The sequence below is a fragment of the Pezoporus occidentalis genome, unplaced genomic scaffold (genome assembly GCF_034315485.1).
Source record: "Pezoporus occidentalis ecotype Australia unplaced genomic scaffold, CSIRO_AGI_Poc_V1 ctg29, whole genome shotgun sequence".
In the NCBI taxonomy this organism is placed as follows: Eukaryota; Metazoa; Chordata; class Aves; order Psittaciformes; family Psittacidae; genus Pezoporus; species Pezoporus occidentalis.
Genome location: NW_026914829.1, coordinates 2,399 through 579,114, shown reverse-complemented (window position 1 = coordinate 579,114; position 576,716 = coordinate 2,399). Strand labels below are relative to the sequence as shown.

The following is a 576,716-nucleotide window of genomic DNA, read 5'->3' as shown; positions in this document are numbered from 1 at the left end:
AGTCTTTGGTTCATTTTCATTAGTATGAATGTTAAAAATTATCATTTTAAATATGTATTTTTTTTTAGACTACTAAAAGCAGTCAAGATTTTCTGTATTTACACTTAATGTGATCTCAACAAAATCTTAAGGCTTTTTACAGCTATTCTATTTCCTACATAATATCTACAGACTCATTTAACTCGGCTTTTGGAAGATATTTTTTTTCTTCCAGGAACAATTTCTAGCTGCACATAACAATGACATCTATCCCTCAGGTTATTTTTTCTAATATTAAATATAGAATTTTATATAATTTTATATATATTATAGGTCAAAGCTGAACTAAAGCCAAGTGTGGTCAGTCATTGTATCACAGTATCACAGTATCACAGTATGCTGGAGATTGGAAGGGACCTCAAAAGATCATCTAGTCCAATCCCCCTGCCAGAGCAGGAACACCTAGATAATGTTACACAGGAATGTGTCCAGGTGGGTTTTGAATGTCTCCAGGGAAGGAGACTCCACAACCTCCCTGGGCAGCCTGTTCCAGTGTTCCGTCACCCTCACTGAGAAGAAGTTCCTTCTCAAGTTTAAGTGGAACCTCTTGTGTTCCAGTTTGCACCCATTACCCCTTGTCCTATCATTGTTTGCCACTGAGTAGAGCCTGGCTCCATCCTCGTGACATTCCCCCTTTATATATTCATAGACACTAATAAGGTCACCCCTCAGTCTCCTCTTCTCTAAACTATAGAGACCCAGCTCCCTCAGTCTTTCCTCATAAGGGAGATGCTCCACTCCCTTAATCATCTTGGTTGCCCTTCGCTGGACTCTCTCCAGCAGCTCCCTGTCCTTCTTGAACTGAGGGGCCCAGAACTGGACACAATATTCCAGATGGGGTCTCACCAGGGCAGAGGAGAGGGGAAGGAGGACCTCTCTCGACCTACTAACCACCCCCCTTCTAATACACCCCAGGATGCCATTGGCCTTCTTGGCCACAAGGGCACAGTGTTGGCTCATGGTCATCCTGTCGTCCACTAGGTCCCTCTCCCCTACACTGCTCTCTAACAGGTCGTTTCCCAACCTATACTGGAACCTGGGGTTGTTCCTGCCCAGATGCAGGACTCTACACTTTCCCTTGTTATATTTCATCCCGTTATTCCCTGCCCAACTCTCCAGCCTGTCCAGGTCTCGCTGGATGGCAGCACAGCCTTCTGGCGTGTCAGCCACTCCTCCCAGCTTAGTGTCATCAGCAAACTTGCTGATAGTACATTCAATTCCCTCATCTAAATCGTTGATGAATATATTAAATAATACCGGTCCCAGTACTGACCCTTGAGGCACTCCACTAGTTACAGGCCTCCAACTAGACTCAGCCCCATAGAATACAACTCTCTGGCTTCTCTCCTTCAGCCAGTTCGCAGTCCACCTCACTACCTGATCATCCAGACCACACTTCCTCACAGCCGTGAGGATGCTGTGGGAGACTGTGTCAAATGCTTTGCTGAAGTCAAGGTGGTAGACCACATCCACCGCTCTGCCATCGTCCATCCACCGTGTTATTTCCTCATAAAAGGCTAAGAGATTGGTCAAGCATGATTTCCCCCTGGTGAAGCCATGTTGACTGCCCCTCATAACCCTCTTATCCTTGATATGCCTTAAGATGGCACCAAGGACAAGGTGTTCCATCACTTTCCCAGGGATGGAGGTGAGGCTGACCGGTCTATAGTTACCCGGGTCCTCCTTCTTGCCCTTTTTGAAGACCGGAGTGACATTTGCCTTCCTCCAGTCCTCAGGCACCTCTCCCGTTTCCCAGGACTTGGTAAAGATGATGGCGAGTGGTCTAGCAATGACTTCCGCCAGTTCCCTCAGCACCCGCGGGTGCATCCCATCTGGACCCATGGATTTATGGATGTCCAGATTGCTAAACTGATCTCTAACCCATTCCTTATTGACTAAGGCAAACCGTTCCGTCGACCTGACTTCATCTAAGGTCTCAGGGGTATAGGGCTCTTCAGGACTGCCTGCAGCAGAGTAGACAGAGACAAAGAAGGCATTCAGTAACTCTGCCATCTCTGCATCTTCCGTCACCAGGGCACCCATCCCGTTCATCAGTGGGCCTACATTGCCTCTGGTGTTAGTTTTGTCTGCCATGTACTTGAAAAAGCTCTTTTTGCTGTCCTTGACCCTTCTTGCCAGGTTTAATTCTAAGGAAGCCTTAGTCCTCCTAGCTGCCTTCCTACATCCCCTAGCAGCAGCCTTATATTCCTCCCAAGTGTCCAGCCCCTCCTTCCATGACCTGTAAACTCTCCTCTTCCACTTGAGCATACCCAGCAATTCCCTATTTAGCCACGCAGGTCTCTTGGCCCTCTTCCTTGACTTCCTACGTGTCGGGATGCTCCGATCTTGAGCACGGAAAAAGCAGTCCTTGAATGTCAACCAACTTTTCCTTCAAGCAGCCTTGCCCATGGGATTTCCCCTAGCAATTGCTTGAAAAGGCCAAAGTTTGCCCTGCTAAAGTCCAGGGTTGCAATTCTACTTGGTATTCTACTAGTCCAACCACACAAGATCCTGAACTTCACCATCTCGTGGTCGCTGCAACCAAGGCAGCCCTCAACCCTTACTGCTTCAACCAGACCCTCCTTGTTAGTGAGGATGAGATCCAGCAGCGCTCCTCTCCTGGTCGGCTCATCCACCATTTGCAGGAGGAAGTTATCATCCACACACTGGAGGAACCTCCTGGACTGCGGCTGGGTTGCCGAGTGGTCCTTCCAGCAAACATCAGGGAAGTTAAAATCCCCCACGATGACCACGGCCTGTGACTGTGAGGCCTCTCTCAGCTGCCTGTAGAAGGCCTCGTCAACTTCCTCACCCTGATCCGGTGGTCTGTAACAGACACCTACAACAGTATCGCCCCTGCCAGCCTGCCCCTTAATTCTCACCCACAGACTCTCAACTCGCTCATCATCTGTCCCCAGACAGAACTCGGTGCATTGTAGTTCCTCCCGCACATAAAGAGCAACCCCACCACCCCTCCTGGCTGGCCTGTCTTTCCTAAAAAGGACATAGCCCTCCATGACTATATTCCAGTCATGTGAGCTGTCCCACCACGTCTCTGTAATTGCCACCAGATCATAGTCTCCTGACTTAACACAGGTTTCCAACTCCTCCTGTTTATTTCCCATGCTGCGCGCATTGGCGTACAGACATTTCAGGGAGCGAGCTGAGCACACCAATTTCACCCTAGGATTATAGGAGGCTTCCCAGTCTTCATTAATTCTGGAGCGCTGCCCCACTGGGGCAAGCCCAGCAACAACCCCATCCCCCTTCGAATCTAGTTTAAAGCTCTCCAAATGAGCCCTGCTAATTCGTGCCCCAGCATCCTTTTGCCTCTGTGAGACAAACCTTTCTCACTTGACATTGTCCAGACTGGTGCCCTATAAAACCAGCCATTATCAAAGAATCCAAAGCCCTGCCTGTAGCACCAGCCTCGTAGCCAATCGTTCATGAACTGAATCTTCCCATTCCTTCCCACATCATCAGTGGAAGATGGAAGGAGTGCGGAGAAGATCACTTGAGCCCCAGACTCTTTCACCATCCGCCCCAAGGCCCTGTAGTCTTTCTTCATCCCCCTCAGACTGCGGGAAGCAGCTTCCTCCCCACCTGTCTGGAAGACCAGCAGCGGGTAGTAGTCTGTCGGGTGCACCAGGTTGGGGAGCGCCCTGGTGATATCCCTGATCCGGGCTCCAGGCAGACTACATACTTCCCTATGATGAGGGTCAACTCTGCATATCGGGCCCTCTGTTCCTCTCAGAAGGGAATCGCCTACTACAATGCCCCTTCTTTCTTTCTTAACAGAGGCAGTCTTGAGGTGCAAAGTCGACCCCCTTTTCCTATGTGGCCTTGTGGGCTGGCCTTGCCCCACATTCTCACCTCTCCTTCAAGATCCAGGGCCTCGAACCTATTACGGACGGACACCTGGGGAAGCAGGGCAGGAAGGGGGGAGGGTTTCCCATGACGCTGAACTGGAACTCGCTTCCAACCCTCGTCGTCTTTTTGGTCCCCTACCTCTGCGCAACAGCTACAGGGCAGGGGCTGTCTCGGGCCATCCTCCTCTGTGTGAGAAGGCAGGGGGTCCTTCCCCTTTTGGGGGGTATCTCCCTGGAACCGTTCCGACCGGCACTCCAGGGAGTTACTCCACCAGTCGATCTCCCTTTCACACTCCCTGATAGTCCTCAGCGTCTCAACCTCCTCCTTAAGTCTTGCCACCAGGCTAAGCAGATCTTCTACCTGCTCACACCTCACGCAGGTGGAATGCTGTCCTCCCTCCCCCGGCAGCATCAGGCTCTGGCACTCCCTGCACCCAGAGACCTGAACAGCCACAGTTTGGGACGGGGTCTCCGTCTGAGTTGCTGCAGTCGTCTTACTGCAAGCTCTCTTTCTGGAGACAACCATATTGGTCTACAGTCTGGGACACCAGCAACACGACCTGCTTGTTCCTCCCGGCAACCGGTCGCTGCCCTCTCTGAGGCCTTTTCAAGGCAAGCAGTAGGGAGTGGTCACCGTCACCGTGGGAACGCCCCCCGCCACGTGAGCCTCTCTCTCGCAAGGGCTGCTGTGGCTTCGGGGATCGGGAGATGTCGGGAATCGCGATGTCTCTGCGCTCTCCTCTCTGATTTTCCTAATCTCCGTTGACCCTCGCGGTCGCTGAAGCGTGCCGGCTGTGGCTCTAGCTAGGCTAGCTCCGATCAGCTGACTGATCCACAGTCATACATCCACATTCTTTCATAAAAGCCTGATGCAGCATAGCCGCTAGTTTGTTTTGGATTAAATAGTTGAATTTTTTGATGTTTCACTCTGCTTCTAAAATCCAGAAGTATAGGGAACGACAGACAAAAAAAACCCTAACCTGTCAGATAAGTACCAAAAGCCTGAATAGACAAAAAAAAAATGTTGTTTACAACTGATGCTGTTTACTCTTTCCTATAAACGAGTTTTTTGATTAATTAGAGAAAGTGTGTTTCACCTGTCTCTGGTGGGATGCAGCACAGCTCCAGCACAAGACTGTGGTCTTGTCTGTGGTCACACATGCCACGGACTCATGTAGTAGAGTTCTTGCCATTGAGCCAAACTTGTAGGCCACAGATGAAACATACACTGGTTTGTGCCGTTCACATGAGCTCATCACAGGGTGCAGCTGAGCCCCTGCAGCAAGGTGGTGTTGCCTCTGGGAAAGTGTATGTCAGAAAGTACAAAACACTTCCTGACAGAGAGCAGTGAGAAATAGCTCACCAAGGTGAGAGCAAAGGAAGGGGAGAAGGTTCTCCAGGTGTCAGAGCAGAGACTCCTCTGCACACCTTGGAGAGGACCCACACTGGGGCATTTCATGAAGGACTGCAGACTGTGGGATGGACCTGCACAAGAAGAGGAGAAAAGTGCGAGGAAGAAGGAGTGGCAGAGAAGAGCGGTTGAGGACTGATCACAACCCCTGTTTCCCATCCACCTGTGCTGCTTGTGGTGGAGACATAGAGGAGTCAGGTGTGACAGAGTTCATCCTGGGAAAGGGGGCAAGGAGGGAACAAAAGGTGTTATTTTAATTTTTGTCTTTGTTTCTTGCTATCCAAATATACTTTAATTCCCAGTAAATTAAGCTAATTTTCCTCAAGCTGAGCCTGTTTTGCCCATGATCACAACTAGTAAGTGATCTCCCGGTTTTCCTCAGCCCATGAGCTTTTTCATCTTATTTCTGTCCCCTGTCTTTTTAAGGAGGGGAGTGAGAGAGTGGCTGGGTAGACATCTGGCCCTGTTATTAAATGAAGCCAAAGAATATACAGCAGTTGGAAAGATGAAGAAAATTATTAATAGTTACCTATCAACTCAATGAGGTAGGATTCAGTAGTGAAAAATTACTATGTAAAGAAATAGTTTAAGACTGTGATTCTGTACAAGTACAGATGGAGGATAGTATTAAAACTGTGCAAACAGTCATCCTTCTTACCTGTAATATTTTTTAAACAAAGGCGGTTTTAAAGCATGGTTTTTAATATAATTATCTTGCTGTCTCTCTTTTGCTATATATATATACATGTGTATGTACACATATGTATTTATATGATTATTAAGATATCTATTTATTATGGTGCCATTCTTAAATATTTGGGTGTGTTGTCCGCATCCTTTATTTCCTACTATGTCAGAATAAATGTATTAGAGAATTTTTGCAGTAAATTCTCCACTTCTGTAATGGAACAAATGCTCCTTTGACAGCTTAATTATTAAAAGAGAACTGTGGCTCTTTACAACATTTCAGATGTTTGGAAGGCAAATGCATGTCCTGCAGACAGCTAATGATGTAATTTAACATGTCTCTGATTTTCAAGAATAGCTTCACCACGTTACCGTTATGTCTGTATATTGGAGCAGAATTTATCTGTGTATGTGTTTGTAACTGATCAGCTAAATATTATTCTGTGCCATCAAAAAATACTTGCAGTAAGAATAGATGAGAAATTCAGGTCCAACACTTTAGAGGTTATTCTGTCTAATCTCATTCTTCAGAAGAAGAAGCCTTTCTGTTGTAATTAATTTTAACACTTTGACCAATCAGTTCTGAAGTGACTGTCACTGCAGGCTGTTCTTGTCTCAGCTGCACTGTCTTGTAGCTAACTATCATTAGCTCTTTCACAATACTGTAATTTAGCTCTGAGTTCCTTTTTTATTTCTCACATCTGAGTCTGCTTTTTTTAAAAGAGACTAAAATAAATTTTTTCTTAAGAGCACAAGGGCTGATTTATCTTCTAATTTTCACCAGCACATCAACATTACTACAGGATTAGGCGATGTTTTCCTTCAGTTGTGGAATCATTAAAAGAACAAAAGAATCAAGGTTGCTGTCAGCCATCATTTCTCAAAATCGAGATCTAATTATCAGTATGTTTTTACAGCGCATTCAGAGTTAGCTTTTTGCAGCAGCATCCTGTGTAATGTCAGGGTTTGAATGAAAGCACCTTAAGAGTGCACATAGAGTCAGCTACTCATCAGGCATGAAAACATTTTTGAAATAACCTTTCCAGATATATCAAGAGAAACTTCTTAGTCAGTCTTGGGGTTCACAGACAAGAGTTTCAATTCTTTAGCAATTGATGCAGCAGCATTGTTGCTAAATCTGATTTAGCATCCTGCAGCCAAAAAAAAAAATGTTGCAAAATGAGTGTTTTAGAGCCGCTCAAAAAATGATCATCAAAGGTATTAGCAAGAGTAGTTTTAATATGAATTTATAAAAGCAGAACTTAACAAAGGTTCACTCTATTACTACATGGATGAAGCATACAAAGGAAAATAGAGGTAAAATCAAGCTAAAATGGTGAAGGCTTCCAAGAAATGAACTTTTGCTTTGTCTGAATGTAAATCAATGTGGGACGGTGGCTGGTTCATTCTTTGTAGAAAAACAAGGAGGAGGGAAATGAAGAAGAGCAGTCTATAGGAAAAGAGCAGGGAAAAATGGCAGAGTACTGGGCCAGGAAGTATGCTATTGTGCTGGTATGAAAATAGATAAGGAGGGTTGAACAGTTGTGAACTGAGACTTCTGATCCCTGAGGAATTGAGATTTTTGGTCCCATTCCCAGAATATCCTGAGGAAATGGAATAATTCACTTCTTAAGGCCATGCTATGATCTCCTACGTTACAATGGTAAGGTGGTATAATTTTCATCCACACCTGTGTTGTAGTTTTTTCTAATAACATAAAATTACTCCCTCTACTGAGAAAAAAAAATAACAATAATATACAGAACACACAATTATGTGAAAATATTTACTAAATATAACAGTTTATTGTTTTTTTTTAAATTATATTTATTGATAGAGTACTGATTCTATTATTTCATTTTTCAACACGTGTCTTTCTGAGATTCTTTTCCCAGCTCTCAGTCTGTGAAAGTTTAGCCATCCCTGCTGTAAGAAACATCTTCTCACAGAAGTACGTTAGGAGAAAAACAGTAAAACAGAATTAGATTAGAGGTCAATTAAAAGATTTCTGTGTTTGTTTTTTGTTAAATGAAGGCTTAAGAATTATAATTTATTCACCTGTTATCTTAATAACAGTAATATCTTGAATAATTCTTTTTGGTATGTCTCCCTAAATCTGTGGAATAGCACAGCAAATTATATGAACAAAAATATATATAAATTAAATGAGCAATAAGAGATGGCTACTATAATTGTGAAGTGTGAAAGAACTTGAAGCTGAGATGCAGTTCACAAACGGTAACTTCTTCCAACCTACCATTAGTATCTGTCATATACGATTCATTCCCCTAATAGAAAGCTTAATTTTCCCAGTGAGATCTGACAGTTTTCTTGAACCAGTTTCACAGATAATATATCTGCCACAAGTATAGATTGATGTGTCTTAGGCAGCATTACAGATGCCATTTTCTGTTAATTTGAGAAGAAAGAAATGGGACCACAACTTCAAAAAAATTTCATAGACTTTTACAAGAAAATTAAAGAAATTTCAAACTGACCTTTAGGGGGAAAAGAGATAATACTTGAGAGCATCCAGCCCAGTAAACAAACAAACTGACACTTTTACAATAATGCATACACTTTGAAGATTGAAAGTTTGATTGATGTTTAAATTGATCATCTGACAACAAAATGCCAAGATGTTATTTATAAGCATGCAGTTCATTCTGTCCAAGAATTTTATTAGAACATTTAAGAATGCTAAAAATCAAACTCAAACAATAGAGGCTTATTTTGCTTGAATATCAGTAAACTTTGGGGATATTGCAAAAGTATCTGATCTCCATTAAGACATAGTATGCAAGTTGCTAAAAAAAAAAAAAAACACCAAAAAAACAGGAAAAAGCATAATCATGTTGTCATTACAGTGAAAAATAGAAAAAAAAAAAGCATTTTTTATTTCATTTTTGCTGTGTTGAATATAATGGCTTGATAATGTTATGGGTGTTTTTTTCCCCACACAAAATAAAAAGAAATCATAGATTAAAAAATGTAAAAATGTAGGATTTAGATGAAGAAAGAAAAGGAAATTTAGCCATGTAATCAACAGCATTTTAGCAAGTATTTTTTTTTTTTACACTCAGAGTCTACCATTTGTAGTGCTGGGCATCTAGCTAAGCCCATGCTAAAACATTTTTCTTACAGATTCCTTTTGAATAAGATCTTGTGAAAAATCTTTCTTTCTAAACAGGGAAAACTAGTGCAAATACATAATATGAAAGTTAATATAGTTATTAATGGCTGAAAACATCATATTTTTATATGTAAAATTTAAATTAGAAAATCCAGTTCTATGCAGTTGCATTCCTTTAGCTGAAGCAGTTCCATTGTCTTACTGAAGTTGAACATATTCAGGATAATTAACACAAGTTGATGAATGGATTACAAATATAGAAAAATGTGTTCATTAAAAAAAAACAAACAAAAAAATCCACCAAAACCAAACAAGCAGTGTTTGGCTTCCCCTAAAAAGAAAGCTCTTCTGGACATCAGCACTCATCAAATGCAGAAGGATAAACCATGCATGTCCTCTGCAACAGCTGAAACAGGAGCTTACCTCAATGAATACATTAGCTACTAAGTCTTTACTTAAGAGTGTCTTACGTAAAAAACTTGCTTTGGCATTCTGCCATGTGTCTTTTCTTTTGGAGCAATGAATTCAGCATGAAAGCCACATTTTAAATCAGACACTGTCAAACATGAGATGGGTTAGATGAGAGCAATAACATTTTTTAAAAACTTAAAACTAGGAACAGTGAAGAAAGATTAATAGAGTAGGATTGCTCCATCTAGCAAAAAGATGGATGAAGGGAGACAAAAGTGTCTACGAATGCATAAGGTGATGTAACGAAGTGAACTGGGATCAACTATCTCCCTAGTCAACACAGAAATCAAAATAATAATCTATAGATAGCACAATCAAATTAAATAAACTATTGATCAAGTATGGCAATTGAAAAGCATTTCCAGAAAAAAGAGCAGCTCCATCATACCCACAGATTTTGGGTCTAGGAAGAATATTATTCTTTTCAGATTTATTTAAAAATATCTAAACTAATCCTGCCATGTTTTCAGGGAGTGAAAAAGCACTTATGCAACACAAACCAATTCTGTGATTGCTGAATTGTAAACTACATTATTGCTGAAACAATTCTTGTATGCTAATACTATCTTTGTGCTATGATAGCTGAAAAATTTGTGACTGAATGCTTGACAGTACTCATTAATTTTGCTGATATATGTACAAAATACAACCTTACTTCTGGGACAGATGTAACTTCTTTGATTTTTATAGCTAAAAGAATACTTATATATAACTCTGAATTGCTAGGGGTTTATAGCTACCAGCAACACATTAAAATTAATAAATTTGAATAGATTTTCAAACACATTTGACCTCTTTACCTTACTAGTCATGCATTTCTAAAGTATGCTCAGAATACATTAATTCTTCCCCACCTGAGATTTATGTACTTTAGATAAAACCTTTAATTTCCTGTGACAAAACAGTAGCAAAATCAATAACTATTTCTAGTTCTTCTGCTTACCTGGAAAGAACCATTAATTAATAAACAGAAAATATAGCCCAGTATTTTAGCCTGTGATAAAATAAGTTTGTGTCTTATATCTTTTTGATATACCATCACATCTTCAAATATAAAGACGATTAAGCCTTCTAAATATAATCTACTCCATTTTCCTACCAGGACTTTTTATAGATTATGGTAAAGATTAAGTTCACTCAGATTCATTAAGGTATTTTCATTGCCAAATATCACATCAGAGCTTCATGTTGGACTCCTTGGAGCTGTTGGAATCAGAGATAGACAGGAAGTTTAGTGGCAGAAACAACTGAGATTTTCATTTGAACTTACAAAACATGAAATGCAACCACAAGGTTGTGAAAGGTTCAGCCAGCCATGATTTCACTTGAAAACTATTTATTTATTTATTTTAATTCTTGTGGAGCAATTTGAATTAGAAGTGTTACCCACCACTGGTACTTACTGGTTTGGCATGTGTATATTCTTTATTGTCCAAGGCCATGTTCTGGATACATATATTTGTAACATTTTTTCTTGTCACCTTATAGTATGATAAACTCTAGCATTAAATTAACAAGTATGATGAAGCCACTAACCTTTTTGTGTTTTAATGATATTTGTATGAGAATGTTTTTGGCTTAGTAAAGTGAAGGACAAATGTGTGTGAGGGTACATGAGCTGTAAAAGGGAAAGAATGAATACAAACATACATTAAAAGGAAATCTTTCTATGCCCTTGGAAAAATTATTTGTACTTATGATACTTGAAAGAGATGCTTTAATGCATGAAATGAGAAGAAAGAACAATGAATATAACCCACTGCTTATGAGACTACATACTTCCTGACATGACGCTAACCTGTTTTTGATTAAAAAGAAAAACTGTTTGAAGTCAGAACTTGTCTTAATGATAACTTTGAAAATCAAATTATAAAATACTAAACTAATAAGCCTAAAACATTTGTGTCTGGAATACAGAAAAAAAAGGACAGTAAATAAATGTGTGAAAGTGATGTATTACTCTAGTATCATTGATGCAGTGAATGTTTAATGTATTTTTAAAACTTCTTTGTCATCAGGCATTATACTTCTAAGAATGCTTTTTTGAAAAATGTGTATTAAGAGAATTTTTGTATATTTATTGAATTCACTATATACAGCTCTGTAAAAATTCAACTAATACAACACCCATTTTCTCTTTACTTTTAGCTGTCATTAAAATAATCATAGCTTTTACTGTAAGGCCAGACATACAAGATTCCCAGAGCTCCTTTGGAACATATTTATGTAATATTTTACAGCATTTGTGGCATAGGCTGTAAATCAATGAAATAGTATTTTTCCTAGTCACTCTACCAGCTATTTAGTGGAAGCTTGAAGATAAACTTGTTCAGTGGTGTCCCCATGCACATAGACTCCACCACTCCACATATCTCTTTACCTGGTAAAGTTGTCAGTAGAAGGTAGCTGGATGCCAAAAGCAAGACGCAAACATAGTCATGGAGACTAGTTTACTCAAGCATGCAGGTGGATGAGTGCTTATTACTTTGCCTGTGCAAGATGATGAAGAAAATATAGAAACTCAACTAAATATGCACATGGCATAATGGGATATACCTGTAGTGAATAACCAAATGAGGCATGCCCTTCATTCACAATGAATTCTTCTACAGATGTAATACAGTTCCTTCGTCACTGGCTATTTCTGAATTCAGTTGATAAATGGGAAAAGGTTACTTTTCAATGGAGAATTTGACTTAGTCCCACTGACTTGCATGTTTCCTAGCAAGAGCACGCATTTGTCAAGGGATAGATATTCAAATGTTGAAAATCATGTAAGAACAGTGTACTTGTATAGTATTTATGCTTGTATACTTGTAAGATCTGTACTTGTAGAATATTTAAAATGTTCATTCTAAAAGCGGTGGAAAACTGACATCTCAGAATATGAATTTTGATCTAATCTTTATTAACCACTGATCTGTTGTCTTGTGACCAGAAAAACAAAGAGAAAATTGGCAAAATGCTGTTCAATTCAAACCTAAATTTACAGCTACCTAATTTCTGAAATAGAAGGAATTGCTGGATAACTGGGGAGAGAACATAAGGTCTACAGTTTTATTTGAAACTCATTATCACTTTCTGTAAATAGAAAATACACATTAGGTAAAAGTGGTGAACCATAATGACAATTTTTCCCTTGGACAAGAACTTTCACTGGTACCCATTGCCATTTTGAACATGTGGTGTATAGACTTTTCTACCTGCTGCGTATTGTGTTTTACTTACTACTTTTTCATGTCAGTTCTCTGAAAACAGGTTAACAATGAAGCTTTCATGGAACTACAGAAAATTTAGATCGAAGCAAAAATAAGGTCAAGCTTAATTATAAAGGTGAAAAATTTGTTTAATTTTTCAAGAAAATAAAGTTTTTTTACAAGGAGAAAAGAGGCATGATGTAGTCATCTGTGTAGAAATAAATCAAAGATATAAAGCTGGGAAAATAATTTTTCTGTGTAGGCTTCTATTAACAATGAACATCATTCATGTCAGGAAGTATCATGGTGTTGATGCATCCAGGCTCAGCCTCCTTATAATGCCATTCATTGTACACACACTAGTGAGCGTAACAGACACCAGCCAGCACCATAGCTGTGTTTCAGTATGGAGCTTAGGAAGAAATGAAACATCCTTTTCAGCTTTCATGTGGAAATTCAGTCTTCATCCTAATGGATATCTAGCTTGTCAACCTTACCCATGTTCTTCTTTCTTGACTTCAATGGAAAACAAAATTATTCCCTTTGCTTTATGAAAAATGTTGATTCACATGAACAGGGTGCAAACAATTTCCATGGTATGGCACTATGTTAGATGGAGGAATAAAAATATCAAGAACTCTATGAATTACTCTTCAAACCTATCATTTCCACTTTGTTTCACACAACAGAAACTTACCCTGAAAACTCAAAGATTTATGGGTTTCAGGGACAAAATTATACCACTAGATTAATACTGAATCTAATTAACAACAGATTTGATGCAGCTATATAGAGATTACCTCCTAAGGTAAGGTGCTGAGCAATGTCATGAAATAACTTTGATTACTTCTGAACAACCCAGAAGTAAGTCAACATCCAACCACAGATATGCATAATCTTAGGGGGTGGGGGAAGGTAGGTAAAGCACTTTTATCTCAGGAAAATAAGAGGGTGCTGTAGTAAGTCAGACCGGAGATATCTTAATCCATGTTAAAAAATAAATGTGGTGGATAATGAAAACTTAACAGAAGTAACAGTCATTAAAACATCTGAATTCTGCTGTTGAAATTATTTCTCTTATGTTGTCACATGGCCTGAAATTCAGGCATTACAGTGTATATTCCTCAAGAATATTTCGTAATATATTCTTACCAGTATCAGCATAAGATGAAGACAGAAACATGCTTGAAAAAAAAGGAAAACTTAAATGTATTAAACTAAATAATCAAAGGACTGTTATTGACCAGTTAACATGTCTAGAACATGTTCTCCATCCGTGGCAGTGTTCAAGACCAGGTTGGACGAGGCCTTGGGTGATATGATTTAGTGTGAGGTGTCCCTGCCCATGGCAGGGGTGTTGGAACTAGATGATCTAAAGGTCCTTTCCAACCCTAACCATTCTATGATTCTATGATTCTAACTATAAAGCAGAATATATATGCCACCAGACCTTGGACACCATACATAACTGTTCTGTCTCTCTTGGCTTCACTCATAACTGAAGGAAAGCAAGACCCTCCTACAAAAACCCACTTGGGGTAATAAATTTCACTGTAAACGGCCCAGGTCTGACTAAAAAAAAATGCTATGGCCAAATCATTCAAAGTGCAAACTGGTATAAGTTCTCCCTTTCAGCTGAGATGGATTCAAAGCAATATATAAGTAAGATGAGTATTTAAGGGCTTAAGGTTTAGCAGTATGCATACTGCCTAGAGTAACCATCAGGCAACACCTCACTTAAGAGGAAATGAATAATTCAGGTTTTCTTTCTTACTCTGTCTTTATTACTGCCTCAAGTGTCCAATTGATATAGGAAGAAAAGGAAATATTCACACTTCCAACTAAAGCTAGTGGAACTCGTGAAAGGAAAGCCATGTACCATTACTACTGTCCTGGAGCTGGGGGCCCTGTGTTCACCTTCACCCTTCAGTGCACAGCACAGAGCAGGAGGAAACAGACTACTACACTTTGCCATCTACGAGGTGGAATTAGCAATGCCTCCTTCACCTTGGGATCTGTGAGATCCTCTTGTAGAAAGGCTACATGGTTAGTTAGGCATGATTGTCACTGAAAAGGGAAAGGGAGATCTTTAAAGGTCTATTCAAACAGAAAATATTCTATGATTCTGTTACTGTTCAAACACAATTGTGCCAAAAAATGTGGAAAGGCAGCTCTTTGCCTGATGTTGACGGAGAATCAAGACAATTTTCTGTGCTCCCTCCTTCTAGTTTGCCCTGGAGTTGTAGGCCACAGATCCTTTCCTAGCTGTTTACAGATCCTTTTAGCAAATTGCTGGAAAAATTCTGTTTAATTTAATGCATGAAAAGGGAGGTGGAAGAGTGGGAACGCATTTTTTATATGCTTAAGAGAAGAAATAGCATGAACCTTTTGCTCATATACTTCATTGTGGGAAATCATCTCTGTTTGAAACGCAAAGTCTTCTACCATAGGTCCCTCTGGACAACTAAAAATCTATCACTGAGAAATTTCTTAACAGAATGACAAAACTGTAATACAGAGAGGACTAGTGGACTTCCCTAAGGGTAACGGAAGGAAATCCTGACTAACCACAAGACATCGATGCACCTGTACATGAACCACTCTGTTTCTGCAAACGAGAACAAACAATTTCTACTAGTTTGCTTCTCAATGTGAAAAAAAAAAAAAAAAAGACCACTGAATGCTTTGCCCTGTTGGAATGATTTATGGTACAAAGTGAAAAATCAATTTTTATCTGTGAAACAACCCATTGTTAGGAAATGTCTCATGTACCATATTAATGAGGAAAATTAATGTCTCATTAGGGTTAACTAAATTAAAAGGAAAATAGTAATTAAAGCAATTTTGTGAACTTCCTTTGGTAGCAATAATAGTAAATGGCAAGTAGAAGAACAGAAAAAATGAAAATTCCAAGGGACAGTACAACATGACAGAGAAAGATCTACAAAGGGAAGAAGAATAGCATAACTACATGGAAGCAACTAATGTGACAGTGGTCAGCCTAAAATTGTTATTTTAAATCTTACCTTAAATCTAAATTGTGATACTTGTTACAAATGTTTAACATTAACGTTTAACTTACCAGCAGACCATGTATAGCACCTGTCACTGATGTCTGTGTATACATGTCAGTGTATGTATGCATTCAAAAAATGCAGCTCTCTAAATTCATCAGATTAGAAAGCTTGGAGATCAATTAAGATAAAAGAACTCTAGGTTTAGTTTAAAAGAGATGTTCAAAATGCTCAACTTTAAAGAAAGATGATAGAAGAAATACTGGAGAAATATTGTGATAAAGTCATTGCAGAGGCAGAATTTCTCTGGAAAGCAGTTTAGTAGAGAGTCTTCTGGCTTATTTCTGTATTTCAATGACAAAGACACTTAAAGATACTTGATCTGATGTTAATAATATTATCTTTTAGACAACAAACAAACAAACCCAATGCTTAGCACAAACAAGGTGGCAATTAAACTCTGAAGAATTATCAATCATGTTATAAGAATCCTTCCTTGTCTTGCAATCAGAAATCTGGTCAACACAGCTTTGAACAAGAATTTATGCATCTCATATAAAACAAATTACATTTGATTTTGTTTAGCACAGCACTGAATCAAAATATTGTGGACAATTAGAATTGGAATGGTCTGGAATCTTCCAGTGTATCTAGCTCAGCTAATGTTATTGAGCTAGATGTACAAACAAAATAAAAAGAAAGTCCTTGCTCAAAAGAACTAAAGTTTACTTAAAAAAAAAAAAATAAAATAGACAAGCTGATGGAGCATGAAAATACAGATTCAGTGAGGCAAAGAAGAGACTGCTCAATAATTTAACATGTACAAAGCAAAAGCCACTCCGTTGGGTTGAGTAACCTTGATACTGATCCATGAATCACATATATGACTGCTGCCCAGAATAAACACACACACAGAAGAGCACATAGCAAACTGTCAGCAGATCTGCGATGATCAGGAAGTACAAGCAGACAGAAGAAATAAGTTACCAGATTGGACAGATACCTGAGGTGTGTGTTTTCCATAGCTACACAGTAAGTCTCTCTGTTGTCTTGCCAACAAAGTATCTAAGCAAAATTGACAAAAGTGAATCCAAAAGAAAGATATTATGTGGGTTAGAGGAAAAGAATGAACATATCCAATGAGAATATTTTATTACGTAGAGCAACTGTAAATACTCTCATTACCATCCCATCAACATTTGGAGGTGTAAGTGAGGCTAAGAGGAAGCACAAGCAAGAGTTTGTATGGAGTTTATATGGACTACAGTACTAAGTCTGTAATTTTAGAATAGGTTTGCTGGAGGCAAGAGAAGCAAGGGTTCTGCAATTTTATAAGCACAGTTTGGTGAAGGACAGCCTACCCCTTCTGCCTAGGAAGACACTGCCTCTTTATGTTCATTCCCCTTTCACCATAACTATATATTTGTGTGGTTTCCTGGTTTTCAAAGAGGCAGACTTGCCTGGAAAAATGGTAGATACTGGTATTTTACTATGCAGTGATTTTAGAACTGTGAAGAATAGCAAAAAAAAAAAAAACCACAAACCCACATTTGGGTGGAAACTTAGTAAAATAAAAATTAAACATGAATAAAAAGATAAATAACAACTACTTACTGTTTCTGTGACAAAAGTTCTATGTATATTTATTCTACTTTCAGTTGCTGAAGTGTTAATAGATGCCTAGCTATAGTTTCTTATTCATTCCCTCTCCCCAGAACATAAAGAAGAGATGTGAAAATGCACATTGAAGGTAGGAGTCAAACAGCCATTAGTACACACGTTCTGACATTTTTGGACTCTCAAAATTCTTATTCTGACTCCCCTTAGAAAACCAAAGAAAACCAGTTAGGACCTTGAAGCAATTCTTTCTTAAAATCTAAGGAAGGTGAATGATCAGTGAGATCCTCCACCAGGCTGGAAGCACAGTTGGGAGTGTTTTGACCTGGGAATGCTTCGAGTTGAGGTAAGAATTGCTGCTATTACTCATTCAGCTGGCCAAGTTATGGCTGAATAAAGTATTTACCTACCTAAATTGAATGCAAGTAATAACCTGTTCTTCTTGCAAAGGGATTCTAGAAAAGAAAAATAAATGAGCTGCACAGAATAAAATATTACTGTGTTGAAGCTTTAGAAGACCTTTGGGGGGAGCAGGAAAAAGATCAGCAGAAATAATTTTAGAGTAAGTTAGCAGCTGGTCATTTGTCATAATCATTTGTTGGACAGACTTCCATGTGAGTCTCAAAGGGAAAATAGCCAAACTCAGAAAGGTTCGAGTTGTGCCACAGGTGGGCTTTGGGTGAGAAAAAGCAGTTGTTTATATCACAGAACCCTGAAAAAGCAAAAATATTTTTCTCTGGTCTGCCCTACCTTTTTTTCAATTTAGAGTTAAACTAATACAACTTTTTGTCTTGTTTTCCTTCATAGGTAGGAAGAATCATAAGTACAAGTTCAAACAGCCTTTATTTTTTTCATTGTAATTTCATCTTTACCTAAGGTATGTGATATGGCCTGTTAAGCGGGCGATTGTAAACTTGCACAACTATGAAGTAAGCCATTTGAGCTGCTGTAGAGCTATTTAGGAAGAGATTTATGTATGTTGATTCACCGAAGGTGAACATTTCACAGAATTATTTCAGCTTCTCCACCCTTCTAACAATCAGTAAATGGTTCCCATCAGAGAATTCCCTGTTTCCCATTGTCACACATGGTGAACTGCTTGGGAACCTCAGTTTGCAGAGTAAAAAGTGGTAGGACAACCTTGCCCATGTGTTTTCCCTAAATCAGAGAACCCAGATCTTCCCCTACACAGGATTAAAAAATTGAACTATTTCTGTGTCTCAGGATTTTCTGTTGAGGAACTGAACATGGAAATCATGAGAATCTCTATTTGATGCCAAGGCAAAGCTTCCAAGTTTCTTAGCATAAATGTGACAGGGACTACAACATACTACCTTGCCTGAGTGAGTTGATGATACTTATGGAAACAAGAAAGTGGAATTTTTAATACTACATATAAACTCTTGCATTCTGTTCTGAAACTCATACTTTTTTTTTTAATCTTGGCTTCTTCTAGCCATTTCTTCGTTGCACACTCGACAACTTATTTTGCTGAGATTTAATTCACAATTGCTAATTTATGTCAAGTTAATTTTCTTTTTAGAATTTTTCTTTTTGGGAGCTGCCCTACAAATAGGGCTCTTCTGATGTCCAAACATATATGCACACTGTTGGCTTCTATCATAAAATACATGAGATCTGTATTTTAAGCTTTGATGAATGACTGTAAAAGTGCTAAGATTTAAAAGCCTTGAGGTGATGTTCAGTTCATTATAGGAAGCTGGCAGCGCTTCTTCTACCAGATAAAAGGAATTTAATTACTGGCATCTACAGGAGACAGTTGTGTTGACTTTGAAAGCTATGACTTCTTTTATACCTAGGTAGTTATAATTTCTGTGCTGTGCATTTTCCCTGAATGGATCTCATACTTCAGACAAGATTTCAGCAAGAAATCATCATAACAAGAACATCTTTCACTCATTTTCTTATCTCAAGAATAAAAACTAATCTGATGCTTGAAAGGTTTCTGAAGCCTGATGGCAGATTTTCAAAGGTCATCTTATTTTTTTTGAGATTTTTCAGCCAAATTTCCAGTGCTTTCTCTCTTTCCTGACTCTTTGGCTGATGTAGAAGAGAATCACCATCTATGTGACAAGTTGTTTATTCTATTTAAAATATACAGCTTTTTTTTGTCAGAGTGAGGTTATCACATCATAAATGTGTTGTAAGACTCTGGGGTGAGAATTAATTGCTCCAAATTAAATAACTTTTTTTGAAGATTTTTCCTCATTGAAGAAGAAAATTGAAAATTGTAGCCTAGTCTACTTCTCTCAAAGAAGGAAAGAGAGAAGTATATATACTGTGTATATGCAAGGTCTGGCTGACCTTGTGTCCTGGGTTCAGCAGGCTGCGTGGGTTACTGACTGCACTTAAACCATGACACCTTGTCATACATACGTTAAACTACTGAGTCCTCTCTCTCAGGTATGAATCCAACCATTGAAAGTCCAGCCAAAGAAAATCTCTAAGTGCTGGTATTGAGAGATGAATTTTAAAATAACTTTTTCTCCAGCCAGAGGGTAGGGAAAATATAAAACTTAAGCACTCATTTGGGGACATGTGTATGTATTTGCTTTCTGTAGCATCTTTGGGGATCCCAAAACATTCTTTGGCCTCAGTTCAGCACAGGCTGTACATGTTTTGAATAGGAATGAATGTAAGTAGTTCCTTATTTTTAAATATCCTTTTTTTTCTGAAATGGGCCTTTCTGAGCATAATGTGAATTTTGATCAGACTGAAGTTATCTTTAATTCCTAGATTAAATTTCTATCTTTATCTTTAACAATATAAGTGGAATTTAAACGACGTCAGTTGCTCTGTAATAGGAATGGCATATATACTGACAGTCTTCACAGTCTGTTAGTAGCTCTATGTCTGAACTGACAAGCTAATTTGGGCAAAATGTCAGTTGATTTTTAATGGGAGTTTTGCTTGCATAAGAATGCAAAATGAGTCTCTTTATGATTATGTGACATACTGAATAACCAGTAGGTTAAAGCATTAAAAGAGCTTGCAAAATACTTTTGCAGCAACAGCTAATGTAAAGCTAAAATAATCCTCTGTGTATCTTAACTGTATGATTACAATTTTGCTCCATTTACATTTCAAAGAATAAAAAACCAAGACAAAGATTATTTCTGGGCTGTTTTTTGTCCTGCAAGATATCTAAATTCTATTACAGGCCCAAGTTTCATTTCAAGCCTGGTCATTTGGTGGAGTAGATATGAACTTAATGGTACCATGACTCAACAGCACATATTGGAATATTGCATGTATACATTTAATATTTTGATGGAAAATAGCTTCACCTTTTATAAGCTGTTATTTACCCAAGCTAAACTGTCCACTCATTCTGTATGTTTGAATAACTGCTTTATTAACCCATGTTCAATGACAGATTATACATCCTGATGTAGTATTTTAAAGCCCAGTAAATATATGCAAGGTTTCTAGAAAATCTGGAGAGTCATAAATTAAGAACATCTTAAAAACATGCATTCCTCAGTGGTTTTCTAGAGTTAAGATGAAGAAGCAAATAACAGTACGATCATTACATATGTATAATGCTCAACCAAGAATTTGAAACTACAGAGTCAGAGATACAAGCATATATACTGTACACTTGTGGTTTACCCCAGTCAGCAACTAAGTACCATGAAGCTACTTACTCACTCTCCTCCCTACACAGTGGGATGGAGAGGGATGGGAAAAAATGGTAAAACCCATGGGTTGAGACAAACACAGTTTAATAATTGAAATACAGTACCAAAAATTAATAATAATAACAATTTAAAAGGAGATTACAAAAAACTCTGTTAAAAAAAAAAACAAAGAAAAAACAAAGCCAAAAACCCCCCAATTAAACTCAATTTAAAAAGAAAACAAACCCAGCAAAAATCAAACAACAAACCAGCAGTGATGCACAATACAATTCCTCATCACCCCCTGACCAATACATAGCCTATCCCAAGCAGTGATAGGTCACTTCTGGGTAACTCTCCCCAGTTTATATACTGGACATGCTGTGCTGCAGTATGGAATACCCCTTTGGCTGGTTTGGGTCAGGTGTCCTGTCTCTGCTCCCTCTCATCTTCTCATGTCCTCCTCACTGGCAGGGCATAAGAGACTAAAGAGTCCTTGATCAGGGCAAGTGTTACTGTGCAACAACTGAAAAAAAACATTGGTGTGTTATATCAGCTTTGTGATCAGACTAAAGCTGAAACACAGCACTGCACCAGCAACTGGGAAGAAAATTCTTTCCTTCTCCTAGAGAGAGAAGAAAATTCTTCCTCTACAGAAGCCAAGACAATACTTTATGTTTATTGATGCTGAATTATAAAGTTATGTAAAATCAGGAAGTTCATGGATAAATTACTAGGAGCAATTTTCACATCATAACCCAAGATTTAAGTAAAGGTGAAACTGTAATAATTATTACGAAAGCCAGAGAGGAAATAGAGGTACAACATTCAAACTCTTATCTCAAAAATGGAAAATTAATTAGATGCAACAGTGAAATGAAAGGAATACAAAAAAGAGAATTTCTGTCATGCTGTGTGTCCTACCATATTTCTATTAAGTTACAAGTGCATTACGCTTCTGTCCTTTTGTCTCCTCTTACATTTTATCTGTAATTATTTTTCTGGTTTTAGGAATTATTTTTTTTCTCTTCTCTCTTTTATCTGTCAGTTCCTTTACTTCACGCTTAGTTTCTTTCACAGTGTTTTATCCTTCCATCACACTTCTCCCTTTCTCTCCTTATTTAAATAATCCAGCAAATAATGATATTACATGTGACCACTTTTTTAAGTATGACCTTAGATCTTTTCTTGGAATCTGATTTCAGCTGATGATTGTTAGTTGCTTCCTAAAAAATATACAACAAAGAGATCTATTCTTGCTATTCTGGGGCTTTTTTTCCCAAGCCTATCACTTGGTTTTCAAAATTATCTGGAAAAAGAATTACTAAATATATGGATTACTGTGCAAAAAACATCTTCATGTTTGAAATTAGAAAAGATTTTTTTTTAATAATTCTGTACCCAAAGAGTCCTATTAAGTTGGTTTACTTTTGCTAGGTTTATCTACTGTATCAGTGTACTGAAGAGAAGAAAAGCTAGACTGCTTTTTTTACCCCCTGGAAATGGCTTCTGACAGTCCCTTTCAGGGAGCAGAAAAGAAAACAGAATGAAATAGTGCAAGGTGAGAGCTGCTTTGCTCAAACTACTTCCCAAGATACAACGCAAAGAAGTTAGTTTGCATGACAAAGCTCAGGGTAGGCCTCTGAAACTCAAAATGATTGATAAATTTAAGATGCTTTTGTCTTAAGAAAGGGAGGAGAATACATTTGTGAATTAAGCAACAGGGCTCATTTTGTTGATGTTCTTTGATGTTCTTTGTTCCAAAAGCTCTAGAATATGCACTGTGCATATTGACCATCTGCTGAAATCTCAGACCTAGTTAAGGAGTGAGAATAGACCGATGAGTTGTTTTATGCCTCAGTGCATGGAGACACAAGTTTCATACATTAGCTTCATAATAGATAACAATAACAAAGAAAGTGCCTTGACAGCCTGTGAGTTATGAGGTAATCACCAAAGAGGCTGTGACTGCAAAAATCTGAGGATCAGAGAATTTAGCACAAGGTACCAAAATCAGCAAGGTGATACTGAAATCACAAACTAACTTACAAACTTTCCATGGAATAGCCTTAGCCTAATCTAGTAACAACATAGTCCTGAGCTGGGGAACAAAATAATAATTACTAGAGATTACAAACTTGGTGTCTCTTTGATTTAAAAAAAAAAAAAAAAAAGTTTTTCAGTTTTGTTCAACAATGCTTGCATCTGCATTTTTGCAATAACTGGAGAGCCTAAGTAGGTGATATTGCGCTTGGTATTTTAAACGCTATTGATGCTCCAGAGAATTAACAATTTATGTATTTTTTATTTGAAAAACAATAACGTTGTTGTAAAGTGATAAATTCCTACCAAGCAGTATTTTTTAATGTGCTATCCCAACATTTAAGCAACAGAAAACATAATCAGCTGCTCATATAAAATTGATCCTGGATATTAGTATCTCAGCAAATAATAGAGGATGTAACAATAAAATGACAGATGTAGGCTTAGAGTTGTGCAAACTGTCAGTAAGAGGGATGTTCACAAGATCTGGATCTGTAAAATCAGTTGTTAACGTTCTGAGGATTACTACAGAACTGAATTCTGCTGGACCTAGGAACTGTAAGTGAATTATTCACATACTGCATTGCTGAGAACCATGTGGGGAAACAGTGTGTCATGCTTACAGATATCTTCCATATGTTTGTTTACCAACCAGTGTTGTCTTAGTCAGTAGCATAAGACCAACTCAGAATAGGCTAAATAAAGACTGCTAGTCAACTGTAAATCAATCTATCCTCATTCTTATTTTTATTATTGGTCTAAAATAAGCAAGCTCGAATCCTTAACAGATTAAAATCAAGCCAGATCTATCACACTATTTTGGATGATCTTATATCCCAGGAGTGCTATAGGGGAGATGACAACAGGAAATGGAACAGTAGTAAAGAAAGAAGTTTGACACAGATAGTTCAATCATCTCTCAATGACATATGAGGAAGGAAATACTCCAAGGTATATCTGATAAAGATTATTCTATGAAGGAGGCTATGGGGCTCAAGAGCAAAACTTACTAAGGTTAGAGAAGCTGAAGTTTCATGAGGACTCAGTGGAAATCCTTGGAAGGAAGCAGCATTCTCCAAGCACTCTGTCTCTTCCAACCAGAGACAGAATTAGCTGGTTGAAAGTAGTCTGCCAAAATTTATCAAGGAAGTATTAAGGAGAAATATGCATACATAGGAATGTTTATAACTTATGAACTTTCAGGTGAATAAAAATGCTTTCTTCTGAAGACGTCATTTTTTATCAGTATAATCAGACATTGACAATACCCAGAAGGAAAGAGATGTAGGTGACAAATTATGCATATCATCTTAACTTGTCTCAGAATACCATTGCACCTTTGAGAAAGGAGATACTTGGCCTTCGGCTGTTGCACTTGAACTGAATCTGAGTGTGACACAAAGAGGTCAGAAGAGCCTTACAACTCACGCTTACCCTATACCTATGGTATTGCTTCTTTGCCCTTTCCAAACCAGGACAGTCTTTGGGTGTAATTCTTTAATTCATTTTGGGGGTCTTGAAATATTTGTCTTTGTTCTGTATATGAGGAGAAGAAAGGGTCTATAGTTCCAGTTATTTTGGGGGTTTGCTGTACAAGCTTAGAAAGTAAATGTGTTGTGAAATAGAAATACTGGACAAAAATGTGGAATATAAGAATAAACTTTGTTCAGCGATGGTCAGAAGAGATCAAGAAGTGATGCCTTAGGATAACAACTATGAAATCTTGTCTGTCATTTATAAAACTGGTACAGCTCTCTGAAAATCCCCTGAGTTTAGGGATAATTTTTTTTGTGTTGAATCAGTTTACATATTGCTAGTCATAAGACTAGAAAACATATTATCAACTGTGAAACTATATAATTAGTTTTTTATGGACCTGCAGTTTTTGCTAGATAAAATAAAAATTGTCACCAAATGCAGATGCCATTATGAATATGACAGGTCATTTATGGAAAAAAGGTTGTGTAGAATAACATCTGATAATTTATTGGAAACATTAGCATATAGATAGCTATGGGATGTGTGAAATATTGTCAGAAGAATTCTAATCTAAATTGCTGCAATGTCCAAATAGGATTTAGTGTTTTGTTACTATAATGCCCGTAGCAGTTCAGACTCAAGCAATTTATAGACCTACCATTCAGCTGTTAAAATTTCGAGAGCTGTTGAGAGCATAGATTATTGTATTATACAAAGATATGTGATCAAATGTTCAAAAGTGACTAATAATCCTGAGAAGAAATTATGACTTTTTTTGCTACAAGACATTTGTATAGCAGGGGCAACTTTCTTTTCTAATCGTACTATTTGGCTAATATTGATAGGAGTGCTTTTACAGTTCCTGCATGCAGAAGATTAGGTAAATATTTCCTGAAAAGGAAGAGTTTTTCTGTAACTCTACTCCATTTAGAAAGCAAAGAAAACAGAGATAATCTGCAGAGCCACTGTCTATGAGGGGAACAAAAAAAACAACAAATCATACTATTTCATGTGTAAATTGAGTGCTCTAAGGCAGCCTACCCTGACTTATGGACTAAGGCAATTCATTGAAATGGGGACCAGAAGTTTCCTGATCCTGAAATCCAAGATTTTCCCTATGTCAAGAAAGTAATGAGAGAGTAATAAAATTCGAATTCTTCTCCTGGGTGCTCAGGGAGCACCAATACTTTATACACTTGCGTCCTCCATTGCATGTATGGGCAGTGCAGATCTTGACTTTGAACTCAATGCTAAGAATCATGGATCAGATCAAAGATAGCACCTAATTCTTCACAAAGATGCTTGGCATTCCATCTGAGAACTTCTACGAGAGCATTTGTAGCAAAAATAATACTCTAACAGCTGCACAAGTATATGCTGATTTGGTATCTTTGCTCCAAAACTCCACTTGGGAAAGTAAAGCCCTTTTCCCAAATGCCAGTGTCTGTTGCCAAATAATGAATTTGAAAAATCCCACAGCACATGGAAGCTATAAAAATGATCAACATCACTTCTGCCTGCTACATAGGTTGCTTCATCTCCTCTAGGTCTATGCCTTCTGACTGGAATTTCCATCATAGTATCATAGAATGGTTTAGGTTGGAAGGGACTGAAAGACCACCTGGTTCCACCCTCCCTGCCACAGGCAAGGATACCTTCAACTAGACCTGGTAGCTCAAAGTACCGTCCAACCTGGCCTTGAACGCTGCCAGGAACGGGGCAGCCACAGCTTCTCTGGGTAACCTGTGTCACCACCTCACCTCCCTCACAGGAGAGAATTCCTTCCTAATATCTAATAAAAATCTACCTTCCTTCTGTTTAAATCTACTGTCTCTTGTCCTGTCACTTGTAAAAAACACCTCTCTACCTTTCTTGTAGGCCTCATTTAGGTACTGGAAGACTGTTTAAAGGTCTCCCCTGAGCCTTCTTTTCTACAGGCTGAACAAGCCCAACTCTTGCTTGTCTCAGCCTGTTTTCATAAGAGAGGTGCCCCAGCTGTCTGATCACTTGTTTCTTTAGGTTCTATGGGCCTTATATTCAATACTAATACACTTTCATTCCTTGGTTTTTAATCAAACACACATTCTTTCCAATGCCTACAAAGATATAGGGAACAAAATTTTCTGCAGTTAAGCATATCTTAAAAGAGCTGCAGGCTAAATACAAAGAAAACAGATTTCTTCCTGCTTATTTAAAAAGAAGTCTTCCTCTCTAATCGTGCCTTTCAGTAATGGGAAATAAAAATTAATTCCTCAATAAATTAGGTAATTTTACATATTTGTATGTAAGTGGGTCAGAAAATATATGTAACATATGATAGACAGGACATAGTTCTAAGCTTATCTGGGGGAAAACAGTATGAATTATAAATGTAAATAAAAAAACTTAATTATGAATGTAATTTACTGTGATAAAATGTAATATCTGTTTCTGATTTTTTTTCCTAGATTAAAAATCATTAAAACATTCTAAACTTTTTCATATTCTCTTTTTTATGGTAAGAAAATTATTTTTATGAATGAAAGAGTGATGATGGATATGTTCTGGTTAGATTTTTTATGTATTGTTTTTAGGAAGCTGGTTAATTACTGAGCTAATAAGATAAAAGACAGTAACAATCTCTTAGGCAGGCATTTCAATTATAACCCATGTTTCTGTTCTTAGAAGAACATCTACATACACTTCACCTAGAAGAACCTTCAGATTATTAATGATGGCAAATGATATAAGGGCACTTCCATAATTACTTAGGGCCCAACGTCTGCCCATTCTGAAAATATTGAGCCGCACTTCCTGTATTAAATTCATGGCCCCAGATGTTTGACTGCAAGGTGATCCATAACTCAAAGCAGCACCATGTGATCTTAGAAAAGCATGGATCTTCTCTAGAAGTGCTGTTGTCTCCCCTGCAGCAGCAGAAATATCATAAGATATGTATTCTTCTCTACCAGGTAACCTAAAGTAACAAGAGATGAAAAAAACATGTAGAACTGCTATTAACATGAATAATGCTTCATGCTTTCCAAATTCCAAACTTCTAATGATGAACCTGCACTATATTGGGAATAGGGGAAAAAAGAACTTGGACATAAGGATTTGCCAAATTGAGGCCATAAAGAGAAACACTCCATTGGGTGCTCTTTCCTAAAATGAACTGAACACTGTTGTATGTCTATCCTCAAAGCAAGCATACAGATACAAAATGAACCTCTTTATTCCTCTCTGACTTGGCCAACTAATTGCACTGGTTAACTGTTAAAATAGGTATTAAGTAACTTCTCTCAAATTTTCTAATGCCAGAGTAAGTTGCATTAGAAATAGAGTAATTTTAGTTGGTTGCCCGCTGGCTGTATTAATTGGTGGTTTGATCATGTGAATGCATTGATTTGTTGATTCAATTTTAATTGTAACTTGGATTTTCACAGTTATGATCATCATCCTATGCCACTTTTGATTAGCTCTCTAAAACTGTAGTATATCAGATTGATACTGTGTTTGCTTGATTTTATTAGAAGGATGAGCAAGCAAATATAAAACCATAAAAAACACATAGGCTTGTATTTTCTCCACCAAACTGTTACATGGGTCATGTACTCAAGGACAAAGACAGCATTAATGTACATTAAGACTGCTTGGCTTACCTTTTATATTAATATTGAGTTACTCATGCTTGACTTCATCAATAGAGAGTAGAATATGTTCCTTAATCTAAATGCTTGATCACATAGATGAAACATAGGTATGTAGATATTTCATGATTTTTTTCTTTGGACTATTTTAAAGAAGACTGGTTTGGGATCAAAATGAATTTTTTAATAAAATTTCAATTTTAATCGGAACATTTTTCTTTATTCTGATCATGTGGAAACTAAAATGGAGTTATCTTTGGGGAAAAAAAAAATCAGAAATCTCCCTGGCTCAAACGTAGCTATGATCTTCATGAAAGAGTACAAGTTCACTCCAGTTATTACCAGAAAAAAAGGAATTTTTTTAATTAGGAAACTTCACACCTGTGAGTAGTCTTCTGGTTTTAGGTGATGAATGTCTGTCTGGGGAGCACCTACTCTGTTTCCTTCCCTATAGCTTTTCCAGGTGCCTTCTGGGTTTGCCTCCAGGTTTCATATAATAGCATACTATCACTCAAATTACAAGATTATCAAGCATCTATCAATGCAAAAGAAAAATACTTTTTTTTTTTAACATACCTAAATATTTTTTTAAAAAACTACCTAGCTTCAACAGGTAAAATAGAAGGTGTTATTTCAAAACATCCTGCGTCAAGCTTGACCACTCTTATGGAGGTGAAACTCCTGCATTTTAAAATTTAACCAGGGTGAGAAGTTCTGAATCTAGGTCTCCAGCCAACAAAATGAGACTTTTGTTGGAAAGCACAACTGGTTTATTACCATCATGTACCTCACTGGCAACCTGACTTCAGTATCTTCATAGCAGAAATATTAGAGCAAGCAACACAAACAAGAGAGCAAATAGGACTGGGAGAAGAATACTTACTGTGTTTCTCATGAAGCTTAAATTTGAAATTGGTGCCAGGTAACTTAACCACCAAAACTCATGTGCTTTTGTAAACAGCAAACAGGTACCAACATCTAACAAATTTCACTGGTTGAAATTTCCCTATACAGAAATTATTCTGGATAGGTGAGGGGCTCATGTGTGGAGCTGGGCATCTAAATTGACAGGTAGTTTCTGACGTAGCCCAAGGAGCAGCCAGAACTTTTCTGTGAGACAGATATAGCACCAATAAACCAGTGACTTCTTGCTTGAAACTTCACGGGGGGCTGACCATCCAGGAAGCTAGGCACTTTGTCTTCTCCCTGTTCTGTCCCCATAGTAGCTGAGATGTGTAGGGACTGCAAAAGTGCTGAGAGTCCCTAACATGTTACCAAGGAGCAGTTTGTGATGGCGACCTCCCTTTTTACTCCCAGCCCTGCAAGGAGTTGTGAGGAAACACCTGGGGATGTGTTCTTTCCTGTTGTTCACATCACTGTAAAATTTCTCAGCTGTAAATGATGATGGCCAGGGTCAAGTTCTAGCAGGCACTTCAAGATTTATCACTTGTCAAAGTACAACAGCACTGTTATTTATTCAAAGAACCCTGAAATTTTGCCTGGTTGTTAAATAAGAAACACTGCATCATTACAGCATCATTACGTTTTAGTTTTGCTTTACAACTTTTGGCTGGATTTCAGGCTGAAGATGAAAGGAAAATATTGTTTCTGAAGACATTTTCAAGGCTATTGAGCTATTTTGCCTTTCCATTCATTTATATTATTCATTATGCAGTGTTAAAGTACTAATTAACCACAGAAAACTTCCAGGTTCTCATGATTATTAATCTCTGCTTTTCAAAGAGCTAACTGAGTTACTGTTGTGTAAACCCAGAGCATTATTCGTGAGCCTGTGGCTGAAATTACACTTTTTTTGCAATCTTCAACAAGATCAACCATATCCTTAATGAACAAGAGCAAATGGGAAATAAATCCAACAGAGGATTTTGGTATTGAATTTGAAAAGATTCTATCATTCTTGGCAAGAGAATTACATAAAAAAACAGAAAAATAATATTTGAATTATGCATGCTAGAAAGAAAGAATGAAATGTATCCTGGTTGCATGAAAACACTAGGAATACTGTGATTATCAGCTTTGTTGTGTAAACCTCATAAATATAATTAGGTACACCATTTCTAGTTCACTGCATATGGCATCAGATAAGTATAACTGTTTAAAAAAACAACCAAACAAAAATCCCATAATCAAACACTTTAAGTTTCCAGGAACTCTTTTTCTGTATCCTTAAATAAAATATCACTGATTTCATTATTTTCCCTAGGGCCATTTAGCATATTTAGAACAGTATGCAACAAATCTGAGACTGAAAATTAAAACAAAAATTATTTCTCTTGTTTCAAGAGACAAATATAGGTGTATTTTTTGTATTATATTCTTTCTATTAAGCCAGTTTCTGCTGTGAGATGGTTCAGTTAATGGTTTAACCCAAAAATCTGCTTTTTTCTTAAATTCAGTTCGTTAAGTACCTTTAATTACCACACTCACATTAGTCAACAGGAACTGGCTATCCTACCCTCCACTCAAAAGCTACTTTTATTCACGTGGATTAACACCCCATTCACTTCTTTCTGTTAATCGTGTTTTGTCTGTACTGCAGCATCAAGGGCCCCTTTCCCTTAGCCACTGTCTGTATTTCTCAATGTCTATTTACTTGAAAGATATTGACACCTAAGTACAAAATGGATACAAAGAGGATGGTAGAGTCCTAAGGTAACAATGAGGTTATAATAATAAAGGAATAAAAAACACTCATGTCAAACCACCCATAAACATAACCAGGTAATTTGAAGACTGCGGTCATCTAAGCTCAGCATGTGAAATGGGACCATGCCATCAAGAATCTTCTTGCTGTTTGTCTAGGAGGGTGCTGCTAAAACTATGTTTCCATCCCTTTGCAGAGGGGTAAAGTTGTGCCAGTTTTCATCATTTTGAAGGAGATGAAAAAGGCTGATGAAACATTTGGAAAGCATATCGGCGTTGCTGAATCTTCACCTTTCATGAGAAAATAAATTTTGACTCAAATATTCCATCCATTTCTATTGGTGAAGAGTTATTCTGATCATGGACATGAAGACACAGGATATGCTTGTATATCACCCAGATTTGTCAGCTACAACACAGTCATAGCTGCTTTGGAATACCACCAAGGAAGGCTTATACTCAGGCATATGCAGTGGTAATTTCACCAAAGACTTTATATAAAGCAAACAATTACATAGATGTGAAGTAAAACCAGGACACAGCATACGTGCAGAGTTGTCACCTGCTAGATTCACTCCATGTTGTGTCCAGCTTTCTAAGCAGTGCTTGTTTTTAAATAGACTTTGTTTCTGTGCTTAGGTAGAACATTTAACTAAGACTTTATTGAGAAGAGAAAGAAAATAAACCACTCTTGTGTAGGGTTTGTTGTCTGGGGGGTGGGGGTGGGGGGGTGGGGGATGGTGTCAGCTAATGTGTGTAATTTTGCTACATCGTTTGTACCCAATTCAGTGACAAGCTTGTAAAAGGTCTTTATTACACTCTGTGCCTGCAACCAACTAAAGAAAAAGGGCCTTTGTTCATCTAAGCATCTGAGTGTTATCATAATGGTCCTTCTGAGCCCCATTTAGAAGTCTAAATACTTCTGGCAGTTGAAGTGTAGTGCTTGTAAATAATTAAAATTATAAATATCTCTAAACAAATGAAATCACTAGTGGCCCTGTACCTTGCCAATAAACTCTTGCTCAATGAACTCACCGAGCTGAGAACAACAAAGATGATGTAATCGGACAGCATATGGCAAAGTTATGTTTAAAGTTTCCAAGTAGTGTTCTTTTTCTGACTCACATTTAAATTGATGTGCTGGGGAAATAGAGGGTATATAACTCAACTTGAGGTAGAAGCAGATGTTCCAGGCAAGATGAAATTAAAGGAGTATACTTCAAGTATCTGACTTTATGTTTTTCGTTGTATTTTTATACTCCAAAAGTAATACCACAGATGTCAAATGTAGGACTATAAGTAGTTTACTGCTAGAAGCCATTTTAGATTCAATATAACACACCTCTTGTTTAAAATAATTCAAGGAACTTCATGAATTAAACATTTTGCAACTGCAGGTTCTCACTTCATTTTTGTTTATTTGTACTATAAGTAGTAATAATATGTTTATATGCAGTAATATATCCTTTACAAATGCATCCATTTATTTATGCATCAGAAATAGCCAGACCTGAGTAAAAATCAGCCAGGCAAAGAAGTCAAGGCACTGTGCACAAATATTTATGAGATTGTCATTTGTCTGGAGTGATGGTTTACAGGTCCAAAATATTTTTCAGTGCCCATCCTGGAAATATCTGTAGATTTGGGTATTCAAAGATATGAAAATCCAGTTCCACTTAAAGCGCTTTACTTTTCCGGTGTTGAGAAGCACCTTAAATAGTTAATTTCTTTTTGCATTTGAATGGAATTTCTTCAAAAAAAGGCAGCTGTCTGTGAAATGTAAATAATTACACTAATAACCTTAGAGAATAAAGGAAACCTGGCCACATTGACATATCGCTTCTATTTTGTGCAACTGTGATTAGAAATAGTGTTTGTAGAAATAAGATTTACAGCATGACATCAAATTCTGGTCACCTACAAATGGCTATACTGGATGAGAAAAATAGCCTATCATTATCTTATCCTCAGCAGTGGCCATGAACACAAGTCTAAGGAAAAACTAAAACAGAGCAAGCATTTATGATATCTCCCATGAGTACACTCAGCCTTTGCCTGTTTTATGCTCTGGGGGGTCCTGAGACTGATGTGGATTGTTATTTAGTTTGCACCTGGTCTCTTTTCCAAGTACTTCTCTGATAACCTTTGAATCAATGTAAAATTTTTGCATCCGCAAAATCCTTTGGAAATTATTACCATGGGAATAACACCCACTGCAGTGCTGTTGTTCTCCTACTGACAGAGGTAATGAACAGTTTCGCACTGTGCTTTTCTTGTCTCACATCATTCTGCAGATCTCTGTCACATTCCACCTGCATCAGCTCTGTCTGAACTGCAGCAGACTCATTGAGTCAGTCTGGCCTCACACAGAAAATGTGTCCTGATTCAGATCATTCCCATTGCCTTTCCCTGAATCTTTTTTAGTACTAATGTGCCGTTTATTGGGTTTATTGGTATGAGGGTATCAAAACTGCACACCATTGGCTGGGTGTAGAAGAACAGAAAACTTTGTTCCAGTGGCATAACAATATTTTCTGGTTCATATTCTGTTCTTTCCCCTAAAATTCTTAACTCTGGATTTGGTTAAAAGGCTACTAAACACTGAGCTGGTCCTTTCAGGGAGCTGCAAGACAGAACCTCAGATCTTCCTCATGAGTGATAACAGCCATCTAAAATACCTTTTGATCAAATACATTATTTTAGATAAAGCTGGAAGTGTTCAAGGCCAGGTTGGATGCGGCTTTGATCAACTTGATCTAGTGGAAGGTGTCCCTGCCCATGGACCCAGTCCAGTAAAATATTTTTTGTTAAATGGAGACTATCTGTCATGATTTAAACTCAGTCTCTCACTTCCCTCTTTCCTCCCCCCAGCTCCTGAAGGGATTGGGAGGAGAATTGAAAGAATGTAACTCTCACAGGCTGAGATAAGAACAGCCCAGTAACTAAGGTATAACACAAACCACTGCTGCTACCACCAATAATAATAACGATAAGGGAAATAACAAGGGAAGGGAATACAAACGCTCACCACCCGCCAACCGACACCCAGCCAGGCCGAGCAGTGATCTAGCCCTTCCAGGTAACTGCCCCCAGTTTATATACTGGGCATGACGTGCTGTGATATGGAATACCTCTTTGGTCAGTTTGGATCAGGTGCCCTGTCTCTGCTTCCTCCCAGCTTCCCATCCTCCCTGGCAGAGCATGAGACTCTGAAAGTCCTTGGTCAGAGTAAATATTACTGAGCAACTAAAAACATTGGTGTTATCAGTGCTGTTCCCAGGCCGAAAGCCAAAACCACAGCACTACACCAGCTACTACAAAGGGGAAAAATGACTGCTACTGCTGAACCCAAGACACTACCATAGCTATTTACATCTCTATGTATTATAGAATTAGGTATAAAACTTTCACCAAACTCCAATTAACATAGAAACATTGGAAAAAATCTGAGACAGAGAGGTCTACAGATGTAGAATTTCAGATGACCTTTTAGGACTTCTGGCATTGTTTCTGCAAAATTATTACTGTTGCAGTGTTAACATACCATTTTAGCTATTGAATTTATCTCTTTAAAGATATAATATATAAATTGACAGGAGTTTGTAAGAAAAGAGCCCAATATTAAAAAAAAAAAAAAAAAAAAAAATCTTGGGAAATAGTACCCCCCTTACATTTTGTCATGGGAGGAGGACACTTATTTTACCTGTCATGAAACAATAACTCCAGAGGTCACAACAGATAGTGAGATGTGACTGAAAATAGAAGAATTCAGTGTGACTTATCTATCTTATTCCTTCAGAAGCTCAATAAATCCATAGGTCAAGGTTTTCAAAGAAGTGTTACAGAGGTCCAGTTCTGAAATACGTATATGCTGAAGTAAAGGTCTAGACCTCTGTCCTGGGTCCTAAATCACACAGAGTTTCCAACCTCAGAGTTTTCAAGCAAGTCATAGGCAGAACAGGAGCCTCACTGATCTGCTTTTTAAAAGATTGAACATTCAGCTGTTCCCACTGAATCCAGCAGGACCTACTGAAAACCTGGCGTTTCTGACAGTACCGTTTTCTATGAGAACAGCTACAAGTCAGGAGTTAAGCTAAAGATTTGGTGATACGTTCCCAATATGCAAGAAGAGGATGTGGGAATCAGTGATTGCATTTAAAACATCGTTACAGATGTTTCATGTCCGTACTGCGTACAATTTTCATTTAGAGTGTTAACTCTTAAAACTAGATTTCTCTTTTCATTTCTGCCAAACACTATTTTCATTCTTCTAATCTAAATTGAACTGTGTGATGCAGCAAAGTACATTTCCTCAATGATAATCCCAGATTTATGTAATTTTCTCACATCCCAAAGTCTAATGTGAAGGATACAGCGTGAAGTAATGCTACTTTTATAGATTGGAAAGTAAAATTAAGATAAAAATGCCATTACTGAACTTCATGGGAAAATGTAAGTGCAAGCTTTGAAACTAATTTGAATATTATTTGAGAAACTGGATGACGGTATGCAGAGCTCTGAAGGACATGGCAAATACACTTGTTACTCTCACCTTTGACAGATGCAAAGGCAAAACATATCATCCTGAAAGTGAAAGAGACCAGGGTTTTTTTACATTTTTACATCATTCTCACATGAGCACGGTAAGACTTATTTTCCTTTTTCCCTCACAAAAGACGTACTTTAAATTAAGCTTCATATGAAAAGGAAGATTTAATAAAGATGTGCAAGACATGAATTAACAAGAAATAAAGTAGTTAATGGATAGAGAGATTCCAGAGCTATGGTTCAACTAGTGGCCTACTTGCTTATATGATAAATCCTTATTAGGCTGTCATTACTATAGTCTTGGAAAAAAGTCAAATCTGTAATATATTTACCCTCTGTAGATCCCAGTGAAAAATAGAAGTAGTTTCTCAATATTAAGCAACTACAGAACTGAGTTATGGAGAGGTTAAATGACGTTCCTAAGGTCACGCAGGGCATCTGAATAGGGACTTTCTTATTGTTCTTCTGTTTGGTTTGTTGGGTTTAGTGGCTGGTTTTTTTTTTCTAAATCATACGAATGGCCTAATATAATGTGACCTTATGCAAGTCTGCACTAAGTACATGTCTGCTCAGTGTTAACATGGTAAATCCTAATCAATGTAATTCATCAAAAAATGAGAGATAAAGAGCTGTAGAAGAAAATTAGAAGTCTTAATTTAATTTTAAATGTTTCACCTTTTAATTACTCCAGAGCAAAATCAATTTAGACAATCCATGTTTCATTTACTTTGGAACATGTAATTTTAATTGTTTGGGTTTGTATATTGTCTCACTTTTTGTACTATTACTGGAAAAAATATAGAATGATAGTTAGCAAGAATATGACAATTACTTAAACTTATTGTTTGAAACTAGCAGCAGTTGTTAATACTGATGATAATGAATGCTAGTTTATGTTAATTTTCTGGCCTGGGGCTACGGTTTCACAATAAAATTATTCACAGAAAAATTTAGCTTCAAGTATTTCAGTCTCCTTTTGTCTCCTGACACTTCTTCCCACCTCTCAGTCATTCTCACCTACTCACTTTACTGTGTCAGAAAATTTTTTGCAAGGTCACACTGCACACCAACCAGATCCTGGACCAAAGGGGCAACAAGAGGGTAGTATAATGCAAATGTGAGACCAAGGAAAATCCTTTGTGCTATGAAACAAGACGTTAGCTATTGCAAGTATGTATTAGTCTGTTTTGCCAGCTCAAAAAACATTTGCTTCAACACAAGGCATCAGAAGTGTGGGTTACGCTTTTAGCCTCTCAATAAGCACTGGTAAGAACAGTCACTTCTTGAGGGCAGCAGGTCTCATTCTAGATCCATTGCCTTAGCATAGATAAATAACTCTTTCAAGACCCATATTTCTCTTTTTAAAAATGAATTTATAATTAAATGTTTAAAGAAGGTCAGTTTATTTATGTCTATGACATCGTTCTTAAATTTGAGGTTTTCATGAATACATATAACCATACATGTGTAAAGTATATGTGTAATTTCAAAAGTGTAGACAATTGAATAGGAAAAAGAAAGGAGACACAGTCCCTGGATTAGGAATATCCTGCTAAACAGACAATATATAGATTAGAAAAAAAGAGGAAATAAAACTAAGTCACTAGTTGGGTCAAATACAAATTTTATGGTGGTGATCCAGTTTTTTCTGAGTTGAAAATAGTTTCACATGTTTACATGTCGAGTGTTTGGTGTCTATACATTTGAAATTCAGGCTATTACTCCAGTTAAGCACTCTGTTCCTGTACTGCAGATCCTGACTTGCAGGTGGTATGAACAAAGCTCACTTGTGCCCAGCTTCTACACTGAACAACAGAACTGCAGCAATGCTCATGGTTATCTGCACAGGATACTAGGTTTACAGAATGAAAATGTTATGATTATTTGGAGCACATGAGGTAAGATCATGATAATATTAGGCGTGGTACAGATACCTAAAAATACAGATCAGAATCCCAGAGCACGATATAAGGCTACAAGATGAAACAATGGGAGGTTACATAAAGGTGTGTTATGCACAACACCAAAACTATTTTGGTCAATGTAATTGGCTTGATGCATTACCATTGGTTCAAAATCTTGTAGGCAATAAAGCAACCACCCTTTACTCCTCAAACTGATCTCTTCTATCAACATAAGCTGAAAAAGTAAGAGGAGGTGCTCAGCACTGCACTGTCATACCTGCATGGTGCCTGAGACATTTCTCCAGAAGCACTGAAGCAGTGAGGCAGGAAGAGCAATGGCAGGACCTGCCTCTCCTTGCCTCTCTCTTCCTTCTGTCCATGTGCAGTCCAAGAACTCTTTATAAAACTGTGATTCTTCCATGTGCAGAAACAGAACAGTTGCTTTATGCTTCCTGGGGACAATCTGCACAGGGAACATCTGGCGTATGGAGATAAATGTGCGTGTACACCATCCAACTTGTTCTTTTGTTCAAAGTGGATAATGGCAGTATGAGCTCAGGGTTTCTCAATAAACTTGCTCAAAGTTCTGATTCAAGGGAAAATATCCTTAGTTCTGATAAATATTCATAAATTTCAAGAAGTCAAAGCTTGCTCTCAGGAAAGCAGAGCATACCTTTAAGGGTATTTTTATGAGTATATTGATTCCATAACAACACTGTCATAAAGAGACTCTTTATGCCATTCTGCACAAGGAATGAATTTTATTCTTTATAACAAAATCTATTTAAATTTACTGAATACTAACATATATTTTGGTCACAATAAAAATGACATTCTAACATTCTCCTTCTACTTAGCCTAAAAAAATAAAATGAATACTTGTCTTCCAAGATATATTTGTATACAAAAAATAATTCCTTTATCTGTAAATGCAAATAAATTATTCTGTCAACCTGATATATAGAAAAGAGAGCCAGAAAACAAAATAATAAAAGCAAGATGTGTTCCTAAATTTTAAACATCTTTGAATTCCAGAATATTTTGTTGAACATAATGAAAAAGCACACACCATCTGCAAAATTCATATTTCCTATGGATTGATTGACAGGAATAGTGGATAGTTGGTTCCAGACCATGTGTGAATGGTGGCAGATTTTGCTCTCTACAGTATATTTAACAATACCCACAGTGACATTTTATAAATTGCCATGCCAGCACATGGCGTTATGAATAGAGGATTAAAAAAACGTTTTAAACATTTAACTGACTTAATTCCAGCAACTGACCTTTGCTGACATTACTAAAATGCTGTTTTGTGAAGAAAAAAAAAGTAGTTTCAATTGCTCGCAGTCTGTGAGCCTTCCAAATTTCTACAGAAACAAATCTTTCTCTTTCTCTTTTTTTTTTTTTGGGGGGGGGGGTTGGTTATTTTTTTGTTTTTTCCTCAGAAAACTGGCAACTTTTATGTTGGTCCACATCAAGGACTGTTGAACAAGCTCAGCCACAGAAGGAGCAAAAGGAGGCGTCAACAACACTGTGGGAACATTGTCAGTCAACAGGTTTTTCCTCAAGGTCTGACTGTGCTGCTGTCCTCTAGCTAACCATAAATTTCAACAGATTGCCAAATTCTTTCATCAAAAGCCTAACTACATCCCCAGTTTTTCATTTGGTTGTTTTTGGTCTAATAACACTGCTTAACATTTCCACAAGTTTGTCCTGAACTATGTAACAAAAGTCTAGCAGGTGAACCTTCTGAGCTTTTTCTCCTCTGATACCCTACTGGGAGAAAACATAGGTGGCCCAGCAAGTGCCATTTATTGTAGCATTTCAGATGAAAACGGAATAAATAAACGCAATTTTAACTGCTGTGGTGGTGATAATATATGGTTATTAAGACTAAAAATCAGACGAATCCGCCTTTTTTTTTTTTTTAATTCAGAATAGCAGTTTCTTAAATAGATTCCTAAAAATGAAGAATGGTGAAATGGGTTGTTTGGAAACTAAATTACTGCAAAGATCATATGTATTTAACAAAAGGATTTAAAAGATCAGTTTGCCCATTATATCTTTCCTAAAATTTGTTCTAAAATTATGATTACACTTATTTCCATGTTTATGTTGGCTTTCTTTCCTCCTACTTACTGTAACTACTTTAATTTCCTTATATTCTCTCAGGTGTTTTCCACAAGCTACAAAAAAAAGCATAATGAGTGAATAATACTAATCTAGTTTCTCCTGGAGTCTTTCTGTTCCATTCACTTGTAATAAAACATACTCAAAGGAGCCTTTTCTGCAGTTCATAGATCTGCATTTTCTTCTGACAGATACTCAAAGTACATTTTTAAGCTCTAATTCTAGCTTATACATATTTACATATTAAACTTCCATTAAAACTTTTATGCCTTAAATCTTTAGTGATAATTAACATTTTTATAAACCAGAGTGTGTATGTAAGGATCAACCAGGTTGACATACACATCATCAACTAGAATTTCTAATACCTGCACAGGTCATTGCACATGCTATTTAATCCCTATAGACTATGATTTATGTGCATGATCTTCTTTTTCGTTATCCTTGTCCATCACCATAAACTGTTCTGTCTTGCTGGAAAACTGCCTGCCTTGGTAAAAATTTTCTTATATGAAACTAAACAGAGTGCAATTTATCATACTATTTAAAAAGAGGATTTAAGCATTCAAAAAGATGCTCAAAGTTTTGACTGCCTTTAGTTTTCCAGTGAAAACTAAGGGAGGTCAAAGACATGATGATGAGCTGTCTCCCTGCTACTCTTTCGCTAGGGGCAAAACTTGTCTTCAGCTATAGCAACACCAGCGATGTGGAAGGTCTATCATTTCCTCGTGACTTTAGAAAGGTTTTTTTGGGCTGTTTCTCATTTTTCTCTACAATCTAAGTCAGAATATAGAGTCTTTTAATTGAGAAAGATATTTTAAATTAAAGCCCTCATTTTTAATTCAAATGAGACCCCTGCTCTAGTGGATGTGTATCAGCAAAAAGAGGACCCTTCTTACTGACAACGACTAGATGAAAATACAAATGCATGATTATTGATGTTTGTGTGTTTCAGGTTTGTTAAATGCTCAACATTAATAGCTGTGATGACTGACAGCTTTGTCTATGTTAAGCGAAGTTTAGTGATTTTTCACCCCCATTGCACTTTGAAGTATGTGTTAGTACCAGGGCATGCATCTTCTTTTGAAATCTGTGTGAGATCACTCTCTACCTGCTGTGTTTCATTTTGAAATCCAATGCTATCATTAAGGAAAGAGAGATGCTTCCTCTTTTGTCTATGTGCTCTATTTCACACCAATTTCATCAAAAACTTTCCACAGTTCTTGCTATAAGTTGATCCTGTGTAGCCCGGCCTGACCTTCAGACCCTGTGAAGTGGTATTTTTTAAAAGTTTAAAACCTTCTGCTGTGACATTTGTACAGGCAAGGACACATTTGGACCTCTTGTAATTCCACTGAAACTAATTTACAAAACAAATGATTTTTTACACAAGCAGTGCACTTTCATAGCAGCTAGTACATTCTTGCTCACTCCAGTACCATGCAGGTTGCAATCTGCTTTTATTCATTTGACTGGAAATACAGCAGAAGAAAAAGGAAAGAGTAGTTCCAGGTCTCAGTTGATGGTTGCTGAATAGGCAAAAACACCTCTATTTGAGAGTTACTGAGGTTACACACTTGGAATCTTTACTGCATCTTCACGGACATGACAGCTGTATACAGCCTATGCTAAATTGTATCCTGGAACCTTGCTCTTCAGTTTATCTGACTCTTCATTTATATTTTAGTGTGATCATTTGTTTCTAATACCTGTCCCTACAGGATATAATTTTTATATCCCCTTCCTAAGATGTTCCTTACTTAGACTTCTAATTTTAAAAACTGTTACTGGGTACTGTTGTTCATCATTTTTTTGTTAATAGAGAAAAAATGAAGTTTGGCCACACCCCATGTGTCTTTGGTAAAACTATTCATAGGCACATTTCTATATTTGAATTCCAAATCTGGAGATATCCAAACCTAAATACAGGGTTTGGGCTTTACCTGTTATCAGGAGAAAGGTATTTTTACAAAAAGAAAAGTATTATCAAGGAGCGATTTTCCCTAACATTATTTTTTAAGACATTTTTATCAGAAAATAAATACCCTTTATTCCTGGGAGAAAAGAAAAATGCAGTTTGTGAAGCACTCAAAAAAAACCTTACACTACCTGCCTAAAAGGGAATAACCCTTCTTCTCTAGCTCCTGAATGTTTCTGGGTGAGGAAACATGATTAACACGGCTTTGAATCACTATGCTGATAATTTATGATATATTATATAGTAATAATAATAACACTAATACACAGAAAATAAGGTCTGGAAATGCATCATGTGGAAGAGCTGATTCTGAATCAGTTATAAGGACATTATTATAATAAAATCCTAGAGTTCTCCAGATGGCTCTGTAGTAAGTTCTATGGGACACAGTCAGACAAATAGTGCTAACTTCATTGCTCTGCTGGGCTAGAAACATCAATATTGACCTACCTCTGCAGTTCTGATTGGAGAGGATTTCAGTGAGAGTTTTTCTGGAATTACAATAGTGGAGTCATGCCCACTGTCTTTGCAAAGTCAAAATGACACCACAGATTGCTAAACATGTCTTTTCACATATCAATGGATGCATGCAATATTAGCTTTTATATTTGCTTTGAGAATGACACAGTAACACAGATGGTGCAATTAAGTGTTTGGCTTTCATATGTTGCACCTGCTTTTATGGCTTCACAACATAATGTCCTGGTGTCTCTGGTCATTTTATTTCTTGTAACATGTTTTTTCAGCTGGTGAGAATGTGCTTCTAGTTGTCTGCATTGCAGTTCTTTTATGGCAGCAAGGTCTTTCTTCACAGGAATATAGAGCCAAGTTTTTACTTACCTGTGTTAATAGGACCATACAACTTTTACTGTCAGTTGGAGTACAGTGCCACAGTGTGATGTGTGAAACACAATTGCATTTTGCTCACAAAAACTTCACTCTCAGTGAACGTGAAGAAAGTCTATAATGACAAATGTTCTGGACAGTAATGACAATCTACCTTTTTTTAGTTGAAGTAGAACATGTGTTTAAAAGCAGTTAAGGAAAAATAATTATAAAATATTCCAAGTGCTGTGGCTAAAGAAAAGCCCTGGTTTTCACCTGAAGCCCTTTGGTTTATTTTTCTAGACTACAGGGACTCTTTGACTACCTTCTGCCATCAGCTAAGAGAAAAGAGGTTGCTATTTTCACAGTGGCATTTCAGGCTTTCCCAGACCTCTGGAATCAGTGATCCATAGGTTAAGAAAGACAGCAGGATTCAACAGGGATTTGAAAAAGACTGAGAGGTAGATAAGGCCATAGCTTAAACCAAAAAACAAGGATAAGACTGTCTAGGTTTTAGAGGACTTAAAAATTCTGATGACTAACAGAAACTTTGTCAGCCCTGGATAAGATGGGAATGAGCCCTTCATGCAGGGAAACCCTCACATTTGGTGCAACTTCTGGAAGTAAAATTCTTAGGTAGATCATACTCAAACTTCATCCAGTTTAGATTGCTAATAACTAATCAGAAGCTTTTCTTTAGTGTTGTGATAAGGCAAGGGGTAATGGGTTAAAACTTAAACAAGGGAAGTTTAGATCGGATATAAGGAAAAAGTTCTTTCCTGTTAGAGTGGTGAGGCACTGGAATGGGTTGCCCAGGGAAGTTGCGAATGCTCCATCCCTGGAGGTGTTCAAGGCCAGGTTGGACAGAGCCTTGGGTGACATGGTTTAGTGTGAGGTGCCCCTGCCCATGTCAGGGGGGTTGGAACTAGATGATCTTAAGGTCCTTTCCAACCCTAACTCTTCTGTGATTCCATGATTCCATGTGTCTTTTTCCTGAATTAGACAATTTTACTATGTTAATAAAAGACTTCTAATCACCTCAGCCCTCTGGGAAATATCCATTAGAGTATAATAAAATATGAAATGTAAATTTGGAGTTAAAATACCAATCAGAAGAATCATGCATGTGATTTTTTTAACATCCTTTGCACAAAACACATTTGAATTTACAAATTAGCTAAATTTAGCTGTGTTTTTCTTAAGACTGAATAACAGATCCTTCTTTCAACATGATTCTTTGGTCAATAAATCTATTTAAAAATTAAGAGGGAGGCACAGTGAAATCATGCAGCCTTTTGTCTTTCCAACTTTTCTTCCACTTTTTTAAATGACAATATTCTCTCCAAAGTTTCCATATGGATTAAAAATTGTACGGAACACACAGAGTCTCCTGATTTCTGTTTCACAGATAAACTGCATACAGCATGTGTTCAGAGTCATACCACAGTATTTTATAGTGTTTGATAGATATATCTTTTAAGAGATACAACTTTGGTTTTTGCAGCAGTGGATAATAGAATCATAGAATCATCGAATAGTTAGGGCTGGAAAGGACCTTAAGATCATCAAGTTCCAACCACCCTGCCAGGGGCAGGGATGTCTCACACTACACCATCTCACCCAAGGCTCTGTCAGCCTGGCCATAAACACAGCCAGGGATGGAGCATTCACAACTTCCCTGGGCAATCCATTCCAGTGCCTCACCACCCTAACAGGAAAGAATTTCTTCCTTATATCCAATATAAACTTCCCCTGTTTAAGTTTGAACCCGTTACCCCTTGTCCTACCACTACAATCCCTAGTAAAGAGGCCCTCTCCAGCATCCTTGTAAGCCCCCTTCAGATACTGGAAGGCTGCAACGAGGTCTCCACACAGCCTTCTCTTCTTCAGGCTGAATAGACTCAACTTTCTCAGCCTGTCTTCATACGGAAGGTGCTCCAGTCCCCTGATCACCCTCGTGGCCCTCCTCTGGACTTGTTCCAACAGTTTCATGTCCTTCTTATGTTGAGGACACCAGAACTGCACACAATACTCAGGTGAGGTCTCATGACAGCAGAGTAGAGGGGCAGGATCACCTTCTTCAACCTGCTGGTCACGCTCTTTTTGATGCAGCCCAGGATACGGTTGGCTTTCTGGGCTGCAAGCGCACACTGAAGCTGGCTCATGCTCATTTTCTCATCAATCAACATCCCCAAGTCCTTCTCTGCAGGGCTGCTTTGAATCTCTTCTCTGCCCAACCTGTAGCTGTGAATGGGATTGCTCCAACACAGGTGTAGGACCTTGCACTTGTCATGGTTAAACTTCATGAGTTTGGCATCAGCCCACCTCACAAGCGTGTCAAGGTCCCTCTGGATGGCATTCCTTCCCTCCAGGGTATCAACCGAACCACACAGCTTGGTGTCATCTGCAAACTTGCTGAGGACGCACTCAATCCCACTGTCCATGTCAGCGACAAAGATGTTAAGACCGGTCCCAACACCGATCCCTGAGGGACACCACTCGTTACTGGTCTCCAGCTGGACATTGAGCCATTGACCACAACTATTTTCATGCAGCCATTCAACCAGTTCTTTATCCACCGGGTGGTCCATCCATCAAATTGATGTCGCTCCAATTTAGAGACAAGGATGTTGTGTGGGACAGTGTCGAACGCTTTGCACAAGTCCAGGTAGATGACATCAACTGCTCTACCCCTGTCGGTCAGTTCTGTAGCCCCATCATAAAAGGCCACCAAATTGGTCAGGCAGGATTTCCCCTTAGTGAAGCCATGCTGGCTGTCACCAAGCACCTTGTTGTTTTTCATGTGCCTTAGCATGCCTTCCAGGAGAATCTGCTCCAAGATTTTGCCAGGCACAGAGGTGAGACTGACTGCTCTGTAATACCCTGAGTCATCCATTTTCTCCTTCATGAAAATGGGGGTTATATTTCCCTCTTTCCAGTTGTCTGTAACTTCCCCTGACTGCCATGATTTTTCAAATATGATGGCCAGTGGCTTAGCAACTTCATTTGCCAGCTCCTTCAGGACCCGCGGATGGATTTCACCAGGTCCCATGGACTTGTGTACTTTCAGGTTCTTAAGATGGTCTCTAGACAGATCCTCTCCTACAGTGGGCCCAAGGTCTTCATTCTCACAGTCCCTGCATCTGCCTTCCAAGACTTGGGTGGTTTGGTCAGAGCTTTTGCCAGTGAAGACTGAGGCAAAGAAGTCATTCAGAACCTCAGCCTTCTCCAAATCTGGGGTAGCCAGTTACAGGGAAACATAGTTTGCTTCAAAAGTGGAGAAATGGAAGTGTCTTCTGTCTGACTGATAACAAAATTGGATATGCAGAACATGAAAATCTGTGTTCTTCCTTTTTCTCTTTACACCGGCCTCCACAAACCATCAAATAATTCAGTAGCTGATCTCCCTGCTCTTTCTCAAGCCACCTTAGCCTTCGTTTAAGACCAACACTTTCTTGCAATTTGCCTTGCATCTTGATACCTTTACTTTCCATAGGAGAATCGTGTTTATTAATTGCTTTCCAGAATCAAGATCCACAAAACACAGTGGGCACACAAATGCAAATCCAAAGAAAATTAAATATATATCAAGTTACAGACTCAAATGTAAAGGCACAAAGGAAGAGTAGTCAGATCTCATCTCTTAAATGCAAATTTTTGTAAAACACCTTTTAAAAATAAGGGGGGATATACATGTATAATGCCTTCATATTGTTCATTATATAATTTCTCCAGTCTTTATGAATGAAGAGCCTACTAGTATGGTCATAGTCCAGGGAAGTAGACACCACCAGATAGTATTTTACCTTACAGTGTGAACTGCAGATGTGTTTGTTTTCCAAAACATACAAGATTTAATTTTTTAAAATAGCCAAGAAACTCAGAAAAGGTATAAACTGACATGCACGTCGTAAATAAATGTGTCTAATATGTTACTGGACATACATATGACCAATAACACTCCCCTCCTCAAAAGAGCCAGGGGCGGAAGCAAGATGAAAAAGATCATGGTGGAGGGTAACAACAGGGAATCACTAACTAGTGCCCTGCTACCAGCACCTTAGCACCTGCACTCAGTACAGTATACGAGTATGTAACTGCATGTGTGCTGGGACAGCCAAACCCATCTGAGTGAGCCTTTGCCCCAAACTGATAATCCTTGCTGTACATCACTTAGGAGAAACTCCAGGACAACCACTGATCAGATTAAACAGTAACCATGAAATTAGAAAAACACTATTGAAACCGGCTGAAAAGTAATGAAAAATAACAGGAATTTGCAGAACGTGTTGGGAGAGGCCTTGACATTGGACAAGGAATAATGACCCTGGTGGGCACTGTCAGACATCACTCTGCAGCATCCCCATCCCTGCCTGGGCCACACCCAACATCTCCTCATGGGTGCAGGAGCACCCTGCACAGAGCCAGTGATCCACAGCACAAGAATGGTGTCAGGGCACCACTCCTCAGTATGCACATACGACCATGTGGGGCACTTGTCCATGCAGGACACCCAGGAGACCTGCACCCACACAAAGCAGAGGGGGGGGGCATGTGAGCCACTAGAATGCATGTGTAAATATGGGAGGAGGGGACATTACTTCCAGAAGAATTTGGGGAAATCTGCAGGACTATATTAACATATTTCAGGCATCTGGCAGTGGTTTATCTGTTGTGTCCCTAGTATTGATCCTGAATGTATAGTTCACTGATTGCCAGTTAACTGTGTCATTAATAAATCAATAAGGCACTTTGATACTAATTTGGCTTAAACCACAGGAGTTGAGCAGTTTTTTCCCATGACACAAATGATCTATTGCTACACTGATTCAGCGGCCTGAGTCCCACAGAGGATACAGGACAATGATTACATCCATAAATAAAGGCTCTTAGCTCAAAAGAATCAGCAGTGGCAAGGTTAAAAAACTAGCATAATATGGAGGGTATGAAGCTCTAGAAAACAGAAGCTCTCATTATAAAGCCATTGCTAGGCAGAGCAATTTGAGAAAATTATACAGTATGTTTTGCAAGCATCAAGACTCCACATATTTAGTAGTTGCTATTTTTTAAATTCATTGAAATACTACATTTTCCACCTGTTATTCACTGTTGATATATAAGGAAGCTAAAAGGTTTGCAACTATTTTGGCTTCTGTAAGGACAGAATGGGTTTCAGTTGCTAGTTTTGAATGCCAGCGCTTGGTTGCTGAATATGATTTCAAACTGGCAATAGTAGCCACTATGTAGAACAGACAGGTTAAACTGAAGAGGGAGTATTACAGTAAGATCTTCAGTCTACTCTAGGGGCAAACTTCTTCTAAAGCAGGACACAGTCAACACAACAGAGACATTAGTTAAAGGAAAATCTGAACCATGCTTCTAACTCAGAAATCAAATGTGTGTGAAAAATTGTCTAAATATTTATCAGGTAGAAGAACAAAACCAAACCCTAAAACAACCCCTCCCCCCCCCCAAAAAAAAAAAAAAGAAAAACACCAACCCCCAAGAAAGATAACTAAATTTTAGAAATTGAAATATTAAAAAGGGGTCAAAAATTGTTATGGAAAACCTCTTTCCTGAATCATTCCTTATAGAATAGTTTTCGTGTGAACAGACAAAACTTCCCAGTGCCTCCAAAACACAGAAGAAAATGATGCTTACTGACTTCCTAGATCCTAAATAGAGACTGGGGGGAAATTTGGTAGTTAACGGATAATTAGACCTTGTCTCTTAAAACATCTTTCCATTCTACAGCAGTCTTTAAGAGGAATGCTTGAAAAAAAACCAAAACATTTTCTGTGATTATTGTGTCATACAAAAAAAAAAAAAAAGAAACTAGAAATTACACTGTCTCCATAACCAAGGTAATATTTTAAGCCTACAGAGACCAGTAAACAAACATGAATTAGTTTTGCTTCTTCTGTATATTCTGCTGGCAATTACAACCCAGAGTATTCTAGATAAATATAAGGACTTTTAATTTAGAAATTGTTTTCATAAATGCAAAATTCATTCAATAAATGCAAAAGAGGCATTCAAAGTTGAGAATTTTTTTATAGCATTAACATCCAGCCTTTCTACCAAATAATTAATAATAGTATTTTATTTTGGACAACATCTCTTTTTGAGAGTCAGTCATAAGGAAAACTTTATCTGTAATTAAGTTATTTTTCTTGCCAGTTTAGTTCTGCTCCTTTTCATCCCCAGACAAAAGACCTATTCATTACCTGATGTACTGAGTTGGCTGACTGCAAAGCTACACAAGTGATGCTGGCAGAAGTGCACAGGAGGAACACGCCATGGAGAGCACATTACAAAATGCTCCTTAAAATCAACTAGAACCAACTCTGCTTTTTAAATCAGCCCTTTTCTGAATTCTGTAGACCATTACATCATACATTTCACATAGCTGCTGTGATAGTGTGATAGATAATATGGAGAGGTCTGACAAATGTATTATGCTCTCTCACAATCTGCATAAGAACAGAACAGTGTGTACAAATAAAAACAGGGCTAGGAAAGCAGAGGTTTTATTTGTGTTGTAAAAAGAGTTACTTTTGAAAACAGTTGTTGAAGAGTATTCCAACACACTTCAGGTTAGGAGTGATCTCATTAAGGAAGGAACTTTAAAACAGATTGAAATTTTGTATTTCTATTTTTCTATTGTCACTGGCACGTGCATCTTTTTCTTAAGGAGCATAAGATGGAAAGAGATCTACTTAATTCTCTGTTTTAGTTTATTACCACTGCATATGTAGCGTAACTATGCTACATAATCACTTTGAAAATCTATCGAGCTCATATTTTCAAGAAATTTGTTAGATTTCTTGTCCCCAGTACTCCTATGAGAAGAGTTTTAATCTAGCTTTCAGTGTTAGCTAGTAATACACACAATAGTTGAATATATCTACGAAGTTCTCCAGTATTCTTTTAAAACATCGGACCAATGAGGAATTCTGTTTTTCTCTGCCAGATCAGAGAAAGGTGTCTCTCACGCTGCCAGTCTTCTTCTTCCCTGCAGGTTCTGTAGTTAAAAATTGCTCTTCTGTGTTTCCATTTCTTGAACAAGCTACATTTCTCTTGAAAATATGAGCTTAAGCATTTTCAAGTCCTTCCAGAATCTTTCAACATCAGTGATTTTTCAATATATAGCAACTATACTCTCTTTCTTTGATCTTCTCAGCATTTACCTCTCACAAGCAGGAAATTGCCTTTACCAACACACCCAAGTCCTTCTCTGCAGGGCTGTTCTGAATCTCTTCTCTGCCCAACCTGTTGCTGTGCCTTGGATTGCTCCAACCCAGGAGTAGGACCTTGCACTTGGCATGGTTAAACTTCATGACATTGGCATCTGCCCACCTCACAAGTGTGTCATTACAAATATTAAGGATAAGTTGTTGGTCATAGCCTAATGAAGAAAAGCACCCTGGACTTCCTTCCCCAGCTGAAAATTTGAGTTTTGAAAAATAGAGTGATTTTGAACCTTATTGTTCTGTTAATGTCTTGTCTGGCATTTTTCCAGCAGCATGCAGAAGAGTATAATTTAACAGGACATGTGTAATTTAAAAAGAAACACACCTTTTATTTGGATTGCCATTATTGATCCAAATAACATGTCTCCAGTCCAAATACATTTGGCTTTATAAGGGAAGTTATTGTATCTTACATGTGTACTGGATAATACAGTAATGAACAAGTGCCAGAGTTTGCTGGAGCTGAAATAGTACTGACAGAGGTTTTACATATTGCTTTTGGCAATTGAGTGTAATGACATTATTCTTATTACATCAACATAAAATATACAGGTGGATTAGATAGGTAGAATTAATCTCTCCAAATAAAGATGTTTATAATACAAATGACTGAATTCAGGCTAGACCTTGTGGGGTCTCTTTATAGAGAATAGAGAGAAAATAGGGTACAATTCATCTTACCCAGAACCGAAAGTCTATAACAGCTCAGATGCATCAAAATCAAGGAGGACTAGTATCCATGATAACTAGGCTGGTGGTGGACACCCACACTGTGTACCTCTACGGTAAGATGAGATGACCGGTGTGTGCTTCATACAGGAAGAACCAAGACTGGCAAGGTCCAGCCACATGCCTCAGCTTTTCAGAAGCTGGTGTCCAGCAGGATTAGTTTAATGGAGACAGAAATTCTAAAAACGGCTCCACATCAGTAAGAAACTACTGATTCACAAAAGAAATTACTGATCCGCAAAACAGCTCCACAGTAAGAAATTACTCCAAAACAGCTGAATTCTGGGAGCAATTGATTCCCGTACTGGTTTTTATTAAGAGAATTCAAAATTAATGTCGATGTAAATGAAAGATGAATTCCTGAAGAAGAGACAAAGAGTTTAAAAAATATTCCTCAGCTTGAGAAAACAGCTTTGCAAAATAAAATATGTTTCATATCAAATTAATACTCTTTTCACTGCTGCTTTCTTTCACAGATAGACAAGAACGTCCTCTGAGATACACAGTTTAATAAACTGGGGCTTTATACTGATCCCTAAATCAAAAAATTGCAAAAACATGGAAAAATGTCTGAAGGCATATTTGAAATTTTATGACAGAAAATTAAAGAAAGTAAAATTTTTGGTCAGTCTATGTAATGGTAAGCCTGACAGGACATCAGCACCACTTTTCTCATTCAAAGCTAATAATCAAAGTCTTTTATACCTGGATAGATATGGAGAAAGTAGAAGTGCAGAAAGAGTTTGTTTCAGTAGGCTCACTGAGGCTTGCTACAATTAGTAGCATCAGGTTCTGGGCTAAGTCTTTGAAAAAGCTGGAGGGAAATGATACAAATAAATACTGAACTCATTCACTGAAAGGAGCATCACCATCTCAGCCTCTTAGAAGTGGGATGAATGTCTCTAATCTTGACAGCAGCAATTCAGCCTGCAGTAAGAATGTTCATGAAATATCATTGAGAACCAAAACACAGGTACATACATATTGGCTCCTAGAAGGGTATGTTATGTCAGTAAATCGGCACAGGAAACCATTGCTCATTTCTCATGAAAAAGATATGCATTAACAGGATAGTGAAGACCTGATGTGAATTTCCTTAGGCAGAAACCCTGAATCACTGCTCTACCTGCCCAATTTAAGTGACTGAAATTCTTAGCACTATGCTTAATACTATGCTTTTTGGTTCAATCAGTTTCTGTTATATGTCAGAAGTTAAAATGTGTGTGCATGTACAGATGGTTCTTTCAAGCAAACTATTTTCCTGAGAAAGCTGTAAAGGAATTTTGTGATGACACACCCTCTGGAGGAATGGGAAAACAGCTTTCATATAACACTAATTGCAATTAGTTCCATTCCTGTCTTGGGGTTCCTAGGTATATTTTATTGAACAAAGTCACTGGTAAGGTGGTTCATGCTGCAGATACAGTCCCTGGGTTGAAAGCATAATGTGATATCACCAGGAACAGAACCATATTTGAAATTCAACTTTTCCGACAAATTCATTAGTGTGATTCTTGCAAATATTTAAATATGCAGAACTGAGAATGCAAACTTGAGTTGCCATTTCTTGTTACCTTTGCTTTATCTACCAGCTTACCACATGCAAGGACTGAGACTGTACTTGAATACATTTTCAAAACATCTGTCTTTCCATGGAACAACAGAATTAGGCTCTCTCATTTTATCACTAAGAGACTTCATTTCTACTACAGAACAGCGATATATGTCTTTTCTTTTGTGATCATCAAAAATAGTGCAGAATGTGCACTATGTGCAGAACCTACCATGGGAAAAATGAAATGTTCATTCCCCCTCTTCACTGCAGAGATTGGAAATACATGGAAATCCATCCTAATTTAGAATCTGCTTTTGTCTCCCTCAACATTTTGCACTCCATGTGCTGTAACTCTTGCTTTAAAGCGTTGTTAAGCTTGTTTACAGAAGCATCATCCCTTGAGCAAGCAAGATAACCAGATCTAACCAGTTCAGAAGTCAGAGAAGAGAAAAATCCCAAATGCAGGATGATGGGGTTTTGCAGAATGAACTTGGATTCCTTAATCATTTGGTATTGTTTATCGGGGTAAAACTTTCTCATTTATTCCTTTTCCCCCTGTTTTCTTACTTACAAAAAAAGGGTTTAGCTGTCTTGCCTTCTCATGCCTACCCTTTCTATCATCCCTCCATTCAGGCATCTGAATGTAGTTCTTGTACAAAACACAAGCAATAAATTCAAAGACAGTGGAGGGAAAAGAAATATAGTTAAGCAGGAGTATTCCATTTTCCCAAGTATTTCACTCATCATTTTCTCCTCAAACGCCTACATTTTGTTCTGTCTGTCCCTAGTTGCTGTCATGGCCTTGTAGCAAGCTTCATAGGTAAGAGCACAAGAGCAGGCCAGCTGACTGCAGGCAAAGCTTCACCTCCATCTGCCTCCTGCAGGCTCAGCCCTCCCTCAGACATGGATTGCTTAATTGCGAGTATACGATGCCAGCCTTTTCCTTTGCAAGTGTAGTAACTTTTGGGAAAGCACTGTTGAATATAAGAGACTATTACAATTTCAAAATAGAACAGTTTGAAGTATTCTATTTAATTCAATAAAATGTAATGGCAAATGGTATTTTTTCAAAAAAAATCATAAGACAGTATAAAAAAATCAATAAAAATCTATTTCCCTAGCTCAGCTGCACTATTAGGAAAGCTATACTTTTTCGATTCATATCTATGGGACTTGATTAGTTTGATCCCAATTCAATCTTATCACATTCTTCCTTAAGGAAAGCAAGAAAATTGACAAGGGTAAAAACAAAACAAAACAAAACCAGTGTTACAAGGTCCAAAATTCACATTTTACAAAATATATAAGACACTATCAAAGCAATAAACTCTAATAGTTTATTGAAATCTTCAGATTTCAAAAGGCATGTTTTTCAATAGTTCATTACCTATTTTCCAAGTAATTTTATCAGGTAAGGCAAAAAGGTATGCCTGATATAAGATTTGAAGCTGAAATAGCACACTAAATATGAAGAAAGCTGATAATAATAAGAGGATTCAAGACCATATCCTACAAATATAAAAATTAAAAAGGATAAAAGAAGGAAAATATTTTTTATTTCACTTTCTCAAGCATGAGATTCAACATAATATATAAAATGAGCTTTCAAACACAAAAACCTACCCAGTCTGGAAACGTGTTTATTTAGATTTCCAGACTAGAACAGAGGAGCACCAGGTGTCTCTTGGCAGAAGAAACACACGTGACACACTGAGAAGTTTGCACTGATGCATAAAGTCCCCTAGCTCTATCTAGTGGATGAAAAGTTGCATACTGCTTTCTGTGTAAAAGCTGCTTAGTGCTTTTGCTTGCATATTTGAGTGCAACACAAAGACCCCCTCTTTTCAATTTGAATGTAGTTATATTGTCTGTAAATGGATTCAAGCAACAGCACAATTGGCTGTATTAGTTTAGAATACTTCTGTTTTCTTCTTGCCCTGTGCAAAAGATAGGGCTTAACAAGTAATACTGAGGTGGATATGTAGAGAAAAATATTATTTTATTAAGCAACTGATTATTATTGGACAAAACCAAGACTTTTTTTTTTGAGTCACACAAGTTCTTCTCTGGAGCTAAACCAGACTTGTGTATGATTTAGGCAAAACTAACTCTTCAGTATTACTTTCTTCTTTTCTTCCCTTTTCATACATTGCTGTTATACATTCATGAATCTTTTGTTTACAAAGATACTACTTGCTTCCTTCATTCACGGTCATGAATAAATATCATGACTATGCCACTAATACCAGTATAACAAATAATCTTTTCTTTTTTTACTTTTCTTAAGGCAATTTAATATGACATCCTTTTTTCTCGTTTTGATATATACCTACATAGATAAAATAAAAAACAACAGGAGATTAAAATGTTTAGACATGTCTATTAGTGTTCTGAGACTTGGCTGTAAATCCAGCCAAGACTTCCACCTATTCCTGCAAAACCTTGTGCAAGAAGGAGGCTTGCATGTGCGTTCCCAAGTCCAGAGCAAAGTGAGGTCGGGCATCATGGCGCAGCCCTCACTGTGAACTCAAGGGGTGGCCAGAGGCCTGGCATGGAGTGAGAGAGGAAGACTTTGGTGAAAGTAAGGGATTCCCTGATGCCTCAAGGCAAAAATCACCTTTCTTCTCATTAAATTTGAGAAAGTTGTTGAAACTGTCACATCCCCTCAAAAAAGCAAGAGGAGTTCAATGAGAATTCATGAGAGATTTGTCTATACCCTCCCTCACTCATTTAACAAGCCATTTGTCAGAATAAAGGACATGGGAGCTACAGTATTGCTGGAGTTGTCATGCTATTTGTTATTGTCACACATTGCTGAAGTTTATGCATATTTGAGGTCTCTCAAACGAACTAACATTTGCCACATGAGCTGTTTTGGGAGGCCTGCAAGAAATTTATACTTTTGCTGAATGTAGTTGCCAACATGTTTACTGAAGTGAAAAATAAGTCTTTCTCTTCTGAGGACTCTGGCTTAACTCTGCACATAGTTTGGCTTTTTCTTTTTATCTGCAAATCCCTCTATAGCTGGAACTTCATGCACTGCCACAACATTGATCTCCTGAAACATTTTAACCAACTTTAACTTTCTTACAGAAAGGCTTTCAATCTAGAAAATGTTTTTTTGAGCAGCCATCAACTTCTTGATGTATTGCAATTTCAGCAAAGGACTGGTGCTGTAAAATTCTTGAAATTGTAACTACAATAAGAGCCACTCAAATCTAAATAACCAGGACAATCTCAGGAAAGGAAAAGAGAAGGGAAGGGAAATGAAAGATCATAGGTTTAGCTGGCATTAGAGAAAGATTTATTGTACAGCTGTAAGAAGAGATATTTCTAAGTTAGATACACCTTTTGGCAGTGTAACATATCCAGCTTCACTCCAAAAAAGCTAAAAGGCACTAACAAAAACAGGGTGTTTTTTTTTTACCCCATATAATTATATTTACAGGAAGATTTACAACTACAAATATTATAGAAAACTCTAGTGCTAAGCATTGTGATTTTCTGATGATATTGTAATTTCTTTAAACCAACTGACAGATCATACAAAAAATAGGCAATTTTTATCTTCAAAATTGCAACATTATTTTTAGTATGACACTTTATCTAACAAAGATACATGTTCTACTCCCAGACTTCATACCCTCACAGCTGCAACACTAATACGTACAACTAGAATCACCATATCATAAAAAGGTTACAGCATGAAATTAGCTTTAAACCATTTTTTCCTAGCATTTTTCAAAGTATAGATATTTTGAAAGGTTTTCCATAGATACACTGTTCCTGTAGAGCAAACTACCAAAATGTTCTTAATTATCTTTGTTTAGACCAAAGATCTTGAGAGCCCCATGGAACCACAGATTTGAATTAATCTACTTTGAACCACTAGACTTATGCATCATAGTTTTCAGAACATGTCATTTTACCTACTATCAATTTGAGGAATTGCTGAAGGTCAGAGAGCAAGCAACTGGCAGAAACGAGAAGAGATAGTCTGGCTTAGTACTTATCTGCACACCACTCAAGTCTTATCGTTAATTATTGGTTTTGCCTGAAGCTGAAGAGAATGTTAGGGGAAGCCTGGTGAGAGCACAGCGCTATCTTGGACAGGGATGCTTAGAAAAAAGTTGACTATGAAGAAGACGCTATTATGCTGGGGATGGAAACACCTCTGTTCTGTTTGCTGCGAGACAGTAGTTCATTGGAATAATAACAATTCTGGCACATGATAATATGGTTAATAAATAATACTAATATTGATCTGTTAATATTGCACATGTATTCAGATTTTGTTGATCTACCTTGTTTCCTAAGCCAAAAAAAAAAAAAATTCACACAATTGAGATTATATAAGCAACAAATTAATATTAAAAGCTGCAGTAAAAATAGGAATATTATCATAGTTTTGCAATTCAATGATTTCACAGTCTAAACTCTACAACATGGGCCAGGATTTTAAAACTGGAAATGCTAGAAACCTACTTTGATGAAAAATTTCAAAATTCCTAAGACTTTTTTTGTCCTTTGGTGAGTTTTTACAGATAATTTGAAATCTCTAAATATAAGTAAGAATCACATATAGCATAGATTTCCACTTAATTGAATTAGAACTAACATATTTGTGGCTACAACTTGAGAACGCATTGAGGTTTCTCAAGAGAAATTGAGGAACGAACCCATCAGATTATTTCTTCTTGATTAGGAAAAACAAAGAATGTAAAAGCCCCTGCAAATCCTGAATCCTTTTGTTGACAACACAGAGTAGCTGCTCATAATGCATAGTTACTGATTAGATATTTATTTGATTTACTGAAATACTGCTATTTAACAGTTTGTAATACATCACCTTCCTAAATGAAGGCTCAAAGTACAATGTGTCCATATAGATAAATATTACCTTCACCATTGTGAAAACCCACACCAGGATACTCTGAGAGAAGTGAAACGACTTACGTCTTTGGCTGAAACACTTTCAACATTTATTTCTCAGACCTTTATATTAGTATTCATTATCATGGTAAAGGGATACCATTTCACCCCCACCTATTTAAATTATATAAATAGCTACATAGTTCGTAAACCATGTATTTCTGTCTCCAAGTGCTGTCTCTATTGTACATTGCCTATTAGGATTTAGTCATTACTCGAGATCATGAGCTTCATTCCCAAATTGCTTATGACTGCAGCTTCTCCTTCTTGCTCGCCTCCAGACATTCAATTGCAAATACAGAAAAAAAAAAAAAAAAAAGCATTTCTTATAACACTCCCTTATATCTCTTACTATCGCCCTGCCTCCCTTTGTAATTCCTGATTTGCCGACTACTGCTGTAGGCAGTCCTGTAATACAAATAATGAGTCATTGATAGCAGTATAAAGTGCCTAGGCAAACAGGTGAAATAAGTTACACACCCAGGAGTGCTGCAGTCAGTGAGGCAATATGTAGACTTTAGACAGTGGCCATATATCTAAGGGATAGCAGAAGATATAAGCCCTTTCTGTTTCACCTAGTTGATACACAGTTAGAAAAGATGCAATTCACTGTAGGAGCCCAGGTCATCCTAAAAAGGCAGTAACAATGAAATCAGCAAGAATAGCCTGCCAAAGGGAGATCAGATGAGGGGTCCATGTCTCTAAAATAATCTGCAAGAGGGGAACAAACACATGGTAGGGAATGAACCCCTTGAACTAAACAGGAAACAGATCAGCAGTGAGAAGGGCAAAAAAGAGACTCTCTTTTCAAGGCTCAGTGTACATGTAGAAGGTGATATATTCTATTGCAACAGTTCTGAGTTGCAGTTTATATGTCAAAACTCGCATATCTGATTTCACCCTTTCTCCAAGACAGATGGTTATGCTAGTGAAGGAACAGCTAGCAATGCTCCTTCGAAACAGGCATAGACATGGTTTTCATGGCTATGTCTAAAATGGTAATTGCAAGAGATCTTCTAGCCACTGGTGCCTAAGCCACATCCCATGTTAGCCTTTGATGGAATGTATATAGATGTACACTAGTTTTGCCTCATCCTGCTTTCCATCCTGTGGGATGGAAACCTGATTGTTCCCTGCCAGAAAGGTACTGACGTACATTTTAATCTTTTTCCATTCTGGATGATCAGGGAATTCTTGTAAATACAAACATTTATACAGGGAATTCTTGTAAATACAAACATATTTATACGAGTCATGGCTCACACTCACTTTTTAACAGGGAAAACTGTAGCCTACTTGTCGGTAAGCACAAAAAGAGTCTGGACCATATAGGTTGAGTATGTCAAAGCCTGTCCTTCCTGAGAGGCTCTTCTGATTGTGTATCTTCGGTTTGCTTTGTAAGAAGGAAACAACTAAGTTTACCATCCATGAAGATGAAACCGAGGGCTGAACTGTTGGGTTAAATGCTGCTATCACCATGACTTTGATTGGTATTAGAGAATACATAAATATTAAAAAGTTATATTCTTGCATAGGAAAAAAATAATGCACATTTAAGACACAGTGATCCACAGACAGAAGACTAAAGAAACACTGTTTTTATTTTTCTTCTTACCAACACTAGAAAACCCAGCAAACCAGAAGGAAATTAATGAGAAAAGAAAACAGTCTTGAAATTCTTTTCTGTCTTACTAATTCGCAAATACATTTTGCAGTTCTTTTAAGCTTGGTACTGTGCTGCGTAATCATTCATTTCTTCATGTTCCTACCTCTACTTGTAACATTGCTGTAGGAAAAAAAATGTTTTTATGGTTCTCTTCCAAATAGGCTCACTTGAATAATTTTGCCTCACTAAAAAGTTAAACCTCCAACTAATGTCTTTTATTACCCAAGAATCTTTAAAATAAAATCTTCTTGTTTTCAAGACTCTTGGATGTATACTTGTAGCCACCAGACAAACTAAGCTGGATACAAATGTGAATGCCATCAACGTGTGAATGTTCTCCTTTAATCTCTGAAATCCAGTCTGCTGGATGCCATTGCAGTGGCTGCCTTTATTGACTGTTGTGTTAGGACAGTTCACACACAGCCCGCAGTGTCACTGCCACGGATTAGAGTCAGATCTTTGTTAAAATGACAGATTAATTATTTATTTACACTCAAGCAAACTCCAGATTAGACCAGGTCTCTATGTGGCTTCTATAACTAATTCAAGTTTCAATGCAATGACGTCATTTGATACTGTTGGTCATGTGTACTTCAAGGTCAAAGATATGCTCTCAGTAGGGAAGCTCCATCAACACACTGAATTTCACAAAGCATTTTAAGACATTTCCAAATTAACTACCACTTGGAACCTTCCTCTAGATGCATCCTTCTGACCCACTTTTTTGTTGGTTTGTAATGTGCCAGGTGTTTAGCTAGATAAAGTATGAGTCCTTATGCTTGAAGCAGCCATGTGATCTCTCTGTGTTTTGTTTTACTTTCCCATGATCAACATCAGCTTTTCGTTCTCATTCTGCTGGTTTTATTTATGCCTGTTCATCTGCATTATTTTTCCCTTTCCACTTCCAATTCCTATCAAACCAGACTTCCAGTGAAAACACTCCTGTAAGCATATATTCTTAAGAATGCTCCCCTAATTTCACAATTTTCAGTAAAAATGTTAGGAAAAGAAAATGTCATTGACTATGATCTGAAGCTACTCATCAAAACAAAACCAAAGCAAGTTTTAAACTGACGTTTTCACAGCATTTCTGATAAATACTGTTTTGCTAGTGTCTAGTGAAGACTTCACTGAATGACAAAGTATACTCAAAGGAGAACTGAAAGCTACTTTCAACTTTTTACTTAAAGAATGCATATCCTGCTAAGGCACACTACAGAGCCTCAGGATTAGCTCATCCTTACTGTCAGGTGAGATCAGCAGGTCAACAGTGATGGAGCAATGTGCAGAATACCTACACTGAAGAGACTATCTCACTGTCCTTGGATGTCTAACTCTCTTTTGTTAATATGCCCCTGTGTGTTGCAGAGCTACCGTGTTTCCAAGCAGCATAGTGAGCATCACAAAGGAAGCACAAATTTGAATTGGTGAAAGGCAGCTGCATTCCATGTACATCCTCAAAGTCAAAGTGATTTGCCATTTTCCCTAACTTTACCTGTCAATGACAGATGCCCCTGTATCACAACAGTAATAATAATAATAATAGCACAAAAAAAGCAAGGTGCTTGATGGGCCTTGCTGTAACTTAGTGATTTATCATATATGACATGGGAGCTTAAAGGTGAACCCTATTGTGAATCTCCATGATTTAGTGTATATTGCAGAGAAGTGTACCATGTAATTCTGTTGTAAATTTATATTGATTTGTTGTACAATATACAGAACCTTATGGTGTAGCTTTATTATAAGACCCTTCTTATTTCTAGTATCATGCAGCTGTAACTGTAACTTCAGTGTGAAACTGGTGTACTAAGGGGCACAGAAGATTTCACTCACTGTGCAGGTCTGTTGTGACCTTCTAATGATGCGCTCATTGAGTCCTGCTGGACCACAGGCTGGGCCTTAACAAACCACTAATGCTGTCAGGTGGCCAAAAATATGTGCAACTAGTGAAATATCTAAATATAAAAAGCAGTCTCCAAAGCACAGAATCTGTATTAAACCACAGTTGCACATACAGAAAATATCTTTTACTCCAAGATACCTAATGCCATCTGACATTTGGGTAAGCTCATTCAACTCTATATCTTTCCATTCTATTAGATGGAGGGTCAGAGTGAGAAACAGAGAAAACCTTGATGATGTGTGAGTACTGCTCAGCAGTAGCTAAAGCACTGATGTGTTACCAACACTGTTTTAGTCACAAATCTAAAACACAGCACTGTATGGGCTGCTATGAATAAACTTATCTCCATCCCAGCCAGACTCAGTACACTGTTGAATGATGTCTAAGAAAGCAGGTTTCAGCAAGGTTGCCCTTAACCTTAACTTTAAAGCCGCTGCAACAGACCTGTAACAGTACATCATAAGAAAGGATATAATATTGTAGATGTCCTTTGGAGTTGTCTTATCTCTTGCCACTGAGCAGCCAGGGGTACTATGGGAGCTCAGATACTGAGGTGTACCAGTTCAGTGCCTAATATTTGGTGGAGTGAGTCTGTGCCCAATAGCTTTGAATTCAACTTAATATTCTACAGAAAGAACACATATGGAAGAGGTACAAAACAATGTCATGTATTAACTGCAATGCTGGTGACAGGTTCCATCTCAGGTATCCTGTGGCCTTATAAGACAAACAACAACAACAAAAAAATGAATAAAAAATAAGGACATAACATTTACCAGGATGGAATATCATAGCTAGTGTGAGATGGTAGAAAGCACTATTTGTGGATGTTGCTATGATGAGAGCTTAGTGTCAGCAATCAAAAAGCACTCTAAAATTACAGATAAAATTGAACAATTGCTGTTGCATACCTTCAATCAAAGAAAATTGCTTTGGAGTTGCAAAATCATCCAAGTGGTTGCTTACCTTCAACCAATCATTCTTCAGTCAGGAGCAGGATTCCAGACTGCTGCCTTTCTGGGTTTTTCTCAGGCGATGAATTAGAGCTTGCACAAAGCACTCTCAACTGCTTAGCCCTCTTCTCATCTTTCTCCACCTACTGAAGTCTTGCACACACATTCAGTGGAATTGCTTGTAAATAGTTCTCCTCTTTTCTTTCTTTAATGCCTAATTCTGGGACCACATTTGTATGTTTTCCACAGATGGTGTATTAAAATGTGTTAAAACAGAAAAGTTTCAGAGCAGCTAAATTAATGCTCTGAAACAACCTTGTAGGATCAATTTTTATTTCAAACATTTGAAGAACCTTGAACATAGCTGAACTTTTTAATTAAAAAAAAAATAATAATGAAAACATTGTAAAGAAATGGTTGGAATAAAAAGGATTGTTAAGTCTTGAATACTACAACTTTGTGAAGAGATTTAATACGTGAAAAATTTGAGTTGTTGGAAGCAGGCATGCAGGGCACAGCCATATACTTTTATGTAGTTAGAGCAACTTAAAAATATCTATTCCATGTACTGACTGATATCTAGAATGTGTAGTTAAATTCCAGTAATTGGAATTCTGGGTAAAGGTAGGTTTCTGCTCAGAAATAGATGGCTGGAATAGGTGTGTCTAAGGTGCATTTTATTCACTTTGTGTTATTTTCTTCCAGAAGACAGGAAAAAATTATTTGGAAAAGAAGGGAATCAATAGAGATAAAATGGCAGTGCCTATAACAATTAGACTTCACAAAGTATTATTATAATAAGGTGGAAGTATAAAAGAATTTATAATGACAGCCTACCTTAAATTACAAATGTTGAATACTGACATTAAAAAATTTGCACTTTTGTTGCAATGTTAAAGAATACATGAAGATACACATGCACACACACGAATATAAACATGTGTCTTTTACTAGATTAAGATTTACAAAGTGTTATCAAAAATTAAAATCAGATTTTGAGTCTTATAGACTAACCAAACTTAACCAAACAAATGACAAAGATACACATTAGCTTCCAGCTGCCATGCTTTATATGTAAGTACATCCACAAAATATACAGGTATATTTTGTATATGTACAAAATATATAGGTATATTTTAGTGAGACATTTTTCATCACGGCGTAGAAGCTTGAGGTCCCAGAGGAAAGTTGCACAGTACACTGCTGCCCTCTGGCTGGAGCCTGGAAGAACAGGGTCTGAATATCCGCTAGTGTGCCCAGCGTCAGCAGCTTAGCGGGCTGCAGAAACGCTAGTTAATAAATTCTCTTTCATATATCACAAAATCTGAATCCTAGTTAGAAGCATAAAATTTCCAAATTCACAACAAGATACTGTATGGAGGGCTTTGTAGATTTGATGTTGTTTTCTTACACTATCACAAAATAGATCAAGACTTGTAACAAGGTGAGGTGTCTTTGTTGTTCATTGCACAGCACAAAGTTTACCTGAACAATGATAGTGTGGTTTTTCAACACATTTTCACTGTGTTCCTAGTGTTTATTTACATTGTGTGTCTGTAGCTGTAAGCCAGTTTTTCTGACTGTTTTGCTAGTACATATCTTCTGGCCTGCATAAACATATTATTAACAGATTCCCTCATTAAAAATAATGTGATTTATCTATTATTTTTATCTTCTAAAATAGGTAAGTCATTTTCCATTCTTATAAACTCAGCTATAAGCACAGTCTAGTCATTTATTCTATGATCACAGAGCAACATGAGACCCCAGCAATAAACCAGTTTATCACACATGTAAACATTATGCATCTAGGGATATTGGTACATCATAAATTACATTTCAATGCCCCTTATCAAAACCCTGACACTTTCCACAGACTTCTACCTGGTACCACTTTCTTTCTCTGTAACACTGTGAAGTTTTCCAGACTGTCTAGTCTAAATCTTCCTTGATATAAGTCTGTTATTCTGTTCTAGTTGTGATGGATAGGAAGATAATAATGCTGCTACATAGCCATATCTTTTACATGCCTGAAAACCATTTTTAACATGTATACCCTATCTCCTATTTCTAAGCTAAACACCATCATTCAGTTCTTCCTGGCAAACACATACTACCTAGACATGTGCTTTGGCCACATCTGTATTTTCTCCAATTAATCTACATGTGTCTAAAGTGTATCACCTTATTAGCAAATCATGAGAATAATTCAATTGCACAAAAGGACCAGTTTCTAGTTCTTGCAAGCTATGCCCTTGTTTATATTTCCAGCTTCTTCTTTGAAATTGGTGAGCTAGTGAAACAAACACAACCCAGACTCCTCTCTGAACAAATACGTACTTAGGCGGTTCACATCCTTGTCTCAGTGTAATACCCTTGTTCAAATATATAGGATTGTTTTGAGAACATTTCTCCAATTTGCTAATGCTATTTTTTCTTTTATCTTGTCCTCTAGAGTAAGGGGGGGGGAGGGGGGGGAAGACAAGTGTGGTGTTTTCAAAGACAATAAACCTGTTCTCTATTTCAATAGCCAGGCAATTAAGGAAAACAATGAATACTGGACTCCAGGACAGATCCCTTTGACTGCTATTCTATACAATCTTCCGTTTTGACAAGTAATTTTTTTATAATTATCTATTTCTCTTTTTAGATTTTTCTGTAAAATTTACTACAGTTGTTCCACTGAAATTATACACTGAATTTTTATCATGTTTGCAACTGGTTTCAGATCAACTCTTGTTTTTATAAATGAATGATTTTTGAAAGTATCACTCAAATTTATAATCTGTCTGTGAGACACACATTCTGTGGAAAGACGCCCACTTCGCATTATAAGCAAGTTTGCTTTTCAGTGAAAAGATTGTTGATGTATACTAATAATGATGCAAATGCTAAATATACAGTATGCATATGAATATTCTTCCATAAAATTCTATATACCCTAGCTGTTTCTGATTAAAAAAAAAAGTCACTATTTTGAGGAAATGTTTATTTAACAATTATTAATGGTATTGATCGAAAAGCTTAGCCAGCCCAGGAACTGTTTATTTACCTGCATTTATTGAATTGCAGACTACCATAATACCTTTATCATGCTGGCATTTCATAAGCCACCTTGCAGTATGTTAAAAAGATTAGTTGTTTACTGTAGTGCTCCTTGTATGGAACCAATGTCTGGCATGAAGCAACATTTAAAAGAAGCAGTCATGACATGGCACAATGCCAAAAGTGGTGCCACTTTTTCAACAAAGATACAAATACACACATTTTCTGCTTAAAGCTGAAAAGATTAAAAGATGCCTTAAAAACATCAGAAATATCTTTACAACGTCTGACTGTAGAAGTGTCCTGGAAAATCAGCAGGACCTTATGCAGAACTACAGATTTCAATTGTCTTCTTTTTTTTTTTCTTTATAACACTGCACAAGTTTAAATTATCTAAGTAGTGATGCTCAAGACATTGATTTTCGACCTGTAGAACAGTGAAGAGTACTTTCAAACAACATTTTGAGATGAAATGTTGACAATACAGCAGTCAATAGTAATTAATTTCAATTGAGCAGTATGAAGTAATTATCCTTTTCTTTTTGCCTTTCCAAAGGATATGCATGAAAATTTGGTTGAGGATGCACAAAACTTTAAAAATTCATAACTGCTTATTTTGAAAGAAAATTATTTTTTCCCACAGAATTTAAGTTATTTTTATTATACAGAACATATTTAGTAAAGAGTATTGAACAAAGTGTTGACCACACTAGCTTCAAGCTGCATTTGTGAGCCTTCCTTTTTTAAAGAAAAAAAAAAGGCGTTGATTTGCCAGAAAAAAGAAAAGGTTTTATTTAATCATATAACCACTGTCTTTTCAGACCCTATGTCAGTGAGGACTAGTTAGGAAATACATGTAGATTCATCTTACCAACTTATGTTATCTTGCTGTAGGACAACCTGTAGAGCATCAGTTCTAGTCAGTTGGGTTTTGTTTCTAAATAGTGACTTTATATAACTGATTTAATCAGATAGTTGGACATATACAGCAAAGGTTTAGGTTTTATGCCATTATTTTTTTCAATGTTGTGATAAGAAAACAACATGGATAGTACATACATGAAGATAGTACTTCATGCTCATTCAAGTCATTTATAGGTCATTATATATTATCTCTTAAAAAGTGACTCTATACAGTGACAATTATAAATCCAAGACGAACCACATAAAAAATTGTTTGAAAATTGACATAGCAAGTAGCATGCCCTCCTACAAATGTATGTATAAAATGAAGAGAAAAAGACTTTTTAATCTGATTTTTTTCATTCATTTTGCCATCCTTAAAATTAGGTCCAAAAGAAGTGGAATATAGGAAATGAACCTAAATATATTCTGAGATTTCAACTTCAAAATGTGGTCAGTGTTATGCCATGGCAGCTTTCCAAGTCCCAAAAAAACTGAAAGAGCAATGTAACTCAGTTTTATAAGGTGTTTCACTGAAAAGGCTGAGTATACTTATGTTTTCTTTAATATGTTTTATTTTTAAAGAATAATTTATGAAAAGCAGGTACAGATCTGAAACTGGATTCTGGAAACTCTGGTATGGGAATGTGTTTCAATTTCAAAGCCATCTTCCAGATAAACCTTAAAATTAAAATCATTATGCCTGCAGAATCTTAATACAGTCTTACACAGCCAGCTGTGGTACAGCTTTGTTTAGCCAGCATACCTACTAACATACAGAAATCTTACCACATTTACACACACTATACCTGTGGTGCTGTGTTCTAGTACATCTTTGCCAGATGAAGGAATAGCTTGTTGTAAAACCTGTGTGACTGTTGGGACTAAATAATGAGTAAGATAAGCTGTCTGAGCAAGGAAAGAATTTTTATGGATGCCTTTTGCCGAAAGTTTGTGAAGATGAGAGTGGAAAATAAACAGAAAAAGAAGACAGAAGACAGGTCAGCAGACAGATTTCTAGAGCCCCTGAGAAGTGACAGGGTAGCAAAAGATAAGCATTTTTGTCAGAATGAGAAATGCAGGGCTAGACTTGGTCAATGTAAAGCAGCCTGGGGCAAAGAAAAATAGTCCTGCTATCTAGAACAGCCAAAAAAAATGTGTCAGATGGGTAAGGGAGAGAAGTAAAACTACCCACCAACCACAAACTAAGACGAGGGAATGCATTTATGTTTCCTTAGACTACCTATTTCCTTTTGCTACCCGACTATAATGTGAGTTCTTCTTTAGAATCTGTCCTGGGTTTAGCAATAGCAGCCATTTTTTCTCCTTCTTAGTAGCTGATGCAGCGCTGTGTTTTTGACTTTCGGCCTGGGAACAGTGCTGATAACATCAATGTTTTTAGTTACTGCTCAAACGTTTAGTCTGACCAAGGACTTTCTGAGCTTCATGCTCTGCCAGGGAGGAGGGGGAGATGGGAGGAAGCAGAGACAGGACACCTGACTCAAACTGACCAAAGAGGTATTTCATACCACAGCACGTCATGCCCAGGATATAACTGAGAGTTACCCGGAAGGTCTGGTTCACTACTCAGTTGGGCTGGGTATTATTGGTCAGCAGGAGGTGACATGGTGTATTCTTTTCACTTGTTATTTCCTTTATCATTATCATTATTCATGGCAGAAGTACTAATTTGTGTTATACCTTAGGTACTGGACTGTTCTTATCCCAACCCGTGGGAGTTACATTCTTTTGATTCTCCTTCCCATCCCTCCAGGAGCAGGGGGAAGAAAGGGGGGGGGGGGGCGGGAAAGTAGACTGCATGGTTCTGATTTACAGCCTGAGCATAAACCATTACAGAATCCCAGAAAAAGTTTTCGCATACCATGGACTACATTTCAAGTACAATGCTCTGTAGGCAAAGAGTAGAAGATCCATCAGTAGGTAACTAGCACATCTTCATACCTTCTATTTGACAGAGGCATTGACTGAATCTTGCTTTCACTCCACTGATGACCAAACACTTTCAATCATAAATTACTACACATAGATCAAGATATTGTGACAAGATAAAGAACATCAGAAATCACTGTCAATGTAGAGGCAGAGTATGAAACAACGGGTTATCTTTTATAATAAAGAATGACAGTAGCAACAGTAACAAAAACAAAGAGCAAATCTAAACCCCACCTCCTGCCATTCCAAAAATTATTTTAATTTACACCAGCTGCCATTTCTAATTTTAGGATAGGTCTTCCCTCCCTTTAAACTATTATTTGCCAATCTCTGAGTTCAGATTTTCACTCATTCTTTCTGGCTTTAACCTACTGTCTCTGTTCCTCTCTTCACACTCATCTTCCTCATCTTTTGCAACATCAGTTTTCCCAATAAAGTTCAGTTTAACCTCTGAGTTCTCTGGCATCTTTGCCCTTTGTTTTTTTCATTTTTTCATTCAACTCTGAATTAACCCACTAACTATCAAAACAGACAGAATGCCCAGTGGCCTGACACTCCTGGCTATCTATGAATTATTCCTTCTTCGAGCCACCATTTGATTTGTTTAAATATCTTTATTCACTATAAGTGTTGCAAAATTCATTCAGCAGTGGAATTCCTGATGTATAGATCATTTTATAATCCCTCCTGCATTTTTATTTATGGCAATTAGGATACTGATTCCTGACTTCCAGGTTCTACAGCCCCAGTTATTTGCCTCTCTATAGTGTTCATCATTCTAGCCTAGATTTTAAATCAAAGTCAGATTCTTCTGGTTTAGCAATTCTTTAGCTACTGGGAGAAATCCCATAACTATGCTGAACAAGAAATTCATCTCCTGCCTCAGTTCTATTGTCCCCCTGTACTGTCCCCAGTTATTCCTACATTTCTGCATATTATGCAGTCCTATTGCAGTTGTTTTTCACCATTTCACCTTCTCTTTTCTTCTTTTCATCAGCAGGCCTGTTTAATTAAAAAAAAAAAAAAAAACAACCCTGCTTTTTAAAAGCCTACTAATGCTTTTTCATGAATATCAGGTTTTGCGTTGTCCTGAATATACACAGAAAATAAAATGCAATCACCCTGTACTATACAAAGGAGTAGAAAAAAGTTCAATGCTTAAAAACATTTTAAAATATATTTAATAATTTCAAGGTTCTTAGCCATTCACTGTATGCATTTACACAGCATCACTACAGAAAAGTACTCTTCTAAATAAAATACCCCAAACATTTATTTCTTTCGCTATCCATTTCTTCAGTTTCTAACTCATAATGTTTCATTGCAACAAAGTATCGAATAAAAGTTTCACCTAATGCTTCCTTAATGCAAGAATCTTTCTTGAGTGCAACAAGAGCATCTTCTAGTTTCAGAGGGACTGATGAATGTTTCAAATCAGCAGTGTGATTTTCTTCTTGGAGCATATCATCATACCTAAGTTCTCTCTTTATTCCATCTAGACCTGCAGCAATAGTAGCAGCAAGCACCAGGTATGGGTTTGCTGCAGCAGAACTTAACTTATTCTCTATGTGAGTGCCTTTTCCACCATGACATTTGACATTAAAGGCACAGCTGTTATCATTATATGCCCATTTTGCGTTTACAGTCTCTTTTGATTCCTTACTGTATTTAGAATAAGGTTTACGGCAGCTGGTGGTAGGAGCCATCAAGCAGCTGATAGCTGCTGTGTGTGCCAAGAGACCTGATAACCAATTTTTTCCAATATCTGAGAGCTCCTCAACTCCATAACCAGCAGAAAACAAATTCTTCTGGCCATCCAAATCCCACAGGCTATGTGACAGAGCCCCTGAGTTGTAGAATCCTGATTCTGAGAAAAAGCTAGCCACATAGTTATATTTCTTAGCCACCTCTTTAATTCCTGTTCTAAATGTGAAAGCACTGTCAGCAGCATCTATGCCAAATGCTGGATGAAAAGTGATCTCCATTTGCCCAGGCCCAGTGGAAGAAGAAAAGCTTTCAATGTTGGCACCAGCATAATACATTCCTTCAATGAGCTCCTGAATGAAAGTCTGGTCGTGGTTATTTAGTATCGTGGCTGCAGGAAAGGATATTGTCTTAGAATTTACAACCTCAGTAATGCCATAAATACAAAATTCATAAGTGAAGGCAGAGCGCAGAGAAAAGCCATTGTCCTGAAGCTGGCTCAGCTGTTTCTTGGCAATGTGCCTTGGTGAGGTCATTAGCGGGTTACCCAGCACAGTGAAGGAATCACATATCACTCTTGCAGTCTGCTCAGTCCAGGGTAGTATTCGAAATGTTGATAAATCCGGGTTCAGGATTATGTCACAATTAAAATTGGTTGCATTTATGTAATCTAATTCATTATCTTTAGGATTCAGCGTCAGCTCAAGGTAACTTCTGGGCATGGCAACACCATGAATTGCTTTCTCCTAAACACAGAGCAGAATGACAGATTACAAATGAGAAAAGAAATCAATAGTATTTTTACATATGTAAAATATATAAAACCCAGATTCTCTGTAAGAACAATTGTATTTTTCCTAAAAGAACACTGAAATGCAGTGATCACAGAAGTAAAGAGCAACAGCCAGTTACTTTGACATTATGAAGCAAAACAACTTTCTACAAGGTTAGTATGAAAACCCCGGCACCAAATATCCCAATGACCATTTTTTAAATTTCTGCAAAGAACTGAAACAATGTTTAACACTTACCTTGCATGGTATTTATACAACTACAGGCATCACCAGTTAGGTGCAAACTTTGCAAGTCAAATTTCTATTTATACTTACTCCATTAGGCTTCCATAACCTTTGAGCATTTCCTTTACATAGATCCAAGTGACCACAAGACATACAACTTCAGGCTGCAACTTCCCTTTACATGCCATAACACATACCTCACTGTTTTTCAGATTGAAAATTTAACTGAAAATTATCACTTCCTGGACTTAATAAGTTTGGGGATAAAATGCAGGGAAGCACCTCGAAGTGAAAAATCATCCCAATGTTTCAGTACTCTGCTTCTAGGTAGCAAAGAGGATAAACTCATAATTATATTTCCTTCTCCATTAAAACAGGGAGCTCCAATTTACAGAAATAAAATACAGATAGGACACTAACGAAGGATCATCTGCCTTCAAACAAGCACTTTACAACTTACCTTACATTCAAACCTTTAGCTGATGAAAACTGCAATTATGCCAAGTTCTGTTAAGAGAAATTTGGCTTATGTTTACATCTTACCTTTACTCTTCTAAGGGAAAGGATTGCCATCTAAGTGAGCAGAGGAGGCAAAACAAACCTAGAAAGGGGCAAGCTCAGATCTGAAAGAAACCCAAAGTTTTGCCTAACTAGATGGAAAATTATTTAAATACTTCAAACTGCACAGGGTGGCTTCTCTTAAAATTAATAAAGTCCACCTTCTCTTAAGGAAGTGGCAGTCCACTGATACCAATTCTCCCTGTGTGACACCCATAACCAAAACTGCACAGAATGGTGAATACTGCTCAAATATGTCTAAGCTGCCCATGTGACAGCAAAGAGATGTTGAAGGTAATTACCCTATAGTACTACTTCTCCCTACTCTAACCCCGCTATGTGAAAAAATGAGAAAAAAAAAGGAAACTTATACCAGTTGCTCTGTATGTATACATTTGTGTGTGTGTTCACATACGCATTGTTTTATGTCAAAAGCTTTACTGTCAGCCCAGCCTCGATGTGTTCAGATGGTAAGATAAATACAAAAGCTGTCTTTGAACAAGCTGACTAGACATTTGCAATTTGATATAGCAACTGAAAGAGAAGTTGCAATTAACCTACCACCCCTCACAAGAATTCAAGTGACTGAAAGTTTATACTTATAAAATCCACATAACATCAGAGAGAACAAATTGCATCTAGATGATACAGTTACAGTTTAGCAATATCGAAGAGAGAAGTATTGAAAATATGGCTTAGGCTCCAGAACGAACTTCAAACAAAACTGCTCTACATCTTTTCATGTTCATATCTTTTTTTGTGATCCCTCAGTATAGCTTAAAATACTCGTGTTGAAACATGAGTGAAAGTATAATGGAGTTGTGCGCATGAAAGCAATATACTGAAATATGTCACTGAAGCAATATACTGAAAGGGCTGATCAGTCAAGGCTACATGTTGTAAGGATATCCTTCTAATTTGGTTCTTATTTTCTGAATCAAAAATATGGCAAATATTGCTATTAAGTCATCATGCAACCCAATAGTATCTTCAGGTGATTGATGACTATAAAATTTCTCATAGCTAATACCATTTTCATTCAGTTATTTTCTTTCATTCAGCATTTACCCTCTCCTTTTTGCAATTTAGTGATGTGCAATAAAACCAAAGCTTTATAATGCAGTGAACCTGAAAAAATAATTCTGAAGGAAGAGATTATTAGAAATCCAAGGAACTGAAATTACTAGCCTTACTTAATTAGATTACTATCAGGGACAGTGGAATAGAGTGCAGTGATGAAAAAGTCCAGAACCTTTGGGAGCATTAAAAAGTGGAGGGAACAGATAATTTGTTCTAAGTTTGAGTTTCTGCCTGCGCTATGAAAAAAAAAAAAAACAAACAAAACCATAGAAATTAAGGACAGAGCCATGAAAACACATAAACACACAGTCAGAAACAAACAAAAAAAAACTTACATGAAAAAAGCGAGAAGGAATATTCTTTGATCTTGACACACCATGGAGGTCTATTGATTCAAATCTAACAAACTGTACGTTGTCCCTGGCCATCTGCTGCTTAATAAATTCAATATGAGAGAACAGTTGAAGGAGAGTTGGACTTCCAAGGCCGTTTACATCAGGCTCTCTGCTGGATGCTGTAAGTGAAGAGGAATGGTCACATCAAGCAAAATAATGAACATTGGAATACAAGCTGTTTCATAGTGTAATAGTGGGAAACTGTGCCATGGAGTGTAAAAGCAAAAGTAAGAAAAATGTATGAATCATGAAACATTTTTGTAAATAAATACACTTACCCCATCTTTCCCACCCACATTCCCTCCCACTCCCCTACCCCCAAGATGTGTACAAAATCCCTTATTTTTTTTGAATGGCCTATAACTTACACTTTTCTTCAAGTTGATGAGAGAACACAGGGGAATCATACAGAAAAGCCAGGAATTACTGAGGGATACCTCAGCTGTTGAGTGTTTTTAGTAGCACAAATAAGAGCCAGATACATATTTCCGACTAAAAACTGATAGAATTCAAGTGCAATATTGTTTCAATTCTTTTGAAAAAAACACGGAGAAACATGATAAAAAGGGCACTCGTCTTCTTCTAAATCTTTCTCAAGACCTCCTGAGGATGTCTGCCATTTTCTCCACCACAGGCAGCAGACTTTTAAGAGAAGTTTATGCATTTATGCATTTGCTGTTATAGAGCTGCCTTAACTGTATTACAGCAGCTGTAGGACTGTATAAACTTCTTGACGTGAAAGCAGTAACATCTGAGTATAAGTTCTGTAATGGATCAGAGAGCTGGGCACAATCACGTCCACTCACAAACCTCTCGATCTCACAGCCTCCTTTTCTTTTGTGTATCTACGTATGGGTATTATTCAAGTTAAACTACATAAGGTGTTCATTGTCATTTAGTCAATAAACTAACAAGACCAAGGGTAATATTTTATATTAAGATATGAAAAATGTGAAAAAAAATATTTCTTTCTACACTTCTGGGAGGAAAGTCCTCCATTATTCCTGAGGCTACAATCAGACGAATTTTTGCAGATCTTTCAGATCCACAGTGGAAGATCACTAACAGCAACAATTCACCACCACCCTTCAAGTGGAAGTTGAAAGCCTTGTGTTGAGGCACCATGAAGGTTGATGGAATACTCCTGATCTCTCCAGTGCCAACTCCAGGGACAGAAGTTTAAGGGTTTGGTCTTTTTACAAGCAGTGGTCAATCCCTTACTCTACACATTACATTTCCTGTCTACCACCTGTCACACAGAGATTTTTATGCCATATATTATTAAAAGTAAAGTTTTACTGGCAACACTTCACATAAGAATATTGTCAGGTTTTGACATAAATTTTGCAAGTATTTCTTACAATGTCCTGAAATGTTGCCTTTTAAATTTACACCTACTAAACAAATATTTTTCAGGTTAAAACCATATAATTCACAATAAACAACAACTTTGACCCATGTAATTCTTTAAATCAGTATTCCTAAGATATACAAATTATATAAAAGAGCTAAGAAAAACACAAATTTGAATGCATTTATATTGTGTATGAATTTATTTTAAAAGTAAAAATACAGCTATACTTGATTTAAACATCTACCAATGATAGGTAATTTTCAAAATGTTATATATATATATGTATTAGTCATCTTCAAGCTAAATTTATTTGCATGAAAGCATAAATAAATAATTGGATTATATGAAATCACATAAATTAACAGAAAACTCCTATAAAGTCATTTAAAAGACATTAAGGAAGCAAAATTATTAACTAAAGAAGAAAGAATTTGTTTTCTCCATTTGCACTTGTTATGATCCATGATAGATCTTTTTAAATTATGAGACTAAAATTTATATACTGGTCTACTACTAGTCTGAAATTAGGCTATATACCAGTGTAGACAGCCTGCTGACCAAAAGACAAGATACTTATTAATTTACAGTAGCTTTTATCCAAAATCTGTTAGAATCAATAGAGACACTCCCACAGCTTTCACATACACTTTAGAGGTAATTCATCGTTTGCAGATTATCTTTCCCATAGAAATAATAAGTTCTGTAAATAGTATGATAAATAAAAATACCATAATGACTTAATATATCTGACTGATTTTTGGAAACATTAAATTGGATTTGTTTCTTAAATAATATTTCATGAATAACTACTGGCAATACTTATTTTTCTCTAGCACAGGTCCCAGAATGTATTTTCTTGGTAGCCACTAAATGAATCACTGGCAAACTAAGTCCATAAAGCTAATGAGGAATAAAGTTTGGAAACGTAGAGTAGGGAATTGAGTACTCTTGTCTTTTCCGAGTTCATGCAGTCATTATCCAGAGCATTAGCTACTGGAGGTAAAGTAGCTAATAAATAAGTATTAGATAAGTCTAGATGATTGAGATACACAGTCTAAAAGTCCTATATTCTTATGACGGAGGGTTGAGTTCATGAGTATACTGTTTTCCCAGCTCTCTGGGTCTCTAGAAATAATGCCTTTTTTTTTTTTTTCCATTTCAGAAAACTGACTTGTGGAAACATGTATGCAAATTTCACAAGATGCTCAGATTTTGGTTCAGATTTTCATTTTGAATGTCAACTATAAATCCAGACTGGTCATCTTTTAAAACGATCATCATTCACCAAAGGCGAATGGTACATACAGATTCTTAGATATCTGTATCAAATCAGTAGGACACAGAAAAACAGTTTGTTTTTCTATGGTTCTGTCTGTATTTCCCATTTAAGTTACCACTGAGAAACAATTAGTATTATAATAATTCTTTCATAATTAGTACAAAATATCTTTGAATACAATCTAATTATCTTCATATATTTAAAAATATTAATAATACAAAACTAACAATATTACTCAAAAAAATCTCCAAATTACACAAATTGTATTATTATTCTTTACTGTGGAAGAGTGGTGCCATTCTTAGGTTGGTAACATTGAATTAATTAGACTGCTTAGAGCAGCTGACATTAGGCTAGGGCAAATAGTTAATATCAGCTTTATCTTCCCAACAACAGAAAAGTGCCACAACAGAAAAAGTGCACAGGTCCCAGATCAATCTGTCATTATCTGCTTATTCAAAGAAATCCTTTCCCATGGTCCCTTATTAAATCACACTGCAACTAAACCAAACAATTTCTCAGCTCTAGAAGAGGTGACCGTGTCAAACTGATGAAACAAAAAGAACGTGCTACATGTTGCCAGGGGACTTCACAATGACAGGAGCAGGCTGACCTAACAAATGTGGTAATATAGGAAACTCTCCACTGTGAAACACAACCACCAATGTAACGTAAGGCAATAACAGCAGGCACTAGCAGGTAGACTCCAGATATGAATCATATATTGGTGAAGGAGATGCGTTTCCATCAGTCCTTCCCCAGTCTCTTCCTCCCACTGCCTCCCACAGTACAGCAGCTGCTGCACTGCACATCCTCCTACTCCCTGTGGGACAGGGTCTCAGCATACCTGAGTCCCATGCAGGGTCAGAACACTCATCCCTGTGCTCTCTGGAACACTGTGACACTTGCTACTGTCTCAGAGCAATAGGGAAATAAAAACCCTTGTGAGCATAGGAATTGCCACATCAGTCAAGGCAGTGTTTCATCACATACTGCTGTCTGGCACCAGCTATTAACAGAAAAAGCAAGGTGTTCTTTGCAAAATAATCTATCTAAACAGAGTGGGGTTTGCAGTTCCTCACTAAAAAGGGGGCTGTTGTTAGGAGCAGGAAGGTTAATATCCAAATTTGTCTCAATTTCTTCTTCATCCTAGGAAATCTAACACTGGGTGCTGTGAAGATCTGTGTGAATACTGACACCCTTTATAAAAACAGATACATTATGCTGATGATAACCACTAGCAATGAGTCCCACAGTGTAATCGCACATCTGCACTCTTCTAAATCCTTTGGAAATTCCTGTAAGTACTAATTTAAATACATCTGCTCTTCCTTACAGGACTCCAATTTGGGTATTTAAGAATAAACACTCTATCTGATTTGTACAGCATGTTACTTACTGTTCTCGTATTTGTCTTCAAAAATTAACAGCCTCTATTTCTGAAATCTCATGTGACAGCTTTTCCTATGCTAGATATTACTCTTATTGCTAGTTTTTAAAGCCCTTATTTTTTATTCCCACTTGGTTTTTAACATAGTAAATAGATATGAGCATCGGGCTACCTTTGATAAGTACTATTGGTGTAAATAGTGATTAGAAGCATTTTCAGTTGAAGACATTACGTAATTTACGTTTCTTTTTCACCCCCAAAAGAAGTTAGACCAAAAATGTTCACTGATAGGTCAGTAAAGTATTTGATTTCTTCAGTCAAGTACATAAAAAGTTGTTTCTTACCTCGTATTTTTGCTCCCCAGCAACTACCCTAACAGAGTAATAAATATATGAGCACTAAATACGTTTCCCTCATCTGTTTGATATTGATAATTTCAACTTTTTTTCCATCTGTTTCTTTGTCTCATGATAATCTGCTTTCTTTTTTAATCTTAACTATGAAGGCTTTTTTACTGATATGGCCATGGGGAAGCTCAGGTCTTTTTAATGAGTTTTATAGGTAATTTAGAGACCAATGAACAGCTTCAACCATCCGTGAATTATTTTTTGCAACTGTATGACAGCAACACGATACAGCTTCTTAGAGGAGCTACATTATCAAGAATTGAATACAAAATAAGATTTTATTTTTCAATAGATGAAAGATAAAATAAATCACTTATACTTTTTTATTTTGTGAGGTATTTTATTAAAATGGCTCTTCTTTACTGAATGAGAAAATGATCAAAGTTTTACAGAAAGGTTAGAAAATATTCCACCTAGGCAAGAAGATTTGAAAACAAAATATGCAGGTGTCTGAAAAAGATTAAGGTGGATAATACCCCCTGGAACCACCTAACTAATAATCCCAAATATGATGCATCGACAGTGGCATGCCTTTCTTCAAACTCAAATGGAAAATTTGGATTTCAGGAAAAATTCACTGAGCAAAGTTGCATGAACTAAGATATACACTATTGCAAACTAGGTAGCCGCTTCTGGTCTAAAAATGTTTGACTTAATTTTAAAAAATCGGGTGAGAATGAGGTCTAAAGGGAAGCAAGGTTATTTAAGGAAGAGAAGATTTTTTGCATGGTACTGAAGGTAACGACTAAGCTCTTCTTGAATATGTTGTAGAAGGAGAAGTGGATGACAGAGACATCAAGCAAAGAATGCTTACACTACCCTTACACTCAGTCTAAACTAAATGGTTTTGGCAACCTTTCATTATTACTAGAAAGCAAATAAACATCTCCAATGGGTAGGTCTGAATGAACCTTTCTCACACAGTCACAGGATCATAGAATCATAGAATAGTTAGGGTTGGAAAGGACCTTAAGATCATCAAGTTCCAACCCCTCTGCCATGGGCAGGGACACCTCACACTAGCTAACTACAGGCAATAGAGACAGATGAGTTGGATCTTATCCGAAGGGGGACAAAATAGATCAGAAAAATGGGATGAAAGTGCTGTCTGAGTATTTTTTTGTTTTGTATAGATTGAGGGGGAAAATGGAAAATCATAGTCACAGAACAGGAAGATTTCAGCTATTTCAGGTACGGAAAATAAAGAACTTAAGAGCTTCGGTATGCTTTAAAGAAAAATAGTTGCTTTTAAGGCATGTGCATTAAAAAAAAAAAAAAAGAAAGCAAGTTATATATATCTCAGTTTACAGGGAAAAGGAAAGAAAAGGGTGGAAAATACGGGTTTTTTTAACAGAAAATAAGGGAAATCCAGAAGGTTTAGAAAAGAGTGAAGCTTCATCCCTGCTCTGTTCAAGTTGAGTTCGAAATGCAGAAAAAGAAATATTGGGGAAAATATATTGAACTGCAGATAGGGCAGCTCAATAGACTTTCGCAAATGAGGAAGGAACATGAAGGAGCAATACGGCTTTGGATTTTCACTTTAGGAGAGATGCGAAACCTGCACAGATTGTATCAAATACAAAGCAGAGAAGAGTAGCAACTGAAAAACACAGTCCCAAGTAACCCCCAAAGTAAGACTGGTTATTCTGCCGGAATGACTGCAGAGGCAGGGAATATGAAGTGTTCGCTGACCTCCTGATTGTCCATTTACGGCTCCTGAAGAGTCCCTGTTTCTATTTCCTTCACCACTGGCTAGACTTACTGAACAGAATCAGTGCTTCCAGGTAAGCAAAAAGGACAGTGGAATCACAGGGGGAGCTCAATTTTTTTGAAAAATGTATGGACAAATTTCTTAATTTCAATGGAGCAAAAGGCCTGAGATATTTGTTTCTCTGAAGTCTTCTTTTCATAATTCTACCCCTAAATACTAGGTATTATTATTTGTGACTGCCCTATTACTAAAAATAAGAGCTTTAAACAAGTTTAACATGACAAGATGAGGTTATTCATTGTAAAAAAAAAGGAATTGATTTTAGGACTGATGACATCCACTCTTAAGTATGAAATCTAGTCTGTTAGCATCTACTTGATATGCTTTCTCTAAAATCACAGTTTAGCAAAGGAACCTTGTGTTTGGGGTCAGTGCTTGCATAACATTTCATGTGATTCTTGAGGTGTTCAAACCTTTTCTACCTGTGCACTTGAAATTTCAACAGTCACTAGGTAACGACCGATGCCTGCAGCTACAGTGTAGACTTATTTTCTTTCTTCAGAAATTTCGCTCTCCTTCCAACAGTTCCTGATTCTGTGCTGGTCATATTTACATGGGCTTACTTGGTATGTGCTCCAGAAGATGAGCCCTTTTGAGAGGACCTGCTCCTGGAGGTGTTCAGGTTTCTAGGTCCCAGCTCTGCAGTCTGCACTCAAGCAGATTTTAACAAACATTTTATCCCAGCTACAGACAAAGAGATACAAAAGGATTTGAAGTCTCAGGTGTCAGCCTGATTCCAGTGTGGAATCAGGCTACCTGGAGATTCTGTTGACTCACAAGGTTCAGTGGAGAGATTTCTCCTAAACCTGCGTGGTAACACCAGGCTCTGCAGGTTCCTCTGACCATACACAGTACACGTCATTTGAAGTCCCTGGCTGTGGCAGCCCATATTCTCCTGTGACAAAGAGAAGCCCAACAGTGTGGTGCGCCATGATCCTTGAGAACTTCATATTTCTCAAATAAATTTATTTTCTTTGGATTCCTCTCTGGCTATCATAGTATTTATACTATGATAGTATACTATTTATATTTTTATACTATTTGTACTATTAAATTTAGTAGCATGCAGAGCAGACATGAAAACATCTAAGTTAGGAGAGGTAAATATTACATTCTTACAGAACTTACATTCTGTGCTGTGTACACTATACATATACTGCATGCATGCATTCATGTGTGTGCGTGTGTACAAGTTATGAAGTGCTATATTACACTATATACACAAAATTTCATCTGAAATTTTACTCTTTAGTATCCTGCCTCTTGAGTCTCCCAAGAATGCAGGCACAGAACAGCTTAAGAAGCCCTTGATTATTAATGACTACATACTAATTTGCAGAAGTGTGCATCATTATCATATATAGAGATATAAGCAAATAAAACTCCTAAATTCAGGCTGGTGTAGTCAGTATGTTTGACTAATTAGCTACATGTGTTAGTTTTTATCTTTCCATGGTGATGAAGTAGATTAAAAGAGCTTTAGCTTTAGCTTCAGCTCCAGTTTCACTGACACTGCCCAAGTAAAATTTTTTGTACTGGCCCAAATAACTTGCATGTATGACTTTTTTCTATTTTTTTTTTTTCCCATGTCCAAGCACTTTGGATAAAAGTCCTGACAAGCAATGGACAAAATGCATGGTCAGTAATATTTTCACAATTTCCAGTCAGAATTTTGAAAAAATATCTGGATTTATTATTTCAGAGGGATGTCAACCATGTAACTAACATGACTGTATTTCAGTTCTCTGCAGTACACTGAAACGGTAAAGCTCAGCTACAGGTCTTAGCTTCTTTAATGCTGACATCATTTATAGATTGTCCCTTAATTGTGTACTTTTAAAACAGCAAGGTATATTCTGGCACTGGCCACAGCACGACATTAAGTAGATCTGAAATACAACCTCTTGTAATTTTTCCAGATATTTTGGATCAAGATTTGCAATTTGAGCAAATACAAATATTTAAAAACTTCCCAATTACAAGACAATGTCTTTCATATATACTCAGTGTTGAGATATGTTTAGATCCAAGACTTCAGGCGCTTCAGTAACTAAAATATTTAAGGTAATATTTTAGTCATAAAAATGAAATATTTATAATTTTATCTTATCATTTTTAATAATTTATCACTGGCAGTAATTAAATAGTCTTTATGCAAAGGCTCATTAAAGAGTGCAGAATTTTATCTAAAAATGTCTTCTTTGAAGTTACTGAATGTATTCAATGAAAATTAAATTTCAAACACCTACATGTCAAATTAAGTAGAAACTATTTCTCTGCATTCCATTTACTAGTGAAAACACACACTGAGCCCTACAATTTGTTTAGTCAAAGCCAAATGGAATCCAAACCTCATGAGATTCCAAAACTTTTGGAATCAAAAGCATCAAGTGTAGTCCGAGAAATTATTCTCTAATCTCTTTATTCTTATAGACGTGAATAGAGAGTGATTTAAGCACAAAACCTTTTCAAAGCTTTATATTTTTCATGCAGTGCTCTGAGTTAGGACTGATAATGTTCATCAATATCTTGTTCAAGCCTGTTCAAACTGGGTTACACAATATGTCTACTGAGAAATCCTACTCTAGCCAATAACATTTATATATTCAGATTTTCTGTTTTCAGAGTATGTATAGCAGTATGTCTACACTTCTGAAAGGAGACTTAAAAAGCAAAAAAAAAAAAAAAGCAGGATAACTTAATATTGTTGTAAAAATTAGTTGTTACTATTATATTTTATTGAATAGTTAATGATGGACAAAGTATTTTATCAATGAAGATTCATACTTCTTGTATCAGTGAGATAAGTCAGAGGGTAAAATGCCTATCCTGAAGAGCTGATAATATGATCCAAGCCTGATGCTTCTTACTGGAAACTTATTAATCTGATACCTATTCAACTGGCAAATTGTTTTTCGTGTGCTTCCTGGAATAGACACAAAACAAGGGACTGCTCTAAGCCCATTATTATCATAGCTAATGGTAGCTTTCAGTTTGCTGATCCAGCTAGCCCTGTCTTTTCTTACAGTTTCTAAGAAATCACAGCATATTAGTAGCAATTAATTGACTCTATAAACACTTCCAAAATGGACTTACTGAACAGCATGAAGATTAGTGGAAGTTCTCTGCTTCATTTGCTTTTCTTCCCCTATAGTTTATATGAGATGGTTTTGCATTCCAGTCTTCCCACAGGACAGATATTGAAAACATCATCATATTGAAAAGAGCAATTTCTGCTGCTGGAAAGGTTAACAAAAAGGACACTTTAAGAAACCCAGACACCATCAGGGCTTTGCAGTGTCCAGCAGAATTTTGGGAAATGTTTCCTGTGCTCAGTTCAAATGAGGAAATATTTCAGTTGTAGTGAAAAAGACAAGACCACTTGTGTGTGGCAGGTTTTGGCAGGCAGCTGAGCTTCAAAAATGATTTTACTTAAAAAAAAAAAAAAAAAAGCATAGACATAGAGCACAACTTCTGATCCATCCCAATCACACAGAAACCACAGGTGACAATTCTCTCATGCACTAGCTCTGACTAAAGTTTACTGCTTAACAAAACTGCACAAAACAACAATAGGAGCATTTTCTTTAACAGAACAACAGGTGATGCTTAAATATCCTTACCAGCATGGTCTGCAGAGGAGTCAAAGGAAATCTCAGGAGCATTGCTTTCTGCATGTGGAGAAGCTGCAGGTAGTCCCAGAATGAGTTGATCCACATTGCTTCCCACTGACTGCTGCTGATCAGACCCAGCAGAGCTGAGGACCAGCAGAGGTTTGCTCTGTTGCCCCACTCCCTCCTTGTGGAAGTTGCGGTACTTTCTGTTCTCTCCAAAATGAGGACTAAAAGTCTCAAAGAGTTGACTCTGCTTGTCAGCTGTCCTGTCATGGGGTTTTATGATGTTTTTCTGAGGGAAAGTGCCACCTGCCTTGCCACTGTAATTGGGCCTAGGAGCAGGCAGAGAACCTTCACTCAGCAGGTTTTTCAGCTCTTGCAGGCTTTGTTTAGAAAGGCCAGGTGCCCTTTGGAAGGACTTTGCAGCACCGTGTCCTTGTGTGGTTGCAGTACCGCATCCTTGTGTGGGTACAGTACCGCCCAGGGAGCCCGTCTTTGTCATGTGAAACTTGACATCTCTTTCTTCCACCCCACCCTGTTCTGCTTGCTTACTCTCTGCCTTCTCATCGCACTCTCCCCTGCAAGCTGACTCTGCGCACACAGTTTTCCCTGCACTGCTTGCAGGTTGCACACCTGTGTACTTCTCTGTTTTAGCTGTTTCATCTATTTCCTCATCTATTTGACCTAATATTCTTTTCCCAGGGCCATCATTCTCCTGTTTTTCTCGTGTTTCTCCAGACATGTTTTCTTTCACACTGCTGTCAGTATGAGAACTGTCACTGCCCCCTATGTCCTTCTCTACTAAAGAAAAGCTAGTTAGGTTTTGAAGAGATGGGTCTGATGGTGGTCCTGAGCAACCAGTAGTTCCTTGTTGAGGACAGGAATCTGGGTTCTCTGAAGTGCAGGACAGCTCCATCTTCGCATTTTGTAGAGGAGGAATGTACTTTGTAGGACCTTTGACTCCCTTTTTCTTTCTGAAACCACATATATGGTTGCCATCAACTTCATCATTGTCCCTTTCAGATGTGTTCTGTAACCAGCAACAAAATATATAACCAAATAACAGGCATGAATGAAACAGAACATGACAATGAAGTACCACCAACAGCTGCATTTGCCTTGTAGCACTTCCATTAATTCTTGCTGATGGAGATCTTTGTGGACACTTACTGACCCTCAAATTCTGCTATTTTGATTTTAAAAAAACCTCACATAATTCTTTTTCTTATGTTTAAGAACAAAATTGGTGAATATACCTTTATAGTTTAGTTTTTTTCAGATTTAGTGTATTAAAATACAGATATTGTACACTGCGTGACATCATTTGTCAGACATTTGTCACATGCAACCTTTAAATGAGAAAAAATATGTATATTAATAATTGCATGTAAGTATATTCTTGTTCATATTAAAAGCATTTGTATATTTAAAGAAAATATATTGTCCTGAAACACAGAACACTGGCAATCCATGTAAGGATGGGGAGTGAAATCTGAAAATAAACAGCTTTTAAATGAATTTCAGGATCTAATTTGGCCAAGAACTGAACCTTCAGGGCAGTGATAAAAAGGACAAACCCATATTTGGATGAGTAAATGGGAAAGAACCAAAAGATGATGTTTACCTTTATATATGGCATTGATATGATTTATATTGTAGTGCTAGGAACAGATTTCAAAATGGTTGTAATCATGTAGAGAAGGTGCAAAAAGGAGCTATAAAAATTAATTGCTTGCATTATCCCAAAGAATATCAAGAAGTGTCTAGATCATTGTCTCTCCTAAATATCCTGATACTACTACCAGAGGTGTGCTTAATCTGATGTTGTCTGGGAAAAGAGTAGGAAATCAAAACTAGATGCGTTCAAATTAAAAACTAGTGGGCATTTTAATATTGTGGGTGATTAATTACTTCACAAACTATCAAGGTAATTAATGAATTCTCCACCTCATGATGTCTTAAAATAGACTTCTTAATACAGTTTAACCAAAATATATATCACTCTGTAACCAGTCACAGTTATATTGCCTCTGAATATCTACTCAATCATGTATTTAAGACTTGGTAGCTTAACCAGCAGTCCTTGGTTTGTTTGGGTTAAACTGGAATTAACGCCTGTAAAACCACTGGGAGATCAAGATATATTCTCTGAATTAAACCATTCTTTACCTTTTCCACAAAGGAATAATCTGCACTCTTTGCAATTTCTGAGTTTCCAAAAGAAATAGGGGTCTGCACAAAAACAAAGTGAATGCCAGTCTGGATAAGGCAAAAGAGATTCATGTTGGCAGACAAAAACACATAGAAGAGAAGGCAGCAGCATCTGATGTGCATATGGAAGGAAACAGTTACATGGTCTCCATTAAGGTCATTAACACCTTTTTTTTCTATATTAATCCTCCCTATTTTTCCTATTTTCTCATTATGCTATTTTCCATCATTTTATAGTCAAAAACGTCTTATGACTTTTGTTTTAACACAGGCTCATAGAAGTATTTCCTTCCTCTCTCCCCCTTGCTCTAAACTTCTGTGACATGCTGTTTATAGCTACTCTGGGAGCTTGCCAGGGCATTGCTGTTGGTATGAAAGGCAGCTGGCTGCCAGCTCTATAGGGAGAAGGCACCCTCTGCCTGCAACACCCATGCACATATCTTGACAATGTTTGTGATGCTCATTTGCAATCAAACACAGTAACTGCCTCATTCACAACGTAATTCCTTGTTTACCCCAGTTTTCGCTTTCAGTTTTTAATGAACCCATTTCTTCATCTAAAGGTTTTGGTATATTCCCATAATACACCATAATATACACCCCACAAAACAATTCTGGGTATATTGCTGATACCTCTACACGTTCACCCATGTAGAATAGGCCTAATTCCTACAGCTCTGTGTCACTATGGAACTTTCCTGAATAACAAACCAGACAAAAAGCTGCTTATAATGAAGAACTATAATGGAGAATTTTAACACCTCCTTTAGTAATAAAGGAAACTGAATGAAGCTGGTGGAGGGAGAGAGAGTAGGGGTGGAGGAACCAGCATCTGCCTAATGGAAAACCCAAACCATTTTAAAATAAAAGAGGCTTCAAATTACATTTCTAGATGTATAAAATTATCTTTGAGAGAAAGAAGAGATCCAGCTATGAAAACTACAGTCATAAAAAGATTGTAATTTTTAATGTTTTCATGAAAAATATTTACTTATCCTGTGTGGCAGAGGTTGCTGTCATTAAAATATCCTGATTTCTCCTTCATGAAGTTTTCAGAACTGTTTTGTTTATATAATCATAGAATCATAGAATAGTTAGGGTTGGAAAGGACCTTAAGGTCATCAAGTTCCAACCACCCTGCCATGGGCAGGGACACCTCACACTAAACAGTGGCACCCAAGGCTCTGTCCAACCTGGCCTTGAACACCACCAGGGATGGAGTATTCACAACTTCCCTGGGCAACCCATTCCAGTGCCTCACCACCCTAACAGGAAAGAACTTCTTCCTTACTTCCAATCTAAACTTCCCCTGTTAAAGTTTTAACCCGTTACCCCTTGTCCTACCACTACAATCCCTAGTAAAGAGTCCCTCTCCAGCATCCTTGTAAGCCCCCTTCAGATACTGGAAGGCTGCTATGAGGTCTCCACGCAGCCTTCTCTTCTTCAGGCTGAACAGCCCCAACTTTTTCAGCCTGTCTTCATACGGGAGGTGCTCCAGTCCCCTGATCATCCTCTTGGCCCTCCTTTGGACTTGTTCCAACAGTTCCATGTCCTTTTTATGCTGAGGACATCAGAACCGTACACAATACTCAAAGTGAGGTCTCACAGGAGCAGAGTAGAGGGGCAGGATCACCTCCTTTGAATAACTTGAAACCAGTAACATAGTCAGAACACCATCTGCATTTCTGCTTTATAATGTATTCCCACTCTCTGTGCTCAAAAATTACCACTGAAAAATTTAAGGTTGGATTAAGTTTTTTCCTGTTCTTCCTATTGTAGATCTCTGAAAAATGGTCAATAAAATTACTGAAGGTAAGACAAGCACATCTTTTCTATAACACCTGTTTACTGAAGCCAGAAAAAGAGTAATTCGTGTATGAAAAGCAAAATTTCAGAAAAATGCCTGTTCATAACATTAGCCATTCTAAATTTTTTCATGAACACTAGGTACCATCCCAACATTATAATTCTTAGCAAAACAAACTCCTTCTGAATAGACATGACAGGATAAGGACTAGTAACTTGTAAATTTATTAATGGAAACATTCATTTGCAACAGAACTCTAATAACTAATGTGTTATGTATAGTAGTTTCCCTGTTAGTAGTCTACAATGTCTACATATAGTAATCTACAAAGGCTACATTGAGAAATTGAGACTATGGTACTGCATTTTGGTCATAGACTTAAAAAATATATTACACCCACCACTCTTACACAAAAGCAGTGATCGTTTTATTTTCAAACAAAGTCCTGCATTTATGCTGAGAACAATCTATGCATTACCTAAGGTCCTCAGCACAAGGCACACTGGCTTTTTGCAGCGGAATGACTCCATTTCTAAATAAACTCAAACATTCATGGACTTTCATTTAGAAATCTTACACAGTATTTTCCACAGCGAATTAAACAGGGCTAGATATGTTGCAAGGTACAAACACAGCATCCCTTCATATTAAAGACATTCGTATGTGTTATGGACTGTCATATGAGTTATGGCACAGCCTTAGTTGTCTAGTAGTTTATGTGGTATCTACCATCAGAAAAGCCTAGTACCTGGGCACATAGGGAAGAGCACCCAGAAAATGGGACTTACTTAAAAATTATATGTTTAACTTTGTATTACTAACATTTATTTTTTTTCTACAGAAAACAACATTAAGTAAAACAGCAGCTTGCAAGTTATGCTGCAAATGAGCTGGATATATATCGTGACTTAACCTTATGGAACCGTGTGTCCTGTACTGAAAAGAAAGCAAAACAGTTACAGCATTAATATGGCAAGAGTTCTGATTTTTTATTTTATTGCTGAATATTCTTGTATTTTTGTTGTTGTGTAGCAACAGCATCAGGAGATACTAGAGCTTCTTGAAATTTCTTTTAGCCAACATTTGCTTCAACAGCATTCAATTTTTGTTTGTTTATTTTCAAGTATTTACTGGCACCCTAAGTCAGAACTTCAGTCTTGAAATTTTCAAAAATTGTTTCTCTTTCTTAGCAAGTTAACACACGCATGGTAACTCAGATATTCCTGCCAGAAGGATTAGGTCCAACATGTAAGCAGTGTGAGCCACATTATGGAACCAATCTGAGATTTAGATTTTTCATTCTAAAGATTCTTTTTAATTATCATTTATAGGTATTAGAACTGCCCCAAGTTTTGATTTCCATCAAGACTTCTTGCTCTAGTACTGCAACTTGTGTTGGTACACCGATCCCTTCTGCACTGGGGCTTTGTGCCTTGTAGGGTTTCAGTAGAGGTTGACAAACACAAGTCCTACAGTAGATAGGATGGATTTAACTTCATATCCTATTATGGATAACTTCAGCTCATACAAATAACAGTTTTGCTTATTTTACTTGTGTACTTTGGGTACACAAGAATCTAGATATCTGCAGTCATCAATGGAACATAAAGGCTACACAGCACCATACGGGTAGGAATAGGATAATAGAGGACAGTATCGGCAAGTATTTTGGCACTTTACAGATGAAATTGCTCGCTCTACTTAACCCAATTACATGCCACTTCTAGCATGCTGTCAGGCTTCTACAACTGACAGACATTTTATAGCCTGTGGTAACACAGAAAACATATATCTAAAGCAATTTTTCTTAATTAGTTTGCGTTCACTTTTAGGCTTTGTACAAGCTCTGAAGTGGAACATTAACTATATCATGAAATACAGCACTGCTAAAAGGCAGTTCATCTGTAAACCTGCAGGTTGAGAGCATTTGGAAATGTAAAGTGCTGCCTTTGGGAGGAATAATACATGCTGAATTTTCTGGTGTGTGAAACACAAATGAAAATCTAAGGCAATTCTTGAAATTTTGCCTTTATAGGTTACTGAAAACACATCCATAATGTTCCATGAGGCAAATTCAGAGGCTGCAGAGGGGACCTTCTATTTTTCTACTACTTTTTATTTGTGTCATGACCTGAGGCAAGACTGCAAATGCTACTGCAGTTTATAAATCTCTCTCAAAAACATATTCAAAAAAAGAGACAGGGAAATAAGAAAAAGAGACTCGCATTATAGCATTTGAAAGGGAGTGGTGGGAAAAGCAGAAAGGGAGTTAGTTTAAAAGATGTTCTTTGTAACTGGATGAATAGCTGCGGAAGGATATCTATCACAGAAGAAGGTGAAAGAGGCAAGGTACAACTCTAGCAGGAGTCTTTGTATATTTAATCAACAGGATAACCCAATGTTCCTGCTACTGGCTACCCAAAAAAGTGGAGCAAACACTCAGCAAAATGTACTGGGTCTCAGGCACTTTCTCATTTTCAATTTTGTTTCAGATCATTAATCAATTTTAGACAGTATTTTAACTGATTGTGAAGAGGTCAAATTGTGATGTTCTTCCTGAGCTGCTAAGGATTTTCCAAGAATGAAAGATTAATTTTGCAAAGAACATCAAAATGTCAAAATCTGGTATAGCTACGAATTACAAAAATAGGGGAAACTAAAACAGAAAAGTAAAAAATATGTAAATTTTGGTTGTCTGATTTTTTAATTTATGGAAAGTTATACTGCTTCACTTAAGTTTGACTTCCTTTTTTTCTTTCCTATCATATAAGATAGGAAAAATATTGAAATAACAGTGTTCAGTTTTCATGTTGAAAAACTGAAAAAAATATTTCCAATCTAAGAAAAAATCTAAAACTATTGTTAAGTGAAGCTGGCATGACATTATTCACATTGTTTGAACTTTTTTTTTTTCCAGTTATATTTCAAATGTACTACAGTTTTTCCAAACAATTCAATTGCTATGAAAGCATGAATGATGAAGAATCTTTCCTGGCCCACTGTGGCTGTTGCCAGGTTACCCTTTACAGCTCCCCCAGGTTGGTACAGTCAAGTTTATTTAATCTTTTAGTCTAGTAACAAATTTCAAAAACTAGAAGTCACCATGGGATGCTGATTAATACCTTTCACAACAGTACCCATAAAGCAAGTATACCCATGCCCAAGTGCTTTCCCTGCCCTTTCCCTTGACAGATGAAAGCATTGTCCAACTGCTCCCTCAGTAACCAGGCACTGAAGGAGCAGAGGACACAAAAACTAATTATCTACTGTTGGGAATTAATGCAGCTTCACTGGAGTCACTGGACTTACGCGGGTTTGCACCAGAAGGGAGTCTGGCCATAGAGTCCTTCGGAGGACAACAACACAGGCATTTCCAGGGAGTAGCTCCAGGCACAGAGATGGAATTTGGCTCTTGCATGAAGCACTAAAACAATGTGTGCTACAATGAACAGACACCACTGTCTTGTAAGACAGAGACATGAAGATCACAACACATTGTCAAGATATTGCTGTGACTAATTTCTCCCTCAGTGACCTTGTTGGATGAAGTGGCTATTTGAGAGTGATTTACTACTACAAAAACCTCCTAGTTAAAGGCCTACAAGTGGCATAAATATCAGATGCATGTGCTTATTGTGTAGGTAGAGAAGCTGAAGCACAAACTTGCCATGGGTCACAGGAAGATGTGTGGCAATATGAGCAGAACCAAAATCTCCTTTCTTCTTAGAAACTTTTAAATATACTCAAGATTACCAATGTCCCTCATGTGAAAATGAATGGAATGAGTGTAGCACACAATACTGTGCCACCTATTTTCACATCTGACAAACTGGTACTCCCATCCAAAGCATTCATAATATAAACAATCATTAGATGAGCTTCTCAAAGTCACCGCCTAGAAACAGCAGAGCTGACCTTGTGGCAAGGTTATTTGCAAATATTTTCCTTTGGACTATGCCACCTGTACCATGTTTAAAAAAAAAAATTAAGATAGAATCTCAAAATGAAGAAGCTGATCTTGCCTTCAAAGTGATTTGGGATCATGAAGGTACACTGGAGGTGTCATCTCCAATTTGTGGCAGTGTAAATGATGTCTAAAAGCAGGATCCATTTAACAGTTGACTAATCCTCAGGATGACATTTGCAAGCAAATGGACTTAATGATCTATGAGACTTTTATGTCTAATTTCTATGACTTTTCATATACAAAGATGGTCTAGGAAGCAGTCAGTGACTCAGACTAGGTGCATCTCTAGCATATAAAGTATCCATTTGTTCGCCTTGATAAAATTGTCTAGTAGTCTCAGGAAGTCTGCCTGCAGTTATTTCCAAGCCACATTACATTTTTCTCTTAAAAAAGCATTTTAATTTCTTGTTTTCACAATGAGATCAAAACAACAGGCGCTTATTTATTGTTTTGTTTGCTTGCTTGCTTGTTGTTTAGGGTTTTTTTTTGCTTTATTAAAAAGTATATATTGCAAATTCAGGACCAGAACCTGTTTTAAAATCTACTCATATAGAAACATAGAGCAGATCCACTTACAACAGTAGCCTTAAGTCAGCCTGGTCCACAAATTGTGCTGCTTTTATTTACATTAATGAAGCCAAAGCCAATCTGTTTTCCCATTAATATTAATGGCTCATATTTTAGACCTTTAATTTTATTACTTTTGATACATTGAAATGCATCAATGTAAATGAAAGAAATAGGAAATTAAAATGTGTTAGAGTTGCTTCCTGAAGCAAATAAGGGGGTTTGGCTTAAAGAAGAAGCCTTTCTTTGATCTGCTTTTGCTTCAGAATTAGACCATGCTCAACATACCTGTATGGAAAGCCTTGCACATCATTCATAATGAGCTATTCACTTATTTGAAACCTTAAAGTGGATGCAAAAAGTATTTTATATGAGCATATCTGCTTAGAAATCATTCACAGTGGGTCTCTTACCTGATGAATGAGACCTTCCTTTTTGTTCATGTCCACTTCATTTTAGTTCAGGTCACCATTAGAAATGGTCTAGTAAAAACCCAGTAGAAAGACATCCCATATTTATAGGCAGAGATACAATAAAGGTTAGTTAAAACAGCATTGCTGTAAAGTTCTTTTCCCAGAAGGCCAAGCAGATACTGAACCATAAAGAGCAATCCCAGTGTGTCATGGCCAAGAGCAACCCTTTCTGGAACAGTGCTGAAGTAGTAAACTGACAAATGGACATTACTAGCTGCATGCCTGCCTGGAAACAAAGACAACTGAGTATAAAATTGTTTTGCTCAACTTTTCTCCTCACAAAAGGCTTTTGTCCTGTAGCAAGCCATTTATGTTCTGGAATACCAGCTATTGTTAGGCTCCTTAGAGGTAAAACTTATATTGGGCATTATAACAACAGCATGTTATTGAGGCACATGGACAGGGATTTGAAAGGCACAGCACATTGCAATAATAACATGCAGTACTAGCCTGTTATTCTAGGTGCTTGCATGTTGTTAATATTGGTGGATGTATCTGGATTAAAATTGGGGGGAGAGGTCTTTTTTGCATTAGCTATCTTGAAGTATTGTAAATATTAGATAAAGCTTGTCCTTCTTATGCTTTTTTATTTATCAGGTTTCAACAGACTATATTTAACTGACATTTTTTCATTCAAGTTCCTTTAGCTGATACCACATTACAGGATGACCATATCATGTGTGCTTACAGTAGCCCTTCCCAACAACTGATCAATCAATGAACTCAAGTAAGCATGATGTTCAGGTTGGCATATACTTAATATCCGTTAAAAAAAAAAGTTAAAATTGCCCCATCAAAATAATGACTGTGGGTTAGGAGCTATAGTTCACAAAAATCTTAGGTATTGCCGGTGAAATACATAATTACAGGTGCCCAAATCCCAGACTGCAATTCCAAAAGTCCTTCCTTGTCTTGGAAACACTGAAAGGCCGGAGCTCCTAACTTTGTGACTCCATCTATGTTATTTCTGTAACTGCCCTTGTTCTAAACTGGCCCATTTGTCACAGAGCAGAGCAGGCAACAGCTGAAAGTTTATTAGTATTCAAGAAATAGGCTTACTTATAAGACTTGACATTTTGTCAAACAGACATTTAAGAAACCAACATGCAGCACACTCCATAGGACTGGCCTCGTGTAAGACAGGCCGGATGAAAGTCAACATTTTGTTTGTGTGATAAACACATAAATGTATTGGCTTTCGCAAATCATAGGTGTTGCTATGTGGATATAACTGTATAAGTTTGCAGTAAAGACACAATAAATTTTGCAGGAAGGTCACACTGTTATAAATCTTTGCCAGCTATCAGAATAACTACAGATACAGCTGGTTTCAGCTAGTTTTGTGATTACTGGGGCATCCAACTGTGCCAAAGGTGAAAAGTACACTGCGAGGAAGACTGCTTACTTCATCTTGAAGACCCCTACTCACATGAGGAAGACTGCTTACTTCATTCTCAAGACCTCTGCCCACAGTCACTGGAGAGCAGTGCACAGACGCCAAAAGGAGGAGACTTGTAATAAGTTCCTGGAGCTAGTTATAATATTCCCTGCCTATATGCGGGAATTATGAAAATGTATGTGACTAATGCAATAGTGAAAGTATATAAACCTGTAACAAACGCTAATCAGTGCACCTCTAGCTACGGTCACATGCCCAGTACTGTTGCTTTTGCTTTATTGGCTTTGTCTCTCAATAAAACCTTGTTATTTCGTTTAGAGGAGTGAGCTCATACTTCACACTTGCAGAATACTTATTTCAAAGATAGTTGCCCTCAGGTTGCCATCATACCGCAGAAAAATTTCACGGTTTCTTTTTTAGGCAACGTACAGGTGTCATAAACCTATAGCTTGTGACTCTATGTTGTGATGAGCTGTGGCAAAAGGAGAGCATTTCTGAGCAGGACTACTCAGACCAAATAGTCTGAGAAGCAGAGGTCAGACAGAAACAGATCTTCTGGCTTTCTTGTTTTGTTTTTGTTTCCATTTTGAATGCATGCATGAGCAACCTCAGCTTATAGTTTGAAAAAGACACACTTCAAGTTAAAAATCTCATTTGTTAGAGCAATAAGGGTGGCCAAGCACTGGCACAGGTTACCCATAGAAGCTGCTGGATCTCCATCCTTGGAGAGATTCAGAACTTGAGTGTACAAGGCTTTGAGTAACCTGATGCAACATCAAAGCTGGCCCTGATTTAATTGGTGGATCAAACATGATGACTGCCGCAGATGTTATCCAACCTAAAATATTCTATGATGGTATATCTGACTCATTCACACATATTGTTAATTAACCTCATTACATTTTTGCAAGTACAAAAGATCTCTACTAGACTTTGTATTCTGTTTTACTCTGTTCTGCTAATCAGAATATAAAGACAAGAACAAATTGTGCCTTAAAGAGTAGTTTTTGAGGTGCCAGTCTTGCAAACATCATTAGTAATGAATAATCTTTTCATTAGCACTGGAAGAATCTTTTATTTCCATCTCAAGTACCTGTTAGGCCCTCCTAAAAACAGTGTTGGTTTGTTTCATTTTGTTTTCTGTATAGAGTGAAGTAGGGGAGGGAGATGGTTCTCTGACAACACGTGCCTGAGAGAGACTGCTGGTTTCAGTGGAGCTGTGCAGACCAGAGAAGCTGAGAACCTATCTAGAAACAGATGGAAGCCCATTTCACATCTACCACAATACATGGACTACTGCAAAGAGCACCATTTGTACAGTAATATTCATTAAATTTCCACCTTTGGCAAATAATATAAATCATGCCAAATCTACTGTATCTCCAAGAGGAAAATCCATCTTAAAAAAAACAAACAAACAAACAAACAAACTGGCTTTTACATGTGCATTTAGAAAGACATTTTCTGTCACTAAGCTTTTGCAAAAACCTGTTGTCACATGCATGTGGGAATATTCATAAAAACAAACCTCTCTACAGTCTTTCCCCCCCAAAATAAAATCTCCAGAGGAAGGTATGCTAAAAGGAAGAAATATTCTGTTAGTATCCAATAGAGGGAAGATAAAATGAATGGTACCATGTTTATTTTACATTTTTCATTGAATTATGTATAATAGACATTATAAGTGGTGAATTCCACCTGGAAAATCACTGGAAACCCAGTGTAGTGTCTGCATTGGCCACTAAAGAGTCACAGGGTCAAAAAGTATGAGTAAGGACTACCATTTGATCAGGGATGCAGCTGAGAGAAACATCCCTATCACCCTCACCCCACTAACCTTGGTTCTTGGCAGATGGATGCCTTGGAGCTGTCCAGCTCTTCCTCTTTCAGCTGCTTGTCCCATATTTCTCCTCTTTTCCTTTTCCACTTGATTACAGAAGCATTTTTCTAGTCTTTAATCCTTTTAGGTAGGTGTAGCAAAATTTAGATCTTCCTTCCATAAAAAGCCTTGAGATGGTTTCAATCTTAACATTAGCATAACTCTGTGATTCTTTTTTTTTTACTTTCCCCAGCTCATATTGGCTACAAAGTCATGTTTAACATCCTTGTCAGTGAACCCACTTCCTCAAGCTATATGTTCTTAGTAGCATCACTGGAAAAGGATCCTCAGAAGAATAACCCATAAGAGTGTTCTCTGGAGGACAAACAGATTTACAAAAAAATGATCCCTTTCTTTTAGAATATAGAACTAATGAGTTTGTGCAATTATTTTATTTAAATATGCTGTGCTTCAACCACAGTTTATCAAAAACTAATCTAAAACCTAGACACTTCAGAAATATAACACAGACAAAAGAACACAGAAATGATCACTTAATACTTTAACTACAGATACTTTGTATGCACTGTCTGTGATGAATAAGTGGTAATGAGAAAATGCAAACTGCTCATTATTCCATTAGCAGCTCTTCAGCAGCTAGAAAATAGATACAGCTTCTCTGATGACAACTATTGCAGCAAATAACTGCCAGTTCAGGGGAGCTGTCTGCTGGCAAGCTGTCAGCAACCTTATACACACAACTTCACCTCATCATGGTTTAGAACTACTTCTCATTCTAGCTAGAGCAGAGGTTAAAACAGTTGAAATAAAGAGGCTAAAATTATCACTGCTTGTATTCTCCTCCCATTCAAATTTGTTTTCCAGAAGGGGAAATTTCTGTATACTCCAAATTAACATCATTTTAAGCAGCAAAGAATCAGGGAATCCACCAGGAAACTTCCTTTTTCTTCCCAGTAGTGTAGGTTACCTTCAGCTGTTAATTTCTGTGGGTCCGCTGAAATGCCTAAATTGTTCAAATGAAACTTCAGAGAATACAGATTTTGTATCTGAGCTAGGTCTTGGATAATGCCTAGTGTTCCTCAGGTTGGCAGAAGGGGGGATTACATTCTGTCATGTTCTCCTAGGCATGGAAAATTTCTCAAGATAATTTTATCACTTTTTCTCATCACCTAAATTTTATGGGATGTGACTACTCCCATTTCTAATCCTCTTTGGCTAAAAGACACCTATCCACACCAACTGGACCAAAAGTAGTCCTCTCCTTAAAGACAGCTGAAGTAGGTGACCAAAGGTTAACAGAAAAAATAATTCAAATAGAAAATTGTTTCCTCCAGTTTCAGAAGCCCTCAAAACAAAAGGCCTTTCACAGCCTTACAGGATTTTTATAACACGTGGAGATTCCCAAACTGGTGCCAGCTATTTAGTACCAACTAATATCCACACTACACCGTACTGCATGGGTATACAAGCTAAGATGGATTTTCCACACACCTATCTCAGGAGCTTTTGAGAACCAAGGTCACGAATGACCTCCCAAGTTCCAAGCCTAGCAATTACATGGCCAGCAAGAGGAGATACTCAGTCTCCCCTTCACTGCCATAAACCTGTAACATTCCGTACTAATACCTAAAGGCTGGCAATACAAAGCCAAAGTTGAAATTCGAATGTCAAAATTGCTTCAGGAAAATCTAACCTAATATGTTCCTTCACCAACAGAATATATCTCTGGTTTTACCTCTAACCCTGTGCCTTGCCATGATTATTAAACAACACTGTAGTTTGTCTTGCAAGAATTGTTCTTTTCTTCTTTATTTATTCACAGATGACATAAAAGATTATTCATCATCAAGATTTGCAAAATACTTCAGCTAGTTAAATTCCATATTGCTACCTAGTAAAATATAAGCATAGAAAAATTATTAGGGCTTGGACTTGCAGTGATCCTTACTCAGTTAGCTATCTTTCTGCTTTGTCCTCTTTTAAGATTTCTTCATATGGTTTTCTTTTCCCACATTCTCACAAGTATGCCTTTGCTATGCATGACTGCATTTATCCAGTATCCCCCATTTGTTGCCCAGTGATTTATACTCCAGATATGTAACTAGACATGCCACAACAAAACACTGCTCACTCCTCTATTTGCAGGTGCCAAAAGTTAGGCACTCACAGACAAGGATAGGACTGAAAAATTAGCCTAAAATGTATTAGAAGTTAATGAACTTAACTTTTATATCAATGGGATGCATAAGAAATCTTATCAATAGGTAATAATTATTTTATGCTCACAATAACTACAGCTGTCAAAAAGATTGATTATTTGAAACTGCAACACTATTTGTGCTTCAAATGATGTCTTAATACATGCTTTCCATAGTTTCAACATTAAAATGAAACACCAAATCTTACACTGTCGTGGTTTAAACCCAGTCAGGTAACTCGTTCGCTCACTTCCCCCCCCTTTCTTGCCCTCCCCCTGCTCTCAGAGGGACGGAGAGGAGAATTGAAAAGAATGCAACTCCCACGGGTTGAGATAAGAACAGTTTAGTAACTAAGGTATAACACAGATCACTACTGCTACCACCAGTGATAATAATGATAAAGGAAATAACAAGGGAAGAGAATACATCATCTCACCACCAGCCGACCAATAACTTGCCCCCGCCTCAGCCCGACCAAGCACCGACCGATACCTCCTCCAACCCTGCAGTCTCCCAGCCCTTCCGGCTAACTCCCAGTTACCTCCTGGGCATGACGTGCTGTGGTATGGAATACCTCTTTGGTCACTTTGGGTCAGGCGTCCTGTCTCTGCTTCCTCCTGCCTTCCCTTCCTCCCTGGCAGAGCATGAGGCTCACAAAGTCCTTGGCCAAACCAAAACATCGCTATCAGTTCTGTTCCCAGGCCGAAAGTTAAAACACAGCACTGCACCAGCTACCAAGAAGGAGAAAAATGACTGCTACTGCTGAACCCAGGACATACACCTTTCCCAGTTCTTTGTCTTCTGTATACCAAATGTGCAAACAAAACACAGGGACCTTTTTATTTATTTTACTCTTAACAACACTTTTTTTTTTCTATATTCAGAATTTAAAACTGCTCTTCAAATTATAAAGAACCACTGATTAGAAGACAATGACAAGCCTGACATTACATGAGTCAAAGTAATTCTCTTACACAAGCAGCCAAGCACTTGTGAGTTTGTATCATTCTTAATAAAAGGAATAAAATATTTTTCATCCTTTCCATTGCTTCCTCTGTCTAATTAGGTGACTGAAAATAATTGTTTCTTTACCTGTTGCTTTATTTTTTTGCTTTCATTCTCTGCTGAAGCTAGAATTTCTCTTCCAGTCTGGAAGCCAGACTGTTCTTCATAGATTTAATAGAGACTTACACTAAAAGTATTTTCTCATAGGCCAGCTTTTATTTGCAAAGCATGCGCTACTTTAGTTGCTCCTGTATACAGCTGTCACTGCAATGGAATTTAAAAAACACACAAACAAACAAACAAAAAAAAAAAAAAAAAAAAACCACCCAAGAACAGAATAATGTTAAGGGGTTTAGGCAAGTCATGAAGAATATAAAATCAAAACAAAAATAAGACCATAGCTAGAAGAAGTATTCCCATGCCCCTAGTTCTGCCCAGTACACCTTGCTCCAGTTTTTATAGCTATTCCTGTGATGCTGTCTAACTATGACACTCTCTGAGGTGAACTAGAAGAAGCTGCAGAACAGCAGCATCATCACCATATTCTGTGTCAGCTGGGATTTTCCACATTGATTTACCATGCAAATTCCTGGCTGATGTAACAGATATTTCTTGACTCATCAACACAACGGTGTCCTAGGCTGAGGTGCTGTAACTGCGTAAAGTCTCATAATTTATTCTAGAACCATGCCAATTTGGGAGGCCATGAATCCTTGCTGGAAGAAGATTATATGGCTACCATCAGCTGTCAGCTTGGACCATGACCAGCCCACTGTGATTTGATTCCTGTTATCTTTTGTTACTTGCCATCACCCTCCACAGCTTTTTCTTTTCCATATTCATTCAGTCTTGAAGAGCCCTTTTGACATTTTGCCTAACAATCAACCCCATTTTAGCAGAAGTCCCCACAAGCTCTTGTCTGAGACAATTAAGGAAAAAGCAAAAAGTCATTCTATGTTTAGTTGCACTTGAACACATACGTAGTCTTCAAAAACTTCCCTAACTAGGAGCAAGAAATCCAAACCAGTCATAAAAGCACAGGGGCAAAGTAATCACAGATGTAAAAATGTAAGACTAGTTATACAGTTTAACCAGAATTAACCTCAAAAATCTGTATTTTTCCTAGGGATCACTGAAATCAGAATACAGTTCTGGTTCACAATAGCTTTTGCGTTTTCTTGGAGCCCTAGCTGCCTTAGGAAAGACAATTTAAGAATCCTTGCTTTCATTAAAAAATTCCCATCTCATATTTTCAAGGAAGCCCTGAAAACAAGCCAGTGTCACAAGAAAGAGTTTCTTGGAGAGCTTTGTGGTTTAGGGGGAGATGGGCTGGTGTTTTTTTTTTTTTTGTTGTCTTTTTTTGTTTTTTTGTCAAACCCTGTGTTAAACTAGCCTTAATTATGACTTTTATTTTATGGTGTCCAGTTTCAGTTGTGCGCAGCTTGCAACTGATATCAATGGGTTTGCTTCACTGATTTCAGCAGCTCAGCTGACACCTTTTAGTCCATTCCAACCTGATCCAAACTGATCTGGCCTAGATAAGTGCACCATTGCTTTAGTTCCTTTGTTACCCACTAATCTCTCCTTATCCTTATATAACTTTAAATCCCTTTTCCTCTTGTGGAAGAAGTTCTTTAAAACACAATTTTGACCAGGTTCAACCATATCTGAGACTCAACACTTAAGTTACAGCAATGCAGAAGAGGTAAACTGCTGCAAACTACAATATATGTGCTTAAAATCTGAGTTGATCCTATTGATGCAAATAGCAGCATTGAGATTTACACCAGTGACTGGGTATAATCATGCCTAAATCTGCAACAATACAAATAGAAAGAAAGTAGTTTAGAGGGACAGAAGACAGCTGCTACTCTGCTAGGCTTTCTCTAAGTCATTTTCCCTTGTTTCTTCTCAGCAGGTTTTGAAAATGTTCTCACGTGATAGATTAATTCAACTGAAGTCAAGAGAGGTGCATGCATCTAAATCTGAGAACACTTAGTCAAACGTTTTCTGTATTTTCCATGTTTAAAGATCAAGAAATAGTTCAAAACATGTTGGTGAAAAAGAGACCAGAATAGAAGCAAATCTTGTAGAAATAAGACCTTTTCAGTCATTCCATGGAAATCTCTGGCAGAACAGCCTCCCAGATAATTAAACAGAAGGGATTAAAGAACACTAAATTCCTAACCTTTCAATTCCAACTGGCAATTTAACGTCAGATGGAAAATAGTTGTCATGTTCTAAATTTACATTAGGTGGCACCATCCTCACAGATTCATGTTTTACGTCTAAAGCTGTAAAACATTCAGTCTGCAATCGAGTATGAAATACCTTGATTTGCAACCAATAGAAACATTTTACACCATTTAGGCAAGAAAAAGTACTTAGTTGCAGCATAAAAGAAATCTTCGTTACTAAAGAAAAGCTGTAAGGAATAGCTAGCAGGAAACAAGAAATGCCAAGGGATTTACTACTAAACCTTGAACTCTTAACAGGCTCATTATGAAACCTGCAATGCACACTCCATCCCTAAATAGATTCTGTTCTCAGAAAAATAATAGCTAAAACCCACTTATGATTCAAGTTATTTAGCTGGGTTATGATAATTTTCCAGGACCCTTAAATTCTTTAGTTATTAATAAAGGAATATCTCAAAGAAGTTGACTGAGGTTGCCAATTCCATTTTGTGACATTTGTCACTATTTCACAGTGTGGTTATACTCGTGTTAAAATGAAGTCAGAACTTCTAAAACACTTTCAGAAAAGGAGTGAAGGAGTGGTAATTGGCAACAGCAACCAGTATCTATTTCAACTCTTCTCAAATCACTTAAGTGTCAAGCAAAGCATGGACTTACAATGGTATCCAGTGTCTCTAGGTGGTACCCCAGAATCAATGGCAATATGTAAGAAAGTTCCCTGCCTCTGAAGAAAAGAGAAAAAAACAAAACAAAACAAACCCACAAAACACCTTTGTGTATTCTTAAACACATTTCTGCAAAATGTTGTCACTCTGAGGTACTTCAATACTTTGGATATACAAGCTAAGCTACTTCACTACTTTCAATGCAGTGTTCCAGCTGGCAGGTCCTATTTCTGTGCCGTTAGACTGCCATCACAATTGAAAATCTCGTTAGAGAGAAATTCTTACAAGACTCATGACAATAGTGTTCCTGGTCTCAAGGAGAACTCTTGAAAGTTATCTACTTAAAAGTTTGGGGTTTAGTTTCACCAACCTTGGAAAAATACAGTCAAACAGATAGGAATAGATGGATGGTAACCGTAAAAATATTTCAGGAACTCAGAAAAGATAAAACTTTCTGTTTCATTGCTCCACCTCTATAACACTCTAGGAGATCATGCAATCAGTTTAGGTAACCTGTCTTTCATGACCCTAGGACTTAGGGTCAAATTTGTAAAGGCAAATAGATGCTATTTCAGATTTTCATCCACACATCTTATTACTCTTATTGCTGATGATCCTCTGATAGAAATTTCAGCTCAGTGCAAGTTCATGCCATTTACCAATGCTCACAGAGACAGATGACCAAACGGCCTGTGACTTAAATGGGAATTTGATAACTATGTTGTTTTTTTAAATCTCACAAGGACCCAATATGTAATTTTAGATACTAGGTAGATACAGCCTCTGAATCCTATTACAACTGGTGCTAATGGGAGGGCTTTTCATAAGCTTCAAGATTTGACCCTGTAATGATAAATATCCTTCCACTCTGTTTATGTCCAAAGAAAAAAGCTATGATAATTTGAATTTATGATTCAGGGTAGATGATTCAAGTAAAAAGCATGTTAAGGTACAGATGACCCTAAATACTTAGCCTTACGGTATTTCATACACACTCACATGTGGCATTCTACTGAGCAATGCCTGGGCACAGGACTTAGCACAGGCCAGCTGCCATTCCTAATAAGTGGCTTAGATATGCCAAATCCATTTTGGAAGGCAGAAGCTATTAGACATAAGGGCATGAGTCACATGGTTCCAGTTAACCTCCAGATCCAGGAGATGTTCTTGGATATATTTAATGTTTACATTTAGGCTGACAGTCCAATATGGGAAAAGGAGGTAGAGATGGTCCTTTGGGCCTACAAGGATGCTTGAGAGGGACTCCTCATCAGAGACTGTAGTGATAGGACAAGGGGTAATGGGTTCAAACTTAAACAGGGGAAGTTTAGGTTAGATACAAGGAAGAAGTTCTTTACTGTGGGGGTGGTGAGGAACTGAAATGGTTGCCCAGGGAAGTTGTGAATGCTCCATCCCTGCTAGTGCTCAAGACCAGGCTGGACAGAGCCTTGGGTGACATGGTTTAGTGTAAGATGTCCTTGCCCATGGCAGGGGGGGTTGGAACTAGATGATCTTAAGGTCCTTTCCAACCCTGACTATTCTAAGATTCTATGATTCTATGGTAATAGCACATAGGAGGCTATGAAATGTGTGGCTCCTATGAGATACTTGTGAAAGCTATGGTAAGTAAACATGAAAAATTAGTTTCCCCAAAGTCATTGATTGAAGTATATTTGCTTTGTGGTGAAAGTACACATAACACATCTGGTCAGCTACTGGTAAAATAACAATCTGAAAGTAATAATGAAGTTTGCAATGGTCCTTAGTTTCTGCTGGAGATATCTCAAAAGCCTAAAGTAACAGCTTTCTCACAACTTTCCTGAATCTGTATGAATTGCAGTTGACGTAATTATTCAGACTTCACAAAAATTTGGGGGGATTTTCGCATGTGTGATGAAAGGCTTATTTTTGACATAAAAACTATCCCTCTGCCAAACTTACAATTCCTGCTTCAAAGCAGGGTGGTGCTGGAGAATTTTACAGAAAAGATCTCAAAGTATTAACATGAGCAAAGTGGCACTTTGTTCCTAGTCTCTTTCACTGAAGGAGCTAAATTATTTGGCTGAAATATTACAGCATTCAGCCAGGAACACAGGCAGGGTATGAAAGGTTTTGGCTTAAACTCAGTGCTTCAATAAGGTATAAACAACTAAAATCAGTATTGTATACTGGGAATGAAAGCTGTCTTCACTGGTGTCTTCAGAGGCACATAATAAGTGATGCGGCTCACACCATGTGTAACAGACACATAGAGTTCTGAGCCTGCTTCTTCTCTTTCCATTATTGAAGCAGGGAAAAGGATCTTTTAACAGAAATACCAGAATAGTTTAAAAGGTTGTCAATAACCCAATCTATATAATATTCATTTATTTTCCACCTAGCATTCCATTTTAACTAGAAGCTCAAGAAGCAACCAGGAAATAAACATCATCTGAGAGTATTCCTAGCATTATTCTCTAGGACATGTCCAAAGCAGACCTCAGTCTTCCAAGCCCATGAGAGACAAGGAGACCTGTGAGGAGTGAGAGATGCATATCAGTCCTTCCTGTGTGCCAGCTGATGTTGAGAAGGTGCACATGCCAGTACAACTCAGCAGCAACAGACATTCATTTCTTGCAGGCTTCATGCATTTGACATCAGAATGACTCAGCATCCATACAGAGAGTACAGAAGTCCTTTGCACAGCTGCACCAGAGCATCTTTAAAAGAATTTCAGAGAAAAAAAATGTAGTTTTCAAGGTCTCCTTTTTCTTATAAGGTATTGCAGTAACCTTCCTGTGATTGTTTCAACAAGATATTGCTGCATGGGGCTGGTTGTGGCTCCACAAGTCTTACAAAATGGTATTGCACCTCCTCTAAGAAGTTCTTATCATCTTTTCCATCAAATTTTGATATTTGCCAATACTAAAATAACTAAACACAAATATTGCAAGATAAGGGTCTTCACTGAATTCTGATGAAAGGATGCCTAGCCACATCCTACAGGCTTGGGCATTTTTCAACACATGCCTAGTGAACAGCCTACCTTCGACATGTGACCAGCTCTACACTCCCTAGCACAAATACACAGCCAGTGTTAGGTCCTCCAACTCCAGTGAAGAGCTCAAATGGAAAACTTATGCTAAAATGAGCAAGATCCCTTCACCCATGCTTTGAAAGGAAGCCACAGCTATCCATCCTCAATCAAGAAGTCCCACACAGAGCACAAATTCACGCCACAGAGGAATCATTGTGTTTGTTATGCTTTCCTCTTCATGAGAGCATCTATGTACTAGCACAAGGACTTGTATTCCCACAAAGAATAACAGACTTCTATTGACCAAAAGTCAGTTCTGTCAAGCTTTGACATCAGTGATGTGAAAAACAGCTGAGGGTTCAAATCTGATGATAGAGACTTTTACAGTGTCACATAACAAAAGTTTTCAGTCACCTTTTCAAACCACAGCTAAGGAATTAACTTTAAAATGAATATGCAGAAAGATTACTTAGGCTGCAAGTTCTCTTGATGTCATTTACAGATTTAGCCATATGACTGTGGGACCACAGCTGGTATGTGACCAGCTGTCAAGGAATGCAGGCTGAGGAACTGAGGTCTGACACTGAAAGTTAGGAATCATCAGATAAATTATTTCCTGGCAACCTTTATTCTGTTTGCTCATACAATTGCATTTAAATATAGTCTTTAATTATGTAATCACATCTTCTTCCCTTTTTTGCCTCTTACACTCAATTCAGACAATGGATATGCATGGTAGGCAAATTAAGGCTTTTGGAGGCAACTGTAGATGTGCACCAGACCCTTAATCTTAAATTATTTTTTTCAACATAGTTCTTTTTTATATGTGATTTTATATGAACTGACAACGTCAGTCAGGTGAATTTTGAGTGTCTTTTACCACAGCTTTGCAAGCGATCAGCAGAAGCAGTCTTTGCTTTTCATGCATCACAAGCTTGATCTCCAACAAGCATTGCTATGTGAAAAGTTTCGGTATTCAGTTGGTTTGCTTCCAGAGAAAATTGTTTGTACTAAACACTAAAATGTGACCATTTTTCATGCGTGATGTTGCACTTTCACTGAACATCATGAAAAAATATGGGATACGAGCAATTGAGTTACAGTTCCCACAAGGCACAAAAGTAGCATTCCGCATTTAAAAAATCCAAGCAAACAAACCAGTTTTAAACATAAAAGTTTGAGGTTGGAAATTGATGAGGTCAGGCTCAGACCTTCAGCATTCAATTTTTCACTGAAAAACCAGTATTTTCTTTGTGGGAAGAAAGTCAGTCTTCCTACTAATTCTGCTTCCAAGCAGTAGCCAGCACTGTTTGAAAATGTTACTAGGCAATGGCAGAGCAGCAGAGAACAAATGAAACAAAATTCTTTCCTCAATGTGCTTTAACTTGCATATGAATTTCAAAAGAAGAAACTGTTTCTAGTTTTGTTACTTAGCCTTTTTCAGCTCCTTTGTTTATGGTTATAATGAAGTTCTAGGGGCAGGATGACCCCCTCCTAAGAACTCTGGTTTTTTGTCCCTGCCAGTCTATTGCTCCAAGGGTTGAAAACACATTATGGTGGGGTTTTTTTCTCAGCAGTTTAAGAAGCTTTGATATTTGTTGTTTAATGCCTGTTTAAAAATATCTTTTCCAACACACCACGGACCAGACCTGAAAGCTTTTTGCATTGTTCAGAAGAGGGTTATTAGTTCTGGTTTAATCTGGATAAGTTGTATGGCTCAGAGTGAAGATTTGCCCTTTATTGAACTAGGTGACTCATCCGTCATGGCTGCTTCTATTCTGGTCTGTCCATATCTTCACACTGTTTTTCTGGGTTTGCCTGCAGTTTGTGCATGGCTGACTTTAGGCAAATGTTCTTCATTTTGGCTCCTCTTTTCAGTCTCGTAACTAAGCCTAAAGTGAGAACATAAAATAAACCAAATAACCCAGGATTGTGATGAAAAACAAAGCTTTCTTAGAGGTCATTAACCTGTGAACCTATTTAATCAGTCAAGAAGATTCAACTCTATCATGGACATGAGAAATATTTAAAGCTTATAAGGTTTTAATATGATAGAAACTTTTGGCTGAGGGGCTTTTGTATTAAATTCTTTTATGAATATTTAGGAAAACAGATTTTTCAGTCTACAGGCCTGAGACTTTCTTTCAGCTTGCACCAGACATCCTGTGCCTGCAGCTAATAAATTGCTGCAATATCAAAATTTAAAAGGCAGTACTGTAGATTCCTATGTGACTCCTCTTTTCCAACAGCCCTTCATGCTACCAAAAGGCCCTTACCCACTAAAATCAGTTTTATCAGAATTGGCTTGATGAAGATTGCCCATACTATCTCACTGCTTTATTAGGAGACAGGGAATCCCCTGCACACAAGAGGCACCTCTAATCTGTTCAAGAAATTATAATTAGTAATTGTTTTTGCTTATCTGAATCAAACACACTACTGTGCACTGGATATGGCTCTTTCAGAGAACCTCGGCTGCTTTCTGGAAACATTTCTTGAGAAAAGCATTCTCTTTTTATGGCATAGTTATAAAGTGTTGGTTTTTTTATTATAGTTCTCATTTTCATTATTATTAAAATAAACATTTCCATGAAACCAGGATTTTTATTCATTGAGAATTATTCAAAATGCCAGCATTTTTTTTATTCATTAAATTATCTTCATCTTTGAATAGCAATAAAACATGTTAGTTACTACTAAGTAGTTACTATCTGTCATGGTAGAATAGTATAAATCAATTCTTTTTTTCCATTAACATCATAAGCGTATATGTGACATTGCAATAGACTGTCATTAAAAATACTATTTTCACACACATATTTATGGTATTTTTATATAGGAGATAAATGAGTGCTAAGAGAACTTTCACACAACTGTTTCTAAAATAAATGAGTTAAAAACCAGCACAGCGCAAAAACTTACTGATCTTTGCTGCTTTCAGACTACTGTTGCTTCCTGCAGTCCTGCTCTGGAATCTTCATGTCATGTGTAAGTGAATCTAGGGCACAGGAATATGGATACTGCTTGTAAAAGATACTAAAGAAAAAAATCAAATCAATAAATTTTATTTTATTAGCATACTTGTTCTCATTTTCTTGCACAAGATGGTGCAGCCATTGCAAAACTGCCACAAAGAAAGAATTCATAGAATTATGGAATCGTAGATTGATAGAATGGTTTGGATTGGAAGGGAACTTAAAGATTGTCTAGTTCCAACCACCCTGCCATGGTCAGCGACACCTTCCACTAGACCAAGTTGCACAAAGCCCCATCCAGCCTGGGAATGGGGCACCTACAACTTCTCTGGGAGAGAATTGTTAGGAATCCTAAGTGTTAGAAGATAATTTTCTATGAGATTAAAACATATTGTTAAGGTTTAGGAAGCAAAATAACATATCCTTAACATTTTTGTGCCTATTAAAGCTTCTGACATATTTTATTAATTCACAGAGGTATAATACTGTAATCAAAGCTACTGTTCTTTTAATCCTCCCCTTCTCATAATGAAGGTCTTGAACCCAGTTTTTAATTTTCAAGTCCAATCTTTTCTTTTTATGAATACAGACTGTTTCCACCGATGTAAGGGGAAGTACAGGCCATATTTTTGATCCTTATTATAATGTTCCCTATTGCTCAGTACAGGCATAATTTAATCAGCTGGGAGAAAAAAAAAAATAAAAAGTAAAACCACACAAAAAAAAAGCACTAAAAAAAAATGAAGAACACACACACAAAAAAAAGCGCTAAAAAAAAAATGAAGAACACAAACAAAAAAAAAAAACACACCAAAAATTTTAAAGTTATTGGTGTTGGATATCCGCATGAAAAATTGATCATACATCATATTGTAATGTTTTGTTTTCTTAACATTTGTCAGTACATCCTTCCTCCTTTCATCATTCATGATCCTTTCTTTTCCTTTACTAAGACAGGATTTCCATTTCAAAAAGGATTTTCACATGATTTAAAGTATTTTTTGGACTTTTTAAATAATCCCTCAAAAGCTTGCCAAACTCCATGTCCACGGTCTAGTTCCAGAGGTATCAAGGAGAATCATCTAGTTAGTTTTTCCTTCTCCAAAATGCTTCTATATGCTTCAAAAACTAAAATCCTTCCTGTAAAATTCTACTATTTCTTCATGTACTGGCCCCCTGGAATTCACCTGCTTAACAATTTTTCCTGTGAGTTTTGAAACATGGAAGATAAAATGATTAATGTGTTTGCAGAAAAATACTTCTTTTCATGGAGACAAAAAAAAAAAAAAATACAAAAAAAAAAAGCCAAACGCCAAACCAAACCATCCATATTTAGCTCTACATGAAAGTAAAAATTTTGGAGAAGTCAAATGACACTTTCTGAACCTTTTCATCGTCATGTAATCTTCTCAGCCTATTCCTGTCCAGTATATCTTCCCTAGAAAGTCTTCTGCTATTGCTGATTTGCAAAGGTAATTTGCCTATCAGGTTTTCAATTCACGGCACTTTCTGGCTGTTTAAGCTGTGGACGCTTTCCAGTGACCAGGTCTGAAAACACACACTGAACCTGTTCCTATACAGTTGAAACCTGGGAATTCCTCTACCTGAAGACAAATTGGTCACCCAGGCCAGAACACAGTCCTTCTAACCACCAGCAGTACCCCACCTTGTGCTGTGGGCCCTCCCAGGGAACACTCCTGCCCTCTTTATCAGAAATATGCATATGCATGAAGGAGGAATTTTGTTAAAACATCTTTTCATGGCAAACACATTGCTGCAAAATCTGGATGATCCATCAAAAAATCATTTTTTTAATGAAAAACACTAAAACACAATAGCTCACCTTATCATGAATGTAAAAGTGTTCCTTACTACCTACTGAGCAATAACCATGGCTTCAGGAGCCTTGTCATCTAAGAGCTGTTACCCACCTTTGGCTTCTACGAAGCTTCCTGGCCAGACTATATTTCCCATTATTTACTGGAGACAACCCTTACTAGAATGGTATTTCTTCATCAGAACACAGGTTTCATATTGTGAGTTTTTCATTCTGTTCCTCTTTCCCCTTTTATTGGACCATATTTCTGAGATGGAGGTCTGGGGCATCCAGGGCTGAAATTCATTCAGACTTCACAGTCCTCAGGCACTACTGGGACTTTGAGATCTATGAGTTGCAGCTTGCTATATTTTCCCTATGGTAAATTCACAGCATCAGCTGAGCACCCTGTCGGCTTTAGAGCACCCTCATGCTGCCCTGCCCCAAAGATTGGGTATAAAATAGAAAGCACAGAATGCATCTTCTGATACCTTCAGGCTCCACCATGCTGTATAGCTCAGACACCCATCTGGAAGTTCTGGATCCATGTACAGATAACAGTTACACAGTTCCCTTTTAATGAATCCAGGACTCAACTGCCGTAGAAAGCCAGCAGACTATTTTAATCTGAGGTTGAGGTCCAGAGATGAAGAAAACTGCTGATGGGCAAAGCCCATTTGCCAGCCATTTTTTACCAATTAGAAGGTTTAACAGAGAATGGTATTAAATTCAACTCCTTTCACCACTTACTTAGCCAAACTAATCATTAATTCATTAATGTGATGGGTCACTTGTATCCATGGCTGAAATGCCACATATTTCAGTCTGACTCATTGCCACTGTTTAAGTTCTGAATTGTTTTGTCTCACAGTGCTTTCAGCTATGCTGCTAGTCTTTGTTTACTCATATTAATAGCTTTGCCATAGCCTCATGTCTTCCTCTTCGTCACCCTCCCAGCATCTGTGGGCACAACCCAATTGCACTCTGAGACAGGCTGCAAGATTTACAGCCTCATCCACAAAAGGGGAATTCTCACTCCTCTGGGGAAGCCTGTCACAGCTTTATCTCTCCTTGCTGCTGAGTGTACGCTACAGCTGATCTAAGAAAGCCTTGGAAGGTGCTTGAGAACTGGAGCTGCTGGCAAGGCAAAGAAGTGGCAGTCATTCCTCACCACCTCCAAGAATTCACATTCTGCAAGGGGGATTTTCCTGTCATTTAAGCCTGAAAACATTCCTAAGAGGAACAGTTTGTCCTCAAGTTGGCATAATGTTGCACTAAACATTTGCCACTTACTGTTCTGCAAGCTGTTAAGCTTCCTGTGAAAGCAGTAAGATACCACAGAAGCACTTTTGTAAACAGAGTCCTACATCATTTCATTAAAGTACTGTGGCAATACTTATCTGGGAACAAAACAAGGGGAAGTTGCATCAGTATGTGGGCTGCAAATGAGGCAAGGGGAACCATTATTATAAATTAACACAGAAAAACAAATTCTATTCAAACAGGAAGCTTTTTACGAGGAAGAGCATGTAGAAAATAAAAAATACAACTCTTAACACTAAGCATAGGATATAGACAGAAATAGAAGGGTGTAATTTGAGAGTAGTCCTGACACACATTTACAACTGAAAATAGAAGAAGAAAAGCAATGAAAGTTTCAATAAGCTCTAAAAAAGCAATATAAATAAAGGAGAAATCCACTTCTTACAAAGATTCTGGACAAATGAGCAAGAAGTTCCTTCCTTTCTCATTGTACAAGGACACCAGCACCATACTAGGCAACCCAGACCCCTAGGTTGTCTAAGGCTGTTGCTATTTCTTGCTAAATGGTAGAGTTTATTTGCAGTCTTGAATCATAATCCTATTTGCTATGTGCTTTACAAGCCCCCTACTGCTAACAATCTAATTACAACACAAGAATTAACAGATAAACCCAGATTAACATCACTTAGTGGATCTAGGAGGTCCTTTCTAGTTTAGCATCTTGGGAAAGCACCCTGAAACATTGTTCACCATGACAAACACTGGCTGAAGGACATCAGCACCCTAACCACTGACATCTGCACCCTAAGTGCCAACAGTTTTTGCAGATTTCTGATTTTTTGAATGGATCTTCAGGAATGTAACAGAATGAGAGCCCTGTACTTGTGTGTATCTCTGCAAAAGGTGATCAGGCTGAACCTACTCAAGAGGTGGCAAGTAAGCAGATTGCTGGAATAAACCAGTTAAAACATTACACTGCAGAAGTTTAAACATGCTTAGAACTGAAACTGAAACTGGCTAGACCAGAATGTCCTATGCCTGCGCTACTGACCACTCTTTCTCTCCAAAGCACAGTAGCTGCTTCCAAACTGCCTGGAGGGAATAGCCTCTATTCTGTACTAAGTCCCAAGTACTGCCCAAAACCTGCTGGAAGGAGTCTGAGCTGACCCAGCTTAAACCTAGGACTAGGTTAATGATCTAGTACTACAGATGACTGAGTTTATTACTCCAGGAGATTTAGCATAAGGGTGTCACCTGTGGCACTAACCTCGAGGAAGTCATAAGCAAGAATTAACTGGAGAACAATGGTGCTTTCAGGATCTTACTGCAAAAGTGCAGTAACTGGTTTGCCAGAAAACAAATTGATACTCTAGAAAGAAATCTCCTAAAGGAGCTTTTGTTCAGCAGAACATTGCTTGAAAGGGTGAGCTCGGAACTGTAAGCGCAGAAACTATTTTCTTTTGTCTGCTCCTACTGTAAGGAAATGAGTTTGGTGAGTGCTGCAGAGAGGAAGACTGAGGAGGAAGACAAGGGCATTCCTATTTACAGACAGACAAGACAAGACCGCATCAAAAAAGTGCCCTACTTGACTTACATAAGCAATTTGAATTTCTGTTTATGTAAGCAATCTAGCTAGACCACAAATACTTTCGAAGTGCTCAGGTGAAAAGTGATTGCAAGTCTGAGAAAATGCTCTGAAATGCAGAGCCCAAGGCTGTGACATCAACTGCAGACCTCTGCATACTAAGGCTGGATGATGGTGCGTCATGACATGCACAAAATGGTAGTATTTGTGAAGCTCATCATAACCAAGTCCAGTAAAATTTATTGCCCTTAATCTGCAATTGACTCAGAGCAAATTGACATAATTGAGAGAATCTGACTTGGAGCCATATATAAGGATATAAATGTATTTTAAAATCTTATGTATAAGATGAATGCGTTTTCTGTTTCTTAAATTACATAAATGAGCATTACAGTTTCTAAATGAAGTAATGCTGCATTTCGCTCAGTAAAGAAGCCAGGCCATAGTTGATTAGTACTCGTTCTGTCTCTGGGCTGAGAAACTAATTGATACTCTTAAATCCTGCCAAAATTGAACTTTTGTGCAAACTTGTGTCTTACAGTACAACTGACGATTTACATCAACACACGGAGTTAGATCCTGCCTGAAGGTGCAACTGGATTTACCTTGCTATAAGAGAGACCCTTCCATCTTTCTTTCTGTTTTTTTTTCTTTTCCAGATAAAAACACCAATTCCAATTTTACTCCTGGACTGCAGGACAAAACAACTTGTCCTATGTCAAGGGAGTTGGTCTGCAGTGGCAGCTGAAGGGGGATGCGTTGCGCATGAGTGGCATGAGCAGTAGCACACTCAACAGCGTGAGGCAGGTGTTGCTAGGCAACAGGAGTAACCATGATAACTTGCATCCCAAGCGGCATGCAGATTTCTGAGATTAGTCATTCATCTGGAAAAATACTTTAAAGAAAAGAAATAGTATCACAATATGACACAGTATCTACATAAATATTGTTGTAATGACAAGATGCATTTAAATTAATCTTACTTTACAAAGACCTGTTTGTTCCACCTCAGACTTGAAGAGCTTTAGGTCATATAATGGTTTGGGTTGTAAGGTCCCCTAAAGATCATCTAGTACCAGCCTTCCTACCAAAGACAGAGACACCTTCCACTAGATCAGGTTGCTCAAAACCCCATCCAACCGGGCACTGAATACTGCCAGGAACAGGACATGGTCACTCACTTTCAGATATTTGGGGTTGCAGCATTAGCGACACAACAAGATCTTTGGACATGGGTCAAATATTTTTAAATTTGTCATTAGGGAAATACCCTTGAGAAGCTTTAAATGCTACAGGAAAAACAGTAGAGTTGCTTTACATATAACTGACCAGTGAGATTGACCATTCCTTCCCCAAAAAGTTTTGATGTTTAAAAGCATTGATGTTTAGTGGGCACATATGATTGCTGGTTGATTAATATCAAAGTTGCCATCAAAGTAATCATGTGCCCACATTAATGCTCTTACACTTGTCATTTTCTGTGTGCTGGAGATTTGCAAATGCAAAGGTGGCTCAAAGAGTGCAGCATCCGGGAGGCCTGAATCAAGCCACAGCAGCAGGGACAAAATGCAGCCAGGGTCACCATCACCTTCCCTCCAGCACTTGCAAGAACGCAATTGTGTGGAATACACTGGCATGATTTTAACAAAACCAGAAAACTTCCAAAATCTTTGGCAGTCTGTGGCCACTACATCCCTGAGCAAAACTCCCTCCCAGTTCCAAACCTGCAAACCCTTTCAACCTTGCACATTCCACACATTGCCAGAGAGGCTAGTATCACCAGTTTCTTTCCTACCACTTCTTTCACCTAACGCTAAATAGTTGAGTCAACAAAATCAATCTGTAGTTAGTATAGGCATTCACAAGAGCATGGATTTGTCCTTGCTCAAAGGCTGTACTCCAAGTGATTAGCTCAATGTTCCTTATAGGGGCTTGTTAAAACAAATTATTGATTCCCAGGTGTTGAAGTGATGCTAATTAGAATTAGATTCTGCAGCAACAGCTATTTCATCAGAATAAAAATTGTAAAACCATAACAAGGAACTCAGGTGGAAATTAAAAAGTAATCTTTCTTACCTGGATATGTTGGCTACTTCAAATATGAATGTAAAGCAATAAACAAATGAAGTAATGATAATACACATGCTATGTATAACATATCTTGCCTTGCTCAAACTAGTTTACTTTGTTTACCATTGGAATGAGTCAGCCCCTGAAACTTACTTTAATCTACTTATTCAACCTCCTTAAAATCATGCTTTTCAGTTGTGATCACTAAGCCAAATAATACACAGTGTGAGCAAAAAGCTTATGAAAATCTGTATAAACTATTTTGATCAGTCTTAACCAAAAGATGAATTTGGCTTCAAACAATGAGCTTTTCTTTCACGAAGCCTTTTAGGAAATCCCACTGCAAATATTCTTAAGCTTGAATGGTAGCTACTGAGGCTACCATTCACATGCTAGAAACATTAAATTTGATTTACCATGCATTGCATAAAAACAGAGGAGAAAGGGAAAGGGAAAAAAAAAAAAAAAAAAGTCTGACATGTCATACATTTCCAATACTAACACAGAACTACACTTTGACCAGTCTTGGGGTTGGGCTTAAGTGATGCTGGGTTCCTGGGACATAGGCATTTAGAAAGAGCTCCATAATTTTGTAGATTTTGCCTCATGAAGCCTAAATGTATATGCAAATCTATACAGTTTCACTGCAGACACTCTCACATATAGTTGCACAGTTAGCAGAGATTCTGAGATTCAGGAAAAAGCTTTTCTCAATCAGATATGTGAAGAAGGAACAAAGTGGTTTGAGCCTTAGCAATGAGTGGCTTCTTTGTAAATAATGTTTCACAAAAAGAAAAGTCTTAGACTAGATAATTAGAATTAATATATCTTATAGTAAGGTGACAGCCATCTAGAAAGACCACAAAGAAAACTGAAACGTGACACACTATAATGGATGCTTAATATAAAAACCTATTTGATTTAGAAGCTGGGCTGCAAATCTCATAACAAATTTATTTTCACATGACTGCCCAGACTTTCTACTTTAGCCTGGCTCAGAAATGACTTGGCCTTTCTCACAGTGTTACTGCATTTCTTCTCCCAAACCCAGCCAAAAGCTGAGGCACATCAGACTGCAAAAAATGAAGGAATAAATTATTTACAAAATAAAACAAATCTCCTCCAGAACATTGAAGCTAATAAAGCTTGGTTTCCTATAAATTTGTGCCTTGTACTTTCTTGACTTTGACCAGATGTGAGCAATTGAATCATTGCTTTTCACAAACTGCTGTCCAAATGAAGTTTTTCATTCCAGGTTCCAGGCTTCTTTTTCATGCACATTCTGATAGAGTATAAATTTCTACTGCAGGCTTTAATTAACACACTCCTCTAACTGTTCATTTATTCACATAAAACTTGAAGCTTAATTATTTTTGAGATCTCTACCATTTTGCCAAATGTAATAGAAATCAAATAGGACTTCCAAGTTATTAGGGAGGATTCAGAAAATCATCATATATGTAGAACAACATCAGAACATAAATTTGTATAAACCTCATTTCTGTTTGACAATATATATATGCATACTTTTTTATTTTTACAGTGTGGATTCCAAGATTGGTTTGGCTGCATTACACTGAAAGTTGCTACATTAGCCTGGGTCTGCACTGTAAAAGATTCAGCTCTGGCGTTAAAATGTGAGAGTTCTTGGCTTTTTGGAGCTGGTGCTGCCCAGAGGACTGTACACAATTTTTATTTAAAATTGGCTTTGACTTCTTTGTGCCATTATCATCTGTGAAGTTTGTGAAGATAGATTCTTAGTTCAAATCCCCTAGCTGCTGCTATTAATCTCTTCATATCTAAACAATCTCTTACAGGACAGAAAGCTTCTTTATCCCATTTTCTCTTCATTATTAATCTGTTCACTGAAGTGCTGGAGTTGGTTCTGAATGCTAAGGAGGAACACCTCTTAGCTTGCTAATGAGGACAAACACAATGTAAGTATTTTTGCAAAATCCTAACAACTGTGGCTAGCTTTAGAAGAATTTTCTGTGGTGATAAATAAAATCAGTTCTTTATACAAAAAAAAAGGGGTGCTGAATTTTTCCAGAGGAGAAAAGGTTCCATATGTGGTTCTCATACAACACTGCAGTATTTATTTTTGAAGGAAGTGTCAGAGCATACAGTTCATACAATGCAATTGAGTAGAAGTGCTTTTACATTTCAAACTGCATTAAATGGATCATATCTCACCATTACTGAGCTTGTGGCTGAACAGAAAACAAATATCTCCTCAAGAGGATGCCTGCAATTGTCTGTTAGTTTTGATTTTTCTTAATAATTTATTTCAATACTTAATGTTCTGCAATTTAATATGCCCGTATCTGTAGTAAACTGCATTTTTAACATTTGTTTTCACAACATTGTCCGCATGGACTTCAATGAAGTCCAACAATATCACACACAGTTTGTGAAATATGACAGTTCATGGACAAATTCAAGTAAACTAGCGTCACAGCAACTGAAATCGATCCTACCCACCTACAGTGTGGGCTGTATTGGGGCTGAATGTGCCCAGTCCAGAAGTGACCTACCGTGTTGCTGAGACTCCCTCACCTGCAACCATTGTTATTCCTGCTGGCTCGAATAAGACTCTCAGGCCCTTGTTCATGCCCAGTTTGTCCACTGCCCTACAGTGTGCACCAGCCTGAGAGGGCAAACAAGAGGGCACAGACATCCGCAGCCTTTTTGAAACCGTGTTTCTCATTCTGGCTTCTGATCTGAGCTCTGCCTGTTCAATACCCATTTAAGAGAGATAAAAGGCACAAACAGTATTGGGAATAAACGTTTCCCCATTCCCTGTGAGTTCTTCTCTTCCTGGCTCCATGAATTTTCTGCAGCCTTTTCTGCACAGTGGTCCAGCTTCATCTGCACTGTAGATAGACATCTATAAGATTACACTCTAAACTGTTGTATTATATCTTCTGTGAACAGAAAGTGTTCATGCCACTTAACTGTAGGAAGAATTTTTAAGAGATGATAAATCAGATTAAATTTTCATTGGTATTTCAGTGAAATATATGGAAGATTTGATATCTGCCCTGATATTTTATTCTTTTTAAGCATGAGTAGCAAACAACAGAGACAAGCAAATAGGTCACTTCCATATATAAAAGTGTGTATCTGATATGTATTTATACGTATCAAATATTCAGATATGCATAAGGAAAGGAAGGTAAAAACAAAAGAGCTAGTTCTCCCAATCTATCTGTCTTAAATTAGAAAACAGGCTCATATATTTCTCCTGAGAGATGATATTGAGAAATCTGGAGGAGGAATAATTGGCAGTTGAAATTTATTTTAATGAAATTGTAAGATAATTATTGTTTAATATTCTACTTTGATACAGCTTATTTTCTGCTTGACGCATCTGTTAAGCTGTACATTCAGAACTGTTCTCAGTGAGAACCTGAAAGCACAGATTACTCATCACCACCTAATTTGCTAATGCCCACAATCAAGTACATTTGTATTCCGCTATATTTTTTCCACATCTGAAACAGAGAGTAGCTCACTTCACAAAGTACACAGAAGTAAAAATGTAGCATTACAAAGCTACCTAATTAGGCAATGGGGAACTTCTGTTTAGGTGGTTGAAAACGTTGGCAGTCCCAGGTTGGTTGCTCCTGTCTGTCTCCTGCAGGTTGTTGAGCCCACAACCCTGCTGTGGGAGGAAACTTGTAAACAATGCTCCTTTTACTTCAGGCAAAGGTATGTGGGCTTGTACACAGCCTTCTATCACCACTGCCACTGACTACCTTATCAATCTTGCCTGAAAGCAGATTAGAAAATGGATGCACAAGCCTTTTGGCAGCCAAGTCATAAACAACTAGGTGGTACATCTGGGGCTATTAATGGCTTCCACTGAGACACATAGATTCAGAAGGCATTTTCACTCATAACCTGATTGATGCTTTTTATTTAATTTACATTCCTCATCCAAAAAGTGAGTTTTCTACAGGCAAAAGATTTGTATTGGAAAACGTGTCTTGAGAACTTTTCTAAGGCTAGTAAAGGAAATATTTTTTCCTAAACAATCATCTCCCTTTGCTGTAAGCTTTCTAAAGATTTTTTTCTTGTTTTAGTACGGAAAATAGGAGCACATGCAGTCATATTCACGGACTGTGACAGGACGTGGTACAAGAAGTTTCCCTTCCAGAAATTAAATGGTGGTGCAAAGCTGGGCTATAATTTTCTAAGTCACCTGCGCACACAGACCCACATCCAAGCACAAAGATACAGTGCACTCCAGAAACTCGAGCGTTTATAGTAGAGCAAAGCAGACAGTGTTACTGATGCAGAAAACGATGACCAAAAGGCAAAAAAAAGAAAAGCTAAAGAAATACCACTGGTTCTGGAGGTCAAAGAAATTACTTTAAAACAGCTTTCCTCACCTGTCAGAACTGAATATTGAATTGTTGATAAGTGCTTCTGCCATAGCCACATCCTTGGACAGCATATACTGAACACTGCAGGAAACACTACTCAGCTCATTTTATTACTATTTTATTTCCTTTCAGCTGGAAATGTGGTTTTCTTCACCTAACGTTTCAACATGACAGTATAAAGTTAGGTAAAGCAAAAAATTAGTCAATAAAAAATTGCACTTAAGCATTCTTTGAGTAAAAAAGATGCCAGTTTTGTTTTTTTGCTAGTCCCTTCTTTTTCCCTTTTTTCCTTTTTTTTTTTTTAGCCATCAGAAAACTGCTATCTGTCTGCAAGGGAGCTTTTTTATTTTGCAATTCTGGCAAAAATTACCTCTTGAAATTACGAGTTCTTGCCACAGAGATGAAACTCATGCACAGACATAGTGAGAGGCAGCCACTAAGAGAAGGCAACCCAGGATCCAAGGGTGACCCCAGCATAGGTAGCACCTCACCAGCAGGGCACAGTCCCATGGGGTCTAGTAGCAGGTTCCTTCAACAGCCATAGCAAGAGATGACCCAGGTCCAGGGACCATCCAGGGAACTCAGCCAGGAGCAAGAGACAGGGCTTGAGACCGCCTCAGACATATATCTGAGAGGTCCATCCAGGAAGACCAGCCATCTACAATATAGGTCTGAGGCCCATCCAGGAAACAGGCAGACCTACACCACAGCTCAGGCTTCAGGACAGAAATGAATGACCACTGGAATAGGTTGCTCAGTGAAGCTGTGAATACTCCATCCCTGGTGGTGTTCAAGTCCAGGTTGGACAGAGCCTTGGGTGACATGGTTTAGTGGGAGGTGTCCCTGCCTATGGAAGGGGGGTTGGAACTAGATGATCTTAAGGTCCTTTCCAACCCTAACTATTCTATGATTCTATGATTCTATGATCAGAAGCCCTGGGGCAGAGGATGGAGGTCCCCGGTGAGGTTGGTCAAGCCCATAAGGCCAATTGGCACTCTTAGCACCTTGACATATCTCACAATGAAGCAGCTGTAATGTCGCTCTTTATTGCAGCTTTCTATAAGAAAAAGGAAACAACAGTCCAAGGATTATACCAGTATCAGTAGTATCAAAAACATTTTGAACAGGTCTAACAGTAGAAAGTTTTATTTAATATTACATTTCTTATATCTATCTAAAAAACATTCTAAAAGATTATTATACCTCTTAGTACTAGATATAGTCCAAGACTAGTCATCATTTCTTATCTTGTCATGTATTAAATACGGATTATTTATCCCTCATTGGTGTTTCTGTTAAGCTCTTTGTTGTGGGTGCTGTACAAGTATAAAATAGAAGTTAGTTTCTGCCCACAGTAAGCTTAGCTTAGCACACCACAATAAATATAAGTAGAAAAAAATGGAAAAGGAAAGACAAAGGAAGTCACACTGTATAACAAAAGAGAGTGAAATGCCTCTGCATCATTTTGGCTTAATTATTCAGTTGTAAATCACACCTAATTATCAGAAACCCCCTTTGGCTGCTTATCTCCAGTAATATTGTTTCAGCTCAGTGTAAAATTCAGAACACACAATTATTACTATATTTCTTTGCCATCAAGCATTCTCCAGTGGTAAGAACTCCTGGCACTGAATTTAAAACAAAAATGCTTTTTAATTGCCCTAGGATGTCTGCTGCCTGGCTGAGACAGTGTCTTGAAATAATGGGAAATGTATACAGATCTCCTATTTTCTAAGAGAAGCGATCAAAGAATGTCAGATGTACAGCAGATATTCTACTCTTCTGAGACTAGCTGGGAACATAGATGTCTCTGAGATGACCTCAAGTTCTACAGAACTGTGAATTTTGTGGATGAAACGTGTGAGTCACAATGGTCTAACATATACATAAATTATTTAATAAAATGTATAGCTTAAGCATCTGGCCACTACATAACCTTTTGTTAGATACCATGGTTTTGTAAATAGCCTATAGAAAGCGGTAGCAATATAGATAATGGAATCACCCTCCCACCAATGTACATGTTAAAAGAAAGTTTTCTAAAGTCAGGAAATTGAAAGTCATTGAAATGAATCACTTACTTAAAAAAAACAAAAGGGCACTGTTTTCTCATTTGGAGACTTGCTGCCTTTCTTAAACTTGCAGTTTAGTTCACCTATCCCCAGAGATCAAAAACTCAGACTTATCTGTGGAGGGTTTGTTTTTAAAGCCACATTTTGAAGAATTTAGCATTTAAAACAGAAACAAAGGCTGAGGACACAAAGCTGCCTTTTAAATTTTATGCATGAACACCAATTTGATATCACATCTTCTTTAGTGAGGGGGATGTAAGCCCACTCTCTGCTAGTTGAGGAAATTTAAGACCAAGTAGCTTTGGATTGTACCTTAAGTACCAGACAAAGGACCAACTGGATAAAAATAGTATTTGCCATTGGTTTTGGTGGAATTGCCATTGTACACAGAAGAACATAAATGCCATTTGGCCACACAGCACAAATGCAAGAGGGGACATGATGAAGTAGGCAACCCTTTTGGGTGAACAAAAGAGTAAACAGAGCTGTAAGCATTGATCCTTACCCAGAGGTGTTTTACATATTTTACCTATAATGTTCTAATATCAGCATTCATCCCAGAAATATTTCAAAATCCAGGTCAATGTCCTCCCTGTGTATGCTCTAATTACTTCTCCATGGGGTCAAGGTATCTCTTGTGCTCTCTTCACAGCCCAGTGAAATTGCCTACTTTCCTTCTCCAAACGCTTCATTTCCACAAAGAGCATGAGCAGAATGACTTCTTGGTCATATCACCGTCCACACCTGGTTGAAAGCAGGCTGCAGCAGAATATGTAGGAATCATCCTTTTCTGTGATTTGCACGTTTTAGGCATAGTATAAACAGCATTAGACATATAACAACTTATAAGATAATATTAATAATATCTGAAATCTGAAATAAAGTAGTTCTGATAACTTTTGTTGGGACCTATACTTACTTTATGGTCTTGTGTTCCTATGTGCATTGGCCTTATACCTACACAGCATCCACATGCTAAGAGGGTCTGATCTATCCATAGCAGCTGTACCTGACTGAAGGGCAAGGAGCTTACTGCACTTCATCTCACAGCAGGAGGAAAATCCCAGCCAAAAACAAGGCTTTTGAACCCTTAATACCTTAGGCTTTAGTATAGCTACTTTGGGGAGAAAGATCAAATACAATTTAAATCTTGGGACTAGACATCAGTTCCACAAATAAATATAAGCAGGTCAAAGGAGTAGTTCTATAGTCCAGGCCAGTACAATCACAGATGTTAGATGACATTAAGGAAAATAAAAATCCCTGAAGTCAGCTTGTATCCTCCAAAAATGCCAGTAATCAGAACAAGGGTGCAAGATACTCAGTTTTGGATTCAAATTAATTACATATAGTGAACTGCTGAGCTTCTTGGGCATGTAATTGGGTTAGAAAACATTCCTCTGTATAAACTTTTGGAATTCTGTACGCTGTTTTGCTGTAAAAATCTATGTTAATATTTATAGGTCTCAAAATTTTTTTCCTGGTACTGATACAGCTTCCTTTTTTTTTTTTTCTGCTTTGCTTCTGAATGCAGTATACATACCTATTTTCTGCCTCTCCAGAGGCTATGCAAAGCAGCCTGGAAGCCTGTGCTAAATGAGAGGCAAACAAGACTCCATGGTGCATGGCTGAAGACTTAAGCCTTTGCTAAATGAACATGGGCTGTCTCAAGGGAAGAACATATCTTGCTTGAGCTCTTACATAAGCTAATCCTTTCAGAAACCACATTGAAAGTCAAGAAATGAAAGTTATTTTTTATACCTTGGTTTAGATTGTCACTAAGAAATAATACTTCTTTATAATCTTTGTGCAAATAATAATACAAGGAGTAGCTGCAAGATACAATAATTGCTCCTAATAGGAGGCTCAACTGGTTTTCTAAATGTGAGATTTTACATACAATCTCAGGAATCTGTGCATAAGATGCTATGAAGATTTCAGTAAATTACATTGTTTCCTAGTGTTTCTTTATCCTCCTGCTTCCTTTTTTTCTCTCCTTTCTTTACTCTTATTTCAGAAGAGCCATATGTACAGGCAGTACTTAATAACATCAATTCTTTAGTTTTTCATGAGTCTGTACTGCTCTTCAGACACATGCAAAGGACTACAGATTGAAAAATATGAAAAGGCTGTGAATTCTGGAAGTTAAATACATTTTAATGTGAATTCTGATTCAATTAAAGTTTTACTGAAAGCATCCAATTTAGTCTTCCTTTTTCACTGTATTCTCCATAAATAAATCTGTCTTCCAACTAGGCAGTTAAAACAATAACTCATGACTGTAACCTCTACACATTCTCATCTAGATTGATATGGAAAAGAAGATCTGTCTGTAGTGACAGGACAGGGGGTAATGGGTTTAAACTTAAACAGGGGAGGTTAAGGCTAGATATTAGGAAGAAGTTCTTTACTGTGGGACTGGTGAGGCACTGGAACAGGTTGCCCAAAGTGGTAAATGCTCCATCCCTGGCAGTGTTCAGGCCAGGTTGGACAGAGCCTTCAGCAATGTTGTATGGTGTGAGGAATCCTGGCTTATGGTAGAGGGGTTGGAAATAGATGATCTTAAAGTCCTTTCCAACCCTGACCATTCTATGATTCTATGATTTTATGATATTTTCCAGGACTGTTTAGGGAATAAGGAATGCAGAGAATCAGGAATTGCCCCAAAACCTGGTTGAATAGCCATCTGGTAGGAAATCCAAATGGTAATTTTCTGGTTGCCAGACACAGTGAGGAGAAAAGTACTGGATACAGCACCAAAGAAAGCACTCTAGCTTACCAATTATTTGTTGCCATTATTTCTGAAATGTCTGAACATTAAACATATTTATATAAATTACAATTACTCTGTTAATAGAAACAGACTACATTTGTCAGAGAGCTTATTTAACAAAGAAGCTACTCTATCAGCAAGTTCTTATCAGTGGAAAAAGACAATAAATGTGCCTCATGAATTTTTATTTTATTATTCTAATCTCAAAATTCAGTGTTGACTTGAAGTCAATAATTCTGCTCTATTCCTGTAATGAATTTCTATCTTGCATAACAAGACTGAATTGTATGTGTCCAAGTTTAGGTGCATAACTGAAGTCCAAGAGGCAAAACATAAGCCATAATGCTCCTCCAGATGTTCAACAGATTTAACAAAGAATAAACATTATACTTGTTTATGTTTCTTTTATGTTGGATGGAAGACTAAGAAGCAGTGCAGCTTTATTACGTATTTCTATTCATATATATTTTCTTCCATACATCATAATGGATTTCAGCTCCTTGAAACAATTTTTTTTTATTTATGCATATTTTAGCAGAAACCTTTAAAAACATGCCAGTTACAAATATTTAAAACTGCTTTGTTCATCTAAGATGTCATCTCTTATGAAGCAACCTCCAATTCCCATTTGTTACCTAAACCCTCCTGAATCTGATATTTTTCACTCAAGCATAAAAACAGACACCACGCACAATATTCTGGCATTTTTCCGCAGTCAAAGAAAATCCAGTCTCCACAATAATTCTAAAGATAGTCCATAGTGAATTTTGTTTATTGCTTAGAAATTAAATTCTGTCTGATTTACAGCTAATAATGACTATGAACCAGTAAAATTGAAGAAAAAATCTAGAAGGCTGTGCAAGATTGCATCTGCCTCTTTGGTTAAATTTAAGTATTCCTTGACTTGTCAAATTTCACACAGTGAAACTGAGATAGAGTTGGTTCCTAATTCCTGCACTTAAGGCTATATACATTTACATTTTGTGACACCTCTGCTTCTCTGTTATCCTATGATCCCAAATGAATCACTATTATCAATATACACTAGTATGCATAGCTTACAAATTTAAAGCTCAAAAAAGAGGCCAAAAGAGGGCTACAGGAGAGAAAATGTCTTTGTTGGGGAAACACAATACCCCATGGAGCCAGGACTATAAGATATAGACACAGTAGTCTTGGCGTCCAAGAAAATGGGAAAAGATTAATTAAAATCTCATTCCAGACTAGCTTCCTGTTAGTTTGCTGAGCCCTTTTATATGGTACCAGCCCGTGAAGCTATTCAAACTTAGGAAACTACTGCTGTCTTCACAATCAAGATGATGTATTAGTGAAGATTTGGAGTGAAATGTATAGTGACTTTTATCTCTGGTTACAGTGATATTGAAGTCCTCTAAATGGGTAGTTAATGTGGATCTCTAGACACTAGCTACCTGAATCTTGATTTAGAAATATAGTTTCTAGCTTTCATCCTCCTATGTCAATCACCAACATAGAGTTTGAGGTATTGCTGAGCCCTCTGTCCTCCACAGGAACTGCGTAAAGGTGTTCAACTGAAAACATTTCCTGAAGAGCCAAAGAACAGCTTCCTACTGCTTCCCTGAGCTTTTCTTCATTATAGATGAGACACTGACAGGTGTCAATTCTGGACTTTCCAGTAGCATAAGCATGGCTGAATCCTAACCCCTGATCAAGAACCATAAATTGTTTATTATCATGAGCAATAACTACCTTAAGGAATTAGTATTAAAGCTTCTCAATTAATTCAGATTTTTAAGAAGCCTTTGTCAATGAAAAGTCCTTTCATGGATTACTAACTAGTCAAAGAAAAATCAATAAAAATTATGAGTAAATGGTAGATTTCTCACAAAGAAGGAAGGTACCAGCAGAGTATCTCAAGCATCTGTTTAGACACATGATATTAAACATATTCTTAAATGATCTGGTTAAGCAGTAAATAATGATGCAAAAAGTCTCAAAATGGCACAAAATTAATTAGAAGAGTCATCACTGGAAGTGACAAGGAAAAGCTGCAGAATGGTCTTATGAAACAGAATATCAGCATGACAGAGAGGTAAATAAAATTCACCCTTCATGAATGCAAATTCGTACCTATCATAATGGAGAGAAACCATAAGTTTAGAAACAAAATACTACATTTCAAATGATCATGAAGAAGGTGATCCTGGAAGCAGATCTCATGGAAAGTTCTCTGGAAACAATTTTTCAATGTTCAGAAGTGATCAAAATAGAAAATAGAATAGCAAGAAATATTAGGAAAATGTTCAAGAATTAAATAAATTGAATAGAAATAAAGTACTGTGATTCTTCACCAAAGCAACACATAAAATCAGAAAATAACAGGGGACTTGGAATGTTTCCACATGGGGAATAAACTAAGATTCTTCAGTATGGAAAATAAATAACTATGGGGAAAATGGAGAAAAGTTTGTAGAAACTGTTAAAAGCAGAGAGAGGGTGAATAGGGAATAACTATTCACTGTTTCCCACAACACAAAGACAAGGTGGAACAAAATGAAATTGCCAGGCAACTGGTTTAGAACAAATAAAAGGCAGTATTTTTCATGTTACAAGTTATTAAATTGTAGCACTCATTGCCATAGGATGTTGTGAGTGCCAAATGTATAAACAGGTTCAAAAAGTAATGAGACAAGATTAGTGGAAGAATTCACTGAAAACCTGGATTCTGAAAGTCCCTGAATCTCAGATTGCTGGAAGTTATAAAAAATCATTCTGTGTTTGCCCTGTTTGATTGCCTTTCCCAGAGTACTACTACTAGTCACTGTCAGACACAGATCAGTGAGCTAGACAGATGTTTGTCCTGATCTAACAAACTTGTTCTTCTACTTTGACACAAGAATTCAACTGTTGGTTTGTTGGTTTGGGTTTGGGTTTTTTGTTGTTGTTGTTGTAAGTATGAACTTCACTTTTATTCTAAAGTGAGCATATTTTAAAACAAAAGTCATGATTAGACTTTTTATCAGTGGTTGGATAGTCGCTGCAAGCTAGTGATGAAATTACTGGTTTGATGCTGTCCCAGCTCTGGCAACGACTCTTGCCATTTGCAGTCAGTTTTATACAATAGAATTGATGGGGTCAGTCTGGTTCCCAGAAATGAGATGATTGCACCCTAAAGCTATATTCACAAAACTCCAAATGAAAAGGACCATGGCTCAATGTACTGCAGCCCTCTTCATTAGCAAGGCACATTGACTAGGGTACATAATAATGCTTGTACTGAGTGCCAGAACTTAATATGTCCTTTTGTAAACCCTCAGTAACATAACTGGAGAGCATTTTTCTGAAAATTATTGATACTACTGAGGCTTACTCCTTGCATCTACCATTTTTCAGGACTGGGGCCCTTTTTCTTTTAAGTAGTCTAGCGAATGAAAACTGGAGACCATTTCTCCTTTCAGAATCCATGGAAGAGCTTCAATTTGTACAACAGCAAGCAACAAGACAGGTGTTAACGTAGGGAGTATTAATGGAGCCCATGTTTGTGGACTTCATTGCTTTCAGTGATGAGACTGAACTGGAGTTTTGCCTATTCATTTAATATGTGTTTTCCTAATGGAGGCATTGTGCTGTTGAATCACCAAGGGAAAGTAATGGAGTAGGCAGGGAAAGGGAAAAACAGAAGCAGAGATCTTTTCACATCTTTATTACTAATGTTTTAGTTTGCATGATGCCCCTGAACATAGTGGAGGATTTAGAAATCATTGAAAACTAATAATTAGTTCAGAAAAGACAATACTACTGAGGTTTCATGTTAATAATAAACCATTTCCTTCCTTTTTTAAGCTGTGTAGCTCTTTTTCATTTTTTCTGCATGTTTTGCATATGAGTGTATTTCTTCCTTAACTAATATGAGGAATTTAAATAATATAATAATTATTTTGTGGAATATACCTGGTTTTCATCAGTATTATTAAATAATGTTGCTTGGAAGTCAGGCAGATTACTAGACATGTGGATTTTGAGGTATACCATGCCCTGTAGAAACAATCACTAGCAGTTCAGATAGCACAGATGATAAATGAGATAGAGACAATCAATGAATTTTAGATCCCTGACAAGGAAAGACATAGATGAAATTCATATGGTTACAACATTGACAAATCCATAACTATGGGAACAGAACAAACATGAATGTTTTCTAATAGTTTAATAGGGTTGAGATGCTAAATGCATTGGGAATAAACAATCTTTTGATAACTGCAAAATCCTATATGGTCTGCAAGTGACTACATGCTTTCTGCCAGTTTGCTTTAGCCAGATTGCTTCACAGCATCATTTTAATCCAGGTACCAGATAACTGTAAATTTGCCAACAAAGTCAAATCTTTACTTACTGCTGAAAAAAGCCTATGAAATCTGAGGTTCAGATGAACAGGCAGCAGTGGGAGGATGGCAGAAACAGATGTGACACTGGGGTTATGTTTCATGGTGATCAGTATCTGAAAGACATCAGCAAGCAGCTAATTGTCTGTAAATGACTGTATTTACGAGTTCATCAGAGCAAATTCTAACCTAATGATACTTAAATCCTGTTACACAGACCATAAATTAATTATTTTTAAATTACAGCTTTCTCACAACAGAAGCAAACAAACAAATGAGAAAAAATAATGCTTTAATTTGCTCTTTCAATGCTAAATTCAGCATTTGTAGTGTTTACATATTGATGGATTGCTGAGGTAGAGATTCTGAATGAATCTCTACACCAATGCAGACAATATTGCACCTAAACTGAAAAGGACTGATTTAGCTGTAATCTTGTAAGAGGTTTTCACTTCAGCTGTCCATTTCTGCCTTCTCATGAGATAACTGCTAACTTAGCATTAAGCGGTAATACCCCTAAACATTTTGATCATATTTGCTTAATTAATTTCTTTTTGTTTTTTGTTTTATTTGTGACTTAGAAGTGCATCTGCAAGAGACCAATTCTGTTCTGCAAAGTTTTGAGAGGCTAATATAACTACGAAATAGGAAATAATTTGTTTACATGTTATTTCTCATTCTCTGTCTAAAGATATGAGCACATCACTTTTTATCATGCTCCAGCCTTGAACCTTCCCCATTGTTCTAAAATAAGCTAGTTTGTCAGTCTAGTATTTCAATCCTGCTGTGTCTTCTATACCTTCAGAGACACACAAATAAGCGGTTTAATCCCTTAAATACTGTGGCAGTGTTTCTGCTTGTTCATTTGCTATGTTTTTTTGTCTTTGCTGTGTGATACTTGCTTATACAAACTCTTTGCAATCATGTTTGTTTCCCAACCCCTGAGCAAAAGGGTAATGCGATCACCTTTCCTCGCATTCTTTTCCTGTTAGGTTATTAGCACTGAGGAGTTTACAATCACAACCTGTTGGCAACACATCTTGCTAGAATTTATGAAACATGAAACACCCCACTGCCAAGGCAGTTCTATGCTGTACATTTTGATAAGCTGCTAATAAATGCATTTTGATAAGTGTAACCATACATTCTGAGTAGCAAGACACAGCTTCATGTTGATGTCTTTCAAATGCTGATACCGCATCCAGAACACCTTCCTTCTAAACAAGATATTTGCTTAGGCACAACTGGATCAGACAAGCCACAACAGTTCTCTGATAGCGTAAACTCTGAGGTATGGGGTTGGGTCCAATGGAATTATATACTTCTGATGATGTCTTTTATCTGTGTTTCCTGTGATATTATATATATATTATATATATTATTCAGAATAGTCATCCAGTGCTCTCAAGTTTGATGCCCTGAGTGAAGAGAGGGACTAAAAGTATGTTTAAAGCTGTTACTGACTTTAGCTGTTTGCTTCACTCCTTCTCTAAAGGACCATCATGGACACCTGAGGGGCCTCAAGAAATAAAGGGCATTTTAAGTATCAGCAGGAAATCCTATCAGATTTTCCAAATTATGAGAAGATGGCTTGATCCTTCCTGGGAATGAAGACATTGTTTCTGGATCTGTAAATGGCTTTTCTGAATAGTGCACAAGTATCTCCTCATGTCTAAGGCTACTTGCTACAGTGGAAACCAAGGAAAACTAGTTTTAGTATCCATAGGGGGTCTACAGGTAGCCCAGGTGAGCCGTACTGTTGGCTCTCTTCTATGGGTATGTATGGGTATCTAAATGTATATGCTTTGGCTTCAAACTGGTTTCCATTTTATAGGTGCACAACGAGGAAGGAATGATAACTCCCTTCTTGCAGAAGGATATCCAGCAGACACATATTGCCAACTATCTCATGGTACACACATTTTGCAAAACTTTGTTTTTTTGGTGACTCACTGATGATAATACTTCTTGCCTGAGCACTTGTCTTTACTTGCAACGCCATGTTTTGAAACACTACTAGATGTATGCATACAGTCTTCTCTTGTCCTGAGCAAATAGGCATTTTCATATCCTTGCTCAAAACAGACTAATTGCTCCCCTTGCTGTGCTAGGGTTGGCCATGGTTTTTTGCTATTCCGGAATACCAAGGAGAAAGACACTCCTGAGCTCAGAGCATAGCATTGTGAGAAATGAAACCAATGCTCCAAGACCTAACACATGCTCAAGTAAAGAATTGCTAACAGCCACTCATTCTTCCATAGCATGTGACACATGGCAATGTCACTGTGCCCATTTGAAACTTTTGCATCTGATCACAATCCTTATAGCACAACCATCTGTTAACATTCATTTTTCTCTAGAAACTCAGAAATTGAGTGGAATAAGGACAGAGATGGTGATGAAGTTAGCAGGTCAGTCAGTCTGGACTGCACAATTTTCACACACAGTGTCCCACCAAGCTCAGTGATTCAGTGGCTGGGCCCACATCAGTACTTATATGCTTGAAACAGAAATATCAACACCTGCAAAACTCCTTCCAGAGCAGTATTTCTGGTCTTACTCGAGCACAGGTTAAAGGAAGGTTAGATAGAAGCAGTGGCTACACCAGACAGAGTCAGCTTCTAGTGTAGCTGCCTCCTGGCGCAGCAGCTGAGCTATGAAGCAAAAAGCAGATAGAAAAGTGCTGGATATGGCAGATTTGTGGAAAGTAAAGGGAAGGTTAGACACAAGACAACCCAAAAGATCACATAAAATACACAAGAAAAACTGGCACAAAAAAACATAATATATGATTTCTCCAGTGCAGGCAGTAACCATACATGACCTGACCTTGCAAGTACATGTTGAACTGGTCCTAATCTACTCTACCAGGTAATCTGGCTCTGCACAGACATGGCATAACTGCTTTTCTCATTAGACTTCATAAGTAAGTCTAAAACCAAATAAACCCTATGTTCTCAAACCTGCGATTTTATAAATTCATATTAAAATCCAACCAGATACAAAATAAAGTGTTCTAATAGAACACTCTAGATTCATTTTTGTTGAGACTTCTACCTACTGAAAAATAAAACATGAGAAATAGCTTGTGGTTTTATATCTCTTTAAAAGCACCAATTTAAGAGCTTTTTCAAGGACTAACAGTGTGGATATGTATATATACATAAATAAATACACTTTACTATATGGTTTCTGATGTTCTGGTAATTCCAATATCCTATAATCATGAATTATACACCGTGATAACAAAACAATAGAAAACAGGCCTGTAAAGGAACTCAGAAGGTCATTCACTCTTTCTCTCGGGTGCAGGGCAGGATCAACTTGGCCACACTTGACAGGGTTTGTCTATTCTGTCCTTAAAAGCTTTCAGTAATGCATATGCCTCAGTCCCCATAAAAAAGAAATTGTTTCAGTACTAAGGCTGGAATTAAACATTAAACATTCAATTTAAAAAACTTTGAGACAGAGTGCGTTTTTTTTTCCCCTTTTGTTTATGCTTTGTTATAACAAAGTTCAGTACATTGTTTGTTGACTGATTTGAGGGTTTGAGACACTGAACAACATTTCTTCTCAAAACCAATAGCACTGAATGAAAAAAGAACTTGTGTGGTATTGCTTACAAGATTTGTATGGGCTGAATTACATGCAGAAAAGTTTTGTGTGCAAAAACATTATAAGAAGGACTTGCAGGTACTGGTGAATGAAAGGCTGGATGTGACCCAGCAATGTGTGCTCACAGCCCTGAAAGCCAGCTGTAATGCTGACTAAATTATTCTTAATAAAAGAATAATCATTCTTATCTCTTCTATTAGATATGTTTTAGAAAGCAGAGTAAGTTCTGATGGAATTTGAAAGATCTCAAATTTTTGTGTGGAGTTAGGCATATCTGGAGCAAGGTTTTCAGATCAGATCTTTCTAATGTCTTAACAGCTGCTTTGGATAGGTTTTGGATCCTACTACAGCAAAGGTGGAAGCCAAGCACTGAGCTGCTGAAACTGGGACAATGTAGAAACAAAAACTGAGCACAAATTAAACAGTCAGGATAACTTACTGAAATGAAGCACTTAGAGCCATCACATGAAGGCTTTTGATATATGTCTGAACTAAGTGCAAGATTAAGCAATCTAAATTCAAGTGTTATAGGTATCTAAGCTGTGGAACTGATTTATTTGCAGTAAGGTCTTAGCCTTAGTGACTGTTCTAAAGTGAACTGAACTGCTTTTAGGCCCCAACTGTGTTGATCAGATTTCCACCAGCTATAATGGGGCCATAGGCATGTTTGTATATTTCTAAGTATAAAAATCTAAACTTAGAGTCTTAATGTCTAGCCAAGTATCACTGTCATGCATTGCCCTAGATGCCATCAGTATTTTTTTGTTTGTGCCTCTGAATCACATTTCTCCAACAGTTATTTATGAACACCCCTTTATTATAGTGACCAATTTGTAATTTTTCTCTTTGCTCAAATAACAGCATTAAAAATTGTTAATTCATGCTTAAATTACATATTTCTTAAAGTTTCATTTTGTGTAGTACAACTATTTCACACAGTTAAAAATTGGCATATTCACATCTGTTCTAGATGTTTGGTGGCATTTATGCTTAGCGCAACAGGGTACCATACTCTGGGTTAATGTTCCCTGAAAGTTTAAAAACGGACAGACTACATGACATGAAAATCAGTATATCTCAAGCAATTATTTGCTTTTTAGCTCCCACAGATTTTCCATTATTCATAGATAACATGCCATGGTAAAATATTCATGTATTTCTGATCCAATCAGAATGCTTTTTACAGTGAGAGTATACTATTGTTCTTAGAAGTTCAGACAACAATATCTGAAATCTCTTGTTTATCATATCTAATGATAAAGTATATTTCCCTCAAATTTTGCTGTTGATAGTTTCAATGCTGAATAAAATAGTCCAGGTTTCCAAAGAATGAGATTAAATCAGCCCTTTTTTCACTCTGCTCTTGCTTGTAAGCTCACTATAACTTTACAGTTGTTGAAGTACAAGTAGAAATTGAGATCTTTAGGTCTGTATTAGCAATTCTTTGCTGACTGTTCAGACTTGTACGTTCCCTTACCTTTCATTTCTGTTTTCCTTTGTGTGTGGTGCTCATGGTATAGTCCAGAATCTCATATAATTCAGCATGAAAACAAATTTTACTCATCTTAAACATCACTAAGGTGTTGAATTTTGAAGGAAGTTCTGATTATTCTTCCTGCTGTTACATACAAATACCCTTTGAAACTATTTTGTCTTTATGTTTGCCCTGATTTGGGTCACTTTAGAGAGCTCCAGGAAGAAACATCTGATTTGCTCTCTTGCAGTGGTCATGGTATGAAGCCATGGAAAGAATGATGCATAGGCAGTGCAGAAGGAGCAGTTCCATGGGAACCTCTTTCCAAACAGACACCCTTTCTCTGTCACCTTAACTGGAACTGGAACTTGTGGAGTTTTACAAAGGGCTTCCACCCTCCGTAGCCTTCCACCCACACACCTTTGACAGAGCTGAACATGAATGGGCCTCTGAGCAATCTGATCCAGTTGAAGATGTTCCTGCTCATTGCAGGAGTTTGGACCAGGTGACCTTTAAATGTCTCTTTCAATCCAAACCATTCTATGATTCTATGTTCTATGCCTTCTTTGCTGATTTTAGCACTACAGTTTTGGATACTCCTGCATATTTTTAGCAATGTTTTATTTCTTTTGGTTTACATCCAAAAGGCATATGTCTAAGTACGAGGGAAATGAGCTCTGGTGGTGATATGGATAGTCTTCTGCTAGCCCACATAAATCCTGACCATGGAGTAGTGCACAGACAAATTTCAAAGTCCCATCATTAATTTTCATGTTGGTAAGAAGAGGTATGATGTAAAAAACATCTATGGAAAATGTAAGATGAGTGGCAGAACATGAAACTCTTTTCTTTCTTGCTTGCAGTAACAGACGGGGGATATCCTGTTGCTATTCAGTTCTGCCAAAAAACTGCCAAAACTCACTACATAAATTTTACTCAGAATAGGTTTCTTTACCCTAAAGGCTGAAGTGATTCTTTCTCTGCTTTGATACATCAGTATCTGCTAATGTTTAATACTGGCCTACTGTGATTTTTGAAATCTATGATTTTTAAATTGTAGATTTTATCCTCTGCTTATATAAATCAATTCTATTGGCCTCTTCTATTTTACCCAATATAAAAATTGAAAGTCTTGCTTTCTGAAGTTGTTGCAAAATATAAAATACACCAAAACAGCACTCTAAGCCCGACTCTCTTATATCCCAGTTTAAAACTACTTTGTTTTCTGTTCTCCCTATACCAATAAATAATTACTTTATAGAAATGAAACTGTTTTGGTGTGTTTTTTTCTCTCCTTTATATTCTGTTGATTAAGGTGTTCTCACATAAAAGCGGAAGACTGATCCAGATCCTGGTATATTAAAATGAAAGTTTGAATATAAGTTTTATCTTCCCACATGTGTGTCCCAATTATTGCTTTTTTGGAAGGAATGTGTATATCTGCAATGGCACAGACTGTAAAAGTCTTTATCATTCATTGGAAACAGTATAACAGCACTCCCCTAAGAGAAAACAAGGTAGCTGTGAAGACGTCTGTTTTAGCAATCCTGTCAGGAGATAATTTTCGGTGTAGGTCCCCAAGCAATGAAGTGGCATCCAGTGTAAAGTGATAAAGCACGTCAGGTGCAGAAATTCACACAGTAGACGATTTGCAAAATTGGCACTACCTGAGTGAAAGACTTGTGCATTAAGCATTATTTGGTATTAGATTTCTGCCTCAGAGAATTAAGAGAACTTTTCTCTCCCAACCTTGGAGGGATTGTGGGGAAATAAATGCCTTAAATATTGCAAGGTTCTGACACCAACAGGTAAATAGTCTTTCACATAGCTTTCTAGGATTACACGCTGTGTTCAGGACCTATGAGAAAATGATTAGTCTAAACAGATGGACAATGCAAAATAGTGGAGTGGAAAATTTACAGATGGCACAGAAATATTCTGAGGAATGAAGCCAACATTTTCAAGTACAAATCTTCAGCAGCCATGCATATAGTGAAAGAAGCATCTTGTCTGAAAGAAGCTGCTCAGAAGTGTTGGCTCCACCAGCACAGACTGCCCTGGTAATTTATTTAATATTATAGGACTAAGGTGAGCATTCAAGCTTGAAAATGATCATCTGTTGCTCACTACAATGCTCCAAACCAAGAGTGAGGTAGGTAAAGCTCATGCCATGAAATATTCACACATAATTGCTGCTCATAGAGCCAGACTTCAGGTATCAGGATAACTTCCTTATCTAAGGAGGCATTAATCACCAAGCACTTGTTACACATGGGCATCAAATAATGGCTTTGGACAAAAAATTGTCCCAGGAAAATGGCAAACGTGAGAATCTCTGTAAAAATAAATAAAAACATTGCAGGAAAATTCTCTTTCTCTTCCATTTTCCTCTTCTTTCCCTCTATCTTTTTTGGTTTTCTCATTCCGTTTTTTTTTTCTCATTTAACCTCCTTCAGAAATTGTATTCCCAAACAAGCCTCCTACTCCCCTAGTCCTCACTCAGTAACTCCTACAGTGGTGTAAACCAGGCTTTGGAATCAGTGTACTGAAATCTTCCTGTGATTGACAAGTCAACGGATTGAGTGTATTTAGATTGTTTAGGGCAGTATTTCCTATGTCTGACTGACAGGAAGAGTTCAGGATGGCTGATTTCAACCTCTTTATTTCTTGTAATCCAGCCAGGGTTCTTGTTTGTTTGTTTGTTTGTTTTCTGCACATCTTGTAAGATTTAAATTTCTCATTTCTCTTCCTTTCCTCTTCTTGTCCTCTTTCCCCAGTATGTTCCCAGTCGTATCTCTTAGCTCTGCTGGTTTTTTTTTCTGCTTATAAGAAAAAAATCAAACTAACTTACCCTGTTTCTTCACTGTTTTTACCTATGTTTAAGAAATAAAGCTCTCTGATTGCACAAGGAAGGACTTTTTTAGTTGAATACAGTCACACATTTTCAGGAATCGATGACAAAGAATGATGCAGTATTTCATTATCTTAGTTTATGTAGTTCACAAAACAATGTTATGCACTTCAGAGTACGTATCAAAGTATGTGTTATATGTATGTTATCCATGCACGTATGTGCATATGTGAAGAATATGGGTGAGACAGAAGGGGAGCTACAGTTTATTATCCTTGTATGTACCTTCAGAAAAGAAGCTAGCTCCACACAACTCTCCTTAGAGTTTATAGAAGCCTTGACAGAAGCCTGCAATGCCTATAATGCCTGTAATGCCTATAATGCCAAGGATTTCACAATATGCCTAATATTTTTATCATTTCCTGAAATGACTGATTTCACAGGAATGTAATATATTTTCTGTGCACTGTTCTTATTATTAAAGTAACACAATTTTAAAGTAAAATAATGTTTGCATGAGACTTGAATTAATAAAGCTATTAGCAAAGAAAAGAGACTATTTTTCTATGAGAAACTAGTAAATCGTAACTTAAAAAAAGGATATAGGAGAAGTAAAATAGCTGCTTCTATGTCAAAAAGCCAATGTCCATGCATGAAAGATTTGACTTAGCTCCATGTGCGTATAAAGTCTGACACGACATTTGATACTTTAATTTCCAGATCGGTAAGAAAATAAAGCCAACATAAACAGGAGTCATCGTGGTCTTGCTAAGACACTGTTATGCTTGCTACTGCAGAAGTAAGGCAAAAGTCAAGAGTCTTGACTATAATTCTTCATCAAAATGGAATTTCTGAACAATGGTATTTACCTAGAGAGACAAGACACTCATAGATACTTATCTTCTTACTTTAGTTTGCAAAAGGAAAAAAGAGGAAAAATATGCTTAATTTATCATAATCTGTACTTTTTTTTTTTGAGTACAAACACATGACTGTTCTGCCCTTTTTATTGATATACACTTTAAGTATTATCTTCTTATCTGTCTTACAGTTGAAAATAGAATAGAAGCTGTCCTAACAGTATTCATTCCATGTAGCTTCATTAAAATCAGTTCACTCCTCTCATTTGCTCCAGTTTTAAAGTCATGTAACTATACTCCTGGTTTGCACAAAGTGCAAGAGGTCTCTGATGATTTGGCATGGGATTGTTCTTTTATGAATGTCAGTGGCTTTCATTCTAAAAGATATATATGCACTTTTCATTGTGCTTTAGCTGAGGGATTAATCTGGTCTTGGAAAATAAAAAAGATTTTATGTAAATTAATTTGCTTATATGGAATTACTGAGTGCCAGGATGCAGGTAATTGAAGGTAAGTTGGAGAACATGCTGGGCTTTCTCCTAAAAAAAAAGTGCCAGAGTGTGTCTGGAAAAGCAATAGAACCCAGAAACGCTTCTAAATACTTAATGAGGAAGAAAAAAAAACCCAACCATACTTAATTGCCTCACTTTCAGTTGTTCAATATCCAGTATATTTCTATCAGGCACCATGTGTTTCTTAACCAAATAATTATTTTAAATATTTTTTGACATAATTTTTATTATTTGATATTGCTTTTGCACTAATGTTATTTCTTTTACAAAAATTAAATTATATTGGACTTGTACTGGTGTAATTTTGAGCAGAATGAGGTCCTTAGAATTACCAGAAGGGCAGGTGGCTGAGATAACCATAGCCAATACTTTCTGGGAGAGGAAGTTTGGATCAGTTATTTTAAACTTGCCTTACAATAGTTGTTTTAGCTGACATTTTCCATACTGGAAATCTGGCTGAGCCTGGAAACATATAGAAAACATTATCAGTAACACTTTGGTTATTTGTGAGAGGGGAATAAGGAAAAGCGTGATGATTTCTACATATTAAGGAGAAAAAAAAACAAACAAAAAAACAGTCCAGCATCATGCCTTAGGATTTTATCCCCATCTCACTCTCTCTCACCTTTCCCTCCTCCATACTTTGTACCACAGCTCTGAACCTGAGCAAGATACGAACTTTTCAAGGACTCATCTGTCACTGTGAGCTACCATCTTAAATGGCCATAATTGTAAAGCTTTAAAGTGCCACTCACACACAGACATAGGGACCTGTGAGAGACAACACATTAGAAATTCTGTACTCGCTGCACACATCAAAGCTTGACAAGGCTTGTAGTGATTAGGCTGGTTTTGCACTATCTCCATAACGTAAATGACGAGCCCATCCACATAGTTTTGGAAATCTTCCCCTTTCCTAGCTGTCTCCAGCTGTTCTGACTCAGAGAGGTTCTTCTAAAAGTGAAAATTGCAGCCACGTAGCCCAATTTTTTTAAGTGTTAAGGACTCAGACTGTAAAAGTTGTCAGAAGGACCTCTCCTCTAGACATACAAATTGCTAAAAATACTACTTTATTTGAAAAATGAGGCCTTTTCAGTTAGACACATGAAATTAATGGATTCCTTTGACCTTAGCCTCTCCATATTTTAGCTTCCTACAGTCAAATAGGGATAAAATAATTCCATTATTTCAAGTGGGCATTGAGATAATAAATCAATGAATTTTTGTGGTGATTCCAGAGATACATTTCATAGAAAAGTCTGTGAGAAAGGTAATGATTCAGAGAAGACTCTAAATACTGTGCAATGTCAGCAGTAATGAATTAGGCAATATTTTAAATATGTTCTTCTATATCATAATACATAGGCAGTTGGATGCCAAATTAAGATTGCAGAGATATTTTTCATTCTGTCACAAACATTTTATTGCTTGGTTTCTCAACCTACTCACATTTTTATGTTTGTGCATATGTCTATAGTCTTTAAAACAGTGAATTTTGCAGCACCAGCACTTTAAGTCTGTAGTTAATGGCAAATTCTAAGGCCTATGAATAGAAAAGGATTTATATCGGTCTGCTGAAATAATTGTTATTAAATACTACTCACTTTATTTGCTTTTACAGTCTGTTTTCTCCCTGTATGCCCTGCCTTGCATTTTTGTAATCTCATGAAAGCTGAAAAGTCACTTCAGTGACACTGTCCCTCATTGCTTTACAACATTCTCACAGCTCTGCAGTTATGCTACCTGAGCACAGAGCTCTATTTATAAACATTTTAATCTTTCAGTTGCTGATCATAATGAAAAATAAATTACCACTGCACTATTCGAGAAAAGATTCACTCCCAGAATTTTGCTTACAGATTATGAAATCAGATAAATGAACCGAAGAATAGTTTACTATTTCTTGCCTTGTTGCACCTCCAAGGGACATTTTTACAGACAAGTTTGTTTTAGCATCCCTTAGCTTTAAGGAAGGTTCAAGATTTCAGTCTATGCTACATGTCAGGGCATTTAATGGCATTTTTAACTGTTGACAGTTAAAATCAGCATATATAAATATGTCCTTGATGTTCTAGAGATATGAAGGGGTCAGCAGGAATATATTTTCTACTTTGTTTTGTCGCTTGCTCTTGCAGGTGTGGCTCTCAATTAATAAAGAAATAGATTTACTAGGTAAGAAAGTGCCACATGTACATAAATAGTGTCCAAAGAAAGCCACCGCTTGACACTTTAACTATAATTTGAATAAAGTGGAAATTGTAGTATTCAATAGCCTAGATAGAAAAGACAACACACCTATCTATTTACATCAATACCATAGTTAAATCCAAGATGGAAAAACACCAAAAGTAACAGATGCTGTGGCAAATTTTGCACATCATCAGAAAGAAGATATGAACTGTTGTTTTATTTGTATGCTGTTCAAGCAGTCAGACTTCTAGAAACACCCTTTTAAAAAAAAGCATAGCCAAAAAAGACTTAGTCTGGACACTGTGACAGCCAAGTAGGTCACCAAGAAGACAGCCTAACTAATGTAAAACAGAAATAATCCTGAAGATAGCTAAACAAAAAAACTTGGGGATCTAGCTGAAGCAATCATCTAAATCCTAATGAAAAGAAAAAGAAAATAAACAGGTTATACAGAACAATTTCTCTAAGAGAGGTCACTATAAATCCAGATCAACAAAGATTAATATAGCAACAGGAGAAATCTGCAAATCAATTTTACAAAGTAAAAGTCCTTTATCTCAGTGACAAATTAGAGACAAACTAAAAGCATGCAGGAGAAAATCTGCGATCTCTGGTGTAATATATCAAAGTTAAGTCTAGAATATCATCCAGTAAGTTTAAAGCTTACAAATGTAAAGAGAACATAAAACTTTTGATGAATCCTGAGACCAGGATAATTTGGTGTACCACAGACAATATCTATGTTAGAAGTATGATGAAATCCCAGTCAGAAGCAAAATCCCCTATCCAAAAGCATACAAAATCATGATCACTGTTCTAAGCTAGGAAGTATAAGCAGATACAGCCTGAGCTTGCTTTATTCACTGGAGCTTTTACAAGACAAAAATGATGGGGTTTTCCAAGTACATTTGCTGTGCTTCTGTGAGTTTATCCATAATGAAAGAACTACAAATTATGGGTGTTAGGATAGCATTCAGATACATGCGTAGGCTTTAATTAGACATAGCAAGCTGTTAGGGACCAAATACAATATCACATAGAACAACAGCTTTTGAACATTACAGCCTAAGCTTAATAAAAACTAAAATTCAGTTAACTGTGGACTGCATTGGGGTTCCCATGTTATAGCAATAATAGCAATATGTTTTAATCTTTCCTACAAAATACAAATTTGCTTTAGTCAGAAGACAGCTCGTATTCAACATTCCAAAAACTGTTCCTCCTGTACATTTTCCTGTTTAATCAGATAATAATTATGATTCCTTCAAGTAACTGTAATCATGTTTGCAACTCCAAACATCTGCCAGTTTTGTAAAAAAAGCTAAATAGACAGGGTAGACATAAAGAATTCAGAAAGATCAAGCTCTAAACCCAAGGCTTAGATCCACTAAGGATTTGACTTCTTAAAAATCAGTGATTCAGTCATAAAAGCAAGGATATTCAAAGGCCACTGAAAAAAATTGAAGGAGTAGGCTCTTTTTGAACACTCTGAAAATCCGAGGTATGATCATTGAGCAGAGTAGCATTTATTTTTCTATCACGCACTAATGATTTAGCCAATCAGATTAGAAGAGAGCAACAACAGCAAAAAACCCAAGAGTTTTAGTAACAGCACACCTCTTATGATGCGAAGGTATTTAAACATAGCAACAAACTAACAAGGTACGCGAGAATGATTGTAAAGAGCACTGGAATAACTCAGCTCACGAGGCAATGTATACCTGTAGGATATGCTTCTAAACCACACTTCAGAAACAGATTCCCTAAGAGATCCCTGCCCCATTCTCTTCTTTTTTAATAATCATTGTCTATTTGCATCTTACTGACTGAAATTCTAAGGTCCTGTCTCAGTAAGCTCTGACCTCAAGAGGAAATCTCGACAGGATTTTCTGCACAAAGTCTGATTCTTCAAAATTAATTCAGGGACCTAGCATGCATATTCTATTCATTCAGTTATTCAACAATTCATTAAAAATGTGCTGGTTTTAAAATATATCAGTATTTGCTTTTCCCTCAGCATATAAATGATTCTTCCTCAGCCTTATTGAGAAGCATGGAGGCCTTACATAGTAGTAAGGAAGATGAATACAAAACATGTGCAAGCACTGGTATATGAAAGCTAACTTCGGCAACAAGTTCATAAGCTGTCAGTAGTTCACTTCAATGTCCATAAGGGCTGGTAGGAAGATTTGCGTTTCATTGTGGAGACTGGGCCCAAAAAGCAGGTATATTTGGATTATAGGTTTCTCCAGCAACTATCAAAGTTTTAAGAGGTCTTTATTGCAGATTGCTGACCTACATTAGCATTTAAGTATGTAAACAGCATAAATGCATGAAAAAAATGCTGATATGTTAGAATACTTTCTGCATTTGTAGTTTCAGGATATTAAATAATAGATCATATTTGCCTTTACCAAAGAAGATGGTTAGTTACTGTTGTGGTTTAAGCCAAGCCTGGAACACAGGCATTTTTACACATATTGTTTCTTGGAGTACAACCACAGTGATTAAAATATCTCAAAAAGAAAGTCAGCTAATTAATCTAGTCTTTTACCCTATTCATGAAATAGCAACAACTAAAAATATTTTTAAATATGTACTGAAGTAAAACTAGTTCTCTGTAAATATCAGTATTTGTTAATTTGTTATTATAACTTCCTTGCAGTTATCAGTTATCAGGAACATCATTGGGTTTGTTTTGTCATTATATGAGAGTATAAGTTTACTTAATTATCATATATTTCAAAAAGGAAGTTTATCCACTTTTTCTTTAACTTCATTTTGTTTAATTTCATTAACTTCAATACTTTTCCATTATATTATTTCTTTTAACAAGCTGGACAGCTTAATTGAATATCTCTCTTCGCCTTTCTCATCTCAGCTCTCCAAATCACTAGACAGTGAAAAAAGGCAATTGGCAATTATTAACTGGGACTTGTCTCTACTTGTTTTACACTTTAGAAGTGTTGCATAAATCCCATTATTCTTAAAAAATGTCCTTTTGCAGAAATTCCTAACTATATTTTCCCTGTCATATCAATGGAAGTGTTAAAACCAGTAACAGCTGTGGTGCTGACTCATTCCCCATTGCCTCCAAAGACATTGGGCTGAATTAATATGAACAGTATGTTTAAAAGGTATTTTACCCATGAACAGAGCAGTAATGCACTGCTTTCAATTCCAAAAGGTCGCAAGTCAAAATTGCAAACTTCTTTTCCATAATTTTAAGGCAGGAATCAAACATGTCCTACTGTTATTTTGTTTCTATGTTCAAATAAGAGGCAAGTATCTTGCCAAATTTGAAGAGCTTTGCATGATTTAAAAAAAAAAAAACAAACAAAAAACACCAAAACCTAACCTTTTTCTTTAGAAAATCTAAAAATTTATAATTTTTAATATATAGCTCTGTAACATCTATGTGACAAAAGCAGGTGATGCACTGGGTTGCAAGTTTCTCTTCCAGTAATAGAATATAATAGCTTGGTATGAGCTCAAATTTACACTAATTTGCTCCTACCTAGTATTTCTACAATATTTTATTCCTGTGCACCCAAAGCAAGTGTTTTCTGCCCTTCTTAGAATTCAGCAGTTGCTAGGTAATAATTCCAAGCCAAATTCCTCCAAACCAAACACCAGAACTCTCAGTGGCAAATAAGCTAGAAAATAATTTTCTTCTAGAAAGTTTTGGAATTATATGTCCCTTGCAAAGACTAAGATTGGAAATGTGAGTTCCCTGCTCTCTTGTGCAGTCTTCTTTTACCTAGAACAAAAGAAAGGGGAAACTGAAAAATAATATACAAGATGCTCATTTGCAGGCACATGCAGACCTGCTAGAACTGTACTGCATTTTCTACCACTGCAGTCTTCGGAACACATTTTTTGCCTTAACACATCTACCTGTCCCACACACGTCCTACTTTCTTCTCAAATTAACTCAGTATTGTAACAGTCATCTTTTGGCCTTCTCTGTTAAACTGCTTGTATTTTATGGTGAACAGCCAATGCTATTGACTAATTTTATATAGCTAAAATTAAAGGACAAAAAACTTTACTAAGTTTTCCTTTACTGAAAAAGTGGCTTTTTAACATAACTTGGTTTATGTTTTTATTTAAGAAGAGATAAATCACACGAAGCTGGGTCTTGTCTGGAAGATTTCAGTTCCCAAAATACCAGTAGTATTCCAATCATCAAAATAGGGCTTTGTAGAGGCCATCCCAATTTAGCTTAAGTATTGCTCTCCTGACACTGTCATTATATGAACACAAAGCTCTTCCTATTCTCAGCTCCCACTTGCTGTTTATAAATAGATGTAGTGCTCAGTGCAAAAACAGGTTGCAAACAAGATGGAAAGAACCAGCAGTGGGAAATAACCTACCTTTTTGCAGGGGGCTAATTATTTTTTGCACTGCTGTAATGACCAGAGTCAAAGCACTAGAGTACCCTGTGTGCTTTAGAAATGATCTATGTCCTTTGAATCTTCCTCAGGATTTTGTGGACATGATTCATAAAACAACATCAAAGCAGAGTCCAGTAATGATAGGTTGATCAAAAGAATAGTTGAGATTAACAATAATTTTCCTTGTTTTTCCCACACTACCACTTCTTCATGTTTCTTCAGGCAACTTTTCTGCCTGGCACTGACAAGGGAAGAGAAATTTTGGTGGTATGAGGGCAAAGGAGAACGTAATGTCACTATGGAAATTAGAAGATCCTCACTGCATTCAGTGGCAGGAGCAGTACGTAGGAGACCTACCAGTGACAGCTGTTGGCCCACAGCCCATGCGATCTGGCTTGCCTGAGGAAAGGTGTGATCAAATTACTTTGTCTGGACAAAGAACAATTTGTATAGGAAGAAATGATCTTAAAAGTCTCAACAGAAATTGGAAAATTCTTGGATAAGTTTCTCCTTGCAAGGGAATTGCCCTACACATGTTCTCTTTACCCTCTTTGACTTGTTTCTTTTTTTTAGAGAGATGCTATTAACCTTGCAAAAATGCAGAAAAATCCAATAACCCTATAGTCAAGACAGTTATTAGCTCATAAAGTTCAACATAATGTCTATCTGGTGTGCTCCTAAGACTGAACATAACCTGTCTTCCCAATACAGCTTGCCCCTGATACTCCCAGCTGGAGTATTCATCCTCTATTCAAAAATCTGAAAAGTGATCCAAGAAAAATATTTAAACACTTGGTCCCACGAGTAGGTTTCAAAACCAAGGATTTGGCATCCATATGACATATATAGCACACAGCAGTATGTAAGTGACTTAAAATGAAAACACAAAAATTTGATACCCTGCTGCCCAGAAAATAAGAAAACCCAAGGACAGCGACATGTCTGAAATCCATCCTCTCCAGAAATGCTGCATGTAATGCCAGACAACAGTGAGGCATTCCTGTCCACTCATGATCCACAGTCATGAATTCTTGCTTGATAGTCATCTGGGTCCAGATTTATTACTTTCTTTCTAGAATGCAACAGAATGGTTTCTGCATACCTGCCCTGAGGTTAACATACTGCTAAGGAAAGGACTGCCTCAGGTTTAAAATTTGTCTTCAATCAGAAACCCAGGAGTATATTTTCTAGAGATTTTTCTAACTGACACATTAGCTGTACGCTGTAAATAATGTTCCAGAAAAAATAACACATTTTAAAGGAGGCAGAGAGGGAATTGGGAACTTATGAACCAGTCAGACAACTGCAATTCTCAGAAAAATACTGCAATAAACAGCCAAATAATTTGGAGGTTTTTAAGAGATAGCCTAAAAGATTTGTAGGGAATCCCTTGAGTTAAACCAATTTAATCTCCTCCTAAACCAGACTATAGGCTTTGTGAATAGGAGAAAAGAAGAAAGGATCACAAGTACTAACTTGCAAGTTTTTTGATACTTCCATGAGACTTTATTTCAAGCAAAGAAAAATTTGTTGATGAAACTAAAGTAAGACGGGTGCAGAAGCACTTGAGAAACTTTAAACATTTTTTTAAAGAATATTTAAAATTAATAGCTCATTGTCCAAAGGGAGGGGTGATGGAGTATAAGACTACAGAAATTTTCCTTACAACTGGTACTATTCAATAATGCAAAATCAGTAAATTAGATTATCACATAAAAGAGTAATTTATTACAGTTGTATTTTATATTATGTTTTGGAGCATACATAAGCAGATTGAATGACAGAACTAGAATTGTCATGCTTAACAAAATTCTCTTTAGGGGCTAGCGAAAGTACAACTGCAAGATGACTACACAGAAATTCTTTGAAAAAGAATCTGGGAGTCACTGTGGTTTGTAAGCTAGGGTGAATCAACACTGTCTTACTGCTGTGAAAACGCAAGCCATACTGGGATGCATGAACAGTGTTGCAGACAACACAGTGAAGTAGTGTTTCTACTCCCACTGACATGGATAGATATTAAATTGAGTACTGCATCCTGTTTCAGGCATCTAACTTCAAAGGAGTTGGACTAACTGGATGGAACAGGATAAGGAGCAAAATATGTACTCTGGAGCAAAAGACTAAGGGAACTGGTTTGCTTAATTTCAGAAGAAACTAAACCTATAGAACTCCATCAATGCTTTAGGCAGATGGTCCATTAGTTGCTCTAGAAAATGACAAAAGCTGTGACCAAAGTGCTGTGAAGTATTAAATTTCTTCTATTGTCCAGAGCTGAAGCAACAGCAAAACAGTGAATGCAAATGAAGACGGATCTAGAGGGAAAAAAAAAAAAATTAAATGTAAACTAGGAAAAAAGAATATTTCAAATATTTAACTACATTTGGAAATGCATTTTAAAGTATCTGTTTCAGGCCATATAAGTTAGGGAAATATTCACTGAAAACCGAGGTACCTACTCAGCAAGTCTCTGTTTTTAACCAGATGACTACTACCCACAGGAAGGAGGGCATCAGCAAAATCTTCCTTACACCATTTAGTCCAGAACAACAACTTTGACAAAGAGCCATTAAGAGCATTAATGCAACTTTCAATACTTAGTTTAAACATTCTTAAACAATTAGATTTCGAATTTAGAAAGGACTTAATACGAAATCAGAAGTTACCATATATTTTGTCCAATGAAATCAAGTAAAATTCATTTTGGATTATTGTACCTCCCTCTCAACTTACAGGGAGATCTTTGACATTGATAATCAGCAAATACCATTTATTATGGACATCAAAATGGGTGGAAAATGGTGCCTCCTAAGGTCTATATTTCATGTTAAAAGGCATTAAAAATGTAAACTTTGTTGAAATACATACCTGAAATCTATTTTTTAACATGATGTATGGTTGAAACTGTATTTTTAAATGGATGTTTAAAGACTGAGCTATTGTACCTTTTATATAAGCAGCAGAAGACAAGGTTTCAATTTGGCTGAATGCACCCAACCAGAAAGCAGTAACCAGAATCCAGAATTCTTTTTGTGTCACATTAACTAAAGTTATGCCCATAGTTCAGCTGAGGTATATTTGCAGCACAGAGCTTTATTAATCCTACAATCTAGGGATTTGTCCCTTCTAAACTGACATTAATCTCATTGCCAGCCTTTTAGTTTTCAGTCTTATTATGCTGAATTGCTTAAAATATAACTGAAATACCCTGTACCTCCTTGCTCTTCTAGATCCAGCAATAAGACATAAATTACTAGTTGTTAAACGTATGCGCATTATCGTGGAAACCTTGAGACTTCTGTTTAAACAATTATCCAGAAAGAAATAAACCTAACTTAAAATCCTGTTTCTTTAATCACTGTCTATCCCAGATCTACCTGGGCCACCAATGATACCATTGACTATGGATATAAAGCATAAATAATCAGTGAGTCAGAGACCAAAACAGTAAGAAGGTAGACAACTAACAGGTATGGCACATGTGTTCAGCAAGGATTTTTACATCTTGTTAGAGAGTAGAAGAGTAACAGGAGAGATCGAGAGGCTATAGTCACTCACTATAGACTGAAGATGCAGTACAGTCTCAGGATTAAGGGAGTCTTCTGAGAGATACAGGCTCAAATCCCAGAAGGTGGAAAAGAGGATTACATTTGCAGTCCTGTAGTCCTTAACAAGTGCCTTTGACCTTGCAGTATTAGGCAGATACCACAACACAGTTGTATTTGGAAAGCATGTGAGGCCCTCCGTTTATTTTGTTTTTCTTAAAAGTGCATAATGCTGTAAAAATGAAACTATGATGGTTTCTGTTCCTCATGGTTTCTAAATGATTTTAAGGTAGGGATAACAAAAAACTGAAACAGATGTTGAAGAGGTTGTAGTATGCCAACTATTGGAACACAGCCAGGACAGGTGAGAAAAGCATCTGTCAGGAATGACACATACTGACCCATAACTTTTTGTGACAGCAAAATGAACTGGATGACTTCCTGAGGTTCTTAGCTAGCTCCATTTTATTCTGATCATCTATCCTTCAGAAGGGATCAGACTGGTTTTAATCTTAGCAAAAGCAGAAATTCCTCCCACAGGTTTAAAGACTATAAATTCACTTGAAATGTAAGAAATTTAGATTCAACTGAATAATTTGAAACATTGAGGTATGTTCTTAGGGCTTGCAAGTACTGTACATGTCATCTTAACTCATATTTTAAATACAGTATCACTATTTAATGTTGGGGTGATAAGAGAATGTATTGAAATATTGCAGAAGAAAGGTAGAAAATCATGTCCTGTGAAATACTTGATGTACTGTGTCACCTAACTGAATATATTTATCAATAAACATATCTGATTGTGCTGCAATTTTATCAGTTTCCACAAATTAAGTGGATTAAAGTCTTTTGGTATGTAGCACACCTCAAAGTAAAATATCAGGCAGAGTATGGGAACAGATACTGTTTAGAACTAAGCCTACATGGTTTTAGGTAATAATAGGGTACGTTTTATCAGATGATCGATATGCTAAAGCCACTGGTAAGGAAAGTCCATGTCATTCTAGATTGGCAAGACTTGGCGTATCACTTTTGACATGGCACTCAACCTCACATAAAATCTACAGTTTCAACAGACACAAAGGCGGTCTTCCTATCACAGGTTGTTAGGGAGACTTCTAATGCAAAGATGCTTCACTTCAGTATGGTTATTGTTTTCATATGACTGTTATTAAATGTTATAGGACAGTAAACATCAGAGGTATTCAGGGTATCACAATGTAATTTTAGAATTCACCCTTTACTTTCAGATTTATTCTTGCTTGACACATTATCTGCCATTAGAGTTAAAAGGGGGAAAGTATTTTTAATATTTATAGCCACTAATTTTAAACATTACAGTTTGACTCACTGAAAGTGTGTACTTTAGCATGAATAAATACTAACACAAAGCTAAGAAGTACTACAAATAGGACTATAATTAGACAGATGTGGAAATACCAGAATTTGACATCAGAAACGGTGTGCTGTTGCACAGTCATACATTTCTTGCTAATCCTATAATTTCACCAATTAAAAAAAATTAGGCATTTGAATACTGAGGAGGCATATGGAATGAAGGGATACCAGATCTTCAGAAAGGACAGGCTAGGAAGACCTAAGAAGGAGGGGGAATTCCCCTTTATGTGAAAGAGCAGCTGGAGTGCATGGAGCGGATACATAGGAGCGAATCAGAGTTCAGGTATTGGAGCATCTCTCATATGAGGCCAGGCTGAGCAAACTGGAGAAGAGAAGGTTCTGGGAAATCTCATCAATGCATATAAATACCTGAAAGGAGAGCAAAAAGAAAAATGGAGACTGGCTCTTTTCAGTGGTGCCCAGTGGCAGACCCAGTTTCACAAACTGAAACACAGGAGGTGCCATCTGAACATCAGTAAACACTTTTCACATTTTCTATGACATGGTCTAAATTTCCTTCTTGCAGAATAATTTTAATTGCAATTTAATGGTATAAGCTTGCATCTAAAGATGTAATAGAACTGCAGCAGAGCTTGTGTTACCAAGCTTTGCCTTCTATCTTTCAATCTCAGAATTAAAATCAAAGGCAACAATTTGCAACAATAATGAAATGCCAACAAATTAAAAATTGACAGTGCAGCGGATCAGTTGACAGAAGAATAGACTTGAGTTATATAAGTGGACCTATAAAGCTTTCCTGTGTTGGTAATTTGATGATATTTTGCTGTACAACAAAAAACAACAACAACAACAACAAAAAAACAAAAAAACAACAAAAACCAAAAACAAAGCCAAACAGAAAAATCAATGAACATTCCTCCCTAGCAACAGAGAAGAAAAATCAGGAGCAGTGTGGAGAGGATGATGAACAGGCAGTAACTGACTGATGGCTGCAGTAATCTGAAGAGACTCAGCAGAGATCACTGTTTAGCTCTGGCTGCAGCAGTAACACCAGGCAACAAAATGTAGTTAACATTTTAGACCAAGAATGTAAATGAATTTTCACATTCATAAAAAAAACAATTAAAAGGGAATAGTTATCAGTCCTTGCAATTGTAGTACATCTTGTAATTGCCATTAAATGTCAAAGATATTATTATTAAAGTACCAGTCTAGCAGCCTTCATGTGTAGCACTGTTGAAAGACATTAACAAAAAAAATCAGAATTAGATTGCAGTTTTGTAACAGCAGCTGTATAGGATCTTTATGCTACAATTTATTACATACATGGTCATATCAAATATGAAGAACTATAAGCACCAAAAGCTCTACCTGTCATCTCTATGGCTAGGCTCTGATTTGCTCCCCTAACCTGTCTTGAGAAAATATTCCCAGGCTGTCAGCACAAAAGCTTGCCGAGATAAATGCCATGACATATCCAGAATGTCAGACCACTGGACTGTTCCAAAAAGAGTCACTGTAGAAAACCTAACTTAAATGAAATCAAAGGGCCCAACCTTCCTAATGACAGACCTAATCTATTTCAATAGTAGTAAATAGGGAGACATGTTGTAAAAGTGCATAACAGAAAACTTACACGTGAGCAATACTGTGCAATTTTTTTTTAAACTATTAATCTTTAGGATTACTCCTGTATTACTTAAATATCATCTATTTGAATTGTATGGTGCCTAACTGCCAATCATGAATGTTAAACCTGCTGAGTGACAATTACAACAAAAAGAGCATGACTTTTTCAGTCATGCAAAATCCTTCTTTAGGAGACCTCCAAAGTTTTGACAGATACTGGGCAGAAAGTCCTTTACTGAGACAATTCTTCCATTGAACAGACAGAAGTAACATGAGTAATTCATTGAATTTTCCCAATAAATAACTGAAAAGGGGTTTCACAATGTTTGATGGTGTTTGTGAAGTATCGATAGTAGTTCTCTGTTCCCTCTAACCAGTTCCTGACCAGAGTTCCAGAGAGAAACGGAAAAGGCCTTCTCTTCCAAACCCAGCAGTTTTATGAGCTGAAAATAGAAAACAACTCATCACTAAAGCATATGGACATGATCTATGCCAAGATCATGATGCTATACCAGAAATGTTTAGCATACCACATCTCCTATATAAAGCGCCCTATTACACTAAGAGGTGAAAGGATCTGTGCTAAATCCTCATAATGAATTCTGATTATTTTTCTAAATATGCATGGCCAAAGAAACCAAACAAACAAGAGCCCACTGTAAAATATTTCCATTTTGGTAACGTGCTGGAGCAACACACATAGATTTCCCACAATAATGAAGAGTGTACCACTCTTCAACCAGTTCATTCCACTCAGAACCACAAATACATCAAAAATATCTTCAGCACATCTGTACAGAAATTTCCATAGCAGGGCAGCTCCCCCTTGTAGCATAGAGCACGTCTGTCCCATCAATCTTGCTAGAAGCGTTCCTTAGGTACTATATGCCAGCAGCAGAGGGCTCAGAGGCATGCTGTAACCATGCGAGTCCAAGCCATGGAAATAGAACAGGCTTCCTGACTACACAGTTGAGCAAAACCTGGACACAGGAGAAAAATAAATTAACATTTAACAATCATGAGACTTTTTAAAGGACTGATCAAAATTAAGCAGTTTGAAAACAGACTACAACTGAAAACATCCATCAAACAATAAAGAAGAAAATATGTTAGAGGGGGCAATAAATGAGACCAGCCACAGAAATGAAACTGACATAGTGAAAATTGACATAAGCAACAAACAAAGTAATTTAGAAGAATTTTATATAGACAAAGAAATTATTATCACTGGAAAAATATAAAGAAGCAGCTGGTTAAATTGTAAGTATTAATGAAGCTTACAAACATTAAAAGCAGAATTTCCAGGTGAAACAAAACGTGAGGAGAAAAAGTGCTAAGAGTAGCAGTGGTAAATGTAAAGGAGTAGGTAATAGGGCACATGAAAAATGCCACACAGAGATTCAAGACAGTTGAGTTGTTTTTTTTTTTTCTAACAGTAAATAAGGTAACTTGAGTAGGCTGTGGTCAACAGCCTGGTATTTCAATAGCTAGCATTGATGTTATTTATAAATAAAAATCCTTCTACTCCTCACAATTTCAGGTTATATATCTAAAGATCACATAAGGATCATTTTTACTGTTACCACAGCACTGCCCTGGGAGTTCATATTGGCTTACTTGTACATTAAAATCCCTGGACTCTTTTGAGAGTAACAGAAACATTCTTAAAAATTTCTAATTCTTGCTTGTGTTCCTGGTTCTAGGTGTTTGACTTTGCAAGTGTTTATGCTGAAATTACACTTCCAAGTGAATCTGAATTACTAAAAAAAAAAAATCTAGATTACTGACAAAACTACACTGACATCCTTGCTACTTACTATTAATCAGTCTTTGCATCAGTCACACTTGGTTTTTTTCAGTGATCTTTGATTACACTCCTTTGATAGAACTGTTTGAAAACATGAACATTTAGTGTTACAGCTATGTAGTTACTTTTACGCCAATCTTGTAACCTTATCAAAGCATTAAGTCAGCTTTCTTTACAACAGCAATTTTCCCTAGAACTGTTGATTTGCATTAAGTATATTCTTATACTTTAATTCTTGTTTTAATCAGCTTAGTCACATGAGTTTTCTGTTAGACAACAGTCTAACCCAGTGTCGTGGTTTAAACCCAGTCAGGTAACTCGTTCACTCACTTCCCCCCCTTTCTTGCCCTCCCCCTGCTCCCAGAGGGACGGAGAGGAGAATCGAAAAGAATGCAACTCCCACGGGTTGAGATAAGAACAGTTTAGTAACTAAGGTATAACACAAATCACTACTGCTACCACCAGTGATAATAATGATAAAGGAAATAACAAGGGAAGAGAATACATCATCTCACCACCAGCCGACTGATAACTCGAACCCCCCAGCCCGACCAAGCTCTGACCCATACCTCCTCCAGCCCTGCAGACTCCCAGCCCTTCCGGCTAACTCCCCGTTACATCCTGGGCATGACGTGCTGTGGTATGGAATACCCCTTTGGTCAGTTTGGGTCAGGTGTCCTGTCTCTGCTTCCTCCTGGCTTCCCCTCCTCCCTGGCAGAGCATGAGGCTCACACAGTCCTTGGCCAAACCAAAACATCCTTGTTATCAGCTCTGTTCCCAAGCTGAAAGTCAAAACACTGCACTACACCAGCTACCAAGGAGGAGAAAAATAACTGCTACTGCTGAACCCAGGACACCCAGTCATAGTCAACTCACTTATTTAAACATTGGCATGACATGGGTATAAACAGCTTTCAGAAATTTTACCACACAAAGCTACCGTTAATATCAGCCAATCAAAAATCTAACCAACAAATCCTTAAGTAAGTTAATTCACAGAATCACAGCATGGTTTGGGTTAGAATGGACTTTAAAGGTCATCTAGTTATAACCCCACCACCACAAGATACAAGGTGGCGCACAGCAGAAATTCAAATACAATTCAAAACTGTATTTTTGTCCATACGACTCGTAACTCCATACTAGTAATAGACATGACACCAGTATCTATATAAAATACCCCTGACTACATTCAGATTTAAAACAGGATTAGTCCACATAAACACACTGAAACTACAGTTAACCTACATTCAGATGATACTTTAACAAATTCAGATTCTTTTATTTCTTTCCAGTATACAATTGTTTGTGGGTTTTTGCCCTCATGTTATGATACACAAGACCCATCTAAATGGGTGCAACTGACTTCTGTTTAGACGGACTAAGGAAGTTAAGTGTCTGCAAAAAACAAGCACAGTAAAAATCAGAATTTTTATTTAGTCTTTGCATAATATTTACATTAGTTTATACATATAGATACACACTTCAAACATAACAGCAATATTTTAAAGCTTAACTTTCATAAATCCCATAGGAATGGCATTCTCAAACCAGAACACATGTACTAGCAAGAAATTAATACAAACCACTTCAAAGTGATGCATGGACACTGTGTGACTCCATGCTGAGAACTACTTCTACTTCTGCCTTGAGTTAAACAATAATATATTTTTTGGAAGTACATGAAAGTTGATGAAGATGATCAGAAATTTTAAAAAACTGCTTCGTAACTACATTAGGATTCCCCTTCTTGACAAAAATGGCTGAGAGAGCATATATAAAGTATATAGACTTTTACATAAAGAAAGTGACTAGGGAATCTTTTCCACTACTGTACTTCGGAGAATAAGGCAACATCAAATTAACAGAGATTACAAAACATCAGGTTTTCTAAACCAAAAAAAAAGTGATCATAATGTATACCTTACCATTATGATTTTTGAAACTGGTATTCCTTAAATTCGCTGGTTTAACGCACGACTTCCTATTAAAACTTTCTAAAAATACTGGTTATAGTTGACTAGGTAAGGGCTAGACATTCAGGCACTTTTACTTTTCACTCACACTGCTTCAAAAATATATTCAAATTCTACCCTATTATAGTCTCTTATCATAAAAGTGGTATTATTTTTCCTAATACCGCAACACTGGTGATGACCACATCTTTGCTCCTCAGACTAATAATGTCAGTTACTTATGAATTCACCCCAGTTCTCTTTACAAGCATTTTTTTTTTAATCTTTCAAGTTCTTCAGGAGCCTTTTCTCTTCCTGTTATTTTCTGCCTCCTCAACTTACATTGTTTCACCAGTTCAGTACCTGGCACCTTGTAACTATCCTCTTGTCTATCACTCCTATAAATATCTCTGTCCTATGATACATGAAATAGTGGACTACTCAATAAAGTAGTCTACTTGTAACATTCCATGTAACTCTCGTCACCTCACAGTGTAAAACACAGGAACTGCACCTTAAATACCAACTAGTATGACATAATTAATCACAACTAGGGGGTCCAGATAGGAACTATCACAATACAAATTAATCTTAAATAGTTAAAATGACACAGGCATTCTTTTGTATTAAAAAGAAAAAAAAAAAAATCACATGGTTTTAGACTAAATGATGGGTTTAGACTAAAAGCTTTCTAAATCCTTTCTTCTTAAGAGTATACTGTTTCAAAGAAACTGCCAGTGACTCTTTTTTCCAACCTACTGTGCTACAGCATTGAAAGGATATTGTAGCAGAAAGTAATCTGATCCTAAAATCCCGATCAGTTTAATGTGCAATGAAAAGTAAACAAAAGCCTGCATTGTTGCAGGAAAAAAAAAAAGCACCAAAAACCAACAGTGTGGATTAAAGCAGGTAAAGAACTGTTTGATCTGTCTCAGAACTCTATCCAGAGCAAACTGTTCAAACTTGACTGATGAGGGGAGCTGTGTTGACTTTTTCTCCTTCCCTAAAAAGCTTCCTAACACTGTAATCACCAACAAAAAAACCTTGCATTATTCCAAGCAGCCATTAACCTTGGGATCATCTTATTATTTGGTAGGATTCCGTGCATATTTTCAAGAAGTTTTACACGGAGAAGTGGAAACAGCTGCAAGTTCATCAGACAGAAGCCCAGAGTCAGACAGAAAATAAAAACACTCAAATGTAAATAAATACAGCCCAGATGTAGTTTATAACCCAGAAGAGCCGAATGTATTATCCTAGCAGAGACATAGCTCCCAGTCAGAAATTAGCTTATGCTCACCTGAAGCCAGGTGGAATGAAAGATAATACAGACACTGAGTAACACATCTCTCATGTAGATTACCATGAAAACCTCCTCTGTACAAGCCATGGTCTCTGCAGGTTATACAAAATCAGACAATTTGGGCAAAACCACAAACTGGCCATGCTTTGTACAAGCCAACACAAACTGCCGACATTCAGAATTGAGCTATTTATTTTCTAGACCAAAAACAACTTCTGCAGAACCTTGTAACAGGTAGAGTGACAGTAAAATAACACGCAGAAGAAAGGCGTTAACTAGTTAAATGTAACTAGAACAGTATCAGCCTAACTGAAGCTAAAAATAGCCTGTTATTTCATAAAGCTAGCGCTGACCCACATTGAGGTGTTTTCCAGGCCAGCCGTATCTGGCTGGGGACTGACTCCCATGCCTCCACCAGTTAACACACGGAGGTGACACCGCAGGTGTTTCCCACTGCCGGATTTCACCCTGGAGCCGTCCGCCTGTCAGTAAACCCTGTGTCTGAGGAGAAGGGGCTTCTTCAGGGCGAGAGACAGCGCAAGGCTGAGAGTCCACATTGTTTCCCACTCCACTTCTGCCATACTGGGCCGATCTCCCACCTATAAAACCAGAAACCATGATTTTATTTCTTTTCAAAAGCACAGAATAATTCGCAGACAAAACGCGCTAAGAGCTTCCGGTTAGCATCAAACTCGCAAAAGAGGTTTTGCGACAGGGGCGTGAAGGCGCTTAGGGGTTAGAACGCAGAGCCGCGACTGCTTCACCACCGTCCGCTTCCGAGGCCGGAGTGTCGCAACACGCCATCCCTTTCCCCCCTCACCATTTCCGCCTCTCAGGCCCGCCGGGCGCCCCGCCCTCAGGCACCCCCCAACCCGGGAACTGGCTGGCCGCAGCCGGCGAGCCGCAGCAGCTGCGGGGCGTCCATCGACCGCCCTGTGCCCAGGGCGCGGGGAACCGTCTAGAACTCGCCGTCCCAGGGGAGTCGGAGGCCGCGCCGGGTGGTTCAAGGCCAAGCTGCCGGCTGGGGGAGCGGCTCCAGCCCCAACCCAGAGGCGTGTCCCGCTCTGCCTGCGCCGCGCCACACCCCATCCGGCCCTGCCGCCACCCGCTTCATTCACTAACCGGTTCTCGCCGGCTGCCTCCGCCTCCCGGCTGCCCCCCATCTCCGCCCCTCCGGCCGGCGCCACATCCCCCGGCACCTTCGCTGCCGCCCCCCGCGCGCTGGCGGCGCCTCTAATTGGGCGAGAGAAACGGCCATCGGTGACGTCCACGAGAGAGGGTGGGTCCTGGGGCGCCAGTGCGGGAGGCGGCGCCGAGTGTCCCTGCTGGTGCAGCCGCGTCCGCTCCGCGCCATCCCGCACAGCCGCCCGCCGCCGCAGCTGTATGGTCCATCCCCGCTCTGCCGCTGAACCCCCTCCGGCAGCTCCGCGGCCTCCAGTGCCTCCGCGTCCTCCTGGTTCTGCTCCTCCTGCCCCCGGCGGTGGCGCCCGCACCCCGGCTGTATGATCAGGCTACAGTCTTCAATGAGTAACCATATTCCTGTGAGTGTCGCCCGCATGTCCGCGCCCTCAGCCCGCCTTCCCCGGCCCCTAGCGCCGCCGGCTGTCTGGTCCTCAGGCTGCCCGCGTGTGCCCTGCTACCGCGCCTCTCATCCCCCTTTCCCTCTGCCTTCCCCGTTTCCTCCATGTTTCTTTGTTCTGTCGCCCGGGCCACGCCGGCTCCGGGCTGCTGCTCGCAGGGCCGGGCTGCGGCTTCTCCCGGGCGGGCTGCAGGAGAGCCGAAGAAGCCAGCCCCGGTGCGGGGGTGCTCAGCCCTTTTGGCGCCCCTTAGCTACTTCTCTCTCCTGACGGTGCCCGTTTCTTATCTGCCGGGAGAAAAGGAGGGGGCGACCTCTCCGCAGCTCCCGAGCGGCCCGGCCTGGGCACAAAGCCGCTTTGTGATCCTGGCTGCTGCCGGCCCCTCCCGCCGGCCTGGCATTCTCCCCCGCCGGTGTCTGTCTGGCCGGGCTGGGCCGGGCTGGGCTGGGCGGGCGGGCGGCCGCCGGGAAGGGCAGCGCCCTTGCGGCCGCGGCCCCAGCACCCCCGGACTTTGTCAGGCAGGCAGTGGCGGGAGCCGGGAGCCCCCTGCCGGGAGGAAGCCGGGACCGGGCGGCGGCTCCGGGGGACAAGATGGCTCCGTGTCGGGAGCCTGATCGAAGCGTGATGCGAACCCGTGACCGCTGCAGCTGGGGCGACGGCCCGGCCCTTGGGGCGGTGTCACGGCCGGGAAACCAGCTCCTCACCGGGGAGAGACGGGCAGGCCGGGAGCCCAGCGCCCCAAGGCTGACGCGACGCTCGGGCGGCCGGAGCCTGGGTCTTAAGGGGCAAGCCAGGGCTTGCCCGTGGCTGCCCGCCAGCCCAGTGGTGCGGTGGGGAGCGTGGCCGGGCCATGCCGCTGGTTGCTGGGGCGTCCGGTTCTCGCCCCCCGCCGTGGCCCCACGTGTGCGGCCGCCGCCGGGGCGTGGGCGGCCGAGCTGCTGCTTTGTCTCCGGCGTCCTCGGGTGGACGTGAATCCTTTCCGAAATGAGTTTTACGCAGCAGAAGTGCGGTATGCACGAACTCCCGTATGCAGCTGGCCTTGTTCAGGCCGGGCTTTTAGATGGCTCTTCGGCCGGATGAAAAGTCCTCAGAGGAGTCACTCGAGTACACGTTGAAGTCGATGTTTCTGCAACAGTGTGCCATTATCCCTCAGAAGCTCACAAACGCGGTCAGATTTTGACCGAAGCTGCTTTTAAGATCTTGCCGTCTGGCTTTTCGAGGAAGGCATTTTCTTCCGGCGGTGGATCACGGTTTCAGCATCTGAAGTTTTTGCTTTCCTCATCTGCTTGCCAACTCCTTGCTCTCCCTTCCCCCTCCCAGGTAGTCTTGGTGCCAGTTGCTGCCTAGCATCTGTGACCGCAGTGCACAAACAGTGCAAGGCTTGCTGGTGGTAGTAAGTCCTTCAAAAGTGGGGAAGCAAGCAAGACAAAGCATTATGAGAATCAAGTAATCTACAGTAATAGAAGCGGGATTAGTGGTAGTTATGTGCAGATCTTGGTTGTGGTCTCATAACCAGATGTGCACAGAGCAAATGTTACGAACTGACAAATGCACAGTCTCTGTAGCGTGAGGGACCTGCAATTCTAGTGTTTCTTACCACTGCTGTAGACAACTTTCCAGTATGTCTCCGGCATCTGCAGTCTTTCCCAAGCAGTGAGTGACTCAGATGTATGAACCCTGTCTCCTTGTAATCTTGTAAAACTGTGAAATCAAAAAACATGAAGGTGACACTTTAAATGGCAGTTCTTACTATTCCATTGATGAAACAGCAGAGGGTTTTGAAATTGTTGTACAGGAAAAGAATTGTTTTGGGGGAAATATAAAAGAAGCAGCACAAAATTGCACAGCCATGGGAGGAAATAAGAGAGTGAGAAAGAAAAATGAGTGACAGAGTGGGAGCCAAAGAAGGATGTCATTGTCTTATCAAAACTAAATGTGTCAGGCAGTAAATAAATAGCATTTAGCCTTATCCGATAACTTCTATCTTGTGCAACCTTCCTGTTCTGACAGAATACATGCCACGTAAGAGTGCTGGATCTGTCCCAGTGTGTGGGCTGTCTATAAGTGATCACTTGTTCTCTTAAAGATTAACCAGAGCACCCAGATCAGAGTATTACTGAATTCTGAATAATCTAAGTAGCAGATAGTAACTTTACTAAAAAAGAAAAAAAAACCCAAACAGCTAAAATTCACTCACTCAGGTCAATACAAGAGGTACTTCTGTGTTAAATGTAAATCTGTAGCTCCTTACAGTTTTCTACACAGATTAAACTTCTTGTTTGGCACTCTTACCCTTATTAGACGCAGTAAAATAGAGCAGTAATGGTCTTTGCATGCATATGCTAAATTTCTCATGTTTACTGCTTTAAACATAATGGAGTAATTCTTGAGTAGAATGACAGGGTTTATGTCATTTGCTATTGAAGTGACAACATTAAGTCATTTTGACATTCTGTTTTCAGAAACTCTGGAGGCCTCACAAGGCAAGGACATGGTTTCTGTGATTTATTATTTTTTCCTGATATCTGCTGAAGCTTCTTTGTGGGATTTTTTTGGTTGGTTGGTTGGGGAGGGTGGAGGTTGGTCATTTGGGGATTTTTTTTTTCATGGTCCAAGCAGAACTAGAAACACAACCACATGGCCTCAGTTTTATCATCTCTGGAAGCTCTATTGACTTGTTAGGCAGGAAGCCTTGAGATAATTTTTTCTTCCCCCTAAACTGCATTCTTGAATCGCAAGAAACATCCTTCACAGAGCATGTTGCAACAAATACATGATAAAACCTTTGGAATCTCCCCTCTGTCATACATGAATGTATTTTCTTAGGCCATTGGTCACTTTCTCTGGTCCAAAATGGGTAGTGTTATCACCGTGGGTATCCTAATACAGGCATTTGTGTGCCCAGTAGATAGGAGACCCATCATGTCAACAATACCTAATGATGTGCCTCTACTTTGTGTAATGATTCTGCAGTTTGTACCCCTTACCCTCCCACTTCTTGTCTGCCTTAGCAGTTGCTACTTAGGCTTTGGGTAGTAAGAGAAAGGGGTGTTTGTCCCTCAGTCTTTCAGTAACTTTTTGTCATGTAGTAAGGTAGAACAATGAACTTACTTGCAGGTGTTCTCAAACTATAATGAAATGTAGTTCTAGCTTTCTAGTTCTGATCCTGTGGTTTCAGTAGTTGAGCAGGTGGTAGGTTTTGACTTCAGAGAATGTGGTAGCACGTGGTTGGTTCTGGGTATAAATGTTTCTGGTCTATGAGCAGGTGGATTGAGCAACTGTGAACCATCTTGCACATCTTCTGAGTGAAGTGTCCTGTAACTGTAAACAAGCACTTTTGTTTGCATGCTTCTCAAGATACTACCTCGTTGTGAACAAGAATGTCAACAGCATAGGATAACCTTAGACCTCTCTGCTTTCCACCTGTCAGTAACAGTCTAGTAAGTTACTTGTTACTTTCATAAGCAGTTTTTGCCAGACACAAGTGATTGTTTCAAACCCAGAATTAACATGCAACTGAATCTGCTTGTCAGTGAAGACAGATACTTTAGCTTTCAGCCATAAAGACATGAATTAAAGCTTTTCTTTTCAAGATGAATTCCTCTTGCTTGAATTCTCTTAACTTTTCCTAGCATAAACAATGGTAGATGGTACAATCATAATTAACATTACTTTATCCCATATTGGACAGGATACCTTCTCTTAATAGGTGGTCCTGGTGTATTAACCTTAGTTTTGTTTTCCAAGTTTATTTTGATGGGTCTAACAGCCTAAATGTTTGGCTTTCAGTTACTGATAAGAACAGTTGCTTTTATTTACAAATCCCTGATGTGTTAATTTTCCTCAAGGAAAACACGTGTAAACTGAAAGGAATATGCTGGAATACCCAGCTTGATGGTACAAACAATGAGTTGCTGTTAAGCATACAGTACTCTGCACTTGAGTTTCACTTCTGCAGCCTTACACTTACATACACTATCTTGACTTTTTGGATAGCTTACCTACCAACTAGTTAACTGTCTCAGACAATAAAGTAATTTAAAAGTGTATTTCCAAGCTTCTCAAAAGTTAGCTCATGCAATTTGAGTTTTCTCTAAGCCTGAAGTGGTCTTAATTACTACAACACTTTTTATAGCTTATTTCTTATCCTCCAAGTCTTTTTGCGAAAGGGTGAAGTATACTACTCTGGCTTAGTGCCATAGCACAAACAGTATGCCAGGGTACTACTTGTCTTTAATTTTCATTTGACTCCCACAACAGAACTAAACTTGGTTAGCAAAGCTGTCTTAAGGATAGTACAGTGTGTCGCTGGCCAGAGAAGTTGGTCTGCATGTGGAGCTTTCTGACTAGAAATGGTGAGAAGTGGTGGCATTCACATCAAAGGAAAATGTGAGCTTTGTTTCTTTGTACTGGAGCAGCAGTAGTTGCCAAGGCAAACAGTGAGAACTCAAGCTTAATATTGTGTAATATACTTGCTTCAACTTTGTGTAAGAATTTGAACTTTGCGCCCAGTTTCTAGATATGATTAACAATCTGTGTTTAAAAAGTAGGATTTATTACTTGACTAATGCTTTGCTGCCTGTCTTCATCTTTACCCCTGTGATCAGTTTGTCTGGTATCATACTGAGTACTAATTGTGTACTAATGACAGCATGCTTACCAGGCTGGATGAATCCTGATTACATCTTACTTCCTACTTTCCTCAGTGTGGGGTCATATTTACTGTTAACAATTACTCTACATTCTTTCCTCCCAAAAAATCTGTCTTGCAGATTGAAAGGTCTTCTATTTACCCTAGTGACTTCATTCTGTCTCCTTGAGCTCACTTGCATGCATTTCTGTTTCTGACAACCTTCACTCTACCAGGGGGAAAGACTGGCCATGGCTCCTCTTAGCAGTCTTAGAAGAGAGAAACATGAGATCTGCCAGAGCATGTGAAAAGCAGCACAAGACCTTGTGCAGCTCTATCTGCTTAAAGCTGCGCTGTTCTGTTTCTTAAACTAATTTAAAGTGACTTTAAATAAGCTAACTTTTGGTCTTTTTAGTTACAATTTTAGGTGTTCCTTAGGTCTGCTCCTAGGAGTCTTTTTAATACACCCCTGCCTTCTGCTAGGGCATGGCTGGTGTGTCAGATCATGATTCTTGGAGGTCTGAGTCTGAATTATCCTGGTTCCTGTTACTCTGTTGGCCTTTGGCTTCAGAGGGTCTTCTTATTCATTTCATGCCTTTTACATTTAGAGTTCCCACTGTTCCTCAAGCTATCACAAATAAAACCTTCATTCTACAACCCATACAGAAATGGATATGGTAATTATCTGGGGTGGCGGCCTAGTGCATATCAAATTGTCTTACTAGTTTCTTGTATTTGTTAGCAGGTTTTGTTTCTTTGGGGTGGGTTTTTTTTTTTTTGTTTGTCTTGTTTTCTGTGGTTTTGGTTGTGGGGTTTGTTTTGTTGTTGTTTTTTTGGTTTTGTTTGTTTCTTTTGATTTATTTATTTATTGAAGCCTTAAAACTTCTCACAGGGAAGCTATCTAAAAACATGAAAAGGATACCTGAATGTGTTTGGTTTACATTTTTTTTTTAGAGGTCTTTTGTAACATTGTACAATGCTGCTCTACCCATCTGTTACAATCCAATCTCCTAATGATTCTGATCGTTTCTGTTACTACTACTCTGTTACTGAACTTCCTCTTCTCTGGACTTACGAATGGAGCAACGCTATGTCTACAACATAAAAACACTGCTGCAATTCTTTAAATTATAGTTGTCTTTAAGAACTCTTATACTGCCAAGGTACCTAGATGACCTTTAAAGGTCCCTTTCAACAGTTATTCTGTGATTCTATACCTCTTAGAAAACTCAACACTTATTAAACTATTGGTCTCTTGTGGCTCCTGCTTAATAATAGTTTTTGTTAGATAGACTCACTGTAGTCTTATAGTATAAGGTTTAATGCCTGTAGTGGAATCTTGGACTAACTTCAAATCCTAGATGGCAGTTAATGACCATGATTTATTTGCATGTCACTTTTTCTTCCTGCCGTTTGGGAAAGTGAACGAAGATACTGGTTATTACCAGCACTTACTGTATAGTTGTCTTAATTTGCTTTCTCATGATTGGAAAGCTTTTCAGCACAGGCTGCTGCTTTCATAGTCTTTTGAATGGGAGGGTTTGAGTGTAGAACACTGAAATAATGTCTCTTATTTTCTCATGCACGCTTGCAGTGATTATATGTGTGGATGGATGCACAGAGCTTGCTTGTAGTTTAAAAAAAAATCTGAACACTGCTACAGTGAAGTTACTGGTTTTGTTTGCTAGAAACTAGATTTATGAAGGCAAAGAACTGATATTACGTGGTTTTAGCTAGACTGTGACCACTATCTTGGAATATTAATAAATTCATAGTGTAAAAAGGCAGATGAAGGTTGGGTCTTCAGCCTTTAGTGTGTGAAATGTTCCTTAGTCAGAAATCTGTGTGACCTGAAAGTCTCAAAAAATGTTCAGATCACAGTTTTTTGTTAGCCCACAGAGACCTTGCATTTGCTTCCACAGTCTCCCATTTGAGACAGCTGGATTTAGGTGAATTTTTTCTTTTTTTTTTTTTTAACTGGCTGTTCTGTATGTTAATTAATGATGCTTATGCAAAGTAAGTCTTTTGCCTTTAAGAAGTGATTTTACATCTATGTAGAGACTTGTAGGTTTTTTTTAAACACTAGAAATTGCTTGATACTCAGCTTGAGTATCAAACAAGGAATCTCATCCTTGCCTTCATGGGACTGCTTAAGGTCAGTATAACTTTAGTATGTGTTGTATGCCTCCCAATTCAGAATGTAAAATACAGTTGTATGGGTATCCTGGAAAAGCTGTGCTTCATATAAATACAGGGTTTCTTGAAATCTGGTGTCTTCTTGCTATGTTTATCACATTTGAATTGGTATTTTAATACATTTCCATTTCTGGTGTTGAAACAACCCTATATGCAAACTTTGTATTAATTAAATGCATTTATTTTCAAGTAATCCTTGCTAAGAAAGGTTAATGGGATTCTTGGATTAAAAAAAAAAAAACTTGTGAAACCGCTTAGTTGCCCTGATTTTAATTTTTAATTTTATAATGCTTGGTGTCTTCAAAACAATCTCACTTCACCTGTGCTCATTATGCTTCTTTTTTTGTTTTTTTTTTTTTCTCTTCTCTTTACAGCAGTTCTGTGGTGTTCTTGGTCACACATTTATGGAGTTTCTGAAGGGCAGTGGAGACTACTGCCAGGCACAGCACGACCTCTATGCAGACAAGTGAACTGTAGAAATTCATTACTACTCCACCAAGAAGCCCCCCTAAGAGTGGTTGACCAGGATAAGTAGTATTGAATTGAAATTGGCAGAGCATTTAACAACAGAATTCAGACCTGGATGGGGTAAACCTCAGTGCACTGCCTTTCTTTTGCCTCAGTATTACTGGATTGAAGAGTTGCTGCTTCTTGTTAGGAGGTTCATTTCATTTCCCATTGCTCCCAACTTCATACGTCCAAGCACTGAGAATTTCACGTGGAGTATAGTGAAGTAGACTTCCGTTTCTCTACATCACTTCTGTATTAGAATTTTTTTTTGAATCCTTTCATAATCTTGTTGCATGTTTATCTAAATCAATATGGCCCGAATGAACCGCCCAGCTCCTGTGGAAATCACCTACAAGAACATGAGATTCCTAATCACACACAATCCAACCAATGCAACCTTAAACAAATTTATAGAGGTAAGGCCAGAACAAAGTTCTTATTGGTGTATTTTTTTTAACATCTGAACAGCATGCTGTATTGATAGTTTCCTCCTTTACTAGTTGATAACAGATGTGGAAGCCATATGAAGAGGTATGACGCTATTTGTGTACTGACCTTTTTCAAATACCAGTGCCATGATCCAAAGACCTACAGATAAATCTATTCACCAAAACATACTTCTGAAAGTGAAGCAAAGAAATAATTATACCATATAGTATGTTGTACATTGGTTAGGCCTGAAAACAGGAATTATCTGGCAGAGTTATGTGTTGAATGATACAGAAGTAAGCTAGTGATAAGAATTCAGTTTTAGATTAACTTAGACTAGTGTAACATTTCTCCTATTGCGTAGTGATTAAAAAGAGAATAATTAACTATACATTATGGATCAGAAGCTTAGGAACAAATAACAGGATGGCAATATGCTTTCATAACTCTAGTATAGTTTAAGAGAATCCTCTGAGAGTCATAGTGAAGTTTGTGGTGGTAGGCTTGCTCTGCATCCTGAGCTGCTGAAGCTCCTGTAAGTATTTCGGCACCTGCTGCAATTATTTACTGACTAAAGCTGGGTTGCTTGGCATATGTTGCTAGTATCCGAGTAGATCATCCGAACCTTGAATCTAGCATGTTGGAGCTATAAACTGCATAGTTAAAGTGAATGCATGTATTCTAACAACAGGTTCCTCCAAAGTTACCTCCTGGTAAGGTCTGAGCTTGTAATGCAGTCTCTTGTCCAGTGTGGGATAATTTACAAGAAACGGAGTGAGATAACATTTGCTTGCCTTTATACTCTCATTACTAAGTCAAAGATGCTTAGGCTACATTTCAGTCATTTCAGTGACAGCTACAGTGACAATGATGGGTTGCTGCAAGGAGAATGAAGAGTGATCACCTTTTTTTTTTTACTATTGAGGGTAATAGCAAAATGTAAAGCAAAATTTTGTTATTCTTTAGTTATGGTAACTCAGGAACTGGAACAATGTATTGTCCTGTGCTCTTAACAGTAGGAGGTTTTATAAGCCTGTTCTAAATAGAAGGAGAGAAAGGGAAGATCTAATCCTCATATCAGAATGCTTTTAGTGAAGTATGTAGCTTTGCAAACCGGAAACATCCTGTTACTTTAAAAGGAATTATCTTTTTGGAGATAGACTACTTATTTCATCAGTATTTATCTGGGTATGACTTTAAAAGAAGAAAGTCTGATTGAATGTAACAAACCTTAATCTTCAGATCTGTTTGCAGCAACAAGTTAAAGATCTCTGGCATTAGCACACAGGTTTTTAGTTATTTCAGCTGTCTGTATTCCTCACAGGGTGGCCTTAATGTCTCTGAGTTTACTTACTGAATATTTTCAAGTGGTGTTAAGCTAACCAACAAAAAATTCAGTCAGAAGTGAAGTCAGTTTACTCTTAAAGCAGGGTTATTATTTTTTTTTTTTTTTTTTTAATTTATAATTCCCTAGGAACTTAAGAAATACGGTGTTACCACAGTGGTAAGAGTGTGTGAAGCTACTTACGACACTGCTCCGGTGGAAAAAGAAGGCATTCAGGTTTTGGTAAGTAGTGTAGGAGCAGAGTTTAAAACCAACGCACTCCCTCACCCCACCTCAAAAAGTAATTTCTGTTGACACCACGTTATTAGCTCTACAACTGTATTCCAGCAGCTGATGGAGGCAAAAGCGGTACAGACATTTTCTCTTGTCAGGAAAAAATAGCCAGGCTTGAGCAAAATAATTTGCTCAACGAAAATTGATTGAAAGGACTGTATTCTTAATATTGCTATTGCTATAGTTATACTACTAGAAAATGTAAGCTCGAGTGGTTCCCTTAGCTGTCAGCTCTTTTTTCCATTGTTCCCCACACACTGCGTATGCACACAGCATACAGCATAAACAGTTCTATGCTTACGTATTTATATATGTCATCCTGTATTCTAGGATTGGCCTTTTGATGACGGTGCTCCACCATCTAACCAGATTGTCGATGATTGGCTAAACCTCCTTAAAGTTAAATTTCGTGAAGAACCTGGTTGTTGTATTGCTGTACACTGTGTTGCTGGTCTTGGAAGGTGGGTAAAGTTTTAAAGAACTGTTGAATTGCCATGCCTGGTCAGACTTGTTAAGGTCAAGTACAAAAGTTTACTTGAGGCGAATGTAAAATAGTCACATACCACGTACTGGAATGACGTCACAGTTAAAAGTCATTCAGATGGCAAGGAAATGGTTACAAGTACATATTAGACTTAAAGGATTTTAATTAATAGATGATGCTGTTATCACAGTTCTTTCACAAAAACTACTGGGTGAAGTAAACAAGTATAGTCTTGCACCAAGCGTATTGATGAGTGTCCCATTGATATTATATCTTGCTAAGTTGTCTCCATTCTAATGGATGTGGTTTTTACTAAGTTTTCTCTCCATCCCCATTTCAGCAGTATTATCGGCCTCCTTGTACTGAGGGTGTTGTAACCACTAGCCATAAAAAAGAGGGGTGTTCTGGCACATCATGACAAACTTTCATCTACTACCTGTTTGGGGGATGAAAAGTGTTTTCCAAAGTCCCAAAGCTTTGTTTCAATTTCAGCCTCAGTTGTGAGAACATAATGGTTTTGCTGCTATTGTTCTAGACTACCTGGAACTAGATGTGTTCAAAAACCAGTAGCCATATTCTAGCCATGGATTTCAGCATATCCAGTATAAAATGTAGGTTTCTGGTCTTGCTGTCCATAAGCCTGGCTTGTCCATTGTTTCTGTTATGGCTTCACATTAACAAATTTGACTGTAGTGGTGAATGCTACCAAAAGAAGTCCCTTCAGCTCCTTAAAATGGTATCTGCTGGGCTTGCCTCAAAATTAGGCAGTTAATTGGTGCCAGATCCTAGCTTTTTATCATGTTGGATTTTTGTTTGTGGGTTGTTTTGTTTTGCTTCATTTTGGGGTTTTTGGTTTGGTTTTGGCTTTTTGGTTGTTTTTGTTGTTGTTGGGTTTTGGTTTTGTTTTTTTTTTAATCCCTGAACATATAGAATGATAGAGTAGTTAGGGTTGGAAAGGACCTTAAGATCATCAAGTTCCACCCCCCCTGCCATGGGCAGGGACACCTCACACTAAACCATATCAACCAAGGCCTTGTCCAACCTGGTCTTGAGCACTGCCAGGGATGGAGCGTTCACAACCTCCCTGGGCAACCTATTCCAGTGCCTCACCACCCTAACAGGAAAGAATCCAATCTAAACTTCCCCTGTTCAAGTTTGAACCTGTTACCCCTTGTCCTATAGGCTTGCTATGAGGTGCACAAATGTATTGTTAGCCTGTGGAATGAGGGTTTGTCTTGAGGTTTTTGTTTGGTTGGTTGGTTGATTTATTTTTTTTTTTTAAAGCCATAAACTGCTATTGTATTTGAGTTTGATTCGTGTCAAGCTTTCCTGACTGAAAACTGTGTTCTGTCAGAAGAATAATACTGTGGCAAAAAAGGAAATCCTTGGGGGTGTGCAGCACCCTGTGGGTTGCATCTGTTCCTGAAACTTGTAACTAGTTCTAGGGCTTGTTAGTCCTTGTTGCTATGGGGTCCTCACTGCTTCTAAGGACACTTGTTTATGGGAATAGAAGCCCATGTGCAACTCTTGCTCACTATCAATTGGATTTGAAACAAATGGGCAAATATTACTTGCATTTTATTCCTGCTGTTCTCTCCTATACCTAAAGTCAGATGAACAAAGCTCAGGTTAATTTAAATCCCATTTTTATATGAGGATGGGTAGCTCAAACAGATGGTATAATGGCTAAGAAGTCACTGAATCAGGAGGACTGTGTGGATGAAGCCCTCTACAGGCAGGTAGGATCAGCCTCAGTCTTGCCCTCGTTCTCATGGGGGAACCTTATAGCAGCCTTCCAGTATCTGGAGGGGGCCTACAGGAATGCCAGAGAGGTACTCTTTATCAGAGACTGTAGCAACAGGACAAGGGGTAATGGGTTTAAATTTCAGCAGAAGTTCAGGTTAGATATAAGGAAGAAGTTCTTTACTGTGAGGATGCTGAGGCACTGGAAAAGGTTGCCAAAGAAGTAGAAAATGCTCTATACCTGACAGCATTCAAGGCCAGGTTGGTCAGAGCTTTGGGTGACGTGGTCTAGTGTGAAGCGTCGCTGCCCATGGCAGGGGGTTTGGAAACAGATGATCGTAAGGTCCTTTCAACCCCTAACCATTCTATGAAAAATGGCTTCTGCCTGTCTTTTTTTGCTTCCTCATGGGAGAAATACCAGATACACAGGACAGAAAAGAGAACTGGGGGAAGTTAACTCTTTTCTAAATATGTATTGGCAAATGCTAAACTGATGTTGGGTTTGGTTTTGTTTTTTGTTTAACCAGAGCTCCAGTCTTAGTTGCGCTTGCACTGATAGAATGTGGAATGAAGTATGAAGATGCAGTGCAATTCATAAGACAGTAAGTATGAAGCTAATATCTAGCTGTTTCCAAAGTTTAACATATTGATGTATCCTTGGACACTAAAGCAAAGCAAATTCTGAATACTGTTCTTGTCTTACACTCTTAAAATGTTCAGACGTACTAAATATTTTAACACACATGCTGCATACAGGCAGCGTTGTAGGACTTTGCTTGTGTGGTGGTTTTTTTTCTTGTTCCTGTGGAAACCAGAATTGGGAAGTAATCATTTGAGCAAGATATTTTTTCTTTATTTTTTTTTTTTAAATCTAAATAAAACCTTTAACAACTAACCTTCAGTTAGATCTGCAGGGTTATCTTTGTGCATATGAGAATCAGAATACCTTTGAAATTTAGGTTCTGTCTAATAGCTAGAGCCAGCAGTCATTCGTGTTTGTGGATCCTTTCTTCTGTATTACATCAAAGTGTGCTGAACAGTTCTTCCTAGTGTGGTGGTGTTTTTTTTTTTTTGGGGGGGGGGGGTGGCAGGGGGGTTTCTGCTATTCTACTGCATAAAAAGATTTCCTTGGGTTTTTTTAATAAATGTATGTATGTTGGATGAGAACAGTTGTAGTCTCGGTGCCTGAATTTTGCATATATTTAATTAAGAAGCTGCAGATCATATAAACCGTACCAAAATACTTCTTGCATAATTGCCAAGCCTTTAAAGAATTAAATTTAGTATGTATGTCTTAGTAGGCTGGTGTATATAAAGTGAGAAATAAGCCTGGTACATATTCCAAATGCTCAACAAATATGTACCCTTTTTTCACATAATTTTGGTTTGCAGAAACCAAGAAAGCTCAATTTCTGTTAAGCTTTTATTATGGGGAATTACAGTGTTTATAATATATACTTTAATACTGCAGTAATCTCCATAATTATTTGAAGAGATTGCATAACTTCAGCTTCAAGACCACCATATCATGTCTGCTTTCTAGCTTCCTTTTGAAGTTCCTTCTAAGGATATTAATATAAGATCATTGGCTTGTGTATATCAGGTTAACACACTGTCTAAAATGCTGTGTACTCCTTTTAGCATGCAGTTCAGTGAGGCATTTGTGAAAGGAAGCTACCACCCTCTTTCCTGGCACTTCTAATTATCCGTATTTTGGTTACAGTCTTGACTTAATGGTGGGTTTTTTTTTAAGGGACCTAAAAATATTTTTCTCTGGTTGGTGATATTATTTCACTGGGCAGTAGGTTAATGTTCTGTTTAAAATATTTTTTTCCCCTCCTCTAGGAAGCGGCGTGGAGCTTTTAACAGCAAGCAACTTCTGTACTTGGAGAAATACCGCCCCAAGATGCGTCTGCGCTTTAAAGACTCCAATGGTCACCGAAATAATTGTTGTATTCAGTAAAGCTCAACAGCCTACAGTACTTCTTTGGGAATAAAGGATGGAAACTAGAATTAAGCAGACTGCATGCCAAAGACATCAGTCTGATACTTTTTTTTTAGTAGCAAAGGAAGCTTCCTTAGGAGTATTTAATAGGCTAAAGGCTTAGTAGAAATGCAACTTCTATATTTAGATAAATACCCATCTGTTTGGAGACCCAGTAAATGTTTTTGCTGTACCCTGTTTCTGAGCTGTCTCCTTGTTCATTAACTCCAGGTTCAAATAACCTTTAATCATGCCATTGAGTCTTTACCACATAGTTTCAACTACTAAAAATTGGGGTACTAAAAGAAATCAATTTGTAGAGAGATTAGGTGCCAAAATACCCAGCATATCAGCTACATGTTTTTCCTTATAAATGAGCATAGTTCTGATGATGTGAGAACTACCAGCTTACCTGGACCCTTACCTTTTTTTTGTTTTTCTACAGTCATTTCAATATTTAAGAATATGGCCTCTAAGGTAGTCTTGCCTGCTCACTGTATGTTTTGTCTCCCACAATCGCACGAGAATTACCAGGATTTGCACAGTCTTGTCTTTTTAATACTATGAATTACAGTGACTTTTTACCCCAGCATCTGTACTTTTCTGTTACCTGAACCTCTCCATCTTACAAATCATTACTCTCTGGTTACTCATGTAGAAAATCTTTTAAATTGTACAGAAGCACACAAGTCTTTAATGTCTCCAGACAAAAAGCCTTACAGTAAAATTAATGTTGGCACTTCATGTGCAACCGAACAGAGGGCCTGAAAATGTTGGGAGGGGCTATTTAATATTTCTAGTAAAATGTTGCCTTTGTCTTGTGCAGGAAGTATAGAATATGCCCTTTACTTTAGTAAATATTTTTTTAAAACGTAGAAATGCTTTGTTATTGTAGCTAAAAATTCTTAATCAGAAAATTTCTGAAAAATCTTGTAGTTTCTTTTACTGTACCTATTGGAAGTTGTTTACCAACTATTGCTTTGTTGAAAGTGTGATTTTTTTTTTTTTTTCTTTTGTTTTTTCTCCTTGAGTTTCTGCTATGAATTGGGCAGACCTCTGTAATATTTTGTATGCCTTTCAAGCTGCGTAACTTAATATTTGGATACTTGATAATTTGTTTTATTATGTAATTGATAAAATGGTGATGTGTATTAATGTTAGTTCAACCATATATTTATACTGTCTTGGGAATGTGTGGTTAATAGTTCTGTGGGAGAAATAATTTTGCCAGTGTTCACCAGCTTGTAAAACCTAGTGCGAGAGCTTAAACATCTAAATAAATACTGAAATGCACTTAAAAAGTCTGTTGAAACACTCATGGCTTTCACTTTTTTGTGTGCTTTGTCTGCAATCTTGTGTCTAAATTCAGAATTATCCAGGCATCTCTTTTCTTTTAAATTTGGCCCTCAATGTCCCCTTTGCTGTAATGTTTGCTGATTGTTTTACTCATAAATAAATGTGGACAAAAATTAATACTAGAAAGTACAGTATTTCTTTATATAGCTTATTTTTTATATTCCCCACTACTAAAATAGTTGCTTACAGTTCTTGAAACTGTCTTTGCAGTAAATGCAGAAGCATACACACATCTGTAAAGCTTGGAGAACAATTTTATTAGTAGCCTTAGAAGGTAATTACAAAATAGTATGATACAATGCTTCATTGTCAAGACTGAAGCTATATCCAGACAGGAGATAGCCTAAGAATTATGTGAGCTAAGAGCTGTGTTTGAGTTTACAATGGTGACCAAACTTCCTGATGAGAACTGGAAGATGTTCTTAGTAACCAGCTGAGGTGGTGATCATAAGCTCAGCCCAGAATTAACCTATGCTTAAAATTAACCTATGGTTAAATATATGTTGTCTTTTAAAGCAGTGAGGTGGGATACTATGTGCAACATTGGCCTCAATGAGATTTGATGAAAGGTACAGTCTCATTATACTTTGAAATTCTGTATGATTTTAAATGCCTGAAATGGAATATAATTTAGCTTAGTCCACAAAGCAGCAAAACTTTTAAATCGGCTCTCCTTTGGAAGTCAAACTTGCTTTAAAGGATATTTTTATAAAGGAATACAGCTTTTGGTTGAGAAAATAAGGCCTTTTCTTTTGGAATGCTGGCCAAAGTCATCAATGTTTCTGTTGTCAAAATGGACTAGGCTTTAGCAAAGACATAACCTACAAAAATTCTGTAACTCAGAAGTACAGCAGGCTGATGTAAATACTGGTTTAACATGGATATTAATCTGTGTTAAGTTAAAAATATCCACTTGGCCACTCATGCAAGTAGGAGGAATCTGTAAACTGCCAGTAAAATACCTGATTTTTTTTTTTTTCTATTTAAATATATCAGTGCAATTTCTGTACATACATCAGATTTTGTTGCATTCTCCACAGGATTTACACTGGGAAGGAGGGCTGCATTTAGGTTAAAAACTAACATGGCAGTGCATGTGAACATGGTCCTTTGAACTCTTCAAATCTGAGAGTGGACTTGACTTTATTTCAGTAGATTGAGATTTCTAAAGAGGAAACACTTTTGCATACTGTCTCTGTTTAAAGCAAAGATGAAGTCAACTTCTGAACTATTCCCACACTTAGACGTGAATCTCAAAAAGAAAATACTTCTTCCTCTTTTGTCTAACAGCTGGTAGGTTTTAGGGACTACTTTTAACACGAAGATGAAGTAGCAGATGAAAATACATAAAATAAATAAAAATCTATGTAATTTATATCAATTCACAAATAAAAGGGAAGAAGTTCTTAATGGATTTATTGGATCTTCAGGGTAAAGCCTGGCATAGAAGACATGCTCTAATGTTATGTCTAATTTTAGATGCTTAGAATGGCTATATGACTGTTTTGTCCTTTTTTCAAGAGTTATGTTGTGGCAGTACTTAATTACATTGTAGCACATTCTTGTACTCTACTAGGCTATGTTTTGTGCTGTGGACCTAATGACTTGGGTGGGCATAGTTTGTAGATGGTGGTAGTATTACAGGATTCCTTAGCATGTAATGGAAGATAAATATTTATGGGAAACAGGAGAGGAATAGCATGATCTTCCAAATACTGCAGCAGAAAACATAGGTTTCCCATACTGTTCTGTAATATAGTCTCTAATGCTGGGAAAAGATAGTAAAGCAAGATATTCTGTTACTGGATATTGAAAAGGATATTGAAAAATGTGATTTTCTTGAATCTGATTCTCAAGTTCTGAGCTGTCAGTTTCAACTGAAGTCAGTAAATACTGTACTTACATATGAAATTATGTAGTATTGTGTATTTCTGAACAGTCCTGAAACATTTTCGACTGTGTACTCAGAACTAGTTAATGCTTGTAGTTGTTAATCTCCCTGGTCTTCAGTTTTCTGAGCATAAAAAAAAAACATTCCAGTCACAGAATCATAGAATAGTTAGGGTTGGAAAGGACTGTAAGATCATCTAGTTCCAACCCCACTGCCATGGGCAGGGATGCCTCAGTTTTGGAGATAAGCAGTAATTTCTGAACTAATCAGATGCATCTGTATAATTGCAGCAGAAACAGGAAAATGTGTAATTCTGTATTGAGTGTAAAACCTAGATTAAACTTAAGATCTTGTTTGGCCATAAGAGTGGTAATAAAGCACTGCTCATTCATGTGAGCATTGTTCCTCCCTACAAGTGAGATGGGGGTGGGAGGAAAGCTGTGTAATTAGATTTCAGTATTTGAGAAGGTCAGACTTAGGTTTCATAGGTGACATTACCTGTATCATTTTTAAGCTTTTGAGTATTTGAGTGTGTACTATTAACAGTTTTTTCATTGTTATTTTAAGTATGTGCAACGTTAAGTTAAATAGTAACTGAGAGATAGTATTCAACATTTTGGGTTTGTTGGGATTTTGCTGTATCATGAAGTATTTTCAGGAAGTATGGGCAAAGTTGTCAAACTGGAGATCATAGTTAATCTACTTGGAACAATGTGTTTGGGTTTTGTTTGGTTTTTTTTTGTTGTTGTTGGGTTTTGTTTGTTGTTTTTTTTTTTACACATTTGTCTAATCCCACTGTAATAAAATGAATAGTTATACTTCTAGTTGAATTCACATTTTAAAATCTGGCTGAAAATTGGTGGGTTTTTTATTGGTTTGGACTCATCTAACAAATAGAGACTTACACATGAGTAGAGGCTTCCCTTACACTTAGTGAAAGGGATTTTGCACTTCTCAGGCAATTAATCATGTGCTGAGAGGTATCTAAAATAGGCTAGAAGAAGAGCTCTCCAAAAGTAAGACCATAGTCTGTTAAGAGAACATGGGACAGCAAATTCAGTTTGTTATGTTGGGATCTACAAGTAGATTAAATCAATCTCGCTTTACTTGTTTGAGTGCAATAGTACAAAGTATCAGGTAAAGTATTGTGTATTTCTGTCAATGTACTTGAGAAATTACCTGCCCTTAATCATAGAATCATAGAATCGTTAGGGTTGGAAAGGACCTTAAGATCATCTAGTTCCAACCACCCTGCCATAGGCAGGGACACCTTATGCTAAATCATATCACAAAAGGCCTCGTCCAACCTGGTCTTGAACACTGCCAGGGATGGAGCATTCACAACCTCCCTGGGCAACCCATTCCAGTGCCTCACCACCATAACAGGAAAGAATTTCCGCCTTATATCCAATCTAAACTTCCCCTGTTTAAGTTTTAACCCATTACCCCTTGTCCTATCACTACAGTCTCTAATGAAGAGTCCCTCTCCAGCATCCTTATAGGCCCCCTTCAGATACTGGAAGGCTGCTAGGAGGTCTCCACTCAGCCTTCTCTTCTCCAGGCTGAACAGCCCCAACTTCCTCAGCCTGTCTTTGTACAGGAGGTGCTCCAGTCCCCTGATCATGCTCGTGGCCCTCCTCTGGACTTGTTCCAACAGTTCCATGTCCTTTTTATGTTGAGGACACCAGAACTGCACATAATACTCCAGGTGAGGTCTCACGACAGCAGAGTAAAGGGGTAGGATCACCTCCTTTGACCTGCTGGTCATGCTCCTTTTGATGCAGCCCAGGATACGGTTGGCTTTCTGGGCTGCAAGTGCACACTGCTGGCTCATGTTCATTTTCTCATCAACCAACACCCCCAAGTTCTCCGCAGGGCTGCTTTGAACCTCTTCTCTGCCCAACCTGTAGCTGTGCCTGGGATTGCTCCAACCCAGGTGTAATAAGCATTGACAATTATAACCTGATTTGATTTTGACTGATTTAGATTCCTGCGACAAATAATTAGAGTGAGCCCTATTAGGCACTACTTTTCCTCTTGATAATCGCCTGCATGAATGCAGCTAATTTTGACATATACTGTTCTAATGCGTTCTGTCCTCAATGCATTGATATTTATCTCAATTATGACACAAGTTACTTATGGGTAGAAAACATCTTTGTAAGTTAATAGCGGTTAAACGGTGGTCTGACCAGAAACGATACGGACAGTGCCAGAATATCGAGTTGCCTGCTTCAGTTTCTGATTCAAATGAGAACTCTTTCAAAGCACAGCTGAAGAAAACCAAATAGCAGAGTGTTTAGATACATGGGAATGCCCAGTATAGAAATACTCAAACAATAGAAAACAGGTAACCTGTGTCAGTATAACAAAACTGACTGGGGGGGAAGCTGCTTCCCGCAGTCTGAGGGGGATGAAGAAAGACTACAGGGCCTTGGGGCGGATGGTGAAAGAGTCTGGGGCTCAAGTGATCTTCTCCTCACTCCTTCCATCTTCCACTGATGATGTGGGAAGGAATGGGAAGATTCAGTTCATAAACGATTGGCTTCGAGACTGGTGCTACAGGCAGGGCTTTGGATTCTTTGATAACAGCTGGTTTTATAGGGCACCAGTCTGGACAATGACAAGTGGGAAAGGTTTATCTCACAGAGGCAAAAGGATGCTGGGGCACGAATTAGCAGGGCTCATTTGGAGAGCTTTAAACTAGATTCGAATGGGGATGGAGTTGTTGCTGGCCTTGCCCCAGTGGGGCAGCGCTCCAGAATTAATGAAGACTGGGAGGCCTCCTATAATCCTAGGGTGAAATCGGTGTGCTCAGCTCGCTCCCTGGAATGTCTGTACACCAATGCGCGCAGCATGGGAAATAAGCAGGAGGAGTTGGAAACCTGTGTTAAGTCAGGAGACTATGATCTGGTGGCAATTACAGAGACGTGGTGGGACAGCTCACATGACTGGAATATAGTCATGGAGGGCTATGTCCTTTTCAGGAAAGACAGGCCAGCCAGGAAGGGTGGTGGGGTTGCTCTTTATGTGCGGGAGGAACTACAATGCACTGAGTTCTGTCTGGGGACAGATGATGAGCGAGTTGAGAGTCTGTGGGTGAGAATTAAGGGGCAGGCTGGCAGGGGGGATACTGTTGTGGGTGTCTGTTACAGACCACCAGATCAGGGTGAGGAAGTTGACGAGGCCTTCTACAGGCAGCGGAGGGCGGCCTCACAGTCACAGGCCGTGGTCGTCGTGGGGGATTTTAACTTCCCTGATGTTTGCTGGAAGGACCACTCAGCAACCCAGCCACAGTCCAGGAGGTTCCTCCAGCGACCACGAGATGGTGGAGTTCAGGATCTTGTGTGGTAGGACTAGTAGAATACCAAGTAGAATTGCAACCCTGGACTTTAGCAGGGCACACTTTGGCCTTTTCAAGCAATTGCTGGGGAAAATCCCATGGGCAAGGCTGTTTGAAGGTAAAGGGGCCCAAGATAGTTGGTTGACATTCAAAGATTGCTTTTTCCGAGCTCAAGATCGGAGCATCCCGACACGTAGGAAGTCAAGGAAGAGGGCCAAGAGACCTGTGTGGCTAAATAGGGAATTGCTGGGTATGCTCAAGTGGAAGAGGAGAGTTTACAGGTCATGGAAGGAGGGGCTGGCCACTTGGGAGGAATATAAGGCTGCTGCTAGAGGATGTAGGAAGACAGCTAGGAGGACTAAGGCATCCTTAGAATTAAACCTGGCGAGAAGGGTCAAGGACAGCAAAAAGAGCTTTTTCAAATACATGGCAGATAAAACTAACACCAGAGGCAATGTAGGCCCACTGATGAACGGGATGGGTGCCCTGGTGACAGAAGATACAGAGATGGCAGAGTTACTGAATGCCTTCTTTGTCTCTGTCTACTCTGCTGCAGGCAGTCCTGAAGAGCCCTGTACCCCGGAGACCTTAGATGAAGTCAGGTCGACGGAGCGACTTGCCTTAGTCGATGAGGAATGGGTTAGAGATCAGTTGATCAATCTGGACATCCATAAATCCATGGGTCCAGATGGGATGCACCTGCGGGTGCTGAGGGAACTGGCGGAAGTCATTGCTAGACCACTCGCCATCATCTTTACCAACTCTTGGGAAACGGGAGAGGTGCCTGAGGACTGGAGGAAAGCAAATGTCACTCCAGTCTTCAAAAAGGGCAAGAAGGAGGACCCGGGTAACTATAGACCAATCAACCTTACCTCCATCCCTGGGAAAGTGATGGAACACCTTATCCTTGGTGCCATCTTAAGGCATATCAAGGATAAGAGGGTTATGAGGGGCAGTCAACATGGCTTCACCAAGGGGAAATCATGTTTGACCAATCTCTTAGCCTTTTATGAGGAAATAACACGGTGGATGGATGATGGCAGAGCGGTGGATGTGGTCTACCTTGACTTCAGCAAAGCATTTGACACAGTCTCCCACAGCATCCTCACAGCTAAATTGAGGAAGTGTGGACTGGATGATCAGGTAGTGAGGTGGACTGTGAACTGGCGGAAGGAGAGAAGCCAGAGAGTTGTAGTCTATGGGGCGGAGTCTAGTTGGAGGCCTGTAACTAGTGGAGTGCCTCAAGGGTCAGTACTGGGACCAGTATTATTTAATATATTCATCAATGATTTAGATGAGGGAATTGAGTGTACTCTCAGCAAGTTTGCTGATGACACTAAGCTGGGAGGAGTGGCTGACACGCCAGATGGCTGTGCTGCCATCCAGCGAGACCTGGACAGGCTGGAGAGTTGGGCAGGGAATAACTGGATGAAATATAACAAGGGGAAGTGTAGAGTCCTGCATCTGGGCAGGAACAACCCCAGGTTCCAGTATAGGTTGGGGAACGACCTGTTAGAGAGCAGTGTAGGGGAGAGGGACCTGGGGGTCCTAGTGGACAACAGGATGACCATGAGCCAACACTGTGCCCTTGTGGCCAAGAAGGCCAATGGCATCCTGGGGTGTATTAGAAGGGGGGTGGTTAGTAGGTCTAGAGAGGTCCTCCTTCCCCTCTACTCTGCCCTGGTGAGACCCCATCTGGAATATTGTGTCCAGTTCTGGGCCCTTCAGTTCAAGAAGGACAGGGACCTGCTGGAGAGAGTCCAGCACAGGGCAACTAAGATGATTAAGGGAGTGGAGCATCTCCCTTATGAGGAAAGACTGAGGGAGCTGGGTCTCTATAGTTTGGAGAAGAGGAGACTGAAGGGTGACCTTATTAGTGTATGTAAATATATAAAGGGGGAGTGTCATGAGGATGGAGCCAGGTTCTACTCAGTGGCAAACAATGATAGGACAAGGGGTAATGGGTACAAACTGGAACACAAGAGGTTCCACTTAAACTTGAGAAGCAACTTCTTCTCAGTGAGGGTGACGGAACACTGGAACAGGCTGCCCAGGGAGGTTGTGGAGTCTCCTTCCCTGGAGACATTCAAAACCCTCCTGGACACATTCCTGTGTAACATTATCTAGGTGTTCCTGCTCCAGCAGGGGGATTGGACTAGATGATCTTTCGAGGTCCCTTCCAATCTCTAGCATACTGTGATACTGTGATACTGTGAAAACCTAAGTAAGTATATCTAGTGGGCTGGAGTTTTAATTCTACTTTATTGGTAGAAGTTTCTACTGGCATGAATAGATTCTTATTTTTCACATAAACTTGTACGTGACAATATATCATCAGCAAATTTCACAGATACTTGTTCTGAAGAACTTGAATTACATTTGGGTTTTGGAGAAGAAATAATTGAAGGCAATAAACTCTTCTTCACAACTCATAGGCCCATTGTTATGATAGTGATCTGAATTGGACAGTGCCGCTTCAGCATTGACACATATTCCATTGGCTCTTAACTGGAGGCTACACACTCCTTGGTGTTTGCTTTCTTAAACTCCCTAGTAAATCTGTGTGTCACAAGGTAGGGCATGCAAACCCTGAACTTGCCTTTCACATTTCAATTCAACTGTACAACAACTTTCAATTCTTCCTAATAAAAGCACATAAAGGCAATGAGGGCATAGCAGATCTGTAAAGTTGGGAAAGAGTTCCCATATACTGCAAATACAACCATGTCTTTAAGCTCAATACACAAGGTGTTCTACAGTAACCAGGTCCTTTCTGCAATGCTACTTTCCTGCCAATTGACCCCCACCCTGTACTGGTGCATGGCCTATTACATGCACATGCAGGAGTTAACAACAGAAATTACAATGCTCTCCATCCACTGAAGCGACCATCTCATCAAATTCTATCAGATTGGTCAGACAATTCTTGACCTGGGTAAATCCAAGTTGGCATGCACACAATCCCTTCTTTTTCATGTGCTTCCTGGGAAAGAAAGTGAGGCTGATGGGTCTGTTTTTTCCCTGGATCATCTTTCTTGCCTTTCTTGAAGATGTGCATGAGGGTCTTCTTCCTCCAGACACCAGAAACTTCCCCAAACACCATAACTTTTCAAAGATTAGAGAAGTCTCACAACAACTTCAGCCAGCTCCAACATTATTCTTGCATGCATCCCATCTGCTTAACTGCTCCTAAACCTGATCTTTCTCTACTGTGTCTCAGTGTTAAATAAGACAAAGGCTACAAAGTTTATGGAAATAAGAATGTAGAATGAGAATAATTCACACAGGCAACTCCAAAGAGTTTCTTGTTTTCTAGTTGGAGGTTTTAGAAATTGCCAATGTCTAAATTTGGAAAAATCTGACTCTTCACATTTCAAGTTCAGAGGTAAAAGGTGGTGATCTTTGAATGGTATAAAGCTGTGCCAGGGGAGGTTTAGACTGGACATTAGAAAACATTCATTTACTCAGGGGGTGATAAAATACTGGTACAAGCTCCCTAGAGAGGTGATCAATGCCCCAGTCCTGTCAGTGTTTTAGAGGCATGTGAAGAATGCTAATATTAATATGCTTTAACCAGCTCTGAATTGGGCAGGCAGTTGGACTAAATGACCATGGTAAGTCCCTTTCAACTGGAATAGTCTATTGTGTTCCTTACCCTATCCTTTCTTTTCTTCTTTTTCTTTTATATACTGTGACAAAGCCAGAGGCAAGCACCCAGGAGCAGTTTCTGCGTCTATTGTTGCTAAGGCTGGGACTGAACCATGCAACTGCAGTTATATCCATGCATACCCAACCACTCTCCCTGAGAAGCACTGGGAGCAGCGGCCTGTTTGTGTTGGTAGGGCATAAAGGCTAGGAATATACTGACATAATATATAATATTATATCCATACAGAAATGATTATTTAACTGCATTTTCATAAAACCTACAATAAGATCAAGAATTGTGCTAAGGAATATCAGAATGTTATGCATAGCTCTTGTTAACATTTGTCTAAGACAGATGAATTCAAACTAAAGCATGTGTGCTTAATAAGATTTCTTCTCCAACGGTGTGGAAGAATTTTAGCAATATCAAATTCAAATTGTACCATGCCCACTCCCCTGATACTTGATGCTATATCACAGTTGTCAGGAAAAGCACTTAAAACAACTGGTTGCTGAACATGCATAGAGCATAGAGATTAATGGAGTACATGTCTGCATAGGAAATGCAATGCTCAATGTTACTGGAAAATCAGAGAGGAAATCTCACACATTAGAAATCAGCTTTACAAGGAACTTGTACAGGTTTTAATGCATGACATATCACATGCACACTACAATGCTTATCCATAAAGCTATAGGGATACAGAAAATTATTTATATGAATACAAATTACTTAATAACTGGTACTCTCTCAGATCTCTCTTCTTACAAATATACAGAAAATAAGCCCTGACAAATATCAAATGCGCATTTATGCAATATAAAATTACTTGTTATTGTCCTTTACTACTGTTTTATTTATTTATTTATTTATTTATGTTCCACAGAACATAAAAAATAAGGTAAACAGCACTGGAGTGAAATCTCACTCTAGTGAGATTGAGAGGATTAGTAACTCTAGCAGCAGTTCCATAAGCAACTGCCCAAACTAGTCTGGGAGATAAGCCTCAAAGGCCTGTTTTGCGCTAGCTATCATAGTTTGCTTTCCTCTAGCACTCCATAACCTCATTCAAGGATTTTTTGTGTGTGTGTGTGGTGTACACAAATCTCTGCAAACAATTTCAACGATAATGTCCTGGGTTCCGCAGTAGCAGTCATGTTTTTCCTTTGTGTTAACTGGTGCAGTGCAGTGTTTTGACTTTCAGCTCGGGAACAGAGCTGATAACAAGGATATTTTGGTTTGGCCAAGGACTTCGTGAGGCTCATGCTCTGCCAGGGAGGAGGGGAGGCTGTGAGGAAGCAGAGACGGGGCGCCTGACCCGGGCTAGCCGGGGAGGTATTCCATACCACAGCACGTCATGCCCGGGGTGAGGGGTAACTGGGAGTTACCCAGAAGGAGAGGGCTTCCGGGTGGAACTCATTTTCTTGGCCGGTGGTATCGTATTCTCTTCCCTTGTTATTTTCCCTTATCATTGTTTTAGCTGATAGTAGCGGTGGTGATTTGTTGCTGGACTGTTTTTGTCTCAACCCGTAGGAGTTGCACTCTCTCGATCCTCCTCCCCGTTCCTCCGGGAGCGGGGAAGGGGAGAGCCCCGGTGCGGGGAGGCGGGGGGGGGGAGACGGACACGGACCTCGATTGTTGTCAGCTCGGCACCACTCACTGGGAGTGAGTGAACAAGCTACCTGACTGGGTTTAAACCACAACAGATATCCATTTTATCCTTCTGGGATAAAATGGCTTTTTTCTTTTTTTTTTTTCCCAGCCTCTAATATGTGTATTCCATTAGATAATTCTTACTAAATAGCTTGTACCTTCTGTATGCTTCATTTCTGTACAAAATGTACCCTCAGTCATACAATCAATAGCTAAACATCCTTTGTCTTCAGAACCTCACCTTTGTTCACCAAAGTGTACTGTTGATTTTAAAAGCTACAGTCCCTTTCACCTGTGGAACTGAATGGTTTTCTGCTACCTCCTAGAGTATGACATGCAACCACTGTCTGAAATGACCGGCAGCTGCTAGCAAGTTTTTGTGTGCGGAAAGAGAATGATCTTATCTTAAACTTGGTGGAAAGGGGGTAAAGTGGAACATGTTACTCCTCCTGTACTAGCTACAGCAAGGAAAGTTGGGCATTATAAGGAAAAATGGTGTCAAAATCAGTCATTGTTAATAAAAAGTGGGACTAGAAAATTTTAGATTATTGACTGTTACTGTTCTGCATTTGAAGAAGTCAAATAATTCTTATTACAATAAGAAATAGAAAAGATCTGAGGAACCAAGTTTTAAATTTTGCTAAGGATACTAGTTCACAGTAATTTACATCAAATAGGAAGCTATCAGGAGAACTGGCTACCCCGGATTTGGAGAAGGCTGAAGTTCTTAATGACTTCTTTGCCTTGGTCTTCAATGGCAAAGGCTCTGACCAAACCACCCAAGTCTTGGAAGGCAGATGCAGGGACTGTGAGAATGAAGACCCTAGGTCCACTGTAGGAGAGGATCTGGTTCAAGACCATCTTAAGAACCTGAATGTACACAAGTACATGGGACCTGATGAAATCCATCCATGAGTCCTGAAGGAGCTAGGAAGTGAAGTTGCTAAGCCACTGGCCATCATATTTGAAAAATCATGGCAGTCAGGTGAAGTTCCCAATGACTGGAAAAAGGGAAATATAACCCCCATTTTCAAGATGGGGAAAATGGATGACACAGGGAATTACAGACCAGTCAGTCTCACCTCTGTGCCTGGCAAAATCTTGGAGCAAATTCTCCTGGAAGGCATGCTAAGGCGCATGAAAAACAGCAAGGTGCTTGGTGACAGCCAGCATGGCTTCACCAAGGGGAAATCCTGCCTGACCAATCTGGTGGCCTTCTATGATGGGGCTACGGAACTGATGAACAGGGGTAGAGCAGCTGATGTCATCTACCTGGACACTGTCCGCATGACATCCTTGTCTCTAAATTGAAGAGACATCAATTTGATAGATGGACCACTCAGTGGACAAAGAGCTGGCTGGATGGCCTCACGCAAAGAGTTGTGGTCAATGACTCAGTGTCCAGCTGGAGACCAGCAATGAGTAGTGTCCCTCAGGGATAGGTGCTTGTTCAACATCTTTGTTGCTGACATGGACAGTGGGATTGAGTGTGCCCTCAGCAAGTTTGCCAATGACACCAAGCTGTGTGGTTCGGTTGATAGGCTGGAGGGAAGGAATGCCATCCAGAGGGACCTTGACATGCTTGTGAGGTGGGCTGATGGCAACCTCATGAAGTTTAACCATGTCAAGTGCAAGGACCTACACCTGGATCAGACCGATCCCAGGCACAGCTACAGGTTGGGCAGAGAAGAGGTTCAGAGCAGCCCTGCAGAGAAGGACTTGGGGGTGTTGGTTGATGAGAAAATGAACATGAGCCAGCTTCAGTGTACGCTTGCAGCCCAGAAAGCCAACCGTATCCTGGGTTGCATCAAATGGAGCGTGAGCAGCAGGTCGAAGGAGGTGATCCTGCCCCTCCACTCTGCTCTCGTGAGACCTCACTTGGAGTTTTGTATGCAGTTCTGGTGTCCTCAACATTAAAAGGACATGGAACTGTTGGAACAAGTCCAGAGAAGGGCCATGAGGATGATCAGGGACTGGAGCACCTCCTGTACGAAGACAGGCTGAGGAAGTTGGGGCTATTCAGCCTGAAGAAGAAGAGAAGTCTGTGTGGAGACCTCATGGCAGCCTTCCACTATCTGAAGGGGGCCTATAAGGATGCTGGGGATGGACTCTTCATTAGAGACTGTAGTGATAGGACAAGGGGTAACAGGTTAAAACTTAAACAGGGGAAGTTTAGATTGGATATAAGAAGGAAATTCTTTCCTGTTATGGTGGTGAGGCACTGGAATAAGTTGCCCAGGGAGGTTGTGAATGCTCCACCCCTGGTGGTGTTCAAGGCCAGGTTGGACAGAGCCTTGGGTGGCATGTTTTAGTGTGAGTAGTCCCTGCCTATGGCAGGGTGGTTGGAACTAGATGATCTTAAGGTCCTTTCCAACCCTAACCTATGATTCTATTCTATGATTCTATAGTTATTGGCCAACTGCTATAAAATATCTCAGCTTTTGAGCTTTTGACAGGAGCAAATACCACTATGCAGCACAGGAGAAAACCTGCCAGTTTGCTATTGTGTCAAACAACTCCTTTATCCAGATAAGTGTATGGAACAATACAACACCCTTCTACATTTTGACAACCAGAGAACTAGTAATTAACACTCAAAAGCGAGCCATGTTTAAGACCAGTACGGGAAGGCTGTTAAGAAAGTTATTCAGGAACCTCTTGGAAAGAGTTGTGGCTGAAAAGAGACTTGGAACGACAAGCAAATAAACTGCCTTCTGCTGCTTTCTCTTATGTTCAGGGCACTAGTTGACTGTTTCCTGAAAATAAATAGGTTGCTTTCCAATGGAAACAACTTGCAAGATCTGGATTATTACCAAGTAGCTCATGTGTAAAGGGACAACATGATAAAAAACATTGCTAGGAAAGATAGCAGATGGTGCAGTTGTAATTGGGTAAAGCTGATCTGCCATTGTATACAAAGATCTCTAATACCTATTAAATTGTCTGTTGAGGTGGATTTTTTCTTTTTCTTTTTTTTTCTTTTTTGTTAAATTAAACCACAATGAAGGTGCTACAGGTGGGCAAGGTAATTATTTATCTGACAAACTTGACTATAAAGGGACTGTCACAGCATGGGTCATGGTAAAATTATACCAACTCTATTAAACTGAGATGGGTCAGTGGAGTTACGTGACTTTTGAAATCATAAAGAAAGAACTGAATAGGGCAATGAACAATGATCAGATTACTAACAGTGCTTTGCCTTCTGCTTGTGTCAAAAGCAATGAGATCAAAATGGTTGAATGATGGAAAATTGCTGACATTCAGTATGCAACTGGATTTCACTTCCAATAGTAATTTTATTTCTTAGTATAATCTCGACAATGTGTCAGAGGTTTAGCACCTTGTTGAAAGACTGTGCTTAAAAAACCCTCTGAAGAAATTATGTGACCAGCCCAGTAGCTCAGTTCTGTACATTGTAAGAGAGTTGTTTTTTTTTAAAGACGCTTGCCTTGGAAAGGAGTGAGAATTTCTGAAATTGGGAAGGCATGGGAAGAAAACTGGAATAAAAAAACCCTTGTGGTGATTTGCATAAAGGTGATACAAGAAGGACAGACAAAAAAAACCCCAACTAGGTTAAAAGCTGTGCTCTGCTTCAAAGGTGTTACTACCTTATTGCAACTACCCTGTGTAGCGCCTGAAAATGTCAGTTACCATGCCTTCAGTTTAAAGCCTCCTTTCCCACTGTGATGATAGCAAGAGAAATGTTTAATGTATTTCAGCCTATATGGCACCACAGAAGGCCCTAGAGAATAGGCATCTCAAAGACTGAAAGCAGAATTGAAAGAAAAAAAAGAAAAATGATCCATTTTAACTTCATCTTTTTGTTATTCTTTTTGTCCTGTCTTCCTAAGATGCTTGCATTTCATTACAGAATAGGAGGAATACATAAAGGTAGTATTAATACACTCATTCAGAAGGTAATTCTAAACTTGACTTTTAGAAATAATGTTAAAACTTTGTTTCTCTTTTGGGGGTGTATTCAATTTGCAACTTGATATATGCAGTAAACCCCCAGTACTGCACTTCATACCAGCCATGAGGCTGAAAGAAGCATACAAACATTGCATTTAACTAATGATATAATGCAAACTTGAAAGTCCTTTTCTAACATTATGTAGAGACCAATTTACTTGAGGCTCTGATGAGCGCTGTTAAGAGACGGAATCTAACATGCCGTAGTTTGAATTCATCTGCCTTGGACGAACTCGCACCACAAAAGCCTGCTCGGTGGGGATTTGTGCCAAGGTGTGTGCTACACGGACCTATAGTGCTTATGGAGAAACTGATAGCAGAAGGGAAGGTCAAGGAGGAAACGCGCCCCCCATCAGGGACTGACAGGCTCTGGAAACCGCTCCTGTTCAACCTGTAGCAACCGATGAACGTGGCACGCCGACGGCTGAAGGAACCTACCCGAGGCCGCCGGCACACAGGAAGAACCGACACCAGGCAGATTGCGTAACACTGACTGCTCCGAGGAACATCGGCCGTTTGCAAAGGCCTCAGTTACAGTCGCGCCCATCAGCGCGGTGCCGGGCCCGCCATCCCCTCCTAGGGCAGCGCCCTGCTCCCGCCTGTCTCCTCTGCTTTGGCCTTAAGGGGGTATGCGGCTGCCAGCCCTCACCGACCCGCAGGTCGAGCCCTGCCATGCGCGTTGCTCGGCGCTGCGGCCCCGAGGTCCCCGCCTTCGCAAGTGCCCGGGACGCGCCAGGCGCGCCATGCAGGCCGGCTCCGGTGGCGGGGCCCTCACGAGGCGTGGCGGCTGTACCCAGGAACAGCGGGTCCCCAAAAGCAAGCAGCGAGAAGCACCAAACCCCGGGAAAACTCCCGGCTAAACCCCGGCCCAACCCAGCCCAGCGCCTGCGCACCGCAGCCTCCTGCCCGCCCCCCCGTAAACAGGGGCGTCACGTGAGCGCCCGGGCCCGGCGCGGCTCTCCTGACGCCGCGGGGGCGCGCCTAAGGGGCAACGGGCACGCGGCCGGGACCGCGAGCCGAGCCGAGCCGAGCCAGGCCAGGCCAGGCCAGGCCGGGCGGGACTACCGGCGCTGAGGCAGCCCGCGCGCACCCCGCTCCCGCAGGCCGTGGGGGCTGCGTGCACCGCCCTTTCTCCCTGCGGCGCGGCCGCTGCATCCTTCACTCCGCGGCTCCGGGTTAGCGCTGGGCAGCGGAGCAGGGTGAGTTACCACTGCCGGGCAGCGCTGCGGACTGCGGGCAAGTAAAGGAGTTAGAGGGGGAGCGGCGGGGACAGCCAGGTTGCGCGGCCTCGTCCTGCCTTCGCCGGGGCGCGGGGGGCGGCCGGGCAGGGCTGAGCTGGGCTGGGCCTGCTACGGCGGCAGGGCCGCGGCCTGTCTTGGCCTGGCCTGACGCCTGGGCCCGGTGCGGTGGGGTGGCCCAGGTGGAAGCGGCCTGCTTCTGACGCGGCACCGCTGGCATGGGCTATACGCGGAGGCGATGCGGACGGTGGCAGTTGTGGAGAGGCTGCTCACGGTCTGGCAGCAGGCCCGGGGACGCTTTCTGTGCGAGCCGCGGCCGCCCCGCAGCGTTCCGCCCGGGCACGGCCTCGCGGGCTGGTGCTGACCTTGCGGAGGCTGAGCTCTGCGGCCCCACGGAGGCCGTGGCCCGGGCTCCTCGCCCTGCCCTCTGGCGTGGCGCTCTGGCCCCGGCCTCGCTGGCTGCTGCGGTCTTTCCGTTCTCCGCCCGCCCCGGCTTCCGTGCGGCACCCTGCCGAAGGCCCCCTGCCTGCAGTCGTGCTGCGGCTGGCTTTCCCGCACCGCTTCTCCTGCCCTGTGTTTGGTAGGTCTTGCCCCTTCTTAGCAGTGCTTGTCCCTTCCCATCTTATCTCATGAGCCGCTGATGCCTTCTTGCCCCACACAACGCTGAGGAACAAACGCTAATTTAGACCCCGCTGTGCTTCTTGCTATTGGTCTGACCCGTTCCGGGCTCCTCCTCTCGTCTCTCAAACTTAGCATCATCAACAATTTCTGCGTTTAACTCTTGTGTATAATACCCAGTGTAGGAAGTGCAGGAGAAAATGTGGTCATCGGCAGTATCTGGGGGATTCAGTGGCCTGGTAATATTTCCAGGTCCTGTTCTTGTATGATGCTCTTTTTGAGGGAATGTGTCCACACTTCTTGCTTGCTACTGGAATGCTAGTAATCGGTATCTGTGAGGCTATAGAAGAGCCATTGCTCAAATGATTGCGAGTGTGCTTTCTGTATGGTCTGCACAACAGAGACCTATTACAGCTATGAAGTAAGGGTCTAGAAGAGCACTCTGTGCTGTGTAGGTTGAGTTAGTAGAAATAAGCAGTAGAATGAAGCATAAAAGTGAGGAAGGTAATACAGGAGCATGTGATGACAACAGCTGCACCATACAAATTGTAGCTGTGGTGTTGTCTTTTATGTAGCTGTTAATCCATTATGTAATTTCTATACATTTGCAGTTATGAATATGGATGATAACATCACTAACCCGTGGAAATATTGTAGGATTAAATGAAAGGATGGTAAACATACAGCATCTCTTTAACACCATTAATTCGTGCTTTGTGTTGATTAGTAAATTAATATTTTGAGGTTTGGAACACAGTGTAAAGGAAATCATGAAAACTAGGATTTTATGTCTTGGAGTAATTACACTTAGTGTGTAGCCCACAATGAAACTGCTATTCAGCTCCCTTATTTGCTTTACCAAGTATTTTCTGCTTTCAATTTCTGTAGTTAGCTTTAAATATAATGCATAGAAATACACAGTTCTGAACACCTAAATTTTTTTCAGCTGTCATTGCCCATTACTCAGTCATTCGGTTTTTATGTGCATTTTATATTTACAAACTCTCAGGAATTTCAAGTAGCTGAAAGGGCACCTAACTACAAACTGTGTTCTCTAGATCTAATTCAGTATAGTTAACTGAAATAATTCAATACAGTAGTAAGGTGTTCTTAAGAAAAGAAAAGCTCTAAAACATCTGCAATTCTTATCAGCCATACTTTGCAACCTCCTCTTTTTAGAAAGCTGAGCTCTACCTCCTGGAGTAAATACTACTAATTTTGTGCAAAGACTTGAGTGGATGTATGCTGTATGATGGTTTTCTAAGCTGTTATTTTAATGGAAGTTTATATTAAAAAAATGTGCTTTTCCCTGGTCAACTTAAATATCATTATATCCAAGTCTTAAAAATAATAAGGGGAGATAAATTATTTGTAGGAAATAATCAATTTTGATTGTTTTATTGTATTATTCAGGCATGCTATGCCGGAAAGGTGTTTGTTTGTTGTAATGGCAAGGGAATATTCTTGAAAGGCAATATTATGAGGTAGCAATGGCAGTATCCACTAAATGGGGATATGAGTGACTGTTATGTAGGAGCAAAAAGCAAAAAATACAGACAGCTTGTGATACCTGCCTGAGTGGTGCCAATATAACTATGTGATGGTTGATATTTTCCTGTGGAATGAAGAAGCCATTAAGCTTCTAAATGCTTCTGAAAAACACTCTAATGTGTGTTTCCAAATTAGTCATTATCAGAGAAATGCTGACAAGTTTAAAAGATATTACAAATGAAATTATTCTGTTTGGGTGACTGACAAATAATCCGTGTAACATGTTACACAGCTTCCCATTTATACTGTGTTTAAGATGGAAATATTTAAAACAATACTTGAGGAATTTGAGGCTGGAAAAGAGTTGAAGTGCGTAGCAGTAGTGATGGAAAAATAATCCTCATCTTTTTCTTTTCAGAGAAATGTCTCACAAAATTCTAGAGTTAGATTTAGTGATGGAGAGAATAATAGAACGGTGTATAATATTTACGGTATTCAAGAGTATTCATTGATGGTATAGCAAGTGAAAACAATGTACTTTACAAAATAAATTTGCAAGATTTTAAAAGATAAAGACATATTTGTAACAGATCAGAACTTCCAGTGCAGCAGTGTGCCTCTTCTAGCTGTAAAGTGAGGGTGAGGAATTTTTGGGGTATTTTTGGGGAAGTAAGTCTGTTCAAAGATAACAGTTGATTTTCTGTGATATAATAATTTGATCTTGATTAAGAAAAGGCTTCTCTGTACTTTTTCTGCATTTCATTCTATTCTGATTAAATCCTTTGAAATTGACTTTTTCTTCTTCACTGAAATGAGGTGTAGTTGTGGCTGGTGAATGTAATTCTTTTGGATAGTGAAGGTTTAATAAAGAGAATACCTTGAGCTGTCTGCTTTTCTTCAAATGCCATGATAACAAGGAGTAAGGGATCTCCTGTGTCAGTGAGGACAGCAGCAAGCTTCAGATTATAGACAGATTTTTGGGATGTGATTATTACTTGATGTGTCAGACTATTGAGATTTCAGTAGCAGAATGCTAAGATTCGTGTCAGTTGGTGTCTGAAGACTAGGGTGAGTAGAACACAAAAATAGTGTAGAAGAGCTGGTTAAGAACAAATTAAATGCTCAGATTTGTGTTTCTTTGATTTGTGACAGGGCTTTGGTTTTGGTGCCACTAAAAGCTGTATCTTTGATTTTTAAATGCGGGATTAAATAGTAAATAATAAATAGGGGATTTACATAAGGCAACGTATGGTGTATGCATACTTACAGGTAGATGTTTCTGGCATACAGGTTTTGTTAGTATACCTGGGCCTCCTTTGCAGTAATACTGGTGTTTAAGATGAACCTGTTAAGTATATATAGCTGTTAGGCAGGTCTTTGACAGTGTCCTGTTCAATGTGAGATGGGTAAATGAGGAAGATCAAATTTTATTATGCTCAAAGGCCAAAGCTCAGCAAACCATGTTCTATCCAAGTGGTGTTTTTTTTTTTTTTGTTTTGTTTTGTTTTATTTTTTTTTGTTTTGTTTTGTTTTGTTTTTGAGAAAAGACATTGAAATGCTTTTTAACAGTTCTGAATGTGGTTTTTGGGGGCTGCTTTGCAGTTCATATGCTCATAAATCAAAGAGCTTGTCCCATCAAAAATGTTTTGCAAGCTAAGTCAGTTCCTGAAGATTGCCCTAGATGATGGGATTTGAGGCAGTGTGAACCAGAGTAGAAAGTGCGTTAGCGTGAGAGTTGTAGAGTCAAAGTTTTCTTGCCAGCTCTGCCACTGATGCACTCTCTGGTATTGACTTCCTTTTCTTATCCTGTGATGTATTTAGACTGTGAGCTCAGTTGGCCAAGATGTTACTGTAGAGGACCTGGTTCTTGGGTTTGGTGTTTTGTCCTGTAGTATCCGTGTGTGTCATGAGTGCAGCTGCTATTGCTTAAAACACACTTCACATTAATTTTCAGTTAGGTGCTTGTGACCTTAAACTTTAAAGTTGTGTAGATGAGGAAGGGGAAGGTATCAGTGAGCACATGGGATGGTCCAACATCACAGCTCCAGTGAACAAAGACAGGCATTTTATACTTTGATTACCTTGAATGCTCTTTTTAGGTTATAGTATTTGCCAGAAGACTTGGGTGAGGATTTTTTATTTTTTATTATTACCTGCCTGTGGTGTTCCCTAATTTAATTTCCTAATTGAATTGAAAATTTATAACTTTCGATTACAGTGCAGTTTCCCTCTTTTGATGAAAAGTTATTATTTGATTCCTCTGTGACAGTGTGGGGTCAGCTTTTCCCATGTCTTTTGACACTGAAGGTGCTATTTCTCCAAATAGCTCTGTTCTTTTTGTATACTTTTCTGACCAGCATTTATTATTACTACTTGAAGAAATAAATATAATAGGGATTTTTTTTTATGGAGTATGTTACTGTTATGACTAGTCCTTGCTCTCAGTCATTTGGCCCATGGGTAAGCTAAAGGAAGGTGTTTACAGGTTAAGAGATCAAGTCTTGTATTTTGAGTGTTGCGATGTTTCCAACACAGTCCAGTCAATAACTAGATTTACAAAAGCATTTAAAAGTACTAGATGGGTTCACTGAATTTGAAGCACCAGACACTATTAAGAAAGGTACATACATGAAATGGAAGTAACTGTGATCTTCAGCAGCCTCAAACTCACTGATTCAGGTAGGTCAATAAAGTGGATAGGATATTAAACAGCTAGGATTTTGAGTATTCTAAATAAGCAGTGTAAGAGTTTTTTCCTTTATTTGGTTATGTTCATTCAGATCCCCCTTATTCCCAATTTAGGCATTTTTTGTTAAGTCTCTTTATGGAAATATTGTATGTTTCTGAAGTCTAATTTCTGAGGACTTTCATAAGCCAGAATTTTTTTTTTTAAATTCACAGTCATTAAACATACAGGAACTTCTATTCTATATTCCTAAATTTAAAATATATGCTAATATATGAGTGTCAAGTTTAAAATGAAAGATAACACCTGAAAGTCACACCCTGGGCAGAGAGGGGAGGAGAGAAAGTAATTACAGTGAATGTTATTTAAAAGTATGAAACCTGGTGGTCTCACTCCTTTTGATGCAACCCAGGATACAGTTGGCTTTCTGGGCTGCAAGCGCACACTGCTAGCTTGTGTTCATTTTCTCATCAACCAACACCCCCAAGTCTTTCTCCGCAGGGCTGCTCTGAATCTCTTCTCTGCCCAACCTGTAGCTGTGCCTGGGATTGCTCCGACCCAGGTGTAGGACCTTGCACTTGGCATGGTTAAACTTCATGAGGTTGGCATCAGCCCACCTCACAAGCATGTCAGGGTCCCTCTGGATGACATTCCTTCCCTCCAGGGTATCAACCGAACCACACAGCTTGGTGTCATTGGCAAACTTGCTGAGGGTGCACTCAATCCCACCGTCCATGTCAGTGACAAAGATGTTGAAAAAGACCGGTCCCAACACCGATCCCTGAGGGACACTACTCGTTACTCATTACTGGTCTCCAAAGGTGATATTATGACATCCCTGACTTAAACTAATTCAGCAGCTGAAGAAATTTTTCTTTTTTTTTTAAGCTGACTCAGGCTGAAAAAGGAAATGACATTGAGACCATGAAGAGATTTTATGGTAAACATAACGTGAGTGAGATTTGGGAAGTCATATTTAATTGACATGCTTTTTCTCTTTAACATGGTTGTTTTTAGTGATGCAGTCAGTGATGAAAGATTCCAGTTGGTGGGTTACTTCTGTGAGTACCTGCTGTTGCAGTGGGGAGGCTGTTTGAAACAAATCAGTCTTAAAAATGTAAGAGAAAGGTACTTTATTTAAGGAATCAAGGAGAATGCTTTCTATACCTGAAGCTTTTCTTGATGGTCAGATCTTGTTGCTTCCACACTCCTGTGTCTTGCTATGCTGTGTGCTGTCGCAGTCTCAGTACATGCCCTGGTGTTGCAGGAGCCAGCAGGTAGAAGTTTCATGTCTGTCCAGACTGAACCTGGCTCAGACTTCCTCCTCTGTCATTTTCTCCTTTGCCTTGTGTTTGACTGCTCCTCTTCTCAGTGGTTCTCCATACATGAGACTTTCCATATTCTGTTGCTTCTGATTAACTACCCAGTGGGAAAGCACTTTTGAATTATTGCATGGTGGGGGTATGCTTGGTATGTGCACTTTTGCTGTGAGTGATGCTAAGCCATTGGCCTTTAAGGTTCAAGTGGAGGACACAGCTGTTTTTCAGGGGAACAATGAATTCCTCCTCCAGGTGGTTAGAATTATCTTTGGAAATAAGTGACCATGAAAAACTAAACTCTGTTTTTACTTTTACCTCTGGCTACTTTTTTCAGTGTGTTTCAAATGCAAAATAAACCGTTCAAAATGCATACACTTTAGGCATTGTGTAAGGGCAGGTTTTTTTTTTTTTCTTGTAGCAACTGTTTCGAACAGTCAGCTGTGTAGCAGGAAGTGTGTCTTTCATTGTCAGTCCCACAGATACTACACTTCACATGAATCTAGTAATGCTAGAAATAATTTTCTAAACTTGATACATTACAAGTTATGCAAAGAACTGAACAGTGGTTTCTTGAATGAGGTAAAGCAAAAATTTGTTTTCATGCATTGAAGTTTTGATATGTATTCATATTGTAGAAAATTCCTCTTGAATTTTCTTTAATAACTAGTTAGGTGTCATTGAAGGTGGCTGTGGCCATTGTATGTATAGTTGCTTTCACAGTTATTTTGCAGTGCTTTTAGTGTTCTGAATGGCTGCATGGTAGTCTGGCAAAACTTGCTGGTATTCTTTTCTCATCGCACTGCTGAAATCAGGTTAGTTTCTGTCAGGAGTAATTTCTTTAGCAAGAGCTAACATCCTGCTTGAGCTTTGCTACTTAACACTGTTCCTAATGAAGAGGTGAGAGCTGCTTTGGTAACAGCAGTGTTTGAGTAACAATTATATAAGTGTTCCCCTTCTTTCCAGAAAGAAAACCTGGAGGTGCATTATTGTAAATGTGTTCAAAGGCCCTGCCGCTCCTTAATTTTGGGTACAAAAGGTTTCTTGTAGTAATTCAGAGGTGTTCTGTTGTTAGTGTCAGGGTTCCCTTTATCTGTTACTCTTGTGCTACTGTGCTAATATGAAAAAAAAACATAAACTTTACAGGAAGGTGTTTGAAAGTACTGTATTGGGGCATTTATAATAATTTGCTTACTTTAAGCCACTGCAGCTCATGCATTTTGTCCTCAGTAGTATCAGATTGTTGTAACTACATGGCATAATAAATATGGATTATACAGTGCAGCGGGCTTCCTCAGCAGCAGTTAGTTTGCCAGATCAGGAAATTATTTTGGCAACTGCACAAGGAATGTGGGCTATAAGTGCTAGTTGGCATGGTGTACATGTAGAAGCACTGCATTGCTTGGTAAGAATAGTCCATTTTTTGGTGAGGGAGCTTTAAGTTGTGACACACTTGCTGCTGTGTGACTCTTATATGCTTATTAAATGCACCTGTGTCCTGGATTCAGCAGTAGCATTCATTTTCCTCCTTCTTAGTAGCTGCTGCAGTGCTGTGTTCTTGACTTTCAGCCTGGGAACAATGCTGATAACACCAATGTTTTTAGTTGTTGCTAGGTAATGTTTACTCTGACTAAGGACTTTGTGAGTCTCATGCTCTGCCAGGGAGGAGGGGAAGCCGGGAGGAAGCAGAGACAGGACACCTGACCCAAACTAGCCAAAGAGGTATTCCATACCACAGCATGTCATGCCCAGTATATAAACTGGGGACAGTTACCTGGAAGGGCTAGATCACTGCTCGGGTTGGGCTGGGTATCGGTCAGTGGGTGGTGAGTGGTTGTATTCTCTTAGAATCATAGAATAGTTAGGGTTGGAAAGGACCTTAAGATCATCTAGTTCCAACCCCCCTGCTGTGGGCAGGGACTACTCACACTAAACCATCTCACCCAAGGCCTCGTCCAACCTGGTCTTGAACACTGCCAGGGATGGAGTCTTCACAGCCTCCCTGGGCAACCTATTCCAGTGCCTCACCTCCCTAACAGGAAAGAATTTCCTCCTTATATCCAATCTAAACTTCCCCTGTTTAAGTTTGAACCTGTTACCCCTTGTTCTGTCACTACAGTCCCTAATGAAGAGTCCCTCCCCAGCATCCCTATAGGCCCCCTTCAGTTACTGGAAGGCTGCTATGAGGTCTCCACGCAGCCTTCTCTTCTTCAGGCTGAATAGCCCCAACTTCCTCAGCCTGTCTTAATACGGGAGGTATCCTTTTTATGTTGAGAACACCAGACCCACACACAATAGTTCAGGTGAGTTCTCACAAGAGCAGAGTAGAGGGGCAGGATCACCTCCTTTGACCTGCTGGGCACACTCCTTTTGATGCAGCCCAGGATACGGTTGGCTTTCTGGGCTGCAAGCCCACACTGGTCCATCCATCAAATTGATGTCTCTTCCCTTGTTATTTCCTTTGTCATTATTATTATTGGTGGTAGCAGTAGTGATTTGTGTTATACCTTAATTACTGGACTGTTCTTATCTCAACCCGTGGGAGTTACATTATTTCGATTCTCCTCCCCATCCCTCCTGGCGCGGGGAGAGAACGAACGTGGCGGGGGGAGTGTGGCTGCATCGTTCTGAGTTACCGGCTGGGCTTAAACTATAACAACCTGCTGTGGCCTCACTTTGCTTCTTGCTAGCTGTTGCATCAGTAGGACATTGTGTATTAGACTGTTTTGTCATGGTTAGCGTGTAGATACTGTAAAGGCACTGTGCTCTTCAAAGGCATAATGCTGTACCTGACCATTGTTCTCCTGAGTTGCCCTGTGGGAGAAGGAAGACCGACATACTTAAAAAAAAAAAAAATGCCCCCAATCCCCGCAAACAAAGCAAAAAATAAAAAACAAAGCCCACAAACAGACAAACAAAACCCCAACAAAACAACAAACAAACAAAAACAAAGCAAAAAGAAACATTTTTTTAATGCTCACGTGTAGTTTTTGTTAATTTTGGAAATTAAATAAATTGTGTAAATAGGGTTGAAATTGTATCAGAGCTCTTACATGTGTATGGCTAGGATTTCCCCTGTTGATTGCTAAACCAGAAATGTCCCATTAATGCATATAAGGAAGCATATTTACTGTTACAGTAAGCATTAGGAGGTACTTGGATTTGTATAGTGGCAGGTTGCTGGAATAGGGGTCTAGAAAGTAATTCAAGCACTGCAAACTCTAAATCTCCTCCTTTTCCTTTAATTAGTGTGTTCATTAAAAAAAAAGAAAACAAAACAAAAAAAATCCTGTCTAGTGTGTGGGAGAGGGATGATGAAGGAAGGAGAGGGAGAGGGAGAGAAGTCCTTCTCCTGTTCCCAAAGCTTGAACAGCTTTGTGTATGCCAAAACTGGTCTCTCAGACTTTCCTTTATACCAAATTAAGCAAGGCACTGCTGCACTACTCCATTTTCCTTGCTTCTGTGATGATATTTGCTATAATTCTCTCTTTCCACTCTAAGATGTGCTTATGCTAAGGTTCTGAAGAAGCACTTTGATAACTTTTTTTTCTACTGTGTTGTGTCATACATTCTTATTAGTTGAATCTCTGCTGCAGTAGTTGCATTTCTGCTGTATCTCACATCAGGGATGTAGAAAATACCTTCTTGTAGAATGCAGGTGCCAGCTTTGAATACAGTTCCTTCAGTTTTACCTAAACTTCTTCAAAATGGAAACTTCTAAAAGGCTCTTGGCTGAAGGCCGCTCAGAATTCTCATGTACTTGATTGAGGTCAGGTTTTAATCTAAAGTTTCTGTAACTTTATTGAATTTAATGATAAGTGAAAAATAATAAGGCCTTGCTGCTTAAAAATAGTTTCTTGTTATGAAGTACTTGGTAGTTCTTTTATGAACAGAAATACAGTTCTTCTCAGTTTTGGGCCTGGTGTGTCAGGCTCCCGAGCCTTCTCAGCTCCACTGGTGTTGGTAGAAGCTGACCTCACCTTTTTCACATTTAAAGGTGAGGTATACTAGCAGTGCTGTTAACCAGGTTAGTTTTATCCCCCCCCCCCCCCCCCAGTGTCCCACTTCTTTCGGTTGGTTAAGGTTTAAACAAATTTTAGAAAGGAGGTGCTTCAGTTACCCACACTGTAGAAGTGGCAGTACTCTGATACTGATAGCAGAGTTTATATTAACTTAGCATGGTATTTCTTTTTTTAAATAATCAGTTGGAGAATTGATCTTTAGCTGTGCAGTCAGCCGTCCTGAGGCATAAGCAGATTCTTCTGTTTGTTACGATTCTAAAATACCTTAAGCATTCTTTATAAAACACAGCAGCCAAAACAATTTGCTGTTTTCTTAGGTGTTTTATAATTTGTAGCTTATTTTCTTATGGTATTTTTCTTGTCTTTCTATAGGGCTGAAAGACACACAGGACTCTTCATGGATATAGTTGATACATTTAACCATTTAATTCCTACTGAACACTTAGATGATGCCCTATTTCTAGGATCCAACCTGGAGAATGAAGGCTGTGAGGATTTTAGTACAAGTCAAAATGTCTTAGAGGATTCGCTGAAGAACATGCTCAGCGATAAGGATCCTATGCTAGGATCTGCAAGTGCACAGTTCTGTTTGCCTGTTTTGGATAGCAATGATCCCAATTTCCAGATGCCTTGTTCAACAGGTAAATCTTATAATTTTTTAAGATTACAATTTAAATTACAGTTATACTCTAGTACAAACCCTTTTTTGTGATGTAGAAGTATTACTTTGGGATTTCTGTCTCCTTCCTGCCCTTTTTGTTACGCTGCTTACATGCCTGGCATGTAAACTACTTGCAGTTCTTTTTAACTTTGTTGCTTAACCGTAGAGGAGGGCTCCTAATCTGGATCAGGAGTAATTTAGGCTTTGCCTTGAGTACGTGTAAATTATTCCAAATTAAAGTCATGATTTGTTTAGAGTACATACTGTGCCTCATCAGTGAAGTTGCTAGTTGTCTTAAAAAAATGTAGTAATTCTGGATTAGCAGTAGGAGTATGAGAGTTGTATGAATTACTGCTCTGACCTCAGGGTTATTTGTTTAGTTCTAGGCATTCTAGTACTGGGTTGATATGGATTCTGGGTGCTTTGGTTTGGTTGGCTTCAGGCAAAACCCTCAATGGTAATACAGTTCTCTTTTTTTGTTTACTGTTTGGAAACAATTTAGAGAAAAGTTTTAAATAAAAATAATTTTAGGTGTTGTGGAGTAGTTTTTGAAGGGTGGTTTTTTTTGTGTGTGTGTGTGTATGGTTTTTTTTTGTTTTTTTTTGTTTTTTAAAGGGTGAGCAGTCGCTAAAATTCTTTATATTGATGAACAGTTAGAATAATGAAACCAGCTTGTTGTAAGAGACGAAAGGACACTCTGCTTAATATTTTTCTATTTGAGTGAAAGTTAAAAAAAAAAAAAATATCTTGGGTTCATTACTGAAAGGTGGTGTAGGTCACTTTGATTATGTCAACGTGTATTTTTTCCAGTAACTTTTATAGCTGTTTCTGAAAATCCCAGTCATTTTCTGATGCAATAGATAGCTCGTGTTCCTACTAGCAGACTAAATTCTCACCCTCACTAAGTCTGTTACAGTGCAGAGATAAAAAAAAACAACCAAAACCAAAAAAAACCCAACCTGTAAATAAGAGGTAATACAGACTTCAGGTGATTGAAAAGCAAACTACAAAGCCAGAACAAGACATTTGGTCTTTACTACTTTAGTAGGATATTATTTGAGGCCATCCTTAATATTTTTGTTATTCTGTCTGTAGTCTGTATCCTCATACATTTTTGTAATCCCCAAAACAAAAGCATGTCGGTCTTAATGTGCATGAGTGTACAACGTACACAACCAAATTCCTCCTCTAATTTTTTTTTATTTCCTTCCAATAAAACAGTGATGCAGATCCTTTTTTCACATTGCATCCTGTGCAGCCTCTAGTAAACCTATACTGTTCAATTAACCATTGGGTGCAGTTGTAGGGAGACTTTTGAGGGCTTCTTGGCACATATTTATCCTAAAAATAATCAGCAGTGCAATAATTAATACTACTGATGGTAAAATAATCACAATTTTTCAGGTCCATTAAAATAAGCAAGCTAACTCTCTTATGTGAGGGCTGTTATTTCAGTCTGTCTGCAGACTAAGGGAATCAAAAAATGATTAGATTTAGAGGAGTTTGTTAATTTAAATTTTTTTTTTTTAATCTGAAAGCAAGAGTAGAGCCATATTTCAGTAAATAAATGAAAACATACAATTTTGAATTAATGTAGTATGCATTCAAACAGACATGAAATGTTCTTGCTGTTGCTTATTCTTTCTAGGTCTTGATAAGAACTGTCCCTATTCTGAGATGGTAGGACCACAGTATATATTTATAGGGTTTTTGTTTAGTTGAGAATAACAATTATCAGGTTAAAGGAAAGATTCTTTGCGTGTCTTTCTTCCTTGAGTATTCATACAGCTCATGATTGATTTGATCTGTCTGAGACTACTGGTGATCTAACACAGCTTATGTAGTCTGCTGGTAAGAATGCAGTCATACAAGATAATAGTACCCTTGGTAAGAATTATGCTTACAAAGCCTGTTGTTTGGTTTTGTTTTTTTTTTCCCAGGCATTATGTGTGAAAGCTAATCTTTGCCCCAACATCAATTTGTCTAAAAAATAAAAAAGCGCAGTTCTTTCCCACAAAACTTGCCTTACTTGCATCCTTAGAGCTACAACTCCATTGGTGTGTCATATGGAATGATGGTGTGCTTTATTCTGATCCTTCCAGTTCTTACCCCTTAGCCCCCTATTGCTTTAAGCAGTATGGTAACAGAATGGTTTGTTATTGGCTCTTTCACTAGGGCTATAATTGTACTTAGAAAAATGTATTGTCAGTAAAGTTTTACTAGGTTGAGGTACATTTGTTGTTACCTATTTAAGTTAATGAGGGCAAGACTTAGGAGATGCTGGAATGATAGATGATGGTGTTTTTTATGGTATTGATACCATTCAGGAAGAAAAGAGTTAAAGTTAACTTTTTCCAGAGGTACAGATTTATTTACTACAATTTATTTTAGACCTTCAAACAGTATTTTGCGTAATCCATGCCTAGACCATGGAACTGTTTAAGAAAAAGAACAAAATGCTCATGGAAATTAGTTTAGAGAGCCAGCAAAGGACAGACTGCTCCATGAATAACTGGAATGTACTCTCTTCAGTCCAGTTTTTAAAGTGGTGAAGATTTCATGCTATAGCTTATTTGATTGCTGTGAGGAAGCTGAAGACATAAAGGTAAAAGTAGTTGGATTGAGGAGGTGAGCTGCCTAAAGTGGTATTAGGTATCATAGACAACATGGAGGAGCAGAAGGTGTGGCTAACTAATACTTCTTTGAAAGCCAGGTTTGAGCAGAGTTCAAGAGTATTTGTAAATGTGTACACAAACCAAGACACTATAGTCTTTCAACCCAAGGAGCTTGTACCATGTTCTAAATATGAAATTTCTCAGGTGACCATGGGTATATGTGAGTGTCAGCAGCTTTGAGAAAGACTCGTTTCAGGCATGCTTACTCCCGTACCAAATTACTCGTGATCGTGACATTTTCTCTGCCTCATTTTGGAGATCAAGTCTTTTTGTCCAAGGACACTTTCTCTCTTGCTCATAACTGAGGTTTTTTGCTATTTTTCTTACAGCTACATTGACATTAGTTCTTGTTGGGTGTTTTTTACAGGCCTAATCCAGAGTTATTACTTATCAACATTGCATCTGTCTTGCTTAGCTTCCGGGTTTATATTGCACATCATTTACCATGAACTAGCTTTTTTGTTCGTAGCAAGCTCTGTATGCTGAGTTACCAGTTATATGACTGTATGTCATGTAACCAATTGCTACCAGTATGTTTTTTAAACAGCTCAAGTACTTGTCTGTAAGACAGAAACACATAGCTTTCTGTGAGTTGAAGTTTAATTTCCAGTCAGTGCTTGTTAGAGGCATCTATCCAGACAACGCAAGTTTTGTGAGTTGGATTAGAAGTGCTTCTCCTGGGGAGGATGATAGCATGGAATCGTAGAATAGCTTGGGTTGGAAGGAACTTTTAAAGGTCATCTAGTCCAACCCCCCCTGCAAGGAGCAGAGCAGGGACATCTTCAACTAGACCAAGTTGGTCAGAGCCCTGTTCAACCTGACCTTGAAGTTTTCCAGGGGTGTGGCATCTATCGCCTCTCTGGGCAACCTGTTCCAGGTGTCATCCTCATTGTAAAAAATTTCTTCCTTATATCTAGGCTGAATCTACCCTCTTTTAGTTTAAAACCACTACCCTTTGTCCTGTTGCAATAGGCCATCTAAAAAGTCTGTCCCTGTCATTTGTAGAATCTTTCTTGAAGTATTGGAAGGCTGCAGGAGGGTGTCCCAGAGCCTTTTAGTCCACGTCCTCCTTGTACTGAGTATCTCATAATCAAAAGTACTGGTGTGTGACAAACAATAAGGAGTATAGAATGGATATCTGTTTCCTATCTATTGATAGGAAGAACTGTATCAATACCAGTAAAGTAGTCTTGTGTTCATGTCTTGGCCTGAATCCAGTTTGTGCTGGATCAAAATGAGTCCTTCAGTTAGGTTACATTGTGGATCTTTGTCTACTCTGTGAGCTGGCTTGGTGATTGCCACTGAGTAACTGAATAGGGTTGTCTTGTTCAATTTTCATTGAAGTTACATATTTGGAGAAGATTCTTTGCAGGTGATCCTGGTAATGGCTTTGAGCAGATGTAGAAGGAACTCTGACCTTCTCATAAGCTGGAAAGGTTATGGGTCAAAATAACAGATGTTATGCTGAAATCCTTTTAGGATGTGTTTGTGAAGAGTGACTGCTGAACTGTGAAGATGTAGCTGAGTTGCAGGTTTGTGGAGTTAGAGAGAGCAGATTGCTGCTCTTATAGGACAGTTAGGAAGTTTTCTGTATTGAATGAATCAAGGTAAAAGCTGTCCACAGATCTTATTATTCACTGCAGCTCCTAGGAGCCTTAGCAGTAGTGGAAGAAGCAGTTTACTGAAGTAGGTATTAGCAGTAAGACCTACTGTTGATAGGGGAAGCAGATACATACGCTGTCTTTGCCAGTTGAAGGACATATTTTGACAAAATGAGGCTTTTGAGAGCTAAGTGTAACCAAAGTTCTTGAAACAAGCAGAAGTGTCCGATACCATGTTTTAGGTGTGTGTTTCTGGTCATCAGAGTGGTCTGGTGGCTGTTTTTCCAAGAACTGAATGACTGACACAGGAGGGGCACTTTGGCATTTTTAATGTTTGCGTGGTATGGGTGGGTGTGGAAGTGTGGTTCTGCTGTATTGTGGGTTTTTTTTTGTTTGTTTCTCCTGAGCAATTCATTGGTCAGAAGTGAAAACTTCTGAAGCTTAGAATGTGACTTAACTCTTGAGAGCAACACTTTTTTTTCAGCTTTGGATGGTACCCTAGTGATAAGTTTTCTGATTTCTTCTGTAATTTCCTGCTGGAAGACATGCTGGAACCTTATCCACTACTTTTATAAGCTTGTGAGCATAGCAAGTCAGACTGGTCACATGCAGTTGAACTAAATAACCAACACTCACACTACATTTGTATTTCTCAGCTATCACAAGTTCCATAGCTTTTCAGGATGTCATTTACTGGGGCAGTTTGATTATACATGTAATAGAGGTAACGGAATTTGAATTGCGTATCATCTGGAAACATTTCTGGATTTAATAATAAAAAATCAAACCAATTTAGTTTGAGTGTTTATTAAATCAGGTGTTTCTCATTAATGATGAGGAAAACTGACCCTACAAGAGTGTACTAAGACTCTTAAGGACATCTTTTAATTGTCCTTTTTTTCCTGTCCCTCTGTATTGCTGCTGGGAAATTGTTTCACTCAGATGCAGTCTGTTCTTTCTAGTTTTAGACTGTGTTTTCATGACTTCTATTGAAAGCAGCATTACCTCTGCTAAAATCGTGATCACCTACTGAATCTCTGAAGCCAAACCAATTGTTTTGACTACAAGTGTGTCTTTTCTTTAGATAGTGTCCTGTTTGGGCGTGTAAGTCATGGCAGGCTTTTTTCACTAAATCCAAATGTGTGTGTATTTTTCCTCCTGCAGATGAAATAATTTTGAGTGTAACCTTCAGAATGCAGCCCAAAATTAAGTCTAATGTTGTTTCTCTCAAGTTTTCTTACCTCTTTATGCCTTCCTTCCTCCAAGCTGTCCATGCGAACAGTTGTACAGTTTCTTGTGACCAAGGTAGTAACTTTCCTGTATAAAATTTAAATTTACTATATTGGTATTATACTTAGAACCTGGAGAATGTTTATTTTTCACTCTTTTCTGTTTGTAGGTAAGAAGCTACCATTTGAAAGCTTTAGTTATTTATTCCTTTGGATCAGTTTTATTAATGGAGAGAGTTTGGATGTATAATAGGATTTAAAAGGCAGTTCATGTATTTATGAATGACAGAGCTCATATAAAGGCTCTCTTCTTTATAAATTAATGTGGTTTAAAGTGCTTGGTTTGGTGCTGTGTTTTTACTTTGTTGATGAAATTTGTTCTTTACTACTCCTCATTTCCAAAGTAACAGGCCTGTGGCTAAAGAACCATAAACCAGTAGCCCTGTGATGTAACTCCCGTCTTTTTTTGAAAGATGCATGTTTTATTAAATTTATTAATCCTAGTTGATTTTCATATGTTTTATTCAAAAGAGAAAATCCCTCTACAATTCAGAGATTAATGAAGAATAGGAGTAAATCTTCAGTGTTTCACATGGTACTTATTGTGATTCTTTTCTTACACTGGGCAGTCAGTACAGAGTACTCACAGGCAAATTCTTAAGCAGGTTACAGGCTTACAGGAAAACTTTTGTAAAACAGTTGGAATTCGGTGTTTCCTTACATAAATTATATCAGTGGCCTTGTTTCTCTTGCAAATACATTTTTTTTTTTCTAACAGAGCATTTTTAATTCTGTCTATTGGATGTATGCATCACAAATGTCAATAGAAAAATGTTTTAATATGAAGTATGCCATCTTCATTTGCAGTCTAGAGACTTAGTAATACCTTAGTATTTCTAATTTTGGCTGAAGAAAATCAAAGGAAGACTTGCATTAATAAAAATAAAGATTTATAAAGTTCTAAGATTTTGATAATGTTTTTAGGGCTATTTTCTTCTCTGTCCCTCTTTTACTACCAGCAAGTAAGGGTTGTTTTGCTCAGTTTTACATTGCTGAAGAGTTAAAAAATGGCCATGCTTTTGTTTTAATGCATGGAAAATTTTACTTTAAACTTGCAAGTGAATTTTTTTTTTTCTGCATGTTATTCTGTTATTGTATAACATAAACATCAGCACAGCAGTTTGGAAATTTAAATACTTCACAAGTAATGGAGAGACTCAAAATAATGTGAAGGCCAGTGGTGTCTTTTCCAGTACAAATATGTTGACTGTGACTCATAATTTCATTGTTTGCAGCTTGTTCAGTTGTACACTGGTGTACAACTTTTTCTATTCACGTTTTTTCCTTTATTTTTTCCTTTCTTTTATGTTTTATCCTTCTGTCTTAATTTCTGTATTACTGAAATAATCTTAAATATTACTAAGATCATCTATATCTTTCTAGTTCTGTCTGGTTTTGCTTTTGTTTGTTTACTTTTCCCAATGCTGTTTTTCTACTTCTGCTTCTTTTTTCATAATTTAATTTCCTAATCTCCTCTGTTATCTATTACTGTTCTCTGTCCCTTTTTCTCTTCCCAGCAGGGTCTGTGTCGAATGCTCCTCATCCTGGGGCCTCATGGGGCTGTACTAGCCGAGTTATAGCTCAGGTGGTTTGAAATTTGCAAGATTCTGTGCTTCAAATTCCTCTGTAAAATTAAAGCTACAGCACAGAGTCTTGTAAGTATGAAAATACTTTAATTCTAATATTTCAAACTGTCTGTCAACAGTAGACTAAATGTGTCCCGTTTGTTATTGATAAAGGAGGGTGTGTAAATTCAGTAACTTGAGCAAGAACATCATAAAGCCCTGAACAATGGCAGCCCTGAAATCTGCTCCAGAGCTGTTTCAGAAGTCTGAGTAGTTTTCATTTGTAATGTTGTCTTCCATAGCTTGGTAGTTTAGTTTTACAGTGAGGAAACATAAGAGGATCTGAAAGGAGCCTCCTTTGTCACAGTCTATTCCCCAATAGCAGTTCCACATTTTGAAGGAATGTTCTTTAATGAGAATGCTAATACCAAAGTGCAGAGCAGTTGGTGGGATGCCTCTGAGAACACAAGAATGAGCAGCCGGAATTAGGATGAGTCCGTCTTGTTCAGTTTTCCATCTTGGACAGTGGGAAGTATTAGATATTTAGGGGAAAATAAAGTGTAATAGGGCACTTGTAATGTCATCTTTTTGCCAGTGTGTCCTTTTCCCCAGGAGGTAGCTTATAGCAAATAAGTGATTAAGGAATATTTGGATGAGTGAAGTAAGATCATCTTATCAGTCCTCTGGAGCTTGTGTGTGGTGTTTGTTACATAAATACATACACATAGACATAAAGGTGGCTCTGTGTATTGGAAAGTGAAAGTTGCCAGTAATTTAATGAAACACACTTTACCTGTAAATTGATGTGCACAATACAGTAACTAAAAATTATTGTTAAAATGAGTAAAATTAAATTGTCAGTTCAAGAAACTCCTAGCTTTCAGCTCCTGGCAACCATCTAATTTTGGAGTTCAGAGTGCGGATTACCTGGTACCAGGGTCAGGCTTCCTTAAGAGGCTTTTTAAAATCTTAATACTTGAACTTTAAAATTACCAGGTGGTTTGGTTGGCTTTTTTTAATTCTTCATGACAGGTGCTTGTGGATTGAATTACAGGCTTGATAGTCATTAGGAGCAGTGTTCTGCAACTTCCAATTTTTGTTATCTTAAAAGTATGCTCATTATTGTAGTGCCTTTGCAAGAACATTATTTTTTTTAAGTTGTAGTAACATCAGACTTGAAAAGGAGCAAGAATTGAGAGATTTTTTTGAGACAGTCTAAAGATTTTAACAATTTTTAATTTCTATTGTTTATTTTGATTTCTAAGGTAAATTTATTGATTTAAATCAGTTTTAAGTAAGCAATTGATAGAAATTTTTAGGTATCTTATTTCTATCATGTGAGGTAGTTTATCTTAAAAATGCTTCTAGTTAGTTTCCTGAATAGTGAAAAATGGGCATATTTGGTTGTTTGGAGTCTGTGCTGTATTTGTCAGACCCTCCTACATGTTTTGTAAAGTCACATGGGTGTTTGGCTTGATCTTGCAAATTTCTCATTCCACAGGGACCAGGATTCATTAATCACACATAGGATCTTGCGATAGGAGAGGCTACCATTGCAGAACTAAACTTAGAGAAGGTGAGGAGAATGGCTGGTACAGTGGCCTGTCTGTTAGGAAATTTATTTGCAGGGAAAACCTCTGGGATCCTTTGTAGTGGAGGTTAGGCATTTAACAAAGATAATATTCTTGCTCTCCTGGGAGACTAGTGCATGCTGCACTCCATACTCTTCCCAAAAGGGGTTGCAGATATGTGATGTGGGTGGGACTTAAAGTTTTAAAGTTGTGTCCTGTGAGAAAACTGTGATTTTTAAACTCTGCACTGCTGGATCAGCTCTTTCTGCTGTTTACCTTTCTTCACTTTTTCTTAGGTGGGAAGGGACAGTGAGGGACAGCTGATCCTCTAAGACTGGGGACCTTCCTGTGGCAAAAAAAAAAACAAACCCAAAACAATAAAAAGGCAAGTCCACCAAAAAGCTATAAGGAATAAAGCTACAGAATTTTAAGCTTTGAGTAATAGCTTCTTCTACACTGAAACTGCCTCACATGGAAATTTTTTCTTGCGTTACTTCATTTTTTCCTGTTTGTTTTTAGATGGCAAATTAATTTTTCCCTGTCTCTTCCCCTGTCTTGCTTGGCATTACAGCTGCAGTATTTGTGATCATTTTAAGTTTTAGGCTCTTTCTTGTTTGCTTGTTTTTTCCAGTGGTTGGTCTTGATGATATTATGGATGAAGAAGGAGTTAAAGAGAGTGGGAATGACACCATCGATGAAGATGAGCTTGTTTTACCTAACAGGAATTTGAGGAGCCGTTGTGAGGAAACATCAGTCACATCACCAAGAAAATCACCACGATTAATGGCACAAGGTGGGCATTCAATATATTATGTGTATTTGCACATTTAAAGTAAATTAAATTTTTATAATTCCACACCCCCAACATTTATAAGCTTAAAGTAAAGCTTTGATGTTTGCTTCTGTGAATTCAAGTACAGATACATCATTTTTATACACTGCAGCTTGAAGTCAGCATTCATAGAGTACTACTCAGTTTGAGTTCCTGTTTGATAAATATTTTGTGTCCACTTTTTGGCCAGTGGTCCTGATAGGAATTTTTAAGATTTTGATCCTTTTACCTGCATCAGGTTAGCACTGTGGTTCTTCACTAACAAAAGCATGGTGGATTTGCAAATAACATTGGAATATTAGGTTAGCGTGTTTCTTTATTTTAAATTAAAATTTTAAATGTAGTGATTTTTGTTAGTGTATTTTCTTCTTGTTTTAAATAGTTTTATAGCAATTCCAGTCAGAGTCTTCCATCAAAATATTTCAATATGCCTAAGTATTTTAATCAAATTTTAAATTGTGTGGCAGCTAGTTTCTTATGGTTAGGGTTTTTCTAACTTGGTGAATTGATGGAGTTATTTACGGCACTGCTTATTCCCCCTGTAGTGTAGGCTGAGTTAAAAAAAATAAAGTCAGAATTTAAACAAGAGCCTGTGGTACAAAGCTGATGAGTATGCTTTTTAAAAAGACGACGCCATGCGGGGATGGTGTCTTGTTTAGAAAATGTAGGAGATGGCATCAAGTGAGAATATGATTGGATCCCAGATTCTGGTACTGTGTTGTCTAAAAGCTTTGTAAGCTTCACAGCTTTACTTCCAAACACAATATAACTTACCTGTGCAACTTTTACTTGAGGTAGAAAAAATTGAACTGTAGAGAAGTACCGTGGATTTTGATTGCCTCTGTTCTCACTTCTGTTTTGTTATATACTATTCAGAACTTTTGTAGCCATTAGAATAATGAGGACTTACCTCCATACTGTAGTAGTGTAAAATTGAAATGCAAGTAATTTACTACTTTTTAAAGTGGACAGCTGTGACGGCTTTTTGTGGATTTTGTTTGTTTTTTTTTTGTTGCTTGTTTTTGTGGTTTTTTTGTTTGTTTGTTTTTTTTTTTTTTGGAGGGGGGTGTGTTAGTTTGTTTGGGGAAGGGTGTTTGGGTTTTATTTGGTTGGGTATTTTAAGTTTAGTAAACACCTAAGTTGTAAGTTCTCTTTGTGTCCAGTAAGCTAAATCAGTTCTATTCTACATAGGTCTTGTATTTGCAAAGAGGAGGATGCACTATAGCTAAGATATTTTCTTTCTCCCTTCCTAGAACCAGTACGGAGTTTGCGACAGAGCACGCTAGCCAAGCGTTCAAATGTTGCACCTCTAGTTAATACCAAGAAATCATCTGTAAAAAGTGGATCTGCTCCAAAAACTGGACAGAAACAAGAGAGAAGTCCAGCTAAAGAGACAGATGTTGCTGCACCCTTGAAAGCGGAGCAGCCTAAAGAAGTTAGGCGTAGTACAAGAAGATCAGGACAGATAGAAGGAACTGCAGCAGCAGTTACAGCATCCCAAAGTAATACAGAATGTTTTCCTGGTCCTGAACACGTGAACGAAGTAAAGTCTGAAACCCCATACCAGGCAAAAGTTGAGGAAGCATCCCAAGAGTTAAGTTGTGCTAGTTTAGCAGGAGCCTGTTTTCCTTCTTCTGGAGAAACAAAGGAAATAACAGAGCTTGCAATGAAGACTGAATCTGAAAGTGTTGAATCAGTTTGTTCAGTATCTGCAGATACTGAAATTGCTGCAGTTAAAAATGAAGCAAATGATGTGCTTGATTCAGTGGTCTCTAAAACTTCTTCAGAAGAAAATACTGAAAATAAAACAGAGGAATTGAAGAAGAAAACAGAAGAGCACGAACAAAGTGGGGTAACTGGAAAAGCTAATGATCCATCTAGTGTTTGTGTGAATCCAAGTGAAATCTGTGAGACCTTTTTGAGTTTGTCCAGCTCTGTAGAGGAGGGGGTTGATTGTATTTTAGGTTCCCAGAATGTGGAAGTTCCTGATGGAAATATGCTGTCAGTAAAGGAATGTATAACAGAACTTGCAGATAATGACAAGGAAATGGAGAAAACTGTAACTTCATCTGAGAAACCATTGGACAGTACAGATTTTGATAATAAAGACTTAAACAGCAAAGAGTTTACTTCTGCTGACCCAGGAATTAGCATTTTGGAAAGCGTTGATCTTGACCAGGCAAGCCAAAATGTACAGCAGCAGATCAGTACTAAAGCAGAAAGCCCTGAAGCATCAAAGTCTCAGGATGATGATAAACAAGTTAGCATTCCATCAAAATGTGACAAGAATATTAGACCCCGGCATAGTAAATCTGTTCCACAGAATAAACAAAATCTGACTCCAGGTACTCGACAGAAGTCGGGTGCAGCGCAACAAGAAATAACACGTTCAAGAGCAAGAGCTGGTCTTACAGTTTCAGGGCTTCATAGTCCATATTCAGCAAGTCTGAAGCGGAATGCAGATGATCAAGAGAGCCATCAGCATCCAAATAACCCAGTTAAAATTAGAAAGAAGCAGTCTGACCTGAGTTCGAAAGCAAAGAGCTGTATTTCAGGGGTGACTGTAAAAAAGCAGACCAATACAATGCTGAAGAAAATACCCCGAGTCCAAACTTCTGGGCAAGTACAGAAGTCATCAATTCAAAGAGCAAGTGAGAAATCTCCTACTCATCATAGCTTTTCTAAAGATACCCACCACTCTGCACACACATTGTCAGGGCATGTTTCAAATCTTGGTCAGAAGCAAGCTCAGGGGCAGAAACACCAGCTTGCAACTGTTCTAAAACCAAACAGCTCCACAAAGGAAGAGGCAGAGACAAAAGATCCCACTGTTGTAGAACATCTGAAGGAGGATGATAAAGAAAAAAACAAATCAAAACGAATTGATAAGAATCTCCAACCTCGCCAGAGAAGAAGTAGCAGAAGTCTTTCACTTGATGAACCTCCGTTGTTCATTCCAGATAACATTTCTACGGTTAAACGGGAAGGCTTGGAACACACCTCTGTTAGTGAAAGCAAATATGTTTGGGTGCCCAACAAGCAGTGTGGCTTTTGTAGAAAGCCACATGGCAACAGGTGTGTGTAGCTTTGTGTCTGAGGAATTTATTGTTGGTCTCAGAAGATAATTTTTTTTCCTCTTTTACCAAATGTTTCATGCTTGAAGAAAAAAGGCATAGCCTCATAATGGAATACTGTCTATTGCACTGTCAGTTAATTTCCTTTGCCTCATAATGGAATACTGTCTGTTACACTGTCAGTTAATTTGCTTTGCACTCGTACACTTCTATGTCTTTTAAATAGAGTAGTAGAAACTAGTTTGACAAAAAGAATTTACTGAAAATGCTTTGTTCTAGGAATAAATTTGTTGATGAATGTGTAATTCTGCTATGCTGCTAAAATGTGTGCTATAAACTTGACTTTTTTTCACAGAAGAGAAATAAGGCTAAGATGTCTGTGTTCCAGATTGTCATTTCCTTCTTAACAGAGACTTCTTAAACTGAAGGATTACTATCATCCCCCCCAAAAAAACAAACCACCCCCCCCCCAAAAAAAAAACAAACAAAAAACAAAAAAACAAAGTAGTTGTTTACATGTGACTTTTATCTGGTAGAAGTGTGATTCTGTTTTTTGTTTTGTTTTTTTTTTTTTTTTTGTTCAATTTGTATAATCATTGTTCCTGCCTATGGTGAGGGGTTGGAACTAGATGATCTTAAGGTCCTTTCCAACCCTAACTGTTCTATGATTGCTGTGAGGCTTTCCTGTCACAGGAGTACTGAAGTAGTTGAGGGGAGTGGTAGAAAGACTGTAAGTCTCAACCCCTGGAAAACTTCTGTGTAGGGCGTATCTGAAATTGTCTTTAACTAAACCTAATAATGAGTTTGTGTCTGAAGTTGATAATGTCCCTCTGTGGCACAAGTTACTCTTCTACGCTGTAAGTGAACTGAAAAAGGCCGTTGGGTTTCACTAATGAACTGTCAGTCCAAGACTAAGAATTCCTTTACTACCACTTGTTATTTTCTGGATTTAATATTGAAGAATTTTTTTGAAGTTACAGTTCTACCTCCCAGCCTTTTTTATGGTGTTTTTGTTTTGTGGGTTTTTTTTGGTTTGGTTTGTTGTTTGTGGGTTTTTTTGTTTTGTTTTTTGTTTTATGAAAGCATATCTGATTAGTCTTTTCCTTATGTGAAAGAAAACGGTAATTTTCAGTGAGTGTGCTTTAGAACTCCATATATCAGAGTGAAATATGGAACAATTACCTTTGGTGCCTGAGATTTTTATAGCATTCATTTGTAAGAAGAGCCTTTGTGAGTTTTATTGACTACTTACATAATTTGAAAAGCTAATACATCAAACTCATTTACTGTGCATCTAGAGTAACTGCATCGCTGTGGCCTACTAAAAGAATTACAGCTATATTTGCTCTGCCTGGTTGGTAAGAATTACCTGATTTAAGGGGCACTCGGGCTTAGTTCTGTATGATTTTGTGCTTTTATTTTTTTGTTCTCATTTTTTTGTTTGGTTTTGGTTTTTTGGATTTTTTTGTTTGTTTGTTTGTTTGTGGTTTTTTTTTTATGCTTCTTTTGTTAGGGCTGTCCCTTTACCATTTGGGCCTCTATAGCAGTGTTTAATTTTATGTTATAATATTGCTTAAGTCTGTGCGCTTTGCATTTCCTTAGTTTTTATTATCTCATGTATTACCTTAGTGATTTTTTTGTTGTTGCAAAATATGCTTATTTGGGGTTTAAACTGCTTTCTTAATGTCAGTCTTGTTTTTTTGTTTGGTGATTTTTTTGTTGTTGTTTCGTTGTTCTTGTTTGAGTTGTTTTTAACGTTTGTTACAAAACTGCTGGCAACCAGCAGTTTCGGGAGAAAAGGAACAGATTTGCTAAATGTAAAAATATACAGAATTCCTGTATATAGAATATGACTGAGACACACTAGTAGAAGTGAGGAAGCTTGCAGTATTGAGCCTCGTGCTTAATAATAGAAGACTTAAGGTTGTCATTCCAGCACTTTTTACCATCACTATTCTAAAAAATGTTTTAATTTGTTCACGTTATTTTTATTTTGTAGCTGTATGCTGCAAATAAAAACTCAGACTTTTCAGATTCATTTGATGACATGGAGATACAAAAGGAACCAGAACTTGTATCTCAAGTGCCTTAGCATTTTGTATGCGTTTAATTATTAGTGCAAGAGCAAGAAAATGTTTTTAGTATAGTGCAATAGAAAAAAAATCTTAACACGAATTTCACTTTTATCCCTTGGAAAAACATTAAAACTATCAAAATTGAGTGTATGGATATGGGGGTTTCATTCGCTCTGTGGATTGCCTTTCTAGGAATTTTTGTTTCCCTTTTCTGCCAGCCTGGCTGGTCAGTTTCCTGTATGGTTTTTTTTTTATTCTTTTATCTGATCATTGCATAGGAGAGAGGAGAAAGTGCAAGACACAAGTATTGTCAAATGACAGTAAGTTCAACAAATGTCAAAGCCAGAGCTAAGATCTGAAACATTTGTGATTTTGTCCTGCTTTATGGTTATTTGAACTTTGGAGATTTTAACAGTGCTCTGGTAAAATTGACCAGAAAAAGAAGTTGAACTGAAGTTGCAACCTCAAGTTTGGAAATAACGTGCATAGGAGCTTTGTAGTACGTCATGTTAATGTAACACATTTAGAATTCAGGCTGCGAATTAATTGTCACTGGAACGTTTTTGTATTCCCTACAAAAAATGAAAAACGGGTAGCTTGCTGTAAATGTAATAGTAAGCTAGGAAAATTGATTTGGGTTGAAGATGTGGAGATGTGTTGGAGGTGGTTTCATCAGCTTTGTTTGTGAGCAGAATCACCAAAGGGGGATGCTTACATAGGCCTTTCACACCCCCAGAGTAAACTTACTGTGCCTGCTGAAAGAGTCAAAGTATGCTTACCTTGCACTGCCAGTGCAATGGATTTGGCTGTAAAAGGAGAAACCCTTTTTAAAAAACGTGACTTGCATGATCAAAAGAAGTTTACAAGTTAGAACGTGTCTTGATTTTTAAGAGGCAATATTTTTTTTTTCTTTTCCTGTTAATTGCATTCTTTAGCACCTGAGCTTTAAACAATGGCTATTCATACTTTGTTTTCCACTTGTCTTGATGCTTATAAGCTGGAACCAACATAACAGGTTTTTTTTTGTATCTTCATTACCCAGAGTGGGTAGCAGTGTTTGGCTTTAGAACTGTTTCAGTCTGTTGGCTTGATGTATGTTGATTTGCCTTCAGAGATTTACCCTTATAACAAAAAATTGTACTTTCATGTGAAAACTAAACCAATTTTTTTGGGGGGCAAGTCAGATAACTATGGTGTAGCTTTGTACTTAGTGATTTTCAGCATATCTGAAAGTAGGTTTTTTGTTTGCTTTTGTTCCAGTGCAAAGTTTGAATTATTGCTGTTACTCATTATGGTATTGCTTTCAATTTCTTTGACTTTGCCATTGTATCGTATTGCTGTTAGATGTTTTCTTATCAGCTAATATAAATCATACATCTAGATTTTCATTGATCTATAGATGAAACGTGTATGGATATGCATATCACATAAATGTTACAGACTGAAGTTACTACCTCAACTTCTTGATGAGTTCATGCAATGCTGAAAAGAATAAGTCTTGTCACAAACAGTTATTTTTCTGAAAACAGATTGAAGGTGTTTAGAGACAGTTAAAGAAAAAAACAATTTTATTTCTTGACATAGAACTAAGTGAAGGTCATAGCTCTGCCGGCATTGAGTAATCTACTGATGTAAGATTTCTTCTTGTATGCCTTATATGTCCCCTTCCAATGTAAAGGCTCCTATTACAAATTTCTCCAGTTTTCACCATATACGTTCAATTTATCTGCAGGCTGGAGAGCTGAACTAATTTCTTTTTTGTACAGATAGACAAAGCCTAACTAATGTTTTGCAGATTGTCTCCCTTGCCTTCACCAAGTCTTGTTCAATCGAAGAAGTTCCACCAAATTCCAGTTAATGATTCATAGTACCTAACTCGAGATGCTCTGTTTCTAAGCAAATTTTCTAGAAAGCATTGTGTCACCAAGAAAATTTGTATCTTTAATTTGTTGCTGTTATTTTGTGTTTTCCTGTTTGTTTTTGTTCTGCTGTTGCTTGGGATTTGATCATGCAGTTTCTGTGGTTGTACACTAAACTGGCCTTTTCAGAGCTCACAGAAAAATTAAGTGATGCAGGACCAGAGTTTTACTCTGCTTTAATATGGAGGAAAAGTTAGTAATATAGTAAAAGGCAGTTTGCTGGAAAGTGCAGGAGTTGATTTAGCAAAGATTCAGTATTCCTGATCTCTTGCATATGCATAGCCACTAAAAAGTTTCTGCACAGCTGTTATACAGAAAATTACTTTGTCTTATGGGTGAAGTTAAAAAAGAAACCTTAAAACTGCTTTTTCCTTTTGTAAACATCGTTGGGGTATTTGTTTTTTCAAAGTAGTGCTCATACTTTAGTAAACTATTTTGAAATCAGGCAATCATGTAAGTTTCATAGCCAGTACAAAAGAGAATGGCTAAGAAAGGAGATTAATGCTCCAAATTTATAACCACCCTTAAATTAAGTGTGCATATTTTTTCAGGGTGGGTGCATATAAAAGCAACTGAATCATTGTGACAACACTTCAGAAGAAACAGTCATTAGAATAATTATGATGCCTCAGTTCTAGTACACCTTTATTGGATAGTATATTTTATACTGCACATTATGCAAGATGTCATCAGTTTACAGTCATGGATGATGCTTTTAAGTTTTCTGCCCCTGTTACTGCTTTCTTCCACTGTGAAAGCCTTGCAACATTAAAAGCTATCAACTGTGTAACAGCTGTAGAAAAACTGTATGACCGTATAAACAAAATCACATTGTAATGTATAATTAGTGAATGGAAGGACTCAACTGTGGTTTGTATTTACAGCAGTGTCATTTTATTAGTAGATTTTTATAAAGATTATATTACTGTGCTTCAGTACAGGTAGGATTATTATTAACGCCATTAGGGATTCAAGCAAATGGATATCATGAGTTGTCTAAAATGCATAGTTTGATATTGCCCTTTTTTTTTTTTTGGCAAACACTTGTTTCACTTCAGCTGTGAATCAAGCCCATGCTACTTCACTAATGTGGACCATAAATGCTGCTAAACCTGTTACAAATATCTTACTACTAGTAATGTCTGTATTAGCTGAAGAAATAATTCCATGTAGTATCTGCTTTAACGTTGACTAGCATCAGTGCAGCCAAGATGCAGTTGTAATGTTAATACAACTTTACAATAGATGTTATGGAAGATAGATGAGTAGTGCCATTAATGGGGGAGAAAATGCAGACATGAGACATGCTTTAAATACTTAAGTTCTTTAAAAGCGTGTGAACGGTAGTTTTACTCCTCTTAGGTGTGTTTTTTGTCTAGGGTGTCATTTTGAATAGTTTGGCCTTTTTTTGAGATTTGAGTCCTGTTACAGTGTTTTCCCAAATGCAAAGGACTAAAGAGAAGCAATTCTTTCTGAAGTAAATTATTTTCTTACATTATCTTAGAATGCCCACACTGAACTATTCTGACAGCTTCCAATTTTTTGTATTTTATTTCATTCATAATTATAGCTTTATAACGAACAACTGTTTTATTAATATGATGGTTTCTGCCCATTTTAATTGTAAAATCTTATTTCATAGTAATGGATATCTCTGAAAACTTGCTTTTAATACATAAATAGAATGGTTTTTGCGTACATTTAATGTACATACATTTAAACAGTGGCTTCTATATTTTGAAGGTAAATCATCCAAGCCTGAGTTTTTTATCTAACAGATGAATTTAATTTAATACAAATAACACACCAAACAAAATCTTGCAATCCTAAGAGAGGTTGTGGAAAATTTGCATTATTTATCTCTTTTTATATATCATCCATTACTTTCTAATTTTAAGGTACATTTTTTCATGCCAATGCATGGATTACCAAGAGGATTCTTTAAAGAAATGAAACAGTAACATGTTGTATGCAAAGGTCCCAAGGTACTATAGTACTCTTTGCTGTCACCTGTCAGCTCTTTTTAATTTTTTTCTTAAAGTCTGGTTTTATATTCAAGTCCAGTGAAAACAATTCTGTTATTTAACATGGCATGATTTAACATTTTAAAAGACATTTTTCTTTCTCTTTCAGCTTTACATCTTCCAATCCAGCCTTACAACATGGGTAAAACTCCTGCACTTCAAACTTGAAGCAATCTACAATCAGAAACTTTGGTGTTTTCATAGTCCAAGATATCAGAACCTCTTCAGTCACAACTTTGACAGCTGTGCAAGAGGACATCCTTGATACTTCAAGCCAGGCTTCAGTTTCCCTTGACTTCCCTTTTTAGTTTTTAAGCATTGCCCATTACCCAATTATAATTGCTGTTACAAATCATAATTATGTTTTTTGTGCAGTTACATGGAACAGATAAAAATGTGAAAGTGGCCTTATGGTAAAAAGGATTATTTACATTACTGGTATAAAAATCGGTGTGTTCTCTTCTATCCTCAGAAGTTGTAGTCTTTTAGTTGACTAGTGTGAAAATATAAGTAGAAATAGTGAAGTTTTTAGGCAGGCAGCACTGGTATTCTTATTACCGTTTTGTATAACTAGGTTCAAGCAAGACAATTGTAAACACTACATCCTGTTTTATAGTACAGGCTTCATGGACATTTCCAGATTCTCTTTGTAGTCCTAGTTTCTGAATTCTGAAGCTTTATTGTGTGTGTTTAAATATAGTGTAATTGAAATCTTATTGTGAAGACTGGAATGAAGGCAAATAGATATTCCATCTCAATAGTTTGCCTAAGGTGGTTTGAATGACATCTGTCTGTCTTGGTGTATTCTTAGTGAAAAATGATCTTTTTGAGCTCAGTTCATTACGGGGGGGGGGGCTTTTTTTTTTGTTTTTTTTTTTTTTTGATAGACCTGAAAATAAAGATATAAGACTGGATGCCTATCCTGGTGCTTTAATTATATCATACACCATCACACATAGTGTGTGTGAGCTAAACTGAAAAATTACATGTGCTGTCAATTTAAAGTTGAAGGTGTATGCAGCATCTTGTGTATGTTAGTCTCTGCAGTTAATCTTTTCTGCAAATTTAGTCTGTTTTCTAAATATTAATGAAAATCTTGTTTTGGTTGCTAAGTGTTGCAGTCTAGCTTTCTCATTTAACAAAATAGTCTCCAATGCTTGAATTTCAAACTGGGGAAAAATACATACATTTTAAATAAAAATCCAAGTAGCAGTTGTGGCTTCAAGATGGTGTATTCTTGGTTTGCTTTTATTTTTGACTGAAAGTCATTCATTCATTGGTACAAGCAAGAAGCACTTTACTAATATGCTTTGATTTTTACTTCAGCTCTGCAGAAATTCATTTGGATTTTTGTAGCCATTTTCAGTGTTTCCAAAGCTTTACTAATAATTTCTTGCAATAATACAAGATACATTTTATATAACACATCCTGTTGTGGATCCTTACAATTGTGAAATAGGCACTCGTGCTGTATTTTCTGTCATCACGTTTGGCTCCAGCTTCTCAGAAAGGAGCAGTCATCTTTGTGCTGAAGTCCCATTGCTTCTATCTTGTTTTCCTGTTGTGTTTTTGGATGCTATGGTATTACTCTGGTAAAACCATTGGAAGCAGTTGTTCCCTAATGTTACCTTTCTTTTAAATTTACTTTGCTGGAACATGGATCTGAAAAGTTTGACATACTGACAAAACATGAAGGAAGGTCTCCCTTCCTAATTGAAGCTGCTAAGTAGATGGACAGTTTATTGTTTGCTAGTGATAAGTAGTACCACAAATGTACTTGAAGCTCAGTGGGGAAAAAAGAAAAGGAAAAAATGATAAAATAGTTTGTGAAGAAAACTGGATTGAAACCTTCTCCTTCAAATCTAGCAAACAGCATCACAGGCCAGTGAAGCTGGAAATGACTTTGTTCTCAAGCTGCTTGAGTTTTAAAACTTCTCAGACTTGTTTTGCATCAAAAGATTATTTACTTCAGCAGAATTTATTCCTAATTTATGTTGGGTAAGCAAGGACACAATATAACCACAACATACTATTCTCATTTCAAACATCTGCTGTTAGATAGTAAGGTTTTCATCTCTTGAGATACCAGAATTTCTTGACTACAATACTTGCATCAAACCATCTGCAGTGTTCATTTGCAGTTCTGGAGAAAGTTCCTCTAAGCACGTTGTGTAGTGTTTATATGGTTTTGCAAAGTAGGTAAGTCAGCAGATGGCAGATTCTAGCCTGAATAGGAACATACATAAATTAGGAATCATTTTCCTTAGACTCATCTTATGAAAGAGATTTATAGGCTATTGGATTAAAGGCACAGGGTTTACAGGTCGGTGTATTTAGCTTCTGGCTTATATTGCTGAACAACCAGCGTTTTATGAATTACTATGTAAGTATAAAACAAAAGCAAACCCAGGGATATAAAAGGAAAAAGAGAATGAATGGATAGTGCAAGAGATCTTCCTAGATCATTTGAAAGCAGATCTTTAGTAATGATGCCAGTTTATAAGAAAGGATTTAAAAAAAAAATAAAAAAATCATTACTGCCATATAAGTGTCCTGGAATCACTTTATTGAGGGGTCAACCTATGTGACTTTGAAATTTCACATCCCTCCCAAATTGTTCCACTGGCAATTGTACCTATCAGTGCAAGTATGTACTAGTGATACTTAAGGAAGTTTTCAAAATGCTTCCACAAAATAATCAGAAATTGTGGCTTTATTTTAGGCCAAGTTATCTTTACTTTGAAAATACTATCTGTACCTAAAGTTACTTTTACTATTAAAGTAATGAAGGACTTGAAGTACCTCTGAGATGAAGGGTGTCCTTTGGTGTTTGAAACATCCTTTAAATAGCTCTCAATAGCATAGCAACACAAAAGTGGCATGTACGTTGTTTAAAACAAACCAGTCACTGCAAGCTAGACAGATATAGTTGAAGGCTCCTGGTTCCATATTCACCAGTAAAAAGGAATTTTCTGTAAGTATTTCAGTAATAATGGTCTAAGCAATGTGATGTAAAAATAGCAACTAGTTTAGAATAGCTTGATGTTGCTGCATTTGTCATATTTTCAGAATGCTTAAATATCTTACTGATATGGAAGACTGCAGTAGGTATGGTGCAGTGGGTAGGATGGTGAGTGATCATATTTGAAGGAAGTAAAGGGTAATAGGACTTGGAAGGAACTTTCCAAACTTTTCAAACACAAGTTTACTGGTTTGGAGAGTATAGGTGTGTGTTTTTGGCTTTTGGTTTCTGTTTATTTTGGTGGGTTTTGTGGTGGTGGTGGTTTTTTTTTGTTTTGTTTTTTTTCCTTAATCCAGTCAGGAATTTTATTTATTTTTCTTTTAATAGTAGTCTGAAAAATCCTGTTGGTAGGATCTGGGGACAGGTTACAAAAACATGAGGTTATGATAGTCTCTTGGACTACTGCAAAAGGCAGAATGGCTTAAAAAGTGTTTCTCAGGAATTCTGTGCCATGTCGTAAGGCTGGAGATGGATGTAAAGCTACAAAGAAAATCCCTTCCCAGGTAAGAAAGAATTGTTGAGATGCACAAATCAAGTATGGTATGTTCTGCTCTAATTGTTGTATCTTCTTTGATTGTATGCTGACTTACCTCTTCTTTTGTTTTCAGGTTTATGGTAGGCTGTGGTAGATGTGATGATTGGTTTCATGGTGATTGTGTTGGACTGAGCCTTTCTCAAGCACAGCAGATGGGTGAAGAAGATAAAGAATATGTGTGTGTGAAATGCTGTGCTGAAGAAGACAAAAAAATTGAGTGTTTGGATCAAAGTGTACCAGATAATCAAGTGAAAACTGAAATCCACAGAGAAGAAAAAGAAAGTCAGTGTGAAAAACTGGGGATGTCGAAGCAAACACCTACTTGTAATCTGAATGCAACAACTGAAAAAACAAAGCAAGTGGAGGACACTGGGAAGCACAAAGTCAAAATCTTCAGACGGGTGTGTCTTATTTAATGCTTAAGATGCTGTTAATTATTGGGGGTAGAAGGAATTTCCTCCTAACCCCCTGCTATTTAAAATAATCACGTTTCAAACATTTTTGTGAATCTTAATTTCAAATTTCTCCATTATTTTTTTCAGAGTTACTTCATTTTCTAACTGGTTTGACTGTTTTTTAAAGATAGTGATAAACTCCTCTTATACCAAGCAGGGTTATGTGCACGTCGTATGCATGTGTGTATATATACCTATACATACTGGTGTATATAGAAAAGGTGAAGAACTTCATGCATTTTTCTTCAGATTTCTAAGCACTTCTACAGGATGTCTGTCAATTTGCTGTATGATATAAACTGCAGTTGTTTTAACTATATCTAAAGTGAGTCAGGCACTGACACAGGCTGCCCTGGGAAGCTGTTGGCTGCCCTGTCCCTGAAAGTGTGCAAGGCCAGGTTGGATGGGTCTTTGAGCCACCTGATCTAGTGGAAGAGTGTCTCTGCCCATGGCATAGAGGTTGGAACTAGATGATCTCTAAGGTTCTTTCCAACACAAACCATTCTATGATTCTGGGAATATGAAAACAGTATTTTAGCTTGGCTGTTTCAAGTTCAGTTTACATGCAGAAGAAAATGCCTAACGTTTTAATTGTGGCCTTTCTACTTTCTGTGTGTCTCATATTATTAGCCGAATGATAATTTGCAAGAGCAGTGAGATGGTTTTTTGTTACAATTCTTTAGAGGGTTTCAGTATATAGCATATTCCTCATAACTTAACCCAGTAAGCCTTTTTGTCTTTGAGTAGTAGTGTAATTCACGTAAGTACTGTGTTTAATTTTGGTTTACATGTGATTTCTAAACAGAAGTGACTTCCTGTGGTTACGTGGTTAAGGGGTGTTCATTCGTATCCCTGATCTTTTAAAATAACTGAAAACATACTGTTTTTCAACATGGAGTTTAACTGCAAATTGCCTGTGATGTGTTTTCAGCCAATATTTCAAAGTGGCTGTTAAGCAGTACTTTGCAGTAATTTGGGATATTCGGTAACCTTTTAGAAAATACTATACATACATCCAGGGAATTCATTATATGTTTTGACTTAGACTTTAAAAAAAATGTGGAAAATGTGTGGTAATTACATAGTTGTTCATTGTAGCATTCAGTAGCATGCTAACATATGTAAATGTTTACTTCAGGAGTCTGGTGATGGGAAGAACTTGCCAGAGTCCAGAGACTCAGATACGAGAAAAGGGCAACACATTCCTGCTCGAAAAGGATCACAAACTGCTGTAGTTCCTCGCCGGTCCCCTGAAGACAAAAATGAAAAAATAAGTAAAGAAACCCTTAGTGTGGTTGAAAAGTCCACAAAATCAGGTAGTGAGGTTTGGTAATGTACTTCATGCTGTAATTCTCATAAATGTACAGTGAAGGACAATGACTTTTATAATATTAGTTTTTCAAGCGCAAATAGTGTGAAGTGAAATGAATCTTGGCATCTATGAAATAATTCTTCTAAAATATGTTGCTTGAACTAGGAGGTGACAAAAAGATTTTACGATTATGATTTCAGAATATAAGTTAATCTAAAAATCCTTTTTAAACAGAGGAGAGATTTGGCAGTCTCATTTAGGACAGTTACTATAAAATTATTAATCAGCACATTTGTCTTAATCTCTTAACTGCTTTGAATTATGCTTATAGTGGAATTGTTTATTGCTAATCTTGCCCATAGCCTCCCCTGTGTTTTTGGAGAGTTGAAACTTTGCCAAAACGTTGCTGGCAGGTGGAGGTTTTCCGTTTTCCATGCCTCCCTCAGGCTATTAGTTTTAGTCCAGTTCTTCATCCTCCTCTTTCGGAGAAGATAAGCACAAAAATGCATTGAGCAACTAAAGCATTGTTAGAGCTGCTTTAATAAACAAGCCTATTATCTGAATACTTTAAATCACAGTGCAGAATGGCAAACTGGTCTAGGGTCAGTACTACCTTGCTGGCAAGGAGGGGAAAATCAGTAATTTTGATAGGGATCATAGTCAAAATAATGAGAGACTTGATGATCCAACCGCACAGTCTGCCCAACAGAAAAGAAAATCTGTCTTTATTAACTACTTGAAAACACAGTTCATTTGCATGTTGCATGTTTTACGTTGTACTCAGTGGCTGAAACTAATAATAAAGAAATAGGGTTTTTTTACCATCAAACACGTAAGTTAGATATTTATCAAGTCTTCAATTTGTTTCAGTTTTCAGAGCAGAAAGTAAATAAATTAATATTATTTCCCATTGCTTTCGTAAATAAAAAGCTACTGCTTTGTATTAATGACATTCACAGGCCGAGACAAGCAAGCTTTCAGTTTACATTCTGAAAATTTAAGTTTGAAGAAATTTGTTTTTTTTTGCTTTAACAGTTTTAATTTTATTAGAATTTTTCACTATTCATATAATTTGTGTCACAAACCTTATAATGGCCTTGTTTAAGAATGTCTGTTGCCTAATCAGAAACTCAGATTATTATAATTGAAATAATTCTGATGGCCAGCAGATACAGAAATGCTAAGTTTAATGAAAAATGCTATCTTAATGTAAAATTTGTGATGCTTATAATACATGCTTTCCAGATATTATTTCTCAGTATACTCATTTAAAAATTAATGTATGCCATTACAGAAATTCAGAGTCAAAATTCCCAAGTAAAATCAAGCTAATGAGCACTGGTCATCTTGGTTCAGTGTAGAAGAAAATACCTTTAGTCGAAGAGCAACAGTCCTGTTTGTTTCTTTTAAAGAAGTTTCTTTTGGATTAATCTAATTAAAACATACCTTTAGTCAAAGAGCAACAGTCCTGTTTGTTTCTTTTAAAGAAGTTTCTTTTGGGTTAATCTAATTAAAACAATATCCAAATAAAAAGACAAAACAAAACAACCAAAGAAACAAAGCGACAAAACACCCCCCCCCCCCCCCAAAAAAAAAAAAAAAAAAAAACAAAAACAACAACGAAACAGTCCATTCCTTTGCTTTTCCTTGAAGGTCACTTCTTAGCAGTTTAAAAATAAAACTTTATGACATCCTGCAACAGTAAAAGTTTATAGCAGTGGCTTGAGTAGCTTACAGTTTTTAACTGTGTTTTGGTAGGTACTCATGAGAAACAAGAAATTAAGAAAAAGAAAAATGAGAAAGGATCCTTTAGTGCAACACACCTGCCAGCTGTGCCAGCTTCCAAACCTTCTGCTGATCAGATAAGACAAAGTGTCAAGCAGTCTCTTAAGGAAATTCTGATGAAAAGGTAAAGATATATATAATTAAAGTATTAAATTACATTTGTAATAATTTTATTTCAGAAGTCAGAGAAAGTTATTTGGAAGCATTTGGTAATTTTTGCCGTTGTGTTCTCTCACAGATTGACAGACTCCAGTTTAAAGATTCCTGAGGAGAGAGCAGCAAAAGTTGCCACAAGGATTGAAAGAGAGTTGTTTTCTTTTTTTCGGGACACTGACTCAAAGTACAAGAACAAATACAGAAGTTTAATGTTCAATCTAAAAGATCCTAAAAATAATGTACGTATTATTTGTCTGTTGTGCTTTACATAAATCCTTTATTTGTTGTAGATTAAAGTCTCCTATGTACATACATTATTAATCCTTTCAGAGTTTATCTTGTTTGGTTTTGTTTTTTTAATTTTCCTCATCTGTTTGATGTCGTTTGCCTTATGCACATGGTGTTCCTTGTGTTCTTTTTCACCTGTTCCTCATCATTAATTCTTCAACTCCTTGCTCTGAGAGTACTTCTTATGATGGGATTTCAAAATGTAGTAGATACAGCTTGCCTAATGTGTTTGTCTTTATCTCTGATCTGTTGTCTTGGTGTCCCCACCTCCCTCCTTCACCCCCACTCCCAACTTTTGCTGCTTACTGCACATACTTTTGTTTCTGACCTGTAGCTTGTCTCACTGCTTTTTCATACCCACATTTCTCAAGTTTGGTCTTTGCTCTCTTTTCTGCTTTCTTTGAGCCCGTTATTCAGTATCATGCTTCCTCAGCTTCTATCTTTTGTCCTTTTATCAGTTATTCTGATCAAGTCGCTTTGTCTGCAGTATTTTACTATTGCAGTTAGCCAGCTGTAGATTGTATGAGTAGAATAAGTTCTGTCACTGGCTTCTCTTTGCTCATGCTGCTAAATTCTGTGGGTTTTTTTTACCCCAGGAATTTTGTTCAGTCAACAGGCAAAGACATCATCTTAGTACTAACTTCTTTCTGCTGTGTAATACTGGGGAGTTACTGCTGCCATGGGCATAAACTTACCTTCTCTTTTGGAACAGCAGTTAATTATGTGTCTGATCATTAATGTGTATAATGTAGATACAATCTGTTATGTAGAATAAATGTTGCTCTGGAACTGGGCTTTTTATGTTGCAAAATCTAGTACAGCTTCCTGCAGTGCGAGATAATTACAAAACCACAGTACCCATATAGCTGTACAGAGTATGTTGTTTGATGCTTCTCTGCTTTATTCCCAGCTGCAAGCTGTTTCTGTCTTGATAGCAATAGTGAAGCTTTTCTTCTATCTTCTAGATATTATTTAAGAAAGTATTGAAAGGAGAGGTTACTCCTGACCATCTAATAAAAATGAGCCCAGAAGAACTGGCTTCCAAAGAACTGGCTGCTTGGAGACAAAGAGAAAACAGACACGTAAGATTTGTCAACTTACATTGTTTATTTCACTGCTTAAGCATAACAAACTTCTACATACACTTAATGTGCAAACAGAAAAAACAGAATCCATGTTGCACAAAGCAACTCTGACTAATCAGGAAGATCTCTATAATTTATTTAGTATTCAAAACCCAAAGGGTTTGTTTGGGCAGAAGTAAAAGAAGTATAGTAAATTCCTGAAAGGGGGAAACCATGTGTTTTCCCTTGTTGTGCAACTTTGTTGTTTCTTGTTCTTCCTTTCTTCTGTCTCAAGTGTGAAGGCTTCTTTGTCATTATTTCTAACAAGTTTTTAAAGCTCTAGCTGGAGCTTTATAGATACTGGTTTCTTAAAAATGGAGAGAGATCTCTGTGGACAAACCAAACAGAACTGTTGTTTGCAACTTACATACTGATGGAGCATGACAGTTGGCTTCCCAAGAAGCAGACCTGAAGCTGGAAATCTAATCTGCCACTGTGAAAAGAGTTCAAAGGAGAAAAAAACCCACTCACACCCCAACCCAAAAAAAACCTCCAACAAAATGAGCAACAATCCCTAACTGCAAAAAAAGGCCCAAACAAGTTTCAAAAACCAAACTCCCCCCAAGAAAACAAACCAAAACAGAAAACCCAAACAAAAAATATGCCACCAAAAAGTCCCCAACAGAGTTTACTAGGTTAGTTTGGGCATTAATTTTCTTGAAACAGGAAGTCTCACTGTATCTGTAGCTGTGTTAACAGCTTAGAAGGACTAACAGGAATATGAGGAGCTATATTATTTTTATAGAACATCCTTTTTTCTTAGTACCCTATTTATTGTGCAGTTAATCCAATTATAGTTAACTGCAGCTGCTCAGAAATGCCTGGTTTATAGCAGCAAGTTTTGTAGCTTACCAAATCTGGATTTGTGTTGGCAAAATCTTTTGATATTTGTATGTTGCTTCTTAGAACTGAAAGGCACAAAATTTGGGTAGTGTTAACTGGCATGCATTTTGGTTTTGCTCATCTTATGTAGTACGTCTTTGTTACACTTACTTTTATAAACATTAATAAAATACTGAAAACAGACCACACAAAACAATATTCCACTGCTGTGAGGAATAGCTTCAAAACAAAAGTGTATGCTGCTTGAAAATTGCTGAAGGGGGTCCTAAATGTTTCAGAGAAATACTTCAAAATTTCTAGAAGTTGAAATGGAATATGGTGTGTGAAACAAATAACAATGTATCATTTGATGGTACTTTTCATTTTATTTAAGCAAGACTTTGAGAGTGCTACATACTAATCTTTTTAAAAGTTTCCCTAGCAATGTTCTAGAGTAACTGTAAGTATTTGGCAGACAGATAAAACAATCATAGAATCTTGTTTCCTTGTAAAACCAGGCTTAAAATACTGGGGACTGCCAAAACAAACTGTTTCTGGTTTAAGTAGAACTGTGCTTCAAGAAACAATTTTATAAATACTGGTTTATGTTTAATTTTTTGCAACAGAGCAAAGCAGCAGTACTGATCAGAATTAACATATTCATTACCTTAATATTTTTAAATGTTTGGGTTTTTTTTGAGGCAGAGTGTTAGGTTTATGTACTGAAAAATGAGCTATTGAAAAAAAATTGAAAAGTACACAAATCTTTATGTCCTACATTGTCCCTACTGTTATGGGAATAGAGTTGATGTTTTTTTCTTCTTTAGCTGTTGTAAATTCAGGATTGCCTATCTTTAATTTTAGTGTCAAAAGTCTCCTTTATGGCATGGTTAAATACATGACCAATAAGCACTTGCTGCACTGTAAGTCAGCTTAAAATGGCTGCTTGTACATTTGCTTTATGAAACTATTTGACATTTGCAAAGTAAGGTTATATTCTTTTTTCTGTATGTGGTTTCCTAATTGTAATCCTATATTTTGCTGGTATATATGTGGTATTCCAAATTTTATTGTATAGAATTAAATACATGTAACTTCTTGGCTTTTACAGACAATTGAAATGATTGAGAAAGAACAGAGGGAAGTTGAAAGAAGACCTATCACAAAAATTACTCACAAAGGAGAAATAGAAATTGAAAGTGAAACACCAATGAAAGAACAAGAGGAAGCCATGGAAATTCAGGTAGAAAAGAAAACATGGCAACAAAGTGTATTCAGTTTGTAGATAGTATGGTTGTAAACTGGTCTGTGTATGATTTTGTTGTTTAGATTCGTGATTATATGTTAGATCTGATTTGAGTTTAATTTTTCTTTTATCCTTGCTTACTTTCACATCCGGGCCTGGTGGTTTTGTGTCCATCACTGTATGATGAATACTGGCAATAGTAGAAAATATTTTATATCTTACCTAAAAAATATTTAGGAATACCAATTCATTCTTTTAATGGATCTGTAGATTTTGGGATAATCTTTTAGGCTATACAGGTGAAGGAGGGGTTTTATGTCTGAAGGGAAGAAAATGCCATAAAATATTTAAGCAACGTGAAGGGCAATATTAGGATTATTAACAGAAGAAAAAAAGGCTAACAGAAATTTGTTTAACTTCTCCTAGGAACCTCATACAAAGTTGTTTGAGAAGTCAGAGGAAGCTGAAAAACATAAGGATATAAATGAATCTGCATCTCCAGATACCACAAGTCAACATAAAAATCATCTCTTCGATCTTAACTGCAAAATCTGCATAGGTAATTTTGAAAGCATGTCAAAATAAATACGTCATACATGTGTAATGCTTTTCAGTCGTAAATCTCTGTGTACCTCAGGGATGTAAATAAATGTGGGTTTGTTTTTTTTTTTCACTAGTTTGCTGACAAAGATGTAGAATCATAGAATAGTTAGGGTTGGAAAGGACCTTAAGATCATCAAGTTCCAACCTCCCTGCCATGAAGAAGTGTTTTACTTCATAATTTACGAAAGAGACTATTAAAATGACGGGCTATGAGCATAAACTTGTCTTCTATTAAAAAAAAGACTTCACAGAAGAAAATCCCTTTAATGGGTGTACATACTCTTTTTAATTCCTCTTTATCATATCCCAGTAGTGGCAATATTTATGTATAATATTGTATAAATATGTATAGAATTTAGTTTATGCTGCCCCACTTCAATGGCAATTGTAGTGGTTTTGATGCATCTTCCGTGTCTTTGAAGGAAATCCTCTTGTTTCTTCAATAAAAAATAAAAAGCATTGCATTTCTTTCCCTGCAGGACGAATGGCACCACCTACTGATGATCCTTCTGCAAAAAAAGTGAAAGTATCTGTTGGAGTTGCACGAAAGCAATCAGACAATGAAGCAGAGAGCATTGCAGATGCGCTTTCTTCAACATCAAGTATTTTAGCTTCTGAATTACTAGAAGATGATAAGCAAGACTCATCAAAGTCATCATTCACACCTCTTCCAAAGTAAATTAAAATGTAGAAACAGTATTTTTAAAAGAAAGAGTCTTGTTAAGCTATTATGACTAAGGCCAATCTTTTAATGACATTTCAGTAATCCATTTGTGTACTTGGAACTTGTACACCTCTGTTTAGGAATGGGATTCTCTTCTGAAGTAAATGATGCTGTGCATTTATATAAATAATACTTCATATATTGTTGTGATTATAAACTTCTAATTGCCACGTTGTCTTTTGGGGAAAAGTAAGCTACCTTATGTTTTATGGTGCAAAAAGATCTAAAAAGGCACATGAGTTCATATTAAAAAGTCAGGATATAGATTTTATATTTTGCTGTTAAGGAACATTGAATATACAGTTCTGCATTTGAATGTGTGTGTGTGATTCTATATATAAGGCTAGGGAATTTGAGATTGCTCTAAACAGAGCATTTATGCTGATAAATCAGGCCAGTTTCAAATCCTAAAGCAACGCTTTTCTAGAAATGACAGTTAACAGCAGCTTGTTTGATGTTTTGCCATGTTTTCTGCCTATTCTGTCTTTATTTTCTTCCACACTCTACTCTGCTAAAGAGGAAATTTCATTTTACGAGGCTGTTTTTTTTCTGGTTTGAGGGAAGGTCTTCTAGAAAAGAATTGATTCCCAGTTATTTAGAATTGACCAGAGTTTGTGCTGAAATTCTGCCTTTCTCAGGAAAGTGTGATCCTTTACCGAGGACAGTGGACTTCTGAATAACTTGCAGAAGTTATTTTGAATAAAGATGAAGATCTTGCTGAAGATTCAAAGAAGCAGTTTCTAGTGTAGACAGAAAGAAATGTGCTGTGTTACTGTAACAGCACATCTGGCACTGCTAGTGGCTAGCTTAAAACCACTAATAGTGTACCTAGGATATTTTGATATTTAGGAGGAGGCAATCACAGAAGCTGTGGAAATAATGCATGGGTGAGAAGAGATGAGGAAACAGCTTGTGGGACAAGGCTGGGGAAGGGGAATGCAGGTATTCAGGTCATGGACAGACAATATTGCAACAAAATGTGGGAACTAGGAAAGCAGGGTTGAGGGTAGACCAGCAGGCAGTATGTTGCTTCCTTTCCATTCTTAAAAGGTACATTAGTGAACTAATGTGCTGCTTATCTGACTGTCCTTGTAATTTGTTTCTACTCCACTGGAAGATGAGAAATATGGTTGTATGCCTATCTCTTTTCATTGACCTTCAAGTAGGCTTAACGGAAAAAGAAAATTCTTAACGCCACATCATTTATTCTGGAAAGGAAAATGATGATTTATATTATCTTGTAGGTTATGTTGTAAACAAAGTGATTTTTGTTTGTCTTTTTTTAGGTCAGAAACACCTGGTACTGTGGAATGTGAAAGCCTGTTTCTGGCACGCTTGAATTTCATCTGGAAGGGTTTTATCAATATGCCTTCAGTGGCAAAGTTTGTCATTAAGGCTTATCCAGTTTCTGGCTCTTTTGAGTATTTAACAGAGGTATTTATATTTACTGCAAAGAATGAACAGTTTATTTACTTCAACAGCCTGTTTACATTTTAGGCTAATAATAGTATCATAATGAAATGCAGTGAAGCATGATCATTGTACTGAGTAAAGTATTTGTGGGAGGGCATTGGTTAGGGTATGAATTTGCAGGTAAAGTGTTTTTCAGTTTGTCCTACATGGACCCCAGGGGTCATCAATGTTCAAGTTCTTTGTATTTTCCTCTCATCTCACTGTAAAATGTTTTTTGAGGAAGAGCATCTGTATTTCAAGAGCTGGTTTTGTAAAAGTTGAACATTTTTTTGTTTATTATGGAGCATCTTCTATAGTTTAAAGTAGCAGGGAAGATAGGACAAAATTGCTGCTGACGCAGCCTTGGTGGCATCCCTTTTCTGAATTAGAGGCAAGAAAATTGTAGCTGAGTTTTGAATTCAAATCAATAAGCAATTCAATACCAATTCTTTGTAAGAAAAGTGTCTCCTGGTGTTTTGTGTTGGCAGTGTGAGAAATCTTTTCATTGTCTACAACAGAAACCTGTGTAAGAGGGTTTAATTTTTAAAGTTTTGCCTATCTGGTGGCAATTCTGGTCTTAACTTTCCATTGTGAGACTAGATTGCCCCTGTAACAAAAAAAAATAAAGTTAATCTATGTAATGTCTTTCAGTGTCTGAGAGACAGGAAGAGAATGCAACTGCTTGTAATAGTTTTATTATTAAAATAGTTATATTCATGTCAGAAACTAAAGAGAACTCATAAGGCTCAGTGTTCCTTCCTGCCAGGGACAGAGGTTGCATTAGCTTTCTAATGGAATGGTCTTCTACTAATATGATTGTCTTTGCCATAAACCTTCAGTGAAAGTGCAGGAGATACAGTACCTTTTAATACTGAAGGATTGTTTTACGAACATGATGTTCTTTTCAAAACTCATCTGCTGTATTAAAAAACATATATTTTTTTCCTGAAGTGTTCCTAAATGACATGAAAGTCTGGTTTTGTTGCTTATGAATAGTGAACTTAGCCATATCCCAGAAGAAATTTATGTCTATATGCACACATGTCTAGGTTATTTTTTTCCCCTACTGATTAAGATTTTGAAGGTTTATTATTTACATAGGTGTGGGCCTGTCATAGCAGCTTGATATTGTGGATCGTACAGATAACTTGAGTGTTTCCAGAGCACAGTACACTTGTTTGCGGTTAACGTTACTGAAATAAATAATTTTGTAAAGGTATAGATGAACAGTATTGAACGGTAACTGATTTAGTACAGATCAGTGACTTTGCACTAAAAATCTTAATTTAAATATCCCAAAGTTAAATCAATTTGCTTCTACTGTTGTAACTTTTACTGAGATTTTAAAATTATAATTTGAGAACCAAAAGAATTAAATATGTTTTGAATATATGAACATATACTGGATGAAGGATTTACCACAATCTGTATGTTGGATTCAGATTTCTCTTGTCTTTTCTCATAGGATTTACCTGATAGTATTCAAGTAGGTGGCAGGATATCTCCTCACACTGTCTGGGAGTATGTAGAAAAAATCAAGGCTTCGGGGACCAAGGTAAGAATTTTACATTTTGGAAGGCTTGTGGTTTAACATACATCATATTTGCCCTCAAGATCTTGGTCTTTTTCCCTGGCACATTTGCAAAGTACATGATACTTCAAGGACTGACAGTTAATTGGATGGATGGCAGCTGGTAGTGTTTATTTTCTCACTATCTAACCTTAACCTTTCAACTGCTGTTTGAGAATCCTTGTATTCCTTTGAGACAGTAACTCATCGTGGATGATTGGACACCATGTCTTAACTCTTACCCATTTGTTTTGGTACTGTTACAGTGCACAAAACCGTCTCGGTGGGCCTCTGCTGAACTTGTCCCACTGTGTGCAGCTTGTCCTTGTGCTGGGGAGCCCAAAACTACATGGTGTTCTCCAGATGCGCTCTTACAAGAGCTAGCTAGATAGAAAGAATCATTTCCCTTGGCCCCATGGCTGCTTTGGTTTTGTCAGCCAGCATGCAGTTCTCATTCTTGATGTGGACGCATTGCTGGTTCATACAGCTTGTCCTCCAGCAGCATCCCCCCATGTCCTTTTATGCCAACCTGCTTTCAAGCCAGTTAGTCCCCCAACCTCTCCTGGTGCATGGGGTTACTCCATCTCAAGGCACAAGATTTTGTTTGCCCTTGCTGACCATGTCAAAGGTCAGCCCAATTTCTGAGCCTGCTGAGTCCCCTCTGAATGGCAGCCAGCCCTTCAGCATATCAGCCACTGCCCCTGATAAGGTCCCATCTCAGTTTTGAAGGATGTCTGCTGTGCCATTTTCCAGATCATTAATTAAGCCATTAAATAGCATCAGCCCCAGCTAGGTTGTAGTTCTGGGATCTGAACACTAGGTCTTCTCCCAGTGTTAACGAGTATCTTGACACAATAAGACTACAAAATAAAGCTTTCTGGTAATGTTAGGACTGGGGAGAGAAACAATTAAGTGGAAGCTGACATTCTGCCCTAAAACTTGGTGTTTAGCTGGCTGATAAAATGTTGGCTTTTTTTGGTGTTACATGCTGTAATTCTTTTTGTTACACTAAATGCTTTTTATTTATTTTCTCCTGTTTTCCTTAGTTATTTTTGGCCCTATTTCTGCTGCTTCTGTCTCCTCTGTTTTCTGCTTTTTTGAGGGAGGCTTTTTTTCTCCTCTGAACTGTGCTTTTAAATAAAGAGCAGTTACTAAACCAGTTAAAATGTCATAGAAAAATGCATCTGACCATCTTTTTCTCTTTTTGTTTACAGGAGATCTGTGTAGTTCGCTTTACCCCAGTAACTGAAGAGGATCAGATATCCTATGCGTTATTGTTTGCCTATTTCAGCAGTAGAAAGCGTTACGGTGTAGCAGCCAATAACATGAAGCAGGTGAAAGATTTGTACCTCATCCCTTTAGGTTCCTCAGATAAAGTCCCACATCATCTTGTGCCTTTTGATGGGCCTGGTAAGTACAGCTTGGAATTTGGAACTTTATAATCATAATGCTACTTAACAAGGTTTACAACAGAACTATAAGAGAAATTAAATTTAAAAATGCCACCTGTTCTGTTTAAACATGTCTTGAGTTTTCCATAGTAATATATTAGGTTTCCTGAAAAAGCATTAATTTTCCATTTTAAGATTATTCTGTTACTTTATTGTTGTCAAAAAATTTACTGTGCATAACTTTGTTTCATGTTTACTGCATTCTTCTCTAACCTATGTGGCTTTGTAGGTTACAGTCCCAGTAAATTCAGTAATGCAAGTGAACCATGGCAGTAGTCATACTGAGTTCCAAATTGATACTGTGACTTTAAAATAGCATTTTTCATTATTTGAAAAGTACTAATTCCTTTTTTCTCAAGTGTCCCAAACTTTCAAAAAAGTAAAAATAAATTTAAAAAACAAATAGGCAAGGAATGAAAGATCCTGAAGTGGCTCTCAGTTATTCTGCTTGCACCCAACTTATTTTGTATCAGTTTACATTGGTTATAAAAATTTGTGGTTGATTTTTTTTTTTTTTTTTTCTTCTGAGATAGGTAGGGCTGAAACAAAGAGGGGATGAGGGACAAGAGGTAACAGCCTCAGTCTGCAGTTGGGAAGGTTTAGATTGGATATTAGGAAAAATCTTTTCACAGAGAGGGTGCTCAGGCATTAGAACAGGCTGCCCAGCGAAGTGGTGGAATCACCATCCCTGTAAGTGTTCAGAAAACGTACAGATGAGGCCTTTAGTGACATGGTTTAGTGGTGGACTTAGCAGTCCTGGGGTAAAGGTTGGACTTGATGATCTTAAAGGTCTTTTCCAGCTTAGCTGATTCTGTGATTCTTTTTTGCAAGAAGCTAAATTATACAGAACAGAATACATAGTGAAGAGATGGCTAATAGTATACCTTGAAACACAGTGCCTTCCTAGAATGAGCGAAGCATTTTGGGAAGTCACTGTTGGTAAATCTTTAAGGAAGTATTTCTAACAGAAATTGATGAGGAGACACTGTGGTTGCAAGTGTGTTCTTTACCTTTTTCTTTTTTTTGCCTCTTGTGCTTTGCTACCACTGTTACCAGACTGTAGCCTTGTTAGACTAGCATGAAGTTTAACTTCTGTGTTTTTTCTTATGTGACTAGATTTCCTATGTAACTGTCTCATATTCTGTATTTGGAAGTTATAATGGGCAATATAATTCTTAAAGCAATTTTAAGTTGCAGTGTTTGAAGTCATAATTTTTATGTTGGAAATGTAATTTTTATTGTTTGTTGTGTTTTAATCTTAAAATGAAGACTTCCTATAATGTATTATAAGAGTATGGGGTTATTTTGTTAAAACAATTGCCTTAACATAAGGAGATGATAAATTGCTGTTACAATTTTGTACAGGGATTGAAATACATCGACCAAATTTATTACTGGGATTGATAATTCGCCAGAAAATGAAGAGGCAGATTACTGCTGTTGCAAGTGTGACTGATAGTTTTGTTGATGAAACTTCTGAAAGTACCTTGAGTAACTTGCCACCAGAGAAGAAAAGCAAGCCAAACAAACCTGAAGTCTCTCATCATGAGTTGACAATAGAAGAAGAAGAAGAAAATGATTTTTTTAATTCCTTCACAACTGTGCTACACAAGCAGAGAAATAAACCTCAGCAATCTGCTATAGAAGACGTTCCAGCAGTTACTGAGCCATTGGTGGAAAGTACCAAACATGAACCGCCAAAGCCTCTCAGATTCCTTCCTGGAGTCCTGGTTGGATGGGAAAATCAGCCTTCTACTCTGGAGCTCGCAAACAAACCGTTGCCAGTGGATGATATTCTTCAAAGCCTGTTGGGTACGACAGGGCAGGTATACGAGCACAGCAAGTCAGAAACAAGTACTAGTGAAGATATACCATTATTAAATGAACAGCCAACCTTAAAAGAAGAAAACATGGATGTTACTGATGTAACTACTGAAGTTGGTGAAGCAAAGACTGGTTTGGATGATCTACAAGAATCCACTGACACTGCTGTAACTGTGGATGCAGCAGCTGTAGGGACCTCAAGTTCTGCAAGAAGTGCTGCATCTTTGATAGGGCTGAGTCTTAAGGGAAAACCTCCAGATGTCTCCACAGAAACATTTTTAGCAAATTTATCTGCTCATTCACAGAATAAAGAAACTGAAGAAAGTAAAGAAAATGACCCAAAGCAGCAGTTAACTGACAAGGATAATAACGCTGCACAGGAAGTTAGGACCACAAATTCCAGCTTTTCTTCCTCATCAAATGCAGGGAAAAAGCCCAGTGAGAGCAATATTAATGTAGGCACTGCTGAAGGTACCACTGCTAATACCTCTAAATCATCACCATTTATTAATCTTAAGAGAGACCCACGACAGGCAGCTGGACGGAGCCAGCAGACCAATGCTTCTGAAAACAAGGAAGGAGAAGTTAGCAGAAATGAAGACAGACAGAATGCTTCAGGAAGTGATCAAACAGAACCAGAGAATAAGCAGTCTTCTGGAGAAGTCAGTGTAAACCTGTATCAAAGCGATGCACAAACCGGTGAGACACAGTACAGTTCAACTGCAGCAAAAGCAGATAACACAGTTGCATCACAAGCGGAAGATACCAAACACTTACAGGAGGATGCAGTGATGCAAAACATTGAAACGCTGAACTCATTTAGAAGAGTACCAACAGCAACTTCATCTCATTTTGAAACCGAAAACTCTTCTCGGTCTGAATTTATTTCCAATGTTCCAAGCTCTATTGCAAGTGCTAGCTTCTCGTCTGTCAGACCTCCACAGCAGAATTTTCAGCATCCTAAATCTAATCCACCTGGATTTCAGTTTCAGGCTCCTGCACCTAATAACTTCCCTCCACAAAATAACCCTATGTTTGGATTTCCTCCTCATTTACCACATCCGCTTCTTCCTCCTCCTGGCTTTGGCTTTCCTCAAAATCCTATGATGCCATGGCCAGTAGCTCATTTATCAGGTCAGCCACCACACTATGCCGGACCCATTGCACAAGGGCTACCAGTGGCTCACAAACAATCACGATTTATGGGGCCAGAAAATTTTTTTCAGAGTAAAGACAATAGGAGACCAGAAAGACGCCACAGTGACCCTTGGGGCAGACAGGAACAGCATCTGGAGAGAGGGTTCAATAGAAGCAAAAATGATCAACATAGACAAAGATTTTACAGTGATTCCCATCACCAAAAGAAAGACAGGCATGAAAAAGAGTGGAACAATGAAAAATACTGGGAGCAAGATTCTGAAAGAAATAGACGCAGGGACAGAAACCAGGAAAAAGAGAGAGATAGGAAGAGTAGGGAGGAAGGCCAGAGAGACAAAGAAAGATTGCGATCTCCACATAGTGATAGGGCTGCTGATGGAAAAAGCCCCAGAGAGACTAGAAATCCAGAAAAAAAGGCAGAGAAGCCTAAAAGTGAAGAACAGCCTCATGAAAAAGATAAGGAGAGGGAGAAAAGCAAAGAGAAGCATAGAGAACGAGACAGTGAAAAGAACAGAGAGAGACATAGGGACCACAGTGACAGAAGTAAAAGCAAAAGGTAAAAAGATGCAGGCAGTCTTTTAGAATTTTATTTAAATAAACTGTTAAGAGTAATGTCGTAAAACTTTGTATAAAACAAAAGAAAAAGCCTGCTAGGATTGTGCCATCTTTTTTATTCTGTGTTGGTGTTTTGCAGAAACAAGTCTGTGTTTTGGTACCACTTGGTGTACCAATACTCATCCTTTTTTTCATTATACCAACTATCGCTAGAAGTAGGAGTTTAATATTTTTAAAAATTTTACATTGCTGTATATTCAAAATTTTAAAGATTTATTAATATGCAATAAAGGCTTAGAAGTTTTCTTAGCTGATGAAGTTGGCTTTAGTCAAGTCTGCAATATAGTTGCTGCCTTTGGTAATTTGTGCTCTCTTCTGTTTTAAGATGCTTGGATAATTTTAAAGGTGAATTTCATACAATAACCTTTTTAAATTGCACTGTTTTTAAAGACTGTAGCAGAGCCTCAGAATCCACACACATTACAACAAAATTGAACATGCTTGGTGGTGTAAAGAGTTTTTTGAATTATTTGGTAGTACAATAAAACAATTCAAGTGTGTTTCATTCGTTTTTCAAGTATTTCCTAAGCATCTGAAGCAGTTTGTGACCAGAAATTGGAAGGCTGAGCTGCTCAAATGTTATTGCTTTCAATGGCACTCATTTTAATAAGAAAGCATTTTTAACCTGAATTCTTAAAAATATGATTTGTAGTAGTAAATTCATTTCTCCCAGTATTTCCCATGCTTCAAAAACTTGAATACTTAAGCTTGTACATTACTTTGTGTTTTGCTATCCTTTTTACTGTAAAATGTAAATATTTTAAGGGATATTTTGATTCTAAAATGATAAAACTTTCTCACATGCTGTGTGTGTTTGATTTCATAGGTGTGAAACTGTAGGCTAAATGAATACAGGAGGCTGAGTTACAGAATGCCAGATTTGTTGTATGCTTCATGGCTTGGTCATTTCAAATTTTGGGGGGCAAAGGGAGGGAGGAGAAGGGCATTGGGACTTATAGTAAATTGATATTTTGCAGTGACTGCTATCCACTGATGCAAGCCAGAAAGCCAGAAAAGGTGCAAACCTGAAGACAAACTAAGATGTCCTGCTCTTACACTTCTTAAAATACACTGGTCATTTTGTTGAGTCTGTCAGAAACAACAGAAATATTCCACCATATAAAGGAAAACTTATTTGTTGTTCTGGTTTTCAGTGTTTTGGTTTTTATTTTACTTTGAGTACATCACTTTATGTACTGATGTAGCATTTGCACTTTGCTGCAGAAACACCTCTTCTTTCCAGAAAGGTCTTTCTAGTTTAACAGCATACTAATTGTTAGTTTTAATTATGAATACATTTTAAGGTAAAATTCCATTTGGATACCTTGCAGGTAGCTTCATTGTCAAACTGACTAAAATGAAAAATCTTGCATGGAATAGAGGGGTGGTAGAGTGTTATTAGGTAATGCTTCTAATAGTTGAGAAGATGCATAAAGAAACATTCTCAGTTTTTGGAAACTAGAAACAATATTACACTTTTATAGCTTAATAACATGATGTGATTAAATTAGTCTTTTCCAAATGTATTCCATGGTCTATATGGCAGTAGTGCCATTGAATATATCTGGCAGTATTATGCATGTGTTCTTTAAATATTTACATCACAGTTTTTTAGGCGTAGAAGTGCATCAAAGCATTGTTTTGGTTTTTAGAAGAAGTTTTAAAATCAGTAGCTCTGTTTGTAAAGGTTTTCTTTTAACCTCTTCCAAAGTAGTCTATTTCTCGTCCACTGGTGATCCATTTCTCATATTCACATTCATTTGCGCTTCAAAACTAAACTGGGAGCAGTGAAAATTGCAACTGTCTGTACAGAAGGGATGGGAATGCTTTCTAACAGAACTACCAGAAATAGTTTATTTGGAAAGACTATGTAAACATTTTCCAGGTTTGCCAAGTGCTTTGCTACCTGCCTTGTGTGTGTAGAATCCAAAAAGAGTCACAGTAAATCAGCTTTTGAGGGAGAGTTTTGTTAAGATTTTAAATTAACAAGCAGCAACAGTTTCCAGGATTTGGTCCTAGAATGGGAATAAATCCTGTAAGTACAGGAATAAAGGATTTTGTCTTCAGTCACTCTCCTTCCAACACTCGTATTAGAGGTGCTCCGATTACTAGTTTTACACTGAAACACTGCTCAGACCACAGAAAATAGAGTGTGCTGATGAGGAACTGGCAGTACACCAGGAGCCCCAGAGAGAACAAGATAAGCCCTGAATACATTCCCTTGGCATCAAGTGGCCATAAAAGGCCCTTCTAAGTGAAAGAGGGGAAGAATCTGAGGGCACCTCAGATGCCAAGTGGGCTTCATGAGCTGCCTGCTGGGGAATGGGGAAGAAGGTCTTTTGCATCAGGCTGGTCACTTTAGGGCTCAGAGCAGCTGAAGATGATATAATGAGCCTCACAAAGCTGTTGGCAGGTGCTTATTAAAACATCTGGGGCTAGTTCCATCACCCCACCTGCCCTCCATTAGTTATTTTCAACTCATCCATCACTGACTTGGCAGTGCATTCATAGCTACATACTGATTATGTGGAAACAAATGTGTGTCACCTAGTTTTACTGTGCTTGTTGTCTTTGCTCCATATCTGCTTTATGGAAAGACAGAAAACAAATTAGGAATAGTTACTTGCTGTTGATGGGTACCCACTGAAGGCTTGTATTCAGAAAATTACCATGCAAGGAGGTGATGATTGATTGTGTGCTTTTGAGCAATAGTGAAGTAAAAAAGGAAAAGATAGGAATCAATTGCTATTATTTTTATTTAATAATTTTACTTAGATAATAAGCCAGTGGTCAAATGATAAATGTAGATACCATTATAAGTCCCTCATTAAGCACATTAAAATAGAACTTGACTTGTTTTTTTTTTTATTGCTCACTTAAGTATAATTGAGTTTTTTTCAGAAGCGAATAGAATTTTTGCATTTACATATGAAGAGCTCTATTTACTTTTGAGATTGTAAATTCATGAAGAATATAGTCATGGAAATTCAATTTACTGTGGCCCAAACCTTTGCCTATTAAAATCTCAAAATTTCCTTTAGGAACACATAAGCCAGACACCTAAAGCAAAGCAGTTCTTAGACTTTGTGGTTTTCAAGCTGTTGGGAGTAGAAGTTAGTTGTAGGCAGACAGCCAGGTTCCCACATTCCAGTTGTGAATGGTTAAACCAAAAAGTTTTCCTGTAGTCAAATAAGGGAGATCTCTGCTGTGCAAAACCATCAGGTATGTTTTATTGTCGTCAGTAATTAAGTGAAATACATTTTCTGCTCTTAAGATCATTCTTCAAATGGAGTATTTTAGTATGATAACAGGCTAAAGTTCTGTCCTTTTACATAAATACATACCCAATGGACAGAAACTCAGCTTGGAGGGAGAACAACTTTGTTGTCTAGAATAATCGTTGGGGAGTTAAGAAGTAATTACAGATACTGTGATTAAAAAGAAAATATCTCATTACAATAAATACGAGCTTTTTACCCCATGTACACCTTTTCTTCCCATCTTCGCTCCCGTCCCCTCCCAGTTTTACACTTGCCCTTAATGTTAAAATGTCGTAAGGGAAACTCTTCATTCTAATGGAATTTAAGAGTTTTGGAGGAACAGGTAAGTTGTCTGCTCATAAAGCAACAACCAGTTAATACTGGAGTAATGGTTGGCTTTATAAGCTAATTACTACCTGTTTGTCTACACACCTATTTCCAGAACAATACAGAAAAAAAACTCAGACTTTCCAGTTATTTTAAAGTAAATACTAAGGACTATGTAGAAGTAATTTTCTGAGTAAAACGTCTGATGACATTTTAGGCAAACTATTAATACTCAACATTAAAAAAAATAATTAGGGATAATTATTAAGTGCTTTCATATGTTGGTTCCTGAGTCTTACACTGACTGCTACTACAAGAAACAGGAGGAAAAGAAAATTTATCACTTTCAAAGACTTACACAGTTTTTCAGTTAATTTCTGTAATTTCCATTGTAAACATTATACCCTTCTGCTTTCATGAGCTGAATCTTCTTGGAGTCTTGGAAGAGCACAACATCTTTAATTTTACCAATGAATTCCTTGTGAAAAAGCCCTGCAGTGACTGTATTGACTTCCCTGCCAATTTCAAACCCACCAAAATAACAAATACCACCATAGTTTAAAGCAGTGTATTTTCTGTGTGGATCAATATCTTCAAAAAGAATTGGCTCCTCATCAAGGTAGACCTTAATGCAAGTTTGGTTTTGAACTACAGTAATGAAATGCCACCTTTCGTCACAACAAGAGGAGTAATTAGTATGAATTAGAGGAACAGAGATTCTTTCTCCAAGATTAATCACAACTTTTAGTGTTCCATTGGCAAGACCAATGGCAAGGAAATCATTATCTTCATCTTCACCTTTCCCCATCCATACTATTAAGCCTTCGGATTGATTGGTAGTAAAATTTAAAGAAATGCGGCTATGCTGGAGGTCTCTTTTTCCATAATAAGGGTCTGTGTATTTGATGTAGGAGTTGCCGACAAACTTTGCTATAAAAAAATGGATTTTGCTATCACAGTATTTACCTGACCAGCCTAGTGCGCACATGCAGGAATATGAAAGCAAAGTAGGTTGAGGAATACAGAGCGCCTGAGACCCACACCTGTGTTGTGAACAGTGAATAGATTGTTCACATGTGCTCCCTGTCCACTCCTGTGGGCAAGAACAAGAAAAGCCTGAGTTTTCAGCTTTACATGTTCCATTATTTTTGCACACCGTGTACCCGCAAACTGTTCCATCACAGTCACCAACATTGGCTCCACCTGTGGGGTCAGTCACAGTAAGCTTCAGTTCCCTGTTGTTGATAACAACTTCTCGTATACAACCGGTGAAACCTGTGGGTTCATTTTCTACTGCCATTGAATTAACAAGGTTTAAGGAGGACACCCCTCCAACAAAAAAGTCTGTCTGCGTGTCTAGTGCATTCATTCCAGGACTAGATTTATGAGTAATGTTCACACCATCCAGGTCCAGGTAGCCTTCATTGCCTACTCTTCCTGCTTTGAGTGAATGCCATATGCTTCCATTTGTACGGACTTGCTGAAAGGTCTGTAGGATGACTGTCTTGTCTCCGAGATTGTAGCGTAACTGTATAAATCCATTTACTAATGATATACATAAGAAGTCACCTGTAACAAGCAGGATAAGATAGTTTTAATTTTTAGAGATGGCACACTAAACAACAGCAAATTCCTAATCCTGATGTTTTCATACCTGTGCTTCAAATCAGTAATTAATTTTCAGCAATCTTGTATCATCATTGTATCTAAATAACACAAAGGGGAACATTCCCTGATGAGCTGCTTGTGTCCCTTTATTTTTTTCATTATTGGAAACTGACCTCGTGTTTGCTTCAAAGTAAGAAGCCTGACCTTCTGAGAAGCTTTCCTTGTTCAGAGACTTAGGTAACTGTGAGCTAGGAGGGAATGTGATCATGTTGGCATCCAGGGAGTGCGAGGTGGTGTTCCTATGAAAAGAAGTTTTGGCAAAACTACAAATGCCAGAATATTCTTAATTTCTGTATGCTGAATAAAGGTTGATAGGTTTGTCACTTTAATGCACTGAAGGTTGTTTTTTATCAAATGTACTCTGCTTTCCCTGCAGCTGCTTTTTGCAGCAGGAATTTTTGGGTTTAATAATCTGGCAGCTGTAGAAACAGGTAAACCTTTTATTGAACTGGAGGACTCTATGACAAGAAGTATTAGGAGGGAGTTATCTTTTCTTGTACTCTTGGTGTACCTGGCCTTACAGGCAATGTAGAAGAAGAATACCACTCTGAAGTATACCTACAACATGAAGAAAAGCTGGGAATGGTTAGGAAACAGGAGCTGATACGAAAATACGGGCAGAGACAGAGTCTAATAGGAGAAGGTGACAAGGGGGAAAGAAGAGGACAGCAGAAGAGTCTGCAAATGGAAGTCACATTCACAAACTTACTGATATTTGCCTGTGCAATTTAACTTTTTCTTATATTGCTTTTGGAAATAGTAGCCATCAGGGTTTAGGGTTTTTTGGTTTGTTTGGTTTTTTTTTGAAGTCCATCAGTTAAATTAATAAATAATGTTTGTTAAATTTTAATGTAAACCTTTGTTCCTAATAGCTACTAGTAAAACTTAAGTTTCATGTAGTATTTTTCTAATGAAGAAATACTTTTAAATTTGGAAAGTACAATTTCCTTAAAGATTCAGCATTCTTAAGAGTGGACCTGTTAATGGAATGATGAAGTTTGTTTTCTTGAGGGTTTAATTTTTGAGTATTTCTAATTTTCTAAGTTACACTGCCTTTAGTGAAGTTAAAAATGAATGGCTTAATTTACTGGAGGCTTGCGAAAGTTACTAAAATTGTATTTCTGTTTGCAGTAATTGCTCATCTTCCCATTCAGGCAGATGTTTCAATTAAGATGTTTCAATATGTTAGTGGCTGTAGAGCGCATGCATAGTGCCTTGCCTTCCCAGCCCCAGACACCCACGGGAAGAATGAGAAGGCTCTTCCTCCTTTCAGCTCCATTCCAACGATAGCAGGCACTTCCATGTAGCTAGTTAGTTCCAGTTGTGATTATGGGATTTATTTCCCAGTGTTTAGTGTTCTTTTTGAGTACCTTATTTGTTTCTGCCTTTTTTTTTCAGAAAATAATTACCTTCGCTTGTTTCTCTTGCTCAGAGATGTGGCTTTAAGCTTACTTTATTTTTCATCGCATAGTTTGAAAGCACTCATCTTTCTTGTTTGTTTGAGCAGTGTATATAACCTGCTTGTCTATTGCTTTTATCAGGACCTTAATCCTTAGGGTACTTGCAGCCAGTTTGAGTGTCTTACTACAAGAGAAAGTCTGAGTTAGATTACACTGTAGATAGTGTTTACAATCTACAATGTAAAGAGAGGTTTTGGCTGAGCCCTCTGGATTATGGTCTAGCACATATTTGAGGCCTGTCTTCAAACTGGAGTAACTTCCTTTTCTGCTAGTTATGAACAAAAAAATGGCACTTTCCACTTTCAGCTCTCCCTGAGGCTCTCAAGGCACTTTCTTACTTCCTTGGTTAGCCCCTCTTTTCACAGATGACTTGCTATTTTAGTCTTTGGGAAGAACAGCAGAGTTGAGATAAATTTTAATCATGTGGACGTTGATCCTGGGGTTCAGCTCAGTATTTCTTCATGAAATTTATCATGCTGTAGGCACTACGCAGGGGCAACTGGCTGAAAACATTTTGGGACTCTGAAGTGCTGTGTGCTCGGTGTCCATGAAACTGCCTCTCAAAGTGAAGGCAAATTATGGACTTTGTTTCTCTTCACTTTAGCAACCAGTGACATTTTCAACAAGGGGCCTCAGTTGTCCCTGTCTCTGAGGGACAACTTGCACAGCTGCAGCCTGTGCAGGCCTATGCCATCATAAGAATTTCATCCATTATTTTAAACAAACAACATTCTTACTACTGAATTTTCCCTCTGGTCAGTCTCAATATGGGAGGCCATGAACACTGTTCCAGTTTTATCTTTACTCAAACGTGTCCTGTACAACCGTAACTGGAACCAAAGACCTTTCTGAGGAGGTTTGCTTCAGAAAGAGATGACATACTCAAGTTTTTCTGGACTAGATGTTATGGTCCTTACTTTCTAGAAAATACTAGAAAGTACACAGGACACACGACTTTGCAGCTTTTCAGATTAGCATCTCCTCCAATACAGACTATTTATCCCAATCAGTAGTGTCACAAAAAACAAAAGCAGAGGACACTTGAGGTAGGCACTCATTGTTCTTTTCTTGTGCACACAAGTCTTTGCCCAGCCCACGGCAGGGGGGTTGGAACTAGATGACCTTAAGGTCCTTTCCAACCCTAACTATTCTATGATTCTATGGTGTGCAAGGAACTGTAAGGCAATCTTTATCAATAAGGTTGAATCTTCTTTAGATATAGGCTACTGTGGCTTAGCTGAGTCTTGAAACTGCAACATCTCAAGACCCTGGGTGTTGAACAAAATCTTCAATAGTTATAGCATTCAGTTCTGTTCTGATGCTCCTTCCTTCCTCATCTTCCGTGTTTCAGTAAAATAGAAGGGTTTTTATTAGCCCAAATGATTAAAGGTTGTTTCCTTGTCTTCTCAGGCGATAGGCATTTTGTAGCAGGTGTTATCTTAAGGAACTGTTCTGGAGATAAAATAGCACTTTTATTTGCAAATCCTAGTTCAGGGTTTTCACCAAATGACTGAAGGTCAAAGTTGCTCCACCTCAGGACAGATTGTCTCTATTTTGCAGTAGAAGCCAGCACTCCAAAACAGTCCCCAAAGCAAGTCTTAACCCGCTTCTGTATCAGATGTCAGCATTCCCTGAAGCCAAGTCAATTCCATGCCCTCAGCAGTCAAGTTTCTAAAACTGGGAGTTTATGAGAAGTCTCTTGTAAGTGTATCTGACTACTGCTGTGAGATCTGGATTATCTATGATGACATCTGCTTATATGACTTCTTTTGATGAATTCTGAAAATTGCTGATTTGACTTACAATGATTAATTCTGAATGCATCACAAAAAATTTCAGCTTGCTACTATTCTGCACGAGTACATAAGTCTGTAAGCAAGTTAGTTACAGTCACATGGTCAAGTTTTAAATTCCCCAGATGGTGACAATGCCCTTCCGTGTTCAGCATTTATCTAGACATGTCTGTGTGTATGTATATCCCCGTCTTGAGAAGGGATCATGTTTAAGCAATGGCAGGTCACCATGTTTTTATGTTTCCATAGGAAATCCACATCATAATGTGTCAAAATTTTGTACAGTTGGGAACGCATGCTGGAATGCTGCACTCATATTTTGGGATGTCCTATTCATGCCAGAAGTATTACCATGCATAGCAGATGTGATAGTGTTAAATTTACACAATTGTAAAGCTGATCTGATCTTTGCCTCTGCAAAGCAGTTACAGCCTTCACTATCAAATCTGCCTAATGCCATACATTTCCCAGGAGGACTGGATATGATGTCAGAGGATCTTAGGCTGACAGAGCATGACAGTGAGGGTGTCCTGGTATTTTTAACATTACTCTTTCAGGGTCAATTCCCCACAATGATGGAAAGTGTACTCTTGTGCTCCATGTCTATGCATATGAGGCAAAGCCTTTTTTACCTGCCAGAGTACCTGAATTTATTCCCACATTTCACCACAAATTAACAACAAGAAGGATTTCCCACTACTTTGTAAAGCCAAAGAAGCTTCCAAAACATCCTTTTAACTAACTTTGGAAGCAGTGAATGCAGTCTTCTAGTCAGTGGCATCCGCCTTTTTGATGCAGGTGTCATGTCCCCAGCGATACAGACATACAAGTCTCCATAAGGGCTCCCTCTTTGCTCAAAACTCACTGATGAGTTCCTGGACTACTGAAGGTCTAGATTTCTTTATAAAGCTTTGTAAGACAGCTGATGCTTGTTGTTTTTCTCATCCTGTGTTACCAAACAGAAGCCTCTGCGTTATCCTGGAATAGAGGCTTTGGTGCTTCAGCAGCTTCTACATAGTAAGGTGTCTCAAGAGCTGTAGGCAGTGGTTTTCTGGTTACAGAACATCTATAGACTTCGTTCTTTCAGCCATTTCAGAGCCCTGAGGTGGCATCTCTGGAGGTATGTTTGACGGCCTCAGTCTATGACTTCTGTTTCTTTTTCCTTACCTTTGCATCCTCTAGCACAAGGCCAGAACTTGTAAGTAAGCAGTAAGTTTCTTCCACTTGGAGCACCACCCCAGAGCAGAAAGGCATAGCTGGGATCTGGAGCAATCCAGCAGGCAGTGTGATGCTCATGCATCTAGAAGGTGTGGGTGATTATCTATTTGTAGGTTAGACCATTCAGCCTCACCTATCAAAAATGCTGCTTTCCTTGCTGAAGAAAGTTTTTCTGCTTCCTTTAGTCACCACTATCACCCTGGCATATCTCAGCAGCTAGAAGCAACCTTCCTTGAGCAACATCAATGTACCTGTCATAATTTTGATTTGCTTGCCAGTGGCAAATGGGTAGCAACAACACTTCATATGCAATAGATTTCAGGACAATGGCAGTGTCACATCGGTAACCAGCAGTTCTGCTTCTCATGTTGATAATTTCCATAGAAATGATCACAAAACTAGTGACAAAGCAGAAATAATGTCCCTGCTGGCTAAGAAACATGGCTGCCAAGAGAGAAGACTTAACCATGCTGTTCTGAAAGTGGGTGGATAATCAATTTATTTCTGATCAGGAAAACAACACTTATCCCATGCGAGTATTCTAGAAATTTCTAGAGTATTTCCAGAAGATTTCAGTCCAGTTCCATTATTCTGTTTTTGCCATAAACAATGTCAGAAAACTGCAGACATCACACCCCCATACTGGCTGTCTCTGATTTTCATGCTTCAGGGTTTTAAACTGAAATGCCTCAAATATCTGGAGTTGAAGTTCTGCATTTTTTTTTTCAGACCAGCTAGGTAACATAATCATGTTAAAGAGAGACAGAGCATTGCTGTTCCAAATGTTAAGTATTAAATTCAGCATGAGTCATCCCATTCTGTCTATTAACCTGACTTCCTTCTTAGTCACCTGGTATATCTGTTCTCTCTCATCAGGGAGCAAACCTTTCCATCACCCTGGCCTGGACTTTGGAACAGTGCAGACAGTCCGCAGCATCATCCACCTTCATAAACAAATGTAGAGCTTCAGTAATGCTGTGACTCAACAAAAAAGTAATGCTTCTTACTCGTTTTTAGCCAGATTGCCAAGGCCTTCAAATATATAGAATGGTTGCTATGTAAATGGGCTGAATTTTTCATTGTTCAAGCTGTTGATGGGCACCTGGCAAACACTGTCTGAATTAAAAGCTATCACACTTTCATTGGTAGAAATAGGATACACTGCACTTGAAAAAAATGTGAATTGGGCTGGCTTTCACTGACACTGCTGAGCTCCACAAGTAATTCTGTATTATCTGCAGAGGACTCACTGAGAAACAGCACATACAGCTATCTGTATCTCCCACATTTTTACCTCATTGGCATAAACCAGGTAATCAAAGCAAGGGCAAAAAGTCCCATTGTCATTATATCTGCAAGTTTCCAAACTAAAATCTTCATACACAGCTCACTTATTGGGGTTTCTTTCCAGCTTATAACTAGCATAGCCAGCCGTGTTAAGTTTTGCCAAACTTTGGAAATGGTTTTCTCAGGGCCTGCAGAAATCAATAGTACCAGACTTAAATTCATGATACACATTCAGAAACACCTGACAAAGTGAGAAAACCAGCGACTGACCGAATTACAGGAAATTCTATTAACAGATAAAGATTCATAAGATGTTCTCCATTTTATGCCAATTTGCTAGGTGTTCAAATGTGTGTACTGAAGGAATCACATTGTTAGAGGAGTAAGTAGAATAGCCACCTAACCACCCTTTCTAGAAATGCATGTAATGTACTTTGAAAAGAACAGAGCAATAAGGAAATGTTTTAGTGGAAGTCTCATGTTTATTTCTTCACCTACTAAAGATTCTTTTTTGATGAGGGGAGGATTTTTCGGCAGGAGCATACCCCTGAATGGAAGGTCCCAGTTTAGTGTTTACATGGGTGACAAGCCGAGCCAGTGTACATCTGTGTCACCCAGTATCATTGCTAAATTGGCTGTGTAATCAGAGCTCATTTCTTTAAAAAAAACCCAGCATTGCCTAGTGAGGAAAAAAAGGAATTCTAATTACTTCCTATTAAAAGGGAATTTACAAGAAAAAAAAAAAAATCCTGTGATTTTGGCAATCAATTTATTAAGTCTTATATAACTATGTAGGAGAAAAGGCTTTCTCTAAAGTGCTTTCTAAACTAATCCCCAACAGAAAGCTCTTTCACATCTGCTGGCTGCTAAGAATACTTCTGAGTCTTTCATCAGTCTAATTCCATCTGGATTTGACAGGATTATATGAAAGCAAATATAAAGACCCAGACTATTAGCTTTTCCCAAATCTGTCAAAACTTCAGGACAGTGAAAATAGAAGTAGGGGATTTGTAAAGAAATTAAATTACTCTGTAGAAGATGGGTTTTATTTTGAAATGAAATTGTTATGATTCTAGAAAATGATTTAAAGAAAATATTTCTTCCTGTGCAAACTAAACATTCATGAATGGCAACGGAATGAAGGCATGCTCATGCTAAAACACCCCTGGTCCAAGTTAAATGGATTTAGCACTCTCTTTGATGCTTCCTAAGAGATACTGAATTTCTTTATATGCTAGCTGCTTCCCTGACCTCTGACTAGTCTTTTGAGAGAGATCCTTTTTTTCTCTTCTATTTTTCATGGCCCATGTAATGCTTTAGTTTATACAGGAGAGAACTGTTCACTGAGAATCTCAGAATTTGGCCTGTAGAATTATAAAAGATTCATTGTGGAAGACAGAGTTCTTTGCAAATAAATGTATTTGTATTACAGATATGCCATATATTTTTCTTTGAAGCTATTCTCTGCATGTGGTTGAAATTAGAACAAAGGCAAATGGGAGTTGCCAGCAGTGTATGATGTGTTATCAGTCTTACCAAAAAGCAGCCTGTTAAAACGTCTGTGCATAGAATAAGAAGTTGATAACTTGGGCATATGTGTGTTTCTATGCATATATGCTTGAATATGTTTATTGAAATGTGTCAAAGCTTTAAGCTTTGGGCAAAGGAATGTAAAAATACATGTTAAATAGTTAAGTGCTTTTTTTTTTTTTTTTTTTCATTAAAAAGGCCTGGTTCTGTAAAACATACTGCTTGATTTTGCTCTAAGATCATGTTATGGTATGTAACACTTCTGTTTAAAAATGTGGAAGGTACCACATAAATGCAATATAAAGCATGTTAATAAAGTAATTATAACAGATTTGCACCTTAAAGACTACATTTTAAAATGTATTTACACTGGTTGGCAAATAATGTTTTCTTGCCATGAAGTTTTAGGAATCTTAACTCAGTGTTACAAGGAATCACCTGGAAAATACAAGTGGTAGTAGGCACAAGTTACTCCTGGGGTGGTTCTGGCTGGACACAAGATGAATGTTTTTCACAATGAAAACAATCAGCCATTGGAATAATCTCCCCAGGGAAGTGGTGAATGCCCCAACATTGGACTTTTTTAAAATTCATCAGGACAGGGTGCTGGGGCATCTGGTATAGACTTTTTTGCAAAGGAAGGTTGGACCAGATGATCCTCGAGGTGCCTTCCAACCTGGTGTTCTGTGACTTTACGGTTCACCAAAGTTTAAAACACTTATATAAATAGTGGAAATACCTTATTTAGATTTGTTTTTCACCCTGCATAGCTAGCAAACACAAAACTTTTGCATGTTTTTGCATGCTGCCCCAGCAAGATTTTCAACATTATGTAATAAAAAGTTAAACTTGCAGTAAAGCTCATAAATCTCTCACAGTCTGTTCACTTTCACTTAACTTGTTTGATCAGTTTTTTTATTGCTTTATTTCTGGTCATTTTAAAATGCTGGGCCAAACACCCAGACAATGAATCCTAGGATAGCTGCACTGAAACTGTGGGATCAGTATCAGTAGATGTCTGTTGTAAAGCTGGCTAGAGTTACTTTTCAGGGGCAAATGGCTTCCTGAACTAATTCGTTAAATACTTGATGGCTTTGGACTAGTCTGAAATTTTGTTATGTTTTTTCTTGTTATGGTTTGTTACGTTTTTTTCTGACGAACTTGATTATTCACAGTCCAAAACCCAGTCACTGTGGACAGGGAGTCACAGAGACTGAAGGCCTGAATCACTTCAATATACTGCCTTTCTTCAAAATAAAGGTACCTGCATGTATGATACCAGCAAGCTGGAAGATTCTTACCTGACTGAGTACCCAAATGCTGTGCAGTGTAAAACAAGATACCATCTGGAGATAGAGGCTGAAACTGCAGTTTGATATGAGTCTTATGCCGGATATAAAAGGGTGCAAATGACATCCATGATGATTCATTACTTCTGAAAGATGGATCACTAATGGAAATATCTGAAAAATACAAGAGGAAGTGTTTTCTGAAAAGTGGTTTTTGGTTTGGGTTTGTTTTGTTTGTTTGTTTTTTTTTTCATTTTTATGGCACTGGTCGTTTACAGTTATTTTGTATAGTTCATAAATGCTGTACAGAATACTTGAAAATCTTCCCTTTCCAAAGACTAAAAATAACCCAGATACAGAATAAAACAGATAATAGCAAATCGATGCCATTTTGTCTTCTGTGTGCCTTATTTTCATTAACAATCAATCCCATCATTGTAACGCAAAATAAATGTGATCTTGTTAGTGTTCATTCTCAAATAAATGTAAATGCAAATTTTACATTGTTTAGAAATTCAAATGTAAAATACTGTTGCAGGAGTCAGAATAAACATTGATTTCTTCACCATCCAGATGAAAACCTTAGTGAAGGATTTTTAAGGAACTGCTGTGTGTGTAACAGGAATGCACAAGTTAAGTGGAATGTGTTCATTAACTGGTGCTGAAATTCGTTCTTAGGATAATCATGCTGAGATGCTTGATAATTCAAATTGTCCTACCTTATGCTGAAATGGAGCACGATTACAGTGAAGTTACAATGTACACTTTTGAGCTATACACAAATTCATTGTTCTGTCTTACCACTTCTACTCAGTGCTGATTGTTCATATACCCCTAAGAAACTGAGCTGGTTAAACTTCAGCCAACTGATGAATTATTATACTCTTCTATGCTTGAAACTGTTTCCAGTTTTCCCCATTATAACAACATTATATATTAGTTATTAGCTAATTCATTATTGAGTGCTTGCTAATTTGCTGTATTTGTGGGATCATAGGAATAAATCTAGCTATTTAGATGTGGAGGATATATTTAGACTTCTGTGTGATAAGCTTTTTATTACTTAGTTAACAGCAGTGCTAAATTCCTGCACTGTAAGTGCTTCTTCCTTCAGTTTTCAGTTTTCCTGCTGAAGCTATGCTGTTTCTCTTCAGAGAAGCCAACAGCTTTCTTCATTCTTGCTCTTCCAATTTCATAGTTTTATAATGAGTTGCTTGCATTCAAATACACCTTCAAGGTGTCCTCGTAGTGCATTCCTAGGCAACCTTTTGCTGTCTATCTTTCCACACTCAGGTTTTCTGCACTGTGAAAGCACTGGCCATCCGGTTGCACCTTGTATTGCCTATCACAGATGGAACTTACTTATTAGATTGGTATGCAGTCAGCATGCTGCAAGATTTTGTAATTTGTCTACTTGTCACACCACCTCTCTCAGAATAGGATTCATGGTGTTCTTCGTGGACTGCATCCAGCAGACAGATGCACCATTGTATAGGATCCAGATCTCTCACTTGTTATCAGCATATGACTTGAGGATGCCTCTTGAATAGGTACTAACAATACGGATGGCTTTTTTATTGTTCATTTCCACCACTAGATCACAGTTAATACTTCTGAGGAAAATGCGTAGATGTAACATCAAAAATTCTCAGCAAGTCTATAAAAGTAAGTTTTAATCTCTGAATAAATGTAAGGATTTATGAAATGCTTAAATTATCAGAATCAGCCTTTTGGTGAGCTGTAACTCCACGTATGTATACATTCTCATGCAAACATAATACATTAACAAATCACTTCCATCCTAAGCATCATAGTAGCTGTTATGGTACCAAGGCTCGGTAGTGTCTGTAGTAATATATTCCTTCATGTCCAAAATGTGAAGTTCCTGGCCTCTATACTTAAAAGTTGAAAGAAATAACAATAGTTTTAAGAGCAGCAATTACCCTGGAAGATAAATACTAATAAAACTTCCTAGGCATATTAGGTTATGTAACTTGTATCACTAAATTGTTTTCAAAAGACAAAATAATGCTTAATAATTTTCATACGCATTTTTAGGTGCTTTTAATTTTTTCAATGCATAAGAAACAATGTTCTCCATTAATATTTAAATATCTAATGCCTATACTGATGTCTCCTTATTTAAAAATCAATCAGAAATAATAATTCATTTTGTATATAAACATTTTTGCTCTATGCAGCATTTAGAAGTCAGCCTTCTCTTAGAAAATTTTTGCACAGTGGGACTTACATATGGAGTAACTGTGCCACAGTGGTCAATCTTACATTAAAATGCGCTGCTGCTTAAAAGGTTATACCAGGTGAAGTGTACAATGAGGTATCTGGAAGTCCTTGTGTCAGATTCAGTCTCACTTTGCCAGTGTAGTTATTTCTTTACTGCTTGTGAAGAAAGCATGGACAAAGGCTAGTGTGAAAGCAAAATGTTCAGCTGCAGCAGGATTGAAATGCTACATTGCTTATCATTGCAAGGTACATGAAAGAAAGATTGCTACAATAAAAAGCCTTGGAGCAGAGAGAGAACAAGGATGAAAAAAAGGTAATTTTATGGTATCACTCAGAGAATGAATGAAATCCATGGTTTAACATTGCAAACAGAGTAATAAAAAAATAACACCTATATCTTGAGCAGATGTCTGAATGCTTTAGAAAGCAGGTATTAATCTGATTGATACATACCAAATAAAATGCTCTGTTTAATAAAGTTCATTCTGAAACTTCTAAGATGCAAATATTTTATTCCCATTGTGGTAAAAAGGTGTTTTTTTTCCAATAAATATATCCTAACAAATGTCAGAAAGCAACATGTTTTGAAACAACACAGCAGGACTAACTGCAGGAATTACTAGAATGCCTTATAATTTTCTTGTAAATTATCATCTTTAGATCCTGTAAATGCTGATTGTATGCATGGAGGAAGTCTGACTTGACAGGTACATGGAAATGTACACCCATATCTCAGAACAGACTGCTTTAACTCTACTGCAGTGCACAAAGAAGATCAGTATAAGAATCCATTTTTGCAAAATTGCATCTATAGATAGACAAACTTTTAAGGTGAAGAATAAGCCAATTTAAGATTTTCAATTTGTTTTTATGGCAGATAAGTGCAAAACTAACATGTCATGTTAAATGCTGTTGATATCTTGGCAATAAACTTTTGCCGCCCAAAATAAGAAAATAAGCTCAGCTAAACTTCCACAAGATAGTTCCTGTGTTACATATGCTTACTCCAGAGAAACTCTTTGCTTAAATAAATGAAGTGAATGGATATCCCTGCTAATCCTATAAGATGAATTTGTAGGACCTGTGTTGTGTAACTACTGATTACTCACTAGGGTGCTCAGCCCTGTGTGGTGTACTGTAAACACAACAGGCATTTAAGCAAATATTTCTGTTCTGTACCTGATTAATGACCCACTTCTCTAAGCTGAGTAGTAGTATCTGATGAAGTTATACATTTCTAAATGATATCAAGAGAAACTCTAAATCCCTTTAGACCAGTTACAGCTATGGGAACACAAAGTTTCTGCAAGTACTATTGCTGAAGCATGATTTTCTTCCCCTCTGTTATCTGGGTATCTCCTGCTATCCTTGTTTGATCAGCTCTGTAAACACTCACATATCCTATATAACTGTTGTTATGATCAAAGTTTTTTAGGTTACATTCTTGCAGCTCAATTTCCATCACTGAAACAGGTGTGCTTGTACAAATCCCAGTCTACATTTTGATGGCATTACATCACATTACTTTCAGCAAGCCCATTTTGCTGTTCAGCATGTCAAGGAAACTTACAGTGGAAATGTATAAAAGGCAACATGAAAAACTGAGCTGCAAATCCAAATGGAAGCACAGAGGCTGTGGAAGTAGGGATGGGCCACCCAGCAGGAATACAGAGCCAGTGGAACAGAGATGGAGTTAGGAGTCAAAACGCAGCAGGGCTTGAAACTGGCAAAGGATATGAAAGGAAACAAGGGTTTCCAACAAGAAAGAAACCAGAGTTATGACATGGCTGGCAGGACAGAGACCTCTTCAGCAACGGCCTTACCCAGAGTAAGGCAAGCCGGGGGAGCAGTCATGTCAGCTCCAGAGGCCAGATAAGCAGGGAGTTCCACAGTGATGAGGCAGAAGTTACGGTCAAGCCTGCAAATCAGTCTGCGGGTCAGGGTCCAGGTCCAGATCAACACAGCCAAGCAAGGCATGAACGTGATGCTGCTGCAGCGTAGATCAGCAAAGGATAAAGGGCAGGAGCCTCTAAAAGCTGCTCCTGAAACAAGGCAGGAGGAAACTCCTGCTCAGGCTTCTCAGCAAAACTGTCTTCAAGACCAGACTTGCAGTGCAACTTTAGCAGCTCATTAGCAATAAACAGCTGTCTGAAAGCTTCAAACTCCACTGTCAGAAATTATCAATGATTTCATTCATTCATAGAGAGAGAGTGAGCAGCTCTCTCAGTTGCTTTTTTAATTTTGGGAAACAATGACAAATATGGCTGTGTGGAAATCTTAAGATGCAATTTACTTAAGGTTTGTCCTGGGTTCAGCAGTAGCAGTCATGTTTCTCCTTCTTGGTAGCTGGTGCAGTGCAGTGTTTTGACTTTCAGCTTGGGAACAGAGCTGATAGCGATGTTTTGGTTTGGCCAAGGACTTTGTGAGCCTCATGCTCTGCCAGGGAGGAGGGGAAGGCAGGAGGAAGCAGAGACAGGACACCTGACCCAAACTGACCAAAGAGGTATTCCATACCACAGCACGTCATGCCCAGGATGTAACTGGGAGTTAGCCGGAAGGGCTGGGAGACTGTGGGGTTGGAGGAGGTATCGGTCAGTGCTTGGTCGGGCTGGGGGGGGCGAGTTATCGGTCGGCTGGTGCTGAGGTGTTGTATTCTCTTCCCTTGTTATTTCCTTTATCATTATTATCATTGGTGGTAGCAGTAGTGATTTGTGTTATACCTTAGTTACTAAACTGTTCTTATCTCAACCCGTGGGAGTTGCAGTCTTTTCGATTCTCCTCTCCGTCCCTCCGAGAGCAGGGGGAGGGCAAGAAAAGGGGGGGAAGTGAGTGAACGAATTACCTGACTGGGTTTATACCACGACAAGGTTGTAGCTCAAAGATTTCTGATGTTGCACAGACATATTTTTCCTTTTCCTGTGCAAACATTTGGAAAAACTGAAAAAAAAAAATCATCTTATCTAAATGGATTTTTCTGATGAATTATCACTTTTTATTTAATCTTTGAAGACCTAACTCTTCAGAATTCATAAACTAATCCATATATAGCAAAAAAAAAGGAAAAAGTATAGCTCAACTTTCATTTTTTAACAAGTAGAGCATGTTAACAGAAGTATAAATTAACACAACTCAAATATGACTCTATGATTCTATAAGAACAGTGTACTCATGAAAGCTGTAATTTTGCCATTAGTAATCCTTCCTGTCCCTGAAGAAGAGAAAATGAGGCAACAGTTATTCTGAGCAATAGTGGAACAGAAGACTGCTGCAATTTTGTAAGTGAAGTCTACAGTTCTGTTTGGTTTTGTTGTAGTGGAGTTGCAATCTTTACTATGAGCTAAATAGTCATCTAATTATCTAAGAAGTAACACTGAGGAGCATATAGCTAAATCTCTAAAGAGACTTCCAGTCTTCCAAAGCCTAAAATAACTATTACTAGCCAAAGTCAAAAAAGTACTTTCACTCTTTCAGTACGACGCATATTAAGAGATGAGTGCCAAAGAATAAGTTATAATAGCCAACAAATTGTAATAGGAGCAGAAATGAAACCTTGGTACTAGGAAATCAATTGGACCAGAAATCTGAATCTGATTCTCCTGCATCTGAGGGTGTGGATATTATAACCAGAATAAGGGTAATTTCTATTTCAGCTGTCTAATGAATATTTTAGTAAACAAAAATTTCCTAGTAGAGATCAGATCATAGAAGCAAAACCCAAAAACCCTACATACCCACTCGCTCAGTGGTTATTATTTTCTTTGAGGATATGACATATACATGGGTTCAAATATTTGCATTATGATAGTGAAAGTGAATGCTTAATCACTAGGCAATTAGGAAAATGGGATATAAACAAAATCTACAAATGTTGAACCCATGCCTGCATTTGGTAGTAAGCTTATTCTAGGTACTGAAATCTCTGAAGATGCTTTCAATATGAAACTTGCAAGAAGAAACACCCAGTCTGAGATTCCCTCACTGTGACCATTTTGGCACTGGAAGCCTTCAATTGTCTAAAGACTAGGGCATTGGGTGGGACTGTGAGTATTTCGGTGTAGCCTGATAAAGCAATTGGAAAAGAATTATCTATCTATGATTTTGTTAATCTAGTTTCAAATGGAGATATCCACTTACATTTTTGATTGGATTTAGTATGACAACAGTGCAAGCGTGCTTTGAGGAGAACTGGAGCACAGGGAAGTCCAGGTAGAGGATGTCAGCTGCTCTACCCCTGTCCATCAGTTCCGTAGCCCCATCATAGAAGGAGACAGATTGGTCAGGCAGGATTTCCCCTTAGTGAAGCCATGCTGGCTGTCACCAAGCACCTTGTTGTTTTTCATGTGCCTTAGCATGCCTTCCAGGAGAATCTGCTCCAAGATTTTGCCAGGCACAGAGGTGAGACTGACTGGTCTGTAATTCCCTGGGTCATCCATTTTCCCCTTCTTGAAAATGGGGGTTATATTTCCCTTTTTCCAGTTCTTGGGAACTTCACCTGACTGCCATGATTTCTCAAATGTGATGGCCAGTGGCTTAGCAACTTCGCTTGCCAGCTCCTTCAGGACCCGCAGATGGATTTCATCAGGTCCCATGGACTTGTGTACATTCAGGTTCTTAAGATGGTCTCAAACCAGATCGTCTCCTAGTGTGAGCCAAAGGTCTTCATCAAAGTCAGGGAAATAGGGATTAATTTTGGCATTAAGACACTTACATTTAGCATGAAAGTACCCATTATTTTCAATATAACATAAGACAGGATTCAGTTACTTAAACATGTTTGTCACTGAGATGCTTTAGCACCTCCAGGCCATCCACATGGGCCTGGTTGGTATAACAGGAAGCACAGGACCTGCTGCAGTTGGCAGCTTCAAGCTGTGAGGAAAGCTTGATGGAAACAGAAGGCTCAAACTAAGCTGACAAGTGACTGCAGTTGTCCTTTAAATGGTTAAACACAGAAACACAAGTTTCCATATAATAACTCTGAAATAGTTAGTGCATTAAGCCAGCAAGTCTAACTGCTCTGTCAGATAAATTCAGCATATGCATGCATACATGCATGTGTGCTTAAGTGTTTGTATGAAAGGTGTCTTGCCATGTAAAAGTCTTGAGCTAAGTCATACTGAGAATTAATTGGTCTTACAATAGCAATCAAAATATGTCAAGTAGAGTTCTAGGCTATGTAGAAAGAAAAAGTCCTTTATAGTAAAATTTTTTCCAAAAGTCAGTTTCTGCCATTTTTCATTCATTTATCGTGGCTATGAAAAAGGATTAGTTACAGAATTCGCATTATTTTTTCTTTTCTGACAGTTTATCAGGTATTTTCAAAAATTTTCTGTATTTCTTTTATCAGAATCATGGAATTTGATATTAGAATATCAGGAAGTTGACTTGAGCTGATATAAATGGCCAAAGATGTTTGCCATTTGTTCATCAAAGAAATAGCTTTATTGCTTGAGAAGTATCTCATTAAATTGAGGTAGAATAATGAAAAGCTCTTTACATCTGCTTTCATTTCTTTAAGAGCTGTACATTGCCATGCAGTATTTGTAGCTATGGAATTCAGAGACTAATACGTAATTGAAGAAATCTATTAACTTATTTCTTTGTGAAAAGGGCAATATCATTCACTATGATGCCTTAAAGTTAAGAAAAAATCTTTTAATAGATTTTATGAAAGTATGTGGCACAAACTAATCCTATTAAAGAAAACTGCTGAATAATTTTAAATTTATGGAAATATTGTGATCAACACTGGGTTTATTTTAGCCACTGACAAGTCTTCTCCAATACTGCCATCTATAGAGTCTTCCGAATATTACATTGCTGTCCTCAAACGAGACTATTATCACGCCTGTGAAATCTTACAATTGACCAATCTGAAATTATCTGGTTCTTCATTCCTCCATAGAATCAAGTAAATTATCTAGGACATAAATTTCATATTCTTACTATCTAGAGGAATTGTAGCTTATGTGTGAATATATCTCAGTGCTTAACAAAATGTCAGAGGAACTTCACTGACTCTAAATTTATTTTTGCTCAAGTTTTCCACTGTCTGAAGTGATACTGTTTATGACAAGATGAGAGACGTGATTGAATCCACTAAACAAATAGCAAAAAAAAAAAAAAAAAAAGATTAAGCCACAAATGTTTAGATGTTGATGACTACTTCAAGGAGATGTCATATATTGTTACTGTGTGAAACTTTTCTCTAAACCTTCATTACTGGCCACTGCTAAAGAGAGGATTATTAGCCTCACAGAGGGACACTGTTCTTATAGAGGAATAAGCTGCTGAGACACAGTCTAGTAGGGATTAGAATACAATTGCAGACAGTCATGGATAACATACCTATTTTTAATGTTCACATCCCTTAATAACTATTAGTTATGAAACAGATATTGAGTTCAAATATATAATAATAATGTGCTATAAATCAAACTATCTGCAGCAAAAGGTGCTTACGTTGTTCCTTCTACCCCGAGAAGAATCATCCTTGACACTCATTCTTCGCTACTTTTTCTCACAAGTAGTAATCATACTGAAGCCAGTATGATTAGGTCTACTATACACTTACAGGAGAGCTGAAACGAGTACCTTAGAGATTTCTCCCTCTTCAGAAACCCTTTAAGATATCTAATTACAGAGCTACTCGTTGTGCTAAACAATAAGCTGGAATTTGGTGTGCAAAGCCATGCAGTAGACTCCCCAAAGTGCTGGGAGCTGGAACCTCTGTTGGTTTTGAACATTGTGTTAATGACATAACTACACTAAATTGCATGTTGATGTGGGTTGAAGGTTCACTTAATCAGAAGACAATTTAGAGCTGTCTGGTACTTCAGTTGCAAACTTTAAGTCAAATGAACAAACACTTTTATTAACATTATATTTTGGTGTAAAATGTAACTACGTTAAAAAAAAAAAACCTAGATAAACTGTTTTCCTTGCATTCTTAATCCTGGTGGTTAAGGCAGCAATAAACTAAGAATTAACATTGTGCCAGATCTTGGCAATATTTGGTTGCTCTTTAGGCACTTCAGGATTTAGGCTGGGTTTGCTGTGTTGCTGTTACAGTTCTGACCTTTTCAAACCAGTGGAACAGAATTATCTGCTGCTTCATGTGTCATGAGCATTCTTAGAAGTGGTCTAAGTCCAGGTGGCAATGTTTACACTAAGTAAAAAAGACTCCTAGATAAATACTCCATTTCCTTCCCATTTCATTACAACCAATTTTTATACTGGCAGTATAAATTAATCATCTTTTAATTTGTTTATATCAGTTTTACTATTAGAAACCTAACACCCTTGAAGAACCATCCTGTCTTATGAGTGTTAATAGGTTTGGATAACAAAGAACACCAAAGAAGTGGAGCTTTAATTTATTCTAGAATTAATGTGTTACGCTGCCTTGCCTGAGCAGGCTTTGTTCCTTGGACCCATTCAGATGTAATTTTCAACCCTCTTCTCTCTTTCTAGTGCTCCTAATGGATGCTTGCCTTTCCAAATAGGGCCTCAATTTCATAGGCATCTTCCTGCTGCACTTCAGTCACCAGTCTGCTGCCTTCCCACTATACCACTTGATCTTTCTCCTACAAAACCAAGTCCTGGCACTTGCTTTGACAGGTTGAAATGTACAATGAAATATTTGATCTAAGAGTGTCAGACCAAAAAATACCAGTGTACTACTCGCTGAATATTCATTGATCATGTACAGTCTGTTGGAAATGCAGGATAATTGAAACTGCTACCTTCTTTTCATCAGTTTGGTTGATTTCTTCTAACTTCCTCTAAAATACATGATTTAATACACATCTTACCCCAGCATTCTGAGAATATTGCTCAGTCTTTATGCTTTGGCAATGAGCATTGCGAAAGTGGACCTCTCTGTGAATTTCAGGCCATACGAGCCATTAAAACTATGTTCTTTAACTGATGTTGCTCTCCCTGGGTTTACCTTTGTACTGAGTTTTCCAAGTACCAAACACTTGCTCATGCAGCTCTGACTTCTAAAGCTTAAACATAATGTACCATATCTCTGTGCTGATAGTCATTGCACCCTTGGTGGTTTGAATTGCTGCTCTAAGCAGGTTTCTTCATGTTACTCTTTAAGAACAGTTATGTCTTCAGCTGCAGATATACTGTCATCACCCATGTACATAGTTCATAAAGAACGACAATAATTTTTAATGTTTGCTAGGCAAGTTAGTTGCCTGATTTTTGACAGTTTATATTTAAGCACCCTCAAATTTGTGGTCACAGTAGTCTTCCTTATTGTGGTTCTACCCCTAATGCCCCATTTACTCACTTCACCTGACCTGTCCTCATGCAGTCCATACTGTTCTCCTGTATTTATTGGTTGCTATTATTTGGTAAAGTCCTATTTGTTCTTACTGCTTGTTATTCTCCTCTGCTTTTTCCTTCATAAATTTCATTTTCTTTTCCTCACACTTCCTCTTCTTTCTTGCACATTTATTAGTCCCCATCATTTAATTACCATTTTTTCTCTCCTGGTCCTTTGTGCTGTTCATTGCTCTCTGTCTCCTTTTCTTTTGGCTCCAATAACCACCATCAATCCAAAGAGGAAATGTTCAGTCTTGATAAGCAGCTGCTTTTTAGCAATTTGCCATCAACTGAAAGTGCAAACTGCACTTAAAAAAAATCTCATGATTATTCATTATTCTGACAGAGTGAGGTGAAACACAGGGCAAACAGTTTGGTCAGGACCCGTACTCCCTATTCATAAAACCACATCTTTTAAATAAACCAGAGAGGAACTCTCTAATGTGTTTACCAGACAGAGGAATTACTAAAAGGCTGACAATCTACGAGAAATACAATTTTCTGTTGCCCAGATATACGCTATTTATACTGGTAATAGTGGCCATCACAAAAACATCCAAATCTATTCTGAAACCAGAACACAGGAGTGTTTACCTGGTTAATTACCTGCTTCATGTATAACACCTGCCCTGGTGATCTATGTCTTGAATCCAGATGGCATTACTTTCAAAACATTCACTTGAAATGAGAATTCAAAGTTGAAAAGTTCATCTAAAGAGCCCTGAAAAGCTCTTTGCAGCAGATACAATAGAGCAAGCACATTCTTATATGGAATAAAGAATTTAAGAATGACTTCTAACATACTTTTGTATGTGAGCTTGGGAATTGAACTAATCACTGTAATGCTGCTTTGCAAGGCTTTCTGTCCTCTTGGCATTTAACAAATCACAGCTACACTGCCCATGAAAATTTCATTGAATAATTTGAAAAAAATTAAAGAAACAGATGTAAAAAATAGGCAGTTAGAAAACAATATCTAAAAATGCATAGCTTTTTTTGATTTGTTGATTTTTTTTTTTTCTAATAGAAAGGAGCACCACTTTCTAATATAAAATCTATTTTGTACTTCGGGTCTTTGCGTCACATTTAATTGATATATTACAACATACTGTGCTTTTCCACCAAGGCATTATAGCATACCTGTATGTACAGTGTACTATCCATTTGACATACCTTGTTCACAATAGGTACCAGTTGTTCCAAGAGGACAGCGACATGTGTAGCCATGAGGCAGCGGCACACAAGTACCACCTTGCTTACACAGATGTGGAGGAACGTGCTCAGGTTCACACACTGACACTGTTTCTGTGCAAAATGCGCCTTTCCATCCAGCGAGGCAGTCACAGCTGCAGTGGTAAGTGAAAGGAAAGAATGCAACATTATTCCCAAAATAATCAACAATACAGTAGCAATACAAACAACACTTTCAAGTCTGGATGCCTGTATTTAGTCATCTGAACCAAAATGGTTACAAGAAAAGTGTAGTAACAAAGTTTCTTGTGGTCATTTTAGGTTTATTTTATTGTAAAAGAAATATGTACTCAATAGGAAACGTTTTATTTTACATCTTAGTATTAACACTGACTGCAATTTTAAAATTAGTATCAATTCTATAGAAATTGTTAAATAAAGAATACATTTAGCATTGATGTTACTAGTGCCCTCCTTACTAAAACGTTTCGAAATAGTTAAAATGAAATATTTCAGATCTGTATTTTGGAACTTAGTGACACTTTATGATAACCAAAATTATTCCCTTGAATAAGAGCACTTACAGATTTTTTCCTCTGTAAGAGCACTTACAGAGTTTTCTCTCTCAGAGCTAAGAATGAAAACTTGTATATCTTGATTGATTCTTAGGCCATGTCTTGTATATGTGCAAAATCTTGAATTTTATTTCAAACTCACTGCACTACACTTTCCCCATTAATCAGCTCACTGTTTCTGGGCAAAACTTAATGAGGAGTCTGTGAAACTCTGCTGTTTCACTGAACCTTCAGATAAGACCGAAACATGTAAACAAAGCACAGCCAACAAGCCTTTCAGAGTGATAAACAGCTGTTTGGAATGAAGGGGAAAAGAGGACAGGACCTTGCAAAAGCAAAAGAACCTCAATTCATCAAAGTCAGTATCAGAACACTTCCTGTCTCAGCTATAAATGATATGCTTTGATGCACGAAAGCTACTGAGAAGGGGGAGTAATTTAACTCCCTGAGTGCAAACAGAAATGTCTGTTTCTTGGGCTGGGAAGCAGGGTGTTTGGAGCTGAAGCTACTGCTGTTCGGCAGCATACACAATGATTCTTTCCTCTTTTCTCTTGCTTGTGTCTGTGTATAAATTTCTTTTCATTCTTGTCTTTTAGGACCTAAAAAAAGCTAGGCTTTTAAAGGAGTTGAAAATTATTTGCGGAGAGTTGAACATGTTTGTTGTGGGCTACAGTGGCAAAGGTCTATGAAAGAATGAAATCTCTTTTACTTAACAGTCCTAAGTTAGACTGGGATTGGAATGTTTAGATCCAAAATTTCCTAACCTTTAGCAAGATAAGGGAAGATGTAATCTTTCAAATCCTTTCCATCATGTGGCCTGCTATGCTGGTCTAGTTTTCTGTATATTTTATTGATTGTCATTGCTTGTTTTTCCAAACCAGGAGAACACAATGGCTTTCAACATCACTACTGCCTTTACTCTTAGAGATTTAAAGACCCATTTAGAATTACAGAGCATCTCAAATTAGAAGGGACCCATAGGAACTGTTGAGTCCAACTTCTTGCTCCTTGCAAGACCTCCTAAAACTAAATCATATGGCTAAGAGCATCATCCAGATGTTACTTGAATTTCTTAGATATAAAAGGTAAAATTCATTCTGAGATCTAGACACCTAATTTTATGTTATGCTTGATGTTGCCTTCCTAGAGATATGTGAGAGGCAACTAATAAAGACCACTGAATGCTCAAGTTTAGGCAATGGGATCCTTAAGTAGGTGCTTGAGTTCATGTGCTGATCAATAATGTGATCCAGCTGAAACAGTCAGGGGAACTGAGCACTATCAATCTCACAAAGCAATACACACATGGCTCTAATGATGAGGTGCTGCATTCAGTTGCCTCAACACAGGTATTTAGTGCCATCTGACATGCCATGGTGTATCTGAGGGATCTGCACAAAACCAGCAGATAAGATAGAAGAGCTGCAGAAGACTTGTGTCCTTCTGGACATCCTATAAAGACTGAAAAAGGTATCTTAGGATCTGTGCTATTAGAATGTAACTGACTGTGTAGGATCTTATACATTTAGCTCACGTGGAGTCCAAAGAGATTAAGATTGGAAGGAAATTATACTTAAACAAAGAGAACAATGGAATACTACAAATGTGTCCCATTAAATAAGCCGATTTGAATGATGATTTTTAGATAGCAAATTCACTCCAAAACCTTTACCACAATAATTAAATAGACAAATGCCTTGACCCTTACAAACTATGCAAGTATGTCCTTGCATTAAAATTTAATTCCATCCATGCACTGAAACTGGGTTCAAATTGAATTAAACCTAATAACGAAACAACAGCAAATAAATTTATGTGGCTGTACCATATAGATGTATGGTTTGATTTCCTAACCTGACTAGTGCTATTTAAAAGCTATAAAGCACAGGAAAATCTACATGAGGTTTGAAGATACAACAGAAGACTTAAATGAGTCCTAAGCTCTTCTGAAGCAGCAGCTGAAGGCCAAATAGTTTACCCATGAGCATCTAGAGTGACAGCACATGCTTACATTTAACAAATTGAGTCCTACCTCTTATGCCTGATGTTCTATTCAAAGTGCACAGAAGACATGCTTTTTCTCTTACTTCAGCAGCAAGCAACAGCCATAACACATCATAAACAATCTTGTTATACGCATTTTCTGTTTTGTATGATTCTGTGCCATAAGTAGAATAATGGAGGGTATTATTGTCCCTTGAATATAAAAGTCTTATTATTCAAATATTTCATCTTTATTTTTAAAAAAACATAGTAGTTGTCCTCTGTTGCAGGCCAGAATGTAAAGTGTAATGATGTATATCCCTGCTTCCATTTAAATCAAAGCATTATCCCTATAGCAACTGAATCTACAGCATTGCACACTTTCTGGTACATTGGTGAAAGTAACACATAAAAATAGCTCAAAGGAGCAGGAAAACCTCTGGAGAGATTGCATTTCAGGAGGAAAAATATTTGAACACAAATCCAGCTCCCTCAAGTACTCTGTTTTCAAAGGAACACAGATAATTTGAAAACAGAAAGAAGTTCCGTCTGGGAAAATGTGGGATGGTATCAACAGCTACTACTACATTGACAAAAGCGATATGCGTTCTACGTTCACACCTCTTTCTTTGGCAACGTTTCACTTTTTTGTGAGAGGAAAAAGTGGCCATTACTAGTACCTGCATGCTTATACACATAGTCTGTGAAGACCTAGCTTTCCTGAAATACGAGGAGAGGAATATAATTCAGCAGTAAGTCTTGACAAATTAAAAACAAATGAAACCCAGAAGAAGAAAAAAAAAAAGCCCCACTATTTTAGAACAATCCCTAAACAAATCTGGAATACTAATTATGAAACTATAATGATGAAAAAGAACTTTGTTATCATATCAAGCTTGCAATATGGCTATGTCAACAGCTGCCACTCTAGCCTCCCACCTTCTTTCCAAATGTTCTCTAAATCTTGCTGGTGGTGGCTCTGTGTACCTTATGGCTGGGAAGATGACTTCTCATGGCTGGGAAAGTTGCTGAGCAAGGATTTAGGGTGGATGGTGTAGGTGGGTAGATGAGAGTCTGCATTTCTGATACCTTTTTTTCCTTGCAGTTTTGGTTTTGTATCTCCTCTAATATCCTCACATGTGAAAACAGTGCCATTCTCCTTTCTTATTCCTCAGAAAGATAAAACATTCTGAAAATTAAGGGTTTAACCTTTCTGGAAGGATCATGCAAAGTGCATTAATTGGGACATAATGTAGTGTAACAAATGGAAAGCAATCCCAAATTATATCATTCAAAGCATTTCCTTCGTTTCTGTATTTAAAAGACTATAAATGCACTTGTGAGGGGAATGGGGAAGAAACTGTACACTGCCTCTCAAGGGTGAATATTTTAAATTTTAGTACAGCCTTACTAGCTTTGTAGTAGCTTCTAGTTTTGTACAGGTTTTCTTGCAGATGAAGATTTGTCTAAGGGCAGCAAAACCAGTTACCATACAATGCTCTCTCCAACACACAGTTATTAGACTGTTTTTAGCTTGACAGGTATGCAAATGCTTTTCTTTGTAGCACACAGAATGACAGGTCTTTGCTGTTTTGAAGAAGAATCACACAGAGGTTCCACTGTGCAAAACTTGTGTTTTTCTTTTTCTTGTCTTGCTGTCTGCAGTGTTTTCAATCAGTGTCTTCAGATGTTTTAAATCAGCACTTTTGTCTTTTTTAAAAAAATATGTAAATACATGTAAATAAATGAACACACGAGGAAGCACATGAGGGGAAGCAAGTATAATTAATCTTGACAGGTACTTCCAAAATCAAAAGTGCTCCTCGGCAAAAGTTTTACAGCTGAGTTACAAAGTGTTTGAAAACAAGCTTTATTACAATGGAAGTGTTGACACACAACAGCAATTTGGAACTGCAAATATACTTCCTTCTTGTGTGCCTTACAGTCTGGACATGACGATCCTTCTGTGCGTAGTGATGAGGTATGAAAGACCATACACACATCTGGGCCAGCTGTCCTTTCCCACCACTTATCATCCCATAGATCAGCCAGGTGATCAGCTTATATGATCTGACCTAGTTCAACCTATTTCAACATAAGATTCTTACTAATACACTTTGTTTTGATTGAAATTGATTAAGAAGGTCTTACATGGGCAGGCTAGCCAGCAGATCTGGAAAGACAATCATGAATGAATCCTTGAGTGGCATGAAGACTGACCAGGAAGGTGCATTTGAGAGTCAGGAAAACATCCACAGAAATCACAACTGGAAGCACAGAAAACTCTGTGTATTAAGGAGTGACTGAGCACGAGAGAAGGATGCATAGGTACTAGGTAAGGAAAGTCCTAAGGATTTAAACTGGCTCAGAACTTTCTGATGTTGGGCAGCCAGTGGTTTACTCCAGAAATGGGTTCTTAGATAAAAAACACTATTTTCCAGGAAACAGAACTCACCTATTTTTACTTCATCAACCATGTTTATATATTAAGGCAGTCAAGCTGTTCTTTTTGCTATTTGTTCTCTGCTAGCTAGGCTTCTTACTGAGTTTTTGAAAAATGTCTTTCTTACCCATCTAGTTCTTTCCATGCATTTTGTCATGAATGGATGCCAGTGACTTCAGTGGAGCAGAATCGGACCATGGAATTTCTTCAGAAAGTTCCCCAGGAAGTGCAAACACATAATTCTAATATTACAGTTTTGATTTTATTAAAGTAAGATTAAAATTCTCTGTGTAATTAAAGGAACTCTTCAACAGTTTTCATTCTTTCCTGCTCCTAATAAGGTGATAGGCTTCTGGAAACGTCTGTTACCAAGCCACTAAACTACCATAGTTAGACGTCTAGAGATCAGTCCATGCTGTAGTCTAAAACATATATATATATATATACACATATATATATACTTACTAAACAGTAGAGCCACTTTCTATGCACTTCCCACCATTTCTGCATTTTATTAAACTGCATGGTGAATCTTTACATTGTCCAACACTGCGACCAGAATTGGGGTGACCTTCTGGATTTCCAGGTGATTTAAACTCTTGATTCATGCTGGTGCGAACTTGAACATCAAAAATGCAACCTCAAAAGTCAAACAAAAAAATAAATCAATTTTAAACTAGACACAGGACATCAAAAGAAGCCAAAGAGCTGGACAGTGGACTGAAGAGTGACTAGGTACAATTTTGTGTTTACTCATGCATGCTCTTGTAAGAATGCTTCTATATCAGATAAAAGTGGTAGCCTCCCCCCCCCGAAGAAAAACCAAACAACAAAGAAAAACCACAACAGAAACAACAACAACAGAAAAGGAGAACAGGCATCAGGAAGTCTGTTTAACGTAAAATATGTAAGGATCTAGAGAATACACAAATATAATAGAGGCAGGGAACGTGGATTTGAAACCACTTAGGCTGAAAAGGACCCCTTCAAGGAAAGACAGAAATAGTCCTCTTCTTAAGTGAATGCTTCAGTCCCTACTACCCACAGATCACATCACACATGATCACATTTTAAAGTAGGCATATGCTGCCCCTTTAGACCCTTAATCTCAGAAAACATTTCTAAGGTTTAATGTGTACTATTAAGGCAAACACTTCCAGGGCCTGTTACTTGGTCCTGTGGGCAAGTGACCTGGTAGTAGTCATGATTATATTACAGAACTTTCAGAGCAGTATAGCTGTATCCAGGCTACTGATGGGAAATAGTCCCTAGATTATGTTAAGTCCCTAAATACACCGAATAATTGTTTGGAAAAAATGATAGTTATCACAAATCAAATATTTGTCAGGGGCCACAGAGCTGATTGGGTGCCAGCGCCTGGATCTATGCCCTGACATTCTTGTGATTTGGTAATATATTGGTATCCCAAATGAAAAGGGGAGCCAAAGCTTCAGAGTGAAGCAGAGGTGTTCCTTACACTCTACCTCCAGGCAGCTCCTGCTTAGCCTGTGGGCAAAGACTTTAGAATGTCCTTGCACTTCCTAGAGACTGCACACGGTGGTTAGCTTTATGGGTCTAACCTAATTCCGTAGTATTTCTGAATCATGTTTCCAGATTTACATGCTTATTTATGTACAGCAAAGCTGAAGATTATGCATATAGGATATCATTTTTGATCAAACCCCGAATAACTTTTCAAAATATACCTGAACATCCAATTGATTTAAAGCCATATTTAAAAGTAGTCTTAAGTACTTTTGAAATGCCACCCCCATCTATACATAAATATATACAATTTCAAACTAAAAATCACTTTAGTTAAGGCAGTACAGTAATGTATTTGGAAATACCGATACCTTTCTAAGTCTGATTTGTACAATTTAGCTGTGAATTCCCACAGTGCCCGAAATAATGAGAAAGTAGGTATTCAGCAGTGTATGCCAGAGGCTCATTGCTTAATATTAAAATCAAGGAAAGGATATGATACGGAGGTTGCAACTAATCATCACACTGTTTTTTTAGAAAGTTTGTGCATGATTCACTGAAATTGCATAAGAAAAAGTCTTGCACCTGAAAGATAGAATGAATGTCACATAATTTGTTTCAAACAAATTAGAAATAATATTTACAGCAAGATAACTATTTTAATTACAGTTAGAACAGTGTTACTAAAAGTAGCTTTTGCAGGCTTTTTCCATATTACACACATTTTGTGGTTCTGTTTGTATAGACAGATAACTCATTAAGCAATTTAAAATAACCTGGTTTGATGATTATTTGCAATCTTCATAATATTGCTTCTCTGCTTTTAACGGTGTTGGTTTTAGGTCTCTCTATGCTCACTAAATCCTAACTGATGTTTCATCTATTTATCAGTAACAAACAGATAAAGCATGTTCTGTTCTCCCGAGTCTTGCTGGAGTGCTAAGAAAAAGCAGCCCAGAGCTCTTTGTAAACAATGGAAAGCACACTGAGTACCCAAGAACTGGTAAGGTCATAATGGAAAATGAACTGTCATTTGTGTTGATGACTACTTTAACTGTACCAGCAGAACATCTAGGTTAGGAACAATTCTTGAGCACTTGTAAACAAAGCATATAGTAGGTACAATAGTATTTTGCCCCAGCTTTATAAGTTTAACTGTTTTTCTCTCATTTAATTTTCTTAATTTCTTCTAGTTCTTAGTAAGTGGGTTGCAGAGGGAGGACTCAGAGAAGCAATTTGAGCCTGTTGTAGCAAGCACTATAAAGCCTTCTGCAGAGGGATCATCTGATGAATGTGCTTGCTTTCTGACCTGAATTCCCTCTGCTCTGCCTGTTCTGGGCCTCTTTTAATGAGAGACTGCCAACTATTCTGAATAGTAGAGAGGTTTTCTGACACAGCCAAGTCTGTAAGAGGAGCTCAAAAGAAGGTTCTGAATTTGTGAGTTAGACTTGGTTTGATCCTGAAGATCAGAGTTTGATGCAAGTAAGCTGAAACACAAGACAGTGTACTCACAGAGGGTATACTATCTTTTTATTTGAGATCTTTTGTCTAGTGACTCCTTAGACCACACTTAGAGCTTTCTGCCAATTAATTTTTCTTTTTTTTTTTTTTTTTCACTCTCAATTTAATCTATGGCTTTCACCCCAGGCTAGCAGATCTCTCAAACCAATAATTGATTAAGGAAACTTCAGAGATTATAATAGAAAATACAGCTTCATTACTCAGCCTTATGTTGTTTTTTTTTTTCTCATATATGCTTATCACATAAAGATTTTTTTTTGCAAAAATTTCTCACTAGTGTCCCTTACCTGCTTGTAAGCCCTCAGCACTAATTTGACTATAAAATACACAAAGCAGTCATTTTCAAAATGTACTAAAAATGCAGCAACTTACAGAAATAGATATCCTAAAGTTACACATTTCTAGAATTCTACCTGTCCTGAAGTGCTTTGTTTTTTCCCTGTTTTTATTCAAGGTTTATGAGTAGTGTGGTTCTTGTCCAATAGAGAAGGCCCCCACAGTGACCACCCAGTGCTGCTCTAAACTGTGAGCCAAACGCCTAGAGGTCCTGTATGGATCATACCAAACTGTGATGCGAGAGGCAACACTGATTAAAAATTGCTTCAGGTATCACTTTCCTTCTGGGACATCTGTGATGCAGAAACATAAAGAAAAGTAGTCTATGCCCTGGCAGGCTTGCAATGTATTCTATTTTATTATGAACATAAACTTTGACCACAAGGCTATATTTGTATCTATTTGGAACATCACTGAGTTCTGGGTTTACTTTAAAATGTGACTTCAGTAGCTGGAATTTCATTTACTTCTCTGCAAAATCATTTTTGTGAAAAGGTGGCTCTTTCAGTGTGAAAAAGGTTCCTCAAAATTTCAGCTTAATGGTAAGAACTTCTTTTTCCTTTTTACTCCTTCATTTAATACTATTTGCTGTGAAACAACAGATTGCTTCTACAGCCATATTTAATCCTGTTTACAAGACTATGGGATCAAACGGTTATTCTTTCTTCTCTGTTCTTCACTTCTTTCTGGCTAAAGACTGCATCACGCCACCATGGGTGGCATGTCTCATGGCTTATGATGTTTCATGCCTTACCATGAAACATTAGAAGTTTGCCTCTTTTTCTACCTGCCACCAGATTTCTCTCTGCCTGTTTCAGCTATGTGAAGTCTGGAAACTGAGCTGTTACTTCTCACTTTTTCTAAACAACAGTCTATCTCATTTTGTGTAGGTGAGTCATAGAGCTGAGTTGTGCAGACCTGAACAGAAGGCAGTTGCTTTTATACTGTGTTTCAAATTGTCCATAACGAGCAGGCTGAGTCTCTCTGGCCACAAGACTTGCAGCTACCTAAAACCCACACTGACTTTTTAGAGCCAATGTAGTATGATCTGCTACGCACCTCAGAAAACTCTCAAAGGTCCTTTAGTTGCACTGTTATAGGTCAGTAAGGAAAAAATGGACACTTAAGTAAACTATCCTACCATGTTAACATTACAAAAGGCACATATAAGCCCACAAAGAGCTACAAATTCAGATAAAGCTCAAAGTTAACAGCACCTCAAACTCCACATGAATTTGGCTTCATCAGAGCTCTACCATTACATGCTAATATTAAGGATGACCAACAGGAATCTGGTGTTTCACTTTAACCAGTTTTAGAGTTTTTTGACAGTTTTACAGGTTCTTCATGTTGCAACTGTGTTGCAATGGCCAAATTTCTACAAATGCAGTTTATCACAGAGGCTGAAGGAAGTTTTCTAAATCATTCAAGGTACCATCAAACATTCTTCAGCCTACCAAAAGAATCTGTAGGTGCCAATGCACAAATTTCCTAAACAGTAAACTTCCAACCTTTTTCTTATTAAATTACAGTTTATTAAGGACATTTCTTTTCAGTTTTCTCCTCCCCCACAGAAATTCCTTGAGCAACAACTGCTAAAGACATGCAGGTAGGAGAGGAAATGGTCTGAAACAGTAGCTGTATACAATAAAAATCCTAAATGATTGCACACTGACACTGGGGACGGTTAGTCAAGGCTGACCTCAATGTTTCTTGACCTAACAGTGATTGCTTAGAAAAGGAGAGGTACACTCTGGTATTAGAAGCAAAATGGTTTTAATAAATCTTGTCTTTAAAAGCAGTCAACATCAGCTTTCCAAAAGTCTGAGTGGTTTAATCAACAATGTGCTAGATAAATTAATCTTGGCTGTCACTTTCAGAGTTTTTCTGCGGGCCCCCTACAGCTGTAGATTGGCTGAAGTAAAATGCTTTTATATTAGTGGTATTGCAGTTCCCACTCTAGAGAAGGGCTATAGAAGTTTATTTCTGATCATGAGGATCCTGAGAGCTGAAACTGGGGAGATTATTTCTGAGCTAGAAGAACAAATGAAGTGCTGACGACATCTGAAAATGTCATGAGAAATTGGTCATACAGAAGTGCAGCTCCCTTGAAAGTCAAAATGCTCTGGAGAGTAGACACAAGCTGCTGCTGGGAAGTGAAGCATGGAATGAATTAGGAAATGTAATAGACTTAATACTGTGAATGGTAGGGACAAAGAGAAAACTGTGTATGTTCCACACATTTGACAAAATTTTGAGGTAGAGACTTTTTTTAAACAGTAAGAAAAACAAAAAAAAATGCAGTGCTAACTAACAGTACATGAATTTTGAACTACTTTTTATTTTTTGGAGGAATTTTCATCTTGCATTTGTAGAAATTTGGCCATCACAATACAGTCGCAACATGAGGAACATGTAAAACTAGCAAAATTTTTGCAGTTGAAGCAAAGCACAAGATTCCTGTTGATCACTGCTATTAGCATGTCTATTAAAAAAGCCAGAAGTATTTCAGAAATATTGACAGTATTAAAATATTTGCTATGAAAATTATAGCTATTCAACCCATACTTTCTGAAAAGACAGAGACAGATGACATGTTAATTCATATGTCTTTTTGAGTGAAAAGTTAACTACAGGAAAAGAAATTGATGTTGAGGAAGTTTCTCTGTAAGAACAAAAAGTAAGGTGATGGCTGGAAAAGCAGCAGTTACATGGTCTCAGTGGAAATGGAGTGAAGCAGTGTATGAAAGTGAATTTTATTTCTATGCTTGCCCTTCATAATGTGCCCCAATTTTATAATTGAGAACTCCAACTTTGCTCTGTTATAGCAAAATGTTTTCTTTTCATTTAAAAAGCTTTCTAGTGCTTAAAATAAATAGAAGTTTACATCACAAATATTAAGCACATTACTCCTATGGAAGTAAGGAATGCAAATACAGAAGTGTTATGAACAAATACCTTACTTCATTGCTAATCTGGTAGGATTTGAATTAAGAGTTTTACAGAGCTTCAATTGCCAGTTTTGTGGTGGGAATAATTATTTGTTAGACAAATAGCTGAAATACAGCTAACAGGAATTACTTAGGTCCTGTATAGAGATGCAGATCATGATGTCAGGGAAAAAAAATCAGATTTCATGATGTTTTATCAGAAAGAATCTTCTAGCATGAAAGCTATTACCCAAACCAACACTGCAGTAACAATGGTCAGAGCGAGCTGGGAGAAAAATCTAAGCTACTTGGCTGCAGAGAAAGGAAGTCCTTTTGGAGTGATGCTGTACAATAGTGACAGATAAGAAAAAATGATATCATAGCAAAGTTTCATTTTTATCAGAAACGGAAAATATTTAAAATATTTAGCAAAACATCTCTTTGCATAATGTTTCTTAGTTATTGCAGTGAAATAATGAAAAAGCCGCAGGAATTTGCTTGCCTGAGCAGGGACATCCTAGTTTTTTTCCTTATAAGAAAGAGATTTTAGATCTTTATTTCATAGGCAGCTGAAAGAATTTCATGCATGTTTTAAAAGGAATTGAAAACAGTAGATAATGTTTACCTTGAAAGCTGTTCTTAAATCTGGATCCCTTTGGCAGGAGTTCTGGAGCATATTCCCGATAGCCTCCTAAATAAAACTGACTGAAAACATTGAGTCCAACCAGTCTCCCAGGAGAAGTGACAGTTTTATTCTTCTGATCATTCACCTTTCAATGAAACATTTATATTTGTTACAACAAAGGAATTTACCTTATTTAGGAACTCCCAATGAAGATGGTCCTCTAAAGTTAACAGGGAACACAAAAGTAATTTTTAAACTTTCCATATAAAATGTGAATAAAAAGAACATGCTCATCTAAAAGCTATCCTTCTAGAGGAAATGATTCCTTACCTTTAGCCAGCCTTTCTGGAGATATCTGCCAAGATGGATGACATGAATATTGAGTGTCAGATCAAGTGGTTTGCTAATGATTGTTGCTGTGCCAGAACCTAGATTGTAACTATATACTACTCTGCCATTACGGAGGCCTAACTCCAAGAAATCATCTCCATTCAGACCTGAAAAGACAAATATAGAATAACTGCTTATTCCAGTCTTTACTCAATACTGATACAGAAAACATTCTCCAAATGCACTGAAAATATATCAGTTTAGGAAAATTCTAGCCAGGAAGGTTTTATGTTTGGTATATATATTTAATAGTCTCTGTTTAACTTGTAATACTGTTTCCAGAATTCTTGTCGATTTAAAATAGAAGGTGCAGAGATTTTGAATATATAGGGTTTTTGGAGGCCTTTTTATTCATACTATATTAGGTCAGTGACAACCACAAAGCCTATCTGTTGTTGTGTCTGTTAGATTTAGCAGTCACTGCTGTTCCCCCTGCAACATGAATGAATTCTTAACTTTCTCCAAAATCTTAAAAAAAGCAAATCACATGTGAGAATAGTCAAGTACTTAGCTCTACTCCACTATGCTTTCAGCTTTCATGGTAGGCACTTTAACAGACAAAAAACTTGAGGGCACCTGCTGCAGAGAGGTAAGGAACCAGCAGGGATATGGACTTGAAGCTCTAGCAGCTTCTATCAAGCTTGGACAGTTGCCCTCGACTCAAGAATGCTGGAGACTTTATTGCAGCTGCCCCCACCTAGAGTATTTGTTACTGAAGTTTCTCTGGTCAGAAAAGCCATTGGATTAAATTTTCTGAAGTCTTCATAAACTTTCAGGTTAGTACTCAATAAGTTGCAAATATGCAGTAAATAGTTTAGATTCTTTACATTTAGGACTACATGCTATAAGTGTAGTCTGTGTTTTTCAGGTACCATAGTATAATATCTCACTTGAAAGATCTCGTTAGAAACTCTAACAAAAAGCCTATGAGTAAGAGTTAAATTCTTGGACCTATTCCTGGTCATCCAGATAAATGGATTTTAAGCCCAGCGTCTTTGAAGAGAATTCGATCCCTCTTCTCATGTAGGCACGAGTGGAACTACCATTGTTATATCGTGTTAAAGAAAACACAATCACCCGGTTTCTTTTTACAAACCCTATCTTTTCTTTTGCACATACTCTCAGTATGGTAAAAGAACCGGGATACAAACAGTGGTAAAAGGAAAGAAAGTTCCCAGTCTTGGTTTAGGATGTCCTCAATTGCTGAGGTGAGTAGCTCGAGAGAGGACGCCTTCAACACCGGAGCGGGTGGAGATCAGCGTCCAGGAGCCTCAACTCAGAGCGACAAGAGCCACCAAGGGAGCCTCAAGTCCTCGACAGGACCTGCCCAGGAGCCGGCAGCTCAGCTGACGAGAGCGAGCAGCTGACTCACACGGGGCGGAGCCTGAAGCAGCGGCACCAGCCCTGACTGGGTAAAAACCTGCCCCAGGGAGCGCGAGCGACCCGGAGTGCGGTGAGGCAGTTTGTGGGGGCGGTTCGAGCAGGATGGTGAGCACTCGTCCTATGAGCAGGGCCCGGTCCGGGAGCTCTGCCCTGGCTGCCCCGGCGGTGGCCAGCGTAGGCACCCAGACAGAGCCGGTGAGAGGGGAGGCTGCAGGGCAGAGCTCGGGGTGTAGAGAGTGCCTGCACTGGTCTGGTGAGGGGAGGGTGCACGATGGGCAGGGCTGCACTCGGTGCTCCCTGGTGGAGGTCCTGCAGCAGGGGCTGAGCTGCGGGGCGCTGTCAATAGGCTGCAAGATTTTAGGGAAGCTGAGAGGAAGCAGGAATGCTTGCTCCACGCCCAAACTGTGCAGGGGCCTCGACCTTCACCTCTACCTCATGAAGGAAAGAAGGAGGCCGTTAACCTGGGAAGCTGGGAATTAGTGACAAAAAAAAAACAACAACAAAAAAAGAAGGAAAAGGACAACCAAAAGCAAGGGGCTTCCCCCTAAATCCCCTGTCCCCACGCAGAACCACTTTGCTGTCCTGCAGGGGACTAATGAGGAAATGCACTCGAGCCAGAAACAGCCGGCTGATGCACTGCTAAAGAAGATCTCTACTGGTGCTGCCAGGAAAAAGCGGTGGATCGTAGTAGTAGGACTCTACACTGAAAGGGACAGAAGCACTTGTCTGCCGGCCAGACCCCTTCTCAAGGGAGGTGTGTTGCCTACTGTGCCTACCGGGGGCATAGATCAGGGATGTGGCAGAGAGGCTGCCTGCTCTAGTAAGTCCCATGGACTATTGCCCACTCCTGGTGATACATGTGGGTGCTAGGGATATAGATAGCAGTAGCCTGGGGAACATAAAAAAGGACTACAGAGCCCTGGGGGAGGTGGTTAGGGGCTCTGGAGCTCAGATAGTCTTTTTGTCAGTTCTCCAGGATACACAGAAAGACCTAAAAAAAAGCTAGGAGGATTAGCCAGGTTAATAACTGGTTAAAAGGGTGGTGTCATAGTAGGGGTTTGGGTGTCTTGAACATGGGACCCAAGCTTGTAGGCCAGGTCTAGTGGGGGGTGGTGGAGCTGGTCTGATAAAGAAGGGAAAGAGCAGTTTTGGTAGCAGGCTTCCCAGACTGGTCAAGGAGGCTTTAAACTAGATGTGTTGGGGGGGGGGGGGGGCATCATTCAATTCCAACACACCCAGTCAGTTGCCAGAACCTATAATAAATGCTTGGAGCAATGTAGAGATATCCCAGCTGCTCCAGCCAATGAGCCGGCTTCAATTGGAGCTCAGCTCAGATGCCTCTATACAAATGCCCCTAGCATGGGGAACAAACAAGAGGAATTAGAGATGTGTGCATGTGTATGGGGGTATGATATAATAGGCATCACAGAAACATGGTCTGATGGCTCCTATGACTGGAGTGTTGGAATGGAAGGTTACAGGCTCTTTAGAAAAGACAGGCCTGGCAGGCAGAGAGGGGGAGTTGCCCTTTATGTTAGGGGTAGGCTGAAGAGTATGGAACTCTGTCTGGGGACAGGTGAGCAGTCCACAGAGAGTTTGTGGGTCAGGGTTAAAGGGAATATAGCTATGGGAGACGTTACTGTGGGGATCTGTTACAGACCGCCTGATCAAGGAGAACCTGCGGATAAAGCACAGGATAGGAAAAGCCTCACGCTCGCAGGTCCTTGTTCTCATGGGTGACTTCAACCACCCTGACATGTGTTGGAAGGATGGTACGGCCCGGCACAAGCAATCCAGGAGGTTCCTCGATTGTGCGGAAGACAAATTCCTTCTGCAAGTAATAGAGGAGCCAACAAGGGGAGGTGCCATGCTTTACCTTGTGCTCACCAACAGGGAAGGGCTCGCTGGAAATGTGACTCTCCAGGGCAGCCTTGGATGCAGCGATTATGAGATGCTCGAATTTGAGATCCTCAGGACAGTGAGAAGAGCGTGCAGCAAGCTCACTGCCCTGGTCTTCAAAAGAGCAGACTTTGGCCTCTTCAGGAACCTGCTTAGGAATGTTCCATGGGATACAGCCCTAGAGGGCAGGGGGGCCCAAGACTGTTGGTTGATATTCAAGGATGACCTGCTACAAGCTCAGGAGTGTTGCACCCCAACTAGAAGGAAGTGCAGCAGGAGGGCCAGGAGAACTGCTTGGATGGATAAGGAGCTCCTGAGGAAAATTCAAATGAAAAAAGAGGCTTATAATAAGTGGAAGCAAGGACAGGTGGCATGGGAAGAGTACAGGGATGTTGTCCGGGAAGCTAGGGACCAGGTTAGGAAAGCTAAGGCCCAGTTAGAATTAAACTTAGCTACAGGTATTAAAGATCACAGGAAGGGATTCTACAGGTACGTAGCAAATTAAAAAAACAGACTAAGGAGAATGTAGGCCCCCTCAGGAAGCTCTCGGGAGAACTGGCTACACAGGATTTGGAGAAGGCTGAGGTTCTGAATGACTTCTTTACCTCGGTCTTCACTGGCAAAGGCTCTGACCAAACCACCCGAGTCTTGGAAGGCAGATGCAGGGACTGTGAGAATGAAGACCTTGTGCCCACTGTAGGAGAGGAACTGGTTCGAGACCATCTTAAGAACCTGAATGTGCACAAGTCCGTGGGTCCTGATGAGATCCATCCGCGGGTCCTGAAGGAGCTGGCAAATGAAGTTGCGAAGCTGCTGGCCATCATATTTGAGAAATCATGGCAGTCAGGTGAAGTTCCCAAGAACTGGAAAAAGGGAAATATAACCCCCATTTTCAAGATGGGGAAAATGGATGACCCGGGGAATTACAGACCAGTCAGTCTCACCTCTGTGCCTGGCAAAATCTTGGAGCAGATTCTCCTGAATGGCATGCTAAGGCGCATGAAAATCAACAAGGTGCTTGGTGACAGCCAGCATGGCTTCACTAAGGGGAAATCCTGCCTGACCAATTTGGTGGCCTTCTATGATGGGGCTACAGAACTGATGGACAGGGGTAGAGCAGTTGATGTCATCTACCTGGACTTCTGTAAAGCGTTCAACACTGTCCCACACGACATCCTTGTCTCTAAATTGGGGAGACATCAATTTGATGGATGGACCACTCCGTGGATAAAGAACTGGCTGGATGGCTGCACACAAGGATTTGTGGTCAATGGCTCATTGTCCAGCTGGAGACCAGTAACGAGTGACATCCCTCAGGGATCGGTGTTGGGACTGGTCTTGTTTAACATCTTTGTTGGTGACATGGACAGTGGGATTGAGTGCGCCCTCAGCAAGTTTGCCGATGACACCAAGCTGTGTGGTTCGGTTGATAGGCTGGGGGGAAGGAATGCCATCCAGAGGGACCTGGGCACGCTTGTGAGGTGGGCTGATGCCAACCTCATGAAGTTGAACCATGCCAAGTGCAAGGTCCTCCACCTGGGTTGGAGCAATCCCAGGCACAGCTACAGGTGCTGAGCAGAGAAGAGATTCAGAGCAGCCCTGCAGAGAAGGACTTGGGGGTGTTGGTTGATGAGAAGATGAACATGGGCTGGCAGTGTGTGCTTGCAGCCCAGAAAGCCAACCATATCCTGGGCTGCATCAAATGGAGCGTGACCAGCAGGTCGAAGGAGGTGATCCTGCCCTTCCACTCTGCTCTTGTGAGACCTCACCTGGAGTATTGTGTGCAGTTCTGGTGTCCTCAACATAAAAAGGACATGGAACTGTTGGAACAAGTCTAGAGAAGGGCCACGAGGATGATCAGGGGACTGGAGCACCTCCTGTATGAAGACAGGCTGAGGAAGTTGGGGCTGTTCAGCCTGGAGAAGAGAAGGCTCTGTGGAGACCTCATAGCAGCCTTCCAGTATCTGAAGGGGGCCAATAGGGATGCTGGGCAGGGACTCTTCATTACAGACTGTATTGATAGGACAAGGGGTAACGGGTTCAAACTTAAACAGGGGAAGTTTAGGTTGGATATAAGAAGGAAATTCTTTCCTGTTATGGTGGTGAGGCACTGGAATAGGTTGCCCATGGAGATTGTGAATGCTCCATCCCTGGCAGTGTTCAAGACGAGGCCTTGGGTAATATGATTTAGCGTAAGGTGTCCTTGCCCATGGCAGGGGGGTTGGAACTAGATGATCTTATGGTCCTTTCCAACCCTAACTATTCTATGATTCTATGAATTGAAATTCAAAGCCATCAGGTTCTTTTTACAACTCTCCCGTGAGTTCAATCAATTTGGTGCTCAATTTCATGCCAGTAAATGGTGTTTTATTTGATATTTTCGTGTTTTCCTAAGACTATTTCATTTTGTATTTGTTTTATTGAAGGTCTCTTCCTGTTTGTTCTTGCGGTGACATATGGTGGCCCTCATATCAAATATGGGTCTTGATGGCCCTGCTCCAAGTGCATGGGGAATTTGCTTCATTCAGAAAAGATAAAGTGGGCTGGCTTTTCCCCACAAGAAGCAATGATACTTATATCTCCTCCTCCCACTGAAGCTCTGCATACTGCTGTTTCATGTCCAAAATTATTATATTCCACTTATCTCACATGCTCTAAATGAGCATGCTGCACTAGTAATGCACAGGTACAACAACACAGTACTCTGCTTTTTCTATGCAGAAGTTTGATTTTTCTATACAGTTACTATTTTGATGCACCATGAATTATACAAAAAGAAAAACTTATTCCAAAGAATTTGAACACACAGCCTCTGTAGAAAATGTTCAATTACATTCAGTTCAATACAACACAAACGCTGTTAATTTTTATTACAGTGATTTGTTCATGACTGAATGAAACCACATTGCCTTCAGTTACACTGGCACACTACCAGTGAACAACTTCCAAATTGAAAATAACAATTTTTTTTTTAATTATTACCAAAGTTTCTATTTTTCAGCAGTGTCCACAATGCGCTTGCTTGTTTTGGCCTGCAAAACTAGGCACATTAAAGACAAAGTGTTTTTTAAAATGCTGTCTGGATTTTTAAAAAGCTCTCTTGGAAATTAAGCGCATAAAAGAAATGCAACAATGTCCATGCTCCACAAAATTGATCTGATTGTGAAGGTAAGGCTAATTAGTAGTCTGCTTAAACAAGACAGCTTTTCGCTGTTTGGTTGGCTTTGATTCTTTCAACTTACTCCTTGTCTGTACCAAGAATGGAGAGGAAAACAGATTCTTGAGTAAGCTTCAAAGAAATAAGGCCATCTTAAATTACCATTCTTTTTGTTGATTTCTGACTGACTTATTTTGGGATTCAAAACCAGTTGATTTTTACTTCTACATTAATCTTATAAAGGCATAATTTTATTAACTTTGTTTTTCTTACACTAATATAACTGCAAATAGAATCAGATCCAAAATGTTTTAACATTTTATACTTTCAAGGTTGTAACTTAAATGGCTTCAATACCTTTGCTATGAAAACCAATGGTGGTTATTTGGTATACACTAATAAATGGACTTCAGGGAGGAAATATTTCCTGCTTTTTCTGCTTTTGTATCTGTTATTAGTTCTGTTACTAAAGTTTCCCTGGTCAGAACGCTTTAATTCCCTGAAGTCTTCTTAAATTTTCAGTTTACAAGTACTTCATTTGAAAATATGAAGTAAATAACTGCTTTAAAAATAGGACTACATATGCTATCATTTGCAAAAGTCCTTTGAAAGAAATGTTTAGGGTTTTTTTTTGGGGAAACACACACAAAATACGACAATACATTTTCATTTCAAGAGGGCAGCAAATGAAACTTGGAATTATTTGTTTCAAACTATTTTTTACTGTACAATATTTGAACCCTGCAGCTGTTGACAGAGCACACTTTTATATGTACCAGTTTTAAGTGTCCTGCAACATAGAGTTATAGTAAACATCATTTAAAAATAATTCACACTGAGAACAAATGTTTTGTGTGTATAAATAATCTCAGGTGGGTTTGCTTTTACTTTAACATTATTACTCCTACTTACAGAATAACTACCACTTACAGAAGCTTACTGTTACATAAGCTTAACATAACAGCTATTTATATAAGCTTAACATATGTTAGGGTCCAACTTCACTTCTTCACTACAGTCCCCTCTTCCCCACCCCTAACACCAAGTGAGGCATGGGGATGGGGGTCTGTGGTCAGTACACAACTGTTTCTCTCTGCTGCTTCTTCCCACACCTTTCCTCTCCTCAAGAGTATTGCTAGTCTGATAGCTGTGAGAATTTTGGTTTTAAGTGAGATATTAGAACAAGAGTGACTTTGTGGGTGTAAGAGGAAGATCTTATACATCTCTGTATTAGACAACATTTGATAGTAATTTACCAGAGGTTATCCATGACATCAGTGTCTGTGGTTTATGCAGATATGGTGAAACAGGGGAATCAGGTAGGGTATTGCAAAGGAATGCTCGCTATAAGAAATAAAATAAAGTGGAGAAAGGGGAAAATGAAAAGAGAATATTAAAAATACTTCCTTATGGCAAGATCAGAGGCTGTGCAAATTCTCATGCTCCTCATGGTGTGAGCATTATTGTCAGAACAACAGCATCTTCACTTGGTCAAATAAGCAAAGTTCATTTGGTAAGAAATACTGCTTTCTGGTAATTGAAATGGGTTACTCAGTCTCCCAAGCTATTTAAACTAAGGAGAAAATAAATAAACCTGTGATTTACCAGGCATCTCATTGTTTTTCAGCCTTGCCGACAGCTGGTGCTCTGCTACCTACCCATCATTTGACATGAGGCTGAAGAAATGTGTTACTACTCTATGTCAGTGTTCACAAAAATTTACATGAAAATAATAAAATTCCAGGTTTCTGACAGACAACTGTATAATAAGCCCAGAATGCTAGCATTCTGGTTGATAAAAATGACATCAGTAAGAACTGTTTTTTCTCAGTTCAGCTATATGTGGTTGTGAGACCTACATTTCACATGACTTTGACATTACAGGGTAAAACCTGCAGGCAGGTCTTTTTGAGACAAACTTTAGTGCAATGCTAAAATCTTAGTACAGATGTAAGTAGATTTATATAACCTGCTTCTTATCTGTTTTAATCACACCAACTTGGATACTATGCAACACAGACTGTAGCACAACTTACTGATAGCTAGCTTGGGTTAACCTGCATTGAGTGACTTCAGGGGTTAGGGTCTGTTATTTTACGTAAATAACAGAGTCCAATTCTGTCTGCCACAGGGTTGGATTTCAGTGTTTAGAGTCTTGTGGGCCCTGGAAGTGCAGCCCTGTGACAACAGCAGCAATTCATGGTTACTCCTGCGGCTGTTGTTTGAGAACACAGGAAGAAGAAATGCAGGGTGACTGCAGCATATTGGATGGATGGATTGATTTTCCAATAACGTATCAGTGGAAGAAGATTTGAGGCAGCATCTCTCAAAACTGCACACCAAATAGATGTAATCAATAATGAAATTTATGTTTATGCCTGAAACGAGAACTTGAACATTCTGTTTTCCATTTATTTTGTTCAGAAATACGCTGCCTCAAGTATCAGATTAACTGCTGACTTTAATGAATGGAAGAAGTTATACTTCTTAATGAAAAGAAAAATTTATACAGCCTGATTGTTTACCGTGTGTTTACAAAAGAGTATAGTATCAGAGAGATTATTTTCCTCCTAATGAAATTATAGTCTAAAAATAATCAAGAAAAAAACCTCTGTGTGCTTTTAAAGTACTTGTTTAATGTATTTTTCAAAGACTGTAAGGATAGGTAATAAAAATAAAGCTTACCTTGACCTTTCTGTCCAGTGAAAAAAATAAGGTTATCTTGTAAAGCTGAGTGGTGATTTGCCAAATGAAATTTCAAGTTGAATTCATAGTAGAAGGTGATATTTGGGATTGTAGAATAAGCCAGGAATGAGGTATAGCCAAAGGCATCTGTGCCACTGAAACTCGGTTGGCTAATATTAATAGCTGGATTTAAAAAATAAATTCAGTGTTAGAGCAAACTCTTTAACATATGTATTTGCAAATTCTATTTAACAGCCATTTTAGAACTTAAAAACTGATAATTAACTAAGAGTTCATTACGTTGTAATATTTTAAATATATGCAGATATAGTTTGGCTTTCCTCTGAGTGTAATCTTTATTTTTCAGCTCTTGTGAATAGGTTTCTCATACAAGTGAATTATTGGCAACTACTGCCATCTCGTGGATTCTGTTACATTGTTGTAAACAGAAGTGCACCGAAATATTCACTCAAAACTCAGGCAGACAAAAGAAAATAGACATTCTCCCATTAAAAGAACTGCCACCTCTGAGAAATGTGTCCCAATGGCTCTAATTATAAACCTTCAAAAACACACTCCAGTTAACATTGTGCCCAAACCACACACCACTCTGCCAGAGAGCTGAGGCCTCTTATGAACTTTTTGTCTTTGATTGTGCTCTGTGTCTGTCAGTCCTATGCCATTCATCATTGTTCTCTTCTGCATTCCCGGTACTGAACATGTAATAAGGTATGATTTGTCCCATTGAATCACTAACAAATAATGACAAATTATCACATTATACAAATATATTAATATGGTTGTCTAAATTTCCCTTTGCATACCTTATCAGAAGTAAGCACAGAAGTGGGAGGTAAAAAAAAAAAATAAAAATTATAGTTTGATAACAATCTTAACAAAGACGAGAAAATAAAGTGACAAAGAAAAAAGAGAATAATAATTTCATTATCTTTGGATTTTCTGAGTTAATGTTCCTTTCAGTGTTCACAGTTAATGTATCTTGAATCTTAGCTTTACAATACATTGTAAAAAACAAGACAGATGAAAGGGATAGAAAAAGATGAAGATTTCAGGCTATAGAATTACAATTGCATAATACACCTTTTTATATTATCATTGACTAATTGTGTACAGTTATCAGCTCAGTGTCTGGCTTCGGGATCAGCAGACATATACACAGGACAATGAGTATAATTTAGTCCTCCTAAATACCAGCTCACATATTTGCAAAGGCGATGTTGAAAAAGGAATGCAAATCACTACTGAGCATTGGATTTTCCAATCTTCCAAGCTGTGATGGGCTGTGGTCAGTCCACTACACATTGGATATGCTGTTGCTTCCTCCTAAGAGGGAGAATTCCTCACACTCTTCTTCTGCTCTAGCATAGGGTCCATCTCACAGGAGACAGTTCTCTGTGAACTTCTCCAGCATAAGTAAATCCTTTTCATTTGAACTGGATTGGCCCTAGAACTGAAACTGGAGGAATACTTCTGGTGAATAGTTGCCTGTCAGGTATAGCCCATTCACTACAACCGTTTGAGCTCTGCCCTTCAGTCAGTTCTTAACCCAGGGCAGCATGTACCTGCTCATCCCCCAGTTGGACAACATCTTCAGACTGTGAGGAACAATACCAAAAGCCTTACTAAAAATCTTCCCTCATGCCCTTTTCTTTGGATTTGAATGACATTCCAGTCAGCAGAGACCTCCCCAGGCTCCCAAGACCTTTAGTAGATGATCAAGAGAGGCCCTGCTGTAATGTTTGCTAGTTCATTCTGAATTCTGGGAGGAATCTCGGCAGGCACCACAGACTTGTAAACATGTAGCTGAAATAAATGGTGTCTCAAAATTTCAGTGTCCACAAATGGAAAATCACTGTTCCCATACTTGTTGCCCTCCAACTCAGGGCAGCCCAAAGTCTGTCAGTCTTATTAAAAACTGAGGAAAAAATTATATTGAATACCTATGCTTTTTCTTCATCCCTATTAATCAGATGACCATCTTCAACAAGTATCAGTCGAATGTTTTCTTTAGACTTGCTAGTAACATACTCGAAACTCTATCTTGTTATCTGACACAACACTAGGCAGTTTCAACTAATTGAGCTTTGGTCTTTTGTGTCTTCTCCCTGCATAAATGAACCACAGCTCTGTACTCTTCCTGAGAAGCCTGACATTACTTCCAGAGATCATATGGTTTCTTTTTTCTCTTGAGCTCCATGAGGAGTTCCCTGTTCAGCCAAGCTGGTTTTCTTCCCCACTTGCTCGACTTGCAACACAGTGCAATTGCATGCTCCTGTGTATTTAGTTCACATGTTTTGCTAGTTCTACGTTAATGATGTTTTCATTAATAGGCAATCCAATTTCCTTACAGGAAACTGGGAACTGCAAGGAGGATAAGGTGAGGGGTGCTGGAACTGCAGAGCAGTGCAGTGTCAGCTGAGCTAAGGTGATAGTAAAAGACTCTCGATGTCTGGAAAACTATTGTATGAGGAATTAGTGATCCACATAATGGGTAGTTCAGGTGTATGCCTTCCCCTCCCCAGCTGCAGTAAATACTTATGTTCCTTTTATTTGCCTTGTGGTATTAGTAGTCGTGGAGCCATGGGCCCATTAGCTTATTTCTAGTAACTTGTACTCCTGATCTGAAATAATAAAAGTGATTTCACTACTCAAGGATGAAAATATGAATCTGAAAAACTGGTAATACAGCAGTGAAGTTAATAGCATGTGTCCTGGGTTTAGCAGTAGCAGTCATTTTTAATCCTTCTTAGTAGCTGGTGCTGCGCTATGTTTTTGACTTTCGGCCTGGGAACAGAACTGATAACACTTAATGTTTAGTCTGGCTGAGGACTTTGTGAGCCTCATGCTCTGCCAGGGAGGAGGGGAAGCCAGGAGGAAGCAGAGACAGGACACCTGACCCAAACTGACCAAAGAGGTATTCCATACCACTGCACGTCATGCCCAGGATGTAACTGGGAGTTACCCGGAAGGACTGGGAGACTGCAGGGTTGGAGGAGGTCAGTGCTTGGTCAGGCCTGGGGGGTGAGTTATCGGTCGGCTGGTGCTGAGGTGTTGTATTCTCTTCCCTTGTTATTTCCTTTGTCATTATTATTATTGGTGGTAGCAGTAGTGATTTGTGTTATACCTTAGTTACTAAACTGTTCTTATCTCAACCCGTGGGAGTTGCATTCCTTCGATTCTCCTTCCCATCCCTCCAGGAGCAGGGCGGGGGGGGTGGGGTGGGGTGAAGAAAAGGGGGCAGAGAGTGAGAGAGTGACTGCATGATTTATGGCTGACTGGGTTTAAACCACGACAGCATGTGAGTGTGCATATGTGTGTTTTGTACAGTTTTTATGACATTTTTCATTTGGAGGGGAGGGGGAAATTAAAGGCCAGCTAAAAGCAAATGACCCAGAAAACAAATTCTCTTGAACAGGAAGAGCAGCAACCCAGATCAGCATTCCCCAAACTGACCAGAAGCCTTGCAATGCAGGTTTGTTTTTTTTTTTTTTTATCTGAGGAAATTCCCTTTGGGCATCTGCTGTCACTGAACTGTGCTATTTAGTCTGCAGACGCAAACAAGTCTGAAGGTGACATTGTGTGCCAGACACAGCTGCACAGAAGCAATTCACTTGCAGGCTGATTTTCACTCTTCAGAGCTTGGAGCAAGTGACTATTCCCACTTCAGCACTTGGAAATTAATTTTATACATGTGGGGAATACATCCTACAGATATCCTTCTGGAAATCTTTGCACTGTGAAGTATTACCATAAATGCTGCTCGGAAAAGTTTCAAGAAGGGTACTTAAAAGATTGCTGTGAATGCATGCTGTGGATGGCCCTGTTGGGTGAGTGATTATTAAACTCCATTTTAGTGAAACTAAACCACTGAAGTTTGGTTTAAACCACCAGAATTGACACATTTACTCATCTTAGCAACGCACATTCCACTTCTTTACTTCTTTACATTTACCTTTGTGTTATAAACTGCTTGATCTTGATTCCTGGCTTAACAAAATGCTTCATCTTATGACCAACAGCTTTCCAGAAGGGCCCAGTTTCTTGTGTAACACATAATTAACAACAAAATCATAGAATCATAGAATAATAGAACAGCTAGGGTTGGAAAGGACATTAAGATCCTCACTTTCCGACCCCCAAGCCATGGGCAGGGACACCTCACACTAAAGCGTGTCACTGAGACTCTGTCCAACCTGGCCTTGAACACCACTAAATCAAGAGTTTAGAAGTCAAAGTGTTCATTTCCGTTCCTGGTGAATGAACCATTTCTGCTTCACTCACATTTAGAAGGCCATCATAACTCTGCAATACAATTATATCCTGATATTTCCTCTTTAAAATTTTCCTGGCACTCAGATAATTCAAACATACCAGCCTTATGTATTACGGACCATACCAGTTTCCTGTACCAAACAGGGAATGCTTTCAGTCTGTACCTAGGGCTTAAAAAAATTGAAAAATGAAATAAAGGCTGATTACAGAGATTGCAGAAATTGAAAAATTGTTTCATTTTTCAATTCTTGGGGAACAAGAACAGTGTCCTAAACTTTGCATCTTTTGGTGAGACACAATAATATAATTTTAATACTTTAATTTCATTGAAACTACTTGACTTTAAACAACAGTGATTTGGGCACATTTCTATTCAAATCATTATAATTAGAATTCAACTTAATTTCAAAAGAATTGAAGTATGGTGATCTGGACATCTCTCTAACTGGCTGTGCTCAAGTTTTGTCTTCAGATCAAGCAAGCACCATGGATGTTCATTTAATTTTTAGAGCTTATGAAATGACAAATTTCCCTGGATGACAGGCACTTTAGAGCTAATCTAATCCCCGCTTCAATAATGAGTGTTGATATATCTTCCTGACTGACTTCAAAAGCAGAAATATCAAATATATAGGAATTATTTTAACAAGCATTTTACAGAAAAAAAAATTTCATAACACCTCTGGAGAATGCGTATCCTGTGTTCATTTGGTCTGAAATGGTGCTATTTGTAAACACTTTCATTCAGCAGTGTGACCCTAAAGACTGGAGGAGACTTACAATCTGCAAGAAACACAATGCAAGCAACTTGTTACTAAATTAGGTATGGAAAAAATTTATTAGAGCAGGGCTTGGATGTTGACTGCTTTCACACAAAGCTACTAAAAAGCCAGAGCTCATAACTGGACTCAGTGTAAATGATGTAGATCACTCTCTGTACAGTTTAAGAAGCCAAAGTCACCTTGGAAATTGAGTCAAGTTGCCCATGTAGACACAGTCTCTATTCCAAATTGTTGCATACTGATGATGTTCATTGCTAAATATTTCCTGTTTTCTATTTTAATAAATGACTGAATTCTTGTTTCAGGCAACTGCACCCCTTTGAGTTGAAAGTTATGGGGGCATTTAACTCCTCAAATCAAGAGTGTTTGGTTATGTGACAAATGCTTGCCCTTAACACACACAAAGCAGCACAGAGACAATGGCAGGTGGTGTAACTCAATTATGACTTTGCCTCAGCTACTCCCAGCCCTATTCCAGGGACCATCAGCCCACCACAGGTCCACCCCCACAATACCAGAGGAGCACAGAGTCCAAAGGTAGGTGGGAACATAAATTAAGTATTCAGAGGACGGGACACCCTGTTTGGGCCCTCCCAGGGGTGACCCAAGAGACCCTCATCCCGAGTGTCCAGCTGTGACACTCACCATGACAAATCAGCACTAGAGCACCTTTTAAACAGTAGGGTGTAACTACCATGGAGTTGGGGACATAATATGGGATGCAGGTGAAGAGCATTTTGGAACAGCACAGGATTTATGGATGTCTAAGGGAGAAAACAAAAGAGGGAAGAAGAAGGGAATTAGGTGATTTAGGAGGAATGAGTGTGGGGAAAATAGAGGGATACAGGAACAAAAGGGGCATGAAAACAGTTGGCTGTTCAGTATGTTTGGCTATGTCCTTCCTCTGATCAGCACAGCCTGTCCTCTCTTCTAACTTATATTACCAGCCCCTGGGGCTACTGACCCATTCATTATGACTTAGCTATGTAGCTTCATGAGAGAGATTTCAACATATAACAGCCAACTTGCAGTTATAATAACATAGTAATCTAATGGTAAAAGCAAGAAAAGATGTGTTGTGAGAGATAATGCACTTTATTATGTGTATTTGGAAAAACGAACATGATTTTAGGAAGCTTTTCTTGATGTCTGAAACAAGCATAGGGTAACTAAGATAAACTCAGAGCAATTGTTATGAGCCTGTTCAGACTGCTGTATGCTCCATCTACTTCAGAAATAGAAGAAAAACCTTTGCTAGTCCCAGAAGCTTGTCTGGTTTTCTTATTTATATAGGTTTTGCCTCATTTGTCATATTTATGGTAACCCAGCAGTTTTCTCACTTTTAGAATGTTGTTGTTTCCCATAAAATGATGTATTTTTAACTTGTTGCACCAAGCATTTTGGTTTTGTTTTTATTTTGTTTTTATTTTTCCCAACATTTAATATGGCATAGATTTATTATCACTTTTTCTTACATATTTGGAGAGATTGATGTAATTAGAGTGTCTTCTAACTCTTAACAGATGGTAATTGGAGCTCTGATATGTGCAAGTTCTGTAGCAGCGGGTTATTTTGTGGTTCTGTTCACATCTTTATTTAGCTTTACTTTGTCTTTTGTAAATATCTGTTGGTAGGAGCAGCAATGCTGGCTTGAAATCTGCAGTTCTATTTGGTACATTTGCTATACTAATTTTATCAAATAATCGCTGTAACTTCTTGCACATTTCTTGTTGATGAAGTCCAAGCAGTACTCAATAAGCATTTAGGAGAAACAAGCTTTCCATCAGTGTTTTAGACATAAAGTAGTATGCACTTGATTACTAATCTTAATAGCAGAGACAACATTTTGGTATATCTTAAAGAGGAGATGATTCGTTGAAAATCTGTACACCTAGACTTTAGATTTTATGGACCATTTCTTTCTAGCAAGTTTATTATTTGGGCCATTCATTTTGTTGTAGTAAACAATCTGTTTCTAATGTAATTTATATTGCTCTACCATTGTAATTAGGCAATCTATCACTATCTTCAAAACACCTCACCAAATGTACACCTTTGATGCTGCTAGGACTATCCCTAAAGCTGCACCCAGACTTCAGTGCATTGTGGCTGTTTCTTCCCTGTTTGTTCAGTTTTAGTATATGTGGAAAAAAGGCTTTTTTTTTGCAGCTCTTTTTAAATTTCAGTGCAAAGTCCAACTTAACAAGACTTCTGTCTGTGATCACTTAATTTCTATTCTAAACTCTTAAGACACAGGTCAATAGAATAAATATTTGTATTTCAGTATTTTTTTGTGTTGTGGGCTTATTGATCCTAGATTTATACTCTGTGCTATGAAGCTGGGTGTTCTTCCCCATTTTGTTTGCTTACAGTGATGGTCCAAAAAGTTTTCCCTTTTCATTAAAAAAAAAATTAATTCTTTCTGTGTTTTCAAAGCCTTCAGCTCTCTAGTCTAATCAAACTAATGATTTTGTGTACTTTCCCTCAATTTAGGCTCTCTCAATTTTTACTCACTGTCAGTTTAGAGACAGCTAACTACAAAGAGTTGCAAAAAGCCTCATTGAACTACTACAGGGAAAAAGCGTTAGAGGATATGCAGTGTTGACAGATGTAAATTGAGGTAGATTACACAAACAGTCCTAGCCTTACATTGAGAATTGTGGACTCTGAACTTGCCATCAGTATTCAAAAAAAAAAGGTGTTAGGAGTTTTAATAAGCAGTTTCATGAAAAACACCAGTGTACTCATAAAAGGAAATAGGCTGGAAGAAATGTTTAAGGAAAGGACATAGAGTAAATCAGAAAGATGTCTAACAGTGTTATATATTATCACACCTTCAGTACTGCAGTCAGCTCCTCATTTTAAAGAGGGTGCAGTGGCACTGAGAAGCAACAAAGAAAGGAAGCCTGGATGACTAAAGATACAGCATGGCTAATGTTCCAAAAATGAATGAATCTACTTGAACTATTCAGAAATATTTTTTTTTGGGTTATAATAAGGATATATATAAAATCATGAGGGGCATGGAGAAGGTGGACAGGGAAACATTCATAAAACAGGGAACAACTCTGAAACTTCTCACACAGAAGCTTGAGGCATTAATGTCATTAGTAATTGGAGCGGTTAAGCAAACAAATGGAAGTACTTCTGCACAAGTTATATACTTAAGCTCTGGAGCTTTTGCCACAGGATGTTGCGTATCAATCAAGTTTATATGGACCAACTAGAGAAGTACATGGAAGAAAATAAATCTATCAAAGGCTACACCAGGTACCAACCCCAGCACAAGAAGCCCCAGTATCTTGTGATACCACAAGTTAAGAAAGATTGATTGATGGCTTGGCTTCACGAGTGAAGATTTGGGAAGGGCTTTAACCACGCTTACTACAAGCACGATGACCAAAGATTACCAAAGAAGTACCATACATGTTTCATACACTTGCCTACACATTCACTACTGGCTATCAATTATCAGGGTTAGGAGAAAACATGGATAAACCAAACATTAATCTGCTGAAAATTTTGGAAATTAAAATTTTAAATAAGAGTTACAGATGTATGTGATATGAAGAAAAAGACAATGTAGATTTTGATCCAATCTGGACATTGCTTAATACTTATTTTGAAAGCACTTCATATGCACTATTAAATCAGCTCAAAACCAATGATTATTTTCTATATGCATGTTTTTTCAATCATTACTTCTGTTGTGGTTTAAACGCTGAACCCAGGACAACTTCTTATTACATTGTTAAGGGAAAAGAGAACCTTGCATGCTCACACACAGGAATTTCTGACCTAGACCAATCATTATAATCAATGATTGAAGAACAAAAGCCATTCATTTGATAATATTAGTCAAAATACCAATTTACTTAGCTTTATTAATTTCCCTTCATCTTATCTCCTGTTTCATACCAACACACTTGGTAAATTTTAATTTGTTCCTCTTTTTGATGTGAGAAATTAATCAAATTTTAGCATCTGCTTGTATTTTTACAATCCAGAAAGTATTATTTGTACACTCCTTTACTGTACAAAATGTACAAAGTAATGCTTCCCCAAGTAGAGGAAAATTTAAACTACAGGAGAAATTAATTTCTTCAAAGCAGCTCTCAGTCAAATCTCTCAGCTTCTTTAGAGGTAAATTACTAAAACATCAGACTCTGTTTTTTCCTAGCTTGTCTGCTTTTAAATTCTTTGACCTTCTGTCTTCCTTTCTCTGATCAACACTTTTATGAAACAACAGGCAGCGAGGGTGCTCAGCTGCAACATTTTTTTGCATGTGATTGGATTTTGGGCTTTGTTCGTAGGTGGGAAGCTGACCACTTTCAGTGTTTTGCCTTCAAACCGTTTGGCTTGTTTATTGTACATTTTCTATGAATGGTAGAAACTATCACCTATGCATAAAGAAAATGGTTCTTACCATCACTGCAGAGAATGCCAGATCTTCCATATGGGCAAAGGCAAACAGCATCTCGCCTGGAATTTGGAAAACACGTAGCACCGTTTCCACATGGATTTTCTTCACAAGTTGCAAACTGGCAGAGTTTTCCAGAGTAGAGCTTAGGGCATTCACAAAACCAATTTTCTGCATCACTGACAAATTTAAATGAAAAGCAGAAAAATATGAATAAGTAACAAAATGCCTTAAAAAACCCAGGGTGGGTTTTATACTCACAGGAAATAGGTGACATTTTGCTTACAGTTGAAATACATTTTTTTTTTTTTTTGGTTGGTTGGTTTTTTGCTTGTGTACTTGACATTAGAGATGCCAAAATGCTTTACGGCATATGGGTGACTTGACTTGAGAGATTCTTTCAGGTTTAATTTTATATTTTGATTTATCTTTCCTTTCCTGGTAAGATGTACGGCTTTTAGCATGTATTACTTGTTATTCATGCTGCTGTTTTTATAACACAGTTGAAATAAGTGCTACAGAAAAACAGCTCTGCTATTATGGCTGAAAAAAGGAAAGAAAGTGAAAACAAAAATTATAAAGCTACTAGCTTACTTTGCAAATGGAAACATCATTTGTATATTGAGCTATTACGTATAGCTTGTGACAAGACAGTAGGATCTAAAGAACTGAAATAAAAATACTTACGGTAGTGCTTACATTGAAACTGAACCAGAATAAACAGGTAATATCTCTGCTTTCATATATTTTGTGTTCTCAGTCATAGACAGAATAATAGAATAGGCAAGGGAAAGAATAAGTTGGACTCAGTCTTGAGACGTGATAAAAACAAATGTTTAGAAACGTGCATATTCTGTTTGTATGAATTACCTGGGTTTTAGTATACAAAGGTAGCACAACAGCAGGTATGGTAGGAAAACGAAAATAAGATCGGTTACTTATTATAAATACAATTTCATTAAAGGTCTTATTTGATTTTCCCCTTGTTTTATGACTGAAATTAGATGACAGCTAGATAAGTCAATTCATGTCATTACTAAACACCCTCTGTCATTACTAAACATGTCTGTCTTATACTTGATAAGGTCACATGTGCCTGTGGGTATGAATACAGAAGGCATGATGTGAGCTGTATCAAACCACAGTCTTTGTGTTTGTCCAGATAATTATATTGTCCAGATAATTATATTAGGATGTTCAGTGACAAAATACAAAATGCATGTGATTTTTAAAAATCTTGATAATGCTTATGATATTCATGCAATCAGGTTGGAGAAAATAATCTGGGGTTGAAAGAACCCCTGTATTTTTTAAAACAGGGAAATAAGTGAACCTTGTGACAGCCTTTGTGCATAGCAATTGATGAGTGCATTTCTAAACTGACCACCTGCAGTTCTGGGAAGAGAGGATCTCAGCTGGAGAGTCTACAGAATGAATCTCATGAATAATGCCTCCAGACACCTTTGCAAAAGAAAATTACTATCAGCTGCAATAATAAATTTCTGTGTGTAGCCTATTCTATTTATAGATCTGCTGCAGACACCAGCAGAGGAATGTAAATGAGATCCTGGATTGCTTTTGTTTGTGCAGCATCAAGAAGCCTGCTTTCTACGGTTTTAATATCAGCATTACATGGTTCAGCTAATTAAAAAAAGAAACAATAAACCGAATTCTTCCTGGAAATCTACAACTGATGGTGATGACCGCTAAATCATCAAATGTGTTTCTGTTTATTTATAGAAGAGAAGACAGATCATCCCTGCTGACTGCCAAAATGCATAGACTTTAGTTTTCATCTTTAGAAAAACAATTTTCATGAATTCTTCTATTGAGCCATATAAGTCACCATTGGCCTTTTCTTTTTATAGCCTTACTTTTGCTATTGTAGAGAACATAATTAAAAATAAAAGCTCTCATAACAAATTGTGAGTTTATTGTTATAAAAATAATCAATGTTTCAACAATTCATTATTCGTGCCATAACACTCTAATAACAAAGAGTGATTCCCAATGAGGCAAAGACAACAATTTTTAAAAAGTTCTACAAAATAATGCAAAACTTGTAATATGACAGCTAGCCATAAAGTATCACTTCACATAAAGTCTCGGATGACTTACTTATTCTCTCTCAAAGCATTCTGTCACTGTACTTATAAAGAAAATGACAAGGTTCCCCATATTCTGTTGAATTTATCTGAGCTGCAAGAAACACATAAATGCTTGAATGACCATGGACTTCTCTCTTCCTGAGTGGATTTCACTATTTCATGATCCTGTTATCTTTTATAAATGCAAGAAGCAAATGAAAGGGGACAGCAAAGCAGAACAGTAATATCTTTTGTCTACATTGTACCTGTGAATGCTCTAAGAAAAAGTTATTGGATAATTACACACATGAGCTGAAAAAACTGAATAATGCATTAAAGAAACAAGAAAAATATCAGAATTTTGAGGCTTCAAGATTAGAAACAAAATTGGAATGTTTTTCTGAAATGTTATATATCTACACTTGCGTTTGAGTTCAGACGTAGAGAGATCTGAAAGAAATTTGAAGAAAACCTCCCTGTTGTCACCAGTTGAAATGCCTTCATTCATATTGTAGAGTGGTCTCGAGTGTATAAACTCAATTTTTTTCAGATGAACCTGCACCAGAAGATTTTCTTACACCTCAGGTACTCCAGCTGCTAGTGGGCATTCAGCCCATGAGGCCAGACCAGGTCCAGTGTGAGTTAAAGCTCCCTGAAACATGAATAATGGGGATGCTGGGTCCTTAGCCCTAATTGATATGCCCTGTATATCTATTCCTATCGAACTATGTTATCTGGTAATGTGGATACATATTTATATGCCACCAAAGAAAATCAGGTAGCCATGGTGTAGGTTATATACCAAAAAAGACTCCAGATTTTAACCTGAAATATTGAAGAACTCCAGAAGTAGATAGAGAAAAAAAACTAACCATCAAGAATCATATGAAGGAAGAATGATACAAATAGTGTGAGAAAATGGGAGAAGAGACAGAAATAGTGAAGAATAGACAAGACCAGTACTCCTAGAGCAGCATTAACTCATGTCACCAGACATGATATATAAAGAAAAAGGTGCAGGGAAGATGAACTGTCCTCTGAACAACTCTGAAATGGTGAGAGACACACTTCTTTTCATTACTCTTACCCATGTTAAAATATTCCTTTGATCTTCAGTATAGACATTAGCTTGGAAAGAAAATAATCAAGAAGACTTTTCATGGTACAACATGATACTGGTAATTCCATCAAATCCTTCTCCTTGAATCAGTATGACATCAGAGACCTGATTTAATGAAATCAAAGTTTTGTGCAAGATTGACAGCTTTGGGATGCCAACACAGGTTTTGATTAATTCCTGTTTTTAAATTGCATAATAAAGGGAGACTGGATTGTAACACATTAATAATACAGTCAGAGCTTTATTTAATCAGGTTTTTGCTTTTAAACTAATTCTGTTTTAAAAAGAAAAGATTATAATGCCTCTGTGCAACGTGCCATAGGCATAATTTGCACTCTGGTGGTATAGTGCTGTGCTTTTCCAAAGCAGGCTATAATTTTCTATATGCTTGTGCTTTTCCCATCTCTGAAGTGGGAACATTGTATTCTGCCATTCCCAGGGAAAGCACTGAGCATGCCATTGTTATAGTCACACATGAGAGGGCTTCCCTGAAAGGCAACCCTTTCCACACCCTTTAATCATGACAGTACTAAGCTGAGAATGTAAGAAACTGTGTGCTGGAGTGGGTTCAATATTTAACTACACAAGTTCTTTTAATGTTCTCACTATATTGTATGGGACAGTTATGGAAGTTGGAGGAAAGAGCTTCCTGAGCTTCTTCAGTTAATAAATAGTAGGTATAATTCAGTTAATTTTACAGTTGTTACTATTATTTATTACTAGTGCCATTTTGTTTCAAATAACAAGAAACTGAAAGGAGCATCACAATTTATCACTTTAAACTTTAAGTCGAATTACACTTCATTCAAAGATTCATTTAAACTCCTTATAGAAAAATAACAGGATAATGTAAAGGGGATTAGGATCTTCCTTTGAAAGCTTTGTGTAATAGCCAAATCCACAGAAACTCATTGCAGCCAGAAGGATAACTTTATCTCAACAATAATCTTAAAAATATTAAAGGACAATATGCAAAGGAAACATTTCTTCCTTGTGCACAGCAGGTGTTTTTCTACTATATAATACATCTGCCAATCTTTCCTTGTATTATACAGTGCCTGAAAACCATTTCAGCTTTCCTGTTGCTTTCCTACTTTCAACCAGGTTTCCTCAATTACAGTATCTTCTCTAGCTCTGAGTGCTTTTGTTAGCTTTACTGTTTTGAATCCTTTTTTTTCCCAATCAGGAATTATTATTCTGGAAGCTCCTGTTATTCACTATATATTTCTTTCTTTTTACTGAAGGACTTATGTATTGGGTTTGTGTGGTCAGGTTTTGGTAGTGGGAGAGAGGAATGGGGTGACTACAGGGGTGGCTTCTGTGAAAAGCCGCTAGAAGCTTCCCCAGCATCTGATAGAGTCAATGCCATAGGCTACAATATGGGCACACTGCCAGCCAAGACTGAGCCCATCAGTGGTGGTGGTGGTGCCTCTGGGATAACATGTTTAAGAAGGGGACAAAGTTATTGTGCACAAGAAACTTCAGCCAGAGAGAGGAGTGAGACTATGTGTCAGAAACAACTCTGCAGACACCAAGGTCAGTGCAGAAGGAGGGCAGGAAGTGCTCCAGGTGCCAGAGCAGAGATTCTCCCGCAGCCCATGGTGTAACCCATGGTGCAGCCCATGGTGAGGCAGCTGTGCCCCTGCAGCCCATGGATGTTGATGATGGAACAGGTCTCCACCTGCAGCCCATGGAGTACCCCACACCAGAGTAGGGAGATGCCTGAAGGAGGCTGTGATCTTGTGGGAAACCTGTGCTGGATCAGGCTCCTGGCAGGACCCGTGGCCACATGGAGAGAAGAGCCCACGCTGGATTAGGTCTGCTGGAGGACTCCTGACCCCACAGGGGACCCACACTGGAGCAGTCTGTGAACAACTGCAGCCCATGGGAAAGACTCGCATTGGAGAAGTTTGTGGAGAACTCCCACAGGAGGGATGCTACACGAGAGCAGAGGAAGGAGCAGCAGAGACAAAGTGTGATGAACTGACTTCATGCCAAATTCCCTGTCCCCCCGAGATGCTGGAGGGGAGGGGGTTCAGAAAATTAGGAATAAAGTTGAGCCAGGAAGAAGGGAGGGGTGGGGGAAGGTGTTTCTAAGAGTTAATTTTTTAATTTCTCATTACCCTACTCTGATTTGACTGGTAATAAGTTAATTTCCCCAAGTCAAGTCTATTTTGCTCGTGACGGTAACTCGTGAGTGATCTATCCTTGTCTTTATCTCAGCCCACGAGCCTTTCATTATGTTTTCACTCCCTTGTCCTGCTGAAGAGGGGAGTGATAAGAGCGGGTTTCGTGAGCACCTGGTGTCCAGTCAGGGTCAACCCACCACAGCTTTCTGAACTGATTCTCTTTATTGAAACTACCACTGACAGGCTCCTTTTAAACCAAGTCTAAATCACTTATGAACTGTATCAGTTTTGAAAACTCCTATGGAAAATATTTCCAGATTGGTTGAGTGCACTCACAGAAAAATGTTTTTGCTTTAAATTTTCTTAGAGGCAGGCTTATACTCAGAGTTATACTGGTTCTACCATGGACTAAATAGGTTCTCCCATTTAAAAGGTATTTTCAAATTCTTTGATCCAGATTAAAAGTATTGGAGTGGGAAGGTCCAAATTCCACTTCAAAAAGGAGAACAGGAGAGACAAAAAGTTTCCAACATGTCACTTGCATGCTGCCAACATGCAAGAAATAGACCATTGTGTACAAAACAGTTCAGCTCAAACAGAAAATTAATTTTTAGGACCTTGAAAGATGTCATTATTTTCAGGAATTTAGTATTCTATGATTGTTTTATTTATGAATGTACACATTCAAATATCTAACACAGTGCTATCGAGCTTTTCAGGATCAAGAAGCATCTCCTAGAGTCTTTTGTAAACCCTATTTAACCTCTATTTTCCACTCAGATGGTGAATACACAAGTGATTCCCCATCACAATGGATACACATCCATTAAAAAGTGTGATGCTTAAAAATTCATGTCCTCTTATGTGACAGGAATGGTCATTCCTGTCACATAAGAGGATACACAAGTGTGGGGTATCAAGCAGTTCTGGACACATAACACTTAATTGTGCATGGTTAAAGATCCCTCAGGAAAACGTACAGCAAGCAGTGGTTGGTTAGAACAATTTATGTGGGCAGAAATCCATTCCCTGGCCACATCTAGGGACAGAAATAATGGTCAGTCAGGCTGAGTCCACCTCAGGGACTGCAATTAACACTGACACTACTCCTTTCCCCAATATCCTCTATCTTTCCCGTTAATCTACATTTTCTCTTTCCTTGTGTTGTATGGGACAAATAGAAAATAGATAGTATCATCTGTTAAAATGTATTTATACAAAAGAAATTAAAAAGATTGAAAAGTTGAAAGGCTATGATTTTAATAATAAAAAATTAGCATGATATGAAATGTGGTTGGGGAAATACATGAACATCTTAAACAGTGTAAAGTAGAAGCCAGATCTCCATCTCTCACTGAAATCACAGGCTGCCTAACTTCAGCTTGTCCTTTGAAAATCTCTCATAATTCCTTAGAAAGTTTCCAGTTGCTCCCAGCAGTCCCTAGAGCTCTGAACAGTCTTTTTGCCAATGTATCTACTATTTTCACCAGGACTCGTAAGCACCGTATTCAAAGTAGTGACACTAAACATGGGTGTGCAGCATACTGCTTGTTACACTGTTCTCACTAAAAATGCATTGTATATTGTTACTCATTTCCGTTCAAATTTTAAAACTATCTTTTAGCACAAAACCATCCATTACTTCAATATTAGATTAATTTATAGGTTGCAGAACTATGTAATTTAGTAATTTCCAAGATTTCAAGGTCTTGTTATAGTAAACTGCAGTTTGCTACACTGGTCATAAGGAGCTTACACTCAAGTGCTCGGATAAGCCAGGCAGTCTGGTTTATTTGCAACAACAGGTAAATGACTATCTTGAAAAAGTAAGTTACATGAGAATTTATGTTAGAGGAAACCCATTGCATCACAACATCATTAACAGTACTGCCTTTTGCTTGCAGACTTCCTTCAAAGGAACAAGTCAGTTGCACTTCCTTGACATCACAATGCTGATCCATTTCGTCATATTTATGTAGAAGAATACCATGAAGTTACTCTGTCAGTCTGGCTCTACAGGCTATCTTACCTTGAAAGCTTCAGGGGAATGGAAATAAGCTGCTCTTTTAAAGAAGACACTTGAATTTACAAACATGTGACTAAAATAACACAAATTCAGACTGGACATACGTATGTGATCATTTACATTTAAGCATATCAGTGTTTAGAGTAGAATCTATGAGATAAGGGCTTTAACAAATCTTTAACTGATATAAAATGTAGTTGATTATAAGCATTTATTAGTAATTTTTCAACTGTACTATTTAAAATATAAAATCAATAATTATATGATGAGCAAATTCTTTTAAAATCTCACTTTCCATTTGTACTTACACTACCATTTATTTTTAAAGGTGTCAAGGAGATGAATAACTGAACTGTTTTAAAATGTTACCATTAATAATCTTTTAATTTGTTAAACAGCAATAAAATTCATACCACAGTGGTATTTGTGAGAAGGGCACCTCTGGCAGAGATTTTTGTTAGTGCAACTGAAATGGAATATCTTCACTGGGATTGAATCTGCTTTGTGATTGTAAAGAAAGATGAGTAAGAACAGTTTGTGTTGCAGATGCTGATTTCAGTCTCCAAGATTTTACTGAGCACATTTTTTTCTGGCAGAAATTTCTGTAACTTAGATGGCTACCCTTAAATATATTTTCTGTGTGATATAATTCTGTCTTTTAGTATAATTTAAAACTGTGTTTATGTTTAAGGTATCATTTATGTGTTTTCTGTGTTCCAGCAATTAGATTTATGCTTGTCTAGAAATTGCAGTACTGGAAGAATGGAGTGATTCATTGCTAGGTGTTTCTACGGTAAGCTTTTCCACTACTGTAAATGTTCAACTCCACAGGTGGCAGCTGTGGCACCATCATTTGTGCAGACAGAATACTATGCAGCTTCTGATGGTTTAAGGAAGGCTTTTTTTTTTATTGCTAAAAGCAGTCCTATATAGTATGATACTTATATATGGTAATAATTACAGTTTCTATTAAAGACTAACTCATGCACAGTGAGAGTCTCTGTAATATATGCAAAAAACAGAAAAAAAAGAAGATATTATAGATTGACTTAGTAAACAAAGAACATTTGAAGCTGTACAAGTAAAAGTCATAAGCAGAAGACATAAAAAGTGGCTGACATGACTTCAAAAGCTCTATAATATATAAACTGTAAGATTTTGTTATATTTGCCCATTTTGTCTATGGGTGACCTTTAGCTTCAAAGTAGGAGTTTTGCCCCAGACAGACAAACTAATCTAGTTTACACAGAACTCCATAAATCTCAAATTTTAAGTAAGACAAGAAAATGCATAGCTTTTGTGGAGCCCCTTTAACACTCTATTTGTTATTTATCAAATATCTTTTTGTATATATAGCTAAGCTGTGCTGCTGACATGATACAGTGAGATGCACGGAGCACTAGAACTATGAATTCATCTAACAGCCACCAGCATAACTCATAGAGGAGCATGAACTGCATATTAATCACTCCTTCCTCATACGTCACCACCTGCCAGGGGATGGCCGGTAAGGTGCCCTCTCATTCTTAAACAGTTGCCTAAAATAGTATTATGTCCTGTTTTATGAAGGTTAAGTATCCTGGAAGAAAGGCATTGTCCTCTTACTAGCCAAGCTATTAAAGCCTCATCCCCCGTTCATCACCATTTCAATGACTACATTGCTGTGTAGTCACTGTTCCCCTGCCTGCAAGGGAGCACAACCTCTGGAGAGCACAACCCTCAGCATGTTCCTACCACCTGTCATATTGCAACAGTAGAGTTTTTCCAAATGCATGCAAGAGACCCGGTAAGAAAGTCCCCAAACACACTTTATTGCAGACAATCTGATGGCAAAGAAAAAAATTCCGTCATGCTTTCCCAGAAGAAATTAAAGCAGTGTTCACAGCAGCTTGCAGGATTCACAGCTGTAATCTGACCTACGAATGAAAACTAGTGATCTCCCTGCAAAGGAGTTGTGGCTGATGGGGTAGTATCATGCACCCTTTCTTTTCTGAAACATGAAAAAGAGCTGGAGATCATGTTTGACATGTCATATTAACTCATGGGAGAAACTCAGTCTTCCTCCAAGCAAACAAAGCCATACTCCCTTTTAGCTTATGTGACATACATTTTTGAAATGGAAACTCTAAGACCTGTCCTGTGGCCAAGACACATTGACACCAAGCTATGCCTCCTCACCTGAAACAGTACAGGGTAGCAGAGGCACATGCCATTTTTATCTTTTGCTACTCTGGTGATGTTTCAAAAATTAACAAGTTTCAAATGGTGTGACGGCAAGGAGAAAAGAGGTGTGAAATGGAAAGCCTAGTTATTACACTCCATCACATTCAGCACCAAGGTTGCTGGACTTCCTCTAGGAGCTCCATGTCTCTCTTGTACTGGGGATCCCAGAACTGAACACAGTACTGCAGGTAAGACCAGAGCTGAGAGGGAGTGTTACCTCCTTCGACCTGCTGGTGGTGGTCTTCCTAATCCACCTCAGGGTACCATTGGCCACAAGGGCATAATGCTGGCTCGTGGTCAATTTATTGTCCATCAGAACCCCCAGGTCATTCCCTGCAGAGCTATTTTCCAGCTGGTCAGTCCCAGCCTGTGCTGGTGCATGGGGTTATTCGTCCCCTGTGCCCTTGTTGAACTTCAAGATGTTCCTCCATGCCCATCTCTCCAGCCTGTCTAGATCCATCTGAATGACAGCACAGCGCTCCTGGGTATCAGCCACTCCTCCCAGTTTTGTATCATCAGCAAACGCCTGACAAAAATGTTTTCAATTAAAAATGCTTTTATTTTTAAAGCTAACTTTTCAATTGTTATCCTATTATTACCACCATGATATTTCTAATACTGCAAACATTTCACACTGCTGAGATGGTCTGCCTTGTGACAGACATTAGAAAAACATCAGTTTAATTTTTCTACTGAGTTGAATTTTATGCAGAGTTTGAAACACATTGGGTTTTTGACAGGAACTAGCTTGGCCAGAGAATAGCTAGGTGCCTCATGCATTCAATTTAGGTCAAAGTTTGTACTTCATCTATTCTTTGTGTCTTACGGCCAACAAAGAAGCCAATTGCTGCTGAATGCACAGAGTGAGGTCATTCTCCCTCTAAAATCTAAAGAAGACACAAAGCAGGTTGATGTGGACATTATCTATGATTTTATGCATTGACTGAAATGTAGTCTAGTGGATACTTCATAGTTCATTAACATTGCAACAGATCAGACAATCAGGCTGTCAACATTATGCCAGCCAGCTGTACTGGGTCTCGCTGGGAAAAAGTTAATTTTCCTCATAGTGTCCTGTATGGTGCTGTGTTTTGGATTCGTGACTGAAGCAGTGTTATGGGTCAGTGTTTTAGCTGTTGCTGAGCAGTGCTTGCACAGCATCAAGGTTTTCTCTGTTTCTCACTCTGAGTAGGCTGGCAGTGGGCAGGATGTTAGAAAGAGACACAGTCAGGACAACTGACCTGAACTGGCCAAATAGAAATCTCATACCATATGAGACAGTGCTCAGCAATGAAAAATGAAAGGTTGTCTTTCCAAAGTATCTTTTGCTTGGAGACTGGCCGGGCATTGGTCTGTTGAGGGTAAATGATCTCTTTTGCATTATTTGGATTTTTTTCTTCATTTTCCTTCACTTTCTAAACTGTCTTTATCTTAGCTCACCAGTTGTCCTGCTTTTGCCTTTCCAATTGCCCCACATTTTGCTGGAGGAGAGTGAGTGAGCAATTGGCAGGGGCTTATCTGTTGGCCAGGGTCAATCCAGCCCACTGAGTAACTGACAAATTCCAAACTGGCCTGGGAGCTACGGCAGCAGAAACTGCAATACAGTCACTCTGGAGGAGTTTGCATTTCATGTGCTATTCAAGGACAAACGATGTGGCCCAAGGACTGGAAAATACGGAATTTGCAAGGGACGTCAACTTTGCGCAGTTCTTCCACATTTTGATAACAACAAACATTTGTCAGAGTGAGTTCACTAGCAGGTCAGGATGTATGTGACAACCAGGCTGCCACACATTTAATCAAGAAATAGCAGAAATCCTGCATATCCTTAAAGGCTTTAATTCTTCATTTTTGACTTTGTTCCTGCTGGCCCACAGACCACAGCGGACCCCTTGCCTGGGTTCTGAGATGGCAAATACAAAAAATCCACTTTCCTGGAGTCAGTACAAATCCCAGTCATGTGCCTACAGAGCTATGAATAAGTCCTTGGAGCTGACACTAAGTGGGGCTGAGCAGCACACATATGCAGAGACTCTTTGATCTGGCTCACTGCAGAGAAAAAAGACTGCAGGTGCAGTGGGCTGCATGCTATCAAGGGAATCAACTTAGGTGGTTAACACGTATCATTCTCAAGCTGTTTAGCAACTCTTACCTTTGATTAACATTGGTGATTTTCTCAGAATTAATTGTGAACATTCTTGTACTAAGAAATACTGGAGGGTGAGACCCAAGAGGATGGACCAAAGCACACCAGGGACTTGATTCTGTGGGGCATTTCGCAATATTTGTAGATAACTAGCTTTGAGAAGGAGGCACTGTTTCTTCACATGCTATTTGTAAGAGTACTTCAGAGAATTCAGAGCTAGAATATTGCTTCCACTGTTGGCAAAAAATGATCAGGCAGAGTTCTGGACATGCTGGTCTACACTGGATGCTAGGTTTGTCTAGAGTCTGGGACCAGCAGCATCCAAAAGCAATTCATTATTGTCCCAAGATTTTTAAGCAGGCAAACTAGCAGATTACAGTCACTTTTAGGGAGAAATATACAGGAATGCTATACTTGGTACAATTATATAACAAGACAGGAATGTGAGAACAGTTACTCAGGTCAGACCAATGTTCTTTTTTACCATTATTCTATCTCTGACAACAGACAAAGCTGTAATCTCAGAAAAGAAGATAGTTATAAATCATGACCTGCAGCAAAGAATGTCTTGAATCAGACATGTTTCACAGTCCCTAATGCATACTTTTTATTCATGAACCTCTCTGATTCCTTTCTAAACCCATGCCAGCTTTGAACATCTACATTGTGTGGTGCAGTTCCACTAAGCATGTATCCCTGCTCTGTTTGAATTTCTTTCTGTTTTTTTTTAATGTGATGTACAAAAGTTGTATTAGAAGATGAACAATTATTGTCTATTTGCTTTTCTCATGTCCCTCCTGATGTGGACATCTTTCATAACACTCTTCAAACGTTTTTCTTTTCTGCACTAGAAAATGTCAAGCTAATCTGTTGAATGAATGGATTCCATTTCTTTGATCACCCTTCTCACCTTTTTCCCTTTCACATCACCACTCTCCTTTTGGAGATGAGAGAATAAAATGGCAAAATAATGCAGGGTTATGGAGCAATATTAATTCATTTATGTGCTTTCATGATGCTTCCACCCTCCCTTCTTAAGGATTTACTCTTTGCTTTCTTAATTGCTACTGAACACAGAGTTGGTGTATTTCATAGATTATTCAGAAAACGCTGCAGAGAATAATAGAACCTATAAACTTCCAAAACCTTTCCTGAGAGGTAGTTTCTGATTCAGAGCCAACCCTTCCATTTGAAAAGTTAAGGTCTTCCCCTCTTTTAATGTGTTTTGCTTCTCAATATGTATCGACTTTCTTTATATTGAATTGCTATCCACATTTATTTTTCACTCTGTCATTCAGTATTATGACTCTCATACAATTCTTCAGTTGGCTTGGATGGCTACAGATCAGCCTTTAGAGGTAAAGGATAAGGTAATGAGAACAAAATGTCATAGTGGACCTTGAGCAGTCAAGAACCAGCTTGCAGCTGAGAATCTTGTAAGGGTGGCTTACTTACCATGAGCTTTGGGAAAGACGGCAAAACCTCTGTATCTACTGAACCAAATGCCCTAACTATTTACCCTAAGTGGAATAAAGCTTTTTTTAATTTTTCAAATTCTGGAATATGAGGGAGAACAGGTAAACAATATCAATGCACCAGATACATGCTTAATGCGTAGTTAAGAGATGTGTCTGATATACTGCAGTTACAATTCCCTTGTAATTTCAGGTCACCTTTTGTGTCTGTATTTCAGTTAATGTTTAAAAGTGATTCCACAATCATTATAATGCATATCTAGTTAAAAATAATGAATTAAAGAAAGTTAGGAAAAGGCCACTTTCTTTATAGCAAAAAAAATGAAAATGACATCTTGTTTATTATGTCACACCCTGTTGACTTTAATCCATTAAAATGCCAGTTTTAGAAAGCTGTTAATTATATTCTAAGATGCTCTGAAGTAAGATAATATTAAGTCTGTTTCTAAATGTGTTTCTATTCAAGGCAGATTAAGGCAATTTATGTCAAAGGGCTGTTGTGCAGAGACAATAAGATTACAAACACATCCTAATTGTGAAGAGCCATCAGCCATTTCTGGAATATAAAGGAAAGTGGTGCTAAGAAAACATGGCATTCACCTGGAATTTTGTAAATTTATATTTTCATCTATCGTGTAAATTTTTCTAGAAATCAGCTAATAGAGCTACTAAGGCAGAGAAAAGTAATAAAATCTAAAGTAGACTTTTTGCTGTTTAGTCTCCCAGTGTCAGCAGCAATACATTTAGTTTGCAAATATCCTGAAGGCACAAGTGCCTCCTGCTCTGAGGACTGTGATATGTCTTATTTCTCAGGAAGAGTGAAGTTGCCATTGGAAAATACATTTAAATCTAGTAAATCTCTAGAAAGCAAAGAATCAAAACCATCAAAATACAGATGGGTGCCAAACAGTCATCTGCATTTTGAATAAATGCTTCTTATGGTCCAAGGCTCATTACTGTTCAGTTTTTGAACAGTACTGCTGCATTTATGCTAAAGATATGTTAGGACTGGAATGTGCTAAGAGCTGTGGTATGGGGAAAATTCTTGCTTTTCCACAGATTTTCAGTTCTTGGTCAAATCTTTTTGATATTTTCACTGAAGACCGTACTTAAGAGAGCAACAGCTTCACTACAGCGTAGCACCTACAAAGCAGCCTGATAAGATCCTTCTGTTAGTGCTACCAACTTGAGTTAAAAAGGTCAACATACATGGGTTTTTTGGTAATAAAGGAATTAAAGTTAGATGCAAGACTCAACTTTGAACTGGAATAATTTTTTCACCTAAGGGAAAACAAGGCTTTTTTCTATGCTAAGGTTCTTGAGCTGTAAAATCAGTATCATTTTAGTTTTCTGGATGTGTTATAATGCTATAATGATCATAAGGAAGCGCTGGAAATATGACCCAAATAACTCCTTAATGCATATTTAAAACAAATTCCATTACAACAACTTACGTTGTCTGCTCATAGACTCATCTAACACCAGTGATTCAATAGAATGAATTAATATTTCAACTTCCATTTAGCAATATTTACCCCTTGGCCTTAATTTCAGTGTGTTAGTGTGCTGGCTGTAAAGAAACATTATCTTATCATCTTACAAAACAAAAGGTTTTCATTTGGAGAGGAAAGATGAAAATTGCTGAATGCAAAATTACCTATTTTTTTCTGAATTAAGGAAATTTCTAGAATTATTTTTGTATTTTTATTTGAAGTCATACTTATAAATAAAAGGTTGTAGAAGCAAAATCAGTAATATCATAGCATTCCTAATGTTTGTATGGTAAACTTACTGAAGATACTTACATGCAAATGGATGTGTGACTTCCTTTGGATTAGCCTGCTGGAAATGGCTGTAGTGTTAGCCAGACTACTCAAATATCACTGGTGTAATAAGGGCTTCAGGATAGTTCCTATAAGCCTGCCTGAGCCCTTCAGCAGGAGCCTTAGGCCTTTTGCAGAAAACTTTTCTGCAAAACTACATTCCCTTCACTGAAGCTCCTACACAAGCTATCTAGGCTTGATGAGTCTACTTGTGTTCTACTATCTCTAACTGTTGTTTTAGGAGAAACATTATTTTTTCCTAAAAGAATAGGAACTTGAGTTATTATTAGGATATTTTTTTTTTTTAAATAAGCCTATATAGAACAATGTACTTCTGATACAATCAGAAGAAACCCCCAGTAGTCTGACACTTAGAACTCCAAGCCGTTGCTGATATTTCAAACAGATCAGAAGGGGCAAAGTGACTATAACTAGTAGGCAAATATCATAAGCAGACATACAAACTTATCAAAAACCCAAGCGTATAAACCTAGGACTATACATGATGATATACTGGATGTAACACCACGGGAAAAGTTCCCCTTCCACCACCTTTTTGAACAGCTGTCAGTCATTTAAAATAAAAAAATAAATGTAGCCCTGTAAAAAACTGCCATAAATCCTGAACACAGATAATAGTCAAACATCTATACAAATAATCTGCAAATAAAGACCTGACACTCCGTAAGTGGAAGAAGAAAGCTCACCCTCTGGACGAATACTGGAGTTCATCTTTGGAAAGTTATAGTGGGGAAATTGAATGTAAGAATGCCACTGGAAGAAATTGGCTTAACAAATCTCTTTTCAAACTTTCAAAACTGAAATTTAAATAGACCTGAAAGACTCTAAATCAAATAAAATCACTCCAGTGGCTTCTATTTGCTTTACTCCAGGTTCTCTAGTGAGTAAATAAAGACTATTGGCACCATATGCATTTAATTCCTTTTGAGAAAACTGTCAGCTGGTATATGCATCATAACAGAAAAACAGCCTTGTAATAGGCTTTTAACGTTGTTAAATATATTCTTTTATGCTTTTATGCCTTTGTTTTCTTTCTCTTTTTTTTCTGTATCTAACATTCTGCCACCCTCCCATCTGAAGTGATGTGTCAATGAAAGTGTCTTAACATTACATGTTAACAATCATTCAGACAGTGTCTTATGATACCATTAAGGATTGGGTCCTATTATAACAGGTATTTAACACAGAGAGAGTCAGATCTGGCAGTGTAATGTTTGAAGACTTTGGTAATGGATATGTTCCTGCAGTTACTCAAATTCTATGGAGATTACAATGCTATAAACAGAAATCCTAAAGATGTCAATAGTTTGCTAGCTTCTACAGCTACTGTGCTCCTTTCTCTGTAGGCTGGAAGTGGTAAATGCTCTATCCGTGTCAGTGTTCAAGGCCAGGCTGGACAGAGCCTTGGGTGACATGGTTTAGTGTGAGGTGTCCCTGCTCATGGCAGGGGGATTGGAACTAGATGACCATAAGGTCCCTTCTAACCCTAACTATTCTATGATTCTATGAAAGATGAGGGGGCTCATATCTCACTGCTGCCTCACTCCTCAAATCTATCTGTAAGCAGAAGTGACAAACCTCCACACATTCCTTAATACAGTTCATACTGGTGAGCATTTTTGCCATGTATGCTAGGGGTCCACCATGTCTCAAAAGTCTGAGAAAAAGATTTGCACCACTAGACCACTGCTTATAAGATTATTTCATTACGCTTAAATGCTTGAAAAAGTTAAACAACAGTGTAGTAATTTAATTGTAGGTACAATTGGTGAATGAACCATTTTAGTAAATTAAAGTGTGCCCAGCATGTTACAAATGTTTGTGCATTTGCAATTTGTTATCAGAGTGTAACTGGCTCCTTCTAGCTTTGGTATCCACAGCAGTAAGCTTAAGTACTACAGAGAGTTACAACCAAGAGCCTTCATCAGTCAGGTTTCAGGATTGCTTCATGACAGTTTGTAATGTTTATGATTCTGGCAACTGTCTGTAATGTAAACTCTGTGGTCATCTGGTTAAAATAATGCTCTTAAAATAATATGATAAACTAAAACTACTATGTAGAATCTATTACGTATATTATAATGCCCTTCATTTAGCATTATCTTAATGTACTCTGTTTCAATAAGGCTCTGTACATTTGCAATAATATACTGCAATTTTATACAGTTACATAAAAGCCTTATTGAAATAATACTGCACAGCATTTTTATGCATTTCTTAAAATAGCAGAGACATAATGTAACCTAAAAATCATAGGCTATTTAATAATGCATGAGATGTTAAAATTATGCCTCTTTTGTACTGTAAATTGTTCTTTTTTTTTATCTTAGTGTTTCAATGTGCTCTTTTTTTCTTCATCTTAGTGTTTCAATGTGCTCTTCAGCACTCTGCCTACTTCACCCTCCTTCACCGATCTCAATGCAAAGAATAATTTTACAGCACACTACTGCTGTATTTTTCCACCAATCTATAATGCATTATAAGAAGCAGTTAAAGAATAAAGTAGTTCCTTTTGCCCCTGCTTCCCCATTTTCTTTGCTTCATTTGTACACATTCAGAAGAAGTTGAAGGAACCACTGAGTTTATCTTGCTGAATGCTATTTCAGAAATTATAAAAGCAAGGGACTGATTCGGGGCTCATGATAATCTTATGCATAATTTTATTATTCTTTGGACACCCTTAGATATAAAAAGCTATGTGCACAGAAACTAAAGACTTTACCTACCAGTCTGGAAGTATGTTTTTCAGTCAACACAAAGATATTATAAAAGTCAGTGTTCACAGAGTTTACCAGAAAAAAAATACCCTTGCCTCTTCAGTTCCTGAAGTAGGCAGGCATTGTCTTAAGTGTACAACACATTTATACAATGAGGGGACCCTAAAGCAGTACAATCCTGTTGCTTAGCAATATCAAACAAAATTAGAAATAATTCCCTTCATCTTATTCCCCTCTGCCCCACACTTTCTCCTTTTCTGAAATATCCACAGGCACTTGTGACTAAGCCATGCTAGGCTTATATCAAGTATGATAGCCTATATTTTTAAAAATATGAAAAAGGCACTTTTATGAAAACCTTTAAGAGAAGTACCAGCCATTATTGAATGTTTAAAATTATTAGACTGCTAATAAGAACAAGACACATACAGTGACATTTCTGGCAAACAAAACCAGCCATCAAATTCAGATTCTTTAAAAAATAATACTGTGCCAGAAGCAGAATTCCTGTTTCAAAGATTACAGATTCAGAGAATGGCTGGAAGGCACCTCTAGACATCACTCTGCTCAAGCAGGGTCACCTACAGACTCTTGCCCAGGATCATGTTCAGACAGCTTTTGATTCTTTTTTTTTCAGTCCAAAAAGCTTTTTGAGCTTTTAAGGATGGAGACTTCACAACCTCTCTGGACAATGTGTATCATCATATGTTTAGCTAATTATGTAGTACAAAGCAGATTATAACAAGCTCTGAATACATTTTACTGCTGATTTCACTCCTTATCAGATAGTTAAAAGGAAAAACCAAGAAATATAGATGCTGACAACCTGACAAAATCACTTCAATTTCAAGATAAATTACAGCAGTCAGTCAAATAGAAGTTGTTTACATAGATGAAATAACATCAGAACAGTCCAAATAGATGGTGAAGGAACTTCATTAGACTTTGAGGATTTTAAATGTTGATAATGCTTAGTTATCAGTTGGCTGGCTTGCATTTATAATAAAATCTTCAGACTCGCTGTGCCTCGCAAACAAATGCCAAGTAAGACATTTTTTTTAGAAACTGTAACACCCAGCTATTGAACCGAATGCTTGTAATTCCAGAATGCTAAATTTTCTCCACCATTTTGTTTACTGAACTGTTCAAATTATAGTATTTCTTATTCTACAGGAAATAAATATTAATAAATGAATGCATAACACTTAAAAGTCTTCAAAGATCACAGATAAATCGAATACCTCTAAAGAATTAGAAGAATCTCTGCAGATGAGACAAATGATGCTGAATAAAGATGCAGGGTCAAAAGAGCTGAAGAATAGCCAAGAGAGTATATAGCACAGAATATATAGAAAGAGCTACTTTAAAGGGGAAAAGTCTTTATTGTTAGAAAAATACAGTTGTGTTTTTTTTTTTCCCTTCCCTTTTGTATGATAAATACAGATCTAATCACTTTTAATGACCACCCCTTTTACAAAAATTTCAAATTTATCTCGGCCATGTACTATAAAATACACTAGGGGGCAGCAAAAAGTAAGATAACAAATCCATAACACGAAGGCACACGCCAAGATTAGTGTAGAAAATCTGCATTATTTCAGCAGGGAACAAAGGTGAAACGAAGGAAATTCTAGTTTTATTTTGCTTAGACCTTTTCCATTAAGTAGTGCAATGCCTAAGCAAGTTGTCCATTGCACTATTATATCACAAAGCTGAGATGTTCACAATGGTCTTAAGGGCAAGGAAATGTAGAGTCACTACGTGGCTCAGTGCAAAGAAAGTCAGTAACAAATCCACTGGTGCTAATAGATGCACAAATGGCTATGTCACACATTCAATACTTCAGGTCAAATATTTTAGCTAAAATGAAGCACTGTACTTATATACAAGAAAATGATGAAGAATACATTCCAAAATAGGGCCCCGATTTTCAAATTACTTCTACTGCTGCCTCCCCTTCAATATATTTTGTTTTCTATAATCAGGATTTCAAAATAAAGTCATTCCAAGATTCATGTATGGACCGGTACAGTCTGATTAAAAGTGAATCTCTTCCATAAAAATAAAAAAGCCATGTAAAGCTGTACCACTTTAATCTTATCTAAAATAGCTGCCAGAATATTAGGTATAATACAAAAGACAGCTGCCAGGACATTATGCTCTGGAAAACATTTGGAAGCTGTCATATAGTACTCACCATGGTTCCCATTAAAGTTAATTACGTACATCTAACTGCTTGCCTATACAAGAGACACAAAAATTTACAACTAACTAACAGAAGTTTAATATAATTTTTATTGTATCACAAGAAGGAATCCTTTTATCATAGTTTTAACCCCTGCTGGCAACTAAGCACCACACAGGCACTCCCTCCTAGCCCCGCCATGGGAAGAGTAAAAGTAGGAAAACTTATGGGTTGAGATAAAGGCAGTTTAATGGGACAGAAAAGAAAGAAAATAACAATAATGATAATAATAATGATAAATTTATTTGAACATACAAACCATGTGATGCACAATGCAATTGCTTAACACCTGCTGATGGATGACCAGCCAGTTCCTAAGCAGCGGCCTCCGACTATCTTTCACCCCAGTTCACATACTGAGCATGGTATCATATGGTATGGAATATCCATTTGGATAGCTGTGATCAGCTGTCCTGGCTGTGTCCCTTCCCAGCTTTATGTGGCCCTCCAGCCTTCTCACTGGCAGGGTGTGAGAAGCTGAAAAGTCCTGGACTCAATGTAAACGCTGCTTAGCCTCAACTAAAAACATCAGAGAGTTAACACTATTCTCATGCTAAATGCAAACCACAATAATATTCCAGCCATTAGAAAGAAAATTAGCTCTATCCTAGCTGAAACTAGGACAGCCAGGTGGATTTGTACTAAGGTACTGATCTGTGAAGAGGAGGAACTGGACCATGGTGACACATTCTGTCCTACCAATTCTCTGCAATGGTGTTACCTCCAACAGGGGATGGTGCTGACAACTGAGGGTTTGAAACTCAGTAAATTTGACTTCTTATGATGTATGTGAAAGCCAGAGATTAGGGAGTCTTATATGTAGGACAGTAATTTACCTCATCTCTTTTTTTTTTTTTTGCTAGGTTTGGTTTGGTTTTTTTCTTTGTGGCTATTTTTTTTTTTTATGATCACAGTTACTTATTTTGGTAACCCAGACTTTATTCCCTTTATATCCTGAATAACTCAAGTACTTTATCATATTTGTAAGTCCACTGAAACCATGGATTTAATAGCAAGTGGGTCATTGTGACTGTCTAGCTTGGGATACGCCATGACGTAGACAACATTTTCATCTCATCACAGTCTGTTGATATTCCTGTTAGGTTTGCTTGAGCTATAGCAAATCTCTTAATATGTACAGTCCTTTTTACTGTTTGAACATAATTTACGTACCTGTAAAGATGAACTTAGGTTTAGTTAATGTTTGGTTACTTAAAGATGTAATACTGGTCTCTTCATTAACTATATTTTATTATTCAATGGTACACTAATAAGAAGTAAATGTGTCACAGATTAAATATCTAGGGAAGATTACAGAGCTCCCTTTTCTCTTGGACATTCGAAAAACCTTAATGGACTAGATGTAGTTTATGAAGTCAATTAAAGTTTGGGTAATTCTTTTGTTAAAAACTATTTTCATTTTCATTAGTAGATGCTGACATTCCCTTAGTGTTTTTTTAACTTTCTTGATCTTCAAAACACAAGGTAACTATCACACAGGATTTCTGAGTTGTTTCCAGGTTTTTGTCCAAGTACACATGTGCAGTGCCTCTCCAAGGCACACAGATATGTTGACATATTTCAGAAAATAATTTTCTGAATCTGCATTCTTAACTGTTGCACACCTAAATGGAAATGGAAATATAGAGCCTTGAAACACTATTCTTAAATCTCATTTAGTACTTTTGGAAGCTGTGGATACAACAGATAAAAGGTTAAATAACTGCTGCCACTGTTGTTAAAGACAAGTAAGATTTTTTTCTTAACATAGACATCATGGATTCGTGGCACGTATCTGGATTACTTCTATAAAAATGCAGAACAAAGTTAAGCTTAAGCTTGTGACCCAAAGAGAAAATTAATAAAATAAAAAGGAAGTTGAGCATTCAAGTTTTAACTGGCATGTCTGAGTTTATAGAAAGAAATGCTATACCCTGTCTTGTAGAAGCAGCAATATGGTAGGAATAGTAATTTCTTTGCAGTTGCAGCTATGCAGTAAATGTCTTCCTGAGCTCCTTGTGGAGAACACTTTTCCTTAAAAAAGCCCAGAGGGAAAGACATATCATATAGCAGAGACATGTCAAGGAGGAATTATTTGGAAACTATTAGGACTGGGCTGCAGTATTGGAAGAAGAGCAATGTTACAGAAATAATATTTTTTCAAGTACGGTGCAGAGTTAAAAGAGCAGAAAATGTCTTAAAGAACTTAGAATCTAATTTGTGAGAGGTAAGATAGACATGGGTTGTTGTCATATCCATTTGAATAAAAATAATTGGAACTGAGCATTAGAAGCTGCAGCATTTGAAAGAGTGTAGTGGTTACATCCGGATGTCTGAGTCAGCCTCTCTGAGGGTGATGGGAGAAGATGCTGAAATGTGACAAACCAGCATAATGGATAAGAAGCAAAGGTTAGAGACAAATTATGATTAATTAGTGCAAAGTACAGACTGAAACCCTCTGGAAACTGAGAGATTTTGTTTCCTTCATAATTTATAGTGTGAATACAGTTCTTAAGAGTAGACAAGGCATTATGTGTGGGAAATACCCATACCATTCACTCTTACCTTGTTTTTACCAACTTTAATAAGAAAAGTTTAAAAATTTGGAGTTGTTAAATGAAATATTGCAAGGAAAGCCACCAATATGTATTTCTCGCTTGTCAAGATCAGTGGTCAGTTCAAGCAAAATCTAAGTTGTTCAGTCTGCTAAGTCACTACGTCAGGTAAAGTCAAAGTATTCCTTTGTCTTGGCTGAAATAAGCCTAAGATTATCTTGAGGTTGCAAAAGTAACTGCTTTATTATGTAAGCGCCAGGTTTCCAGTCCCTGCATTCTCTAATTGCATTCTTGAGACTATTTTGCTTCATAACAACTTGCTGGAAATGACTGTGGAAGTACTAACAGACCATAGAAAATAAGGATTTTTAGGGAAATAATTTTCTGAATCAAATGGTTACTACAAGCATATTTGATGTTATTTATTTACGTCTTCCAGAGTCCCAGACAAGTGTGCTGCAGCAAAGAAGCAGGAATAGAATCTGACATGGTCTGGAGAGGGTTATATAGTATGGCCTTTTTATTCTTCTCAAAATACCTGGATCTTGTGAAAACAATTTCACATCAGTACTTGCACAACCGAGACTTGTGCCACTTTACCTTGCATTGTTAATTACACATGAGAAGTGCCAGTTTTGAGGAGTATTTCACAGTGAGGAGAAAAATTAATAAAGTATATTCTACATGAGAAATCCTAACTAGGATTAGTAATTCTTGACAGTCCTTACCAAAGACAAGTGGTCTTTTCTTTATCAGTGGTTAATTTCTCTTGAAAGTATAAGTTTTCTGGCAAGCTGTAAATCAACTAATAAGAGAAAGTTAGTGCTCGAGTTTAAGCTCAGCAGACTAAAGTTTTTGCACTCTGATGATCACTGCTTATTTATTTTCTTTATATTTCATGGGTTTTATTATCACAGTGGAAGGCTTAGAGTAGTACAGTGAAAATCAAATTAGAAACAGTTCACTTCATCCGATTCATTTTTCATTAAAATCCTTTAAATAATATACTATTTAAATAATACAATAAAATAAATAAATAAAAAAATACTTTAAATAATATATTATTTAAATAATATACACATTACTTCTGACATACCCAAAGGTATGACACTGATCCTGTTCTGACCTGCTCACATTATTTGCACACTTGGTAATTCCAAGTCATGCGTTCACTTTAGCTCAATGTAAATTGGACTTATGCTGCAACAATCATAAGTGTTCTTAATGCTTCCTTGAGATTGTATGAAACCTGCATGCTGCCAGTGCTGCTCTAAATGGTTTCTGCCTCAAGGATGATTATAAAATCATACCTAACAGCTTCCTTTCAATTTATTTTATATATGAGAAAAATAAATTTTCTCCAATGCAGATTTGTATACTGACCTTCTGAGAAAGCTTCTTAAATATGAGCAAAAATTTGTTTTTTAAGGATTTGAAAGCTGCATGTATAAATGTGTTTACCTGAACAGACCCTGTAGTTTGTAATACTGTATCAGTACTTCGCAAGGTCCACCTGATGCTAAGGGAAAGCAGCAGAACAAATAAATAATTGCCTTTCAGAAAGAAAGGACATAGAAGAGTGTGAGGTGGATATATTCTGTTGGCCTATTGTATTTTGCAGTAAAACTGTCAGAACTGTTAAGCTGTGGATGCTGGTTCAGTGATCAGATAGGAAACCTCTGCAGAAAACCCAGGTAGCAAAGAATCATAGTTGTTGATTCAGCAAGGGACTCATGTTTTAAAAATCAATTCTGGTTAAATGTCTTAGTCTGATGCTAAAGAACATAGCAATTCTCTTTCATATGAGACCTTAGGCATGAGCCTTACTTGCTTTCAATTGTTAAAGGTTGGCTGATACTTCAAAAATGACATATGGAAGATTCATGAAGGAGTAACCTACTGGCTGGAAAACAAGATGGATTCTTGCAGTTCTCCTTGCACACCCAAATAAATTATTTCCTACCTGGATGTTCAGTTCTCATTAAGCCAATATTGTTTTCCTTCCTTAAGAAGGCTGCACTTAAGTGGTAACAAAAAAGGATCCTTTAAGTATATTTTTCAATTAGATTTCTTAACTACAAGAAGTCTTAACTTTAGACACTATAAGACAGCTGATTCTGTTCAGATGAGGACAGTTACCGTATTGCAGGAAAGGTGTATAAAAAAAAGGATAACCATTGTATTAAGGGTGGGAATATTTTGACAAAAAATACTTTTTGACTGCAATAAAATAATAAATATTACATGTCAAATACCTCTTTGGATAGTTAGTACAATGTAAATTTAAAATTGATGGGTTTTAATATTAAAGGCGATATTTAAGATCAGTTACTTAGACACTTAGAATGAAATTTCTTTCTTACAGTTTTGTTACTTTCTACCACAATACTAATCACATTCTGTAGTTTAAATTTACAATCTATAGGTTATTTGGGATTTCAGCAGATGGCCCAAAAGACATGTGTTGACACAGTTGTGTTATGCATGATGAATTTGCCAAATAATACAAGTTTGCAACAAAGTTGTCATGTCTGACCCTGAATAATTCAACAAATTAGAGTCTGTTAGAGTATATACTAAAGCAATTGAAATTAAGGAGTTCACTCTTGTGATCTTTAAACAAAGTCTTCTGGTAACATTTCCTTTTCCCTCTTCCTCCTTTCCTAGGCAAAGCAAACCCTGAGGTAAACAGGTGTGCAGAAAAGCATAGCTGGATGCAAAGTGTGAGCTACTGAAATTAGTTCATTGTTTGTTGTACTGTGATAGAAGGGAAGCTAGGAAGAGTTAAAAAATATAAAAGTATTATCAATAGCAAATTATCTTCTTTACGCATGTTGCATTTGGATTGTTTGCCTCTGGTCTTTTGATCTATTTGCAAGTTCCCTGCTTCCTTTAATACAGCAACATTTACAACGGTATCCTGGTTTTGGCTGGGATAGAGCTAACTTTCTTTCTAATAGTTGCGATAGTATTGAGGTTTGAATTTAGTATGAGAATAATGTTGAAAACCCACTGATGTTTTTAGTTGAGGCTGAAGAGTGTTTATATAAAGTCCAGGACTTTTCAGCTCTTCAAACCCTGCCAATGGAGCCACAAGAAGTTGGGAGGGGACAAAGGCATGACAGTTCACCTGAACTGACCACAGGGACACCACACACAGTATGATGTGATGCTCAGTATGTAAACGAGGGTGAAAGCTGGTCGGGGGCCACTGCTTGGGAACTGGCTGGGCATCAGTCAGCAGGTGTTGAGCAATTGCATTGTGCATCACTTGTTTTGTATATTTTAATTCTTTTGTCATTGCTATTACCACTATTGTTATTTTCTTCCTTTTCTGCCCCATCAAACTGTCTTTGTCTCAGCCCATGAGTTTGAGCCTTCTGATTCTCTCTCCCACCCCACCGCAGGTTTGTGTGGTGCTTAGTTGCTGGCTGGGATAAAAAATGATACTGGCTTATACTACAATGCCAGACTGGGTGATGAGATAGAGGCATTCATTCCTTCATCTGACACAGAAGCAGAGCAGACAGTTTGAACAGGCACTGCCAACATTATCTGTCAGGGCTTTGAATGAGTTCATCTAGATCTGGAAATTTATACTGGACAAGGGAGTTTGTGTGACATCTTTCTTTTTGGACTCTGGGGGTTTATCTATTTGAAAACCAAAGATGACAGGCTACCCTGAATAGTCAAACAATGTTCGTGTAAGTGTATTTGCATAAAGTTTGGGTTACAGATGTTAAATTATCACCTTCGGAATGCCTTCTGCTGCTGTATATACATTATTTGATATCTCAGAGTATGTTCCTCTGGCCTTATTGTTATAACTTACTGCACTGTTACACTACATGTGATGCTGCTGAATTCTCTTTTGCAAATGTCCTTCAAAGTTATTTTTAAACAATGGTCTCAGATGATCAGACTTGTGTATCGAACTGAACACCATACACACTCATTTTAATGCACTGTAAACAATTCTTGCAGTTCCTCTATTGATTGTAAAGTGCAATCCTTTTTTGTTATTGCTTTTCAATAACACTGCCATCAGCAAGATATCATTTCAAAACTGAATCAAATGTTATCAAGATGCCTTGCTTCCAATATTTTGTATGGTGCATATTAACTACGAAGACATTGATTCACTACATTTTCAAAAAGGGTGAGAATTCTCTCTTTTAACTTGAGTGGTCTGAAAGTTAGACAGCAAGACCAAGTTAATTATCCTCATACCCTTGACAGTCAAATAGGCAGAAAATTACTTCCAGAGAAGGATTTATCGAGTACGAAGACATATGTCTAAGAAGGATTGTGTTCTGCCAAAAGTGCCTGCAAGTCTGTGCTGACAGAGGAGGAAGCACACACACAATTTACATCAGACTTCTTACTTGCTGGAGGCCTACACTGCGATGGTAAATTTTATTCTAGTGTCTCACCTGAAGGTTGAAAAACAGCTGTATTCTGAAATTTGGGGTTTGACATCATGCATAGGTTAGTAATGCTAACTAGTTCTGTATTAATTTTAAAATTTAAAATTTAAAGGTTTCTTTTTAATGTTTTTTTTTAAATGAGACCTTTAAAAAAATTATTGCAAAAGTTTAAAATACATATCCTAGTGAAAAAGCAGAACACCTGAGAAAGTGTATTTGTGTGATTTAATAAATTAGCTGCTACTTAATTCTGTTAAATTTATCAAATCAGATGGAGGTACAGTTACAGAACAAAAAGTTGACATCTTGATAGTGTCAAGATATCATTATATGATATCCAGTATTGTTATAATATGCATATGGATAAATTATGATTTATGTTACATAAAATCATACAATGATAGAATAGTTATGGCTGGAAAGGACCTTAAGGTCATGTAGTTCCACCCCCCCTGCTGTGGGCAGAGACACCTCACATTAAACCATGTCATCCAAGGCTCTGTCCAACCTGGTCTTGAGCACCACCAGGGATGGAGCATTCACAGATTCCCTGGGCAACCCATTCCAGTGCCTCACCACCCTTACAGGAAAGAACTTCTTCCTTATATCCAATCTAAACTTCCCCTGTTTAAGTTTGAACCCATTACCCCTTGTCCTATCACTACAGTCCCTAATGAAGTGTCCCTCCCCAGCATCCTTGTAGGACCCCTTCAGATATTGTAAGGCTGCAATGAGGTCTCCATGCAGCCTTCTCTTCTCCAAGCTGAACAGACCCAACTTTCTTAGCTTATCTTCATATGGGAGGTGCTCCAGTCCCCTGATCATCCTCGTGGCCCTTCTCTGGACTTGTTCCAACAGTTCCATGTCCTTTTTATGTTGAGGACACCAGAACTGCACACAATACTCCGGGTGAGGTCTCACGAGAGCAGAGTAGAGGGGCAGGATCACCTCCTTCGACCTGCTGGTCACGCTCCTTTTGATGCAGCCCAGGATACTGTTGGCTTTCTGGGCTGCGAGTGCACGCTGATGCCAGCTCATGTTCATTTTCTCATCAACCAACACCCCCAAGTCTTTCTCTGCAGGGCTGCTCTAACAGATGAGCTGTTTTATGTCTCTGTCAGAATTAGAGCTGTAGAAGAACACCTGAAATTTTTCCCAGCTTTCACATTTTGGTTGACAGCAGTAAATTTCTGTTGAGAAATAAATCTTCTTATTTTATCAATGGGGACTATTAAAACCAAGGGTTTCAGTAACTGCAACAGTAACAAACTCAGTACTACCCAGTCTCACTCCCCCCTGCGCCTTCCTACCCCCTGCTCCGGGAGGTATGGGGAGGAGAATTGAAAGAATGTAACTCCCACAAGTCAAGATAAGAACAGTCCAGTAACTAAGTTATAACACAAACCACTAGTGATACCACCAATAATGATGAGGGAAATAACAAGGGAAGAGAATACAACCACTCACCACCTGCTGACCGATACCCAGCCTGACCCAAGCAGTGATCTAGCCCTTCCAGGTAACTGCCCCAGTTTATATACTGGGCATGACATGCTGTGGTATGGAATACCTCTTTGGCTAGTTTGGGTCAGGTGTCCTGTCTCTGCTTCCTCCTGGCTTCCCCTCCTCCCTGGCACAGCATGAGACTCACAAAGTCCTTGGTCAAACTAAACATTACTGAGCAACAACTAAAAACATCGGTGTTATCAGCGTTGTTCCCAGGCTGAAAGTCAAAAATACAGCACTGCACCAGCTGCTAAGAAGGAGAAAAATGCTACTGCTGAACTCAGGACACTGCCCTTGAAGATTTAACAGGAAAAGGTGGTGTTGATCCAACTGGAATGCAAGAGAATGTTTACCAGAAGCTTCCTCTCCTTGGCATTACAGGAAACCAAACCATACATTCTGCATTGGTACTGATTGTTTCCACAGACATTTAGGAAGTCTGAGGCGATTGATTGCTGATGTGAGCAGGTGCCCTTCCAACAGTCCTATCAACAGTGAATTTGGTTCTAGGTATCATAATAGACAAAATAGTCCATTTAAATCTAACTGCAGAGAATAGCAATGGAATGCAATAGAAGCCTTCCAGCTTCAAGAGAAGGAAGTTACATGTGGGATGCAGTTACTAGAATTATTTAGTTCCAGCACAGGTTTGGCAATATATGGTTATTGGAAATACCTGCATAAATAATTTTCTCAGGTGACTTCAATACCTTAAGGGGGGCTACAAGAAATCTGGAGAGGGGCTTTTTATAAGGGCATGTAGTATCAGGACAAGGGGGAATAGCTTTCTGCTGAAAGAGTGTAGATTTATATTAGGAAAAAGTTCTTTACTGTGAGGGTGGTGAGACACTGGCACAGGTTGCCCATAGAAGTTGTGTATGCCCCATCCCTGGACTTGTTCAAGGCCAGGCTGGACAGGGCTTTGAGTAACCTGGTCTAGTGGAAGGTGCCCCTGCCCATGGCACGGGGGTTGGAACAGGACTTTAGAGGTCCCTTCCAACCCAAACCATTCTATGATTCTGCCTGAGGATATGGAGCAATGGATTTGTACTGCATATGGCAAATTCTAAACTAAACCAAACTCAAAAATGATCTGTTTACACCATATTTGTATATAAAGAAAAAAGGCAGGCAAGCAAAGATACTCCAGTCATAAACTAATCCCCGTAATAAGAGGTTAAACAGAAAGAAAAAGATATAATTATTAACAGGAACAATAATCCAGCAATTTAGTTGTTAGTAAAATGATTAAACGATTGTATTTCAAGTTAGGAGAGTGGGTATTAGTGGTGGGGAAAACAATGGCCCCTAAATATTTTAAAATTTAAAGGATTTAAGCATTACAAAAAAAAAAACAAAAAACAAACACACCAAACGGTGAGCATAAGCAGACCAGGAAATTTGATGTAATAGAAATAATAGAAAAATGGCAAATGTACCATTATAAGTTTGCCAATGATACCAAACTGGGAGGTACCATTGGCTCTCTCAAGGGACAAGAGGCCTTGCAGAGGGATCTAGATACATTGGAGCACTGAGCTATGATTACTGTGATGGAATTTAACAAGTCAAAATGCTGTATTCTGCACCTGGGATGGATAATGCTGGGCACGCATATGAATTGGGATAGGAGTGGCTGGAGCAGCCCTGCAGAAAGGGACCTGGGTGCTGGTTGGCAGCAGGCTCAGTGTGAGTCAGCAGTGTGCTCTGGCAGCCAAGAGGGCAAACTGTATCCTCAGTACATCAAACACAGCACAAACAGCTGGTCAAAAGAGGTGATCATCTGATTGTACTTAGCATTGCTGTGGACTCACCATGAGTACTGTGTGCAGTGTTGGGCCCCACAATTTAAGAAGGACATGAAGGTTCCTGAATGCCTCCAGAGGAGGCCAATAGACATGGTGAAAGGGCTGGAATGAATGTCCTATGAGGAACGGCTGAGAAATCTGGGTTTGTCTTGCTGGAGAAAAGGAGATCAAGGGGAGACTTTATTGCTTCCTACAGATCCTTGAGGAGGGAAAGTGGAGAGGGAGGTGCTGAGCTCTTTTCCCTGGTATCCAGGACATGTGGGAATGGTTCAAAGCTGCCATGCGGGAGGTATAGACTGGACATTAGGAAGCATTTCTTTACCAAGCGGGTGGTCAGCATTAGAAAAGTCTTCCTAGAAAGGTAGTCGATGTCCCAAGCCTGTCAGTGGTTAAGACATTGGACAATGTCTGTAACATTCTTTAACTTGGTCAACCTTGAATTGGTCAGGCAGTAAAATCGGACAACTGCTATAGGTCCATACAAATAATTCCATTCTATGCTATTCTATTTCGGTCTAGTCTATGCCTAGTCTAGTCTAGTCTATTGTCTATCCTGTTTAATTCTTTCTCAGGAAACAAAGAAAGGGTGATGCACCCATAATGTAAAATAAACATAAAATATCTGGACCTCAGTAGATTCTTTACTTGATGGTAAAGTGCTGAACTGTACAATAATGTTGGGTGCGGATGTGCATACCTTTTTTACCTGGCCCACCTTCAGCAAAATGTCCTTGAAAACAACAGCTGATAACTTAGCGATGTCACTGTGTTACCATGTATGTGATAGGACACCCAAAACCACATGAATGCTTGTCCCAGACTCAAATTGTTAAGAACTCCATGATACCACACCCAGACAAAGCAGTAACAAGGGAATTACAAAGAAACTTCAGAATTCAAGGAGTCAACTTGAAATGCATTGTAGAAGCACAGAAATCAGTAAAAGATGCTGGGAGAGACAGGGTCGGCAGCAGTGACTCTGGCTGGATATTACCTGGTGGTATCCCCAGGCCTGCCTGGGTGAGGCCCATCATCAGCCTGTGGGGGACACTAGCAACCTGCACCCAGCTAAAGACCCACAGCATGAGAGAGGCACCACAGAACCCACCCTTAGGGTTCAGGGGGGGTGTGTGGGGTCTGCTGTGCTGGTGCCTCACTAGGGTGCCAGCAGCAGCAGAGCGGATGGACACAAAGCTGCAGCATCCACATATCCACAGGAGGATCTGGAGACTTTTCAGTGTTTGCAAAATCCAGACTGCCTGCAAGGGGCTGGTAGTACACACCCCATATGTGTAGATTAGTTATAGAAAGTTGCTTAGAAATTTGTAGATGTTTATTAACATTCTGCAGTGTCTAACATTGAAGTTTATCTGGGACATTGTTGATACTCATCTTGAATACTTTGTTCACTTATTGTCACATCATTAATAAATAAATAGTCATATATCATTAATAAATCAAGAAATTATTTTGATCGTGATTTAAACTACATAAATTAAGCAGCTTTTCCCTGTGACAAATGTCTGCAAAAATGTTAAGACAGGAAAAGTATTAACCAGTCCAGCCTGCCTCTACCTTTTTGTACTATGTAATTCTGAACATGCACAGACTGTTGTGCTTATATATTTTAGGAAAGTCAAAATGAAAGTACCAGCTAATTTTAAACACCTCTTGGAGCTAGGAAGTGCTTGAGAGGAAGTCATCTGAATTACTGTCTGAGACAACCTAAAGTTTGTCTAAACTGAGAAAATAGATGTAGAGAGAAAAAAATGCAAGTGTGGTCATCCAAATAATTATCCACACTGCACAGTGGCAGATCTGTTTCCAGCTGTATCAAACACAGATGAAAGCACTTAATGGGACAAAATCCGAAGCATTATGTTAGCTAAAACTAGATGCAAAGCTTCACAGTCATGTTCTCTCTAGAATAAAGAAGACCCCTGAATTAGATTCCCACTTTTCAGACAGAATTAATTGGTTATTACTCAAGACTTCTCTCATGAAGAGGAATTACAGTCAAAACAGAAAGAATAAGGGAATTGTGGTGCTGTTTATCGGTAGCTATGGTGACTGCTTGCAGTAAAGGGTAATATGTTCACAAAGAACAAAAAAAACCCTCCCCGTGTCCTTCTTTGAGTAAAATTAAGCAAAACCAAACCAGTTCATTTTTCATGTATGTTTCTTTATCCACACAAGCAGAGTGGGAAGCAAACAAACTTCCTACAGTTCAACACATTAATTGGAAAATTGTTCTAGGAAAAGTGTCATAACACTTCAGGAATGTTGTGAGATATTATGTCATCTTTCTGTGCTAAAGATCACTCTAATAGCTGGCAGCTTTGTAATAATTAACTCTTTCCAGAAAGCAGAATGATAAAGAGGAGGAAAAATCTTAATAGTTCATGCAATAATCAGGATTACTGGTATATTATCATTGTAAATAACTGCGTCAAGTAGGCCTCCTGTCTGCAACATACACTTGAGATGCTGGATTCTTGTTCATATTGTGATGTGGTTCTGGGACACAATATTGATTTAATCATCATTATTAAATTATTAAATCAGTGATAGGAAAACATGCCAGGTTCATACTTCTGGACATAATTCATTCCAAGATAGGGAGAGCTGAATGTGTTTATTGGCAATTGCCCTCTCTGTTTGCACTGCACTTATCCAGCAGCCATTTTTAAGCTGGAGTAAAAAATGTACTGCTTAATCGTAGAATCATAGAACCATAGATTAATTAGGGTTGGAAAGGACCTTAAGATCATCTAGTTCCAACCCCCCTGCCGTGGGCAGGGACACCTTACGCTAAATCATATCACCCAAGGTCTCGTCCAACCTGGTCTTGAACACTGCCAGGGATGGAGCATTCACAACCTCCATGGGCAACCTATTCCAGTGCCTCACCACCCTAACAGGAAAGAATTTCCTTCTCATATCTAATCTAAACTTCTCCTGTTTAAGTTTTAACCCATTACCCCTTGTCCTGTCACTACAGTCCCTAATGAAGAGTCCCTCCCCAGCATCCCTATAGGCCCCCTTCAGATACTGGAAGGCTGCTAGGAGGTCTCCATGCAGCCTTCTCTTCTCCAGGCTGAACAGCCCTAACTTCCTCAGCCTGTCTTCATACGGGAAGTGCTCCAGTCCCCTGATCATCCTCGTGGTCCTTCTCTGGACTTGTTACAACAGTTCCATGTCCTTTGTATGTTGAGGACACCAGAACTGCACACAGCACTCCACATGAGGTCTCACAAGAGCAGAGTGGAGGGGCAGGATCACCTCCTTCGACCTGCTGGTCACGTTCCTTTTGATGCAGCCCAGGATACGGTTGGCTTTCTGGGCTGCAAGTGCACACTGAAGCCGGCTCATGTTCATTTTCTCATCAACCAACACCCCCAAGCCCTTCTCCACAGGGCTGCTCTGAATCTCGTCTCTGCCCAGCGTGTAGCTGTGCCTGGGATTGCTCTGACCCAGGTGTAGGACCTTGCACTTGGCATGGTTCAATTTCATGAGGTTGGCATCAGCCCACCTCACAAGCGTGTCAAGGTCCCTCTGGATGGCATTCTTTCCCTCCAGGGTATCAACCAAACCACACAGCTTGGTGTCATCAGCAAACTTGCTGAGGGTGCACTCAATCCCACTGTCCATGTCACCAACAAAGATGTTAAACAAGACCGGTCCCAACACCGATCCCTGAGGGGCACCACTCGTTACTGGTTTCCAGCTGGACATTGAGCCATTGACCACAACTCTTTGTGTGTGGCCATCCAGCCAGTTCTTTATCCACCGAGTGGTCCATCCATCAAACTGATGCCTCTCCAATTTAGAGACAAGGATGTCATGTGGGGCAGTGTCGAACGCTTTACAGAAGTCCAGGTAGATGACATCAACTGCTCTACCCCTGTCCATCAGTTCCGTAGCTCCCCAATAGAAGGCCACCAAATTGGTCAGGCAGGATTTCCCCTTAGTGAAGCCATGCTGGCTGTCACCAAGCACCTTGTTGATTTTCATGTGCCTTAGCATGCCTTCCAGGAGAATCTGCTCCAAGATTTTGCCAGGCACAGAGGTGAGACTGACTGCTCTGTAATTCCCCGGGTCATCCATTTTCCCCATCTTGAAAATGGGGGTTATATTTCCCTTTTTCCAGTCATCGGGAACTTCACCTGACTGCCATGATTTCTCAAATATGATGGCCAGTGGCTTAGCAACTTCATTTGCCAGCTCCTTCAGGACCTGCAGATGGATTTCATCAGGACCCATGGAGTTGAGCAAGTCTGCTCTTTTGAAGTCCAGGGCATTGAGCTTGCTGCGCGCTCTTCTCACTGTCCTGAGGATCTCAAATTCGACCATCTCGTGATCGCTGCATCCAAGACTGCCCTGCAGAGTCACATTTCCAACGATCCCTTCCCTGTTGGTGAGCACGAGGTCAAGCATGGCACTTCTTCTTGTCGGCTCCTCTATTACTTGCAGAAGGAAGTTGTCTTCCACACAATCAAGGAACCTCCTGGATTGCTTGTGCCGGGCCGTACCGTCCTTCCAACACATGTCAGGGTGGTTGAAGTCACCCATGAGAACAAGGGCCTGCTAGCATGAGGCTTTTCCTATCTGTCTATGGAGTGCTTCATCTGCAGGTTCTCCTTGATCAGGCGGTCTGTAACAGATCCCCACAGTAATGTCTCCCATAGCTATATTCCCTTTAACCCTGACCCACAAACTCTCTGTTAACTGCTCACCTGTCCCCAGACAGAGTTCCATACTCTCCAGCCTTTCCCTAACATAAAGGGCAACTCCCCCTCTCTGCCTTTCCTAAAGAGCCTGTAACATTCCATTCCAACACTCCAGTCATAGGAGCCATCCCACCATGTTTCTGTGATGCCTATTATATCATACCCCCATAGACTTGCACACATCTCTAATTCCTCTTGTTTGTTCCCCATGCTAGGGGCATTTGTATAGAGGCATCTGAGCCAAGCTCCAACTGAAGCTGGCTCATTGGCTGGAGCAGCTGGGATATCTCTACATTGCTCCAAGCATTTATTATAGGTTCTGGCAACTGACTGGGTGTGTTGGAATGGAATGATGCCCCCCTCCCCCAACACATCTAGTTTAAAGCCTCTTGAGCTAATATTTGTTCAGCTAGCAGTGGGCTCTAAGGAACATACCAGGTTGTTGTATTTCAGCAACATTAAACACATTCTATCACCTATCGTATTTAAAGACAAACGTGACAATTGACTTGATATTAGTTCAGAGGTTACAGTCCATCCGTGTCATTATTCATCAGGCCTGTGTGGATCACTGAGTCACTCTATGGAAGGTGTTGAAATGTCATCTCAAGATGAAAATACTATTTTTGTTTCAGAGGATGAATTCTCAGACTTCTCAGCAACACATACACTTATCCATGACTGCTACTGCTAGAAGTAGAACAGGTTTTGCCCTTTTCTTTGTCCAAGAAGTGAGAAGCTAGTGGATTTCACTCCTCCTAAGTTTCACTTTACACTGACATCCATAGTGACACATGCTGGCAGCAGCAAGCCAATGACATCCCAGCAATTTCTCTCCTACAGAGCCATTCATTCAGCAGTCTGAAATGACTCAAACAGTGCTTTATTGTTCTGCTTTCCATCACTTGTTATACCACACCATCTCTCCCCTTCTAGCTGGCTACATTTCTCTATAACAATAACAAAAGTAAAGTTGGACAACTTTCTAATCAACAGGACTACAGTAATTTTGGTGGTATCCTCCCTGCCCCCAGTCTTTATCTTCTATCCATATAAATCACTTAAGAAGTTCAAGACATTTTTATGTGTCCTTCTAACTGCAGGTCCCTCATTGATTTCTAAGGACGATTCAGCTGAGTATGGCAATGAAACGAGCACCTTAAGAACTTTTATTAGGTTCTAAATGAGAAACTGTTTCTCAGGTTTCCCTCCTGTTGTTTTCTGTTCAGTTCTGTAATGCAGATCAATACAATCCAGATTTATCCTAGATGAACAAAAAGTTGTTGAATGTATCCAGCTGTGGTCTTGATTAGATTTTCACTTCACTGGTACAAATCAGAGTAACTTCACATAAAGCAAGGGGATCTCAGCACCCTAAATTAGTGCAATCTCAGATGTAAACAAGAATCAAGTTCCATTTTTTTATTCTTCTGCTGTCAGTGTTAACATGAAACCCTGCATCAGAGGATTTTGTTCCTTCACATATAAACACTGAATTGTACAAATAATAATTTTTAATGATTACAATATTTTGGCAGAGAAGAATATGCCCCTAACATCTGCTGTCAAGAAAGATAATTGGAGATGCTGCCTGAAAGAATATGTACTTCTGCCTCTGTGACTCATATGCCAGTACATAATTTCTGCTTGAAGAAAGGTAAGTGTTCTGAAGAAATGCTGGTTACAGACTGGATTATATTGATTTTATTTCTTTAATACAATAATGTATTCCTGTGTTTTTTTCATAGCACAATGAATTCCTGTGTTGTTTTTTTTTTCTTATACTCATTCCACATTCAAAAGTGAAAAACAAAACAAAACAAAACAAAGTCATGCCTTAAATGTAATTCCTGTGTTAAAAATGCAGGATAAAAAAAAATATTCTCTGCAAATGACAATAAGTTAGCAGTGCCATGCAGGCTCTTGCCTAAGTGCTTACTTGTTTTACTGTGCAAGGATACCTTCATGAACACAGCATTTCTATTAAAATACATAATTAGCTAAATCTCACTGGAACTACTTACATAAGAAATGCTTTTGGGAGTGAAGAAGCTTGATCAGCCCACATAGAGCACTCTAATGTAGCATAGAAAATGAAATGAAATCAAGAAGAGCATAGGAGGAAAATCTCAGATACCACAGTAGTAATGAAAAAAGAGGATACACTTGAATGGAAAAAACAACAATTTCCCTTCCTTCCCATGCATACAGAATTTTTCATGCCATTATTTACTAGGATAAGCACCCAGAATAATTATTAGGAGTAAGCAACCCTGAATTTTCTGTATTGAAAAAGATACTGCAAAAAGCACAGACCAAAAAAGGTGGGAGCAGTTGCAGAAAATGGCACACACTGCTGGGCATTATTATTCCTGTTCTCCTGAAGTCTTAACGCAGTGGGGAGGAGGGACTGAGGTTATAGGAGAAAAAAACCACCTTTTAAGTGTCTTAAAATATTGCAGTGCACAAAACCACAATCACTACTTAGGTCCCACCAGAGTATAATCTTATTTCTTTTTTCCTTCTGGTAAATCTCAGAGTGTTTCAAATGTTAGAAAGCTAAGGGTTTGAGTTTGGGTGTTGATTTTTTTTTTTTCTCCTCTCTGTGAAATTTAAGTTCTGTGAAATTCCTGCCAAGGTACTGCCAGTAGAAAGGTACTGTAACAAGAAGAAAATTGCTTGAATATGCTACTGGGGGATTTACTTTCTCTGTAGCCCTAATTTTATGTAAATGCTATAAAAAAAACTCTGGCAAAACCCAACTGCTAACAGCTCAGCAAAGTCTTCCTTTAGCTCACCTCCAAGATCTACTGCATTTTGTTCAGAGGCTTTAGTGCAAGGTCCATTTCTCTAGATGGGAGTTGGTGGCATTCCAGCTGTAGGTGGCAGTAACCCACAGCTCTTTCATTTCAGAACCTAGTGGAGGATTAAAACCAGCCCGGACACACAGAAGAGTTTCACTCAAATGCAGCAGAACAAAATATAGATAACAAGAATTTTTCCTAGCCAAGGATCCCAGAGTTTTACTGGCAAAGAAAATGAGATTTTGAAGCACCTATTTACTTACATTATGATCTCTGTTTTGTTTTTTTTTTTTTTTTAAATTATATTTGTACAAATCAGGTATTTTTCTTTACCTCAGTTTTGTTTGTTTGCATTTTTGTTTTTCTTTTTGCTTTTGTTTTCTTTCTTTTTTTTTTTTTTTCTTGTTTTGGTTTTGATTTAGAAAAAGACTATTTTGCTCTTAGACAGTGTATAATCAAATGTCTACAAAGCAAAAAGGTCAAATTTAACATAAACCCAACCTTTTTCGTTTTGTCTACAATTTTTTTTTTTGTAAATTGGGGTAATCTGTACTGGATGAACTCAGGATGCTTCAAAAATTCTTTTGGATTTGTGGCTATGGTTGAAGTGTTCTAGTCTATGGAAAGTTAGTTGTACATGTACCTAGCTTCTTAGTGTAAGTTGATGATAAAATACACAAACGATCTGTATCAAGGACTTGAGAAATACACATGTATTGAAGTTACTAAAAGTGCATAATATCAAGACTAGCCTAAAAAAAATGGTTATAAATTTTAAACAATTCATACTAAAGAAAATCCCACCCCAAAATATGGGCAAAACCATATTGATAAACAAAATCATATATGTTCATATATATGAATTTATTTATTAATATTATTTATTGTTATACTTATGTAACAATGTACAACTGTTTTTACTACTACACAAATATTTATCCACTAAAAATGGATCAAAGCTGAGGTTTTAACTGCATTAGTTCTAGACAGGAAAGAAAAAAAAAATCCATGTTCATTTCAATTACCATTCTGAACCTGCTCTGCACCTAGCAAGATTAGTTCATACCCACAAATGTCATCTTGTTCATATTAAATCACAGCATTTTACCATCAAACTAGAGGACAAGAAGCCTCTCGTTTTTAAACTAAGTATAACCCCACATCTGCTCCTAAATCATCTTTGAGCTTTAAAGACCAGCTTGAAAACAAACAAGCAACTGTCAATAAATACAAAGAGTGTCCTGATATTGAATCCTGCTTCATCTAAGCATTGACACTTGCCTTGCAGCAGCTCATATGCAAAACATGCTATCCTACAGATGGAATCCACTCGTCCTTGCTATTAAGCGAAACAGCAGGACCCAGGGAGCATTTGCTGAAGCTGGAAACTGATTTTATAATTTAGCCTTGAATCTTGAGCTGGCATAGCTATCATGTTATAAATCTGGATGCTGAGTCTCAACACTTGTAAAGCAAATAAAATAAACTCCTGATTGCTTTGTCTCTTTTATTGCAGTTTATGCATGCATACTAAAGCTAGATTTCAATGCTAAAAACAACTTATGTTTGTCCACTCAAGGAATTTCAATACCTAACAATTAAATAGGTATCTACCAAGAGCAAAATAAATATGGTTTGTCTTCCTCACTGTTTTTCAAAGCAGGGGGAGTAGCAAGAATACACAAGGACTGCATCAACTTTTAAAATGTGAGTGGCTACATTTAACTTATTGTGTAAACAGATGCACATTTATATATACTGCATTCTTGGTACATCATCCTTGTAACAGTGAGAAATCAAGGAACTGTTTTCCAGGGGCAGTGCAATGCCTGGGTCCCACTTCAACTCTGCTTCCAGGGTTTAAATGAAACTTAAGTAGGTAAATTTCACCCTGGGGAAGATAAGGCTATAAGAATCAGAAACTGAGAGAAAGCACCAGGAAAAGGTATAGGACTGTAACTGTTTCCCTGTAGACTTAAGGCTCAGGTGTGGCATTTAGACCTTCTGTCTAATTGACAGATTTGGTTTTAGTCATAAAGAAAATTCTTTTAGGATGCTCTTGTTTGGATAAAAGCAGAATAGGGTTCTATCAGACATGATTATCAGATATAAGTGCTTTGTAATATGGAGTAAAAGCACCTTACAGATGGTGTGTCCTGGGAAACAGAAGGGGAGATTCCATTCCAACCCTTTGGCAAACTTTCAAATTACCTTCTCCATTAAATGTGCTTGGGGGAAAGCTAAGAAAAAAGGTTAAAAAGCTGTCCACCTTTACAATACACCATTTATCTGTTAATGGTTCTTATATCCAAATGATTTTCAGTCCAATTTACCCTAGATTTTTCTAAGTGGTTTATTCTTTTCATCACACTAATGTATTTACCCAGGTAGTGACTCTGATCCGTGTAACAATATCATGAATACTAATGAATGCCAAGAATAAAATCTGGATTACATAGAATGATAACATGGTGAAAACAAGCTTAGCTTGAATTTGGGGATTTAAATCAATCTCCGGATTGATAACGTGTGAAGTCCATAATTAATCCCTGAAGATATCCAGGAAAGCACTTAAATCTGGGTTAACGAACTACCAGGCTTGGTTTCCAGCCTAGAAACATACTGCACTGCTTCTGAAAATGGTTTACAGAATAGAAAAGTAGATGAATAATTGGGTGAGTCTGGCAACTGGAATATAATGGTGATATGCTATAATATTATATCCTTCTACAACAACAAAAAATCCTGGATATTCTTCAGCCTTCAGATAGTAGCAGTCTTCGTGTTTTACTTGAAGATTTGTGTTCAAAATGCTGTTTATAACTCAAAACCCCTTGTCGTTAAGAAGATTTTTTTTAGGTTGAATCTAGGTTATTGTTGCCATACCATCTTCTAGTATATTTCTGTGTGTTTCTCTGTGACTTTTCTTTGGCTTTTCCAGATCCCCAGCCTAAATAATTCTGAAGAAAATATATAAATTAAAGCTTTGAAAAGTATCAGGGCTAAGACTGATATCAAGAAAGAAGAAAAAAAATGGTTATTTACAGGACAACAATTGTGTAACTTGAACAAACCAGTCATATGTCATTACTACAATTCACTATAAATATACTCCTTCACTAGTCTGTTGGGAATTTTACCTATTTTCTATTGATCTAGTCTTTACAACTGAGGGAGGGGTGAGGGGAGGAGAGAAACAACATAAACCCTGTCATGGTTTAAACCCTAGCCAGACAGCTTGTTCACTCACTCCCAGTGAGTGGTGCTGGGCTGGAAGCAATTGAGGCCACCCCACTGAGGGCTCTCCCCATCCCTGCTCCCGGAGAGATGGGGAGGAGAATAAAAAGAGTGCAACTCCCATGGGTTGAGACAAGAACAGTCCAGCAAACAATGTACAACACAAATCACCAGCACTACCACCAACGACAACAATGATAAGAGAAAATTACAAGGGAAGAGAATACAATACCACCCTCCGAGAAATGAGTCCAACCCAGAAGACCCCGTGTCCTTCCGGGTAACTCCCAGTTACCCCCCCCGGGCACGATGTGCTGTGGTATGGAATACCTCTTTGGTCAGTTTGGGTCAGGTGCCCTGTCTCTGCTTCCTCCTGACTTCCCCTCCTCCCTGGCAGAGCATGAGACTCACAAAGTCCTTGGTCAGGGTAAACATTACTTAGCAACAACTGAAAACATCGGTATCACCAACACTGTTCCCAGGCTGGAAGTCAAAACACAGCGCTGCACCAGCTACCAAGAAGGAGAAAAATTGACTGCTACTGCTGAACCCAGGACAACCCAATTGCTCTTAGTACACTCACCAACAATATATATCATAAAACTCCATAGTATAATAACAAGAAGACAATTATGAACAAAGGAATAATACATACAGCACAACTACTATAACCACCACATAATTAAATTATTTGAATGCATAGACAGACACATGTGTATCCAGTCACAGAAATGAGTATGAGAAATGTCTAAAAATTCAGAAGAGTATTTCATATGCCTTATTTCAATGTCACAACCACATTAGAAGATGATAAGAAGAAGTAGCATGGTCAGTCTTCTATGTAGCTTCTCTTCAGAGCAATGTAATGTTTTCTTAGCCGTCTGTAAAACTCTTTACTGAGGCAATGTCTGGAGAAATCTAATGCACATACTGACCTCCAAGCCAGATGAATTTTCCAAAGCCCACAATAAGGCTAAATTGATGGGCATATTGAGAAGGCGACCTGAATACACAAGAACACAGCACCCCATACGGAACTCTCATGCCTTGTGGAGTAATACAAATCATGCCTTGACTCCCCTGATCCTCTAACTCATAACTCTTAAGCACTAGCCAATTTTGAAGCAGAGAAGAATCAATACCAGCTGTAACCTTACAAGCACACAAAGAGCATGGTTTAACTGAGTATGACTAAGGCGGCTAGTAATAATACAAACACAGCTATTAAAAAATGTGAACTGTTCCTAAAGGAAAGATTAAGTTTTTTAAAGCTATGTAGGACATTTTTATTTAGTAATACAGTACCTTAGATATGTAATTAAACAGTATTGATACTGAATATTAGATAAATGAAATAGACAACAGACAACTATTACTGAAAATAATGACATGGGCTTCCAAAGTGCTGCTGTGAAATGATTTTTATTGTTCCACAGCTAGTGTGCAGAGATGTTAGATGGCTCCACAGACTATGGAAGATACAAATGCACCCATATTAGAACTTGTGCTGACCACTTCTACTATGATTTGAGGAAACCCAAGAAAGGTCCTGGTGAAGGACAAACAGATTTCTGTGGTTCTAGGGTCCTTTTATCTTCATATGTCCTAAGACATTACAGGTTTCAGAGAACCAGTCTTGACAACCAACAAATGTTTGGGTCAACAAGGCCAGGATGGATGGGGCTTTGAGCAACCTGATCTAGTGGAAGATGCTCCTCCCTGTGGCAGCGGACTGGAACTAGACAATCTTTAAGGTCCCTTCCAACTCAAACCATTCTATTATTCTGTGATTCTAGGAAGATTAGTTGTTTTGTACATATTTTTCTCCAAAATAGTCTTTTTTTTTTTTTTTCTCTAAGAGGGATGCACTAATTTTCTACTTAAATCACTGATTATCAGGACACCTAATAATATTTAGATCTTTGATTTTTTTATGAATTTATCTTCTATGCACTGCTTAGAAATAATGCAAAACATCAATAGGTCCTCCCTAGTAAAAAAAATTAAAAAAATAAAACCACCAAAACAAACAAACAAACCCCAACATCCCCCCCCCAAAAAAAAAAAACAAAAACCAAAAACAAAAAACAACCCAAAACCCAAACCCAAACCCAAAAAACCCCACATTTCCCTATTTACAACATACAAGGCTAACATTTAATCTGAAATGGCTGGAGCCATATGTGGGGAAGACTGTACAAACACCATGTGTACTGGCTCATGACAACAGGCAGAGAGAAGTGAGGTACTAGTGAGGTTAAATTTGCCTTTTAATAGCTGGCTGAACACCCACAGAATATCTCCTTTACTTTTGTCTTTCTCCTCCCTAAAAGCTTATGTTTTAGCTAGGTTTGGCATTTTGGTCACAAAGCCGATTGGCTTTACTAAATCCAAAAACAAAAGCTTATTGGTAAAAAAAATCCCATTTCCTATCTTTCTAAAAAGCAAACTTAAATAAGTGCTGTGACTGAGAAAGAAATAAAGTAGCAAAACGAAATTTGGTGACATCATCTTCTGCATCAAGATGATAACTCATATCCAGACTTATCAAATTCAACAAGATAGCAAAGGTGAAGGAATTTTCTCTCAAATTCTCTGTTCTGTTAAGTGACCTCAGATAAACTTCACTCTTCCTTTCAATGATAAGCTCCCCGAAGAGGGATTCAGAACAATGATGTTCTCACCCATTCAACTGCAGCAGTCAGGACTGATATTTCATAATTTTCTCTTCCCTTATGCAATTTTCATTGCTTGAAGTGTAGAAATCTATCACTAGTAGGTAGATGTATATTTTAGCTTAGCCGCAAAGGAGTAAATGTTCTAACATACATTACAGATAGTGCATTATTCATCTTCTGCAGTACCAGTCTTGTAATCTTATTGTGATAACTTACAGTAAACAGCTAGAGCATATAATGGGTCCTTATGGAAAAGTTGCATATTTCACTAAAAGGATTATCTCTGTGGAATTTTTGAAAACCAGGACTACAAATAATATGGCATGTTTTCATTTTTTGTACACAAACTACATGACACAACTTATAACAAACAGTACCAGCTAAACTACTTTTCAGAATTTATAGTAGAGTGAAATTCTTATTAAGACTCTGTGCACTACTTCTCCAGTTAGACAAATAGGTATAAACAGTGTTTTGAGTATTTCTGTATATATTTAAACATCTCACTGGCCTTGGAAAAAGATTCAATTAATTTTGCTGATATGTGTTTTAAAGCTACTCCAAATAAGATACTCCTTCTGGAATCAAAGCTATCAGAAATGCTGATTTGGTTGCGTTGTAATTCTCAAAAGCAACATTAGACAGCATTTCTGGGAATTGAGTCAAAGCATTGCAAGATGACTGGTATTAAAATGACATTTTGGGGATTCCAATACCCACAGTAAAAATTTAGCCATGGCAGCTTCCTTAAGTAAAATTGAATCGAGATTATGTATAAACATCATGTTTAACAAATTTTGTGCACAGCTTTCACATTATCTAACCAGTCAGGAATTTGAAGTGATATTTATATGTGGATGCTTGATTTTTCTTTGTGCTCTGTATTCAGTACATTATTTTCACATTAATTGAACACTAAATCTGCAGATTTGAGAACATAAGAAATTGTTTTTTCCGCAAACATTTTTAATAGAACTACCACTATACTGCCCACATTAAAAACAGAGAAAGGTTTACTCTTTGAACATCGCTACTTGTTGGCTAGAATTATTTTTCAATTGCCAGAACATGTTATTTCAAAAATAATGCATATTCTGATTCAGATTCTAAGGAGTCTATCATACTTTAATAATTAATAAAGAAGTTGCATATTTTAAATGCTTAATAAAAATTAACAACCATAAAGCACTTGTATGTCCAATAATTTTTAGAATTTTGTATTTCAGTATTTCCTCATACATTATCATAGCATAACCCAAGAAATTTCTTGGGGGTTTATCCCAATTTCCTGGGATGATCCAGGGAATTACAGACCAGTCAGTGTCACCTCTGTGCCTGGCAAAATCTTGGAGCAGTTTCTCCTGGAAGGCATGCTAAGGCACATGAAAAACAACAAGGTGCTTGGGGACAGCCAGCATAGCTTCACTAAGGGGAAATCCTGCCTGACCAATTTGGTGGCCTTCTATGATGGGGCTACAGAACTGATGGACAGGGGTACCTTAACACGCTTGTGAGGTGGGCTGATGCCAAACTTATGAGGTTTAACCATGCCAAGTGCAAGGTCCTACACCTGGGTAGGAGCAATCCCAGACACAGCTACAGGTTGGGAAGAGAAGAGAGTCAGAGCAGCCCTGCAGAGAAGGACTTGGGGGTGTTGATCAATGAAAAATGAACATGAGCTGGTATCAGTGTGTGCTCGCAGCCCAGAAAGCCAACCGTATCCTGGGCTGCATCAAAAGGAACGTGACCAGCAGGTTGAAGGAGGTGATCCTGCCCCACTACTCTGCTCTTCTGAGACCTCATGTGGAGTGCTGTGTGCAGTTCTGGTGTCCTCAACATAAAAAGGACATGGAACTGTTGGAACAAGTCCAGAGGAGGGCCACGAGGATGATCAGGGGACTGGAGCACCTCCCGTATGAAGACAGGCTGAGAAAGTTGGGGGCTGTTCAGTTTGGAGAAGAGAAGGCTGCGCGGAAAACTCATAGCAGCCTTCCACTATCTGAAGGGGTCCTACAAGGATGCTGGGGAGGGACACTTCATTAGGGACTATAGTGATAGGACAAGGGGTAATGGGTTCAAACTTAAACAGGGGAAGTTTAGATTGGATATAAGAAGGAAATTCTTTCCTGTTAGGGTGGTGAGGCACTGGAATGGGTTGCCCATGGAGGCTGTGAATGCTCCATCCCTAGCGGTCATTTTTTTTCTCAATACTACTGTAATCTGAGTAATATAATGCTTAAGAAATGTAGTACGCTAAAATGTGAATCTGTTTCTGATGATACTACAGACACAACTAGTGTAATTAATTCAGTCTTGAAATAGATATCCTACCACAAACGTGAACACTTTACTAACTGAACTTCAAGGGCAAGAAGCAGAGTTTAAAATTTCTGTTTTTGCTCCAAGGAAAAGTAAGGTGGGAGAAATGCAGATTTAGTTCAGAAAAAAGTATTGGGTTAAGCCAAATGCAATTCCTTTTGCCAGAAACATCAACCTCAGTAAATGGATTCTCTATCTGTTAATACCTAGTGTTAAGAAAATTGGAGATGAAATTTTCTTTTTTGTGTACTTGATTTTCCTGTGAAAATATGATGCAAGAAACAAACGTCCAACAGGGTTTTGGTCACTCTGAGAAGCTTAACAGCATTCTTTCATAATCTTCAAAAGTGACATAAAAGATTTTTCTTAGACATTATGGCATTATTTTTTCCTAAGATCATGTAGAACCTGAAATGATAAAATCTGAAATGATGAAATGATGAAACCTGAAATCTCTCTTCCAGAAAAAGAAAACCATCTGGAAATAAATTTAAATTAATTCTTCTTTTCACTAAAGCTCAATGTGAAGTTATCATTGGAAAAAACAATGGATTTCGAAGTGTGAATCTCCTTTATAAGTACCAAACTCCAGCTATACTAATCTCATTTAAAGTACAGGATCCAAAATATTCAAGCCCTCTAATTAGCCTTCCTAAGTAATTGTGCATGTAAACATTAATCAAAATAATAATACTGGCAGTTTGAGGAGTTGTACAACATGTGAATGTCTTTAGCATTGACAGCATAGTATTGCCTAAAAAACAGCCCTTTAAAAGAAAGCAGATTAACATCTTCACACAAATCATATTATATACAATTCCTATGTAAGTTCATATGACACAAATTCTGAAAAGGTATAGGAATACACATCTCCCTTTTGGAAATCTTATTCCTTTGCAAAACAACTAAAATGAAATTTAATCCCTTTTTTGATTTGTCTTTCTGCAAGAGTTGAATACAATGGAACTTAAAATATCTAGTCTGGATTTAATATGGATCTTATTGAAGTTAACCAGGATTCAGATTTGTAAAAATTCCGACAAATGGATGTTCTAGATAATGTTGGCTGAGTTTCTTAGTCTATAAAACAGACCTGTAACAAGATCTGTGATACAGGATCAACCCTGTTATTTCTGACAAGCTTGTTCCTTTGTTACCTAGAAACACCTACATCTAAAGCAGTGATAGGAAACCCATGAACAATTCTAAAATGTATTTCTGGCACATGATCTAGGAAAGGTTCACCTTGACTACCTTTGAAATGGAAAAAAAGAAGTAACTCCAAGTTCGGAGTTCTTTTTTTTTTCTTCCTTAAAAAAATCATACTGTCTTTTCTTACTGTTTATTTCAATTAACATTTAGGATTTATACTAAAAGGAGACCACATTTCTTAAGTCACTCTACTTGGTTTTCCCAGTATCTGCAACACTTGAAGTTCTATCACTTAACCAAGTTCAACTATAAAATTTCCTTTAACTTACAAGAAAGCTAACCTAGACCTCATTTTATAATTAAAAAAAACCAACAAACCTTATCAGATTATTTGGTAACCAGATCTTTAAGACTTAACAAGAATTGTATGATGCTGTAGCATGCGGCATGCAGTTTCTGAAGTATGATTTAAAATATTTACACCTGGGTTGGAGCAATCCCAGGCACAGCTACAGGTTGGGCAGAGAAGAGATTCAGAGCAGCCCTGCAGAGAAGGACTTGGGGGTGTTGGTTGATGAGAAAATGAACATGAGCTGGCAGTGTGTGCTTGCAGCCCAGAAAGCCAACCGTATCCTGGGCTTCATCAAAAGGAGCGTGACCAGCAGGCTGAAGGAGGTGATCCTGCCCTTCCACTCTGCTCTTGTGAGACCTCACCTGGAGTACTGTGTGCAGTTCTGGTGTCCTCAACACAAAAGGGACATGGAACTGTTGGAACAAGTCCAGAGAAGGGCCACGAGGATGATCAGGGGACTGGAGCACCTCCTGTATGAAGACAGGCTGAGGAAGATGGGGCTGTTCAGCCTGGAGAAGAGAAGGCTGCATGGAAACCTCATGGCAGCCTTCCAGTATCTGAAGGGGGCCTATAAGGCTGCTGGGCAGGGACTCTTCATTAGAGACTGTAGTGACAGGACAAAGGGTAACAGGTTAAAACTTAAACAGGGGAAGTTTAGGTTGGATATAAGAAGGAAGTTCTTTCCTGTGAGGGTGGTGAGGCACTGGAATAGGTTGCCCAGGGAGGTTGTGAATGCTCCATCCCTGGCAGTGTTCAAGGCCAGGTTGGAGGAGGCCTTGGGTGATATGGTTTAGAGTAAGATGTCCCTGCCCACGGCAGGGGGGTTGGAACTAGATGATCTTAAGGTCCTTTCCAACCCTAACAATTCTATGATTCTATGATTCTATATGGCTTTTCCTATTAATAGCTGAAAAGGTATAATCCAAATGAGACCCACATATCCATGTAGGTATTATTTCTTACATTATCAGGAGATGAAAATTAAAAAATTACATTCCTTTTGTATTTGTGGTGATTACAGAATTCATGGCAGTTGAAATCTGAAGATAAATGTCTCTCTATTGAAATTTATTGCTAATTGAGTTTGATTTTTCAGTCTTGGTTAATTGATTAACATTAATGGACCCATCTGCTGCACCAATATACGGGAACAACAGTAAGAATAATCACTATGAGAACAGTTTGAGACACTGGAAACATGATTGTGGGAGCAATTAAGATTGTACTCTCCACTCTAAAAGCTAAGCTGGTCTATGTGTACGTTTTGTTGAGTCTATACAATTTAAAACAAATGTATTCATCAACTTCTACTAGTGTAGTGTCTGTCATAATTGTCAGATCATTGATGGAGTAATTTTTTGAGTTTATTTCCCATACAGATGTGTCTTATTAACACTATGCTTGGTTTGGATCATATGAACAGGGGCCACTCATAATGTTAAAGAGTTTCCTAGGTTAATCTTTCCATGCCTATTTCAAACATACACTTTAAAATCCAATGAGCTTTGAATTTACTAAATTAATCATGGAACTATATGACATTCAAATGATAAATTTATCAAATAGTTGTCATATTTTTTCCTCTGAAATTAATCAGTCTCTGGAATTTTACATTAGCATGGATATAAGTGCAGTAAAAGAGCTAGTGAACTTGCAAAAGTGCTTGTAAAATCAATAAATCTTTTATGCAGGACAGTACTTTGTTTTTAAAACTAATAAAATAATGGCTATGTAAAGAATTAGAAATTTACATTTGTACTGAACCTCTCACCTGATACAGCATATATTTAAATAATCTTGAAACAGAATAGATTTTGTGCTGTTGTGCTGGTTTTGGCTAGGTTAGAGTTATTTTTCTTCGGAATAGCTAGTATGGGGCTATGTTTTGGATTTAGTCTGGAATCAGTGTTGATAACACAGAAGTGTTTCAGTTATTGCTGTGCAGTGCTGGCACAGAGTCAAGGCCTTTTCTGCCTCTCAGACCACCAGTGAGTAGGCTGGGGTTGCGCAAGGAGTTCGGAGGGGGCACAGCCAGGACAGCTGACCAAACTGACCGCAGGGACATCCCATACTGTATGATGTCATGTGTAGCAACAAACAGCTAGAGGAAGAAGAAAGAGGGGACTTTTGGTGTGGTGTCATTTGTCTTCCCAAGTAACTGTTACGCATCATGAAGCCCTGCTTTCCTGCAGATGGCTGAACACCTGCCTGCCAATGGGAAGTGGGGAATGCATTACTTGTTATGCTTTGCTTGTGTGTGTGGCTTCTGCTTCACCTACTAAACTGTCTTTAACTGAACCCACCAGTTTTCTCACTTTTTCAATTCTCTCCCCATCTCAACAGGAGGAGGGGCAGCAAGCGGATGTCTGGTGCTTAGTTGCCAGCTGGGGTTAAACCATGACACCTGTACAGAGATATTTTAGTCAAAATAAAAATGGAACCTATGTAACTTTTAATTTTTTTAACAAAAACAGAATGTGTCTTGGCTTAAAAATAATTCAGACAACTAAAGATTTCTAGTTCCACATTATATGTTACACTCAGTGCTATCATGGGAAAATGGTGATTGTGCAGCCCATCCCTATCTCCAAGGCCTTGCCTGGCCACCTCAGGGTTGTGCCTGATCTTGGTTCCTCTCACTGGGCTTCATCCTGATCCCCCATGAATGTCCCAGCCTTGTCTCTGCCCATCCCCATTATTATGCCCAGGGATGTACCTGATGCCCAAGCCTGGCTGCCCCAGAGCTCTCCAGCTGCCCTGCTTGTGTGAGGGGCACAGGGATGGACTTTGGCTGCCAGGCCGTGCCTTACCTGGCCCCTGGGGAGCACCTGATGCAGAAAATGGCCAGACCAAGAGGAGCAGCTGGCCTCTTCTGCATCCTGAAATTCTGCATCTGTGAACTAGGGACACTAATCCCTGTCTCTTATTATCAAAAATACAAAGAAAACATTTTTCCTATTGTCCTGGGTTCAGCAGTAGCAGTCATGTTTTTTCCTTTGGGGTAGCTGGTGCAGTGCTGTGTTTTGACTTCCAGTCTGAGAACAGTGTTGGTGAAGCCGATGTTTTCGGTTGTTGCTAAGTGATGTTTACCCTGACCAAGGACTTTGTGAGGCTCATGCTCTGCCAGGGAGGAGGGGAAGTTGTGAGGAAGCAGAGATGGGGCGCCTGACCCGGGCTAGCCAGGGAGGTATTCCATACCACAGCACGTCATGGCCGGGGTGAGGGGTAACTGGGAGTTACCCGGAAGGACACGGGCTTCCGGGTGGGACTCGTTTTCTTGGCTGGTGGTATCGTATTCTCTTCCCTTGTTATTTTCCCTTATCATTGTTGTAGTTGATAGTAGCGGTGGTGATTTGTGTTGTACATTGGTTGCTGGACTGTTCTTGTCTCAACCCGTAGGAGTTGCACTCTCTCGATCCTCCTCCCCGTTTCTCCGGGAGCGGGGAAGGGGAGAGCCCCGGTTGGGGGGGGGGGGCGGGACGGGACGGATCTCGATTGTTGTCAGCTCGGCACCACTCACTGGGAGTGAGTGAACAAGTTACCTGACTGGGTTTAAACCACGACAGTTCTTTTGACTGGGAGGGTAAAAGGATGTCTCCTTCACAGGTTGAGCACCTGAGAAGGAGAAAAAAGATGTGTAATTGCTAAGCACCTCCATCATATACCTCCCAAAGTATAAAGGTGGTGACCACACTGGGAACATAAGCCAGATCAGTTTCATGATCAATGATTCTATTGTATTACAAGTCATTACCATAAAGTACAATGGGACAAAAACCTTAGCCCAAGCCCCACACTTGAAAAACACTAATACAGCAAATACCGGATGGACGTAAGATACGATATATTGAAACTGTGAGATCAAGAGGAACAACCTTGAGAGCCAATAAATCAGCATTGTGACGAGTGACTATCAATCCAGTCAGATCTGTTCTTATCTCAACCCCTCGTGCCCCACGTTGGGCGCCAAAAAGAACTGTTGTGGTTTAAACCCAGTCAGGTAACTTGTTCACTCACTCCCTGTGAGTGGTGCCAAGCTGACAACAACCGAGGTCCGTCCGTCCCCCCCCCTCCGCTGGGGTTCTCCCCTTCCCCACTCCCGGAGGAACAGGGAGGAGGATCGAAAGAGTGCAACTCCTACGGGTTGAGACAAGAACAGTCCAGCAACCAATGTACAACACAAATCACCATCGCTACCACCAACTACAACAATGATAAGGGAAAATAACAAGGGAAGAGAATACGATACCACCGGCCAAGAAAATGAGTTCCACCCGGAAGCCCGTGTCCTTCCGGGTAACTCCCAGTTACCCCCCACCCCGGGCATAACGTGCTGTGGTATGGAATACCTCCCTGGCTAGCCTGGGTCAGGCGCCCCATCCCTGCTTCCTCACGGCTTCCCCTCCTCCCTGGCAGAGCATGAGCCTCACAAAGTCCTTGGTCAGGGTAAACATCACTTAGCAACAACCGAAAACATTGGCTTCACCAACACTGTTCTCAGACTGGAAGTCAAAACACAGCACTGCACCAGCTACCCCAAAGGAAAAAACATGACTGCTACTGCTGAACCCAGGACACCTATCAAATAATTTTCTTCTGCATAATTATTGTAATTAATAAAATGAACACTACAGTACCATTTTTGTACTCGATGAAGAAAACCAAATAACTTTCTTTTAGGAATGACCATAAAAATTGTTTCTTATGAAACACACTTGTTTGACGGCAGTATGTGATGACAAGCTCCAGTGTTCATTATAAAACACAGCTGAGGTATTTGTGCCTTTTCAGAAGCAAAAGCTTTAATTAGTTGCCAAGAACCTGAAGAATAACGCACACTAAAAAATATTTTTTCATGACACTAAATACTGTAATTGAAAGAACTGGCAAAATTTTAAACGTCAGTAATACTTTCATGTGAATTGTCAAAGCGTTGCTTGTTTTGCCTGATTTTTTTAATCCAATTAAGTTGTTTTACAGTAATGAATACACAAATGGACAATTAATGGTGTAGATGGTAATATTTTTTAGCATTATAGATTATTTATAGCTCTCATTGGCTTCAGTCTCCTGAATGCAAACTCATTATCTGAAGATAACACAGTTGTACAGTCCACATGCACCACTTGAACACTGGGTCTGACGCTTGGAAATTTTTCCTCATATACTATACACAAAATGTTCATCTCTGGCTTTTCAATTCTCCTGCTCCACACATGCCATTGTGTGACTCAAGGTGATGTGACAGGTTGATGACCAGTGATTAATCAAATAATTGCTAGCATAAAGCTACAAAGTGTGGGGATAAACTTGTGTCTTTGAGCTAAATAGGTACCAAATGCTGTTTGTAACCAAAGCACTGAAGTAAAACAAGACTAACACACTCAAAATTGGTCCACTTACTGAATAGAGGTTCGTGCAGTATGAACATTTACTAAATAGATTCCTGATGTTTGCAGGCCCTGCCTGGAAAGAAGTACAGGAAGAGTCCTGTAATCTCTCATCATTCAGGAGATGCTTTGCCTACTGAAGCACTCGCCTTAGGTCATAAGGCAGAAGGCAGCAGATTGATGAACAAACTGCAAGCATTCAGAGGTTCTGGAGCCAGACCAGCTAAGGCTGCTCAGGCATATGTAAGTCATTCTTATCTGCTCAAGCCTGTGGAAAATGGAATCAGTATACACCAAAGTGAAGCATTCCCCAAAGGGGTTTCTGACTGGCACTCTGTTAGGTAGAGTCTGTGTAAAATGCCTGCCTGTACTCCTGAAAAATGGCTGCTAGCACAGGCAAATTTTCATTCCAGCTTGACACCTTGTTTACATCATCTATCAAGAAATTGGTGAAGTGAGGTAGACGACTTATCAATAAGTGAATCTTTTAAGTCTGTCACTCTTAGCAAAGCAAAAGCCATTTGGTTGATTACATGGTATACAGTGACGGAGCAGTATTCTCTCACATATATGTTTAACACTCCAGGAAAGGGAATGTTGCATACACTGTAGACAAACTGAAGCTTCAGGGCTTTGGGAGGCAGGAATTGCTCCTCTGAAGACCACTACCTAGTAACCTATCCAAGGGAGACTTCCAAATCCTGAGAAATAATTTGTTGTGATAGTTTTTGTTGGCAGCCTTGACACCTAAGAGGAATGATCAGCCTCTTATAAAAAAAAAGCTACTCTGTCAAGTGAACAGGCTGAATTCAGAGCTGCAGAAATTGGATGCAAGAAATGGCAGCTAGATCTTCCTAGCAATGTGAAACTTACTCAACATGAACACCTTGTGAACTGACTGAAGAATGTGTGCATGGACATACGAAAACCAGCAAACCAGGTGAGAAGAGAGGAACCTCCCTTGACCCACTAATGCAGGATGCTGTTGGCTTGCTTTGTTACTAGGGCACTTTGCTGACTCATGGTCAACTAGTATATCAGAACTAGCAAGTCTGTGCAGCTGCTTTCTAGCCAGTCAAATCTGCCTCCAGATGGAATTTCTGTTACTGATCCTTTGCTCTTTTTGAGCCTGCCCTTCAGCCAGTTTACAGCTCACCTCATTGTGCACTTACCTGGCCAGTACTTAATCAATTTGTCATGGGAGGCAGTGTTGAAACCTTACTAAAGTTGAGTAAATAACATCCAGTGCTCTCCCCTCATCTGTCAGTGCAGTCATCTCATTGTGGAAGGCTATAGAGTTGGTTAAGTACAATTTCCCCTTCAGAAATCCATTGTGAGCACTTCCAACCTCTTCCTTGTCCTTAATGTGTTTGGAAACAGATTTCAGGACAATCTGTTTCTTCAGCTTCCAACAGATCAAAGTGAGGCTAACCATCCTGTAGTTTGTCAGATCTTTCTTTTTGCCCTTCCTGAAAGTAGTCTTCTACTCCTCAGGAACCTCTCCCTTGATCTTTCAGAGATTATCAGGATTGACCTTGCTATGACATCAGATAGCTTCCTCAGCACTCATATGACTCCTATCAGATCCCAAGGACTCATACATATCCAGTTGGTTTGAATGTTCCCTAATCTGATCCTTCTCCACCAAGTATAAATCTTCCTTGCTCCAGACATTCTCCTACATGCCTAAGAGGAAAGGGATTCCTGAAGGTCAGACTTATAAACAAAGACTGAGCCAAAAAAAAGCACTGAGTTTCTTAGTCTTTTCTGGATGCTTTGTCACCAGAACACCTGCCCCTTTCATCAGCAAGCTCACATTTTCCCTTCTTCCTTTTGCTGCTGACATATTTTGACTCATTTTGCCTTTGTTTTTTCTCTGCCTGTCTCCTGCCAGCTTAATATCCAGGTGGACTTTGGCTTTCCCCATATCTGTGTATTTGGATATTTTCTCTATATTCCTCCCAGGTCACCCAGCCATGCTTTTACCTCTCACATGCTTCCTTTTAATGTTTAAGTTTTGTCAGGAATATTCTGTTCATCCATGCAGGCTTCCTGCCACTTGATTTCCTACACATTGGAATGGACCATTCTTGGGCTTGGAGGAGGTGATCCTTGAAAATCAGTTGAGGGTTGTAGAAAATCATGAAAATCATTCTTCCATAGAACTGCTTATCCCTGGCTTGCACATGGCTTCCTTGTCTCCTCTGGACAGGAGAGCAGTGACCCATTTCAGAACAAAAGCATTTCTGAAAAAGGCTGAGGCCAGCAGTTGGAAAGCAGAAAAGCAGGAAACAAATCCAATAGTCATGAATTATTCAGGACCCAAGCTTTAAATGAAACAGTATTCCATAATGGTAGATAACAAGACAGTCGTCAGAATGCCAGAGATATCAAGGAATAAAAGAGGAAAATCAGACTTATTACTCCCAAGTACACACTCGCTTTCACCATTCTGGTAGGCAAATTGTGCTTGTTTTCATAAAGATGCCTTGCTTTCATCTGTACTCTATAGTCAAAAAAGACTTCGAGATCAAAAATCTGTTTGGTGTCCTTTCTGTGCTTACATCAATCAAGAGGGGCAAAGATGCACCTCAAAACTTTGATTCTAGCTGTCCTCAACCTAAGAAACACACAGTGATCCAGAGCTTTAAAATTTTTTATGTTCTGTTCAGTATTTGCCTTGAGGTACAATTTTTTAAAATAGACATGGCAGCTACTTCACAAATATTGTCGGTTTTAAATGGAAGCATGGTTCTCAAATGCTAACTGCCTTAGGCAGCGATCAAGTTGCTGTGCCCCAGTAGAACCATCATTCAGCTGAACTATCATCCTCTGTGCTTTTAACCCATGTCACTTTTGGACCTCATTTCCTCTTCCAGCATGATGCACTTTAACTTTCAAAGGTTCTTTGACAATGATTCTTCACACATCCTGAAGGTGGTCTTACCTGTTAGTGTTTTCATAGCATGATACTGAAGGCCTATGCTGTGTACCCAGGAGTACACCATGAAGATGTGTGAGGGTACAAGGCTTAAAAATATACGGAGTTGTTAGACAGAAGAATGGGTCTTATGTGCTTCTGTCCAAAACATCTATAAACAGTCTGATTTAGTCACCAAGCCTTGTAGTGGAACTGATCTAGTTGATTGCAAAGTAATTCTGGCAGCAACCCAATACGTATGCTGTGTTGGCAATGTAATTACATTTTGTATCTTTTTTTTCATGTGAACAAGCAAGCTATCAAATCCCTCTGGTTAGGCATGAGGATGTCACATTTTCTATTTGTGCATTACACAGAATATTATAGTAATTTTTCACGAAGTATGAATCTACCAGTCACAGAGTGTAAACAGATGATAAAATGATTAAAGGGGTGACTCTCACCTTGTGCAGGTACCACCATTGTGACATGGATGATAATCACATATTGGAACATTGCAATTCTCAACATTCCTCCCTCCAAGAGCCTCATCTATGATGAATAACTCTTTGTTGTTAACTTGAAAATCCCTAATGCATCCTTTATAGCCTTGTATCTGTCCAGCACATTGATGAACCTCTTCATGAGCAGGAACATTTCCAAGGAAGATTGATCCAAAGGTGATCTGCAGAAACAAGAAAAAAATTATCAGAAAGGAATATTATTTGAAATATTACTGTAAGCAACTAGTGAACAATAATTAGAGATAAAGGAAATTGCCATTACTTGAAGCTTGTCAAAAACTATCAAACTTGCTGAAAGGATTATTTTTTCAAATGTGGTTTTGTGGTTTTCTTAAAAAAAAAGAAATAATAAAAAAAAGCCATACAAAAGAGTGGTTTATTGCATTTACATATCTTCAAATGTGTAAGACAACATGCACATGAATTAGAATTTCCAGCCTTAATCATAATAAACATGGTAAGGATTTCTCATTGCTTCCCTCATTCTGTTCTATGAATTTTACATTCATGCTTGAGTCTTGGTGCAGGAACACAGGAGAAGATTTAGCCCTAAAGACAAAGTTTTTCTTCAGGATCTGGATCCTATAGGACCCCAAGAAAAGGGGAATACAGAAAAAAAAATTTTTTTTTGATGAATGACATAAATCAGACCACTATACTGAAGCCCAGGGGGAAAGGGAAAGTTTTAGGTAGTAAATTCTACAGGCACAAATGTCTAGAACTTCATTACGAAGGTGCCAAAAAAACACCCACAAGTGTTTCATACTGGGACTGACTAAATCATATTTGTGTTCAGAGTGATATTTCCTGTGTTACCTGACATAGAAGTCAAACCCTTCACCATCACATATAAAGGATCTGTGACTTATTTAGCACTGAATTCTACTCCTCAAGCTGATGCCTGATTTTTTGGAGTTTTGACATGAGGTTTCACCATTCCTAGGTTCCTTTGCTAAATGCCTGTCATGAAGAATTGAAAAAAATTTTTTGTTTTTTTTCCACAAGTGTATCACATTGTGGTGCATCTATTTGTACAATACCATTAATTCAGACGAAAGGTGAAACCTAGTGTCCTGGGTTCCGCAGTAGCAGTCATGTTTTTCCTTTGTGTTAACTGGTACAGTGCTGTGTTTTGACTTCCAGTTTGAGAACAGTGTTGGTGAAGCCGATGTTCTCGAACCCTGACCAAGGACTCTGTGAGGCTCATGCTCTGCCAGGGAGGAGGGGAGGCTGTGAGGAAGCAGAGACGGGGCGCCTGACCCGGGCTAGCCGGGGAGGTATTCCATACCACAGCACGTCATGCCCGGGGTGAGGGGTAACTGGGAGTGACCCGGAAGGACAGGGGTTTCCGGGTGGAGCTCGTTTCTCTTGGCCGGTGGTATCGTATTCTCTTCCCTTGTTATTTTCCCTTATCATTGTTGTAGCTGATAGTAGCGGTGGTGATTTGATGCTGGACTGTTTTTGTCTCAACCCGTAGGAGTTGCACTCTCTCGATCCTCCTCCCCGTTCCTCCGGGAGCGGGGAAAGGGAGAGCCCCGGTGCGGGGAGGCAGGGGGGGGAGACGGACACGGACCTCGATTGTTGTCAGCTCGGCACCACTCACTGGGAGTGAGTGAACAAGCTACCTGACTGGGTTTAAACCACGACACCTAGCCAATCCAAGCCAAGTTGGATTAAGCCAGTAGTATGAAAAATGTAACACAGTATGTGCAAAGCATGTGATGAGATAATTTATAGAGAAGAGGCTCTTCACCATCATATTCATACATCAACTGCATAAAACTAGGAAAACATCACATTGTTTTTTTCTGGAATTTACACATCTGTATGATTTTGCTGTTTCCTATATTGCTTTTCTCAATCTTGGATCTATGCTGCTGACAATTGCAAGTTTGGAGATACAATGAACATGAACATCACCAGACATTCCTTTACTTACAAGGCCTTTTTTTTTGAAGAGAAAGAAAAATCGTTACTTCTTTTAGAGCATGGATAAAATTATTTCAGAGTTTTCATGTGGAAGGAATTCAAAGGTAGTGGCTCAGCATTTGTTTAATTCATTTCATATCACTTGACTTTATCCCTTTTCAAACAAAACTATAACCCATCATAGTTACAGACAAGATTTGTAAACAGTTTTTGCAGACAGGCATTTTCTCTCTGCTTGTGAACCTGCTACAAAAATTAAGCAAAGCATTGGACTGGAATATAAAATGTCTATAATTAGGAAACATAGTTTCAACTCTCTTCTTGCAATGTAATATTTTTATTATTTGGCTTATTTTATGACAGCACTGACCCTGGGGGCAGATCCAGTGCACCACAGAACAACTTCAGTAGCTGTCCTGGGTTCAGCAGTAGCAGTCAATTTTTCTCCTTGGTAGCTGGTGCAGCGCTGTGTTTTGACTTTCAGCCTGGGAACAGTGCTGATAATATCGATGTTTTCGGTTGTTGCTAAGTGATGTTTACCCTGACCAAAGAGTTTGTGAGGCTCATGCTCTGCCAGGGAGGAGGGGAAGCTGAGAGGAAGCAGAGACAGGACACCTGACCCAAGCTAGCCAAAGAGGTATTCCATACCACAGCATGTCATGGCCGGGGTGGGGGGTAACTGGGAGTTACCCAGAAGGACACGGGGTCTTCTGGGTCAGAGTCGTTTCTTGGCGAGTGGTATTGTATTCTCTTCCCTTGTTATTTTCTCTTATCGTTGTCGTTGGTGGTGGCGGTGGTGATTTGTGTTGTACATTGGTTGCTGGACTGTTCTTGTCTCAACCCATAGAAGTTGCACTCTTTTGATTCTCCTCCTCATCCCTCCGGAAGCGGGGAAGGGGAGAGCTCCCGGGGCGGGGGGGCTCGATTGCTGTCAGCCCAGCACCACTCAGTGGGAGTGAGTGAACAAGCTGTCTGGCTAGGGTTTAAACCACGACAACTTCAAACCCCCATTTTGTGATATGAAATGTGGACACACTCTCCCAGCCAAAAAGAAGAAACAGAGAAGAGTTGTGGACTTTCTTAGGAGCCAAGGAAATTTCCTGATTAGGATATGAAATATTCTGATGTATGATCTTGGTGCATGACATCAAAGGTAGCTACATGTAAGTTTTTCTACTAGTAAGGTATTTATGGCTTATCTATGTAATTAGGTACTGATGGGTAAGTTCTTTCCCCATATTTTCTATACAGAAGCTGCCAATAGTGTTAGCTTTACGTTCTGCCAGAGTTAATTACCCTGAAACACAAAGTGAGAGACAAAGCAACCTTCTGCATCAGAACATCAGGCTGATCATCTGGAGTCTAGGAAAAGACAACTGATTGGTCTAACAGCAATTCTAATACAAGTTAATTCTTTATCTCAGACTGAACAAACACCTAGATACTGACTCAGGAAGAAAGAGGGAAGAAATTCCATTACTAACTAGCAGTGCAATACAGTGAGATGCACATCATGAGTGGCAACTCTCCAGCTAACTGGCCTGACTTCTAGTGAACAAATTTCCAAAATGAACTGCCAATCACAGTTCAAATTCTCAAGTCTGAAAACATTTTAAATGCATCATGCAGAAAAAACCTTGTGATGAGAGAATGCATAACAAAAAGAAGTTATGACATGGAGACAAAAAATAACAGAAAAACTCTAATTTGGGAAAGCTGGCATATTGCCCATTTATAATGTCTTCTGATTCCAGTTTCAAAATGGGGACAGCGATGAACTTTAGGCAGTTAAAATAGGATTTTCAAAATCAGTTAAATGAAATAAGTTAAAAGGAAATACTGTGGATACTTGATGTGAAAAGATACTAAAGAGAACTTAAGTTCTATGATGCTATGACATATGATGTTATCTGATGAGGAATTATATTTCTTCCATTAGAAAAAGTTAGAATACTTATTCTCCTTTGAGAATAAAAAGTTCAGATGTTGATGAAATGTTCAAAGCAAATTAACTGTTTTTTGATATTTTGCAGACTCACCTGAGTTTTTTGATATAAAAGAGAAAGTCTGTGTTGTACAGGAGGATTTCCATCTACAGCCATTTCAATCATACAGTAGCCTTCAGGACTGCTCACAGGCAACATATAACTGGAAGGAAATGGAAGGTATCATTACTACTTACACTATTGACAGCAGAGTGTCCAAACCTCACACAGCAAAAGCAAGGTGAAAAAGATGTTTCTGCCTCTGTAAAGAATGACAATCTTTGGACACTAATAATTCCAGTTTCATGCCTGCTTGGACTACCCAGGAGACAAAATATGCAAGTTTCTTCTATCATCCCTCTTTTATTTGCTTTCCTACTGATTTTGACTTGGGTGTTTGAAATGTACACAAAGAAGAAAGAAATCTTTACATATGTAAGTGGGTATTGATAAATTTTAAGTGCTAACTGTGGCTGACATATGGTCCCACTGGTATAGAGAATGTTGGATGAGTAACATCAACGCTGAATGATGCTGAACTCCCTCAATGGAAATTTCCTTTTCCTGCCCTACAGGGGAAACAGAAATAGAATAAGAAATGAAAGGCTGCATGCCTCTGAGCAGCAAGATTATGCTGTGATACAGTTATCGCTACTTGGGAAGCATGTTGTTAATGAAAACTGGTACTGAGCTTCAGAGATAAAGATGAATATAAGGTTAAGAGAATTTGTAAATACTAGAGAGCATTCAATGAAACACTGAGAATTCTTCAGGTTCTTCCTATGTTGAGATCCTAAAAAAATGCAATTTATAGTATCAGCAATAAAAATTCAATTCAACAAGATGATTTTCAAATATACTGGGTTTGTATTTAGAAAGGAAACTTACATAAATGTTATCACAACGATGGCAGAATAAGAGAATAGTAGTGAATAGATTCTTTTAAACTGAGCTTTGCTAGTTCTGAAGACTGCTTCCCAGTTCCATTTTGCCTCAGTTTTATTTTTCACAACCTTTATAACAGAATGCGACGGACCTCCTATTAGGAGGTGTGCTGAGGTTTACTGACTACATGCACTTTGTACATGAAATCCTATTCAATCAAATCCATACATTTTGGTTTCCAGAGTAAGGCTTTTAATAAGAACAATGTTAAATTCTTGTGTAGCATTTCACAAATGCTACACAAAAGATTTTACAAGAGATTCTGAAAAAAAACCAAGTCATATATATATACTGACAAATTTTCTTTTTTTTTTTTTTTTTAATTTGGACAAATAGTAAAGGAGAATTGAAGGAAACTCATAAACTATTTTGTGTTGGGGTAGACTAAGTTTTATGTTAGGCCATAGATGTATGAAAGAGCTAACATTTTTTAAAACCCATTATGTCCTGAACACTAGAAGCATAGATTACTGTTCCTAAAAATGACCTCAGCACAGCCAAGCACAAATTTGTCTTTGAATAATCCTGAATAAACAGCAAGACCTACCATGCTCTCAAATGCCTCCCCTTTCATACACCACACCTTGCTGGTTGTGCACAGCTGCTGTTGTATGATTTATCCCATATAATGCCCTGAGCTTTGTTTTTCTACTCTTGTGTCTATGATCTTACTGTTTCATTCGCTTTCTGTAGATTCAGTATGAAATTTAGTCTCAGTTTGCACCTCCGAAGTTAGTGGGAACATTGTATTGACATAAATGGATATACTATTGGTCTCCTAATGAATATTTACAGCATTCACTGCAGTGCAGTGATTTCTGAGAAAGTCTTATTTGCAGTATATCTGTGTCAGCAGGTGATGCACCCATATTAATAAATCCTACCTTTCCAATGGTTATATTGCTTCTGGTTCCAGAGTAAATTCAGTCAATATTAATTCATTGACTTTTCACTGTGCTCTGCTGCACGGAGTTGAAATGTGCTAAGTTATTTCACCTTTGTGAATATGCAACACTTTTCCTATTTTTGAGCCAGGAAAAGCAATGTTTTTAATTTTGTTTTTAAAGACCGAGCTATTTCAATGGCATATTCTACTATCACTTTTTGAAATGTGATCTAGACCCCTAGATTTTCAAATATGTTTGAAAAATATTATTTTTTCTTTCTTATTTAAGTTAAAAAAAAAAGAAAGGTCATGTTGTTTTAAGTATATTTTAAGTTCCTTCTCGTGTAGTCTAAAATTAGCATAGCATTCTGCTTTTGAGTGTAAGGAACAAGAAGCAATGTGTGCTGTTCTGAGGATCACCTAATTTTCACAATTCCATTATAAAATGTGAACTGATTAAACAGAAGTTCCTCCTTAAAAATAATGGGTAGAAGGGAAAATAGTTTTGTGATTGCAATTTAGATACTTGGAATAAGGACAATTTTGGAGGAAGTACTTTCAGCTACTGTGGTTTCCAACCAATTCTTGATATATAATATATACTTCAAATTTTATTTATTATTCCTACTTGTATTTCATCTGCTGGGAATTGTCCAGGTAAATCACAGTGTATAAACTTTCTCACTTGAAAGAAAATCAGCTCATTTAGGACTTGCAGGGGAAATATAACTCATAACCTTTCCTTGATGCTATCTACTCTGAGTGGATACTTTAGTATAGACTTAACATACTCCTGGCAAAGCCTAACCTCTGCCTTGTCCCAGCATTTTAGTAAGGTTTCTGAAGTCTGTATCTGCTGCAATTTCTAAATCAGTTTATGGTTTAACCCTTATATTACATAACAGTCCAGCCCACTAAGAACATACGTTCAAGTGATGCAGAAAAGTTAGTAGAGAAAAATGTTATCTAATGGAAAAGAAAAGAACAATATGGTCTGTGCCAGTTTGATCATATTCAAGGAATTATCCATTCAAGCCAAATTCAGCATTGTAAACTTTCACTACAAATGGCTGGCATTCAGACAGTTTCATTGTCTTATACACATAATTTCTCATTTTAATTCTGTGCTAGTGAAAAAAAAAAAAAGAAAGTGGAAGATTAAAAATAGGTACAATCAAAATAAGCCTTAAATATACTTCAGGCTGACATGGTTTTTACTGCAGTATGTTTATGTAGACAAGCCAAGTACCCTAAATTCATATAGATAATAACACAGTCACCCCTACACAGGCATACCTGGTGATCCATTCTACCTTTAAATGTGTCAGAAAAAAAAGAAAAAAAAAATTACCAAAGATCCCCAGTCCCTATAAACAGCAGCTATTACCCAATGATTATGATCATTAGGTCTCAACTTCACAAAGGGAATAAAGCCTTTCTTTTATTTTTAAGATATGGCAATGGAATCTCAAACAAAAGAACTGATTTGTTTGATGTCAACAAGTAGATTATAGTGACTAAGTTGTGAGGAAAAAACCCCACAGGCTGTAAGCAGCAATGCACTGCCCTGGATATGGAGTGCACATTTGGAATGCTACCTACTTTCTTTAGCATTTGTGCCTTTCTGTGCAAGGATTTCCAAGCAAGTAATACCAGGAATTCCTCTCTGTCTTGTGTCAGAAAGGAAAAAATGTCATTTGAAATGTGAACAGAATGAATATTTTTCATGCTTACAGTACCACAAAATTAGGACTGTTTGAATTTGCTAGATTACTTGAATATGTTTAGAATGGCTTTTAGAAAGAGGCAGAGCATGGAAAATTACAGCCCAAAAAGACAGTTTTCTGAGAAAATTATGAAAATAATGAAAAATGGCAATTAAACCAGAAATGCTTTCTCTATCTTTAGTATAGCATTTAAACCCACAAAGTGCTACAGTATAGACATATGCAAGACATAATTATGATAGCTTCTTTAAAAAATAACAGAAAAAAGAATGTACTTGAAATATTCTGTGACAGAAATGACCTGAACTAAAATACAGCTTCATGTAGCTCTATAACTAATCTAAACTAAGATTAAATTTGTCTTTATCTTGCAACTGGATAAATGCTGTTGTATTATTTCATGCATCTCATAGAAGATTGAAATCCATTATCCACATTAGAAAAGAGAAAATGGAACTAATGATTTATTCTCTTGACATTTTTTCTTTATTTTTCTAATTAACCTTATATTATGAGATGCTGACCTCACATTAAGAACACCTGAGATGAAACTGGCTAATCACTGACATCTTTAAATTTTGAAGTATTTTTAGTTCAGTTGTACTTTTTCACTCATTTAGATGCTGAAGGCATTTCAGTCCATCTGCCTCACATCTCGGTGGTGTATTTCAGTTGCATTCAAAGCCAGTGTATTTTTCCGACCAGAGACAGCGACAGGAGAGAATGTAATGTGATTCCTACTGCACGATTATTTTGTCAGGCAACAAAATAGTGAATCATGCACATCATACACATAATGATATAAAAAGGATTTACAGGCCAGTAGAGAACTGAGTGTGTGGGGAGTAGTTATAGGAAATTAGTGTGGGGTGGGGATCTAATGGACTGTTAGGCACAATAATCTAAATAGGTCTAGAGCCATGTGGAGCTAAACCTGTTCCTGTAATGTACAGGCCTGATGTACGGTTTGTTTCCACAATTTGAAATAAGAAGAGGTTCAGCCTTCCTTTCTATGCTTGCCTTAGAATAACTTGATTTTTTTCATAGCTGCTGTGGATTTTATATAAAGTAGTTAAGAACAAGAATTAACAAAGCGTTTTTTTTACAGGGGCTGTTTAGAATCATAGAATCATAGAATCGTTAGGGTTGGAAGGGACCTTAAGATCATCTAGTTCCAACCCCCCTGCCGTGGGCAGGGACACCTTACGCCAAATCATATCACCCAAGGCCTCGTCCAACCTGGCCTTGAACACTGCCAGGGATGGAGCATTCACAACTACCCTGGGCAACCTATTCCAGTGCCTCACCACCCTAACAGGAAAGAATTTCCTTCTTATATCCAACCTAAACTTCCCCTGTTTAAGTTTGAACCCGTTACCCCTTGTCCTATCAATACAGTCTGTAATGAAGAGACCCTGCCCAGCATCCCTATTGGCCCCCTTCAGATACTGGAAGGCTGCTATGAGGTCTCCACGCAGCCTTCTCTTCTCCAGGCTGAACAGCCCCATCTTCCTCAGCCTGTCTTCATACAGGAGGTGCTCCAGTCCCTGATCATCCTCGTGGTCCTTCTCTGGACTTGTTACAACAGTTCCATGTCCCTTTTGTGTTGAGGACACCAGAACTGCACACAGCACTCCACATGAGGTCTCAGAAGAGCAGAGTAGTGGGGCAGAATCACCTCCTTCAACCTGCTGGTCACGTTCCTTTTGATGCAGCCCAGGATATGGTTGGCTTTCAGGGCTGCAAGCGCACACTGCCAGCTCATGTTCATTTTCTCATCAACCAATACCCCCAAGTCCTTCTCTACAGGGCTGCTCTGAATCTCTTCTCTGCCCAACCTGTAGCTGTGCCTGGGATTGCTCCGACCCAGGTGTAGGACCTTGCACTTGGCATGGTTAAACCTCATGAGGTTGGCATCAGCCCACCTCACAAGCGTGTCAAGGTCCCTCTGGATGGCATTCCTTCCCTCCAGTGTATCAACTGAACCACACAGCTTGGTGTCATCGGCAAACTTGCTGAGGGCGCACTCAATCCCACTGTCCATGTCAGCGACAAAGATGTTGAACAAGACCGGTCCCAACATCGATCCCTGAGGGACACCACTCGTTACTGGTCTCCAGCTGGACATTGAGCCATTGACCACAGCTCTTTGTGTGCAGCCATCCAGCCAGTTCTTTACCCACCGAGTGGTCCATCCACCAAATTGATGCCGCTCCAATTTAGAGACAAGGATGTTGTGTGGGACAGTGTCGAATGCTTTACACAAGTCCAGGTAGATGACATCAACTGCTCTACTCCTGTCCATCAGTTCTGTAGCCCCATCATAGAAGGCCACCAAATTGGTCAGGCAGGATTTCCCCTTAGTGAAGCCATGCTGGCTGTCACCAAGCACCTTGCTGTTTTTCATGTGCCTTAGCATGCCTTCCAGGAGAATCTGCTCCAAGATTTTGCCAGGCACAGAGGGGAGACTGACTGGTCTGTAATTCCCTGGGTCATCCATTTTCCCCTTCTTGAAAATGGGGGTTATATTTCCCTTTTTCCAGTCATCGGGAACTTCACCTGACTGCCATGATTTCTCAAATATGATGGCCAGCGGCTTTGCAACTTCATTTGCCAGCTCCTTCAGGGCCCGTGAATGGATCTCATCAGGACCCATGGACTTGTGCATGTTCAGATTTTTAAGATGGTCTCGAACCAGTTCCTCTCCTATAGTGGGCGCAAGGTCTTCATTCTCATAGTCCCTGCATCTGCCTTTCAAGACTTGGGTGGTTTGGTCAGAGCCTTTGCCAGTGAAGACCGAGGCAAAGAAGTCATTCAGAACCTCAGCCTTCTCCAAATCCCGTGTAGCCAGTTCTCCCGAGAGCTTCCTGAGGGGGCCTACATTCTCCCTAGTCTGTTTTGTATTTGCTATGTACTTGTAGAATCCCTTCCTGTTATCTTTAATACCTCTAGCCAGGTTTAATTCTAACGGAGCCTTAGCTTTCCTAACCTGGTCCCTAGCTTCTCGGACAACATCCCTGTACTCTTCCCATGCCACCTGTCCTTGCTTCCACTTATTATAAGCCTCTTTTTTCAATTGAATTTTCCTCAGGAGCTCCTTATCCATCCAAGGAGGTCTCCTGGCCCTCCTGCTGCACTCCCTTCTGGTTGGGATGCAACACTCTTGAGCTTGCAGCAGGTGATCCTGGTTTCTTTACAAAAGACTCGTGGACCTTGACAGATGCAAAACAGAAGTTATAAAGAGTGATTACTCTTTATAACTAGTTACTTCTTGACTAATTATGTGTATGAACACTGAATTTCTATCAAAATGCAATGTTTACTTAACACAGTTATACCTATGACATATACCTGTGAATATTAAGTACTGGATTAATTTCAGCCTGGAAGTAATACAGAAAGACATCATCTTAACCCAGCTAAGATTGAGGCATTTCTAAATGAAATGTTACCTGTTATAACCTTGCTTGAGCAAATGTTTTAGCTTAAATTATCACAGCTACTTCACCTGGAAATGTAATCATACTTTTTTTTTCTTTCAAACTAGTCACCAGGTGGCACTCAAGGAACACAGTAGAAAGAATGAAGGCAAAATTCCTACTAATGTCTCTTCTAATCATTGGAGAGAGACTGACTTAAGCCCTAATTGATAGCATGATTGTTTCAGCTTCCAGTTTATATCAAGGGAAACACAGTAAAGTGTCTTAAGCTGATTACATATTTGACAATGTGGATGAGTATAGGTCTGGAGACTGGAACTTCTGGATGACTTTTATCTGCATTCAGGCATTATAATTATCTAATGTAATCATGTAGAAATGGTGTGTTAATGGTTGTGTAAACATACTTAAGGAAATTTAGTTTATAGCAATTATGTTTTCTATATAGTGTTGAAGGTGCAGCCATATTTCTAACCCATTAAGGAGAGGCATAACAAAATTAAAATGTCAGATCATCAGGTATAAAAAAACCACTACCATTTTAACAAGAAACAGCCTCTGTTCTTATCCACACTAAATTATTATGGTAAAGGATTTTTCTGTGCACAGATCACTCACTACTAGCAGACCAGGATTTCTGGTCTTCTGGAAAATGATTACGAAGTAGTTATATATTACTGTCTATTTTCTAATGCCACAGTTGGAGGATTATATTTAGAACTATTTGTTATTTTCTTCCCTACAAACTGACAAACACTAGCCCAACTTAACAGCTCAACTTAGGAAAAAAATCCTCATAAAAATCCTCCTTACTGAAAAAAGTGTTGATATTAAAGACACAATATAAAATGTCTCCTGGAGAACACTGAAACAGTGGATTCATCTACATCCTTGATTAACCAGAGCAGTTGTCAAGGGAACATCTAAACAACTGTCAAGAAATACAGGAGAATTTTCAAGAGCAGTGATTTTACTTTTGACTGAACACATTGAATTCACAAGTGTGAAAATCTGTACTGCATCTTACAGTTTTCATAACCTCTTAGTACTTCTTTCTAAAATTCTTGCACTTACTATTTTTTTCCTTAATATATATATATATATATAAATCATTATTAAAAACATACTTACTCTTCCTAAAATTAAATTCAACATGCTGCTTTCATGGAAGCTTTCATGTGTCTACTTTATTTTATTTCAACAAGGTCAAATTTTGGTATTTCTTACCACTTTCAATTACAGCACTAAGAACTGACAATTATAAAAATGAATGTTTCATTTTATGCCTGACATTTTATTTGAAACATCTGTCATAACCTGCAGTATTTAACACAAATATCAGGTTTTCTAGTTGCTATGAGCTGACCGAACTGTAAAAAAAAAAGGAGAAAGAAAAAAAAAAAAAAGAAGTATGTGAAGGTTTGGATTGCATTTGGGGATGATAAATTCCAGCTGATCCTGAATTTGTTCTAGGCTTGCAGCTCCAGCCAGTTGCACATAAATCTGTGGGCCTGATGGGATTCCTCCAGGGTACTGAAGGAACTGGATGATGTTAATGAAGGACCTCTTGCCATTATTTTATAATAGTCCTGGGATTCTGGAGAGGTCTCAGTCAACCTGAAGCTGGCAAATGTCCCAGTTTTCAAGAAAGAAAAAGAAGACCCTGGTAATTACACTCCTGTCAGTCTCACTTTAGTACCTGACAAAATATGGAGAAGGGTATTCTGGGAATTATTGAAAACGACTTCAGAGACAATGGTCATAGCCAATAGTTCATGAGGGGAAAGCCCTTATGATAAGATAAGGTCACCCACGTAACTGACCGAGGAAAGCCAATAGATATGGTGGCTTTGGATTTTAGCAAAGCTTTTGATGCTGTTTTTCGCAGTCCAGCACACAGCTAGACAAGTTCGTAATACGTTGGGTGAGCAATTGGCTGATTGGTGGGGCTCAGAGACAGAATAAATGGGGTTACATCAGGCTGGCAGCCAGTCACCAGTGAGGTTCCCCTGGGTTCAATTTTAGGGACAATTCTCTTTAAAGTTTTTGTAAATTACCTGTATTCAGGAATCAAAGGTACATTAAGTAAGTTTTCCCATGATACTAAACTAGGAAGAGCTGTGGATTCCTTTGAGGGTAGTCTTTACTTACAGAGAGAGGCTTTATAGAGAGATCTGGATAGACTAGAGAGCTGGGCAATCATCAGCTGCATGAAATTTAACAGGATCAGGTTCTGGATTCTCCATGTAGGATGGGACAATCCTGAGAGTCTGAGAAGAGCCCTGCAAAAAGATCTGGGGTTTTGGGTTGATGGCAAGTTGAATATGAGTCAACAGTGTGCTCTGACAGCCAAAAGGGCCAACTGTGTCCTAGAGTGCATATAGTACAGTATATCTAGCCAGCTGAGGGAGATGATTGTCTAACTCTACGCTGCATTGGTGTGACCCCATCTTGAGTACTGTGTGTTGTTTTGGGTGCCTCAACATAAGAAGGACACCAGAAAATTAAGAGTGTGTGCAGAGAGAAGTGACCAAGATGGTGAAAAGTCTTGAGGGCAAAACTTATGAGGAGTGGCTGAGGTCCCAGTTTGTTCAGCTTGGAGAAGAGAAGGCTGAGGGCTGACCTCATTGAAGGCTACAGCTTCCTCAAAGTGGGCAGTGGAGTGGGAGATTATGATCTCCTCTCCCTTATGGACAGTGGTAGAACATGAGGAAATTAAATGAAGCTGTGTCAGGGAAAGTTCAGACTGGATGTTAGGAAAAGATTCTTCATTGATAATGGTTGATCATTGGAATAAGGTCCCCCGGCAAGTGGTCATGGCACCATGGCTGTCAGAGTTCAAGGAGCATTTAGACAATGCTGTTAGTCAAATGGTTTAGTTTAAGGTAGTCCTGTGAGGAGCAGGGAGTTGGACTCAATGATCCTCATGGGTCCCTTTCAACTTGAGATATTACGATTCTATGATTAGTTGTCAGAGGTCTGGGTTTGGAGAAGAAAAGAAACCCTAGCTATAAAAGGCTCTTCTGATGAGGCAGAAAATCTGACAGTTTTGCTGATGGTTTATTTCCAGTGCTTTCTTAATTGTTGTGTCCTAGAATATCTGGTATTTGTGTAATATTCAAAAGCTGTTCCTCACTATGTGAAGAAAAACAGTTAACAGTCTTTGGCAGCATTAGACTGAACATTACATTCCCCATTATTGCTGACAGCTTCCCATATCCGCACATAGAAAGCTGTTCCTCCTAACAATGCTAAAAAAATGTTCTGCTATTTGCTCTTAAATTCCTCTTTCATTTCTTTATCAGTTTTAGTAGAATATGTAGGAAAATAAGAACTAAAAATACACAAAGGGGAATGAATTTCAAAGAGTGAGCCCTGAAAGATAGCAAATTAGCATAGTAGTGCACACAAATATTTCTGGGGGTCTAGCTTGCCTTATGAGTATAAGCAGTTGCTCTGACATGTGTTTCCAATAAAAAGGGTACTATGGCTAGGAGAGAAATTATATTGCTTATCTATCTCTGTGCCTTATACAGCTTGGTGTGTTTCTACAGTATAGAGGGTCCTGCAGTACCACATGATTTTTGTTGATTCAAAAAGACATTAGATGTTCCATTACTAGCTGATGCTGAAAATGAAAAATATTTTAAATTGAATTGGAGTTTTCTCCTACCATTGTACAAAGCGCGTTGTCTTCAGCTCAGTTCATCTCTGAGTGTCCCATATTGCATTGCTGCAAAATAGTACTTATTGTTTTCAGTGAAAAAAGTTGCAAAAAAGTGCTCTAAAAACCTTTAAGTTTTTAGAGCATCAACCCAGTTACATTGTAGTTTGACTTTGAAAGTCTTCAAAGCACTTCATTTTCTCTTTCTTCATTGTAGTTGCAAAGAAGGAAACATAAAAAGGAACTACCTATTTGTTACTTGAACACAGATACACAGTTTTATGGGAATACCAGTCTTAGGCATTACTTTTAAAATCAATTGCCTTTTAAGTTAAATGTTTCTTATTTGCATTTTATTATAGATTTATTGACAGTGTTGTTTTATCTATAGAACACACTTGATTTTCTTCCAGACTTTTGGATTTATCTATGGGAAATAACAAATACTTCTGTCAACACTTCAAAATCTATGAGAAAGTTTGAATTGAGTTGTACATATGACGTTTACACCAGAACTCCTGTGTAATACACAGAATGATTTGCACAGTAATATCATACATTTTGTACTAAATGCATGCTGTTCTCCTATTCTGCCACACAGCTTTTTTCCTTCTTTTATTCTATCTTCAAATTTACATGTCTGAGAGGGAAAACCAACAAGAAATGGTGAAACCTTATAGCTTTTCCCCATGTGATTTTGCATATTCCAGGAGGTCATAATTTTCTTACCAAAAATCTGGCAATATTGATAAAAGTGCTGTTATGTTACCATGTCTAATCTCTCTCACAGATTTTATCCACTTTGCTATAAAGATGATACGGAGTTTGGCATTAAAATTGTACTAGTGGCCTCTTATTTCTTAGTAGACTGCCAGCTAGCGTAATTTGTTGTACATTTGGAGAATGTAATTTGTCAAAATTCTGACTTCAAAAGTGCCATCACAGTATTTGCTGGGCATTCTGAGAACAGGCCAATTTCTAACAAAGTGTAACACGTTAACAAACTTTCATTAACACAAGAGAGCTAATATGGCTAGCTTTTCCTCAGTTCTGATTAATTCAGGAAGAATAATAGCATTCTTACATGGCTCTCATATTAAAGTTGCTGAGCATTCTCCCATCATACATATATCAAGCTATAAGAAATTAAGTACCCATAAGAGGATAACACATCTTGGCTTTTCATTATTAACATGCTGTGAGAATATATTTTGCATACTACCAAAATGAACCTGCTAAATTTCAAACCTGTTTATTATATGTGAGCTTCCATACTCCTCAGTTTTATTATGAAAAGATGTCAGTCCGACACTGATGTTTTACCATGGTTTTGTTGGACAAAACTTTTTCTGTTATGCTAAAAGGTATTTTTTTAAAAAGTTTATTTATTCTACACTTGCATTCCTGTGACATTTTCTTTGTTTTAGGGATAAATAAATATAATAAAGGCTCACCAGAAACTGGCTTGGTGCAAATCATCAGCTTTCATCCAGTTAGCTCTTAAGGGCATGTTTTGCTAGGCTTGTTGTCATGTCCTTTCTCATAATCCAGTAATAATTAATCTAGTATTAACATAATGAACACAGTGCTTAATATGGCATAATAATTATAAGGAAAATGTGCTTAACAGTGGATTTTGGAAGCTCGTAGGACTTGGAAAGTTATACAGTTCCACAGGAAAGATCCTTGAGAGTAGATGACAAGCTGAAATTAAGTCAACAATGTCATCCTATGTAAGCACAATAATGGAATGTATAGATAAGTATAGAGACAGCAAACATGTAAAACATTTTTCTGCTTTCTTCCAAGGTGAGGCCAAAGACTGATGCAGTATTTCTTAACAGCCCACTTTATTAATCAGCAGGAATTTTGATTAATCCTTTTACTGATCTCTGATCTTTTGTTCCCTTATTATCATCAGCATGTTTGGTATCTGCATTCCCCCATTTTGATTGTTGCCTGCTACATAAGGCATGCTAATAGCCTTCAAATGGTGCATCACATTGAAGAATATGTGAGACTATATATCTCTACTATCTCTGCATTGTAAAATGTCCCTTTTTTCTCTTTTGCTGTGGAGATACGAGCAGAATTGGATAGCCTAAGGAGAACAAACACATTTTATCTATCTTGTCTAATATTGTCTATCATGCACAGAAGATGCAATTTCTTTACTTAACGTTGGCATACACTTTTTCACACCTCATATAGAATCTTAAAAAAACCCAGAAATTCATGTTTCTGTGTAAGCACAGATGAAAATGGTAATATCTACCTAAAGTCAAACAGACACTGTTTATGCTAGGTTCTACTTACCTTGCTTTATGCCTCACTTACTCTAGCTCTGCCAGTCCAACAGTCAAGTATATGATCTTTTAGTAGATTGGTTAATGGGACTCTTTCTATTGCATATATCACCGAGTATACTACAGGCAGCATACACCTAAGGGTCATTTACTTCATAGGAATGCTTTTCTTCAAGATATATACTTCATGAATCATGACTTTAAAGATATCTGTTCTCAGTCTGGAACCTTAAAGGAAAGTGCAAATTCTGCTCTTAATCATATCTCTGCAGTTGCACTGACTTCACAGGGACCGCAGTGGTGTAAACACATCAGTGTGCTGTGAGAACAGACTGAAAAACTGTGACATCTTCATTTCATACACACACAAAAATGGGAATAACACAAACATGCTGGAAAAATTAGTATTGACACTTATGCAGAGTTTTGAAGCTACAACAAAATTTATCATCATCATGACAGTTATTGTCAGTTATCCATGATCATGGTCATACTGGAAGAATAGATTTTTACAAAACTAATTGTGACAGTAGTCAACAGCTCTTATAGAAATATTATGTTTTAATCTGAGTTTCGGGACAACATGTTCTTACCTAGAAGATTGGAGAGTGTGTACTGTGCTTGTGCTTATGTACTGACTATTCTCTGTTTGATCATAATTAGCTTCTTTGCATATTTTATGGGCTTTTTTCTGTTACATAAGTTTATGGAGCCAATAGTTTTTATTGCTGATAAAAAAACATTTTAAATCCAGTAATCGACCTTTAAGAACAGAATACTGTTGCTTCTTCCTATTTCTGACAGCTTTCTTTGCCTGAGGTTCATGTCCTAACTGGGTGTTTGTTGCACCTGAAGAAGGCTGTTTTAATTTCCATTAAGGCTACTTTCAACTTTTCTTTGATTCTACATTAAACCAAAGAAAAAGACTTCTACTATCCTACTCTTTGGAGCTCGAGAGATGGATGTTCCTCAGGGAAAGTGCTTTGAGTCTTTTGCACAGCTCGTTCTTACCCTCTAATCTTGCTTATCTAATTCCCTTATTTTTTTTTAACATAGTTGCAATTTAATTCAAACAATTTTATTAAAAACTATATAACAACAGAAAGGAAAGTTTTCTTCCTCCTTCAGCTAAAAGCCTCCAGTTATAGCCTATACAAGACCTAATATAAAGTGTAGAAGGAGTGGAAAAATGAGGGAAATTCAAATATAATTTTAACTGAAAGGATATTCTAATGTGAAAAGAGAGTAAACCCTTTTTCTGAATATTCATTACATGGTAGGTTTTGACATATTCTTTTCATAAATATAGATGAACCCATTTCAGCAAACAAAATGGTAAACAAGCTCCCTAACACAGATCTATTATCTCAAAAATCATACAGTTTAGGGGAATTAAGTTAGGTGATACGGTTAATTTTGAAAAAGTCATAATTGTAATCAATGCAACAATGCAATATTGTATTGATGAAGGGTGAGTTGTGAGACTTTTGCTAAACTGAACAAATTGAAGCCTAAATTTGATTACATGGAGCAGTTGAACAATAACTTTACAAGAAGAGTAAAAAAGTACAAGACTTTACCAATGCAGAGATATTTTATTCTCAAGAGAAACATGACTAGCTGTCCATCATTAGCCATAATATTCTCTTCAAGTACAAAATCACTTGCCGTTACAATGATTTTGAACACCCTGAGAATGTATTGGATCGTGCTTCTGTAAAAAAAACCAAACCAGTATCTGTAGAAGCAAGTTATAACTCTATATAAGAAACATTCAATATTATCTCCCAGTGAGCAAATTAACATATGGCAAAATATGAAACAGCACTCAGTAAAAATCTCAAATTTCAAAATCTATTTGGATACTGTGTACACAGTTGCATTACAAACGATGATATTGCATCTTAAAACTCTTTGTTAAATGACTTATCTACTTACTAGCAAACTGAGTCTTATACATAGGAAAGTATTGATGAAAATAAAGGAAAATAGTAAATCAGTGTATGTATGTATAGAAGCAACGGTCCCATGAAATGCTTGTGAGATACAAAGATTTGTGAAAATGCATACATAAACTTCTGACAACCCACATTTACCTACAATATGGTTATAATAACAATTTGCCTGCAGTGTTGGGTTGTTTTTTGTTGTTTTTTTTTGTTTGCTTGTTTATTCATGTGTGTGTGTTAAAATGGTTAAAACAGACCAAAAAAGGAATAAAGAAAAAGAATAATGTATCCAAAATATCATATTTTGAGGTGGGAAAATTATACTTAATAATAAAAAAGCTAACTTCAAGCAAATGTTGAGGTTTCAATTGTTCTAACACCTTACCAACTAAATGCCTCAAAAATAGTTGGAAATGTGCTAAGAAAGAGATCTAGTAGGTAATGTCCTACTAGTTATGGCCAGCTTCCCTGAAAAGGCCTATCACTCCCAGCAGCAGAGCAACTCTTCTGGAGTTATCAGGAGCATAGTATTGCACTAGAGTATAGGAATAAATGATTACGTTGAGCTATCTTCAGACATAGTCTTCCATTTAGTGTCTCACATAAATCTGATTCTCTGAATGAAAATTAGGAATCCAACTGACACATGAATAAAGCTGTATCAATGCGAAGTCGTACAGATAACAAGGCAGTACTGCCATGACTTTGATTGAGAATCTTCTGTTTTCTAACCTATTACAGACAGAAAAAATGCAGTAACGAGTAACATATATTACTTCCACATAGCAGCAGTAATTAACTTTCATTTGTATACTCTAACGGTCTAAAGTTGCTACTTCCACTCTACATGGGAAAACTAAAGAGAAAAATTGGTTAAGTAATCTGGTTAATGACAAACTGTCTTTAACTAGAATGCCAGGAGAAGGACCAATTTACATACTTATACTGAAAGTTCTGCAGAGACTCTACAGCATAAAAACCTTCTATTGCCAAGTAGTGCAAGCCCTGAGGTTGATGCTGGCATTTTTTGCTAGCACTAGCACTCATAACCAAGAGACATCCTGCTGGTATTTAGGTTTTATGCATTCAAGTAGGAAAAAAAAAGAACCACCAAAAAACCCAAACTGAAAAAACAAAAAACCCTGTGGTATTTTGATTTCAGACCCTTTAAGGCTCATGTCTTCTAATCTTTTATAACCTTAAGTCTTTGGACCTTGGAGCTACTCTCACACTGCTGTAATTGCAGCTTAAGCAAACCTTTTGTGTCTGCTTCTCATTCATTCAAGCAGCCTATTCTTGGCCTCTGTTTATCACATTAAATAATTTGGTTCTTCACATTCTCAGAAACATCTTAGTTGCAAAAAAGGAATAGGCAGACACCTAATATCTCTTATAATACCAGAACAAGTGCTGAAGCACATATATACTCTACTCTACTCTTCTATAAAAGTCTAAGAATGCCTAATTCAGTTGAATTACATTACGGTCGAGTGAAAAGGGGGCAAGAGAATGTGAGTCAGGGCATATGGAGCCCAGGAGAGCCTCTTAAAATAGGACATCAAATTTTCTACTGCTTAATTTGGAAAATTATTATTTTAATTTCATTCAAGGTGCTAATATATTTTTTTCACTAAAGAATAGTTTTCTTTGTATGACAAGTATCATCACTAACATTTTATCTGCGGCAAGCATTACTTCTTATGCTGTCATAAAGGGCCAAGCAGACCTGCAGAGTATACTGTAGAAGGGTGTTACATCAGCCCAGTAAGTCAGATGAAACTGGGGATAAAAAATTCATCTTTCTTAGTAACGTGTAACAACATCTATGAGTGTTATCTCTGTGTCTGCAGCCTCACCAAAATTTTCTCTCGTTTGACACCATTTGTAAGAAATAAGGTCTTTGCCATTATAATTCTTTCAGGCTCTCTTCAATACATGTAAGAATAATTCGGATTTCAGATAAATGAAAGGTAGCAGTGCTACTTAAAGTGGTGGCCATATTATCAATGTGCTTTCACAAAGTATGAGCAACTCACTTGAAGTTAATAATACAACGCAGAAACATTAATGGGGATACCCTCTTACCAGATTTATTGATTTCTGAAGCCTAAATGAAAAGCAATGTAATCAGTTAATTGCATTTAAAAAAACTTATTTTGTGACTGATATTTATTTAATTGAATGCACAAAGGAGAAGAATGGAGCAGATCTGTGCTTTCAGAATATATACATAAATACAGAATTGCATGGAACTTCGCTGTTGTAGTCTGAACTGATTAAAGGGGTCCACTCACCTTTAATTGGACCAGACACATTAGGTATTTTAAAACAGCCTGCTTATGGTAATACATATGCTGTGTTTTTCGCTGTCATCAAAAAACTATGAGCTTTACAACAGCTATTTCAAAGAAATCAAGATTCTCAGAGTATTTTCATACGTACTTTGTAGCTGAAGCTGTCTGAATTGCAGCATTCAGCATGAAGAGCCAAGAATATTTTGTTAAGCTATGACTAACTACTTTTAAATAAAAAGAAAAAAAGAAAAAGAGTCTGCTTTATGGTGATACATTTATTCACATTTTAGCCGCAATTTTCCTTAAATATACTCTTAAACATACATGAAAGTAAGGATCATAATGCTTATCCTCTATTTGAATATAAAAAGGCAAAATACAGATTATAAAGTCATTCAGAGGTGCTTCAATAGAGACTATTGACATAGAAAACGGCACATTTTTAATGCATTAGAAATGTGCCACCTATTTTTTTCAGTCACTTTGATTAGTGATTTGAGCTGAAGCATATTATTTGAAAAAGAAATGTTGCTCAAAATTCAGGAATATTAACTGCAAAAAAAGGAAAAAAAAGATAAATATGATGCTTAGATTGAATAAATATGTGCTCAGAAGCCACACTTTATTAAATTTTCCGTTTTCTTTCCTTTTTAAATAAGATAAATTACTTCCATTAAATTTCAGAAATAGAAAGTATGTGATGCTCTTGGAAAAGGGTAATCTTGTATGATATGAAAGGTGCTACACTTCTTCATGTGTAGAAAAAATCTTATGTAGAACAGCAGCTTTTTAACAAGATTAAAGTTTATGACTCTAACTCATTAAGGAAATTATTAAAGTATAAACAAACACAACAATAAGTGTTGCTGTGTATGTACAATCTGGTTTTCCCTAAAGATGAGGTGCTTTATTTCTTCATTTTGGTGTCCACTTTTCCACTTAAATATTATGAATGTAAATACACACATACAAGAAAAAAATTGAGATTAACTCTTTCATTTCAGAGAGATGCTCAGTTCTATTAACCATATGTATACTTTAGTTAAAAAAATCAAGTACTGAATAAAGATTTAGTTTATCAGAATAAAAATTTCTAATTGAGAAAAATTAATTTCATATTATGCTGTCTCTGATCTGCAACAGTTTAGATTAAATGCACAAATTAAATCAGATTTATTTTAAATATCCCACTCAATAATGTGAACCCACAAAGTTCCCACCTGGAAGTGTGAATTAATGAAGATTTTACTCCCACTGCAGGAGGCTGCCTATGAAAACCAACCATGGTTTTCATAAACTGGTGGGAGAAAAGATGCTCTGAAGACCTGAAGGAGTTACCACCAGTAGGTCCAACCTGTGCATGGAAGTACTGCCTTATAGGAGGATGTACAGGAGCATTGATCATTCATTGCTGGAAGGTAAACCAAGTGTAATATTCCAGACTTGACCAGTCAGGACAGAGTGTGGACTAGCTGGTCCCTCAAGGCTGGGGTGTCAGGAGTCACAGGGGCTCTCTGGGGTAACAGGGCAAGGACTGGCAGCTACTCTCAGCCAGGAGCAGGGCAGCTCTAGAAATGATGAAGAGTTGTTTTCTTGTAAGAAAATCCAATAATAGCTCAAATGATCAAAATGGGATAACCCTGTGATTGGAAACCCATTTGATGCTGCACAACCCAAGGTTACCATTGTCTGAAGAGATGTAAGATGCCTGTACTATCCTCTTTACAGTGTTAACCCTAATAAATAGCATTTTAAATGATACTTTACAGAGTCTAAGTGCCTTTCTTACTGGGATCATTTAGAAACAGCACTTTCTGGTGCAGAACACAAGCCTGTGCTGAGTCCAGGATGGGAGGTCAGCCTGTGGGTTGGTATTGAGGTTGGGACCTGAATTGGTGGGGTACATGGCCAAGAACAGGCACTGCTGGGTGACAGGGGTGCAGCAGCAGAACCTCAGCTGAAAGAAACACCTGATGTATGGGGATTATCACTGGCTGTGTTCATGTCGGGCGGGAAAGGTGTTCCCCAAGGTGTGGGCTCTGAGCCAGGCCTGGCAGCCAGACATATTCAGGGTCCTGCCAGGGTGAGGGTGAGCATGGTGCATGGCTTCCCTGCTGCAGCTGCAGCATGGGCTGCAGATGTCATGCAACTGTAACAGGTTATTCCTGAGTGAGACGTCTATGTGTTGTGTTGTTAGTAGGTACAGCTGTTGCTTAAGTAGTTCTTTGTTTGGTATTCTTGGGTTTCTAATTCTAATTATTATTGGTTTCTTAGGTAATAAAATAAATACTGAATTAAGTAAGGTGTTGTCTCCTTTCCTGGCATAACTACATGCATACTAATCAATCAAAAATTTCAAGATGAAATCCGGTATGCAGTGCATTGACAAAAGGCACTAAAGGTAGGGAAAGCCATAAGCTATTCCTCGTGTTTCACCACTATGATTCCTTATTTCCTCAGAAGGACCCAGTGCGCTACTTTATTATTTCTTTTGTCACAGTATTGAGCACTAAAGGATTCCACTAATAACTGACTGTCACCTAGACTATGCACTGCTGACCATCAAACATTACACCCACTTAGCTAATCTGGATATAAGGGTCTTATGGGAGGCAATGATGAAAGCCAAATTGAAAGGACAGAAAGGACAGCAGTAGGTTAAAGCAAAGGTTTTTAAAGTATTTTAATTGAATAGCAGTGTATTTTAGGAAAGACCTTTACCTATCAGACATAAGCTATTTTAGTCTTCAGTTATGCATCTCAGCACTTTGTGATTATTAAGAAATTTTTATAATAACAAGATCTCTACAAATATTTTATCACAGGGAAAGAGCTGAAGCAAAGATAGATGAGAAGTCTTGCCCAAGATCATGTCCCAGGAACGCCAAGTATGTCAAGTAATGAGTGAAATTTCTGTGATTGTCATGGTTATATCCACTAAGGAATTGTTCCTGTATGAAGTTACTAGAAATTAAGAAGAATCAATCTAAACCCAACTTGCTTTTATAGAGCGCACCCACTGAAATGATTAACTTGAAGCAGTTAAATATTTTTCTGTCTTTGGTCAATATTAAGTACTTTGTTTAATGATGAATCTGGAAATCTTTTATTTATATCTGCCTCTCATTTGTGAACAGCAGGAGTACTGTAGACAGGAAGACAGTGAGCAGCGGTAGATCAGCTAATCCTACCACTGGTTTTGGTAAAAAGCTATTGGATTGTTTTTCAAATTGTCCTGAGTTCAGCAGTAGCAGTCATTTTTCTCCTTCTTGGTAGCTGGTGCAGTGCTTTGTTTTGACTTTCAGCCTGATGTTTTGGTCTGGCCAAGGACTTTGTGAGCCTCATGCTCTGCCAGGGAGGAGGGGAAGCCAGGAGGAAGCAGAGACAGGACACCTGACCCAAACTGACCAAAGAGGTATTCCATACCACAGCACGTCATGCCCAGGATGTAACTGGGGTTACACAGAAGGGCTAGGACTGCAGGGTTGGAGGAGGTATCGGTCGGTGCTTGGTCAGGGCTTTGGGGCGCGAGTTATCTGTTGGCTGGTGGTGAGGTGATGTATTCTCTTCCCTTGTTATTTCCCTTACCATTATTATTATTGGTGGTAGCAGCAGTGTTTTGTGTTATACCTTAGTTACTGGACTGTTCTTATCTCAACCCACGGGAGTTATATTCTTTTGATTCTCCTCACCATCCCTCTGTGAGCAGGGGAGGAAGAAAGCAGGGAGTGGGCAAGTGACTGCGTGGTTCTGAGTCACTGGCTGGGCTTAAAGGATGACAGAAATTCTGTGTGTCTACTATTGTTACTGCTGAATGCTGATATAACAGTTTGGCTAGGTAGGGAAGAAACAGCTCTTATTTGGCTTAAATCAGAAACCAACTCTATACTGATGTAAACAGACAACATGATTCTTTTCAGAGAGGTAACTGCAAAGGAGAGGGTAAGAAGCTTCTTAGACAAAGTTTTTAATACTTGTCTTTCATCAACTCATCAATTTGGAATCTACTTTTCCTCCATCCATAATGATGATTTAAAACATACTGTTTTAATAAGAGAAGCTCCTTGGAGTCCATGGAAAACTATCCTTAATTATCTGGGATTAAAATGAGCAGGGATACTCTCAGCTGCTGACATCTAAAATATCTCAAATGACTGAATATGCTGTTTGGAGGAATAGAAACTCTGAATTTTTGTCTGCCTTTTGTTTAAAGGTACACAATGATATTTGAAAAGTCTAGAATATATATCTACAATTTTCTCAGTTATTAGGCAATTTAATTTATTTCATCATCTGAGATGCAGTAGCAGTATGCTGTGAAACTTGCAGGTGGCAAAACATTAGTTCATGTTTAGTTCAAGAACTTCTCTTAGGTGAGATGATATATACTGGCTTCTTGCAGCTCAACTTGAATTTAAACTGAGCAATTCTGTGCTGCTTAATTTCGTACTTAATGTAGCTGTAAATGTTTCGGCCCTTTGGACTTCTGTATTCAACATGCACCTTTGGCATACTTAACAGTCTTCCTCTTCATAACTGAGAAAAATTACATCCTTTCTCTGTCTTCTTAAAACAGGTTTTGAGTAGTTTACCAAAACAAAAAAAAGAAAAAACACCATAGAAAGAGTTGTTAGAGTAAAAAAACGTTCTGCATTTAAGCACTGATTAGTATCACACGGACAAGAAGATAAAAGCTACCAACAAAAAATGCTCACAAAATGCTCACACTTTAAATTGCAAAACAGTTGTATGAAATGAACAGTGATGGGCCCACTCTCTTCGGATAAATTTTGTCTTCTACATATTAACTCATCAAATTAAGAATTAGCAGAATCCATAAAGAACAAGAGAGGAATTTCCAAGTTTAGGCCTCTTTAGGCTTATGACTACCATACTTGCCTGAGTGGTAAAATATTTCATATTTAATCTACTGTTACTAAGGGGCAGATTTAGTCAAACTGAGACTGTGCTGCTGACAAAAAGAATGGTGCCCATTAACACCTTGCTACAGGTGTTCAAGGAGTGTGATTAGAGACCTGATCCCACTAAAACCCAAATTAGCAAATCCCCTAAAAGATGTTTTTTATAGTCAGTTCAAGAGAATTTCTGTAGCTCTTCACAGCTAAAAAGACAATGTTAGCCTTTTCTTTCGGTTGCCTGCCCAGTAAGACTGACATTACTCTCCTGAACAAAGAGGACTTTAATAAGAGATATATTGATTCCAAAAGCTGTAGGATGCTGATCAGTGTAAAACTCGCAAGAAAAATAAAATGTTACAGGTGTCACATTGTCTTAAAATACTTTATGTTGAAATGCAGTATATACAATGAATTAATGTTGTAGGTGTTGGAATGTGTGAACACTTGAATACCATAGGATTACTTTTTAGCATTCTCAGATGTTTTGCAGTTTTTAGTAAGGATGAAGCAAATTATGATGTCTACCATGTTTCCCTATTATGAAATAGAGACTTCCCCTATTATTAAGTATGTTTAGGAAAAAAAACAAACCACCAAACAAAAACCAAAACAAACCCCAAAACCAACAAAACAAACCCCAAAACTTTCTGGCTTAAATTTGAGTCTTAAAGAGGTTAAGAAGAAACATATGGAATACTATAGGCTTAGAAAGCATTCCTTGTCCCTGGGGAGGAATTGGGTGTTTAGCAAGACCAACAATACTATGTCTTTAGCTGGGAGAGCCTCAATGCACCACCACACTGAGTTCTAAAATTAAAAACCATATACACACATTTGGCATATGCTGCTGCTGAGCTTATTTTCTACATCAAGGAACCAGCAAACTTCACTCATGTAACTGTAAGCCTGTTTTATCTTACATATCTCCACCTTATGTTGATCTTTATGAGAACTGAAGAAACACCATTTACAAAGTGGTACAATAGAAATGCCAGATTCAGTACCTGCATGAAATACAGCTAGCAATTTGAGGTAAAGGAGACTCTACAGAAAGATTACAGGGGTAAGTATTTGGTCCAAATAAATTCACTAAAACAAAGTGATATGTGCCTCTCTTCTGTCAAAGGTGAAGGAAGAACTCACAATCTTGGTAATAATAGAATCATAGAATGGTTTGGATTGTAAGGGACCTTAAAGATCCTCTAGTTCCATCCCTCTGTCATGGGCAGGGAAATAATAGACATCTGCCTTCAGAAAGAGTGTTTTTCATCCACTTCATCCAAGGAAAGAATGGTCAGATTATGCCTTGTCTTATGTAAGCCACAGACTGGTGATTAGTTTTGTATTTTTCACAACATTTGCCATTGAGCAAAACTTACACTATTCCCCAGAAGGCCTGCAAGTATAATCCTGTTTTTTTCCATATGGGTGAACAAAAGAGGTTGCAGAAGATTGCTCCTGACAGTGTGGGGAACAAAACCCAGGGGCCAAACCACCTATCAGATTTACATAAAATGTATTCAGATGCAAGAGAAAATATATTTTCTGAAGGTGTTTTGAACAGCTGCTGTGTAATTTAGTAGTAACACAGCATGCTACATTATAGCTCCTACATTTGTATCTCTCATTACTTCCAGTTCACTAGGTGCTGGCAGCTCTGACAAGACAATGCGAACTGTAGGGGGGATAAAACAACTTCTGTGATGATGTACAGATCCTTAGTTCCTGGTGTTCTCACTAAAACCCATCAAGTCGTATCCACCATCAATGCAAATGGCTGACCAGCGCTGCAAACTGCATGGAAGCTGTAGAAGAAAAACCGCAGGGAGATATATCCCAAAGCTACATATGCACCATTTTCTTAGACAGGGAAAGGTACAGCAAACATGTGATCCTGCAGTTGAGCAAAACCTCCAGAAAAGGCAGTCTACAGCCTGAAGAGGAATTTCATTTTATTGTAATCCAAACCACCGGATTGCATGCCTGTTTAGTACAGTTCGCTTGGAGTGTGAGCTCAGTGCAGATTTGGCCTTATGTAAAGTCTTGTTATTTCACAGTAAAGCACAGAGCTTCCAGAGACCTAGAGAACCTTTTTACAAACTATGACAAAATAGTTACTATATCCTGAAATACCTTGTGCTGCAGCCAATGTTTTTCATGCCTTTGGAAAGACAACAGCACCAGTAGTGCTAGATATTAATTAGTTTTCTATGTTAATTGTCTTATAAAACTTATAATGTGACTGCAAGAATTCTACAGTATAGTCACCTTTACCTTCTGTTGAGCAACAGAAGAATAAAACCTTATCCAACACAAGGCAGCACTAGCTGTAATTTAAGTAAACTACATAGGTCACATTTATTACAGTGTTTTACCCACGCAACTACATATGCAAGGAATGTAGAAAATCCTCTCCACAGCTCCTTCTTTGGTGGGTTGACTTTGGCCAGCTGCCAGCTACCCACCCAGCTGCTTTCTCACTCCCCTTCATAAGGGTAACAGTGGGGACAGGGGAATAAGATGAAAAAGCTCCTGGGCTGAGATACTTACCAATTACAGACATAGGTAAAACAGACTTGCCACGGGGAAAAGTAATTTAATTAATTAATTACTTAAATCTCAGCTCTGGTGCCTGAAGCGCCTCCTCCCCTCCTTCTCGACCTTTGTGCTCGAAGAACTGCTTCCCCTTCCCCCCTCCACATCTTCCTGTGTGGTGTTTGCCCTTCCTTAAAAACGTTTCCCAGCGGCACCCCCACCTCAGATGCAGGGCTCAGCCATGCCCTGCGGTGGGTGGGCTGAATCTGGAACTGGCTGTGTTCAGTATAGGACAGCCCAGGTCTCTCCTCATAGATGCCTCCTGGCAGTCCCTGCTGCCAGTTCCTGGGCACCTGCACTTGGTACACCTTCTTCCTATAAGCTCTGCATGCACTTTGCTGAAAAATTAAGGTATTGACATGTGGATGTAAATATATTAGCTGAAAACCTAAGTGACTTATTGTACAACCTTGTCAGTACCAGTATGACAGCAATGACTTTGAAAACTATTCTTAGCTATTTTAAGATAGCTTACCTTGTTTTGAACTGCATGATGTAATACTAGCACAAATCTGCACACTTAACCTGCTCCTTTTGAAGGTGTCTGCCCTCTAGTTTCCGCTACATTTACCCACAGCTTAGATTTCTGTCTGCAATCAGTCTCCAGTGAAGTGCATTATTTTGATTCCGTATTTCCAGCCACGTCAAGGACAAGATCAAGTAATGGTCACAAAATGACAAAGGTGATCAGAAATAGATGTAACAGCAGCATCAGTAATTCTATAGGAAAGAGATCAGTGAAGCTAAAGGCAGTGGGATAAAAGGCAAGGGGCACACAATGATAAGCAAGCAGAGGAGAAAGTCTCATGGACATTGGATGGTCTAATAAAAAGCCAGGTCAATGTGTGCTTCAAAGAACAAGCAAGAGTTAATGACAGTCAAAAAAGTGGAGAGATGAAAAAAAAGCTTCTCCCACTTGAATTAATTACATTCCAGAATATAAATACATCATATAATGTACTTCAGTCGAAGGGAGAGAAATAACTTTCTTCCTCAGTTGTATTCCTGAGTTTCTTTCAAACTTTTAGAAAGATGTAGCTTACATGTATCTCTCTCAGATGTATCTCTCTCTCAAACCTGAACACTCAAGAAGACTATTTAATAAATGTATGTATGAATTTTACTCAATAATCTCTTTAATCAAGTAATTAAATTTGCAGCACCAAATGTTCTCACTGCCAGTATGTAAAGCTAGAATTAAACTGGTTAGTTTTGAAACAATCAGCAGCCTGATGTCCTGTTTTTTTCCTTCTCTTCATATATGCAAACTATATATAAAATATCTGCCTGCAATTCATTTAGAAAACAAGAAGTTAGAAATAAGGTGATAGCAATTAAAATAAAATAATAGTAATAAGTCACAGAGCAACTATTGCTGTTTCTTGCTTCCCTCATCACCTTGAATACAGATTTCCAATGAACTGTATGAAACAGACATCCCTAGTTAGTATATCTGAGGTTCTGTGATGATTTTGGGTTACACAGCTGGATTGAGTATAGTACAATATACAGATCATGTATCAGAATCTCAATGACGCATTTTAAAAATCTGTTTAAATACTTGACCTCAGGACATTTAAACTTTTGAACATCTTTCTGAGATAGGAAAGCAATACTCCCACTTCAGAGCTGTGCAAGCTAAGTAACAAGCCAAGAGTAACCAGACTCTTTCAGACCACGTAGGAAGTTTGCTACTGAGCTAGGAGCTGATCACCTAGACCAAGAACTGCTCCCTTCTCCTTAGCACAGAGTAGAAAATTCAGCTCATCTCGCAGCAGTCTGGACTGCACGGCTTCACTGCCTGTTTCATTGTTTGTGGCGACCTGCCCTCTGATTCCACTACAGCTACTGGAGCTCATGAGGTATATCAGAGAGCTAAACTGGCTCATCTGGACATACATTCTCTTCCCTTTCTCTCCACTACTCCTTTTTTGGGCATTCATGCAAACTCTAGCTGCCTCCTGTTTTTTGATTTTACTGATTTTCAATATCTACAGAGAAAATTGCACTTCCTATTTCTTTCAGCTAAAACAAACCCGTAGAGAATTGCAAACTGTTAGAAGCACACTGAACCAATTTTTTTTTTTTCTGTATTGATCTTCGACTTATGCAACAACAGACTTGAGGAAGAGAATTTTTAAAATTGCTTTGCCTTCACAGGGTTTTTTTTTTTTTGTTTGTTTTGTTTGCTTGTTTAGCACTTCAGAACTCACAAATACAACAGAGTAAACATTTACTCTCATCTTACTTCTTGTGAAGAAGACATGGCTATTTGGCAACATACTATATTGCTATAGTTCCACATGCTGTGCCAAACTAACATGAATTATCATGTATGTGAAGGAACTGTTCTTCCTTCCAAGCAGATCAGAAAGGCTCTGCATTCTGTTTCTTTGCTGGAATAGCTGGAACAGCCAAGTATTTTGAAATCTTTGCTATCTGTTTCAGACAAACTCATTTAGCTACAAGAAGACAAAAAAAGTGAATACTATGAGATCATGGAGCAGAAGCTATCTGTCTAGAGAAACTGCAGTGAGTAAGCAATCCCATCAACAGTACGTGGAATACAATGCTTTATGTATCACAAGGGAAATAAAAGTACTACGGTGTGTTTGAAAGGATCACCATTAAAGCTTTAATACATGAGCACATGAAGGGAGTGTTCTAAAGAGTTTAACAAGATTCTGGAAATTTAGGATAAAAACAGTTTAGAATTTCCCTGATATAATAAAATGAACACTTACAAATGCTTTAGCTGTAACATTGCTAAAAGGCAAATCATATAATTTTTAAAGCAGATGTATATAGAAAATGGGAATTGTTTTATAAAGACTACTAGAACTTTAATCTTTCTATTTTCCTTGCATAAACACAGAGATTCTTCAAAACTTATTATATTTTTTTAAATTATAACACAAAATCAAACCTAAAAATAAAAGGTAATGAAATGTGCATTCATATTTTTTTATAATGCATACCTTAATTCTGGTGAATATGCAGATCAATGTCTTTATAAGACCCAGTAAATTGTGACATAGAGCTTCAGTAAAATCACATAAACTAAAAATTGCTATTAGCAACATCAGCCACTGAGAAATTAATAAATAATTATTGCAATTATCAACAGTGAATTGAAATGGTTCCTTTAATGTGATTACTAATCCTAGAGCATTCTTTGGAAAATGAGTTTTTCTGGTTATTCTTGCTTCTGAAAATTACACTAGCTATTAGTCATCTCAATTTTGATAAAATGGGCTGCTAAACAAGAAGGTATTAGAATGTTCTGAATCGTACAATACTTCAGTCATGCTTTGCTAAGGTTATAGCATGAAAACCTAGCAATCTCTTCACATATCTAATTGCCAACATAGTTTTAATATGCACAACAAAGAGATACTGAACCTTAGAGATTACTATGGTTATTAAACAGCTGATCTTTTTAAACAAGTGAATATGGATCTGACAAAGTTTGTAAACACCCCTCCTTAGTCTTATTCCTATCACAATTTCAATCCTAGTAGGAAAAAATACAAAGAAAATATGCTGTCTTAAGCCACTCGGTATTCCCTTAAAATCAATGGTTGACAGCAATGGAATTCATGTTTTGAGGGGTATTACTGAAATGTTCAACTTGTCTTAGGGAAAACAGGCATAACAAAAAATATTGGTCAAAACCGAGAATATCAACCATCATCATTATTTTCAAGTGTGATCCCCGATTTAGAGATGAAGACGGGAAAATGCAACGAAATTGTTGGCCAAGAATTAACCTTAGCCACTGGAAAGATACAAAACACCTTCCGTTTTACCCCCAGGCTATACAGGCACTCTCACTGGGATGGTTAGTATACAAAATAGAAAGCCTAACAAGACAGAAATCATCAGAAGTATTTCTTTTTTTTTTGCTCAACATCATAATGTGTATGTCTTGTACATTAGTGAAAAGTTAGCTCTTCAAGTTTTTAAGGCTAATAATTATTTATTTTACATAATTTTGAGACAGTTATGCCTGCAGGCAAACAAAATAACATCACAAAATGAGAAACAAAAAATATTTCTCTATTTTCAATATAAATGTCTAGGAAAAGGAACAGCTTTATTGAAGTCAAAGGTTACCAGCTGTCACAGGCTTCAAGAAAGGAACTCAAAACAGTCTTTCTTCACATACATGTACATATATGTATGCTATTAATAAATCTATTCCTAGGATACTATACATGTGCAAACAAACCCACGCATTGGTAGAATTAATTTTTTGTGATGATTTTCAAATGGTATGTTGCTATACTAGAAGTCTTTGAATGAGACAGATTTGCCAGTGGTCTCTTCTTTTAGGATGAGTTAGCTCATCCTAGAAAGGTAAATGCAATGCAAAATAAATTGCTGCAAAAGTTACTGTAATTTTTGTGTGTTACCTGATTTTGCTTAATTATGCTAAGTTGAACTGTTTATAAATATAAATACCCCCAAGGGCCTTGGGAATACAAATGAAGTATGTTAATTTCTTAAAAGAGATAAGAATATAGAATCATGGACTTTATTATTCTACGATTTTTAAAACTGATAATAATATAGGTAAAAAGCTGTCCTTTCTTCTTACAGTGAATACAGCAATCTGTAGCATCTCTTATTCTGTCAAGTAAAAAAATTTAAATTCTAGTGGATGATACTGAGGAATAGAGGTTAAACTGTGCCCTCCTTTTTTTCAGGACACTGAATGGCTGACAAGAATTTACTATGTCAATTTCAAGCTCAACCTCAGAGTTATCTTTCTGAGTTTAAAAGTCAGCATTTGACCCCAGACAGAATTGGATTTAACAGAATGTCAGATGAGACATAAAATTTGATAACATAGAATAACAAACAAAATCTAATTTTTTAAATTCCATTTTCATTAGGAGGTTGGAAGGTGCCCCTTACTAACAGGACTTAAGAAAGAGAAAATTGTTTAAAATTCAAATAACTTTGTCACTGTTTACACTATTGTTTTTCACGGCACTAAAGAAATTTAAAAAATATATTCCTTTTACCATTGAGGCTCACAACATCAGTATCTTGACTTTTCAAGTGGATTTGAAGTTGCAGCAATTTCAACAGAAAGAAGGCTTTATCAGTGGGGAAAAAATTGTGAGAAAGCAATAACTTTTGTTTTGCAGATCTATTCTTTTATCTTTTCAGAATGTTTGTCATTCAATATAGACCTCTATTTTTCAGTGGAGGTAGACAACCTAAAGAAATGCTGTGAAATTTCAGCTGAATAACAAAAAGTTCTAGTGAGCTATAATAATCTGAGTACTGTATGATTTTTTTTCCCATTAATCCACATATTTATATGTACTAACTTCTTTAGACTAGATACCTAACTTGAGAGCCGATAAGGTTAGATGGAATGAATGCAAGTCATTAGAATACTTCTTGAAAGGCATAAGTAGGCAACAGCTCATATTTTTTTCAACATTTTTATCTTTGAAATATCATAAACATACTTTGTTTATGTTTCTCTGTGGTTTCATGTGGGTTACTATATTCCATGTGACTCAGAGTAGACATCAGTATGATGGAGGGTGCTCTTCACAACTGTGAGAAGATCTGTTGATGCCTCTCACTTCAGGAAAGGCAGCTGATAGTGCTGTACTATGCTATCAGTATTACTGAACTGTTGCTACAGTTCACATTTAAAAATTTACATAGGTACATACGTATTTGAAAAAGACTGAAGAAAACCCACACTTAATTACACAAGTAATTAAATGTTCTTTAACATTTTTTTTCATCAGTTGTTTTAGCTTCTGGACTAGACATCCTTGCTGGTACTCAAATGACATTTAATATAGCTTGCTAACTTGCAAATAAGAAAAAACAGCACGTATCAATCACTTCCATAGTGATATAGCCCTTTTATCTGAGAGAAAAGCAGAATGACAAGTGACTCCATACACTATGAACTTGACTGCAGTGAGCAGACCCTAGGCTAGAATTAGGCAAACAATATTAACTGAATAATTTATTTAACAAATAAAGACTTTTACGTATGGCTAAAGGTGTCCTTTTCAACCACGAGTAAATGCTTACATCCATACCACTAATTAAAGTATGACAGAAAACTTGAAACAACTACATTTGATATGTTCACTTGGAAGTATTAAAGATAACAGGAAGAGATTCTGCAGGTACATAGCAAATAAAAAACAGACTAGGGAGAATGTAGATCCCCTCAGGAAGCTCTCAGGAGAACTGGCTACACAGGATTTGGAGAAGGCTGAGGTTCTGAATGACTTCTTTGCCTCGGTCTTCACTGGCAAAGGCTCTGACCAAACCACCCAAGTCTTGAAAGGCAGATGCAGGGACTGTGAGAATGAAGACCTTGCGCCCACTATAGGAGAGGAACTGGTTCGAGACCATCTTAAAAATCTGAACGTGCACAAGTCCATGGGTCCTGATGAGATCCATCCACGGGTCCTGAAGGAGCTGGCAAATGAAGTTGCAAAGCCACTGGCCATCATATTTGAGAAATCATGGCAGCCAGGGGAAGTTCCCGATGACTGGAAAAAGGGAAATATAACCCCCATTTTCAAGAAGGGGAAAATGGATGACCCAAGGAATTACAGACCAGTCAGTCTCCCCTCTGTGCCTGGCAACATCTTGGAGCAGATTCTCCTGGAAGGCATGCTAAGGCACATGAAAAACAACAAGGTGCTTGGTGACAGGCAGCATGGCTTCACTAAGGGGAAATCCTGCCTAACCAATTTGGTGGCCTTCTATGATGGGGCTACAGAACTGATGGACAGGGGGAGAGCAGTTAATGTCTACCTGGACTTGTGCAAAGCGTTCGACACTGCCCCACATGACATCCTTGTCTCTAAATTGGAGCTGCATCAATTTGATGGATGGACCACTCGGTGGGTAAAGAACTGGCTGGATGGTCGCACACAAAGAGTTGTGGTCAATGGCTCAATGTCCGGCTGGAGACCAGTAACGAGTGGTGCCCCTCAGGGAGCGGTGTTGGGGCCGGTCTTGTTCAACATCTTTGTCGCTGACATGGACAGTGGGATTGAGTGCGCCCTCAGCAAGTTTGCTGATGACACCAAGCTGTGTGGTTCGGTTGATACGCTGGAGGGAAGGAATGCCATCCAGAGGGACCTTGACACACTTGTGAGGTGGGCTGATGCCAACCTCATGAAGTTTAACCATGCTAAGTGCAAGGTCCTACACCTGGGTCAGAGCAATCCCAGGCACAGCTACAGGTTGGGCAGAGAAGAGATTCAGAGCAGCCCTGCAGAGAAGGACTTGGGGATGCTGGTTGATGAGAAAATGACCATGAGCTGGCAGTGTGTGCTTGCAGCCCTGAAAGCCAACTCTATCCTGGGCTGCATTAAAAAGAGTGTGACCAGCAGGTCGAAGGAGGTGATCCTGCCCCTCTACTCTGCTCTTGTGAGACCTCACCTGCAGTATTGTGTGCAGTTCTGGTGTCCTCAACATAAAAAGGACATGGAACTGTTGGAACAAGTCCAGAGAAGGGCCACGAGGATGATCAGGGGACTGGAGCACCTCCCGTATGAAGACAGGCTGAGAAAGTTGGGGCTGTTCAGGCTGGAGAAGAGAAGGCTGTGTGGAGACCTCACTGCAGTCTTGCAGTATATGAAGGGGGCCAATAGGGATGCTGGAGAGGGACTCTTCATTCAGGACTGTAGTGACAGGACAAGGGGTAATGGGTTAAAACTTAAACAGGGGAAGTTTAGGTTGGATATAAGAAGGAAGTTCTTTCCTGTAAGGGTGGTGAGGCACTGGAATGGGTTGCCCAGGGAGGTTGTGAATGCTCCATCCCTGGCAGTGTTCAAGGCCAGGTTGGACGAGGCCTTGGGTGATATGATTTAGCGTAAGGTGTCCCTGCCCACGGCAGGGGGGTTGGAACTAGATGATCTTAAGGTCCCTTCCAACCCTAACGATTCTATGATTCTATGATTCTTTGATTCTAAGATACATGAAATATTAATGTACAGAATACATTGGTAAAGCTCTGTGGGGATGAGTACTATGTTCATTAAATTCCACAGCAAAATTCTGACAATTCTGCAGGTAAATAAAATGGAAAAAAGTGACACTATAATACATATGCAAGATTTTAATTAATGGTTGCCTAGAATCTTCCAAACAGAAAAGACTCTTATATCCCCCATTGTTGTCTAGAACAATCTAAACTTTTTAAGGAACTATAATTTAAAAAATAAAAATTAGAGAAGAAAAGTGTAAAATGTTTAAAAAATTATATAAGTATTCCTGCTTTAAAAGGTAAAATCCACTATCTCAAAGAATCAAAATAATGGTGACTTGATCATTTAAATCTCTTGCTTGTTACAATTACTTTCCTTTAACCACTGAATTGAAGAAACACCGTCTATCCCCAGTGACAGTGACATCATTTTAACCACAAATAACATACAGCAAATTTTGCATGAGGAAATACATTTCAGAATCCACGTATAGAACGAAATGTGTTTGAACTAATATGCTCTGAATAACTTTAAGGAACAAATCCATAAAGGCAAACTAAACTACATCTCACATATGTGCTCAAAGCTTTAACTGAAAAATTCAATAAAATCTTGATTATGTAATCACAAAAAGCAAAAACCAAACAAATGCACATTTTAAAAACCAGAAATCAAATAAATCTAAAATAAATGGAAACGGAAACACTGAATAAAACTGCATTGCAACCAGTCTCTAGTTTCTACAGGCAAGACAAAAAAAAAGCAAGCAATCAGAGTTTTATAGCTGTTTCCTATAAAGCTGTCATTTCACAAGGACTGTAAAAGCAATGACTGAGCGTTTAAAACTCATCAAATCTTCATCAGATTTGAAAGAAATGGCCATATCTAAGAAAAATAATCACATAGTTAAGACAAAACAGTAGTTGTAAACTATATCTTAGTTTCCTGCACATGGTGGATGTAGAAACAAAAAGTTTGAGAAGGTGAAAATCTGTTCTATAGACATTATTGGTTGTGTTAATTACACTGTTTATCCACTGGAGACATAGTTGCACCCAGGACTGTAATATCTGTCAAATGAGATCTTATAGACTTATTAAAAGTCAAGTTTAATAGAAATATTGTCTCCCAGTTGGAGTGTTTTCAAATAGAAATAAAAAAAGTTATTGATTCCAGTCTGTGTGTTTTCCTGCATTACAGGGGGAAAAAAAGAAATCAAAACCCCTCATTAATTTTGCAGGTAAAACGTACAGCTATAGTTATCTATCTTCAGCAGTCACTAAGAGGACACAAAACAACAGTTCTGTTATGGATTTGCATTTTATAGCCTATGATACAAGATCGGGGCGGGGGAGGAGGCGGGGGTGGGCAAAAATGCCTTGTCATTTGCTTTTTAATTTGGCAAAGGCTAAGGATGATTGCTGAAGGATTACAACTTTATTGCTGCTTGGTGAAGGATATACTGCTCTCTCTACATTTTGGAAGGACTCACAAGAATAATCACTAGTCATTTTCAAGGCCAAGCCCGTAAACTCAGATGCATGTAAATCCCCACCAGTCACAGTCTACAATCACACCTTGTAAGTTATTCAATATGCTACTTTTAAAGATAGCAGTATAAATTCCAGTAAACAAAGGTAAAGTGTAAATTGAACTGACATTACTTTTCAATGTAACACTACAGAGAATGAAGACATAAATTCCCAGGTGTTAATTTTAAGCTGGAAAACGAGGGAATTTTTTTTTATTATGAACATGAACTTTATAAGTAGAATCAATCTTTTCAATGCCATTTAGCTGCATTTGTTGCTTATTATTAGACTTTGAAATCCGTAAAGCATTCTAATGTCTCACTCTTACAAAGCAGAGACACAGTGCTATCACAGCTAATACAGTGCAGACAGTTAGCTGACCAATGTCTCACACAAGAGTAGTCTTTGCAATTAAAAAAAACCCTTGGAATTATTTATTAATGTTGAGCTTTATACTTCTAACAAGTGTCTTCAAAGAGAAAAAAAATCTTTGTCTGTTGTCTTTTAGGGATAGCAAGAGATAGAATTTTCTTTATAAATTTTAAATACATTTACAATTTGTACAAAACCCCTAAAATAGATTAATATACTTTCAGCTAACATGTAAGTAGATTTGAATGTATGCTATGTGACTTTGCTTCATTAATATTAGGGATTAATGCTAATATAAAATGAAAGGAAAAAAAACTGTTTTAAATGTAGCAGAAGAGTAATGTATAGACCTGTGGCGGAGAAGAAATATAAGATGGAAATGAAACAATTTCTTAAATGGTAGATACTTTCATTCTTCCATATGCTGAAAAGAAGTTTTATATTTACATTCTAATAAATTTGTTTATAAAAGGTTATGGTAAAGCTTAAGGGGTGAGAAGAATATCTAGCCCCCAAAAAAGACTAAACAGTCCTTTCTCCCAGTATCAGTCTACTTAATATACTGAGATCTCAAGCTCAGAAGGCAAACACAAAAACCTTTAGATGTGCTTTTACTTCCATTTTTGGTAGTTAAAGTTAATTTTGAGAACTCTGATGTGCAAGTTTCAGAGTAACTTTTGCAGTCTCCTCTAACATGAAAATTGGTCCTATCTAAAACTGCCTTTAATTTAATAACTTGGCAACAAGTTCCTTCACATCACAAATGCTTACAGTTCAGGTGCACCAATTAGCTCTGATATTTTAACTATTTAATAAATAAAATAGTATCTTAATTATAGTAAAATTAAAATTTGTATGGGTGTCAGAATTATTGCTAAACCATTTTAAGATAAACATTAGATACTTTACTAATATAACACAACATCTATAATATCTTATCCATACCGTTTTCCAAACTAGCACATATGAAAATCCACAAGTAAAAAAAGGAGTTAATCTTTTAGCAAGGCATGATACCAATATCTTTTCCAAAATTATAAATTAACCATTCTGTGAACTACTGTGTGTACTGGGTTAAAAATAACATTACTGGTCAGTCACCACTGTATACTGCTGACAGGACAGTTGCATATGTAGCAATGACAGCTTATAAAATCATGGAATTGTTTAGGTTGGAGAAGACCCTTAAGATCATCAAGTCCAGCCTACATTGTGAGATGTTGTCAGCATGCTCATTTTTTAATTTTTCATCTTAAAAAATAAATTGGTCCTATATTTATCACCAGAATTCTGATGACAGGTCTAATTTATTCAAGGTATAAATAAGCAGAAATTTTGAGCTACCAATCTGGTACCAATTTGGTAGCACAAATTATGAACTATCTCCAATGTTATGTCTAAATTGTTTCAGCTCTCAAACTGACTTCGTCTGTATCTGTAAAAGTGTCTGAAGTTTGAATGATTCCTAAGTTCTACAAAGGTCAGAACTAATCTGTGTGAACTAAAATGTCTTTTCAATCAAGAACACTACCTTATGAAAAAGTTTTCTGAATATGCATACAATTTTGCTTTCCAATATGACTTGTGTTTTTATTGTCAAAAAAAAAGGTGAAGTCATATTTATCGCTCAATATATATATATATATATATATGTATGACTAAAACTCTTCAATGCAACACAAAGGTAAGTTCTTACCTTATTGTGATAGGGATGAGTGTACCTTTGCTAATGGATTGATTCACAGATACAGTCAGAATGTTCTGAGAGTTTCCACAGCTGAATCGAACTGTTGGTCTTCCTTCCACAAGATAAAAGTGAAGAAACTGTTCTCCAAAATTCCTTTCACTAGCTTTGAAAACAAAAATGGGGACAGTCACGCTTCTGAAAGTGTAGGACCTTCCAAAACTATTTCACACTGCTGGAATGCCATCACCAGTCATAATGGGTGTGGTTTTTTATAATTATTACAATTATGTGTTGTAGTTGAGGAGTCTTCTATCAATATAAAGGACTCTGCTTAGGTGACTCTAAGAAAAAAAGCAAGCTCTGTATCAATAGCTGAAAACAAGACAAAGTAAAAGAAAATAACCAAAAGACAGAACTTACTTTTAGACCAGTGTAATTGCATAAACATTAAAGAGATCTTTACATTAATTGAAGGTGAACTTTTCTCTATATTCAGGAGTATTATTAAGGTGCCAAAGGTGAGACAAAAGCATCAAAAGAATCACAAAAATACTGTATCATGATTTACTATTTTGTTCAGCTTTTCAACCATATTATAGAAAACAAAGATTATAAGAGAACATCTCCCTATTCTTATACTCTCTGTAAAGATCATAAACGAGTCACCTTTCCCAATTAATGACACATGTAGGACTTGATAAGAATAATTGCTGTCCACAAAAATTCAGACATACTGTTACTTGCACAGTTCAAACTATGGATAAAAGTATATTAAAAAAAAATAATCTTCTAGTCTTTGTTCGCTTCCACTGAATAGTATATTGTAAAGATCACAGCAAAATATTTCTATTTAAATGATGGGTGGCACATTGATAACACCTACAATGGCAAATTATTTTGAATGGGTAATGTTTTATCAATTTGCCCTTTGAATTTAACTGTACTTACTTCTTATAGAAGCTAAGACACAGCTCCTGTTTAGGATTTTTATTCCCCATTAAGGCAAACTGTTAAAATATTAATCTGTTCTTTGCTCGATATTTTACTATATTTAACTGAAGTAAAAAACGCACAATAGCTAGGTGATGAAATTGAATTTACTGCTTATATTTTTTTTGAGCAGTATTTGAGCAGATTACTACGTTCTTCTTAATTTCCAGAATCCTACCTGTATCCAATTCTCCAGCTTATCTGTAGTTCAGTTGAGAAAAAACACAACATATACAATATACAAATAAATTCTTTATGTAGGTATGTGGTAGGAGAGAACATTTTCTTCCTTAAGATTTTTCTGATTAACAACTTTATCAAACACAATGATAAGGAAAAAGGACAAAATCAAAACATACAGAGGCACAAACTCAACCAACAAATGGAGATAGTAACAAGAACTGGTGGTTTACACTAACTGGTATGGGCATGCAGTGTGTGGGAATGCTTGTTTCAGTAAGATTATCTTATTGAGGACCTTGCCAAAATGGGACAATAAGGAAGAAGGAAGGCAATAAGCAAACCACAGATGTGACAAACAGCCACAGAAAACAGTAACAGAAGCAACGGACAGTAACAGAAACCAATCTTACCAGTCACAGTAATGGATGGACTATCACGAAACTTCAGACATCACCAAAGAGTGCTACCCTGGACTTTGCAACAGAGAAGGGTGCCAGCGTGGGGGTCCAGGATACTGAGGAGGATTGTGTTTGTGGAGCTATGTAAACAGGAAACTGGGGAGGAACAACCCATGAATGCACATGTCCTTTTAAATCTAGCAAGTGCCACGTATGTGCCTTCACTACTGAACTTCAATCTCTACCAGTCAGAGGAAAGAGAATTTGACTTTCTACAGTCATGTTCTGTGAGTCCTGTAGACAAATGCTGTTGAAGTCAGTGCCTTGCCCATGGCAGACTGTGTAGCCAGCTGTGCAATGTTCTCTGTGTGTCTGCATGTGTGCACATGTCTGTGTGCATCTGGCATACATGATGAACTTTGCATAGTTTAAACAGCAAATGGGAAAGCAGCAGCCATGCCAATCAGACTGGGATGAAGACAAGGTCTTTGGGCTGGGTTCCAGTGGCTAGGTAGGAAAGATTTCCAGACCTGGAGCTGCTGGAGAACACAGCCTAAAATATCCCTTAACATTTTTATTCAGAAAGGTAGAAAGAATGTGGGTGTACTTGGCTGTACACAGCTACCTGCTGGAATACCTACTGATTTGTTAAGAGAAAATGATCAATTTTCATTTGGAGGACAAAACAGAAAGAAAAAGGTAATAGCAGATAGAGAGGGGCAACAGGTGTTAGCAACTTCCTGATCATTTGCTTTTGCATAATTCATAGGAAAAACATTTCAAAAAGTAAACTCTGTCCTCTAGAGCAGCTTTCTAGTCAACACAGTATTTCTTCAGTCTGTTACAAATCCTGATGACCCCCTGAAAGTCTTTTATGCTTGGCCATATTTTGTATTCTGAATACGTAATTAAATCCAAAGATACTTTAATTTGGCTGGATTTTATGCTTTTGGCTTTTATGTTTTCCTTCTACAATAATCTCTTAATTCTCTTTCAAAATATATTGCACTGTTAAAAAAGCCACTGCCTTTTAACCCCAGCACAACTGATATATGCACATACTGCATCATTCATTTCCTTATCTTCTTCTCCCCTTCCTGCACACGCTGTTCCATGCATTTCTAATTTCTATCAATAAGCAAATCTGTAAGCTACACTGAATTTAGAGAGAATGAAGCGGGGAGGGTTGTGAAGTATATACTGACAACATGTCATGAAGAAGCAAAGTTACAGCTGAATAGATCATTTCTCTTCTCCCAGTGAATCCGTCTGTCCATTCATACGGTCCATTAGTAAAAACTCGGACGTAGGTCCTCGTTATTATTATTATTATTAAAGTAAAAAATCTGTGACAGCTCCTCCAAAGGCAGCATTACCCTTTGAAACCTCAACAAGTGTTAATGCCTGAACTTCAGCCAAGGGAGCGCTTATAAGTCACACTTGCAGGAGACTAATATCATTCTTCATTATTATATGCTAGGTGGTATGAGACCCTTGGAAAGGACAGTCCTTCAAATCATTCTACAGTGAACAGGAAAAGGCAGACTGTCCCTGTGAAAAATTTTGTTCTGGCAATGTAAAGGAGCATATATCACCTAGCATATATGGTGGGAAATTGCCTCCATGGGAAGAGCCCTAGTCTTAAGCTCAAGAGATGTATTCCAGGAACGGACACAGACAGGAAGCCATCTGAGTGAAAAAATCTTGATGGATATTAGGGGTAACTTATCTTGACCTTAGTAGAGACTTTGTCAGGGGATCAGGTCAAAGAAACCAGGTCTCAGCAATCATCCTTTCACAGGAAATGGCAAGGTGGAAGGCTGTATTTGTATGACGGCAAGCAAGTGGCCACTGGGGTCAAATGGTTGTCTATCTAGAAAAGACAGATTTAAACTCCTATTAAGCGATGGCATGAAGTTTTATTATGCAAAAACATTTTGACACAGAGGAAGGATACTGTGAAATGCTCTGCTTGAGAATGCTAGCTGAAATAACAGACAAATAGACTATGACTGAATTGCCTGAAAGGACCATTCTTGGTTTTAGGAGAGGAAGTAGCACAGGGGAACAGAACTTCTGAAAGCATTGCTTATGAAAAAGGAGATGGTGTCCTTAAGGAATGCTATAAACATGGGCTGGGCCACCATAAATCCAATTGTCAGAAGTTATAGACTACCATATATACTAGAAGTTAAACAATCTGTCCTTGAAGGGACTGTGAACAGCATTATGCTAACCCTGTTAAAAGTGACAATGATGAAGTGAAGCTTTATAACTGTATCAGGTTTTTTATGATTACTTGGATTTATTTTGCTTTGTGGCTAAATGCCACAATTTGCTTTGATATGTTGATTAAATTAAAGCATGCGAACAAGTAAAATCATGAAGGAATGAAATAAAAAAATTGTAAGAATGCAAACTGTATTCAACAAAGAAATATTTCTCAAATTATGTCTAAACTTTATTGGCAAAAAAATAGTAATTGTGTATATTTTAATTTTTTTTTCTCCTGGCATATTTAAAGAAGAATCTCCTCACAGTCTACTAATAAATTAAAGACAAGGTCCAGACAAAAATTCCAGACAATTTTAGTCCATTGACTGTTACCATTTTTATGCTTATTAAATACATACTGAAAATAATTAGGGAAAACATGATTAGTAAGAAGGAAAGTTGATTTGTCATTTTATTAAAACAGATGATGGTTTATAATCTATTAAAAATTATATGCTACCCCTTTCTTCTTGGGTTACTTTCTTTGCCCGATACATGTAGAGATCTTCTATAAATAGTATATAAACTTATAACCTCTCTTTCCCCATGTTTTTAACAACCTATTTTTGCCAGACTCTACAAAAACAGTTAGTCCTTAGTATTTCTTTTTCTTAACCAACAATTGACAAAATCTTCTTTAATTAAGGTGTTAAATAGGAAAATGCTTTTCAACAATATAGTGCAAATCAGTAAAGTGACATGCGCAGCACACTGATTCTTCTATTCTGCCTATTAGATAGCCTATAAGTAGGCTTGCTTTATGTATATACATATTTTATTTTTCTTATTTGTATTTTTATATAGGTATTTACATCAGCTGCTAAAAGCTATGAAAACAATGCATCAGTACTTCTAAGTGTTCACTTTATTTTAAGATGCATGTATATGAACAAGAGAAGAAGGCACAGATCACCTTTTTGATTCTCACTGGGTGGTATACTACATAAAGATAAATACAAGTTTTAATACCTTTACATTTTCCCTTAAGATTCTGAATTAAATATTCTACTTATGCACTCTTTCTGATTCTAGTCATTTGTACAGCAAAAGCATCTTGTCTGAGATTTCCCACTGAAATTAAATGTTTACTAATTATCTGCTAAAGAAAAGGATGTAACCTCATGACCACCTGGTAAAATCAGTGGTGTCTTGGGTTCAGCAGTAGCGGTCAATTTTTCTCCTTCTTAGTAGCTGGTGCAGTGTTGTGTTTTGACTTTCAGCCTGTTTTTAGCTGTTCCTCAGTCATGTTTACCTTGACCAAGGACTTTGTGAGTCTCATGCTCTGCCAGGGACGAGGGGAAGCCAGGAGGAAGCAGAGACAGGACACCTGACCCAAGCTAGCCAAAGAGGTATTCCATACCACAGCATGTCATGCCCGGGGAGGTAACTGGGAGTTACCCAGAAGGACACTCACTCTTCTGGGTCGGACTCGTTTTGGCGGGTGGTATTGTATTCTCTTCCCTTGTTATTTCCCTTATCATTATTATTACTGGTGGTAGCAGTAGTGATTTGTGTTATACATTACTTACTGGACTGTTCTTATCTCAGCCCATGGGAGTTACATTTTTTTGATTCTCCTACATCCCTCCGGGAGCTGTTGGGGGGGGGGGGGGGGGGGGGTGGGGGTGGGGAGGAAGGGGGGGAGGGAGTGAACGAGCTGCGTGGCTGGGTTTAAACCACAACAGTTCTTCTTGTAAAAAAGGATAGATCTGCAAGTGGAATAATTAAAAAAAAAATAAAAAATTTGTAATTATTTTCTAGTAAAATACACATGGCACATGCAGATCACTGTGATTTTCTTATTTTTAAAAATGCTTTTGACAAAGACAGATTTTTGCTCTTTGAATGTGTGAAACTTGTTGCAACCTTAATCACAAGCTATTGTTTACATCTATATAAGAGAATATGAAAATGTGGAGAACATTAAACCTTTTTTGTAATTCTGTAGTTCTTGTTTCTAGTGGGTGTACTAGCCTCAAGATGACTTTCTGCTGACAGTTCATTTCTCAGCTGTTTGATGGTAGCACAGCAGCAGCAGAAGCAGGAGTTATACTACTATTAAAAGGAGAACAGCTGGCAACAGCAGCTTCTCTTTTGAAGTTGTTAGAAGGGAAAATGGAAGACAGAGCAAGGAACAAAAAACGGGTGAAGGAAGAACAGATGGAGCATATGAGCTCATGAACGATATTATGTTGTTTATCTGACAGAAGAGTTTGTTGCATAAAAAAATAATAAACTACAAAATTCAGCATAATCTGTATATGCACATTGTACTCATTCAGAAAACACTAGAGTTGCAAGTATGATGGGTTTCTCAGAGACAACGAAGAAAATGTGAGTAAAATATCTGCTAGAAATCATGAAAAATTGCCTAAGTTCCTGGAACTGTCCCAGCTCAATGTCAGGATTAGAACTGAACTCATACCATTTCATCCTGACCCTCCTTTCTTCCCTCTGTCTGGGTTCATGAAGGGACAAGAAGGGAGCTGGGACAAAGTCAGTGGAGATCTCAGATATGGGTAACTGGAAAGCACTAATATCATTCTACCTTTCTAGATGTGCAAAGACAAAGAATGTGAAATGCTTAAATTCTGCTGTAACAAAATCTCTGTAAACACCTCAAAATCTTTCATTAACAATTTCCCACAGAAAGCATGAACTGATAGCTGAACAGCTATGGTGTTAGATTCAGGATGAGTGCATTATCTAGAAAAAAATGTATGTAGAGTCACAGAATAGTTTGCATTGGAAGGGACCATTACAGGTCATCTAGTCCAATCCCCCTGCAATGAGCAAGGATGTCTTCAACTAGGTCAGGTTGCTCGAAGCCCTGTTCAATCTGACCTTGAGTGTTTCCAGGGATGGGGTATATACCACCTCTCCGGAAGACCCCTTCCAGTATTGCAACATGCTCACCATAAGAAATTCCTTTCTTGTATTTAGTCTGCCCTCTTAGTTTGAAACCATTACCCCTTGTTCTGTCTCTACAGGGCCTACTAAAAAGTCTGTCCCCATCTTTTCTGGAAGCCCACTTTAGGTACTGAAAGAATGCTATAGATCTCGCCAGAGACTTCTCTTCTCCAGGCTGAACAAGCCTAACTTTCTCAGCTTGTCTTCATAGGAGAGGTGCTCCATCCTTCTGACTGTTTTTGTGGCCCTCCTCTGGACCCACTGAAACAGGTCCATGTCCTTCTTATGCATTTCCTTCTTGCCCTTTAGTTTGACTAGCACGTCTTGACTCATCCATGAGTTTCTTGCAGATTTCTTAAATCTGGGGATCAAGGGCTCCTGCATACTATGGAAAGTGTCCTTCAAGATCTTCCAGCTCCATTCTGCTTCCTTGTCCCTGAGGGCAGTTTCCTAGGGGTCCTACTAATTCTTTGAGCAGCTGGAATTTTGCTTTCCTAAAATTGAGGGTCCTGACTTTATTGCTTGATTGACCCATATTCCTCAGGACCATGAGCTCCACCAGTGTCTGATCACTGCAGCCCAAACTGCCTTCAATTTTGACATCACTGAGTAGCACACTTGTGTTGGTGACCATCAGGTCCGGTATTGCAACCCCTCTGGTAGTGCTATTATCTGCTTTAAGAAGTTATCCTCAACGTACTCCAGGAGTCTCTTGGATTGCTTACAGCTGGCTGCGATACATTTTCAGCTGATGTCAGGGTGGTTAAAATCCCCTAGCATGAAAAGAGCCTGCAAGTGCAATGCTTTCTGTAGCTGGAGTAAGAAGTCTCCCACTGATTGGGCAGCCTATAGTAGACATCAACCACAAGATCCCTTTGGCTGCCTTGGTCCCTAGTGCTTGCCCATAAGCCTTCAACCTTCTCATAGTTATAATTCAGAGGAAAGCTCTTCTCACTCTATCCATAGATGGCAGTCCCTCCATCTAATTTGGTGGGGTTTATTTTGCACTAATTAAATGCAAATTAACATCAAAATGTCCATAAAATTACCTAGTATTTGAATGCATATAACTGAATTAGGCATAAAGGAACTGTGTTTTTGTTAAATCAGTTTTGGGTTGTAAGGTTTGGTTTTTTTTTAATATATATATATATATATACATATACACAAATAATGGTAGAAGCAGATTCATTAGGATACAGAGAATAAAGTTAAGGAGGGTAATGCAAGTCATTTATGACTGCTGTGGTGTTCTCCCACAGTGCACAAAGAAGGCATCCACATATTTGTTTGTAATTATTGGAAAACAGAGATAGTGAAAGAGTTGGAGTTTGATTTTCAGTTACAAATTTTGAACATTTGATGTTAGCAAAGATAGGCAAATTCTTTCTGTGTAAAATGGTTACGTTGTAAACTAACCAAAGAGCATCCAGCACTGTAATTTCTGTTTCAAAGACAGTGACCATCCCACACCGGCTTCATGAATTTGCTGCTTTTCCAACAAGTAGTGATAGAAACACATTTATCTCTGCTTGTAGGAATAGAGTACACTTATCTAAGTTTGTAAAAAACGCCACTTCCTCCTCAGAATAGCAAAGGAGCTTCCATTTTGGTTTTTTGTTTTTTCTTTTTTTTTTAGTTCTTAATAGACATGCTTAATCAGAGCTTATGGGTAGATAGTGAGCTTTACTTTAACTCTTGCAGGAAACCAACTACTTTGCAGTGATGAGGTAAAGATATTCAAAGTACTTCCAGTGACCCTCCTTGAAATCCTTTTGAAGGACAAATAACTTCTCTGCAAATTGAAACAAGTATAAAACACTTCATGATAAAGAACTGCCACCTATCCATGATTTTTAGCAAATTTTACAGCCATGCAGCTTAGGCAGCTACAGCAACAGCCCAGCTATAACATAATAGGATTTAAGATATCATTTTGAAAAGCAGTAAACATAAATGTTCAGTTTGGGCTACAGTGTTTTACACCTACAGAAAGCATAATTAAATAATACCATGGAGCCTATGCTACTTTCAAATCTGTCTTATAAATATTGACATAGTGCAGATGAATTCATATATATTATGTCCATAATATATCAATGACAAAAATAAATTAAAATAATTTATATTAAATCAAGATTTCTATGTGTAGAAAAGCCTTAGGAAACTGCTGTGAATAGAGAATCCTAATGGCTTTCTCTTTGTGGAGTAAATCTGTTGCATAGATCAAACAAACATATTTCCCTAGCTCTCCCTGGATTTGGGAAGAAATCACTTCATTTTCCAGGTTTTCCATTTCGATAGAAATTACAATATAAAATATATAATAAGATATTCAACTGGCAGAGAAGCCTATTTCTCTTGCTGACTAATGAAAAGCATACTGTCTCAGAAGTTCATGCCATATACTGAGGAATGAAATATGCAGGCAAGAAGGAACATTCTTATGTGGTATTACCAAGCACACATCTAACTCTGCAAGTATGCTCTCCAGGGACCAGAAAAGGATCCTCTGAATTGTGAAATCAAAAATATGGCAAATTTTCAGAAACTAAGATACTTCCACAAATCAAACTATATATCGAACCAAGATCACAATTATAATAAAAAGTGAGTCTCAACCTCATTATGGAGAAGATGTTTTTCTGTAATAAATTGTTCAAAACTTCTTCAACATTTGTATTTTACAGCTGTAACACTTATCACTGGAGTCATATGCTTACTATGTTCTTTCTTGTCAGGAAGCATCTTTTTCACTTGTAAGTTTATTTTGCTCAATGAGTCATAAATTAAAGAACTTTCCAGAGGAACACAAAGAAGGATGGTTCAAATTTTATAATGCATCACACATTGGAATACCAAAAGGCTTCTACTGCAGTTTAATGACTCATTTTGCAGCTGAATAGGAAATGCCAGCTGATGTACACTAAAGTTAATAAGGACCTGAAAGAGCTAAAACTGATACTTAACTTCAAGTATCATTGGTACTCACTGTAAAGAATTGTGCCATTAAGAGCAGTTGTTTTCACTGCCAAGTACAGAGTCGTCAGATTGCTTGTTTCCTGCCCAGATGCAGTCCTGGTCTCAGATACAGATGTCTGAGAAGGTAGTTCCAAATAAGAATTTCCAGTGAAGGATGGAAAAAACAGTGCTGTGTCTGTAATGAATAACCAAAATCTAATTTTATTAAATTATTATGAAATAAAGTGATAAAATAAAATATAATCAGCAAAGCATGTTTAAAAATATTAATTCTTCTGCATACCTGTGAATAGTGTAATCAACTACATTATTTGCAAAGCATGCATATACATTTAATTTCAAACATTCTAGTTAACTACGCAGAAAATGAAAATGTTCTAGCATCTGCATATTGCCAGAAGCATAAAGAACATTTTAAGAGGGACTACTCTCAGAAGATGCAAAGTTAGAAAGATTGCCACAATTTTTCATCTTTACAGATGTGTCTGTGCAGAACTTTTGTCCCATGACATCCTTTTGAAGTACCTTTGATTTATAGTTGTAGACAAGAAAAACAGGTTTTCTTCATTTTGACGATACTCATATATTCTGGGTTTGAAATTATGATGAAGATGACATTGGGTGGTATATACATTATTCCATTACACTACTCTCGTCTTGCAAATGAATAGTCATAAAATTTTTAACTATGAAAGCTTAACATTTGCAACATTTATTGCATTCATTATCTTTGTCATTATGTTTTGTATTATTTTGGTTTGGTGTTTTTTCCCCTGTAGCTGTGATAATAATAACCACTCAAGCAAGAAGAAAACAGAGTAGAGCCAATTGAGGTTAGGTGGAATGTCTTCCTGATGCCTTAAGCATCCTAGTTAAACAATACTCCTTGAAGACTGCCCAAATTCATCACTAGGGATATAAATAAAGAATGAGGAATGAGAAAAGCAGTCTGAGTTCAGGTAATATTTTTGTAAACAATTTTTAATTGAATGAATTAAATCAATAAAGTGGATTTTTGCCTGATGATTACAAATAAACATGACTACTATGTGGATGATTTTTTTTTCAAATTTTTTATTCCCTTTATTTGTTGTTTCATTATGAAATCTGCCCCTGTTTTATACTTTGCAACTTTTATTGGATTCAAGAAGAAAGAACAAAATGCAGCCCATAGTTAAAGAAATGCATGTTAAAGGGATTCATTAAAAAAACAAAACCATACACCACAATACAACAGCTCAGCTGTGCTTTCTATGTCCCACAGTGCAGAGGAAGAGGTCTGGGTACCCACAGATCCTGCAGGGAAGAACTTCCCAGCCTCAGGAAGCATGATATGATATCCTCTCTTCAGGGAAATTTATCCATGAAAACTTTCTAAAGCATTCTTTTCCAGAGACAATCTTTACTGTTAATCATACTAGCTTGTTTTATCTTTTGTAAATTTGATCGTAACAACAACTTGTTTTTAATTATGCATATTGCCTTGTTCCTTAAATATTGACAAATAATAAAAAAACTAATTCTGAATAAAGTCATGCACTAATCAGAACACAATTCCAAAAAGAAGGCCTGGAGATGAAGCTGTAATTCAGTGGCAAGCATTAGATAAACAAATAACCCAGTATATGGCAAGACAGTGAAGCATGTAGGAACCCCAGCATCCCAAGCATACCTGTAGCAGTATCCATTGAGTCTAAGTATTTTTGTCTTCTATCTCGCATATAGTGGAAGCACCTTTTAAATACCCTCAATATTTGTCAAGCAACATGAAATTTTTTCAGTACTGATGCATTTGGCAAAAGTAACAAAATCTAAACCCTACTCCTGAAACACTTTTCACATCTCATCTTTTATCCTTAACAGAATTTATACATACAGCTAACTTTAGACCCAGAATTTGAAATTAATTCAGTAACAGCAGCAAACAGTTTGATAACAAGGAATAGGTTGATGCAATGCAAGCAGTTATTTGCAGTAAATTGCAGCCTCACACAGAGCATTATTCTTCCTAAAGATTATCAAGATCTACCAAATGACACAGTATTTTTGGAAAAACTTAGCAATAATCTTTGACAGATTTCCTTAAGGAGTTCACTGATAGTGGAATGTTGCGATCAGGATTGTAAGAAATCCATAGACAAAAGAAACACCATAATTCAAAATGAAGATCTTGTCAAGCTCCTGATAACTTATACACATACCTATAGATCCATTCCATAAGCCTATGTTGAACAGTAATACGTAATTCCCTGACATGGGGTTCTAAGGAAGGTGACATTCTATGTACCGTAAGAAATCGCCATCTCAAACTTATTGTTTTCAATTTATACATATAATTGGTAATGACAGTGAAAAGATGAATTGTGTTCAACATATCCTAACCCTTTGTCTCAACATGTATAAATAGTACATGAGGATGGTTACTGTAAACTCTTTCTAAATATTAAAAAAATAGTAGCCTTGAAAGAAAAAAACATAAACTGTGAAAAAACATGGAATAAAAAGTAACTTTTAGAAAAAAAACCGTGGAAAATACATGTATCTACAAGTAGCACCTATACTAAGATAAAACCATGGTTCTGAAAAACCAGTTGTTGCTCCTTGATGTAGTTAATTGAGTCTGTGTATTAAGAGCCTAAAATCCAGGTTTGTGATGAAATAGGTAGAATAGTACACACAAACCTGCTTGTCTGGAATCTCTTTTTCCACTTCTTTCATTCTACTGAGCTCTGAATTAGCAAAAATTGAGGTCCCATGAAGCACTGAGCATAGCTGCACAGTACTAGGTTATGTGAATCAGAGCGAAGGAGGGCATACGCGGAAATTTAATAAGCTAACTATATAATATCAATGCCAGCTATGATGTGTGTATAAGACTTATTTTATAGGACATGTTTTCTAGTAACATTTACAGAGCTCCATATTTTAAGATGGTTGGTAATAAGTGATTCCGTACTTCATTTATTTATTCTCTCCTGGGGCCACTATCTACCAACTGTCAGCTCTGTCCATGACTCCAATGGACTCTTCTACTAGGTCAATGGTCTCCAAAGTGGAGTGCATGCACCCCAGAAGGTACACAAGACAATTTTCTGGGGTGCAAGAAAAAAAATATTGGAACTGCAGTATCACATATATGTAATTTATAAATAAATATACATTGGTGTAGTGACTTCAAAAATTTTTTACTGATGGGGGGTGCAACTGAAATAGTTTGGAGATCGCTGCACTAGGGAAAAATTGAAGGACAATAGGGACTTGCTAACTATGTCTCCCACAAGAAGGAGAGGGAACGTAATAGAGTAACCAGCACGGTGATTCTGTAGTACGGAGGATTTCTACAAAGAAATTGCATCATGATACTTTGACCTAAGTTTTACCATTTACAGAATGTAACTTTTTGAGATATTAACTGCTACTGCAACTAAACAGTGACAAATGTGACACTATATCAATAGAGAATAGTGAGAAAAGCAGGATGATACAACTAATCAAATCCATGCAGTACTTTTATACTCAGAACATGTCCCTGTTTCAACAAACAACATGGCTTAATAAACGTAGGACATTCTCTGCATACAAGCTTTATCAGGAAGCAACATAATACAGTGATAAACAAAATGAATGTATAAAAAAGATTAAGTACAACACATAATGTAACAGATTTGCAGATCTCAATTACACTGGAAGAAATAAAAAAATCTAACATTTTCAGGGTAAAAAGGGAGACTGCAAGTAGTTCAAGATATAATACCTGCAAAAATTCATAACAGTGACTACAGAGTTGGGTCTTGGATTCCCTGAACAGTGCATATTGTTAAGAATTGCACTTTAACTGTTTAACTGAAGGTTCAGATTTTCTGCTGAAGTAAATAGATTATCTGGGATTTTATTGACTAAAATCTTTGTAATAACACATGTGCAAACAAATTTCTATTATGATCCTATTTAACCTTTTCTTAATTAGAAAATAAACAGCAGTAAGGGGAAGAATACAGTTTTATACTACTAGTAAATTGGAATCAATCTGTTTCCATTCCTATCTCTAATTTTGCACTTTCATTGTTTGCATTTTGTGACAAGTTTGGCTTAGTACTGAGTTCTGTTAAATTCTATTGAATTCTGTCAAAAATAAACTTTGTAATCTCAAAGATCAACTGCACCAGCCATCACTAAATAAATTCAAATGAGAAATAAATAACACTTTTAATAATAACGACAAGTAGGGGAAAAAACCACAAAACAACAAGACACCAGAAAACGCAGAAAGTCTTTCTGGTAGAAGAGATCTGATGAAACATCTGACCAAGCCATCTAAAATCTACAGGGTAGATAACTGCTTTGAAAGTCCTTGGTCCTCTTGAATAGCAAAGAGAAATGGATAATCCTAGGATGCGAGTCTCCTCAGCTTATAGTAAACATTTAAAAAGACCAGGTGAATCATGGCCTAAACCTGCCTAGTTCTCTTCACCTGCTGTAAAAGGACTTGAGGATTTCTAGTTTAGCTGTAGACATGTACACCGGCAGTATCTGAAGTTAGATGAAAATTCTCACCCTTGATGTCTGTGCATCAGAATGAAATGGCCTGCTGGAGGATCTTCTTTAGGCAAAACCAAGTTAATAGAGTAGTTCGGAGTTGAAATGTTAAGGTTGTGAACTGTTTAGGATGTCAGAATTTTAAGTCAGGGGCTTAAATTCTGAATTTGCTATTTGTATTTTTCAATTACAGTGGTAAACATCCTATCGCAGAGATCTCAAACTGATGGACAGGTTCTCTTGTTCTTCATTTCCATCACTCAAAGAAAATTGTAGAAATACAGATGATAAAAGCTTTGCCAACCAGTGGATCAGACCTTTTCCTTATTATCAAGAATGAAGGTTTTTCTTCCCAGCAGGCAAAAAGGCAGTTTAGCAGCACTATCAAGGGACTGATGAAAACGTGACTTGCTCTATCCATCTTATGCTCACAGAATATCACAGGGACCCCAATTTAACTACCTGAGATCAATGCATTCTTTTATCTCATGTTCATGGTGTGAAGAAAATCAAAGTGAAATAAATATGATTCAGATAATTCCTAGGGATTATGTCTGGTACATACAAAATCTGACCTGGGTATTTCATAAGGCATCACACACACCTACAATGGTACAGAAATACAATCAGCATTTCCTTAATGACTGTAACTTTAGAAATCTATGAACTAATTGATTAGTTGAGTTCACCTGTTTCCAGACAATAAAATATGAAGCAAAATAGATTTCACCCTTGCTGCTTTCATTCATTTGTTTCAATGCACAAAAACCTTCTGCTTGCTGTAACTGAACTCCTACATCATGAGGCAAAAATCCCTGTGGAATAAAATGCAGAAGTTGCTCTTTATCAGGACAGCTTAGTGCCTTGTTGATAATGGTCTCCGCTGTCAACTGGGAGATCTGAATTCAGATCACTGACTTAATCTCTTACTTTGTAGATTGCTGGGAGGCTTCAAATGGCAGAAAGACGGTATATGTAATTGTGAAGACTCAGAGGAGGTGCTGGGAGACAATGGGTCACATAAGCAATCCTCAAGAGCAGGACAGAATTTCATTTTCATTGAAGGAAACTGCCATACAAGTGGAGAAATATTAGATGAAAAGAGTGTAAAAAAATACAGGCAAATAAAGCAGATGATGTCATTAAAAGTCTCTTCTGATTTTTTCCATGCAGCCTGGTAACATTCATCTGCAGAGTTACAATGAAACGCAGAAGAGAAACAGGGATGATCAAAGGGATGGTATGGCTTCCAGAGTGAGAAACAGACCAGGTCTATTCAACATGCAGATGAAAATGTGAAAAACAAATGACTCCTCCATGTCTTGTAATACAAAAACTAAGGGCACTCATGGATAATATCAGGTCACAGTCTTGAAAGCCAAAAGAAAATGATTACAAACCATTCAGAGAATGCATATCTGTAAGAAAATACAAGAAAACCAATCCACCAGACTAGCAACTATAACGGATTCACAGCTCAGGAAATCCTAGTCTCACTGTCTAAAGGAAGCTGAAGTAATTGTACTTTAGAAAAAATCACATTTGCCCTGTTTTTTATATCCCTTCTAAGTATTTTTGACTGGTTTTGCTCAGAGACAGGATATTAAGCTAGATGACCTGCTGGCCTGATCCAGCTAATAATTTTTATGTGACTTGTTCTGCTTTCTATATTACTGTTAAGATTGCATGACAGAACACAAAGAGTTATGCACACCATTTAACATATAGGAAATTAATGATTTCATAGTTATCTGAAACATATAACAATTGTCATTACATACTGCCTAGAGATAAGTTACCCTCTTTGGCAGCTGCACTGTAATAACTAGATCAACCCAATGTAAATACTTTATTAGTTTTATTTCAGGAAAAGCAATTGATCTGTTAATAGTTTTAGTATTCCTTACATACTGGGAAGTTCAAGAATTAGCTGCTTGCCTGACAAAATGGAATGTCAGTAAAGCAGCTTGATGTTCATATGCTTTGGGAAACAGGAAGCCACAAGAAGAAGGAATTATTTTCGTATTCCTGTTTAGTAGCCCTAATTATTCCTCTTCTGATCTCACATTTTAGAAAGGAAAAACCATTTTTTTATTTTTTGCCTAGACCCTCAGTTGCTGTACACCAGTAAAGTTATAACTGCATCAATTTATTGGATATGAGAATTCAGTATTTCCTGACAACTTCTGTATATCCCTAAAAGGGAAAAAATTATCTGTCTCATAGAATAAGATGAAACTTACTCTGTTAATGGCCACAAATGGTCATTCATATTCAGTTCAAGATTTTGTGAAGACAGTACCTCAACAGAAGGTGTGAAAAATAATCAAGAAGTTGGGTGTTGAAGGAATTGCAAACAATCCAGGATTATTCAAAACCCAGAAACAAAATTAGCAACTTGCTATCTGCTTTTACTAGTTTAGAAAACAACTTGGTCATTTATCTTTTAATGCTTGATTAGCTTAATCTAAAAACTTTTACTTTACTTTGCTCCTAAATATGTTGGATTTTAAAGCAAAAAGAATGTTCCTAATTGATACAGTGCCTAATCAGATGTATTTTACCACCTGCATTCAAAATGATGCATAAGTGCTTAAATCTTTTCCTGAATTTGACATAGAGGAAATTGGGAAGTTATTATCTAATATTTCCTTCAAGCTTAAGATATTTGAGAGGAAATATGATCTTCCTGCAAAACCACCAGAGTTTTATCTATTTAAAAATAAAAAAAAAACCAAAAAACAAAACTCTGTTTATAAATAGGAGGGAAATAAAGGTCCTTTATATCTTCATTTCTATTTTTTAATCTCTTCCAATTACAGGAAAACAATTAAGGTAACTTTGAATATCAAACCTTAATTTACACTGGAGTTTTCGTGATGCACTATTATATTTGATGTTGAAAAGCAGTTTGCTTTTAAGGTCACTGTGACACATACTATGGCAAATTTTAATGAAGCAAGGACTTGTAAAAATCTTTTGAAGTTCACTCATTAATATATTTGTTCTGTAAAGTATGAACATGAGTTTTCAGTGTCTTGATTGAGGTCTAATGAACTGGTAAAAGGAGTGAATGAAGTAAAGTATTGGTTTTCAGGGTGAAAAAGGCAGCTGTCAGAATACATTTTTAAAAGACATTTCAGAACATTGGTCTACTAGAGGTCATGTATTACTCATTGTAATAGTAACTGTTTAGTTATGCTAATGAATGCAGCTCAATAGCTTCACTTTCAGTTGGTTTACAGTGTCAGATAATGTGTACATATTTTATTTGTGTATTTGTAATTCTTATGTCTATCAAAATTCTAAGGCCATCTTTTTTGCTTTATGAGATATCAACGTATTTTCAGTCCCTTCAATTTTATTTCTGCCTGCTAATTTTAATTTTATTCTCCTCAATGGTGCTTGAACACATAAACTAACATTCCTATCCCAAAGGATCAGAGAAATACTTGTCGAGTAATTGGCTATAAAAGTCTAATTTGAACAAATATTCAGACTTTTTCACTGTGTGTGTCATCTTTAGTCAGTTGAAGCGGAATCTTCCATCTGGATAACACTGCAGACTAATTTGTCCTGTGGTTGGCACCAGATAATTGATGATCAATATTATGTGTGAAATACAAGCTACATTTTTGAGAACATTAAATTTAATGTTCACAGATAAATAACAGTTTCTATATTGCTACACTGTGTTTGTAAGAAATTTTTATTATTTACCTAGGAGATTTTTATGAGATTTTTAGGCATAGATGCCTAATTTTCAGAATTGTGTAAATTTAATCTGTTTGGATTTGCAGGTTTAGGTTGTTCCTGAAATTTCTCATTTTCTGGCTATCAGTACCTCCCCTGTAGCAGTAAGTTCCTTCAAGAACGAGCTGCAAAATTTTTGTTAATATATATAATATATATATGTTCATTTGAGCTATTTATCTCCTATTTTTTAACAAATATTCATACAATGGAGAAATTAATTTGGTAGTGTGTCAAGTGATTAACCAACCAATGATCGACGTCCTTCTACTAATGCTTTTAATGTAGAAAACATTGATGTGACCTTTTTAGATTTCTGTTTTGAAACAAAATTCAGTATGCTTCCTAGGACTTTGCAAGATCTCTAAACTATATAGGAACATGTTATAGAGGTCTTTATGCCTCTCTTTATTTTGACACACAATAATTTGTGCTCAACAGATTCAGTGCTTCTCCAGAAAGTTGGTTGTATTTCCTTATTACAAAATACTTTTGGGGTTGGTTTTGTTCGTTTGTTTGATTTCTTTTTTCTGGGGAGGGTTAGTGTATGTATACATTCTTAATAAAAAAAAAAAGGAAACAGTAATGTGTTTGCAGATAAATGGGCAGAATATTGTCCCACAGAACAGATGGCTAAGCAGCTACTGGCACACAAAACCAGAGGGAAAAAAAAACAAGAAAAAAACCCCAGGACTTAAGAACAACATCATACTAAGAAAAAAATAAGAAAATTATACCAGTAATGATGCAGCAAAAGTAAATATGTGGTATTCAGCAGAAGATTGCATTTCAAAGCAATTTCATAATGTAGACTCCCATTTACAAAACTAATTAGGTGGTTGGACAATAAAATCCAGAAAGCTACAACAGAATTATAAAAATAAATGCTGTATTTTGGCAGAAGGATACTAAAACCACCAACAGCAAGTTCAACAAGAAGTTCTAACTTCTTGGACCAGAGAGTGTAAGCTTTTCTACTTTATAAGCCTGGAATTAATTAATTTACTAGGTTCTATTTCTTACTTAAAATGAATCACTGGATTGATTGCAATGTTTTAATTTGTTTAAATTGGCATCTTACAGTTTTCCCTGAGACTCGATTTTGGGATGGCGTATGCTTCGATACTGTTGCTATGTATGATAACAGCCTGAGATTAGCCAGTGACATTGTCTACAAGTGAGAATGAGAAAGGTTAGAAACAATGTGAGCATAAACATTGTTAATTTCTACTCTGTCAAAATGTGCATTTTTAAAAGGAAACATGAAAGACCAAAATAGGAATACAAAAGTGATTTCTTCCCCATTTTCCATTTATATTAACATCTTGTCATGGCTTCTTTTGGAAATCACATAGGTAAATCTAGAGTTTGGTCAAAATAAAAAATCAATAACAGAACATTTATGACAGAAGAATATTTATGGTCTAAAATTATTAACAGATTAAGTTGGATTAATCTTCAGTTAGCATCAGAACAAGAATTAGAAAAACAGACCTTTCAATGTAGTTACTCTTTCCTCTGAAGATTCACAAACCAGTAATTTGCTGGGTCCCCACAGTTTTGATAATGCAATTTATTTATTTTTAGACAGGATTTTCTGAAGAATGTGACACTATAAAATGAAAAAGTATCTCCATTCCTTTCCTTCATTTCCATACATTTGTTACTGTTATATTAGGAAGTACCAAATTAGAAATACCACTTACATATAATGATCATTTAAAACATTTGCAGTAGACTGTATTTAACATTGTATGGTCTTAGAAAAGTATTTTCCAATTGATTTTTTGGCTATTTACTGTATTAATATTTAATAACAGCAACAATAATAATATATCTGAATTGCAGTAGCTTTGGTTGTTATTTTGACAGTTAGAAGACAGCAACATTTAGACAAAGCAGGAACATTTACAAATATGTATGTTCACTTAATCCCAACAGCGATAATTTCAAAGTAGTTTAATTGGGCTCAGTGTTGCAGGCACACAACCAGTTTAGTCGCATGAAATTGAAAAGACTATTATAAACAAGTAAGCAATATTATCAGATTACTTAATGAAGGGGCCAACTGAAAACCCAGCAATGCACAATCTCTATTTTTTTTTAATAATTCTTTATTTTTAGCAGCCTTATTCTGCCAAGTTGTAAATTCAATACTGTCTGACATTACTTTAAATGAATGAATAATTTTATTTTCTTTATGTTGACTGTCTTGGCTTTGAGTGCAGTACCGTCACTCTCACCTTCCAAAACATAACCAGTAGCAGAAGTGCCAGAGGAGACGGATGTTCACTATTAGAGCTTTCAGCTCATGTTCTTGCTTTTTCCACTGACTTGATGTTCCAGTGATGTGGCAAACTCCTAGGTGTAGGTGAAACTAAAAGGGTAACTGTTCAATTTACTTGTAGATTGCCTGCTGTGTGCAAACAGAAGCATGGATTTTTAGACTGTAGCATTGAAGGGCCTTCGAATAATCTGATCTGGTTAAAGATGTCCCTGATCATGGCAGGAAGGTGGGACTAGATGACCTTTAAAGGTACCTTCCAAACCAACCAGCTGTATGATTCTATTATTTTCTCAAAGCAGAAGTGACTGAACAGTAGACAAGAAATTTATTGCCTTGACATAGCTGCTGCATTTTGGGTCAGTGTAAGTCTGTCCTGAGAAAGAAGAAAGAGGGGGAAGACTGCATCCTCAAGGAACAGCTGAGTAAGCTCTGTTTGGAGATGGAAGAATCCTTCAGCATGGCTGTAAACACAGGCATTCCCAACGCCATCTCTTCTCACCCTCCATTCTGCCTGCCCAAAGAAGCCTGACAAAATTCAGTCCCAGAGGTAATAAAAAAGTCTATGAGAGTTTCAATACACCTAGGAGACCACCCTTCTGGAATAGATGCTTTCAATCCCTTTTAACCTCTTTGCAGTAAGGGTCTGACTTTCATCTATACAAAAAGTTACTTTATTCTAATTTTGTGGTTTATGTTCTATGTGACAAAGATGCCTTTCATGTTTAGGGGTGTTCTCTGAAGAAAGAGGAAAACAATATTTCAGCTTTAGATTGTGGTTTACTTAGGAACCTGTTAAGTGATTAGTACAGACTAAAAGCTCTTATTTCAGAACCACTCCAGTTACTACAAAATACCACATGCTTATTAACAGTGAAGCATTACGCATCACCTACCATAATTTCCCTTTTGTTTAACTGTACAGAAATAGATTTTAGAATTAATGTAACACCTTTTGTATTGCTGTAAGTAGGTCTCCTCAAACACAGTGTTGGTTTGATTTATAGCATTAGTTTGTAAATATACTTAAATAAATACGCTCAAATTAATAGCAAGGTGGTCAATGAAACAACAGATAATAATTTTACCCTACAGAAAAATACTTGTAGACAAAAATCTCATTTTCTCTCTGTCTTTACTGCAGACTTCAAACGCATTAATTTCAAGGTAAGCAAAACTTATGCTTGATAATAATTCAAGTCCAGGTGGCCAAACTACATCACCAGAATATGATTTGCAAAATACACCAAGTGAAGTGACGCAAATGCTGGAAAGCAAGTGACAAATTATTTTCCAGCATTTGCCAAAATTTTAGAAACACTTTCTTGTATATATACATATTTCTACAAAGGATCCTAGCAGGAAAATAATCTTCTCTTCCAGGCAAGAAAACAAATACAGCAACGTTTGTCTTTTATTAAAGTAATCCTTGTACCTCAAATGCAAAAGAGAATTTGTGAAGCAAGGTATGTAAGCAGCAACAGATCTTTAGTATACCTAGCTTGATCATGAAAAAAACACAGGAGCTATTAAAAAACTGATGCTCTCTGATGCAAAGAACACAAACTAGAAGATATATGAATGTTACATGACAATAAAAGTATAAAATATGCCAATATAAAGAGTTTCTCAGTGAACCAGGACAAGTCCCTAAAATGTCCCTATTCTATGATTCTATGAAAATATTAATGTGTCAGTATGTTTTTTTTTCTCTTCAGTTCAGAAGGTAACTCCACTTGAGCTACTGAAAGCTTATCTGTCTGACAAACAAAAGCAGGACATTACTGTGAAAGCAAAAGAGACTCACAATTTGTAAATCTCCAAACTCCAGTTTATTCTGACACTATGAGCACATATTCTGCTTACACAATGAGGTAGATCTCGTTGGAGATGGCAATGTACGAAGCGAAGCAAAATATCTGAAGCTGGTTTAGGGCATCAATGAATAGTGAAATGCAAATGACATGTAATAGGAAAGTTTCCATTAAACTTTTTCCAAATTAGATTGATTCCTCACTCACTTTTACATATCTAAGGAAAGATCTTTTCATCTCAAGATTTGGTGCTGCTACAGTCAAGCGAGTAGCACTTACCTCTGATGATGGTGTCAGTGCTAGAGAACTCACTGCACTGCACAGCTTTTAAGTACTTTTAAGTGCCCAGAGGATGCAGAGAAAATGCAAAAAGCTCTTAGAAACCACATCCAGGCCTCCTGCACTGTGATGCTGAAATGTTTAGAAAGCCTGTTATTCTTTATCATTATTGTATATTAAGCGACAAAATTTTAAGCAAATGTATAGGAAAACCCCAATAAATTAAAAAGTATTATTTATCACGTGCAGGATACATCTCATTAGTGATATTAATCTATCTTAAAAAGAAGTAAATTTAATTTTAGTAATTTTTAATAATTCAGTATTAGTAATTGTTGCACTAGAGAATTAATATCATGGTATTGTATTTTCAAATTAATTACCTACTTTTAAATAGTGTGCTGCATGCTTTCATAGTTTTCCAAATTGTCGATATCTTTCACTGATGTCAGTGATTTTCTCATGTAGTGGGATGACTTTCACCATATTCTTAGGGGAGAAAAATGATCATTCTAGCGGTTTTCCATTATAAGACCTGTTTAACAACTGAGTTGTAATCAAAAATAAAACAGCACCTGGAAGCTGATACTGAGTTTTTGTAGCACAGACAGTTAATCTAAACTGTTCCACTTAGACTTTAATGTAAAGTAAAATCAGGACAGTCTGACCTTCGAGTCAGTGATGAAAAAGATAGGAAGGAAGCAATTTTATTTTTATACAATCAGTATTTTTATAAAACATAGTAGCAAATGACACAAGAAAAATGGCATTATAAACACTACAAGGAGTTTTGAGTTCAGAAGCATTTTGTAGGTGTGATCAAGAGAAAGAAAAGTGAGGAAGATATCAGTGAGAATATCAGCCCAGAAGAGAAACATTTTTCAGCCATGGTTATAATAGGCAGATGGAATCCATCTCTCAAGTCTGAATAGGGTTCACCTGAGTGAACCACTTAGATCACAGACAAGTGGCTATGTTAGAAGTACAAATCATGTTGTACAAACTTGCTCTTCAATTCATAAGACCCTATGGAACTGCAGTTCAGACAGATCTGTATTAGGATACTGTATCAAGGATCCATATCAATTCAAGTACTCAGAGAATTAAGTTTTATTTACAGGTAAGTGGAGCAATTTTTCTGGCTGGAGCTGTTAAAAACTACATAGCCTGGACATGATAAGTGTTCTTTTCTCTCCCTTCTTGATTTGGATCAGTGCTTTGTATAAACAAAAACTGTGGCAAATAAGAACATGAAGTCTCAAAACAAGTAACTTTATATTTTGTTTGACATTTGCATGTCTACCAATTCACACGTATTCCTTTGAAAGCCACAAATAGTAATGGTATAAAATTTATTACATCTCCTTTAGAGGTTTAATGTTTGTTCTTTTCTCCCAGCAAACTCTGAAAGGTCATGTCAAAATGAAGCTGCTGATGTTGCTGTGATGGTTAGGCTAGTTTTCCCCTTATTAATAAAATCATAGACAACTTAGTAAACAAACCCATTATGAGGCTAGATGTTTTTTTCTTTAAAGCTGAAATAAATCCACCTATATATTCCATTGGAAAATCACTGCTATACATGAAGTTGGAAAATCAATAAAATTTAATACAGTGAGCTAAGATACAAGCAATTACTCAGATTGGACAGGTGAACACACCTGAGAGACGAATACTAGCTTTTTATTACACCTTGTGAAACTATCAAAATTTCAATTTTATTCAGTATCAGAATAAGAAAAAAATGGATTAATACTTTCCTTTTAAAAGGAAACATTTCTGACTATCTTCTCTTCCCTCCATCCATCGTGATTTCAGAACATATATTCTCACCAGCTCCAAGATTTAAAGATTAATACTTTACCTCATGTTTGATATTGATTTTAGATTTAGCTTTAACAGTCATTCAGCGAGCAGCTGGCAATATCAAAACCATACTAAGGCAGACAGGAATGAATGGGACAAGATGATAACCAGGATCATGTGATTTCAGAGAGGTCCCAAACTACTGGAGTTAGAAAGTCCACTGTCCTCACCAATGGAAAGCTAAAAGCACCTGCAGATTTTCAACTGGTGTATTTCCGTTTTTGGCCTTAGGGTTGCTCACAAAACGTTTACTATCTCCAACAGAGCTAGGCAGCATTTGTTTTACTCAAAACAACTGATGTATATGCTGTAAGAGCAGTTAATTTGCAGAACTGGTTCAAAGCTCAAATACTTAGAATCATAGAATAGTTAGGGTTGGAAAGGACCTTAAGGTCATCTAATTCCAACACCCCCGCCATGGGCAGCGGCGCCTCACACTAAACCATGCCACTCAAGACTTCGTCCAACCTGGCCTTGAACACTGCCAGGGATGGAGCATTCACAGCCTCCCTAGGCAACCCATTCCAGTGCCTCATCACCCTTACAGGAAAGAACTTCTTTATATCCAATCTAAACTTCCCCTGTTTAAGTTTTAACCCATTACCAACCCATTACCCCTTGTCCTATCACTACGGTCCCTAGTGAAGAGTCCCTCTCCAGCATCCTTGTAGACCCCCTTCAGATACTGGAAGGCTGCAGTGAGGTCTCCACACAGCCTTCTCTTCTCCAGGCTGAACAGCCCCCAACTGTCTCAGCCTGTCTTCATACAGGAGGTGCTCCAGTCCCCTGATCATGCTCGTGGCCCTCCTCTGGACTTGTTCCAACAGTTCCATGTCCTTTTTATGTTGAGGACACCAGAACTGTACACAATACTCCAAGTGAGGTCTCACAAGAGCAGAGTAGAGGGGCAGGATCACCACCTTCGACCTGCTGGTCATACTCCTTCTGATGCAGCCCAGGATACGGTTGGCTTCCTGGGCTGCAAATGCACACTCATCAACCAACACCCCCAAGTACTTCTCCGCAGGGCTGCTCTGAATCTCTTCTCTGCCCAACCTGTAGCTGTGCCTGGGATTGCTCCAACCCAGGTATAGGACCTTGCACTTGTCATGGTTAAACTTCATAAGGTTGGCATCAGCCCACCTTGCAAGCATGTTGACGTCCCTCTGGATGGCATTCCTTCCCTCCAATGTACCAAACAAACCACACAGCTTGGTGTCATCAGCAAACTTGCTGAAGGCGCACTCAATCCCACTGTCCACGTCAGTGACAAAGATGTTGAACAAGACCGGTCCCAAAACTGATCCCTGAGGGACACCACTTCTCAGACTAACTTTGTAACAAAATATTACTGGCATGAAGCAAAATAAACCTACAAGTTTGATGTACTGGTAGTGAAATAACAGAACTTTTAGGGATAGCTATTTTCTCCTTTGTTCCATTTATCACTGATGTATGGTTGATTGGTATAAAATGAAAGGTTATCAACCATTTTGCACTACCTTAATTCTATCACTTAACATGTTGGATGATACCATAAAAGTAAAAAAAAAATAATATTTGATTTTATAAAGCTAAAAAGAACCAATAATCTAGGCTATCATTAATTGATTAATGTGCTGGTCTTTCTGTCTTGCTAATTAGGATTTCAAGAATTACTTCATGAAGTTCAATACTTTGCTGTTGTTACTGTTTATAATCATAGAATCAACTAGGTTGGAAAAGACCTTTAAGATCATCAAGTCCAGCCATTGCCCAGGACTGCCAAGACCACCACTAAACCACATCACTGAGGGCCTCATCTATGTGTTTTTTTAACACTTTCAGGGACAGTAATTCTACCACTTTCCTGGGAAGCCTGTTTAACACATAATGTGATTCTTCCAGTTTTAAACTTGAGATGCTCCACAGCAAACTTCAGTGGCATGACTTTACTGGTTTTGGCTGGGGAGCCAGGTAATTTTTTTCACGTATTTCACAGTATGGTGCTCTGATGAGCAACTGCAATTGTAAAACAACCTTACAGCAGTGTCACAGCTCTGGCACTAACACCACAAGATATTACGTTTTGGACTTGTGATGAAAACAGTGTTTCTCACTTTTAACTTTCCTATTCTCTTCACCATCCCACTAAGTAAGCAAGCAGCTGCGTGGGGCTGAGCTGCCTAGTGGGGTTGAACCACAGCACTGTTCTAGAAAAATACTTCCAGGCCATCTGGAATGCATTGTAATGCAGTTTACTGTCATTTTTAGAAACGAACATGCATTGTAATGCAGTTTACTGTCATTTTTAGAAACGAACTATTAATTTTCTGAAAAGCAAGCAATGATCCTTGCTTAGCCTTGGATAATGGAAACAATAGCTGGGAAGTATGCATCCATGAGAGTCCTAAGATTAAAGATAGAACTGTCAAATTATAGTAAGAGCCTCACTGACTGGCAACTTCAAGAATTTCTAAAAAAGATCGGAAATGTCTGAAGCAACAGGATTCAGAACTATAATTGATAGATTAGAAAAAATGTGGTATCACTCCTTTGACAGGTCTTTTTGTATACCAACTGTTCTCTTCTTTCAGTAATGTCTGAAAAGTCCTTTCAGAATTACAGGATTGGCAAAATGCATTGCAGGAAACAGAAAAGAGAAATAGAAGAGATAAATAGTATCTTTAAGAATCACTGCAAAAACAAAATAAATCCAATTTAACTGCATCACTGGTGCAACCCAAGAATAATAGGTAGAGGTCATCATAGAATCATAGAATGGTTAGAGTTGTAAGGGACTTTAAAGATCATCTAGTTCCAATCCTCCCCTGAATTCACGGTTCACCATGAACTTACTGTATCCAGGTTTTGGTTCACAAACACAGATCAAGTAACACTTTTAATTCTTCCCCTCCAGAGATCATGGGCCTGAAGTATGGAGTATGGAGCCTCTCCCAAGTTCTGTTTTTATATATCAAAACACAATTATGATTCTATTTTCACATGACATGGTACTTTATGATGGAAAATTTTATTTGAATTCATCAGCAGTGCTGAGCTCAGTTTAATTTTGAAAACTACTTGCACTACTTTAGCATTAATTTTCTATACATTTTTCCCAGTCTGATGAGCAACTGCAACTGTAAAACAACCTTACAGCAGTGTCACAGCTCTGACACTAACACCACCAGATATTATGATTGTTTAGTACCTGATAAAGAAAACAGGAAAGCAGTGAACAAAGCAATACTGAAATTACGTTTACTACTACTTTTAAATATGTTACCCATCTACAATACTAATATCTGCTTGGGTATAAATAGTCATCTATGAAATTACTTCTTTTTCAAATCATAGATGAAAAATGAATATGGGAGGAAAAAACAAGTTTGAAATGAGCTATCATTCAGCACAGCTCAGATACAATTTAGAGCAGTAGCAGTGCTGATGATTCTTTTGAAATAAACAGAATCTCAAAGCACACAATAAAACCAAAATATGTTCACAAGAACGTGTCCCAGGGTAAGAAACACCTGCCCTTTTAGCTTGATGTATCTAATTATTAACAAAGGTACATTCTGCACTTTAGTGCTGTTTGATTGTTCCATATTTCACCCTGAGTCACACCTCAGATATTTTCTAACAGTCTCAGTGCTGATGGATTTCAGATTGGAAAATGTAATTGCTTTTCTGGGTTTTTTTACTACATTCATTTGGTAACAAACCTACTAAAAAGTATCACAATGGATGAACTGCTGGTAAATGATCCAAGACATTTAATCTAATTTATCTACTAAATCACTTTAATTACTTTTGGACTGTCAGCTGTTACTTTCAGATTTTTAAAACAACAAAAAAAAAACAAAACCTCTCATTTGAAAAAAAAAATAAATAAAGACTCCTACACACTTTCTCAAGTCAAATAACCTCTCACAAATTAAAGAAACAAACAGATATAAACCCCTATGTCATTAGCATACTACTTCCAGTTCACAACTTGGATAATACGAAATAACTAACTTCTGTCATTTTGAAAGTGTTTACCTTTATTTTCTAATGCCTAGCAGAGTCAGACACTGAGTAGTCTTGTTTAAGCCGATTTAAACTTACATTTATTTTAATGCATGTGTATAAATATTGAAATTTGCACTTGGTTTGGTTTTTTTAACATTGTTGATTGATGTCAGATACGGTAGTACAAAGCCAAGATAGAGTCTGTAAAGCTAAGTATGACAGTGACTGCTATCACAAAGTGTTTGCAGCTGTTATAAACTATCATAAAAAATGTCTAATATCTTTTTGTATCTTCAACCAACAGAACGAAAACTTCTTTTTTTTCTTTTATGCACTGCATGTAAATAAAAAATAGATGTTTAAAATCTCATTATAGAGTATGTTCCTTTGTTCCTGAACTGTTTCTTGTACAGAAACTGTTTTGTAAGAGACTTCATATTGGTTTTAAAGAACTAACTGTATGACATAAAGCCATTATTTCAACAGTGAAATGTTTTCAAAATTTTATTCAAGCACAAAATGAATTTGTAAATCATGTTGGCATTACTAATTGCTCACAGTAGAGGTCTTGCTCTGTTACCATGTTGACTTTGTTAGACTTGATTAAAAATGTGGAAGAGGAACTAGAAAGAGCAAATAATAACATAACCATAGACTGATATCTTCCCCAAAAAGTCCTGCAAGCTGATATATTTTCTTCTTAATCTATAGGAAATTTTCAGTTATATCAAGAACTATGGGACTTCCTTTTTTATTCTTTGGCAATCAATGAAGCTATTTACTACTATGGCATACAACTCTGCATGGAACAGAATGTGTGGCAACTGAACAGATACTATTGCTGTAAAAATGTACTGCCTGGTCTTTAATTAGATTCACACATTTGCATAAGGAGGTATCTGGAGACAAAACATGTTGATTCTTCTTTGCTTATGTTTATGCATCAAGGAGATAAAAACAAAGTCCTGATGGATCAACAAAATAAATTAATTATTGTTTCTCTACAATTAGAGTGGCAACCCTTCTGTTTTTCTAAGGGGGCTGGGAAGGCACTAGAGCAGCAGCTGGTGCATGTCACTGATTCAAGGTCTGCTAAGAGAAACATCAGACAGGAGATTTCCAAATGGGAAAATATAAAGGAGGGATCCAAGTGTATCTTCAGATATGAGAGATCTGGGGTCAAAAATGTCAAGGTGGTGAGTCTGTTCTCAGATGCTGTTCCCTCCAAATAGACCTTGCATCTCTTATAACCATCGCGTTCTTTGTTTTCTGTGAAAAACAGCCAAGGTGAAGCACAGATGAAGCTTGCATGTGAGTAAAGCTATTATACAAGTAAAATCCTGGTATCATAACAGGCAGTCAAGCCACAGCCTAGACCAGGATTCTCTTTATGATAGGGGCTAAGAGAAGATACCACAGAAGAGGATATAAACGGGGCAAATACGTACTGATGCTTCTGGAATACTCTTCTGGACTCCAACAGTTTGCAACTTGTGGACTTTATGAGCCAAAGATTCTGACTTTTAATTTAATATGTTTTAATGAATCTCAATCTCATGAATTTATATATGTTTCTTTTTGAACCCGTATAACATTTAGTATCCACAATGCCCTACAAAAAATGTCCCTATGTGAAGTAAACAAGCAGGAGAATCCCGTGATTTCAACTAGGCTGACAGATCTTTCCTCTCAGAACATACAGGGCCTTAAAAAAGACAAAACACTTGAAAGAGGTGGGACAATACGAATTCCATGAAACAGTTATTAGGACATTTTGTTAGCAGTTTTACATTATACCCCAATAAATTAGTTTCAGAACTGATTTTTTTTTTTTTCTGAAGAACTTCATATTTATCCTTAGAATCTAAAAACTAAGAAAACTTATTATAGGTTTCAGCACATTTTCTGAGAATAATAACAGAAAATAACTGATTCTACTAAAGCAAATTAGAAGAAATCTTAATGACAAAAGAGTATATAGGCGTAAGAAAAATATAACAAGCTACTATACCTAATGTAAAAAAATAAATAAATAAAAGAGTATCTTCTATTAAGAAATTGGTTTCTATAAACATAAATTTACAGGGAGAGCTCAAGAACCTCTGAGTCCTCTATTATTTCTCTACACAGTGTACATTCTGGAGTCATGGGAGAAATTCCTGTTCAAAACCCTCATGTTCATGCAGACACATCTAGCCTTGTCTGTGAATCTGTAAAAATAAATTTAATTCATGCTTAAATTAATTTTTTCTTCCAAGAAATACTGACATCTAATCAAAGAATTGAAGTTTAACTAATTTATCTGAAAAAGAACATCAGAGGACATACAACAGAGAGCAAGAACTTGCTAATTTAAAAATGAAATCAGGAAAATCTTTCCTTAAATGAGCTACAGTTTTGGAAATGGTGAAAATGTTGACACTATACTCATGTTCATTTATGAATTAGATAGAGTACCTTAAAATGTTACTTTTCTTCAGCTGCTCATTACTGTGTCATCAGATAAGATCTAATCATGTGAATCGTGAATCCTTTCAGCACATTTCAGTTCACAGTAAAACATATTAGACTAGATCTACTAACAAATAAGAACATAACAGAATCAATTTTTATTACCATGGCTTACAATAATATCCCCAATCAGGTGAAAAATTAGACCGTAGACTCACTTTATGGAGTCTCTGTAAAATCTGTAAAAATAAGCCTTTTGCTTTACTTATTCAATTTTGTGAAATTGAAAAAAAGCTTTCGGCTTTTTAGAAAACAGAACACTTCATAATTTAAAAAAATTGTTAGCTGTTACAGTAATAATGAAATTAGTACTGTCTCAGGACACATATGTGGAAAACACAGCTTTCTAAAGGACCAGAACACACTTGCTAGCTTCATTAGCCCAAAATAGTAATAATGAACCTCCAACCCACACTCAGCAGAGGCTTTATCATCTATGTTTCCTGTTCTTAACTCACTCATTCTGTATTAGTTAACATTTTATATTAGTATAATACAATGCTATCATTGCAAAACTCAGTTTTAGAGTTACACCTTGCTCCTCTGCGTGGTATTTTGGCATGATCCTGTTCAGAATTTTTCATGCAAAAAAACCAAACCTCTCAAGTATGACAAAAGGTTTTGTGGTAGTTATTTTTAGATAATAAAATGGTACTACTGCTACAAAAAGTAAAATATTTCAACACTTTTTGTTCAGGATTTTGTGTTCCATAGACAATTTTTAGCAACATCACCTGTGTGAGAAATATTTTTGTCATAGTTATGAAACAGCTGATGTAGAGCTTCAGCCTCTATAGGTATGACACTGACTGTTGATGTAAAATGACCGCTGAAGTATGTTATAATAAAGTTTATAATAGAATATTTCTACTTCTTTAGGTCTACTACAGAGTAAGGCTAGAAAGTATATAATGGTATCAATGAGGCATTTCTTCACAGTTTCAGTTGTTTAGAACTTTGTTAAATGAAGCAAACTGAAATTTTCACCATGTAAAGTCTGACTCATGCCCAAAAGATGTTACTACCATGCTAGAATTCAGCTATACTGATTGAAAGGAAACCAAGAAAATTAACATTCACAGATTAAGTCTAGCTAAACTCAATTGACCTTTACAAGTCAGAAGGAGGGCCCATCATCCACACTTAGAATCATAGAATGGCTGGGGTTGGAAACGACCTTTAAAGATAACCTAGTCCAGCATTCACTGCTTGAGTGAGAACTGTTAATGGGTGTACAGACAGTGGATATTTCCACGCTGTATGTGAAGCAGCTGGGAATTAACCTGGAAAACGTCACGCATTCCTGCTGCGGGAAGGTAGAGCTCTGGTTACCACACACTCACAGCACCAAGAGCTGCTCAATCTCAGGCTCCTTCTTCACACCAATTAACCATGTAAAATGTGGCACTGGGGCCTTTCTACAGAGGTGGGGAGATCACTGTGAGATTGCAAGCTTTCAACAATGTACATGAAAGTACTTGGTGGTGCTATCCCATTTCTGATTCAATGTCAATACCACGCCATAACAAATTGTACTGTGAATAATTTTAATCCCATCAGTTATCTTGGAGGTATTTTTGTCATGTCCTAGAGATAAATGCTCTAAAATGTTACTGTCAGTAATTCGGTAAGGATGCTAGTACTGCTGGTCCATCTGTTACAAGCACTCTGATTATTTGGAGAAAAGAAACAGGGATCTTAGAGCTTTGTTGCATGAGGCTCTTTAATCCTAAAAACCAATCTGGCATTACAAAGTATAACTTTTAAGGAATGTTCAGTTTCTTAGATATCTTCATATTTTCTTTTCTCACAATTTTTTAAAGAAATCCACTAGGTGCTGTAATTTTATAATTAACAGTGAAGTCCATATTTCTGTGACATAAATGTATGATGATGCCAAAGAAGGATATGTTAGGACTGGAATTAGCTGTTTAGCTTACAGACACTGCTAAATGCTACTGAAGGCACATTTAAGACTGCTGCAACATTTCTTATAGATTTTTCTCTGCAATTTTTTTGCTTTTCTGACCAAGATATTTGGGTAAACACATGACAGTTGTATTACACTGCACTGTGTCAGCAAAATCAACTGGTTACATATAGATGACCTTTACTCCCACCGATAGAACAAGACCTGTATTTGTTCCTGAAGAAAAGTATGTACTGATGTATCATTACTGTCTTAAAATTATGCATAGATCCCCTGAAATGGAACCTAACACCCAATTATACAGGCAGTAGAAACTGTGCTGACAGGAATTCTACTTTTCTGAAACATTCATTGTAATACATAACATATACTTTATCCACCCAAATAAATAAAAAATACATAATCAGCCAGAACTGATGATACGGAATACTGAAAACAAGTATAAATAGTATAAAATAATACACAAAAGCCAAAACCAGCAACTGATACTGTCCTTCTGTCACTTATTTAAAAGGCTTATTTAGTGGATACTTCATACATAGTTACTTTTATTAATTCATAAGTGGTTCATTAGGATATCATAGGCAATATATATAAATAATGAAAACAAAATAGCAATTCAGATTTGCAATATAAGCAAGTGATGACAAGCACTGAAGTGCCTTATGACAGCTAGTGAGTTTTGGGAGGTACTGTGCATGATTGATAGTATTTTTCTCTTTTCAAGACAGATTCTCTGGAATTGACTAGCAGCAGTAGAGGCAGTTCCTTTTCTGCAAAGTTTTCACAACTAAGTAGAGAGAACAAAAAACACACCACAAAATGCAGCTACAACATATTTCAAAGTTCATAATTTACTGGGAGAGAAGATACAGTTTTCTATAGCTACACTATGGCTATGTGTACATATCCTACTGTTGATGACCTTCTGCAGTAGAGTTTTTAATAGAAATTCTGAGCAAAAAAAGTATCTACATGGTGAACAAAGCAAAGTATACTAAATTTCATATCATCAAAGAAAGGGAACAGGTACGCATTTGGTGAAAAGATGTTAAAAAAATGACTGTATCACATTCCCCAAAGCACCCAAGCTAAGTAACTGCTGACGCTTAATGCTTGTCTGAGGGCCTGACTCCTAAAACCAGCTGAAATTTTGTCAAAAGCAGGAAGTCTTTCAGCATGTGATGATATACCTGACACATCCACATATTCCACTGGAGATACCTTAATTAATGACAGACCTGTATTTTATTCTTCAATCATATATTCCCAGCTCTCCAGGACATTTTTCAAAATGTACCTGTCTTGATAGCTTGAAAATTCTCTGCAAACATGCAGTGTTACAGTCTGAGTTCTCCTTACCAGAAAGTCATTTGGAAATCCTGGCAAGGGGATAGATTCACTTATGAAATGACACACAACTAACTTTGTCATATGTATAATATGTAATTTCACAAAAGCTTTATGAAATATGGCAGGAGATTCAATTATAAATGTCTATTACTCAGTTCATTCGTGGAGGTCTTGCTACAAGTAATGAGATATAAAATGTGAGTTTAAAATACGGATCATGAGATCTGGTAAGTCCAAATGCAAATATAAACTACAGTATAAATCCACTGAATTAATTTTATTTAAATTCTTTGTAAAGGCAGACATTTGCTAACAAAATGCTGAAAAAGCCCTGTAATAGATGATACATAGGTGAGGTAGCAGCTAACTATACTGTTATCAAATCCAGTGACAGGCACAGCTGCTTAAGCAAACGGTTTAGGATATCTGGAATCAGAGATATTGTTAGTAATGGCTGTTATTGTGGAGAAAATGATAACTGTATTTTTCACTTTGCTGGTATCTGGGTCTGCTAGAATTGCTTTTTGTGCTTAGGCCTGTATGGTACTTCTGAAGCATGCACCTTGTCTTGAGGAAATCAGGCACTGAGCTTCCAGTAAGGCAGGCTGCACAATGAGCTGAAACAAGACTTAGGTGCACTAAGTTACCTTTACCTTAAAAAGACGGTGTTCTGAAGTACATGAAGTGTGGGTGACCTCAATAATCAGCTACTCACAAACTATTTCATCTTTATTATTATCTGAACAACAAAAGATGATTACACTGCAACTGCTGCTAACCATATATAATGGCAGCATGCTTTGAGCCTGAAAATGAAAAAAACCTAGGAAACCCTCTATTGTCTATGAAAATACAAGAGAAGGTGTGAGAGTGTCCTATACCCACAGAGGCAAAAATGGCACAAACACTGGAAAGAGAACAGTGGGCCACTGGGTTTGAAAGCCTTTTGTTGTGTTTGGGGTTTACTACCATGTGAAGATTGGCACTCACAATTAGTCAGAAATTCTCAAAGTGAAAATGCAGTAGCAGCTGCATCACTTTAGGATAAACTAAGCCTGCTGTATTTGACAGCCTGAATGCCAACAAAAAGAAAGGCAGAGCAACTGGGAAAAGTTATTTTAGCTAGGTGACACTTAATAATTTGGTTATATAAAGTGGTTATAAGGCACTTGTAGATTATTTTTTCTTGTCATAAATTAAAAACTTCAATGTTTAAGCAAACAATCAGAAATGTTAAGAGCTGTCCTTACAGGCATGTTCACAGCATTTTTTGCCTTTTAATGCTTCTGTGCATCTCATGTTTTTAAACAGCATCTGCGGAAATCTTTTCTTTTTCCCTATCTGCTTCTGTTCAGAATTCAGAGTGTTGAAGTAATAATGGAAAAAATGCTGCTGTTGTTGCCTTAGGGTGATGCTGCAGCCTCAACAGAATGAGGGCTCATTATCAAATTCCCTGGTTTATTATTATTAATGTTAAAAGAATCCAAATGGTGTCAGTATGAATTTTATGCAGATTGTAGCTAAACAAAATCCAATAAAATACAACAATTAACATACATAGCAGTTTACCATTTCAGTGCCATAAAAAAATAGCCAATTGTGTAATAATCCTTGTAAATAAGAATTACCTTTATATTATCAGGGAAAAGCAGTGTTCCTTTTCAAGTGTTTATATTCACAAAGAGTAGTCATTCATGCACTTTAAGGCAGTTAGGAAACTTGCATCTTCAGCAATGGCCCAGCAGGCTCAAACACAACACACTACTGTCTGGGCAATAATCTAATTCAGTTCTTGGCTTTGGGCTTTGAGTTTAACTCTCCATTTGCCTGGCACAGAGCTGGTTAAACATTGTTGATCTCCAGGCAACTCCCCTGTCCCTAAGTGCCAATGGCAGCACTTGCCTGCATGTAGACAGCCTTCCAGAGCAACAGATAGGGAAGCCTGCATACTGGCAGCTACTCGCCAAGTGCCATGAGAACTTAATCAGAACTGGGTATTGCACCTCTGCCCCTATGGCTGACACGATGTGTGGTAGCTGAGGGACAGGGCAGGTAGAGGCCCCACATGTGGCGGCTGGAACACTTCGGGGTTCTGGCCCTTGTCTCAGCCCCATGGCTGGGAGCACTGCACTGACTTGCCCAACCTCCTCCCTGTGCTGTATCTCCCTACCACATCAACAACCACTACCACTGCTGCTGCGGAGAGGCAGGGACATTGTGTGAGGAACTTTTACCCTCATCCACCTGGCTTCTTTCCCAGGCTGTCTCATCTACCCAGCCATAGGCAGGGATGCCTATCATTCATTAGCATTAAATACTTATCTACAGTAGAAGTGTTTCAGTACCAGAGTCCATTTGTCTCCACGCTGTCAGTTCAGTCTCAGACACTCTTATATCCTGATTTAAACACTGATTGTTTATAGTATTCCCAATGAAATGCTGCTAGAAAAGGACTTACTGAAAATTATACAGCGATTGCTTATATGGCACTTACCATATTAAATTTTAACACAATTTAGCTCACTGCAAAATATGCTTTCAACAGAGTACATGAACAGTGTGCCATCAATGCAGATTTTCTGCAACTTCCTGAAGAAAAGAAAAGAACATGCCCAGGAGTGACACAATCATCTTAATGTATATTTCGATCATATTAGAAAGTACATAGATTTCAGCAAGGTAAGAAAGTATTGTCTTCAACTTAGCACTACTGTTTGACTACATACTGCCCATTCAGCAGTTCAGGCTAAGTATTTTTATGGCACTTAGCCTGGTAAGTACTTCTTTTGGATACTTCTTTTGGGTAAATTACACATTTAATCCAAAAGAAGGAAGTGCTTATTTTTTGCACTATTTGAAGTCAGAAGTATGTAAAGCTACCAGTGATCTGATGAAAGCATGTTTGTGGGAAGAATGTATAGGAATGTATACTTAAAGATTCATAAATAATTTGTCACATGCTTTAAAAACTCATCACATGGTTTCTGGTGCTATTTTGTACACTGATACATCTATTTGCGTCTTGTGCCCAAGAAAGATACAATATCACTGGTATGTCAAAAATAAATAAATAAATGAAAAGTTGGTGCATACAAGGGAAAAGTTACCTAACCAGCTTTAAACATGCGTTTTCAACTCTGGTTAAATATTAGTTTCCCAAATCCTTTGCACCCTGAAATAAAAAGACTTGAAATATTCTTGCTAAATGATTCTCATTGGGAATATGACTAATATAGCAGAAAAGTTGCAGTCCATGGCAAGTTTAGTATGATCAATTGGTAACCAGTTTTATAGGCTGATAATAGAGAAAGACATTCTTCTTTTAAACTTACACAGTATAGCCTCACTGGATATCAGCAACAAGAAACAAGTCATGTGGGTACTCACAAAATGATTCATCTTAATTACTAGTAAGGACACCAACACATATCACATATCTTCAATCTGTGTTCACCTGGCTCAAACTTAAAAGCAATGGAAGTTCAAAGGCTGTAATCGCATCTTATTTCATATGTAAATAATTTGAAAGCCAAATACTTGCTTCTGGAAAGCTGAGAAAAAATGTCATCTGATTAAAAACTATTCTTCTCACATCCTGCATGTTTTTATAGAAGATAAAGCTTCCTTCCTGTTGACTGGATGCATAGCACTGTATATCAAGACAATGCCAGGAGTGACAGCTTAGCTACTTAACCTGCTGTCAAGTTTTACTTTACTATTTTCAAACTGCTGTAGTTAAAAAAAAATTGCTGGAAAAACTGTGTTAGTTTATCTAACAGTGAATAACAATTGTAGTATTTTAGTTCTCCAGTGGTCGTACATCTTTTTTTTTTTTGCCTAGCACTCTGGTTAAAATAAAGCTCTCCTACCTGGTCTTCCAATGCAGCTTACCATTTTCACTAGTCTTTTATAAGGGCGTATTCTCTCAGGTAATGGATTTAAGTGATTTACACAGTGTTAGACCAAGGGAGCAGAAATTTCTGTGTTTCTAAGAGCAGCCACACTTTTAATCAAATATAGCTCATAAATCACATTTACAACTTTCAGAGCTCAATCAATAGGGTACTTTATAGTCTGTAACAAAATTATCTGGAAAGAAGTAGAAGTACAAGAGGGATGTTACTGAAGGGCCACTCACACCTAGGCTCTGCACCCCGTCTGCCTTTAGGGATTAAACTGCCAATTTTAACAATGAGTGACCTGTCCCAGAACTCTAATGCATTTATAAGCAATGCACAGGTGGCTGCTAATGCAGTATTTTAGGAGGCTATAATCAATAGTATCAAAGCACTGCAAGTTTTCTGTTCCACTACCCTACTTTGGTGACAAGTGTTAGTACTTTTCTCATCAAACTTTAGTTAAATACTTCTATTCTCGTGGGCAAAAGTTTTTATGGCTTTGCTAACTCCACACTACTAAATTTCTCTGAAGATGTCTCCAAATGAGTCGCAGAATACCAAGGACTTCTCAGTGCTAATTCAGTTACACGTCTTCTTTGAATTCAATTTGCATATTCAATATAGCAAATTCTTCATCAAGTGTTTAATTTATATACATAATACTGAACAGTCTCCTTCTATAAAATGTAGTAAAAATTACTGTATTACACCATACTTCATCTAGAACTGACGTACATAAGTAAATAACAAATTCTGTAAATTACTGCTAAAACACCTGCATAACTTCAACTATATATTAGATAACTTTTTCATAATTTCTAGAGTATGCAACAGAAAATAAGAACTTAATCACTTCACATTAGATATTTCTTAAAAATGTGTTGCCTATTTATATATTCCACTAATGACAGAAATACTCTTTATCTATTTTGTGTTGAAGATTTATTTGCAATTTTTCCCTGCAAAAGGCACCATGAGAATTCTCATACTCTGTGCCAAGACTGCAAATAACAAAAAGTATTATCTTGACCTCTTAAAGATGTAATGACAGCAGCTTTCACAAAAATATAAGCCTTTGCCTGCAACTCTTGGATCAATGTCCAAATTACACACATTCTGTAGTGATACCAGGAAGTGCTGGCTAAGTGACTTTTAAGTGATAGACTACTCAACAGCAAGTTTTCATTCAGATGAAAATCATAATAGACTGTATTCAGATAGCTTTGCTTTTCATTCCTTTTTGAGACCTCTCCAGAAAGTGTTGGCAAATATATAGATGATTTCAGGTTTTGAAGACAGAAGACTAGAACACACCGAACACTGAGGATGTGACAGTTGTTACCAGCTCTTAAAGCATACAAAAGGCAAAAATTAGGAAATAGCACTGATACATTCAGACCTTGTATTAAAATGTATTTCCAGTATTACTTTCAGCAACTCAGATGGAAATTGCTTGCAAAGACAGAAGACAAAGAAAATGCCGCCACAGATAGGAAGATCATTCTCTTGCCAAATTGCAAGTGACTTTTAATATTATGTCTATGAGTGATCATGTTGCCACAGATTCAAGGCAGTTCTACAGGCTAAAAATGTTAAAGTAAGGTCCTAGATGTGACTGGGTCTTTAATGGGTTTAAACACTTGTCCTTTTCAATATAAAACTTCAATAATTTTACTTTAAATTAAGGTTGTTGGGTGATCAGCTTCCAGACAAACCCTCTTCTTGTAGATGGAGAATATGGCACCTAATAAAATTACCATATTTATCTATTTTCTACCATAAACGGAGCCCTCTGATTTGTGACCATTATGAAAATGTTGCCAATAAGACCTTTCTGGTATTCAAAGGACGGCAACTGGGTGGACATACAGAGACCTGCCTGCATGATCTGGTACAGAAAAATACTTACTAATTCAATTTCTGTTCAAAGTTGGCAGGCCATGAATCAGATCTGGTCTACAAGGCATGGTGCAGCAGTAATGCACACAGATGGTAGTAATTTTCCCAAATGTGTGAATTCCCATGCTAATAAAATTACATTATTTATGATTTCTTCACACACTGCTTCAAGACCAATGATTTCTCAGATGAAGTCAGGGCATGAACATCTGTCAGTGATCATAAAGATATATACAGAGTGGAGCAATCATGCAGCATCTGGTCAAAATATAATTCAAAAGGTCAATAATGGCTACATAATCTGCAGTATGCTATGATAAAAGTTATCATATCATGAAACAGACTTATGTGCTAGCAAGGCAAGTAACACTATATTATGGGGCCTGGATTTTTTTTCTGATTATAAGATTCTGAAACCTGTACCAAACCAGATAAACCCTGAGCTTAGAGTTTTCTCCGTAGTAATCATGTCAGAGCAGGGTTGTTTAGCATGTTGAATATATGCTGAGTATCCAACTTTTAAGAGGAAGCTTTCTTTTGTATCAGCCAATCACAAAGGAAAGGTGCACCAAGATAAAGGGTTTTTTAAATTATGTGTGCAACTGATTCCATTAAAACTGAAGGAAATTGACGTTATGCAATTACTAGCCTGACAGGCATATTTTTTATTAATAACAAGTAGAATAGGCTGTCAAGAATTTATTATGGATACTCGATGTGCATTGATAGTACTGATATAGAAAAATACACATTTTAAAATTGTTCAGTGCAAATAAGTTTCTTTTGCACATTAATGTTTTGAGTTTTCAAATCCATGAAAGCTTTCTGTTGAGATAAAAAAATATTCTGGGTAAAGAAAAAAAAAAAAAAAAGAAATTACTGACAATGTACATATATACCTGTTTCAGAGAAACATTAAAGGTTTGTGTTCTGTGAAAATATATAACAAACAGGATCCTTGAAAACACATAATGTATCTGTGGTTGGTCTTACATACTGGGCAGTGGATTTAAAACTGTTGATCAGAAATACCTGCATCCACAATTTAATGTTTCTATTCTCAAGCATTCTCATGAGAGTTAGTTTGCCTGTGCTGACTGTCCCTTACTGAGTTAAGGACAGCTGTTGCAGCCTGTGAAAACACAGCATCTCTGGGTGATCTGCTGACATCATTAATAAAGGTTTGGAATTCACTTTTGTGTGGGACATGACTGCTGTCAAATACATTTGTTTTAATGCATAAAACCTGACACATTATGCTACCTACTAATTTGTTAATCCTCATGCTCTTTATGCTACTCTATTAGCTTTCAAAAGCAGCTGATTGGAATTATCACATATCTCATGATTAGAAAAGGATGTAAGTAAGGACCTCCTTGAGGCAGCTTTGGGAATCTTGAAAAACAACTAGATATAAAATGAAGAGTGAATTGCTACTTGGCAAGCAGAATCACACTGTTCTGATCCCACAAAAAAACACCGAAGAATGTGCAGCAAGAATTGCAGTGAGGGAACAGAAGTCTAAGGTCATAGAGTGAGTCTGAGGCTAATTCAAGAATATAGGAGAGCTTGATTTTTAGTCTCTTATGCTATTTAATGTTAACAGTTTCTCTATCAAGCACTGAATTTGTTTAGGCTACAGTAGAAAAAAACACATCAGTAACTGGAAAATCAGTTTCTTGCAGAGCATGCATGGAGTTGCTTCTGGTGCCCTGAAGTACTCTCTGTAAGTTACTCCCAGGAACAGACTTTTGCTCTAATAAATTACTGTAGGTTTTCTTGGGGGTGGAGGCAGGGATACTCTTCACTTCCTTATCTGATTGTTTCTTTCCTCAAATGCACTCTGTGTTGACTGAGAAACAGTCACATTCTTTGATCTGTGACAGTCTATTTTACTTTTCTTTCAGTATGTTTTGCTTTGTTATTTCTTTCCTTACACTGAACATTGTCTGTGCAAGTACCTCTACTCCTTCCATGAAACAACTGAATAGCTGGCCCCAGGAAACCAATTCTGCAAAGCTACCTGACATCATCTTTCTCCAGACCGTATCTCTTTCAAGTCAAACTCTCTGGAAACTAATCTCTCTTTATGCTCCACCTTTGTGAAGGTCTTTTTCTTTGCTACGTTTTTATAATCCACTGCGTACAGCCAAAGAAAACCATTTCTGTGGTCTCACTAGATTGATTTATGCCATCTCAGAATATATATATTATTCTTCCTCCCTAAATCCCTTCCTCCTTTCCTTTATTATTCTTGTAGATCTGATGTGACATGTGCAGAGTACCAAGCTAAGATGTGTGGTGGATTCTGTTCTCTGCTGTATCATATATGTGATGGTCCACTGGTCACAAAAGCAATGAAAATAAGCAACAAGCTACTGCAGATTTTGAGAAGGACTTATGGAACCAGCAGAAAACCACAAAATGCAGGCCCTTGGTTTTGTGGTCAAAGATAGGAAAAGTAAAACATAGTAATTACTAATGCCAGATTGGTACACCCATATTTGGATATACTTTCTGAAATAATCTCTAGCTGATAGCAGTGTAGTTATTCAGCTATTTATTTGAATTCTCCAAACATTTCCTAATATTGCCTCTTTAGTTGACTAATATATTAATACAAATTTAACCCCACATTTTAATGACGTTTTTTTTATTTCACCTTCAAGGCATTCTGTCCTTTTTTAAGATCGCAATAGCTGCCAATTCAATTGAGCCTCATGCTCTTTATTACATTATATCAGCTTTTGAAAACAGCTGATCTGAATCATCAGACATTCCAGGATTAGAAAAGGAAGTAAATAAGGGCCTTACAACACTACATACCAAAGTAGTGGTTGGAAAAACATATTGGTTTTATTCTGCACATGCTGTTGTCCAAAAACATTAAAGGCAAAAAAAAACAATGCTTACAAACATTATGAAAATACTTGAAGATTAACCTTTTCTCAGTTTTTGCTTTGATCGTTATTCTTCTAAGTCATTATTTAATACTCATTCTGCCATACCTTCATTCTACTAGAACGTTTTCCATTTTCATCCAGAATAAAAAAAAATATTGTAGTAGAGAAAATATAAATAGAAACTACAAAAAAGAAGAAATGCCATGGCTCAGTCTTTATTCAGTGATGACAGCAGGGAAACATTCATGCTCTTTTAAGAAAAAAGTCTAAGTTGGACTTGGTTAGACTAAACATGATTGGTTTTAGACTCTCCTGGGTTCAGCAGTAGCAGTCATTTTTCTCCTTCTTAGTAGCTGGTGCACTGCTGTGTTTTTGACTTTCAGCCTGGGAACAGTGTTGATAACACCGATGTTTTTAGTTGTTGCTCAGTAATAATTACTCTGACCAAGGACTTTGTAAGTCTCATGCTCTTCCAGGGAGGATGGGAAGCTGGGAGGAAGCAGAGACAGGACACCTGATCCAAACTAGCCAAAGAGGTATCCCATACCACAGCACGTCATGCCCACTATATAAACTGGGGGCAGTTACCCAGAAGGGCTAGATCACTCCTTGGGTCAGGCTGGGTATCGGTCGGTGAGTGGTGAGAGGTTGTATTCTCTTCCCTTGTTATTTCCCTTATCATTATTATTATTGGTGGTAGCAGCAGTGGTTTTGCGTTATACCTTAGTTACTGGACTGTTCTTTTCTCAACCCATGGGAGTTACATTCTTTTGATTCTCCTTCCCATCCCTCTGGCAGTGGGAAGGGGGGGGGGGGGGGGGGGGGGGGGGGGGGGAGGGGGAAGGAGTTGGGAGGGGGGAGGAAGGAGGCGGGAGTGAGCAGGTGACTGCATGGTTCTGGGTGGCTGGCTGGGCTTAAACCACAACATAGACTTACACACAGATTTCTACCAAGAGAGAATTAAATTCAGATTTTGTTCAATATTGTCTCATTTTCAAAGTTATTGTAATCATCATTTATACATAACCACAAAGTACACTCAGAATTTGCAGAGAGCACCTAAAAGCAATGAGAAGACTTAGCTTCTTGTCTCACTCAGTTTATCAAATGTGATGTGGCACACAACACGTCTACTCACCTATCTTCCCACCACAGGGGCCATCACAACCACATTTAGCCATAACTACTGTGAATGCCTTTACCACAGAATGCATCCCCTGCTGACTCATGTGAAATGAGCAGATTACTTCAAACAAACACTGTTCTAGGTGAGCAAGCTGAGTAGCTACTAAATGGCTCAGACTGCCTCACAGAATGACATTGCAGCTGATACACAACATGCTAACATATGGTTTGCTGTATCTGTAAAGTTAACTTTAGATTAAACTGGTTTGGACTGGAAAGCAAAAATTTTCCACATATGATGGACTACACATGTTTTCCACATGACTACAAAAAGAATAATGCAAGTTAGTAACAGCAGGCAGGCAGCATGCAGAAGACATCACTTTCCATCTGAGCAGGGATTTAAAAACCTCAGACCAGGTCTCCCTTCTTTTTGACACTGTCATGCACGTAAGGGTAACAAAGAAATTGTCAAATACAAGGAGATGTTAAAAATGTCCCTGTCATTATACCATGGCTCATAAAAAAGGAGATACAGTTTTTTTCTGTTCACACTGCATTGGGGTGGCAGGTAGGCAAGTTACAAGAGACTGTAACAGCTACAAAACTAAGGGAGAATAAACAAACAAAAAAGGTGACAGGAAAAGAGATACAACTATTACGAAGTAATTTCTAGATGCTTTCTGTGTATTATACACATATACACAATAGCACATAACCAGTATATTCCTTGAGAGGAAAAAAAGTTGGAAAAGAAATGACATAGTATCGGTATTGCATGGTCTGTAGCGTAACATTTAGAAAGGAAGGAAGAAGCTGTGTTGGTTAGGTTCAGAAAGAAGCAGCATTTCTGTTATTAGCGAAGACACTACTTTTAATGACATTTCAGAGTATTTTCATAGATGCCTTTAAGCATTTCTTTCGCTGTTTTTTCTTTTTCTCTTTTTTTTTTCTTTTTTTGTAGGCAGACATTGATTATATCTTCTCTTAAAGATTCATTAATCAAATGTTAAGGCGGAAGACAGTTTTTGCCAGGAAAGCACCTTTTAAAGCAGAGAATGGAAATAGCCATCTTATGAGCAAAAAAAATCATGGCATAGATAAATGAAGACATTGCCAGAACTTATAAAAATCCTTATGTCATGCACAATGCCTAAGCCTTATTGATTGTCAGGAGTGAGATTCAGCACTACTCCTAGGATTCTACATAGTTTTGGCAAGTTGTTTATGTAAAAAATAAGATACAGCAATATAATAGGATAGTATTAATCTACTGCTTCTGAAACTGTAACAACTCAGCAGGATTTCAGTGTAGCACTACTGGAGCTGGAAGAAAGAATGAAGAATGTCTCTGTTCTAGAAATACAGCAAATATATAATGTATTTTCAGAGATAACATAAAATGCAGACAAATGCAGGGGTTGGTAACGTCCTTGCTGAAATCTCATTTTAAGAACACCAAAGTAGTAAAACACCTCTGCACTGAGGTAAGATGATAATACCACAACCTGAAAGAGTTTGTGGAAATGTCAAGTATAAAATGTTAGTTTCTGCCATCAGGTAGTTCTTAGTTTTTATTAACATTCTCTGTGTCCAAGTTTTTTTTTTTTTATTCTTATGAGATATTTTTAGCCGGATGAAATGTAATGCTGATGAATACTTTCCTTTATAACTCCTCATTTCATTTTGCTTTTCTAGCTTAGTATTTCAAGAATATTTTCAGTGTTGAGCTGCCCTATCATGCCAGCTCAGAAATCTGTCCTGCCTGCTGCTAAATGACAGAGTAGTAGTTTCTTTATTCTCTTCCCTCTTCCTATCCTTAAGCGTCATCAGCTGTTTAGTATATTTAACAGGGACCAAAGGCCTTATCATCTTGTTAATGTACCTAAATCCCCATGAAACTAACATTTCATTGTTTTACAAAAAAAAAAAAAAAAAAGCAAGGGTGACCTTTACACCAAACACATTTTAAGCCAGTATTTTGGATCACAATATTCTGTTTTGGCCAAATTTACTGTTACTATTTCATCAAAATCTTTTGCCTCCCCAGCCTCTCTGGATATATTTAAGATCCTCAAGCATCACCATCTTGATTACACGAAAATATTCAGGCTTTAAATCTGGGCTGACATTTTTCCCTTTATTCTCAGCTGCACCCAGGCTGGTCTCTAGAAATGTCAGAAAAAGGGAGACTGATTCTGATCATCTGGAGCTGAATTTTGTCATATCATTTCCTGTCTTGAGTCTGTCTGGCTTCATCTTTAAAGGAAGAGATTTATGCAGTATGCTGGATTTCAAAAGGCAATGAATGAAATGTCCCTTCACACTCAACTTTTTTTTTGTGCATGTAAATCCTACATTTTCTACACCTTTTCTACGCATTCATTTTTTTTTTACGAGTGATTTAAAATGCTTTTATATCAAAATCAGAATTAAAATAACAGGAGTTCCTATAAAATTCCCATATAGGAATCTCCAGGAACAAAGAGAGTTGCATACTGATTCTACTATGCTCTTAACAAGACATTTAATGAAGTACACACACATTTAATAGGAATATTCCCATCTTGCTTTTTTTTTCTTTTTTTGCTACTAAAATAACAGCTCCACAATTAAAGCTATGTACAAATTTTAAATGATAAATCTTTCTTTTTGTATTGCACTGAGCTGAAAAAAAATCCCAGTAACAAAATCCCTGTTATATGAGAAAATGTACGTGAAGAGGTAAGTGTCTGAGACTGGGCTTCTGCTGTTAACTCTAAGAGAAACCTTAAATACTGCATTTTGTCACATCATACATATTTTACTCATATAAATTTGTGGTTAATTTATTCTTCTTATTTTGCTGAAGTTCACCAGTTGCTGAAGCAGGTTGTTCAGATGAATAAAAAAACCCAGTCACTACAGCTATGATCATTTAAAAAAGATAATGTTAAGAATAATGCCACGTGTTGTAAAACCTTTTTGGAAGTCAGATGAATCTATAGTTTTACACTATGAGTGGTTGAGGCTAACAAGATGCTTGCCTTTATTCTCTTGGTTTTATTTCTCATATTTGGGTATTTTCTCTTGTGTTCAATATGCAAGAGATTTGTATTATTTATATATAATGCAATGCCGTTTTTTTTTTTTCTTTTATAGGGTGGAAGAATTCATTAAGCAAATTCTTTACACAGGACCATAACATTGACATACGAAAATTATTTTTATTTATGCAATTTCCTGTCTTAAATATGAATCTAAAAGAAAGTAGGAATCTGACAGTAAATTCCTCAACTCTTTGCTCTGTTTGATGATGTATTCAGTATTTTCACTAATTCCACTGAAACACAGGGGGACTCTACATGCTCCCTATTTCTTGAACCTCCCAAATATTCTGCACAGAACGGATCTACAGGCATGAAGAATGTAAATAAATAAGTACAGGAAAGTCATCTTTTGAATCCTTAATTTCCTGGGTAGTTAAATACCTAAACAGATAAAATGTTTTTGCTATATAATTACTTGCATATTTTATCACCACAAACTGTTATTGCAAAAATATAAAGAAAATACAATTGTAGAAGAAAATCTCTCTTTTTATAGTATAAGCTGTCTTCTTTCCCTCGAAGGAGGTTTGCCCTCTTAAGGAGCCTCAAAACAGTGATCTCCTAACATTTATATCTTAAATTTTCCTCCCCTTTGAACAACAGTGGTTCGAGATTTTATGTAAACACAAGCACCAGTGTTCCATGAAGATGCATGAAAAGGAACGTGTCAGGCAATCCTAATCAGAAATAATGGGGGGGGGGGGGGGTTGTTCATAGTTGAGCCAGTTTAATGCTTAGGCCAGAAAAGAACAAAGGCATTTCCTTTGTAACCACATCAGGTAAGTGGTCAGTGTCCTCCCAGAATGGCCATTCACTTTGGATTCATTTGTGACATGAAAGAATCTGCCAGCTGGCATTGTTCTGAGCAGGATGCTTTAGGGAGTTTCCTAGAGAATCCTGATGTTCACTTCACATTCACAGCTAGCTGAATCTCCTAAGAGTGGTCTCGAGCAGATCAGCAGCTGCACACTTTGTATCTGGGAATGAAAAAAATAAAACCCTGTGCTTTTTTAATCACAGCATTCTTGAAATCAAAATGTCATAGTAGCACAATATACTGTTGTCCTAAGTCGCTAACACAGGTGATTTCACTGGTAAAAGGACTAACTAACTGTTTATTCTGTGCTATAAAAGCAAACCAGTCTTCTTTTCTCTTTCTTACAGGCTACATAATAAAGCTCAAAGGCATTATTTAATACTTCACCTGCTTTATCACATGGCATTTCCTGTGGAAGAATGCAAATGAGTCTAGCTCAGAAAATAAGCATTGCCATACAGCCTGGGGAGACAAATAACATTCCCACAGATGACTTGATTATCAGCAAATTAGCACTAACAGAACAAATGGCAGCAATTCAACCATCACTGAAAGAAGGTGTTTCCAGAAAATGTCATAAATGGAGAAGCAAAGGAAGAAAAGAATTAAGTATTTGTCAACTCTGCAGTAAGGGTTATCTTGGAATGTAAAATGAATCCAAGGAGCTGGGAGATTAGCAGCTGAACAGGTAACAAGGTTTAGAAAAAAATCAATTTTACACTGACATTTTCAAACAGAAAATGAATGGAAGAAAACTTGTTCCCCACAGTTCTAAACTTACCATTGCTACATTTTCTATTATCTGTTCTTGTCTAAAATATGTTATAAAATTGTTTCAGCTCTCTTAAAGATTACTATGACAAGAAAACTTTCATCCACACTAAAGAAATAGTGATTCAGATGCCTAATTGTAGAAATGCCAAAATTTTCACAGGTCTGATCTACACGGGAAAGCAAAGAGTTTTCTACTGCTTTTATGATTCATTTTTCCCAGAAAAGGCTGACTTCTTGAGATGTCATGAAAGCCTTTATAGCAGAATGCTCATTTTTAATAACACTCAAATGATTAAAAAAAAATCTTTAAACAATATTTTACTGCAGTGACCTTATGCTAAGTCCAGGTGACTGTGCACATAATGTGATTACTCACAGATGCATGGCAATATGAAGCGCTAACATGTTACATTTCACAAGGTTTGGCTAGTCTCATGTCAAAGCGTAAGGTCAGACCCACAGATGAAAGTGCAGAGAACATTAGAATTAATTTAGATAATTCCTTTTTCTTTGCATTGCTCATCAAAATATTACTTCTGTTGAATTCTAATATACCAAGTAAAATGTATGGGAATAGCTAGCTATTTCCTACACACAGTTTTAAAATTGTTGCAAGTGCAACTTGTATATCAAAGCCAACAGACAAAGTTATTTAAATTCTGGATAAATCTTTGTTCTTAAGTATCCTACTGTGTTTTAATTTTTAATGTCTTCCTCTCAATCTGAAGGGAAAACTTCATACTTTTTATAAATTTAGCCCAAATCTAGAAAGTTAATTTGAAAGTTTTGCATACACATATAAATGCATTTTGTGGGAAATTAATAAATATCTCATATGTTTAGACATTGACTGTGGTTTATGACATCAAATGAATTACTGAAGTTTATACATAGCTCTAAACCTGTTGTTTTTCTACTCACAGAGTACTACCAAGTTATGAATGATTTTGAGGGAGGACAAAATCAGTGAAAGAACACCTGAACTCTGAAAAAACAGAGAATATGGGGTGACAATCATCTCACATTTTTCTTTCTGGGTATCTCAGAGACTTGAATGTGGAGATGAAAACACAACTGTCCTTCCTCACACATCTTCATATGATTCCTCATCCTTCTTTTTGATGGCAGTTGTCACAGACTTGTTTTAAATCATACATACGAAGTATAAACATTATTAAGCAGATAGATTTATGACTTACTGAGACATGAGATTGTTCTAAATATGGCCAAAATCACAGAAATTGGACCAATTACATTTATTTTCAAAACCAAATACATTGACATACTAGTCAATGATGCAAGTTAGAAATGTTAAGTTAGGAAAAATCTCTATAAAAGCTGCTAGTAAAAGAAAACTCTAATGTCAGGGTGGTATTATAAAGTATTGTTTGACAAATCAGGAATTCTGACAGTGTATCCCAGGGAACAAATGTAATGAAGTCCCCAGGTGGAATGGTTGTAACATAAATGCATGTAACAACCTCCTATTTTACTCCTGGTTTTGCAGCTTTGTGAAAGGAGTTGACCTTTAAGTAATGTACAGAATATACCCAGGCAACATATAAAAATTAAAAAGATTTCTCATTTTTTAACACGACATTTAAATATTCTTTTTATTGAACAATTTATAAAACTTCTACAGAATGCAAAAGATTTTGGTGACTTTAGAAATGTTAATCTTATAATTAACAGTCAGGGACATACTTTCTTTGCACATACAAGACAGTGATATTCCAAACCTATTGCTATGAACTTTACACTAATAGACAACCATCTGCCTTCATACTAAAGCATTACATTTTTTCCGCTCGTGTGTGGGGATTTCACAATGAAGCAGATACAACCTCTTAGCTAATAATTGTTTCATGGATGAAAGAATGTCACATTTAATATTAAAGTCAAAAGACTTATTTACCCAGAAAGGAAAAAGAAAAAAGCTAGCTCAGAGTACGCTCCCTGTCACTGTGTCCCTATCCACACAATCTCCCCTTTCTATTGTACAACCTAGCACTCACTACTCAGTAATAAAGCTTAAATTTACACTGATACCAAATTTTCTATACTGCATTTAAGGTTAGAGGTTAGAGTTTTTAAAGACAAACTTGTAGCAACTTTTTATTTCCAGATAACTTTGATAATCTGTAGTATACTTAGGCATATATCCAGCACTGACAGCTTCAGTTTGACTTTGGCAAATACACTGGTTCATACTCATGAATTTCTGTTTCATTAGGAAATGGAGATAGATTTCCACTTTTCAAAATTGTCACTTAGAGACATTTCAGATTCAGAGGTATTTGATTGTAAATAGATCATGCATTTAAATGAACTGTCTTGGCCCTAATATGTCCATAATGACTGTTTTGACTTGGAACACATTTCCTGTATGGGCAGAACAACCTACTGAAGTTTATTAGTTAAAGAGCAATCAAGTAGGAAAAAGGCAATAATGCATATAACAACACACTATCAAATTAAACCACATAATTAAGATAATAGCATTCACTTACTTTCACTCTACAAGCTGGTCTTATGCACTGTAAGAAATATACAGTTGTTACTAAGTGGCATATCTTAACCTAGAAATATGCAACACATTCTAATGAAGCCAGAGTATCTAAACAGGGTTTGTGGATAGACCCTGTGGTATATTATATTGACTCTTACTACTCCAGCTGAGTGTGTGATATTATTTTCTTGCTGACCTGTAGTTAATGGTTGACCACTAAGATGTTTAATAAGTATATGCTACTGGAATGTAGAGGTATACATTACAGCATGATTAAAACAGATCACAGCTATCCCTAAGGAGTTAAGAGACAATTTTCTTGACTGGAAAAAAAAAAAATCTGGATTGCATAGATGATAATTTAGTTTATCACTTTCAATGTTTAGAGTAAATTATTACAGTTGCTCTTATCTTCTGCAACTATGAGTTCTTTCCAGACTTCTTGAAGAACTGGTCTATGACTATCAAAGGCTTATAATGCTAGTTCAGTTGTGCAATTTCTGGTCTCGTTACATGAAATTATCAATCTCACTGAAACTTTGGAATTAAGTAAAATGACATTATGCTTCAATTACTTTTCATCTGTTAAAAGCAGGATAAATCAAATCTGACCCTGATCTACCTAAACATGCAATATCACAGCATATGCCCTGCACTGTAGCTGCCTCAGTGAACTGCCGATGAGCCTGTCACATACCACAGCCCTGGCTGACCCAGGATTGCTAAACATGAAGAAGGAATCTATTCCCTGTATTGATGGTGGGATTGTAGGGTGTAAAAGCAGAGCTCTGTGAAAAGAGGAACTCCTTAATCGGTCTTCTTACAGAAAGGGAAAAAGAAGAGGAATGTTCAAGAGCTATTAAAAGACATCTGATGTAGAAAAATGGATCGCTGTTAAAATCCTATCATCAAACATGCCTGCAGGGCTCTGCAAAGTAAACAGCATCTCTTCCAAGTATAGAAAAAGAAAAAAAAAAAAGATATGTTGCGGAAATTAGACATAACCAGTGAAAGGATGAAATGATTATACAACTAAGGTTATACTCTCAAAAGGATCTAATTGTTTCAGGTTTTTCTTAAGGCTTGCATTCTAATTTTATTGAATGGAATAGTTACCAGTGTGTCTAACGTAGGATGTTTCAGTCTTAATTTTCAGAGATTTGGTTTCAACTACAATTTATTGTAGTAATCCCTGTTTTTAATCTGCTCTACAGACAGTCATTATTCAGTCATATTTTCACACATTTTTGAAACAAAGTAACAAAGAGGGAAGTTGACCCCTTCATTTACACAGGTAAGATAAACATGCAAAATTCCCTTGGAAATATCATTGAAAGACAATCAACACATTACGTTGTATGAACTCAGCAGGCTTGTACTGGTTAAGTTTCAAAGGAGAAATGATTAGGATGATGTATTTTTGGATGAGCAACCCAAATATAGCTGTTTCTGTAAATGAACTGGAAGGTACTTCCATTAAAGAAGTCTGTGGCACAGGGAGGTAAGTACTCAGCCCAGGTAATATAATTCAAAGATAGATTATGTCAGTTTTCTTTAAAAAAATCAAACTCGCAAAGACTCCTGGAGACTGACAGATCAACAGGAAGATAAGGTTAGGTCACCAGAAGGCAGCAATCTGACACCAGTGGAGTCCAGACAAGATATCACCCAACAGAGTGGTTGTATATATACACTGCTGCAGCCTGTTACCCCAGGATGTCTACCAAACTTTTGCTTAAATTTAACACTGCTTACTCCTGGCAGACCCCTTGAGAAAAGGCAAAAGTTGCTCCCATACAAAATACTGCAGATGATGCTGATGCAAAGGATGCCAACTGCATTCTTTGAAACCCAGAAGGGAATTCTGGCACATAAAATATGGGTTAATAAATAAAATATTTTATTGAAACATTGAAAAATCTTCATTGCAACACACATGGAATGGTAACTTAATCTATTCCCTTTGAAAGAAACATGCTTTTTTGGTTCCACTATTTTATGGTTCAGTGGTTTGCACAACTGCCATGTACTGAAACCAAGTGCAAAGAGTTATGTCCAGATACCAAATGCATAGAAGATATTCACAGAATTCAACTTAATTACTTAATGACACTGACAATTTGAAATTATATGATTTAATTTATTATAAAATTGGGAAAAGCTGAAAGATAAAACAGTCTCTGGTATCTAAGCAACACATCACAATTTCTTTTTTATTTTAAGCTTACAATCATTGATTGCTTTCACATACAGTGAGTGTAATGACCTACTTTCTGACAGTAATACAAGGCGATGTTAGCTCAGATATACTGTCAACCTAGCAAGCACATTTTTAACTCTAGTAGCCTGTATTTCATACAATAGGAAGTTCATTAGGCGGATGTTACAGTTATATAACAATAATCTAGACATTATTTTATTTTTTTTTCTGTGCACCAGTAATGCCCTTTAATACTATGAGAATTATCCACTACCATTTAGAATCCCTGTATCTTAAAAGTGAAAAGTTTTTGAAGTCAGCTGTAAAATGTCATAAAAAGAACTTTCTGAAATCTAGTAATGTAAAATAATTGTAACTACAAAATAGTAACATAGATCACTTTGTCTTACAGCCTTGATTCCTTTTACAAAGAAGCCCAAATTGTCTGAAGAACTATTTTTTATTCAAATTCTAATTAAATTATGTTCATTTGACTAATACGTACTTTATGAGCAACAATAGAACAATAGAAGTACAAATGACAGCAGAGTAAAAAAAGCCTTTTTAAACAACGGACCAGTCACAGTGGCAAAAAAAGACCTCGATCTGTAGAAATGGAAACAATATAACCTTTTGAGGAGATCTTCTTCTTATTTTCATAAATTAACTTTCTTCTGTCTCAGAAATAATGCTTTACATAACATGCATTCACACAGTGCACAACAATTTGCACAAATACTTTTTTTTTATTTACTCAAGTTTTCTATCTTTACTAGTGCCTGACTGGTACTACCAAACTTATGCCACAAGTAAGTATTATTCTAAATACCTCAATGAATTTACTTCTGAGTTTCCAACAGCAACTGGGATGAAAAGCAGGGAAACATGTTGATCTCCATCTCTTCCCCTTTTCTAGCTCCAAAAAGCATAAGAATTGCATTTCACAACTAATACAGAAAGAATAAACCACAACTACCTTTTTCGCAGAACCGACCAGTGAAGTGTAGTGGGCAGTCGCACTGAAATGAGGTGGCCCCAGTAGGCAGAGACACAGGATGACAAGTCCCTCCATTACGGCACAGTCCATCCTGGCATACAGATGGCAATGTGGGGAAAATCTGAGAGGGCACAACAGGCTCAGGCATCTCAGGCACATCAGAAGAAACCATAGGGAATGCTGTTGACAGATGTGTGGGTACAGGAATCCTGATAGGAAAGAGACAATATATCAAAACAAAACAAAACAAAAAAATTCCCAAGACTTTTCCACTTCAGCTTCATTTAAAAACAGTGTGTGTGGGGGTTGTTTAGGAATTCAGATTATATTTAAGAAAATGCAAGTACATTAGGAATTCCCAAATCAAGTCCCCATCCTGAAATCTATCAGAGAGATAATGAAAGTATTTTTCCCTGAGATTGCAAGAAATAATGTGCATGTATATAGCACGGTTTGTATTAGCTCTCACAATTCCTTTTCGGTGGATGAAAACAATGGAGTGATAAATAAATACAGGCTTGTATTATTAAGCATTTTATTGCTTGATGTTACCAAATCTCATAAGGCAGTTCTACAAGACATGACTTTCATACAAGTATATTAAGCATGCACAATCAGAAGAGAAATGCTGTAGTACAGCAACAGAGTATATTTTAATTCATGGATATAACTGGGGTGATGGTGAGAGAAAGGCAGATGATTTTGCCTTAATTTTCCCCCATAACTTTTCTTGTTTGGAATGACATTATCTCTTAATTTTTGAGCCCTCACATTAACTACTAGACTGATACATTAATCAGTAACCTCCTTTTTTATTATTTCCTACGGCAAAGTTGCTAGAAATAAATTAACAATACCACCTGTTTGTCCTAATTGCCAGCTCTATTTGTTACTGCTTTTTGTTTCATCCAGAAAGCCAAACTTACAACTCACTAAAACCATACAAATTTAAGGTTACCGATTTACTAACCAGAACAACTTATGTGCATCACAGAAATTACTAGGATGAGGGTAAAGCAAACGGAATCAAAACTCACAGGAAGACATGACCATTTAATAAGTTTGCACAATACTAAGAGATAGACTTTATTCTTTCATTTTATAAAGTTTAAAAGGTTCTACTTTTTTTCCAGAAAGTAAGTTTTAATTCTGAAATTTGGCAACAGTAATCTGATAAAATACCTTATTATTTATCCTTCACTGGTATTTTTAAACTTTCTGAATATTTCCCCTATGTCTTCATGTTGTGCAAAAAAAAAAAAAAAAAAAATTAAAAAAAATCTCGTATTAGAGAATGGTAGACTAGGTTGAATTGACATGTCACTAACACTTTGGCCAAAACAGAAATTAGAAATTAAATGTTCTGTGCAATGGTTTATAGGTGTTACACCTTGTGAAAGCCAACGTTTTCAGCAATGTGTTAAATATCAGCAGTCAAATTCTTATTTTGGTCAAAATGGTGGTATATACCTGCTTTTCAAAAAATAAAATTAAGAAAAATTCATATATTGGCTCCTGCTGCACCCTTCCCTCTCTCCTTGTCACCTGCTCTTATATCATAGAATCATAGAATCATAGAATAGTTAGGGTTGGAAAGGACCTTAAGATCATCTAGTTCCAACCCCCCTGCCATGGGCAGGGACACCTCATACTAAACCATACAACCCAAGGCCTCGGTCATCTCCGTCTGCTTACCTTATTGTAGAGGTTGCAGTATGTCTTAACAAGAAGCATTTGAAAGGGATGACTCACCATAAAAATAGAGTGTGACTCCAGAAGCAGTGTGATGGGGCACCTTCAGTGTGACTTTGCATTCACAACTACAAGCATTTGTCTCCTTAAACCTATCTTCCAAATTTTTTATATATCCCACTTAGCCATGACAGCCCAAAAACTGATTTTAGTAGTTTACTTCTTTGCAACCCATATGTGATGCTTTGGGCCAGGATAGGGTTAATTTTCTTCATAGTAGCTAGGAGGGGGCTACATTTTAGATTTGTGCTGGAAACAGTTGATAACACAGAGATGTTTTAGTTCTCGCTGAGCAGTGCTTACAGAGTCAAGGCATTTTCTGCTCCTTACCTCACCCCACCAGCAAGTAGGCTAAGGGTGCACAAGAAACTTGGAGGGGACACAGCCAGGACAGCTGATCCCAACTGACCAAGGGGACATCCCATAGAATAGACATCATGCTCAGCAATAGAAGCTGGGAGAAGAAGGAAGGGGGGGACGTTTGGAGTTACGCTCTTTGTATTCCCAAGTAACTATTACATGTGACGGAGCCCTGCTCTTCTGGAGATGGCTGAACACCTGCCTGCTGGTGGGAATGAATTACTTGTTTTGTTTCACTTGCACGCACAGCTTTTGCTTGACATATTAAACTGTCTCAACCTATGGGTTTTCTCAGTTTTACCCCTCCAATTCTCTCCCCCATCCCATCAGGGAAAATAAGCAGGTGTATCTTCATGGTTAATTAATGAGCTTGCTTAATTGCTGTCTGAGGTTAAACCATAACACTATATATTTAAAAGTACTAACAAACTTCATAATATTCTGAAAGAAAACAATAAAATGTATCCCAAGTAAGTACATTGTCTGAAAAAATCACTATTGAAAACATCAGTTATATGCATTATTAATAGATCACCTTTACAGAGAAGACGATACATGCTGAGAGGCAGGTAGCAAGGAAAAGAATCTAGGAAGAGGAAGGACAGACATAATTTGAGACAAAGTAAGTATCTAAGGGTAGCCAGAGAAAGGCACAATAATTGAGAAACAGTGGAGCCTGCAAAAGAACAAAAGGGACACAGGGCTTATGTGACAGCAAAGAGGAGACATGCAGAGCAATAATGGTAAGGGAAGCATTAGAACAGGATACTGAAGCAGAGATACAGATTGTATCCAAAACAAGATAGACAAAACACTCGCACTGTGGTGCTTAGAAATGAGGATACAGTGATTTCAATGTGGTTAAAAGCCATCCACTTGATTGAGAAAAATGCACTCAAAAAGATGTCAGACAAAAAGAAGGCTAAAACCAAATCCCTAAAAGGTTTTGAAGGCAGAAGACATGCTGATAAGAGGCTTGGAATTTTAAGAAAATTAGTGACTTCCTGTTTATTTCCATTTACATGAATAGAATAACATTTCCATTTATATGATTAAAATTACAACAAAGAAATTACTGGGTTTATAACCACCCTTTTTTTCTCCTACGGGAAATAACTAACATGATCTTCATATAGGCTATTCCATTCAGAGTAGCACTAAGAGTACACTAATGTGTGTGTTATCTTCCACCAGGCTAGCACAGCAGATTAAAAATGTTCAGTCACCTGCTGCTGAGATTACAACCCGTGATTAAAAAAAGAAAAAAAATAAAACCTTCATTTTCTCCCCAAACATAGCGTAAATGTCTGAGAATCTCTGAACTAATTACATAAAGAATCAGGAGAAATTTCTTGGGAGCTATTACTAGGATTTGGGGTTGATCTTTGTGTTCATTCTGGGAAAAAAAAAGAAAAAAAAAACAAACAAGAAAACCCAACAACAACAAAACCACAACCCCCCTAAAACCTAAGGGAAAGAATCAGGGCATAAACTTTACTCTCACTACAAGTAATTACAGAGATCATTTCTTTCATGACAGATAATCCTATAGATGACCATTGCAAAATTTACTCCTCTGAACCCAGTTACAGCTAATGTCAGGGATAAAATACTGAATGAGAGGATGTTTGCCTCACTGGCAGGTTGTGCATTCTTGCATCTACTTGGAAGCACTGATCTACAGCCGTGGAAGTTTCACATGCCTTTTCTGATGGGAGGCTACTGTTTTTCTCTAAAATAGAATGACAGGAGTGCGCTTCAAATCACATTTTATGAGTGCAAGTAATGCAGCCTGGCTTCATTTTTAGGTTGACATTCTAACCCACAAAGAAGCAAGAAAGGAAAGCTCCTTGGTAGGTTGATTTCTCCCTGGTTCATTTGCTAGTATTTCGCTGGGTTTGTCAGCCTTTGCTGTGTTGTTCTGGATGTTTTGCTTCTAGATGGTGCCTGACTGCTTATGTGCAGATACCCTGTGGCTCGCTGGCTTACTGGAAAAGCAGAGGATTTGCCTTGGCTGGTTAGTGGGGCAAAGGTCTGCAGCTGCACCCATGAGCCATTGAAGCTGCTGCTGCAAATAATCAATGACCTCCGGTCAACACAGTTTAACTAAAACATGTAGAACCAAGAGCCGGGAAATGTTTAAAGAAACACAGTAATTGAGGTGTTAGAAGTATTGTCAAAGTGTAACAAAAATAAATCAGGCAAAACTTGATTCACTGATGCTACCCAACAAGGCTGCAATATTCTGTATTTTTGCCTGTTTTTTCCCAGACTGTCATTGCCTTGCATGTCAGTAATGCACAGAAAGATCTTCTAAGTTGCTGTGAGCATCAACATATTCTTTTTAATCTTAAAATTAGCTCAGATAGCTGAAATTTAAAGGCCTGCAATCTTGCGTTTCATAGCTGAATGCATGAAAGTTTGAAATGCTTGTCTAAATATAGGTATTAGTGCAGTCTGAAATCTTGGTTGTTCTATATTACACTTTGCCACTCAAGCAGATGTATGATAAATGGAATGGCAGGAATATATGAATCATGCTTGATGTTATGTCATTAAAATAAAAGTACATATACTGATACCAGCTGTGCTCCCACTCCCCTGTTGCTGTCCTATTTTCTAAAAGAGCCTGAAACTATTAGTGTGTGGAGTTAGAAGCATTTTTAACCTAGTTGACTCTATGATTCTATCTGGCTGAAGTATCTGAGTTCTATCTGAGCCAGTTCTATCTGGCTCTATCTGAGCCAGCAGTGTGCCCTGGCAGCCCAGAAGGCCAACGGCCTGTAACAGAAATGGTGTGGCCAGTAGGGCCAGGGCAATGATCTTCATCCTGTACAACCACTGGTGAGGCTGCACTATGCTCACTTCTGTGCCCCTCACTACGAGAGAGACATTGAGGTGCTGGGGCAGGTCCTGAGAAGGGCAACGAAGCTGGTGAAGGGTCTGGAGAATAAGTCTTATGGGGAAGAGCTGAGGGAACTGGAGTTGTTTAGTCTGGAGAAGAGAAGGCTCAGGGGGGACCTTATCGCTCTCTGCAACTGCCTGAAAGGAAGATGGAGTTACGAGATGGCTGATCTCTTTTCCCAAGGAAGAAGTTTATAGGACAAGAGGTAACAGGGGAGGTTAAGATTGGATATTAGGAAAAAATTCTTCACCAGGAGGGCGATCAGGCATTGGAACAGGCTGCCTAATCACTGGTGCAAGTGGTGGAATCATTTTCCCTGGAAGTGTTCAAAAACTGTATAGATGAGACCCCTAATGATATGGTTTAGTGGTGGACCTGGAAGGCCTTGGGATAAAGGTTGGACTTGATGATCTTAAAGGTCTTTTCCAACCTAATTGTTTCTATGATTCTGTGGATTAGAAAGCTAACAAACCTTCTGGGATGCCCCCACTGTGCTCTGACCCAGCAGTGTAGGGCCTGAGCTGCCTGTCACTGGTTTAACCCCTGTACCAGCAATCAGGGCAGAAAGCTGGGACTGTTCAGCCTGGAGAAGGGTAGGCTTGGGGGGGATCTTGCTAAGTTGTAGAATTACCTGAGGGGTATTTTTTTTTTTTTTTAAGGGAGATTTATCTGTATGAAGGACTTCAAACAGGCCTGCCAAGAGAGCAGACTTGTCTCGAAAGCAATTCATTATCAGGCTGATGGCAGACATGTCTACAGAAGCACTTTGACATTTTTCCATGAAACAGGTTGATGAGACATGCGATGGCACTGGAGTCCCAGTGGTATGATAGCATCTCCACTGCCTATATCTTCTGGTACTTACACACTTAACATTTTATTACTGAAGTAATGGATTTAGCCTTATCTGATATGAGTGTGATAAGGAAGTTTGTATTTTTAGCTTGTCAATAAAGTAATTTGTGCTGGGAAGCAACTGCTGTTACTTGCAATTTTCTTTGGTGGAAAAGTCTGTACATGTCATTTTTCTTAGGTTGTGACAGGATATTATTTTAAGCAAGTGTTTTAGATTTTGGAGCCAAAGGAAAGATTTTCCAAGGGCATTAGTCTGCATGGTAGAATATAAATTCAAAACATTCTGAAACTGAAAACAACTCCACTTCAGGGAAATGTTGGTGTAAACAGGAATAAAACACTAGTACCTTTCACGTAATTTGGCAAGAATGAACAAAGCCTTTTACAGGTTGTTTATTTAAATATTGACAACCATGTCGGGGACAATACTTTAAATAGTATGTCACTGACTGCAGTGAATCCTTAGAACAGTATATCTGCATGCTTACTTTACTGGAGAAACCACTTAAATCACTCAACACTGTAATTTAGAAAGCAATTGAAGAGATTACTAGAAAGGTATGTATTTCAGCAGTTTGCATTTGATTTTTATTTCTTCTCCCTCCCTTCCTCCTCCCAAAACCTCAGTGTTTGTTTGATTTGGAAGAATCAGGTGTCTGCCTAATAGAGATGACTTATGATCAGGCATGTCTCTGAAAAATTCAATTCACAATGTATGTTGCAGGCCATAAGATCAGATTCTCCCTCACACTAGGCACAATATTTGGTAGCAGAACTCAGTAATACTGTACTTGCAGCTTTCCATTTAAAAATTCACAGTTGGTCTAACATCATTTGCAACTGCTTTTGCACACACAGCATCTTGTTTAATAGTGCAAACTCTTAGCAATGAAAATAATATATTCAATATACAGTGAAGCTGAGGATGTGAGAATACAATTAACAGATACAATGAAGTTTATGAAAGTTTGGTTTACAAATCCAAAGACAAAATTATGAAATCCAGGATGCATAACAGTGCCAGATATGGGAAGAAATGTCAGGTATGGAAAGAGGTGAAAGGGGAAAGAGGAAAAGGAAACACATGTAGTAAGAGACATCTTTCTGTTCTGTTTGCTTTAAAGCATGTAGATTCCATAGACTTTGCAACAGATAAGTAAGTTAACAACACAGAATTTGCAGCAACAACACTTTATGTTGAAAGTTTAATAGCAAAAGCCTTCCTAAATAAGACATTGAAGTGAGTTCACCTTAGATTATCTTTGAAAAAAAAAAACAAAAACAAAACTGAGTCCCTAAGTTTAGGACATGACAAATAATGATTTTGCTAGAACTGAATTTCTGTACCAAATCCAGTCCTCTTTTTCCTTGGATTGCTTTCGGAAGTAAGTAAGCATTGAATCTTTTAACTGTTCTCAATGATCTTTGGCTTAGTTTTGCTGGTTTATAGACTTTCCCACCCTCCCTTTGACTCTTGGCTTCCTATCATCCAAACAGTAAACTAAAAAAAAAAAAGGTGAGCAATCAAAACTACTGAGCATTGAGTAGACCAATGTGCCAATCTTTAACTTTCTGAAGATCAAACAAATCTCAAATCTGCTGAGCTTCAGCTTTCTTTTTCACATTTAGTCAATAATCACAGTTAGAAAACCTCTTTTCAATTCCATCTTAGCTACTGTTTAGAAAAACAGCACTTAAAATGCCCAAGTATTGCATCTTCTTATTGATTTATGAAGCTACTTATGTTTCTTGAAACTAGTGTGTTTGAATGGGAAAACCACTTTCATTCTCTCCTGGAAGATTCTCTCAGCGGATCAGAAATGTTATTTTTTTCACATGGCACTGTACTTGTACATCTGAAAATCCTCTGTTAGATCAGAATACAACCATCCTGTCCCAGTCCTAGCTGGCTAAGTAAGAGAGATGCTGTGAGAGCTGTGCAAAAAAATCATGATTCAAGAAGGTAGTCACTACTGTTTACCAAAGCTTCTATCTAGCTTCAAGGACTAAAGACATTCATCCACCTCAGTAATGACATCTAGAACTTAGACTCCAAAATGGAAGATCTACCTATGGAATTTTATTGCTCAGTGTGTCTGTGAGGGATAAAGGAGAATCACTTCTTGCTCCTGAATATGCAATTGATTTCCTAAGTGGTAATTCATCTCAGGAAAGATTCCCACATTTAATTCTCAGGACAGTAGTACCTAAACCTTTGGTCTTTGCCCACAGTGAAGATTCTCCAGGTGTCTAGAGCCCTGCTTCAAAGAAAGGATATTAAATGTTTCAAGAGCAATTGATACAATGGAAAAGTTTTTATTCAGATGAATAACCCAAGAGATGGGGAACCATATGCAAACACTTTTCCTTTCTCCACTCATCTCAATGAATGCTTGTTCCATGCAGGACAGAACAGGCTGAGGAACTGCTTTGGTGAGCTCTTACAGTCCTGGTAGCAGACTAGCAAGTTGATAATTCCATCAAGCTGAGAACAAAACTGAAGTCAAGATATCTCATAAACCAGAACAGTGCTCTTACTACTGATATGAAGAATAAAAAGTGAAAGCAAGTATCTGCCATCATTGGCTATGTCTTGTACACTCTCTTCTCAATTTCTTCTGGGCATGCCTAATAGATCTTGCTCCCTGTGAGATACACTTAGGAATAACAAGTAAGGGCACTCTCTGACAGGAGTGAGGGGGATTCTAGAGAACCACAGCACTTCCATATGTACATAGAAACACACACTTTGGCAGGCTGCAACTTCAATGCACCCTGATTACATTACAGATAAAATGCAGTACATACTTTGTTCTGAGGTGTATCATATAAGAATAGTTTAGGCACCTGAATAGTATTTAAAAACATTTTGCTATTCAAAGGCTGTATGACTGGAGAGAGAAAGGAATATAAAAGGCGTTCTGTACCACTCACTATGAAATTACCATGAGAGCTGGTCTGCAAGCAGGAGGACACAGAAATAAGAAATTATTAGTACAGGAAGAGTTAAAATGCAGATTACTGTTATGTATTATCTAGTCTTTCTTTCAGGCTTCATTTCTAATTATAACTTAATGCTGGAGAATGGCTGGCATGCATACACACAAACATTTATTCATCAGTAATCTGGCATTTAGTTAAAATATTACTGCATTCTCATTGAGTGCATAAAGAGGAATGCTGTAAGTATGACAAGTCAAAAGCTTCCTGTGATATTAACAGTAAAAAAATATACTACCAAAAGTTTCCTAGATAGTATTTTACAAGTTAACAGATAAGGAACTAAAATAATAGGCCTTTATGTACTTTTATTCTATGAGGAAAAAATATTTTACAGTCAATAAAGCATGTTTCACAGATGAGAGAGCAAACTGCAGCCCATAGTGGATCTGGATACAGAGGTTTACTTAAGAACTGATGAGATTAAAGCTTTTACCCTGCTTGTTTATCTCACACTTTACCTCATTCCACCCCATGCCCTGTTATGTTCACTAGTTTTTCACTTCCCTTCCCAATAGGAAATCTGCTGCTGGTTGGGAAGCTAAAGTGGAAAGCGATGTTGATTCACATTTCGCTGCTGGTCTTAACTGTTACCAGCCATGTTCCCTGGTATTCATCTCCATGCACCTTCCTCATCTACATTACCTTTCTCCACTTCCAGGATCCTCCAGGCAGGATGTTTACCTCCTTCTTTCCTGGCCGCCTTCTTTTGTCCAAGACCAAATCTCAGGAGTTCTTATTTTTCAGCACTCACTTTCCTCTCCAGAACACCCCAGCACCTATTTTTCCCAACCAAAATAGTCCCTTTGTGCAGAAGCACAATGTGATATCAGCCTCCTACAGGGTGCTTTTGTCTCATGTATATTTATTAATTGGAAGCTTCAGGGTATGCAATTATTTTTTGGTCCAGATATTATCAAAATTTACATCCACCTCATACTGATTGAAGCTATCAAGAAGGAAGCTTCTATTTGAGAATTCACAAGTTCAGCTTGGGATATTTTTATGTACATTATCTGCTGCCTGCTATTACTTCCAATTTAATTTTTTTTTTTTTTTCTCCTTACAGCGGTGTCATATTTTAGAGTGTCCTAGTGTAAGAGGCAATACTGGTAGAGGTCTTTTCTTTCTTTCTCATATTAATATGGAATTACTGTAAGAGTATACTAAAGAAAGTTACATTCTTACTAATGGGATTTTCCTAAAGAAAGGTTGTTAAATGTTGGAGCATGAAATATTTTTCTCTCACAATTTTCTGACCAAAATGTATTTGTATTGAGCACTGTCACTTTACTTGAGAGTGAATAAATACTGTAACAGTGACAAATGACAGCAGCAATAAGAACAATCAATAATAAAGTAATTAAAATGTTCAATACTTGTGACCTTATGTTCATTCTCTTTTCAATTCCAAATTCTCCAAGGCTTCAAAATGTCATCCAAAATAGCCTTTTCCTTCCTAAATATTCAAAGAAATTTTATCCGCCAATAAAGCTCTAGGACAGAATTCACTTTGTCAGACATCATCTGCCTAAGAGCTTGGAAACTTGCTTGACCTATCCCCTTCCTTCTCCCTGTAGACAGTCTATAGGGAGGGAGAGGCATCTCCAGTTCAACCCATTCTAAGAAAAATACCACCTTCTCCATTGACTAGAGATTGAACTGAACAAGCTAACTCTCATTTGAGAATATTTTAGATCTTCTGGTTTATGAAATGGATTTTATAGCTGGTAAATGCTGGAAGCCAGTTATCGGTGTTATACATATGTTTATAGTGCCCAGAAACTGAAGAGATCTAATCACTTCCCTTCATTTTCATACAATACTTACTCAATTTTATAACGTCAATGAAATATGTCAACAGTTCTAAGAAATTAATGTATGGGCAATGTAATTTGGCCTTCAGCCTTGCTTCTTACAGATGTAAAAACCTTAATATTGTATCTTGCTATCTTTATAAGGAATTCTTTTGACAGTTAAGAAATGCTAACTCACACTTTATGTCATCTGGGACCTTTTATGAGTAACTAGCAGTGTAGCATCTTAACCTATCTATCCCTTAATTTTAGAGTGGATGAAGAAAGGAAAAATGGGAAAATCTGGCTTCAGAAAGCTGGTCTGGAGCACGTATATATCAGTAAGCTTACCGTATAGAGACAGGTGTTTTTTTGAAGTTCAAGTCATTTGCATTCATGCCCTATTTTTGACACTGCTTGCAATTTTAACAGCTTAGGATTTTATAAGTTGACACCCTTCCTTTTCCCCATACATACGTGAATTAAGATTTATACTATGGCTATGACCAAGCACTGCTTCCTTTAAACTTCAGAGTTTCAAAAGAAATCCATAAACCCATAACTAATGTTATTCTAGAAATCTAGTAATCATTTGAGAAGATGGGGGCAGGAGCTGAAGGGGTGGACACAAACCCCAAACTTTATATTTTATGTGTGATTTCGAGTAAATTGCCAAAAATATACATGAATACCTCAGCAGTTTTGCACATAAAGCAGTAATTTCTGCACACTCTGAACATCCTACACATTACAGAACTTGTCTCTTGGAAGATCAAATTCTTTTTGCAACCATTTTTTTTCTTTTTTGTAACCATTTTTTTTTTGTAACTTTTTGTAACTATTAATTTTAAAGTTTACACATATATTCTGAATTGCTCATGTTTCTGGTTTCTGCTTTGCATACGCTGGGTTTTTTTGATGAAAAACAGAAAGGATTTTTTTTTTATTAGCACAAATATATCAAAATGTGCCCTAATTTTTAGGTTAAATTTCTGAAGCATTTTCTCTTTACCCAGAAGCTGTGATTTCACTTTTAAAGAAGGAAGGAGGAAAAAAGAAATGTTACAACAGGATGCAAAGCTGTTCTTTTTCTGAATAGTTACTTCAACAAAGATCAATAGTGTATTTTTTTAAATGTTATACTAGTATTTCAAGTCTGCAGGGGGCACTGATGCACTGTACATCTACAGTACTGCAGAGCAAGAATCAGACAGGATATGATTAAACAGTCCTGTAGGCTACAGGTACAGAAAAAACACATAAACAATTTATAGTCAATTTAGGTTTTAAGAAATTATGTAATTGTAAAATATCCATATGAATTTTGGAGGAGAATTAATGTTTCTTTTACTGGTAAATATATTTGTTTTTCAGCTGCAATCAAGTAATTTTAAGCATAAGACTGTTTTCTTCACTTTATAACCAAGGACCTAATTACAGCCTTAAACAACAACAACAACAACAAAATATGCATTCCCTGTAGAAAATAAAATTTTGCTTTACAGCTCCCTGGAGAAGCCCATTTATTGACTGCTGATAATATTTTTGTGTATTGATCAGCCAATACAGTTACTATTTGATTCAAAGACTCATTTAGGCAAGAACGTATTACAGTAAGAAATAATTATGTGTTTTAATAAATAATTAAGCATTTTATCAGGTTATTTAATTTCTCTATTTTAGGATCTAATCATCTAAGATGTAGAGATTTCCTGATAAGAATGTATTGCAAGTTATCAGTCAGCAACACACAGTAGACATGCATCAGTTTTGTCTCTTATTTATCTCAGATCTTCATATTGCCTCCAGTTACAAATGTACTTAGCCCAATAAGTTATGGCTGTTTAGAGAATTCTTTCTAGAAAGACATGCAATCTAACTTTAACACAGGAACACATGAAGTAGCCACCACTTCAATTGGTAGTTTGTACCAATTATAATCATCATTACTGTTACAGTATTTTGGCTTATTATAAATGCAGATATGGTTACAGCTTTCAGCCATTGGAAATAACATGCGTGCTTCTGCTAAGATAAAGAAACCTCTTCTCTGTTCAATTTCTCCTCATTAAACATATGTCCTATCTTCATATACACTATAACCACCTCAGTCCTATTTTAGGAAAAAAACAGAGTGACTGAATAACAAAGTCTCTTTCTGTACACCTTTTGTAAAAAATACCCCCAATTTCTTTGAGGACTTTTAAATTATACTTTTCATCTTTTGTACTTTTTAGGTATTGCTCCAGTGCACACCTGTACACAATGAAATACAGCGCAACCAGTATCACAATCAATAGTGTACACAGAAATGAAATTGTCTTCCTACTTGCTTGTTCAGACACACAGAAATTGTATTTATCATTTTGCTCCAGAAACTATTCAGGACATTGTTCTTCCTCTGGGGTTTAGCTTGTTGAAAGCTGACCTTCTAATATGAAATTTTGCACAGAATTAATTTCAAAAACATTACTACATATATCCTTTTTTCAGGCTTTCCTTAATAATTAAACCTGAAACATTAGAGCAATTTTAGAGGAACTTTATTTTATTGCCAATACCTCTTATGAAGTCAAGGCTTATTAGTATAACAAATTTTGATTTATAGGTTCACAATATATATCTCCACAATGGATATCTTTTGGCTATCAATAATATAAGAGACTTACTTAAAAAAACAAACAAACAAACAAACAAAAAACCAAACCCACCCAGTATTAAAGTTGGATTCTTCAATAATTTTAGCTCTGAAATAGTTTTTATTAAAACTGCTCTGCCAAAATGAAGCTCAAACTATCTTACTGATTGTAAAAATGATCAAGACTTTTTTTTAAGAATTTACTATTATTTATATATATATAATCTTGTTGATTATTCCAGTTTTAGCTTTGTTAAATGAGATTTTTACAAACCCGCAAATATTTTATAAGTTGTGAAGTCCTGTGGTCTTCACTGACACGGTGAAAGATACAGAATGAATGCCAACAGAGTTGCTGGACAGAATAAACTGAACTTCCAAGCTTCCCTCTTGACATTCTGGCTGTTAGCAGTTGAAGGCAATTCTTACCACTTCTGTGTTCAAAAGTGAATCTCAAATATGACAAAAGTCAAAGTATTATACTGATTCAAGCTTCCATTAGGCAAATTATTCCTTTCAGTATTACTCATTCTTACTTATTCTAATAAGCTTCTCTTCATAATACAGTCTGGTTATAATAATACAAGCAACTGCATCTCCACTGAAAGGCACTCCCTGCACATAACACGGAAACCTGCTCCAAGGAAGGTTTAATTATTTGTTAGCATATGACAAAAGGTTTTTTTTTTCTATTTCTAGGTTTCTGTAATTGGAATGACATGAAATGCTAGCACTAAAGCTAAGCGTCACTTCAGTCCAATAAGGAAAGCATGCAATATAATTTCTTTTATTATTCAATTGGTTTTAGACAATTCCTCCTGTTTTATAGTTTGCTTTTTCTGAACCACTGCTCATAACAAATTTAAGACTAGATATTTAGGGAAATATTCCTAAAGCAGAATTCCGCCAAGCCATCCATGCACCCATCTGCAGGCTTTAGATGGGCAGAACAAAACGGAGATGATTTTTTACTATTCTAAGACAGTAGAAGAAGAAGGTTGTAATATTCATATACCTGTCTGGCTAGAAGCACAAGTCATTATTTCAGGAAGCTACTGAACCATAGCACTTGATGTCTTGTGTCACTAAGATAATTTTTCTTAAGAATTAAGATAAGGTTTCCAAAGAGCATTACAATGGCTATGACATATGATGTTATTAATGTTGTAAAAAATACATATAGTGAAGTTTTAAGAACATTGAAGAAGGGCTTTAAATTTAGTTTTTATTTTGTGAATCTGCTCCAGTTTTGTAGGCAAGTTGGGATGTTCTCAACCCAATCTTTTTTTTTTTTAATTCTAACAAATCCCTTCTATTTTCATATTTATGATATTACTTGGTTTTTAGGGGAAGCTATGCTGAAACCTGAAATAAAAGACATTACATTCATTCATGAAAATGAGTCTTTTACATAAATCTTAAGAATTTATTTTCTTGATACATACTTTTTGATGGCTTTACATTTCGAAAAAAATATAAATCATGTTCAAGCACAGTTCTTGTTTGGATGACAGAGTTCCTAGGAAAGTATAAATACTGAAAGCAATTTGGCATAACCTAGAGCAACCCAAAATGTTGTGGCAATCTATAGTATTCCTGGGACTGCGATCTTTGATGTAAAGCAAAAAAGGAGTCCTTCACATTTGCTGGAGCTAAAAATACGCAACAGATATCTTGTATCTCTCCACTCATCTGATTACCATATAATCCAAAGGTAAGAAAGGCTGAAAGACTGCAAAAAGGCTTTAAAGTTATTTTGGCAGCCTTCTAATTCTGATCACTCTTAACACTGAAGAAGCTCGAAGTACAGAGAATTCACTGTGTTGTCAGCTAGACTGTAATGCCGCCCATAATTTCTGAGCCATCATGCTGGTCCACTGAGCAATGTCATACCTTAACTCTCTTATCTCCTTCCTATATGAGAACTTGTGATGATATACTGAACAGGCACCTGATGGGCCATCTCTCTCATTTCCACATTTTAAGAATGTGCTGTGGATGGATACAGTGACTTCTTATACTAATCATAGATGTTTATGGGCTTTGAATCTACCAAGGTAAAGAGGTCAAAGCAGACTTCTTTTGTTGTTGTAACAGAAGCCTTTAATAAATATTTCTCTTTCCTAAAGTATTTATTTAACAAATTCAGTTCTATTCTGTGAATGTTCTGATTAAAGATTAGAATTTTACTGATGTATAAAGGGGTCAATTCATATGCAAGGGTTAAGTATTTTGGGTAAGAGAAGCTTTATAAATTTCATTAATAAATTTACTAATCATATAGAGCAGGAATCACCAGTAATTGGAGATGTTCAATATTATATAACTGCACTAAAATATATATAAAGTTGGGAAACGAGCACAAACTAGCATTTCCCCAGCACTGGAGCTTTTCTTTAACATGGGAAACAAATATGTTATAAAATAATGAAGTACATATGAACAGTAGTAGGAAGACAAGTTCATTAAAAATCCTATGAATTCTATTCATAAGAAAATTTCCTTTCAGTGCTACTTGTGTCAGAGTGTTTTCCAAAATATTTAACTGAGATGTTTATCTTCAGTAACGCACTACCTTAGACTTATGTATTGGCATGCATACACTGATATATATACTTGCAAAAGGCTCCTTGATGAAAAAAGAAGAAAAAAAAATGCATGATATCCCTTTAAGGCTTATTAGCTTCCATGCAGGGACCTGGCAATTTCAGAAGAAAACAAGATCTCATTACAATTGCTCATTACGAACACAGACAGTGACTGCCACTGAATTCTGTTGACAGAACTAAGAAACAATCCCCTGTTGGTATAATGCACACACCTAAAGTTACAGCAGGGTAGGTAAGGTCAAGATAAACATCATCAAAATCTGTTATTAATCTTATAGAAATAGAGAGCTGCCCCAACGAAGATTGGTGTTAGTTTTGCAGTATGCTGATAAAAGGCAACCTTTTCCAGGAACAGGGAGGGAAATGTAGTATTTACAAATAACCATTATCTCACCTGCATATATTTGACACATGCATTTGGTTAATATCCATCACAATTTACAGTGATTTTGAGGATTTATGAGAGTATGAAAGATTAGATCAGTTACTTCTTTCTTGTTGTTTTTCTTTTCAACATTGAAGTCTGTGTCACTGAACTACCATTATCTGAACAGGAAGGCCAAGGAAGGAAGGAAGGAAGGAAGGAGGGAAGAAAAGGCAACAGAAAAAATACACAGAATTCATGTACACATATGGAGCAGAAAGGAAATTGCACAAGACAACAAAACTCATAAATGAAAAGAAAACATGCGAAGAAATGTTGTAAGAGATAAGGGAAATCAAAAAGAGCAAATCAATCAAAGAGAATGAAAGGCTATACAAGCAACTCAGGCAGTGGGAAAGGAAGAAGGGGAAATTAGAAACACAGAAAGGGTTATTAGACAGCCAAAGCAATGGATGAGAGAGAAATAAGTAAAAAGATAAGTGTAGAAAGAAGACAAAATGCTTGTTATCATTCTACTAAAATTGCACAGAATTTTTGTTAACATATCATGCATCATATGTGATGAAAACAAATGGATAATATTTCTTCAGTTCCGTAAGTCAGAAACATTTAGTCCAATTTCTATGTTAACCATGGAATACACAGAAAACCTGTTAAATAATTAAAATTGAGTGGTGTCAGTTCTGTTTGTCATTTTCTTCTGCAGTGTGCAGGAGCACTTTTTTTTTTCTGTTTCAGAATTAAGCACATAACTCCAAATTGCTAATGAAAAAATATTAACATGACTACTTATGCTGATATGTAAGAAGAGAAAGTCTTAATATTTTCTCTTTCACATAAAACAGAAGCTCAGTAATTCTTATAGGATCTTGCATACTAAGATGTAAGTAGACAGAAGAGCTTAAATTTGGAACTCGGTGATTTCCCTTTCAGGCTTGAGCCAGCTTGTACATTTGATTCAATATGTTTTTCAGCTCAGCCGCATTCATATGACAGAACCCTTTGACCTTACTTGAGTCTTGTATGGATTCTTACAATGAAGTCTAACAGACAGTGTGTACCACCATAGGCAATTTTCCTTTTCTAGGTGTGGAATGGTAACTGACTTTCATGACCAGCTGAAAAATAACTTTTCAGCAGACCCAACTTTTCTTTTTTCAAAGTACGCAGTTAATTTCAAAGACAGAAATCAAACACTTCAGATGCCTGGTGTCAGATGCTCTGAGTTGTGATGTTTTATAATACTCTGAAGAAGCAGGAAGTTCCATAAAGGAAGAGACATGTTGAGAAATTGCACAGGAGACTGAACTTCACAAAGGTGTTTGTGGTCTGTTAGGATGTTTGTAAAAAGACCACAGAAAACTACAGAATGGAAAGGGGAATACTCACACGAAAGGAAAGGGATTTAGAGCTTGTTGAGAAGTCGGTAAGTGAGCGGAAAGTGGAACTGAGGGCTTACTGAAATTGTATTGCCCAGCTCCTGACAAAATTGCCATGCATTAGGAAACCTACCAGTCCTCTCGATTTAATGGAACTTGGGTAATGCACATTCAAGAGCTTTTTCCCTAAATGCAAATAGCAATCAGTCTTTGCTGAAATGAAGCTCAGTTTCAGCCTGGAAAAAACATCTTAAGATAAATTAACAGCAGAATAAAATCTTTAAAATATTAACCAAAAATCTGTTTGATGGGCAGTAATGAAGAACTGAGCTTAATATCTCCTATCTGTGAGTGCAAATCAGCCTTGTACATTTGCATTCATCAGTAAAACTCCTCTTAGGAAAACAGCAAACAGCATTTTTCCGTTTCCTAGTTAAGAATGTTTTCAAAAAGGAACAAATCATGGCTTGGATTGGTATAAATATATGCATATTCATATGTATATGTGTATATTTTATGTATGTGTGTGTGTGTGTTTGGAACCTTTGAATTTACTACATACTCTTACAGGAATATATAGCAGTCCTAACTCCCATAGACTAAACCAAAAGTGAGCTGCAGCAGATACTAGCTTTTAATACTGGGATCCAAAGCTTCGTTTGTATCTGTCATCTACCTGAACCCTACCTGAAAGTGATACACATTCATCCTGCAAATCTATTCCAGTAACATTTTCTGAAACACTTACGGGAGCTTTATGTTGCATTGACACTTCACGAGTATCTTACTTGCTTCAGAAGAAGGAAAAAAAAAAAAAAATCATTTTTCTAACAGATCTCATCAGAAATCCATTATTTCCAATTGTCTCTCCTACTACTGTTGGCCATTATATAATCTCTTTCAAAATTGCCTATATGTTCACAGCTCTGAGACAGCAATAGTTTAGACAGAATCTTAAAATAAACTGACAAGATTTACATAAATACATAGCTTAGTGTAACTGCAAAAACCTACCTATTGGAGGCTGACCTTCACTAATTGATATGGTTCTCTTATAAACTTTCCTGAAAGCAATAGCTTCATAGCTCAGAGGACTTTTATGGCTGCAAATCTCCTCTCACAGAGTCAAGCTTAAATTCATTCTCCTGCCCATACCATTATGGGTTTCCTATTCCACTTTGGTTACATCTTGTGGCAGAAAGCTCTAATGAGCCTTCAGTGCAGTACATCCCTCATAGCTGTTCTCTCCTCCCCGTGGTATTATGTGTTATTGCATATCTATGAACTCCAGGCTTAAACAGTGATGCATGGGATTAGCAGAAGGATTTGGGCTTTACTTTACAGACTAGCTGAGTTAAAGCCTCATACTTGAAAGAGTGCATCTGAGCATGCAGACATCCTACATCTTTCAGAAGGATCGGGATTATTGTGAGTTTTAAGGTCTTTGATGTTATCTGATTGCCTGATGCTACATTCATCAATTATCCTCTTGAATTTAAGCGAAGTTTAGCACCTGCTTCCAAAACACCATGAAAGGCAACTTCTGTGTTGCTCCCATCTCCCATTTAGTTCTACCAAATAATTCTTCCTGCTTTGCAGTGTATGCTATTTGCAGTACAAGATTCTGAAAGAACAAAGACCATACTTGTCCTACATATTTAATGTATGTTAAGCAGATAGTCAGATACGTATGACAGTGAAATTAATGTTATGGCTTCAATTTTTACATTTTGTAATTCTCAAAGATTTTTAAACAGTAACTTAAATGGCATTAATATCTGAGATAAGCAACATGAAGTATATACATATGAAAGGTACTGACTTGTCCTGAAGTAGTGATGACAATAGTTTTCGAAAGGTTAATTGTTTCGAAAATTTGGTTGTGACAGCTCTCTATATTCTTTGCACATATTAGCTCATTGTTAGGTATTTTAAAATTCAAATAGGTCCAGTTAAAAAAACGGCAGAACACATCTGAGTAAATTTCAAACCTATTAAAAATTCATAACCTTAAAATTTACTCACAAACCCATACTCTTTAAGAAGTTTCTGCATGTCTCCCTTTGGCTGACCTCCTACACCAAAATAATGAAGCAATCATCAATTGCTGAGAAACCAAGAAGTAAATCCCCCAGCAGGGTAAATGAATGCCACTAGAGTATGGCTAAATATGCAAAAGCAGGGGCATTCGAAAGAATTAGAAGCCTACAAACTGGTGATGATAGGTAGAAAGTCAATTAAAGACAAATTACAACAGCAAGAACAGAAATACATAGTGTTACTGAATGATAAACACAGAAAGGTTTTTAAAGAAAGAAATTGGATTGCTTTGAAAGCCACATTGTAGAGTACTCTTCTACTGACAGGCAGATCCAACTGCAGCAATATTGCATCAACAGAACCATATGAAGTCTGAAAATACAATATAAGTACACCAGGCTTTCTAATATTCACCAGCTACTCATATTTGCAACATATATAATCTATTACTGCTATATTTGAGGAACTTTCTTCCATCAATTTCTCCTTCCTTCTCAACACAAATGTCTTTTCCCAACAAGCCTGTCTTGAATAAAAAGAATGGCTGCTGGGATTCCTATATGCTTCCTGAGAAGCAGAATTTATATCTAAGGACTAATGATGGTCGGGATGCATGGTGATTATACCTAAAGTGAAAAGCAAATGATAATGTAAGCTGCCATGTGTGGGCAGATATGATATTTTTGTGTCATAAGGAAGAGAATGAGTAATGAGAATGCTTGCCATGCTTCCCTGTGGTCCACTCCTACGGGACAGCCATGCCACTGAGGGAAATTCAGTTTAATTTCACTTGTTTCCCAGCTTTTCACAGACAGAAATAGTTGTGATTTGGAGCAGGATGGAGCCAGCTCTGTGTTGACTGCATGGGGCTGAACACTGTTAGGCTCATCTGTAGCATTCTGAGATAAACAGGGGGGTAAAATGAGCATATTGTCCAGAATAGACAATTAAGAAGGCCCAGCATCCTTCCAGCATCCCTTTAAGTACAAGACTATTTTGACAGTTCATCTGTACAAACTTACCATGTTAATTCAATTACCTAATCTGTTACATATACACAGTGAGTATTTGCAAGAAACAGCCCTAGACTGTAATCACTAATTGAAATAAAGCAAAATTTAATGTCTGTATCATACTGTAAAAGACATATTTCTATGCTAATTGACTAAGTAGGGAAGGGAAGTATCAGAAGCAATACAAAATGCAATAATTTTAGAATATAATTCTATAGATTAGAATAGGTAATATAGCATTCTATATTAAAGAAATTAAAAAAGAAACAAACCCAGATTTTCTTATAAGGCATCTTCCTCCTGTCTATATCCCTCTATACATTATATACACAGACTGGAAAAAGCAAACTTCATTGGTCTTGTTTCTTGAAAGCTACTGGTTCTTAACTGAATGGTTATATAAACTACTCAATAGGAAAAAATGAAAAAAGAATGTCAAAAAGCCCGAGGATGCAGACACCTATCTCAGAGAAAGTATTCTTCTTGGCAAATGAAAGAAAGCACAGAAGATACTAAGAGTCCTGGTTTTGAAGTTATCTCTCTTTTATCTAGTAGTTAAAAAAAAAAAAAGAAAAAAAAGTACTTTAGTAACAGTACAAGGGGGAATGGCTTTAAACTGAAGGAGGGTAGGTTTCAATTAGATACTAGGAACCCCTCACCATGAGGGTGGTGAGACACTGGAACAGGTTTCCCAGACAAGTTGTGGCTGCCCCATCCCTGGCAGTGTTCAAGGCCAGGTTGGACAGGGCTTTGAGTGACCTGACCTAGTGGAAAGTGTCCCTGCCAGTGGCAGGGGGCTGGAGCTAGGTGATCTTTAAGGTCCCTTCCAACCCAAACCATTCTGTGATTCTATGATCTTGCTTAGGATTTGGGACACCAAAGCTCTAATACCTGTGCAAATCTAGAACAATTTCCTACCCTAACCAGAGAAGAAAACTGAGATGGTTTATGTTTGTTTTTTTTTCAATGATTATTTAATTTCTAATATATAAATAGTTCTTGAAGTGAAGATTATTTTCCCCCTAAGTTAACACCTGAATTAAATGCATGAAGCAGCTTCCTCACTTGCCTTCATCTCTATGAATTTCTGCTCTGCAAAGGTGCATAGTTCCACAGACAAGTGTATATTCTCCTGTTTTTGAGGAGACCACAGTTCTCACTAGGGAAAATCTCTGTGCAGAAATTCAGGAGAGGAGTAATTGCTTCCTTCTGGGCTGGGATTTGTCACAACAGAGGCCAGAGTTCTGTATATTGTGTAGGATTTACGCCCAGAATAGTTTGTTAAATGCACTCAGAGAACATCTTCCAAACAAAATGCGTTGGGGATCTCAAATGGTGTAAAGATTTATTTCTTAGTCAAGGTTGGACAAGGACATGACACTGAGCTGTTGTTCTAAATAAAAATCGAGGTGGCAGGTCTGTGCAGGTGTAACAAGCTGAACTTATGTTCCGAGTAAGTTTTACACGCAAAAGCTTAGACGTCTAGGACTTGAGTAAGGTGGTTTATTATATAATGGGTTTGATGTTTGCCATCCTTTTGTACCTTTGAGTGTGATGTGTGCAAATTCATGAAGGGACAAGTGGTAGAAGTGGAAGCAGAGTTCATATCTCATGGATTTTTCATTAATGATCTAGGCAGTTACCACTAGCTTTCTAACATACTGTTTAAATAAGCACATGAACATTAATTAAAATAGCTGTAAATATTAGAGGAAAAATTTAAAGCCATATGTAGAAAGGATTATATGAAATTCTCCAGGGATATTGGGCATATATGTCCTACAATTAAAATCATATTCTGTTTTGAAAGACTTCATGATCTACAAATGCAGCTCCCGTCTACTTTCTTTTGTTTTCCACTTTCCTGTATTTAAATCTTTTATAAAAAGAATAGAATCCTAATCTACACCATTGCCTCTGTTTAGCCTTTTATTTCCATCAGTAAATGACCAACAGCAATGTGAATATACAAAAAATAAAACCTAGTGGTTTTTTTATGTATTCAGAAACAATACTTTCTATCATTTTTCACAATCTCATATAGATAAGTGTAGCACCAAGTTATCAGTATTTGCTAAAAGATCAATAGAAATCCCAAAACCGTAAGTAGAAACATAGCCAGAACATCACCCCAGTTCCCACTCTTCTATTTTCTTGCAGATTATCTTGCTTAGTACAGCAAGATAATGTTTCAGCATTCAGTGGGTGAAAACACTCTAAATAAACTGTCAAGCTTAATGGAACTATTCTGCAAAAAGCATCTTCCGTAAAGAATATGTTTCAGAAGCATAAAAGAAAGAATAATATCTCTCCTATATATATATATATGTTTTTCTGAAATGGTTACATTTACAGTATTTATGGGTAAACTGTTGAAATTACCTAAAATAGTCATCTTATTTAAGGAAGAAAGCAAAATCAACGCAGTTTTTTCTGATTTGAAAAGGCTCAGAAGGTGGTTTACCTGCAATTGTCAACATTATTTCTTCCCACAGCACTAGAGAAGTTGAAAGGTCCCATATCATTAATTTCTATAACTTGTATACAGCCAGTGAAATTGTAGAGAGGTCCAGGTATCTACAAAGGAGAAAAAACACACAATTCTTTTGCCTGCTGTCATTGTGATCAGTGTAAAAAATAATTAATTTTTTTGCAAAAGTTTTGCAACATAATTTAAGTCCTGAAGACCCCTCCGACCTCCATTTTTAATTTAATGAAACCCTGTTAAAAAAAAAAAAAAAAGTGAAAAGAAGTTACAGCAAGATAAGCAGTACTGACTTACTTAAACTCATGGAGTTTTGGACATGCAGACAGCCCAACAGGTATAGTGAGACACCAGCCAAAAGCGGATTTAATTAGGTATTTATTTTTTATAGATGATCACAGGTCATGGAGAATGGTAAACAAGGAAGCTTTGAAAAGTCTACTTTTAAGTTTTCTGCTTTCCTGCTCAAAGGACGTCTAGTACCATTAATTGTGTTTCAAAAATGCCTAAAGAGCTACTAAAAAAGGCAATCATCATAGGGGCACTGAAAAAAAAACAGAGAATGCATTCTTATGCATATGTCACCATCTAAACAAATCACACTGATACAATATGTTGGTAGACATTATAATTATAACGTATAAACAAACCACTCAAAATAGTACAAGTACTGAGTCTTTATGGACTAGACTGCTGGATAAGTTCCTGGTCACACCAGATCATGTGTCCTTGTCTTTGGGGCCACATAAGACTCAATACTTTATATAATAAATTTCATGCCAAAATAATACGAAAATACTGCCAGAACTGTCCATGAAGATGAAAATCATTGAAACAGTTGAATGAGGTCTTGGGAGATTACTCAGGAAGAAAAGACAGCATCAGTGGAAGAAGGTATGACCTTAGGCACCTAAAAGGATGCTGGTCATAAGCCCATAGGAAGAGAAGCAAGTCTTGGCTTGGTCCTTAACACTGCAGTGTCAAGTTTAGATGCAAGCAGAAAAATAAAAGGTCTTGAGGAATAACTTGCTAAAAGCATAATGTCAAGCATTAAATACTTTTTAAAACATAATAGAAGCAGTAAGCCTGCCAGAAAGGCTGTAGGGCTAATAGACCATCAAAGACTAAAAGAGTGTTCAAAGAGATAAGGCTCTAGCAGGAAATGTAAATAAACTCATCAAATTAAAATTTAACATAGAGGAGCTTTGGGAGTTTCCCATGCCAGAACCTCTTTTTAGTAGGGATACATCAGAGATCCGTCTCAATTGAATTATTATTGTAAAAAAGTTTTAAAATTAATTACCAAAGTTAACAGTATCTATAAAGAGAAAGACCAAACAATATTTGCACAGAAGTCCTATGGGAAATTACTGTGGTCATCACTTAAAATGGCATGCAAACATCAGGAATAGTAGATGTGGATTTTTTGTTTTGTTTTGTTTCATTTTTTGTTTGTTTGTTGGGGTTTTTTTTTTTGGTTGCCTTTTTTTTTTTTTTTTTATGATTTGGGAAAAGGGGAGAAGACTAGGGAATGCAAAGGCACACCTCAAACTAGCATCAGTAAGTCCCAGTTCCATTCTAGACAAACCATTAAGAGCTGCTATAAAAAAAAAACAGAATTAACAGATACATAAATGAACATAACATAATGGGGAATAGCTGAGATCGTTTCTGAAAAGGAAAATTGTAACTCACAGGAGGAACACTGAATACGTAAAAAGGATGCCTTGGCACATAGCCTTTGATTTCCAAAAGGCTTTTAACAAGTTTCTATGCTAAAAGATTCTAAAGTAACTTGGTCACCCTGGGATAACAACTAAAGCCTTTGACATATTAAGAGAATGGGTAAAACAGAAGCATAAACATTGGTAATAAACAGTGAGCTTTCTCAGTATGGAGAGTCCCCAGAAATTCCCTCAGCAATCTGTATTAGCGTCCATGCTCTTCAGAATATTGACAAGTGGCTCTGTTTCCCATGTTACTCAGGATAGCAAAAAAAAAACCCAAAATTTTTGAGACGATGATTCCACAACATGCAAAAACTATAAGGTATGTGAGGATGGCGATACATATGAGAATTTCTGGACAGTGACTATACAGACTAGGAATCTTTACTCAGGGAAACCCATCATCAAGGAGAGTTAGAACAGAGTGGTGTGCAGATGAATAAAGTGTTTTCACAGTTTCTCACTATACAGGGTCAAAAGGACATGAAATTATATAAATACGTGTGAAGATCAAAGCAAGATAAAGGGTGTACTTTTCATACTCCTCAAAATTAAGCTGAGGAACTCCTCCATAGGATGTTGTGGACAGTACGAGTCTAAATGGGGTAAAAATTTGTTCGAATTAGTGGAAGACATTTTTCCAGAATAGTTTTCCTTATCTCTTTTCTCATCATTAAGCATCACAAAAAGAACGGTAGCCTCTAGCCTGTATATTCACCTTCTTCCTTACCAGCCAGTAAAGCACATTTCACATTGTGATGGCTCCGTGCTCTGCCCAGAGCCTTGAAGTAAAACCACCTTCCATTTTCTTTAAAGGCAAAAGAGATTCTGAGAGGCTGAAATGTTTTAAAACTATGTTTACTATAATACAAAATCCTAAATTAGAACATGGCAACCATTTAATAGATTTCTGATGTGCTGGGTGATAGATATATTTCCCACTTCCCTTGTCCACCTTTGCAGGGAGGACACTTTCCTTTTTAAAAAGCTCAGTGACTTCAGTGTAAAAAGCATTTGGCATTCTAGGTGCATACAGCTGCTTCTGGGTCACAAGGAAAATTTCCTTTTTTGCCATCACTTCTACAAGGTGGCTGAGAATCACTTCCAAGCTTTAAGAAAGAGCCCTGCTCCTCTCAGGACTGCCCCAGCCTCTTTTCTCCCAAAGGCTTTCTGCCTGAGGCAGCCAAAAGCTACTTCCAGCTCTCTTGGAAAAGGAGAAATCTCTCCCTCCCAGCAGAGAGATACGCTGCGCAAACACAACACAGCTGAAGCAAGGCACATTGCACTGTTCAGACACTCTGTAAGATAACACCTTGACATGCTATACAATAAATAAAATGAACGGGCCTTCCAGCCCATGGGAAGGATCAAAGAGTTCACTAACAGCTCGTTGTTTATTCCTTTAGCAGCAAAAGCTTAAGGGCAGTTAAGACTTGGAAACGCATTACTATGTTACTACAATGCAATACGTTACTGCAGTGCAACAATGTGGAAAGTTATGTAACTGTTTAATGTGGCATTTAAAGTCAGAAAAGTTCAAGTGCTGGAATGGGGAAGATCATATCTCTGTGTAGTAAACATGTTTTAGAGGATTGCACTCAGGCTTCCTGGAGCTTAGAAAGAAATAAAACCCTCGCTCAAAGACTGGATATGAATATGCCCCTTTTCAAAGATACACTTCAGATGTTGAGAGAACAATGCTACTTGATATACCATGAGAGCTGACTACTGATATTGATTACAGACAATAGAAGATAATCTCTCTTCCTTTTTTGACAGCCATTTTGGCAAAGAAATAAGTGTGATTGACTGCCAGGTCTTATACTCAGCAGTCGGCTTTTGCTGCCATTATCAAGACAAATGACACCAGAAAATCTTTTAAAATGTGTGTCCTACTAGGTTTCACATTACCTTTTTATAACAGAAACTTGTTATTCTTTTCTTTCTTTTTTTTTTTTTTCCTGCCTTTTGTGAATAGTAAATAAAATAATTTTCAAATTAACAGAATTCAGAATCTATTGCAAATTTAATATGAATACAGACAGAAAGTTAAAGATACTGAGTTGGAAATGACATGGGACCCACAATATTGCTTAAAAAATTGAAAAATTAAACATGTTTTAATATTGTTATAGCTCTGCTGCTTCTTCTCTCCCTCACCAACAATGAAGTTTTGCTAAATCCTAATTATGATTGTTCCAGTCACACCATGGGTGTTTTCCAAGAAAAGCCAAGCTCTGATACTTGGGATTGTAAAAACAAACAAACAAACAAATAAATAGAAAACAAAAGGAACTAATAAATGCAGAGGCCAGATACAACACAGTTTTAATATTTACCAGAGCTACTGTGCCTAGCTAAGTTCTTTCAAGAATCTGAATGTCAGGTGGTATACGAAAAATTCACTATGGCAACCTATGATCCATTTTGCACACTGAACAGCAAATTAATTGCTTGGTTTGGGAATAAAAAAAATTACCTCTGTATTTCCCCGAGCACTATTATCAGTGAATATTTTAACAACATGGTTTCCTTCCCCCAAACTAAACGTACTGATTGGGTTCCTAATAATTTCTCTTACACTGATATGTAACATTTTGAATGCAATGCATTCCTCTAAAGTAATATTAAACCACTTTGTTTTATAATTAGTGCCACCCATAAAAAACTCTGGTCAAACAATTACTTGCCTTTGAACTGCTATGCTGTCTATAAAAAACACCCAGTGTCTTCTTATATTTAGGAATAAGGACTATTTATTAAAAATCAAAAATAAACAGCTTTTATTTTACTGTTTTTGAGAATAGATACTCATTTGTGATTAACAGAGTATCAAAATGTAGACTTTACATGTAGCTGGATTTCCTTCCATTTCCAAAAATACATCAATATGCTGACAATCTGTAATACTTAAATTGCCTGAAAATGTCAGGGTCATAGCAACACCAGAAATTTAATTTAACACAATTCACTACTCAGAAACTATGCAGATATGTTTGACATATAGTTACCACGCTCTTTAAATGCCCTTTATGCCTGACAAAAATGAGTACAGATACTTACCTGGTAGGAAAAGTTCACACATATATGCCAAACCATTTATTAACATCTCTTACTCACTAGACCAAATTGAAGCTCCTGTTAGGTAGAATTAACCTAGAACTGAGTTTCCTGTGAAATGAGCTTGCTTGCTGTTATTTATCTCCAGATTCATAAATAATATAATGAGTTTTTGGCTTATGATCAGAGCATTTATAAGAAAAATCACAATTAATTCAAAAGAAAACAAAGCAGAGCACAATCCTTCCTCATTTGTCTCCAGCCAAGACAAATTTTATATATCTGAAAAATTCTTACTACAGATATTACAATGTACTAGGATACACATTTCAGTAATCTTTCATGTCTTCATTATTTGCAGAGAGTTCTTCAAATCAGGCTCCAAAATCAATCAAACATCTCACAGGAGTCAAAGAGATGAACTTCTTCAAATTACAGTATTTTAAACATAAACAAAATGGCCTGGTTACACATTTTCAAATGCTCTAGGAACATTTTTATTTATATTTACTAACAATATTTTGAACAGTTTGGAAATTAAGCAGAACTCAAAGATAAAAATCAATCATGAGATAACAGTTTCTCTATTACTGTTCTGGTTCTTGATAGGGGTTAGAATCATATGAAATTGCCATAATAAACTTTGAAATTAAGCAAGTTCTACTCTCAACTCTGTATTCTCTTCAGATTGTCCAAAAAAGCAACAAATTTGACTAACCATATTGGGTTTAATCTGGTTGAAACCTACTGCAGCTGGACTTCAGGATCTTAGCCACTAAAAAACAGATCAGAAAACCAAAATTAAACTTAAAAAAAAACCAAACCAAACCCAAAATTCCATGGGGGTGGTGGTGTTCTTTCCTACGTAAAGAATTCTGCCTTTAAGAAAAGTCATTTTACAACCCATGTTTCTCAGTTAAAATTAAATGCAGCACAAAATAAAACTGTATAGACTACCAAATAACACCAAGGCAAACAGAACATGTTTAATCCAACAGGACCTTATTCTGCTTTTGTATTCCATTTAATAAGCACTTAAACTTGCTTGCATTTGAGGGAACATTTCCCAGTCTCTTCAAGCAACCAAATTTTAAAGGGTTTGTTAAAAATGAAGTGGGATTGGTTGTGAAAGCAAAAGTAAAAAAACACTTAACATATGGGAGAAGGAATATTGTTTCAGCTTCTCTACTAGTACAGAAATGGGAAGCAAAAATGAGAAGGTATACTTGTAAAACTGCTTACATGCCACCATATATACAATAAAGTGGATGAAACACAAAAGAACTGAAACCTTTCCTACATACTGAGCAGTAGTAGTTATTATATGAAACACTAAACCTATGCAAAATATCAAAGTTCTATTTAATCAATATGTTAATATAATACGTTTTTACACTGAAACTGTGGTTTTGAGCTAAACATCAAAACAATCATTTTAATTCAGAATTAAACACAACTAAACTAACACAAATAAAAACCACAACTAAACACAACTAAAAAGGGGTTAAGAAGTAAGTTAAGATTCTTTTTTTTTCATGTAGCTGCTCTAACGACTTTTTTTTTAAATAAACTATTATTATTCTGAATCTGCACTGACATCTACCATGGATATTGAACCTTATCACAAGACTTTCATGAAACAAGAGTGGTAAAGCATCATAAAACAGGCAGCAGAGTGGGAAAAAAACCCATCCCCAAACTGCCTAGGGTGGAAGAGATTTACATTTGTGCTCCTCATTCCTCATTTGTTTTAACAACCTAAATCAGGGGCTGCAAAACTTGCAGCCCTGGTAGTTCTCCCATATGTGAAATCAGCAAGTCAGGAGTTCTTCCGTTCTCCTGTACTTTAGGGCAAGGAACTGAGGCTATCCTCTCATATTAAATTTGTAAAACACCTCCTGGGCTGCTGCGTTCTACAGTGGGAACCAGGCTGGTCATCTGCCTAGTCCCAGACTCTAATGGAGCCAGCTCACCATGTAGCAGATATTCACATTCCTCTTTCATAGTTTCTTTTTCTAAAGTGACTGGCAATGTAATATTTTAGGGTGTTTCACTGTCAATTTCCTATGATTCTGCCAGTTTATTCTGGCTGAAAATGGTTCATTAAGCCACAAAGGATTAATTAAAGTCAGTAAGTCTGAAAGATTCAAGGGTACTGAGAAATTCCATTGCCAATTTTATGAAAGTTTATCCCTGGCCAAGATCCTTATATCTCGCTCTTGCCTTGGAGTTAAGGAAATGCAGTGTTGCGTTTCAGAAGTGCTATGGAGAATCATTAAGTAAGGAAGGACTTCCCTGAGTTTTATAGCTATCAATATCTGGCTTTTTTGTCAACAATTTCAGTGTTTACACTTACAAGCATAATGCATGATTTACTTACCGTGTTTGCTATTCTTCATAAGCTCAACTATTGTAATTTATCTAACTCTCTCTTATTGATGTGGTACAATACCTTGCCCATGAACAAGGTGGAAAATATACTGACCTGAGACAACTAGAACAGGTTGAGTGAAATTTGGAAAATAGACTTGTACTTCTTAACTAGTACAGACCCTATCAACTGACTGTGGAAACCAACTCAGTCCCCTGCATGTCAGCTTTTCAGAGTGATGCTGAAGTCAGACATATTAAACACTCTGCTATTCTAATATAATACAGTATTACAGCACATCAGAGAAAAAATTTTGGAGCCTAACAGCATGAACCAGTTTCCAGTCAAGCCAGTAGTTCTGGCTCTTGTCCAATCAATAACCAATAGCTCAGACCTGCAAACATCTAACCCGCAAGATGTTTATATCAAGTATATATGTTTATGCAGTGATGCATTTGATGATCCTTAGGGTCAGTTTCAACTCAAGGCATTCTGTGATACATAAAACAGGATTCAGTGTGAAACACTTGTTATTGAATCATTAATGTTGAGTTACAAAAAAAGATTGAAGCAAGCAGTTGTACATCTGTCTGAACTAGAAGAGATAATGCTTTATCTAAAACAAACATCTACATGTCAAAGGAATTAATACTTAGACGATGGCCAGGCTAACTCTGGCATAAGGAGGAAACATTTATGTTTCAGGGAGAATGACTGTGTTTACCTGGAATATCTTGAGGACTTCAGAAAGAAAAAATGGATATAAAAGCTAAAATATTCCAGCAAAATAGGTTTGTTTTTTGTTTTTTGTTTTTTATGAATGTAAACTGAAGTATATGGTATTCAGAAGGGATTCATTTTGCCAGTTCTAAGAAAGTTGAAAGTTCTCAGGTAAAGAAGGGAGAGACAAGATGTCGTGGTTTAAACCATAGCCAGGCAGCTTGTTCACTCACTCCCAGTGAGTGGTACCGGGCTGACAGCAATCAAGGACCCCCCCCCCCCCCCCCGGCTCTCCCCTTTCCCAGATCCCAGAGGAACAGGGAGGATGATCAAAAGAGTGCAACTCCCACGGGTTGAGACAAGAACAGTCCAGCAACCAATGTACAACACAAATCACCACCGCTACCACCAACTACAATGATAAGAGAAAATAACAAAGAGAATACAATACCACCGGCCAAGAAACGAGTCCGACCCAGAAGCCTGTGTCCTTCTGGGTAACTCTCAGTTATCCCCCAACCCGGGGCATGACGTGCTGTGGTATGGAATACCTCTTTGGCTAGCCTGGGTCAGGCGCCCCCTCTCTGCTTCCTCCCGGCTTCCCCTCCTCCCTGGCAGAGCATGAGGCTCACAAAGTCCTTGGTCAGGGTAAACATCACTTAGCAACAACCAAAAAGATTGGTAGCACCAGCACTGTTCCCAGGCTGGAAGTCAAAACACAGCACTGCACCAGCTACCACGAAGGAGAAAAATGACTGCTACTGCTGAACCCAGAACACAAGAAAAAAAGTCTTCAGAAATTCTTGTGATTATGTACTTAGAGAATCCTAAATCTAACAGTGTAGTGTATTTAAGCTATCAGGACCAGGTGAGAACTTGTATTCCATAGTTTGCAGTGTTAGGAACATGGTAACAAGGAGAGCTGCCTGACACCTCACAAGTGGTTTAGAAGAGTTCATGCATTCCAAGGTCACCAAGATGTTAGTCACATGTATTTCTGTTATCAGAGGTGTACCTACAATAGACAATCATAAAAACATTAACCATGATGTGTGAAGAAGGTAAATATCCATGTAGCTCCAAAATGATTGAATTCTCTTATTATAGTAAGATAAGACGATTTTTTTTGTGTGTTCCAAACACAATAAACTCTACCAATGAGTAAAAATTTAAAACCTTTATCAATTTTTGATGAGACAGCTGACATGTTACTACTCACTGTTGTCTGCACTGTCTTTCAGATAGATGCTACTGCCCATGTGACAAATGTAACAGAATAGGAAAAAGTATTTATAATTCATGATATTAACATAGATTGAGATTAATGGCAGTTTAAATTGGCATGACTGAGAACTAGACCCATGACCTATTTCATCATCTCTCCTGAGGAAATAAAAACCTCTAGCAAAGGTGTGAGGCAAGCAGTTGGATTCAGTTACCTAATTATTTGGTTTAGCTTGAATTTCCAGTTTGAGAGTCACAGTCCTGAGACTCACGACAGTATGTGTTTCCCCAGAGCTGGGAACTTTCTCTGTACTGCCTACTCATTGCCAGAGGCAGATGGAGGCTTATGTGGAATACTTCCTTTTGTTCTAGCTCTCAATTCTATCTACTCCACCTTGACTTGTATACTATTCATATATTTGCCTAATCAGGAGATTCTCATAATTGTCCTGAATTTCATTTTCTTAGAGGCCTTGCCTACAGCATTTACAAATTTTATTTGGAGTTGATAGTGCCCGGGAAAGCCAGAGTAGACAAAAGGGTCAAATTCACAGGAATCTGTATTTTGCACTAGACAATTCAGATGAGAAAACTGGAAGTATGAAACAAGTTCTTCACTTAAAAAATATATGAAACAAGTACTAAAATAATTAAATATGCATGGCAGATTCTAAATAGATTCCTTACTTGTTCCCATGACTCAGGTCCTGGAGCTGATTTCCTTCCCCTCCCTCCCAAGAATTGCTTTAAACCTTAATGCTGCTCTACCCTTCTAAAGATGAAATCTTACCTCTTTTATTTTTACTCTCAACATACCTCAGGCTATTATTCAGGGGAAACACCACAGGGTCAGCCCTTTCCTTTTCTTGAGATTCCAGAGCATTTGTATTCTTTCTGCAGCACATTCCTTCCGGTTGAAAAAACTTTCAGCTGTCACATTTTTTTTAAGGCTATTAAAAGCCTTTATAATTATATATTAAAAAGTTGGTCATACAACATACATCTTACCAAACTAACAGCATTTAGTTTTCTATTCTGTCTCCACAGAGACTACAAGCGTCATTAATAACAGTATAGAGACCTGGTACTCAGTGGGCTCTGAACCCTCTCTTCCGCTATTCTGCAGGCATTGAGGCTTCTACTGCCACATCTGACTATGGGGAAAAAAAATAAAAATTTCCCTTCCACCACTAACTTTCTCCTAGAAACAGAAATGTTAGATGAGAGTAAAGAATCATCTTCACCAAGCACTTAACCTGTACCCTATATCTCAAGTAACAACCAATAAAAAGTGGTAGGGAAGAGAAAAATAACATATCATGTAGGCTGTGGTATCTCCTGGTTAACTTCAACCATGCTGTGGTTAAGTGAATCTCTTTTAACTAGATCATAGAATGATTAGGGTTGGAAAGGACCTTAAGATCATCTAATTCCAACCCCCCTGCCATGGGCAGCAATGCGTCACCCTAAACCATAGAGCCCAATGCTCCGTCCAACCTGGCCTTGGACACTGCCAGGGGTGGAGCATTCACAACTGTCCTGGGTTCAGCAGTAGCAGTCAATTTTTCTCCTTCTTAGTAGCTGGTGCAGTGCTGTGTTTTTGACTTTCAGCAAGGGAACAGTGCTAATAACACCGATGTTTTTAGTTATGGCTAAGTAATGTTTACTCTGACCAAGGATTTTCTGAGTCTCATGCTCTGCCAGGGAGAAGGGGAAGCTGGGAGGAAGCAGAGATAGGACACCTGATCCAAACTAGCCAAAGAGGTATTCCATAACACAGTACGTCATGCCCGGGGAGGTAACTGGGAGTTACCTGGAAGGACATTCTCTCTTTTCTCAGTCGGGCTCGTTTTGGCAAGTGGTATCATATTCTCTTCCCTTGTTATTTCCCTTATCCTTATTGTCATTGGTGGTAGCAGCAGTGGTTTGTGTTGTACCTTAGTTACTGTACTGTTCTTATCTCAACTCGTGGGACTTACATTCTTTCGATTCTCCTACCCATCCCTCTGGGATCGGCGGGGGGGGGGGGGGGGGGGGTAGAAACTGTGTGGCTGACTGGTTTAAAGAGCTCCTTGGCGCCCAATGTGGGGCACAAGGGGTTGAGATAATGACAGATCTGACCGGAGTGTTTCTAATCCTATTTCTGATAAGCATTCATTGTTTTAGATTAATAGCCACTCATCATAATGCTGATTTATTGGCTCTCAAAGTTATTTCTCTTGATCTCACAGTTTCAGTATATCATACCTTACTTACAGCTGGTATTTGCTGTTTTGGTGTTTTTCAAGTGTGGGGCTTGATCTAAGGTTCTTGTCTCACTGTATTTTATGGTAATGACTTGTAATACAATAGAATCATTGATCATGAAACTGATCTGGCTTATGTTCCCAGTGTGGTCACCACCTTTATACTTTGGGAGATATATAATAAAAGTGCTTAGCAATTACACATATATTTTCTTCTTCTTGGGTGCTCAACCTGTGAAGGAGACATCCTTTTACCCTCCCAGCCCCCTTTCCCGTCCCATCCCATCCCGTCCCCATCCCTGTCCCCCCCCCCCCCCATCCCCCCCGACTGTTTAAAGCATCATTTGAGAGTTTTGAAGTTTTTGAATGGCCTTTTAATGCTGTTGAGACCTGCCTGCTTATTGTGATGGGGATCACCATGTTGGCACACATACAGAGTGTGCTTTGCCCACGACCATTTCATCTGATTTCAAGAGTTAAGCAGAGTCAGGTTTGGGTCTTGTCTGGGGTTAGATGATGATATAGGAGGACCAAGAGATTTTCCCTGAGGCTGGACAGCCATGAGTGGCAGGGTGTGTGGGATAGTATGGGCAAGTATCTAGACCAGTGGGCCCCTCCAGTACTTTGGAATTTCACTACCGAACAACTGCAAAATCCAGAAGAATTAGTAAAACACTTAAATGAGGTGTGTTGTCATTCTGGCCATACCAGAGATGGACAAATCATGGCAACGTGCTGGGGCTTGGCCTATGCTTACAGGGCCTTGTTCAACACTATCCAGCACCTTCAAAAGGAAAAGAATGTCGGTGGATCTGAGGGCAAAGCAACAGTCAGCACAGCTACTCCAGCTCCAAGCATAGCAGCTTCACCACCCCCAGCAACAAGTACAGTCGCTACCCAAACTTTGGCTGCAATTGACAGTGCAACTACTCCAGCGACAAGTATATGAGCTACTCAAAGTCAGACTGCAACAGAAAGCGCAGCTACCCCAGCTCCAAGCACAGCAGCTACACCACCCCCAGCGACAAGTACAGTCGCTACTCAAACCACACTGAAAATGACTGCAGCTAAATCAGAGGACCAATTTGTACCAATATCGGTTGCCCCTGTACGCAAGAGAAAAAGCAAAAAAGAGGCAAGAAGGGTGAAGCAAGATGAAGAAACAATGTATTCACCACCTGTTCTAGCATCTGATCAGGAGTCATTATCACATGACGAAGAAGAAGAAGAAGAAGAAGAAGAAGAAGAAGAAGAAGAAGAAGAAGAAGAAGAGATGACTTCTCGACCTCCTACCGAGCTATGGAATACGCGAAAAGATTTTACCCGTCAACCAGGGGAGCACATTATCACCTGGTTGCTCTGATGCTGGGACAATGGGGCCAGTGGTCACGAACTAGAAGGTACAGAAGCCAAGCAGCTGGGATCACTTGCTAGAGAAGGGGAAATTGAGAAAGCAATTGCAAGAGAGAAAAAGTCCCTCAGCCTTTGGAGGCGGCTCTTTGCAGCTGTGAAAGAAAGGTTTCCGTACAAGGACGATGTTATGAGTCGTTCGGCCAAGTGGACTACTTTAGACAAAGGCATCCAGTCTCTGAGGGAATCAGCCATCATAGAGATGATCTATCACATCAAGCCGAATAACGGGGATATACCCATAGGCCCAGATGAAGTCGAATATACATGACCCATGTGGTGAAATCTTACATGGAATGCACCATCATCATATGCCCATTCATTGACAACAATAACCTGGAATGACATAGTACCACTAACAGTGGATGAAATGGTTCATAAACTCTGAGAGCTTGAAGACAATCTCACCCCTTCTATCATTTCAGCTGTGGAAAAACTGTCCCAGGACCTCGAACAATTGAGGGACGATTTATCTGATTTATCCTGTTCCTCACATGTACCAACACACGTCTCAGCTATTAACAAAAGGCGTCCTATTTTTCGAGAGAGAAGATACAGGAGGTATACTCCACAGGCCATCATATGGTTTTACCTGCAGGATCACAGAGAAGACATGACAAAGTGGGATGGAAAACCTACTTCAGCTTTGGAGGAACAGGTGAGTGACTTGAAGAGGGGAGGGAGGGCCAAGACTGATTGTCCCATGAGAGCTACGGCTTCAGTCTCTGGTGAGCAGTTTCCCAGATGGAGTGGAAGAGCTGATTTTACTCCAGCTCCTGTGATAGCGAAGAATAATCCCTTTCACCACGACTTAAGTGTCCAACACTGTGATGACCATTAGAGGGGCCCTGCCTCCAGCCAGGTGAAGGTAGGGGACAATTGGATTTACTGGACTGTGTGGATTAGATGGCCTGGCACATCAGTCCCACAGAAGTATAAGGCTCTAGTAGATACCGGTGCACAGTGTACCCTGATGCCATCAAGCTGTCAAGGGGTGGAACCTATCCATATTTCTGGAGTGACAGGAGGATCCCAAGAGTTGACTGTGCTGGAGGCTGAAATCAGCCTGACTGGGAGGGAATGGCAAAAGCACCCTATTGTGACTGGTCCAGAGGCTCCATGCATCCTCGACATAGACTACCACAGGAGACGGTACTTCAGAGACCCAAAATGGGCTTTTGGTATTGCTGCTTTGGAGACTGAGGAAACTGAGCAGCTGTCCACCTTGCCTGGTCTCTCAGAGGATCCTTCTGTTGTGGGGTTGTTGAAGGTCAAAGAGCAACAAGTGCCAATTACGACCACAACAGTGCACCGGTGTCAATATCGCACCAACCGAGACTCCCTGATTCCCATCCATCAGCTGATCCGTAGACTGGAGAGTCAGGGAGTGATCAGCAGGACCCGCTCACCCTCTAATAGCCCCATATGGCCAGTGCAAAAGTCTAACGGAGAGTGGAGACTAACAGTAGACTATCGTGGCCTGAATGAAGTCACACCACCATTGAGTGCTGCCGTACCAGACATGCTAGAACTTCAGTATGAACTAGAGTCAAAGGCAGCCAAGTGTTATGCCATGATTGATATTGCCAATGCATTTTTCTCAATTCCTTTGGCAGCAGAGTGCAGGCCACAGTTTGCTTTTACTTGGAGAGGTATCCAGCTGTGTGGAAACACAGCCCTACCATTTGCCACGGACTGATCCAGACTGCACTGGAACAGGGGCAAGCTCCAGAACACCTGCAATACATTGATGACATTATTGTGTGGGGCGATACAGTGGAAGAAGTCTTTGAGAAAGGGAGGAAAATAATCCAAATCCTGCTGAAAGCTGGTTTTGCCATAAAACGGAGTAAGGGCAAGGGACCTGCACAGGAGATTCAATTTTTGGGAATAAATGGCAAGATGGATGTAGACAGATCCCCACAGATGTGATCAACAAGATAACAGCAATGTCTCCACCAACTAATAAGAAAGAAACGCAAGCTTTCTTGGGTGCAGTGGGGTTCTGGAGAATGCACATCCCAAATTACAGTTTGATTGTAAGCCCTCTCTACCATGTGACCCGGAAGAAGAATGATTTTAAATGGGGCCCTGAGCAACAACAAGCCTTTGAGCAAATTAAACGTGAGATAGTTCATGCAGTAGCCCTTGGACCAGTCCGGACCGGGCCAGATGTAAAAAATATGCTGTACACTGCAGCTGGGGAGAACGGTCCTACCTGGAGCCTCTGGCAGAAAGCTCCAGGGGAGACTTGAGGTCGACCCCTTGGCTTTTGGAGTCAGGAATACAAAGGATCTGAGGCCAGCTATACCCCAACTGAGAAAGAGATACTGGCAGCCTATGAAGGGGTTCGAGCTGCTTCGGAAGTGATTGGCACTGAAGCACAGCTCCTCCTGGCACCCTGGTTGCCCGTGCTGGGATGGATGTTCAAAGGCAGGGTCTCTTTTACACATCATGCAACTGATGCTACATGGAGTAAATGGGCTGCACTAATTACACAACAAGCTCAAATAGGAAATCCCAGTCATCCAGGCATTCTAGAAGTCATCATGGACTGGCCAGAGGGAAATGATTTGGGAATGTCACCAAAGGAGGAGGTGGTGCGTGCTGAAGAGGCCCCACCATGTAGTAAACTGTCAGAAAGTGAAAAGCAGTATGCCTTGTTTACTGATGGGTCTTGCCGTATTGTGGGAAAGCATTGGAGATGGAAGGCATCTGCCATCTGCAACTTGACGAACGGAGTCCTGGACGACAAGTTGCAGAAACTGCTGAAGGAGAGGGTGAATCGAGTCAGTTTGCTGAGGTGAAAGCCATCCAGCTGGCCCTGGACATTGCTGAACAAGAAAAGTGGCCAGTATTTTACCTCTATACTGACTCATGGATGGTGGCAAATGCCCTGTGGGGGTGGTTGCAGCAGTGGAAGCAGAGCAACTAGCAACACAGAGGTAAACCCATCTGGGCTGTTGAAATGCGGCAAGATATCGCTGCCTGGGTGCAGAACCTGGTAGATGCCCATGTACCCAAGAGTCAGGCCACTGAGGAACACCGGAACAACCAAGTAGATAAAGCTGCTAAGGGAGGTAACTGGGAGTTACCTGGAAAGGCACTCTCTCTCTTCTTGGTCAGGCTCATTTCAGTGAGGGGTATCGCATTCTCTTCCCTTGTTATTTCCCTTATCATTATTATTATTGGTGGTAGCAGTAGTGATTTGTGTTATACCTTAGTTACTGGACTGTTCTTATCTCAACCTGTGGGAGTTACATTCTTTCGATTCTCCTCCCCATCCCTCCGGGACTGGGGAGTGGGGGGTGGGGAGGGAAGAAAGGGGGGTGGGGTGGTGGAGTAGAAACTGTGTGGCTGACTGGGTTTAAACCATGACACCTGGGCAACCCATTCCAGTGCCTCACCACCCTCACAGTAAAGAATTTCTTCCTTATAACGAACCTTGAACTTCCCCTGTTTAAGTTTAAACTCATTACCCCCCTGTCCCATTGCTACAGTCCCTGATGAAGAGTCCCTCTCCGGCATCCTTGTCACCCCTCTTCAGAATTGGAAGGCTGCTATGAGGTCTCCACACAGCCTTCTCCAAATTACATCTGATAAATACAGAAATAGATCTGATTCACTCAAATCCCTCTCCTCCAACTCCCTTAAAGGTTTCAGAAGTATTTTGCTGTATGCCAGAAAGCTAACCAAAGATAGACAGAAGCTTTGCAGGATGAATGAACAGTTTTCACAGCCTGATTAGAAGGCAGAATCAATAGCTTTGTTTTTCAGGTGTTGAGTACCCATGAGCTCACAAATGGCAAATATAGGCTTATGTGAAAAGCCAAGATATCCCTAGCTTTTCAGGTTTACATTAACATTTCCTCTTATAATTAATTTGTATCAATTTTGAAATAAATTCTATAAATGTATTTGGTTTAAAGATTTTTTTCTTCTATTTTTCCCTATATTTTGCCTGTTCTCTGAGCAATAGTCTGTAACACAGCATTCTGTGTCCTGGAATGAGAATCTGTATAATGATACAGTGACACAATCCAAGAATGCTTTTTCTCTTTACTATTATACACCAAGAAAGAAGCTTTCAGTAGCTGTACATATAACAGAATTTAGTAGCCACCAGCAGAGTAAAGTAGGTAGAAGCTAGATAAGCAAATAAGAAGGAAGTCTAAACCATACAAGAGTGACAGGCACTGATACAGTTACTTATCATTGCTCCTTTTTGCCTTTAAAAAGCATAGTAGTAATACTAACAAAGTAGGAAATTAATGATTTTATGCTAATATTCTTCAAAGTTCCTCTATTCTTTCACTTCTAAATGAAAGAACAGAAAACAAGAGTTACATTTCCCGTGGTTTCATGTATAAAAGCTGCCAATTCCTTTGTTCCTTTCTTGCTTTTATGATGCACACCAAAAATCAGAAATTCACAATGTGATCACCATGTTCCTCTCTTAATACTGACTCTCTTTATATTACAACAGGTTAGTTGGTTTCTACCTTTGAGCTGAGCGCACTTCCTACTGGCTTGGCAAATGTGTTATTCGACTGTCTTTCAGGCTCAGCTATTCTCTGCATGCCCAATAGGTACATTTAGATATTTAGTTCGAAGTGATGCTGTTAAGCAAGCAGCACTGAAGGGCTTATTTGCCAGGGATCAGAAATGGACTCCACTTACTATAGTTTTCTATAAAAATTGCCCCTGCTACATTGCTTGCAGTTGGGAAAAGAAATGAAACAACACAGTGAAATGTCAAAGCTGCCAAGATCTACAAAGTCAGTTTATTATTACTGAAATATTGGAAATTTGTATGTAGAAGATCAATGAGAAGAGAAAATCTTGGTAGTGAGAAGGAATGCGGAGAAAGACCATTAACATTATTAGAGAAGCAGGTTCTAGAGGAAATCACACAACTATAAGACTAACTTAGCACACATAACAGGAAACCAAATTTTTTGATTTTGATAGAATCTCTATTCTTCAGCAAAATATTTTTTTTTTAAATTCATCAAATGTGCACTCAGACTGAAAAAGATGGTGATAAGTTATATTTTAGTTTAGTTTGATAAACGTCAAGGACACTATAGAAAAACTAGTCACCCAGATTAACTCTGGAAGGAGCAAATAGGAATCACTATAATTTATATAGAGCCTAGACAAACAAAACTATGAAGATTTTCTCTTTTGGAAGGAAAAAGTACAAAATTGAAGGAACCAGTTAAAGAACTGAAAACATCAAAGATGTGAGGTGTGAAACTTCATGATTAAAGTGGCAGAAATGTCAGACATCAGCTGGATGACTGCACTTGGAATAATGAAGAACACAAACATACACACACACAAAGAAAGAGCTAAGAATTTTATGTGTTAGAATAGAAAGCTGAAAATAAAGATGAAATAAAACTTGCCAAAACTCAGACTGAGTTGGACCTTCCTTAAAATTTGAACACATTGGGAAAAGAAAAGTGAGTGACTACAAGTGAAGGGACAGACCAAGTTACAGATACTGTAGCTGTCACCAAAAACCTTTGTCTTACTAACAGTGGAGAAGTGCTCCTAGACTGTCTTGTATCAGTGTGCTGCTGCAATAGGTTGCATATTATATTTGCTTCTATTTTAAGCTAATATTATGTTCCCTTAAGAATAACAGTTACCCCTGTAGAAAGGGAAAAATATGATTTATTTCCATAAGAAGCCACAGAGTGGGCCCTGGTTAAGAAACCCAAGAGTTCCATAGAAAACCCAGATGGCAGGCCACAGGCATATCAAGGAAGTAGCAGACTGCAGCTGAGCAGAGGAACTGAAACTGCTGTTAGGAGGACACGGCAGAGAACCTGAGCTCAGTGGTAATGGAGAGGAGAAGAGGATAAAAGAAGATACAAATTCCCTAAACTTTAGAAAGGCAGTGAAAGACTAAAAACTCACCTGCAAGATCATGGTGGCTGGGAGAGGATTGTGTCTAGCCATTTTTCTCCTATTTTTGTCTGACACCATGCTAAGCTTTTATAATAAAGAGATCAAATGTTCCAGATTTTATTCTGCTGAAGCCTGGGATAATTCTTATTTTGAATACTTTTGTTTTTCTTGGTTAAATATTATCATGCACAAGTATCTTCCTGTAATTCGAGTCAGATCAGGGGGCTATCAACTGTGAGAGCATTTATGCAGCCCTGTTAAGATTCAATGAGGAATTATTTCAACATCCTATTATTTCAACATTCCCTTCATTGAAAGATTAGAGAAAGCATATAACTCTATATGACTATTTTCTTGCTGGAGTACCTTTCAGTATAGTTTCCTGTAATTTGTAAACCAGACACTTCTACTACCTGAAGAGTTTAGTAAATGAAAAAAAAAAAAAAAAGATAAAATTAAAATGATGCAAAATAGTCACTCATCACCAGCAGACCATTGCCCAGCCTGAGCAATGACTACTTTGGAAAAACTTCCCCCTGGTTTACATCCTGAGCATGATGTTACATAGGATGGGATATCCTTTTGGTCAGTTGGGATAAACTGTCCCAGCTGTGTCCCCTCCCAGCCTCAGGCAACTCACTGAGGGTAAGAGCAAGAAATAGAGAAGGCCCCGATGCTGTCTAAGCCCTGTTCAGCAACTGTCAAAACATCCCTTCGTTAGCAACTGCTTTGGACATCAGTTTAAAACACAGCACCGTATGGGTTGCTATGAAGAAAATTAGCTCAATCCCAGACTGCCTGACCAACTACAGGCAATCAACATGATTCCAGAATTTCTCAGACATATGACAAGAGTAGTAAGGCTTACTGTGAGTCAGTGCATGGAAATACAAACTGCCACTAAAGATGTTAGAGAAATGCAAAGTGATACAAACATTACTTTAGTGATAATGGTGACAGAGGTGAGAAAAATACCACAAATTTATGTCCCAGAATACTGTAAAAACACAGTTGTGAGAACAAAGATTTTTTTATTAATATCAATTCAGGTGGCAGTATATGGTTACGGAATAATAAATAAACTACCTCAATATACTTTCTCACTACATGCATGCTTTTGATTATTAAGTTTGTATTTATCGGAAATGGCAACAGTTTGCTCCACTTGCAATCCAAAGCACACAAGTTTAATCAGTAAAAGTAATTTTCAATGGGAATTTGTGGGATTTAGCAGCAAATTGCTTCCTTTTTTTCCTGAAGAGAAACTCTCGGATTTTCATCTTAATAGGGTAGAGGTTTACACCAAAAACTTAATGTTTGTGGCATAAACCACTCTGCTGTTAAACAAAAATGGAGAAAAATCATGCATACATAAAATAGGGACAGAGGAATAATTGTTTTGTCTATTAAAATGTGATGTTTGCATGATGCATTTTTTCTCATGTGGTTGTATTGCTACAGCTTATGCCTAGATGTTTACCGATACCAAAAGCAAGTTAACAGAGGAGTAAATGGATAGCTGAAGGAGATCAGTTCATGATTTTAGCTGTGTGTTTCAGGGAAGGCACAAAGAAACACAAGGTAATATTTGAGCATTTTCATTAATTGCAGAAAGAATGAATTTGAAAGAGATGAACCTACAGTTCCCAAACACACAAAAAGCAGGCTTCAGTCTGGTTTCTGAGGCTGAAAGGGTCCTACTTAAGTGACATGGAAGTAATTGCTTGTCGCACATTTCCCTTCTAGGTTCACACCATCAGGCTGTATCATCAGAAGAACTGCAAAGGAAGATTACAGGCCACTAACTGGCATCTTGATGGTTTGCATGGTCAACGAATCCCCTTTTGTGAGGAGTACACCCTCACTCTTCTCTGTACTTCACTGCTTATCGGGAGAGCATAGTGGCCAGTATTCAAGACAGACATAATTCTGCCTTGCAAAAGAGACTGAAAGGTTGGGGTGAGCCAGAGTGACCAACAGTTGTGTACTGCATGTGAATTTTATGTGTAATTTTTTTTTTTTTTTATGTTTGAGGAAAATGTGCCCATACACATTTGCAGTCCAAGCAGATATTCTTCCATCAAGCTTCTTACAGAAGATCCCAGAGTACCCTTACGCAATGAATGATTACAACTTACCCTCCAAAGCTTTGGGAGGTTGCTTGGAAACAATATAACGCTCAGTCAGTGTCTGCAAGGAACTCAAAGTGCTTAGATGACATGTTTGGAATGCAAGCACTGAAGGGCACTTCCGCATTAAGTCACTTCACCATAGTTTCTTAAAGCTTTAAGCTTTGTTGGAAGGGATTGATACCAAACACATACTCTAAGGGCTCATGAAAGTTACCTGCTAACTATTCAAGCCTTACTTCTCACTTATCATCAACTGGACTTGCTGAAATTTTCCAAAAAGGGTAGCAGAGTCACACAGAGAAATTACTGAAATGTCATCTTCACAGATGATGCCATCTGTTGAACTCCATTGCTTACAGACAAAAGAAATTATTTCTTTTAGTTGTTTGTATAACATGTGGAGCAAACCTACAGTTCTCAAAAGTATATACATTATGAATTGCATCAACTTCCAAGATGTCAGTATGAAGGCATAGCTCCATCAAACACTACAGATCCTGTGTAGCAGACTCCTTTCCATAATGCTGTGTGCAGCCACTTTCAAGACGACAATCAGATTTTAAAAATTGTCTTCCAGAATAGACCATGAACAATAGGTGAATAAAGATGCAGTACCTGACAAGGTACCTGAAAAGGTGTTATGTACATATGCACAACCACATTTCCACGTGAGTCAAACAATTGGAAACATGGAAAACTATTGGATAAAAAGGTTTGAATATGCTTAGTAGAAGTCACCCTAAATGTCTGTAACTGCTCTGAATTTTGCAAAGTGAAGACGAAGAAGAGACAAATGGTCAATGTTAGAGAAGCAGGGCTGACAGATAATGAAAGCATCAAAGACACACTGAAAATTTTCTCCCAGGACAAATCCCACATCAGCCCACACATCAAGATAAGGTGTCAAGGATATGTCTTGCCAACAAAAAAGGGCTGTAGCTGTTGCCAGGATCCTCTTGGAATATACAGGAGTTGTTGACTAATTAAGTGGCAACTTCAAACACAAACTGAAGATCTTAACAGCTAGGTCAGCCTGTCAGCTATGGAAAAATAAGTGCCCTCACAGTTAAAAGACAAAAAGCTATCTTGTAGTCTTGCCAATATATTCAAAGAGAAATGATCACCTGCAAATTCATGAAAGCAACTTCAACTTGCAAGTTCAAAACAGTGTCATCCCTCAAAAATGTTCTTCAAAAGAAGGTAACAATATCACAGAAACGGATCGTATCTTTGCACATCATCAAATCATACCTTTGCATATTGCTAGAATATCTTTTCTCTAATAAAATTAGTGTTTTTTTCTATGGAGTGTATGTATCAAGGTTTTGGCAGTGAGGAGGCTGCAGAGATGACCTGTGTGAGAGGAGGCTGGGATTGCCCAGTGCCAGGGGCAGCCAGTTCCAGCTGGCTCCAACAGACTCATGCACAGGGTACAGCTGAGCCTGGCAGCCAAGATGGTGATGCCTGTCTGAAAATGCCAGTAAAGCAGAGGAGGCATGGAGAAAAGAAAAGAGAGAGGGAAACAGAAGTGTGAACATTAAGGTCAATATCTGCTCCATGTTATCAGAGCAGATATTCCCCTGCTGCCCGTGGAGAGGGCAAAAACAAAAGTACTAAGGGTACGAACAGGAGGAGGTACAAATAGGTGAAGAAGAGTTTTCAGCTCTATGGAATAATTGGCGGCAGTGATGTAAAAGTCCACTAAGGTACTATTCAGAACAGATTCACCAGTTTCAGGTATTTTATTAGTGAGTTCTTAGTGGTGAACAAAGCCCAAAGCAGTTCATTAGTGAAACCTAAGGGATGTAGGTTTCTGCTTCCAACAGTCATTCTCCTAACATCCCATTTTCCTGTGAGGCACTTGCCTTTACACTCCTTTGATGCAGCCATGAAAGTAAAGGAAATGACAGTAAGAGGGTAACAGTTGACAAATTGCCTGGTCAGGCTCAAGCAAGGCCTCACAGATTGAAAATAATCTTGCATGGGCTAATATAGAGGAAAACTTTCATTATGCTGTGTCTGGTGTTACCCTTTGAATGTTGAATAGAAGTTTCCAGGACCAAACAGCACACTGGATTAGTAGAAGAGGGAAGGCTTAACCTGAGAACTTCCAAAGCCCAAGAACACCACCTCTCAAGGCACATTTGAATCAGTGGTGCCAGTACAAAAAAATATAATATGTCTCAGGAAATGGGGTACAAACCTGCAGCTGGCACAAAGATGAAAGGGAGCCAGTGTTGAGTTCCTAAAGTCTAAAAGGCAAATCCAATTTCCATTTTACATGCTGAGTAAGAGGAGAGAAAGAGCTTGAGCAGCTCCTCTAGAGGTACTGCAACAGAAAAATTCTGGTGTTACACAGGAATACACGTGTACTTTCTTTCAAATTAATATGTATTTCTACAGTGGTACATAAATTCATCTGAGTGTGTCCACCAGTTGCCTTTAGAAATTGAATGGTATACTATTTTCCTTTTAATTTATCTTTTATTTCCAACCCCCTTATTTCTGTCTACAGGAAACACTAGTTAAAAAAAGAAAACGTTTCTTCCACACTAATCACAAATCTGAACTCGAATCTCTTATTAAATTCTCCAAATACAGAGTTTGTTTATATTCTCTTCCCCCATAAGTTTTTCAAAAAAATATCACAAGAGAAAAAGGCAGAGAAAGTTTCAGTGATACTTTTGTATCAGCCTTCTAATTTACTGAGGATGCTCTCTGGTTAGCTTTGAGCATTTAGAAAACACAAATCTGAGTTCAGGCATTGTAAGTATGAAACAATTAAAATACTTTTGAGAAAATAATTCTATAAAGTCAAACCTGAGGGGATTTCAATGACACAGTGGCAATCATCATTCAGGATTAGCAGGAGACTTTTCTATTTTTTTCTTTTCCTTTTCTCCACACATGCCTTTAATTTCAGACTCAGAAGATTCAGCAGTTTGATTTCCCCCATGCACAGAGAGGCCTGGATATTTCTAACTACATGAAAAAACTTCTGGAGAACTTGGTTAAAGCTACGCATATCAAGACTCTCATACAAATAAGAAACAGGAATAATCTATTTGGCTCAGCATCCTGATCCTGCCCAGAATTCTGGAGTGCAGATCCATTGTTTCTAATGTCCTGATTTAGTGTGGCTGCTCCTAGTGATGGCCTGCTCCACAGATGGCCCAGAACATCTTAAAGTTCATTGGCTTCTTTTCTACAGAATATTGTAATTAAAATATCACTGGTTTGGGTGACCTATGGCTCTGTAATAAGTATAATGAACTTGGAATTCTAGCATTATCTAATCAGACTGAATCACATTTTTAATCTTGCTTGTAGTAAACAGTTTATACTGTGGATTGCTGACATATTACATGTGTGGAAAGTAAATGTGTATTTTTCATGTAGAGTTGTGCTATTAGAGAGATTTTGCACTTCTATAAAGCACAGCCATGTAAAAGTTTGTATACAATCTTAAACGTCTCCTTTAATTTGATGCACTAGATGATCACTGAAAAAAGATCTTGATTTCTCACCAGCAATACTTTCTGGTGAGTGTACTTAAAACAGTGAAGGATGTTTTTTGCTTTCTGGTTTGTGATTATTTTGTTATGGTTTTGTTAGATCATATGGTAAATGTTAATAATAACATACTATTAATACAACATTAACATATATTAGTATTAGTATCAACAGCTAATATAATATTAGTGTTGGCACTGCTAATATTATTTTTATATAATATAGTAATGAATAATTTAATATAAAATTATAATATATACAGTATATACACATATGAAATTATAATTGCTTGAAACCAGCCCTAATGAAATTAAGAAATGGAGTAAAAATATTTCAGAATATAGCTGGAGAAAAGGCAGAAAAAAAGATAGCTGCTTCTAATATACATGTTTACAACCAATAAGAAGTCTGATAAGTGTCAGAAATACTTTTCTCAATATCTTTCTAACAAAATTTAAAATGCAATCTGTAACTAGCAAAATTGCCCAAATTGATAGGAACTTTTCAATATAGAGTTATCGAGAAGTATTCAGGAGACAGGACTAGTAACCAAAAAGAATTGAGGTATTTATGCTTACTTTTACAAATTTTGGATTTACTAGACATACTAGAAGGATTTGACATTTTGATTAATATAGTCTAGGTTTAGATTTTACTATAATTAGTAGAATCCAAGACTTCTGCAGTCTGAGTGAGCAGGCTTTTTTTTTTTTAGCTTTAAGGATCACAGAGTACTACTACTGATCTGCAAGAATTTAAACTTGTTTCAAGTGGATAGGTCAACAACAAACTCTCCAAAACACTTACATGAACATATTCAGATGTAAGAAGCACTAATACATCATAATACTTCTATAAGCATGCTGATTAATTAGGAAAAAAAAAAAAGAAACAGAATGTGGCACTATACACTCTAATGCTCTCCATTCATATCTCTAAGTTGATACTCAAATACTGCAATATCCATGATCATCTTCTGCACACTTTACAACACACATTGACTTGAAAGGAAGAATGCAGGCAAGCAACACAGTATTACAGGAACATGTTAGATTTTCCTTGAGGGTATCACTTCTGTGTCTCCTTTAGCCTTAAAGACCTAGCAAGACCACACCCACAGATGGTAAGGGCTCCTGAAACAAAGAATCCCAACTGGGAAGTATCGTGTATATCCAGAAGCATCAAGGAAATATCTTTTTTTTTTTTTTTAAATAAAAGATTTACATTTAAAATATACATGACTCAAATGTGGTAGGTAAGTATGTTAAAAAAAAAAAAAAAAAATGAACAATTTGTGTGCTTTTAAATACAACCCCCTTTCTGATGAACCACTAAACCATTATTCCATTTCAACAGACAAGTAATTCCCCCTGGAAATATCTGAATTCCAAAAATTTGAATTTTACCTTGATGGCAGAACAATAAACACTGAGATACTATGACAGGCACAGGCTGCACCAGAAAAAAAGCCAGTATAAAGGAAGTAGTTGAAAATATATATATAAAACTAGCACAAATCCTTTTGCACTGAAATTCCATGCAGAAAGAAAAATACCATGTTAGAGCTATCTCATATATCACCTAACCAAGATGGTGATGGTGCTTGTTAAATACTAAAACAGGTTATAAAGGATAAGGCAGAAAACACAGTAATAGGAGAGTTTAATTACTCCCAAGCAGCCTGGTAAGAAATCATGAAAAGACATGATGTCAGGACTATATTTTTAGATACTGTAAATAATGGTTTCTTGGAACCGTCGAGAAACCACAGGAGAAATAACTCTTGGTTTTGCATTAAGCTAGGCATAGGATCTGTTTCAATATATAATCATCAAAAAACTCCATTTACAAACACTGACTATAACGTACTCAAATTCAGTGTTCTTCTGGAAATAAAACATGCTTTAAAAATCCACCAAAATAGTTTAACTTGAATGGGACAAGGTTAGTAAGGATAAAAATAAATGGCAAAACTAATGGGTAATATGTTTGCAGGTTACAGCAGAACAGTTCCATGGAGTTCAGATAACTATGCATTCTCTAGCAGAAAAAGAAATCAAGCGTGACTTCAAAAAAGAAGGAGCATGGATTACAAAATAGCAGGATAAGGCTACTAGTCTACATCTTTCAAACTGAAATAAGGGTGGAGGGTATAAAGGAGAACACCTGGTAAATTAAATCTACAACTATGCATATTCTAAAAGGTTCTGGAGTATAATTTATTTTAGGCAAAGAAAAATACTCATAGAACCATAGAATCATAGAATCATAGAATCATAGAACAGCCCAGATTGGAAGGGCCATGACAGTTCATTCCATCCAACATTTCATGGGAAAGGGCACTTAGATGTGATTATTTAGCACAAAATTTTCAATTGCATATTGAAAACCTCTAGTGATGGGGACTCCAATATGTTCCTCAAGGGGTTGTTCCAGTAATCACCAAAACTTTTTAAAACATGAAAAGTAAGAAGCCTGACACTGTTCAAAGACAGTATGCAACTTTTCACATAAATCATGTTTTGTACTAAAACACAGGAAAGTGACAAACACAATACTAGGTTTTTAAAAGGACTAATGAAAGGCCAAAATAAGTGAAGCAAACTAAACTCCAGCAAATCTGTATTCAGAGGCAGTTTCCTAAAAGTTGCAATATGGAATGTAAGTAGCAAAACCATGAAGAATGTGACACAAAGAATCAGTGTAAAATTTTGTACAAGGAAGTTATTTCCCCAATAATTAGACTTCCTTGAACACATTAATGGTCCTAAACAAGAGTGTCATCAAAAAGCATAGCTAATCTAATTTCCAAAATTATTTTGACACCTTTCCCCACCAAAAGTTTTAATCAAAATTGATAACCATGGGAAATTCAGGAAGGTCTGCTTTTGTGTTTATAAACTGCTTAAAAGATAGAAAAAAAAATTACAAATAGTAGGTCAGTTTTCACATTGGTTATCTGTCACAAAAATTGCCAACTGAGTCCTATGCTGTTATACACATTCACAAGTTATCTGAGAAAGTCTGTTGATCACAATAAACTATTCAGAACAGGCAAAGCAGTAGCTCCCTGCAGAAGACTGCAGAATTATCTCTCCACTCAAGAGACAGGACGCCTGACTTCAGGGAAACGATTAACCGCATAAGAACAGAGCATGTAGACCACGATTTCTCAGTCTAAAGAAGAATGAGTAGGAATGAGTGTGACAACAGCTGATAAAACAATGAATGACATGTAGACGTATTTTTGGTGATGTGGCACATATCTAATCTCTATCTGTATATTTATATAAAACTTAAATATATAAAACAGCTTGAGGAAGAATAAGTAGAGCTATTAATTAGAATAAGCATTTGGGTGATGCGGAGACAGTTCCAGAGCACACCCTAAATAGGACACCAGAAAGAAAATAGTTGTCAGGATCTCAGGCTGTCATGTCAATATCCAAGAAGAAACTAGACACTCTTCAGGATGTACAGTGCATTTTAAAAAAATAAACAGTCTGGAAAAGTCTTTCTGAGCACTGTAATCACAAACCTGACAACAGAGCGGACTTAGAAGATGTATGCGTAAGAAAAGTCAAATTAAAAGGGAGTAAAAGGACAAATATTTTCATCCCTGTTTTTGAGAAATACAGGTGCTGGAATTGACACAAGGAGGAACAGCTCACAGTTTCTGCAATGTAGCACTGAAATCCCATACAGATGTAGGATAGAAGAGTCAACACTGTTCACTTTCATTTTCTGCATCACAACAGAACCTCAAACTCAAGGGCATAACTACTACAAGCTAAGCATGTAATGCCTGGCAACTAACTCTCAGTCTATTCTAATCTACAGCTTAAAGTCATGGAGCAGATGATGCTTTAAATAATATCAAATATGAATTATCCTTTGAACAACTGTCAAGCAGATTTATGATCTAATGAAAAAAACTATAACCTGTCTACAGGTCTCATTGTATACATTGATAAAAAAAATCTAAGAACATTGAAGCAATTTTTTTAAAACTTAGAGGACTCTGAAGAGATGTGGCAATTTGACTAGTAGTCAATTTGCCAAAATTCTGTCAAAATAAGATGGTTTTACATATCTTATTATTTTTAATAGTTAAGTATGAAAATTTCAGGTATGTTGTGGACCAACAGGAAATTTGGGGAGGTGCAGGAGCTAGCCCCTCTGAGGTTTCAAACTAATCCCTCTTGCTTATACCACTGTAGCAGTTGTGGCCATGTAACAAGCTAGTATTCTTTGTAAACCTATGAGAGGCTGGATGTCCTTTCCATTGCTGGCTTCTCCAGGAATCTTCTCAGGCTGGACACAGTAGTGCAGGGGGCATTAACTGGATCAGGACCACTGTAATTTACTTACACCTGACTACTATTGTAGCAGGATGTTAAAGCATCATCTAAGTACAATATTATAAATTATTATGTGAAAGTTACTGCCAGAACCCCATTCTGCAGCTTTATCAGATAAGGTGAATTAAACTTGAATACTGTGCACAGATTGCAGTAAATTCTCCCATTGCTTTACAATGCTTTGGCAGAGGAAGTGGATCATAAACAATGTCTAACTAGACAGTTACAGAGAGATTACTGTTGCTTTGGTCTATGGAAGCACAGCAGCTGTAGCATACTACAAACTGCCTTTGGATCATTCCAAACGAAGGGCCTGATACTGTATTTTACATTGTCTATTTCTTCACTCACTGACGCTGAATTCAGTGGGTGAGTAATTGAGACAGAAAGCATGTAATTTTTTACATTTTATCAATAATTTATTAAAATGTTTTAAACATTTTTATCGACATATGGTAATACCTGACAATTTTCTGAGACTAAATGGGCAGTTTCATTTCATCATATGATTTTGATATCGCACTATCTGTTTTTCATGAGAAAAACATATGTTTTCTTACATATGAACTACATATTTTAGACCTACATATTTGAAATGTGCATCCCTCCAAAAAACCTCACCAGGTCTAACTGAGAGCCTTTAGATATTGTATGATTTCCATCTCATCTTTGTTACAAGGCTAACACACTATTATCCTGAGCTTATCACTCAACTATCTCTTGCCATTTCCCAATTATCTCTTGACCTTCCCCCACTAGTAACATGGGAATATCAATGTCCACGTATATACTTCCACACTTTCCACTTAATCTTTTATCTTTATTTAGAAGGCTGTTCACTTTGTACAGAAGCTTCCTTTCCTTCTGAAATTTTTTCTGAATCCTTGAAAAGTCTAATTATAAAGATCTGCTTATGTTGAAAAAGAATATGAAGATATAATGACATTTCATATTCTCAATACTAAAATACTATTAAGTCCAGAAATGTAAGTTATTGGAGCAATTATAGCAGCAGAAATAACACAATTACTGCAATCAGCTGTTGCTGTAGGTATTTGAAAACAATCTTTAATTTCCCTTTGAGTGTACCAATCTTCTCTCAGAGGACCAAGCTACTGTAAACAATTAATGACACTGAAGATGGAATTAAATTAATTATGCTGAAACATGTCTTTAATTTTCAGAAATAATACATTCTCTTTTTTATTATTTCTGATTTAAAATATCTTCTTTCTGTATGTAATTTGGTTTCTATTCCTGTGTTGTTGATTTTTAGGTCTTATGAAACAGCTATCATAAACAGCTATAAACCCCCCATGTTTTATAAAGATGATGTTAATTAAAAGATTAACTGATTTCACCATTTACATGGTTTTTACATGTGACAAGTCTCAATTATGCCCATCACATTCTTTAATGAAGAAATAAGATATGATTTAAAAATAAGTAAGAAGCAAAGCTGGCAGAGAACTGAATGGGAGTTTTTTTGCTCTGCAGAGACAGCAGAATGAGACATCTGCTTCCCTCCTGACTGTTCAGCTCTGCCTCCCTACACTCTCAGATGAATCCACTAAACTTTGCAAAGGACAGAGAGTCATAAAAACAATTTCTTGCTGTGCATGAAACAGTTTGCGCTGCTTGAACTTGGATGAATTCATCCAAGGTGTTTCAGAGCATGTGTCTGTCAACTCATTTTCCACCCCTGTCTTCAGATCCTTCAGAATCCATAGCCAGACAAATACTATTTTTATCTTTGGCCTGTGGGTACATAACATCAGAAAACTTTAGATGTGCATGAAGAAGGAGTTGCAGAGATGAGCTATTATGAACTGACTGCAACTCCCATTCCCCTTCCCCCTGTGTTGCTTGTGGGGAGGAGATAGAGGAGCTGGGAATGAAATTGAGTTTGGAAAAAAACCTGCTCTCCCTTTAGTCCACAGAGCCAGTCATCTCAACATGGAAGGCAATCATACTCATCAAGCAGTTTCCGCTTGGTATATCTATGCTGGTGGTTCCCAAGTACCTATTCCTTTTCCATTTGTTTCTACAGTTTTCTCAGGAGTTGTCCCACTGGCCTGACCAGTTCATGATTACCCAGATCTTCCTCCTTAGTCTTTTTGAAGATGAACATGATATCCGATTTACCTTTTTCCAGCCGCTGGAGACCTCTTCTGATTGCTGTAATCTTCCAGAGCTGATAGAGAGTAGCTTTGTGATAACATCTGCCAGTGGCACGTGCTTGTAGGCATCCCATCTAGACCCATGATGGTATGTCTGGTTTACTTAAGTAGCCCATAATTGTAACCTGCTCTGCTGTTGGTCGTGCTTCCCCCACCAATCACAGCCACTGGACACACAGATCTTGAAGTTCTGAGAACTTCTGATTAGTGAAGAAAATTATTAGGTATTATGGCATGGCTTCTCTAAATGTCATGGATGTTGTTTCAAATACATCACTGCCTTAAAGGTAAGGCTGTAATCTGTTCTCCTGAAGTGCCTTTCCAAGCTGTGGAAGAAACCAGGGAAATCGGTAGAGTGATTAGGCAAGAAATTAAAATTAAGTCTGCTAATGAGGTGGGTAGTGGAAAAATACATAGTGTTTATCAAGTCCTCCAAAATATGACTATTGTGACTTTTTTATTGATGCTTCTATTCAAAAAGTGTACAATAAGTAGAATGCCAATCAGGTTCATAACAGAATCAAAACACCTCAATGAGTACATACAGAGAAACAGTACCTTATCTTAATTATTCCTGAAAGACCTTATGGTTTTCAAATCAATCTTTAAGGAAGACTGAAACAATTGTCTTCCTTAAAGAAAAAGACTCCCCCTTTGTCCTGGGTTCAGCAGTAGCAGTCATTTTTCTCCTTCGTGGCAGCTGGTGCAGTGCTGTGTTTTGAATTTCAGCCTGGGAACAAAGCTGATAACACCCATGTTTTCAGTTGTTGCTAAGTAGTGTTTACCCTGACCAAGGACTTTCTGAGCCTCATGCTCTGCCAGGGAGGAGGGGAAGCCGGGAGGAAGTAGAGACAGGACACCTGACCCAAGCTAGCCGAAAAGGCATTCTATACCACAGCACGTCATAGCCAGGGAGGTAACTGGGAGTTACCCAGAAGGACACGGGGTCTTCTCGGTCGAGCTCATTTTGGCAAGTGGTATCGTATTCTCTTCCCTTGTTATTTTCCTTATCATTATTACCATTGGTGGTAGCAGTAGTGATTTGTGTTATACCTTAGTTACTGGACTGCTCTTATCTCAATTGTAGGAGCTACATTCTTTCAAATCTCCCCCCCAACCCTCCGGGAGTGGGGAAAGGGGTTGGGAGGGGGGGAGGGAAAGAAAGACAGAGGAAAGGGGGGGAGTGAGTGAATGAGCTGCCTGGCTGCGTTTAAACCACGACATTGTGAAATAGTCATTATCATTGTAAGAAAATGTCTGTATATTAAGGTGGCGGAGAAGCCTAGCCCCATGGCCAAGCCCAGCCCCGTGACGGCCGAGAGCATTCCCCAGAAGCCGCCCGCCGAGCCCCAGGAGGATGCTAGATGTCTTCAGGTCACCAGTGATTAGCCCTGACTTCCCTCCAACCATCATCCCAACAGAAAATGAACTTTGATAGAACCAGATGAGTTCTGCAGTAAAGGAATGATCAGCATCAGCAGGACCTGCTCCCTCTTTAATAGCCCCATATGGCCAGTGCAAGAGTCTAATGGAGAGTGGAGACTAACCGTAGACTATCGTGGCCTGAATGAAGTCACACCACCATTGAGTGCTGCCGTACCAGACATGCTAGAACTTCAGTATGAACTAGAGTCAAAGGCAGCCAAGTGTTATGCCATGATTGATATTGCCAATGCATTTTTCTCAATTCCTTTGGCAGCAGAGTGCAGGCCACAGTTTTCTTTTACTTGGAGGGGTTTCCAGTACAGTTGGAACCAACTGCCCCAGTGGTGGAAACACAACCTCTCCTGCTCTGAAAGACTCGGGGGAGAGTGAGTGAACGAGCTGTCTGGCTGGGTTTAAACCATGACACCCTTACAGAACCCCCTATACAAAATGGCATTAAAGAATAAAAGGCAAAAACTGTCAAGATAGGGAGGTAATTTGCTTCTCATTTTTGGAGAAGAAAGCTTCCGCTTTTTAAGACTGAAAGGCAGGGAATAGTTGTTGCTCATTGCCTTACATGTTGAGGGCACTCTGACTCTAAGTAATACCAAATAATAAACATACAGACAAGAAATAACTATGTGGAAAAAATGCACTGACACTTAAGAGTTGATCAGGAAATTGCACAGGAAATCCTCAGAGGACACAATATTTTACACTGAGGGCTTCACAGATCATACCAAACTTCAGTCATAAAGGAAGAGGAATCTATCCTGGAAATTAACAGTGTAGCATGAGCCAATTCTAGTGATACGGAACTCATGTCTCAACAGTTTCTGTCACTGACAGGTAGAAGTTCCTGTTAGAAACTGAAGCAGTCTAGGGGCTGAAGTCACTGCTCTCTACAACTTTGACAATATTGGAAGGTAAAGAGCCGACAACAGAGTGAAGTACTCCAGTGAGAGAAAGAGCTCATCTAAAACAAGGCAATGTATTATTAGACAGATACTACAGATATCACAAGGGTCATCAGACTTGACTTCAAGAGTGATAAGAGCATTTGTCAGAAGACACTAAGTCTCAGCTGGAGCAGAAATCTTCCTTGAAGCAAACTGCAGGATTAAGGTCAGAAACAGACCTTTTCTGTTTCTGGAATGATGAAGCTTTTACGATAGAAGCCTGACTGCCTGGGTCAAAGCTGATGATAAGGAAACTTTCTGGAGTGGTTTCCTACTGCTGAGACTGAAAAGTCCACATAAAGAGAGAACTTGGACAGCCAGCTCTCTGACTAAAAGGAAAAATATAGCCTTTATAGAGTGTATGTGGTTTATACCCAACAGACCTTAATAGCGAATCCAAGGAAAACTAGACTTGCCCAAAGCTACAAAAAAGGAAAAATTAAGTAAAATGAAACACCAAGATCAAAATGAACACAAAAATCACAAAGGAGCAAACAAATGAAGTGAAAAAAAAGGCTGAGGTAATCTCAAACGGGAAGCTTCACAGACAACTGAAGAAGCAACTGTAGATGTGTTTTTTACCCTTTGGGGAATTTATACGAACATATGTTTTCCAAGTACTAAGAGAGGTTAAGTACCACCAGCTTGAACACTTGCACATGTCTCACATCTATTACCTCATCTAAATAACAAGCATGTACCATAATTCACAGCTAAATTGAGGAAGTGTGGTCTGGATGATCAGGTAGTGAGGTGGACTGTGAACTGGCTGAAGGAGAGAAGCCAGAGAGTTGTAGTCTATGGAGCAGAGTCTAGTTGGAGGCCTGTAACTAGTGGAGTGCCTCAAGGGTCAGTGCTGGGACCAGTATTATTTAATATATTCATCAATGATTTAGATGAGGGAATTGAGTGTACTATCAGCAAGTTTGCTGATGACACTAAGCTGGGAGGAGTGGCTGACACGCCAGAAGGCTGTGCTGCCATGCAGCGAGACCTGGACAGGCTGGAGAGTTGGGCAGGGAATAACTTGATGAAATATAACAAGGGAAAGTGTAGAGTCCTGCATCTGGGCAGGAACAACCCCAGCTTCCAGTATAGGTTGGGGAACGACCTGCTAGAGAGCAGTGTAGGGGAGAGGGACCTGGGGGTCCTAGTGGACGACAGGATGACCATGAGCCAACGCTGTGCCCTTGTGGCCAAGAAGGCGAATGGCATCCTGGGGTGTATTAGAAGGGGGGTGGTTAGTAGGTCGAGAGAGGTCCTCCTTCCCCTCTACTCTGCCCTGATGAGACCGCATCTGGAATATTGTGTCCAGTTCTGGGCCCCTCAGTTCAAGAAGGACAGGGACCTGCTGGAGAGAGTCCAGCGCAGGGCAACGAAGGTGATTAAGGGAGTGGAGCATCTCCCTTATGAGGAAAGACTGAGGGAGCTGGGTCTCTATAGTTTAGAGGAGACTGAGGGGTGACCTTATTAGTGTATATAAATATATAAAGGGGGAGTGTCACGAGGATGGAGCCAGGCTCTACTCAGTGGCAAACAATGATAGGACAAGGGGTAATGGGTACAAACTGGAACACAAGAGGTTCCACTTAAACTTGAGAAGAAACTTCTTCTCAGTGAGGGTGATGGAACACTGGAACAGGCTGCCCAGGGAGGTTGTGGAGTCTCCTTCCCTGGAGACATTCAAAACCCGCCTGGACACATTCCTGTGTAACATTATCTAGGTGTTCCTGCTCCGGCAGGGGGATTGGACTAGATGATCTTTTGAGGTCCCTTCCAATCTCTAGCATACTGTGATACTGTGATAATATTTCATCTATTAGTCCTGCATTTAGAATAACCTATTTAACTACAACATCCACAAAGAAAGAAAACCCATCTTGATATGGCAACCCAATGCATATATAGGCAAAATATTTTAGCACTAGATTACCCTTAAAACATTGTGGTTTACTGCTATTTCAACTCACCTAAGGTAAACCTAGCTTCTGGATTTTATTTTGCCTTTAGCTAGTGAAGACCTATTTACCATCTCAAATTTCCTTCTCACAGATACATTATTATGTATAACCCTCAAACAAATTGTTTCTTTACTTGCTCCTAAATACTCTCCATGGATTGAACTTCTCTAAGATTTCACTATAAATTCTTTGGGGCAATCCTCAAAATTATTTCTCTTAGCTTCTAGAAGATAACTCCTTTAAACACTGAAAATATAATTTCCTTCCATCTTATTAGTATAGAACATTTCTTGAAGACACATTTCCATAATAAATAAATTTTTATGTGCAACTAATAGGATAAAATATTCCAGATAAATGGACAGTTTGCATACGAACATTTAAATTAAGGGAAGAGTTATATAACTAAAAATACTCTTTGGTACGATTTTTAATTTCATTATGTGATATTTAGAAGTATACTCGTGGCTGAGTATTTTTCAACCCTAAAAACACCTATTCACAAAGACTTCTAAGTTGGGCTTCAACAGTATTGTCACTTTATTGGTTACTCTACTATTTATTATAAGCATCAAAACCATTTCTGTGCTTCAAATGACTGTATTTGCCTGATAAGATGACCCTTATTTCCCAAAGAACAGAACAGAAATGAAAAGGTTAAAACAATTGTCACAGAGTGAATCCTACCCTAAAGTACAGCTTAAAAAATGAAATCTGGACTACATATGTCCAGCTCTGACTATATGACTCTGCTTTGCACTAGGAAAACAAAAACCCCCACAGGTTAACTTTGCTACAGTTGTGGGGTAATAGGCATCCAGGGATCACTGCTCAGATAAATGAGTCCTGGACTACACCAACCCAGCAGTAACAGTTTAGTTTATTGCACTATTCATGGAAAACAAAGAAAGACTTGCAGATAATTTTTGGGATGTAATGGTGAACAGTTTTACATTCTGGTAATAAATCTGGGACATGAGACTAGAAGGTGAAACAATCTAGGTAGCCACACTGGTTGGCTTTAGATAAAGGGAAAATCAGAGCCTGACTTGGAGCTATGTAACTAGCAAAGCCACTGGCATGTTATGAAAACAAATTTATTTTAAAAAATTATACATAGTTATGACATTAGCCCCTTGGGTACAGAGGGGGCTCCATACTCAGACACCTGACAATGTAGAAGCCTGAGCCATCTGGGAACTGCTTTGCACAGGGATCATGCTGCCAGGAGCTGGACTGAGTGTCCCCTGGGTGTACAGTGCCAGCCTCGAATTATAGGGGCTGGGATTTTGTTATATGTAAGTGTGAAGAGTTTGAGTGTTATAGACTAGGATAGAAATTGCTATATGTACTCATCCTGCTTTGAAAAAAAATGTTTAGGTCAGAACTCACTTAAGTGATGTGCATCTGTTATTGTGACTACCCCAAATTCCTCCATAACAACAATTCAGTAATGAACCACTTCTCTCCAACCCTTTGCATAACCCTGTGTGTACTCTTCTTCCCTAGTAGTATGCTAGCCCTATTGCACATCATTACTTCTCACCCCTGCATATGCCATTACCCTAGTTGCAAGCAGAGCCCCACACATTCAAGCTCCTTTACCATACCTCTCATTGATTAGTGTAGCTCTGCAGGTTAACTTGCTTGGTCTGTTTTTACACACATTTGTCTATGCTAGCACAGGATGCAAGCAAAGAGCCTCTTTCATTACAGAACCTAGTGCAGTTATACTTTTTATATTTTTATATAACTAGGACCTGAGGAAACAGGTACAGATTCTAAATTTGATCATACTTGCTCCTTAACTCTGCCTACTCAAGGCAAACAGGATTGCAGATAACAACTTCAGGTCAGAATGTTGTTTCTGTTCACTTACCAAAGTCCCACCCACCAGCAAAACTCTGCAAGGGACCATATTCATCTGTTAGATGCAATCCTCAAAAAGCCACAGCCAAAGTAATTATTTTAAATTTTTGCATAGTTTAAACCACTTCAGTTATATCCTATTTAATACACCATTCCCAAAATCAAAACATTTTAAATAAAGATAAATAATAAGAAAAAGTTACCTGTTTTATTGCATAATGATGAGGCAAACCACCAATAAATATGGATCCTGTTTCAAGCCAATATGAAGTGGACCAGAAATTTCTAGATGTACTTGTCTTTTCAGATATCCTCAGAACTGACATTTCTGCTTCACAAGGTACCATACCTTGCCTGCATAAATTTAGAAATAGGCACATTTTACCACCATAAATAGTTTACATTACTGTCTATCTGAAAAATTAATTGAGCTGTTACTAAACCAATGAGTAAAGAAAATCAAGTAAATAGCTGATTTTATATTAAAGACTATAAACATTAAAGAAGCTGTTTAACAAGCTGTAAGTTGGTATGTCTTTGGGGTTTGACCATCCATTAAAATGAAACCATATTGTAAATCTGAGCAATGTAACTGCTAAAAGGGCCAAAGCACATAACAATGGCTGAATAAAAAAGTTAGACAATTTTTAACAAGAAGGCTTTATAATTTGAAAAAAAAAGACATCTGTTGACATCAAATATTTGATATATCCTTCTTTTTTCAACACAAAAAGTTAGCCCAGAAAATCAATTTAAAATAAACTGCATTTTAGAAAGTGCAGATGTACTGTCATCTGCAATACTTACCTTCAAAAACAGCATTCCTGAAACTGAAGGCAGTAACATTAAGCCCTTAAAATAATATATATGTTCCCTTCCTCCCCTTCCCCCACCATGCACACACCCTCTTAGCAGCATCATAAACTGTTAACAGTAAACAGAAAGTGCAAAGTAAACAATTTGGATTACTTATTTTTTTTAATTATGCAAACCTCATTTACATACTGATAACCAATTGACAGCAAGCACATTGTCTTCATGAAAAAAAACACAGGAAAGAAACAGCAGAAGTGAACAAGAGTCTCCTGTAGGAATTTCTCTCAGCCTAACCACGATATTCACACAAAAAAAATCTGAGTTTAAGCAGCTGTATGTTTAAAAATATTCCAGTGCCTCTTTAGTATAGATGCCACAAAAAAAAAAAAACAACCCACCACACAACTGTGTGAAAATAACACAGACACACACACATACATATAAAAAGGCAAAAAAAAAACCAAAACAAGAAAAACCCAAAACTATAAAAGCAACAGTCTGTAATTTATTTAGGATGCTCTAAGTATGAATTCAGTTTATCTTTTATAATGCAAAATTAGGTTCTGAAACATCTTAGTTATAAAAACAGCATAGAAATTTTCTTCACTACCTTCTGTCAGATAATGAAATATAAAGGATTTCTCACATACTATTTGATAAGATGTTCTATCATTTTTTAAATTAAGAGTATGGAGACTTCACATTTGCAACATTTGCAGACAGTTCTCTATGTTTGTTTTCCATATAATTCTGTTAGTGGATACTTCCAGGAAAATATGCAAACATGGTACTACCCTTTTAACAGAAACAACTATAAATGTTTTTCCAAGCAAAATGGCCTGTTTAACCTAGGGTAAATAACTTTGGATAAAGAACATAAATTTTTCTTGTTAAAATCAAGACTTAAAAATAGAAATAAATTTGGTTTTTAATTGTGTGGACTATAAATAAACTTCTTAGAGGACCAGTTCAGGAGAATTTTTTTCTTTTGTTTTCACCTCAAGGTTGGTAATTAATAACATGAATTAGAAAAAGGAGAAATCTGTAGTCAGAAGTGCAGCCAAGGAAAGGAATGTTTTGTAGTGCATTTTGTAGATATTATAGAATGGTTGTATGTCTAAGCACACACATGAGGTTCTGCAGCACGCCGTTTTCAGTATTTGCTTAGAAAGGAGATAAGGAGATTTGTTTGTATGTCATACACGCATTCTCAGTAGTTCTGTTTGCAATGATCAAGTAGTTTTTACTAAGACTTGAACCCAACGTGACACCTTGGATATATTCATTTTATAACAGAAAGCTATGGTGAGATTTTTAAGGAAAAAAAAATTGATTTTTAAATATCTAAAATGTCTTCTCTTTCTGATAATATGATATAATATCAATAAATGCATAATATTAGGACAGCAATCTTTCTGAAATATTTTAAATTAGACCTGGTTTAATGCAAAGTAATTTTTAAGAATGGAGTAGAAGAGGGTCAGGAGGGGAACTGATAGGAATTTTTTATTTTTCAAACTAATTAACAGATATGCTAATTAAATGAAAGCTGCCCAAATTCATTTATTATTTTAAAATTCCTATTTCTTCTATACATTTTGATAACTCTGATTCCTTGACCAAGTACGTACTTCCATTACACAAGCATCCTATTTCTAAATGTAGTTCTTTTCAATTAGCTTGATATGTATTTGTTAGCTTGTCCTTAACAGCTAATATGATGGATATGCAGAGGTATTATTGTGTGCATATATAAACATATTTTGAAATTAATTACCAGTACTTTATGTCAGAAAACAAGTTAATGCAATTCAATAGCATCAGCTGCCTTCACCCTAAGCTTGTTAGAATGTCAGCCATGCACCTTTGATTGTACTTAATTGAATCTAGCAGGGTCTGGCCAAATTAGAATAACAACCATAAACCATTATTGTTTAGCATTTGCTGATAATACAATCAATGGGTTATATATGCACTCCATGAAATTTCCATCAGGCTTTTAAAATTCTTTTTCAGCAATAAACACATTGGGTGCTTTAAAGGTCAAGTAAGAAGACAGAGCTTTTTGCATAATTATAAATGTGGAAATACATACAGCGATTCTCAAGCACTTTTGCTGGGTAAGCTACCAGTAATTGTGCCTCAGTCCAACCCAGCAGTAATAGTTCACACTTTCTTTAGTTGTACTCAACATAAATGTAATGATTAAAGACTGGCCTATTAATTATAACCTGCAGATGAGTTCTGTCTAAACAGTATTAAATCCATTGCCCAATGCCTCGCAGGTTGGAAGGATGGAAAGGTCAGATAGATAATAATTTGATAGCTGTTGTGATAAGGGTACCTAAACATGACAATGAAATCTAAAATCCTTTTACATAATGACCTTACTTGCTGACATTTGTAAGTGATGATTAAATTACATGTTTGGGATTGTCATAAAATGGTAAAAAATTAATAAAACAACTGGGGGAAGAGGAGGAGGGAAAGGGGGGAGGTGTCCCGATAAAGTATTGTCAGTCAGGCTATGCATTCCTGGGAATCTTCCATATCTTTGATATGGTGATCCTGATCAGAAAGGGAAATCTCTTGTTCTAGAAACAAGATTGAAACTTACACCCAACTCTAGCAATTCCACTTTGAAGGTGACCATGCTAAACCACAACAAACAATTCACTAATTGCCCCTGAACTATTTAGGATGTAATGGGTTGAACATTCAGTCCATTAAACAAAAAAACAACAGTAGGTTTGCAAACAGCTACACAAACATGAGTTGTGAACTACAAAAATTAAAGAGGGTTTATTATCATATATTCTAAAAAACAATCCCAAATTTCCCTGATTTTATTAAGACAACTGATTAACTAAAGCTAAGAAACATATTTCATTTTCACTGTGTTTATTATTTTACATATTTCTTACCTTAAAATAATCAAAGCAAATTCATGTTTCCCTCTGTTTTCACTGAGTATCTAGTAGTTTGAATTTTCTGGTTCTATATTGAAATTGCTCCTTGCAGTTGAATGTTTATTTTTGTAAAATTGCAGGGAAAAAAGAAATAGACCTACTGTCACAGACAATTAAAAGTTACATTTTCTTAATTCACTTTTTGACCAGCACTGGTTTTGAAATCCTTAAGGCTTAGCAAAGGTGTTTGAGACAACTTACTGGAACATCTGCTCCACTCTGCTCAGAGAGATTGCGCAGGTTTCATCCTTGGAGGTTTTCAAAACCTGACTAAATAAAGCCCCTAGCTACTTGGTCTGACCCCTTGGCTGGCCCTGCTTTGCACAGAAGGTTGGACTAGAGACCTCCTGGGTCCCATCTAGCCTATGATTCTACAATCCTGCGACATTTTCCTTTTGCAAAAAAACGCTGAACCCTCTAGTAACCAGCTTTAGATAATAAGGCAGAATCTCATATTACCCTCAGCGTATTTATTTAGATAGAAAATATACCAGTTACACTCACAGTCATTAAACTTTCTCTCCGCAGTAACATGCATGATTTTAGACAGCTGGCATCTACTGCTGTTGACTGTGCCTTGCGGAGGCAGCAGGCAACACCTGCTTTCATGTTGCAGTTGAACTAGAATCAACAATGTATCTTTCCTCATTCCCTCTGACCGCAGGCTCATAGCTCCTGGTCCTGGAGCTGATTTCTTGATCTAGTCTTAGAGAGCGATTTAGCTAAATAAGTAAGAAAAAATAAGCTAATCACAAGGCATGATGTAAATTTCTCCAAGAAATTGGAGTGGGGGTGGGAGGAGAGAATTCTAAGGAATGAATAAATACGGTACACTCTTATTCTTTTCACAGAGGTTAAACTTACATTACTTAACTAAAAAGGTCCACAACATGAGTTCCTGCCCTGACAGATATTACTCCATATTTTTATGAATTTATCACAATTCCTGTTACAGTTGCCACTCAGGCTAGCTGCCACTTCCAATTCTGAAAGTGAGCAAGTTCTGCGGTCAGCGCAATTCATGAATCATTCCTGGTTTAAATGTTGCCAACCTACTTTACAATAAGCACTTTTATAGACATGATCTGGAACCTGCTGGCTGGCCTCAGGTACAGAGAATAGTCTTCAGATTTCAGTTTTATTTATTGCTACAGATTTAGCTAAAGAAGAAAAACAATGATCTATTCCTCTGGCCATTTCTGTCATTGCAGTTTGGAGAGCTTCAAGTTTCCGGCTGTTCACATTATAACAAACTTAAATACTATTTGCACAAATTATACCTAGAAAACATGCATTTATTTCAAGTTGATGTAGATGTAAATACAGTGTAATTTGTTGAAAAGCTTGGCCTAAATGAAAATACTGTATTAAAATATCCAGACAGTGGCAAGTTTAGTGTCAGATCTAGACTTGCAACACTGACATTTTATTTCAAGTGAAACTGAACGTCTTTAATGAATAAGATAGTTACACAATGAAATTCATATTTACAACTCTGGAGGCCAGCATTATTTCTGTGCTGTATACACCCCAGTCTGTGTTCTCCTTAATATAATTTCTGTGCTTCTGACATGGGGTCACAGAACATTGAACCTTTAACTACCTATAAGCATCCTTTGATATTCCTCAGAAAATAACATGGAACAAAGTTTTAAGTATGCTATTAGAGTCTTACTCTATTATTTTTAAGTTACTGTCCCTGAAATAAGCTGCTTCAGAAGTTAACATAGAAAATGTGTGCTCTTACAAACACTTTTGAGATCCAAAGTAAAAGAAAGTAGCAATTTTTAGTATTTATCTAGTTAAGTAATCTGAGCAAGAATAGAACACTATATATCACAGATTTGTCTCTTCGGTCATTCTAAATTCTAACTTGTGTCTCTTTTGATGGCAGAGTTCTGACAAGGTATAGAATGTGACAAGGTATAAAATGTGCCATGACTAAACAAGTAAGCTTTTATCTTAAAGAGGCTATAAAACAACAGTTTGTTTCAAACTAATTGGTGGTATTAAGTTGCTATTAGCTGTTAATATGATCAACTTAGTACAATTAAATCCATTGCATTCAATCACATTGCTCAAAAAAGTCAGTTGTTTAGTCTCACTTGACTCAGATGAAGTTTATGAAAAATAGTCACTTTTTGTGGAATATAGAAAACATACACAACATACTGAGTTTTGATTTCATGACAATTTTTTATTCAAATTAAGATTTCTTTACACTGCATTGATGCAAAATAAAATTATGTTATTTAGCTGCAAACAAATGCACTTAGTTTTAGTCTTTCATTTTATTACAAGATTTGACCAGTGCAGGGTTTTTTGTATACTGTGGCAGATATGCAAGAAGAAAGTCTACTTTCATTATTCTCAATTTCTGGAAACTAAATGCAAGATATGAAAATATTAAATCAATTTCTGTCATCATTTCTAGGTTTTGTCCATTTCCACTATTCCTTCTTTTTCTGTGCAATACTAGTTCTTGTTGAATGAATAAAGCACTTGTAGACACTTCAGAATAGCAAAGGGTATTCTGGTATATCCGGCAATGCAGAACTGAGATCTTTACTACACAGTGTTCAAAAGCAGCATGCTCATGAAATATCAGTAATATAACAGCATGTTTTTTCTTTTTTTTCCTGAGAGTTCAGTTGCTCATATAAAGAACACAAGCTTTAAGCTAAGATTTTAGAGAAATTCGGAAAGTGAATGAAGGACTGTGAATATGTACAGTAGATATGGTGGGGCCCAGATGAACTCACTGGCATTTCTTATACATCTATAGATGTGGTTTGACAGGCAATTTAGAATCATAGAATACTTAGGGTTGGAAAGGACCTTAAGATCATCTAGTTCCAACATCCCTGCCGTGGGCAGGGACACCTTACGCTAAATCATATTACCCAAGGCTTCGTCCAACCTGGTCTTGAACACTGCCAGGGATGGAGCATTCACAACCTCCCTGGGCAACCTATGCCAGTGCCTCACCACTCTAAAAGGAAAGAATTTCCTCCTTATATCCAATCTAAACTTCCCCTGTTTAAGTTTTAACTTGTTACCCCTTGTCCTCTTACTACAGTCTCTAATGAAGAGTCACTCCCCAGCATCCCTATAGGCCCCTTTCAGATACTGGAAGGCCGCTATGAGGTCTCCACGCAGCCTTCTCTTCTCCAGGCTGAACAGCCCCAACTTCCTCAGCCTGTCTTCATACGAGAGGCGCTCCAGTCCCCTGATCATCCTCGTGGCCCTCCTCTGGACTTGTTCCAACAGTTCCATGTCCTTTTTATGTTGAGGACACCAGAACTGCACACAATACTCCAGGTGAGGTCTCACAAGAGCAGAGTACAGGGGCAGGATCACCTCCTTCGACCTGCTGGTCACGTTCCTTTTGTTGCAGCCCAAGATACGGTTGGCTTTCTGGGCTGCAAGTGCACACTGCCAGCTCATGTTCATCTTCTCATCAACCTACACGCCCAAGTCCTTCTCCACAGGGCTGCTCTGAATCTCTTCTCTGCCCAACCTGTGCCTGGGATTGCTCTGACACAGGTGTAGGACCTTGTACTTGGCATGGTTAAACTTCATAAGATTGGCATCAGCCCACCTCACAAGCGGGTCATGGTCCCTCTGGATGGCATTCCTTCCCTCCAGCGTATCAACTGAACCACACAGCTTGGTGTCATCAGCAAACTTGCTGAGGGCGCACTCAATCCCACTGTCCATGTCAGCGACAAAGCTGTTAAACAAGACCGGTCCCAACACCGATCCCTTAGAGACACCACTCGTTGCTGGTCTTCAGCTGAACATTGAGCCATTGACCACAAATCTTTGTGTGCGGCCATCCAGCCAGTTCTTTATCCACCGAGTGGTCCATCCATCAAATTGATGTCTCTCCAATCTAGAGACAAGGATGTCATGTGGGACAGTGTCGAACGCTTTACAGAAGTCCAGGTAGATGACATCAACTGCTCTACCCCTGTCCATCAGTTCTGTAGCCCCATCATAGAAGGCCACCAAATTGGTCAGGCAGGATTTCCCCTTAGTGAAGCCATGCTGGCTGTCACCAAGCACCTTGTTGTTTTTCATGTGCCTTAGCTTGCCTTCCAGGAGAATGTGCTCCAAGCTTTTGCCAGGCACAGAGGTGAGACTGACTGGTCTGTAATTCCTTGGGTCATCCATTTTCCCCTTCTTGAAAATGGGGGTTATATTTCCCTTTTTCCAGTCATCGGGAACTTCACCTGACTGCCATGATTTCTCAAATATGATGGCCAGCGGCTTTGCAGCTTCATTTGCCAGCTACTTCAGGACCCGTGGATGGATTTCATCAGGACCCACGGACTTGTGCATGTTCAGGTTCTTAAGATGGTCTCGAACCAGTTCCTCTCCTACAGTGGGCGCAAGGTCTTTATTCTCACAGTCCCTGCATCTGCCTTTCAAGACTTGGGTGGTTTGGTCAGAGCCTTTGCCGGTGAAGACCGAGGCAAAGAAGTCATTCAGAACCTCAGCCTTCTCCAAATCCTGTGTAGCCAGCTCTCCAGAGAGCTTCCTGAGGGGGCCTACATTCTCCCCAGTCTGTCTTTTACTTGCTATGTACCTGTAGAATCCCTTCCTGTTACCTTTCACATCTCTAGCCAAGTTTAATTCTAACTGAGCCTTAGCTTTCCTAACCTGGTCCCTGGCTACTCGGACAACATCCCTGTACTCTTCCCAGGCCGCCTGTCCTTGCTTCCACTTTTTATAAGCCTCTTTTTTCATTCGAATTTTCCTCAGGAGCTCCTTATCCATCCAAGGAGGTCTCCTGGCCCTCCTGCTCCACTTCCTTCTGGTTGGGATGCAACACTCCTGAGCTTGTAGCAGGTCATCCTTGAATATCAACCAAGAGTCTTGGGCCCCCTGCCCTCTAGGGCTATTCCCCATGGAGCCTTACTGAGTAGGGTCCTGAAGAGGGCAAAGTCTGCTCTTTTGAAGTCCAGGGCATTGAGCTTGCTGCACGCTCTTCTCACTGTCCTTAGGATTTTGAATTTGGCCATCTCATGATTGCTGCATCCAAGGCTGCCCTGGAGAGTCACATTTCCAACGAGCCCTTCCCTCTTGGTGAGCATGAGGTCAAGCATGGCACCTCTCCTTGTCGGCTCCTCTATTACTTGCAGAAGGAAGTTGTGTTCTACACAATCGAGGAACCTCCTGAATTGCTTGTGCTGGGCTGTACTGTCCTTCCAACAGATGTCAGGGTGGTTGAAGTCACCCATGAGAACAAGGGCCTGTGAGCGTGAGGCTTTTCCTATCTGTCTATAGAGTGCTTCATCCACAGGTTCTCCTTATCAGGCGGTCTGTAACAGATCCCCACAGTAACGTCTCCCATAGTTATATTCCATTTAACCCTGACCCACAAACTCTCTGTGGACTGCTCACCTGTCCCCAGACAGAGTTCCATACTCTCCAGCCTTTCTCTAACATAAAGGGCAACTCCCCCTCCCCGCCTGCCAGGCCTGTCTTTTCTAGAGAGCATGTAACCTCCCATTCCAACACTCCAGTCATAGGAGCCATCCCACCATGTTTCTGTGATGCCTATTATATCATACCCCCGTAGACGTGCACACATCTCTAATTCCTCTTGTTTGTTCTCCACGCTATGGGCGTTTGTATAGAGGCATCTGAGTCGACCCAATCCCCTGACTATGACACCAACCCTTTAACCATTTATTAACCTGGTTAATCCTCCTAGCTTTTTTTAGGTCCTCCCCTGTATCCTGGAGAATTGATGAAAAGACTATCTGGGCTCCAGAGCCCCTAACCACCTCCCCCAGGGCTCTGTAGTCCTTCTTTATGCTCCCCAGGCTACTACTATCTATATCCCTAGCACCTACATGTATCACTAGGAGTGGGTAATAGTCTGTGGGACTTACTAGAGCAGGCAGCCTCTCTGCCACATCCCCGATCCATGCCCCCGGTAGGCAGTACACCTCCCTTGAGACGGGGTCTGGCCAGCAGACAAGTGCATTTGTCCCTTTCAGTGTAGAGTCCCCTACTATTATGACCCGCCACTTTTTCCTGGCAGCACCAGTAGAGATCTTCTTTAGCAGTGCATCAGCCGGCTGTTTCTGGCTCGAGTGTGTTTCCTCATTAGTCCCCTGCAGGACAGCAAAGCGGTTGTGCGTGGGGACAGCGGATTTAGGGGGAAGCCCCTTGCTTTTGGTTGTCCTTTTCCTTCTTTTTTTGTTGTTTTTTTTTGTCACTAATTCCCAGCTTCCCAGGTTAACGGCCTCCTTCTGTCCTTCATGAGGTAGAGGTGAAGCTCAAGGCCCCTGCACAGTTTGGGTGTGGAGCAAGCATTCCTGCTTCCTCTCAGCTTCCCTGACATCTCGCAGTCTATTAACAGCATCCCGCAGCTCAGCCCCTGCTGCAGGAGGACCTCCACCAGGGAGCACCGTGTGCAGCCCTGCCCTTTGTGCACCATTCCCTCATAAGACCAGTGCAGGCACGCTCTACACCCTGAGCTCTAATTTAGGCAAAGGACTGAGCCCCAGCCTTTATTCCATGGGTATCCATATGTTATTCATGCAGCAATTTGCATTAAAGAAGTAACTTACCTGAAGAGACTAAAAAGTACATATATTTTAACTTATCAGTTTTCTATGTGAGCTCTGGCCACATGAGTTGTAGCCAGATTAAAAAAAAAACAAAGAAACAAAAAACCCACAAAAAGAATAGAGGGAGAACAAACCAGGTTGAACATGATAAAAGTAACCAAGTCCCCCTGAGGACAGAAGTCTCCCTTTGAAGGGACTTTGAATTGCCTTCCTTTAGTTAAAGGGACTTCTCAAAAAAGACGTAAAAGGAGCTCCCTCTTTAATAAAGTCTTTTAAGACAGGCTTCATTTAGATTTTTAAAAGGTAACATTTTAAATATTAAAAATGTAGAAATAAGTGTGATAGATTAAACAGAAGGCAAATTTGTTCTCTAACTTGAATAAATTCTTTACTATACACTGTTGGTCCCTAACAAAATATTCTTCCCTCCATGGTCTGACAAGGCTCATCTTCGTGCTCGCTTGTGAAGCAGTCAGACTGCTTTTGTTTAGTTGGTTACTTGTTTGTTTGTTTGTTTGTTTGTTTTTTTGTCGTTGTTATTTTTTGTTGTTTTCTGTTAGGATTTTCCCAGTCTGTGCTATTGTACTATTGCTGCAGACACTCTGCAAGCTCTATCCCATCCTTCAGGGAGACTCTGACTGAAAGGGAATAATGTGAGACAAAGTAGAGACAGCTTCCTTCTTACTAAGCATGTGTTACAGTGTACAGTATTCACACAGCACTGCCTGAATAAAAGAGAAGGCTGCATGAAGACCTCATAGCAGCCTTCCAGTATCTGAAGGGGGCCTATAAGGACGCTGGGGAGGAACTTTTCATTAGGGACTGTAGTGATAGGACAAGGGGGAATGGGTTCAAACTTAAACAAGGGAAGTTTAGACTGGATATAAGGAAGAAGTTCTTTACTGTTAGTGCGGTGAGGCACTGGAATAGGTTGCCCAGGGAGGTTGTGAATGCTCCATCCCTGGCAGTGTTCAAGGCCAGGTTAGACAGAGCCTTGCGTGGCATGATTTAGTGTGAGAAAGTTCCAATATGCATATATTGTATTAACTATATTTACATCCCATTTGGAAACACAAGAATTTGCTCAGGAAGTCAAATGGCTCAGCACATTTAAGTGTCTAAAAGAGAATACTGGATTGTGTGCACTATATATATATTAGGTCTGTTTTCCATATAATAAATTCCATTCAGAAATAGGATACTGTTATGTTCAATTACTTTTTAAATGGAAAAAATATTTCAAATGTATAAAAGATGTCAGTCAATGTTGTTATTTTTTGTTTAAAAAATTAGCAATTTGGGTTATTCTGAGAATATAATTATGAATAGGGAAATTAATAACATGAAGAATGGAGTTACTGTATAGATCATATGGGAAAGAACAAGATTTGAATATGTTTTAAAGAGAGAACCAGCTTAGGACATGTCCTGAGGAAAAGCCTCCAGCACATACATGAATTATTGAGACAGAATCTCTGAAAGATATAGAATTTAGTGATATGAAGCAGTCATTAAGAGAGAGAATGTTGTTTCTTTGCTTTTTTTTTACTGAAGACATAGAAAGGAAGGCAATTGTAAGTGTGGAAAAAAATTAATTATTTGTGAATCTAGAAATAAAAATATAGGTTTGGTTTTGATGATAATGACACTTAAAAGAAGTGATAATAGTTTTGGTAAAATAGTTCTAGTACCAAAGCTTAAAATATCTTTTCAGAAAAAAAAAAAAAGGAACTAACTAAAATGTGAAAATATCTAAGATTAGCAGAGGATAACTGCATTGATAAACTCTATAGTAAAACTAATTTCTGGTATTTGTACGCAAAAATAATCTTCAGTTACAGAAATCTATACTTAAAAATCAAAATGGATAAGTATAATTTTATTGATTGACTATCACTTTCCTTAGTATTTCATCAACAGCACATTATCAATGCATTCTCAGTGTTCAACTTGCGCATAGACCAGTTTTCTTATCTGAATTTATAACTGTTTAACTGTTCAGATTTTTTTTATTGAGATGCTGTATTTGTATTTGCACTACTATCTTTTTCTACCATTCACAAAATCATTATTTCCATAGTGCTCTAAGTCATTAAAAAGGGATGATTAAGATCTTGGACAAAAAAAAAAGTATAATCTTAAAACCATTATTGATTGAACATTTATTCTTAAGAAGCACCGCCATTTATTTTGAACACTTGACCTCTAAATAGAAAGCCAGATTAAGCTACATTTAAATCAAGTATTTATGAGATAAAGTAATAAAATTAGTCACAGGAGGGAATGTTATTAGTCCAACTCCCCTTCTACATATCTGTGAAAGGATTAAAAACAAATTAATTCTCTCTAAATGTACTGCTCAAGTTAGTAGAATGAATTGCAAAATATATGAAGATATATTCTGACTAGCAAGATTTTAAAACTTTGTCTATTTAGTGTTTTTGATTCATATTTGGTTTTAATCTCACAGTTCATAAATCAGAATCACCTCTGATTCTCTTGCTTCAATCCAGCATTGCCATTTCTGTAGCACTGTCACGCACTGCTAGTGGTCAGTAATAGTGTCACTGTGTAACAGACATCTTTAGGACCTAGAAATTAGTTTTGCACCTTTTGAGAAACTTGTGCTAACAGCCACTCTTTCCCATTGCAAAGTCAGTCTCTTTTTCCTTACGGATGTATGCCAGAATACTCTTTTTTTAGGGGATATTCTCCACTCCTGCCTCTTCATCTGTGTGATAGTCACCATAAATATTTTAACATAAATTTCTTTATCTCTGTCCAAAACCTCCAAACTAAACCAAAAAAAGAATCCTTTCAATTTTCTTTATGCTTCATGATCAACTCATTCCTATTTTCTACTTTACAAATCCCGGTTTCGATAGTAGGATCATTATTTCAAAAATGTTCATCTAAACTATATTCTTAAATCCGTTTGCTTTCATTGACTTTGCCTCTCTGCAGTGAGCTTCCTTGGGAGAGGCCTAGAAGATGAAAACAGCATGAAACTATCTTCTATCAAGAATACACTTCTTACTGCATTTTATAAATATTGAATACACTTCTCTAATTAAGCAGCATCCATTGCTATTAATTTCTTGTAGTTTACACTGGTTTTTGGGAAGATGGTCCATTAAGCATATTTTTATTAAGTAGACTACATGGCATTTACACAGTGCATGAAACAACGGATGACTTCATCTATATGCTGTTACATTAAAAATGAAGGCCAACGTTTAGCACCTCTGCAATTACATAAAAATAGGAATTTAAAATAAAATGAATAAAAAAAAAGCCCCAAAGCACAAAACAGAAAAGCATCTGCACTTTTTTCTAGTCTTTTTATCTATGATCTGCTTATCTTACCTGCCTGTAAACCATAAGGAAAATATAAGTTTTGTAGTATATTCTGAAGGATAATAAATACAGCATATTTTCTACCACATAGATTATCTCAAGCCTTCATTAAAAGCTATCAAAACCAAGCAATATACAAGCTCCAGAGTGAGCGTATGGTGCATTATGACATGATTAGAAGGATCTTTTTCTGACTACAGGAATCAGAAAACATCTACAAACCCAAGACAATCAATCGTCAAATGTCCTATAGTTAACTAATGCAAACCTCAAATCACAGATATTAGGAGTTAAAGGAGAAGAATAATGCACTCCTTAAAAACGAAAACTGTCACATTTTGCAGCTGTTCTCCAGACTGATGGAGAATCTATACCAGTTTTGTAATCTTAATGCTCACAGTCGATTAAAAAAGGTCAAAGGGGATAGACTCATTTTTAAAGAAACAAGTTGCATTTGTGACATCTACTGCACAATCAATTTATATATGATCGATTTGCTAAATAAATCAACAGTTGTGATCTGAGATTAAAAATAAAATAAAAAATGCTCTTTAATCAAGGAGACTATTATCATCAGTACTGAAATAATTGTTGAAATGAAGCATAATGAATCAAAAAAAGGGATAAATTTCTAACACCTCTGCTACAGATTGGCCTGTTTCTGCAATACATGCTATTTTATCAACTTGTTTTGATGACAAAGATCAAAAAAGATAAATCTTAAAGCAACTAAAGAAGGTGGTTTTATAAGGGCTGCGATAAGAATATTGTGGTAGAGCATCCCAAACATGTAAACTTCACAAATTCCTTTCCTTCATAATAACCTACAGAACTCTAATCCCTGGGTGATATTGTCCATACCTGTTTTACACTTTTGCTGTTTCACTTCCCTGGAAAGATTCTTAAGAAATTCAAAATGATACAGTCAGAAATCTGAAACAGCTGCAATGATTTTCATTAATAGCTAGACTTAGCAAACAACTGTACAAGCCTGCACATAACCCAGAATTCTTAGCTATTACTCTGAGACAAACCTTGACAATGTGTTGTTTTTAGCAGCCGGTGCTAGAAAACTAATCTGAGACAAAAAGTTATATCCTATCCAAAATTATCGATTTATCTCAGATTTTGATGCAAATCCAGACCTCTTAGTATATTCAATTTTATTAAATTGTTATAATTGTTATAGCCACAATATTCCATCATCACATTGCTGTACTTCAGCAATGCTGCCATTTTACTTTCAGCCTGAGCATTCTGGTGAACTATAAGAACTGGATACAGTGCAGTGTCTGACAGTAATATGCACGTTTATTTGCAAACATTAAAAGGTGTGAAATTTCTTTAATTCACACCAGGAATGATTTCTGTGGGATAAAGGAAGCAGAAAAATATACCACTGTAAGCAGAAAAGGAAGATGTTATCACTCCCTAATTTTTACTGTATTCAAACTTGTATTACACAGCACTCATACTCTTAAGTCTATTTCTTTCATTTAATACAATATTGTAGAGGCAGTATATTTTTTGCATATGGCTTATATTCAGTTGCTGAAGTGCACTGCTGTTAGTAAATCTGAAAGACAAAAATCTTTCCATTGCAGGGAAAGGTCAAAAGCACTCCAAAGAACTAAGAATACTTTAAGCAAAGAAAATGAGCATTTTCTTTCAACAAACTAGTACAATATTGTTTTTTTTTCATCACCCATCTTGTCTGTTCATAATACTTCACTTCTGCAGAACAAAGAAAATCCCACACTATGCATACCCACTATGTTAAAATATCTAGTAGCTCTTACATACCCATTCTGCACCAACATCCCAGATAACATTGTTCAAAACTTATCTTACTGGAAACCAGTTCTGAGAAAATAAAACAAACTTTGTAAAACTGTAGACGGCTGTTGAGTAAGCTACAGCAATTTTTAAGTTTCACTATGCCATATTATACTACAGTTGATTAAATTAAATGCTCATAACCCAAGAAATAGACATAGTTCAAGAGTAACTTTATAAAATATAATTGTCAAAATATATTTATTAATAAAGAAAAAAAATGTAAAGCAGAAGTTATACTTTTCCATGCAATGTATACATCTTCTTAATTAAGCACATGTGAAGATGCACAAAATTAAAATAAGAAGCAACTTTAACAAAATCCTTCTGACATCTGTGCCATTAAGACTTTAAATCTTAGAAGCATCAAATCATTTATGTTGGAAAAGACCTTTAAGGTCATCGAGTCCAATAATTAACCTAGCACTGCCAAATCCACCACTAAACCAAACCACTACTAAATCCACCACTAAACCAAGCACTGCATATATATGTCTTTCAAATGCCTCCAGGAATGGCAGCAGCTACTTCCCTGGGTAGCCTGTTCCAATGCTTCACAGCCTTTTCAGTGAAGAAGTTTTCCCTAATATCCAACCTAAACCTCTCCTGGCACAACTTGAGACCATTTTCTCTTGTTTTATTGTTTGTTACTTGGGAGAAGAGACTGATATCCACCTCACTATAACCTCTTTTCAGGCAGTTGTAGAGAGTGATGAGGTCTCTCCTGAGCCTCCTTCTGTCCAGGCTAAATAATCCCAGTTCCCTCAAACAGCCCCCATAAGACTTATGCTCTTGACCTTTCACCAGCTTTGTTGCCCTTCTTTGTAACTGCTCCAGCACCTCAATGTCTTTCTTGTAGTGAGGGGCCCAGAACTGAACACAGGATTTGAGTTGCAGCCTCACCGGTGCCCAGTACAGGGGGATGATCACTGCCCTGCCTGCTGGCTACGCTATTTCTGATACAGGCCAGGATGCTATTGGCCTTCTTTTTCACCTGGGCACACTGACAGCTCATATTCAGCCAGCTGTTGATCAACACCCCCAGGTCCCTTTCCACCAGCAGCTTTCCAGCCACTCTTCCCCATCCTATAACATTGCATGAGTTTGTGGCCCAAATGCAGGACCCAGCACTAAGCCTTGTTGAACCTCATGCAATTGGTCTTGGCCCATCAACAGCCTGTTCAGATCCCTCTGTAGAGCCTTCCTACTTTCAAGCAGATCAACACTCTTGCCCAACTTGGTAGTGTCTGCATAGTGTCATCCTAAAACAATGTCCAAAACCATTTCCAGTCTACTAAAGTGAGTAGAGTGATTAATTAATAATTGCTTACTAATTAGCCTGAATCCCAGAAATAGTACACATTTCTTCTCTTTTAACAGCAAAAATCAGTGTGGCTCATCTTACCTGAGCTGTCTTGAAATAATTTCCATTCTCTGCAAATGAAAGAAGATACTTTTTTCTTCCTTCCTTTTTAGGCTCAAATGGAACACCAGAAATAGAAATTGGGCTGGCTTTCTTTCCAGCTATTGCCATAGGGTGATTTACGGATTGAAGTTATTTTCTGCTCAGTAGAGTTGGGGCAAAATGCATAATACTCACATCATGGTAGCTAGTGCTACCTGAGCAATGTCAATGACATGGGAGTTTTCATGCTTTGGCACTAAGGAAAGGTTGTTTTTCTCAAAGGCTCCTACAGTATTTAGGGTTCTGGTATTCATTCATTTGTTATTTTCAGTATCTTAAATCTTCCTTAAAATTAACACCAAAGGAGTAACAATACGATTGTAATAGATTAAACTAGCTAACACACTAAAAATTTTATGTCTCCAGTCCTTATACACTTCCACTGTGTCATTTGTGATTTCAGAGAATTTGGTATTCTCCCACAGTCATTTTTAATGGACTTGCAGAGTCCCCTGGTTGTTTAGTCATTATTTAGAAGCTGCTTAATGCCTTTATCATCCCTGCATCTCCTCTCGAAATAAAGTTCCTATCACACTTTCTCCATTTTGATATTGAGAGGGTGTCAAAACCAGAGAAATAAACAGAACTGCACATGTTATTTAAGATTCTAGACACTTTCATAGTGTCACAGAGATGTCTTCTATTCCTTCTTGGTCAGAGAGGAGCTTATGCTTGCTTTTAGCTTCCATTAGCAAGGTTTGGTTTTATGTTGTTTACTTTTTGGGTAATAAGCACAACTGCTGTGAATTATTGACTTTTGTTCCTTGTATTAGTTTGCACTCACTGTGTGGTTTGGAGCTTGAGCCTAGTTTACCATGCTAGAAAAAAAAAAACAAAATAACAATGATGACAGCTGAAATGCAGCAACAAGCTGTGGTCCTTCTCACTGCCACATCTGAGCAAGGCACAATACAAAAACCTACTACCTACCTCATTTCTTCCTTTCTTTTTATGCTCCTTCAGTTGCAAGTATTGTTACCTTTGCAGGAGTAATATATCCTCTTATGAGTTACAAGTCAGCGGCAGCAAACTCATGGTGCTGCTTCTGCTTATATATTTTCCAAGGTTTTTCTGTTAGTTACACTCTCATTAACAGAAATTCATATATTTCACCTATCCTGGACTTACTGTACAGTAGCTTCCCTGAGAGAATGTTTATATTTGCTATGGTACATGATTGCAGTGAGAATAAATTTATTTCCATTAAGCATATCAGTGATGTGATGAGCATTGTCCAACTGTATTACAGATTTAAACATTCTTTCCAAGTATGGGTTGTAGTCCACGCTGTCATAACATGATTTTACTGCACATGTTCAGGTATCACTCCTAGTTAATGAGATACATTATCACTGGAATTTACTAACTATGCAACTTAGAAGATCTTTGAAGCAATTAGAAACACAGACAACAGTAAGATAGAAAAACTTACCTAATTTGCACTTCATACCAGTGTCCATCATCCACTCTAGTAGTAGTAGTGATGTTTTTGACTTTTGCAGCTTCACCACATAAAAACTGGTACTAGAGAGTGGGAAAAACACTTTTATTATATAATTTCTAGTAATTAAAGAGCTACAGACCTCAAAACTTGAATTTAAAAATAACAAATGGCTTCATAAAACCCCAAAGGATGAAATGTGCATTCAGTAAAAATCATGTTTGGTTAAAGATCTGGATCAGGAAGTCTATTGCACCAAACATATACAAGCACACATATATGCTTCCTAGCCTGCATGAAAATTCTCCAATCTATGTGTATTTGTACAATCACATATTACAGGCCTGATTTGCAAAGAAGTTGACCATCTGCAACCCAGCTGAAATTAACGTTGGCCATGGGTGGATTTCACTTACCATTTTATGGTCTCCTTACACTTTCAAACATGTAATGTAGCATGGAGACATGAGCATTTTGGAACACCATTTAATTTCCTATATTAATGTGAACAAGCACTTGATTTCATGGTTTGTCTACTTGTAATTGTAGCTTGATTGTAAGCTTAGAACCATTTATTCATAGGGCTTTAAATCTACATTTAGTTGACCAGCTTTGTGAATGATTAAGTGAATTCAATTAGTTTTAACATGGCACACTGGGATCTCTGAATGGATTTTTGTCAATTAAAGTACTTTCATATTTTATGGTGCTAATGATATGTTAGAAAAATATTTTTCTGCATCATTACTTTACCATGAATACAAGTAAGATGGACCTAAAGCCATCAACATTTTCTAAAGCTTGGATAACGTCCTGCCCCTGATTAATCCCATTTGTTGTGAATAAATGAGATTAGTCAAAATAGATAGTCAAAGCATAATAAAACACAGCAAATCAGAATATAATAAAATAAAAGCTTTTTCTCCTACTGTTTATCTGCAATTTATATACCGTTTTAGTACAATCATGCTCTTTAAACATGAAGGCAAATATAACTAAAATATGGTGTTCTTAACAGTCGTTTCATGGCTTTTAGAGAAGAATATAATTGCAGCAAAACTTTCAGAAATTTTTAACAGGACAATGGAAGATCCGTTATAAGAAAAGTAGCTTCTCTTTTAGTAGGCTTGATTCCTTAAAGCTTGTAAATAAATGTATTCCTATTCAGTGTGTCTATTAAAACCAAGCAAATGTTTGGGGACTTTTTGTGATCCTGTGAAACTGTGTACTAACATGATAGCTGAAATAAAAGTTTTCTAGTCAGAGCCACATGGTAACAAATACACTCTATTCCCTTTTAGAGTAAATTTTCTTATGACAATTAACTCAGTTCCACAGCTTCCCTTATAACAATTTTAATGAACTTGCACATGAGGAGGTTCAGTCAGCTTAAGCTTCAGATACTAAATAAAATACCTTAATTCATACTGGTTGTGAAGACAAAGTCTACCTTCTTTTTTTTTGTCTTTTAATGTGTACTTTTTATATGACACATTCCAATTACAATCACTATTCAATTTTCCTCCAGCACCACATCTTGTGAGATATATTAATAATATTAGCCATGAATTTCTTGTAATAGATAGCAAGTTTGATGGCTATTTTCCTTAAAATACTAAAGAATGTCAAGACTCTCTTTAGCTCTACCATCTTCTACAGTAGGAAACAGGAAAAAAAAACATTTTTACAGATCCTAGCTTTAATTCTCCTTCAGTGGGAGATGCCTTACCTGTAAGTTGCCATGTTTGATGAAAAGCTGAATTAAAAAATGTCCTGTTGTTTCTGGGCTCTCTTCAGTATACAGGAGGAGTCCATGTGGATTGTACGTTTTAAATTCCAAGCGGATGAAGTTTTGTATGTTCAAATGCAAGCCTTTAAATTCCAGGTAAGAATTACCATAGTAGTGAGCATAATTAAAATCTGTAAATAGAATTTTGATATAAGAATACAAACACATTTTTCTTCTTCATCCGCTGCTTTCTTATTATGCTAATGGTAGCACAGATATAGGATGCTCTTTTACATCTGTCAAGGAGGCAGACTTGATTCTGAAAATTTATATTAGTTTTCTTCTGTCAAAGACTTAACACTGAGAGTTTATAAAACTAGTCATATAGCCTTAGGTCAAATTATATTAAGCAGGCAACTAAGATCAATGCCTGAAAGAAAAGGAAATTAAGACAATAGCACCTGCTACTTATCTAGAAGCTTTGGCTCCCCATAAGGCAAGAATAGTCTTTTAAAAGTTAGGCATTCACAGGTTTTGATGCAAGAATGAGAAAGTTTGAAGTCTTTGCAGAAACCACACAGTATGTAAAGGGAGGAGGACGTTCCAAAACCTAGTGATGAAATTGACATCTCAATCAAATATGTCAACTATTTCTGTCTAAAACAATAAACCCCATGTTAGAATGAAAGCTAAAAATTTGCCTTCTGACTACATCTAGCTTGTCTATCTAGATGCTTCTTAACCTCCAGCACCCTGCGCTATACCTTGCAAAGTAAGATGCAGCTCTTACTTAATGAAAAATGTATGTGAATACATGGCTGCAAGCACATCAGATGATAGAGGGACACAATTAAAGGGGCTTTTCTCCCATCTTTTTCTCTCAGCTCTCCTTTCCTTTCCCCTCTTCTTTATCATCTCTACTCCTTCATTCCTTTTTTCCTTCCTTTTTATTTTTTCTAGGTATTTTTTTCTTTTTTCTTAATTTCTCTTTTCTTCATTTTGTTTCTCTTTCTCTCTATATATGTCTCCCTCCCTCTCCTTTTTATTTTCCTTTTCCTGCCCTTCCTTTGTTTGGTCCTTCCTCTTCTTTCCCTTTCCATTCTCTTCTTTCTCTTCCACAAGGCGTGGTTTTACAGAAGAACATTCAACATACACATGTTGTGGTTTAATCCAGGGCAGTGACTAAGCACCACACAGACAGTCACTCACTGCCCCTGTCTCCAGAGGGCTGGGGAAGAGAATTAGTAGAGCAAAAGTGAGAAAACTTGCAGGTTGAGTTAAAGACAGTTGTATGGGAGAGAAAAGGAAGAAAATAATAATAACAATAATAATAAAATTAAAATATACAAAACAAGTGATGCACAATGCAATCGTTCAATACTTGCTAATCAATGCCCAGCCAGACCCTCAGCAACAACCAGCCCCTCCCAGCCAACTCCCCTGAATTTATATGCTGAGCATGATGTCATTTGGTATATGGAATAGCCCTTTGGTCAGTTGGGATCAGCTGTCCCGGGTGTGACATCTCCCAACCTTTTGTGTACCCCCAGCCTACTCACGGGTGGGGTGGGGTGAGAGGCAGAAAAGCCCTTGACTCTGTGTAAGCAGTGCCCAGCAGTAATTTAAACACCTCTGAATTATTAACAGTATTTCTTATACCCCTCCAGTCTTCTCCCTGGCAGTGCATGAGAGGCTGAAAAGTCCTTGAGTTAGTATAAACACTACTTAGCAATAACTAAAACATCTCTGTGTTATCAGCATTATTTTCATACTAAATTCAAAACACAACATTATACCAGCTATCATCCCAGCTGAAGCCAGGACAGCATGGGTACTCATTCACACACAAATGCAGTCATGCACTTCTTAGGTATTTTTACTTGCTAATGTTTAAACTGAGCCTCAGATCAGTACATTTATCTACTCATAAGGAATTAAAAACGTGTATTGCCTTGCAAAAACGTAAAATGAGGGGCTTAGTTGTTTCATTTTAGCACAGCTATAGTGTTTTGATTTTTGCGCAAGTAGAAATATGCTTTAGTCTCACTTGAAGAATCACTCGGTGTACAATTATTTGTTTAATCAACTTTATGAGACTGATGAAAATTTAAAAAAAAACATTAACAACTCACCCATCTTGTTAAAAAAGCCAGTGCTACAATATGGGTCTTGATACAATGCACAACACGTAAGTGAAGAATTCCATTTCGTTTGGCTCAAATTTCACTGAATCATCTATACAGGGACTCTGAGTATCTTTGAAGGTCACAGATCTGTTTCTACTTTCCAAAAATATGCAAAACTTTAATCTGTTCTGACACCAACTCCAGTAGCAAGTACATTACTACATATGCTTAAATTCTGAACATCAATGATACTGGGATAAATTGCAAACTCCTACATAAATTGCACTCCAATATATCACTGTAAGACTATGCTGAATTTTATCCTTTCATATCTTTTCAAAAAACTATTTACAAAGTCAGAGTCACTGTGGTCAAATCCCAAACAAATCTCTTCTAACAAGTTCTCCAGAAGAGACAAGAAACAGCAAAAAAACAGTGATATATGCACATATACATGTAAGAAAACAAAAAATTTCAAGCAATGCCAATCAATGACTACTGATTTAAAAAAGATGACAGTATAATTTTATGTGTATTTAATCATTAATAACTCTGCTTTAAAATATAAGCCTATACGTATAAATTTCAGAAAACTCGAAACAAAAACCACAAAATTGCACAGAGAACTTCTTCCATTTTATTGACAGGGCAATTTCTCTAAGAAAGGGCAGACACTGCTTTAGAGGATTACCTCCAATCCCTAACCCTTGTTTTTCTTCCTGAGCTCACCACTGAGCTCTAAGTCCTTCCCTTATTCCATTTGCCCCAAGTTGCCCCTGCGCATGGTTTTTGCTTCTTCTACAGAACCATTCAGTTTTCTCCACACTCCTGAGACACTGGTATCTAACCACCTCTTTTTGTTGACTCCACTTAGGAGATCAGCTTGGCTGAAAGACAGACAAGTTTCATGGAACTTTTTTTTCCTGAAACTCTGATTCCTTCTGTAAATTCTCAGATCTTTGGAGGGTTTTTTCTTTTGCATTGGTGTTTTGGTTTGGTTTGTTCGGTTTTTTTTTGCATTGTTCTGCATACAATTACCTACACATGTGAGAATACGTCAAAATTATGTCAGTTCTTTGGTGTTTTGCCAACATAAGGCATTTGAGCCCCTAGATCTCACTACAAGAATAAAATCTGTAATTGAGAGGAGGAAAAAAAAGTGAGTGGGGAAACAAAGAGGTTTATCCATGGTTCTTGAGACTCTGACTGGTAACTGAGGGCAGACTGGTTTATCTACTAAATTTCAAGAAAGAACAAAAAAGAAAAAGCTGGTGGCATCTACATTTAGCTTTCTATGTATAACTGCAATCTGTACACGGAGCACTGCAGTCAATAAATGCACTTTATTGTTGCTAACATCCATATCTTTTTATCTTCCTATGATGATAATGATGCTGCCTTGCAAGACAGCACACTCCATTATTCTATGGATTTGAGACCAATTTGGCTTCTTATAGGAAATATATTCGTGGTGCTAAGCAGAAAGGTTTTTAAAAGAATCAGCTGCAGCAAAATTGCTGCAATTGCTCTGTGTCCATAAATATGGAAAGAGCTAATGAGAGAAAGCACTGAGGAATATTTAGCAGACTCTAGGTTTTTGTGAAACCATGAAAACATGCTGCTTGAATCACAAATAGCTACATACCTTACCACAAAAGCTATTAACAAAACTCAGTGCTGTGGCTTTATCCATACAGATTCTCACATTGTTATTAACAGTAAAGTCTCTTTTTATAGAACATAAGCTTTGCTTATAATCCTTTTACTACTCTTACATGTAGCTTTTTCATTTGACCTCTAGAGTTGGCTTCCTAGATTGCTATTTGTCCTAGTGCAGAGTATTCATCATCACCCAAGCCTTCAGAAAGAAAAGAATAAAAAAGTTGAAGTTGTATTTTATCTTTCACTCTGAATGTCTAACACTCACTTTCCTAAGAAACAGGAAAGCCCTTTGGCCTACAAAATCCTTTCAGCTGTAGCTCGCTCCACTGTGTACATACAGCTCTCCTTGTTTTTCTGTTTACATGAATTTATTTTAATGTCAGAACGTTAAAAGTTTTGAGACCTAGCTGTAACAGTAAGCAAATACTCAGGCAGGTCTGCAACCCAGCTGACTGGCAAAGCTTCATTAACTCTTGCCAATACCTACCAGTTTTCCTCTGTTCCAATGAGCTTCAGCTGCAACTGCTTCAGAATGGAGGCCTTCAAATGTAAAACTTCTTGAGAGCTAGGCAACTGAAAGTGTTGTTTTTTAAAGGCAGGTAGAGACAACAAAAACCTTTTAATATGCTTGTGAGCATATGTTCCTGTGGATGATGGAGCTTCTGTACCTTGATATTTCTAACACATACCCTGCAGTTTGCATGGATTCAAGCACAGAGAATATTATAATACTACTTTTATCTGCTTTTTTTCTTTTTTGTTACATTACACCTTAGAACAAAACACTCCTGTTTGAGCTATCATTTCTCTTTTATGGACACATCTTTTACATCATTTGCTATTCTTTTAATTAACAATACACCACAAAACTCAAAGAGAAGGCATCATTGCTGTGGGAAGATATGAACAATTAATTTGCTGTTTGGAAATTTTATTCATTTTTTTAGAAAGAAGGAACAGATCTCTTACAATAGTACAAAACTATGGTCATAAGAAAGTTATGTTTAAGACTAGGGAATGCCAAACGACAAAATAGTTTTAGAAAAGCAAAATGAAAAGGTCAGAACAAGGACTGCTTCACTGGGCTGGCTACAGACTCTTCCAGCCCGACTACTGACTTCCAATTGCTGCCACAGACCAGGCTCATGCGAAGAGCATGCGAGATACAATGCTTTTACTGGGACAGCCTGTAAGCTCATACCATAAACAATACTATGGCTTCCTCACACTGAGTATTCACCCCAGCTTACCACCTCCCATAAGCCTGGCTGGGACACCAAAATCTGGGACACCCAGTGCTGGGCCCCTCCAATGGCCACACCAATGACTCCCTTGTGACTCCTTGCTGCTGCTTGCAGCTGGGTCTCTCAGCATGCTCTGGCTCCACCACTGTGTTGTTAGGTGAGGGAACTGCAGGGAAAGATGGGTTTCCCACCATCAGAGAAGACAAGGGTGTTTGCAGAAATGTGTGCTTGAAGGAAGCTGAGCTACCCAAAGAAAGGGAGCAGGCACAGCCAGAGGCCATGGCCCCATGAAGGGGCTGCCTGGCTCTTGAGATGGGGGAGACTGCAATCTTGTGACCTTTGGTCAACAGAAACTGCCCAGGGCACTTCTGAAGGCAAACACGGTATTTTAGGAGTCCGCTCAGGGCCAGTTCAACCTAGAGCTTATGTCCGCAGAAGGGAACAAAGGTAAGTGGGACCATTCCTGGACTCCCTTTTGTGGGGTATGGAAGCACCAATCCACTAGTCCAAACTGATGTCTCTGGAAGCTTGCTGCCTGGAAGGGCCAGGATCTGGGGATTTTGCAGCAGCCTCCTGGCTCAGGTGGTCTACGCATGTAGGAGTGTTTCTTCTTTACTGAAAATATGCTGAAAGTACCTTAGCTTTCATGTTCCTTAATTTTCTGTGTTTTATCTCCAAAAGCTGCATTTCTTTGAGGTTTTAATGAGTCACGTCAATCATTCTCTTTTGCATTCTAAAATAAGATCAATCATTCCAGCAAGTCCTGGAGGACAGCCACAGCAAAATAATCTGTAAGTTTTATTCTTTAGTCCCGTTAATACAGCAACATACTTCATACTTGTAATCAGCACTTAAAAGGTTTTAGTGTATTTTCAAAAGTGTCTCATGTTCTTTGGTATGTTTTATTTAGTCTTCCCAGCTGAAACACCTTGAAGACAGATCAGAACAATGGTCTTCAACTATTATTTCTATTTTGAGGTGCAATGTTATCTCACTGTGATATGCCTCACCTTTGGTTTCACATAACATACCCACGCTTACAGTGAACCTATGTTTTATGCTGTCAGTCTGTGCTGCATGACTAGCAGAGAATTGTAGTTGTGTTTTTCTCTCAAAGTTGAAATGTTTTCTAATGTGGCTTGCTAGACAACAATAAAATGTGGTTAACATCCATAACTGTTGCCAGTGCAGCCCACCAGCAGCTTTCAAGCAAAGAAAAACAAGAGTTATGAATAAACCCTCTTTACTGTTCCTTTGTTATGCTTACACAGAGCTACAGATTTGAGTAGACTGCAAAATTCTTCTGAAGGAAAAACACAGCTGTTTTAGAGCTCCTATAATTCACAGTGTCTACACTTCTAGCCTAAACATATGCATACACACATATACAAACACCTACATACAATTCATCTGCTTTAAAGGGTTGGAAAATCAGATCCCAGAAAACTCCTTCCCTTTTGCTGCCATTACTGTGTATCTTTCCTTTCCTCACACATGCATCAATCATATTTGTTGATGCATGTTTTGATTCTTAACTCCTTCACATTCAAAAGTCAATCTTCAATACTGTTGGTAATGAGATTGGCACTTAGTCTCCCTGCTCACTCCATAAAGGAGATAATTGGCTGCATTTTCTATTAATTTTCACTTCTCCCCTCCATTCTGTTCAAGAGTTATAAAATACAGTTGGAAACAACAACAACAACAAAAAAAACCAACAACACATGAAAGGTTTTATTTCATTTTTTTCACCAAAGATACATATGCACACACAGCACAGATCTTTAGAAAGAAGAGAGGCATAAAAAAGACAAGACAACAACAGAGATAGATAGATTGGAATTCAGAGATTTCTAATAACACAAGTAGCAACGTTCTGTAATATAAACTTATGGGAAGTGGAAGTAAAATCCACTTTAAAAAATGTAAATAATTTCTTTCTTTATTATTTACAGTATTTGGATACCGTTGGGAAAATGGGCATGAAACTTGTTTATGTCCAAGGATAAGAAGAAATTATATTCACAGTAATTTTTTTTCTATATATTGAGATATAGATATATATAGGTATTACTTATCAAATTTCTTTGTACAAAATACATAGACCACACACTTTTTAAAAGATATTGGGAAAGAGGAAAAAAGTTTCTTTTAAACTATTCTAGATTTTTTACATAAAAGAAAACTCACTGAGCACCAGCAAATAGGTCTATTTTTGTTGCTTTTCAAAAGTGACAAAAAAAGAGGTTCTGGAGGCTTCCCTGTGGAAAGGAGGGATTGGAATGGTGGACTGACCCCAGCAATGTGGACTATGTCTCACACTGACGTATGGTATGTGCCAGTGCAACATTTGTGCTCCAAGAATCTTTCCAAAGTATAATTGAAATGAGTCCATTTCAAACTAAATGGAAATCAGGTATACATTTTTTTCCTCTTGGAGAGCTCTAACACCTGCACCCTTCTTCATGAATGCTGAGAATTCCTGAATTACTTTTAAATTATTTTAGGACAATAGATACTCAATTGAAATGCCTAAAATGAAGCTCTCAGTTTCTTCTGAGTTCCATTCTGATTTTCATTGATGCCTGCATTCTGACAGCTGAATTGTTGGCCATTTACAGACAGTCAGGTCAGCACTTTTAATTCAGCATCTTTCCAGTATTACCTATTGCAGGTAAGGTGTGGCTGTGCTCTACCTTGCCAGAAAATTTATAGCTACACTGTATTTCTGGAAATAGTTATTTGCTATTTATATAGGTAATATATGTGTATTTCAACACCTTAAAGCTCCATATTTATTAGCAGTTAATCTAACATTTCTGGTTTTCTCCACTCCTCTTCCGTATACTGAATTTGAACAGCACCATGATCTTGCAATGTGACCTTTCTCTACCGCTGTTACTTGCCTGTGAGCAACACTTTAATTGCCAGTTTTACCTACTTACTTTCAGATGTCAAATTCCCTCTGCCTCTTTTGCACTCAGACATCTATCAGGGCCCACTATAATACAGTTTCCTGTGTTTAGCAAACCCTTGCTATGGCCCCATGCCAAAACACCTTTTGGTGTATTCCATTGATGCTTAAATTAGACTGACAGAAATGTCTTCTCTAAAAACAAGACTACAGAAGACTGTTATTCAAGACATGTCAACTGGCCCAATGCACCGGGAAATCTTTACCTTTTTTTTGTCTCTGCATTTATCACTAAGAGGGTTATACTAAATGATTCTCCTGCTACCACTACAGCTAAATTAACTACAATAATCAACCAGAAAATACAAGTGTGCTACATTATGGAAAAATTGCTGATATTGAGAAAAAGTCAGGATAAGATACATGCAATACAGCTTAACCAAGTGAAAGGTTTGTTAGAATGGGATTGTAGTAACAACTGTGAAGCACTTATTCTGTTGGATTCTAATACTAAAACTACTTAAAATGCCTACAGATGAAGAAGAGCATGACAATCTTGGCATTTTAAGCATTTCTGTTTTAATTTGATATTCTGCTCATTCATGTGTTGAAAAAGTATTTTTCTGTCTACAAATAAATACTCACAATTCCTTTTCTAGAAAATTCACACATTCAGCAACAGCAGTGAATGCTATATGCTTATGTATGTATTAGAGTGGAATAGCAGATGTTATCTGATTTTTTTCTTAAAAGTGCACATAAAAAGTAAATAAATCCATTACTGTACCTTTAAAAATAGTAATTCCAATACATTTATTCATACATATATCAACTGCAAAGAACTGAGAAGATGGTAAGTCTTAGCCTCTCCTTGAACTGAGGGAAAAGGAGGGCAGTCTTGTAGCAGTAACTCTTTTAAATTATAGGAGGCACCTGGAATGTAATTAGTGCAGGAAATGGTTTTATTATTATCATTAACGTATAAATATTTCTTAAAACAGTATTCAGCTGTGGAATTTAACATAAAATACACTGCATGACTATTGATTACAATATTAGCTTAGCGAGATGAACTGAGACTTATGTGACTGCTATCAGTCAGTCACACAAGAGATTTTTCAACATGTGTGCTAGCTCCACAATGTACAGATAATGGAGAGAGGTGCTAAGTTTTACTGCAATCAGCAGGTGAGTAGAAGAGATTTTTTCACTGAAGATATAAAACCATATATATATAAAAAAACAACAGGAAAACCCCCAGCTGTGTGTGGTTCAGTTTCAGCTAAAGCCTGTGTTGTTTTTTTCCTTTTTAAATGTACCATAAGGGACATAGAGAGGAGCAAGTACTATTACAGCAGAACTAAGGAGCAGGTCTTCCCTTGGGGATAATTTGGCCTGCTCTCAGCAGAGCTTCACAAGCCTCACTAAAATCTTTCCCTTCTGCTGCACTTTCTACAAATTGTTGGCAACCGGCATACAGCCAGCACAAAGCACAGTGCCATTGCTTGCATGTTGATAACCCCCATGGTTAGCAAGCATTAGAGCTGTCACTGGGAGAGAAGCAGGTGTATCCATAAGAAAAGCTTTTTCACTTCTAGTAATAAACCAACTTTCTATTTTCAGTCTCTTACAACTAGACTTCAAACAAACAAAACTGAACTAATTTTAACTTCTTATTAACTGTTCTAAAGATTATATCCAGTATCAATGGTCACAGCATGAAGTGCACATAGTATGGCTTCAAAATGTCCTTTATAGTATTATAGGTTACTCCAGAAGGCATTTATCTCTCTGTTACTCGGAATAAATAATATAGATGCCTATGGAAAAATAATCAAAATCTTTCAATGCACTGCAATAACGGCACATCGAAAACATAATCTTTAATTCTATAAGGCAGGAAAAAATAGGTCAGTAATCATCCTTCCTTCATTAACCCCCAATACCAAATCAAACACTTAAGTAAGATTAATTTTTACTGGAAAACAAAACTAAACAAAAAATTCTTGTGAAATCCAGAGCAAAACAATATTTCTATCTGGCCAAATTCACTGGTAGAGGTTTCATACATTTTGTTGAGGATGCATGTACTGCATCTAGTTGTTCTGGGTTCAGCAGTAGCAGTCATTTTTCTCCTTCTTAGAAGCTGGTGCAGTGCTGTGTTTTTGACTTTCAGCCTGGGAACAGCGCTGATAACACCGATGTTTTCAGCTGTTGCTCAGTAATGTTTACTCTGCCCAAGGACTTTCTGAGCCTCATGCTCTGCCAGGGAGGAGAGGAAGCCAGGAGGAAGCAGAGATGGGACACCTGACCCAAACTGACCAAAGAGGTATTCCATACCACAGCATGTCATGCCCAGAATAAAAACTGAGGGCAGTTACCCGAAAGGGTTAGATCACTCCTCGGGTCGGGCTGATTATCAGCTGGGGGTGTGGTGAGAGGTTGTATTCTCTCCCCTTGATACTTCCCTTATCATTATGATTATTGGTGGTAGCAGCAGTGGTTTGTGTTATACCTTAGTTACTGGACTGTTCTTATCTCAAGCCATGGTAGTTACATTCTCTCGATTCTCCTACCCATCCCTTTGGGAGCAGGGGGAGGAAGGGAGGCAGCGGGGAGTGAGGTAGAAGCTGCGTGGTTCTGGGTTGCCAGCTGGTCTTAAACCATAACACTAGTGTAGCCGGACAATGGAACTCTCTGTGAATAATTTATTCTTGTTTCAGATCCAAATCTTCACATATCCAACATTCTGATTTAGCTGAAATTAGTGTGAATTACTTAGCACTACACTGCTCTGGGGGAGGTGATATTTAGGTGATTTGCTGACAAGTATTCTCAGGAGTGTGCTTTTGCCAGTGTAAGGTTATTGGGAAAATTCTTGTGAAGTAATAAGATTAAAAGTGTGGTCATTCTGAAAGCCATCTCTCCCCAGTCACTGATGAAATACTGTGGGAAGACGGCATTGTAAGATAAGCTGCACTTGTTCTTCATGATTTTTAGTAATTTTTACCTATTAATGGCACATTGACTAAAAGGACAGCTAAGTTTCATCTGTTCTGTATTTATAAGTAAGTATGTTGTATTTACTGAAGTTGCAGCTTTGCATAAGCCTATATTTGCCCAATGAGTTGCAGTTAAATCAGACAAATGCATGTCTCTAGTGTGGCTTGTTTTGGTCATGGTTACATATGCCAGCTCTCAGTGGTGGTAAACCTGTTAGTGAGAAATTACAACAGCTGCAGAATCTGTCTTTATCCTGGACATATGGAACCAGGAAACAATCTCAACTGAGCTGCACCTTCAGACATGGAGAGGATGCACAGTAGTACCTTATCAAACTGTCTTTTAGAAATAAGGCTGATGCTATTGATCCTAACAGCAGAGCCTGAAATAACACCTTGATTCACTTCTTCTGGAGAAGTTGCCTCTTTTAACTAGTATCTTACACATAGTATTATATTCATGCTGCCTGCATCTCTCTGCTTTCCTTTCCCCCAAAGTACTTTGTAATGTAAACATATTAAACCATCAGTTAAGAGCATGATAAACCTTATTTCTACTCCCTTCGTCTTATGTCAATTATTAGAAGCCTGCAGGCTGTCTTGTGTACTGGTATGCATTTTATTCTCCCTTAACTAAAGAAGAGCCACATGCATTCAAAGCAAAAAAAGAAAAACAACCCTCAGTGAATTTTAATAGTACTCATTAACTTCCTTGATGATGTCCAATAAAGGAGGCGTAACATAGATGCATACAATATATAATTTTCCGTTTCACTTTCTCAATCACAGTGGTCTAGGGTCTGCTAATACTATCAAGTACTATGGAAACGTGCTGCTGTGAATATTTCAGAATATAAATAAGGAATGAATCATTAATAACATAGTAGTCCAGCATTACACCACATAAAAATCAGTGAATATGTTGAAGGACACACAAATGAAACTCTGATTAAAAACAGGATTAGGAAATTTAGTAGGTAGCTTTTATGACACATAAGCTACTGGAGAAAAACAAAACTCAAACCCTAAAATAGATGGTTCATAAATTATATCTTGAGAGATGTACATTATAATAAATAGTCCCAGCTGCTTTCCTTCCTGTTTTGTATGTGCTGTAGTCTCTTGCAACATAGAAATGCAAAATTCTGCTTTGGTAGCTTTTTAATATGGGAACTTGGCAGCTCAAAGGATGGGGAAGATTCTGAATGACAATGCTGCTTAGGTAGTTTATTTAAAAATATAAATTTAAAGTAATTTCTGTGCTGAAAAATTCAGTTATACATTTGGAGTGTTAGTGTAAGCACTGCAGAATAATTTCCCCTTAAAAGTGCAAAAGGAAGCTTTCACACAAATTTTCTGTAGCACAAATTTTGCACGAATCATGAAGAAAATATTAGTGTTCAGACACAGGCCATCTTCCAAAATAATGTATGGAATTTGTCTGTATAATGAAAAATGAGAAACTTCTTATTGTTATACCTGTGTTTATACATGTGCAAATATATGTTTTAATAGTGCTTGGCTCTTGTGTTTTTGATTTTGATGAAGTTTGGACTCTGAAGAAAGTACACTGTGGTCTGTAGACAAGAATTTGTGAAAAGTTTCCCATTTCTGGTCATTATATAAAGTTAAATAGAAAGCTAACTGTCATGGTTTAAATGGGCTTAAACCATGACGCTAACTTAAAACCTGACTGAGGGGACATGTCTGGAAGATAAATGGCTTACAAATGCTAGCTAGCTAGCAACCAGGACTGCAAAACAAGTGAGTTACCAATGTACCTTTAGTTTTGAAGGGGAAAAAAAAAGCAAACAGGTAAAGATGTATGCTATCAAGATTACACAGACAATTAAGGTAGCAAGAATGAGAATTTTTGCTTCTGCAAAACCCATGTGAAATAGACAATATTTTAGTATGTTAAAAAGGCATGTATTTATATATGAAGTTTTTCCAACAGAGCTCAGAAGTTAAGATGACAACAACAGAAGCTGGAAACACTGATCAAATTTAGAATAGATCCAAAGACAAAAATGTTGCTAGTGCACCAAATGCCAAAGACAAAAAAAGAGAGGAAATGTACAGTTATTTATGTTTGAGACACATTCTGAAGGTCAACATGAGTTCAAAATTAGTGTCAATGAAAAGGATCACTTAGGCAGTGGCTGGGTTATCTAATTTATCCTTACAAAAACTGGAAAGGAGCTTTATATCAAATTTTCTTCCTGTTCAGTCAATGGAGAAGTATGACAAGTGGGAAGTTCACTCATCCCAAGGCAACTTTCTAAAAGAATAGAAAGACCACTCTGCAAAGGCATCTTTTTCCACTACTGAAAGATCCCAGACCATCATCTTCTGTTGCTCATTTGGAGAATTACTAGTATCTATATGGAAAATGACTTGCCCAAGAAAACAGCTGGAGTTTTTGTTTGGTTTTATAAATCTCTGGGCATACAAGTAGCAGGGCTACTAGAACTGCAGTCTGCTTTAGGAAGGGCCCTTTACTGTTATGAGTTTGAATGGGCCAGAAATCTATAACATCAGGTCATGAACTTCTTAATATACCTGCCTCCTTTTAAAATAAAAATTGAATATCAATAAGCTGGTTACCAAAGAATCACTGTTTCAAATTTATACTTATTCCTTAGAAGCCTTTACACAATTTTCTGACTGTAATTGTTTATATTGCTGAAATGATATTAAGTAGGAGTAAAGCCAGTGTATTTTCTACGTCCTGTGAATACCACTAATATTTGAAAACAGTCTGTATATTTATTTCCTAATTAGAAAATTTAAAAAAATATCTTTGTAAACAGGGTGAATATAAAGCACCATCTTACCTCCTTCTGTTATCTCCAGCAATAAAGACAGAAATATCTCAGGATTTGAGGAATGGCTGAGGAACAAAATTGCAATTTGTGTGGGAGCTGGAAATACTCTCTTTTCACAGCCAGGCCCACACACAATTCTTAGTTGTTCTGTTACGCAGTTCTCTGCCTAATCTGGTAATATGCCAAGCACTTCCATCTAAATGTATTTGTTGCCTCTCACAGAAATCTAAAACCTCACCACTGGTAAGCCCTGTGTTCACCTGCCCTATATAAAATACCACTTAAGAAAAAAAATGCGTTCTATATGCCTGTAAGTAAACATAACTCAGGAAAATCAAGCTACATGCTTATATGCCACATAGCAGCAGTCACTGAGGAATTCTTGACAAACAGTGGATTCTGTTTTAATCAAAACAATGAGAAAAAAACCTGCAAAAATAGATTACTATTTGGGAGCTAGAGCACATTGTATTTTATTTCTTTAGAATGTTAGACATGATAAGGATGGGAAAAAACCCTTAGTTACACCAAATAAAATTTGAAAAAAAAAATCATTATAATCTTCGGTATGATGACATTTCATTTATCTGACTCTGCTTAAAATTCTCTCCAAAATGCTAGCTTGATTTAATAGAATGGTTAGGTATGAAACGCAAGCAATTTGAAACAAGTATTTTCAGATACAAAAAAATAGAAAAGCTGACTGTTAGAGATATTTGTATGATGGATAGGCTTTTCACAAAAAAACATTAATGTGACAATCACTTGGTTAAAAAGAAACATTTTAGGATTTCAAATTTATTATTTTCAACTGTTAATACATCAAAAGTAACAAGATAATTGCAGAGTATTTTGTGACAACAGGAGTGAGTACTGCACACCCTTTTTGAAGAACAGTCATTAATGGAAAGCAGAAAAAGCCTGGAATACAAAGGTCTTGTCCTGAAAACTAGTGTTAGCTCAGAACATATAGATTTAGAGTGTAGTATGGCAGTATGTGATCCTTGAATTATTTAGCATGGTCTTTCCAGGGTTAGAGAAATACTGAAAGCACTGATTTTAACTATTGTTGATGTCATTCACTGTCTTCTTTAACTGGTTCGTAAAGGTCATACACTTCTTTCTCTTCACAGGATAAAAAATTTGTACACAATTTGGTTATGCTAAGTGAAATTTCAGGCTAGCAAATAATGAGCATGCTTAACATCCCCAAGTGAGTTTCTTTTCTTCTATATTATAAGGAAATATTGGGGAAATATTTAAACAAAAAACAACCAAAAAACAATTCAAAAACCAACCGAACAAAACAAACCAAAACAAACCACACACACACAGAAAAAAACCCCAAACCACATAGGAAAGAGAAAATGCATTGCACAATTAAGGACATATAAGATCTAACCAATGCCTTTTACAGCCTGCCCCTAAATTTTTATTTTTAAACTGAATAAATTTAAATGTTTTAACCCTAAGTGATCCAAAACATCAGAAATTTGTCTTATGTTTTTCAAATATTCAAATTCAAGGTTACATGAAAATAAAATGCTAGTATTAGCAATTGTTAGTATTAAAAATAACATTTTCAAGAATAAGAACACTTATAATTTGGCATGAAGCTTTTCGATCTCCATAGGTAAAAGTTCTATCAGTTTCCTAAGGACAGAACCAAAATTGGCCTCATGTTTAAAACTTGGTTGTCGTAAAGGTCTAATGAGTATTAACTTCTTACTGTAAAGGAAATGTTAAAAAAGCATTAAACTAATCAGCACATTGAGCTTTGTCAGCAGCTTTAAGGACTTAAAATCAGCCCCCTTATTTAAAGTACCAAGCAGGCTTCTCCACCCATAAGGAGCATAGTGCTAAGCCCTCTGAAGGAATGAGCAGCATTTTCTTCCCTTATATGAACAGTAGACATGACAACAATTTACACATACACACACATTACAACCAAGGAAGAGTTGTATATATTAGAACCCCCCCCTGCCTGAAGAGGTTTAACCTACAGCTCTCATCTTCGTTGGGAGAGTTATAGATCATATTCATGTCTTAATGATACCATTCTTCAGAAATGAATTGAAAATCCACTGGGATAGACAAAAGGAGGGAGATGTCCAAGACTTCTAGCTGTAGCCTAGTTAAAAAGGCTGTCACTTGGCTAGGAGTCTGAGAGGATATGGGCACTGTAACAGGATTTTGACTGTATGATTCCAACTGTGCCACAAATACAGAGAAGAATAGCATTTAGAACATCTTTTAACACTAAGAAATTCTATGCTGTTAAAGGAATGTGTCATTTCTGGATGGGGGTTGAGAAAACATTTGTAAGAATAAAGAAGAGGAGACTGCAAATGAAGTCTGGGAAAAATCATGCAAATATGGTGGCTATGGTGGCTTATATCAGTTGAGGTACGCCTAGAAAAGCAAGAAGAAAAAAAACAGTTTTAGTGGATTAAACTTCTTATCTGGTCTGAAAAAGGTATAATTATATATATTGGGCTTGAAATAATCCAAAACAATTTAAAAATAGGTATCTAAAAAATCAGTTTGCTGAATAATGAACATTCTACTTTTGTTTTTTTTTTTTTTACATAATTCAGGGAATTATTGATAGAGCATCATCTCCACCAGAGTGATCATGCCCAAATCCCTATACTGTGGCTTTCTAGCCACTTAAAATGGGATAAAGAGCTACCCAGTACTTGGAAAATTGATAATTTTCAAACTATAATCCACAACCTGTAGACAAAGCAGGAACCTATCTAATGCTAGATAACAGAAACTAGGGAAGGTAGCATCTGGGACTTTGACCCCTCAGCTGCCTGGTGTCTGATTACACAGATTCATCCACCTGGAAGCTGAAGGTCAGAATTTTTTGCTGTGTATCGACATACACAATTGTACTTTCAAAGAACTAAACAGAGATCACTATTTTCCCTTACAGCAGTACCACAGAGGTGATGGTAGTTCCACTGTTCACTTTTTATGCTACAAAGCAATTAGTACAACATTCAGCCAGTGAGAGAAGCAGGTTCATTTTTGGCTCTGTCTAGTACTCAATATTTGTATCTTCCATGTCTTAGCAAATGTCCTAGAAACTAGAAAGCTAGTTCATAGGGCATTTTGTCCCCCAGAATGGCAAAACTCAAGAGGAGGAAAGTACAGATTTTGTAGCCTTAGATGATAAAAATGCATTTATCTGAGAGCAAGCAGACACAGTATGAGTAGTGTTTGCTTTATAGTGGATGGAGAGAGGGGTACTTCTACAATATGATTTACCTGAATAATTTTTGATGCATTCCTTGAGATGAATTACACCCTAAAACCATCTATTTCTCAGTATAAAGGCAGTTGAGTGTCAGATTCCAAATCCTGCCATGGGCAAAAAAGAAAACACCATTTATATGGTGCCATGAACTCTGTGTTTTAAAGGTCTCTTATCACATACTACCCAATTAATACAGAAATGCCTCATTAATTTAGTTAAAATAGTTATGCAATGAAGTCTTCCTAGTATCTTTCTTTTTTCTCCACTGTTATTTGCTGTCATCTTTCCTGTTTCCTCCTGGGTCATAAGCTTGACTTTTTGGTCTTCCCAAGAGTGACGGGGGTGAGAGTTTGTAAGGGGGGGTCACAGTGAGATGTCAACATCCTCAGATGCTGACAGAAAGTGTTATGTTTCTTTCTCCTCAGACCTGTGTTCTGTTTTGGGTTCTTTTTATACATTTCCCTGTCACAGCCCGTTTCCTTCTCTCAAGCTGCCAGCTTCTCCCCAGCCCTGCCAGCCCCAGGCACACAAAGGGCTGGTTTTTGCCAGGCAGTGACAGGCAGGAGGTGTCACCCCCTCCCCACTGGGGGTGTCACCCGCTCCCCACTGGGGGTCATCTCCAGAGCATAAGTTGGAGCAGGGGAGGCAGCTGTCAAGGGCCCAGTGCAGGGGTTAAACCAGTGACATGGTGAGGCTGAGTCTCTGGGGTTGGCACAGAGCCGGGGCATCCCCCTGCTGAGGGTAGACATTGTATTTACTGGGTTGCAATACTTATCTAGTTCCCATTTCATTATCATCATAAATCACCAAAGTTAAGTATGACAAAGTCTATCTTTCATGTCTTGCTAAGAACAAACTCTGGACTATTAATGATCAAGTGCAAGACAAAGAATATCTATTGCAAATTAAGTCAGTCAAGCGGACTTTTCTGATGTGATTAAAAATTACTTTGCATGTCCTTGAAAGCAGGGGATACAAAGAATACCTGCAAAAGATACCTGCAAGATTCTGAGAAGTATCTATTCACTCATGTGAGGAAGTAAGAGAAGTTCAATTAATTGAATGAAATCTTTACCTTTGTCTTCCCTCACAGTTCCCCCAGATCCCTTAATCTCTAAGAGAAGTTTCAAATTCAAGGAATGTGAGATGACTCCAAATTCAATGAACTTAAAAATTAAACGCTATGGTTTTTTTAGATAAAACAAAGAAGTAACTGCTGCATTTATGGACACTAAATTAAAGAATTTAACACACAATTTGTCTCTCATATTCACTCAGTAAATCCCTACTGATGTTATTGCACTGATCGCCAACATGCATTTCTTTTCAGCTCTTTACTTAGAAGCCATGTGAAGCACTAAACTGAGTACTTGCATTTTCATTAGGAAAGTCCTTTTTTTCTGCTCAACTGAAAGGATAAAGGGATATCACATCAGGATTTTACTGATCACTGAGTTGTTTCTGGTCCTAATTTCTGTTAATCTAGAAAGGAACAATATCTGATAAAACTTAATCCATCAGTGATTCCAAACAGAAGCCTGTAACATTACTGAACCACTCGGTGGATAAAGAACTGGTTGGATGGCTGCACGCAAAGAGTTGTGGTCAATGGCTCAATGTTCGGCTGGAGACCAGTAATGAGTGGTGCCCCTCAGGGATCGGTGTTGGGACCGGTCTTGTTTAACAGCTTTGTCGCTGACATGGACAGTGGGATTGAGTGCGCCCTCAGCAAGTTTGCTGATGACACCAAGCTGTGTGGTTCGGTTGATGCCCTGGAGGGAAGGAATGCCATCCAGAGGGACCTTGACACACTTGTGAGGTGGGCTGATGCCAACCTCATGAGGTTTAACCATGCCAAGTACAAGGTCCTGCACCTGGGTCGGAGCAATTCCAGGCACAGCTACAGGTTGGGCAGAGAAGAGATTAAGAGCAGCCCTGCAGAGAAGGACTTGCGGGTGTTGGTCGATGAGAAAATGAACATGAGCTGGCAGTGTGCGCTCGCAGCCCAGAAAGCCAACCATATCCTGGGCTGCATCAAAAGAAGTGTGACCAGCAGGTCAAAGGAGGTGATCCTGCCCCTCTACTCTGCTCTTGTGAGACCTCACCTGGAGTACTGTGTGCAGTTCTGGTGTCCTCAACATAAAAAGGACATGGAACTGTTGGAACAAGTCCAGAGAAGGGCCACGAGGATGATCAGGGGACTGGAGCACCTCCTGTATGAAGACAGGCTGAGGAAGTTGGGGCTGTTCAGCCTGGAGAAGAGAAGGCTGCGTTGAGACCTCATAGCGGCCTTGCAGTATCTGAAGGGGGCCTATAAGGATGCTGGGGAGGGATACTTCATTAGAGACTGTAGTGACAGGACAAGGGTTAAAACTTAAACAGGGGAAGTTTAGGTTGGATATAAGAAGGAAATTCTTTCCTGTTAGGGTGGTGAGGCACTGGAATGGGTTGCCCAGGGAGGTTGTGAATGCTCCATCCCTGGCAGTGTTCAAGGCCAGGTTGGAAGAGGCCTTGGGTAATATGATTTAGCGTAAGGTGTCCCTGCCCCTGGCAGGGGGGTTGGAACTAGATGATCTTAAGTTCCTTTCCAACCCTAACGATTCTATTATTCTATGATTCTATGAACCAGAACAAAAGGAAAGACAGCTCATATTCTCTGAAAAATAATCTATTACAGGAATGTTTCTAGCACCCTCTCCTTTACTGAGCAGGTCCTTAAAATATTAGGGTTTTTTAAAACCTTGAAAAACTGTTTACTTTTGATTTATCAAAACCAAATGGAATGTGTCTAGAACCTGCAGTCTAATACATATGTTTTTTAATTTGCTAGTAAAGCCAAGGTAACAAAAAAGGTCAGAAACCCCTTATATCTTTAGTTAGTTACCATTTAATTTGGTTACCATGATGTTTGGTGTGGTTTTAAGTCTTCTGTTTCCAAATGTGCTGATTAATCATGAGGTTTTATGACACATTCATGTCAAGAAAGAAAAAAAATTCTATTTTTAACTACTAGAAATATTACAATGAGAACAGTTCTTATTTTGAAGCCATGTTTCTTAGGATTTCTTTTGTACAGCAATTTGAATTCAAAGTAAATCAAAGCCACATTTATTTTATTTTATTTTTTTCAATTTTCTAGTCTACTGGAAGGAATTCTAGTTCAGATGCATCCATAGATTAATAAAGAAAAAGGGTTACATTAAGGTTAATTCCAAGCTAGCAGAAAATTCAAGAAACCACTTATTGTGTATTTTGACTGTGTTGGTCTTAGTGTTGCAAAATATTTTTCAGCTGGACCAAATCTCTCACAAGAACAGCTCAGAGACTTCGGCATGGTTGAGTCCCAAACTCTAGCTGTGTTTTGATCTCAGATATGACTCCTAGTAGAAACGCAATTTAAATCAAAACATATTCTGATTAATCAGTCTCTTTCAGTTTGTGTAAGTGAAAAGATGTACTTTTATATTATAAAAAAATAGCAGCCTTCTATAGCTGTTTAGTGTTGACTCTAAATATTTTACATCCTACAAAGAAGAAAGGGTAAATATCAAACTAATTTTTTTTTTCCCTATCTTTATCTATTTCTTAGTTCCTGACAGAAAGACAGTGACTTAAAAATTTCATATATATAATACCCAACAAAGTTAAACTATGTAACTATGTCATACAAGCCTGCTGTCATTTGTCTTCTGCTGCTCTTGAGACTTCTTCTGGTAAAGGTTGCCTCTGGAATATTTTGGTAATAAACTATTTTCAGTACAGATAATCTGTGCTGTTGAAGAGAACCATAATATCAACCAAATTGAAGAGAATGAATTGTCTCAAAATTAATTTTAAAGCAAGAAAAAAAGCCATAGTTGTTCATATTGAACACATGTAACGAAACTGCTGTAGTTGGTTGGCAACCAGGATCAGACGTTTTGGAGAAAAACAAATACCTGCAGCGATCTATAGAGATCTGTCTATAACAGAAAGAGGTAGCCAATACTTTTTGGCAGGTTGGTTTTCCCACTACAAGAGTTCTGTCTGGGTGTTTTTTTGTGATTAACAGTTTGAATTTCTCTGTTTAGATTGCTGATGGTGTTATATTCATTTTATTTCTTCATCTCAACCTACATTGGCAAAGTAGCAACTATCGGGTGAATCTGTTGAGCAGATCCTCTGTCCAGTCTCCAAAATGACTTTGAAGGTTTCTTGGAGCATCTACATTTGCTTATTCAAGAAGTGGCTAACTTTGAACCATTTCTTCTGGGGAGATTTTTTCAGAACAGTATCTCTTAGCAGTGTAAAGGGTTGTATTTGCTTTCACAGCACATTTCAGACATCAGTACATAGAACACACTCAAGTCCAACCCTATTGGGTTTCTGTGCTGTGATGAATAAAGGTGTAGACCTGGAGATCTGCAGGGAACTATAAGTAAGACCTGCATCACTCTTATGCTCAAAACAAAACACACCTGCAGTATGAATGCTTGGAGTACTTTATGCCTGGCCTAGTGGCATACATTTTTATAATTCCTGACCTCTCCAGTGTGAAAAAGCCCCAAGACTGCCTGCTGCAAAAGTTAATGTGAGTTGCAGACAGTGTAAACATAGGTTGCTTAGACATGTCTATAGATGTTCTCCAAAACCAGCAGCTTGTCCTTAAACAGCTGAATCAAGAAGACTGTGGTCTGATCTTTTTTCCTGACTTGGCACTCTATCATCACCATAGATATAGCCTTTCCTGTAAGGCAAACTATTTCAGAGTTTTACAGAAAGAAAAAACTTGCAATCAGCAAAAATATATTAACTTGGAATAACTGCTTTCTACACAGATGCTTCATTGCCTCCTATGTTCCAGGTAAAACGTTAATGGCTGGTGAAATATCCTCTGCTCTGAAAGAGAACTAGATCATTTCATTACAGATTAACCTCATTTTTGCTATCAGATTTGTCACGTATAATATAATAGCGCTTAGAGGTATGAACTTCACTGAACACATAGAGGGATTCCCTTTAGAGAGAACTTAACTCTCTCTGGACTGAGCTATGAGTGCAATGGAAGCTCAACATACAAGGTAAAAAAAAAAGGAATTGTGGTGCAAGCTGTCCTTTTTTTCTGGTTGAGGTTCATTTCTGTAATCAAGTGTAGCCTTGTGTACACAGAGCAAGTGTGAATCATAAAAGTGCCCTCCTGTTTTATCACAAAAAGAGCTAATTATTCAGAGCCAATAAGAATGATAAAGGTATCATGCTGATCCGGTAACTTTAGGTAAAGCCTAACTTTATTTTTCCTTTGGTTATAGAATACTTTTACTTACATAAATGTGTCTGTTCTCTCACAGCCTTCCCATTCTATTTCCACCTTTAAAGTACTAAGGTCTCAGTCAACATGTCAAGAAAGGTTTTTAAAAAGGAGTGAGAATATGGCACTATTATAATGAAAAAAGAAGAATTCATTTATGACCTACAGATATATAGACTTTCTTTAAAATAATTTCCTCAGCAGGTTAATGCTCCCATACTGTGGACAGGGTACCTAATGATAAAGGACAAGAATTTAAATAACACCTTTTTTCTCTTAGGCACTAAGAGAAAACTAAATAACTTACAAGACTAAATATGCTTCAAAGGGATTAAAAACAGACATAAAAGTGTAAACACTGCAGAATAAACAAGACAGTGTTTTATTATCTTTTTTTCCATCTGACTACAGTGGATGAGTAAATCTAAGGTAACTTCCATTTGATTTAAGTGTCTGTGGAGAATAGTATGAAACTAAAGCACGCCATAAAAAGGGAAGCAAAGATTCTAAGTGTTTCTGGTTTTTCTGACACATAACCAGATGCTCCACATTTCATTAGTGGATGAATAAGATACTGGTAGATATGCTGAAAGTAACACCTTTCTTTTTTATTTAATACTCTAACCTCAAAGAATCAGAGTAGAGTGTTTTCTATTAATAGGCCCATATAGATTTCATAGAAATTCTTTACAGCTGTTTACAAGAAGACAACTATTGATGGGACTGCACACAGAGGTACAGAATTAGTTTGTATGTACTAATTCCAAATAATACACTTAGATTTTATTATCTCTCTGCCTTTGTTCACTCTGCCTTTGGTTCCTCATTTAACATAATATTACTGAACTGTAATACTGCTTCATATATGAAACCTTCAGCAATTTAACTGCTTTTAGTGGTCTTACCAATTGCATCTGTAATGCAGAACTAGAAAAAGCCTTCTGATGCTCAATACCTATAAACCTGTCATTGTAGATCATAGAAAATCTATTATACCAGTGAACACTTTCTGCTTCAAAAGGAGATGAGCAGGCAAACCTTTTATGGCAATTTGAGAGGCATTTAATGGTGTGAATCACTATTGAGAAGTTTTTTATACATGTATTAAATCCAGTATAATACTTGAGCTGAAGAAGGTGACAAGCATTGCATAATAATTCTGTCACTTCATAGGTTGCACCAAGTGTTAATGAAAATGACATTGAATGACTTAGTAGAAAACAAAACAAAATATACAAAGCTACTGCATGCTGTCATTTGAAAATATCACATTTAAGTTAAATAGGAAAGGAAAGAAAAATCTGGATGTGAACCTTATTTATATTTTGCTAATAGCAGTTAACCTCCCACCAGTCAATAAACCTCATACTTCCCCCAAACAAGCTCAGCTAAAGTACAACCCACTACTTACAGAGTCATTTTTTTAATTCGGTCAGCACCTGTCTCATTTCTAGCAAAGAGTTTTCCATCCAGAGCCTTTGATATACATTATAAAGTTGCTTACAGATTTAATAAAGGTAGTGCTCCATCTCCTTACAGTTCATAAAGGTTTCCACAACACCTTTTTTGAAGTTTTTGAGTTAAAGCATCAAAAAGACACAGAAATATCAGCAAGGATAGACTTCTCTAGCTTAGATTTTATAACAGTGACTCTAATGCTTCTAACTCATGCCAACACAGAGGTAAATTTCTGGTGTTCAGTGTTTTGTATACTGAGTACTTGTGTTCTCTTTAGATGAGCTCAGAGATGCAGGAAAATGAGCAGTGGCTGGTATTGGCTAATTTCTCAGGTTTCATAGCAGGTTTCACAGAGGTGAGCTCTGTGCTGGTAAAACTATTCTGGCTATTCTGATGTCTTCACCACAGCAAGCTATTTTAAAGCTGGTTCTCCACATCTACTTAAGCTGTAGTCATATCTTTGACTATGTTCTATTCAGAATGACTCAATTAAATGTTGATGGTGCAAATGTGATGCAAAAGAATATGGAGCTTTAAGAATTTTACTACTCACAATTAGACAGGGATGGTATACAAAACTAACATTCAGCTAACTCTCCCCATTTCTGTCTGTATCATGTGGAACAGCAGGAATTCCTAGAGTTTTCTCCTTTTTTCATTTCATTGCACAAACTTTTCTGTCTTGGTGAACAACTGTCAACTTCAGTAATTATGTGATCAATACTCTGGAGTAAATAAATGTAATTTCATGGAAGACTGTGTGCAAAACAACATCAGAGATGAAAATACAACCTAGGCTGAATGTAGGCACAGAAGAAAAATTTGTCTTCTAAAGCTGACAATAGTTGAGGAATTCTGCATTCTGTTCTCAACTTTAAGCTGGAACAGGACTCCCCTAGAGAGGCAGAGACACCACTATTTGTCCATCTGAGAAGAAGGGATGCGCAAAGAATGCATGGCAGGAAAAAAAAGCACAAAACCAAGACAAACAAAAAAAAAAAAAACAAAAACCAAACAACTGATAATTACAAGGCAGTCCTCATCCCATAGGTTTGCACTGTCCCTCTCACTTTTGCCATCGTTCTTTCTTGGACTTTTGTTGTTGTTGTTGTTGTAGAAGGCAAATCTTCCTTCACTACACTGGCTGAGCTTGTGGAAAACATGCAGAGATAAGATCTTGGAGATAATTAGTACTAGTGTTATAGAATGTATTGCTTCAGGAGGTAGACTGGAAGTTTGGTTAAAATAGGGTATAATAGCAAACATGTAGAACTGCATCAGGATACAGTGATAAAAATAATAATAAAGCACTGCTGACCGTTTAAAGTAGTCTATCAACCTCTCATGTGCCACCAGGAGCATGGAGGTGTAGAGTTCACAGTTGTAAAGTGTCTAATATTTTCCTACCCAGGCCCTACTGCCGGGATTAAATTAAATCTAAATTCTCTTCTATTGCTTAAACCATAATTTCTTTCACTAATAATATTTATTAATAAATTTAAATGTTTAGAAGCAACACAGGTTTTTTATAATTGTAATGGCAGCAGTTTTCCTTTATCCACCATGGTTTGAATGCTGCATGCCAGTTATTTGATTGTCACTCAACTGCATGTATCAGAACTAGAAAAATGAGACATAATTTGCAGTTGAGCAAAGGAATAGAATATCAGATGAGTCATCTCTCACACTGTTAATGACCTGAAAAGAGAATATATTGCAAAAAGATCCTCTCATGTACACAAACTTGATTTTTATTAGAAAAAGATGATTTTGCTATGGAAGATAAATAATGCTTTAAGCAGAGTCACTACCACCACCACAGATTATTAGGAAAAGGGTGGTTTCTGGAATGAAAGAAAAGTAGAAAATCTAATTCTCAAATTGTTATGAATATAATTTTTTGTTGAACCTGAAGGATTTCTGTGAAGAATGATGCCCACATCCCCAACAGGGAAAAAGAAAAAGTCCATTTTAATGTGGTGGTCCAGCTGAGTAGTACCTTTTTCTTGAAAACAGCATGTTTTAAAGCTGCACTGACAAGCATCAGGTTATTGTCATGACCAAAATATAGAGTGAGGAACCAACAAAGCTATACCTTTCCTTCTTGGAATTCAACTTCCTTTTTGCATCTTAATTTTGCTGATCCTCTATGTGCTCTGCCACATTTACTCCCAACTCTATGAGGAAAAGGACCGTGTTTCCACATGACTGTAAAATGCCAAACTCATTTAAGAAACTGCACAGGTAACAGAAAAAGTCATTGTCAGTGCAGTTTAATTGAGTTGTATCTTTAAGTTTCACAATTTAGACAAATGTAGCTGGAACCTAAAACCTAAAGCCATCAGCTACTTCCCTGCCCTCCTCCAGCCTTACATTTTTATAGACAGTACTCAAGAAACCAAATACACAGGACATTTCTTTTTTTTTTAAACAAACAAACAAACAAACAAGCAAACAAAACCCAGACACCTAAACCACAACAGAACAAGTTCTTGAAGAGCTAAGGGTTAAAATTTGTCTTTTATTTATCACTTTGTTGTGATATATTCTTTACTTCTAGCCTCTTTTTTCTTAGCAATTTTTGTCTTCTATTTAAACATTCACCATCTGTACTTACATAGATGCATTCCCTCAGCTATATGCTGGAATTCTTGCATCCCCATCTTTCCTTAGTTTAAAGGAATGCGTAAATCACAGCCCTGTTCAAACTGTAAAAATCCCAAATCCCTAGGAATCCACAGAATCTCACAAACTAAAATTAATTTAAGGCACTGATGTTACTGAAATCTATTTACATTTACAAAGGTTGAGTCCATTTAATAAATAAATAAGGAAAAATGCTTTGTAATGTAAGATGAGGTTTTTACAGGTAACAATCTGGAGATGAAAGATGTATCAGCAAAGAAACTAAAATCTTTGCATAATGGTTCAAAATTAGTACAATAATCAGATTAAGAAAAAGAACTGATGTAATTAAGTGTAATAAATGGACATAAACAAAAAGAGTGAAGAACGGAGGATAAACATAGACTAGTGTCCTGGGTTCAGCAGTAGCAGTCATGTTTCTCCTTCTTGGTAGCTGGTGCAGTGCAGTGTTTTGACTTTCGGCTCGGGAACAGAGCTGATAACAATGATGTTTTGGTTTGGCCAAGGACTCTGTGAGCCTCATGCTCTGCCAGGGAGGAGGGGAATCCGGAAGGAAGCAGAGACAGGACACCTGACCCAAACTGACCAAAGAGGTATTCCATACCACAGCATGTCATGCACAGGATGTAACTGGGAGTATAGCTGGAGGGGCTGGGAGACTGCAGGGTTGGAGGAGGTATGGGTCGGTGCTTGGTCAGGCTGGGGTGGGGGGGGCGAGTTATCGGTCGGCTGGTGCTGAGGTGTTGTATTCTCTTCCCTTGTCATTTCCTTTATCATTCTTATCATTGGTGGTAGCAGTAGTGATTTGTGTTATACCTTAGTTACTAAACTGCTCTTATCTCAACCTGTGGGAGTTGCATTCTTTTTGACTCTCCTCTCCGTCCCTCCGGGAGTAGGGGGAGGGAAAGAAGGGGGGGACTGAGTGAACAAGTTACCTGACTGGATTTAAACCCCAACAACTAGGATGAAGAAAAACAGGTCATAAAATTGCAATGTAATAATGTAAATGTATTAGACCAATAGCCCAAACATAGCCATTCTGAAACCAATCTTTCTTGCATTAACAGGTCACCTACAGAGGGCACGGAGATAAATGTAGTTTTAACATTAAAACAGAGAAAATATACTTTTAAATATATTTTTAGGTATCTAACCCAACAGCTTAACAATTCATAAAATCTATCTTTAAAGCTAATATTTATATTTAGACTAGTATAAAATAATCCTTCTTGTATAAGAAACATACCATGAATTTAAAACATACTAGTACATGCTATACATACAGTAAGCAATATGCATGCTAAATTTCATTAGTCTGAAAATACATACGTTAATTAATTCTACACTCATTTGTAAAGAAGAGTCTTTGAAGAAGTGTCATTTTCTAATTCCATCCATATTAATTCCTTATGCAGACTATATTACATGATCCACTACATCAGATCACAGGGTTTATCTGGAGCAGACACATTCATCTAAGTGCATCTAGTATAACAAGCAGATGATTTTACCTAAAAAAATTAGAATTTTGGAATATGTTGTACTGATTGTTTTGGCTACAAAGGCGCATTTTCTAACTTTGGTATTAGAAACCATATTTGATACATAATAAATGATTTCTTTACAGCAGTGCAGCCTTGACTGTTCTGGGATTAATATGCAGAATACATATCGCTCACAAACAAAAGATGGCTGGGAGTATCTAGATGTAAAGCAGCTAATACACATTGTCTCTTCCAAAGCCTGACAATCTTCTAATGCTTCTATAACAGACCAGGAATAATATAATTCAGAATGAATTTCATTAATTGTGTCTCAAACTTGTCTCAGATATACTTATTATAAAATATTTACATGAAATCTCTCAAATGTGTATAAGGTAAAAAAGCATTATCATAGCCTTGCTTTGGCTAGGGATATAATGTAATTAGGGCCCAAGTTTGGAACACTGCTCAAAAGGACGTTCAGAAGAGAAACTAAGTACTCTAAGTCTCAGCACATGCCATGGATTGACAACCAATAGGAAAACAGTGCCTGAAACTGCTGGAAAGATGCATCATGACAGCATGTCCTGGTTTTGGCAAATCACACAGGTTGGCAGCCTGTGCTGAAATCTGGCTATAAACACCCCCTTGTAACCTAGTGATTACAGAGGTAAGTTATAGTACATGATAAAGATGGGGGGAGAAACTTTTTTATGTGGATGTAGAAGACCTGAGGTACAACTGTTTTGTGTTTGTGCAGAGCTGCTGGCCAGAGCCCAATCCTGACAGAGTTGCTTTCCCCTGACATCGATGGTGCCTGCTGGTCACAGCAGCAGGGGTGTGTCTCGGTTAACAGTGTATGTGTGTGTGCACACAACACAGCCCTGTGGGTCTCCTGGTTAAATCAAAAGTACAAGTAGCAGACTTCCTTTCTCTTCTGTGACTAAGGGGTTCTTCTATGTTTTCTATCTTGCAATTTATTTTTTTTCCCAAAGATGGGGTAAAACAATTTTATATGTAAAAAATCTAAAGGAGTTAAGCAGAAAAGCTGATTTACTCCAGCTGTCTTGTGCTGTAGCACAATTAAGTTCCCACAGAGCAAGAAAATAATGTTCTGAGGACTTCTAGCCATCTTGCAAGTTGGAGACAGGAAGATATCTCTCAGACTGGACAAGAGAAGGCTATAAGGAAACTTTTCTTTTGCCTTTAAATACTTAAAAGGGGGTTTATAAAAAAAGATGGGGACAGACTTTTTAGTAGAGGCTGTTGCACTAGGACAAGGGGTGATGGTTTTAAACTAAAAGAGAGTAGATTTAGACTAGATAGAAGAAGGTTTTTTTTACAGTGAGGGTGGTGAAGCCCTCACAGGTTGCCCAGAGAGGTGCTCCACCCCTGGAAATATTCAAGATTAGGGTAGATGGGGCTCTGAACAACCTGATCTATTTGAAGATGCCATGGATCATTGTAATGGAGTCAGACTAGATTACCTTTAAAGGTCCCTTCCAACCCAAACTATTCTGTGATTATTCTGTGATTATTCTGTGATTATTCTGTGATTCTATGTTGTTCTGAATCCAGCACTGTGATTTCAATAATGGAACTAGGACTGCACCACAGCCACCTCTACTAGAAATACTGGGTTCCTTTATATTCAATTTGTAACTGTACTTACAAGAAGAGTCACAGACTGATCAACTGCAGTACAAGAATTCAAAAAGGATTTTCATAGATAGTGGTTTCCTTCCAAAACACTTTCCTTTGATAAAGAGAAATGCAATAATAAGTTCTTGTATTGTATGTTTCTAATACTGGATCTCAAAGCTCTTTGCTGACAACATCTAATATATTAATCACCCATTGTAGAGATGGGGAAATAGAGATAGATAGGCTGAAATGACTTTTATGAAGTCAACACATCAAAAGCAGGGACTGAAACCAGAAACAGGATGGAAACAACTGATGCTTTCACTGAAAAGTGATCAATATGATCTTTTCTGAGAATCTTAGTAGGGCAGCTGAATTATTGCCTCCTACACTTTAGGGTTTCACTTTACAGCACTCAGATATCATCATTTGTATCTGGATCCATTCATCTACTCCTCTTTTCCCTAAGAAACATGACACATCTAAGAGTGCATTCAATCATGCCCCTACCCCAGCCACCAATATAACCTTTGATAGTCAAACCAGATCTTTTTTCAAATGAACTAAGTAAAAAAAAAAAATGAGTATACTCTCAGGCAACATGCAATACCTGTGGAACAGACAGCATTTTCTGTTTTTTAAATACATCTTTATGGAAAATTCATTTCTCTGTGGTTTGTTAAAATTTCTAGGAAAACACATTAATTATTGAAACGTAACTCTTTATATTAAAAAAAAAAAAATCCAAAATTTCTGCAGTTTTTATTACGGTTGTACATTTAAAAATGAAAAGAAATAGCATGAGTGCCATCTTCCCAATTTAAATATTGAATAGGCATGAAAAAATCAGTAAAAGTAGATATATATGTGTTAGTAGCAAGTTTTTAGGCCAGAACTAAATGAGCACCAACATTAAAAATATGCAACTAATCCATAAACACTACTTAAAGGCAAGCCTAGCAGTAATGCGCATTAATAAGGAGTTAGTGAAAAGAATTGAGTGGAATCGTACTAGGTCATATTAATGAATCTGCTGATTACAGTTCAGGGATCATAAGAAATCTGAATTAGTAATGATTATAAGTTGTGCTCATATTAGACAGTTAGAAAACAGAACTGACCAACACAAAAAAAATTATTGTATCTGTCTTTTTAATTTGCTTTTCATGCAGACTGCAGCTGAAGAGAGAAAAAAAGTTACAGCACTGAACTATAAAGTAACCAAGAAATAATTAACTGTTCCTGTGGTAGGTCTGATGCATTACTGATAGCAAAAAATTTAAAAAAAAGAAAATGTGCTCAGAAGAGGGATTTTTCCCTGACAGATATTATATGTAGGCTAAACTCTTGAGTCATAAAGGCAGATTTGTAAATTCTTGAATGACAAAAAGTGGTTAATAGTATTAAATAATTTAACACAGCAACAAAGAAGTTTTCTACAACTTATAAGCAAATACTGGTATCTAAAATGAAAGACAGTTGGAGAGAATGGAAGCAGCTAAAACAACAAACACTTTTGTTAAAATAATTATCTGACATTAATTTTTTCAATCACTTTGATTGTCAGCTGCTCAGATCCTGTTGTTACAGTGGACTCTGTAGCTGTATTTACATTCCCCAGCTCTTGGTATATCATTTTCCAGTGAGCAAAAGACAGGAAAATCCTGTGGGTGGCCAATAATAACAGCCTCATAAGCAAGTATTCTGCAATCAAGATGCTATTATTATAAGGAAATATTGCTATGCATTTCATATTCTCCTTTTCAGACATTTTTTTCCATGCCTTTCAAAAATATGTACTTTGGATTGTAAATATCACGAAAATCCTAAGCATTCATAGTCTCAAAAGGAAAAAAAAAAAAAAGGTAACATAGATAAAGCTTCTGAATATCAAACGTCCCAAGTTCCAGTCCCCTGCTTTTTCCTGAAGGCTAGAAGGAGAGAGGAATGTTATCATGGACTAACACTCATATGTAGTTCTGCAGCTTTTAAGGACAGTTAAAAGTAAGCACAAGAAATTAAGCTTTAAAAATACACTGCCCAGAGTCTACAGGCATCCTAACGTATATGAAATTTGTCAGCTGCCATCAAATTTGTCAGCTGGCTACTGTAACATCTTTAGACCAGTCACAAAGTATGCCATTAGTACCTGTTTCTAACATTCTTCTTATGGATCCTGGTGCTTCATGGAAAAAAAGATTTATACTAACTGTTCACATGTATGAAAACACTCTCAGCATTATTAATTGGACCTGACACAAGCAGTATTTTTTGCTGTATACAACTGAGCAAAAAAGCCTTACTTAGTGCTAAGCTTTCATAAAATTATCTACCAGTGAAAGCTGACAAGCTGATTGAATGTGTCAGGGGAAGGGGGAGGTGATATATAACAGTACAATTTTCATTGCACAAAACAATATTTTTAGCCCTTACAATTTGTACTGAAACTCATTATTCTTCTCTATTATGGGCAAAGGGCAAATTCTGTAAGTGCCCAAGTCTGTGACTTCTCTAATTTTAAATCTAGCTCAAATGACTGCTTTCTGCAGGGAGATGACTACATGATATACAGCCGCTCACCAGGCATTTGTGTCTTGTTCACATTCAGGGAAAGCTATCAAGAATTAAACTCTGTGCAGGCATTACACTGCTGGGAATATTAAAGCTGGGACTTTGCTACATTAGATGCAGCATAATGAAGGATGTTGCATTGCAATCAATCTAGAATTGATGTCACAGGACAGATGCCTGTGTCACAAACAGAAAGAGCTACAGCACTGTCATTTGGTACCTGCTCTAGAGCAAACACTTGACATAACATAATGACTTGCCATCTATGGGGCCTCTTTGTCTTTTATCACAGCAAGAATTGATTGAACTGCCTGGACACACCAGTGTAAATAATGGTCTAATAGTATTCACCATATGCACACAAATGAGAAAATGATACTAACAGCTGATGAGAATGTGTAAAACCATTTGAAAAAACTATAGTACATAAGATTTTCTGAACTTCTTTTAAATGAAATTAGCCAAGTGGTAAATTCAATATAGTAAAATCAAGTAATTCCCTGACTTTTTTTTTTTTTTTGTTATTTTTGGTTGGTTTTGGCTTTTTATATTATTATTAAGAACTATTTTATATCTATGTTTAAGAAACAGATCAAGAAATTTCAGCCAAGTTTTTTCTTAGCCTAGTAAATCCTATTATACCAGGCAATATAGCACAAACATGAATTTTCTATTTAACAAGAAATGTCTAGTTGCAACAGATGCTTTCAATTTTAAATAAATAAATAATAATGAATTCTAAATATTATTTAAAGTAATTTTAGTTATTTTCTTCTTTATTTCAAAGACTCAGTTACTTGCAGTATATGCATTAAACACTCATTACAGTGAGACTGTACTGAGGCAAAGAAAGTAGCAGTTGTGGCTCTGCAGTACTTTTCAGGGGACCATCCACTAAACCCACATGACCACAGAGGATGAAGTAGTATTTTACCCAAGGTCACTCAGGAGCCAAGTCCTGTAGCTGACTTTTACTTTAGTGAAATATGTTATAGACTGTACACGAAAAAAATCCCAGACTGCCCTTAAAAGCAAGTAACATTAGAGGTTATGGCAAAGGTCATCACTCTAGTACGCCTCTTTGTGTTCCTTTAGCAGAATGTGTATTTTACCTCAAGTTCTTCACTTCCAAGGCAAAATGAACTGAGATACGCATGTTATTCAACTACAGTAACAATAGTGTGAACTGCACCAAGGGAAAAGTTAAACTTGCTACTGTCTCTCCCCTAGTACTTCAACATTTTAGGGTTGAGGCAATTCATAAAAAAAACGTCACCAAACACCCAACCAATCAAACAGAACACCCCCACATTTTGTATTTAAAGCCACAAAAGATGAAGATCAGCAGCGCACAAAAAATATGTTCAGTAGTTATTACAAGAAAAATGAAACTACAAAGGTCAAAGTCACACTAGAAATACCTTAGATATCAGTAAATTCCCAGTAGACATAAGAAATTGCTTAGTAAGGAGCAGAACTACTTGTCTTCTTTTTCCAAGGTAAAAAGACTATTACGATCAAAATTGTTATCAAAAACTTGTACTTGGGACTCTTCTAGTTTGTGAGAATGTAAAAAAGCTGTGTATTCCATACACAAAGCTGTGTATGATCAGAGTCTAGATGGGAATTTTACAGGCCCTTTTCTTGAAAACTACTCAATCATAGAATCATAGAATCACAGAATGATTAGGGTTGGAAAGGATCTTAAGATCTAGTTCCAACCCCCCTGCCATAGGCAGGGACACATCACACTAAAACATGTCACCCAAGGTTCTGTCTAACCTGGCCTTGAACACTGCCAGGGATGGAGCATTCACAGCTTCCTTGGGCAACCTGTTCCAGTGACCCACCACCCTTACAAGAAAGAACTTCTTCCTTATATCCAATCTAAACTTCCCCTGTTAAAGTTTTAACCCATTACCCCTTGTGCTGTCACTACAGTCCCTAGTGAAGAGTGCCTCTCCAACATCTTTGTAGCCCCCCCCTTCAGATACATTCAGGTTGTTAAGTTGGTCTCGAACCAGATCCTCTCCTACAGTAGGCCCAAGGTCTTCATTCTCACAGTCCCTGCATCTGCCTTCCAAGTCTTGGGTGGTGTGGTCAAAACCTTTGACAGTGAAGACCGAAGCAAAGAAGTCTTGAGAACTTCAGCCTTCTCCAAATCCAGGGCAGCCAGTTCTCCTGATAGCTTCTGGAGGGGGACTATGTTGTCCCTAGTCTGTCTTTTATTCGCTACGTACCTATAGAATCCCTTCCTGTTATATTTCCCTAGCTGCCGCAGAAAATATACAGACTCAGTCAGAGATCAATATGATCAGACAAAAGCCATCTATTACAAAGCCTTAACTCCTTATATACTATTTCTTACAAGCACTTACAGTGATTTGGCATATTATCATCGGATACAAGTCTTGAAGACCCTTTGTGACTAACATATAATTGGTTAAGCACAGGTGTGAGAACTTGACCTCGAAAGCTTGCCAACAGTCCACAGTTCTCATAACTCAGTGAATTCCAGCTTCTCCTTATCTTGCTTGCTTAAGCTTCCTCGGGCCTCTCATGGCCTTGCTGTATCTTTCGGGATTATTCAGAGCTCATGTACCAATTATACATTTTCCCGTGAGAACACTGTCTCCACACCTAGCCAAGTTTAAATCTAACTGGGCCTTAGCTTTCCTAACCTGGTCCCTAGCTTCCCGGACAACATCCCTGTACTCTTCCCAGGCTGCCTGTCCTCCCTTCCACTTTTTATAAGCCACTTTTTTTTGTCTGAATTTTCCTCAGCAGCTCCTTATCCATCCAAGGAGGTCTCCTGGCCCTCCTGCTGTGCTTCCTTCTAGTAGGGATGCAACACTTTTGAGCTTGTCACAGGTCATCCTTGAATATCAGCCAAGAGTCTTGGGCCCCCCTGCCCTCTAGGGCTATATCCCATGGAACCTTACTAAGAAGGTTCCTGAAGAGGCCAAAGTCTCTTCTCCTGAAATCCACTGCAATGAGCTTGCTGCACCCTCTTCTCACTGTCCTGAGGATCTCAAATTTGGCCATCTTGTGACCGGTGCAACCAAGGCTGCCCTGGAGAGTCACATTTCCAACGAGCCCTTCCCTCTTGGTGAGCACAAGGTCAAGCATGGCACCTGTCCTTGTCGGCTCCTCTATTACTTGCAGAAGGAAGTTGTCTCCACACAATCGAGGAACCTCCTGGATTGCTTCTGCTGGGCCGTACCATCCTTCCAACAGATGCCAGGGTGGTTGAAATCACCCATAAGAACAAGGGCCTGCAAGAGTGAAGCTTTTCCTATCTGTCTATGGAGTGCTTCATCCGCAGGTTCTCCTTGATCAGGCAGTCTGTAACAGATGCCCACAGTAATGTCTCCCATCATTGTTCTCCCTTTAAACCTGACCCAAAAACTCTCTGTGGACTGCTCACCTGTCCCCAGACAGAGTTCCATACTCTCCAGCCTATCCCCAACATAAAGGGCAACTCCCCCTCCCCGCCTGCCAGGCTTGTCTTTCCTAAAGAGCCTGTAACCTTCCATTCCAACACTCCAGTCATAGGAGCCATCCCACCATGTTTCTATGATGCCTATTATATCATACCCCCGTAGATGTGCACACATCTCTAATTCCTCTTGTTTGTGCCCCATGCTACGGGCATTTGTACAGATGCATCTGAGCCTAGCTCCAAATGAAGCCAGCTCATTGGCTGGAGCAGCTGAAATATCTCTACATTTCTCCAAGCATTTATTATAGGTGCTGGCAGCTAACTGGGTGTGTTGGAATGGAACGATACACCCCTTCCCCAACACATCTAGTTTAAAGCCTTCTTGACCAGTCTGGCAAGCCTCCTCCCAAAACTGATGCTAATAGTATTATTTAATCATTTCATAGGAAGTCTGGGACTCGAAATTTTGTCTACTGGCTCTGTATGTAAATATACTATTTAGCTACAAACATCCTCCTCCCTAAACATTGAATAACAGGGCAACAACTAAGCATGTACAACCCTTCATCTTACAAAGGTAGAACTGAAGTTCCCGGCATAGGTAGCCAATGGTCAGCTAGTGATCGCAGTCCACACAACAGGGGCCAGCAACTCCATCTCAGGAACAACAATACGACATTTATAGTCCTGCAATGTCTTGCAATCTCACCATGTTTTACTTCTACACAAAAAAAAACAACCCTCCTCTTAATTATGAATTGGGAATTTTGTCTAGGTTACTCGAGGAAGCAGTTATCAGGAAAACCCAAACTTCCCCTTTGGTTATCTCTCTCCTGTCTACGGCAACGTTAAAATCAAAAGAGCTTTGCAATACTTGCCACCTCAGCAGCCGGGCCCTTAGAATAATTTTGGCCTGACTCATTAGAGGAGGGTGGCTGGGGTAATGGGATGCTGGTTACATCTATTCCAGTCCTTTGCTCATCCTCAAAACATGGTCAGCTGTACATAAAATATGGAGATGAAATCTTGACAGTTCTTTAGAACTTCATAGAAATTTTATAACATATATACAAGTTCTCTGGCAGCAGTCTGTGGTCAGCTGAGACCTGTAAGGAAAGTACTATGGTATTTCAAGTTACTTGCTAGAATACCAGCATGAGCAGATAGAGAAGCAATGCACAAAGTCCACTCACATCCACTTCATTTTGTGTTTCCAAGTGTTTTTATCACCCCAACTTTGCAGAACACTGAAAAATACTGGCCACACTAATTTTTGTCTTTCTTATTGCATAGCATACATGATTATTTTACTCCTGTCTGAATAGGTATACCCCAAAACCAGATGGCAATATTATCTTGTAAAGTCTGTGCCTGGTGGTGCACAATTGTTCAAATGTTTGTAAGAAAATTATTTCCTTAGTGGAAAGAAAGAGGTCAGGATCTGAAAGCCAACTTGATACCTAATCAAGGAAAAGAACAAAATCACTAGTAATAAAGTTTTTGAAGGTCAAGTGTTTCCTTCGTCTACTTCTATGGAAGCTGACTATTCCCAAAATAGACTTTAAATTACAACTTTACAATTCTATTATCTTTAGTATAGTAGGATCTGAGGGTGTAATTTGGAGAGAAATCAGTTTGAAAAAGGACACAAAACTGGGTTCTGATGACTATGTGCAAAATAAAATATATTCTAAATCAATTTCAGATTAATGTTGTTTATAAAACAGCAAAAGAAAATCCTGTAAAAATATGCCAGTAAAGTATGTGAAAGCATATAAACAAGTAAACATAAAGGCAAGTGAAATGACTTTTTTTAATATAGTCATTTCAGGACTCAACTACATATTTAGGGAAATGAATGGATTTATATTTTCCCTCTGTTGTATGTCCTTTGCCCCAAGCCAAAGATGAGTCAAATATATTGTTACTCATCAGTAGCAGACTAGACAGCAAAAGGACAGCCTTCCAACAAAGAGCTATAAGGTAAAGGAAGTTATTCACACAGGAGGGTTGTCCTGGGTTCAGCAGTAGCAATCATTTTTCCCCTTCTTGGTAGCTGGTGCAGTGCAATGTTTTGACTTTCAGCTCGGGGACACAGCGATGTTTTGGTTTGGCCAAGGACTTTGTGAGCCTCATGCTCTGCCAGGGAGGAGGGGAAGCCAGGAGGAAGCAGAGACAGGACACCTGACCCAAACTGACCAAAGAGGTATTCCATACCACAGCACGTCATGCCCAGGATGTAACTGGGAGTTAGCCGGAAGGGCTGGGAGACGACAGGGTTGGAGGAGGTATCGGTCAGAGCTTGGTCGGGCTGGGGGGGCGCGAATCGAGATGATGTATTCTCTTCCCTTGTTATTTCCTTTATCATTATTATCATTGGTGGTAGCAGTAGTGATTTGTGTTATACCTTAGTTACTAAACTGTTCTTATCTCAACCTGTGGGAGTTGCATTCTTTTCGACTCCTCTCCGTCCCTCCGAGAGCAGGGGGAGGGCAAGAAAAGGGGGGGGAAGTGAGCGAACGAATTACCTGACTGGGTTTAAACCACGACAAGGGTTAAAACATGATATTTTTTAATTGTCTGTGTATTTTAATGACAATAGAAGTGTGATGATACAAAAAGCCTAATCTAGAAAAAGAAAACTGATGTAGGGAATTTTAAATGCTATTTTATGATGTAATATACCTGTAGATCTTGCTGAACATGAAGAAAGAAAACCAGACAGCTAAACTACAGCAAAGTTAGGAGAAAAATGAGGTGTGAGAAAACTAAAGATTGCTGCATAAAAACTATAGACAATTTTTTTTTCCCATTAATATAAAAAGAAAATGAGACTAGTGACAGGAAAAAAGAAAATATGAAAACAAGTAAGAAAAATAGCACTGTATGTAAGAAAAATAGCAATATATATCTGGAACAAGAAGGAAATTAGTTGAAAATATCAATAATGTTATGGTAAAGAGTGTCAAAGACAAACTTTCTAGGGTAAATGATAATTCAGCAGCATTTGTTCTCTGTCTTGGAATTCGCTGGCAGAAACTGCTATGTATCCTTTAAGAAATCTTTCTGCTACCCCTAGGTTCATTGGAAAATCAATAGTATATTGATTTTGTTATCTCTGTCTTAGCACCATTTTCTGTTAAGACATTCTCAGTGAACTCCTAATGAGAATGAAAACTGAAAATTTTAAGAGATAATTCAATGTTAATATGTGAATTTTTTTAAAAATATTTTCCTGTTTACCATTGGTGTTTGACAGTACTGTTTCTTGACAGTACTATTCTAAATTTCTTTGCAGTTCCATAAGAAGACCAAAGACTATTTTAACTTACTTATTATTTTTGCTTATAAAATTAAAACTATATAATCAAGTGAGATCACTGTTTCTCAGTACAAATTTGCTTATTATATCCAAACTAAGAAACTTACATATATATATCTTAAATTATACTAGTACAGGGATTAAGTTACTGGATACATTTAAATTTCCTGGTTGAACAAAATACCCAGAAGACAAACCTTGAGCATAAATATATTTCCCCATAAAATGTGAATATGAAATAATTATTCCATTTCAGTTATTTTTCCAGTAGAGTTTACAACTTTTCCCTGCCCTAATTAAAAATTACTCCATATACAGTTCAGATCTATGTCAATTCATTAATGATCTACTACAAAAGCAACAAATAGAAAGAAAAAACCTCACCAGTTCCCTAAAACACAGATTCCGCTCAACAAAGAACTGAAAAGAGGAAAGCATGAGAAAAGCAGTCCTGAAGCCTGCTTAGGTATTGTAAACATTCTCATGCTTTTGAGAGCTATGTTGTCTAAATCATGTACAAGTAACCTCTCTCTAGAAGAATCATGGTTATAGGACAACACCTTTCTAAAAGGCTTTTCAACACATTAGGCCATAAGAATGATTCTTCAAAAGAAGTAAAATATTCATGCCTTTCTAAAATGTCTCAGAGTTCAGACTTGATCATAGACTGGTTTGGGTTCAAAGGGACCTTAAAAATCATCTGACTGGCCTGTAGTTCCCGTGGTCTTCCTTTTTTCTCTTCTCCAAAATGGAGCAAGTTTTTGTCACTGACTCTTTGGGACTTAGAATGACCATTATTGGATCACAATTATGACAAATATGATGAAGTCAATCACTTTTGTCAACAAGCTCAGCCTCCATTTTGATACACATACTACTATAAATAACTACATCTTGAAATGGCCAAAATCCAAAAATATGGCTGACAGCAGTGTATTAAAAACCAAAAAACCAAACAAAAAAAAACAACCAACCAACCACTTTTTCCAAGGATTTTTTTTTGTTTTTATTTTTTATTAAATCAGCCCATTTATCTTTAAGGAGAAAGGCAGCATTAAAATTCTGCTCTGGCTATTCCCAGTCAAGCTTGAAACCACTAGTGAATACCTGAGGACACAGTATCTTCCCCGGAAGTCTGAAGGGAAGGATTCCTCGTGCAGACTACAGGAAGAGCAGGATGTTCTGCCTAAGAGCACTCTATTTTAATATGCTTTCTTGACATCTCCAAATTAAAACCAGAAAAGACAAACCTAGCAAGCAAATCAATTGAACAACCGGATACAAAAAATATCCTTCAACTATTTATGAGTTGATGACAATTTCAGTGAGAGTTGGAGGAGAGAATATTTTTAGTAAACTAGTATAACTTTTAAGAGTACTAAGATCCTGGAGAGATTTGAATAGCAGCAATGATTTAATAATAATAGGCTGGATTTCAAAAGAAAATACAAATGTACTCAGAGTATAGAAAATTAATTAGCATGCTGTAAAATGACTATCTGATAAATTACTAATGATAAAGACTTTCAAAGTTATACCTTTTGTAGATCTTCCTGATTTCTCTTGAATGTACTTTATTCTTAGATTTCATCTGTAATTATTTGATGTTTTTCTTATGCAACAATACTATAAAGGATTCATAAAATTTGACAGCTCTTGCATTTTTCAACTTTAAACTTTTCTGAAGAAATTAGAGTTTGGCATTTCAATTTCCACTTTTTCTCTTATAAAGTGAAATAGCTTTTGCAATATGTACCATAGTGGACATATTTTAAAGTAACTGTCTAAAAGTCCCTGAAAGAAATAAAGATTTCTGCTCCTATTTGTAGAATGTTCTTTGCTATTACACATACACATTTTAACAAACAACACAGCTGGAGGTTCAGGAAGAGAGATTACACATATGCAGAGAACATGCAACCAATTTTGTTATTGAAGGATGGGTATGCAATTTGTGGATGGATGAGCATTCCAACTGCCCTGAGCTCAAGCACAGCTTGTGCTGTGGGTCTTAGCTACCTTTGCAGGTTGGCAGTGAGACCTGCCTAACCTCCTCTGACTAGAACCAGCTATAGCTGGGAACTTCAATTTGTTTAGCTGGAAACCAGATCATGCACTGTTGAGTGGTACTGAAAACCCATCAAAAAAATTTATCTCTAGTATGACTGTAGAAAGGTTAATATGTAAGACTAAATTGGGCCTTTTCAATTGAAGTTTTTACCAAAATTTTTATTGCTCAAATTCTTATTGCTCAAGATATGAAAAATCCCCTTTATACCACTGCTTTTAACTCAATGGCAATAGCATCAGTAAGGACTACAATGAGGATGAATCTTCTGTCAAGTCAAAAGATAGCAACAATGAAACTCTGGTTTTCATATAATGCTTGTGACATTTTCAGGATCAGGAACTGTCTCTACAGCTTTCCTGATGTCAATGAGCTCTTCTGGTTACCTTTGATCACTGAAAGATTGACCCCTCCCATACCAACTCTCACACTAGCGAAACACAGCACCTGCATCATGATGGTGAAGGGCAATTGCTGGGGAATGCCCAAATCTTATTTATAAGGATTTCTCCACAGTTAAGTAAATTTGCACACAAAATGAAGAGAACAGTTGAGTAACGATTATGAATAGACACTATTTACAGAGAAAATGGAATAGAAGGATTAACAAAATGCACCTAGATTAAGAGCGTCCTTGGATATTTCTGTATGTTCATCTCTGATGATGCTGAAATTTTCCTAAGAGTCAGGTGACAGAAGAGGTGAAGAGAGGCTTTCAATACATGCAGAGACCTTTCTTGTGCCAGCCCAACCTTCCAGTATGATTTATTAATGAAAGTTTTTTCTTCTGTATTTAGGCAGTAACATTACTATATTTATGGTTTTGACTTATTAACATTACTATGAGTTTCATAAAAGGATAAGATTTTTTTTTTCCTCTTCTTTTAATTTGTGCCAGAGTTTCTATTAGGATTTTATCTTCACAACTACTTAATACATGTCTTATTTCAGTCTGTTTTCTCCCTTCTGAAAATACACTGTGTACTTAAATTTTTTCAATGCAAGTTTTCCAATCATCTTACAAGAACAGAATTTTGTGTTTATGAATATCAGAAAGATAACACTTGAAACCAAAGATGTTAATATTTAGAAATGAATGCTATGTTGAAAGAGACAACCGCCTATTTCTGCATCAACTTAGTTTAAATCCTGACAGATTTGGGGTACTACTGTCTTGGTCTCAATGTATCTGGTAATGAGACTTCAAATTACTCAAAGACAAGTTAAAGGTATTAGACTTAGAACACAGAGATCACAGTACCATGTCCATAGCCATAGACTATTAAAACCCTTCAGATTCAGTGCTCGTGACTCAGGTGACAGCACATGAAACCAAGAGCAATGGATGCAAGGTAATACAATCTCAGTACCATGAAACGTCAAACATATAACTGCTGTAAATTTTCATGTCATTTTGGTGAGGCCAGCAGTTAATTATTCAGTAAGGGGCAGAGAGGCAGCTACTCTGTTTTACAGAGAATTGAGTATTTATCTCATTTGCCAGAACAGTACAGAAGCATCTAAACCAGCACAATTTTCTATTCCATCAGGCTGGAGTCATTTTGCTGGAGTTTCTTGGCAAGTATATACAGATACAGACCTCTGGAGCTCATACAGTTAGTCTTAGTCTATAAAGGATTTCCTCTGGTCCTCTGGTCCTGTTCCAAGTACAGATAGCTGCTGCTGACTGAAGGGGATTCAAGACTTTACGTCTATGGTTAGGTTTTGATATGCATCAAGAAACACATTTCGTATAGAATCACAGAATCATAGAATATTTAGGGTTGGAAAGGATCTTAAGATCATCTAGTTCCAACCCCCCTGCCATGGCCAGGGACACCTCACACTAAACCATATCACCCAAGGCCTCGTCCAACCTGGCCTTGAACACTGCCAGGGAAGGAGCATTCTCAACTTCCTTGGGCAACCTATTCCAGTGCCTCACCACCCTTACAGGAAAGAATTTCCTCCTTATATTAATTCTAAACTTCCCCTGTTTAAGTTTTAACCCATTCCCCCTTGTCCTATCACTACAGTCCGTAGTGAAGAGTCCCTCCCAGCATCCTTGTAGGCCCCCTTCAGATACTGGAAGGCTGCAATGAGTTCTCCACACAGCCTTCTCTTCTCCAGGCTGAACAGCCCCCAGCTGTCTCAGCCTATCTTCATACAGGAGGTGCTCCAGTCCACTGATCATCCTCGTGGCCCTCCTCTGGACTTGTTCCAACAGTTCCATGTCCTTTTTATGTTGAGGACACTAGAACTGCACACAGTCCTCCAAGTGAGGTCTCCCAAGAGCAGAGTAGAGGGGCAGGATCACCTCCTTCTCCCTGCTGGTCACGTTCCTTTTGATGCAGCCCAGGATATGGTTGGCTTGACAAGCTTCTCAGGGTTGTACAGAAGTATTCTTTAGAGCTGATTTTGTTGCTTATTAACCTTCTAGGTTCTCTCAGAGAATTTAATGAACTATTTGACCTGGTAGTCCTTAATGTTTACTTTTTTGTTCCTACTGAAGAGCCCCAAATTTCTTTGCAGGTAAATGCTTCATGAATGCCCCAAGTCATCTAGATGAAGAATTAGTTGCCATTGAGGAGGACCAGTGCAAAGTTCATCTCCTGTCTCATATTGTCTAAATTGTGAAGAGTGGTCTGAAACTGAGCACTGGAAAACCATTTTGACTCACCTTTACATTCAGCACTGTTACCCTTAACTCTAGTATTTTTAATAGATTAAAACATCAGTGGTTTAATCTGTAGAGAAAGATAGTTCTTGGCAACAAAAATTCAAAATAGAATTTGTAGTAACTGACAGAAAAGGTGCTGATTTTAAAACTCTTCAATTCAATCCACAGAGATTAGATACTTAAGAACTATTTGCTTACTCCCTACTTAATATAGTTCAAATGATATAATAAAACACAAGAAAACTCTAAGGCCCTTATGAGGATAGAAGCATCAAGACATATATGTCTCTACTGATGGGGCTTTTATCAGGACCACCTATTTGAAGAAATTCCAGTTTGTTAATCATCTCCATTAAAATAAGCACTCTGGTTCTAAACTGTATTTATAACATTTTTATTCTTGCTACTTTGTAGCATTCTTTCTTTGCCCTTACTGCAAATTCACTAGTTTCTGTGGCATCTTCACATGTAGCTTGTGTAGATGCAGTTTTGTTCCATTACCTATCTTCCACCCCAAGAATCTGGCTGATACAGTCAGAAATTGCTGATGAAAAGGCTGACACAGCCATTAAGGTGCTTTTTGTGGCTCCCTGAAATGATTTTGCACCTGTGATAGAACAGAGAAACTGCAGCCATTCAGAGACCAGTACAATGTGGGAGCTAGGAATCACAAAATCTATATTCTGAATATGGTGCTATCTCTCATATAAGCAGCTATCACAATCACATTATTAAAACAGAAAGCCTTTGGTGGGTACAAGTTTCCAGTCACTATATTTTCAGAATTTCCAAATAACAGAAGCAACTAAAGAGATTTCTAGAAAAGCGTTTGTGGGTTTATTTAAAGCTACAGTGTGCATTAGGAAGTCTAAAAAGTAATGACCAACACATATATTAATAACCACCCCATTCTGGGAGTGCCTTCCTCTCCTAAAACAAAGAAGGAAACACATTTTATTGCCACAAGAGGGTATAAAACTGTCTATAAGCCAAGCATCACAAAAAGCATGAAAGTTATGTACCTTGCTTATAGCTCTGTCTTTACTTTTTACTGTGATTGACTGGTCTCTCTTTTACTAACATTCCTATGGATCAAATTTTGCCTTTCCTTTCCCTCTTCTAATGGTATATCAGATTTTTGTTATTTTCTTTCAATTTCTCTCTAATCATCAATCCCTGGCTCTCTTTTTTCACTTAGGAAATTTACCCCAAGTGCTTCTTGCATGTTAGATAGGTTGTTATTCTAAGGTATTTATACAGTGAATGGTACTTCTTTACTGGAATTAAATGCTTTACTGGAGCTAGTCTTTGAACAGTGAAAGGTCTGTTTTTGCACAAGGTTCATTCCACAAAGCTCATGTAAGATCAGGCACCAAAATATGTTCACAAAACTTTTTAAAGAGATAATTGGTGGGATAATCAGAATATACGAGTACTTTTGATATACTGCTGCTGAAGTTTGACACTATCTGCCAGATTCCTTCCTGAAGAAAAGGGTCAGGAAATTTCTTAATGTACTTGGCAGGAATTTTGTTTTTCTTTTAAGAAGGGGAGTGCCAGTGGCACTGTAGCTGCTACCTCCATGAATTATATCCTATCCTTCTGGAGACAAGAACAAAAAAAATTCATTTGTGTACACATGTGCACATATACAGTTTACTCAGATTTATATTAGGAACCATGTTTAAGGAGAAATTCGATCGTAAACAAAGAGATACCCAGCACAAAACAAGAGCTAAATTTACTCCTACAGTGAATTTATACAGTGCAGTAAAACTCATGCTGACAAAAGAATAAACATGCACTTCCACTTTATTCTGTTCTTAAGATTGGATGTCCACTGTGACTCTACAACCTTCCAGTTAAAAGCTGAAATAACTCCCTCAAACCACAGAGCTACATTTCCCCCTTCAGTTCTAGAAGGTCATGACAGCTTAAGTTTCTGAGCTGATGATTGTTACACCAAGTGAACTGGAAACAATGTAGAAGAGTTTTGCAATATTAACTTAGAGAACAATAAAATTATGACTGGAAGTCAATGTAGATAAAGGTGAAGTGATGTTAGACACTAAGAACATAGAGACAAGGAAACAGAAAAGACCTTATTAGGCTCATGTAGTGGTGATATCCCCATTCTATGAATACTGGGTGGTATAGCCCTTTTGTTATAAATTGTGTAAAACTGGAAAAATAACAGAGGACAACTTCTTTCTTACTAAATAGAGTAGGAAGGATGGAATAATAGTATAAGAAAGGGCTAGGAAGCTATGGGTGACATTAGAAAGGTTAATGAAGCATTCACCATTTTCTAACAGAAAAAACAGAGGACTTACCTTAAATCTATCTCAGCTGACCAAGGCAAACTAGCAGCAAATGCACTAGTTCCTAATAATTTCCATAATTTTTAAGTCAACCTGTGTCATTCTGCTCTCCTAGGATTTGTTATGGTATTTGGGAAGATGAAAAACAAATATTAGGTTCAGTGTTTAATCTAAATGACTCAGCTTTGTGTTTAATTAGCTGCCCTGAGCCCACAAGAAAGTATACTCACTCATTTTTTTTTTTTAAATGCAATTGCAAGTGCTATCTTGAAACATAAAGTTTATTAAATGCCTTTGAACAATGGTACCGATTAAAAAAACAAAACAAAACAAAACCAACCCAACCCCCCAAAACAAACAACAAAATGAATCAACCATTTTTTTTCTCATGCATGCAATTTAGAAGTTGCGGTCACTGGTCTTTCTTTGAAAGCAATATTGCATCATTATTCCAGTAATTTTCTTGAAATAGTGCCTATGTACTTTGCAAGCTGAAGCTATGCTGTCATAAAACCACCACTGCACTGAGAAGCCACAGTTTTAAGGGTGGGGCAAACACTGCAGAAGTACTTGGAATCTGTGCAGAGATGGACAGAGGGCAGGGGGGTTGGAACTAGATGATCTTAAGGTCCTTTCCCACTCTAACTATTCTATGATTCTGTTATCCATTCCCATGAGAATCCCTCATAAGGACACCATCAGGATTTGCAGGAGCATGGCCATGAGAGTGACAGTACAAGAGCAAGGGAACCATACCATCACCACACCTGTGCACACTGGTGGCTTATGCTCAGCTGGCATCCTCTCAGATTCTTCTCAACAAAGCTGCTCCCCAGCCAGGCAGTCCCCTATATTTTCCAGTTACAGGCTCTAACAGTAATTTAATTCTCCTGTTCCTACATCAGATACACCAGCACATTAAGTCTTTTGGCAGCAAACTTCCACCTAAGTTTCTGCTGGTTTTGGCTTCCCCATATCCTTGTATTCCAACTCCCTCCTAATTAATTACTCTAGCCACCTCTCTGTGAAACACAGGCAGCCTCACTTACACAGCCACAGCTACCTCTATAATTTCACAACATTTTTAGAAAAATTCCTTCAACTTGAAGTCTTAATTTCAAATTACTTGTAATATTGTCATGAGTTTACTTCTCACAACTTTATTCCCTTTGCAAAGAATGATCATCTCCAGAAATCTTACCTCTGAAACATTCCTGAATGTGCAAGAACTTTGTCCTAGGATTCAAATATGATGAAGACTGACTAGTTCTGCTATTTATTACACATAATTATTGTGTCTTTTGAGCTGTAACCACAGGTATTAAAACTGTGTTTTCCACTCTGGCTACACACAATACTCTCACTTCACTTACAAAATCAGCAGAGCTTAGCAGACTATTTTAGTACAGTTTATGCCTGTCTTGTGCCTCATATCCCACAGATGCTTAGCCAACTTATGCTCTGAAATGGGTGCCTCATTAACTAATAAGTTAAATCCTGAATAAATATTCTATACTTGCAGTCTGAATAATGATCTTTGCCACAGGGCAGGGGCATGAGAAATTTTATCTTCACAACTAGAAAAATTTTGATGAGCTACTACAATTGAGTGTTTCAGATGCTCCATATCATTATGGCACACATTTCTCAATGTCAATGTATATTCTTCCCTATTGCAGGAAGTGTAAGCTAGCTGAGTGCAACAGGGAATCATGGAATAGTCAGGGCAGTATGTGACGTTATGTCCACTGCCTGCATGGAACCATGTCTAACTTTCCAGAAAGAATCAAAGGTGCAAATCCCTCTAACTGCCCTGTTCACCTCACCTCTTTCTGTGCTCAAGCAATAACTTGGCTATTCTCCCATACATTAAGCTTTAAAATACATTTTTTTAATATGAGAACGAAAGAATGGCGAACTAAAATCTACCACTTGGATTAACAGAATTGCTACATACCTTATATGAAGTAGATTTGAAAACTCTGAGAAATTCTCTTAAATACATTTTAACTTGCATTTCTTTGCTAATACTGTTGGAAATAAATAAAACCAATTGCTAAAATGCAGAATGGCTCAGTTTTCAGAAACTGGAATATACAGAGCCATCTTACACAAGCATACTAGCAAGTTCACTTGTGAAAATACTTTTCACAGCATATGCCATTAAACTATCACACACTAGTGATGTCCACTTACATCATGAAGATACTAAGATCTATTAGAGTGGTGATTATCACCTCATGCAGATTAAAAGAATAGTGAGAACTACATTTGCTTGAGTATTTCTTTTCTAATTCATTCTGTTATTGTGAAAGGGGAGAAAGAACACTACTGCTTGCACTGTTTTCTGCTTTAAGTAACCAACAAATGACAGCATTCAGAGAATGTGACATTGCATCTCTAGGAAGGGAAGTATCCCTATAAACTTCCCAGGATCCCTGTCCCTCCCCATGCATTTCCTTCTTGCCCTTTAGTTTTTGAACAGTAAGTCTTGACTCAGTCATGCTGCTCTCTTGCCTTCCTTACCTGATTTCCTATGCCTGGGAATTGTGACCTCCTGTACTCTAGGAAAGCCTCCTTAAAAATCTGCCAGCCCTGAGGACAGTTTTCCAAGGGTCTTACTGACTAAATTCTTGAAGAGCTGAAAGTTGGTTTTCCTAAAGTTCAGGGTCCTGACTATATTCTTTGCCTGTCCCACCTTCCTCAGACCTGTGAACTCCACAAATGCATGATCACTGCAGCTTCCAATCTTGACACCACTGATTAGCTCACTTGCATTGGATGACCCTCTGATGCAGTATTGCATCCCCTTTGATAGGCCTATTGCCTGGCATAATAAGTTATCTTCAATGCAGTCCAAGATATCTTGGATTGCCTACAGCCAGCTGTGCTACTTTTCCAGCTGAAATGAAGGGTGGTTGAAGTCCCCCAGCAGGACAAGATCCTGTGAGCACGATGACTTCTGTAGCTGGAGTAAGAAGACTCCCACTGATTGGGCAGCCTGTAGTAGACACTAACCACAAAGTTCCTTTGTTGCCTCAGTCTCCGATTCTTACCCATAAGCTTTCAATCTGCTTGTGGCTATTTTCAGAGACAACTCTTCACACTTGATCATTTCAGATGGATATCCACCTCCTCCACCTGTCCTTCCTTGCCTACCCCTTCTGAACAGCCTGTAGCCAGCCTTTCTGACCCTATCACTACTTCTGGTGTAGATGGACCTTTATCCTCCTCATCCACTGACTGGCCTTTCACATCCAGAGCCTCATACCTGTTGTACAGAGGCACCTGGGAGAGTAAAGTAGGCCATGGGGGTTTTTGTGCGGACCATGGGGGTTTTTTCCAAGTGTGGACTTGCATCCATTCACTCCTTTCCCTTGAGATGCTGCCTTCAGGTTGGCAGGGGAAGGATTCAGTACCCCTGGGTTTTGTTTTTTCCTGCTGGCCCTTCCTGTTCCTGTCTCAGTAACGCAAGAGCTTGATTCCACCGCTCTATCTTCTCAGACTCACTGATGCTTTTTAACCTTTCTACTCCCTCTTTTAGCTCTGCCACCAGGCAGAGCAGATCATCCACCTGGTCACATCTGACACAGATGCTGTCTCTTCTGCCATCCGATACTAGAGAAAGGCCCTGCTGCCAGAGGCCTGGATGGCTGCCTGTTTTTCATGGGAGCTCCATCTAGGTTGCTACACCTTTTCTGGAGAGTGCAGAGGACATAACTTCGCAGCAGGTGCACAGTATATCCAAGCTCCTTCTGGGAGGTTGATAGCCACCAATAGAGCCGATATCTTGAGTTGGTGAGGGGCCTACACCCTTCCTGCTGCACCACAAACCTGGGTTGGAGCAATCCCAGGCACAGCTACAGGTTGGGCAGAGAAGAGATTCAGAGCAGCCCTGTGGAGAAGGACTTGGGGGTGTAGGTCAGTGAGAAACTTCACATAAGCCGGCTTCAGTGAGCGGTCGCAGCCCAGAAAGCCAACCGTATCCTGGGCTGCATCAAAAGGAACGTGACCAGCAGGGAGAAGGAGGTGATCCTGCCCCTCTACTCTGCTCTCATGAGACCTCACTTGGAGTATTGTGTGCAGTTCTGGTGTCCTCAACATAAAAAGGACATGGAACTGTTGGAACAAGTCCAGAGGAGGGCCACGAGGATGATTAGGGGGCTGGTCCCATAAGAAGACAGGCTGAGAAAGTTGGGCTGTTCAGGCTGGAGAAGAGAAAGCTGCGTGGAGACCTCCTAGCAGCCTTCCAGTATCTGAAGGGGGCCTATAAGGATGCTAGGGAGGGACTCTTCATCAAGGATGGTAGTGATAAAACAAGGTGTAATGGGTTAAAACTTAAACAGGGGAAGTTCAGGCTAGATAGAAGGAAGAAGTTCTTTACTGTGAGGGTGATGAGGCTCTGGAACAGGTTTCCCAAGGAAGTTGTGAATGCTCCATCCCTGGAGGTGTTCAAGGCCAGGTTAGACAGAGCCTCGGGTGATATGATTTACTGTGAGGTGTCCCTGCCCATGCCAGGGAACTAGATGATCTTAAGGTCCTTTCCAACCCTATCCATTCTATGATTCTATGAAATACATGTCTTCTGCCTGGCGATGATTGCATTATAAGGATACTTCCCACCCACCCAATCAAAGATATGAAACTGTTGCAACCCAAAATATGTAATTAATAAACTCTGTAACGAAGTAAGCAAACACTAAAAATTTCAAAGAGTAAAGCACATTAAAGGCTTACAAAGGAAGACTAAGGGTATGACACAACAGTGTTGTGACAATCAGAAACACATTATGAAATCAATACAAAGGGCAGACTGGAATTCAGTAGATTTCCATTACAAAATGCACAGAAAATCCTGGAAGAGTGGTAACACAGGACTCTCTCCTCTTTAGGTGTGGACACAACTATTGGTTACATTCCTATCTAAGAATGTAAGCATACACTTCAGATCTCTGTTTAAATATTGTAGCCTAAGGAACTGCACATTATTTTAGGTGATGATTAAAGCAAAACACATGGCAGATGAAGCCTCCTCTTTCACTTAATACTAAAATGAAGAACTTCATAAAACTCCCACCTTTTAAAAGGCATTTTTGCTTCTCATTTTCCAAATTAATTTTGGTAGAAATCTTGACTCTTTGAAGAACAAATTCATGTTTCACTGAATAAGACCTTTTCATCTATAGTTCTCTAACCAGCCTGAGGCAGTTCAAAATTCTCATAATGATTTATGTAACAAAATTTATTCACCTCAACTTTCAAGTACAATTTCAGAACAAATCATTAAACCAATGTAGCAACTGCAACTTTCCAACCTGACACTAATAATTATGTTTTGTTCCTTACTTTTTGAAAAAAAGGTTAATTGGGATATTTAATTTGGTTGTTTGACTGACCAAACTTACATTGAAAATTGCCAAGTGGTACAATTGTTTCATTGACCCTGCCTTAGTTAACTCTGTGTATTCATCTTCTACCAGACAAACCTAGTCCATAGGATTTTCTGCAGAGAAAGACAATTTGAGTTTTTTTTTTGGTGTTTTTTTTTTTTTTATAATAACTGTATTTCCACAACTGTCAAACCAAAATGTTAAGCTCTGTTTCTCTAGCAAGACCAAATATTTAAAAAATGAAGTTAAAGTAAGTATCTGGTTTCATGACACACTTTTCAGTTTCTTTATTATTGTGTCAGTTAAGAGCAAATCTCCTGGAACATTTGTTCCAAGTTCTAGCAAAACATTACACCTCTATCCTGGAAACTTCTACTCCAGGGTCTACAAGAGAGCAGAAATAAACAAGTGAGACAAAGAAGCCATATGCCCTTGCCTGTGAAAATTCTTGTTTCAGAAGATCTCCCTAGGAACAGAATTCAGTAGATTTTATGGCTTCTTTGCACTACACAAGAAAATGGGATGGAGAAGGATAGTATAACCAATTGGTTACGGTATAGTTGTGATGATCTCAAAGGAAGCTAATAAGTATTAGAAATGAAGATTAACAGTTTGAAAGTCTTTAAAGTAGAATTCAAACTATATATATATATCTCTAAAAAAAATGTTACTGCAAAAACAACCAGCGTGTGGTGGCATTTCAAGGTAAAATAAATCATCAACTGAATTGCACTAAGATATATGAGCCAAAATTAGCTTGCTTCTGCTTTGGTTTATTTTTTGTTTTTCGGTTTGTTTTTTTTTTGTTTGTTTGTTTCTGTTTAAAATTGGTCTATAACAACCAAACAAGAATTCTGTCAAAATGAGGATGGAACTCCAAATTTTGTCATAGGACATGTGACAACAGCCGTATTGTTTGATTTCATAAGTCCCCATTCTCCAGATGTATTTAAAATGAATAACTGTACAAAGGCAAGAACAGATCAAATATACAAGTGTCTTTGCTAATCTATTAATCTTCAGCTCAGATGTAGCTTTGATGGCTTTCACACTAAAATCTTCAATATTCTCCTCTAATCTTTCCCAATTTTATCATATATCTTTCAATCATAGAATCATAGAATCATAGAATAGTTAGGGTTGGAAAGGACCTTAAGATCATCAAGTTCCAAACCCCCTGCCATGGCCAGGGACACCTCACACTAAACCATATCACCCAAGGCCTTGTCCAACCGGGTCTTGAACACTGCCAGGGATGAAACATTCACAACCTCCCTGGGCAGCCTATTCCAGTGCCTCACCACCCTAACAGGAAAGAATTTCCTCCGTATATCCAATCTAAACTTCCCCTGTTTAAGTTTTAACCCATTCCCCCTTGTCCTATCACTACAGTCCTGAATGAAGAGTCCCTCCCCAGCATCCCTATAGGCCTCCTTCAGATACTGGAAGGCTGCTATGAGGTCTCCACACAGCCTTCTCTACTCCAAGCTGAACAGCCCCCAACTGTCTCAGCCTATCTTCATACAGGAGGTGCTCCAGTCCCCTGATCATCCTCGTGGCCCTTCTCTGGACTTGTTCCAACAGTTCCATGTCCTTTTTATGTTGAGGACACCAGAACTGCACACAATACTCCAGGTGAGGTCTCACGAGAGCAGAGTAGAGGGGCAGGATCACCTCCTTCTCCCTGCTGGTCACGTTCCTTTTGATGCAGCCCAGG

General features: G+C 37.8%; 6 protein-coding genes and 2 long non-coding RNA genes across 18 annotated transcripts; 4 read left to right on the top strand and 4 right to left on the bottom strand.

Moving 5' to 3' along the window:
* Positions 1 to 68,260: 68,260 nt before the first annotated feature.
* Positions 68,261 to 82,862, bottom strand: LGSN (lengsin, lens protein with glutamine synthetase domain). The gene is made up of 3 exons (XM_062626114.1): positions 81,758 to 82,862; positions 71,874 to 72,052; positions 68,261 to 69,627 (listed from the first exon to the last, which is right to left on the bottom strand). The coding sequence occupies exons 1-3, from the start codon at positions 82,860 to 82,862 to the stop codon at positions 68,428 to 68,430; spliced, it is 2,484 nt and encodes an 827-aa protein (XP_062482098.1). The 3' UTR covers positions 68,261 to 68,427.
* Positions 82,863 to 104,811: 21,949 nt separating this feature from the next.
* LOC134167520 (uncharacterized) lies at positions 104,812 to 111,620 on the bottom strand. The gene is made up of 3 exons (XR_009966212.1): positions 111,339 to 111,620; positions 106,017 to 106,114; positions 104,812 to 104,986 (listed from the first exon to the last, which is right to left on the bottom strand). It is a non-coding gene; the product is annotated as an uncharacterized LOC134167520 (long non-coding RNA).
* A 36,859-nt stretch (positions 111,621 to 148,479) lies between these two features.
* On the bottom strand, positions 148,480 to 156,093 carry LOC134167449 (uncharacterized). 4 transcript variants are annotated; one of them, XM_062626115.1, is made up of 3 exons: positions 155,020 to 156,093; positions 154,251 to 154,496; positions 148,480 to 149,812 (listed from the first exon to the last, which is right to left on the bottom strand). In XM_062626115.1, exons 1-3 carry the CDS (start codon positions 155,453 to 155,455, stop codon positions 149,736 to 149,738), a joined length of 759 nt encoding a protein of 252 aa, XP_062482099.1. In that variant the 5' UTR covers positions 155,456 to 156,093; the 3' UTR covers positions 148,480 to 149,735. The 4 variants fall into 4 exon arrangements, 2 of the variants coding, with proteins under 2 accessions (XP_062482099.1, XP_062482100.1); XM_062626116.1 differs by lacking the exon at positions 148,480 to 149,812 and adding an exon at positions 151,898 to 152,037 and having other exon boundaries at positions 155,020 to 155,470; XR_009966185.1 differs by lacking the exons at positions 148,480 to 149,812; positions 155,020 to 156,093 and adding an exon at positions 154,718 to 154,918 and having other exon boundaries at positions 153,666 to 154,496.
* On the top strand, positions 155,400 to 162,834 carry LOC134167451 (uncharacterized). The gene is made up of 2 exons (XM_062626119.1): positions 155,400 to 155,438; positions 162,675 to 162,834. Exons 1-2 carry the CDS (start codon positions 155,400 to 155,402, stop codon positions 162,768 to 162,770), a joined length of 135 nt encoding a protein of 44 aa, XP_062482103.1. The 3' UTR covers positions 162,771 to 162,834.
* Positions 162,835 to 162,984: 150 nt separating this feature from the next.
* On the top strand, positions 162,985 to 170,371 carry PTP4A1 (protein tyrosine phosphatase 4A1). Its single transcript, XM_062626118.1, has 5 exons — positions 162,985 to 163,226; positions 164,714 to 164,806; positions 165,188 to 165,318; positions 167,612 to 167,686; positions 168,930 to 170,371. Exons 1-5 carry the CDS (start codon positions 163,122 to 163,124, stop codon positions 169,045 to 169,047), a joined length of 522 nt encoding a protein of 173 aa, XP_062482102.1. The 5' UTR covers positions 162,985 to 163,121; the 3' UTR covers positions 169,048 to 170,371.
* A 15,593-nt stretch (positions 170,372 to 185,964) lies between these two features.
* Positions 185,965 to 236,874, top strand: PHF3 (PHD finger protein 3). Of its 8 annotated transcripts, none has more exons than XM_062626108.1 (17): positions 185,966 to 186,134; positions 204,053 to 204,187; positions 205,599 to 205,673; positions 206,300 to 206,461; positions 207,754 to 209,575; positions 219,223 to 219,550; positions 220,743 to 220,920; positions 222,675 to 222,825; positions 222,940 to 223,096; positions 224,111 to 224,227; positions 226,203 to 226,334; positions 226,764 to 226,896; positions 227,420 to 227,615; positions 228,951 to 229,098; positions 230,582 to 230,671; positions 231,901 to 232,096; positions 233,503 to 236,874. In XM_062626108.1, the coding sequence occupies exons 4-17, from the start codon at positions 206,320 to 206,322 to the stop codon at positions 235,677 to 235,679; spliced, it is 5,967 nt and encodes a 1,988-aa protein (XP_062482092.1). In that variant the 5' UTR covers positions 185,966 to 186,134; positions 204,053 to 204,187; positions 205,599 to 205,673; positions 206,300 to 206,319; the 3' UTR covers positions 235,680 to 236,874. The 8 variants fall into 8 exon arrangements, with proteins under 8 accessions (XP_062482089.1, XP_062482092.1, XP_062482093.1 ...); XM_062626110.1 differs by lacking the exon at positions 185,966 to 186,134 and adding an exon at positions 196,811 to 196,947 and having other exon boundaries at positions 204,050 to 204,187; XM_062626111.1 differs by lacking the exon at positions 185,966 to 186,134 and adding an exon at positions 196,816 to 196,947.
* Positions 236,875 to 239,258: 2,384 nt separating this feature from the next.
* On the bottom strand, positions 239,259 to 525,781 carry EYS (eyes shut homolog). The gene is made up of 18 exons (XM_062626098.1): positions 525,778 to 525,781; positions 523,646 to 523,836; positions 521,908 to 521,999; positions 503,649 to 503,799; positions 466,348 to 466,460; positions 443,131 to 443,360; positions 398,628 to 398,792; positions 388,890 to 389,043; positions 352,628 to 352,736; positions 348,600 to 348,820; positions 292,252 to 292,424; positions 282,751 to 282,933; positions 273,567 to 273,733; positions 273,237 to 273,381; positions 266,805 to 266,979; positions 261,321 to 261,493; positions 249,579 to 249,740; positions 239,259 to 240,890 (listed from the first exon to the last, which is right to left on the bottom strand). The coding sequence occupies exons 1-18, from the start codon at positions 525,779 to 525,781 to the stop codon at positions 239,692 to 239,694; spliced, it is 3,807 nt and encodes a 1,268-aa protein (XP_062482082.1). The 3' UTR covers positions 239,259 to 239,691.
* Positions 430,128 to 431,371, top strand: LOC134167519 (uncharacterized). Its single transcript, XR_009966211.1, has 2 exons — positions 430,128 to 430,271; positions 430,998 to 431,371. It is a non-coding gene; the product is annotated as an uncharacterized LOC134167519 (long non-coding RNA).
* Positions 525,782 to 576,716: the final 50,935 nt, after the last annotated feature.

Bases quoted from the DNA above. Each gene is read 5' to 3' on its own strand.
- LGSN (XM_062626114.1), bottom strand. From the start codon at position 82,862: ATGCAGCTGTTGGTGGTACTTCATTGTCATGTTCTGTTTCATTCATGC. The intron at 72,053-81,757 runs GTAAGGATATTT...CTTCACTTACAG, and splicing joins CTCCTCTGCAGACCATGCTG to CATCCAGCAGAGAGCCTGAT. The intron at 69,628-71,873 runs GTAAGTTTTTTT...CTCTGTGTTTAG, and splicing joins TTCCTTCTCGCTTTTTTCAT to GAGAAAGCAATTCATGGTGT.
- LOC134167451 (XM_062626119.1), top strand. From the start codon at position 155,400: ATGATCAGGCTACAGTCTTCAATGAGTAACCATATTCCT. The intron at 155,439-162,674 runs GTGAGTGTCGCC...TTCTCTTTACAG, and splicing joins CAATGAGTAACCATATTCCT to CAGTTCTGTGGTGTTCTTGG.
- LOC134167449 (XM_062626115.1), bottom strand. From the start codon at position 155,455: ATGCGGGCGACACTCACAGGAATATGGTTACTCATTGAAGACTGTAGC. The intron at 154,497-155,019 runs GTTAGTGAATGA...CTGGTTTTATAG, and splicing joins GAGGCAGCCGGCGAGAACCG to GTGGGAGATCGGCCCAGTAT. The intron at 149,813-154,250 runs GTCAGCGCTAGC...TCCTGTGTCCAG, and splicing joins TGGAAAACACCTCAATGTGG to GTTTTGCTCAACTGTGTAGT.
- PTP4A1 (XM_062626118.1), top strand. From the start codon at position 163,122: ATGGCCCGAATGAACCGCCCAGCTCCTGTGGAAATCACCTACAAGAAC. The intron at 165,319-167,611 runs GTGGGTAAAGTT...TTGTTTAACCAG, and splicing joins TGTGTTGCTGGTCTTGGAAG to AGCTCCAGTCTTAGTTGCGC. The intron at 167,687-168,929 runs GTAAGTATGAAG...CCCCTCCTCTAG, and splicing joins GCAGTGCAATTCATAAGACA to GAAGCGGCGTGGAGCTTTTA.
- PHF3 (XM_062626105.1), top strand. From the start codon at position 196,704: ATGGATATAGTTGATACATTTAACCATTTAATTCCTACTGAACACTTA. The intron at 206,462-207,753 runs GTGGGCATTCAA...CTCCCTTCCTAG, and splicing joins ACCACGATTAATGGCACAAG to AACCAGTACGGAGTTTGCGA. The intron at 224,228-226,202 runs GTAAGATTTGTC...TGGCTTTTACAG, and splicing joins GACAAAGAGAAAACAGACAC to ACAATTGAAATGATTGAGAA.
- EYS (XM_062626098.1), bottom strand. The intron at 503,800-521,907 runs GTAAGTTTTTCT...AAATTTATGCAG, and splicing joins TGGTATGAAGTGCAAATTAG to GCAAGGTATGGTACCTTGTG. The intron at 348,821-352,627 runs GTGAGTCTGCAA...TTGTTTCTGCAG, and splicing joins TTTTATATCAAAAAACTCAG to ATCACCTTTGGATCAATCTT.